General features: G+C 50.6%; 1 protein-coding gene and 1 pseudogene across 3 annotated transcripts; one reads left to right on the forward strand and one right to left on the reverse strand.

The window, feature by feature from the left end:
• Positions 1 to 22,440: 22,440 nt before the first annotated feature.
• PHF2 (PHD finger protein 2) lies at positions 22,441 to 384,308 on the reverse strand. 3 transcript variants are annotated; one of them, XM_075321276.1, is made up of 22 exons: positions 383,981 to 384,308; positions 193,670 to 193,755; positions 177,280 to 177,394; positions 165,027 to 165,187; positions 163,406 to 163,547; positions 161,664 to 161,850; positions 160,128 to 160,290; positions 152,054 to 152,141; positions 150,858 to 150,964; positions 148,995 to 149,086; positions 142,723 to 142,812; positions 141,326 to 141,733; positions 141,065 to 141,187; positions 126,929 to 127,047; positions 118,626 to 118,804; positions 110,901 to 110,974; positions 96,713 to 96,870; positions 82,812 to 83,080; positions 54,921 to 55,016; positions 45,961 to 46,070; positions 41,353 to 41,623; positions 22,441 to 28,748 (listed from the first exon to the last, which is right to left on the reverse strand). In XM_075321276.1, the coding sequence occupies exons 1-22, from the start codon at positions 384,076 to 384,078 to the stop codon at positions 28,666 to 28,668; spliced, it is 3,219 nt and encodes a 1,072-aa protein (XP_075177391.1). In that variant the 5' UTR covers positions 384,079 to 384,308; the 3' UTR covers positions 22,441 to 28,665. The 3 variants fall into 3 exon arrangements, with proteins under 3 accessions (XP_075177391.1, XP_075177393.1, XP_075177394.1); XM_075321278.1 differs by lacking the exon at positions 41,353 to 41,623 and having other exon boundaries at positions 22,441 to 28,754; positions 383,981 to 384,306; XM_075321279.1 differs by lacking the exons at positions 41,353 to 41,623; positions 45,961 to 46,070; positions 54,921 to 55,016 and having other exon boundaries at positions 22,441 to 28,754; positions 383,981 to 384,306.
• Positions 384,309 to 442,522: 58,214 nt separating this feature from the next.
• Positions 442,523 to 443,721, forward strand: LOC142249058 (purine nucleoside phosphorylase pseudogene; annotated as a pseudogene).
• The last annotated feature ends 31,765 nt before the right edge of the window (positions 443,722 to 475,486 follow it).

Consider the following 475,486-nt stretch of genomic DNA (forward strand, 5'->3'; position numbering starts at 1 on the left):
TCACCGATCTTCTACTGGTGTGGGTTAGGGTCTTCCGTCACCATTCTTCCTCTCAGCTCAGGTCACCAATCTTCTACTGGTGTGGGTTAGGGTCTTCTGTCACTGTTCTTCTTCTCCACTCCGGTCATCGATCTTCTACTGGTGTGGTTAGGGTCTTCTGTCACCATTCTTCCTCTCAGCTAACGTCATCAATCTTCTACTCGCGTGAGCTACAGTCTTCTATCACTGTTCTTCCTTTCAGCTCAGGTCACCGATCTTCTACTGGCATGGGCTCGGGTCTTCTCTCAGGGTTCACCTCAGGTTACTGATCTTCCTCTCAGCTCGGGTCATGGATCTTTTACTAGGTTTAGTTCACAGATCGTTCTCTCAGCACAGGTCTTCTCTGGGTTTTGACAGCTCTAGGAACCTTTTATGGCGATGGGGCTGTAAGCCTACTTCACTGCCACACAACCTTCCTGGAACAGGATTCTGGTTCCAAAAAAACTCTTGGCCCGGCCAGGTTTTTTTTTTATATTTATAACTGCAACACAGATGTCGCCTGACCCGACGTCTCCTTTAAATTCCTCCCTTCAGGAAATGCACACTTTACTGTTTAGTTCCTGATTGCTGGCATTATCTTCTGCTATTATTACTTTCGGCCAGCAGATGGCGGTTTACTTGAATTTACTTCTGCATCCCCTTACAGCACATAGGGGACAAGCCTGTTTTTTTTTGTCTGCTACCCTAGGTCTCATAATGCCAGCAATTCCCACATTAAAGGGAACTTGTCAGATGTGTGCATGGCCCGGTATAGAGAAGCTGAGCAGAGTGAAAGGTTTGCTGGAAAACATTCAGTTTAACTTGAATTTTCTCCATTGAAATCCTTGGAGTCTGTATGCCTAGGAGTCCAGTGGGCGGTCCTACTAGTGATTGACAGCTATTTCTGCATGTACAGTCATGTAGGGAAGACTGTCATAGGACCGCCCACTGGACTCCTATGCCTGCACACTCCTCCTCCTTGATAACATCCTGCAAATCAGACACCATCTTTAACATGGCAGGTTCCTATCGGTTGTGACCCCTTTGTCAGCACCTTACTGGCCCAGGCTACTGTAACGATACCAATACTCGTGCAATAACGTTACTGAAGGGGATTTTTAGGATTCATTATTGGCTATCAATTACCGACCCCTGAGGCCAGAAGGTCGGGGCTGCAGGTGAGAAGTCTACATTCTGGTTAGTAAAAAAAAACAAAACTTATCTTGGGCCAAACCTGCGGCCCGGAGAGGGTAAGTCTCATCATCTTCAATGGGTAAAACTGCCGACGGGGCATTGTTCATAGTTGCCTGGCAGCCCTAAAAATGGCAAAATGGCCTGGCCCTTTCCAGATCCCATGAAAACCACTTGTTCTCTCGCCCGCACCGTCCCGTCCCGTTGATTAAACAATTTCCAGCAGTAAAGTAATGATTTGATGGTAAGTGCCGTCTATTTTCACCTGGAAATGTAATGTAATTATGGAGCTCCATCACTCGCTACCAGCGCAATATCCGGACTTGTGCGGAGGTTTCTAGAAGGCGCTGTACCGTGTTTTTCTTCACGTGAAAACTGTAAAACATCTAAATGATATGTAAATCACAGCTTTATTCACATAATAAATCTCTGGAGCTTATGGACGGAGGTGAACGTCCTAATTAACTGTTCTGCACATAAAGCCAAGCAAAACAATGTAACATTGAGCAGCAAATGCATTTCACATTACATCCAGAGAACTGGCGGCCGAGCGCGGCAAAACGCAATTCACCGGCCGGTATCATTGTCAGCGGGTTATTAATAAAAGAATCAATGGGGAAAGCCGAGGAGACAACTGGACAATGAAAGAGCGTGAGCAGATGCTAAAATCCATCCAAAACACACAAGAAACAAGGGAAAATGCCGGCCGGTAACTCGATACAAGAAGTTTAAAAAGTTTTTCAAAAAATGTGTTTCTGATCCTTTCAATGCTGTTTAGGTCAATGTGTTTGGTCAGTTTTATAATTCTTGGTGCTGATTTCATTAGGCCAGTGACACCCACCCTGTGGCCCAGAAACTCCCTGATAGTTGTTGGTACTTTACTCCCTTTCCTTCTGGGAGATGCAGTGGATAAGATGGCGGCACCTTGGCCCCAATGCAATATTTGTAACAGGCCCCCCCTTTCAGCATATGGCAGTTGAATACCGATGTAGGAAGGAGGGGTGGCCTGGGACAAATTGGCACGACCACCACCTCACCCTCTTGTTTTTGGGCTGACGCCAAAGCTTTTGTGTGCCATGAGCTTCATTCCAGGTGGGCTGGTATATAAACGGCACAGCCTGGACTTTACTAAAGGGTGTATGACAATTCACAAGTGAGCAAAATTGTGCGAAAGAGTGAGATAAATCAGTGACTGTTCGTGAGCTGCGACTAACCGCTTATTACCCCGATTGCCACCACACCAGGTCAATCTGGAAGAGCCGGGTAAAGTTCTGGGATTGTGACATCTAATGGATGCAGCAATTATGGGTGGCTGCAGGCTGCTATTTTTAGGCTGGGGGGCCCTAATAACCATGGGTCTACCCAGCCTGAGAATACTAGCCCCCAGCTGCCAGACTTTTTCTTGGCTGGGTATCAAAATTGGGGGGTACCACATGCTCTGTGGAGTTCCACCAGTCCTAACCATTCTTTTAGTTCTGTCAGCCTCTGTCTGAAGTTACAGCATGTGGTCAGGTTTTATGGTCTCTCGCTGTGACTTCAGATGTAGCAGAGCTGGGATCGTCATGGGACCTCGTGTAGATTATGTCGTACCTTGGTGTTTTTCAGGTTAATAAAGTGATGAAAGAGGGTGAGTTATTTGTATTTTATTTAAAATAAAGGATTTTTTCCGTGTTTGCGTTTATTTACTTTAACTTAGATTAGTAATGAGGGGTCTCATTGATCCTCCCCATTACTAATATAGGGTTAATGGCAGCTTTGAACTACAATTAACCCCTTATTACTCCGATTGCCATGGCACCAGGGCAAAATGGAAGAGTCGCGTAAAGGTTCAGGTCTGTCGCATCTCATGCATGCGGAAATCCTGGGTGTCTGTAGGCTGCTATTTTTAGGTTGGGGGGCCCAATAAACATGGGTCTCCCCAGGCTGAGAATACCAGCCCCTAGCTGTCGGGCTTTATCATGGCAGGAAATCAAAATTAAGGAGACCGCATGCCGTTTTTTTTAAATTATTTAATTAAATCGTTATTTAAAAAAAAAAAAAAAAAAAGACGCATGTGGTTCCTCTTATTTTGATACAGAGCCAAGATAAATGCATGGCTAGGGGCTGCAACCTGTAACCATGGGCTTGTTCTGTGCTGGTATCAATTGATGGGTGGACCCTACGCCATTTTATTTATTTATTTTACACCCCATTACATTAGACCCGTAGATAGGGTCTGTGATTCCAACCAATCACAGACGCTGTCGGGGGCAAGGTCTGAATGCAGCCAATCAGAGATACTGGTGGGCGGGGAAAACAGTGAATTTGTATGAGGCATATTGAGCAGCCCCGGAAGAACAGCCACGGGAGCACATACAGCCACGGGGAGACTCAGTAATTATGTTGTGCTTTAACCCTTTTGCTTCCTTTTTTTTTTTACAGTGATTTCCCTGGCCAATCACAGACTTGCCGATACTTGACATGGCTGTGATGGGGCCGGAAGTGGGTGATGAGGGATTTGTAGGCCATATGCCAGTAGGGAGGTCCAATCCCTTCTAGTTCTGGAGTCGTCTTCATGACGTACAATATTGGGTCAGATGCTCTTCCGGGTGCAATCTGGACAGTTGCACAAGACTCAAGTGGGTAAGGGGGTTCACTATCACATAAAAGCAGCAAATTGCACGCAATTGTGTGGCTAATTATTTTCACGGCTATTAATTACTGATTTTAGGGAGGCTTATGATGAAATTTTGAGATACGCTTGGCCATATACTGTTCCAGCATTGGAGGGGCTTCTACTGTGTTCAGCTCTGGTTACTGCAGTGTATATTCGATAATTTGCTTAGAACATTTCATTGGTGTCTGGAGACGTTATCACTGCAGAAATGTTTTTGTTGCAATTTGTAATTTAGAGACCGGGGTACGAGGCAGGAATCTCCCCCTCTATAGTTATGTCCTACATTGAGCTGACGTTCTCCTTTCAGCAGACTCCTCGTCCTCGTGTTCTTGATTTGTTCTTCTTGTAGCAAGTTTTATTCTATTCGACCGCTATACTGTGGTTTGTTTTTCTTTTCTTTTTTTATAATCTTCTTTTTCATATCTTGATCTCACTCTTGTGCTTGTTTCAGATAAAATAAAACTATGGGTGACGAGCCGGGGGCTGAATGTAATCGCAATGGTTTAATATGTAGGATTTCTTTATGTCCAGAATTTCTGCAAAATAGGGAAAAAAATGTTCCACAAATGGTGCGGCCATACCGGGACTCTTCCTCAGCTCCTCTGGATTGATATGTGTGACCCGTGACCCGGTGCGGAGTTATGACCAAAGCTCCACAATGATTGGATTTCTGCTGATTCAGGAACATGAAGCAAATGTTGGGCTGATGGGACTGGAGAGTGAAGTGTGTGCACCTATACTTTAGAGAAGTGTGCCGCCCCTGTGCCAGCAGACGGGCTGCTCGGATCCGGGTGCTCTGTGGCTCGAGGGTCTTTGGACCCGGGGGTTATGCGGCCACTCAAATGAAAGGGGGTTATTTACATGGGATTTTATAAAGTTCGTGACACCACCTGTGGTGTGTGGTAAGTGGAGTGCCACTGCTGCAGTTGGGAGTACCCAGGGGCGATGGAGTGGGCAGCCAGGTGTTAGACCCCTCCACGGGCAGGGGGATGCCCCGGGCCTCGGTGATGGTGGTTGAGGAGTGCCGTGGGGTGAAAAGGGGGTCACTTATGTACTCACTCAGTCCAATCAGATGACACCGACAACCTGGTAAACCAAAGTTCTGGACACCGCTGCCGCTTAGGGGGAGCCAGTTTGGTTCCCGTCCCCACTGGTGTTGCCGGATGATCTGTGACCTGGCACTACTTCTTCTGGTTGGTCCCAGTTGTGTAGAACTAATCGGGTAATGCTCCCCACTCTGGCTGAGTGTGGGAGCTTGCTCTCAGGGTTCACGCTTGGGATTTCCTGGACCGTTTTAGTGGAAAGTCCTATCCCCCTCGTTGCGCTAGTACCCCGATTCTGGAGCGGGTGGAGAGCGGATTTTGAAGGCTCCGTTCTCGTCGGGTCAATTGTCAGGTTGCCTGGAGCTACTCCCTGACCTAGGGTCCACGTACTCCATTGTGCCCTGGTCCCAGCCCGGTGATGGTACAAGGCCGCCGGCTGTCCTCCTCGACAGTTCCGTGCCACTTGCCATTATCCCCTGCGACCTGGGGTCCAGCTCCTTCTAGGCTCAGACCATCGTCTGCCACCTAGGTCTCAACTCCGGAGCCCAGCTCCTGACCATCTCTCTCCTTCACTTCCAAACTCTTTCTCTCTACTCCTGACACTTCTGACCTCCCCTAACCAACCCCCCAAGTGGGCGACCCTATTCCACTCAGGCCGTGTTGCCGAGCCAGTGATGTCGGGTCTGGGATGTCACGGGTGGCCCTGCCCAACTTTGTGGCCCCGAGGTGTACATCAAAAGGGGGATGAAGGATGGGATGAGGAGGTTGGGAGTTGAGGATGAAGGGAGTAGTGGTTGTCTCGTGATGCCACATGCGGTATACGGCCAGGGATCAGCCTCCACTGCGGTCTCTGTCCTCTGGGGAGGATGGTGTCGCAGCTAGGATAGTTTAGCTTCCCACAGGTGAAGCTAGGCCCCAGGTAGGATAATGGAGGAAGTAGTGGCCGTTGGCGCCGGAGCACGGGGCGATGGCGACAGCAATGATGGGCTGACACAGTGGTTGCAGTTTAAGGTCTTTTACTCACAGTCCAGTGGTTCCCCTTGGAGTGCCAGTTTCCGCCGTGATGGGCCCCAGCCGATCCCGGATAGTTCGGAGCCCACCAACAGTGTTGTGGAGTGTGAGACCTTCCTTCCTTGTCTTTTGTAGTATGGATCCTCGTGGCCTGAAGCTACTTGGGGACCCCTGCCTCTGGTGATTACGTTCCTGTCCCGTTTGCCAGCAGCGTGAATCAATCGTGGGCCCGACCGTGGTCCTGACTCCTGACTCTTTGTTCTGCTGTGCCCCGGGATCTTTGGTGGCCAGAGAGACATGAAATGCCCCTGTCCTGCAGAATTTGGTGGCGCAACGTGGCGGGGCCCGACTCCGTGACCCTGGTGGAGTCAATTAAAATGGCGGTATGGGGGAGATGGTACTAAAGTTTATATAAAATTCGTGACGCCACCTGTGGGAATTTGCAGCTATGGAGCCGCAGCTGCTGGAAGGGACCTCCGGGGCTGATGTTATGGCACCTGAGGTGTTTCCTGCTCTCCACAGGTAGAGCGGGTACCCCGGGGCAACCTTTGGTGCTTGGTAGAGTCTATGGTGTTTGTCGACGAGGTGCAGGGCTGACAGGGCAGTGGAAAGGAACAGACACAGACAGTAATTTCTTTTACCTTCTCCTTTACTTGTCCTCAGTCGGTGACCTCCAGGGAGCCTGTTACAGATGGTAGTGGTGTCGCGGGCGGAGGAGGGGACGCTGCGCTCTCCCACTGCTCGGGACCGGCTGCCGCTGCTGCTGCGGCTGCTGCTGCTGCTCGGTGGTGGCTCGAGCGGTGGGCCGGATCCCGGGGACTCGAGCGGCGCTCCTCGCCCGTGAGTGAAAAGGGGGGTTGATTGGTTGTGGGGGTTTTGATTATGGATATTGTCCGTGACGCCACCCACGTTTGTGGTGATTTTGGTGACACCACCGCTGCTCTGGACGGGGATCCCGGGAGCGGTGACAGGGAGCAGCTTTATTGTTATTCCTCCCCTCCGTGGGTAGAGGGTTGGTTGTCCCGGGGCCCGGTGATGGGGTAGGGATGGATGGCAGGCAGGTTACGGGGCCTGGGGAGGTGCAGGGTCGCGGGGGCAGCGCTGTGCCGCACGGCACAGTGGTAATCACTCAGCCCAATGATGAAGACACAGTTCTCGGTAAAACACACGGCTGGATGGACGGGTCCCACAGACGGCTGCGGTGTTGTTGCTCCCAGCAGGTTGGTGGCAACTGCCTTTCCCTGCACCTAAGATGTCTGTACGGTTCCAATGGGTTCCCACCAGTACGCCGCTCCCCGGCTTGGATATTGGCTGGAGGAGCCCCTTTTGCCCGCAAGCGCTGGCCCTGAGAAACGGTTGCCTTGGCGGTGGCGGTGTCTCTCTCACTCGGTTGGACTGTTGCCTTCTGTCGGGACTTGACTGTTTGGAAACCCAGGAGGTCCCCTTCACTAACGGATTCGGCAAATTCACGGCGACTCCTAGCCTTGCCGGGGTCCGAAAAGCCCCTGGCAGATGGTGCCGGCTTCTCCTTGTGTACCGGTCCGGTACCGCCGGGCCACCGCCCGTCCACGGTCCTCACTGTAGACTCCAATCGGCCACTCCTGCAGACGGTCACCACCGTCTGCCAACCTTGCTGCTCTGTCCGGGCCACACACCCGGACCAACTTCAGGCTGCTTAGCTGTCACTTTTCTCCTCTCTCACTTTCACTTCTCAACTGTCCTCACTCCTCTCCAAAACTAATCTGCCTGGTTTTCCCGCCTCCAGGACTGTGAACTCCTCGGTGGGCGGGACCAACCGCCTGGCCCACCCCCTGGTGTGATCATCAGCCCCTGGAGGAAGGCAACAAGGGTTTTGTGTTCTGGCTTTGGTGTGCCTGCTGGGAGTGTGGGGTGTGTGGGTGTTGTGCTCTGTGGCCCCTGGCTTGTCCAGGGCGCCACAGTGGCGATCCGGTGGCCTGAAGCCAGTCAAGGATTCACACAGGCCAGGTGAGTAATGAGGCCTGCTCCCTACGCTCTGTCTGGGTAAACAGGGTCCCACTGTTTCAGCAATGCTGAGACCCGTTCTGTTGCTCTTCTGAGGTAATTTATTACCTCTCCTGTATGGCGGACTGCATGGGCTATCACGGGTGCCGCTCCTTCTATCCTGGCTCCAAGCCCTGGCTCTACAGCTGCGCCTCTGGGGGTTGTTTGGACGAACTCTCTCCTGCTCCGGATGCGACCACCAGTACTCGAGTACTCGAGCGGCCCCGAACTCCGGTATTCGGTTTTTCAGCGATGACGTCGGAGTGAGCTAGCTGCGCTCCACTCCCCGATGTCCTTCTCCTCTTTTGCCTCTCTGTGGAAGTGTTTTCCTGGGCTGAGCAGTCGGGCTCCCAGCTCACACACCACACTACTTGAGTTCTTTCCTCACTCAACTCTCCTCACAGACTAACTAACTCCTCCCCCAGGTCAGAGCTTAAGGAAGGCTCCCTGGAACTCCAGGTTTAGAGCTCCCTCTTCTGGCCTGGGAGAGAAACTGTGTTGAATGATGGTACTTACTGGCCAATGGACTTCCCCAACTACCTCCAGGCTCAGCATTAACCCTTTTGAGGAGGGCAACACTGCTGTGGCAACCAGACCGCTGGGGCGCCACATGAGCATCCTGCTTCTCTTCGTCCAGGTTTTGTTTCCTGGGAGCATCCTGCTTATTTGCCTCCAGGCTTCCTGTGTCCTGGGAGCGTCCCGCTCCTCTGCTTCCAGGCTTCCTGTGTCCTGGGAGCATCCCGCTCGTTTGCCTCCAGGCTTCCTGTGTCCTGGGAGCATCCCGCTCCTCTGCTTCCAGGCTTCCTGTGTCCTGGGAGCATCCCGCTCGTTTGCTTCCAGGCTTCCTGTGTCCTGGGAGCGTCCCGCTCCTCTGCTTCCAGGCTTCTTGTGTCCTGGGAGCGTCCCGCTCCTCTGCTTCCAGGCTTCTTGTGTCCTGGGAGCATCCCGCTCCTCTGCTTCCAGGCTTCCTGTGTCCTGGGAGCGTCCCGCTCCTCTGCTTCCAGGCTTCTTGTGTCCTGGGAGCGTCCCGCTCCTCTGCTTCCAGGCTTCTTGTGTCCTGGGAGCGTCCCGCTCCTCTGCTTCCAGGCTTCTTGTGTCCTGGGAGCGTCCCGCTCCTCTGCTTCCAGGCTTCCTGTGTCCTGGGAGCGTCCCGCTCCTCTGCTTCCAGGCTTCTTGTGTCCTGGGAGCGTCCCGCTCCTCTGCTTCCAGGCTTCTTGTGTCCTGGGAGCATCCTGCTCCTCTGCTTCCAGGCTTCTTGTGTCCTGGGAGCATCCCGCTCCTCTGCTTCCAGGCTTCTTGTGTCCTGGGAGCGTCCTGCTCCTCTGCTTCCAGGCTTCTTGTGTCCTGGGAGCATCCCGCTCCTCTGCTTCCAGGCTTCTTGTGTCCTGGGAGCATCCTGCTCCTCTGCTTCCAGGCTTCTTGTGTCCTGGGAGCATCCCGCTCCTCTGCTTCCAGGCTTCTTGTGTCCTGGGAGCGTCCTGCTCCTCTGCTTCCAGGCTTCCTGTGTCCTGGGAGCGTCCTGCTCCTCTGCTTCCAGGCTTCCTGTTTCAGGTGTGAATACTGTGGAAAAAGAAAGCGAAATAGGGTTTTACCCGAGTAATATGGGGTGAACAAGAGCAAATGCACTCACCAAATCGAGTTTTGAAAGTCACAACTACTATGCATGATACTCCAGGCCACGGCAGCAGCACCCAGGATGGCTGATAATGGAGAGTAGTAGAATTGGGTTTTAACACCGCGCCAATGACCGCTATGGACGTCTGTAAGATTAATGTTACTTTTTATTTCATTTACAGGTCAACGCGTTTCTGGAGTCTCTGCTCCCTTCCTCAGGACATGCAGGAAAAAAGTACATCAAATCTCAAGGGAGGAAGGGAGCAGAGACTCCAGAAACGCGTTGACCTGTAAATGAAATAAAAAGTAACATTAATCTTACAGACGTCCATAGCGGTCATTGGCGCGGTGTTAAAACCCAATTCTACTACTCTCCATTATCAGGCCTCCTGTTTCCTGGGAGCGTCCCGCTTGTTTGCCTCCGGGCCTCCTGTTTCCTGGGAGCATCCCGCTTGTTTGCCTCCGGGCTCCGTGTTTCCTGGGACCATGCCGCTTATTTGCCCCCAGTATCCCTGTGTCCTGGGAGCGGTGTGGTACTATCTGGATTCTGTGTGTCCTGTGAACATTCGGCAGCTGTCCCTGTGTGCCGTGCGCCGGTGTGCACTGATTCTCTGTGCACTGAATGGCAGAATATTCCTGTTCAGATGTAAAGGTTACATTTTGGACGATCTATCCCCGTATAATCTGTTCTCAGCTCTTGCACCTGGTACAGAGTTTGGGAAGATTTATGCTGCAGAAAGATGGACGTCTGCAGCTGACAATAAGACATCCCTTCTCTTTTCGGGCTGCAGAAATGGACAGTATTAAAAAGCGCGTATTAAAAACAAAGCGTCACATTATTGTGTGTGCCAAGTGGAAATGGTGATGGACGCGATGGTGCTCGGCCTCGTGATTGCCTCCTAATGTCAGAGCCAGAACAGAGAGTTAGAATAACACGACGCGAGGTCACGAACTCCGCAGATATTAAAGCTGTCTTTCATTTAAGTGCTGGCACTTCCCGTCTCCATCGTCTGAAGATCAGTGAAGTCACCCTGTAAAACGAAAACAAAGATTATATCCCATTGTCCCCTGTGCCGGGGTCCGATGCCAGGAATCTGCACCGATATCACACGGGAGACGCGTCTACCACCGCTGGAGACTGATCTGCACCAACCAGTGCTTCCGGGATCCAACGACCAACAGCTGTTCACAAACTGGGATCCCGCGTCTCTCCAGTGCTTTTATTTATAGGGCAACTAAACTTTATCGTTTCATCCAGCAGGGAATGGCATGGAATTCAGCAAATCACTCTCTTAGATGGTCTTGATTCCTTTTTTTTTTTTTTTCTTCTTCTTTTTTTTGTTGTTGTAAATGGGTGTTTTGTTTTATAGATGCTTTTACTTTTTCTCTTTTCTCGTTGGTGAAAGTGAGCTTTCAATAACTGGCAAGCAATCCATTGGATAAGGATGGGCACGATGCCTGCTGCTAAGGGAAAGGATGTTCCAGCACCTATAGTGCTGACAGAATGCTGAAGAATGGGGACAGTTCCTGGACATATTGGACTGGAATGTGCACTCATGCCAGTTTTACTTTCTTGCTGTTCACAATGTTTTGGGATTTTTTACAAGTTCTATGGGCGAGGGGTAGAGCGCTTTAAGGACATACCAGACTAAAGCAACTGCCTCATATAGGGAGAGTTCAGAAATTCCTTAATCAGAAAGCCCTTCATAGGAAGTGACTAGTCCAGCAGGTGCACATTCTCCAAACCGGAGCCACGTCCCCGCTCTGAGCACTTAGCCTCAGCAACCTTTCTGAAGTGACACAATATTAATGTGTCAGTAAAATCGCATCAATCCAACAATGGAAAACGCAACGTCTGCAGCCGATCTGGGTCCAATCATCCCGTAGACTGAATCCACCGGCGCAGATTCTCCTTACTGTGAGGCCGCGATGTGTAATAACTTTTCCCATTGTAATGGTAATTCTTTTTGACTAGGAGACATTACAATCGTAATCCCGGGAGGAGACGCGATCGCTGCAATAAGTCAGTAAATAAAGGGGTTTGGAGACATTCTAAGATCTTTGGCCCAGATTTCTGGCAGCAGATAAATGAAGTGAACCCTTAATGATTGCTCAGACCTCCTGGAAATGTGCAGAGCTCTGCGCTCGCCATGAGGCCCCTGTGCCCGGAGCACAACTCCTATTATCCGCCGCTCGCTGTATCCGTGTCATCGTGTAATGACCACAATTACCAGAATGACTTTATTAACAGATCAGATTTCAGATCTCCGCAGCCAACGCCGGGGGAGGGGCAGATATCGCAGCGGCACGGATGGTGCAATCTTTTGTTTGTCCTATCCGCGCATGAAATGACCCCGTGTGAAGTGGTGACAGATCCGATTAGGCCGCCATTATTCGTGCATTAGCAGATTAGGGCTGTCAGGAGAAGCCGCCCGGTTGCTTTCATATCCAAGGACTAATTAAGGTGGATTATTTTCCAGAAAATGACATATCCACTTACACCCAAAATCAGGCTGCTGTTATATGAGCGCGGGTGATATCGTGCTCTGCAGGAATCCTAGAGCAGACAGTTGTTTGGGAGTGGAAGGTATGCGGCTAATAAGGGCTCTAATGGGGACAGCAACGTCCTCCGGCCTCTCATACAGGGCACAGAGCAGGAGCACAGCGACCAGCAAGGATGAGAAATGAGTGCCATCTGCTTAAAGGGAACCTGTCAGCAGGTTTTACCTCCCCCATCTGAGATCAGCATAATGTAGAGACAGAGACCCTGATTCCAGTGATGTGTCACTTACTGGGCTGCTGGCTGTGGTTTTGATAAGTTTTACCTGTTGCAAATCTACCAGTTCACAAGGAGCTCTATATAACCTCGCCCACACCACTGATTGGTAGCTTGAAGCTTCCTGTGTATAACCCCACCCACACCACTTGTTGGCTGCTTTTTCTGTATAACCCTGCCCACACCACTGATTGTCAGCTTTCTGCGTATATCCCTGCCGACAGCACTGATTGGAACCCTTGTCTGTATAACCCCTCCCACACCCCTGGCAGCTTTCTGTGTATAACTTCGACCACACCACTGGTTGGCAGCTTTTTGTGTATAACCCTGCCCATACCACTGATTGACAGCTGTGTATGCCCTCCCGACATCACTGATTGGCAGCATTGTCTGTATAACCACTCCCACACCACGGATTGGCAGCTTTCTGTGTATAACCCCGCCCACACCACTGATTGGCAGCTTTCTATGTATAGCCTTGCCCATACCACTTGTTGGCAGCTTTCTGTGTATAGCCTTGCCCACATCACTTGTTGGCACCTTTCTGTGTATGACCCCGCCCACACCACTGATTGATAGATTTCTGTGTATAACTCTAATACAACACTGACTGGCAGCTTTCTGTTTATGCACAGTGTACAGCTGCCAGTCAGTGGTGGTGGCGGGTTTATGTAGAGCTCATGGACATGGAGGACTACCTGGCAGCAAATTTACTAGTTTTCTTATGGTAACCTCCTGCTAAGTGATAAAAGCATCCCAGTAAGTGACAGATCACTGGAATCAGGGTCTATTCCACCTCATCTGAGAGCAGCATGATGAAGGGGCAGAGACCTGGTGACAGATTCCCTTTCATACAGAACCTAAAACTGTAAAAGGTATTTCTTTTTTTGTGCCAAATTCAACAATAATATCACTTGTGGTTCATGAATTTTGTGCAAAAACAAAAATGCTCTTTGGGTCCAAACTATTCTTGTATTTGGATCCTTTTTTGCATTATTTTTTATTTTTTTTTAAAATTCTTCTAATTTGTTAGCATTTTCTAAATGTTCGTGTTTTTTTTTTTTTTTTTATCTATCTTATGTTCCGCATTATGCCCGGGGTTTGAGTTCTCAGCATTTTAAAAAGTAGCAAAATTTGTTGCAAATATTCTCCAGCCCCGAGCCCGGAGTAAATGCATGTATTAGTTAATTTAATGCAAATTTGATGCAAATGTGAGACTTTTTGCATTAGAAAGCTGCAAAACCGGTCAAGGACTTTTGAAGAATTTGGTTCAAGAAAAATCAACAACGCCTCCGACAACAAGTGATGATGACAAAAATTGGAGCCTTTATTTTTGTATTTTATCCATTTTGTGACTTTTTTTTTTTTGCGAAAATGTTACACGTTGTGCTAAACGGCTCAGAATTTGCACCAAAATAACTGAAGTACAAAAAAATCACTGCTTTTTCATAGCAATTGATGAATTGTCTTAGACCCCGTTCCCCGTCCCTCCCTGCAATAGCGAACATAAAAAAAAAGAAAAGATAAACACAAATAAAATAGACACAAAAGACTCAAATTAATAAAAGAATAAACAGATGGAAAACTCATTGTTTAATGTCCGACTCTCTCAGGGACCGCATACCACGTTCTCCTTGAGAAATCATCCATCTATATGCAGAAAAGCGCACACGACGCTGTCAGCAGATAAAGTTGTAGGTTTAAATTTTCTTATTTTTATTAAGAATATATAAGAGCTGAAGTCGCAGATTTCTTGCACTTGTTAATAGATCGGTCGTCAATCATGTCATATAGGTTAGAAAACACAAAGGTCGGTGTCGCCATCTAGTGGACAGTTGAAGATATGGTTGGAGGTGTTTTTATTTAATTATTATTTATGAGAAATAATATAATAATAGTGGCCCTGAGGCTCCGTTCTCCTCTTTTTGGAGTGATCATTTGATGCCAGTGAAAACAATCAGCACCTAAAATAAACAATGAATCAGAGAGCAAAAGTAATGGGGTTTCTGTAGTGATGAATTGGAGGGATATGATGTGAACTTACCTGATGCCAATTATGTATTTTTGAATCATATTCAGGATGTGTTTTGATCTGCAACTTATTGATAAAGTGATGATAAATTTGACCCTTATCTGCATCAGTTTTTTATTCTGATTGGTGGGATTGGGCGAATAGTGGTATCCAGCCCCCTAAGCTCCAAAATGCTTTGTAAAATCTGCAGAGCGGTTTCCACAGACTCATAGCAGCTTCTAGGTGTTGCCGGTTGGTGGGATCTGGATCCTGAGACCTCACTGATTGTTGAAAACACAGCAATGAAGTGCATTGCTCCTGCCTGAGATAGGTGCACACACAGCAGTAAAGTGCGTGGCTCCTGCCTGAGATAGGTGCACACACAGCAGTAAAGTGCATTGCTCCTGCCTGAGATAAGTGCACACACAGCAGTAAAGTGCGTGGCTCCTGCCTGAGATAGGTGCACACACAGCAGTAAAGTGCGTGGCTCCTGCCTGAGATAGGTGCACACACAGCAGTAAAGTGCATGGCTCCTGCCTGAGATAAGTGCACACACAGCAGTAAAGTGCGTGGCTCCTGCCTGAGATAGGTGCACACACAGCAGTAAAGTGCGTGGCTCCTGCCTGAGATAGGTGCACACACAGCAGTAAAGTGCATGGCTCCTGCCTGAGATAAGTGCACACACAGCAGTAAAGTGCGTGGCTCCTGCCTGAGATAAGTGCACACACAGCAGTAAAGTGCGTGGCTCCTGCTTGAGATAGGTGCACACACAGCAGTAAAGTGCATTGCTCCTGCCTGAGATAGGCGCACACACAGCAGTAAAGTGCGTAGCTCCTGCTTGAGATAGGCGCACACACAGCAGTAGAGTGCATGGCTCCTCCTTGATAGGTGCACACAGAGCAGTGTAATGCATAGCTCCTCCTTGAGATAGGTGCACACAGACCAGTGAAGTGTCCGGCTCCTGCCTGAGATAGACGCACATACAGCAGTAGAGTGCATGGCTCCTGCTTGAGATAGGCGCACACACAGCAGTAAAGTGTGTGGCTCCTCCTTGATAGGTGCACACAGAGCAGTGTAATGCATAGCTCCTCTTTGAGATAGGTGCACACAGAGCAGTAAAGTGCATGGCTCCTCCTTGAGATAGGTGCACACAGACCGGTGAAGTGTCCGGCTCCTCCTTGAGATAGGTGCACACAGACCGGTGAAGTGTCCGGCTCCTCCTTGAGATAGGCAAACACACAGCAGTGAAGTACGTTCCTGCTTCACATAGATGCATACACACAGCAGTGTAATGCATAGCTCCTCTTTGAGATAAGCGCACACACAGCAGTGAAGTGCATGGCTCCTTTTTGAGATAGGTGCACACACAGCAGTAAAGTGCATGGCTCCTCCTTGAGATAGGTGCACACAGAGCGGTGAAGTGCGTGGCTCCTCTTTGAGATAGGCGCACACACAGCAGTGTAGTACATGGCTCATCCTGGAGATAGGTGCACACACAGCAGTGAAGTGCATGGCTCCTCTTTGAGATAGGTGCACACACAGCAGTGTAGTACATGGCTCATCCTGGAGATAGGCGCACACACAGCAGTGTAGTACATGGCTCATCCTGGAGATAGGTGCACACACAGCAGTGAAGTGCATGGCTCCTCTTTGAGATAGGTGCACACACAGCAGTGTAGTACATGGCTCCTCCTTGAGATAGGTGCACACACAGCAGTGTAGTACATGGCTCCTCCTGGAGATAGGTGCACACACAGCAGTGTAATGCATGGCTCCTCTTTGAGATAAGCGCACACACAGCAGTAAAGTGCATGGCTCCTCTTTGAGATAGGTGCACACACAGCAGTGTAGTACATGGCTCCTCCTTGAGATAGGTGCACACACAGCAGTGTAATGCATAGCTCCTCCTTGAGATAGGTGCACACACAGCAGTGAAGTGCGCGGCTCCTCCTTGAGATAGGTGCTCGTCAAAGAGAACTGTGGAAAAAAGCGCAAATAGGGTCTTATCCGATGATAAATGGAGATGTAATAACAGGACAGGTACTCACCTGCTATGGTTGTGATAGGCACAACTCCTGGGAAAGCCGAAACAAATGAATGTAAAGCAAGCGGTAAGCTGATTTTTTTATAACTTTGGATTTTGTGGTTTTTAGCGCAGCATCAAACCCGATTCCTCTATCTTGATTGTTTTTTCTCCTGAGATAGGTGCACACACAGCAGTGAAGTGCGCAGCTCCTCCTTGAGATAGGTGCACACACAGCAGTGAAGTGCGCGGCTCCTCCTTGAGATAGGTGCACACACAGCAGTGAAGTGCGCGGCTCCTCCTTGAGATAAGTGCACACACAGCAGTGTAATGCATGGCTCCTCCTTGAGATAGGTGCACACACAGCAGTAAAGTGCACGGCTCCTGCTTCACATAGGTGCACACAGAGCGGTGAATGAGATTGATGGATTTGCCGCTCTCTGAGACTCTCTAGGAGCCCATACACCACTCTGTACATTTCGGAGCCACATTACTGAGCTCGTGGGGCTTTCCGGACCTGGCCCACTGTGGGGACACGGGGCTCAGTGGGTGCTCTCGTCCACTAAAACCCGCCGCCTTTAGAAAGACAGCGTGGCTCAGGGCTCATCCCAACTGAACGCCGGCCTCCTTAACCGTGGGCGTAACACTACTCAGACAACACAGGGTGAGGGAACCACAATAATTAGACTTTATTGGATCCCCAAACAATTAACGGCACATAACACATAACCAGCAAAACACACAAATGTAACAGGCAACAGAGTCTCACCCTTCCGCTGGCTCACCAGGGATTAGAATGTCCATGCCTCACAGGTTCCAAGCTGTCTGAGATCTGCAAAGTCTGTAACAGGTGACTGAACTGTCCCAACCTGCGTGTCCTCCTTAGGTAGTCCTGGTTTGATGATAAAATCCTGGCAGCCGGAGTCGAAATCCCTAGGCTGTGGATATGGTCTCCAACCGGGTCCGGAGTCCCTAGATTGAAGCCATAAGATATCCTGATCCTCTAGTCAGCTCCAAAGAGCTTAGACTGGATCCATCAGCATCCATCAACAACCCCTGGTGGCTTAAAGAAGTCCTTTTTATAGCCACAACCTTCCACTTGGATACACTGCGTCCTCATCGATTGGTTGGACAAGATTGCTTCTCCCATTGGAGGAATTTCAAGCTGCATGGACAATGTTCATTTAAATGATGTGCATAGAAAGACTGAGGGTGTACATGTAAACTGGGAGTCACCGACTAGACAATGGCTACTAAGGTAATTACATTATCAATACACAACTACAATACAATGGTTACTGGAAATGTCTGGAGAACAATACGTCTAGCTTTCAGTGGCCAACACAATTACATTGAGTCAACAAGAGTCTTGTAAAAACAATGAGGGACTTCTCCCCCATCTATAGACAATCTATCATGCTGTCTGGATGGATTTTAAGAAACTTTAACCCATGAGAGTCCATGTCGTCACACCCACCACCAAGCGTTACTTTATTTAGTTTTATAAATGATTGGTTCTCTTTAAGGCTTAGTGGACACGAGGCACAATTCAGTACAAGCACGCGCGTGCTCTGTCTTGCACCATTTTCGGGCGTAAATGCTTTCTGCAGACACCCAAATGTAGTAGACTGTATCCGGATGTCCGCCTGCAGAAAGAAGCATTTATGCCCAAAAATGGTGCAAGACCGAGCACTTGGTGACTACGTCTGCTCCATTACAGTCAATGAAAGTGAAGATATCGGGGTGGCGGTCACATAGGAGCGCTAGGAAGCAGGAGGACAGGGAAGATTAAGATTACAAACCCTCCAGCTAATCACCTGATGAAGACAGCAATCAGCTGTTGAAACGCGTAGTGGCCATTAGAGGGTTTTTAAATAAAAGGTTTGTAATCCTAATCTTCCCTGTGCTCCTGCTTCCTGGCGCTCCTATCTGACCACCACCCCGATATCTTCACTTACATTTCCCCTTGAGGGATTAACGGCAGGAGCAGCTCTGGGAGCAGTGAGCCTTACATAGCACTTACCGGGATCTACGGTTGCTGGGGTAGCGGGTTGCTCTGACTGCACAGGACCTGCGGTGACGTACCTCTGGGTGCTCGCGATTACATGACCAACCCGGAAGGATTCGCTCCACTCTGTTCCCCAGGATCTTCAGACCCCGTGGATCCTTCACTGCATTAACCAGGGTTTTGCACGGGTGCAAACCTCTTGAGGGGAGTAGCCTCTGGGCACTACCTTAATCCCCTTCACCGCCGGGTGCTAATTAGCGCATCTCCCTTTTCTCCTTTGCCATTACAGTCAATGGCCTAGTCGGCGCATGCATCCAAAACCTGTTTTGTGGAGGTGGGCTTTGGGATTCGGACAGAAGCTCTGATGGGACCACTGAATGTAGGTAATAACGCAATGTGAAAGGGCCCCAAGATTAACAGGAATCTGTCAGCAGGTTTTTGCTACCTGAGAGATCAGCATAATATAGGGGCAGATATGCGGAGTTCAGTAATTTGTCACTTACTGGGCTACCTGCTGCAGTTTTGATTAAATCCCGGTTTTATCTGCTCTATAGCTACCAGTCCTCTGAATGCTGAGCTCTTTATAACCTCACCCACAACACTGATTGGCAGCTTTCTGTGTGTACTATGCATGGGCAGAAAGCTGCCATTCAGTGGTCTGAGCAGTTATAAACAGAAAGCTGCCAATCCGTAGTGTGGGAATCGGTAAGCTTGGAGAGGAAAGTCCTCCAGCAATAGAGTATAATGAGAAAGCTTCTCAATATGTCATAACATTATATGGAAATATCCTTTAAATGGAACCTATCACCAGGTTTTTCCCTTATGGGCTGTGACCACCACCAGTGAGCCCTTATATACGGCATTCTAGAATACTGTATATAAGAGCCCAGGCCGCTCTGTATAACGTAAAAAAACACCTTGGCTCTGCACACATGTTGCTTTTTTCATGCTTTTTTTCCATGCATATTTTAATGTGGCCTCCGCTCACCTGACATGACCCCATTGGACTTCTTTCTGTGAGGTCACATCACACAACAGGTGTATGCGACCCCTCCACCAACATTGCAGGACCTACCACCACGTATCACAGATGTGTGCAGACGTGTCACCTACCATATTGCACCGTGCAGCGAGATACAGTATGCTGTGCAGAGGCCAGATGTGCATTGCAGCCAGATACAGTATGCTGTGCAGAGGCCAGATGTGCATTGTAGCAAGATACAGTATGCTGTGCAGAGGCCAGATGTGCATTGCAGCCAGATACAGTATGCTGTGCAGAGGCCAGATGTGCATTGCAGCCAGATACAGTATGCTGTGCAGAGGCCAGATGTGCTGTGCAGCAAGATACAGTATGCTGTGCTGTGCAGCAAGATACAATATGCTGTGCAGAGGCCAGATGTGCATTGCAGCAAGATACAGTAGGCTGTGCAGAGGCCAGATGTGCATTGCAGCAAGATACAGTATGCTGTGCAGAGGCCAGATGTGCATTGTAGCAAGATACAGTATGCTGTGCAGAGGCCAGATGTGCATTGCAGCCAGATACAGTATGCTGTGCAGAGGCCAGATGTGCATTGCAGCCAGATACAGTATGCTGTGCAGAGGCCAGATGTGCATTGCAGCAAGATACAGTATGCTGTGCAGAGGCCAGATGTGCATTGCAGCAAGATACAGTATGCTGTGCAGAGGCCAGATGTGCATTGCAGCTGACGGGGGCCACTTTGACCATCAAAGTTAAATGAGTGCCATATGCGTGACCAGCATTCAGTGTTTTGGGGAGGTCATGGGTTTCATATCATAGCACTTCTGTATACAAGGTGTCGATTCGTATTGAATTGATGATGCCCTGCAACTTTGTAATTCACTTTTTTTCTCTATCTCGTTCCGTTTTGGAGATAAAAATGCTAACTCCGTTGTTTTCCACCAGGTGGCGCTATAGGTGGTTTCATTGTGTAGCACATGGCTACTTTACTATACCTATAGCTGCCGCCGTTCTCTAGTTAATGGCGGTGGACAAGATACGGGTGGACACACTGTATATAGGTGCGGTGTATACAGGATATGGGTGGACACACTGTATATAGGTGCGGTGTATACAGGATATGGGTGGACACACTGTATATAGGTGTGGTGTATACAGGATATGGGTGGACACACTGTATATAGGTGCGGTGTATACAGGATATGGGTGGACACACTGTATATAGGTGCGGTGTATACAGGATATGGGTGGACACACTGTATATAGGTGCGGTGTATACAGGATACGGGTGGACACACTGTATATAGGTGCGGTGTATACAGGATATGGGTGGACACACTGTATATAGGTGCAGTGTATACAGGATATGGGTGGACACACTGTATATAGGTGCGGTGTATACAGGATATGGGTGGACACACTGTATATAGGTGCGGTGTATACAGGATATGGGTGGACACACTGTATATAGGTGCGGTGTATACAGGATATGGGTGGACACACTGTATATAGGTGCGGTGTATACAGGATATGGGTGGACACACTGTATATAGGTGCGGTGTATACAGGATATGGGTGGACACACTGTATATAGGTGCGGTGTATACAGGATACGGGTGGACACACTGTATATAGGTGCGGTGTATACAGGATATGGGTGGACACACTGTATATAGGTGCGGTGTATACAGGATATGGGTGGACACACTGTATATAGGTGCAGTGTATACAGGATATGGGTGGACACACTGTATATAGGTGCAGTGTATACAGGATATGGGTGGACACACTGTATATAGGTGCAGTGTATACAGGATATGGGTGGACACACTGTATATAGGTGCAGTGTATACAGGATATGGGTGGACACACTGTATATAGGTGCGGTGTATACAGGATATGGGTGGACACACTGTATATAGGTGCGGTGTATACAGGATATGGGTGGACACACTGTATATAGGTGCAGTGTATACAGGATATGGGTGGACACACTGTATATAGGTGCGGAGTATACAGGATATGGGTGGACACACTGTATATAGGTGCAGTGTATACAGGATATGGGTGGACACACTGTATATAGGTGCAGTGTATACAGGATATGGGTGGACACACTGTATATAGGTGCGGTGTATACAGGATATGGGTGGACACACTGTATATAGGTGCGGTGTATACAGGATATGGGTGGACGCACTGTATATAGGTGCGGTGTATACAGGATATGGGTGGACACACTGTATATAGGTGCAGTGTATACAGGATATGGGTGGACACACTGTATATAGGTGCGGAGTATACAGGATATGGGTGGACACACTGTATATAGGTGCGGTGTATACAGGATATGGGTGGACATACTGTATATAGGTGTGGTGTATACAGGATATGGGTGGACACACTGTATATAGGTGCAGTGTATACAGGATATGGGTGGACGCACTGTATATAGGTGCGGTGTATACAGGATATGGGTGGACACACTGTATATAGGTGCGGTGTATACAGGATATGGGTGGACGCACTGTATATAGGTGCGGTGTATACAGGATATGGGTGGACGCACTGTATATAGGTGCAGTGTATACAGGATATGGGTGGACGCACTGTATATAGGTGCGGTGTATACAGGATATGGGTGGACACACTGTATATAGGTGCAGTGTATACAGGATATGGGTGGACACACTGTATATAGGTGCGGTGTATACAGGATATGGGTGGACACACTGTATATAGGTGCGGTGTATACAGGATATGGGTGGACACACTGTATATAGGTGTGGTGTATACAGGATATGGGTGGACACACTGTATATAGGTGCGGTGTACACAGGATATGGGTGGACACACTGTATACAGTAATCTACAATGCTGTATATAAGAGCTCACTGGTGGTGGCTGCAGTTCATAAAGGAAAATCCTGGTGACGGGTTCCCTTTAAATAGTTTTGGTTTTTGCCAATACTTGAGCGCAGCCACAGCGAACACTAACAAGACAATCCCAGCTCTGCTGCATCTGCATGTGCTTTTGCATTTGGCAGTGAAAATAAAAACCACTCAGACACGTTTGTATACAAAACCTGAAATATTTTACTTCTCTTAAACTTTGATCTAAGTTTACTTAGATTTCAGTGACTTAATACAAGAGCATTTGATTTAATTTTTGTAAATAAAACACTGTAATAGCCACAATAAACTTCATTAAAAATGTACATGATGCAAAAATAAAAATAACCATAAAAAAAAACAGCATGAAGGGAGGTTGGGAGTATACGCTAGAATATAGATGCTGAGCAGGGACGATACACAACCTTAATGGAAGCTTTCTGCAGAACTCTGGGACCCTATTCGATGCACGCGCCTGGACCACTTTCCCTGTACGGGGGGACGGGCACTCGTAGCAAGTCGATTCTCCTTTAGTTAATAAGGCCGCCATTGTTTCCCGTAGCTGGATTATTATTTATTTTATTTTATTTTTTTTTTTAGACAGAACATCCAGATAATGTGTATATAAACGAAGGTCATACGAAATGTACAAGTATAAAAGATTACAAACATTAATAAATTATTACATCATCACAAAACACAGAACACTTCACAAGGTGCTAATAAAATAACTGCATCATCTTCTCATAATACAAGAATTCAGACAAGGAGCTGGTATATCACTTCAAGGCCAGGCTTCAAAATAGGAATTTTTTTTTTTTACATTTTTCGTCCTGTTTTTTTTCTTTTTTAATTTTACATATTTTTAACATTTAATTTCGTGTTTTGTGTTTTTTCTTTTTATAAGACTTTTTTTTTTATGGCTGCACAAATTAACTTCTGAGTTGCTTTTTTGTTAGGTTTTTTTTTTCCTTTCTTGCTCCCCAAACCAAAAAAAAAATAAAATATATATATATTTATAATATAAAATAAAATAGTTTATTATACTTGGTAAAATTCTGCATAAATGCAAATGAAATTGTCTATAGAAAAAAAATGGAAATCCTAAAGATATTGTATTTGAACTTGTAGAAAAAAAAAAAAAAGTATTTAAAAAGCTATTTACAAGCTACATTCTATGAAAAAAAAGATGCTGTAGCCAACACAAAAGTAAAGGAAAAACTAAAAGGGTGGATTGCCTGAGAAACAATGGTGTCTCCTTCTAAGTGGCGAAGTGCAGAGGCGCCGCTCCGACACGGCCGGCTGGACGCACCGGGATCCAGTTACATCGTCCGTACGCGGCACCTTCCTATGGTTTTACTGGAAAATCTGGGTTTGTGCAGCCGCAACGTTTAGTAAAAGCATAGGTATGTGTTATTGGTAGAGCACCAGATGAGTATCTGATGGGGCGAAACAATGGCCGCGGAAGTGACCGCTAGAAAAAAAAAGGCAGTTTTGTACAGAGCATCATAAAAAGAAAGAGAACGGCTCCCGCTAAGTGCTTGCCCTTCACGTCTTCCTGCAGTCATACGCCATGTCTGATATTTCAGCTATAATCTGTAAAATGTTTTATATCCATAAATGTAATACATTGTATTGCTCCAGTTAAAATAAAAAAAACCTGCTTTCCGTTTAGTGTATACAGTGGCTATGCAGAAGTATGCGACTCCCAGGTAACACACTGCAGCGTTTTCTATCGTGTTCTAATTCTTGCTTAAATATGTTTTACAAGAATTACAGAATGTTTGAGAAGCAGATGGAAGAGATGAAGACGAGTCTATGGACTCAGACTACACAGGGATGGCTTGTACCCGGGAGACGCATGTCTGCGCAGGAGCTGGAAACGCACAACGGGAGAATCCTTTTCATTAAGACTATATTCAAGTTGTGGAGCAATAAAGCCTTAGATAAGACCCCAGGTTAGGACTGATACTGTTACCCTGGTATAGAGACTATGGGGTGGAGCACGGCCCGGATTCTCTGCAGTGCCGCCCCCCTAGGTTTTGGAGTGTTGCTTTAAATGGGTGATTCTAAAGTTTGGAAGTTATCCTCTACCTCTCGCGTAGTCTTCAGACCTCTCATGAAGCAGCATTGCACATGATCGACCACAATCAGACAGGCCCAGATCTATGGAGCAGTAGGGGTCCCAGCGGTTGGACCCCCAAATATCAGGAAACTTGAGAAGAGCATAACTTCCAAACTTCAGAAGACCCCTGTAAACGTCCTCATCACTGAACAATGCACGGATTCACCCTGTTGTGTGTAACCAGCTGCGTGCTCTACTGATCCGCACTTTTGGGCAGTTTTTTGGGGACCATTTTGGGGGTATTCATTTAGGGCAACAACAAAAATGGGAAAATCTACAGGATGTTATTTATGAAGAACATAGGAGACGATCATGGCGACATTGTGCGAGTGCGCCGAGGGTGAAGAAAGCCAAGGACTGAGGAGAACTAAGATCCCCACTGTGGGCAGTTTTTGGAATATGGGGTGGGAGCAGTTTTTGGAATTGGGGTGTGGCTGTTTTTGGAATTGGGGGAGGCTCTTTTTGGAATTGGGGGTGACGGGGGGACTGTTTTTGACCAAACTTACATAAATATTTGCTATACCGATATCACTTAGTAACAAAGTGCTGTATGATATGACCAGGCTGGATCCAGCAGAATCGGTCGGATTTCGTTAGCAGAATGATATTGTCAGAATCACATACAACAAAGCAACGATGAATATTCAGGAAATGTCACATTGGGTCCCCGCTTGCCGTGCACAGGAGGAAGGAGCCGTTACAGGGACAAACATGCTTTTGTTTTTTTCTTCCTAAATCAACAGTAAATGTGATAATAAGAAACTTTTGTAATATATCTCATTATTGAAATCCATTTCTTTCTCCTCCTTCAATTTCTCAATTCTTCATTACGTCTTCAGTGAATGCAGACTTTCCCATTACTAATATAGGAGATGACAGTTGGTGCTTATAAAGTTCTATAGAGACCTGTATTTTCAGTCAGGAGAGATTACAGCAGGGTGTCTGCGTCGGCCGCTCTCAAGCACCGCTCTCCTATCTCAGTTATGGGAAAATCTATCCTGAGAGTGAGAAGGAAAGATCCGTCCTGGAGGAGAAAGAAGACGATTTCTCTGATAAGATTCATTACAAAGTTTCTCATTTTCATGTGTTCTATTGATTCATGAAATGAAGATTCTTTAATTCTGTCATGTGACCCTCCCAATAACTCGATGACAATGATATATTAAGATCAGGATATATAATTCACATCAGATACATTTCCAATAATCCAACCAAATCCGTCCATTGTCTCAGGTTTTTCTGCCTATTTCATAGTATTATAAGTGCAATCATTAACCCTGTCATTGTCCTGTTTGGAATCCCTTATAATGGCCGAGAACAAGACCGTCGGAAGCGGAGCATGACACCATGAAGAGGGAGCTCCTGCGTCATGCCCCACCCCCGGACCTGCACTGAGCGCAGCAGAATACCGGCGAGGGTGGAGCATGACACCATGAAGAGGGAGCTCCTGCGTCATGCCCCACCCCCGGACCTGCACTGAGCGCAGCAGAATACCGGCGAGGGTGGAGCACGACACCATGAAGAGGGAGCTCCTGCGTCATGCACCACCCCCGGACCTGCACTGAGCGCAGCAGAATACCGGCGAGGGTGGAGCATGACACCATGAAGAGGGAGTTCCTGCGTCATGCCCCACCCCCGGACCTGCACTGAGCGCAGCAGAATACCGGCGAGGGTGGAGCATGACACCATGAAGAGGGAGCTCCTGCATCATGCCCCACCCCCGTACCTGCACTGAGCGCAGCAGAATACCGGCGAGGGTGGAGCATGACACCATGAAGAGGGAGTTCCTGCGTCATGCCCCACCCCCGGACCTCCACTATTCCGGCGAGGGCGGAGCATGACACCATGAAGAGGGAGCTCCTGCGTCATGCCCCACCCCCGGACCTGCACTGAGCGCAGCAGAATACCGGCGAGGGTGGAGCATGACACCATGAAGAGGGAGTTCCTGCGTCATGCCCCGCCCCCCGGACCTGCACTGAGCGCAGAATACCGGCGAGGGTGGAGCATGACACCATGAAGAGGGAGTTCCTGCATCATGCCCCGCTCCCCGGACTTGCACTGAGCGCAGAATACCAGCGAGGGCGGAGCATGACACCATGAAGAGTGAGTTCCTGCGTCATGCCCCGCCCCCCGGACCTGCACTGAGTGCAGAATACCGGCGAGGGTGGAGCATGACACCATGAAGAGTGAGTTCCTGCGTCATGCCCCGCTCCCCAGGCCTGCACTGAGCGCAGCAGAATAGTGCTCTACTGATGGACCGCAGCCCCTTCCTCAGATTTTACCACTGCAGCTACGAAGAAGCTCAAAAATAATGAACGAAGAAAAATTATGGCTTCAAAATCAAATCAGGCAGCAAGTGAAACCAAAGGGAATATTTGTTGTTTTTTTTTTTTAACACGTCAGGGGTAAGGATGTTCTTTCCCGTCACTGGTGTTACAGCTTTCACTTAATATTCCTCACACAGAAGTACCCCAAAAATGGTAGTACTGCCCCAACATGGGCAGAAATCTCCACGCTAGGCTATGAAGAATCCTGTAAACTACAGATGAGGGACGTTGGGGGATCGGGTCACTCTGTCGGGTGTTGTTTATGCCATACGTTTCTACATTGGAAGGTATCAAATCTGTATCAATTCCTTAATAAGATTCACAATTAGATAAGGTGAGAACACATCTGTATACGGAAAAGACAAGTGACCTAACTGCCCCTCGCTGTGTTACCCACGATGGGTGGTTATAACTGTAATATCAGTTTAAATACATTTATTAAAAATATAGAAACCCTGTAAATTCCAACTTTAAAGGAACAACCCTTTTTGTAAGGAGCACCCATCACTTGCCATAAATACGGTATGTCATTATTTTTTAGCTGGTGGAGACGCCGCCGTTCTCCTGAATCCGGCGAGGTTTGTCTTTTGCTCCTGCGCCACTCCCATCCTGAGATATGGCCACTACTTCACACCATGTAAATCTAGTCTTATTAGCCAAGTGGGCATAGGTTTGTTTAGGAACACGCCCAGTTGGCTGAGAAAAGAACATTTATATACAGGGAAGAGGAGGCTGTATCTTGGGGACAGAGAGGCGCAGGAACAAAAGAAAAACATCGCCGGATTCAGGAGAACAGCGGCGCCTCCACCAGGTTACATATGTGAGTGTATATAGAGATTCATGGCAAGTGACAAAGACTAAGTCTGTAAAGTGTTTTGGAGATCTTGTCTCTTGACCTTAATTTAAGATATTATGTCCATAAATCTTCTTGGTTGCCGATGCCCAGCACCAGCCTTTGACCCATGAAAATGTTCTGATCTTGGAAAAGATAATCTAGTCAATAAGTTGGGGTTTTTTTGTACATTTTTTTTCCCCATAAATGCCAACCGAAACTCAGAAGATAAAGCTAAATGGAGTCTTATGACTAATAAATACTAAAGTGGTTTCCGCACCAAAACAAATAAGGTCCAAAAACAGCGCCACTATTGTCCATAGGCGGGGGTGGGAGGGGTTGATGCCCCAAAATATTGGACTTGATTGACATTTGGTCTTGAGCTGACATCTTGGTGACATAACTATGGACTGGGGTCCAGGAGGCGTCAAATTGGGGACTTATCAGTGTGTGTGTAAACACTCCATCTTTCTAGTTTCCCTTTGTTGCATTAATGTGGCAAAGTGGGAAAAAATGAAATCTCATGGCAGATGTTGGGTTAATGCTTTGACCCTTGGTGGGTCAAAGCATTAACCCTCCAAGGGATTAATGCTTGGACCCACCAAAACATCGGTGGACAGAAATAGTCGTTACCTAAGTTAAGACCTGGATGATAATGACCCAGCTCATCAGAACAAGGATGACACTGATGACACGACGCACGTGACGCGGGGATGACCGGCGTCTATGAGTGAAGGGTCCCTGACTGGGTGCAACCAGCGCCGTCTTGTGTGCTGTACGTCCCGACACCCAAGCAATGCACTGACCAGGGAGAAGCGGGTTCTTTCCTAAGACTGGAATGATCCTATTTTTTTTTTTTCATTTTCTTCTTTCCTGCAAACTAGTCACTCTCAGCAATTTGAGAAAGGACAATATTATTATCATTATTAAAAAATATTAGCAGTATTCTGTACATGTCAACTGCTGGAAGGTAAAAAGAATTACTAAAGTGGTGGCAGGAAGGTGGAGCGGGGTGGGGGTCCTCCGAGCACATTTTGCTGAGCGCCACTGCTGTCCTTCGAGAGTTCAAAGTTTAGTGTCAGCTCGCGAGTCCATGAGCCGCGAGGAGAAAGTCAAAAGTTTGTCTTGTGTACAAACACTAAAGAAGGAGCTTCCCGTTCCGGTGGATCTTCAGGATCTTCCCGAGCCTCTGTTTAGCTGTTGCCATGCCTTTTTTTGTACGTTTACCTGCAATGATAACACAAAAGCAAAATCAGAGTGAGGAAGCGATCTGCTCGAATTACGGGCGTCCTCCGCATCGGAGCCTCAATCCAGCAAATATAAGGAAATCTACAAAATGCCGACACATTGGTAAGATAAGGCCCCATACACACTGGACGATACCCGGCTGAACCTGCCGACCAGCTGCTCTATATGCGAGACTTCTGACTTTCCTCTCACAAATGATTTTGGGCATAAAGGATTGGGCCCAGTTGTTCCAAGCCCAATTATTTTGTTTTCAGAAAAGATGGCAGCCGCTTACTCCTCTCTCCCCATTAACAGCACAGGAATGCTTGGCCGAGCTGAGTGCCCCTGTGTATAGCGGAAGGGACGGCCGTCTGGTGACTGATGGCGATCTCGTGTATGCTCAGCCATAATGTGATCTCCAGTCATCTCTTCTGACTGCTCCATACACATGAACTCTCAGCTCAGATGAGCGTCCATGTTTTCAGCTGCTAGACTCCTCCGACAGCGGCTTATCTCCCCTGAAAACAAAAGCATCTTTACCGTTAAACAACCAATCCATATCCCTCGAGACCTCAATCATGGGAGAGTCGGGAGCCCACCATACACATCAGCCGGTCTCCGCAGAAAGGGATGAGTTTGGGTAACTTTAGGCTAATGGGCACGGGGTGTTAGTGTGCACGGTGACTTATAGATTAGGAGCTGATGCCAGACCGAGTGTCCGAAGATAAAGCCCCGGGATCAATAATTTGTTCTCAGCCTCCATTTCCACATTATTTTATGTTTTCATTCCATGTGACCTGTTTTGATGCTAGACGTGGCGTGATCTTGAGGGGCTCTCAGGGGTACATTAAGGAGGCGAAACTGAGCACAAGACGTGCTTCACTTTCTAATAAACTTCTAGAATTGCTCCCGCAGATTGGATGGCGAGGGCCGCGGAGAACCGAATGATTACTTCTGAGATACATCTGGAGGGATCGGTGTACCAATCCCAACCACTCGGAGATGTGACGAGGATCATATCAGTAACCTAGGCCATGACTTGTGCACGAGGACACCATTCACACAGCACAGCCCGGCTTCTTACTACGACACTCTGGGCTCAGGGTGCCCCGGAAGCAATCTGTAAGGAGCTGGGAGCATGCAGACGAGCAGGAGACTTTTATGGCCCCGTTGCCGTAACATAACTGTGTGCATGAAGCTAATTGGGAACCTGCCATCAGGATCTAAACTTCTGCCGCACTGTCACCATCTATAAAGCTTTCCCACAGCCCGGGACACCTGAGAGAAGGGACGCTATACTTGTCCTATGGCATTAGCAAATCCGCACCGAGCGGTCCGATGGGCGGTCCGGACCATCCTCGGTGCCTCCTCTGTGCTATGAACTTGCACCAGGTTTCCGCTGAAAATCGATAATATGAGGCAGCTCGGATGACATGAGGGACGGTATCCATAATAAAGGGGCTGTTCATCAGACTATAGCTGCTGATCTACAAATGGTGCCGGACAACTACACACTGACGTCTCTCGGGATCACCGGGATGAAAGAAGGACACGGGCAGGAAGTTCTCTGGAGGGCGTCCAGAACCGGGAAAACTGAGGACAGGTTCCCTTTCAAGGAGTAATGTGTATTCACAACTACATATTGGGCCATTTATCCGGGAAAGCCCCCCCAAAAGTATTTAATATAGCCAGCTGTCAATAAATACCGTTGTTAGCGATCATTCATCACATAATTCTACATTTCTGTAACACGTCTGTACTAACAGTTAACATAGTCTGGTAATATATGGAGAAAGCCATGATCAGGTGAAGAAGCCAGGAAGGTTCATCCTGATGGTGGAAGCCGTGGAAAGTGCAGAAGCCGGAGGCACGCGAGGATGCAGTTAAATAAATTATAGATATAGATATATCTAAATATATAATTGCCTTATTCTGTCTGTCTGTCTCCAAAATTCTGTCCTTACCGCGACAAGCGTCTCATTGGCCGCTCGCCTCGCCTCCACCCCCTGCACGGATTGGCCGCTCGCCTCGCCTCCGCCCCCGCACGGATTGGCCGCTCGCCCAGGCTCCGCCCCCCACACGGATTGGCCTCTCGCCCCGGCCCCCTGCACGCATTGGCAACTCGGCCACGCCCCGCCCCCCTCACGCATTGCACGCTCGCTCTGGCCCCCGCCCCCCGCACGCATTCCCCGAACCGACACGGAGCCCCGACTCCCAGGTGAGTGCTGTGCCCCCGGGAGCCCACATCAGCGTACGCCGGCAACCCAGCCGACACATACCCTCGCATTGCTGGGGTTGCCGGCGTATGCTGGTGTGGGCTCCTGTGCGAGCGGGGGGTGGGGTACGCTGGTAACCATGGTACACATCGAGTAATATTGTGTAGCATGGTTACCAGCGTACACCGGCTCCCAGGTGAGCGCATCAAGGTCCTGCAGCGGTGGAACACACACACACGCACACATCAGATGACACTCTCACACTCACTCTCACACACACATCAGATCGCATCCACACACTCACACACACACACACGCACACTCACAACAGACACACACACACACACATCAGATGACACTCTCACACACACCTCACACACACATCAGATCGCATCCACACACTCACAACATCACGTGATATCGCTTGCTTCTCGGCGGCGATACTGTGCGTGCAGTGACCTTCCAGGACCTGCCGGAGGATCACATGGCCGGAAGCATGTGGTATCTCCGGATGTTGTGAGTGTGAGCGCGTATGTGCGATATCGGCAATGTGTGTGTGCCTGTATGCGATCGGGTGTGTGCGTGTATACTGTCTGATGTGTGACTGTGGAGCACGATGGGGAGTGCGCAGCATGGGGGATGGAGCACTATGGGGGGTGCGCAGTATGGGGGATGGAGCACGATGGGGGGTGCGCAGCATGGGGGATGGAGCACGATGAGGGGTGCGCAGCATGGGGGATGGAGCACGATGGGGAGTGCGCAGCATGGGGGATGGAGCACATTTGGGAGTGCGCAGCATGGGGGATGGAGCACGATGGGAGTGCGCAGCATGGGGGATGGAGCACGATGGGGAGTGCGCAGCATGGGGGATGGAGCACGATGGGGAGTGCGCAGCATGGGGGATGGAGCACAATGGGGAGTGCGCAGCATGGGGGATGGAGCACAATGGGGGGTGCGCAGCATGGGGGATGGAGCACGATAGGGGGTGCACACCTCCCCCCAAAACACACACACCGCCACACACGCACTGCACAACACACCACACACACTGGGAACCACAAACACCGCCCTACACAGACACACACACACACACACAGACAACGCCGCACACACACAACACCCAACACACAAACACCGCGGCACACACAAATATACGCACATACCGCACAACACACACATTGCACAAAACATACCTCCCCCCAAAACACACCACACACACACACAAACCGCGCAACACACAGCGCTCCACAAACAACGCAACACACGCAACACACATACAACACCGCTCTCACCCCCCGCCACACCCAGACAACACCCAGAACATGTACAGCCCCTACACAAAAACTTGGTAACTACACACAACATCTATATATATATATAACAAAAATCATACATTAACTACACAATACGTAAATTCTAGAATACCCGATGCGTAGAATCGGGCCACCTTCTACTATATATATATATATATATATATAATATATAATATATATTTTTAAGTAACCAATTAGATAATGTAACTAGTTAGAAATGTACTATGTTGTAACAAGAAATAAGCCCGAGATTCTGTCATCCCCTTCACCCGGGGATTGGAGATGCCATTTGGGAAAAGATTTAGAGGAAAACCCACGAGAAAACATTAGGGCCTGTGCACACTGCGGTTTTGTTTTGCCACAGAGTTTTTCTATCATCAGGAAAGTGATCTTTCTTCTGAAGCAGCTTCGCTGGCAATTTTGCCACAATCTTCTGCTCGACATTTCTAGACCCGCGGTTTCCTAGCAGAAGCCACTTGAAGACTAAGGCTATGTTCACACAGGGCGTTTTTGCGGTATTTTTTTCTGCAGCAAAACCTTATTTTGTGGCAGAGAATCTCCTGGTGGTTTTCTGTGTTTTTGGCCAGGCACTTGGTACAGTTTTTATGGCGTTTTTTGCAGCAGGTTTTTTTTTGCAGTTACTCTGGTAGTAATGGACAAACAGAGTCCAAACCTGCGGGGGTTCAAAAGTACCAGAGTGCTGGGCCAGAATTATTCTGGATCTGGCACTCAGGTACTAAAAAATAAAAAGGAAAAGTCTCTGGCGCAGCTGTACCTGCTCCCGTGGCCTCTTCTCCGGGGCCACTCATTAGCGTCATGCATCTTCACTGCTTTCCCCCCCACCGGCATCTGTGATTGGTTGCAGTCAGACGCGCCCCCACGTTGAGTGACAGTGTGTCTGACGGTTTCCAATCACAGACGCTATGCGTGGTATTAAAATAAATAAAAATTGGCATAGGGTCCCCTATATTATGAGACCCAACACAGATAAAGCCCACGGCTACAGGCTGCAGACCCCAGCTGTGCACTTATCTTTCTTGGCTAAGTATCAAAATAAGAGGAACCAAGTAATAAGTAAAAAAACAGCATGCAGTCCCCCAAATTTTGATACCCAGCCAAGATGGTCCGACAGCTGGGGGTTTGTATTCTCAGGCTGGGGAGACCCATGCTTATTGGGCCCCTCACAGCCTAAAAATAGCAGCCTGCAGCCATCTATTAGGTGGAACAATCCCAGCACCTTACCCAGTTCTTCCCAATTGCCCTGGTGTGGTAGCAATCAGGGTAATAAGGGGTTAATTGCAGCTTACAGCTGCCAGTAAGCCCTAGAATAGTAATGGGAGGAGTCTATCAGACCCCCTCCCCCCATTACTAATCTGTAAGTGAAAGCAAGTAAACACAAACACCAGAAATAAAATCCAAAAAAACCTCTTTCACCACTTTATTAACTCCATAAACACCCCTGCAGTTTCGACGTAATCCACATGAGATCCAAAGACTATTCCAGCTCTGCTACATCTGAATCGCACAGCGAAAACCATAGAACATGACAGCCCACTGTGAGCTTCAGGCAGAGACTGAGTGAGCCAATCAATGAGCGGTGACGTCACTTGGGTTAGTTGTGGGCACAGCTGGAGGTTCCCACGGCCCTTCACCTGTGAGTGCACGTGACACAGGTGACCACCTCAGGTGGGGTCACTGAGTTTAATGAGGTACCCTGCGGTCACAGGTGAAGGGCCGTGGGAACCTCCAGCTGTGCCCTCAACTAAAGTAAGTGACGTCACCACTCATAGCTGTGACTCAGTCTCTGTCTGAAGCTCACAGTGATCGGTTATGTTCCATGATCGCAAGCTGGAATCAGCGTGGGACCTCGTGTTGAGTACGTCGGACCTCCAGGGCTGTTTTAGGGGTTAATAAATTGATGAAAGTGGGTGATTTTTGTATTTTTTATTTCAAATAAAGCATTTTTTTTTTGTATTTTTTTACTATCACTTGCAGATTAGTAATTGGGGGGTCTCCGACACCTCCCATTACTAATCTATCTGATTAGCTGTCAGCTGCGATTAATCCCTTTTTACCTCGATTGTCACTGCATTTGGGCAATCGGGAAGAGGAGGGTAAAGTGCTGGAATTGTCGCATCCAATGGATGCGACAATCCTGGGCAGCTGCAGGCTGTCCTTTTTAAGCTGGGGGGCCCAATTCCCGTGGCTCTCCCAACCTGAGAATTCCAGTCCCCAACTGTTGAGCTTCATCTTGTCTGGATATCAAAATTAGTGAGGACTGCACACTGCTTATTAATTAAAACTAAAAAAAAAATACTGCATGCGGTTCCTCTTATTTTGATACACAGCCAAGATAAGCACATGGCTAAGGGCTACAGCCTGTAGCTGTGGACTTTATCTATGATGGGTATCATAAAACTGAACTAATCATCTTTCCTCCGTCTCACCTACACTCTCCACCTGATCTATCTATTACAATAAATAACACCACGCTCTCGCCAGTACCCAAAGTTCGCTGCCTCGGAGTGACCTTTGACTCTGCCTTATCCTTCATACCACACATCCAGTCCCTCACCACCTCCTGCCGTCTTCAACTCAAAAATATTTCCAGAATCCGCCCTTTCCTCAATTTGCAATCTACTAAAATGCTAGTGCATGCTCTTATAATCTCCCGCCTCGACTACTGTAACATCCTCCTCTGTGGCCTCCCTGCCAACACGCTCGCCCCTCTCCAGTCCATCCTTAACTCTGCTGCCCGACTTATCCACCTCTCTCCTCAATACCACCCCGCTTCTCCCCTCTGCATGTCCCTCCACTGGCTTCCAATCTTCCACCGTATCCAATTCAAACTTCTAACACTGACCTACAAAGCTGTGCATAATCTTTCCCCTCCGTACATCTCCGAACTACTCTCCCACTACACTCCAACACGTCACCTCCGGTCCTCCCAAGATCTCCTCCTCTCCTCCTCTCTCATTCGCTCCTCACGCAACCGACTCCAAGACTTCTCCCGAGCATCCCCAGTCTCCTGGAACTCGCTGCCTCAACACGTCAGACTATCCCCTACCCTTGCAAACTTCAAACGGAACCTGAAAACTCATCTGTTCAGAAATGCCTACAATCTACAATGAACTCGCTGCCGCCCGACCACCGTGCGGAGCTGCCGCCCGACCACCGTGCGGAGCTGCCGCCCGACCACCGTGCGGAGCCGCCGCCTGACCTACACCCCACCTATTGTCTCCTCCCCATAATCCTATAGAATGTAAGCCCGCAAGGGTAGGGCCCTCTTCCCTCTGTACTAGTCTGTCTACTGTAACTTGTATACGTATTTTGTATGTAACCCCCTTCTCATGTACAGCACCGGGAATCAATGGTGCTCTAGAAATAAATAATAATAATAATAATAATAATAATCATAATATGGAAGAACCCTATGTCAATTTTTTTTTATTTTTATACCACGAATAGACACGCATAGCATCTGTGATTGGCAGCCGTCAGACACACTGTTACTCAGGGTGCGAGCGTGTCTTACTGCAACCAATCACAGACATTGGTGGGCGGGGAAAGCAGTGCATATGTATGAGGCTAGTGAGCAGACGCAGAAGTAGAAGGAGGTGCCAGGAGTACAGCAGCGCTGGAGCTTCGGTGAGTATAGCGCGCCTGCTCCAATCCCCCTATCCTTTCCACCACCATTTTTAAGTACCAGATTCTGGTCCCCAGATACCCTGGATCAATTCTGGGCAGACACTGGGTTTTCTAGTAATCCAGTTAGGCTCACTGATCTCGGGTATCTGTGAGTACATCCATCACTAGGGTAAAAACCAGGAAAGAATTGAAATCTTCATTCTTTTAATAACGCAGCAAAAATCAAGGTGGTTGACAAAACAGTCAGGAAAAAATGCGAGTGTTTTGTTTGTGTGCACGAGATTTCTGTAATGTCATAGACTTAGCTGGGACTGTGAAGACAGCATTTTATCAATATAGATTTCCATAAAACTAAGGTCAAAAACACAGCAAAAACTCCGAGTGAACATAGCCTTGTACTTTCCATCATCCTACTTATCATAAATGGGTAAAAAATAAGCAACTTTGCAATTTACTTAAAAAAACTTCTCTGTTCTCAGAAAGGAGGGATTTGTTAATCCTATAATTTACAGTTTGTTGCTATCAGCAGTGGGTGATCCTAGGCAATGCGCAAAAGCTTGTGAGTGCTGCTCTGAAGCCGGCTGGATCACTGGATGCAGCCAGCTTTGGTGCCCCTGCACTTCTCTCATGCTGCAGAGGTAAAGCTGCCTCTACTTGCAATATCAGAGTGCAAAGAACTGCGGTACAACCACAGCAATCATCAGAAGCACATTACTCCACAGCAATCATCAGAAGCACATTACTCCACAGCAATCATCAGGAGCGCACTGCTCCACAGCAATCATCAGGAGCGCAGCGCTCCACAGCAATCATCAGGAGCGCAGCGCTCCACAGCAATCATCAGGAGCGCAGCGCTCCACAGCAATCATCAGGAGCGCAGCGCTGCACAGCAATCATCAGGAGCATAGCGCTCCACAGCAATCATCAGGAGCGCAGCGCTCCACAGCAATCATCAGGAGCGCAGCGCTCCACAGCAATCATCAGGAGCGCAGCGCTCCACAGCAATCATCAGGAGCGCAGCGCTCCACAGCCAGCAGGAATTGGTGAGGAGGGAGAGCGAGGCTGAGAACAATCTTTTAAGGACAATCTCTAATGCAGCTGATTTCTACTTTTCCCTCTAGAAATTGTACAATTTTACTGAAAAAAATCCACAGCGGTAGACTTAGTTCTGGAGATGCACCAATGTTGCTGCATATTTCACCCTGTTGCGTTGCATAATCTGACGTGTCCTGTACTGCGAGTACAAGTATGGATGAGCTTTTGGGGAATGTGATCCACAATGCTGTGCTGTCATATGTCTTCCTCTGTGCCTGGATGAGTGGATGGCGGTGAGGCGACCACACAAAGACCAACTCGTCTACTGCATGGAAGCCGGGGGAATGATGGAAAGGTACCGCCCAATCTCACAACTGTGACCGCAGAATGAAAGAACTATATCATCAGAATAATCTCATTGTATGTGACACGTCTTGATCCAGTTCTGGAAACTGTGCGTGTCACCGGAGCACCCATCAAATGTTCAAGAAAAAACAACCGGGCACCAGCCGCAGAGCAGCACCCAGAGCTTGTGGCCGGCCGTCCACCATTCCTCCATGTTTACACGCAGGAGCGGGCCTGGTGGAGTTCAGTGTGTATATACGGTGTATACATGGAGTGACGCGCCGGGGTTTATTTACTCTGTCCGCCCCGCAGCCGGTGTGTAATTCGCTCGTGCCTTGGCTGCGATCTCTTCTAGTAACTGAAGTGTAACTAACGATTAGCTGCTTATTTAGTCGGGCAGGGATCCATGGAGGAATGTTAAAAGCCTCCGATGAATCAAAGGCCGGGTTACTACATTACTGCGTTATGTCAATTGGAATCGCTGTCGTTTTCTTCCTCCCTGTCTGACTTCATTACAAGTGTCAATGCTTTAAGATCTTCCAATCAAAGGACTCAATGTTGACATTTCAGAAGACAGGACTTCTGGGAACCGGCTGCAATCAGCGGCCGATGCATGGTGGATCAGCGTCCAGGTCAAGGACGTTCTCTGGGGTTCCTGGAAGCGGCGGCAGCGCTCCGGACCTCAGCTCTCTTATGATTTGTGGGAGGATTCCTGCTCAGCCACATTCACCTACGACAAATCAGACACTAAATGGACACGATGCGACGGGTTTAGGAAAGGGGAGAAATATGAGGGAGATACAGCGGCTTCATTACCGGGGAAATCTACAAGGACCCAACAGAATTTCCCAACAAAAATGGCTCCAATTAATTAACCCTCTTCTGCCAGTCGTAATGAAAGGTGAAAGGAGAAAAATGTGCACAAAAAAAGTCACAAAAAGGTGCGAGAAGCTGCCCTCTGCTGTTTGTGTAACTCCCATAGAAATGAATGAGAGCTGTGCACACCGCGGAGCCGCTGCAGGAACACGATTCCTTATTTACACACTGACATTTCTTTATGGACAAATTAACCTGTTTGGCCCAAAAGTGCCAGTTTTATTGCAGACAAAGGCCCAAAATAAAACTATCACAAGGCCTTGGTACCAGGGGACCTCCAATTATCTAAACACATATTATCAGGGGCGTAACTACCGCGGTTGCTAAGGTCGCCATTGCAATCGGGCCCGGCAGGTTAGGGGCCCGCGGCAGGTTAGGGGCCCGCGGTCGCCCGACAGATCAGATCTTTCTGTGAAGGAGGAGCTGCGCTGATCTGTCACTGACCACGCGGCCGCTATATGACCCGGTGCCGCTGCTGACACCGCCCCCCCTGGAGGAGAGAGGTTAGGACTTGTTGTTTCTTTTATATAAATTAGTGCGTACACAGTGGCCAGAGGCCTGGGGGCTGCATTATTATACATGAAGGCCTGGAGAGGCTGGCTGCATTATTATACATGGAGGCCTGGGGAGGCTGGCTGCATTATTATACATGAAGGCCTGGAGAGGCTGGCTGCATTATTATACATGGAGGCCTGGGGAGGCTGGCTGCATTATTATACATGAAGGCCTGGGGAGGCTGGCTGCATTATTATACATGAAGGCCTGGGGAGGCTGGCTGCATTATTATACATGAAGGCCTGGGGAGGCTGGCTGCATTATTATACATGAAGGCCTGGAGAGGCTGGCTGCATTATTATACATGGAGGCCTGGGGAGGCTGGCTGCATTATTATACATGAAGGCCTGGGGAGGCTGGCTGCATTATTATACATGGAGGCCTGGGGAGGCTGGCTGCATTATTATACATGGAGGCCTGGCGAGGCTGGCTGCATTATTATACATGGAGGCCTGGGGAGGCTGGCTGCATTATTATACATGGAGGCCTGGCGAGGCTGGCTGCATTATTATACATGAAGGCCTGGGGAGGCTGGCTGCATTATTATACATGGAGGCCTGGGGAGGCTGGCTGCATTATTATACATGGAGGCCTGGCGAGGCTGGCTGCATTATTATACATGAAGGCCTGGGGAGGCTGGCTGCATTATTATACATGAAGGCCTGGGGAGGCTGGCTGCATTATTATACATGGAGGCCTGGGGAGGCTGGCTGCATTATTATACATATAGGCCTGGGGAGGCTGGCTGCATTATTATACATGAAGGCCTGGGGAGGCTGGCTGCATTATTATACATGGAGGCCTGGGGAGGCTGGCTGCATTATTATACATATAGGCCTGGGGAGGCTGGCTGCATTATTATACATGGAGGCCTGGGGGGCTGCATTATATATGGAGGTCTATGGGGCTGCATAATAAACATGAAGGACACCTTATACGTGGACTAGGGGTGCATTATACATGGAGGAGTATGGGGCTGTATAATACAAAACGAAGGACACCTTATACATGGAATATAGGGGTGCATTATGCATGGAGGAGTATGGGGCTGCATAATACAATATGAAGTTTTATGGGGTTGTGTTATAATACATATAGGACTATGGGGGCTACATTATAATATATGGAGGATTATGGAGCCTACCTTATACATGGACTATAGGGGTGCATAAAACATGGAGGCCTATGTGGTGCAGTATAATATATGGAGGACTATGGGGTGAATTATAATATATGAAGGGTTATGTGGGACCCTTTATACTATATGAAAGGCTATGTGGGGCCATTATAGTATTTGGAGAACTATATACAAGGGAGGACAAAGATACAAACAGGGGATGGGAACGTTTTGTGCTGAGGGAAAAAGGCTCTTTCCCTCAGCACCCAGCTTTCCCATGTTGTGCTGTACATCTTCTCTCAGCACCCAGCTTTCCCATGCTTTGATATGGGAAAGCTGGGTGTTGAGTGAAAGATGTATAGCAGAGCATGGGGAAGCTGAGTGCCGAGGACAAGATGGATATCAGAACATAAGAAAGCTGGGTGCTGATAGAGGGATTTCAGATCATGGGAAACCTGGGTGCTGAGGGTAAGAGCCAAGTGTCAGCGTCATTATCCTGTACCCCAAGTGTTGGTGTACGTAGAGAGGGAGGGGGCCCAGGTCTGAACTTTGCAGTGGGGCCCATCAAACTCTAGTTATGCCACTGCATATTAGGTCCTATATATCCCAAAAAATGATTCCTCCGCACACAAATACAGTGAGCTAAAAAAAAAAAATAATTTTAAAATGATCAATGGCACAGGATAAATCAGTGCTGAGGACCTCGTCTGGTACAAGTCAGGAAAATCTGGTGCTGAACACCGAGAGAATTTCCCGGTAAATGTGTAGGGGCCGGTGGAACGCCTCTCGTCTCACTCATGTTAATAAACTCAGCCATAGTCACATTACCCTGCTGTAGTGATACCACTACATCAATCATAATTGACAAGCTGCAGCGGTGACATCACCACTGCAGCCAATCACTAGGTTCAATGGCTTATGCTATGTACATGGGCATGACAACTGAGCTCAGTGATTGGCTGCAGCGGTCGTGTGCACTGCAGCCGGTCACCAATAGGAGCTGATTATGTCTACATGTTGGGGGTTTGTTAGCTTGTCTCAATAATGCACAGACATTACATGGGTAAAGATTGGGAGACTTACAGAATCTGCAGAAATCCAACGACCGGCGACACTGACCCACCACCGGTGGGGAACGCATCCAATGTGCCTACCGTCTCGTTGGCTTTGTTTTGATTCCACTGATTGTTGCCTCTTTCCTCATATTACGGTAGCTTTCTATACTGGTCCCAGTGCGGAAGTGGGGGATATATGGGGGGGAGAGGGGGTAGAACTGTGTGCGCATATGGGCCTCACAATGTAACAATGGAAAACATACAGATCTTGGCTCCGATTGGCACAAGTCCCCAAACTGATTGATTATTTAAAAACACTATGACCATTTCCCAAAACCTCCCTGGAATACCACGAGGCGACGGGACCAGGGTTTGGTACCACCCCGGCAATACTCGGACTCATTGCTCAGGTACGTCCAGCATACACTCCACACGCAGGTTTACCTTTGGCAGCTGAGTTATTTTGTGAAGACACAGACGGTCTCCTTTGTGTGAGGAACACCCCGGGGGCCATAGGCTGAGACCCTCTGTTTACTTGGGCTACACCAAACGTGCTGACGCCGGCCGTGTACTCGTGGTCTGTTAGACTAGTGTCCAGAGGTTCCAGCTTTGTGGCTTCGGGAGAACTGCTTTCCTGACAAAGAATATTTGTGTTGTTGGGTGAAAGCTTCTTTTTTGAATTCTTTTTCTTCTTGACTTTTTTTTCCTCCTTTAAGGAAGCAAATCATTATCATGAGGCGGCCTTCACACAAGGATCGAAGCGAACAGCTGAGCAGAGACTTAGAAAAGAAACATCCACAGAGGGTGAGGCCAGAAAGCGGAGGCTGACTATTTACCGGGCTGTTACGTTAATAGCGGGGTCTAGATTTGACTTTGGACTTTTTTTGGGGGGGCACAAAGGAGCCTAATGGACTAATTAAATTTTATTCTTATTTAAAGGGACCTTTTGATAGAGACTTTAGGGTCCTGCTATTTGCTTTCACAAACTAAAGGCTGCCATAGACATCAGACTAATGTTGGCTGAATCCTCCAATGCCGATAGGTTCGGCCACCAGTCTAATGTGTATGGGGGGGCTCCGAAAAGATCAGCACTTTTACATATGATTTCAGACTGACTATCCTTTTTCTCTCTTAGGCTATGTGTCCACGGTAGAATGTACCTGCGGATTTTTCTGCCTGAAAATCCACGACTTTCGCGGTAAATCTGCACCCGCGGATTTGCCGCGGATTTTGATGCGGATTTTTTTTTTTTTTTTCCCCATTCAAAACCAAAAATCCGCACCAAATCTGCACCAAACAATTGACATGCTGCAGATTTTTCCGGATCAAAATCCGCGGCAAATCCGCAGCGGAAAAATCCGCAGCATGGACACAGCATTTCCAAAATGCCATTGAAATGGCTTGGAAGTGCCGCTGCTGCAGATTTTCGGGAAATCCGCGGCAAATCCGCGGCAAAATCCGCGCAAAATCCGCAGCGTGGGCACATAGCCTTCAGGATAAGTCGCAGTTAGAGACAGCTAGCAGCGCTCCTGTGTATGGCGGGGGCGTCGGCGCTGACAACGGCCGGCTAAACGATCCCTCATTGTGATGACCGCTATATCTATGGTGTATGTGAGGGCTGAACACTCTCTACAATTATCTATCACAGATGGCAGTACACAGCTTCACTCTACGGGCCATGACCTCGCGGAGTCTCCGACATCGGGAAAGACGTCATCTTGAAGACTCTAATTCCAGTTTTCTCACTTGCCTGTCAAAAAATCCTAAAAACAAAAATCCCGTTTATGTTGTACGTAATCTGTAATGTACAACCATGGAACACGGACCATTTGTGTTTTTCTAATAAATGGCCACCACTAAGGCATTGTCTTTAGGGCGTGGTTACAGCTCAATGTAATGGTGGAGAGTGGAGTGTCAGCTCCCTGCTCCACCACTCTCCTGGGCCGTCTGAGGCAGGAGGCGCAGTCATTTAACGATTTTCATAGGTGGTAAGGTTGAGAGTAGACACAAGCCATCGAGTTACCCTTAAGACTACATTGCGCTTCCTGCGCTGGGACACGACGCACGGAGTAGAGCCGCTCATGGTGAGCACGGGGCAGGGTGACCAGCTATTTTTATTTGCCAGTAAGATGGAGCAGAGAAGCACCGGATAGGAGAAGGGGGCGCTGTGGGACATTATACTTGTCTGTAAGGGTGGGGTACTGTAGGGGCATTATTTTTGGGAACCATACATTCTTGGGAAGACACGGGGATGAGAATTTTAAAGCCTGGGGGGATTGTAGAGACATTATATAGGGGAGTTTTATTTAGGAGGTCACTATGTGTGAGGAGCATGGTGGAGGCATCATTGTGCGGGTAGATTCCATAGGGGCTTCATACTGTGAAAGCATTATAGAGGCTAAGTGGGAGGGAAATCCTAATTTGCCTGTGGCAGGGGCATCATACTGTGTGCGGGGCATAGTGGGGGAGCCATACTGCCGGGGGCTATAAAGCTATGTGGGAACAGTAAGAGACTTAACGGTTTCTGCAATGGAGTATAAAAATGACTGACAGGGGTTAACTGTTTTACTCTGCACCCGGCACACCGTGTGTCCCTGATTCCTGTCCTTCGGCTTCTGCTGCCGCTTTGCTTCATCGGGCCAGATCTAACTAACTCGTCAGGTAGATCCAGAATATGATAATAAGTGATAGTAATTCAGCAAAAATATATATCTGCTACTTAAGAAATACACCGTAAATAAGGTACATCTAAAAATATATCCAGTCCTCATCACCTATAACATTACATATCCTGACGAGGGAAATGGTCCGCTGCCTGCTCCGGCTCCATCACAACTCACTACGATGACAGAACAGTCATTGTTTTATGTTTTGCCAGGTTTTCCTATAATTAGAGAATATTGTGCTGACTGCAACCCAAGAGCCCAACTATGCAAATAAATGACTACAGAAAACTGCAGCTGCTTCTTGGGTCCGATAGCTGCTGCAATGCTTCTATCCGGGGCGCAAAGTGCTCCGGCCACGGAGGAGGAGAGCCGCCAATTTTACAAAATACTTTCCCTTTTATACCCACTATTTTATTCATGCCAAAAGTGAGCTTTACTTTAAATATATATAAAATACATGCATCCATGTGTATAATTATCAATGATAATCTCCTTATTTGCAGACATTTACAAGCACCGGGGACAGGAGCGTCCCGTATCCTAACCCATTCTACGACACTATAAATCTCTACAGGATGGAGAATGGGATCGCCGAGAACACGAGTCACATCGGCGGGTACAGGACACCTACAACTATCAGAAACATATTTACTGTGTCCTCAATCACAAATTACATTTTTTATACTAAAAATGGAAAGAAGAAAAAAAATATCGTTTTCTTATACATTCTGGATGCATTTTACCCCCTTCCATTCATATTTTTTCCCTTCCCTCAATTGAGAAATGTAAGGGCATAAAACCAGTCTCACTAATTATTTTATTCCAATTGTCTCTCCAGGAAAGGAGACAAACTCTAGCGCAGCGCCACCTATTGGAAGTAGCGATCCTAAAAGTCAAATGTGGATTTTTAACAATCCTTTGCATATGACTTAGGATATATAAGCCAGATCAGAATCCCAATTAATTATTTTATGTGAGGTTTAGAAAAAAAAAATCCAGAATTTTGCGTAAAAATAATTGAAGGGTTTAAATGATTTTTTTTTAAAAGGAAAAGCAAAAAGGGAAAGGAAAAGGAGCAAAGAAGGAAAGCAAATCAGATGCAGACGCAAGGAGCCGAGCAAGGCATAACAATGCAGATGGCGGCTGCGGCTTCTCCACAGCTTTAGTTACTGACTTTTTGTGCTTTGATTCCCTGCTGCTAAAGTCCCTATTATTGCCAAAATCACGTCATCCCCTAGATAAAGTGAGGGGCCCCCAGGTGCTGGCTGTGCTGTACAGAGGGGGAGACCCCAATCATGGCGGTGGCTGTATTTTACTGTATTTCCACGACCCTTGAGTCAATTCTTTGCCCCACTCCTCACCGATTCTTATGGAGGGGGAAAGCCCGTTTCTATGGTGGGGCACGTCCTTGCTAGTTGTCTGCCCCAATGATGTAATTTTCTGGCCGGTGAGACCCTATAGAAAGACGGCTGAGAAGATCTGAGATTTATCATAAGTGGGACCTTTTATTATTGGAAGGTTTCAATGGTCGCCGGTGTCCTCATGTCACATCTGGGAAAACCCCTCATTACTACATTATTGTGTATTTATTTAAGAGGACATTAGAAAGTTAAGATATAAAATAATTATGTATTTTTTGATGAAATGTTCTAACATTTGGGCAATCGCATCCGAGCCGTGGTGAATACTGTATATTATTTAGCCAAATTGAAAATGTTTTTATTCCACATCCCCTCATTACTAATGCATCTATTATGCACTGAACAAACTAGAACCACAGCACCCATTTTTCATCAGCTGAACTCTAAGATCTATTTTTTTAAGACTTTTACTATGGACACAAAAAAACCTTTCTCTCAAATATTGGTCATAAATGTGTGTAAATCTGTGTTAGTGACCTCGTGTGTGGAGATAATCCATCACCTCACAGGTGCGGCAGATCAAGATGCTGATTAGACAGGATTATTGCACAGGTGCGCCTTAGGCTGGCCACAATACAATATTGGGATAGTCTGGGGGATCAGTCAGTATCTGGAGTGACCACCATTTGCCTCATACAGTGCAGCACATCTCCTTCACATAGACGTGACCCAGGCATGGATTATATCTGGAGAGAAGGGATCACTAACACAGATCTACACAAATTTGTGAAAAATATTTAAAAGAAAAAGATCTTTTGTGTCTATAGAAAAGTCTTAGATCTTGGAGTTCAGCTCATACGAAATGGGAGTAAAAATAAGAGTGTTGTTTGTATTGTTGCTCAGTGTATACTTTGTATGAGCGGTGTGGGGCTACCCTGTGTGTGGTCTCGGGGGGTCCTCCACTACGGCACATCACACATACGTCCGGGCGGTGTAAAGAGACCGTGGCTTTGTCTCACCTGCTGGGATAACTTGGCTGCCGCAGCTGCAAGTCCGGTTTCAATAGAGGCAACTCTCGTACCTTCCCGGATAGGTCTGTCCTGCCGCGGTATGGAGGGGCCGACTCTTGCTAAATAATAAACATTTAATAAGGAACCGGCATGAATATGATAACATGCGAGGACCTTACAGGGTCAATCAATTCACAAGACCTGAGGGCGGTAAAAAGTGTAACCATCATTTTATTGTTTTTTTTTATTTTATAAATCAATAGTAAACATGAAAATAAGCAACATTGTAATATATTTTATCAGCGAAATTTGCTTCTTTCTCCTCCTGGACTGATCTCTCATCCTGAAAACTCAATTCCCGGGTATAATGTCCTCAGTGAATATGGGCTTTTCCATTACCGAGATAAGAGATGACAGTGCTTGGGCTACATTCACACTTGCGTTGTTTTACATCAGTCACAATCCGTTTTGTGACCAATGTGACGGATGCATTGGAGATTGTGGTACAACTGATGGGACGAATCCGTTAAAAAAACGGATCCATTGTAACAGTTTGTATCAGAATCCAGCGGTGGCCGCGGGTAACCTGAGTGACGTCTCCGCTGACAGCGCGACTCACTTCAGTTGCTGCGTGGAGCTCACAGTGAGCGGCGGTATTCTACGGCCGCTCCTGTCAGCTTCCGATGTAGCAGAGCTGGATGCGTCGTGGGGCATCGTGTGGATTACGCCGGACCTGCAGGGGTGTTTGGGGATTTTAATAAAGTGGTGAAAGAGGGTGATTTTATGTCTTTTATTTCAAATAAAGGGTTTTTTTGTCAGGTGTATGTGTTTATTTACTTTTACTTACAGGTTAATCATGGGGGGGTGTCTCATAGACGCCTGCCTTGATTAACCTAGGACTTAGTGGCAGCTATGGGCTGCTGCCATTAACTCCTTATTACCCTGACTGCCACCGCACCAGGGCAATTTGGGATGAGCCGGGTAAAGTCCCGGGACTGTCGCATCTAATGGATGTAGCAATTCCGGGCGGCTGCTGGCTGATATTTTTAGGGTGGGGGGCTCCCCATAACGTGGGGCTCCCCATCCTGAGAATTCCAGCCTTCAGCCACGTGGCTTTATCTTGGCTGGTACCAAAAATTGGGGGGGCCGCACGTCGTCTTTTTTTTTTAATTATTTATTTATTGTACTGCACGATATAGACCAGCCCACTGGCGGCTGTGATTGGTTGCAGTGAGACAGCTGTCACTCAGCGTGGGGGCGTGTCTGACTGCAACCAATCATAGACGCCGGTGGACGGGAGAAGCAGTGAATACGAGATGGAATAATGAGCAGCCGGCATTTTCAAAAGAGAAGCCGCCGGAGCTTTGTGACAGCCGTGCAGCGCCGCGCCCGTGATCGGTGAGTATGAGAGAGGGAGAGACCGACCGAGAGAGAGAGACCGACCGACCGACAGAGAGAGCTTTTCTAACCAGAAAGGCCACATTTGAGCATGCTCTGTTGCTATAAGACGGAACCATCGGCGGAATCAGTCATTTGACAGATTGGACAAATTCAGGCGCCCATAGGCTTCCATTATAACCAAAGACTGATGCCGACGGAGTCCTGCGCACTGCTTTTTTTTCGCCGCTACAAAAAACGTGACATTCTGCGTTCATACCGCCCAACGGTCAGTCATTCCATGACTGATCCACCGCCGCCATCAGTCGCAATCCGTCCTTAATACAAGTCTATGGGGGAAAATGGAATCCTGCAAAATATTTTGCAGGATACCGTAATTCCTCAAGGCGACGGATTGTGATTGATGCAAAACAGTGCAAGTGTGAATGTAGTCTTATAAGGTTCTATAGAAAAATGTAACTATAATGTCAGGAGAATTTGTAGCAGAATGTCTGTTTCTGTCTCCAGCTTCTCCATAAAATCTGATGAGCACCAACTGTCATCTCTTATCTCAGGAATGGAACGCACACCTATCATTGAATGCAGGGTGAAAGGTCAAACCAGGAGGAAAAAGAGGCGAATTTCTCTCACAATATATATTACAAAGTTATTTATCATAATGAATACTACTGAGTATGAAATAAACAGTAAAATGACGGTGACCCTATAATGAAAAGCTGTCACTATCCGGACATGTCTGTTCCTGTAAATAGCCGCTTTCCCCAATAATTAACACGTCTGGATAATTTTTGTACATCTCTATATTGTGCCATTCCTCCTGAATATTTCTGAATAATTTGACAAGTGGGTGTGACAATTTGCTCCTATCATGGGGGTGTGTCCATACATATTTGGGCAGTCAGCACTGATTGGACAGCATCCGCCAGTGTGGGAACATATCACCAATTAAAAACACCCAGCTGTCAATGTATCCGTGTATGTTCGGGATGAACCACACCGTATAGAGGAATTTTACATTCAGGTGCCACATCTGACCTTCAGTGCGGGTACAAACGATGACGTCCGGCCGCCGCGCTGTTTCCTGACCTGAAGTCATCAGCCTGTATCCGGTCAGGAGACTCGTGGTCAGTCCGGACGGGTCAGCCCCTACACGTCAGTCCACACCTCAGACAGTGAGACACTGATCTAAGAAAAATGCTGCAGAATTTTAATTTAATTTCATATACAACTATTTACCAAAAATGAACATGTCCGGAGAGTTACCCGTCCTCTTTATAGGAAGGCAGCACAAAATGACTGTTCAAACCAAGCACCTGGTGCACCACTGGCCAAACAGTACAATGGTCCAGTGCACCTGCCCAGTTACAAGTGGCCATCTATCCCCGCCATTCTCTTTGATTGACAGCTCTGGCTGTACAGAGGAGAGTGCAGATAGATGGAGATCAAGACAGGGGGAAGCTGCACTGAGCCGCTCAGCTGTGCAAGAGTGCACCTATCAGCTGTGCTTGGTTTGAACAGTCATTTTAAAAAGCCCCTTTAATCCATTAGAAAAAAAAAAGAAAACATAAAACCTGGTGACAGGATGTTTGTAACCATTTTCTCACATTACATATTGGATAGCCAATCTACTGTTCATTCCACCCTCCCCATAAATATCCTGATGCTCATTACTCCCAGGAGGCCATCGTGCACATAGGTTAATGTTGGACAATTTTGGCAAAATCAGGTAACACTAAGGCCTCATGCAGATGTCTGTGATTCCCGGTGTGGGCACGGACCGCACAGAATGGATTGCGTGGCACAGACCGCACATCACAGACTGCAATCCCCCATGCACTTGGAGTAACACGTGCATATATTTTGCCTGCAGCCTATAATGGTATTTAATTCTATTAATAATTTGCACTTCGTCCCTCTCTTTCAGTCTTGTTGCAACAATAGAGCTGATCTTACCAATGATTATACAAATGTGCAAGTCAGATGTATGAAATTTATTTCAGAGCCATAATTCATTCTGCCACGTTCTTGATTTACTTTTTGTACTAATCTACATTTAGATATTCCTGTCCTTTAGCAAAGAGAAATTTCTACTTTTATTGTTTTTATATAAATGGGGTTGTACCAAATTGAAAAAAACGTTGTTGCTTTCTCCCAAAAAACAGGGCTGCCCCTCTCCACAGTTGTGTGCAGTATTACGGCTCAGCTTTTTGAATACATCCTTCTTACGGCCCCTGCACACATTAGGTGGTCTCGCCTGACTCCCCCAAAGATAGGAACACACAGATCTGCTCTCAGTCTCCGCTGCTGGTGTTTATTTCTAAGGAGAACTAGGGATCAGACACTGGAAATGCAAGGACCCGATCCCTCTGACCCCCAATATCACCTATTGGGGAGAGTCAGGAGAGCCCCCATATATTACACACTCCGCTCCCATCAATATCAATGGATTCGGCCACCCATAGTCTAATGTGTATTGGGGCCTTAAGTCTGCCAGCTCCAGGACAGGTTTGTAGGGCGCACACAAATCCCATCCGAGTACCGGAGCACCCGAGCATGGCAGTGCCCACTCACTGCTAATAGATAGTTTTATTTTTTTGTCATCTGAATCCATAAAAGGTTCAAATGTAAGGGTTTGTCATCAAATAATTCTAACAATATAGGCTTAAAATGGGATAAAAATAATAAAACCATTCACAATCGGTGATCTCTGCTCCAGCACCAGATTGTCTTCCAGTGATATCACCCGATATCAGCAAAAAAAAATAAAAATATATATATCATGTGTTTATATAACATTAAAATAAAGCTCTGTAATCCCGGAAAAATGAAAATGTCAGAACTCTTAGAAACGAATATGTGGGGAAAAAATGAAAATGAATCTGTCCGGACAGGAAATGGGAAAAATGTCCGAGCGCTGAACTGGTTAAAGAACAATCCTCACCTCTGGTGTAAATATAAGGACGGGTCTGCGCTTTCCGATAGAATAAAGTTCATACATCCAACTTTTAGATCAGCGATTGCAGCATTTTTGCTATCTTGGAATTTTTTGTTGTTCTTCCCACATTTTAGATAGTAACATTTGAGATTTTATATATATATATATATATATATATATATATATATATATATATATATATATATAATATAAACACACAACTCCTGGCAAAAATTCTGACCTCCCCTGGCTCTGGAGATGTTTATTCAGTTGTTTATGTATAATAAAAGCAGATCACAGACGCCACAAAACTAAAGTGATTTCTAATGGCAACTTTCTGGCTTTAAGAAACACTAAAAAAAACATGAAAACACAATGTGCAGCCAGTAACGGTGACTTTTCAAGACCGAACAGTGGGAAAAAATTATGGAATCACTCAATTATGAGCAAGAAATTATGGAATCATCCCGTAAATTTTCATTCCCAAAACTAACACCTGCATCAAATAAGATCTGCTTGTTAGTCTGCATCTAAAAAGGAGTGATCACACCTTGGAGAGCTGCAAGAAGAGGGGGCAGAGCCGCACAGCTAGAATCATAGGAATATAGAGTGAATAAGCGAGGGTGCAAAGCCTACCAAAACAGAATATGGAAAAGAGAGAAAGCGTGTCGCTCACAGGAGCTTCATCAGGGAAAGGTCTTGACCTTGACCTTTCTCTGATGAAGCTCCTGTGAGCGACACGCGTTGGGCTGGTGCTTATTCTCTGACACATCCCATGGCTCTTATTCTGCCTTGAAATAGGCGATATCCCCTCTGGAGCTTATCCATCTTGGTGTGCTTTTTGCAATTAGGAATTACTCTTAGGGCTTATTCAGATCCCTATTATAATACCCTTGCTCCATATTTTGATATTGCATTACTACGCTTATATGTGCTTGTTCATTGCATTAGCACTTTACTATTGGATCCATGGGATAATACCCTTGCTCTATGTCTTAATATTGTACTATTATGTTTGCAATTTTATATTCATTGCATTAGTACCTTCTTCATTGGGTCCATGGGACAGGTGTCCTTGTTTTTAATTGGTTTTATGGTGTTTTGCACTCATTTGATTATAATAAATTTTTGTTTAAATGATACTTATGTGGTGAGTTGAGTGCTCCTTGCCTACTCTTTCTCTCTTTACCTTGGAGAGCTGCTGCACCAAGTGGACTGACATGAATCATGGCTCCAACACAAAAGATGTCAATTGAAACAAAGGAAAGGATGATCAAACTCTTAAAAGAGGGTAAATCATCATGCAATGTTGCAAAAGATGTTGGTTGTTCGCAGTCAGCTGTGTCTAAAATCTTGGCCAAATACAAACAACATGGGACAGTTGTTAAAGAAAAACATACTGGTAGACCAAGGAAGACACCAAAGCGTCAAGACAGGAAATTTAAAGCGATATGTCTCCAAAACAGGAAATGCACAACAAAACAAATGAGGAACGAATGGGAGGAAACTGGAGTCAATGTCTGTGACCGAACTGTAAGAAACCGCCTAAAGGAAATGGGATTTACATTCAGAAAAGCTAAACAATAAAAAAAAGACTGCCTGAAGAGAACATGTAAATTTCCACAGTCATTGATGATATCAGGCTGCATATCAAGTAAAGGCACTGGGGAGATGGCTGTCAATACATCTTCAATAAATGCCCAAGCTTACATTGAAATTTTGGACACTTTTCTTATCCCATCAATTGAAAGGATGTTTGGGGATGATGAAACCATTTATCAAGATGATAATGCATCCTGCCATAGAGCAAAAGCTGTGAAAACATTCCATGAAAGAAGACACATAAGGTCAATGACATGGCTTGCAAATAGTCCGGATCTCAATCCAATTGAAAATCTTTGGTGGAAGTTGAAGAAAATGGTCCATGACAAGGCTCCAACCTGCAAAGCTGATCTGGCAACAGCAATCCGAGAAAGCTGGAGCCAGATTGATGAAGATACTGTTTGTCTCTCATTAAGTCCATGCCTCAGAGACTGCAAGCTGTTATAAAAGCCAGAGGTGGTGCAACACATACTAGAGATGTATTGGAGGGTTCTTTTGTTTGTTTTTCATGATTCCATATTTTTTCCCCCTGTTTGGTCTTGAAAAGTAACAGTTACTGGCTGCACATTGTTTTCATGATTTTTTTAGTGTTTCTTAAAGCCAGAAAGTTGCCATTTTAAATGACTTTACTTTTGTTTAAAAAAAAGCAGATCACAGACGGCACAAAACTAAACAACTGAATGAACATCTTTAGAGCCAGGTGAGGCCATAATTTTTGCCAGGGGTTGTGTATATATCTGTGTATATATTATATATATTAGTTTTCCCTTCCCTATAAAATGCCCATTTACGTCACATTATGTAAATACATAAAATACACTGCTCCCTAATATACATATTAAAGGAGTACTCCAGACTACACTGTATAGGTGAGAATTGATGGCTTCAGGTCCCCATCAATCACCAGAACAGAAGACTTGTGCCCCATGCTCTCCAGAAGGACTTGTGCCCCATGCTCTCCAGAAGGACTTTGAATGGAACAACTAGTTGCACATGCGCTCTAAATCTGCGAGTGCCGCGCTGCGCTCCGCGGTCTTCAGTACCATAGACGTAAAACGCAGAAGCAGGGTGCGTGTGCAATCCGCTGCTCCATACATGGCCACAGTCTTGTCACCAGGGGAGAACAAGAGTAGAATGGGGGACACAGGAGGAACACAACGGGAGGACACAACGACAGGACACAAGGAGGGACACAACTGGAAGACAGAACGGGGGACACAAGGAGGGACACAATGGGAAGACACAAGGAGGGACACAACGGGAGGACACAAGGAGGGACACAACATGAAGACAATGGGAGGACACAACGGGAGGATACAAGGAGGGACACAATGGGAGGACACCACGTTGTGTCCCTCCTTGTATCCTCCCGTTGTGTCCTCCCATTGTGTCCCTCCTTGTATCCTCCCGTTGTGTCCTCCCATTGTCTTCATGTTGTGTCCCTCCTTGTGTCCTCCCGTTGTGTCCTCCCATTGTCTTCACGTTGTGTCCCTCCTTGCATCCTCCCGTTAAGACAATGGGAGGACACAACGGGAAGATACAAGGAGGGACACAATGGGAGGACAACGGGAGGACACAACGACAGGACACAAGGAGGGACACAACGGGAAGACAGAACGGGGGACACAAGGAGGAACACAACGGGAAGACAGAACGGGGGACACAAGGAGGAACACAACGGGAGGACACAAGGTGGGACACAATATGAAGACAATGGGAGGACACAACGGGAGGATACAAGGAGGGACACAATGGGAGGACACCACGTTGTGTCCCTCCTTGTATCCTCCCGTTGTGTCCTCCCATTGTGTCCCTCCTTGTATCCTCCCGTTGTGTCCTCCCATTGTCTTCATGTTGTGTCCCTCCTTGTGTCCTCCCGTTAAGACAATGGGAGGACACAACGGGAAGATACAAGGAGGGACACAACGGGAAGACAGAACGGGGGACACAAGGAGGAACACAACGGGAGGACACAAGGAGGGACACAACGTGGACACAACGGGAGGATACAAGGAGGGACACGACGGGGCACACAACGGGAGGAACACAAGGAGGGACACGACGGGAGGACACGACGGGAGGACACGACGGGAGGATACAAGGAGGGACACGACTGGAAGACACGACGGGAAGACACGACAGGAAGACACGACGGGAGGACACGACGGGAGACACAAGGAGGGACACGACGGGAGGACACGACGGGAGGACACGACGGGAGGACACGACGGGAGGACACGACGGGAGGACACGACGGGAGGACACGACGGGAGGACACAAGGAGGGACACAAGGAGGGACACAAGGAGAGACACGACGGGAGGATACAGGGAGGGACACGACGGGAATACACGACTGGAAGACACGACGGGAAGACGCGACGGGAGGACACAAGGAGGGACACGACGGGAGGGACACGACAGGAGGACACAAGGAGAGACACAACGGGAGGACATGACGGGAGACACAAGGAGAGACACGACGGGAGGATACAAAGAGGGACACGACGGGAGGACACAAGGGGGGACACAAGGAGGGACCCGACGGGAGGACACAATGGGGGACACAAGCCTTATTTTGTTGATCAATGGGTATCCTGGTGGATAGGTGATAATTCTGTAAACTGAAATACCATTTTAAACACATGAAATGGCCAACAATCCTGTCCCCACCTCCAGCAGCATTTTTTCAGTTCTTATCATCATCTGCTATATTTATATAGTAGTAGTGATGAGATTGTTAATGTTTGGTATTACACAATCCACTGCAACAATGAATCATGTGATGATTGATGGGATGGGTGCTTTGACAAAATGACAAAAATTAAATAGTAAAAAAATAAAAAAGGACCGAAAAAAGGGGGAATTATATTTATATGTTTTAGTGTTTTTTTATTTTTGTTTTTTACCTTGAGTTAGAATAAAACTCGTTCTCCACCGAGTCTGATTCTTCTCAGTCGAGTTTTTGGGATAAACTGAAAAAACACTGCTGTGCTGTAGAGGCGGTGGCAGGCGGGGGCAGCGATGCATGCTCACCTGTGGGGCTATAAGGAGCATCATCAGAGCACTTTCTCTTCCGCGATCGAGATTTGAACACAGGATTATCTTCATCTGACTCGAGAGATGGGTAAACTACACAAACAGAGATCAGTGTTACTGGAGCGTACGGCACAATCTCCAACACAAGCGCTCAGCCATCACCAGCAGTATAGACAGGAATCAACGGGGAAATATACTGCACTTAGAGGCGCTACGCAGCCGCTAGAACCAGAAATATAAAGGTCAGGGAACTGATTGGCAATTTACTAACATGGTGGAGTCATTATAGGTACTCCCAGCAGCGGGCGGCCTGAGAGATCCCATTACGCGGCTACAGAAAAAGCTGATTTGTTGTTAGCCCAGACAGTAGCGGATATTACCTAACAGGGCGTTCTAAGATCCGAAATGATTTGGCAACAGGGAACAAATGGCATAAAGTAACTTAGTCACCCAGAAAAGCGCCACCAGCCTGCGGTCCCCATTATCCTTACTGACTGGGCTCCAGCGGTGACATGTGACCGGTCTTAGCGGCAGACGGCAAAAAGCCAATGATTGGCTACAAGAACAGACTGGCCGGGCTGCCAGCACGGCTACATATCGTATACCATTCCCTTCCTATGGCCACGGTTTTTAGAAGCTTAGAAAATCCCCTTAAAAAGAAGCCATCATCGGAAAATGACCTATGATTTAAGTCAGGTCTTTGTGTTACCCATATCACAATCTGTATTAAAAATAAAAAATAGAAATCTAGCAATTCTCACATTGGCCACTAGGGATTTTTTTAACCTCTAATTTCCCGTTTCAGGAGATATGTGTACATTAGCCACTAATGAGCGTGTGCAACGGTCACTGTGAAGGGAGGGGGATGAGGTGAGCTCTTGTAAATGGTGGACCCTGTGTTATCAACCGCATATAGAAGTGTTCTCAGTCATGATACAGAAGGGGGAGGTGAGCTGTGACATCACGTGTTGTGAATCGTGGATCCTGTGATATCAGCTGTGTATAGAGGTGTTCTCAGTCATGGTAAAGGAAGAGGAGGAGGTGAGCTGTGACATCCCACTGTGAATGGTGGATCCTGTGATATCATCTGTGTATAGAGGTGTTCTCAGTCATGGTACAGGAAGAGGAGGAGGTGAGCTGTGACATCACACTGTGAATGGTGGATCCTGTTATATCACCTGTGTGTAGAGGTGTTCTCAGTCATGGTACTGGAAGAGGAGGAGGTGAGCTGTGACATTGCCTCTTGTAAATGGTGGATCCTGTGTTATCTACTGTATATAGAGGTATCAGGTATGGTAATTTTGCCTCTGATGACGATGAATCTGCAGAATTCTGTTCCTGAAAGGACTGGAGATGCAAGTGTAAAAAAAAAAGCCCCAATGGCCGGTGTGAAAACTGCAACATACTGTAACTCATTTTGCTTTTCATAAATATCTTGATATGAAAATAATCTTTCAATAAAAAAAATATATAAAAATATAGCATTAAAATAAAACCCTGATTTATACAATAAGTAATTTTGTGGTGATGGCTTCTCCTTTGAAGACTGCAGACTGCCACCTACAGCAGCCAATGCTCTGCAGACTAGTCTGACCGGATTTTATTACTTTCTCTCTGATATTATTTTTATGCAACTAATGTTTATATTTTTTGACTGGGATGGTGGTGGGGGCTTTACCAAGATATCAGCTTTTGGGGTTTTTCCTGCTAATACATTTTTCATCTATCCCCCACATAAGTGATACAGTGGGGTCAGTGAATGGAGTAGATGGTGCCCCCGACTCTGCTCACTTCTATGGGGCTGATGAAGGGGCGGCTCTTTTGCTGTTCTCCGGGTCAGTGGGTGCTCAGGGGGTCGGACACTTATCACTGGTCTTGTAGATTGTGGGACAATCCCTTTACATTAGTAATTTTGGCTCCCACACTGCTGCTGCCTGGAGGCCACGGGCGACCCCGGAAGCGGCAGGGAGAATACAGAGCCGTTAGTTTCCTGCGCTCATTTAACACTATTTATTAACTCAAAAATCTGTTTTTTAAGTGTATTTTAATATTGGCAAATAAAATGCATTAATTCTGTAGTGAAAAACCTTTTTTTTCTCTTTTTTTTAATTTTACTTTCACTGAACAGTCAAGAAGCTGCATTTTCTAAAAACAAGAAAACTATTTAGAGGGCGGCAAAAGTTAATTTTTTATAAATTATCATTTAATAAATGGATAAAATCTGATGAATGGTAATGGACATGACCGATCGCACCGCTAGACACGATGTTTCAATCATGAGTCCAAGTGCTGAACCCCCAACTGATCAGTGACGCCCCGGGACAGAAGGGACCACCGTACCCCGGTACCTGGAGTGCGCCCGCTGTACGGATCCATAGAAACAAAATGGGTATCTTCAAATCTAGCAACTTTGCTGCCTTTTTTTTTTTCTTCCACATGAAAAATGCTGCTTGTTGTGAAGGTTTTTGTTTTTTTTGTTTTTTTACATTTTTCTCAAATGGTTAAAAATGCAGCAAAAACACTGAAAGAATTGACACGCTACGTTTTGAAACCAAATGCACAGCAAAAGGAGAAAAAACGCAGCGTGTGCATGAGATTTTAGAAATCTAATTTCTTTTGCTTTACTTTAAAATGCTGCATTTTTTAGGCATAAATAAAAAAAAAATGCCGCAAAAATGCTAAGTGTGAACAAGTCCTATAGATCCGTCCAGCATCCAGGAAAGCCAATGGCTGCAGATGGGCAGACGCGTGCAGGGAAATGTCTCTGCCTTTCCGGGTCAGTCATCGTGGAGTGTTAGCACTTGGGCTGCATCAAAAGGTCACCGTGAAAAGTGAAAAGTGTTATGGAACGAAGAAAATGGAAACAACAACCCTAAATTGGTTAGTAACAGATAGATCTAAACACCTGCAACATCCAACACATGAGAACATCACAAAGGAGGGTGAAGTGACCGAATAATGAGGGCGGCTGCAAACACGGAGTGCAACGTGCGGTGTAGAACGAGGATACAAACATCAGGAAACAATAAGAGAGACGCCGACAGCGGAGAAAACATCGACACAAAATGTCTAATGATTACACACCACTGCGCAGAGAAAACAGTGACGTCTTTTCCAGGAGGAACAACAGAGGAAGATTTATCAGTATAGATGTACTAAGAAGACTGGTCCTCGTGGTTATAATGACCATGTGCAATTATGGTGAAATTAAGGGGGTCCCCGTGTCTGTGCTTATAGGGGCTGATGCCTTGGAATCCATGTTTGGCCTCTTTTCTCCCCCGTCACCCCGTGTATTCCCCTCATCCAGCCTCTACGCGGAGTCCGCAGGAGCGCGGGCGATCAATTATCTGACGCAAACATTTTCTATATCAATTATTTGCAATCTGAGTCTTCACAATTGAAGGCTGGAAGCCAGCTCGCGGTCACCACTGGGGGCAAAGCCGCAATCTATTCACATCGGACCCCGGCTGTTTCTACCACAAATGGAGCTTTAAATGAAGGCGAGCTGCGGCCTAATGTGGCGGGATCGGTGTCTCCTACAGCCGAAAGAAACGGAGTCAACAACATTAAACGGCCGAGATTCTATCAATTTCCTGCACATCAATGCAAGGAGGGGACAAGAACGACAAACTGGTGTAACCCCAAACCATGCCAGGAGCAAGCCAGCCCGTGCGAGGCTCCCGTACACCTCAATGGAGCAGGATATCCACACACTCACACCAAGACGTCCTGAAGGCCAACTGGTCCCTTTAAAGTGGATCGGTCACCTGATACACAATATTAAAGGGATATTCCAAAAATAACAAGTTGTCCCTTCACTATAAAATAAAGCACATCTTGCTGGTCCCTGTGGGGTCCGACCATTGGGGTCTTCAGCAATTCCAAGATCCCATGCCGAATAGAGCGGAGGTGCGAAAGCTCGGAAAAAGCCGTGCGCTGTACTCTACTTATCCAGGAGTTCCATAGACAATGAATGGTGTAGATACCGTGGTGTGGAGGCCATGGTGTAGATACCGTGGTGTGGAGGCCGTGGTGTAGATACCGTGGTGTGGAGGCCATGGTGTAGATACCGTGGTGTGGAGGCCATGGTGTAGATACCGTGGTGTGGAGGCCGTGGTGTAGATACCGTGGTGTGGAGGCCATGGTGTAGATACCGTGGTGTGGAGGCCATGGTGTAGATACCGTGGTGTGGAGGCCGTGGTGTAGATACCGTGGTGTTGGAGGCCATGGTGTAGATACCGTGGTGTGGAGGCCGTGGTGTAGATACCGTGGTGTGGAGGCCATGGTGTAGAAACCGTGGTGTGGAGGCCGTGGTGTAGATACCGTGGTGTGGAGGCCGTGGTGTAGATACCGTGGTGTGGAGGCCGTGGTGTAGATACCGTGGTGTGGAGGCCGTGGTGTAGATACCATGGTGTGGGGTGTTGCAGAGCTACATTCTGAGGGTCACTGTGAGTCTCTGTAGTTCGGCCTTTAACAATCACCAAGTTATCCCATACCTGACGGACAGATCTCGAAGTCCTGATGAATCTGGTGTACTTACTGTGAAATTAGTGTTTTATGAGTCCAACTCACTTTAAAATCAGTCTTTTCCAAGTGAATTATGAGTCTCCCCTAACGTGGGTTTTCAAAGTAAGTACACCAGCCTCATTCGGTCCAATGAAGGGAATTTTGTTTACTTACCGTAAATTCCTTTTCTTCTAGCTCCAATTGGGAGACCCAGACATTTGGGTGTATAGGCTATGCCTCCGGAGGCCGCACAAAGTATTACACTAAAAGTGTAAAGCCCCTCCCCTTCTGCCTATACACCCCCCGTGCTCCCACGGGCTCCTCAGTTTTGGTGCAAAAGCAAGAAGGAGGAAAAGAATTATAAACTGGTTTAAAGTAAATTCAATCCGAAGGAATATCGGAGAACTGAAACCATTCAACATGAACAACATGTGTACACAAAAAAACAGGGGCGGGTGCTGGGTCTCCCAATTGGAGCTAGAAGAAAAGGAATTTACGGTAAGTAAACAAAATTCCCTTCTTCTTTGTCGCTCCATTGGGAGACCCAGACAATTGGGACGTCCAAAAGCAGTCCCTGGGTGGGTAAAATAATACCTCGTAAGAGAGCCGTAAAACGGCCTCTTCCTACAGGTGGGCAACCACCGCCTGAAGGACTCGTCTACCTAGGCTGGCATCCGCCGAAGCATAGGTATGCACTTGATAGTGCTTTGTGAAAGTGTGCAGGCTCGACCAGGTAGCCGCCTGACACACCTGCTGAGCCGTAGCCTGGTGCCTCAAAGCCCAGGACGCGCCCACGGCTCTGGTAGAATGGGCCTTCAGCCCTGAGGGAACCGGAAGCCCAGCAGAACGGTAAGCTTCGAGAATTGGTTCCTTGATCCACCGAGCCAAGGTTGATTTGGAAGCCTGTGACCCTTTACGCTGGCCAGCGACAAGGACAAAGAGTGCATCCGAGCGGCGCAGGGGCGCCGTACGAGAAATGTAGAATCTGAGTGCTCTCACCAGATCTAACAAGTGCAAATCCTTTTCACATTGGTGAACCGGATGAGGACAAAAAGAAGGTAAGGAGATATCCTGATTGAGATGAAAGGGGGATACCACTTTAGGGAGAAATTCCGGAACCGGACGCAGAACCACCTTGTCCTGGTGAAACACCAGGAAAGGGGCTTTGCATGACAGCGCTGCTAGCTCAGACACTCTCCGAAGTGAAGTGACTGCTACTAGAAAAACCACTTTCTGCGAAAGGCGTGAGAGAGAAATATCTCTCATTGGCTCGAATGGTGGTTTCTGAAGAACCATCAGCACCCTGTTCAGATCCCAGGGTTCTAACGGCCGCTTGTAAGGAGGAACGATGTGACAAACCCCCTGCAGGAACGTGCGTACCTGTGGAAGTCTGGCTAGGCGCTTCTGGAAAAACACAGAGAGCGCTGAGACTTGTCCCTTAAGGGAGCCGAGCGACAAACCCTTTTCCAGTCCAGATTGAAGGAAGGACAGAAAAGTGGGCAAGGCAAAAGGCCAGGGAGAAAAACCCTGAGCAGAGCACCACGACAGGAAAATTTTCCACGTCCTGTGGTAGATCTTGGCGGACGTTGGTTTCCTAGCCTGTCTCATAGTGGCAATGACGTCTTGAGATAACCCTGAAGACGCTAGGATCCAGGACTCAATGGCCACACAGTCAGGTTGAGGGCCGCAGAATTCAGATGGAAAAACGGCCCTTGAGATAGCAAGTCTGGTCGGTCTGGTAGTGCCCACGGTTGGCCGACCGTGAGATGCCACAGATCCGGGTACCACGACCGCCTCGGCCAGTCTGGAGCGACGAGGATGACGTGGCGGCAGTCGGCCCTGATCTTGCGTAACACTCTGGGCAACAGTGCCAACGGAGGAAACACATAAGGGAGCTGAAACTGCGACCAATCCTGAACTAAGGCGTCTGCCGCCAGAGCTCTGGGATCTTGAGACCGTGCCATGAACGTCGGTACCTTGTTGTTGTGCCGGGACGCCATGAGGTCGACGTCCGGCATCCCCCAGCGGCAACAGATCTCCTGAAACACGTCCGGGTGAAGGGACCATTCCCCTGCGTCCATGCCCTGGCGACTGAGATAATCTGCTTCCCAGTTTTCCACGCCTGGGATGTGAACTGCAGAGATGGTGGAGGCCGTGGCTTCCACCCACATCAAAATCCGCCGGACTTCCTGGAAGGCTTGCCGACTGCGTGTGCCGCCTTGGTGGTTGATGTATGCCACCGCTGTGGAATTGTCCGACTGAATTCGGATCTGCTTGCCTTCCAGCCACTGCTGGAACGCTTTCAGGGCAAGATACACTGCCCGTATTTCCAGAACATTGATCTGAAGCGAGGACTCTTGCTGGCTCCACGTACTCTGAGCCCTGTGGTGGAGAAAAACCGCTCCCCACCCTGACAGACTCGCGTCCGTCGTGACCACCTCCCAGGATGGGGGTAGGAAGGATTTCCCCTTCGATAATGAAGTGGGAAGAAGCCACCACCGAAGGGAAGCTTTGGTCGCCTGAGAGAGGGAGACGTTCCTGTCGAGGGACGTCGGCTTCCTGTCCCATTTGCGTAGGATGTCCCATTGAAGAGGACGCAGGTGAAACTGCGCGAAAGGGACTGCCTCCATTGCTGCCACCAGGAAGTGCATGAAGCGCCTCAAGGGGTGTGACTGGCCTTGAAGGAGAGATTGTACCCCTGTCTGTAGTGACCGCTGCTTGATCAGCGGAAGCTTCACTATCGCTGAGAGGGTATGAAACTCCATGCCAAGGTATGTCAGCGATTGGGCCGGGGTCAGATTTGACTTTGGAAAATTGATGATCCACCCGAAACTCTGGAGAGTCTCCAGGGTAGCGTCGAGGCTGTGTTGGCATGCCTCTTGAGAGGGTGCCTTGATCAACAGATCGTCCAAGTACGGGATCACCGAGTGACCCTGAGAGTGGAGGACCGCTACTACAGTAGCCATAACCTTGGTGAAAACCCGTGGGGCTGTTGCCAGGCCGAACGGCAGTGCCACGAACTGCAGGTGTTCGTTTTCTATGGCGAAGCGCAAGAAGCGCTGGTGCTCTGGAGCAATCGGTACGTGGAGATAAGCATCCTTGATATCGATCGATGCAAGGAAATCTCCTTGGGACATTGAGGCGATGACGGAGCGGAGGGATTCCATCCGTAACCGCCTGGTCTTTACGTGTTTGTTGAGAAGTTTCAGGTCCAGGACAGAACGGAAAGACCCGTCCTTCTTTGGGACCACAAACAAGTTGGAGTAAAAACCGTGGCCCTGTTGCTGAAGAGGAACAGGGACCACCACTCCTTCTGCCTTCAGAGTGCCCAGCGCCTGCAGAAGAGCCTCGGCTCGCTCGGGAGGCGGGGATGACCTGAAGAATCGAGTCGGGGGACGAGAGGTGAACTCTATCTTGTAACCGTGAGACAGAATGTCTCTCACCCAACGGTCTTTTACCCGTGGCAGCCAGGTGTCGCAAAAGCGGGAGAGCCTGCCACCGACCGAGGATGCGGAGTGAGGAGGCCGAAAGTCATGAGGAAGCCGCTTTGGTAGCGGCACCTCCGGTGGTCTTTTTAGGACGTGACTTAGACCGCCATGCATCAGAGTTCCTTTGATCTTTCTGAGGCCTTTTGGACGAGGAGAATTGGGACCTGCCCGCGCCCCGAAAGGACCGAAACCTCGACTGCCCCCTCCTCTGTTGGGGTATGTTCGGTTTGGGCTGGGGTAGGGATGTATCCTTTCCCTTGGATTGTTTGATGATTTCATCCAAACGCTCGCCAAACAATCGGTCGCCAGAAATTGGCAAACTGGTTAAGCGCTTTTTGGAAGCAGAATCTGCCTTCGATTCCCGTAGCCACAAGGCCCTGCGTAGTACCACCGAATTGGCGGCTGCAACCGCCGTACGGCTCGCAGAGTCCAGGACAGCATTAATAGCGTAAGACGCAAATGCCGACGTCTGAGTGGTTATGGACGCCACCTGTGGCGCGGACGTGCGTGTGGCTGCGTCAATTTGCGCTTGACCTGCTGAGATAGCTTGTAGCGCCCATACGGCTGCGAATGCTGGGGCAAAAGAAGCGCCGATAGCTTCATAGATGGATTTCAACCAGAGTTCCATCTGCCTGTCAGTGGCATCTTTGAGTGAAGCCCCATCTTCCACTGCAAGTATGGATCTAGCTGCCAGTCTGGAGATTGGAGGATCCACCTTGGGACACTGAGTCCAACCTTTGACAACGTCAGGGGGGAAGGGATAACGTGTATCCTTAAGGCGCTTAGAAAAACGCTTATCTGGACAAGCATGGTGATTCTGGACTGCCTCCCTGAAATCAGAGTGGTCCAGAAACATACTCGGTGTACGCTTGGGAAACCTGAAACGGAATTTCTCCTGCTGAGAAGCCGACTCCTCCGCCGGAGGAGCTGAGGGAGAAATATCCAGCATTAGATTGATGGACGCAATAAGATCGTTCACTATGGCGTCCCCGTCAGGAGTATCAAGATTGAGAGCGGCCTCAGGATCAGAATCCTGATCAACTGTCTCCGCTTCATCAACCAGAGATTCCCCCCTCTGAGACCCTGCACAATATGATGATGTCGAGGGAAATTCTAAGCGAGCTCGCTTAGTCGGTCTGGGGCTGGGGTCTGTGTCAGAACCCTCAGCCTGGGACCCATGAGATACCCCGGGAGGACATTGTTGGTCCAGCTGAGGTGGGCCAGGGAACAAAGATTCAACAGAGTCCCTGTGCTGAGATACCGGCCTGGACTGCAAGGCTTCTAGTATCTTAGCCATAGTCTCAGAGAGTTTTGCAAACTCCGTCCCCGTCACCTGGACAGTGTCAGCAGGTGGCTCCCCCTGGGCCCCTCTTAGCAGAGGCTCTGGCTGAGTAAGTGCCGCAGGGGCCGAACAGTGCACACAATGAGGGTCAGTGGAACCTGCCGGTAGCGGGGTCGTACATGCGGCGCAGGCAGCATAAAAAGCCTGTGTTTTGGCACCCCTGCCTTTCGTAGGCGCCATGCTATTATCTTCCCTGAGCAGCACAATAGGGTATATAGCCAGAAATCAACTGTGCACCATACAGTGTAAAATATATATACCATAAACATATAATGTTACACTACTGCACAATGGGGCTAGCACCACAGGTGCTGCTTACCACCCGCTTAAAGCGGTTGTGAGGCCACCAGAGTCCCTGCCTGGGTCTCCCAGACTTTGTCCCCCTCTGCAGCGTCCGAGGAGCTGACAGGAATGGCTGCCGGCGTCCTGAGGAGAGGAGGGAGCCGTGGGCGTGACCCAGAAAGAGCGGGAACTGGTGCCCGCACTGTGCACAGTGAGGGGGGTGGAGTATGCAAAGCATGCTCCAGCCCTCAGTGCTGCTCGTTCTATGCAGCGTCCCGCCCTTCCCCTGCCTGTCAGGGCTGGGGGTGGGAAGAAAAGAAACTAGGCCGCAAAAAGCCGGGGACTCTAGTAATAAACGCGGCCGCCGTAAAAGCGCGGCCGGCGTGGAAGTCCCCGGCGCACTACAAGTCCCAGCCGCGCCGCGGTGTTTCCATGGCAGCGGCGGTCAGTGCGGCAGTCCCTATACATAAACACACTCAGCAACGCTGAGTGTGTAATGGCACATATTAATCCGGTCAGCGCCGCGGTCCCCGGTGCACTAGCACACCCAGCAAAGCTGGAGTGTTGCTGTGCGCGGTCCCCACGGGGACACAGAGTACCTCCAAGTAGCAGGGCCATGTCCCTGAACGATACCCGGCTCCTATCCAGCAGGCTCCACAGGAGTTGTGGATGAAGCACGGTCTCAGTGCCTGGAGACCGATAGGATCCCACTTCACCCAGAGCCCTAAGGGGGATGGGGAAAGAAAACAGCATGTGGGCTCCAGCCTCCGTACCCGCAATGGATACCTCAACCTTAATCACACCGCCGACAAGAGTGGGGTGAGAAGGGAGCATGCTGGGGGCCCTATATGGGCCCACTTTTCTTCCATCCGATATAGTCAGCAGCTGCTGCTGACCAATCTGTGGAGCTGTGCGTGCATGTCTGCCTCCTTCGCACAAAGCATAAAAACTGAGGAGCCCGTGGGAGCACGGGGGGTGTATAGGCAGAAGGGGAGGGGCTTTACACTTTTAGTGTAATACTTTGTGCGGCCTCCGGAGGCATAGCCTATACACCCAATTGTCTGGGTCTCCCAATGGAGCGACAAAGAAGAAGGGAATTTTGTTACTTACCGTAAATTCCTTTTCTTCTAGCTCCTATTGGGAGACCCAGACGATTGGGTGTATAGCACTGCCTCCGGAGGCCACACAAAGCATTACACTAAAAAGTGTAAGGCCCCTCCCCTTCTGGCTATACACCCCCAGTGGGATCACTGGCTCACCAGTTTTAGTGCAAAAGCAAGAAGGAGGAAAGCCAAGAACTGGTTTAAACAAATTCACTCCGAAGTAACATCGGAGAACTGAAAACCATTCAACATGAACAACATGTGTACCCGAAAAACAACCAAAAATCCCGAAGGACAACAGGGCGGGTGCTGGGTCTCCCAATAGAAGCTAGAAGAAAAGGAATTTACGGTAAGTAACAAAATTCCCTTCTTCTTCGGCGCTCCATTGGGAGACCCAGACGATTGGGACGTCCAAAAGCTGTCCCTGGGTGGGTAAAGAAATACCTCATGTTAGAGCTGCAAAGACAGCCCTCCCCTACGGGGAGGCAACTGCCGCCTGCAGGACTCTCCTACCTAGGCTGGCGTCCGCCGAGGCATAGGTATGCACCTGATAATGTTTGGTGAAAGTGTGCAGACTCGACCAGGTAGCTGCCTGGCACACCTGTTGAGCCGTAGCCTGGTGTCGTAATGCCCAGGACGCACCCACGTCTCTGGTAGAATGGGCCTTCAGCCCTGATGGAACCGGAAGCCCAGCAGAACGGTAGGCTTCAAGAATTGGTTCTTTGATCCACCGAGCCAGGGTGGCTTTGGAAGCCTGTGACCCTTTGCGCTTACCAGCGACAAGGACAAAGAGTGCATCCGAGCGGCGCAGGGGCGCCGTGCGGGAAATGTATATTCTGAGTGCTCTCACCAGATCCAACAAATGTAAATCCTTTTCATACCGATGAACTGCATGCGGATAAAAGGAAGGCAAGGAGATATCCTGATTAAGATGAAAAGAGGATACCACCTTAGGGAGAAACTCCTGAATGGGGCGCAGCACTACCTTGTCCTGGTGGAACACCAGGAAAGGAGCTTTGGATGACAGCGCTGCTAGTTCAGACACTCTCCGAAGAGACGTGACCGCTACCAGAAAGGCCACTTTCTGTGAGAGTCGAGAAAGTGACACATCCCTCAGAGGCTCGAAGGGCGGCTTCTGGAGAGTAACAAGGACCTTGTTTAGATCCCACGGATCTAAAGACCGCCTGTACGGAGGTACGATATGACAAACCCCCTGCAGGAACGTGCGCACCTGAGAAAGTCGTGCTAGACGCTTCTGAAAAAACACGGATAGTGCCGAGACTTGCCCTTTAAGGGAGCCGAGCGACAAGCCCTTTTCCAACCCAGCTTGCAGGAAGGAAAGAAAGACAGGTAACGCGAATGGCCAGGGAGATACTCCTTGTGCAGAGCACCAGGATAAGAAAATCTTCCACGTTCTGTGGTAGATCTTAGCAGAAGTGGACTTCCTAGCCTGTCTCATGGTGGCAACGACCCTTTGGGATAATCCTGAAGACGCTAGGATCCAGGATTCAATGGCCACACAGTCAGGTTCAGGGCCGCAGAATTCCGATGGAAAAACGGCCCTTGGGACAGTAAGTCTGGACGGTCTGGTAGTGCCCACGGTTGGCCGACCGTGAGATGCCACAGATCCGGGTACCACGACCTCCTCGGCCAGTCTGGGGCGACGAGTATGACGCGGCCGCAATCGGATCTGATCTTGCGTAACACTCTGGGCAAGAGTGCCAGAGGTGGAAACACATAAGGGAGCCAGAACTGCGACCAATCTTGCACCAAGGCGTCTGCCGCCAGAGCTCTTTGATCGCGAGACCGCGCTATGAAGGTCGGGACCTTGTTGTTGTGCCGAGACGCCATTAGGTCGACGTCCGGCACCCCCCAGCGGCGGCAGATTTCCTGAAACACGTCCGGGTGAAGGGACCATTCCCCTGCGTCCATGCCCTGGCGACTGAGGAAGTCTGCTTCCCAGTTTTCTACGCCCGGGATGTGAACTGCTGATATGGTGGATGCTCTTTCCTCCACCCACATCAGAATCCGCCTGACTTCCTGGAAGGCTTGCCGACTGCGTGTCCCTCCTTGGTGGTTGATGTATGCCACCGCTGTGGAGTTGTCCGACTGAATTCGGATCTGCTTTCCTTCCAGCCACTGCTGGAAGGCTAATAGGGCAAGATACACTGCCCTGATTTCCAGAACATTGATCTGAAGGGTGGACTCCTGCTGAGTCCACGTCCCTTGAGCCCTTTGGTGGAGAAAAACTGCTCCCCACCCTGACAGACTCGCGTCTGTCGTGACCACTGCCCAGGATGGGGGCAGGAATGATCTTCCCTGCGTTAATGAGGTGGGAAGGAGACACCATAGCAGAGAATCCTTGGCCGTCTGAGAAAGGGAGACTTTCCTGTCTAGGGACGTTGTCTTCCCGTCCCACTGGCGGAGAATGTCCCATTGAAGTGGACGCAGATGAAACTGCGCGAACGGGACTGCCTCCATTGCTGCCACCATCTTCCCTAGGAAGTGCATGAGGCGCCTTAAAGGGTGCGACTGACCCTGAAGGAGAGACTGCACCCCTGTCCGTAGAGACCGCTGCTTGACAAGCAGCGGGCGGAAGCTTCACTATCGCTGAGAGAGTATGAAACTCCATGCCAAGATACGTTAGTGATTGAGTCGGTGCCAGGTTTGACTTTGAAAAGTTGATGATCCACCCGAAAGTCTGGAGAGTCTCCAGCGCAACATTCAGGCTGTGTTGGCATGCCTCTTGAGAGGGTGCTTTGACAAGTAGATCGTCTAAGTAAGGGATCACCGAATGTCCCTGAGAATGCAAGACTGCTACCACTGCCGCCATGACCTTCGTGAAAACCCGTGGGGCTGTCGCCAGACCAAATGGCAGAGCTACGAACTGGAGATGGTCGTCTCCTATCACGAAACGTAGAAAACGTTGGTGCTCTGTAGCAATCGGCACGTGGAGATAAGCATCTTTGATGTCTATTGATGCAAGGAAATCTCCTTGAGACATTGAGGCAATGACAGAGCGGAGGGATTCCATCCGGAACCGCCTGGCGTTCACATGCTTGTTGAGCAGCTTTAGGACCAGAACAGGACGGAACGAGCCGTCCTTTTTTGGAACCACGAAGAGATTGGAGTAAAAACCTTGCCCTTGTTCCTGCAGAGGAACAGGGATCACCACTCCTTCTGCTTTTAGTGAGCACACCGCCTGCAGAAGGGCATCTGCTCGGTCGGGATGTGGGGAGGTTCTGAAGAACCGAGGCGGAGGACGAGAACTGAATTCTATCCTGTACCCATGAGACAAAATGTCTGCTACCCACCGGTCTTTGACCTGTGGCAGCCAAATGTCGCAAAAGCGGGAGAGCCTGCCACCGACCGAGGATGCGGAGGGCTGAGGCCGAAAGTCATGAGGCAGCCGCCTTGGAAGCGGTTCCTCCGGTTGCTTTCTTGGGGCGTGACTGAGCCCGCCAGGAATCTGAGCTCCTTTGCTCCTTCTGAGTCCCTTTGGACGAGGAGAATTGGGTCTTGCTGGAGCCTCGAAAGGACCGAAACCTCGACTGCCACTTCCTCTGTTGAGGTTTGCTTGATCTGGGCTGGGGTAAGGAGGATTTCAGCCAATTGTTCACCAAACAGTCTATCTACAGATAGCGGCAAGCTGGTTAAACATTTTTTGGAAGCAGAATCCGCTTTCCATTCCTTTAACCACAAGGCTCTGCGCAAGACAACAGAGTTGGCAGACGCAATTGAGGTACGGCTTGTAGAGTCCAGGACAGCGTTGATAGCGTAAGTCGCAAACGCAGACATTTGCGAGGTTAGGGACGCTACTCGCGGCACTGCTGGACATATGATAGAGTCCACCTGTGCCAGGCCAGCTGAAATAGCTTGGAGTGCCCACACGGCCGCGAATGCTGGAGCAAACGACGCGCCGATAGCTTCATAGACAGACTTTAACCAAAGGTCCATCTGTCTGTCATTGGCATCTTTAAGTGAAGCCCCATCTTCCACTGCAACTATGGATCTAGCTGCAAGCCTGGAGATTGGGGGATCCACCTTTGGACACTGGGTCCAGCGTTTGACCACGTCAGGGGGAAAGGGATAACGTGTATCCTTAAGACGTTTGGAGAAACGCTTATCTGGGTAGGCATGGTGTTTCTGGACTGATTCTCTGAAGTCAGCGTGGTCCAGAAAAGTACTCAGTTTAGGCTTGGGATACCTGAAATGGAACTTCTCCTGCTGTGCAGCTGCCTCCTCTGCAGAAGGGGCAGGGGGAGAAATTTCCAATAGACTATTGATGGCCCCTATAAGGTCATTTACCATGGCGTCACCATCAGGAGTATCCAGATTGAGAGCGGTTTCAGGATTAGACTCCTGATCCCCCTCCTCTGTCTCATCATGTAGAGACTCTTCTCTATGAGACCCTGATCCGCGTGAGGACGTGGAGGGTCTCTCCCAGCGAGCACGCTTAGGCTGCCTGGGACTGTCATCTGAATCAGAGCCGTCAGGCTGAGATGCCTGGGACCCCCTTGAAGCACGGATTAACTCCAACTGAGGGGGACCGGGGAACATTGCCGCAGCAGTGTCCATGGACTGAGTAACTGGCCTGGCCTGCAAGGTCTCTAGGATTTTTGTCATAGTGACAGACATCCTGTCAGCAAAAACAGCAAACTCTGTCCCCGTCACCGGGACAGGGTTCACCGGCGACTCTGCCTGGGCCACTACCACCATAGGTTCCGGCTGACGAAGTGGCACAGGGACCGAACATTGCACACAATGGGGGTCATTGTAACCTGCCGGTAGATTAGCCCCACAAGCGGCACAAGCAGCGTTCACAGCCTGTGTCTTGGCACCCTTGCGTTTTGCAGATGACATGTTGTCGTCTCCTCAGAGCAATAGGGGTATACAGCCAAGAAGCGACCTTACAGTGCAAAATATATATATATATGGTACAGAGAAAAAAGTACACAAATATCACACTGTGGCACTAGTGGGGCCAGCACTGAAGTGCTGCTTACCGCCCGCTAAACGCGGGTGTGTGGTCGCCGAAATCCCTTGTCTGGGTCTCCCAGAGCCTGTGTCCGTTCTCCAGCCAGACTGCATGTAGGAATGGCTGCCGGCGTCCTGTGGAGAGGGGCGGGCCCTGGGCGTGTGCAGACAAAGAGCGGGAAACCTGCGTCCCACTGTGCTCAGTGAGAGGGCTGGAGCATGTAAATAAGGCTCCAGCCCTCGGCGCTGAATAAACGTACAGCGTCTCTCCCTTGCCCTGATTGACAGGGTGGGGGCGGGAACGAAGCGGAGCTAGGCCGCAAAAGCCGGGGACTAGATTTATAAGCGCCGCCGTCGTAAAAGCACGGTCGGCGCTAAGTCCCCGGCGCACTACAAGTCGCAGCCGCGCCGCCGCTCCAGGGGCGGCCGGCGCGGCAGTCCCCAACACATAAAGTCACTCAGACAAACTGTAGTGACTGTAACCCCAGCGCGCAGCGCTACTGTCCCCGGCGCACTAGCACACCCAGCAAGTCTGGAGTGTGCGCGGCCTGTACAAACGGGGACACAGAGTACCTTAATGTCGCAGGGCCTTGTCCCTGAACGGTACCCAGCTCCGTATCCAGCAGGTTCCATGGGTCTGTGGATGGAGCCCGGCCTCAGGGCTTGGGGGCCGGTAAGATCCCACTTCCTCAGAGCCCCTCAGGGGGATGGGGAAGGAAAACAGCATGTGGGCTCCAGCCTCCGTACCCACAATGGGTACCTCAACCTTAACAAACACCGCCGACATAAAGTGGGGTGAGAAGGGAGCATGCTGGGGGCCCTAGTATGGGCCCTCTTTTCTTCCATCCGACATAGTCAGCAGCTACTGCTGACTAAACAGTGGAGCTATGCGTGGATGTCTGACCTCCTTCGCACAAAGCAGAAAAACTGATCAGCCCGTGATCCCACGGGGGGTGTATAGCCAGAAGGGGAGGGGCCTTACACTTTTTAGTGTAATGCTTTGTGTGTCCTCCGGAGGCAGTGCTATACACCCAATCGTCTGGGTCTCCCAATGGAGCGCCGAAGAAATAACGATTTAATTATACATAGGTTTGTATTGTGAATCTCATGGCATATCCACTTTAAAGAGGATTTTTTCACCTCTCATTATAATGAAATACTTCATTATTCCTCCTGCAAATAGATAAATGACAAATGGGCGTTACCATTCCCTGTTCCTGTACAACCTGACACTGACCAGTGCTGTAAGTATCCGACTGTGAAGGGACATAAGAAGAATGGGAAGACAAAGCTGTGGTTTTATTTAGACATTTCCAGGAGGAACAACTGAAGAACAGCACAATGCAGAATACAAAGGAAACTGTCCCAAATTGGAATAAAAGTATCAGGAGTGGAGGAAACTTCTGATCTTTGCGTTTTCTTTCTATCCCTCAGATGGACACTTCTAGTCGCTTTCTCTATTCACCTTTACAGTCGGCATCGATCCAACGTTCATACAATAAAACCCCATTTAGAGGACGCCGTCAGCTCCTCGCAGCGCGTCTTGTATCACCGTATACTCGCCATATCTCGCCGGCCACAGGGAGCGATTGTCGGCTGGTGTTCAGCATAGGGCGAGGGTTCTCTTATGTGCGGATGTGCGGTATTTACTGTACCTGCTGCAGAGCCGTTATTATCGGTATGGCGGCACTTCTGTTTTCCATACTGCGCACAGTAAATCCAATGATATACTCAAGTGGGAGAAAAAAGGTTCTACATAGTTCCTTGAATTGTATGGACGAAACCTAGATGAGGGGGGATCCCCTCCATCAAGTGGGGTATTACACCCACAACCACAACTCGGAGCCATGACAGGGGTAATCCTGAAATGATGGCATTAACATTAGATGGATGGGGTCCCTAGCTCTCCGGATATCCTTCATTAGTGTCCAGGCTCGCCGGTGTCAGAGGAGGAGGCAGCGTCTATCATACAGAGCACAGGAGCAGCTCGCTGAGCGGAGCAGAGGAGTCCGGTGTCAGAGGAGAAGGCAGCGTCTCTATCATACAGAGCACAGGAGCGGCTCGCTGAGCGGAGCAGAGGACTCCTGTGTTCTGGTGATGAGCCGGTGTCAGAGGAGAAGGCAGCGTCTCTATCATACAGAGCACAGGAGCGGCTCCATGAGCGGAGCAGAGGACCCCTGTGTTCTGGTGATAAGCCGGTGTCAGAGGAGGAGGCAGCGTCTCTATCATACAGAGCACAGGAGCGGCTCGCTGAGCGGAGTAGAGGACTCCTGTGTTCTGGTGATAAGCCGGTGTCAGAGGAGGAGGCAGCGTCTCTATCATAGAGAGCACAGGAGCGGCTCGCTGAGCGGAGAAGAGGACTCCTGTGTTCTGGTGATAAGCCGGTGTCAGAGGAGGAGGCAGCGTCTCTATCATACAGAGCACAGGAGCGGCTTGCTGAGCGGAGCAGAGGACCCCTGTGTTCTCTGGTGATGAGCCGGTGTCAGAGGAGGAGGCAGCGTCTCTATCATACAGAGCACAGGAGCGGCTCGCTGAGCGGAGCAGAGGAGTCCTGTGTTCTGGTGATAAGCCGGTGTCAGAGGAGAAGGCAGCGTCTCTATCATACAGAGCACAGGAGCGGCTCGCTGAGCGGAGCAGAGGACTCCTGTGTTCTGGTGATAAGCCGGTGTCAGAGGAGGAGGCAGCGTCTCTATCATACAGAGCACAGGAGCGGCTCGCTGAGCGGAGCAGAGGACCCCTGTGTTCTCTGGTGATGAGCCGGTGTCAGAGGAGGAGGCAGCGTCTCTATCATACAGAGCACAGGAGCGGCTCGCTGAGCGGAGCAGAGGACCCCTGTGTTCTCTGGTGATGAGCCGGTGTCAGAGGAGGAGGCAGCGTCTCTATCATACAGAGCACAGGAGCGGCTTGCTGAGCGGAGTAGAGGACTCCTGTGTTCTGGTGATAAGCCGGTGTCAGAGGAGGAGGCAGCGTCTCTATCATACAGAACACAGGAGCGGCTCGCTGAGCGGAGCAGAGGAGTCCTGTGTTCTGGTGATAAGCCGGTGTCAGAGGAGAAGGCAGCGTCTCTATCATACAGAGCACAGGAGCGGCTCGCTGAGCGGAGCAGAGGACTCCTGTGTTCTGGTGATAAGCCGGTGTCAGAGGAGAAGGCAGCGTCTCTATCATACAGAGCACAGGAGCGGCTCGCTGAGCGGAGCAGAGGACTCCTGTGTTCTGGTGATAAGCCGGTGTCAGAGGAGGAGGCAGCGTCTCTATCATACAGAGCACAGGAGCGGCTCGCTGAGCGGAGCAGAGGAGTCCTGTGTTCTGGTGATAAGCCAGTGTCAGAGGAGAAGGCAGCGTCTCTATCATACAGAGCACAGGAGCGGCTCGCTGAGCGGAGCAGAGGACCCCTGTGTTCTCTGGTGATGAGCCGGTGTCAGAGGAGGAGGCAGCGTCTCTATCATACAGAGCACAGGAGCGGCTCGCTGAGCGGAGCAGAGGACCCCTGTGTTCTCTGGTGATGAGCCGGTGTCAGAGGAGGAGGCAGCGTCTCTATCATACAGAGCACAGGAGCGGCTTGCTGAGCGGAGTAGAGGACTCCTGTGTTCTGGTGATAAGCCGGTGTCAGAGGAGGAGGCAGCGTCTCTATCATACAGAACACAGGAGCGGCTCGCTGAGCGGAGCAGAGGAGTCCTGTGTTCTGGTGATAAGCCGGTGTCAGAGGAGAAGGCAGCGTCTCTATCATACAGAGCACAGGAGCGGCTCGCTGAGCGGAGCAGAGGACTCCTGTGTTCTGGTGATAAGCCGGTGTCAGAGGAGAAGGCAGCGTCTCTATCATACAGAGCACAGGAGCGGCTCGCTGAGCGGAGCAGAGGAGTCCTGTGTTCGGGTGATAAGCCGTTGTCAGAGGAGGAGGCAGCGTCTCTAGCATACAGAGCACAGGAGTGGCTCGCTGAGCGGAGCAGAGGACTCCTGTGTTCTGGTGATAAGCCGGTGTCAGAGGAGAAGGCAGCGTCTCTATCATACAGAGCACAGAAGCGGCTCGCTGAGCGGAGCAGAGGACTCCTGTGTTCTGGTGATGAGCCGGTGTCAGAGGAGAAGGCAGCGTCTCTATCATACAGAGCACAGGAGCGGCTCGCTGAGCGGAGCAGAGGACTCCTGTGTTCTGGTGATGAGCCGGTGTCAGAGGAGAAGGCAGCGTCTCTATCATACAGAGCACAGGAGCGGCTCGCTGAGCGGAGCAGAGGACTCCTGTGTTCTGGTGATAAGCCGGTGTCAGAGGAGGAGGCAGCGTCTCTATCATACAGAGCACAGGAGCGGCTCGCTGAGCGGAGCAGAGGACTCCTGTGTTCTGGTGATAAGCCGGTGTCAGAGGAGAAGGCAGCGTCTCTATCATACAGAGCACAGGAGCGGCTCGCTGAGCGGAGCAGAGGACCCCTGTGTTCTGGTGATAAGCCGGTGTCAGAGGAGAAGGCAGCGTCTCTATCATACAGAGCACAGGAGCGGCTCGCTGAGCGGAGCAGAGGACTCCTGTGTTCTGGTGATGAGCCGGTGTCAGAGGAGAAGGCAGCGTCTCTATCATACAGAGCACAGGAGCGGCTCGCTGAGCGGAGCAGAGGACTCCTGTGTTCTGGTGATGAGCCGGTGTCAGAGGAGGAGGCAGCGTCTCTATCATACAGAGCACAGGAGCGGCTCGCTGAGCGGAGCAGAGGACTCCTGTGTTCTGGTGATGAGCCGGTGTCAGAGGAGGAGGCAGCGTCTCTATCATACAGAGCACAGGAGCGGCTCCATGAGCGGAGCAGAGGACTCCTGTGTTCTGGTGATAAGCCGGTGTCAGAGGAGGAGGCAGCGTCTCTATCATACAGAGCACAGGAGCGGCTCGCTGAGCGGAGCAGAGGACCCCTGTGTTCTGGTGATAAGCCGGTGTCAGAGGAGGAGGCAGCGTCTCTATCATACAGAGCACAGGAGCGGCTCGCTGAGCGGAGCAGAGGAGTCCTGTGTTCTGGTGATAAGCTGGTGTCAGAGGAGAAGGCAGCGTCTCTATCATACAGGGTACAGGAGCGGCTCGCTGAGCGGAGTAGAGGACTCCTGTGTTCTCTGGTGATAAGCCGGTGTCAGAGGAGGAGGCAGCGTCTCTATCATACAGAGCACAGGAGCGGCTCGCTGAGCGGAGCAGAGGACTCCTGTGTTCCTGGTGATAAGCCGGTGTCAGAAGAGAAGGCAGCGTCTCTATCATACAGAGCACAGGAGCAGCTCGCTGAGCGGAGCAGAGGACCCCTGTGTTCTGGTGATAAGCTGGTGTCAGAGGAGGAGGCAGCGTCTCTATCATACAGAGCACAGGAGCGGCTCGCTGAGCGGAGCAGAGGAGTCCTGTGTTCTCTGGTGATAAGCCGGTGTCAGAGGAGAAGGCAGCGACTCTATCATACAGAGCACAGGAGCGGCTCGCTGAGCGGAGCAGAGGACCCCTGTGTTCTGGTGATAAGCCAGTGTCAGAGGAGAAGGCAGCGTCTCTATCATACAGAGCACAGGAGCGGCTCGCTGAGCGGAGCAGAGGACTCCTGTGTTCCTGGTGATAAGCTGGTGTCAGAAGAGAAGGCAGCGTCTCTATCATACAGAGCACAGGAGCAGCTCGCTGAGCGGAGCAGAGGACCCCTGTGTTCTGGTGATAAGCTGGTGTCAGAGGAGGAGGCAGCGTCTCTATCATACAGAGCACAGGAGCGGCTCGCTGAGCGGAGCAGAGGAGTCCTGTGTTCTCTGGTGATAAGCCGGTGTCAGAGGAGAAGGCAGCGACTCTATCATACAGAGCACAGGAGCGGCTCGCTGAGCGAAACAGAGGACCCCTGTGTTCTGGTGATAAGCCGGTGTCAGAGGAGAAGGCAGCGTCTCTATCATACAGAGCACAGGAGCGGCTCGCTGAGCGGAGCAGAGGAGTCCGGTGTTCTGGTGATAAGCCGGTGTCAGAGGAGAAGGCAGCGTCTCTATCATACAGAGCACAGCAGCGGCTCGCTGAGCGGAGCAGAGGACTCCGGTGTTCTGGTGATAAGCCGGTGTCAGAGGAGAAGGCAGCGTCTCTATCATACAGAGCACAGGAGCGGCTCGCTGAGCGGAGCAGAGGACCCCTGTGTTCTGGTGATAAGCCGGTGTCAGAGGAGAAGGCAGCGTCTCTATCATACAGAGCACAGGAGCGGCTCGCTGAGCGGAGCAGAGGAGTCCGGTGTTCTGGTGATAAGCCGGTGTCAGAGGAGAAGGCAGCGTCTCTATCATACAGAGCACAGGAGCGGCTCGCTGAGCGGAGCAGAGGACTCCTGTGTTCTGGTGATAAGCCGGTGTCAGAGGAGGAGGCAGCGTCTCTATCATATAGAGCACAGGAGCGGCTCGCTGAGCGGAGCAGAGGACTCCTGTGTTCTGGTGATAAGCCGGTGTCAGAGGAGGAGGCAGCGTCTCTATCATGCAGAGCACAGGAGCGGCTCGCTGAGCGGAGCAGAGGACTCCTGTGTTCTGGTGATGAGCCGGTGTCAGAGGAGGAGGCAGCGTCTATATCATACAGAGCACAGGAGCGGCTCGCTGAGCGGAGCAGAGGACCCCTGTGTTCTGGTGATGAGCCGGTGTCAGAGGAGGAGGCAGTGTCTATCATACAGAGCACAGGAGCGGCTCGCTGAGCGGAGCAGAGGACTCCTGTGTTCTGGTGATAAGCCGGTGTCAGAGGAGAAGGCAGCGTCTCTATCATACAGAGCACAGGAGCAGCTCGCTGAGCGGAGCAGAGGAGTCCTGTGTTCTGGTGATAAGCCGGTGTCAGAGGAGGAGGCAGCGCCTCTATCATATAGAGCACAGGAGCAGCTCGCTGAGCGGAGCAGAGGACCCCTGTGTTCTGGTGATAAGCCGGTGTCAGAGGAGAAGGCAGCGTCTCTATCATACAGAGCACAGGAGCAGCTCGCTGAGCGGAGCAGAGGAATCCTGTGTTCTGGTGATAAGCTGGTGTCAGAGGAGGAGGCAGCGCCTCTATCATATAGAGCACAGGAGCAGCTCGCTGAGCGGAGCAGAGGACCCCTGTGTTCTGGTGATAAGCCGGTGTCAGACGAGGAGGCAGCGTCTCTATCATACAGAGCACAGGAGCGGCTCGCTGAGCGGAGCAGAGGACCCCTGTCTTCTGGTGATAAGCTGGTGTCAGAGGAGGAGGCAGCGTCTCTATCATACAGAGCACAGGAGCGGCTCGCTGAGCGGAGCAGAGGAGTCCTGTGTTCTCTGGTGATAAGCCGGTGTCAGAGGAGAAGGCAGCGACTCTATCATACAGAGCACAGGAGCGGCTCGCTGAGCGGAGCAGAGGACCCCTGTGTTCTGGTGATAAGCCGGTGTCAGAGGAGAAGGCAGCGTCTCTATCATACAGAGCACAGGAGCGGCTCGCTGAGCGGAGCAGAGGAGTCCGGTGTTCTGGTGATAAGCCGGTGTCAGAGGAGAAGGCAGCGTCTCTATCATACAGAGCACAGGAGCGGCTCGCTGAGCGGAGCAGAGGACTCCGGTGTTCTGGTGATAAGCCGGTGTCAGAGGAGGAGGCAGCGTCTCTATCATACAGAGCACAGGAGCGGCTCGCTGAGCGGAGCAGAGGACTCCTGTGTTCTGGTGATAAGCCGGTGTCAGAGGAGGAGGCAGCGTCTCTATCATATAGAGCACAGGAGCGGCTCCATGAGCGCAGCAGAGGACTCCTGTGTTCTGGTGATAAGCCGGTGTCAGAGGAGGAGGCAGCGTCTCTATCATGCAGAGCACAGGAGCGGCTCGCTGAGCGGAGCAGAGGACTCCTGTGTTCTGGTGATAAGCCGGTGTCAGAGGAGAAGGCAGCGTCTCTATCATACAGAGCACAGGAGCGGCTCGCTGAGCGAAGCAGAGGACCCCTGTGTTCTGGTGATGAGCCGGTGTCAGAGGAGGAGGCAGCGTCTATCATACAGAGCACAGGAGCGGCTCGCTGAGCGGAGCAGAGGACTCCTGTGTTCTGGTGATAAGCCGGTGTCAGAGGAGAAGGCAGCGTCTCTATCATACAGAGCACAGGAGCAGCTTGCTGAGCGGAGCAGAGGAGTCCTGTGTTCTGGTGATAAGCTGGTGTCAGAGGAGGAGGCAGCGCCTCTATCATATAGAGCACAGGAGCAGCTCGCTGAGCGGAGCAGAGGACCCCTGTGTTCTGGTGATAAGCCGGTGTCAGAGGAGAAGGCAGCATCTCTATCATACAGAGCACAGGAGCAGCTCGCTGAGCGGAGCAGAGGAGTCCTGTGTTCTGGTGATAAGCCGGTGTCAGAGGAGGAGGCAGCGCCTCTATCATATAGAGCACAGGAGCAGCTCGCTGAGCGGAGCAGAGGACCCCTGTGTTCTGGTGATAAGCCGGTGTCAGAGGAGGAGGCAGCGTCTATCATACAGAGCACAGGATCGGCTCGCTGAGCGGAGCAGAGGACTCCTGTGTTCTGGTGATAAGCCGGTGTCAGAGGAGAAGGCAGCGTCTATCATACAGAGCACAGGAGCGGCTCGCTGAGCGGAGCAGAGGACCCCTGTGTTCTCTGGTGATAAGCCGGTGTCAGAGGAAAAGGCAGCGTCTCTATCATACAGAGCACAGGAGCGGCTCGCTGAGCGGAGCAGAGGACCCCTGTGTTCTCTGGTGATAAGCCGGTGTCAGAGGAGGAGGCAGCGTCTCTATCATACAGAGCACAGGAGCGGCTCCATGAGCGGAGCAGAGGACTCCTGTGTTCTGGTGATAAGCCGGTGTCAGAGGAGGAGGCAGCGTCTCTATCATACAGAGCACAGGAGCGGCTCGCTGAGCGGAGCAGAGGAGTCCTGTGTTCTGGTGATAAGCCGGTGTCAGAGGAGGAGGCAGCGTCTCGATCATACAGAGCACAGGAGCGGCTCCATGAGCGGAGCAGAGGACCCCTGTGTTCTGGTGATAAGCCGGTGTCAGAGGAGGAGGCAGCGTCTCTATCATACAGAGCACAGGAGCGGCTCGCTGAGCGGAGCAGAGGACCCCTGTTTTCCGGTGATAAGCCGGTGTCAGAGGAGAAGGCAGCGTCTATCATACAGAGCACAGGAGCGGCTCGCTGAGCGGAGCAGAGGACCCCTGTGTTCTCTGGTGATAAGCCGGTGTCAGAGGAGGAGGCAGCGTCTCTATCATACAGAGCACAGCAGCGGCTCGCTGAGCGGAGCAGAGGACTCCTGTGTTCTGGTGATAAGCCGGTGTCAGAGGAGGAGGCAGCGTCTCTATCATACAGAGCACAGGAGCGGCTCGCTGAGCGGAGTAGAGGACTCCTGTGTTCTCTGGTGATAAGCCGGTGTCAGAGGAGGAGGCAGCGTCTCTATCATACAGAGCACAGGAGCGGCTCGCTGAGCGGAGCAGAGGACTCCTGTGTTCTGGTGATAAGCCGGTGTCAGAGGAGGAGGCAGCGTCTATCATACAGAGCACAGGAGCGGCTCGCTGAGCGGAGCAGAGGACCCCTGTGTTCTCTGGTGATAAGCCGGTGTCAGAGGAGAAGGCAGCGTCTCTATCATACAGAGCACAGGAGCGGCTCGCTGAGCGGAGCAGAGGACTCCTGTGTTCTGGTGATAAGCCGGTGTCAGAGGAGGAGGCAGCGTCTATCATACAGAGCACAGGAGCGGCTCGCTGAGCAGAGCAGAGGACCCCTGTGTTCTCTGGTGATAAGCCGGTGTCAGAGGAGGAGGCAGCGTCTCTATCATACAGAGCACAGGAGCGGCTCGCTGAGCGGAGCAGAGGACTCCTGTGTTCTGGTGATAAGCCGGTGTCAGAGGAGGAGGCAGCGTCTCTATCATACAGAGCACAGGAGCGGCTCGCTGAGCGGAGTAGAGGACTCCTGTGTTCTCTGGTGATAAGCCGGTGTCAGAGGAGGAGGCAGCGTCTCTATCATACAGAGCACAGGAGCGGCTCGCTGAGCGGAGCAGAGGACTCCTGTGTTCTGGTGATAAGCCGGTGTCAGAGGAGGAGGCAGCGTCTATCATACAGAGCACAGGAGCGGCTCGCTGAGCGGAGCAGAGGACCCCTGTGTTCTCTGGTGATAATCCGGTGTCAGAGGAGAAGGCAGCGTCTCTATCATACAGAGCACAGGAGCGGCTCGCTGAGCGGAGCAGAGGACTCCTGTGTTCTGGTGATAAGCCGGTGTCAGAGGAGGAGGCAGCGTCTATCATACAGAGCACAGGAGCGGCTCGCTGAGCGGAGCAGAGGACCCCTGTGTTCTCTGGTGATAAGCCGGTGTCAGAGGAGGAGGCAGCGTCTCTATCATACAGAGCACAGGAGCGGCTCGCTGAGCGGAGCAGAGGACTCCTGTGTTCTGGTGATAAGCCGGTGTCAGAGGAGGAGGCAGCGTCTATCATACAGAGCACAGGAGCGGCTCGCTGAGCGGAGCAGAGGACCCCTGTGTTCTCTGGTGATAAGCCGGTGTCAGAGGAGGAGGCAGCGTCTATCATACAGAGCACAGGAGCGGCTCGCTGAGCGGAGCAGAGGAGTCCTGTGTTCTGGTGATAAGCCGGTGTCAGAGGAGGAGGCAGCGTCTCGATCATACAGAGCACAGGAGCGGCTCCATGAGCGGAGCAGAGGACCCCTGTGTTCTGGTGATAAGCCGGTGTCAGAGGAGGAGGCAGCGTCTCTATCATACAGAGCACAGGAGCGGCTCGCTGAGCGGAGCAGAGGACCCCTGTGTTCTGGTGATGAGCCGGTGTCAGAAGAAAAGGCAGCGTCTATCATACAGAGCACAGGAGCGGCTCGCTGAGCGGAGCAGAGGACTCCTCTGTTCTGGTGATAAGCCGGTGTCAGAGGAGGAGGCAGCGTCTCGATCATACAGAGCACAGGAGCGGCTCCATGAGCGGAGCAGAGGACCCCTGTGTTCTGGTGATAAGCCGGTGTCAGAGGAGGAGGCAGCGTCTCTATCATACAGAGCACAGGAGCGGCTCGCTGAGCGGAGCAGAGGACCCCTGTGTTCTGGTGATAAGCCGGTGTCAGAGGAGAAGGCAGCGTTTGTATCAGAGAACAGAAGCCCCCAATGTTGGGAAAATTGTTGGACAAATGATGGTGTGGCTGACAGTCACCCTATAGGTGTGGGGGCTTTAGCAGCTGCCGTGTCTGGTATAGCAGCTAAGTGACCCAAGGTGCTGTACCGTGCACAGCCAGCACTGAAGAGATGGCGCTGTGTCTGGTAAACAATTAAGGAGATGCGGCCCCTTTAGTCTACTGACTGTCAGGGGGGCTAAGAGTCCATGTGAGCAACTGCCATTTAAAGGGAACCTGTCAGGTCAAAAATGCGTTATTACCTACAAACAGGAGCCTGTGTGGCCTAGTAACTCCTTCCTACCATCCCTGTGTTGTAATAATGTGTAATATGAAAGTAATAAAATGCATTTTATTACGTACATATTCCCTATGTAAATGAGCAGGGGCTGTAGCCCCATGGGCATCGCATTGCCTCGTGGGCGTTTGCTTGCTTTCCATGGTATCAGGTCCCCGTGAGTGTGATACCATGGATTTACATGAATGACGTCACGTCTGCTCCTTTAGAATCCCGCGTGTGCGCACTTACCTTTCTCGACGCCTTCTCATCCTGGTGTTTCCTTGTCGGCTTCAGACGCACGCTGCGCATGCTCAGAAGACTCCTGCGGTTCCGGTCATGCGCAGTGCACGTCTGAACCCGACAAGTAAGCATCAAGATGAGAAGGCGGTTAGAATGGTAAGCGCACACGCGCGGGATTCTGAAGGAGCAGACGTGACCGTCGCTCATGTAAATCCATGGTATCACGCCCACAGGGGTGTGATAGAATGGAAAGCATGTAGACGCCCACGGGGCTAGAGACCTGCTCATTTACATAGGGAATATGTAAGTAAAAAAATGTATTTTATTACTTCATATTATACATTATTACAACACAGGGATGGGTAAGAAGGGGTTACTAGCTCACACATCACCCTGCTTGTAGGTTATAACGCTTTTTTGACCTGACAGGTTCCCTTTAATAGATAAGATGTCTTCCTAGTATTGGCGACTCCAATGATAACAGTAAATCACCAGGGGAAGCCACAACGCTCAGCTGGTATTTAGCAGACGCCTCCTTTAATGTGTGGCGTGCAATAACATAAGCAGAGGTCCCTCGGCTCCGCGCTACGCTGCGCCCTCCGCAATCGCTCAGGGTCACCATGCACTCATGCAGCGCGTGTTATACAGCGGATGCGCCTTACCAAAGTCGGAGTCCTTGAAGCACGCTCCTAGGTTGTCCTGCTCCTCCTCATAGTCGTCCACTGTGATGTTGTTCTTTGTGGCTTTCTTGCTGACCCGCTTGCTCGGGCACTTGTTGTTGCCTGACTTCTTGGAGTTTTGGGCTGATATGGAGTTATTCTTAGACTGGTTTGAATTCCACGACGTCTGTAGACAGGAGTCAGAAGGCAGGTTAGCCATCGACAACATGCCCTGTATTGCTTCTTGTGTGCTTGGCGATGCGGGTGGCTGGCTGTGGGGCAAAACATAAGGCCTGGTTACTGCACAGCCCGACAAATACCTTCTCCCACCGCTGCGGCACTGTCTAATTGAAAACCTGGGCCCTACTTATGGGTGATCCGCTGCTCATTACTGACCAGGAATCTTTATCTGATTAAAGGGGATCTCCAGGGCTACACAAACATGGCTGCTTTCTTCCAAAACCAGCCCCAAATGGTCCATGGGTTGCAGCTCAGCCTCATGAAAGTGAATGGCACTGGGCTGCAAAACCAGATGCAACCTGTGGACAGATGTGGTGCTGGTTTGTGGGGTGAGAAAGCAGCCAAGTCTTCTTGGACAATTACTTCCCATCACAAGGGGTACAAATTTCAGGTATTCAGGCCATAAATGACTCATTCCCAGAACATCAACCCCTTCTACTCTCCTGGTACATCTGTATGTGCCTCTAAGCTTTGTGCGAGTGGCTATTAATCTGGGACATTTAAAAGGGTTGTCCAGTGTAAACAGGTATCTGCAGGATAGGGGATAACGTGCTGATCACAGGGGGGTCCGATCACCGGGACCTGCATCCATCATCAAAACTGAGAAATTTTACTCCCAATGTGGCTTCATTTATTTCCTATGTTGAAGGCAGTGCTTGGCAGCCCCATTGGGACTGACTTACGTGGGGGTTGGGCACGTGCTCTGCCACTATCATTCTAAGGGGATAAGAGCGCCCCGTTCTGATGATCGGTGCGGGTCCCAGTGATCAGATCGCCACCATGCAACAAGTTATCACCTATCCAGTGGATTGATGACTTGTTTTGACCGGACAACCCCTTTAATTTACCTTCATTTGCCAATAATCTGCATGGCCACCATGGTGCACTACATCTTTCTTGCAACGTCTGCAATTTACTGTATCAAAGGCAGCTGTGTGCCAAGAGCGGGATCTGGTGTGATGGGGTCGGCATATTGAAGAGCGTTGTGTCCCCTTCAATAAGAGCCTGGGCAGACATCTGTGTGGGATGATATAGGGGATTCGGGGGTCGGACGCGATGACCCTGGAGGTCCCGTCCAGCTCTACCAGTCTATGATTCCTCAACCCTTTTAAAGTCTAAAACTATAATCTCGATTCATCAGCTTTTCCCAAAAAGAAACAACCTTTTGTTTTAACTGTCCTAAAATTTTTGTGCAAAAAATTTAGCAACAATCTGGTGTTTCCACGAGTCTCTTCCAGCATGGACAACTGGGCAGAGCTTAGCCGTAAGTTGTATGCCAAACATGACCGACAAATTCACCAGAATTTATGCCAAAAAAGTGATAGAAATTACCTCTAGTTTTTGCCTGGACCTTTCTTCCGGTGGTGAGTGACAGCAGTGAGATTAGACCCCCCCTCTCAATGAATTTGTTGCATATTACTCCAGTGCCGTGCTTATATGGCCCGGCGTACAGTGCACCAGCTATGAAGCATCGGTACCTAACGTGGTAGTAAACCTCATCATGGCTTCCAGCCTTGCGCCTCTCCTTCAGCCTGGCAGAGTGATGAGACGTGTGTAGATAGGATTGGGGGAAATCCGTGGGCCAAGACCCCCAATGAAAGCTACGTTGTGGGGGCTGCAGACCGACCCCTCGAGCGTGGATATTTCTATTCCTGTGATTTGTGTTAATAGCCATCAAAATCTCTCTGAGACCCCCACTGATGCCGCCTTCTGACCAGCCACAAGCTAAAGCTAAGTGTTCAGCTCCTTGATGCATTGTCCTTATTTAACCTATTGATAGAATGGGAAGAAATCAGCGCGCGGCTGTGAAGTCTGCAGCGTGTTCCTGCGTCTGATCTCCCAGAGGTAATTGTAGGTGAAATAGACCATCAAACCTGCAGGAAGAGCGGCTGCCGGCTGTATCTGGAGCGCTGCGCAATTACCACCGCATACAAGGAGGAGCCGGATCACTTACAGGAATGCAGAAAACCCGGTGATGGACCGCTACAATCCCAACTTCCTGCAAATTAATCTGCGTAATGACGGCTGTCACTGACCGGTGAAACCTCAGCATATAACACAGGAGTAATGAAGACCCCGCGTGTGGTTATTACAGGCCGGTCCCCAGTCATCACAGCACAACCGCTGGTGGATTCAGTATGGAAATGTCACTTGTCTACAAAACTTTAATGCGGGCGTCACACGAGACGATCTGTCGTTGGGGTCACTGTTTTCGTGACGCACATCCGGCATCGCTTGCGACGTCGTCCCGTGTGACACCTATGAGCGTCTGTAAACGATCGCAAATCGGTTACGAATCACGAATCGTGTACAGGTCGCTCATTTTTAAAAAATCGTTTATTCTACTTTGCGCCGGTTGTTCATCGTACACGGGGCAGCACACATCGCTCCGTGTGACACCCCGGGGACGATGAACACAGGTTATCTGCGTCCCGCGGCTCCCGCCGGCTATGCGCCCCTCCGCTTCTATTGGCCGACCGCTGTGTGACGTCGCTGTGACGCCGAACGTCCCTCCCCCTTCAGGAAGTAGATGTTCGCCGCCCACAGCGAGGTCACTCAGCAGGTAAGTACGTGTGATGGCGGTTTAATGACTTTGTGCGCCACGGGCAGCGATTTGCCCGTGACGCACAAACGACGGGGGCGGGTACAATCGCACATGCGATCGCACAATAAATCTTACCGTGTGCCGCCCGCATAACACTAGAAGTCCCAGGAATTTCGAGCTCCGTAGGGTTTCAATGGTACAAATGTTAAATGACCCCTCTCTGGGACTTCTAGTGTTAAAGAGGTTGTCCCCATCAGAAAAGTTTTTTTCTTGGAAGTGAAAAAGAAAAAAAAATAAAAACAAAAAAACCCACAAATCTGTGCTTTCCTCTCCCTCCCCGGGTCCAGCTCTCACTCAGCTGCTCCTGGCATTTCTCATTGTCTGTAGTGGTGACGTCACGTCGACAGCGCTGCAGCCACTCTGTGAGTTCAGCGGCTCCAAGCGCCACAAACTGGGGCAGAGCTACTAAGCTCACTGGATGGCTGCAGCGCTGCCAAAAGACCCCAGCACTGCAGACAATAACACACAGGAGGGTGAATAAAGCACAATTTGTCCTTTTACTGACCGAGATCATAGGAAAAACTGTTGTGAAAGGGGAAATCCCTATAACTGTTCTTTCCATTAGAAAAATAATCTGTGTTACATGAGGTGTTGTGTGGCCAAAGTGTGAGGTGTATTTATGGGATTATGAAACACCAGACAGACGAGAAGAGAAGGGAAGGGAGGAGATAAGACAGAAGAGAAGAAAGAAAGAAGAGAGAAGAGAAGGAGAGAAAAGACAAGAAAAGAAAAGACAAGAAAAGAAGGAGAGAAAAGACAAGAAAAGAAGGAGAGAAAAGACAAGAAAAGAAGGAGAGAAAAGACAAGAAAAGAAGGAGAGAAAAGACAAGAAAAGAAGGAGAGAAAAGACAAGAAAAGGAGAGAAAAGACAAGAAAAGAATGAGAGAAAAGACAAGAAAAGAAGGAGAGAAAAGACAAGAAAAGAAGGAGAGAAAAGACAAGAAAAGAAGGAGAGAAAAGACAAGAAAAGAAGGAGAGAAAAGACAAGAAAAGGAGAGAAAAGACAAGAAAAGAAGGAGAGAAAAGACAAGAGAAGAAGGAGAGAAAGAAGGGAATTTTGTTTACTTACCGTAAATTCCTTTTCTTCTAGCTCCAATTAGGAGACCCAGACAATTGGGTGTATAGGCTATGCCTCCGGAGGCCGCACAAAGTATTACACTTAAAAGTGTTAAGCCCCTCCCCTTCTGCCTATACACCCCCCGTGCTCCCACGGGCTCCTCCGTTTTGGTGCAAAAGCAAGAAGGAGGAAAAAGAATTATAAACTGGTTTAAAGTAACTTCAATCCGAAGGAATATCGGAGAACTGAAACCATTCAACATGAACAACATGTGTACACAAAAAAACAGGGGCGGGCGCTGGGTCTCCCAATTGGAGCTAGAAGAAAAGGAATTTACGGTAAGTAAACAAAATTCCCTTCTTCTTTGTCGCTCCATTGGAAGACCCAGACAATTGGGACGTCCAAAAGCAGTCCCTGGGTGGGTAAAATAATACCTCGTAAGAGAGCCGTAAAACGGCCTCTTCCTACAGGTGGGCAACCGCCGCCTGAAGGACTCGTCTACCTAGGCTGGCATCCGCCGAAGCATAGGTATGCACCTGATAGTGTTTCGTGAAAGTGTGCAGGCTCGACCAGGTAGCCGCCTGACACACCTGCTGAGCCGTAGCCTGGTGCCTCAAAGCCCAGGACGCGCCCACGGCTCTGGTAGAATGGGCCTTCAGCCCTGAGGGAACCGGAAGCCCAGCCGAACGGTAGGCTTCGAGAATTGGCTCCTTGATCCACCGAGCCAAGGTTGATTTGGAAGCCTGTGACCCTTTACGCTGGCCAGCGACAAGGACAAAGAGCGCATCAGAACGGCGCAGGGGCGCCGTACGAGAAATGTAGAGTCTGAGTGCTCTCACCAGATCTAACAAGTGCAAATCCTTTTCACATTGGTGAACTGGATGAGGACAAAAAGAAGGTAAGGAGATATCCTGATTGAGATGAAAGGGGGATACCACCTTAGGGAGAAATTCCGGAACTGGACGCAGAACCACCTTGTCCTGGTGAAAAACCAGGAAAGGGGCTTTGCATGACAGCGCTGCTAGCTCAGACACTCTCCGAAGTGAAGTGACTGCTACTAGAAAAACCACTTTCTGCGAAAGGCGTGAGAGAGAAATATCTCTCATTGGCTCGAATGGTGGTTTCTGAAGAACCAGCAGCACCCTGTTCAGATCCCAGGGTTCTAACGGCCGCTTGTAAGGAGGAACGATGTGACAAACCCCCTGCAGGAACGTGCGTACCTGTGGAAGTCTGGCTAGGCGCTTCTGGAAAAACACAGAGAGCGCTGAGACTTGTCCCTTAAGGGAGCCGAGCGACAAACCCTTTTCCAGTCCAGATTGAAGGAAGGACAGAAAAGTGGGCAAGGCAAAAGGCCAGGGAGAAAAACCCTGAGCAGAGCACCACGACAGGAAAATTTTCCACGTCCTGTGGTAGATCTTGGCGGACGTTGGTTTCCTAGCCTGTCTCATAGTGGCAATGACGTCTTGAGATAACCCTGAAGACGCTAGGATCCAGGACTCAATGGCCACACAGTCAGGTTGAGGGCCGCAGAATTCAGATGGAAAAACGGCCCTTGAGATAGCAAGTCTGGTCGGTCTGGTAGTGCCCACGGTTGGCCGACCGTGAGATGCCACAGATCCGGGTACCACGACCGCCTCGGCCAGTCTGGAGCGACGAGGATGACGCGGCGGCAGTCGGCCCTGATCTTGCGTAACACTCTGGGCAACAGTGCCAGCGGAGGAAACACATAAGGGAGCTGAAACTGCGACCAATCCTGAACTAAGGCGTCTGCCGCCAGAGCTCTGGGATCTTGAGACCGTGCCATGAACGTCGGTACCTTGTTGATGTGCCGGGACGCCATGAGGTCGACGTCCGGCACCCCCCAGCGGCAACAGATCTCCTGAAACACGTCCGGGTGAAGGGACCATTCCCCTGCGTCCATGCCCTGGCGACTGAGATAATCTGCTTCCCAGTTTTCCACGCCTGGAATGTGAACTGCAGAGATGGTGGAGGCCGTGGCTTCCACCCACATCAAAATCCGCCGGACTTCCTGGAAGGCTTGCCGACTGCGTGTGCCGCCTTGGTGGTTGATGTATGCCACCGCTGTGGAATTGTCTGACTGAATTCTGATCTGCTTGCCTTCCAGCCACTGCTGGAACGCTTTCAGGGCAAGATACACTGCCCGTATTTCCAGAACATTGATCTGAAGCGAGGACTCTTGCTGGGTCCACGTACCCTGAGCCCTGTGGTGGAGAAAAACCACTCCCCACCCTGACAGACTCGCGTCCGTCGTGACCACCTCCCAGGATGGGGGTAGGAAGGATTTCCCCTTCGATAATGAAGTGGGAAGAAGCCACCACCGAAGGGAAGCTTTGGTCGCCTGAGAGAGGGAGACGTTCCTGTCGAGGGACGTCGGCTTCCTGTCCCATTTGCGTAGGATGTCCCGTTGAAGAGGACGCAGGTGAAACTGCGCGAAAGGAACTGCCTCCATTGCTGCCACCATCTTCCCCAGGAAGTGCATGAGGCGCCTCAAGGGGTGTGACTGGCCTTGAAGGAGAGATTGTACCCCTGTCTGTAGTGACCGCTGCTTGATCAGCGGAAGCTTCACTATCGCTGAGAGGGTATGAAACTCCATGCCAAGGTATGTGAGCGATTGGGCCGGTGTCAGATTTGACTTTGGAAAATTGATGATCCACCCGAAACTCTGGAGAGTCTCCAGGGTAGCGTCGAGGCTGTGTTGGCATGCCTCTTGAGAGGGTGCCTTGATCAGGAGATCGTCCAAGTAAGGGATCACCGAGTGACCCTGAGAGTGGAGGACCGCTACTACAGTAGCCATAACCTTGGTGAAAACCCGTGGGGCTGTTGCCAGGCCGAACGGCAGTGCCACGAACTGCAGGTGTTCGTTTTCTATGGCGAAGCGCAAGAAGCCCTGGTGCTCTGGAGCAATCGGTACATGGAGATAAGCATCTTTGATATCGATCGATGCAAGGAAATCTCCTTGGGACATTGAGGCGATGACGGAGCGGAGGGATTCCATCCGGAACCGCCTGGTCTTTACGTGTTTGTTGAGAAGTTTCAGGTCCAGGACAGGACGGAAAGACCCGTCCTTCTTTGGGACCACAAACAAGTTGGAGTAAAAACCGTGGCCCTGTTGCTGAAGAGGAACAGGGACCACCACTCCTTCTGCCTTCAGAGTGCCCAGCGCCTGCAGAAGAGCCTCGGCTCGCTCGGGAGGCGGGGATGACCTGAAGAATCGAGTCGGGGGACGAGAGGTGAACTCTATCTTGTAACCGTGAGACAGAATGTCTCTCACCCAACGGTCTTTTACCCGTGGCAGCCAGGCGTCGCAAAAGCGGGAGAGCCTGCCACCGACCGAAGATGCGGAGTGAGGAGGCCGAAAGTCATGAGGAAGCCGCTTTGGTAGCGGCACCTCCGGTGGCCTTTTTAGGACGTGACTTAGACCGCCATGCGTCAGAGTTCCTTTGATCTTTCTGAGGCCTTTTGGACGAGGAGAATTGGGACCTGCCCGCGCCCCGAAAGGACCGAAACCTCGACTGCCCCTTCCTCTGTTGGGGTATGTTCGGTTTGGGCTGGGGTAAGGATGTATCCTTTCCCTTGGATTGTTTGATGATTTCATCCAAACGCTCGCCAAACAATCGGTCGCCAGAAATTGGCAAACTGGTTAAGCGCTTTTTGGAAACAGAATCTGCCTTCCATTCCCGTAGCCACAAGGCCCTGCGGAGTACCACCGAATTGGCGGCTGCAACCGCCGTACGGCTCGCAGAGTCCAGGACAGCATTAATAGCGTAAGACGCAAATGCCGACGTCTGAGTGGTTATGGACGCCACCTGTGGCGCGGACGTGCGTGTGGCTGCGTCAATTTGCGCTTGACCTGCTGAGATAGCTTGTAGCGCCCATACGGCTGCGAACGCTGGGGCAAAAGAAGCGCCGATAGCTTCATAGATGGATTTCAACCAGAGCTCCATCTGCCTGTCAGTGGCATCTTTGAGTGAAGCCCCATCTTCCACTGCAAGTATGGATCTAGCTGCCAGTCTGGAGATTGGAGGATCCACTTTGGGACACTGAGCCCAACTTTTGACCACGTCAGGGGGAAAAGGATAACGTGTATCCTTAAGGCGCTTAGAAAAACGCTTATCTGGACAAGCATGGTGATTCTGGACTGCCTCTCTGAAATCAGAGTGGTCCAGAAACATACTCGGTGTACGCTTGGGAAACCTGAAACGGAATTTCTCCTGCTGAGAAGCTGACTCCTCCACCGGAGGAGCTGAGGGAGAAATATCCAACATACGATTGATGGACGCAATAAGGTCGTTCACTATGGCGTCCCCGTCCGGAGTATCAAGATTGAGAGCGGCCTCAGGATCAGAATCCTGATCAGCTGTCTCCGCATCATCAACCAGAGATCCCCCCCTCTGAGACCCTGCACAATATGATGATGTCGAGGGAAAATCTAAGCGAGCTCGCTTAGTCGGTCTGGGGCTGGGGTCTGTGTCAGAACCCTCAGCCTGGGATCCATGAGATACCCCGGGAGGACATTGTTGGTCCAGCTGAGGTGGGCCAGGGAACAAAGATTCAACAGAGTCCCTGTGCTGAGATACCGGCCTGGACTGCAAGGCTTCTAGTATCTTAGCCATAGTCTCAGAGAGTTTTGCAAACTCCGTCCCCGTCACCTGAACAGTGTTAGCAGGTGGCTCCCCCTGGGCCCCTCTTAGCAGAGGCTCTGGTTGAGTAAGTGCCACAGGGGCCGAACAGTGCACACAATGAGGGTCAGTGGAACCTGTCGGTAGCGGGGTCGTACATGCGGCGCAGGCAACATAATAAGCCTGTGTTTTGGCACCCCTGCCTTTCGTGGGCGCCATGATATTATCTTCCCTGAGTAACACAACAGGGTATATAGCCAGAAATCAACTGTGCACCATACAGTGTAAAATATGTATACCATAAACATATAATGTTACACTACTGCACAATGGGGCTAGCACCACAGGTGCTGCTTACCACCCGCCTAAAGCGGTTGTGAGGCCACCAGAGTCCCTGCCTGGGTCTCCCAGACTTTGTCCCCCTCTGCTGCGTCCGAGGAGCTGACAGGAATGGCTTCCGGCGTCCTGAGGAGAGGAGGGAGCCGTGGGCGTGACCCAGAAAGTGCGGGAACTGGTGCCCGCAATGTGCACAGTGAGGGGGGTGGAGTATGCAAAGCATGCTCCAGCCCTCAGTGCTGCTCGTTCTGTGCAGCGTCCCGCCCTTCCCCTGCCTGTCAGGGCTGTGGGCGGGAGGAAAGGAAACTAGGCCGCAAAAAGCCGGGGACTCTAGTAATAAACGCGGCCGCCATAAAAGCGCGGCCGTCGTGAAAGTCCCCGGCGCACTACAAGTCCCAGCCGCGCCGCAGTGTTTCCATGGCCGCGGCGGTCAGTGCGGCAGTCCCTATACATAAACACACTCAGCAACGCTGAGTGTGTAATGGCACATATTAACCCGGTCAGCGCCGTGGTCCCCGGTGCACTAGCACACCCAGCAAAGCTGGAGTGTTGCTGTGCGCGGTCCCCACCGGGATACAGAGTACCTCCAAGTAGCAGGGCCATGTCCCTGAACGATACCCGGCTCCTATCCAGCAGGCTCCACAGGAGTTGTGGATGAAGCGCGGTCTCAGTGCCTGGAGACCGATAGGATCCCACTTCCACCAGAGCCCTAAGGGGGATGGGGAAGGAAAAACAGCATGTGGGCTCCAGCCTCCGTACCCGCAATGGATACCTCAACCTTACAACACCACCGACAAGAGTGGGGTGAGAAGGGAGCATGCTGGGGGCTCTATATGGGCCCACTTTTCTTCCATCCGACATGGTCAGCAGCTGCTGCTGACCAATCTGTGGAGCTGTGCGTGCGTGTCTGACCTCCTTCGCACAAAGCAAAAAACAGAGGAGCCCGTGGGAGCACGGGGGGTGTATAGGCAGAAGGGGAGGGGCTTAACACTTTTAAGTGTAATACTTTGTGCGGCCTCCGGAGGCATAGCCTATACACCCAATTGTCTGGGTCTCCCAATGGAGCGACAAAGAAAGACAAGAGAACGACAGAAAAGACAAGAGGAGAGAAAAGAGGAGGAGAGAAAAGAAGAGAAGAGGAGAGAAAAGGGAAGAGAGAAGAGTGAAGAAAAGACAGAAGAAAAAAGAAGAGAAGAGCGAAGAGCTCAAGCACTTTGCAATGTTAACCAATTATAATGAGAAAAACCCTTCAAGTAATGAAGAGGCTGGAAAGAGTCTGCACTCGGGGGCTACAGCCATCTGATCAGTTTTGTTCTTGCAGTTTTATTTTTGTGCTTACAGTAAGGAGTGCAGCTCTGAAGCACAAACTGCTGCTGCAGCTGCAAAAAACATCTATAGATATTTATGCGCAGATACAAACTTTGTTTCAATGTGATAAAATCCTAGGAAACATAATTCACAGTTTAATATTAAGGAGTGCGCACTACTTGTGGCCAGGTGTGCAATGTCCTTCTCAAAATCTCAAGGGCCCAATATGCCATCGCAATATTATATGAGAATACCCCTCTCTGAGCCCTTCTTATCTATCTGTATAGGTATATATACAGTTAATCCACAACCACCTGATATACTTCATGCCACTACTAGATACAATTAGAACAACTCAGAACTAGTCTCCCCAATCAGGAAACACACCAGTGGTTCATGTTTAATATATACAGTGTCCACCCATATCCTGTCCACATTAACTTGAGAACGGCGGCAGCTATAGGCATAGAAGTGGTGTCTAGGTATAGTAAAGTAGCCATGCGCTACGTAATGAAACCACATATAGCGCCACCTGGTGGAAAACAACGGAGTTAGCATTTTTATCTTGAAACGCAACGAGATAGAGAGAAAAAGGTTGTAGGGCATCATCAATTCAATAGGAATCGACACCTTGCACAGAAATGCTATGATTAGAACGTGTAAAACTCACAAGGCTGCGGACGTGAAGCGATACCTCATGGAGACCTTCCTACAAGTCATTGGGTATGGTGGCTGTGTGGCCTCCGCTCACCTGACCTGACCCCATTGGACTTCTTTCTGTGAGGTCACATCAAACAGCAGGTGTATGCGACCCCTCCCCCAACATTGCAGGACCTACCACCACGTATCACAGATGTGTGCAAACGTGTCACCTGCCATATTACACAGCGTGCAGCAAGATACAGTATGCTGTGCAGAGTCCAGATGTGCATTGCAGCAAGATACAGTATGCTGTGCAGAGGCCAGATGTGCATTGCAGCAAGATACAGTATGCTGTGCAGAGGCCAGATGTGCATTGCAGCAAGATACAGTATGCTGTGCAGAGTCCAGATGTGCATTGCAGCAAGATACAGTATGCTGTGCAGAGGCCAGATGTGCATTGCAGCCAGATACAGTATGCTGTGCAGAGGCCAGATGTGCATTGCAGCAAGATACAGTATGCTGTGCAGAGTCCAGATGTGCATTGCAGCCAGATACAGTATGCTGTGCAGAGGCCAGATGTGCATTGCAGCAAGATACAGTATGCTGTGCAAAGGCCAGATGTGCATTGCAGCCAGATACAGTATGCTGTGCAGAGTCCAGATGTGCATTGCAGCAAGATACAGTATGCTGTGCAGAGTCCAGATGTGCATTGCAGCAAGATACAGTATGCTGTGCAGAGGCCAGATGTGCATTGCAGCAAGATACAGTATGCTGTGCAGAGTCCAGATGTGCATTGCAGCCAGATACAGTATGCTGTGCAGAGGCCAGATGTGCATTGCAGCAAGATACAGTATGCTGTGCAAAGGCCAGATGTGCATTGCAGCCAGATACAGTATGCTGTGCAGAGGCCAGATGTGCATTGCAGCAAGATACAGTATGCTGTGCAGAGTCCAGATGTGCATTGCAGCAAGATACAGTATGCTGTGCAGAGGCCAGATGTGCATTGCAGCAAGATACAGTATGCTGTGCAGAGGCCAGATGTGCATTGCAGTCAGATAAAGTATGCTGTGCAGAGGCCAGATGTGCATTGCAGCAAGATACAGTATGCTGTGCAGAGTCCAGATGTGCATTGCAGCAAGATACAGTATGCTGTGCAGAGTCCAGATGTGCATTGCAGCCAGATACAGTATGCTGTGCAGAGGCCAGATGTGCATTGCAGCCAGATACAGTATGCTGTGCAGAGGCCAGATGTGCATTGCAGCAAGATACAGTATGCTGTGCAGAGTCCAGATGTGCATTGCAGCAAGATACAGTATGCTGTGCAGAGGCCAGATGTGCATTGCAGCAAGATACAGTATGCTGTGCAGAGGCCAGATGTGCATTGCAGCCAGATACAGTATGCTGTGCAGAGGCCAGATGTGCATTGCAGCTGACGGGGGCCACTAATGAGCGCCATAGGCGTGACCAGCATTCAGTGTTTTGGGAGGGTCATGGGTTTCATATCATAGCATTTCTGTATGCGAGGTGTCGATTCATATTGAATTGATGATGCCCTACAATTTTTTTTAATTCACTTTTTTTCTCTATCACGTTCCGTTTTTGAGATAAAAATGCTAACTCCGTTGTTTTCCACCAGGTGGCGCTATAGGTGGTTTCATTGTGTAGCACATGGCTACTTTACTATACCTATAGCTGCCGCCGTTCTCTAGTTAATGGCGGTGGACAAGATACGGGTGGACACACTGTATATAGGTGCGGTGTATACAGGATATGGGTGGACATACTGTATATAGGTGCGGTGTATACAGGATATGGGTGGACATACTGTATATAGGTGCGGTGTATACAGGATATGGGTGGACACACTATATAGGTGCGGTGTATACAGGATATGGGTGGACACACTGTATATAGGTGCGGTGTATACAGGATATGGGTGGACGTGCTGTATAGAGGTGCGGTGTATACAGGATATGGGTGGACACACTATATAGGTGCGGTGTATACAGGATATGGGTGGACATACTGTATATAGGTGCGGTGTATACAGGATACGGGTGGACACACTGTATAGGTTTTCTATGGCTTGTAATAAATTCTCCACATGGCCAGTATTAGATTCTCCAGGGTAAAGCAGGCCACACGCTGAGCATTCGGTTAATGGTCATCTTGGCCGAATATGAATGGGGCAGCCGCTGCGTCACCTCTGGAGGCCGGTTACCATCCAGGAGGACAGTAGGATCGGGCGATCGGTCTATCAGGGGAGAGGCTGAAATTAGAGATGAGCCCATTTGTTTGAGTGGAAAAAAGTTTGGATTTTCCAATATACGTTTGCAAGACGCTTCGCTTGAAGTCAGCAGGACATTGCTGAGCTGTAAAGGATGGGCAAAAGTTTTAAAAAAAGAAATATGAATACTCCCCTCACTGCCCACCCGCCACGCTTTATTGTTCCCTGGGGTCTCTCCAGATCTCAGAGCCTAATAAACTTAGAATATAAAAAATGGCTGACCAAGCCGGGGCCACGTACGTTGCAGCATCACGCACAGCACGTATGGACAGTAGTGGTATAGTCAGCAAAAAAATCCGTGGCCCAGAGTGAAGCGGGCAGAAGAGGATGCGTATGATAGGAAAAACGAAGAGAAGAGGCGGCGAGGATCACACGGCGGCTGCGGGTCAAGGAATGTTTATTTATACATATATTTAGTATTTATATATACATCCTCTGTTTATTATGCTTTGGGTGCTGGAGACCCCCGTGCAGAATAACATAATACACAACATTCAATTTGTGGCGAATAGTTTTGATACACATGGAATTTCCCTGATACATTTGCAGATTGGATAGCCCTCATCAGATGGTTGCCCGGTCTCACCAATGTCCGCAGGTTTTTATAGAGCAATTACCCTCGGTGTATAGGAACCGCTACAAGTAAAAAGAACAGCCATTTCCTTGACAGAAGTTCTTAGAATCCTGGACAGGACGGTCTGGATCATTACTCTCTGGATACATAAAACCGCCATGGCGCCGTCACACCTCCGCTATCAGGTGAATCCTGAGAAGACGCATTTCACCCACCTATTTGAGTTATAGTCCAAGCCACCGACTTCTTTACTTGCTTGCAGAAGATCCAAGATGCCCCCAGAACTTGTGCTGTCCTTCTTCACTTTGGAATTTCGGGCTGGTTTTGCTTCTGTGTCAATGTGAAGAGATCCCTCGTCTGAAGAGTCGTCGCTCTGCAATGGAGGAGAGACTGGGTTACAGGTGATCTCCTGCAATGGCTGGTATCGAATCTTCTCTGAGCACTTCCTCTACCGCTTTGTGTAAAGACCATAGACTGCTCTGTACCACCGGCAGATTGCGGGATGTGTGCGTCAGAGAGCCCGGTACATCGAGATCAAAGACGTACAACGCCCAGGACTGTATATCACTGCACCTCTGTATACCAGGATTACACGTGCACGCCACTCTCTGTGACTGTACTATGCATATCCCCTTGCATCCGGTCTAGTCTGTACTGTCTTAAAGGGGTCGTCCAAGACTCAACATGTCCATACACTCGGGATAACTGCCGGGGGACTGCTTCATTTCAGCTTGGCTCAACAGTCAAGTGTTTTCAACAGGGACAGAGGAGTCTGGCAGCTGCTTTATCTTCTCTGAAGACAAAAGGGTCAGATGTTAAAACTGCCAGATCCTTCTAATTGCCGCCACGTTCTGTGGAGTGAGACTCTCGAAGCCCCGAGCTTAGCAAGTCCAGCAACATTCATCTATTAGATATTGGTGACATAACCTTAGGATAGTTCATCAATATTAGATTGGTGAAGGTCGGGCACCCGATACCCCATAGATCAGTTTAAAAATTCAGAAATCCGGCACAGCATCTTCATAAAAAAAGAGAATTTTGTTTACTTACCGTAAATTCTTTTTCTTATAGTTCCGACATGGGAGACGCAGACCATGAGTGTATAGCTTCTGCCTCCGGAGGACACACAAAGTACTACACTCAAAAGTGTAGCTCCTCCCTCCTAGCATATACACCCCCTGGATAACCAAATCTAGCCAGTTTAGTGCAAAAGCTGAAGGAGGACATCCACCCACAAGTAGAGATAGAGCAAAACCCGGAACAACCGGAACCTCTGTCTACAACAACAGCCGGTGAAAACACACGGAACAAGAAAACTGCCAACAGGCAACAGGGAGGGTGCTGGGTCTCCCATGTCGGAACTATAAGAAAAAGAATTTACGGTAAGTAAACAAAATTCTCTTTTTCTTCATCGTTCCTTATGGGAGACCCAGACCATGGGACGTCTCAAAGCAGTCCATGGGTGGGAATAAACAGAAAACTGAGAAGTAGGCAAAACCTAACTTCACAAATGGGCGACAGCCGCCTGAAGGATGCGTCTGCCCAAGCTCGCATCTGCCGAAGCATGAGCATGCACTTGGTCTAGTCTGCACACCTTTTCGAAGCACTACCAAGTGGCAGCCTGACAGACCTGCTGAGCCGTAGCCTGGTGCCTGAAAGCCCAAGAGGCACCGACAGCTCTAGTCGAGTGTGCCTTGATCCCCGGCGGGGGAGGCACCTGAGTACACTGGTAGGCATCGGATATGGCCGACCTAATCCAACGAGCTAGGGTCGGTTTAGAAGCCGAGAGACCCTTGCGCTGACCTGTGGTCAGCACAAAAAGAGAGGTGCACCGCCTAAGAGCGGCGGTGCGTGACACAAAGATCCGGAGCGCCCGCACCAGATCTAAAGTATGCAACGCTTTCTCAAAGCGATGAACAGGAGCCGGACAAAAGGAAGGCAATGAAATGTCCTGGTTAAGGTGGAAAGGAGACACCACCTTAGGGAGAAAGTCCGGAGTCGGACGGAGAACCACCTTGTCTTGATGAAAAACCAAAAAAGGTGACTCCGAAGAGAGCGCAGCCAAATCAGAGACTCTCCTGAGAGAAGTTATGGCCACCAGAAAGACGACTTTCTGTGAAAGTCGAAACAAAGAAACCTCCCTAAGAGGCTCAAAGGGGGGTTTCTGTAAGGCCGTGAGGACCAGATTAAGGTCCCAGGGATCCAAAGGCCGCCGGTAAGGTGGAATGATGTGAGATGCGCCCTGCATGAAGGTGCGCACCTGAGCCAGTCGGGCGATACGCCGCTGGAACAACACTGACAGAGCCGAGACCTGTCCCTTAAGGGAATTGAGGGATAGTCCTAGCTGCAGATCGGACTGAAGAAAGGACAGGATGGTCGGCAAGGAAAAAGGCCAAGGGGCATGGCTGGAAGAACGACACCAGGACAGGAAAATTCTCCAAGTCCTGTGGTAAATTTTTGCCGAGGAAGACTTCCGAGCCTGAGTCATAGTGGAGATGACTTCGGGAGGAATGCCGGAAGCCGTCAGGATCCAGGACTCAAGAGCCACGCCGTCAATCTGAGAGCTGCAGAATTCTGGCGGAAAAACGGACCTTGAGAGAGAAGGTCTGGGCGGTCTGGGAGATGCCACGGCACCTCTACGGACAGACGGAGCAGGTCTGGGTACCAAGCTCGCCTGGGCCAGTCTGGAGCAATGAGTATGACCCGACGGCCCTCCATTCTGATCTTGCGCAGGACTCTGGGCAAGAGAGCTAGAGGGGGAAACACGTAAGACAGACGGAACTGGGACCAATCCTGAACCAGCGCGTCCGCTGCAAAGGCCTGAGGATCGTGGGAGCGAGCCACGTAAACCGGGACCTTGTTGTTGTGCCGGGATGCCATTAGATCCACTTCCGGAGTGCCCCACTTGCGGCAGATCGACCGGAACACTGCCGGATGCAGAGCCCACTCGCCGCTGTCCACGGTTTGACGGCTGAGATAATCTGCCTCCCAGTTTTCCACGCCTGGGATATGGACTGCGGATATGGTGGACTTGGAGTCCTCCGTCCACTGAAGGATGCGTTGAATCTCCAACATTGCCAGGCGGCTGCGAGTCCCGCCCTGGTGATTGATGTAGGCAACTGCTGTCGCGTTGTCTGACTGGACTCGAATGTGCTTGCCCGCCAACAGGTGGTGAAAGGCTACGAGAGCTAGGAGCACAGCTCTGATCTCCAGCACATTGATCGAGAGGGCTGATTCGGACGGAGTCCAAGTGCCCTGTGCTCGGTGGTGGAGAAATACTGCTCCCCAGCCAGATAGACTGGCATCCGTGGTGAGGATCACCCAGGACGGGGTCAGGAAGGAGCGTCCCTGAGACAGAGAGAGGGGCCGAAGCCACCACTGAAGAGAGTTCCTGGTCTGTGGCGACAGAGCCACCAACCTGTGCAAGGAAGAAGTCCGCTTGTCCCAACAGCGGAGAATGTCCAGCTGCAGAGGACGCAGATGGAACTGGGCAAAGGGAACTGCTTCCATTGACGCCACCATCTGACCCAGCACCTGCATAAGGTGCCTGATGGAATGACGGCGGGGCCTCAACAGAGAGCGCACCGCCAGATGGAGGGACTGCTGTTTGACTAAGGGCAACTTGACAAGTGCCGGCAGAGTCTCGAATTGCATCCCTAGGTACGTGAGTTTTTGGGTCTGGGTCAGAGTGGACTTGGGCAGATTGACAAGCCACCCGAATTGAACAAGAGTGGCGAGAGTGAGCGAGACACTCCACTGACAGTCTGCACTGGATGAAGCCTTCACAAGAAGGTCGTCCAGGTAAGGAATTACTGCCAACCCCTGGAGGTGCAGAACCGCAACCACTGCTGCCATGACCTTGGTGAATACTCGAGGGGCCGTGGCTAACCCGAAGGGGAGAGCCACGAATTGGAAATGTTCCTCTCCGATTGCAAAACGTAGCAAACGCTGGTGTGAAACTGCAATTGGCACATGCAGATAGGCATCTCTGATGTCGATGGATGCCAGGAAATCTCCTTGGGTCATTGAGGCAATGACTGATCGCAGAGACTCCATGCGAAAATGCCGCACCTGAACATGCTTGTTGAGAAGCTTGAGATCCAGGATGGGCCGGAAGGAACCGTCCTTTTTGGGGACTAGGAAGAGATTTGAGTAGAAACCTCTGAACCGTTCCCTGGCGGGAACCGGTACAATTACTCCATTGGCCTGCAAGGATGCCACGGCCTGAGAGAAGGCGGCGGCCTTGGAGCAGGGGGGAGTTGACAGAAAAAATCTGTTTGGCGGGCTGGAAGAGAACTCTCTCCTGTAGCCGTGGGAGATGATATCCCGCACTCACTGGTCGGAGACGTGTTGAAACCACACGTCGCCAAAGTGGGAGAGCCTGCCACCGACCAAGGACGTTGCTGGCTCGGCCAGATAGTCAAGAGGAGGCTGCCTTGGTGGCAGCAGCTCATGCGGACTTTTGTGGACGTGGCTTCTTGCGCCAGGTGGGCTTCTGGTCCTTGGCTGAGTTAGTGGACGAGGCCGAGGGCTTAGAGGACGACCAGATAGAGGAACGAAAGGAACGAAACCTCGATTGGTTCCTGCCCTGGACAGGTTTCCTGGTTTTAGTCTGTGGCAAGGAAGTACTCTTCTCGCCCGTAGCCTCCTTAATAATTTCATCCAGTTGTTCACCGAACAGCCTGGACCCAGCAAATGGGAGCCCAGCAAGGTACTTCTTTGAGGAAGCATCTGCCTTCCACTCTCGAAGCCACAAGATCCTGCGGATAGCGAGGGAATTGGCGGAGGCCACCACAGTGCGGTGAAAAGCCTCCAGCATGGCAGACACGGCGTAGGCTGAAAAGGCTGAAGCCTGGGAAGTTAAGGCAACCAATTCAGGCATACAGTCCCTGGTGAGGGCATGCATCTCCTCTAGAGAAGCAGAGATGGCTTTGAGAGCCCACACTGCTGCAAAAGTCGGGGAGAACGAGGCCCCTGCCGCCTCATAGACAGAATTGGCCAGGAGGTCAACCTGGCGGTCAGTGGGATCCTTAAGTGAGGTGCCATCAGCCACAGATACCACTGTCCAGGCTGAGAGTCTAGACACCGGAGGGTCTACCTTTGGTGAGTGAGCCCACTCCTTGACCACCTCTGGTGGAAAAGGAAAACGGTCATCAGAACCACGCTTTGGGAAGCGTTTGTCAGGACAGGCTCTGGGCATGGACACAGTGGCCTGAAAACTGGAGTGGTTAAAGAACACACTCCTTGTTCTCTTAGGCAAGGTAAACTGGTGCTTTTCTGCCAGAGAGGGTTGCTCCTCTGATACTGGCGGATTGAGGTCCAGTACAGAATTAATGGACGCAATCAAATCACTAACATCTGCATCACCCTCGTTCAGATCAATGGGGCACATGGAGGTAGCGTCCGAGCCCCCAGTAAAGACATCCTCCTCGTCCTGCGAATCGGCTCGTGAATCGGAGCCGCGGGACGAGGAAGGAGAGGGGACCCTGCGTCTCCTTTTGGGAGGACGGGGTCTGGGAACAGATGAAGAATCCTCTGTGAGCTCTGCAGAGCGAGCCGTAGCAGCAGAGGCGCCCTGAGAAGGGGGCTGATGCATGCTCAGCAGAGTCCGGGACAACTCTCCCATGGAGTCGGCAAAGGACTGGGAGATAGACTTAGAAAACAATTCTACCCAAGCCGGGGGTTCAGCCACCGGGGCCGGAGCAGCCTGAGGGACCACTGGGGAGACTCCAGGCTGAGGCACCACCATGTTAGAGCAGGCATCACAATGAGGATATGTGCTCGGTTCAGGCAGTACGAGCTTACATGCAGTGCATATTGAGTACAGCCTTGCAGCCTTGCTCCTAGTGTGAGACATGCTGCTGAGGTGGGGGCTCTGCAGTAAGAACACACTCCTTCAGAATGACCCCCAGAGAGTGTATAAGAAGGCCCACAACCAGAGGTTGTGGCTTACCAGACCGTTTTGTGTGCCCTCCGGATCCCACAGCTCGGACCCCCAGACAGGATGCAGAGATGCAGCAGCCAGCGCCGATCAGTGTGAGAACGCTGAAAAAATGGCGCCGGAGTGAGGAGGGGGGGCGGGGCCAAGTCCAAGAGCGGGAACCGGAGGGCCAAGGAGATATACAGGGGAGGGAAACATCTCCTCAGAGAGGAGTGTCCTCCCCTCTGCTGAACGGCCGGTGGGCGGCGGCGCACTGTCCCTCTGCATGACTGACATGCAGGGGCAGTGAAAACGAAAGTAGGCCGCAGCCGAAGCCGGGGCCTAAATTTTACAATGCGGCCGGCGCGCAGGCACCCTCGGCGCGGTTCTCAAGTGAAAACCAGAGAACCGGCCGGAAATGTCCCAAAGTAAACTGACACACTCTCCCCAACAATAAAGATGCAAGGGACCCCCTGACAATAACGTCTCAAATACTTAGCTTGAGAGACGCAGGGCCAGGTCCCTGAGGGATGAGTGCTCCATCCGGCAGGGTCCTGAAAGGGCTGCGGATGGAGACCGGTCTCCTGTAAAGCAGTGAGAACCGTGCTGGCTCCCACTTCAAGCCAGAGCCCGAGGGATGGTGAAGGAGCGCGGCATGTAAGGCTCCAGCCTTGAAAACAACCTTAACAACACCGCTGACACAGTGGGGTGAGAAGGGACATGCCGGGGGTCCAGCTTGGACCCGCTTTTCTTCCAACTCTTTAAAATCAAAAATCAGATGAGAATGCATGTGTGGATGTGTGCCTCCTGAACACAAAGCATTGAACTGGCTAGATTTGGTTATCCAGGGGGTGTATCTGCTAGGAGGGAGGAGCTACACTTTTTAGTGTAGTACTTTGTGTGTCCTCCGGAGGCAGAAGCTATACACCCATGGTCTGGGTCTCCCATAAGGAACGATGAAGAAAGAGAATTTTGTTTACTTTCCGTAAATTCTTTTTCTTATAGTTCCGTATTGGGAGACCCAGACCATGGGTGTTTAGCTTCTGCCTCCGGAGGACACACAAAGTACTACACTCAAAAGTGTAGCTCCTCCCTCTGAGCTTATACACCCCCTGGAGAACCAGATCTAGCCAGTTTAGTGCAAAAGCTGAAGGAGAATAGCCACCCACAAGTAAAAACAGAGCAAGAACCGGAACAAGCAGAGACTCTGTCCACGACAACAGCCGGTGATAACACGCGGAACAAGAAACTGCCAACAGGCAACAGGGAGGGAGCTGGGTCTCCCAATACGGAACTATAAGAAAAAGAATTTACGGTAAGTAAACAAAATTCTCTTTTTCTTTATCGTTCCTATGGGAGACCCAGACATTGGGACGTCTCAAAGCAGTCCATGGGTGGGAATAAACAGAAAAACTAAGAAGTAGGCGGAGCCTAACTTCACAAATGAGCGACAGCCGCCTGAAGGATGCGTCTGCCCAAGCTCGCATCTGCCGAAGCATGAGCATGCACTTGGTAGTGCTTTGAAAAGGTATGCAGGCTAGTCCAAGTTGGCAGCCTGACAGACTTGCTGAGCCGTAGCCTGGTGCCTGAAAGCCCAAGAGGCACCGACAGCTCTGGTCGAGTGTGCCTTGATCCCCGGCGGGGGAGGCACCTGAGAACACTGGTAGGCATCCGAAATGGCCGACCTAATCCAACGGGCTAAGGTTAGCTTAGAAGCAGAGAGGCCCTTGCACCGACCTGTGGTTAGCACAAAAAGAGAGGTGCACCGCCTAAGCGCAGCGGTGCGAGACACATAGATCCGGAGAGCACGCACCAGATCCAGAGTATGCAACGCTTTTTCAAAGCGATGAACAGGAGCCGGACAAAAGGAAGGTAGGGTAATGTCCTGGTTAAGGTGGAAAGGAGAAACCACCTTAGGGAGAAAGTCCGGAGTCGGACGGAGAACCACCTTGTCTTGATGAAAAACCAAAAAAGGTGACTCCGAAGAGAGCGCAGCCAAATCAGAGACTCTCCTGAGGGAAGTTATGGCCACTAGAAAGACCACTTTCTGTGAAAGACGAAACAAAGAAACCTCCCTAAGAGGCTCAAAGGGGGGTTTCTGCAAAACCGTGAGAACCACATTGAGGTCCCAGGGATCCAAGGGCCGCCGGTAAGGCGGAATGATGTGAGACGCACCTTGCATGAAGGTGCGGACCTGAGCCAGCCGGGCGATACGCCGCTGGAACAGCACTGACAGAGCCGAGACTTGTCCCTTGAGAGAGTTGAGGGACAGTCCCAGCTGCAGACCGGACTGTAGAAAAGACAGAAGGGTCGGCAAGGAAAAAGGCCAAGGAGCATGGCCGGAAGAGCGACACCAGGACAGGAAAATTTTCCAAGTCCTGTGATAGATCTTGGCAGAGGAAGACTTCCGGGCCCGAGTCATAGTGGAGATGACTTCAGGGGGGATACCAGAAGCCGTCAAGATCCAGGACTCAAGAGCCACGCCGTCAATCTGAGAGCCGCAGAATTCTGGCGGAAAAACGGACCTTGTGAGAGAAGGTCTGGACGGTCCGGAAGATGCCACGGCACCTCTACGGACAGATGGAGCAGGTCAGGATACCAAGCTCGCCTGGGCCAGTCCGGAGCAATGAGGATGACTCGACGGCCCTCCATTCTGATCTTGCGCATGACTCTGGGCAAGAGAGCTAGAGGGGGAAACACGTAGGACAGACGAAACTGGGACCAGTCTTGAACCAGAGCGTCCGCGGCGAATGCCTGAGGATCGTGGGAGCGAGCCACGTAAACCGGGACTTTGTTGTTGTGACGGGATGCCATTAGGTCCACGTCCGGAGTGCCCCACTTGCGGCAGATTGACTGAAACACTGCCGGATGCAGGGACCACTCGCCACTGTCCACGGTTTGACGGCTGGGATAATCTGCCTCCCAGTTTTCCACGCCTGGGATGTGGACTGCGGATATGGTGGACTTGGAGTCCTCCGTCCATTGAAGGATGCGTTGTACCTCCAACATTGCCAGGCGGCTGCGTGTCCCGCCTTGGTGATTGATGTAGGCAACCGCTGTCGCGTTGTCTGACTGGACTCGGATGTGCTTGCCCGCCAATAGGTGGTGAAAAGCTAGGAGAGCCAGAAGCACGGCTCTGGTTTCCAGCACATTGATCGAGAGGGCTGACTCGGACGGAGTCCAAGTGCCCTGTGCTCGGCGGTGGAGACATACCGCTCCCCAGCCGGATAGACTGGCATCCGTGGTGAGGATCACCCAGGACGGGGCCAGGAAGGAGCGTCCCTGAGACAGGGAGAGGGGCCGAAGCCACCACTGAAGAGAGCTCCTGGTCTGTGGCGACAGAGCCACTAACCTGTGCAAGTAGGAAGGCCGCTTGTCCCAACAGCGGAGAATGTCCAGCTGCAGTGGACGCAGATGGAACTGGGCAAAGGGAACAGCCTCCATTGACGCCACCATCTGACCCAGCACCTGCATCAGGTGCCTGATGGAATAACGGCGGGGCCTCAGCAGAGAGCACACCGCCAGTTGTAGGGACTGCTGTTTGATTAAGGGCAACTTCACAAGTGCCGGCAGAGTCTCGAACTGCATCCCTAGGTACGTGAGCCTCTGGGTCGGAGTCAGAGTGGATTTGGGCAGATTGACAAGCCACCCGAATTGGGCTAGAGTGGCGAGAGTGAGCGAGACACTCCGCTGACAGTCTGCGCTGGATGAGGCCTTGACTAGAAGGTCGTCCAGGTAAGGAATCACTGCCAACCCCTGGAGGTGCAGAACCGCAACCACTGCTGCCATGACCTTGGTGAATACCCGAGGGGCCGTGGCTAACCCGAAGGGAAGAGCCACGAATTGGAAATGTTCCTCTCCGATTGCAAAACGTAGCCAACGCTGGTGTGAAACTGCAATTGGCACATGGAGATAGGCATCTCTGATGTCGATGGATGCCAGGAAATCCCCTTGGGTCATTGAGGCAATGACTGACCGCAGAGACTCCATGCGAAAATGCCGCACCTGAACATGCTTGTTGACAAGCTTGAGATCCAGGATGGGCCGGAAGGAACCGTCCTTTTTGGGGACTAGGAAGAGATTTGAGTAGAAAACTCTGAACCGTTCCCGGGCGGGAACCGGTACAATTACTCCGTTGGCCTGCAAGGATGCCACGGTCTGAGAGAAGGCGGCGGCCTTGCAGCAGGGGGGAGTTGACAAAAAAAATCTGTCTGGTGGGTTGGAAGAGAATTCTATCCTGTAGCCGTGGGAGATGATATCCCGCACCCACTGATCGGAGACGTGTTGAAACCACGCGTCGCCAAAGTGGGAGAGCCTGCCACCGACCAAGGACGTTGCTGGCGCGAACAGATAGTCAAGAGGAGGCTGCCTTAGTGGCAGCAGCACCTGCGGTCTTCTGTGGACGCGCTTTTGTGCGTCAGTTGGATTTTTGGTCCTTGGCTGAGTTAGTGGACGAGGCCGAGGGCTTAGAGATCGACCAGTTGGAGGAACGAAAGGAACGAAACCTCGACTGATTCCTACCCTGGACAGGTTTCCTGGTTTTGGTTTGTGGCATGGAAGTACTCTTCCCGCCAGTAGCTTCCTTAATAATTTCATCCAGCTGTTCACCGAACAGCCTGGACCCAGCAAAAGGGAGTCCAGCAAGGTACTTCTTTGAAGAAGCATCTGCCTTCCACTCTCGAAGCCACAAGATCCTGAGGATAGCGAGGGAATTAGCCGAAGCCACCGCAGTGCGATGAAAAGCCTCCAGCATGGCAGACATGGCATAGGATGAAAAAGCTGAAGCTTGGGAAGTTAAGGTAACCATCTCAGGCATAGATTCCCTGGTGAGGGAATGTATCTCCTCTAGAGAAGCAGAGATGGCTTTGAGAGCCCACACTGCTGCAAAAGTTGGGGAGAACGAGGCCCCTGCCACCTCATATACAGATTTGGCCAGAAGGTCAACCTGGCGGTCAGTGGAATCCTTAAGAGAGGTGCCGTCAGCCACTGATACAACGGTCCGGGCTGAGAGTCTAGACACCGGGGTGTCTACCTTTGGTGAATGAGCCCACTCCTTGACCACCTCAGGTGGAAAGGGAAAACGGTCATCAGAACCACGCTTTGGGAAGCGTTTGTCAGGACAGGCCCTGGGCTTGGTCACAGCGGCCTGAAAACTGGAGTGGTTAAAGAACACACTCTTTGTCCTCTTAGGAGAGGTAAACTGGTGCTTTTCTGCCAGAGAGGGTTGCTCCTCTGATACTGGCGGATTGAGATCCAGCACAGAATTAATGGACGCAATCAAATCACTAACATCTGAGTCACTTTCGGACAGATCAATGGGGCACATGGAGTTAGCCTCCGAGCCCCCTGTAAAGGCATCCTCCTCGTCCTGCGAGTCAGCTTCTGAAAAAGAGACGAGGAAGGAGAGGGAGCCCTGCGTCTCCTTTTAGGAGGACGGGGTCTGGGACCAGATGATGAATCCTCTGTGAGCTCCGGTCCTGAGAGAGCCCTAGCAGCAGAGGCTCCCTGTGAAGGGGGCTGATGCATGTTCAGCAAAGTCCTGGACAGCTGTCCCATGGAGTCGGCAAAGGACTGGGAGATAGACCTAGAAAAGGATTCTACCCAAGCAGGGGGATCAGCCACAGGAGCCGGAGCAGCCGGAGAGACCACTGGGGGGGCGATTCCAGGCTGAGGCATCGTCAGGTTAGAGCAGGCATCACAATGTGGATAGGTGCTCGGTTGAGGCAGCACGAGCTTACATGCAGTGCATACTGAATACAGCTTTGGAGCCTTGCTCCTCGTGTGAGACATGCTGCTGAAGTGGGGGCTCTGCCAGAGTGACCGCCAGAGAGTATATACAGAGGTCCACAACCAGAGGTTGTGGCTTGCCAGACCACTGGAGCGGTGTTGTGTGCCCTCCAGATCCCGAAGTCCGGACCCCCAAGCACCTCAGCAGACCAATGCTGATCGCAGGAAAAAACGCTGAGAAAATGGCCGCCGGAGCGAAGAGAGGGGGCGGGACTCACTCTGGGAGCGGGATCTGGAGGGCCATAGAGACTTACAGGGGAGGAGACATGTACCCAGTGAGGAGTGTCTCTCCCCTGTGCAAAACGGCCGCTGGGCGGAGCCGCGCTGTCCCTCTGCATGAATGACATGCGAGGGCAGTGAAACCGAAAGTAGGCCTCCGGCGAAGCCGGGGCCTAAATTTGAGCGGTGCGGCCGGCGCGCAGGCACCATCGGCGCGGTTCTCAGGCGACAGCCAGAGAACCCGCCGGAAATGTCATAAAACTCACTCAGCACACTCTCCCACAACAATAAAGTACAGCGACCCCCAATATATAAACGTCTCAGGTACTTAGCTTGCTGAGACGCAGGGTTCCAAGTCCCTGGGGATGAGTGCTCCGGTCCAGCAGGATCCTGAAGGGCTGCGGATGGAGACCGGTCTCCTGCCAAGCATGGAGAACCGTGCTGGCTCCCACTTCAAGCCAGAGCCCGGAGGGATGGTGAAGGAGCACGGCATGTAAGGCTCCAGCCTTGGAATCAACCTTAACAGCACCGCCGACACAGTGGGGTGAGAAGGGACATGCCGGGGGTCCAGGCTTGGACCCGCTTTTCTTCAAATTCTTTCCAAAAATGAAAAATCAGATGAGAATGCATGTGTGGATGTATGCCTCCTGAACACAAAACGATAAACTGGCTAGATCTGGTTCTCCAGGGGGTGTATAAGCTCAGAGGGAGGAGCTACACTTTTGAGTGTAGTACTTTGTGTGTCCTCCGGAGGCAGAAGCTATACACCCAATGTCTGGGTCTCCCATAGGAACGATAAAGAAAACAAATTTTATTGATCCATTAAAATCCAATAAAACTGACAAGACGCGTTTCGGAGACACCCTTGTTCACAATCCATGATCCATAGATCAGTTTACAGCTTCCGAGGACACCAGATGCAGAGTAAGGAACTGGAGCAAATGGAGCAGCTCTGTACATTGAGCTCAACCTGCAGGAGCGCTCTTATCACCCTCTACTGACAGCATCGGCCCCGCTGCAGACAGGAGAGGGTGATGAGAGCACACCTGCTCCTGCAGTGTCAGTGTGTGCAGGAGCGCTCTTATCACCCTCTACTGACAGCATCGGCTGCCCGCTATTGTGTGATCCTGTGTGCAGCGTGCGGCCGCTGCAGACAGGAGAGAGGGATGAGAGCACACCTGCTCCTGCAGTGTCAGCGTGTGCAGGTGTGGACTTATCACCCTCTACTGACAGCATCGGCTGCCCGCTATTGTGTGAACCTGTGTGCAGAGTGTGGCCGCTGCAGACAGGAGAGAGGGATGAGAGCACACCTGCCCATACTGACATACTACAGTCTGGGCAGGGATGACAATACAATTCTACAAAGCGAACGCTGTCAATCAACACAAGGGTTGGTGCGGAGGAGATAGAACGGTGACACCAGGGTGCACACAAGATGCCTCAATAATATATGTAATAAACAGGTTTTCTGTAAAACAAGTAAAATGTGGACTATAAGTGCAATTGTTATAGGGCTAAGGCGGGCTTTGCACGTTGCGACATCGCAAACCGATGCTGCGATGTCGCACGCGATAGTCCCCGCCCCCGTCGTAGGTACGATATTTAGTGATAGCTGCCGTAGCGAACATTATCGCTATGCCAGCTTCAAATGCACTCACCTGCCCTGCGACCGTCGCTCTGGCCGGCGACCCGCCTCCTTTCTAAGAGGGCGGGTCGTGCGGCATCATAGCGACGTCACACGGCAGGCGGCCAATAGCGGCGGAGGGGCGGAGATGAGCAGGATGTAAACATCCCGCCCACCTCCTTCCTTCTCATCGCAGCCGGGACGCAGGTAGGAGTTGTTCCTCTCTCCTGCGGCTTTTCACACAGCGATGTGTGCTGCCACAGTAACGAGGAACAACATCGTACCGTCGCAGCAGCGGCATTATGGAAATGTCGGAGAATACACTGATGATACGATAACGAAGCTTTTGCGCTCGTTCATCGTATCATCTAGGATTTACATACTACGATGTCGAAAGTGACGCCGGATGTGCGTCACTTTCGATTTGACCCCCACCAACATCGCCCCTGCGATGTTGCAACGTGCAAAGCCGCCCTAAGTCTCCTTGATGAAAGTATAAATGGTTTTATTTTTAGGGGTGAAACACTTCCATTTAAAACGGTCTTGACTTAAATTAGCATTATGCTTATAAAATTAGGACTTTCCAGATTTTTCCAGCTCATCGTGAAGTCCTGCATAATGACGAAAAAATGTCTTGTAGCTGACAGCCACTAGAGGGTGCTATGAGGATGAATCCCATACATTGTGTGATAGAGCCCGCACTAAGCAATCCATGTGCTGGAGTGATCCGTACAGGACAGTCATGAGGACAGGCCTCCTATGTTTGCATGGATTAACCTGTGCATAATATGTTCAATGATTCGCTTGTAAATTGCCTCATACACAATCACGATAGCTGGTATAGGTTTCATACCTTGTACTTCTTTTCCAGAACTTTGGGCTTCTTGGGCGGAATAAGAGGAGGCGTTTCCTTTGCATCTGATAAAACTGAACACAAATGACAAGTAAGTTCTAGATTCCTCTGCAGTCGTTTATCAAATCGCGGATGGACAGATCGAACATAATTTTTAATACAATTCTCTTTTATCATTTTGCAGAGTGTTCACAGCGATACCACGGGGACAATGATTGGCATAAGCAGAGATAAAGCTGGCAATGTGTGGTGCAATGTGTGGTGCAATGTGTGGTGCACAGGAGGCCGGTGACCCAGCGCTCGGGGGCCTTCTGCTTATTTCGGAGTATTTGCCCATTTAGAAGAGACAATAATTGGCAATCAGAAGACGATGAAGCAAAGAAGGGAATTTTGTTTACTTACCGTAAATTCCTTTTCTTCTAGCTCCAATTGGGAGACCCAGACAATTGGGTGTATAGGCTATGCCTCCGGAGGCCGCACAAAGTATTACACTCAAAAGTGTTAAGCCCCTCCCCTTCTGCCTATACACCCCCCGTGCTCCCACGGGCTCCTCAGTTTTGGTGCAAAAGCAAGAAGGAGGAAAAAGAATTATAAACTGGTTTAAAGTAACTTCAATCCGAAGGAATATCGGAGAACTGAAACCATTCAACATGAACAACATGTGTACACAAAAAAACAGGGGCGGGCGCTGGGTCTCCCAATTGGAGCTAGAAGAAAATGAATTTACGGTAAGTAAACAAAATTCCCTTCTTCTTTGTCGCTCCATTGGGAGACCCAGACAATTGGGACGTCCAAAAGCAGTCCCTGGGTGGGTAAAATAATACCTCGTAAGAGAGCCGTAAAACGGCCTCTTCCTACAGGTGGGCAACCGCCGCCTGAAGGACTCGTCTACCTAGGCTGGCATCCGCCGAAGCATAGGTATGCACCTGCTAGTGTTTCGTGAAAGTGTGCAGGCTCGACCAGGTAGCCGCCTGACACACCTGCTGAGCCGTAGCCTGGTGCCTCAAAGCCCAGGACGCGCCCACGGCTCTGGTAGAATGGGCCTTCAGCCCTGAGGGAACCGGAAGCCCAGCCGAACGGTAGGCTTCGAGAATTGGCTCCTTGATCCACCGAGCCAAGGTTGATTTGGAAGCCTGTGACCCTTTACGCTGGCCAGCGACAAGGACAAAGAGTGCATCCGAGTGGCGCAGAGGCGCCGTACGAGAAATGTAGAGTCTGAGTGCTCTCACCAGATCTAACAAGTGCAAATCCTTTTCACATTGGTGAACTGGATGAGGACAAAAAGAAGGTAAGGAGATATCCTGATTGAGATGAAAGGGGGATACCACCTTAGGGAGAAATTCCGGAACCGGACGCAGAACCACCTTGTCCTGGTGAAAAACCAGGAAAGGGGCTTTGCATGACAGCGCTGCTAGCTCAGACACTCTCCGAAGTGAAGTGACTGCTACTAGAAAAACCACTTTCTGCGAAAGGCGTGAGAGAGAAATATCTCTCATTGGCTCGAATGGTGGTTTCTGAAGAACCAGCAGCACCCTGTTCAGATCCCAGGGTTCTAACGGCCGCTTGTAAGGAGGAACGATGTGACAAACCCCCTGCAGGAACGTGCGTACCTGTGGAAGTCTGGCTAGGCGCTTCTGGAAAAACACAGAGAGCGCTGAGACTTGTCCCTTAAGGGAGTTGAGCGACAAACCCTTTTCCAGTCCAGATTGAAGGAAGGACAGAAAAGTGGGCAAGGCAAAAGGCCAGGGAGAAAAACCCTGAGCAGAGCACCACGACAGGAAAATTTTCCACGTCCTGTGGTAGATCTTGGCGGACGTTGGTTTCCTAGCCTGTCTCATAGTGGCAATGACGTCTTGAGATAACCCTGAAGACGCTAGGATCCAGGACTCAATGGCCACACAGTCAGGTTGAGGGCCGCAGAATTCAGATGGAAAAACGGCCCTTGAGATAGCAAGTCTGGTCGGTCTGGTAGTGCCCACGGTTGGCCGACCGTGAGATGCCACAGATCCGGGTACCACAACCGCCTCGGCCAGTCTGGAGCGACGAGGATGACGCGGCGGCAGTCGGCCCTGATCTTGCGTAACCCTCTGGGCAACAGTGCCAGCGGAGGAAACACATAAGGAAGCTGAAACTGCGACCAATCCTGAACTAAGGCGTCTGCCGCCAGAGCTCTGGGATCTTGAGACCGTGCCATGAACGTCGGTACCTTGTTGTTGTGCCGGGACGCCATGAGGTCGACGTCCGGCACCCCCCAGCGGCAACAGATCTCCTGAAACACGTCCGGGTGAAGGGACCATTCCCCTGCGTCCATGCCCTGGCGACTGAGATAATCTGCTTCCCAGTTTTCCACGCCTGGAATGTGAACTGCAGAGAAGGTGGAGGCCGTGGCTTCCACCCACATCAAAATCCGCCGGACTTCCTGGAAGGCTTGCCGACTGCGTGTGCCGCCTTGGTGGTTGATGTATGCCACCGCTGTGGAATTGTCCGACTGAATTCTGATCTGCTTGCCTTCCAGCCACTGCTGGAACGCTTTCAGGGCAAGATACACTGCCCGTATTTCCAGAACATTGATCTGAAGCGAGGACTCTTGCTGGGTCCACGTACCCTGAGCCCTGTGGTGGAGAAAAACCGCTCCCCACCCTGACAGACTCGCGTCCGTCGTGACCACCTCCCAGGATGGGGGTAGGAAGGATTTCCCCTTCGATAATGAAGTGGGAAGAAGCCACCACCGAAGGGAAGCTTTGGTCGCCTGAGAGAGGGAGACGTTCCTGTCGAGGGACGTCGGCTTCCTGTCCCATTTGCGTAGGATGTCCCATTGAAGAGGACGCAGGTGAAACTGCGCGAAAGGAACTGCCTCCATTGCTGCCACCATCTTCCCCAGGAAGTGCATGAGGCGCCTCAAGGGGTGTGACTGGCCTTGAAGGAGAGATTGTACCCCTGTCTGTAGTGACCGCTGCTTGATCAGCGGAAGCTTCACTATCGCTGAGAGGGTATGAAACTCCATGCCAAGGTATGTGAGCGATTGGGCCGGTGTCAGATTTGACTTTGGAAAATTGATGATCCACCCGAAACTCTGGAGAGTCTCCAGGGTAGCGTCGAGGCTGTGTTGGCATGCCTCTTGAGAGGGTGCCTTGATCAGGAGATCGTCCAAGTAAGGGATCACCGAGTGACCCTGAGAGTGGAGGACCGCTACTACAGTAGCCATAACCTTGGTGAAAACCCGTGGGGCTGTTGCCAGGCCGAACGGCAGTGCCACGAACTGCAGGTGTTTGTTTTCTATGGCGAAGCGCAAGAAGCGCTGGTGCTCTGGAGCAATCGGTACGTGGAGATAAGCATCTTTGATATCGATCGATGCAAGGAAATCTCTTTGGGACATTGAGGCGATGACGGAGCGGAGAGATTCCATCCGGAACCACCTGGTCGTTACGTATTTGTTGAGAAGTTTCAGGTCCAGGACAGGACGGAAAGACCCGTCCTTCTTTGGGACCACAAACAAGTTGGAGTAAAAACCGTGGCCCTGTTGCTGAAGAGGAACAGGGACCACCACTCCTTCTGCCTTCAGAGTGCCCAGCGCCTGCAGAAGAGCCTCGGCTCGCTCGGGAGGCGGGGATGACCTGAAGAATCGAGTCGGGGGACGAGAGGTGAACTCTATCTTGTAACCGTGAGACAGAATGTCTCTCACCCAACTGTCTTTTACCCGTGGCAGCCAGGCGTCGCAAAAGCGGGAGAGCCTGCCACCGACCGAAGATGCGGAGTGAGGAGGCCGAAAGTCATGAGGAAGCCGCTTTGGTAGCGGCACCTCCGGTGGCCTTTTTAGGACGTGACTTAGACCGCCATGCGTCAGAGTTCCTTTGATCTTTCTGAGGCCTTTTGGACGAGGAGAATTGGGACCTGCCCGCGCCCCGAAAGGACCGAAACCTCGACTGCCCCTTCCTCTGTTGGGGTATGTTCGGTTTGGGCTGGGGTAAGGATGTATCCTTTCCCTTGGATTGTTTGATGATTTCATCCAAACGCTCGCCAAACAATCGGTCGCCAGAAATTGGCAAACTGGTTAAGCGCTTTTTGGAAACAGAATCTGCCTTCCATTCCCGTAGCCACAAGGCCCTGCGGAGTACCACCGAATTGGCGGCTGCAACCGCCGTACGGCTCGCAGAGTCCAGGACAGCATTAATAGCGTAAGACGCAAATGCCGACGTCTGAGTGGTTATGGACGCCACCTGTGGCGCGGACGTGCGTGTGGCTGCGTCAATTTGCGCTTGACCTGCTGAGATAGCTTGTAGCGCCCATACGGCTGCGAACGCTGGGGCAAAAGAAGCGCCGATAGCTTCATAGATGGATTTCAACCAGAGTTCCATCTGCCTGTCAGTGGCATCTTTGAGTGAAGCCCCATCTTCCACTGCAAGTATGGATCTAGCTGCCAGTCTGGAGATTGGAGGATCCACTTTGGGACACTGAGCCCAACTTTTGACCACGTCAGGGGGGAAAGGGTAACGTGTATCCTTAAGGCGCTTAGAAAAACGCTTATCTGGACAAGCATGGTGATTCTGAACTGCCTCTCTGAAATCAGAGTGGTCCAGAAACATACTCGGTGTACGCTTGGGAAACCTGAAACGGAATTTCTCCTGCTGAGAAGCTGACTCCTCCACCGGAGGAGCTGAGGGAGAAATATCCAACATACGATTGATGGACGCAATAAGGTCGTTCACTATGGCGTCCCCGTCCGGAGTATCAAGATTGAGAGCGGCCTCAGGATCAGAATCCTGATCAGCTGTCTCCGCATCATCAACCAGAGATTCCCCCCTCTCAGACCCTGCACAATATGATGATGTCGAGGGAAAATCTAAGCGAGCTCGCTTAGTCGGTCTGGGGCTGGGGTCTGTGTCAGAACCCTCAGCCTGGGATCCATGAGATACCCCGGGAGGACATTGTTGGTCCAGCTGAGGTGGGCCAGGGAACAAAGAATCAACAGAGTCCCTGTGCTGAGATACCGGCCTGGACTGCAAGGCTTCTAGTATCTTAGCCATAGTCTCAGAGAGTTTTGCAAACTTCGTCCCCGTCACCTGAACAGTGTTAGCAGGTGGCTCCCCCTGGGCCCCTCTTAGCAAAGGCTCCGGCTGAGTAAGTGCCACAGGGGCCGAACAGTGCACACAATGAGGGTCAGTGGAACCTGCCGGTAGCGGGGTCGTACATGCGGTGCAGGCAACATAATAAGCCTGTGTTTTGGCACCCCTGCCTTTCGTGGGCGCCATGATATTATCTTCCCTGAGTAACACAATAGGGTATATAGCCAGAAATCAACTGTGCACCATACAGTGTAAAACATATATACCATAAACATATAATGTTACACTACTGCACAATGGGGCTAGCACCACAGGTGCTGCTTACCACCCGCCTAAAGCGGTTGTGAGGCCACCAAAGTCCCTGCCTGGGTCTCCCAGACTTTGTCCCCCTCTGCTGCGTCCGAGGAGCTGACAGGAATGGCTGCCGGCGTCCTGAGGAGAGGAGGGAGCCGTGGGCGTGACCCAGAAAGAGCGGGAACTGGTGCCCGCACTGTGCACAGTGAGAGGGGTGGAGTATGCAAAGCATGCTCCAGCCCTCAGTGCTGCTCGTTCTGTGCAGCGTCCCGCCCTTCCTCTGCCTGTCAGGGCTGTGGGCGGGAGGAAAGGAAACTAGGCCGCAAAAAGCCGGGGACTCTAGTAATAAACGCGGCCGCCATAAAAGCGCGGCCGTCGTGAAAGTCCCCGGCGCACTACAAGTCCCAGCCGCGCCGCGCCGCAGTGTTTCCATGGCCGCGGCGGTCAGTGCGGCAGTCCCTATACATAAACACACTCAGCAACGCTGAGTGTGTAATGGCACATATTAACCCGGTCAGCGCCGTGGTCCCCGGTGCACTAGCACACCCAGCAACGCTGGAGTGTTGCTGTGCGCTGTCCCCACAGGGATACAGAGTACCTCCAAGTAGCAGGGCCATGTCCCTGAACGATACCCGGCTCCTATCCAGCAGGCTCCACAGGAGTTGTGGATGAAGCACGGTCTCAGTGCCTGGAGACCGATAGGATCCCACTTCACCCAGAGCCCTGAGGGGGATGGGGAAGGAAAACAGCATGTGCGCTCCAGCCTCCGTACCCGCAATGGATACCTCAACCTTACAACACCACCGACAAGAGTGGGGTGAGAAGGGAGCATGCTGGGGGCCCTATATGGGCCCACTTTTCTTCCATCCGATATAGTCAGCAGCTGCTGCTGACCAATCTGTGGAGCTGTGCGTGCGTGTCTGACCTCCTTCGCACAAAGCAAAAAACTGAGGAGCCCGTGGGAGCACGGGGGGTGTATAGGCAGAAGGGGAGGGGCTTAACACTTTTAAGTGTAATACTTTGTGCGGCCTCCGGAGGCATAGCCTATACACCCAATTGTCTGGGTCTCCCAATGGAGCGACAAAGAAATGCTCGTTCATCAGGTGCATAAAAATCATCATTATCTCATCGTCCTCTGGAAAGAGACTATTGCTCCAGATTACAGATGTGACGCAACAATAAATGAGCAGCGAATAAAACTTGTGCAAGGTTACAGAAGAAACTTGTGTTTGGGGGACCGCGCTGCGACTACTTCTAGGACACTTCTCTAACACTCCACAATACTACATGGAGAGTGGTGCACTACAAGCCCCAGCACAGAATTCAGAGCGTGCCCCCCTTTGTGGCTTTCTGATGTCCCCCAGGCCTCCGACAGTTCCAGTTTTTAGGAACCAATTTGGGAAATACTGAGAATACCAGGGAAAGTATTAGGCTATGTGCCCACGGGAGCTTGCTCCTGTGGATATATCCGCAGGTTTCCCGCAGCACCTCCCCGGAATCCGCAGCTATACACAGCTGCGGAATTCCAGCGGAATTGTTGCGGTAAACCCGCGGATATTCATGCGATTTACCTGCAGAACTCCCAGCCTCTATCTCCATAGAGGAGGGCAGAGGTTTCCGCAGGTATTTCCGCAGGAATAATTGCCATGCAGCTATGTGCGGCTGCAAGACATCCGCAGCATATTTCGCAGCCGCACATTCCGCAGCGTGGACACAGACACTCCCTATGTCCCATAGTATAACATGGGGAGTGTCTGTACTTGCTGAAACCTGCGGATTTATCTAGAAAATCCAGATGAATCCGCAGGTTTTCCGCGGCAAGATCCGCAGGAGCAAGCTTCTGTGGGCACATAGCCTTAAAGATGTTTTCTGATTTCAGAAAACCCCTGTCACCTGGCATAGGATGTGTTAAAAAAAAAAAAAACAGCTTTACTCCCCCTCACTGGGTCCAGCACTGAGTCACATTGATAGCGCTGCAGACAATCAGTGGTTCTGAGCAGCATGTGCCGTCATCCGGGGCAGAGCCGCTGAGCTCAGTTACCAGCTGCAGCGCTATCGGCGTGATGGCCGCACTGCAGACAATAACAGAAAAAGGCAAAGCGGCGGAGGCTCAGGGCTGGACCAGGGGACGGTGACTGGAGAACTGATTTGCATTTTCTTTTTAAACAAAATGTAGCTGAGGAACAGGGTTTTCTGAAATCCCCCTTATAGCACGCACTATGTCAGGAATCAGTACCCTTCGCCACTCCAATTCCTGTGCACTACATCTCCCATCATTGCTGACCGTTTCAGACTCACAGAGCATGCTGGGAGTTGTAGTCCTGCGGGTTGCTGGACCGTGGCTCTAGCTGGTTGTGTGACTACTTACACGATAAGTCCCTCTTTGTCGTCAATTTCTTTCTCCTGATTGGAAACTCATCGATTTTTAGCTCTCCGTCATCAGACACGTATTCGTACTCGTCCCTGATCGGCTTGTTCTTGTCTTCTTTGAAATTCTGCAAGGATCCGAAGATGCTGGGGCTGTTCTGGGGCTTGATCCCCTTATGACTGTGAAAAATAACCAAGGATTACAAAAGAATAAAAACTCAAAGGGTGAAAGACGCGTCACTCCGGGGAATAGTGAACCCCCCAACCAGTGGTTTGGGGTGTCCATGCAATGTTCAGCGGTGTCGTCACCCATCCCCCTCTCTGATCGACGCATCGTTTACTGTGGAAACTTAATCATGTAGACAAAAATGTGACCAGGTAAAGGGGTCAATAAATAACTCGTTAATATCTGCTAATGAGCCGAGTGATACAGATCATTGAGGACGGTATTCGGGGGATTCCCTGGAGCTGAATATCCGCACCCTCAAGGTCATTGTGTAAGGAATCTCCTCATCTACACAAACTGTCATCGATCCATTGGAGAAGAGATAATCGTGAGATCGCACAGACGACACGAAGACTGCAGCGCTCAGTTACCCTGGTCAGTGCCGCGTACATGGAATACGTGACGATCCATCCTACAAGACCCGGGGAGTCCCCCAATATGGTGATAATTGGGGGTCCCACACCAATCAACAAATATCACGTATCCAATTAACGGCTGATGATTTATGTAGACCAAAAAACACAATTAATTTCCCAGATTACCCTGAAGAGCTCAGAAATCCCTCTACAATTCTTTATAATTATTTGTTTTTCTTTTTGGAATCTATTTGCATTGTATTATACAATCCTCAACATTGAGATTGCAGCACCAAGAAGCAAAAAGTTGTGTGATTCTGGAAATCACAGGATGGATAGGCGTGTTAATGACATGGAAAATTTATAAGAGTCATGTGCTGAAATCCCGGCACTTCCGGCCTCGGCTGCGATCAGTGAGGTTATTAATGGACAGAGGAATGTTCTACTGCTGAATACATGTGGGAAAATCATCAAGATCCACTGCTGGCAGCTCCTGTGCAACTGCCGACCAACGGCGCACTAGATCTGCTCGAAGGGAGACAAAACTGGAGACGTTGAAAACCATGGTGGCTCGTTTAGGCCACACAGGAGTACAAATAATATGCTGTCCGGGGTTATTGAAAAACAGATCCTGGGACACTTTGTAGAAATGGTCGGCAATTGCACAGGAGCTGCCAGCAGAGGATCTTGATGATTTGCTCAAATGCATTGAGTGGTAGACGAGCATTAATAACCTCAGAGATGGCAGCCGAGATGTGTAAGAGCGGGGAATTCTGAGCGCGTCACTCACACTCTGCACTAAATAAATCAAGATCTTTTGAAAATATTGTCTACAGTTTTCCACTATTTGTAGAGCACGAAGACATCTTGTGATTTCCATGAATTTTCCTTCTTTATTTTGCAATTTTATTGTTGGAGCGGGTACAGGAAGCCTGAAAATGGATTGACAGGTGCATAAGTGCACAGAGCTTCAGAGATGTAGAAATCGAAAGCCAAGTTCACACCTTACATTCAGACATTTTATTTATTCCATCTTTCGAAACCTACAAATGGAATTGATGTAAAAACCGGGTCTGTTCCATGACGGATACAAATGGAGGCAAACGGGCCCCGCAGATTATTCCGGGGGACGTCTGGGCTCCGCTATAAATCTGTTTTTAGAATGCAATATAAAGTCTGCGTCTTGCACTTTTTTTTTTCTTTTATTGTAAAAACGGGCCCATAAAAGAACCCAGATGGGTCCATTAATGATAAATGGGGTCTCCGTCTACTTCCGTTTTAATCAGTTTGATAACAGATCTGGTTTTAACATTAAATCCATTTGTTCGTTCCCAATAACAGAATGAAGGGAATTTTGTTACTTACCGTAAATTCCTTTTCTTCTAGCTCCTATTGGGAGACCCAGACGATTGGGTGTATAGCACTGCCTCCGGAGGCCACACAAAGCAATTACACTAAAAAGTGTAAGGCCCCTCCCCTTCTGGCTATACACCCCCAGTGGGATCACTGGCTCACCAGTTTTAGTGCAAAAGCAAGAAGGAGGAAAGCCAATAACTGGTTTAAACAAATTCACTCCGAAGTAACGTCGGAGAACTGAAAACCATTCAACATGAACAACATGTGTACCCGAAAAACAACCAAAAATCCCGAAGGACAACAGGGCGGGTGCTGGGTCTCCCAATAGGAGCTAGAAGAAAAGGAATTTACGGTAAGTAACAAAATTCCCTTCTTCTTCGGCGCTCCATTGGGAGACCCAGACGATTGGGACGTCCAAAAGCTGTCCCTGGGTGGGTACAGAATACCTCATGTTAGAGCTGCGAAGACAGCCCTCCCCTACGGGGAGGCAACTGCCGCCTGCAGGACTCTTCTACCTAGGTTGGCGTCCGCCGAAGCATAGGTATGCACCTGATAATGTTTGGTGAAAGTGTGCAGACTCGACCAGGTAGCTGCCTGGCACACCTGTTGAGCCGTAGCCTGGTGTCGTAATGCCCAGGACGCACCCACGGCTCTGGTAGAATGGGCCTTCAGCCCTGATGGAAACGGAAGCCCAGCAGAACGGTAGGCTTCAAGAATTGGTTCTTTGATCCATCGAGCCAGGGTGGCCTTAGAAGCCTGCGACCCTTTGCGCTTACCAGCGACAAGGACAAAGAGTGCATCCGAACGGCGCAGGGGCGCCGTGCGGGAAATGTAGATTCTGAGTGCTCTCACCAGATCTAACAAATGTAAATCCTTCTCATACCGATGAACTGCATGAGGACAAAAAGAAGGCAAAGAGATATCCTGATTAAGATGAAAAGAGGATACCACCTTCAGGAGAAACTCCTGAATGGGGCGCAGCACTACCTTGTCCTGGTGGAAGACCAGGAAGGGAGCCTTGGATGACAGCGCTGCTAGCTCAGACACTCTCCGAAGAGATGTGATCGCTACCAGAAAAGCCACTTTCTGTGATAGTCTAGAAAGTGAAACCTCCCTCAGAGGCTCGAAGGGCGGCTTCTGGAGGGCAACTAGTACCCTGTTCAGATCCCATGGATCTAACGGCCGCTTGTACGGGGGTACGATATGACAATCCCCCTGCAGGAACGTGCGTACCTTAGAAAGTCGTGCTAGACGCTTCTGAAAAAAGACGGATAGCGCCGAGACTTGCCCTTTAAGGGAGCCGAGCGACAAACCTTTTTCTAACCCAGATTGCAGGAAAGAAAGAAATGTAGGCAATGCAAATGGCCAGGGAGACACTCCCTGAGCAGAGCACCAGGATAAGAATATCCTCCACGTTCTGTGGTAGATCTTAGCGGACGTGGGCTTCCTAGCCTGTCTCATGGTGGCAACGACCCCTTGGGATAATCCTGAAGACGCTAGGATCCAGGACTCAATGGCCACACAGTCAGGTTCAGGGCCGCAGAATTCCGATGGAAAAACGGCCCTTGGGACAGCAAGTCTGGTCGGTCTGGTAGTGCCCACGGTTGGCCGACCGTGAGATGCCACAGATCCGGATACCACGCCCTCCTTGGCCAGTCTGGGGCGACGAGTATGACGCGGCTGCAGTCGGATCTGATCTTGCGTAGCACTCTGGGCAAGAGTGCCAGAGGTGGAAACACATAAGGGAGCCGGAACTGCGACCAATCTTGCACTAAGGCGTCTGCCGCCAGAGCTCTGTGATCGCGAGACCGTGCCATGAAGGTTGGGACCTTGTTGTTGTGCCGGGACGCCATTAGGTCGACGTCCGGCCTTCCCCAGCGGCGACAGATTTCCTGAAACACGTCCGGGTGAAGGGACCATTCCCCTGCGTCCATGCCCTGGCGACTGAGGAAGTCTGCTTCCCAGTTTTCTACGCCGGGGATGTGAACTGCGGATATGGTGGAGGCCGTGGCTTCCACCCACATCAGAATCCGCCGGACTTCCTGGAAGGCTTGCCGACTGCGTGTCCCCCCTTGGTGGTTGATGTATGCCACCGCTGTGGAGTTGTCCGACTGAATTCGGATCTGCCTTCCTTCCAGCCACTGCTGGAAGGCTAGTAGGGCAAGATACACTGCTCTGATTTCCAGAACATTGATCTGAAGGGTGGACTCCTGCTGGGTCCACGTACCCTGAGCCCTGTGGTGGAGAAAAACTGCTCCCCACCCTGACAGACTCGCGTCTGTCGTGACCACCGCCCAGGACGGTGGTAGGAAGGATCTTCCCTGTGATAATGAGGTGGGAAGAAGCCACCACTGCAGAGAGTCCTTGGCCGTCTGGGAAAGGGAGACTTTCCTGTCCAGGGATGTTGACTTCCCGTCCCATTGGCGGAGAATGTCCCATTGAAGAGGGCGCAGATGAAACTGCGCAAACGGAACCGCCTCCATTGCCGCCACCATCTTCCCGAGGAAGTGCATGAGGCGTCTTAAGGAGTGCGACTGACTTTGAAGGAGAGCCTGCACCCCAGTCTGTAGTGACCGCTGCTTGTCCAGCGGAAGCTTCACTATCGCTGAGAGAGTATGAAACTCCATGCCAAGATACGTCAGTGATTGGGTCGGTAACAGAGTTGACTTTGAGAAGTTGATGATCCACCCGAACGTCTGGAGAGTCTCCAGTGCAACATCCAGGCTGAGTTGGCATGCCTCCTGAGAGGGTGCCTTGTCAAGTAGATCGTCCAAGTAAGGGATCACAGAGTGTCCCTGAGAGTGCAAGACTGCTACCACTGCCGCCATGACCTTGGTGAACACCCGTGGGGCTGTCGCCAGACCAAATGGCAGAGCTACGAACTGAAGATGGTCGTCTCCTATCACGAAGCGTAGAAAGCGTTGGTGCTCTGTAGCAATCGGCACGTGGAGATAAGCATCTTTGATGTCTATTGATGCTAGGAAATCTCCTAGACATTGAGGCAATGACTGAGCGGAGGGATTCCATCCGGAACCGCCTGGCGTTCACATGCTTGTTGAGCAGTTTTAGGTCCAGAACAGGACGGAATGAGCCGTCCTTTTTTGGCACCACAAAGAGATTGGAGTAAAAACCTTGTCCTCGTTCCCGAAGAGGAACAGGGACCACCACTCCTTCTGCTCTTAGAGAATGCACCGCCTGCAGAAGGGCATCTGCTCGGTCGGGGTGTGGGGAAGTTCTGAAGAACCGAGGCAGAGGCCGAGAACTGAACTCTATCCTGTACCCGTGAGACAAAATGTCTGTTACCCACCGGTCTTTGACCTGTGGCAGCCAAATGTCGCAAAAGCGGGAGAGCCTGCCACCGACCGAGGATGCGGAGGGAGGCGGCCGAAAGTCATGAGGTAGCCGCCTTGGAAGCGGTACCTCCGGTTGCTTTCTTGGGGCGTGAGTGAGTCCGCCAGGAATCAGAGCTCCTTTGCTCTTTCTGAGTCCCTTTGGACGAGGAGAATTGGGGCTTGCCCGAGCCTCGAAAGGACCGAAACTTTGACTGCCACTTCCTCTGTTGAGGTTTGTTTGATCTGGGCTGGGGTAAGGAAGAGTCCTTACCTTTGGACTGTTTAATGATTTCCGCCAATTGCTCACCAAACAGTCTGTCTCCAGATAATGGCAAGCTGGTTAAACATTTTTTAGAAGCAGAATCTGCTTTCCATTCTTTTAACCACAAGGCTCTGCGCAAAACTACAGAGTTGGCGGATGCCATTGAGGTACGGCTCGTAGAGTCTAGTACCGCATTGATAGCGTAGGTCGCAAACGCAGTCATTTGCGTAGTTAAGGACGCCACTTGCGGCACTGCTGGACTTAAGAAAGAGTCCACCTGTGCCAGACCAGCTGAAATAGCTTGGAGCGCCCACACGGCCGCGAATGCTGGAGCAAACGACGCGCCAATAGCTTCATAGACAGATTTCAACCAAAGGTCCATCTGTCTGTCATTGGCATCTTTAAGTGAAGCCCCATCCTCCACTGCAACTATGGATCTAGCTGCAAGCCTGGATATTGGAGGGTCCACTTTCGGACACTGGGTCCAGCGCTTGACCACGTCAGGGGGAAAGGGATAACGTGTATCCTTCAGACGTTTGGAAAAACGCTTGTCCGGATAAGCATGGTGTTTCTGGATTGATTCTCTGAAGTCAGAGTGGTCCAGAAAAGTACTCAATTTACGCTTGGGATACAGAAAATGGAATTTCTCCTGCTGGGCAGCTGCCTCCTCTGCTGAAGGGGCTGGGGGAGAAATATCCAACAGCCTATTGATGGCCGCTATAAGGTCATTTACCATGGCGTCACCATCTGGCGTATCCAAATTGAGTGCGGTGTCAGGACCAGACTCCTGATCACCCACCTCTGTCTCATCATATAGAGACCCTTCTCGCTGAGACCCTGACCCGCGTGATGACGTGGAGGGTCTCTCCCAGCGAGTTCGCTTAGGCGGCCTGGGACTGTCATCGGAGTCAGAGCCCTCAGCCTGTGATGCCTGGGACCCCCTTGAAGTACGGATTAGTTCCAACTGAGGGGGACCGGGGAACATAGACACAGCAGTGTCCATGGTCTGAGCAACTGGCCTGGACTGCAAGGTCTCCAGGATTTTTGTCATGGTCACAGACATTTTGTCAGCAAAGACTGAAAATTCTGTCCCCGTCACCGGGGCAGGGTTCACAGGCGTCCCTGCCTGGGCTACCACCACCATAGACTCTGGCTGCCGAAGTGCCACTGGGACTGAACATTGCACACAATGAGAGTCGTTGGAGCCTGCTGGTAGATTAGCCCCACATGCTGTACAAGCAGTGTATACAGCCCGTGCCTTGGCACCCTTGCGTTTTGTGGATGACATGTTGCTGTCTCCTCAGAGCAATATAGGGGTATACAGCCAAGAAGCGACCGTACAGTGCAGTATATATATATATATATATCTTGTACAGGAAAAAGTACACCAATACCACACTGTGGCACTAGTGGGGCCAGCACTAATGTGCTGCTTACCGCCCGCTAAACGCGGGTGTGTGGTCGCCAGAAATCCCTAGTCTGGGTCTCCCAGAGCCTGTGTCCGTCCTCCAGCCAGACTGCATGCAGGAATGGCTGCCGGCGTCCTGTGGAGGGGGGGGCGGGCCCTGGGCGTGCTCAGACCAAAAGCGGGAAACCTGCGTCCCACTGTGCCTAGTGAGAGGGCTGGAGCATGTAAATAAGGCTCCAGCCCTCGGCGCTGACGATTGCACAGCGTCTGTCCCATTCCCTGAGTGACAGGGAGGGGGCGGGAACGAAGCGGAGCTAGGCCGCAAAAGCCGGGGACTAAATTTATAAGCGCCGCCGCCGTAAAAGCGCGGTCGGCGCTAAGTCCCCGGCGCACTACAAGTCCCAGCCGCGCCGCCGCTCCGAGAGTGGCCGGCGCGGTAGTTCCCAGCACATGAAGTCACACAGCTAAGCTGCTGTGACTCAAACCCCAGCGTGCAGCGCTACTGTCCCCGGCGCACTAACACACCCAGCAAGTCTGGCGTGTGCGTGCCTGTCTGTACGGGGACACAGAGTACCTGAAAGTTGCAGGGCCTTGTCCCTGAACGGTACCCAGCTCCGTATCCAGCAGGTTCACTGGGTCTGTGGATGGAGCCCGGCCTCAGGGCTTGGGGGCCGGTAAGATCCCACTTCCTCAGAGCCCCTCAGGGGGATGGGGAAGGAAAACAGCATGTGGGCTCCAGCCTCTGTACCCGCAATGGGTACCTCAACCTTACAAACCACAAGTGGGGTAAGAAGGGAGCATGCTGGGGGCCCCATATGGGCCCTCTTTTCTTCCATCCGACATAGTCAGCAGCTACTGCTGACTAAACAGTGGAGCTATGCGTGGATGTCTGACCTCCTTCGCACAAAGCAGAAAACTGGTGAGCCAGTGATCCCACTGGGGGTGTATAGCCAGAAGGGGAGGGGCCTTACACTTTTTAGTGTAATTGCTTTGTGTGGCCTCCGGAGGCAGTGCTATACACCCAATCGTCTGGGTCTCCCAATGGAGCGCCGAAGAAAAGTAGAATGTCAAAACGCAAGTGTGAACACGGCCCAAAGCTGAAAGCCAAAATGTGAGGAAAGGCACATCTGGTGCCGCTTATCTCAGAGGTTAAGATGCAAATTGTCAGACCCTTGTCTCGTTAATGTCAGTGGACGGACTGGTAGGCTGCACTGTAATTAGATGGTCAGTGAAGGCCGTCTTAATTGGCAGGACATCAATTAAAATCTAATAGACTAAACCCCAATAATGTGACTGGTGATGTGACGGCTCATCCGGTGCCGCCGGCAGCATCAGAACCACGTGCTCCAGAAAACGTCACAAACCTGAACAGTTTCTTCCCGGAGAAAGAGAACTTGAATTTGCTGTCCTTCAGTGAGGAGAAGGGGCTCTTCTGGATTTTATGCTCTTCTTCCATTTTTAGTAAGGAATCCGGCTTGCTGTTCTGCAACGTAAAGAAGAAAATGTGTTAATGGTGATTCCAGCGTCTCCCGGTAAATATCGCACCTGGACTGGTTTCTCCATTGTCACAATCAGTTTGGGTCCGCTTTGCACATTTACAATGTTCTGTAAACACATTTGGTGCACGGCGGCCGACGTTACAAAGTTTATCTGCGTCCGCCAATGTTACCAATCATTACAGTGAATATTCGCACCCGCCACCGTCTACATTACCGTAATGATCTCATTTTTATTTGAGCGCCAAATTGCTTTGGAGAACGATAGGAGTCGCTAAGGAAAGATGAAAAGTTGCAATTCACATTAGTAGTTTATTTTTGAAAATCTCTGTTTGCTTTGATATCTATAATGAAGATGGTGCGAATGATGAGATGCAAGAAACGCAATCGGGAATTCAGCTCCTGCGAGACAGAATAATGCCACTGCTTTTATGTCAGCGCATTGCTGGAGTCTGGAGACGTCCCGGGATATGTCCACCGGGGAAGAGCCGATGTCCTCCGCTCATGGTGCAATAATGAAAAAACGAAAAGAAAAACTGCTGAAACTCATCTAGTAAGGGGGCTACAGACCGAAGCAGATGTGTTCTTAAAGGCGTGGTCCAGTGAACAGACGTCCTGCGTATAGGCGATAACCTGATCGGTGGGTGTCTGACCGCTCAGATCATAGAACAAGGAACTTTTATCCCCTTTACAAAATCAGTCAAATGCCAATCTGCTGCTCCATTCATTCCCCATGGGGCTACCAAAAATATAGAAGAGCAGCGCTGGACAGCCGCATAAGGAATGAATGGAGCAGCGGTAAACATGGGCACTGCCGCTCCATTCATTCTCTATAGGGCTACCGAAAAAATAGAAGTGCAGCGCTGGACAGCCGCATAAGGAATGAATGGAGCAGCGGTAAACATGCGCACTGCCGCTCCATTCATTCTCTATAGGGCTACCGAAAAAATAGGAGCGCAGCACTAGGCATGTGCACTGTCTCTCCATTCATTCTCTATGGGGCTACCAGAAAAGTGGTGCGCAGCCGCATACGGTATGAATGGAGCAGCGGTAAACATGTGCACTGCCGCTCCATTCATTCTCTATAGGGCTACCGAAAAAATAGGAGCGCAGCACTAGGCATGTGCACTGTCTCTCCATTCATTCTCTATGGGGCTACCGGAAAGAGTGGAGCGCAGCGCTGGACAGCCGCATAAGGAATGAATGGAGTAGAGGTAAACATGTGCACTGCCGCACCATTCATTCTCTATGAGGTGTGAGACTGTGACCGGGGTTAACTATGACGGCCGGTATGTCTCGCCCCGGTTGTGCTCCCTCCATGTATAGAAAGCAACTCCACTCCAGGGTTAATGCTGTTTCCCTGCAGGCTGAAAGGAGGGTTAAAAGGAAACAGGAACATGGGCGTGGGGCCTTAGTGTGCGGGAGTGAGCACAACTCCTTGAGTTTCTGCCAGAGACACACATGTGTGTGCTGTGTTGGACATTTGTTTGTGCAATAAACCGTGTGCTGTGACCATTGGTGCCTGGATCCCATGTCTTCTGCCGCGCAGCCGACCACGCTACCACACAGATGGTGGAGAACGGCGGGCATGCCAGCCCGGTGAGGTGTAGCATCCATCCCTGGTGACCCAGCAGCGCATGTCCTGGATTCGAGCGGCTATACTACAGCCCAAACCCGGCGACGCCATGGAGGACATACTAAAGCAGCTGGCTCAGGCTAATGCACAGCAACAACAGGCTAATGCACAGCAACAGCAGGCTAATGAACAGCAGCAACAGACCAATGCACACCTGCTCCGGTCGTTGGATCGTCAGCAGCAATCCTTGCAATTGCAGGAACAAAGGCACCAAAAACAGATGGTTCTCCTGGCCAAGTCGATCCGTGGCGGACCGGCAGCAACAACCCCGGGACCGGGTGACGACGGCAGCGTCCGGAAAACGGTGAGACAAGCGTTGCAAAAGATGACCCTGGGGGATGATGTGGAAGCGTTCCTGGCGGTGTTTGAGCGGGTGGCCGAGCGGGAAAAGCTGCCAACCCCCCAGTGGGCTGAGGTATTGTCGCCCTATCTGACGGGGGAGCCCCAAAAAGCATACCTGGACCTCTGTACCGAGGACGCCATAGAATATGCGACTTTGAAAGCCGAAATACTTGCTCGGTTGGGGGTGAATACCTATGTACGGGCTCAGCGGGTAAATCAGTGGTTCTATGAGGAAGTCAAACCCGTACGCTCCCAGGCCTATGACTTGTTGCATCTGGTAAAGAAGTGGTTGTAGCCTGACACTCTGAGCCCTGCGCAAATGGTGGAAAGGGTAGTAGTTGATCGCTTTGTGCGCACTTTACCCGTCACCATTCAACGGTGGGTAGGACAGGGCGACCCAAGTACCCTGGACCAATTAGTGTGCCTGGTGGAGCGGCATGTGGCTACGCAGGACTTGATACGGGACACTGAGACTTTGCGTGCATCGGTCCAGCCCCTCCAAACTTCGGGCCAAGGACCCACCGCGGACACCGGTGCGGGAGTCCGCTACCGTCCCGTCTGAGGCCGCGCCCGCCGTCCCTGAGGGCCGGAAGGTTATGTACCCTAAACGACAACTCGTCAAGGGGGTTTCCTTCCCTATTAGATGTTGGCGGTGCTAGCGGGTGGGACATATGGAAGCCCAGTGTCCACTCACCACGGAGCCCATGGATTGTGGGGTTATCCGGCGGGGTTCAATGTATGCTCAGGCAGTGTGTACCGCGGACCTTGTCTCCCCGGAGACTGAGCCCCACTTGTGCCAAATACAGGTGAATGGATGTCCGGTTACAGGCTTGTTGGATTCCGGAAGCTTAGTGACTGGACTGAAGGGCTGAAGTAAAGGCCACAGGACGTACCGTGGGGGTGGTTTGCATACATGGTGACCGCCGAGACTATCCCACGGGGATTGTCACCATCACAGCACCCTGCGGTCAGGTGCAACATGAGGTGGGACTTATTAACACTCTTCCCTATGACGTGATATTAGGAAGGGATCTGCCGTATTTTTGGACTCTATGGAAGGGGCCTCCTAAGTCCCGTCAGGTATTGGACAGTCCGGGACCTGAGCCCGACAATCCCGAATCCGGGACGCCTGTCGTAGGGGTCCCCATGATAGGGACAGAATGTGAACCCGATAGGTCGCCCCTAGAGGTATTGGCAGGAGAGGCTGAGATGGTCGAGCCCCTCCCGGAGTTGGAGGCGTCCCCGGATACGTTTGGGACAGCCCAACTCCAGGACCCTACATTAATACATGCCCGGAGTCGGGTGGCAGTGGTTGACGGGGTGGCACAGCTGCCCGGTGCCCAGGTAAGGTACCCCCATTTCGCTCTTAAGCAGGATTTACTCTACCGGGTAGATGAAATACGGGGCGTGGGGGTAGAGCAGTTGGTGGTGCCCCAGCCATATCGCCGGCGGGTCCTCGACTTGGCTCATAAACACCTGATGAGTGGCCACCTAGGGGTCAAGAAAACGCAGGAGCGAATATTGCAAAGGTTCTATTGGCCCGGGGTCTTTGGGGAGGTAAAACGGTTCTGCGAAACCTGCCCGGAGTGTCAGCTTACGGCACCCCTGGCCCACTTTCGCAGTCCGTTGGTACCGTTACCCATTATAGAAGTCCCTTTTGAACGGATAGAGATGGATCTGTTGGGGCCACTCGTAAAGTCCGCTCGAGGGCACCAACACATCCTAGTGATCGTTGACTATGCCACCCGGTATCCAGAGGCGATACCTCTCAGACATACTGCGGCGAAGCTTATAGCTCGGGAGTTGTTTGCTGTGTTCTGCCGGGTGGGGTTGCCCAAGGAGATCCTTACGGATCAGGGGACCCCATTCATGTCTAAAGTGACCAAAGAGCTATGCCGGCTACTCCAGATCAAGCAGTTGCGTACGTCTGTGTATCATCCTCAAACGGATGGTTTAGTGGAGCGATTCAATAAAACCCTGAAAACCATGCTCAAAAGGGTGATTTCCAAAGACGGGAAAGACTGGGATATGATGCTTCCCTATTTGATGTTTGCCATCCGAGAGGTGCCACAGGCATCCACGGGGTTTTCGCCTTTTGAGTTGTTATACGGGCGACATCCCCGGGGATTGTTGGACCTGGCAAAGGAAACATGGGAGCAGGAGCCCACCCCCCATAAAAGTGTGATTGAACACATTTTAGGAATGCAGAACCGCATAAGCGCGGTCATGCCAATTGTGAAGGAGCATTTACAGGAGGCTCAGGCCGCGCAAAGCGGCCGCTACAATAGACATGCCACCGTGCGGACCTTTAAACCCGGGGACCGGGTGCTGGTATTAATCCCCACGGCGGAGAGTAAATTCCTGGCTCAGTGGCAAGGCCCCTACGAGATAAAGGAAAGAGTCGGGGTGGTTAACTATAAAGTATTGCAGCCCGGTAGGCGGAAACCTGAACAAATATACCATGTCAACCTGTTAAAACCTTGGCAGGAACGGGAAAGCCTGATGGTTGATTTATCCCCGTCTCCCTCCTCTTCGGGTCGTTCAAACCCGGCTCCAGCGACCTCCGGAGAGGACGAACCGGAAATAAGGATTGGAGAAGCCCTCACCAAGCAACAGAGGCGAGAGGCCAGACTGCTGGTTCAGCAGAACCCCGATGTCTTCTCCGAGCTGCCTGGTAGGACCAGTCTGATACGACATGACATTGTCACCGAGCCTCACCTGAAGGTACGCCTGAAGCCATACCGGGTACCGGAGGCTCGAAGACAAGCCATATCAGAGGAAGTGAAGACAATGCTACGCCTGGGGGTCATTGAAAAATCCCGGAGTGAATGGGCTAGTCCCATTGTCCTGATACCAAAACCCGATGGCTCCTTAAGGTTTTGCAATGACTTTAGGAGATTGAACGAAATATCCAAGTTCGACCTCTACCCCATGCCCCGGGTGGATGAGCTGATTGATAGGCTGGGACAAGCGCGATATTTCACCACGCTCGACCTGACCAAGGGGTACTGGCAGGTGCCACTGACGGAGTCTGCCAAGGAGAAAAACGCTTTTGTTACGCCGGAGGGTCTCTTCCACTATGTTGTCTTGCCTTTTGGGTTACATGGCGCCCCGGCCACGTTCCAGAGGTTGATGGACTTAGTGCTGGAACCCCACAAGGCGTATGCATCAGCGTACCTTGACGACATCATTATTTACAGCTCTGAGTGGCAGACCCACTTGGAACAGGTACAAGCGGTGGTGAACGCGCTCCGAACAGCCGGATTGACAGCCAATCTCAAGAAATGTGCGTTGGGGCTCACGGAAGCCCGCTACTTGGGCTACGTAATAGGCCAAGGAGTGATTAAGCCCCAAATTAACAAAGTTGAGGCGATCCAGAAGTGGCCTAGACCCCTGACCACGAAGCAGGTTAGGGCCTTCCTGGGTATCGTGGGGTACTACAGGAGGTTTGTAAAAAATTTTGCGGGACTATCAGCCCCCTTGACGGACCTTCTCAAAGGCAAGAAGTCCGTCATGGTGCGCTGGACTCCGCAGGCCGAGGACTTCTTCCGGGCCCTGAAGGGGGTCCTGTGCGGACAGCCTGTTCTTGTCAACCCTGATTTCCGGAAGGAGTTCATAGTACAGACTGACGCCTCTGAGGTCGGCCTGGGGGCAGTGCTGTCTCAGGTGGTTCAGGGGGAGGAACACCCCGTCACCTTTTTTGAGTAGGAAGCTCACCCCTCCCGAGCGGAATTATAGCGTAGTGGAGAAGGAGTGCCTGGCGATCAAGTGGGCCTTGGAGTCCCTACGCTATTACCTGCTGGGACGACAGTTTCGCTTGGTGACTGATCACTCTCCACTGGTCTGGATGAGGTCCGCCAAGGAACGGAATGCCCGGGTTACCCGGTGGTTCCTTTCTCTGCAGAACTTCTGGTTTACGGTTGAACACCGGGCCGGTAGGTTGCAGGGCAACGCCGATGCCTTGTCCCGCGGCCCGTGTTTGATGGCGGGAGTTCAACCCCGCACGCTTGAACTGAGGGGGGGGGGTATGTGAGACTGTGACCGGGGTTATCTATGACGGTCGGTATGTCTCGCCCCGGTTGTGCTCCCTCCATGTATAGAAAGCAACTCCACTCCAGGGTTAATGCTGTTTCCCTGCAGGCTGAAAGGAGGGTTAAAAGGAAACAGGAACATGGGCGTGGGTCCTTAGTGTGAGGGAGTGAACACAACTCCCTGAGTTTCTGCCAGAGACACACATGTATGTGCTGTGTTGGACATTTGTTTGTGCAATAAACCGTGTGCTGTGACCATTGGTGCCTGGATCCCGTGTCTTCTGCCGCGCAGCCGACCACGCTACCTCACAGAGGCTACCGAAAAAATAGGAGCGCAGCGCTGGACAGCCGCATAAGGAATGAATGGAGTAGAGGTAAACATGTGCACTGCCGCTCCATTCATTCTCTATGAGGATACTGGAAAAAGTGGAGTGCAGCCTCATCAGGGGAATACGGAATGAATGCAGCAGTAGTAAATATGCACACTGCTGTTGCATACACTCTCTATGGAGTTACTGGAAAAAGCGGCGAGCAGCGCTGGGCAGCCCTATAAGGAATGAATGGAGCGGCGGTAAACACGTGCACGGATGCACCATTCTGATGGAATATTGTCCTTTTCTGCCGATCGGTGCGGATCCCAGTAACTTCCAGTTGTCATTTGCTTTGTACATTTCTAGTATGAACTATAGAGGACCGAGAACACGTATATAATAAAAGATACTCCGGGATTGTTACTTCATTGAGAATATAAGTAATTTCTAAGACCGATATCTCAGTAGGGGCGAAGGGTCGTCTTCAGGAGACTCTCTGATCAGGCCCTTACAGATATGGCGAATATAAGGTTGTCCCTCTGCATCTCGGTGTGTGGTATCTGACATCCTAGTGCTCCACAATGGAGACGTCACCAATCCATTCATAGATGACTGATTCCCTTCATTTCCCCACATCGGAGGTTGTGCCACCATCTATGCCACAGATCAGCCGCCTTAAGCATGCAGCTGTTGTGAAACTACAAGTCCCAGCATGCCCTGTCAGACCGTCGTCATTCCACAACAGCTGAGTGTGGACCATTGCTGATCCCCGATTTAGGGATTGACCTGATACAGTAACGAGTTTTTAATAGTTTCCCTTAATTAGAATTGAGCAAGTACAAAGTGCTTCAGTCATGAAATAATAAAAAAAAATCCTCCTCTGGCGCCCTGGCCACCGAGCGTCTATAAAAACAGCGGGATTTTTCCAGTGACTAATAGGTTTTATTTCTTCTCTTCTTTGAGTTCTGCAGATCTGCGAGCGATGATAGCGCCAGTGATAATTACATGTAATTTACCGCGTATCAGATACAATGTGGCAGAGAAGGGAAATTACTGGTTGGAGTTTAATGTAACGGCAGCAAAACTAATCCTAGTGTTTAAAAGAGACATTTTTTTTTCTCCAAAATATGTCACAAAATATCTTCGAAACAGAAATGGGGGGGTAGAGACGCTTCTAAAATGACGGCCTCTGTGAGAGGTTCCCGTTGGCAAAGACAAGGCAGCTTATAGTGAATTTTACCATTTCATTAATTTTTTTCTTCACGTCCTGAGGATGTTTATGTGTCAGGGTCTCAAGGCCCCCAAGACTCAAAAGAGCTGAAAAGCTCGGCTCCTGTGTCTGCAGAGCGGCGTATAGACCCCGCACCTCTCTGCTCAGCCCGTACACCGCTGTGCACACTCGTGCAGGAGCACGGCGCTGCTGACTGAGCTGCACACTCCTGGGCAATCGTCTGAGTGATTGTTTGGGGTCTCAGGACCCTCACCGATCTGCAGGATGTGTAAGAGGGTAGAACATACCCAAAAGATTAAATGATAGGAGCACTTTAAGGGCAACTATTGGCCAAACCCTTATTTGGTTGCCGCACTGGCAATCACAATTGTTGTTACTAGCCCCATGCCTCTTGAAATGAAAACAGGAAAAAATATGAAACAATGCAAAAGAAGGGAATTTTGTTTACTTACCGTAAATTCCTTTTCTTCTAGCTCCAATTGGGAGACCCAGACAATTGGTGTATAGGCTATGCCTCCGGAGGGCCGCACAAAGTATTACACTAAAAGTGTAAAGCCCCTCCCCTTCTGCCTATACACCCCCCGTGCTCTCACGGGCTCCTCAGTTTTGGTGCAAAAGCAAGAAGGAGGAAAAAATTATAAACTGGTTTAAAGTAAATTCAATCCGAAGTAATATCGGAGAACTGAAACCATTCAACATGAACAACATGTGTACACAAAAAAACAGGGGCGGGTGCTGGGTCTCCCAATTGGAGCTAGAAGAAAAGGAATTTACGGTAAGTAAACAAAATTCCCTTCTTCTTTGTCGCTCCATTGGGAGACCCAGACAATTGGGACGTCCAAAAGCAGTCCCTGGGTGGGTAAAATAATACCTCGTAATAGAGCCGTAAAACGGCCCCTTCCTACAGGTGGGCAACCGCCGCCTGAAGGACTCGTCTACCTATGCTGGCATCCGCCGAAGCATAGGTATGCACCTGATAGTGTTTCGTGAAAGTGTGCAGGCTCGACCAGGTAGCCGCCTGACACACCTGCTGAGCCGTAGCCTGGTGCCTCACAGCCCAGGACGCACCCACGGCTCTGGTAGAATGGGCCTTCAGCCCTGAGGGAACCGGAAGCCCAGCAGAACGGTAAGCTTCGAGAATTGGCTCCTTGATCCACCGAGCCAGGGTTGATTTGGAAGCCTGTGACCCTTTACGCTGGCCAGCGACAAGGACAAAGAGTGCATCCGAGCGGCGCAGGGGCGCCGTACGAGAAATGTAGAGTCTGAGTGCTCTCACCAGATCTAACAAGTGCAAATCCTTTTCACATTGGTGAACTGGATGAGGACAAAAAGAGGGTAAGGAGATATCCTGATTGAGATGAAAGGGGGATACCCCCTTAGGGAGAAATTCCGGAACCGGACGCAGAACCACCTTGTCCTGGTGAGACACCAGGAAAGGGGCTTTGCACGACAACGCTGCTAGCTCAGACACTCTCCGAAGTGAAGTGACTGCTACTAGGAAAACCACTTTCTGCGAAAGGCGTGATCGAGAAATATCCCTCATTGGCTCGAATGGTGGTTCCTGAAGAACCATCAGCACCCTGTTCAGATCCCAGGGTTCTAACGGCCGCTTGTAAGGAGGAACGATGTGACAAACCCCCTGCAGGAACGTGCGTACCTGTGGAAGTCTGGCTAGGCGCTTCTGGAAAAACACAGAGAGCGCTGAGACTTGTCCCTTAAGGGAGCCGAGCGACAAACCCTTTTCCAGTCCAGATTGAAGGAAGGACAGAAAAGTGGGTAAGGCAAATGGCCAGGGAGAAAAACCCTGAGCAGAGCACCATGACAGGAAAATTTTCCACGTCCTGTGGTAGATCTTGGCGGACGTTGGTTTCCTAGCCTGTCTCATAGTGGCAATGACCTCTTGAGATAATCCTGAAGACGCTAGGATCCAGGACTCAATGGCCACACAGTCAGGTTGAGGGCCGCAGAATTCAGATGGAAAAACGGCCCTTGAGACAGCAAGTCTGGTCGGTCTGGTAGTGTCCACGGTTGGCCGACCGTGAGATGCCACAGATCCGGGTACCACGACCTCCTCGGCCAGTCTGGAGCGACGAGGATGACGCGGCGGCAGTCGGCCCTGATCTTGCGTAACACTCTGGGCAACAGTGCCAACGGAGGAAACACATAAGGGAGCTGAAACTGCGACCAATCCTGAACTAAGGCGTCTGCCGCCATAGCTCTGGGATCTTGAGACCGTGCCATGAACGTCGGTACCTTGTTGATGTGCCGGGACGCCATTAGGTCGACGTCCGGCATGCCCCAGCGGCAACATATCTCCTGAAACACGTCCGGGTGAAGGGACCCTTCCCCTGCGTCCGTGCCCTGGCGACTGAGAAAGTCTGCTTCCCAGTTTTCTATGCCTGGGATGTGAACTGCGGATATGGTGGAGGCTGTGGCTTCCACCCACAGTAGGATCCGCCGGACTTCCTGGAAGGCTTGCCGACTGCGTGTCCCGCCTTGGTGGTTGATGTATGCCACCGCTGTGGGGTTGTCCGACTGAATTCGGATCTGCTTGCCTTCCAGCCACTGCTGGAACGCTTTTAGGACCAGATACACTGCCCTGATCTCCAGAACATTGATCTGAAGCGAGGACTCTTGCTGAGTCCACGTACCCTGAGCCCTGTGGTGGAGAAAAACTGCTCCCCACCCTGACAGACTCGCGTCCGTCGTGACCACCGCCCAGGATGGGGGTAGGAAGGATTTCCCCTTCGATAATGAAGTGGGAAGAAGCCACCACCGAAGGGAAGCTTTGGTTGACTGAGAGAGGGAGACGTTCCTGTCGAGGGACGTCGGTTTCCTGTCCCATTTGCGTAGGATGTCCCATTGAAGAGGACGCAGGTGAAACTGCGCGAAAGGGACTGCCTCCATTGCTGCCACCATCTTCCCCAGGAAGTGCATGAGGCGCCTCAAGGGGTGTGACTGACCTTGAAGGAGAGATTGCACCCCCGTCTGTAGTGAACGCTGCTTGTTCAGCGGAAGCTTCACTATCGCTGAGAGGGTATGAAACTCCATGCCAAGATATGTCAGCGATTGGGCCGGTGTCAGATTTGACTTTGGAAAATTGATGATCCACCCGAAACTCTGGAGAGTCTCCAGAGTAGCGTTGAGGCTGTGCTGGCATGCCTCTTGGGAGGGAGCCTTGACCAGCAGATCGTCTAAGTAAGGGATCACCGAGTGACCCTGGCAGTGGAGGACCGCGACTACTGTAGCCATGACCTTGGTGAAAACCCGGGGGGGCTGTCGCCAGGCCGAACGGCAGTGCCACGAACTGGAGGTGTTCGTCTCCTATGGCGAAGCGCAGGAAGCGCTGATGCTCTGGAGCAATCGGAACGTGAAGATAAGCATCTTTGATATCGATCGATGCAAGGAAATCTCCTTGGGACATTGAGGCGATGACGGAGCGGAGGGATTCCATCCGGAACCGCCTGGTCTTTACGTGTTTGTTGAGCAGTTTTAGGTCCAGGACAGGACGGAAAGACCCGTCATTCTTTGGAACCACAAACAGGTTGGAGTAAAAACCGTGACCCTGTTGCTGAAGAGGAACAGGGATCACCACTCCTTCTACCTTCAGAGTGTCCCACGCCTGCAGAAGAGCATCGGCTCGCTCGGGAGGCGGAGATGTTCTGAAGAATCGAGTCGGAGGACGAGAGCTGAACTCTATCCTGTAACCGTGAGACAGAATGTCTCTCACCCATCGGTCTTTTACCTGTGGCAGCCAGGTGTCGCAGAAGAGGGAGAGCCTGCCACCGACCGAGGATGCGGTGTGAGGAAGCCGCCTTGGTAGCGGCACCTCCGGCGGTTCCCGTAGCCACAAGGCCCTGCGTAATGCCACCGAATTGTCGGCTGCAACCGCCGTACGGCTCGCAGAGTCCAGGATAGCATTAGAGGTTATGGAAGCCACTTGCGGCGCAGACGTACGTGTGAGTGCGTCAATTTTGGGCTTGACCCGCTGAGATAGCTTGGAGTGCCCATACTGCTGCGAATGCTGGAGCGAAAGACGCGCCGATAGCCTCATAGATGGATTTCAACCAGAGCTCCATCTGTCTGGCAGTGGCATCCTTGAGTGAAGCCCCATATTCAACTGCAACTATGGATCTAGCCGCCAGTCTGGAGATTGGAGGATCCACCTTGGGACACTGAGTCCAGCCCTTGACCACGTCAGGGGGGAAGGGATAACGTGTATCCTTAAGGCGCTTGGAAGAACGCTTATCTGGACAAACTCGGTGTTTCTGGACTGCCTCTCTGAAGTCGGAGTGATCCAGAAACATACTCGCTGTACGCTTGGGGAACCTGAAACGGAACTTCTCCTGCTGAGAAGGTGACTCCTCTGCTGGAGGAGCTGAGGGAGAAATATCCAGCATCTTATTTATGGACGCAATAAGATCATTCACCATGGCGTCCCCATCAGGAATATCAAGGTTGAGAGTGGCCTCAGGATCAGAATCCTGATCAGCTACCTCCGCTTCATCATACAGAGAGTCATCTCTCTGAGACCCTGAACAATGTGATGAGGTCGAGGGGATTTCCAAGCGAGCTCGCTTAGGCGGTCTGGGACTGCGGTCCGTGTCAGAGACCTCACCCTGGGATCTATGAGACACCCCGGGGGAACATTGTCGTTCCGACTGAGGGGAACTAGGGGCAGTGATTCCACAGTGCCCATGGTCTGAGATACCGGTCTGGACTGCAAAGCTTCTAGTATTTTAGCCATAGGCTCAGAAAGTCTGTCAGTAAAAACTGCAAACTCCGTCCCTGTCACCTGGACAGTGTTAGCTGGTTGTTCCCCCTGGGCCCCCCTTAGCAGAAGCTCCGGCTGAATAAGTGCCACAGGGGCCGAGCAGTGCACACAATGAGGGTCAGTGGAACCTGCCGGTAGCGAGGTTGTACATGCGGCGCAGGCAGCATAGTAAGCCTGTGTTTTGGCACCCCTGCTTCTTGTGGGCGCCATATTGTTGTCTCCTTTGAGCAATACAACAGGGTATATAGCCAGAAATCAACTGTGCACCATACAGTGTAAAGTATAGCCTGTAAACATATAAACTATAATCACACTTCTGCACAAGTGTGGCCAGCACCTCAAGTGCTGCTTACCGCCCGCTTAAAGCGGTTGTGTGGCCATCAGAATCCCTGCCTGGGTCCCCCAGAGTTTGTCTCCCCTCTGCAGCGTCCTAGGAGCTGACAGGAATGGCTGCCGGTGTCCTGAGGAGAGGAGGGAGCCGTGGGCGTGACCCAGAAAGTGCGGGAGCTGGTGCCCCACTGTGCACAGTGAGGGGGGTGGAGTATGCAAAGCATGCTCCAGCCCTCAGTGCTGCCGTGCTGTACAGCGTCCCGCCCTTCCCCTGACTGGCAGGGCTGAGGGCGGGAAGAAAAAGAGACTAGGCCCAAAAGCCGGGGACTCGAGTTATAAGCGCGGCCGCCGTATAAGCGCGGCCGGCGCAGAGTCCCCGGCGCACTAACAGTCCCAGCCGCGCCACAGTAAAAACAATGGAAGCGGCGGTCAGCGCGGTAGTCCCCATACACAAACACACTCAGCGACGCTGCAGTGTATAATGGCACAAACGCGGTCAGCGCCGCGGTCCCCGGTGCACTAGCACACCCAGCAATGCTGGAGTGTTGCTGTGCGCGGTCCCCACGGGGACACAGAGTACCTTAAAGTAGCAGGGCCATGTCCCTGAACGATACCCGGCTCCTATCCAGCAGGCTCCTCAGGAGTTGTGGATGAAGCACGGTCTCAGTGCCTGGAGACCGATGGGATCCCACTTCACCCAGAGCCCTAAGGGGGATGGGGAAGGAAAACAGCATGTGGGCTCCAGCCTCCGTACCCGCAATGGATACCTCAACCTTAACAACACCGCCGACAAGAGTGGGGTGAGAAGGGAGCATGCTGGGGGCCCTATATGGGCCCACTTTTCTTCCATCCGACATAGTCAGCAGCTGCTGCTGACTAATCTGTGGAGCTGTGCGTGCATGTCTGCCTCCTTCGCACAAAGCAAAAAAACTGAGGAGCCCGTGGGAGCACGGGGGGTGTATAGGCAGAAGGGGAGGGGCTTTACACTTTTAGTGTAATACTTTGTGCGGCCTCCGGAGGCATAGCCTATACACCCAATTGTCTGGGTCTCCCAATGGAGCGACAAAGAAAACACATTTACTATATTTTCTCACTGATAAAAATTAGCCCCCATGTTTCCTGAAAAATACCTGAATGAAGGAACATTTTTACACCTTTTTAATCCGCATGTTTGAAAATAAACTACATTGTGTCGGGTCATGAAGTCGCCCGGTCTAAAGGGGCTAAAGTTCCCCATTTTCTGGAGGATGTATAAACAGTATTGCAATGTTTGGCTGTTACATGTTTGCTCCGGTCTCATGTCCTACGTTTTGTAGGAATCCCCCTGCGCTCCTATGGCATTTCCATACCTTATATTTCCACTTTGCTTCCGTTTTGATTTTATTCTGCTCTCGGATCTCAAACTTCTCGATCTCATTGTTCTGTTTTGCCGGTTCCTCTTTGTTCGGGACAATTATCTCTTCTTTCGGTGTCTGAAAAATAGAAACAGCTATAAATACCAAAACGGAGACAATGTGATTGAAATATTGACATTCACTCCTCCGCTGTCTTGGTGCCGGCACGGGGGCGGCATTATCATGGGCGCCCACAGACGGGAGCGGCATACTCACTATCCCCTTCTTTGGTGTGTCTACTTTAATCAGAGCGTCCTTGGTGTGAGCCTCCAGAACATCCAGGTCCGGGGAGTCGGGTGCTGAAGATGGGGAATCTTTCACCTTCTTTGTCTTCTTTTTTCCTCCCTCTTTGTTTTTCGGTGGTTTGGGAGGTTTGGGGGGTTTTGGAGTTTTGGGCAGTTTGGCACCTTTTGGAGGTTTTGTCTCTTTGGGGGGTTTCGGCGGTTTTGGAGGCTTGGGTAACTTTTCGCTCTTGGGGGTCTTTTTTTTCAGAGCTTTTTCCACAGGTGGCGGGGAGTCTGGCACAGGTGAGGGGGGTTCTTCTTTCTCAATTTTCTCTGAAATGTTGTTCCCCTCTGGAATTGTGTTGGCACAAATGTCTGTTTTACTGACTTTCGATGCATTCTAAATACAGAAAAATAGTGGTTAGATACTGGCAACTAGAGATGGCCAGACAGATGAGACTACACCTGTAGAGACAGCCCCAGAGACATCTGTATACGTATTACCCCATCTGGTTTAGGAAAACCACTGGAAATGGTGCAAATCGATTCCCAATTCCCGTTCCCTAATCTGAGGTCACTGGATGGGAACCCAGAGTGCCACCTTCTACCTGATGGCATCCATGACTCTTCCTAGGATCAGCCGGCCTGGAATGACATCACAAGTGCATCAAGGCAGACCGGCTAATCAAACCAAGAGCTGCGGATGCCATATGATGGGAGACCCAGGTGCCCAAAATGTTCCCAGTCCAGTTATCAGATTTCTCAATTTCTATTCACCAGAAGTAAACAGAAGGTCCCGATTCAGTGACTGCAAAAACAAATCTTGAAATTGTGGAATAATACCAAAAGTATATCACAAATTCATGTAACATTGTATGTGCGATAAATGAGCTTTTAGGCTGATGATGTAATATCTCTCTACACCTTTCCCGTTTTCTGGGGATGAAGGAGGTGCACTCTCCTGAGTGATTGACAGTCCGGGCCGGGAGCATGGCTAAGGGTGAGCCGGCGCTGACCCAAGCTGTGAGCTTTTCCCTGCTATAAGCAGGGGCAACATCGGAGGGATGCAGGGGCCCTGGAGCCAAGTGAATGGTGGCAGAAGTGTGAGGTGCGCATATCCGTACTGCACATATTATAATTATGGATCAGGGTGAATGAATGCCGACATTCACACATTTCTGCATCTGAATCAGTCTTGCAGAAATATGTGCACGTGCTGCAGAAATATACAGAATACATCTTTCTGTAAAAAGAAAAGTCTTACAACAAATCTGCAAAATCATCAAGAAAGATCATATAAGATAAATAAAGCTAATTGTTCAGCAAAAAAAGAAATAAATAAATAAAGCGTCGCCTACGTCCCAGGCACCAGCTTACGTATAGACCCACCTCTGTTAACCGTATTTCTTTGGCGAGGTCCTTGATAATCTGTGAGGGTTTGAAATGTTCTGGAAGTTCATCTTCATGTTCTAATAGAGCCTAAAAGATAAAATGTAATATGTTACTCGCTGGAAACACAGCACAACGCCTCCTGGATTTTTTTATCTACTGATGATTATGGTCAATGTACGGATTTCTGGAATTGGGGACGGTCAGTCTGAAAAGACGGGGAGGAGACGTGGGGATCCTGGCGGCGTGAACTTGAAAACAAGCAGAGCTGTGATACAGTCAGACACACACAGGCGTGCTCTTCCAGAATGTGCGCCCCTGGTATCTCCAGGAAGGGGGGTATAACATAAGGGCCATTCTGATGAGTGCTAATCCATGTGATAAAGGGCTGCACAACTTTACTTTCTTGCAGTTTTATGGGAACCCGCACAAACGACAACAGTGAGATCTCCATGCAGGATCCATTCCTTCCTGAAGTCCAACAGGAGAGACGGCGACCTTAGTCTTCATCCAACCGATGAGTTAAAGTGGTTCTGCACCCCTGACACAATCTCCTCTAAGTCCAGCAGCTTGTGACTCCCAATGTGTAAAGCACAAACCATTAGGATTCGGCTCCTCTTGCTGGTTTCCAGAGGTTGTCACATGCATGCGGTCAAATACTAATTAGTGTCTTTCTTTCATGAAAACCTTGTGAGACGCAGATGATACGTTGGTGGACAAGTGTGCAAATCACATAATTGTGGTGCTACAACAACCGCAGATCTGGCAAAAGGAGCCCAGGCCTAACGATGTTTGCATTACATACTATTAGGAGTCTGCATTCTGCAGCGCCTGCCAGAAATGTTCTCAGGGGTGGACAAACCCTTTATTTTGGAAGTGAAACTGGCACCAATCAGACGTTTATATAATTAACTAGAAGGTGGCCCGATTCTACGCATCGGGTATTCTAGAATTTACGTATTGTGTAGTTCATGTATGATTTTTGTTATATATATATATATATATATATATATATATATATATATATATATATATATATATATATATATATATATATATATAGATGTTGTTGTGTGTAGTTACCAAGTGTTTGTGTAGGGGCTGTACATGTTCTGGGTGTTGTCTGGGTGTGGCGGGGGGTGAGAGCAGTGTTGTATGTGTGTTGCGTTGTTTGTAGAGCGCTGTGTGTCTGTAGCGCTGTGTGTGTGTTGCGCGGTTTGTGTGTGTGTGGTGTGTTTTGGGGGAGGTATGTTTTGTGCAATGTGTGTGTTGTGCGGTATGTGCGTATATTTGTGTGTGCAGCGTTGTCTGTGTGTGGGTGTCTGTGTAGGGCAGTTGTTTGTGGTTCCCAGTGTGTGTGTGTGGTGTGTTGTGCAGTGCGCGCGCGTGTGTGTGTGTTGGGGGGAGGTGTGCACTTCCCATCGTGCTCCATCCCCCATGCAGCGCACTCCCCATCGTGCTCCATCCCCTATGCAACGCACTCACCATCGTGCTCCATCCCCTATGCTGCGCACCCCCCATCGTGCTCCATCTCCCATCCTGCGCACTCGTAAACGTGCTCCATCCGCCATGCAGCGCACTCCCCATCGTGCTCCATCCCCCATGCTGCGCACTCCCAAACGTGCTCCATCCGCCATGCTGCGCACTCCCCATCGTGCTCCATCCCCCATGCTGCGCACTCCCAAACGTGCTCCATCCGCCATGCTGCGCACTCCCAAACGTGCTCCATCCGCCATGCTTCGCACTCCCAAACGTGCTCCATCCGCCATGCAGCGCACTCCCCATCGTGCTCCATCCGCCATGCAGCGCACTCCCCATTGTGCTCCATCCCCCATGCTGCGCACTCCCAAACGTGCTCCATCCGCCATGCTGCGCACTCCCCATCGTGCTCCATCTCCCATGCTGCGCACTCCCAAACGTGCTCCATCCGCCATGCTGCGCACTCTCAAACGTGCTGCATCCGCCATGCTGCGCACTCCCAAACGTGGTCCATCCGCCATGCTGCGCACTCCCAAATGTGCTACATCCGCCATACTCCGCACTCCCCATCGTGCTGCATCCCCCATGCTGCGCACTCCCAAATGTGCTCCATCCGCCATGCTGCGCACTCCCAAACGTGCTCCATCCCCTATGCTGCGCACCCCCCATCATGCTCCATCTCCCATCCTGCGCACTCTCAAACGTGGTCCATCCGCCATGCTGCGCACTCCCAAACGTGCTCCATCCGCAATGCTGCGCACTCCCAAACGTGCTCCATCCGCCATGCTGCGCACTCCCAAACGTGCTCCATCCGCCATGCTGCGCACTCCCAAACGTGCTCCATCCGCCATGCTGCGCACTCCCAAACGTGCTCCATCCGCCATGCTGCGCACTCCCAAACGTGCTCCATCCGCCATGCTGCGCACTCCCAAACGTGCTCCATCCGCCATGCTGCGCACTCCCAAACATGCTCCATCCGCCATGCTGCGCACTCCGAAACGTGCTCCATCCGCCATGCTGCGCCAGCATCAGCCTCTCTCCCCGCAGCATCAGCCTCTCTGTCCCCAGCATCAGCCTCTCTGTCCCCAGCATCAGCCTCTCTGTCCCCAGCATCAGCCTCTCTGTCCCCAGCATCAGCCTCTCTGTCCCCAGCATCAGCCTCTCCATCCCAGCCTTCCCCAGGATCAGCCTCTCTCATCCCAGCATCAGCCTCTCTGTCCCCAGCATCAGCCTCTCTGTCCCCAGCATCAGCCTCTCTGTCCCCAGCATCAGCCTCTCTGTCCCCAGCATCAGCCTCTCTGTCCCCAGCATCAGCCTCTCTGTTCCCAGCATCAGCCTCTCTGTCCCCAGCATCAGCCTCTCCATCCCAGCCTTCCCCAGGATCAGCCTCTCTCATCCAAGCATCAGCCTCTATGTCCCCAGCATCAGCCTCTCTGTCCCCAGCATCAGCCTCTCTGTCCTCAGCATCAGCCTCTCTCATCCCAGCATCAGCCTCTCTCATCCCAGCATCAGCCTCTTTCATCCCAGCATCAGCCTCTCTCATCCCAGCATCAGCCTCTCTCATCCCAGCATCAGCCTCTCTCATCCCAGCATCAGCCTCTCTCATCCCAGCATCAGCCTCTCTCATCCCAGCATCAGCCTCTCTGTCCCCAGCATCAGCCTCCCCATCCCAGCCTTCCCCAGGATCAGCCTCTCTCATCCCAGCATCAGCCTCTCTGTCCCCAGCATCAGCCTCTCTCATGCCAGCATCAGCCTCTCTCATGCCAGCATCAGCCTCTCTGTCCCCAGCATCAGCCTACCCATCCCAGCCTTCCCCAGGATCAGCCTCTCTCCTCCCAGCCTCCTCCAGCACGCCATGCTCCTCTGCCGACACTCACAGATCCGATCGCATACACTCACACACACCGACACACACCCGACCGCATACACTCACACACACCGACACACACCCGATCGCATACACTCACACACACCGACACACACCCGATCGCATACACTCACACACACCGACACACATCCGATCGCATACACTCACACACACATTGACTATATTGCACATAAGCGCTCATACTCACAACATCCGGAGATACCACATGCTTCTGGCCATGTGATCCTCCGGCAGGTCCTGGAAGGTCACAACAGCACAGTATCGAGGCCGAGAAGCAAGCGATATCGCCGGATGCTGTGAGTGTGTGGATGCGATGTGTGTGTGAGGTGTTTGTGAGAGTGAGTGTGATCTGATGTGTGTGTATGTGTGTGTGTGTGCTGTTATGTGTGTGCGTGTGGATCTTCCGCCGCTGCAGGACCTTGATGTGCTGGTAACTATGCTACCATGGTTACCAGCGCATCACGTCCCCCACTCGCACGGGAGCCCACACCAGCATACGGCGGCAAGGCCAGCAATGCGAGAGTAAGTGTCGGCTTGGTTGGCGGCGTACGCCGATGTGGGCTCCCGTTGGGGGGGGGGGGGGGGGTTGTACAGTACTCACCTGGGAGCCGTGACCGTGTCAGTTCGGGGAATGCGCGGGGGGGGGGGGACAGAGCTAGCGTCCATTGCGTGAGGGGGGCGGGGCGTGGCCGAGTTGCCAATGCCTGCAGGGTGCCGGGGCGAGAGGCCAATCTGTGGGGGGGGCGGAGCCTGGGCGAGCGGCTGGCCAATCCGTGTGGGGGCGCAGCCTGGGCGAGCGGCCAATCCGTGTGGGGGGCGGGGCCATGGCGAGCCCAGCGGCCAATCAGCTTTGTGTCACCGGAAGGACACAATTTTGAAGCATGACAGACAGACAGACAGACAGACAGACAGAATAAGGCAATTATATATATAGATTATGTGTTAGCAAATAATGTCCTTTAATGTTTCATTTTGGCCACTGGGATTGGTTCTATCTCATGGGGCGACCCACGGACCTGGAAACCTTGTGCATCCCGGATATAAGACACAGATGTCTAACGTTTGCAAGAAAAGCTTTTACGTCATGTCCTGATGAGACAGCCCCTTTAATGGTGTCGGACATTACTTTTATATTGAAAGCCTACCATTAGGATAATCCCTATCAATATCTGATCAGTGTGAGTGCAACACTAGGCAACCCTCGTCAATCAATAGGTACCGTTGCTGGCTGGAAGTTCTCGGATTCTGCTGGAGCACGGCAGATGTGTCATTTCTACAGTGGCCGCAGCTGGGTTCTGCCGATCGTATCACTGTGGTACCCATCCGTGGCCACTACAGAGCTGCTGAGCTCCGAAAGAATCTGAACACTTCTGGCCACCTCCGGTAACAACTGATTACCAAGGATGCCAGGAGCCACGTCCCACCGATCAGGTAGTGATGGCCTATCCATAGAAAGGTAGTGGCCACCCCCTCTAAGTTTAATTTATATACCGTATTTTTCGCTTTATAAGACGCACCTGATTATAAGACGCACCCCCAAATTTGGTGAAGGAAAAGAGAATTTATTTTTTTTTAATGTTAAATGGGGTCCATTTTATAATGCCAGTGTCCGTCTAACAAATCATATAGGGTATATGTCCCTCATAGCCCCCCATCCTAAAATTAGCCCCCCTTAATCTGGATATGGCCCCCTTATATTGAATATAGCCCCCTTGTGCTGGGACACGTCCCCCTGTGCTGCCCATGGCCCCTATAGATGGTAAACCTCCCCTGTGTTTGATATGGCCCCCATGTGTGCTGGCCATGGCCCCTATAGATGGTACACCTCCCCTGTGTTTGATATGGCCCCCATACTGCTGCCCATGGCCCCCATAGATGGTACACCTCCCCTGTGTTTGATATGGCCCCCATACTGCTGCCCATGGCCCCTATAGATGGTAAACCTCCCCTGTGTTTGATATGGCCCCCATGTGTGCTGGCCATGGCCCCTATAGAAGGTACACCTCCCCTGTGTTTGATATGGCCCCCATACTGCTGCCCATGGCCCCTATAGATGGTACACCTCCCCTGTGTTTGATATGGCCCTCATACTGCTGCCCATGGCCCCTATAGATGGCACACCTCCCCTGTGTTAGATATGCCCCCCATGTGTGCTGCGGCACATCTCCCCTGTGTTTGATATGGCTCCCATACTGCTGCCCATGGCCACTATAGATGGCACATCTCCCCTGTGTTAGATATGCCCCCCATGCTGCTGCCCATAATAAAATAAAACACTCTTTCCTTCTCAGCGCTGTCTCTCCTCGTGTCTCCCTCTGTGGGGTTGAGCTCCTCCTCCACTTCCTGGTTCTTGCTGCTGGTCATGTTATCGGCACGGCAGAGTGACATCATCTCAGCGTGCCTGATAACAGACAGCAGCAGCAGGAGACCGGGGGATCAGCACTGGAGGTAAGTAAAGCTTTTTTTATTTTACTATGGGCAGCAGCACGGGGGCCATATCTAACGCAGGGGGGATCATGTGCGATCAAAGGGAGCACAGGCAGATATAATATGCCCCGCTGCCCCAGGCCCTCAGCGTGATGCAGTTTCAGCACCACGATGCTGATGGACAGCGGCTGTGCATATTATATGAGCGGGAGCAGGAGATCAAACGCTGCCGCCCGCAGCTGTCACCTGCCCCCAGCACCGCTCCAGAGCGGACCCTGCAGTATATATATATATATATATATATACACACCCCCGGTTTATAAGACGCACCCCCTACTTTCCCCCAAAATTTGGGGGAACAAAAGTGCGTCTTATAAAGCGAAAAATACGGTAAAAGTTGAATACAACAGTAAAGTAAAAAGTAAATTGTCGTCAGATTATATCAGAGCTGATCTTCTGGGTTACAGAGAAAACTTACGTGTTTTTTCGTCCATGATCTAAAGGCTCCATTCAGTATTTTGGCCCCTTGCACAAGGTGAGGCGCCGGCTGCTTCCCCGATTTATGTAACGCTGGGAAACAAAACACGAGTGATTAATTGTGCAAATTGTTCAAAGCGTCAAGCTGGAAATTATGCATAATCCGATAGAAAGGCATAAGAAGACGGCCGAAACGTTTCTACAACTGTTTCTGTATTTTTAGTTCTGCAAAAAAATTCTCAGCCAATCAGCAGCTCTAACAATGGCGATTGTGTCCCCTGGTCAGACCTTGGTGTGTGGGGGGATAGGACTCGTAAATCCTGTAGGATGACATTGTCCAGTGTATGTGATCACATCACAGCCGGCGACTTCATGAAATCATCACTATTTTATAAAACATATAAATTTACAATGTATTTGCCTAAAAACAAGTCTTTTTGTTATAAAGTGTCTTCGGGTTTTAGTATTCACAGCTCTGTCTAGTAAAGAGCCACTTGGTAATGATGTGAAAATCCCTATTAATGCCAAGAAGGGCAGCAAGAAAATAAAATGGGGACGAGAAAAAATAATTAGAAAAGTCAGCGAGTAATTATTACAAAGGGAAATGAAACACATCCCAGAAAATTCAAGTCTGAGATTGTAATCATCCCCGACAGGGAACTCCGGATTAACAATCCGCTCACGTTCTGGAGTGGAGACAACGGGACCCATAGTGCTGCCACTACAGGAGCGCTGGCGGCAGTCACAAAGTCGGGGGATTGTCCAGGGTCAGGGTCTCCCCAAGTATCGCCTGCGGTTATTACTACTCTGGGATATACAGCTACATTGCGCATATTGTCTAGAAATTTTGGGCATTTGGGGATTTTTTTTTTTAGGAAAGTTTAGGACATTCTTTTAGGAAACAAACACAAGGATGATGACCCTGAACTGTCCGGCCATTTACCCCCCATCCTGACCTGGGACATTCTGGGGGGGGTTTTGTACACGCGCTATTAATGGATTTATACATTTTTCTGGCTCAGATATTCATATAATTTTGCCTCTTTTTCTTGCGACACACGCGGCTTAAATATTTATTTTATTTTTTGCTGATTTCAGGGTAAAGAATGTTAGGAAATGTGTCTGGTTTCCCTTTACTTTATTGATGATCACAAAGAACCGCTAAAAATAATTTAAATTATGTTCCACTTTCCAAGAAAATTATTCTTAAACACTGGACATATTTTTTTCTCCGAAGGGCGTGGAGCAAGAAACATATTTACAGTAGCAATTTTTATTTTTTTCTTTTACATTTTTTAATGCTCTTTTTCTATTTATGTTTGCAATTTTTCTTTTATACATTGTCTCCCCATTAAGTCTTACAAGACTTGGGGATGTTAACACATTCTCTTTTTTTTTTTTTTTGCTAACTTCTCCTGTAATTGGGACTGGTATATTACCCCAGTTACAGGAGATTTCAGGTTCTAGGATCCAGCAGCTTCTGCTTCTTCCCTGCACCCAGTGATCACTTGTTAACTGGGTCCAGAGAAGGAAGCAGGGTAAGTGCTCCCTAATCTATGTACACAGCTAGTGCAGTGCTGTGTATACAGGGATGGAGACGGTAAACATGGTAATACACCATAGACTTCCCAAAGGGAAAATATGTGCTATGTCCCCTCCTCCACAGCTTCACCAGCATTGACGTCAGAGAGGACTGAGTGATCATTTCAGTCTATGGTCAGTCCTGAAGTCATTACGCTGCGGCCAGGCGATGCTCGGAAGGCATATAATGTGAGGAATATGGGGTACACTGTTATTTCTTCTTTCCTTACAGCCTTGTCCAGTGAATGGAGCCGTTCTGCAATACCCGCACCATGTCACTTACCTTTGAACTTCTCGAGGAGGTGTCTTCCCACGTACCAACAGGCCGTCTCATAATTTGGGAACTGTGTTAAGCTGACAATCTTCAGCCTCTTTTCTACCTCGTAAGCTCTGTGGGATTAGAGAGTAGATATGGAAAAAAAATAATAACATGGTTGTTTGTGTTATTGAAAAGATGAAGCCGCCACAGCTTTTTTTTTTCTTCCATATTTCAATAACGGTTATTGCTCAAGTTTGTAAAACATGCAGTTTTGCAATTAATTTACTGTAAAAAATGGCTAATTGTTGCTCAGGTTATCAGCCACTGCTGCACTCTATCAGCAGCGGCCGGTCACCCCGGCAAGGAGCGCAGTGCTAAAGCCATCCAGGTCTCCGGATCCGGACAGTTACAGCGCGAGTGCGCTCTCGATTGTCGCACAGGTAAAGTGGTCTATGCTTGCAGCGTCGGAGAGGACACCGGATCAATACAATAATACCGCTGTCCATGCTGACAATCAGGAGCGCACCGCCTGACAGCAGCAGGAAGGGAGTGGTGCGCTCCTGAAGAAAGAAGATAAGACCACTTCTATAAAAGGGGAATGTAAATTTTACCAATGAATGTGTTATGGGAGATCAGCAATGGCTGCTTGTGCAGGTTGTTGTGATTACTACTCGGGGATACGGCTACTTGTGGCCCTTTCCATACGTTACATTGTGCGGTGCTACAGAAAGCCGAACATTTAATGTCCATTTACAAAGCACAAGTATTAGGATCTCTGGTTTCACAAGAATTGTGCAGTCAGTGCAGAACACAGACCGCCCGACCAAGGAGCAAAACACTCATTAGTCGGATATTTCCCAAAAACGCATTGTTGTCAATAGTGCGCTATCTACCTAGCACAGGGCGTTTTATCATACATACTTCAATCTGTAGAAATATGAAACAACCGCCGATCGGTGAATATTTACTGATCCGTGGTCATTTAACCCCACAAAGTCGGATATGTAATCTCACCTGTACTAGCAGTGATGCCGCACAGCTCTTACCACAGGCCCCGCACGTTACAGAGCTGATGGCCGGATGATTATGTGGATGACCCCCTGGCCCCCCCATACACAGCCGCGCTCGGCCAAGCTCAATAACAAGGTTTCCAATTCTATTTCTTATGACAATATTAATCCTGATTTTTTTCTTGGTGTAGATGTAAGAGTGAATTATACCTCATCTGCATCTCCACGCTCATGCTGTGCAGGAAATGACCGGAGAATGCTAAACAGTCCACGGGGGTTAATGTTGCGTAGATCCACCCTGCAACAAAGACAGACGTTAGTATGGAATGGAAATGTGCCAACCAGTATACATTGTATATAGAACCGCCATACCAGCGAGGCAGAATCCCCCAGTATACATTGTATATGGAGCCGTCATACCCAGCGAGGCAGAATCCCCCAGTATACACTGTATATGGAACCGCCGTACCCAGCGAGGCAGAATCCCCCAGTATACATTGTATATAGAACCGCCATACCAGCGAGGCAGAATCCCCCAGTATACATTGTATATGGAGCCGTCATACCCAGCGAGGCAGAATCCCCCAGTATACACTGTATATGGAACCGCCGTACCCAGCGAGGCAGAATCCCCCAGTATACATTGTATATGGAGCCGTCATACCCAGCGAGGCAGAATCCCCCAGTATACACTGTATATGGAACCGCCGTACCCAGCGAGGCAGAATCCCCCAGTATACATTGTATATAGAACCGCCATACCAGCGAGGCAGAATCCCCCAGTATACATTGTATATGGAGCCGTCATACCCAGCGAGGCAGAATCCCCCAGTATACACTGTATATGGAACCGCCGTACCCAGCGAGGCAGAATCCCCCAGTATACATTGCATATAGACCCGCCATACCCAGCGAGGAAGAATCCCCCAGTATACACTGTATATGGAACCGCCATACCCAGCGAGGCACAATCCCCCAGTATACACTGTATATGGAGCCGTCATACCCAGCGAGGCAGAATCCCCCAGTATACACTGTATATGGAGCCGCCATACCAGCGAGGCAGAATCCCCCAGTATACACTGTATATGGAGCCGCCATACCAGCGAGGCAGAATCCCCCAGCATACATTGTATATGGAGCCGTCATACCCAGCGAGGAAGAATCCCCCAGTATACACTGTATATGGAGCCGTCATACCCAGCGAGGCAGAATCCCCCAGCATACATTGTATATGGAGCCGTCATACCCAGCGAGGAAGAATCCCCCAGTATACACTGTATATGGAGCCGTCATACCCAGCGAGGCAGAATCCCCCAGCATACATTGTATATGGAGCCGTCATACCCAGCGAGGAAGAATACCCCAGTATACACTGTATATGGAGCCGCCATACCAGCGAGGCAGAATCCCCCAGTATACACTGTATATGGAGCCGTCATACCCAGCGAGGCAGAATCCCCCAGCATACATTGTATATGGAGCCGTCATACCCAGCGAGGAAGAATCCCCCAGTATACACTGTATAGAGCCATCATACCCAGAGAGGCAGAATCCCCCAGTATACATTGTATATGGAGCCGCCATACCCAGCGAGGCAGAATCCCCCAGTATACACTGTATATGGAGCCGCCATACCAGCGAGGCAGAATCCCCCAGTATACATTGTATATGGAGCCGTCATACCCAGCGAGGCAGAATCCCCCAGCATACATTGTATATGGAGCCGTCATACCCAGCGAGGAAGAATCCCCCAGTATACACTGTATATGGAGCCGTCATACCCAGCGAGGCAGAATCCCCCAGCATACATTGTATATGGAGCCGTCATACCCAGCGAGGAAGAATACCCCAGTATACACTGTATAGAGCCATCATACCCAGAGAGGCAGAATCCCCCAGTATACATTGTATATGGAGCCGCCATACCCAGCAAGGCAGAATCCCCCAGTATACACTGTATATGGAGCCGCCATACCCAGCGAGGCAGAATCCCCCAGTATACATTGTATATGGAGCCGCCATACCCAGCGAGGCAGAATCCCCCAGTATACACTGTATAGAGCCGTCATACCCAGCGAGGCAGAATCCCCCAGTATACACTGTATATGGAGCCGCCATACCAGCGAGGTAGAATCCCCCAGTATACACTGTACATGGAGCCGTCATACCCAGCGAGGCAGAATCCCCCAGTATACACTGTATATGGAGCCGCCATACCAGCGAGGCAGAATCCCCCAGTATACATTGTATATGGAGCCGTCATACCCAGCGAGGCAGAATCCCCCAGTATACATTGTATATGGAGCCGCCATACCCAGCGAGGCAGAATCCCCCAGTATACATTGTATATGGAGCCGCCATACCCAGCGAGGAAGAATACCCCAGTATACACTGTATAGAGCCGTCATACCCAGCGAGGCAGAATCCCCCAGTATACATTGTATATGGAGCCGCCATACCCAGCGAGGAAGAATACCCCAGTATACACTGTATATGGAGCCGCCATACCCAGCGAGGCAGAATCCCCCAGTATACACTGTATATGGAGCCGCCATACCAGCGAGGCAGAATCCCCCAGTATACACTGTATATGGAGCCGCCATACCAGCGAGGCAGAATCCCCCAGTATACATTGTATATGGAGCCGTCATACCCAGCGAGGCAGAATCCCCCAGCATACATTGTATATGGAGCCGTCATACCCAGCGAGGAAGAATCCCCCAGTATACACTGTATATAGACCCGCCATACCCAGCGAGGCAGAATCCCCCAGTATACATTGTATATGGAGCCGTCATACCCAGCGAGGCAGAATCCCCCAGTATACACTGTATATGGAACCGCCGTACCCAGCGAGGCAGAATCCCCCAGTATACATTGCATATAGACCCGCCATACCCAGCGAGGAAGAATCCCCCAGTATACACTGTATATGGAACCGCCATACCCAGCGAGGCACAATCCCCCAGTATACACTGTATATGGAGCCGTCATACCCAGCGAGGCAGAATCCCCCAGTATACACTGTATATGGAGCCGCCATACCAGCGAGGCAGAATCCCCCAGTATACACTGTATATGGAGCCGCCATACCAGCGAGGCAGAATCCCCCAGTATACATTGTATATGGAGCCGTCATACCCAGCGAGGCAGAATCCCCCAGCATACATTGTATATGGAGCCGTCATACCCAGCGAGGAAGAATCCCCCAGTATACACTGTATATGGAGCCGTCATACCCAGCGAGGCAGAATCCCCCAGCATACATTGTATATGGAGCCGTCATACCCAGCGAGGAAGAATACCCCAGTATACACTGTATAGAGCCATCATACCCAGAGAGGCAGAATCCCCCAGTATACATTGTATATGGAGCCGCCATACCCAGCAAGGCAGAATCCCCCAGTATACACTGTATATGGAGCCGCCATACCAGCGAGGCAGAATCCCCCAGTATACACTGTATATGGAGCCGCCATACCAGCGAGGCAGAATCCCCCAGTATACATTGTATATGGAGCCGTCATACCCAGCGAGGCAGAATCCCCCAGCATACATTGTATATGGAGCCGTCATACCCAGCGAGGAAGAATCCCCCAGTATACACTGTATATGGAGCCGTCATACCCAGCGAGGCAGAATCCCCCAGCATACATTGTATATCGAGCCGTCATACCCAGCGAGGAAGAATACCCCAGTATACACTGTATATGGAGCCGCCATACCCAGCGAGGCAGAATCCCCCAGTATACACTGTATAGAGCCATCATACCCAGAGAGGCAGAATCCCCCAGTATACATTGTATATGGAGCCGCCATACCCAGCAAGGCAGAATCCCCCAGTATACACTGTATATGGAGCCGCCATACCCAGCGAGGCAGAATCCCCCAGTATACACTGTATAGAGCCGTCATACCCAGCGAGGCAGAATCCCCCAGTATACACTGTATATGGAGCCGCCATACCAGCGAGGTAGAATCCCCCAGTATACACTGTACATGGAGCCGTCATACCCAGCGAGGCAGAATCCCCCAGTATACATTGTATATGGAGCCGCCATACCAGCGAGGCAGAATCCCCCAGTATACATTGTATATGGAGCCGCCATACCCAGCGAGGCAGAATCCCCCAGTATACATTGTATATGGAGCCGCCATACCCAGCGAGGCAGAATCCCCCAGTATACATTGTATATGGAGACGCCATACCCAGCGAGGAAGAATACCCCAGTATACACTGTATAGAGCCGTCATACCCAGCGAGGCAGAATCCCCCAGTATACATTGTATATGGAGCCGCCATACCCAGCGAGGAAGAATACCCCAGTATACACTGTATATGGAGCCGCCATACCCAGCGAGGCAGAATCCCCCAGTATACACTGTATATGGAGCCGCCATACCAGCGAGGCAGAATCCCCCAGTATACACTGTATATGGAGCCGCCATACCAGCGAGGCAGAATCCCCCAGTATACATTGTATATGGAGCCGTCATACCCAGCGAGGCAGAATCCCCCAGCATACATTGTATATGGAGCCGTCATACCCAGCGAGGAAGAATCCCCCAGTATACACTGTATATGGAGCCGTCATACCCAGCGAGGCAGAATCCCCCAGCATACATTGTATATGGAGCCGTCATACCCAGCGAGGAAGAATACCCCAGTATACACTGTATAGAGCCATCATACCCAGAGAGGCAGAATCCCCCAGTATACATTGTATATGGAGCCGCCATACCCAGCAAGGCAGAATCCCCCAGTATACACTGTATATGGAGCCGCCATACCCAGCGAGGCAGAATCCCCCAGTATACACTGTATAGAGCCGTCATACCCAGCGAGGCAGAATCCCCCAGTATACACTGTATATGGAGCCGCCATACCAGCGAGGTAGAATCCCCCAGTATACACTGTACATGGAGCCGTCATACCCAGCGAGGCAGAATCCCCCAGTATACACTGTATATGGAGCCGCCATACCAGCGAGGCAGAATCCCCCAGTATACATTGTATATGGAGCCGTCATACCCAGCGAGGCAGAATCCCCCAGTATACATTGTATATGGAGCCGCCATACCCAGCGAGGCAGAATCCCCCAGTATCCATTGTATATGGAGCCGCCATACCCAGCGAGGCAGAATCCCCCAGTATACATTGTATATGGAGACGCCATACCCAGCGAGGAAGAATACCCCAGTATACACTGTATAGAGCCGTCATACCCAGCGAGGCAGAATCCCCCAGTATACATTGTATATGGAGCCGCCATACCCAGCAAGGAAGAATACCCCAGTATACACTGTATATGGAGCCGCCATACCAGCGAGGCAGAATCCCCCAGTATACATTGTATATGGAACCGCCGTACCCAGCGAGGCAGAATCCCCCAGTATACATTGCATATAGACCCGCCATACCCAGCGAGGAAGAATCCCCCAGTATACACTGTATATGGAACCGCCATACCCAGCGAGGCAGAATCCCCCAGTATACATTGTATATGGAGCCGCCATACCCAGCGAGACAGAATCCCCCAGTATACATTGTATATGGAGACGCCATACCCAGCGAGGAAGAATACCCCAGTATACATTGTATATGGAGCCGCCATAACCAGCGAGGCAGAATCCCCCAGTGTACATTGTATATGGAGCCGTCATACCCAGCGAGGCAGAATCCCCCAGTATACATTGTATATGGAGCCGCCATACCCAGCGAGGCAGAATCCCCCAGTATACATTGTATATGGAGCCGCCATACCCAGCGAGGCAGAATCCCCCAGTATACATTGTATATGGAGACGCCATACCCAGCGAGGCAGAATCCCCCAGTATACACTGTATATGGAGCCGCCATAACCAGCGAGGCAGAATCCCCCAGTATACACTGTATAGAGCCGCCATACCCAGCGAGGCAGAATCCCCCAGTATACACTGTATAGAGCCATCATACCCAGCGAGGCAGAATCCCCCAGTATACATTGTATATGGAGCCGCCATACCCAGCGAGGCAGAATCCCCCAGTATACACTGTATATGGAGCCGCCATACCCAGCGAGGCAGAATCCCCCAGTATACACTGTATATGGAGCCGCCATACCCAGCGAGGCAGAATCCCCCAGTATACACTGTATATGGAGCCGCCATACCCAGCGAGGAAGAATCCCCCAGTATACACTGTATATGGAGCCGCCATAACCAGCGAGGCAGAATCCCCCAGTATACACTGTATATGGAGCCGTCATACCCAGCGAGGCAGAGGCCCCCAGTATACACTGTATAGAGCCGTCATACCCAGCGAGACAGAATCCCCCAGTATACACTGTATATAGAACCGCCATACCAGCGAGGCAGAATCCCCCAGTATATATTGTATAAAGACCCGCCATACCAGCGAGGCAGAATCCCCCAGTATACATTGTATATAGACCCGCCATACCAGCGAGGCAGAATCCCCCAGTATACACTGTATATGGAGCCGCCATACCCAGCGAGGCAGAGGCCCCCAGTATACACTGTATATAGACCCGCCATACCAGCGAGGCAGAATCCCCCAGTATACACTGTATATGGAGCCGCCATACCCAGCGAGGCAGAATCCCCCAGTATACATTGTATATAGACCCGCCATACCAACGAGGCAGAATCCCCCAGTATACATTGCATATGGAGCCGCCATACCCAGCGAGGCAGAATCCCCCAGTATACACTGTATATGGAGCCGCCATACCCAGCGAGGCAGAATCCCCCAGTATACACTGTATATGGAGCCGCCATACCCAGCGAGGCAGAATCCCCCAGTATACATTGTATATAGACCCGCCATACCCAGCGAGGCAGAATCCCCCAGTATACATTGTATATAGACCCGCCATACCCAGCGAGGCAGAATCCCCCAGTATACACTGTATATGGAGCTATTAAACTCAGCAAGGAAGAATCCCGCAGGACAAAACGCAGCCTGCTCCTCTGGAGACCGGATTACCCCGGTGCGAGCCCTGAAAACCTGAGAACAGCCACATAATCCCGGGCTACACGGAGGCCACAGACAGTGACACGCGGCACTGAGCCACAGCGGCGCCACGTGCAATGTGCAAATCTACCTCTCTGTGCACAACAGCACGTACAGCCTAATGCTTTTCAGGACTAATACTAAAAATCCCCAAAAAACTGTTGGAATTGCAATCTTTATTTTCTCCATTTAACCTCACGTGGAATTATTTTCCAGTTTTTCTGTATATTGTATGGTAAAATGGATGGGGTCTTTCAAAAGTAAATCTGTTCCTGCAAAAAAAAATTAAAAAAAAAAATGATGGTTCTTGGAATAAAAAAATAAATAATTGACCAGCCGTGAAGAGGTTAACGAGGCTGTCCCAAATGTCACATTATTATGATAACTTGCTGATTGCTGGGGGTCACCAACAGGACCCCTCAATAATCCTGACAAGGGGGCTCTGAAATGTCTGGTGAAAATGGAGAGGCGGCCGCACACCCATCCATCGTCTGTGGGGCTGCAGTTGTCTATCTCTGCCAGTCCCATACACAATGAATGAAGCGTAGCTCCGTTCTAATGGGGAATTATAAAACCCTATTTTCAGGATCGGTGGGCGGCAATCTACACATTATCATCTCTCCTGTGGATAAATGGCAGCTTGCCTGGCTGGGAAAACCTCTTTAGAGGGAATGTCAGCAGGTTTTTGCTATGTAATTTGAGAGCAACTTGTGTAGGGGTAGAGACCCTGATTCCAAGATAAGTCCCTTATTGGGCTGCTTGCGGTTATTTTGATACAATCAATGTTTTACCTGCTGTAGATCTAGCAGCTCTCTAAATACTAAACTCCACACCACTGATTGACAGCTTTCTGCCTATGTACAGTGTACACAGATAGCTACCAATCAGTGGTGGGCGCTAGGTCATATACAGAAAGCTGCCAATCAGTGGTGGGGGAAGGGTTATACACAGAAAGCATCTACTCAGGGGTGAGGACAGGCCTACACAGAGCAAGAGGACTAGGAGGCAGAAGACAACTAGTCCTGTAGTGATAATCTCCTGCTGATAAAACACTGATTGTATTGAAACAGTAACACACAGTCCAGTAAGTGACACATCGCTGGAATTAGGGTTTATGCACTTACATCCTGCTGCTCTCAGATTACATAGCAAAAATCGGATTGCTGGATTCCCTTCAATGTCATTTGTTATGTAGTCTCATGGTCTTTGATAATCCGCCCCATAATATCAACAAAACCGTATGGAGAATGCTGGTGTCAGTCTCACCTGATGGAATGAACAGCGTCTGCCCTTGTTTTACTGTGCACTTGTAACATTTGTCTACTTGATCTGCAAAGAACATCTCGTAGTGATTGGCCGCTGATCTCCAGCGCTCGTACAGGGAGATATTGGCTGATGCTGGTCTGATCAGGTAAAAGATTTTTTCCCCCTGAAAAATAAATAAAAAGAATAAAATTAAGAAAAGAAAAAAAATTCCATCTTGGGGCCGTGTCATCACTGACAATTTTATATGATGATGGGCACTGGCGGACACAGACAGAAAAGGACCCCTGTAAATATATTGTCCCTGTACACAGTATATGGGCCCCTGTACAAAGTATATGGGCCCCTGTACACAATATATGGGCCCTATACACAATATATGGGGCCCCTGTACAAAGTATATGGGCCCCTGTACACAATATGTGGGCCCCTGTACACAGTATATGGGCCCCTGCACACATTAAATGGGCCCCTGTAAACAAAATATGGGCCCCTGTAAACAATATATGGGCCCCTGTACATAACATATGAGCCCTATACACAATATATGGGGCCCCTGTACAAAGTATATGGGCCCCTGTACACAATATGTGGGCCCCTGTACACAGTATATGGGCCCCTGCACACAGTATATGGGCCCCTGTAAACAAAATATGGGCCCCTGTAAACAAAATATGGGCCCCTGTACACAACATATGAGCCCTGTACACAATATATGGGCCCCTGTACACAATATATGGGCCTCTGCACACAATATATGGGCCCTTTGAAGTTCAAGAGATCCTCACAATGCACAATTCTACCTGGCTTGGAGGTAGAAATGGGCCCCTGCACCTCTAGGGCCCCTGTGCGGTTGCACAGATTGTAGCAATGATACGTCCGCCGCTGATGATAGGTCATTGCCTGCTGTAACAGCAGCATACTCTTTTTCAGCCGCGGTCCCCATCTGTTATCTCTAAGCGTCCGGTCACACTGTGCGATGTTATACGGTGTTTACCGGTTCTGAGGTTGTACAGGCCAACCTGGCTTCAGATGGGCACTGAATGATCGTATGGTGGATAAGCTGCCGTTCTTCTCGGCAGCACGTCCTCTTTGGAAGGATGATGTGCTGCCATATTCATCCCATACTCAAAAAATATCCTATTTAGTTAGTAGTGTAATCCGGCCCCAATCACGTTCGCATTGGGAGATGAGCAAAACCAGTGATGTCCCGTCTACACGTATAGATTAATCGGGATATTACCAGGACATGATTTGCTGCCGCTCGCACTCACCAGCCAGCAGACATCTGTACACATCCCAGCCCCGCTAATACAGAGTGGAGCTGGATTATCCTTATGTCATTTTACTAAACGGAGACTACCGTGTGTCCCAAAAAAAAAGGGAAAAAGAAGATTGTGAGTCCCATTGGGGACAGGGAGTGTTGTGAATGGTGACGATATCTGTACAGCGCTGCGGAATAGGCTGGCGCTATGTAAGGAATGGAAAAGACAATTATAATTATGATAAAAGGCCAATGTTTAGGGGTTGGCCACTTACTTTGAGCACGTGGTACCAGGCTGACGCCCCTCCCGAGTCTATGTGGAAGTCGGTGTAACTGTCTTTTACGCAGATCAAACAATACTTGGTCACTTTCGGTTTTGCCAGGAGAGCGTCGTCAGGCCAATGGTTGTCCACCCACGAGAGCTTCTTAACAATCTCCGGAGACTCCACGAAGCTGGACATTCTGCAGAGAAGAGGAGAAATAACAATGGCGGCCATTCCTGGATGTGCGGATTCATGTCATACACACTATAGCCTCCTGCACGGAAACGATTGCCAGAGGCTCACGCCGAAACGTGAGGTCACCGAGACCTCAGATGATGTCATCGGAGGGATTTACTCCTGTGGTCCCGACTCATGGGACAAATGGGAAAGTGGCTCCCTTTACAGCTCTCATCTTTTGACTAACGGACAGATAGACTGTAATGGAGATTTCCAACTACAGGACTGGAAATGGGAAAGTCTCAGGGTCAGGAGTCAGAGGAGCCCAGAAAACGCAGGGGTCTCAAGGTTCAGCCATCTACTAATGACGCCCAAGACATGTTTTAATGACATCTCATGTTATCAGGTTAACCTTAGTAATATCACAGCTTATCCATTATCTACAAGACCTGCTGCTAATGTACATGTGATGTTTCCTGTAACAACGGGAAGTCCGAGTATAAAGAAGCCCCAGTGGCCGGTGTGGGAATTGCATGATGGCTGCTAATGCTCATGTGATGTTTCCTATAACCACGGGAAGTCCGAGTATAAAGAAACCCCATTGACCGGTGTCTTTTTTTATTTTTAACACAGATTGTGTAATGTAAAAAAATACATGTAACACAAAAGCCTGAGTAAACAATGGGTCATTTTCTGATGATCACTTCCCTTTAAGAAGCGGTCCTGGTGTGATAAGGCCCTTAACCTTGCACCTAGGTGTTAATAGAAGTCTGTCTTGGATAGATGTACTGATGTAGCTGAGCTGCACTTGGCTACTTTCACATATCCGGATTTTGCCGTGCGGCCCTATTCGGCGGATTCCAGATGCCGCCGGATCCGTTCTTTTCGTCATACACTTGTATTAGCGCCGGATTGTGCCACATGGCCTCGCATTTCATCCGGCGTGCACAGGATCCGTCAAAATTTGTTGGTCTGGCGGCTGGAAAGAACGCAGCATGCAGTGTTTTTTGGCTGCGGCTAAAAAACAGACCGCGCCGGATCCCGCGCGTTTTATAATGGAAGCCTATGGGCGCCGGATCCGTCGTCATCCGTCATATGCCGGAATCCAGTGTTGGTTTCCATTTTTTTAAACTGAGCATGCTTAGTATAAAATCTGATCCGTTAAACAATGGAAGAAACGGATGGAAAAAACGGATGCAACAGATCCGTTTTTTCAACGAATCTGTCGCATCAGGTTTTTTTGCCGAATTGTGCCTGATGGCAAAAAACTGATGTGTGAAAGTAGCCTTAGTGAAGGGGGGTTATATACCGGTTCACCATATCACTATGATGACGATCTGTGCACTCACATGTGGGGGATACGGCCCGGGATCTATAGACCGATGCGTTATTGATAATCCTTACGATGTGATCTGCTCCACACATTTCTGGGTCACAGTACGGTAATGGTTCATAAAGATTATTACAGCTCTGAACTTCTTCTGCAGAACATGATGGTGTGCGCTCAATATATCTGTCCCCCCGTGTAATATTACTACGTCAATGGGCCGCTGGGGACACATCTGGGCTGCGCTCACCTGGTGTCAGAGAATTCGAGGTTGGTCACGTTGAGAACCCTTTTCCTGTTAGTGCTGTAGTAATAATCCACAAACTCCTTCAGCTTCATCTTGCAGTCCTTCTGCTTCGTGACGTCCGTAACATCAACCACCCTCTCCGGACCTGCAAACCGAGGTAAGGGGGGATATGAGGAGCGTGCAGAGTATCCGGGGGACGCAGCGTGGAAATGTCACACTACTGTGTGCAGAGGATCCGGGGGCCGCAGAGTGGGAATGTCACACTCCAACAACACAATAAATAGGAATAATCACAGCCAGCGCTTGTGCAAAAGGAAGAGTTGTAACAATGTAACCGGTGCGCTGGTCTCTGCTACAACAAATGATCGGCTGCAGCAGTCACAGGTGGAAAAATGAACAGGAACCACAGAGACCGGCGGGAAACCGGCACTGACAAAGGGAAGTGGAAGCTGGAAAAGCGGCTGTTACTTATTTCAATAAGCGTTCTTTAAAAAAATTTCAAGGCTAAGAAACCCCTTTAAGATAACAACTTAAAGGGATACTCCCATCTCCAAGACATTCTCGCAATATGCAGTAGGTATAACCATATTAGCACATTCCTCCAATTAGAAATGTAGTATAGTTCTCCTGATTCACTATGTTGCTTACCTCGTGTGCAGGGCATTGCAGGACCTTAGGTATCCATGGTTACAACCACACATATAGTGACATTTAGTTGCTAGTGGTTGTAACCGTGGATACCTATGGTCCTGCAAATAAAGTGAGTGGCATAGCTTTTCAGGAGAACTATACTACATTTCCAAATGGAGGTATTTGCTATTATTATAATTATTACTTCACCTCCTACATATGGGGAGAGGATCCTGGAGATGGGAGTACCTCTTTAAGGAGGTTTTCTTCTTTTTTTATATGTCTGCCCAAGCACTGGTCTATATAGAAAATAACAGGTAAAAAAAGATAGTGCTCACCCTTCCTCGGTCCAGCGCTGGTGCTCCAGTATTGACTGCAGGGGTGTTGTCAAGATCACAGCACACATAACCGCTGCAGGCAATCACTGAGCTCAGCTGATTTAGAGGATATGAGTTGCTGAGCTCAGTGATTGGCTGCAGCGTTGATATCAGCTGTAATTGTGACCTCATGGCTGCAGCCAAAACACACAGACAGAGCCCTGCACCCAGAGGAAGGCGAGGACTAGGATTGTTTTTATTTTGTGTATTTAAAGTGGGAAAACTCCTTTAAATGGGACCAGTCACGTCTCCTGTAATAGTTATTTATAACTTTTCTTACAGCTCCGTGTTGTACAGTTCCTCTGTTCATCTGACTAGAACTTGAGAAATTGACAACTGGGTGTGACACTCGTTGGGGGCGTGTCCCGCCAGACTGACATTGTCCAATCAGTACGCGGCACTCTACCAATAAGGAAGATGCTGTGACCCAGTTTATTCATGAAATTCTCGGAGGAGCGGTGCGATGTAGAGCGTGTGCGGGGAATCTGCAGAACCCTCTCGTTATATTAGTTGTCGGGTTTTTTGCACGCAGCAGAAAACTTGGAAATGTTTCTTACAGAAAAGGGTGAACAAGTCTGAGCACAATCATACAGAACAGTATAATGGAGACCACTCACCAACATAGTTTTCCACATCACTGACGTAGAACGTGGGCGCGGGCACAGACAGACCCAGACCATCCTTCTTTGGCACCAGAATTGGTTCTGTAAACCCAGTGTCTTCAAAATATTCCACTGTTAGCTGACTGCCATTCAGTTTGGTGACCACGTCCTCGGCACTGCGGAGAGACAGAGGGAAAGAGCGGGGTCCGGGGGTGAGACGCGGCTCGCTGGATGTGTACCACAACGATAACGGGAAGATTAAAGCTGGATCACGCTGCCGGAACCGACCCAATAAATACCAGTGCAAGGCTCGGGCGGAACGTCTCCAGACATCGGCTTCTGGGAGAGGACGGAGCTGTCTGACCAGTGGAAGCCATACGAGCGCTGAATCGGCTGCTTCTCGATCACTGGTCACACAGAGGTCGCCCCACCTCTCAGGTATCACTACAAGCCAAACCCTTTATTACATGAAAATCGCTCTAAGTAAATCTGGATTGACCTGAAAATTTACAGCATTACGCCACAGAGGTCACTGACTCTCCACCAGCTCAGCTAGATCATCAGATGTCTCCACATGTGGGTATACGGACATACCTCCTGAACTAGTCATATACCTCCTGGACTACTCACACACCTCCAGGACTCGTCACACACCTCCAGGACTAGTCACATACCTCCTGGACTGCATACCTCCTGTACTAGTCAAATACCTCAAGGACTCATCACATACCTCCTGTACTAGTCACATACCTCCAGGACTAGTCACATACCTCCATTACTAGTCACATACCTCAAGGACTAGTCACATACCTCCTGGGCTGCATACCTCCTGTACTAGTCATATACCTCCATTACTAGTCACATACCTCCATTACTAGTCACATACCTCAAGGACTCGTCACATACCTCCTGTACTAGTCACATACCTCCTGGACTGCATACCTCCTGGACTGCATACCTCCTGTACTAGTCACACACCTCCAGGACTAGTCACATACCTCCTGTACTAGTCACATACCTCCATTACTAGTCACATACCTCAAGGACTCGTCACATACCTCCTGTACTAGTCACATACCTCCAGGACTAGTCACAAAGCTCCTGGACTGCATACCTCCTGTACTAGTCAAATAGCTCAAGGACTCATCACATACCTCCTGTACTAGTCACATACCTCCAGGACCAGTCACATACCTCCTGGACTAGTCACATACCTTCAGAACTAGTCACATACCTCCTGGACTACTCAGATACCTCCTGGACTAGTCACATACCTCCTGGACTACTCAGATACCTCCAGGACTAGTCACATACCTCCAGGACTAGTCACATACCTCCTGGACTAGTCACATACCTCCTGGACTAGCCACATACCTCCTGGACTAGTCACATACCTCCTGGACTAGTCACTCACAGGTTTGTCTGATTCATGCTGTTTGGGGTTGGCACAGGATGTCTTATGACTGCAGTTCGGGAGCACACTGCTTCCCAAGCTTCCTGCTTACTGTTTTCCGGGTGTAGGAAGGGGCAGCACCCCAGACTGATTGACAGTTCTGACCAGCAGGATAGTCACACCGCTGGTCTGAACTGTGCGCTCTCTGATGCTGCAAGTGGTCAGCTTTGTGTCTGTGGCATTAAATGGCACTGAAGCTGTGTGGATCCAGATCGCTGCACAGCAGCACATGCAAGCTCAATTGGAAAGATCTTGTAAGCACTATGCAGCCTCCATTGATGGGACTCCGAGAGGTGGCCGGTAGTTTAGGCAACAAGCAGTAAACAATAAAATTAAAAATCCTCTGTTCTTAAAAACAGAAACGAATTTGCTTGTTTTTGCAAATATGCTAAAAACGTAACAAGAGATATTTATGAATTACCAGCCTATTCTGCCCTGCGGAGATCTCTCCTGGCTCAGGGGGCGAGTCTCCTGCTGGAGTTGACCTTTATTCAGTAGAGCAGCTCTTCCTCTTCCGGTCTGGGCGTCTCTGCGGACATCACGATGATTGGCAGCCGGCTCCCTGCAGAAAGGCAGCACAGAGCCAGATGTCAATCAATACGACGTCAGCAGAGACGTCCTGTTGACAGAGTAGAATAGAAGAGACTGTCAACATGATGTCACCGGAAGAAGGAAAATCTATGGCAGCAGTGGTCCGAGACTGCTCTAAGTCGGCACAGATCATCACTAGGCAGATCAAGCGGGTCAACAGGGAAAAAACCTTCAAAGTCCCAGATAACCCATTTAACATTTGGGTGACTAATGATAAAGCAGAGCAGGAGAAAGGACATGATATCCCAGGCTTCCTCCCTACAGGTGACGGCCGCGTGGGGCTGCACTGAAGTGATGACATCATGACGTGATAACATGATGACGTGATGATGAAATGACGTGATGACATGATGACGTGATAACATGATGACGTGATAACATGATGACGTGATGACGTGATGACGTGATAACGTGATGATGAAATGACGTGATAACATGATGACGTGATGATGAAATGACGTGATAACATGATGACGTGATGATGAAATGACGTGATAACATGATGACGTGATGATGTGATGACGTGATGATGAAATGACGTGATAACATGATGACGTGATAACATGATGACGTGACGATGTGATGACGTGATAACATGATGACGTGATAACATGATGACGTGATGATGAAATGACGTGATAATATGATGACGTAATGATGTGATGACGTGATAACATGATGACGTGATAACATGATGACGTGATATCATGATGACGTGATGATGTGACCACGTGATAACATGATGACGTGATGATGAAATGACATGATAACATGATGGCGTGATGACATGATGACGTGATGACGTGATAACATGATGACGTGATGATGAAATGACGTGATAACATGATGACGTGACGATGTGATGACGTGATAACATGATGACGTGATAACATGATGACGTGATAACATGATGACGTGATGATGTGATCACGTGATAACATGATGACGTGATGATGAAATGACATGATAACATGATGACGTGATGATGAAATGACGTGATAACATGATGACGTGATGACGTGATGACGTGATGATGTGATAACATGATGACGTGATAACATGATGACGTGACGATGTGATGACGTGATAACATGATGACGTGATAACATGATGACGTGATAACATGATGACGTGATGATGTGATCACGTGATAACATGATGACGTGATAACATGATGACGTGATGATGTGATCACGTGATAACATGATGACGTGATGATGAAATGACATGATAACATGATGACGTGATGATGAAATGACGTGATAACATGATGACGTGATGATGTGATGACGTGATGATGTGATAACATGATGACGTGATAACATGATGACGTGACGATGTGATGACGTGACGATGTGATGACGTGATAACATGATGACGTAATGATGTGATGACGTGATAACATGATGACGTGATGATGAAATGACGTGATGACATGATGACGTAATGATGTGATGACGTGATAACATGATGACGTGATGACATGATGACAGCAACACAACATCTTCTGAAGTCAATTCACAGAATTCTGGAATTCCACAGATGGAAACGTCAGGGAGGCAACTAGAAAGTCTCAATCTTGACATGAATTTCCTTAGAGTGAAAGGAATAGCCTCACACTGAAATGAGATACTGTATATCCCAAAAGTGAGTACACCTCTCACATTTCTGGAACTATTTTCTTACATCTTTTCCTGGAACAGCGCTGCAGATCTGACCCTGTGACACAATGTGCAATGCCAGAGTGCAGCTTGTAGAGCAGTGTAAATAACTCAAACCGCTGGATATAAAAGTGAGTACACCCGGAAGTGAAAATGGCCAAATTATGTCCAATTCGCCATTTTCCCTCCCCGGTGTCATGTGGCTAATTAGTGTTACAAGATCTCAGGTGTGTTACATTTTGTGTCATTTCTCACACACTCTCTCATACTGGGGTGTACTCATTTTGTGATATACTGTAGCAGTAATGACAAGTTCATCTCTGCTGCACCTGTAGGTGATCACTACACTCTATTTCTGCTAGAAGTATCATTGCACATACCAAACAATAATCTGTATTTTGCTTTTATTGAGGGATTTCTTAAGGGGAGTGTGAGTGCCGGCTCTTTTCTCTGAATATTGATCCCGTTCATGGATTATATAAATAAAATACAGTTTTGCCTATTGTGCTTTTATGGATTCGTATGAAAACAAATTGCTTACACGACATGAGACAAGACAGGAGCCGGACGGGAACGTCTGCTGGCGAGGAGTTAGACATTCAGCACATGTCTATTAACCATTCGTGTAGCATGGGGAGCTCGCTGAGACGCTGGGAGTCTAATATGGACGCAGCAGAGCTGAATGGGTCAGAAGGGGACTGAAGGATTTTGTAAGCTTTGCAATATGGTTTCATGAAAACTTTTGGAACATCGAACTTCTACAGATTGTAGGTGTCACAGTACATCGCGGAATGAGGAACCAGTGAGTCCATCAGTGAGCTCCTCCACACGGTCTCTAACACTTATCTGTACTCTATAAAAGTTCAATGGTCCTAAAATTTCTAATGAAACCCTCCTGCAAAAAGTGTGAATGTGAATGTGTGCAAAAAAAGTAAAAATAATTTCTATTGAAGGTATCCATATACTTAAAGGAGTTGTCTACTTTTGCACTCAGTTTTTTTTTATTTTTATTTTTTTTACCTAACTGAGTGCATGTGAGGAAAGGATTTCCGTAGCCCGATGTGCCACCACACTGTTTCCATAGCCCGATGTGCCACCACACTGTTTCCATAGCCAGATGTGCCACCACACTGTTTCCATAGCCAGATGTGCCACCACACTGTTTCCATAGCCAGATGTGCCACCACACTGTTTCCATAGCCAGATGTGCCAGCACACTGTTTACAATGCCCAATGTGCCACCACATTGTTTCCGTAGCCCGATGTACCACCACACTGTTTGCGTAGCCCAGTGTGCCACCACACAGTTTCAGTAGCCCGATGTGCCACCACACCGTTTACAATGTCCGATGTGCCACCACACTGTTTCCGTAGCCCGATGTGCCATCACACTGTTTCCGTAGCCCGATGTGCCACCACACTGTTTCCGTAGCCCGATGTGCCACCACACCGTTTCCGTAGCTCAATGTGCCACCACACTGTTTCCGTAGCCCGATGTGCCACCACACTGTTTCCGTAGCCCGATGTGCCACCACACTGTTTCCGTAGCCCGATGTGCCATCACACTGTTTCCGTAGCCCGATGTGCCACCGCACTGTTTCCATCACTCCTATACACTTTGTAAGAGGCTTAGCATAGTCCGCTCGGATGTTTCTGGAGTCCCGCTTTCTTGTGGTCAGGACACTTAGATTTCCTGCCTCAGTCGTGAATGGCTGAGATGGAAGGAACCTTTAAGGAATATTCACAGAATCAGACGTTATGCCATTTCCATATGCTAGAGGATGATGGGGTGATTTCTGTGGAGGTTCAATTGCTAACACCCCAGCGATCATGAAAATTGGGGTGCAGAACAACAAGAATAGGGCTCTGAAGATACACAGTCTTTATTCCATTCATTGTCTATGAAACTGGAGCAGAATGCCGCCCTGCAGCCTCGCTATTTCCGTCTGTCCTATAGACAAAGAATGGGGAGGGGGTTGGGCAGGTTCATCTCTGCTCCAGTTCAGGCCGGTTCCCGGGCTCCAGCGCCCCGATCTCAGGATGGTCCCATCTCTCTAACCCCAACGAACAAGTTATCCCATGTTCTATGGAGAGGGAATAAACTACAATTTTGAGATGAACCTTCTATACACTAATGTGCCATAAATTATATATATATTTTTTTTAACTTTGACAGCTGTAAGTAAATGTTACTTTTAACTCCCAGTGTAATGTAACCCGAACCAGGTGCAAAAAATACTACATAAGACGCCATAACTAGCGTGAACATTAGGTTTGACCATTGGGGAGCAATCCTGACACCCCGGATCCGCTGATGGAGAAGCCGGTGACCGGATGACCTGCCTCGTGTATGTATTCGGGGCATCGTGCAGGGTGATCCGGTCTCTTCCCTGAAAATGACAATATGTTATTTATCAGCATTTTAGGTGAATTGCGCAGATTTTGAGCCTACATTGACTTGTTGGAGTAATTTTGCAATACTTAAAAAAAAAAATACAGCAATAACAAATCCCAAAATCATGAGTGTATAATACAATAAATGATACAATTTTGCTAAATTGTTTCTTAATCCACTTTTGTTTCTGACCACTTTATAGCGCAATAATAATGCTGGCAAATTTATCAACCAACTCAGATTGTGAGGGTTATTCTGTAGCAAAGCGGTGCAGCCCCCGCCTCAGAGCGCAGCAGGCACATATGCCTCCCATCGGCCAGCAGGTGGTGCTGCGGAGCAATAACACGCGCCGCCTGTTTGTTTACATTTCATACAGTATGGAGGATTTGGTTTTCTGACAAAACAAGAGGAGGGAGCTCTTCCCGAAATATCCCCAGATTGATCCTGCAAAGTCAGATTATGGCAAAAACAGACGGCCCCTCAACACAGTCACTGGAAGATTAGCAGCGAATGCCTTCAACATGAAGAAACAGATAAAGACGAGAAAAATAATAACCACAACATACTAATAAAACACAGCAGGAGCCATCACAACTGTAGGGTCATTACTAGGCAATCTGGAGGTTTGGGTGGTAATGACCGGATCAGATATTTATGTGCTGACAGATAACGGCAAAATAAATAAGATCACAAAACATAATAAGAATATCTAAAAATAAAAACACAACACAAAAAATACATAATATATAAATACACAATACATGAATTAAAACAATAAAAATACATAATACTAATTACACAGTACATATATTAAAAATAAAATAAAAAATACAAATAATTATTTTTTTATGATTTTTTATTTAACGACAAGATTTAAAAGGGTTGTCTGCAGGATTTGAAAATCATAGCTGCAAAACCCTCCCTCCCCCAAAAAACCCCCATCTGTCTGCAGGTTATGTGCTGCAGCTGAACCTTCTTCTTCAATGTAGCAGAGCTGTGATATCAGACACAACCTGTGCACGGATGGCACAATTTTAAAAAGACAAAAAAAAAGAAAAATGCCAATTTGTTTATAAGGGCTCCTATAAAAAAATAAATACATAAATAAATCAATCAGATTGGAATGGAGTACAGAGGTAGATATTTATTTTTTTGACCATGACTTGGACACATGTGAATCAGGTCTACTCCTAGGCAATACCAGGGAGCCGACATCCTCTCAGCGACCTTCACACCAGCTTATCTACCTCCAGAAGAAGATAGAAGGGAAAAAAAATCACTGAAGGCACCTTCACACAGATTCTGTGACGCAACAACGACCTCGCCCGCGATCTCGCTACGTTTGACACATAACATTGACCAGGCCCCTGCTGTGAGATCACTGGTCGTGCCGGAATGGCCTGGACCATTTTTGATCGTTGAGGTCCTGCTGGGTAGGATGCATCGGTGTGTTTGACGCCTTACTAACGACCTCGATGACGACTCAGAGCCGCTAATCGATGTCTGAATCGTCACACATCTGCCGTGTGACAGGGTCCCAACGGCCACCGAGATCGTTATAGAAGTCGCTACGGTCGCTGTATCGTTGCTGTGTCATTGGGAAGGTCTGACTGTGTGACATCTCACCAGCGACCACGTAGCGGCTTACCAGCGATCCTTATCAGGTCGCATTTTTGTCGGGATCGCTGGAAAGTCGTTAAATGTGACGGGGGATTAGGTGTGAAGCTCATGGATCAGCCTCCGCCATGATGCACTGAGAGACTGTGCTTGGTGTGATCAGTCATCCTGTGCTTGGTGGAGACCCCATAATGTTACAGAGCGGGGGACCGAGCACAGAGTGCAGAAAAGTCACCACTGCTCTTCTGACCCCATAACTGCAGAGTCCACACCTCCTCTCTGGTAACATCAGCACTCTGCGGTTTTTGTTCATAACCTTTCTGCCGTCCTTCCCCAGCAAAATCTATGGGAAATCCAAAATGCTGTGCACACTGCGTCTTTTTTTTTATAGGTTTTGCTGCAGAATTTCTGCAGCAAAAAAAAAAAGTAGCATGTCCTTTCTTTTCCACAGGTACCTGCGTTTTTGCCATAATGGTAAAAATACGCAGGGACCAACCAGCGGCAAAAATGCAACAAACCGCGGCAAAAATGTGGGTGCGTTTTTTGTTGCGGGTACAGAATTGTCTTAAGAAAATCCAATTTCCCAGTGTGCACAGACCCTAAAAAAAAATTGCCCAGAACTAGAAAAGGCATTTTTATATTCCCAGAGACAGCGCTGCCCCCGTATCCACAGGCGCTGGCGAGTACTGCGGCTCTGTACTAGTCACATGAAAGGCAGGAGCTGCAATACAAGGCACAACCTGATGGACAGGAGCGGCGCTGTGGCAGAAAAACAAAATGGATTTGATTTTGAACCCCCTAAATTCCCACCTTCCCCGGATTATTCCTGATAACTGTTCGGCTTTTTCACTTTCATCATCTCCAGTCTTGTTTACCGTCCGAGCCAAACGTCGAGATGAATCCGTTTCCAGTTGGGCAGGCAGATGAGAGCGGAGATCTTCCCTTTCAGAAGCGGTGCCAGAGCCTCCTGCCAGGAAGACATCTGCGGTCAGATGGCCGCTCTTCACCGTCCGCGTGCTGCTCTCTGAATCCCACACGGAGAAGACACTGGTTGAATGAGGGTTTAATCTCATCGCCGACAAGAAAGTGAGGAATTAGCGAGATTAATAAGGCGGGTGCCGGATCAGCCGCCCGCGGAGCCGTCCTCCAGATTGCAGGTGCAGATAGCGCTCTTACATTTTCTCTTTGATTTCTCTATTTTTACACATTGATGAAACATATATCATTGATGTAAGGCCATAGTCGCCCCTCCACCGGAGCACGATGTCTTCAGCTTAATGTCAAGATGAGCGCCACAAGCCACCATGATGGCGGATGGAGCAGACCATAGCCCGGCAGCCTTGGTACAGGACCAGTGCCACCAGTATGATGAAAGGGTAAAAGAGAAAATCGGACCACCTTTCCATTCATTAGTGGGGGTCTACATGAGTGATAATGAAGTGACAGTTACACCCTCACTCCATTCATACAGGGAACATGGGGCTCTGTCTAATTGGGGGTGGTCTGTTATGAAAACCCATGATCATATTGATAGGTCATCTCATTAAACCTTTAAAGCTACGCTCCCATTAAAGTATTTATCCTCTTAATAAATTGCAATCATCATATTATACAGCACTGTGCACTTACAAGTGTTCATTTTCCCTTCTACCCAGTTAATTCTTCTCTTTTCCATTAGGTCTATGACATAATGTGACTAAAAACAGACTCGTGGAATACTATTAAGCTCTAGGTAGAAACATGGAATCTATATTTCACCCATGATGTAATTTCAATGAATCTTGGCCCTCAAAATGGTGGAACAAATCGTACTTATTTTATAAAGTGCTTGCAGTCCTTTATAATAAAAATACCACAATTTGTTCCACCATATTGAGTGCCAACTTTCATTGAAATTACATTATGGGACTGGATCCGGCTTGTGCACCACTCTTGATAGAAGTGAAGCAGTTACTCACATTGTAGTTCTAATGATGACTCATGGGGGGAAATATCAAAGTGTTTTATGTGATCAAGTTTTGTAATTCTAATGATGACTCTGGGGGAGGGGAAAGAGACTTCCTGTTTCTACACAGAGCTTAGAAGGCTTCAGCGAGTCTGTTTTTAAGCACATGATGTTGTAGACCTAAAGGAGAAGAGAAGAATTAACTGGGTAGAAGGGCAAAATGAGCAATTGTAAGTACATCGTGCTATATAATATGTTGATTTTTTTTTTCTTTTTGCACTTTGCTTGTTTGTTTTTTTCTTCTCTCCTCCTTTACAGAGCCATAAATATTTGACAAATTTTAGTTTTGAATGACATTAATAATATTATTGTATAACATAATAAAAAGCAGGGGCAAAAAATTCCAAACCAAGTAAAAATGGTGGAAAAATGCAATTCATTGTTTTTTGGGGGGTTTAGTTTTACAATGTTCGTTGAGCAGAAAAACTTGACCTGGTAACATGATTCTCCAGGTCGGTGCAATCACAGATCACAGCAACATCAGGCTTGTATAGCTTTTCAGTATTTTAGTAGTTAAAAAATGTTTACGTTTGTGTCACCATTTTTCTGAGAACTGTACTTTTTTCTTAATTGTTCTGTCCATAGAGCCTTGTGAGAGCGTGTGTGTGTTTGTGCACCAAAGTAGTTTTTATTGATACCAGCTATGGGGTTTATAAAACATTTTCATCACTTTTTATTGCAATTATTGAGAAATGTGCAACAAAAAGTTCTGGCATTTTAATTTTTATTTTTTTTTGCAGTTTACCAACTGGGATAAATAATGTTATATTTTACTATTATTTCAGGCCATTGCGCACACAGCGGTACCAGATATATATATTTATTTTATTTCTTACATTTTTTCAGCTATTTACGTTCAGGGTATAAGGGCGTGAATATATTAATAAAAAAAAAACTTTTAAATGCTTCTTATCTTATTTTTATTGGTCCACCTATCGAACATTACTTGCTCACCTATAAAATACACTGCAATACTGTAGTAATTCAGTGTATTATGAAGACCTCGGGGACTATTCTTTCATGTTACATTTTTGGTTATAGTTTTTTGTATTTTCCTTTTTTTGTTTTTTTTTTTACTCTCAGGCACCTTTAATAGAAGGCCACGCTTCCTTTATATCTATAGTAATAATAGCACAAGCTACTCCCTGGGCAGAGGAGCCGCAGCTCTCGATGTCGTGGACTCTGAAGGCTCAGGACTCGATAATGTAAGAGGTATAAACACAGAGCTCCGCTTCCCTGGATGGAGCCGTACCAGGTCCACGTGGGACCCCGTGGGCACACGCACCATCTGACCGGCGAAGTTCACCAATCAATATTTTATTATTTTACTATTCTTGAAACTTTCACCTTCACAAATTACACAATTAAATAAATCCATTATCTTCTCCTTAACCCCTTCACCCCCCGGTGATTTTCCATTTTTTGTCTTTGTTTTTTGCTCTCCTTCTTCCAAGAGCCGTAATTTTTCTATTTTTCTGTCAATCTTGCCATATCAGGGCTTGTTTTTTTTTGCGGGATGAGTTGTTAAATAATACCATAAAAGTTTCACAATATAGTGTACTGGAAAACAGAAAAAAAAATTCCAAGTGCGGAAAAATTGGGGTATTGTGTTCACTATATGGTAATATTGAGTTGGCAGTATGATGCCTTAGATAAGTACGAGTTCGTAGACACCAAACATGTATAGGTTTACTTTTATCTAAGGGGTTAAAAAGAAAAATTTCAGAAATTTCTCCAAAAAAAGTGGCGCACTTTTCACGCCATTTTCCGCCACTAGCAGCGTTCTCATTTTTTGGAATATGGGCCTCAGTGATGCTTTATTTTTTGTGTCTCGACCTGACGCTCTTAATGGTACCATTTTTTGCGCAGATCCTATGTTTTGATCATCTGTTATTGCATTTAGCGCAAAATTTGTAACGGTTAAAAAACATAATTTTGGTGTTTGGATATTTTTTTTGCCGCTACGCTGTAGATCGGGCATTTCTGAACATGGCGATAACAAATGTGTGTATTTTTTTTAACCCTTTAATTCTCAATGGGGCAAATAGGGGGTGATTTGATCTTTCAGGGTTTTTTTTTATTTTTTTAATGTTTTAAAACTTTTTTTTATGTCACTAGTCCCCCTAGGAGAGGAGCAGAAATGCTGCGTTCCTGTTATAGCCGCCGCTCTGTCGGCTGTAACAGGAACTATGGTATGATGGAGACATGAGTCATCACATGACCCTGTGCTACCATGGCAACCATCAGCTCTCCTGTCCGATGGTGGTAGGATAGGCGCATTCTCCACTGTGGCGCTTGAAATCGCGCTGTCCCATTTTCACCTGCAGGCTATTGATCAGCTGCAGCGGTCACATGACATCTCACCGGATGTTGATGCCGAAGACCGGCGGGGATACAGCAGCAAGTGCAGAGCGAAGTATAGGATTGTTATTTTTTTTGTATTACTCCACAGTGCCCATTGAGAATATTTATTTTATTTCTTTGAAGTGATAACCATGAGGCTAATAAGTGTTTTTCCTAAAGCTGTACCCCCGAGGGGCCTTTACCTTGGGAAGGTTCGGCTCCGGAGCTCTTTAATGAACACCTGGCTGCCGTTCTGCACCGGCTTCACGTCCGTGGCCTGGCCCGTGTCGTGCTTGTGCCAATTTCTTTTCTTTTTTACTAGAAGAAACCAGAAAGAGAAAAAAAAAATTAAATCACAGATTTGCCCAACTCTGCATCAATTAATAAGAACTGGCTCAGGGATTACTGCGCTTCACGAGCCCTGGACCTTCACAAGGCGATCTCTGCAGTGTATTGACGACTGCCTGCAGCGGTCACTTGTGGTAGATACCACATCAGCACTGCACAGAATCCAAATAATCTCATCCCACCCGCCTTCCTGGGAAAACATGGCAGCAAATGGAAATGTGATGCAGGATATGACGCCCCATTTACTGTTAGTGCCGAAATTTACATATTATCCAATGCAGGAATAATGGCCTTTTCCCAAATCAAATCACAGAAGTTTAGAGGAAGCGTTAAAATTAAACGGAGTCATTAAATGTAACGTACAAAGTCAACGGAGGGCAGATGCTGAAACTCTAATTAATGGAGGACGTTACACGTGTCTGCGACTGACCACCATCCCATCCACGTACAGACCTGCACCTAGCCGAGGGCTGGGGGTTTGGAGAGAAGTCATTTTTTTTCTTTCTGCTAAAACAAAGACAATTACTTTTTGGGAAGCCATACACAAGATCGCTGCTGGCCGGACGTTCACTGAGCTGATCGTCATCTCGCCTGACTCCCCCATACAACTGTGTAGTTCAACAGAGAAAAAGGAGAAAGTGGAGAAAGCTACAGCCGGAGGCCGGATTGCGTCATGTCGGGGTGCAGCCGGGGGCCCCATTCACATCACATGAGCAACAAGTTGGGTTGACATTCATTGAATATTTCTGGAAGTCTCGATCCCAGGGTGTTTACCTGAACCCCAGCTGGATGGGAATTTACCCCAAGAAGAAGGGGTAAAAGCGCCAAAAACGTAGCTACTTCGATCGGCCATAAATGTTTGAAGAATGTGAAACCCACCGTTGTCCCCTTCCCCATTGATAACATTTAAGGTGGCAGCCACATCCATGCACAGAATTAAAGGAGAGGAGGCTGTATATGTGTCTGTGGTCATCTCCATTGACTTCTATGGGAGCTACAGAAACAGACAAGCGATATTAGTGACTAGAGGGGGCTGCACACATGCAGGGCCACATGCAGCCGCCGCCTTCCTTCTGGATACAGGCATCTCTGAAACCTGCATATATTACACATTTATCATATACTCTAAGGTACAATTTCACCTTGGAAAATACAGCGGTCACCAGGTCAGAAGTGGACAGTTTTTGCACTTTCTTTTTTATTCTTGTGGTAATTTACCTAAAAAAAGCCTTTTTTCTTTAAATCTGCCATAAGGTTTCCCGAGATATGGGCATTTTTACTTAGTGTTAATTTTTATGGTCTTTATAGGATCCTCGGGGGCGCGTCTTTCGGCTGCTCAGTATAATTACACTGTACGCCATGCCTCTATGCTGAAAAAAAAAAAAAAAATAATAATATAGCTCTGAATAAAAAGGCCCAGATCTCTGGAACAGCACAGGAGGATTGAAAAACAAAAAACAAAGGCATAACTGGGAGAAGCGGGAATGAAATAAGATCAGAAACGGCCCACTTCTGACGGGAGGACAGCTCCTCTCTAAACGGCTGAAGAAATGCTCTTCTTGCGGTCTCAGTCCTGCCGCGCTCCTGTGTGATCCACTAAGTACCACGTAACAGACGTGGTCTAGCAGAAAGTTCTCATACAAGGGTTGCCCGCACATGTGATTGTCTATTCTCGCATGTATCATATTCCTTCAATAATTGTACAGAGGTAGCCATTTATTATGTCACAATGCCACATCTTCAGTGATGACTGATCCCTCTGACGATCGGCCACTGATCTGTCCACTCGTCTCTGTGGCCTCGGCTCCAGATTTCTGCCACGTTCTTTCTGGCCGGGAAGGGGCTGTGTCCTCCATGATTTATAGCTCTTCTAGTTTGTTCAGGTGGCTAAGAAGCGATTTAGGGCTACGGCCACTACTACACAAAATACATCAATCTCGACCCACGCTACCAGAAACCAGCAAACCTGATTACATTACTGTGAATCAGAGCAAAAAAAAAAAAAACTATAAAAAAAACTACCAAAAAATAAAAATTTATAAGAAAAACTTGGCTCCATCCTTACATTTTCAAGAATTTTGTTATTGGAATTTCTCATGGTAACAAAATCCGTGTCTTGCCTCAACTCCTATCACAGCCACATAAAGACACGTGACACGCACCTCTCCCGACAGAGTATCGCAAATTCATGCTGTGGGGTTTGTTTTTTTTTTTCTAAAGCTGATCATCTCACCCCACTCATGTCTGCTATGATAGGCAAAAAATATCTCATGGCAAAAAAAAAAAAACTTCAGTTATTCACATCCCTAAATCTTTTAATTTTTTTTTTTATTCATCAATTGTGCTATTATGTGCCACTAAGTACATCCATACTCTTATTACAGTAATATACACCTTTTATCGTGTAGATTGCATCATTTTGTGTCTGCAGCTACAGCTCTGATGTTTATGTCCATCACTTCCTCTCTCCAGGCTTACTGTGTGCTAATACTACAAGTTCCATCATGCATTGCTGCAGCCTGTTTGCCAGCACCTAGCACGCCCCCTCCATTCTCCACCCTGTGCTGCTGAAGATATTGGGAAATACCAAGTGTCAGAACAGCCCAGGAAAGGTACCAGCCCATCTGGCAATTGCTAGATGGCCAGTACAGCTTTGCCACTGTTTTTCTTTAGCAAATTTTAGCACTTTTCAGCTGTCCAGGTCAGTGATCGGATTACCGAAACCCTTTGCTTTTGAAATGCATGTCACAGCAGTTCACTAGCAAAGGTGTCGGTCCCTGCTGTTACTGCTGAATGAAACTGTAGGTTCAGCTTGTGTGCGGCAGTGAGGCAGACTGATTGTGTCTTCAGGAGGCATGCTCAGGCAGCTGTCATTCTTCTGTCAGGAGCCCAGTGACAACTTCCTTTCATGTTGTCTTATTTCTGTGCCAGAAAAGGAAGTGTCAGACATAACAGAAGAGGAAGAAGGATCTGCATAACAGTCCGGTACTATATGGTCCCTGCTGAGATGCGCTCATAGAAGCCATACATCCAATACAAATATATATCAAAAGGTATTGTATGGAAGAGCTATGATAAGAGGGTGAAAAAGCAGTGGAAAACCCCTTTAATAGAGGATTATTGAAGTATGAAGCTGGGTGGTAAAAGAATAGATAATGGTTTATAATTAGTGATGGGCAACTACTCGTGTTTGGATAATGGTTACCGAATACCGAGGACTATTCCAGTATTTGTCAAAGCAAAAAAATGCTCAGGTCCGCACTTCCCCACTGACCTGTGTTAGGTTCATTATTTGTGACGAATGCCGGAATAGAACTTTGTGATTCGTTACAAATAATCCGAACACAAATAGTTACTATTCACCCATCACTATTTATAATAACTAAATATAGTATAAAAATCCAGGTCTAGCTATGTCTTATCTCATATAATCAGCAGCAAAGAGCTCATTCCACCAAGAGATAAAAATCCCACCCTGACCTCAATAGCGACAAGGACTCCGTGCTGGACCCGGGGAGGGTGAGTAAAGCACAGTTTCAGCTTTGTTAAAACAAACTGAAGCTGGGGGACAGGAGGGTTTTGTGAAATTGGGAAACCCCTGTAATTTCTCCTGTGCTGATAAAGGTCTTCTTTACTAGGCTGCAGCCTCATCCTTCTGACTAAGCTTTATTTGTTTGCTTTATTTTCCAAAGTCATGTTTGCAAGACGAGGGAAAGATTGCCAAATAAAGGAGTCCCCCAACACAAGAATGGCTGGACTCCGAGCTCCAGAGACTCAGGCGGGGGCTTATAAGGAATGGGTGTCACACGGAGTTTTACACAACAGTCGCCAACTGTCATGGCGGCATGAGACTCTGTTCACATTGCAGATTCTGACACTCCTTCCAATAGTTTCATTTACACAGGCAGACTCTGGCATCGACCAGCTGTGTGCTAATTGATAGAAAGGCTAGCAAGAGTTAGCTCTGCTAGCCTGCTTGTTAGACTTCAGGGATCACATGTTGTAAGGAAGCCAATCACATCTGATCTTCTCCACCCACGCCGACTATAGTTTTTGCTGTGGTGTTGTGCTGGAGAGAGTAACCTGTGTTTGGTGGTGTTGTGGAGTTTACCCATTGTTTTGTTTCCTCCCAGCTCTTGTTTTCCTCCTAATTCTAATAGTCTTATACCTCAGCATGTGCGTGCCATGTGACAGAATTTTGTTTTCCCCTGTTGTCTATTTCTGTATGTTAAATTACACTCCTGCCCCGGCTGCGCCTGGGGGAGGGAAGGGGGTATAATATCAGGGATGGTCAGGAGTAGGGTTAGGAAGGAGACTCGGATATCCCCCACCATTAGGGGTATCTCTGAGAATACGAACAGCACAAGGTCCCTAGTCTGAGGATCAACTTTGGGGCCCCGGTTTCCCGCTATCCCCATAGTCCCTGAGTGACCGAATTCTAAATGCCTGAAATGTATGTCCCCCGACACATTATCGGGGGACAATCAGGAGGCCCCCGTACACATTACTAATCAGATCGACAGGCTGCCGACCACCCTATGAATGAGCGAAACCCTCGTCCACCTGATGAAATGATCTTCTGTGTTATACAAAAGATGATCGTTCTCGGCAGCATATCACCCAATGCAAACAGAACTTGTGCTGCCGAGAGTAATGGCGGCCTCCATTCACCGATCTCTTACAGATCACTCCATGCACATTGTGCACCCGACTAAGCAAGCGATTAATCTACCAACGGTCAATGTCACCGCTCATTACATGTAAAGGAACCTGAGCTCTTCCAGGCTCTTTCTGGACCCCAATCATCCCCCTATTATATTATCACCAGTGACCTCTCCGGTGCCGCTGTATCCGGTCGCTGCACGTGATCGGCTTTATCTGTATTCAGCTGTGAATTTACTCCTTTGTGTAATATTCTAAACCTCAGAAAAAAATATAAATGCAATAGACTTTCACAAGCTCCAGGCAAGACCGTCAGTAAGGGCTATGTATATATCACAAGAGGGCAGCCCGTAGAGCAAGTGGTGGCCCCCAGGGGCCAATTAAAGGGTTATCCAAAAAGACCCCAATGACGAGCGATATCACTGCAATATCTGCTAAATACAATACAAAACACAATGTCATTGTAATCTATGAAAACGTTATATATCTAGAAATCGCTTTATTTACAAAACGTTCAAACAAAAATACATATAAAAAAAACAAGAGTAACCGGATAATACAAGAAAACACAAAGAGGACGAAACATCAAATAAACAGGAGCACGAGGAAAAATAACAGATCAAACAATGTCAGAGAGAACGACGCCCGAGAAACCGAATGGAAATCAACAAGTAGAGGTGATGTCGGGGATCCGGATAATACCGCCAGACAAAGCAGACCTATACAGGGGCGCGACAAAGCAAAGCCGGAAAATACAAGACAAAGCAATGGCTTCATTACCAGGACACCGGCACGTCAAATACGGGAGCCTCGGGATCAGTATTTATCAGACCTCCTCTGGCAGAGAATGCGTCAAGATGTATTCTCCAAATAGCAAATTATCTTTTAGGTTCTGCAAAAAAAGAACAATCACCCGGGGTCCCAGGGACTACAAAGAAGATAATCAGCTAATAAAAGAATCGCTGACTTTAAAAGGGGTTGTCTAGTGATGTCAACTCCTTATCTAAAGAGTATTTTATAGTGATGAGCGGGCACTACCATGCTCGGGTGCTCAGTACTGGTATCTAGTGATGAGCGGGCACTACCATGCTCGGGTGCTCAGTACTGATAGCTAGTGATGAGTGGGCACTACCATGCTCGGGTGCTCAGTACTGATAGCTAGTGATGAGTGGGCACTACCATGCTCGGGTGCTCAGTACTGGTAACTAGTGATGAGCGGGCACTACCATGCTCGGGTGCTCAGTACTGGTAACTAGTGATGAGCGGGCACTACCATGCTCGGGTGCTCAGTACTGGTAACTAGTGATGAGCGGGCACTACCATGCTCGGGTGCTCAGTACTGGTAACTAGTGATGAGCGGGCACTACCATGCTCAGGTGCTCAGTACTGGTAACTAGTGATGAGCGGGCACTACCATGCTCGAGTGCTCAGTACTCGTAACAAGTGATGAGTGGGCACTACCATGCTCAGTACTCGTTACTAGTGATGAGCGGAAACTACCTTGCTCGGGTGCTCAGTACTGGTAACTAGTGATGAGCGGGCACTACCATGCTCAGGTGCTCAGTACTGGTAACTAGTGATGAGCGAACACTACCATGCTCGGGTGCTCAGGTGCTCAGTGTGATGAGCGGGCACTACCATGCTCAGGTGCTCAGTACTCGTAACTAGTGATGAACAGGCACTACCATGCTCAGGTGCTCAATACTGGTAACTAGTGATGATCGAGCACTACCATGCTCAGGTGCTCTGTACTCGTAACTAGTGATGAGTGGGCACTACCATGCTCGGGTGCTCAGTACTGGTAACTAGTGATGAGTGGGCACTACCATGCTCGGGTGCTCAGTACTGGTAACTAGTGATGAGCGGGCACTACCATGCTCGGGTGCTCGGTATTGGTAACTAGTGATGAGCGGGCACTACCATGCTCAGGTGCTCTGTACTCGTAACTAGTGATGAGTGGGCACTACCATGCTCGGGTGCTCAGTACTGGTAACTAGTGATGAGAGGGCACTCACATGCTCGGGTGCTCAGTACTGGTAACTAGTGATGAGCGGGCACTACCATGCTCGGGTGCTCGGTATTGGTAACTAGTGATGAGCGGGCACTACCATGCTCAGGTGCTCTGTACTCGTAACTAGTGATGAGTGGCCACTACCATGCTCGGGTGCTCAGTACTGGTAACTAGTGATGAGTGGGCACTACCATGCTCAGGTGCTCAGTACTCTTAACTAGTTACCAGTACTGAGCTCCCGAGTATGGTGGTGCCCGCTCATCACTAGTTACCAGTACTGAGCACCCGAGCATGGTAGTGCCCGCTCATCACTAGTTACCAGTACTGAGCACCCGAGCATGGTAGTGCCCGCTCATCACTAGTTACCAGTACTGAGCACCTGAGCATGGTAGTGCCCGCTCATCACTAGTTACCAGTACTGAGCACCCGAGCATGGTAGCGCCCGCTCATCACTAGTTACCAGTACTGAGCACCCGAGCATGGTAGTATCCGCTCATCACTAGTTACCAGTACTGAGCACCCGAGCATGGTAGTGCCCGCTCATCACTAGTTACCAGTACTGAGCACCTGAGCATGGTAGTGCCCGCTCATCACTAGTTACCAGTACTGAGCACCTGAGCATGGTAGTGTCCGCTCATCACTAGTTACCAGTACAGAGCACCCGAGCATGGTAGTGTCCGCTCATCACTAGTTACCAGTACTGAGCACCTGAGCATGGTAGTGCCCGCTCATCACTAGTTACCAGTACTGAGCCCCCGAGCATGGTAGTGCCCGCTCATCACTAGTTACCAGTACTGAGCACCCGAGCATGGTAGTGCCCGCTCATCACTAGTTACCAGTACTGAGCCCCCGAGCATGGTAGTGCCCGCTCATCACTAGTTACCAGTACTGAGCCCCCGAGCATGGTAGTGCCCGCTCATCACTAGTTACCAGTACTGAGCACCCGAGCATGGTAGTGCCCGCTCATCACTAGTTACCAGTACTGAGCCCCCGAGCATGGTAGTGCCCGCTCATCACTAGTTACCAGTACTGAGCACCCGAGCATGGTAGTGCCCGCTCATCACTAGTTACCAGTACTGAGCACCCGAGCATGGTAGTGCCTGCTCATCACTAGTTACCAGTACTGAGCACCCGAGCATGGTAGTGCCCGCTCATCACTAGCTACGAGTATCAGCGATTGACAGTCGTACCTTATGACTGTGCATGCAAATATTTTGCAGGAAGGAGCGGCACTCCTGAAGTGTACGCGCTCGAGGACGGGACAGCAGTCCTGACTTATTGGGGACAAAAACCTCAGCACCAATATGACCCTGGAGAATGAAGCTCTTGATGCAACAAGTGAATATTTTATTTTTATCCAGCAAGAAAAATTCCAACATTTCAACCAACAACGGTTTTTACAAAGAATATGTGTTCTGTAGAGAAGTTGGTGAGGTAGATGTGGCCGTGTGCTGGCCGTGTGCTGGCCGTGTGCTGCTGGCTGTGTGCTGGCCGTGTGCTGGCCGTGTGCTGGCCGTGTGCTGGCCGTGTGCTGGCCGTGTGCTGGCCGTGTGCTGGCCGTGTGCTGGCCAGGGACTCACACATGTCCTTGATGAAGACCACAGTTGGTCAAAACGTTAGAGCTTTTCAAAATAAAATATTCACTTATTACATCAAGATCTTCATTCGCCATCGTCATTTCAGTGCTGATGATATGTGCATGCAAATAAGATGTCAATCACTAGTAGGACCGCCCACTGGACTCTTACACACAGAGTCTAGGGATTTCAATGAATGAAATGCAAGTCATACGGACTCTTTTCCCACAATCCTATTGTCACGGGGTCCTTCTCAGGTATCACACAATCAACAGAGCAAGAAATGAGTGACAATACAAAGAACGTTTATTCCAAGCAAATCAGACAGTCCATAAAATAATTCACCACACAGGGTAAAATCGTCCAGGAGCATGGGTACAGTCCAGTAAGCGATAAATGTCCAGGTATCTCTGGGGAGCCTCCGCTTCTCCCCCAGAGGATGAATCTTCCTGCTTCATTCTTGTAGTTCTCAGACAGACTGAATAGTCCCCAAGGTAGCAGAGAGTTTGGTGGATTCCAGGACTCCTCCTCCAGACTTTTGGACAGAAGCACTGCAGGGGGTGATTAACCTAGCTTAACAGGACAATGTACACAGAATGGACAGAGCACCACGCCTAAAATACAAACCTACACAAAATGATACACAACCCCGCATGTTCCACCATCACAACCTCTCCCTCCTTAATAAGGAGTGCACCATGAGCTCTACACAGACCTCTGGACACCTCACTTAAGTCCATGTTGCTCAGCTGTGTATACTCCCTTGTACAGCAGTAGGGTTGGAAGGACAAGCTTCCCTTTGTGTCCTCCTTCACTCAAACTGTGTTTCCTGCACCCACAAATCGACATTGTAGATCTCCCACATCATTTCCTAAGAGAATATCTGCAGGCAGCCGCTCATCGCCCCAACCACACATTTCTTGACCCCAAAGCCAAAGTCCAGATCTAAAGTCGCCTTTGGGATATTCCTCCTTTGTCCTCCAGCCAATTCAATAACAATCCCTGGTCCATGATGTATCGACTCTGACCGAACCACCCGGGGATCAGCTATTGTGAGAAGTACCCCGGAGTCACAAAATCCAATGACTCTCTGTCCATCCATCACAACCTCCTGTAAGTGCTTACTTTGATGGTAAGAAGAACTCGCCCCCCATAAACCCCTAGTGGCCGACCTTGAGTGTCTGAGTCATTGGGCAAGTCCACTTGAAGGGGTGAGAACTCTTCCCCCCCGTTGTATTTGGCTGTAGAGAACGAACAGGTCGATTTAGTGCAAGGTCATTCCTCAATCGACCAGCAAATGCCCCGGCTGCCCACATCGATAACATCTCCTCTTTGTTACGACTCCTTCTAATGTGCATTCTGGAGAAGACAGGAGGAGAACCTGGTGACAAAGGCCGAAGGCCATACACTCCAACAGTGGCATCTATGGTGCAGGGGTCAGCGGTACACTCCAACAGGGGCATCTATGGTGCAGGGGTCAGCGGTACGCTCCAACAGGGGCATCTATGGTGCAGGGGTCAGCGGTACACTCCAACAGGGGCATCTATGGTGCAGGGGTCAGCGGTACACTCCAACAGGGGCATCTATGGTGCAGGGGTCAGCGGTACACTCCAACCAGGGCATCTATGGTGCAGGGGTCAGCGGTACACTCCAACAGGGGCATCTATGGTGCAGGGGTCAGCGGTACACTCCAGTGGAGGTTGTGGTACCTCTTCCTCGGGCGGGATGGAATGCACAAAATGCACCGGATGAGATGGAGGTGCGTGGGGCTCCCTCCGAGTCCTTGCAGGACAACTGGATTACAGGTGTCCAGGTTTCCCGCACCCATAACATCTCCTCTCTGTGTTCCCCCAGGGCGTGGTGTTGGGGCCCAGGATTGTGAGCTATGGTTGTCATCGGTCTGTAGCTGCGTGGAGGGGCAGATATAACTGGAGAGGGCCGGGGGTGCAGGAGCAGACTGTGGTTTATTGTCCAGAAGCCTCCTCCATTGCGGTTGGATAGTAAGGGCCTCATCAGCCAGGGCTGCAGCTCTATCCAAGGTGCACGGCGTGCGTTCTCTGACGCACTCCTGTATTTGTGAGGGACACTTGTAAATAAATTGTTGTATAAGAAATACCTGCATAACGTCTTCCACAGTGAAGGCGTCTTCCACTTTCAGCCATCTACAACATGCCGGGGACATCTTATGGGCATACATCCTAAACGATCCCCCTGTGGTGCATGGGAGGTGTCGGAACTTTGCCCTATGTGAGTCTGGGGTGATGGCATGGTAATCCAGGACAGTCCGCTTTACAATGTTGTAATCCCGGTTCTGCTGTGAGTCAATGGTGCGATAAGCCTCTGCCAGGCTCCGTTCAGGAGTCCCAGTGACAAACGCCTCCAGCCAGAGTGGGGAACCTCCATCACCGCACACTGCTGCTCATAGTCCTTGAAGAACCCCTCCACATCTGCGGAAGCCTCATCCAATGGCTTGAAGTCTGCCCGGGTGATCCGTACAGGCTCCCGGATCGCTTGATTTACACTCCAACTCACATCACTCCTCTGCCAGACTCCATTGCTTCTTGTCTCCTCTGTGCTCGGCGAGCAGCCTCCTCATTATACTCCTGAGAATCACCTGGGCCCAGAACCGCCATCGCTTCTTCATACCACACCAACCACTGTTTTTTTGGTGCAGGGATCCCAGTCTCCAGTGCTTGTCTGTCAGACATCGGGGAGGAGGTGGACTGGCTCGCACCCACTAGTAGATCAATTAAGGCCTCTTTACTCGGTCTCTGGTGGTTCAGGCCCAGATCTCTGGCTCTCTCCTGTAGACTGAATGTGGTCCAGTGTCTGTACTCACTCTGTGGCTGGATCTCCATTGGGCTGTGCTCTATTGATCCCACCGCTGCCGCCAGTTGAGATGGGGTACTTCTCCGATATCACACAATCAACAGAGCGAGAGATGGGTGAAGAATCCAAAGAACATTTATTCCAAGCAAAACAGAAGATCCATAAAATACTTCACCACACAGAGGGTAAAGTAGTCCAGAAACACTGATATAGTCCGGTAAGCGATAAATGTCCAGGTCTCTCTGGGAAGCCTCAGCTTCTCCCCTAGAGGATGAATCTTCCTGCTTCTTTCTTGTAAATTCTCAGACAGACTGAACAATCTCCCAGGTAAGCAGAGAGTTTGGTGGATCCCAGGCTCCCCTCCCCCAGACTTAGGGACAAAAGCCCGTCAGGGGGTGTTTAAACTAACTTAATGTACACAGAATGTACAGAGCACCATGCCTAAAATATGAACCTACACAAAACGATACACAACCCCCCATATTCCACCATCACAACTATATATCATTCTGCTCGGCTTCTCCTTCTCTATACCATGCTTGCTATTGATTGGACTGAAGGTTCATTGTGACAGGTTCCTTTGAAGTGTAAAATTTGTGAAGAACCCATTTTATTAGCTGAAAGGCCATCATTATTAGATCAATGGGGGTTCTGACTTCTGGAACCTACCACTAATTAGCTAATTTAAGGCACCATTGTGTTTTTTTGGAGAGTGTCCCCGAATTGTTTTCTAGGTACAGCTCTGTACATTTCTCTGAAAGTCAACCCTATTCAAGTAAATGGAGCTGAGCTGTAATACCAGGCACTGCAAGATGTTACTGAGCTCTACGGGAAAACACTGGAGGGGTACAATACTCGCAAGAGCACCTTTAATCAGTGCTCACTATGCAATGAAGATATATTACACAGCACAGAAGTTCTGGAAATGTTAAGTTACTAGGTCCTGCCCTGCGTGCTGTGTAATATATACCTTCTGGGCATATTAAGGCTGCACTCCGGCTGCCAGGGCCTGATGTCATCATCACCTTCTGCACTTCTATGTTGCTGCCTTCTTCTGATTGGTCAGTGTCATATAGGAGGCAAAAGTACACACCTCCAGTGAAAACTATCTGATAACTCCCACTTGGACTTAACTCATTAGGTGCCAGATATATTTTACTGAATATCTCCACATTGGAGAGATGAAATAAAAAAAAAAAAACCTGTGTTATTCCTTTCTGCAACTAAAATTTTGTGAAGAGTGATTGCGCTTTAAAAAACAAAACAAAAACAAAGTCATGGAAAACCCGTAAAACTGAAATGCAATATTGCACTGTAGCTTATGAAAACTTCTAGACCAAGATGTCACTGGCATTGTTATTCAGCCAATGGGAGCCATGATGCTGACAGTGTGCCAAGTGACCTCAGAGGCCACAGATTGGCTGCAGAGGTCACATATCAGCTTTGTAAACAAAGGCTGTTTGTTGTTTATTTATATTTTTACAAATTGGAGAGCTCCTTTAATTCACCTTCATTAGGACTGACATGAGTTTAGAGTATAAATCCAACACAAATACATAAGAATACTGTCTGTACCCAAGAGATGGAGGCAGACCGCGTCCTTGGAGCATGGGAGGACTTGCTAGATTTTCATTACAAATATAAAAGAGAAAAAGAAAAGGAAGCAATGTGAAGATGGTGAAGACGACGTACACCGAGCTCCAGCACACGCACAGTATAGTGCGAGGCTCCATCGCTGCCGCCGACCTTGTAGACAATGGAGATGACCAGTGCTGGCTGACGGCAGTGATGGACCCTCCACACGTCTGCAGCGCCATTTATCCATTCTTTTTCCCGTTAGCAGACATTTTTAGTGGCGATATCCACTTACTACTTTCAATGAAAAGTACCAATTATGGAGCCAGACACGACAAGTCAAGGCCAAAATGCACAGAAATATGCAGGAGATTGACACGGCCACAAAACACGCAGGAGATCAGCACAGCCACGAAACACGCAGGAGATCGGCACAGCCACGAAACACGCAGGAGATCGGCACAGCCACAAAACACGCATGAGATTAGCACGGCCACAAAACACGCAGGAGATCAGCACGGCCACGAAACACGCAGGAGATTAGCACGGCCACGAAACACGCAGGAGATCGGCACGGCCACGAAACACGCAGGAGATCGGCACGGCCACGAAACACGCAGGAGATCGGCACGGCCACGAAACACGCAGGAGATCGGCACGGCCACGAAACACGCAGGAGATCGGCACGGCCACGAAACACGCAGGAGATCGGCACGGCCACGAAACACACAGGAGATCGGCACGGCCACGAAACACGCAGGAGATCGGCACGGCCACGAAACACGCAGGAGATCGGCACGGCCACGAAACACGCAGGAGATCGGCACGGCCACGAAACACGCAGGAGATCGGCACGGCCACGAAACACGCAGGAGATCGGCACGGCCACGAAACACGCAGGAGATCGGCACGGTCACAAAACACGCAGGAGATCGGCACGGCCACAAAACACGCAGGAGATCGGCACGGCCACAAAACACGCAGGAGATCGGCACGGCCACAAAACATGCAGGAGATCGGCACAGCCAGGAAACACGCAGGAGATTAGCACTGCCAGGAAACACGCAGGAGATCGGCACGGCCACGAAACACGCAGGAGATCGGCACGGCCACGAAACACGCAGGAGATCGGCACGGCCACGAAACACGCAGGAGATCGGCACGGCCACGAAACACGCAGGAGATCGGCATGGCCACGAAACACGCAGGAGATCGGCATGGCCACGAAACACGCAGGAGATTAGCACGGCTACGAAACACGCAGGAGATCAGCACAGCCAGGAAACACGCAGGAGATTAGCACAGCCAGGAAACACGCAGGAGATTAGCACAGCCAGGAAACACGCAGGAGATTAGCACAGCCAGGAAACACGCTGGAGATCAGCACAGCCAGGAAACACGCAGGAGATTAGCACGGCCACGAAAAACGCAGGAGATTAGCACTTTTATAGGATATCGCAAAATATAGAGGTTTCCAAAACTTGTACTAGAAGAATACCAATATGATCTATCCCAATGGAAAAGATACAGAGGGACCCCATCATTACAATATATTGGGGGTCCATGTTTGTACATTTTAAAGGGAACCTGTCAGGTCCCTTATGCGTTCTAACCTAGAAGCAGGGTGATGTGTGGCCTGATAACCCCTTCCTACCCATCCCTGTGTTGTAATATTGTGTATTGTGAATGTAAAAAAAAATAATTTATTGCTTACATGTTCCCTATGTAAATAGGATAGACACTAGTCCCCTAGTATTTGTATACTTTCCGTGGTATGGGTTTACATGAACGACATCACCGTCATCTCCTTGAGATCCCGCGCGTGCGCACTTACCATTCCCGCAGCCTTCTCATCCGGGTGCTTGCTTGCCAGCTTCAGACGCGCACTGCGCATGCTCAGAAGAGTGACCATGCGCAGAGCGCGTCTGTAAATCCATGGTATCACGCCCACAGGAGTGTGATACCACGGAAAGTATGCAAATGCCCACGGGGTGATGCGACGCCCAGGGGACTAGAGCCTATCCTATTTACATAGGGAACATTAAGCAATAAAAGGGATTTTTTACATTCATAATACACATTTTTACAACACAGGGAAGGGTAGACAGTGGTTATTAGGCCACACATCACCTGCTTCTAGGTTAGAGCACATAAGGGACCTGACAGGTTACGTTTAACTTTTTAATCTTGCATTATATGTAATAACGTGTATTTTTTATTGACTCTTTGTTTATTTCTGGCCTGAGGTAACTCAATTTATTGCTCCAAAGTAAAACATAAAGGAACTTTTTAGGCAGTCTTGATTAAAACTGCCCTAATATTTTGTGCCTACAGCTCCTATGTAAATCTATGTGTGCCGCCGGTGATAAATCCTGCAGCCATGTGCACTGCCTGACCACTACTCCGCACTCCCGTATGTGTAGTGCACGCTATGTGCACCCTTATATCATTGCACTGATCCGGTCTTTGCCGATGTGTCTCCATGAGATCACTTACAGGGGTCATCCCAAATTAGCAAATTGTCACCTCTCCACAATATGGATGGAGGCTTCCACCAATGGGACAGTCATTAATCCAGAGAATGGGATTTTGAAGTGCCCCATCTGAATAGAGATAGCCATGAGCCAGATCAGACACCCCATACTTTGCACTGACGAGGGGCAAGCACCCCGAAACACCGTGTCTGCAAATAGGATTTATGCCAGATCAGAATCCCAAAGTCATATGCAAAGGATTGTTAAAAATCCACTTTTGACTTTTAGGATCGCCACTTCCAATAGGTGGCGCTGCGCTAGAGTTTGTCTCCTTTCCTGGAGAGACAATTTAGAGATAGCCAGGTATACGAGCCCCAGGCTTCATTCATTGCCTATGGGACGGCCTGAGATAGCCAAGTGCTGCGTCCCGCACTCCAGATCAGTAAGGCCCCTTTTACATTGCATTTTTCCTTACGTTCAGTGGTCCCGTTGGGGCATCCGTTCGAACCGTCCCTCCCCCACCCCGCAAAATGTGTTTTGGACGCATGCGCCGACAGGGCCATTGACTATAATGGAGCAGACTCCAGTAGCGTGTGCTCTGTCTTGCACCATTTTTGCACATATACGTTTTCTGCAAGCGGACACCCAAACATAGTCGACTACGTTCGTGTGACTGTCTGCAGAAAACATATATGTGCAAAAATGGTACAAAACAGAGCACGCGCTACTGGAGTCTGCTCCATTACAGTCAATGGCCCTGTCGGCGCATGCGTCCGAAACACGTTTTGCGGGGTGGAGGAAGGGCGATTCAGATAAATGCCCCGACAGCACCACTGAATGTAAGGAAAAACGCAATGTGAAAGTAGCCTAAGGGTTACAGCAGTGATTTATCACCTATCCTGTAAAGGTGCATTTACATGGCACGATGATCTTAGGAAAGCTTGTTTCACACTCATCATGGAGTCCACAGGGGCTGCTGATCGAAGCTACCAGCACGGCCCTGTACGCACACGTAGCGGTGCACCCTCGTCATTGGTATGGATGGGAGGTGACGATGCAGGTGCCGCTACCTCTCCTGTGATCATCACATGTTATATAATAGGTGAGCAGTACTCACATGTAGACTTCCCGTGGGTCCTTTCACAATTTGGACAGTGGTAGATATCAATGTCAGGAGCTTCATCTTCCTCCACGCCAACACAGCTGTAAAATAAGAAATCAGAGTGAATGTCCGGACTGGTGTCATGGCCGTCTTCTCAAGCTCAAGTCAATCACGACCCCTTCATAATCTGAGCAAAAGCAATCCGACCTGGTCACCGTCCTCACACTCTTACACATGGCTACTGTCTTACAATCAAGCGACAATACGGCAATACCGGACTCAGCCCATGCACAGGTGCAGCGCGCTTTCTAAAAAGCTCAGTCAAGTCTCTCTTACCCCTTAAAGATCTCTCTATACTGCCGATAGATCCGAGAGTTTCATACAAGTTTCATTTAGTAAAATGACTTTTTAAAAGGGGTTGTCTCGTTAAAACATTTCACAGGCAGGTGCCCTATTGGGGAATATGGACAAACCCAAAAACATCCCCAATATGAGCAAGACCAGCCGAGCATCTAACACGCAAAAAGATGTCCGACCCATTCCCCTCATGGTAGATGTCAGGGAAAAGAAGGATTGGGCATATTGGGTTTCAACATGCCCAATTATTGAGGATGCACATGAGCTGTACGCCCTCTGATATGATCGGCATTGCCTTCCGCTGCCCTCTCTATAAAGGTGAGGATGGACAACTGTCGACCAAATGAGCGTTCAGCTAGCAGCTTTGTAAGCCGAGCTTCACCGCTTGGAGCACCATGTTGAGCGGCAGCTGTAAGCACACCCCACCGCTCTGATTGACAGCTCACTATGCACTGATGCAAGCAATCAGAGTGTCAGGGGATGTTTACAGCCACTGCTCACAGTGGATGACGCTCCAAGCAGTGAATGCAGCGGCTCCATGCACGCACCAATGACTGAAAGCTGGCGGCTGCTGGGGGGAATAAAGTTCATTTTTCCCCAGTAACTGCTTTCAGTATGGCAGCCGGGCAGCATTACACTATTTCTATAGCACGGTGGCTCAGTGGTTAGCACTCCAGTCTTGTGGTGGCTCAGTGGTTAGCACTGCAGCCTTGCAGCGCTGGGGTCCTGGGTTCTAGCCCCACTAAGGACAACATCTGCAAGGAGTTTGTATGTTCTCCTCGTGTTTGCGTGGGTTTCCCCCGGGGTCTCCGGTTTCCTCCCACACTCCAAAACATACTGATAGCGAATTTAGATTGTGAGCCCCAATGGGGACAGTGTTGCCATTGTATGTAAAGCACTGCGGAATTAATAGCGCTATATAAATGAATAAATATTATTATTGTTATTATTTACCAGCAGATTAACCCTATATCTGCAGATAAGCAGTGTCGCCAGGTTCCCTTTAAATGCTCTACAGATCAGGACTCCCCCTGAGTGAGTCTGCGTATCACATGGACGTCCCTTCATCTGTGATGCAGGGGCTCGCACGCTTGCTCAGAGAGGATTTCTCCGCGGCTGCCGGCTCGGGTCATTTTTTTTCCTCCTTTCGGAGAAGCTGTGCACGTTTTTGCGTCTTCTCTCTTGGAGCTTCCAGGAGTGAGTTAATCAGAGATTAGCGCAGTAAATGAACTCCCAATGAGGACTTAATAGACAGCGCAGCGCAACGCCGGAGGCAGGAGCACAAAGTCAGGCCTTACAAGAAACACATATAGATTTGTATCATCATGAAATATATGGAAACTACAAAACATACGAATACGTAATACCCCCATCCCCTGCCCGGAGAAGCTCGCGCCTTCCTAACGCTCTGCTTAATTCCTCTTTCACATATTGCACAATGCACAAAGAAATACTGCAATAATACTACCCAAAATGACATGCAAAGGACTCGCTGCCGTCTATGACACAAGCTGTCCAGCTATAGTGGAGCAGTCATGTGCCGGCCCTATTATTATATAACTTTGTAGCCTCTGGGGTCTTGGGATCACATCCCACCATGGACAGCATCTGCAAGGAGGTTAGATGTTCTCCCCGTGTTGCGTGGATTTGCTCCCATGCTTTAAAGACTGATAGGGAATGTAGATTGTGAGTACCGATGGAGATAGAGATGATAATGTCCAAAAAGTGCAATTAATGGCGCTATATAAGTATAAATAAATAATCCCCCCAAAAATATGGATATAATACACAATGATGTGCAACTTGGCAGCCAATAATCCGGCAAGTACCTATGGTGATACATTTAGGCTGCCCGTCCCCCGGTGATGCAGGTATTCCTGCACCGTTCTCCGGAGGCAATGACCAGGACAGGAGCTTGAGGATAGAGCAGTAATGGAGAGGTAGGAGGACACTGAGGCCTATCTGACCATACGGCTGCTCTGGAATGATTGTCCCCATTTCAGGTTCAGTGATGTCAGCATGTCACCGGTTGTGAGCAGACAATGCAAACCGATCAATGGCTGCCGGCACGGTGTACGACTGATACTACAGGTATAACACTCAGAGAAGTGGAGACATAACACCGGGTGCCGGCACAGTGTACGACTGATACTAGAGGTATAACACTCCGAGAAGTGGAGACATAACACCGGGGGCCGGCACAGTGTACGACTGATACTAGAGGTATAACACACAGAGAAGTGGAGACATAACACCGGGGGCCGGCACAGTGTACGACTGATACTAGAGGTATAACACTCAGAGAAGTGGAGACATAACACCGGGTGCCGGCACGGTGTACGACTGATACTACAGGTATAACACTCAGAGAAGTGGAGACATAACACCGGGTGCCGGCACAGTGTACGACTGATACTAGAGGTATAACACACCGAGAAGTGGAGACATAACACCGGGTGCCGGCACGGTGTACGACTGATACTAGAGGTATAACACTCAGAGAAGTGGAGACATAACACCGGGTGCCGGCACAGTGTACGACTGATACTAGAGGTATAACACACCGAGAAGTGGAGACATAACACCGGGTGCCGGCACGGTGTACGACTGATACTAGAGATATAACACTCAGAGAAGTGGAGACATAACACCGGGTGCCGGCACAGTGTACGACTGATACTAGAGATATAACACTCCGAGAAGTGGAGACATAACACCGGGTGCCGGCACAGTGTACGACTGATACTAGAGGTATAACACTCAGAGAAGTGGAGACATAACACCGGGGGCCGGCACAGTGTACGACTGATACTAGAGGTATAACACTCCGAGAAGTGGAGACATAACACCGGGTGCCGGCACAGTGTACGACTGATACTAGAGGTATAACACACCGAGAAGTGGAGACATAACACCGGGGGCCGGCACAGTGTACGACTGATACTAGAGGTATAACACTCCGAGAAGTAGAGACATAACACCGGGGGCTGGCACAGTGTACGACTGACACTAGAGGTATAACACACCGAGAGGTGGAGACATAACACCGGGTGCCGGCACAGTGTACGACTGATACTAGAGATATAACACTCCGAGAAGTGGAGACATAACACCGGGGGCCGGCACAGTGTACGACTGATACTAGAGGTATAACACTCCGAGAAGTGGAGACATAACACCGGGGGCCGGCACATAACACACAGAGAAGTGGAGACATAACACCGGGGGCCGGCACAGTGTACGACTGATACTAGAGGTATACACTCCGAGAAGTGGAGACATAACGCCGGGTGCCGGCACAGTGTACGACTGATACTAGAGATATAACACTCCGAGAAGTGGAGACATAACACCGGGTGCCGGCACAGTGTACGACTGATACTAGAGGTATAACACTCCGAGAAGTGGAGACATAACACCGGGTGCCGGCACAGTGTACGACTGATACTAGAGGTATAACACACCGAGAAGTGGAGACATAACACCGGGGGCCGGCACAGTGTACGACTCATACTAGAGGTATAACACACCGAGAAGTGGAGACATAACGCCGGGTGCCGGCACAGTGTACGACTGATACTAGAGGTATAACACTCCGAGAAGTGGAGACATAACACCGGGTGCCGGCACAGTGTACGACTGATACTAGAGGTATAACACACAGAGAAGTGGAGACATAACACCGGGGGCCGGCACAGTGTACGACTGATACTAGAGGTATAACACACTGAGAAGTGGAGACATAACGCCGGGTGCCGGCACAGTGTACGACTGATACTAGAGGTATAACACACAGAGAAGTGGAGACATAACACCGGGGGCCGGCACAGTGTACGACTGATACTAGAGGTATAACACTCCAAGAAGTGGAGACATAACACCGGGTGCCGGCACAGTGTACGACTGATACTAGAGGTATAACACACAGAGAAGTGGAGACATAACACCGGGTGCCGGCACAGTGTAAGACTGATACTAGAGGTATAACACACAGAGAAGTGGAGACATAACACCGGGTGCTGGCACAGTGTACGACTGATACTAGAGGCATAACACTCCAAGAAGTGGAGACATAACACCGGGGGCCGGCACAGTGTACGACTGATACTAGAGGTATAACACACAGAGAAGTGGAGACATAACACCGGGTGCCGGCACAGTGTACGACTGATACTAGAGGTATAACACTCCAAGAAGTGGAGACATAACACCGGGGGCCGGCACAGTGTACGACTGATACTAGAGGTATAACACACCGAGAAGTGGAGACATAACACCGGGTGCCGGCACAGTGTACGACTGATACTAGAGGTATAACACTCCGAGAAGTGGAGACATAACACCGGGTGCCGGCACAGTGTACGACTGATACTAGAGGTAAAACACTCCGAGAAGTGGAGACATAACGCCGGGGGCCGGCACAGTGTACGACTGATACTAGAGGTATAACACACAGAGAGGTGGAGACATAACACCGGGGGCCGGCACAGTGTACGACTGATACTAGAGGTATAACACACAGAGAAGTGGAGACATAACGCCGGGTGCCGGCACAGTGTACGACTGATACTAGAGGTATAACACTCCGAGAGGTGGAGACATAACACCGGGGGCCGGCACAGTGTACGACTGATACTAGAGGTATAACACTCCGAGAAGTGGAGACATAACACCGGGTGCCGGCACAGTGTACGACTGATACTAGAGGTATAACACTCCGAGAAGTGGAGACATAACACCGGGTGCCGGCAAAGTGTACGACTGATACTAGAGGTATAACACACCGAGAAGTGGAGACATAACACCGGGTGTCGGCACAGTGTACGACTGATACTAGAGGTATAACACTCCGAGAAGTGGAGACATAACACCGGGTGCTGGCACAGTGTACGACTGATACTAGAGGTATAACACTCCGAGAGGTGGAGACATAACACCGGGTGCCGGCACAGTGTACGACTGATACTACAGGTATAACACACCGAGAAGTGGAGACATAACACCGGGTGCCGGCACAGTGTACGACTGATACTAGAGGTATAACACACCGAGAAGTGGAGACATAACGCCGGGTGCCGGCACAGTGTAGGACTGATACTACAGGTATAACACACCGAGAAGTGGAGACATAACGCCGGGTGCCGGCACAGTGTACGACTCATACTAGAGGTATAACACACCGAGAAGTGGAGACATAACACCGGGTGCCGGCACAGTGTAGGACTGATACTAGAGGTATAACACTCCGAGAAGTGGAGACATAACGCCGGGTGCCGGCACAGTGTACGACTCATACTACAGGTATAACACTCCGAGAAGTGGAGACATAACACCGGGTGCCGGCACAGTGTAGGACTGATACTAGAGGTATAACACTCCGAGAAGTGGAGACATAACACCGGGGGCCGGCACATAACACACAGAGAAGTGGAGACATAACACCGGGTGCCGGCACAGTGTACGACTGATACTAGAGGTATAACACACAGAGAAGTGGAGACATAACACCGGGTGCCGGCAAAGTGTACGACTGATACTAGAGGTATAACACACCGAGAAGTGGAGACATAACACCGGGTGCCGGCACAGTGTACGACTGATACTAGAGGTATAACACTCCGAGAAGTGGAGACATAACACCGGGTGCCGGCACAGTGTACGACTGATACTAGAGGTATAACACTCCGAGAGGTGGAGACATAACACCGGGTGCCGGCACAGTGTACGACTGATACTAGAGGTATAACACACTGAGAAGTGGAGACATAACGCCGGGTGCTGGCACAGTGTACGACTGATACTAGAGGTATAACACACAGAGAAGTGGAGACATAACGCCGGGTGCCGGCACAGTGTACGACTCATACTACAGGTATAACACTCCGAGAAGTGGAGACATAACACCGGGTGCCGGCACAGTGTAGGACTGATACTAGAGGTATAACACTCCGAGAAGTAGAGACATAACACCAGGTGCCGGCACAGTGTACGACTGATACTAGAGATATAACACTCCGAGAAGTGGAGACATAACGCCGGGTTCCGGCACAGTGTACGACTGATACTAGAGGTATAACACTCCGAGAAGTGGAGACATAACGCCGGGTTCCGGCACAGTGTACGACTGATACTAGAGGTATAACACTCCGAGAAGTGGAGACATAACGCCGGGTTCTGGCACAGTGTACGACTCATACCACAGGTATAATACTCCGAGAAGTGGAGACATAGCGCCGGGTGCCGGAACGGACCATGGATGTCAAACGCACCAAATATCCAGCAGGTAGCGAGGAGACGCTTAAGGTCTGTTCACACCTGGTGACCAGCAGCACAAACAATCACCGATTGGTGCTGATCAGCAGTTATTACCCAGTTTACCCAGGACGACCGCGCTTTCGGCGGGCTCTGAACAGTTTGGAATAGATTGTTCAGTTTGTACAGGTGGCCACTGTTCTCGACAGCACAAGTCCTCATTAAGATGGATGATCCTGTGTGTGGCAGAAAAGATAATCCATCCAATGATACGGACCATAAATGCACCCTGTCAGGATAGAACGACTGTTCAAACCAAGCACAGGCACTCGGTGCTCCCTTAGTGCGGCTAAACATTTAAGTGCTCCTTCCCACCTACTTATTTTCCACTGATCTCTATGAAGCCAGAGCTGTCAATTAAGGAAAAAGGAGGAAGGTGGAGATAGAAGAAAAACAAGTAGGTGTGAAGGAGCACTTAAATCTTTGGCCACGCCATGGGTGCACCAAGACCTTTTGATGATGTTTTGTGCTGCATATTGTCCCGATTGTGCTGCAAAGGACAATTGCAAACCTAACGATCTATTACAGGCTCCATTTAAGCAATGCCAACAGCAGCACAAAGGTTCCGAGATAACGGCTGTGTCCAGTGATGTACGATACAATGGGTCCTCCATGTGCCAGCGCCAGCAAGTGGTGGGAAAATGTGCGTATATAAGCAAAACGTTAGACTAGGTTGCCCTGATAAAAACATTTTGGGTAATACTGGGATCTTTCTACGGCTCTAAGGCACTAAGAAACCTTAAAGGGGTTGTCCAGTGGAAACAAGCGTTCACCAATATGAAGGGCTGGTGATAATTAACTGAATGGCAGGATCTGACCGCTCAGATCGGCAGGACGGGCACTTTTACCTGGGCTACAATGTAGCGGCTGTACGCACGCTTAACCGCCGCTCCGTTCATTCTCGATGGCGCCACCAAGTGCTGCGCTAGGATTTACCGGCAGCCTCAGAGAATGACTGGAGCGGCGATCGGGAGTCTGACCTGACGCTCAATCACGGAAAAAAAACATTCCCTTTTCATGTTTTTACCAGATAACAAGGCACTTTTTCGATGCCAGATCCTTTTGATTTTTGAGGGATCTTCGGACAACCTAATGCCAGTGCCCTGGTCTGTATAAACGAGGAGCAAAAACTCCAAAACAAGACACGGCTGTGTACAGGAGGCTTTGACGGATATCAAAATCACTTCAAAAGGCTCTCAATTGGGTTTAGGTCACACTAGATACATTTTTTCTTCCTTCCGGAGAAGAGATGACTTGCATACACTTTTTTATCCAGGATGTTCGGCATGTACACCCCACAAGGGACTCCAGAAAGCCGGGACTAGGTCCCAAGACGCAGGAGAGAAAAAGTCCTACAGGAAAGCTTCCTCTCTCTTTTATTCTCTGTCCTGGATTCCGCTCCGATTCTAACAGAAGCAACAAAAAAAAATTCTCAGACGAAGCGACTCAATAAGCAGAATCCGTGAAAGTCAATAATGAAAGAACTGAATTGTCAGTGACGATGGAACATTTCTAACCAACGTGCAAGCAAAGTTCACTTATGTTCCCGGTGATTAAATGAAAATGTAAGAAAAAAACCCTTACAAATCAGGGAACACAGACAAAGACAAGTGCAGGAGAAGAGATCAGAGCCGGAATGAGAGCTGCAAATTGTCAGCGCCAATTAGTCTTCCAGTATCACTTGTCAAATCAGCTCCGAGCCTGGAGACGCCGACGTATGCTCCGACTCAACGCAGGTCGACATCGCAACTGTAGATGAGATCTCCCTCTCATGTGAAGTGATTAGTGAGTAGGGGGCCAAGACCACCGAGTCATCGATGAAAACATCCGGCGCACCAAAGAAGGAAACGTACAATCGTCCTCAGAATCGATAGTTTACTAGAGGCACATCTGACTGTGAAAGATCTGACGGCTGCCCTATACATACAGAAGACACGGAGCACCGATCTGCCACCAACACCTGGTCGGCCCCTCACCGAGGACCCCCGCTGTGCCAGGAACCAAAGTGTGCACAATACAGCGCCAATTCTCCTAACAACGATTAACCCACCAAACGCAAAAAAGCACAAAAATACAATAAACATCCAAGAGAAGAAATGAGCCATGTCAGATCCATCCGCCTGTATTAACCATTAGCGGGGAGGACGGGGAACTGAAATGGTCATTTCTAATCAATTATGGAGGTCAGGTATGAAATGTGGACTGGGATATGAACACGAAAGAATACGAGGGGAACGGGCAAAATGGTGTTCAGATGGTCCCCTGCATTGACATACAGTTTTATAGGAGAAGATTCAGTATAACTTGTAGTTTATTCCTTGAGATCTCTTCCAGAGGTTAGGAGTCCACTGATCAGGTCTAATCTGTGACGGACAGCTGAAGACATGTGCCCGCTGAGATAACAGCCTCTGATCAGCACCGCCCAGAGGACTCCCAGGCTCAGAGGAATCCTAGGCCCAGAGGATTCCTAGGCCAAGGGGACTCCTACGCCCAGGGGACTCCTACGCCCAGGGGACTCCTACGCCCAGGGGACTCCTACGCCCAGAAGACTCCTACGCCCAGAAGACTCCTACGCCCAGAAGACTCCTACGCCCAGAAGACTCCTACGCCCAGAAGACTCCTACGCCCAGAAGACTCCTACGCCCAGAAGACTCCTACGCCCAGAAGACTCCTACGCCCAGAAGACTCCTACGCCCAGAAGACTCCTACGCCCAGAAGACTCCTACGCCCAGAAGACTCCTACGCCCAGAAGACTCCTACGCCCAGAAGACTCCTACGCCCAGAAGACTCCTACGCCCAGAAGACTCCTACGCCCAGAAGACTCCTACGCCCAGAAGACTCCTACGCCCAGAAGACTCCTACGCCCAGAAGACTCCTACGCCCAGAAGACTCCTACGCCCAGAAGACTCCTACGCCCAGAAGACTCCTACGCCCAGAAGACTCCTACGCCCAGAAGACTCCTACGCCCAGAAGACTCCTACGCCCAGAAGACTCCTACGCCCAGAAGACTCCTACGCCCAGAAGACTCCTACGCCCAGAAGACTCCTACGCCCAGAAGACTCCAACGTCCAGAAGACTCCTACGCCCAGAAGACTCCTACGCCCAGAAGACTCCTACGCCCAGAAGACTCCTACGCCCAGAAGACTCCTACGCCCAGAAGACTCCTACGCCCAGAAGACTCCAACGCCCAGAAGACTCCAACGCCCAGAAGACTCCAACGCCCAGAAGACTCCAACGCCCAGAAGACTCCAACACCCAGAAGACTCCTACGCCCAGAAGACTCCTACGCCCAGAAGACTCCTACGCCCAGAAGACTCCTACGCCCAGAAGACTCCTACGCCCAGAAGACTCCTACGCCCAGAAGACTCCTACGCCCAGAAGACTCCTACGCCCAGAAGACTCCTACACCCAGCGGACTCCTAGGCCCAGGGGACTCCATGGCCCAAAATAAGCAGGACTGTTATAAAATATCACAAACTTATGAATCTGCTCAGCTGCTTCTCATCAACAACCTGAGCCTGGTAGATCAGACGCACGTTTAATGATTCAGTATAACTTGTAGTTTATTTACAAAAGTCAAAACATGAGAAAAATGAGCATATTTTGCGCAGCCTCCTCCTGCCACCGCTCTAATGCAGCAACAACTGTTACAATAAATGCAACGCGTGAACATGTCCTCAGGGTACGGAGATTTTTGATGACTTTTTTTTTGGATCCTCTCCAAAAATCTCCTCAAAAACAATTGGAAAAACTTTGGGAAAATTCTTCAAATTCATTTTTTATTGGAAAGTTACTTTCTTCTAGTATAAGGAGGTTTTCTGTAGCTTTTATTTTTCGGCAGAGGTTTTGAAAAATCCTCGATGTTCTGGGTTCTCTTGGTCTCCAGCATTGACACAGCAGCTGATAGACATCACAAGGTCCACGGTCTTTATCGCACCGTTGTTCCATCATTACTCTGCCTTGTTACTTCTTTTCCGCTTTTACTTACGGTAAATCCTAGCATTATATTCATGGAGTGGAGAAATCAGGACGATTTCCATCCTAGGACTCTTCGTCAAATCCTCTAAAATTACTTTCTACTTCTGACTTATTATTTTTGTTCCTACGACTCTTTCAGAAATCTGAATATAATAATCCTACTAGAATTTGTGGAGTTTTAACAATATTAATAAATTACCTAAATCTCACTGCTTTGCCTCAGGATTCCTCACTGCTCTGATAAACTTACTGAAAGTAATAATATATATTATACAGTGGGAAAAGAAGTATTTGATTCTCTGTCGATTTTGCCGTTTTCCTCTCTACACAGAATGGAGAGATCTAATTTTTATTGTAGGCAACTTCAACTGTGACAGAATAAAAAATAATCCAGAAAATCCCACTGTATGATTTATAAATAATTAATTTGCATTTTATTGTATGAAATAAGTATTTTATCACCGATCGACCAGCAGGAATTCTGCTCTCACAGACCTGGTATTTTTTCTCCTACTCTGCACTCATTACCTGTATTAATTGCACCTGATTAACCTTGTTACCTGTTTAACACTAGAAGTCCCAGAGAGGGGTCATTTAACATTTCTACCTTTGGATCCCAGAGACGGGTCGAATGACTTGAAGGATTTTAGCGAACATCCTATAATCACCGTATTTTGTTCTATAATTAAGGCCATTACTGTCGCACCACAGGAGGTTGTTGTTTTCCATTGAGTTTAGCCATTTAGTATCTAGTTAGTTCTATTCAGTTTGGACTAAGGGTCATTTGGCCCTCTTTCGGGACTTCAGGGGGGAGCTTGAAATTTCTGGGACTTCTATTGTTAAAAGACACTTGTCCACATTCATGAATCACACTGCAACCTCTCCACCAGGACCAAGACCAAATAGCTGTCTAAGGACACCAGGGACAACATTGTAAACCTGCACAAGGCTGGGATGGGCTACAGGACAAGCGGCAAGCAGCTTGATGAGAAGGCAACAACTGTTGACACAATTATTAGAAAATGAAAAAAAACACAAGATGACTGTCAGTCCTCCTTGGTCTGGCGCTCCATGCAAGATCTCACCTTGTGGGATAAGAATGATTTTGAGAAAGGTCAGGAATCAACCAAGAACTACAAGGGAGGATCTGGTCAATGTAATGAAAAAAGCTGGGACCACAGTCTCAAAGATTACCATTACTAACACACTACACCGTCATGGATTAAAATCCTGCATCCTAATCTGTTTTTTTTTAGTCTCTGGAATAATTTGATCACCTGTACTATATATCGCAATACTAAAAAATAAATGAAGATCTGATTTCCTTTACGCCAATTCTCTTCACATTCATATTTATTAAATACAGTAATTGCATAGTTACTTTGATTTTTTTTATAGACTGCTGCATTGTGCTGTTCCTGTGTCATTCCTCTTAGAGATACGGTATATGAATACACTGATAGCAATTAAGGTGTGAGAATGACACCATCAGCACTGATTGGATAGATTAGAATTGGGCAGAAACTCGCCCCCATTTTTACACATTGCTGTATTTCCCGGATGCATAACAGAGGGGCGCCACATTGCAGAGTAAAGACGCTCCAGATTCGCCTTTTTGTGGGGAATACAATTATTTACTGAAAACAAGGTGTCAGGTGAGGCGACAAGTTTTCTTTAAAAAGAAAAAAAAATGATCAAATAACAAAACTGCACAAACAGTTGGAAGTAAAACACTAAGAATAACTCGCAAAACCAAACAACGTTGCGAGTGATGTGTTTAAACTCCTGCTGGGACTGTTTGCTGGCGAGGAGCGTGCGGCGCTGCAGGACGGGATGTTTCATGTGCACGCACAGGCGATCTCATAACAAAGGCGGTGTAAATACAGATAAATAACCAGGATCGTCAGTAATGTGTCGCCGCCATTATCTGCCTGAATATTCCCATGCTAGCGCCCTCCTGGAAGACATTATCCTCTAATTCTGCTGCTTCATTTATCGCTCACGTTGGGCTGCACTGAGATTATAGAGACATTTCCCTGGAAACCTAGAAAAAAGGAGACTGACAACAAAAGTTTAAAAAAAAAAACTAAATCGTTCCATGGTGTCATTTTTAGGTCTTTATGCTGTGATAGTTCTAATTATATCCTTGGAGAGGCTGGAGCAGAGGCTGCGGAGTCAGATTCGGGGGGAGATGGCAGAAATGTATCAATTCCAACACAAAAATTTGAAATCTGATCGCGATTTATTTATCAAATGCACGGAACGTGGGACATTTACTGTTCTAAAAAATGTAAGAATGATGCTGCCAAAAAGACTTATACAAAAGGCATTTCTGAAGGGTGGGAGCTGGAGGTTTAGCCCCTGAACCCCACAACCTTGGGTGCAGCTCCAGTCTGCAGATGCACAGCAGCAAATTCTGCATTTGATAGTTACGGCGCGGTGGTTGGATGATTGGGTGGATGGGTGGGTGGGTAGATAAGTGGATGGGTTGGGGGATGGATAGAATAGATGGGTGGGTGGATAGATGCATGGATGGGTGGGTGGGTGTATAGGTGAGTGGACAGATGGATGGATGGGTGGGTGTATAGGTGAGTGGACAGATGGATGGATGGGTGGGTGTATAGGTGAGTGGACAGATGGATGGATGGGTGGATGGATAGGTGGATACGTGAGTGGATGGATGGTTGGATGGATGGATGGATGGATGGATGGATGGGTGGATGGATGGATGGATAGGTTGATGGATGGATGGATGAATGGATGGATGGGTGGGTGGATGGGTGGATGGGTCAGTGGTTGGGTGGGTGGATAAGTGGATGGATAGAGAGATGGATGGGTGGATAGATGGATGAATGCGGGGTGGATGGATAGATGGAGGGGTGGGTGGATATATGAGTGGATGGATGAGTGGACGGGTGGGTGGATGGGTGGATTTGGGTGGTGGGGGTGGATGGATGGAGGGGTGGATGGATGGATGGAGGGGTGGATGGATGGGTGGATGGGTGGATGGATGGGTGGGTGGGTGGATGAGTGGATAGATGGAGGGGTGGGTATATGAGTGGATGGATGGGTGAGTGGGTGGGTGAGTGGATAGATGGGTGGGTGGGTGAGTGGATAGATGGGTGGGTGAGTGGGTCGGTGGATGGATGGGTGGGTGGGTGAGTATGTGGGTGGGTGAGTGGGTGGATGGATGGGTGAGTGGGTGGATGGATGGGTGGATGGATGGGTGGATGAGTGGATAGATGGAGGGGTGGGTGGATATATGAGTGGATGGATGGGTGAGTGGATGGATGGATGGGTGAGTGGATGGATGGATAGGTGAGTGGATGGATGGATGGATGGATGGATGGGTGGATGAGGGGATAGATGGAGGGGTGGGTGGATATATGAGTGGATGGATCGGTGAGTGGATGGATGGGTGAGTGGATGGATGGGTGAGTGGATGGATGGGTGGGTGAGTGGATGGATGGATGGGTGAGTGGATGGATGGGTGGGTGGAGGGATAGAGAGATAAATAGAAACCTTTGTATTCCCCAGTTGGTTATGGCATCTATTTTGAGGCAGGCATTGACATGGAGGCGCTGGGGGGCATGTATAAAAAGCGATTCAGAATCCTCCTGTAAATTCGCCCTGGATTATTTATAGTTTTGAGGGCTGATTTTATGAATTCTTTTTTTCATTCTTCCACTGATCTGTGTGCAGCATGTTGGTGGCTGACGCTGCGTCCTCTGGCAGGGTCGCCGGTTCCGGAGGATCATTAGTATTGGGAGCAGAGAAGCATGAACGCGTTCGCAGCGCTCTGCACTTCCTGCTGGTCCCCTCCATCTGCCCAGAATCTACAAATTGGAAAAACACAGCTCGTTATTTGAAAAACGTAGATAAATATGTGTACACCCGACGCACGGGCCGCCAGGTCGGGGGCAGAAAAACTGAAGGAAACATTAACAGATCTGCAATTATCGGGAAAATAGCCAAAACCTATATTGTGCCAGTTTGCATATCCTTAAAGCGACAGTGCACCATATTGACTGTAGTGATCCCCTCCTCGGAAAGTCTGTTGCTCAATAAAGCAGCGACCATTGAACGTCTTCATTATTTCACTCCTTGTGCTGCCTTCAGTTAATGGTCAACAGGACACTTGGGATTTGATTTGCTTTATTCCGTCTTGAGGACAGTTTTTATTGCTCCAGTGATGAGAATTAATGTGAATGATTAATAGTGAATGTGGCCAACGCTGCGTAAAGGGGCGGTTTACATTAGATGTGCGGCACTATAACACCACTTATCAGTTGGGTACATGGGTACCATCATAAAGGATGAGGGACATTGCCAGGGCACATGTTGCTTGTGCTACTACAAGTAGCTTGCGTGGCCAATACCTGCTACCACGGCTGCAGCATCTCCGGACTTGTCTCCTGTGGCTTTAGAGTCTCCGGACTTGTCTCCTATGGATGTAGCATCTCTGCACTTGTCTCCTATGGCTGCAGCATCTCTGGACTTGTCTCCTGTGGCTGCAGCATCTCTGGACTTGTCTCCTGTGGCTGCAGCATCTCCGGACTGGTCTCCTGTGGCTGCAGCGTCTCCGGACTGGTCTCCTGTGGCTGCAGCGTCTCCGGACTGGTCTCCTGTGGCTGTAGCGTCTCCGGACTGGTTTCCTGTGGCTGTAGCATTTCTGGACTTGTCTCCCGTGGCTGCAGTATCTCCAGACTTGTCCCCCCATGGCTGCAGCATCTCCGGACTGGTCTCCCAAGTCTTCGGACTCGTCTTCTGTGGCTGAACATCTCTAGACTTGTCTCCTGTGGCTGCAGCATCTCGGACTTGTCTCCAATTGAGCACAATGAGGACGTCATTGTTCAGTAATTGCATAGGGAACTGGCAACAGAGGATGCTGATGATTTTTTTAAGTGCATTCAGTGGCAGAACCTTCCTCAGACTACCATTAATAACCTCAGTGATCGCAGCGGAGGACAGAAGTGCTGGGATTTCTGCATGTGATTCTCATACTCAATGCTGAATAGACCAAGTTATTTTGACAATGTTTCCATTTTTTACCACTTGCTCATCAGTTACTCGTCCATTCGTCCTGTGATTTCTATAATTCCATGACTTTTCCTTTTTGCTGCTGCAGTTTCACTATTGGGCAGATTCGCCTCTAGTCAGACCAGGTTCATACTGGGCTGTAGGATCAGACTCGATGTAATCTGAGGCAATTAATGCTTTTCTATAACACAGACTTATCTTATGTGTCTCCAGACATCTAGAAATGTGACAATGTCTGCCGCCGTTTCATCGCACCGTCTATGCCGTCACGTGCCCCATGATAAGAGCTGGTAGGAGCTGCTCCGCACCGGTGCACAGGCGCTCACCTGATCCTCTGCTCATTACACGCAGATACTTTGGTTTGCTGGAGATTACAGTACGGGGCTTTGGTAACTGATACGTCCCGCACCGATCATTTCCGTTCTATGTACGGTAATTCAGAGCTGGCTGCCTATTCCCAGTATTGCACTGGTGCCCAATATGATGCACTGCAGACCATTGGGTGTTTGCTGTGGAATATCCGTGCCTAGCAACCCATCTCTTAATGCTCGTTCCCCACTGACTGTCATCACTTATTTATTCTTCTCAAGACCCTTAAATGAACAGTGCATCTTATTCAAGAATCATTTTCAGCTGCAACAAGAAGCTCCTCTGAAGAGGCGCCCAAGATGCCGTCTGTGCTGCAACATCCACTGGGATCCTCTATCCTCGTCACATGCTTCCTGGCTACACTTCAACTAAATATTGATCATTAAGTTTATTTTTATTTATTTTTTTTTAAAACTGGACAGTTGTGAGTGATAGCGGGTTCATAAGGAGCAAACGCAAATGGAAAATCCTCAGCAAAAAAGGGTGAGGATCTGAGCAAATGCAAAATCCCCAGCAAAAAACTGGAAATGCAAAAGCGGGTGAGATCTGAGCAAATGTCATCCGCGGGCAGCGGAAACCTCAATCTCTGCTGCAGAAAGAGCAAAGACTTGTTGCGGATTTTCGCTGCTGACTTTATTAGCAAAGTGAAAATTCACTCATTTTTGTGTTACAGTTACCTGTGGATCCGCGGCAGATTCTGCATCTGCAGAAAATGGTCTAAAACGCATAAAAAGGAAAGTGGTCTGCTGATTTCCCAGACTTGAGACGCGCCTGTGATGAGGTTTCCTTGATCCCCAGGAACAGTCTTGTTAACCCTTTGGATGAAGTGTTGTATCAACACATCGCTGCTGGTGACTATGGAAGCCTCAGCCGAAAGGTGGATGTAGACGGTGAGATTTATTTATTTTTAATGTGTCTTTCCCCAAATCCATTGTGAAAAATCTGCACCAAAATCAGCGCAATGTGCTGCATATTTTCAGTGACGTCCCGTGGGTATTGTTGATTGTATTTGCTGAACAATTCGTCTCTTGTGAATTCATCTAAAAAATACAATTGTGGCCCCCATTATAGAGCGGTGAGAATTCAGAGAACAGATTCTGAACACGGCCAGAGGAAAACATTTTATCGCTGTAAAGTGCATTATTTTGGGGTTTTTGCAGCAAATTTCCAAAATCACTTAAATACGGCATCAATTTTATCAGAAAATCATGGAAAAATCATGGAAAAATCCCACATCTTAAATGCTTTGTGTGAACACGGCCTAACGCAGAATGTATCATGTATATTTTAAATGGCCCAAAGTGAGAAACTGTTTTGGCCAGAAAATTACTGGACTGAGTGCACCTTTCTCAAAAATAACAAAAAATAAAATAAAACTCCACAGCACGTCCAGTATTTCATTCATAGCTTAATGCAGGAATAAAGTGACAAGAAGAACGTGTAATACAGAGGATTCTCGCTCACACGAGAGGATACAGAGGTGTTCATCCACTTTGCTTTGTTACCGCTATTTAAAGCTACAGACAATGAATGGTGTTTTCGCCTTAACAACAATTTATAATAGTTTATTTATGAAACTTTTCTGAAAAAAGAAAGAAATTGCAAGAATTTTAATAAAATGTCATCATTATGGTGAATTGAATAAAACATAGAGCAGATTCAATGTACACCCCTGAATCAACGATGGGCAGCCCACAACTATAAGCCCCCCAGATGCCTGTGATAGTGGTCAGACGACGGTTCGGATGACAGCCATCTTGCCCGACTCTCTTATACACAGCAGTGTTTGCTCGGCTGAGAGCTCCAGTGTCCTCTATGAAGGAGACGTCACCATAATGACCGGGGCGACTTATCTCAGGAAGAACAAGAAGATCAGAAGTTCAAGATCTGACGTCCAGGATCCTCAACTTCCCCAAGAATCACCTGTCCGGTGCCCCATGCACCTGGAAAAGCGGTCAGATGATGGTTCAGATGACAGCCATGTTCCCCGACTCTCATACACAGCAGCATTCGCTCAGCTGAGAGTTCCTGTATACACTATGAAGGAGACGCCACCATCATGGCCATGGCGACTTATCTCAGGAAGAACAAGAAGATCAGAAGTTCAAGATCTGACTTCCAGGAAGGATCTTCAACTTCCTCGACAACAACCTGTCCAGTGCCCCATGCGCCTGGGAAAGCGGTCAGACGATAGATGGACTGGCAGCCATCTTCTCTGACTCTTTTATACACATAAGAGCTCCTGTGTCCACTAAGTAGGAGATACCACCATAATGGCCATCAGGAAATTATATCAGGGAGAACAAGTGTCTTGCTAAATTCTCCTAAAAAGGGGCTGAAAGCTTGATAATTAACCACTGGTTTCCTGCATATGTTGAACTGTATGCGCTCCTTCCTCATAATAGTGGTTTGTTCAAGACCTGCTAACACGTACTCTTCATCATGGTGAAATCGGGTCAACCAGAGGACACCTCTCTGATACGGAGTTTGGATGGATCAAACAAGACCTGTGATCACTATCTTTTGATTAGGATTCCTACCTAATCACACTCATTCTTCAGTCATATCACATTGGTATCACAACAAGAAGATCAGCAGTCAAAGATCTGACTTCCAGGATCCTCAACTCCCCAGCCAATCACCTGTCCAGTGTCCCATGCGCCTTAGATTGTCAGATGAATGTCTAAATGTCGGTGGGGTCAGACATCGTTAGGCGAATGTGTATCAGGGGCTATTACTCCCAGGTGATCCACTGAAGCCGCGAGTGGTGTAAGCCCAGGGCCACAAGGAATTGTTCTGGTCGCTCACCACAGAATGTCTGCTGAAGACGTTGGGAAGAGGAAACACGTTGAGTGACTCTGACCAGGGGCCCACATTAGACAAAGTCCCCCGAAACCAGCAGACTTCACTGGGGACCGGAGTTGAAGCACTCCTTACTCTAAGTCAGGAGTTTATGGGATTCATTCAACCCCACTGAGAACGAAGAAGATACACAGGTAGAAGATTGGCCGCCATCTCCAAAGATGAAAATACGGGTCTCGTTAATTTATAGGCCTCAGGAACCGAGAATAAATGTAGGCGCTTCTTACATGATAGCATATAACAGAATACACAGCTGCATAATAAGACGCTTCACGTATCTCCCCACCTTAGCCCCAACCCTCAGAAAGCCTGTGCTTTATTGAGTTTTCTAAGAATTTACTGACCCTAACAGATTTGGCGAGCTGGAAGACATTAATCCCTTCTCTACGCCAATACCACCAAGACAGAAGATGTCAAGGACGATCAGGATCGGGCAGATGGAATTTCAGCTACAGATTGTTTAGTTTTCAAGGACAATAATCCGCTGCCAGAAGAGTCTGTGGCAGCAGCTTTCTCCTCTTTCTTCATGGTAAAAACAATGAATCTTCTGAAGAGCGAACACCCATGTGTATTTGTGCCGGCCCGGTGAATTCACAAAGAAACACATTATCCTCTTTCACCAATTGCTAAATATTTTTTTGCAATCGTTCACTAGGGCAGTGACTTCTGCTAAATGTTTCCTAGTATAAGAGGTCACGCAACCTTCCCTTTCTGTTAACGGTCTTTACCGAAGCCATAAAGTCGGTACGTCCATACTGCTCTATGCCAGGCTCAGATTATCAGGGCGGTGCGTCCATACTGCTCTATGCCAGGCTCTGCTTATCAGGGCGGTGCGTCCATACTGCTCTATGCCAGGCTCTGCTTATCAGGGCGGTACGTCCATACTGCTCTATGCCAGGCTCGGCTTATCAGGGCGGTACGTCCATACTGCTCTATGCCGGGCTCAGCTTATCAGGGTGGTACGTCCATACTGCTCTATGCCAGGCTCTACTTATCAGGGCGGTGCGTCCATACTGCTCTATGCCAGGCTCAGCTTATCAGGGTGGTACGTACATACTACTCTATGCCAGGCTCGGCTTATCAGGGCGGTACGTCCATACTGCTCTATGCCGGGCTCAGCTTATCAGGGCGGTACGTCCATACTGCTCTATGCCGGGCTCAGCTTATCAGGGCGGTACGTCCATACTGCTCTATGCCAGGCTCAGCTTATCAGGGCGGTACGTCCATACTGCTCTATGCCAGGCTCTACTTATCAGGGCGGTGCGTCCATACTGCTCTATGCCAGGCTCAGCTTATCAGGGTGGTACGTACATACTGCTCTATGCCAGGCTCGGCTTATCAGGGCGGTACGTCCATGCTGCTCTATGCCAGGCTCTGCTTATCAGGGCGGTACGTCCATACTGCTCTATGCCGGGCTCAGCTTATCAGGGCGGTACGTCCATACTGCTCTATGCCGGGCTCTGCTTATCAGGGTGGTACGTACATACTGCTCTATGCCAGGCTCAGCTTATCAGGGCGGTGCGTCCATACTGCTCTATGCCAGGCTCAGCTTATCAGGGCGGTGCGTACATACTGCTCTATGCCAGGCTCAGCTTATCAGGGCGGTACGTCCATACTGCTCTATGCCGGGCTCTGCTTATCAGGGTGGTACGTACATACTGCTCTATGCCAGGCTCAGCTTATCAGGGTGGTACGTCCATACTGCTCTATGCCAGGCTCAGCTTATCAGGGTAGTACGTCCATACTGCTCTATGCCAGACTCAGCTTATCAGGGTGGTGCGTACATACTGCTCTATGCCAGGCTCGGCTTATCAGGGTGGTACGTCCATACTGCTCTATGCCAGGCTCAGCTTATCAGGGCGGTGCGTACATACTGCTCTATGCCAGGCTCGGCTTATCAGGGCGGTACGTACATACAGCTCTATGTCAGGCTCTGCTTATCAGGGCGGTACGTCCATACTGCTCTATGCCAGGCTCTGCTTATCAGGGTGGTACGTCCATACTGCTCTATGCCAGGCTCTGCTTATCAGGGTGGTACGTCCATATTGCTCTATGCCAGGCTCTGCTTATCAGGGTGGTACGTCCATACTGCTCTATGCCAGGCTCTGCTTATCAGGGTGGTACGTCCATACTGCTCTATGCCAGGCTCTGCTTATCAGGGCGGTACGTCCATACTGCTCTATGCCGGGCTCAGCTTATCAGGGCGGTACGTCCATACTGCTCTATGCCAGGCTCAGCTTATCAGGGCGGTACGTCCATACTGCTCTATGCCAGGCTCTGCTTATTAGGGCGGTGCGTACATACTGCTCTATGCCGGGCTCTGCTTATCAGGGCGGTGCGTCCATACTGCTCTATGCCAGGCTCAGCTTATCAGGGTGGTACGTACATACTGCTCTATGCCAGGCTCGGCTTATCAGGGCGGTGCGTCCATACTGCTCTATGCCAGGCTCTGCTTATTAGGGCGGTGCGTACATACTGCTCTATGCCGGGCTCAGCTTATCAGGGCGGTGCGTCCATACTGCTCTATGCCAGGCTCAGCTTATCAGGGTGGTACGTCCATACAGCTCTATGCCAGGCTCTGCTTATCAGGGTGGTACGTCCATACTGCTCTATGCCAGGCTCTGCTTATCAGGGTGGTACGTACATACTGCTCTATGCCAGGCTCTGCTTATCAGGGCGGTGCGTACATACAGCTCTATGCCAGGCTCTGCTTATCAGGGCGGTACGTCCATACTGCTCTATGCCAGGCTCAGCTTATCAGGGCGGTACGTCCATACAGCTCTATGCCAGGCTCTGCTTATCAGGGCGGTACGTCCATACTGCTCTATGCCAGGCTCAGCTTATCAGGGTGGTACGTACATACTGCTCTATGCCAGGCTCTACTTATCAGGGCGGTACGTCCATACTGCTCTATGCCAGGCTCAGCTTATCAGGGCGGTGCGTCCATACTGCTCTATGCCAGGCTCGGCTTATCAGGGCGGTGCGTACATACTGCTCTATGCCAGGCTCTGCTTATCAGGGCGGTACGTCCATACTGCTCTATGCCAGGCTCGGCTTATCAGGGCGGTACGTCCATACTGCTCTATGCCAGGCTCTGCTTATCAGGGTGGTACGTACATACTGCTCTATGCCAGGCTCGGCTTATCAGGGTGGTACGTCCATACTGCTCTATGCCAGGCTCTACTTATCAGGGCGGTGCGTCCATACTGCTCTATGCCAGGCTCGGCTTATCAGGGCGGTGCGTACATACTACTCTGCTTTTCAGGGAAGCCTTCAATGACTTAGAGTCCCCCAAAACGGCCACTCACAGGCAGTGGTCACTCCAGTCTTGGATGTACGGGGAGACAGCAGAGGAGTGCAGCAGATTCTACTATTTTTGATGGCATCTAAGCCCCCGGCCACATTGTATTCATCATTACATATCAGTCCCCACAGCGTAACCCACATTCACAATCTGGTGTGGGGCTCATCTGAGGCGCCATCTTTCTTCCCTATTGGAGAAATATACCATATTGGGGTTTCTTCCTCTCTCAACTTTCACAAGCGGAGGCGGGAGAAAGCCAGGTCCACGTCTAATGGTGCGCTTCGATGTGCACTGTATACGGCGCCAATTATATAACGGCTCGTTCAGATATCCATGATTTTTCCAGTATTTCATCAGTGACCCTATGGCCCCTATTTACCCAAAGGAGGCCAAGCGTCTGGATTATGGCCCCCACTGGCCGGTGCACATCAGTATGGCTTTTTCTGCTGCATCCAGCACAAGGACCGCTCACCCCGCATAGTCTACTTTATCATAATGGAAGTCTATGGGCATCAGATGCCACCGTCTGACAATCCTCCTGAGAAACTCTCTCGACAAATCCCTCCGAAAAACACTGCAGAACGGAGCATGGAAAGCCCAAAATTCATCATGATGTAACCGTAACCTGGACATGAAGTCTGCATCATAAATCAATACAGCCGTAAGTCTAATTACTGCAAGAAAGAAGCCGGAACGCTGAGACACCGTCATTTACAAGCTGACGGAGGAGCCGGGGCACAGGGACGCTCAAGCTTCAATTTAATCCCACTTTGTAACTCTTAATAATGAGGCTTTCTATGGCCGGAGATGAAATATTAATTCCATATTTTATTAATGGAAATGAATCAATGTGAATCGGAACGGGGAAACGCCGGGGGATTCTGCGGCTCCGGCTGCTCGCAGGTTTAATGATGTCAATTGTGAGAGCCGTGTCACGTTTTATGATCCGCTGTAAAGACGGCGGAGGAGCGGCCATGACGGGGCTATTTATGGAAAATTAGGGCGTGACATCGAGAATCCCCCCGGGGGCTCCGGATATTTACCATAAGAGCCGCGCACGAGGCGGCCACCGATGCATTTACTGGCAAATAACGGATATCGCGGCACAAGAAGAATCTGAAAGCGAGTGGCCGCAGAAAACGGATGGTCATTTATTATTAGGTCAGATTCACCCCCCCCAAAAAAAACCACATTGTAGCAACAAAGACATTTGTATACCATTCACCAACAGCACAATCTGGCCAAAGTAACAATGAGCCCCCCTCACCCCACACACAAAAAAACCCTAATATGCCAGATTTTCCAACCCTGAACCTCAATGATCAGTAACCCTGCTGCTCGTCTGGAGCTGAGGAGTCCAGTGGGCGGTGTCATGTTTGTCTGTGTATATGAAGATAGCTGTCAATCACTTTTAGGACCGCCCACTGGACTCCTCAGCCCAGGAAGTGCCCGGATTCCCATAAATACAATAAACGTTGGATTAAATCCTTTCTAAGCGCTGTGACTATCTATCTGCTCGGCTCGTCCCACTCGTCATCATGCTGCCGACAGATCAGATACCAGGCTCAGCACCGCTGAGGGGTCTGAAGATCCAGACCTGGGGCAGAAGCCGTGTCCATATGGTCTATATGGGAATCTATAGGAAGAGACGTGGGACCGTTCTAGGGATGGACGCTTTACATGCAGTCTGCTTGTACCGTGCTTTTCTGCAGGTCGCGTTTGCTAAAAGGCATCGATAAATGGTGCTCATCCATCCCCTATACACACGTCACATATGGCAATGGCACATGAACAGCCGATTTACTGCTGCAGACAATCAGTGGCCGGACGATTACCCCGCAGGCCGGTGACAGAGAAGAGCAGTTGGGGTCTGGGAGCGGAGAAGCAATTTTTTTTTCTCCTACTCCCCAGACCCATCAATAAGACATTGTCATTAATGGAAATCCCCTTTAAGTTGTGACTCTCCTCCTGATCCAGCAGAAGACGCTGCTTCCTCCTCCGGACGCCGGCTCGCTCTCATCTAAGAGCAGTGGATTTTATTGGGACCCGTCTGATGAAATGTCACCTGGCATTATAGGCCGGCTCATGTAGCGGATTGTCACCTGAGTATTCAGGTACTTGGCATCCTCTCTACTGCTACAAACTCCTACTGCTGCCTGGCTTTACTTTATGCCGCATAACACACTTGACTCTGCTACATAATTGGGCTCTCCATCTCCACAGCGAGTCACGTGTCATACTTAGCTCTTCTACATCACCACAGTGAGATTCCTGACCTACTCTACTCTGCTACATCACTGGGCTCTACTATATTGCCACAGTGAGTCACCTGTCATACTTAAGTCTTCTACATTCCCCTTTAAGACTCCTGACCTACTCCACTCTGCTACATCACTGAACTCTACTATATTGCCACAGCGAGTCACCTGTCATACCTTCTACATCACCACAGTGAGACTCCTGACCTACTCCACTCTGCTACATCGCTGAGTTCTGCTATATTGAGGACTCAGGACTGCTATACTGCACAATTCTGCCGTTCGTTTAGCCATTGAGCCTCCTGGCACACCCAGCTCTGCTACGTCACTGCACCCTGCTATACCACTTACTATAATTACAACACAGGACTCTGTGAAATACTCTGCTTTATCACCAAAACTACTCTGCTGTGCCGCTACTTTGACTCCTCAGCTTCCTAACACCGAGCCTCTGGCTTTCTAATGGACTACTGCTCCTGTCCTTCAGTTGCCATCCAGTCTGTAAAGCCTCTGCAGATGCATCAGTCCGCCCTGCTGCACCACCGTCATCTGTCCGTGCTGCCTTACAACCGCTCATCCGGACAAGTTCTTCGTTGATCCACCTCTTCAGTGAGACATGACATACGTGACTTCCCGCAGTTCTGCATGCATTTCTTTAGGGTTGCAATCATATAGTCTAGTAATGCATCTGCAGCAAAGCACAATATACAGCAGAGATGAGAGACCAAGCACTATATACAGCAGAGAGGAGAGACCAAGCACTATATACAGCAGAGAAGAGACCAAGCACTATATACAGCAGAGAGGAGACACCAAGCACTATATACAGCAGAGAAGAGACCAAGCACTATATACAGCAGAGAGGAGACACCAAGCGCTATATACAGCAGAGAGGAGAGACCAAGCGCTATATACAGCAGAGAGGAGACACCAAGCACTATATACAGCAGAGAGGAGAGACCAAGCACTATATACAGCAGAGAGGAGAGACCAAGCAGTATATACAGCAGAGAGGAGAGACCAAGCACTATATACAGCAGAGAGGAGAGACCAAGCAGTATATACAGCAGAGAGGAGACACCAAGCACTATATACAGCAGAGAGGAGAGACCAAGCAGTATATACAGCAGAGAGGAGAGACCAAGCACTATATACAGCAGAGAGGAGACACCAAGCGCTATATACAGCAGAGAGGAGACACCAAACACTATATACAGCAGAGAGGAGACACCAAGCACTATATACAGCAGAGAGGAGAGACCAAGCACTATATACAGCAGAGGAGACACCAAGCACTATATACAGCAGAGAAGAGACCAAGCACTATATACAGCAGAGAGGAGAGACCAAGCACTATATACAGCAGAGAGGAGACACCAAGCACTATATACAGCAGAGAGGAGACACCAAGCACTATATACAGCAGAGAGGAGAGACCAAGCACTATATACAGCAGAGAGGAGACACCAAGCACTATATACAGCAGAGGAGACACCAAGCACTATATACAGCAGAGGAGACACCAAGCACTATATACAGCAGAGAGGAGACACCAAGCACTATATACAGCAGAGAGGAGACACCAAGCACTATATACAGCAGAGAGGAGAGACCAAGCACTATATACAGCAGAGAGGAGACACCAAGCACTATATACAGCAGAGAGGAGAGACCAAGCACTATATACAGCAGAGAGGAGACACCAAGCACTATATACAGCAGAGAGGAGAGACCAAGCAGTATATACAGCAGAGAGGAGACACCAAGCACTATATACAGCAGAGAAGAGAGACCAAGCACTATATACAGCAGAGAGGAGACACCAAGCACTATATACAGCAGAGAGGAGACACCAAGCACTATATACAGCAGAGAGGAGACACCAAGCACTATATACAGCAGAGAGGAGAGACCAAGCAGTATATACAGCAGAGAGGAGAGACCAAGCACTATATACAGCAGAGAGGAGACACCAAGCACTATATACAGCAGAGAGGAGAGACCAAGCAGTATATACAGCAGAGAGGAGAGACCAAGCACTATATACAGCAGAGAGGAGACACCAAGCACTATATACAGCAGAGAAGAGACCAAGCACTATATACAGCAGAGAGGAGACACCAAGCGCTATATACAGCAGAGAGGAGACACCAAGCGCTATATACAGCAGAGAGGAGACACCAAGCACTATATACAGCAGAGAAGAGAGACCAAGCACTATATACAGCAGAGAGGAGACACCAAGCACTATATACAGCAGAGGAGACACCAAGCACTATATACAGCAGAGAGGAGAGACCAAGCACTATATACAGCAGAGAGGAGACACCAAGCACTATATACAGCAGAGAGGAGACACCAAGCACTATATACAGCAGAGAGGAGAGACCAAGCACTATATACAGCAGAGAGGAGACACCAAGCACTATATACAGCAGAGAGGAGAGACCAAGCACTATATACAGCAGAGAGGAGAGACCAAGCACTATATACAGCAGAGAGGAGACACCAAGCACTATATACAGCAGAGAGGAGACACCAAGCGCTATATACAGCAGAGAGGAGACACCAAACACTATATACAGCAGAGAGGAGACACCAAGCACTATATACAGCAGAGAGGAGAGATCAAGCACTATATACAGCAGAGAGCAGACACCAAGCACTATATACAGCAGAGAGGAGAGATCAAGCACTATATACAGCAGAGAGGAGACACCAAGCACTATATACAGCAGAGAGGAGACACCAAGCGCTATATACAGCAGAGAGAGGACACCAAGCACTATATACAGCAGAGAGGAGAGACCAAGCACTATATACAGCAGAGAGGAGAGACCAAGCACTATATACAGCAGAGAGGAGACACCAAGCACTATATACAGCAGAGAGGAGAGACCAAGCACTATATACAGCAGAGAGGAGACACCAAGCACTATATACAGCAGAGAGGAGAGACCAAGCACTATATACAGCAGAGAGGAGACACCAAGCACTATATACAGCAGAGAGGAGAGACCAAGCACTATATACAGCAGAGAGGAGACACCAAGCGCTATATACAGCAGAGAGGAGACACCAAGCACTATATACAGCAGAGAGGAGACACCAAGCACTATATACAGCAGAGAGGAGAGACCAAGCACTATATACAGCAGAGAGGAGACACCAAGCGCTATATACAGCAGAGAGGAGACACCAAGCACTATATACAGCAGAGAGGAGAGACCAAGCACTATATACAGCAGAGAGGAGAGACCAAGCACTATATACAGCAGAGAGGAGAGACCAAGCACTATATACAGCAGAGAGGAGACACCAAACACTATATACAGCAGAGAGGAGACACCAAGCACTATATACAGCAGAGAGGAGACACCAAGCGCTATATACAGCAGAGAGGAGACACCAAGCACTATATACAGCAGAGAGGAGAGACCAAGCACTATATACAGCAGAGAGGAGAGACCAAGCACTATATACAGCAGAGAGGAGACACCAAGCACTATATACAGCAGAGAGGAGAGACCAAGCACTATATACAGCAGAGAGGAGACACCAAGCACTATATACAGCAGAGAGGAGAGACCAAGCACTATATACAGCAGAGAGGAGACACCAAGCGCTATATACAGCAGAGAGGAGAGACCAAGCACTATATACAGCAGAGAGGAGACACCAAGCACTATATACAGCAGAGAGGAGAGACCAAGCACTATATACAGCAGAGAGGAGACACCAAGCACTATATACAGCAGAGAGGAGACACCAAGCACTATATACAGCAGAGAGGAGACACCAAGCACTATATACAGCAGAGAGGAGACACCAAGCACTATATACAGCAGAGAGGAGACACCAAGCACTATATACAGCAGAGAGGAGACACCAAGCACTATATACAGCAGAGAGGAGACACCAAACACTATATACAGCAGAGAGGAGACACCAAGCACTATATACAGCAGAGAGGAGACACCAAGCACTATATACAGCAGAGAGGAGAGATCAAGCACTATATACAGCATAGAGGAGACACCAAGCACTATATACAGCAGAGAGGAGACACCAAGCACTATATACAGCATAGAGGAGACACCAAGGACTATATACAGCAGAGAGGAGACACCAAGCGCTATATACAGCAGAGAGGAGACACCAAGCACTATATACAGCAGAGAGGAGAGACCAAGCACTATATACAGCAGAGAGGAGAGACCAAGCACTATATACAGCAGAGAGGAGACACCAAGCACTATATACAGCAGAGAGGAGAGACCAAGCACTATATACAGCAGAGAGGAGACACCAAGCACTATATACAGCAGAGAGGAGAGACCAAGCGCTATATACAGCAGAGAGGAGACACCAAGCGCTATATACAGCAGAGAGGAGAGACCAAGCACTATATACAGCAGAGAGGAGAGACCAAGCACTATATACAGCAGAGAGGAGAGACCAAGCACTATATACAGCAGAGAGGAGAGACCAAGCACTATATACAGCAGAGAGGAGAGACCAAGCACTATATACAGCAGAGAGGAGACACCAAGCACTATATACAGCAGAGAAGAGACCAAGCACTATATACAGCAGAGAGGAGACACCAAGCGCTATATACAGCAGAGAGGAGACACCAAGCACTATATACAGCAGAGAGGAGACACCAAACACTATATACAGCAGAGAGGAGACACCAAGCACTATATACAGCAGAGAGGAGACACCAAGCACTATATACAGCAGAGAGGAGACACCAAGCACTATATACAGCAGAGAGGAGAGACCAAGCACTATATACAGCAGAGAGGAGAGACCAAGCACTATATACAGCAGAGAGGAGAGATCAAGCACTATATACAGCAGAGAGGAGACACCAAGCACTATATACAGCAGAGAGGAGACACCAAGCACTATATACAGCAGAGAGGAGACACCAAGCACTATATACAGCAGAGAGGAGACACCAAGCACTATATACAGCAGAGAGGAGACACCAAGCACTATATACAGCAGAGAGGAGACACCAAGCACTATATACAGCAGAGAGGAGACACCAAGCACTATATACAGCAGAGAGGAGACACCAAGCACTATATACAGCAGAGAGGAGAGACCAAGCACTATATACAGCAGAGAGGAGAGACCAAGCAGTATATACAGCAGAGAGGAGAGACCAAGCACTATATACAGCAGAGAGGAGAGACCAAGCAGTATATACAGCAGAGAGGAGACACCAAGCACTATATACAGCAGAGAGGAGACACCAAGGACTATATACAGCATAGAGGAGAGACCAAGCACTATATACAGCAGAGAGGAGACACCAAGCACTATATACAGCATAGAGGAGAGACCAAGCACTATATACAGCAGAGAGGAGAGACCAAGCACTATATACAGCAGAGAGGAGAGACCAAGCACTATATACAGCAGAGAGGAGACACCAAGCACTATATACAGCAGAGAGGAGACACCAAGCACTATATACAGCAGAGAGGAGAGACCAAGCAGTATATACAGCAGAGAGGAGAGACCAAGCACTATATACAGCAGAGAGGAGAGACCAAGCACTATATACAGCAGAGAGGAGAGACCAAGCACTATATACAGCAGAGAGGAGAGACCAAGCACTATATACAGCAGAGAGGAGAGATCAAGCACTATATACAGCAGAGGAGACACCAAGCACTATATACAGCAGAGAGGAGACACCAAGCACTATATACAGCAGAGAGGAGAGACCAAGCACTATATACAGCAGAGAGGAGAGACCAAGCACTATATACAGCAGAGAGGAGAGACCAAGCACTATATACAGCAGAGAGGAGAGACCAAGCACTATATACAGCAGAGAGGAGACACCAAGCACTATACACAGCAGAGAAGAGACACCAAGCACTATATACAGCAGAGAGGAGACACCAAGCGCTATATACAGCAGAGAGGAGACACCAAGCGCTATATACAGCAGAGAGGAGACACCAAGCACTATATACAGCAGAGAGGAGACACCAAGCGCTATATACAGCAGAGAGGAGACACCAAACACTATATACAGCAGAGAGGAGAGACCAAGCACTATATACAGCAGAGAGGAGAGACCAAGCACTATATACAGCAGAGAGGAGACACCAAGCACTATATACAGCAGAGAGGAGAGACCAAGCACTATATACAGCAGAGAGGAGAGACCAAGCAGTATATACAGCAGAGAGGAGACACCAAGCACTATATACAGCAGAGAGGAGACACCAAGGACTATATACAGCATAGAGGAGAGACCAAGCACTATATACAGCAGAGAGGAGACACCAAGCACTATATACAGCATAGAGGAGAGACCAAGCACTATATACAGCAGAGAGGAGAGACCAAGCACTATATACAGCAGAGAGGAGAGACCAAGCACTATATACAGCAGAGAGGAGACACCAAGCACTATATACAGCAGAGAGGAGACACCAAGCACTATATACAGCAGAGAGGAGAGACCAAGCAGTATATACAGCAGAGAGGAGAGACCAAGCACTATATACAGCAGAGAGGAGAGACCAAGCACTATATACAGCAGAGAGGAGAGACCAAGCACTATATACAGCAGAGAGGAGAGACCAAGCACTATATACAGCAGAGAGGAGAGATCAAGCACTATATACAGCAGAGAGGAGACACCAAGCACTATATACAGCAGAGAGGAGACACCAAGCACTATATACAGCAGAGAGGAGAGACCAAGCACTATATACAGCAGAGAGGAGAGACCAAGCACTATATACAGCAGAGAGGAGAGACCAAGCACTATATACAGCAGAGAGGAGAGACCAAGCACTATATACAGCAGAGAGGAGACACCAAGCACTATACACAGCAGAGAAGAGACACCAAGCACTATATACAGCAGAGAGGAGACACCAAGCGCTATATACAGCAGAGAGGAGACACCAAGCGCTATATACAGCAGAGAGGAGACACCAAGCACTATATACAGCAGAGAGGAGACACCAAGCGCTATATACAGCAGAGAGGAGACACCAAACACTATATACAGCAGAGAGGAGAGACCAAGCACTATATACAGCAGAGAGGAGAGACCAAGCACTATATACAGCAGAGAGGAGACACCAAGCACTATATACAGCAGAGAGGAGACACCAAGCACTATATACAGCAGAGAAGAGACACCAAGCACTATATACAGCAGAGAGGAGACACCAAGCGCTATATACAGCAGAGAGGAGACACCAAACACTATATACAGCAGAGAGGAGACACCAAGCGCTATATACAGCAGAGAGGAGACACCAAGCACTATATACAGCAGAGAGGAGACACCAAGCACTATATACAGCAGAGAGGAGACACCAAGCGCTATATACAGCAGAGAGGAGACACCAAACACTATATAGAGCAGAGAGGAGACACCAAGCACTATATACAGCAGAGGAGAGACCAAGCACTATATACAGCAGAGAGGAGAGACCAAGCACTATATACAGCAGAGAGGAGAAACCAAGCACTATATACAGCAGAGAGGAGAGACCAAACACTATATAGAGCAGAGAGGAGACACCAAGCACTATATACAGCAGAGGAGAGACCAAGCACTATATACAGCAGAGAGGAGACACCAAACACTATATACAGCAGAGAGGAGACACCAAGCACTATATACAGCAGAGGAGAGACCAAGCACTATATACAGTAGAGGAGAGATCAAGCACTATATACAGCAGAGAGGAGAGACCAAGCACTATATACAGCAGAGAGGAGAGACCAAGCACTATATACAGCAGAGAGGAGACACCAAGCACTATATACAGCAGAGAGGAGACACCAAGCACTATATACAGCAGAGAGGAGACACCAAGCACTATATACAGCAGAGAGGAGACACCAAGCACTATATACAGCAGAGAGGAGACACCAAGCACTATATACAGCAGAGAGGAGACATCAAGCACTATATACAGCAGAGAGGAGACACCAAGCACTATATACAGCAGAGAGGAGACACCAAGCACTATATACAGCAGAGGAGAGACCAAGCGCTATATACAGCAGAGGAGAGACCAAGCACTATATACAGCAGAGAGGAGAGACCATTCACAAGACAGATAAATGGAGCGTATATGCAAAGAAATATTCCAGAGATACCCTGCAAACTGTCACCTCGCAGAGCGAAACCTAAACTGAGCCGTATTCAGACAGCACTCGCTTTACTGTATCTCTAAAAAGCCTCGTAACTGTCAGCGAGGAGAGATTTACCTGCAGCCGGCGCGGAGGAATTATTATTTTTACAACGATTCATTTCTTTAATTGAGAGACTGGAGTAAATTTTCATACACATTCCTGGAGAAATCGCTAAATTATAATCCTTGTTGAAATTGGTATGAGCGATGTAAAGTGGTAACTATTAGCCAGCAGGTTCCCGGCGCGGCACAGAATGTGAGCGGCTTTCAGAGCGCAGGTCAGTAGATGAAGTCACCGCCTCGTGTAGAGCGACGACACCTCCCTGGGTTGTAAATGGCTTTGTGCTGTACTTACCTATACATTACTCCAGTACAACAAGACACTGAACAATAGCTCTTAATTACAGCGCCTCGCTCCTGGTGCACGGATCACGGCGACATGGCCGCGGCAGCGAAAGTCAAGTATCGTTTTATTTTAATGTATGGACAGCATTGATCATTACAGGCAGCCATTATAGCGCACTTTGCGCATTCAGGTGACGGCACATATGCATTATTTATATTAGAAGATGAGTGTTATATACCCCAATCTCTGTACAGTTTGGCGTCTTTACACTACTTGACCCCTCCCCCCAGAAAGAGTAAATGATCAATTGTGAACGCAAAATGATATAAGTAGGGGTCAGACTACCCCCCCCCCCCCTACACTGGGGAAGATATGAGCGATGATCAAGTGAAGGGGTCGTCCGGTGAGAACAGGTTATAATCATTTCTGAGCAGGATAGGCAACAAGCTGAGATACAACGCAGCCTTCTTTTCCCACCGGATTATTTTTCTCATTCTAATAAAAGTTATTGATACCTTTCATATGGAAAAAAAAATACATGTCTTAATTAATAAAATTGCACTGTTTCAGCTTACAACCTTCAGTCATTTTTATTCCACCCGGATAAGCAGTTTTGAAAGTGATCGAGATCTTCTGGGAGTGTCTCTCCCAGTAATACAGGCTGGATGTGAGCTGTGTACTGGTGTCTACAATTGCCTGCATACATCAGCACAGCTTCTATCCTGCACCCAGGGCTTCTCCATGTGCTTTCCTCCCTATCTATAAGCCTGTTTTCTGTGCCCAGGTTGAGATACTTTCTCCACAATCCCCTGCAGATCTGAGTACAACTCTGCTATCTCTACAGCGGTGTTCACACCTTGCAGCCGCAATGCAGAATGCGGGAAAATCGAACAAAACAATGCCGCGTACAGCGGTAAAAAAAGGAACTGCAGCCGCAATGAGTGAATGCCACCTAACATCGAGAGATGGGACGGTGGAGCAGAGAGCCACTAGATCCCTGATGGATTTGTAACATTTCCGCAAAAAGCAGCATATGTATAAGGGAAGCCGGATGGAAACGCGATCAGCTGACCCTAATCTATATCAAACCCAATGAAATGATGGCGGAATTAAATAAATACTTGTTAAATGTTTCCTATGACGGCTATACACTAGACAGAGGCCAAAAAACGTGGCCTTATATACGTCAGGCTACGTGATTTGCTGCATAGAACAGCGCAGAAGATTAAGCTTTTTCTATGCAGTCACCTAATAAAAAACAAGTATCCCCCCCCCACCGCGTGCAGAGTAAATGATAATAAAAGTGAATTATGGAGACATATCCAGAGTAAGAGGCGACACGTGAATAATCCTCTCCACAAAATGTTGCCTGGAATAAGCCCCATACCATCGCCATGAAATTAAAGACAACAGGTATCGCGGGTGTAATAAGATCCGGCTCCGCACCGCCCGTCAGGGAACGCACCGCCGGTCACTCATTAATGACAAGGCGTAATAACGGTTTTCCCGCCCAGTGATGAAGGTGCGCGGTGTTCTGCCATTATCTCCAGCCAGGGACATCTATAAATCCACGCAGGAATAAAGATGATTGCCAAGAAGCGCCACACGCGGGACGGGCGAGGGGTTCACCGCGCCACAGGCAGATGAAGACATGCACTCAGCGGAGGACGCCATATTCTCAGCGCAGGACTCTCCTCCAAGTATTGGAGGCGCTGAGAAGGTCTCAGGTGACAACTTTGGGACAGCAGAAATCATACAACCTCCTGCAATTAACACGCGGGAAAAGAAGCAGGAGTCTCCGGAAACACCAGCGTGGCCAATGTGTAATACGGCCATCTGCGGACCCCAGTAATGGGGAGTAACTGATACATGGCTTCACTGCGGCCTGCGGGTTTATCTGGCCATTCCTCCCCTGCGCCCCCGTCAGAGGCCTCTCACCCACACAACACAGGTCTCCAGCTTTGCACTGATGAGCAGCACATAACCAAACAGTTTAAGCTAATTAAGTGTCATTTTTGGCTTCTTATCTAAGTCACGTGGCAAAACTCATTAAGAGGACAATAGTGACCTTTAGGAGGCTCTAGAGTCCCTGTCCTCTTCTCATCCATTTGCAATCATCCTATAAGACACAGGCGACACACGGACGTCTGAGACCGGACACGGCAGAGATATCACCATCGTCTTACCACTATCTCCAAACTGTGAATCAAGGCGGCATGTAATGACCGTGCCTTGTGCCATTTGGTGACGCCGGACGGACGGTACATGAGTGGCTCAGCCGGCAGTGAAGAGGTGTGCTCTGTTTTTCGGTATTTTAGGACATTAGCTGCTGACTCTCATTTTATTTTTGGCCAATTTATCATGCCCCAGCTCCTCCTGCCCAATCATATTATGTATAAAGCTGTGCTGGAGAGATATTAATGGCGTCTTATGTGTGAATTACTGAATAATAATGGCAATAAATGACTATAATGGCGCAGACTTACATTGCCTTGCGAAAGTATCCGGCCCCCTTTAATTTTTCAACCTTTTCCCACGTTTCAGGCTTCAAACATAAAGATAAAATGTTAATGTTCTGGTGAAGAATCTACAACAAGTGACACGATTGTGAAGGTGTAGGTAATGTATTGCTTATTTTAAATTTTTGTAAAAAATAAATAACTGAAAATTGGGGCGTGCAATATTATTCATCCCCTTTACTGTCAGTGCAGAAAACTCACTCCAGAAGGTGATTGAGGATCTCTGAATGATGCAATGTTGTCCTAAATGACTGATGATGATAAATATAAGCCCCAATGTGTAATCAAGTCTCCGTATAATGCCCCTGCTCTGTGATATCTCAGTGTTCTGTGTAAAGCGCAGAGAGCATCATGAAGACCAAGGAACACAACAGGCAGGTCCATGATACTGTTGTGGAGACGTTTAAAGCCAGATTTGGTTACAAAAATATTTCCAAAACTTTAAACATCCCAAGAAGCCCTGTGCAAGTGATCATATTGAAATGGAAGTAGCATCATAACACTGCAAATCTACCAAGACCCGGCCGTCCATCCAACCTGTCATCTCACACAAGGAGAAGACTGATCAGAGATGCAGCCAAGAGGCCCATGATCCCTCTGGATGATCTGCAGAGATCTACAGCTGAGGTGGGAGAGTCTGTCCATAGGACAACAATCAGTCTACACTGCACAAATCTGGCCTTTATGGAAGAGTGGCAAGAAGAAAGCCATTTCTCAAAGAGATCCATAAAAATGTTGTTTAAAGTTTGCCACAAGCCACCTGGAGACACCAAACATGTGGAAGAAGGTGCTCTGCTCAGAGGAAACCAAAATCAAACTATTTGGGCACAATGCCAAACGATATGTAACAGCAACACAGCTCATGACCCGGAACACACCATCCCCACTGTCAAACATGGTGGTGGCAGCATCATGGTTTGGGCCTGCTTTTCTTCAGCAGGGACAGGGAAGATGGTTAAAATTGATGGGACGATGGATGGAGCTGAATACAGGACCATTCTTGAAGAAAACCTGTTGGAGTCTGTAAAAGACCTGAGACTGGGACGGAGATTTGTCTTTCAACAAGACAATGATCCCAAACATAAAGCAAAATCTACAATGGAATGGTTCACAAATAAACGTATCCAGGTGTTAGAATGGCCAAGTCACATTCCAGACCTGAACCCAATCGAAAATCTGTGGAAAGAGCTGAAAACTGCTGTTCACAAACACCTCCATCCAACCTCACTCAGCTCCAGCTGTTTACAAAGGAAGAATGGGCGAGAATTTCACCTCTCCATGTGCAAAACTGATACACACATACCCCAAGAGACTGCAGCTGTAATCGCAGCAAAAGGGGGCGCTACAAAGGATTCACTTACAGGGGATGAATAATATTGCACGCCCCAATTTACAGTTATTTATTGTTTATAAAAGTTTAAATAAATTTCATTCATCTTCACAATTGTGTCACTTGTTGTTGATTCTTCACCAGAACATTAACATTTTTATCTTTATGTTTGAAGCCTGAAATGGGGGAAAAGGTTGAAAAATTCAAGGGGGTCAAATACTTTCGCAAGGCACTGTAATCGTTCTTTAGAGGTTGGCTCAAAGAAACAGCCATTAACATAATGCAGCGTTTTCAAAAGACAAAACAAAGCAGTGACGGAGACCCCCGATTCCAGGTCCGGGAAGCTTTCTTATTTTTAGAAAAGCGCCGGTAACAACCAATCACAGCGCAGCTTTCATTCTACCAGAGCAATTTCAGAGATGAAAGCTGAGCTGTGATTGGTTGTTATGAACAGGACAGTATAAACCTAGCGACCGATTCCTTATCGGCCTCACCTCATATCTGAGAGAAGCCGGGAGATGACTCATGATGCATCATGTGTTTTTATGTCCCGTGCGTGGGATACGACGCGATATTCTCACCTCCCGATGCTGGAGATTATGGTGCACACAAAAGGGGGCGAATCCTTCTCCGTTTTGTGTGCAAAATTCTTCAAAATGGGGCTCGCTGAATGTACACAAAATCAATATTGCTTTTATTTTTGTCCAATCTGTTTTGCCTCTTTTTTGAGAAAGTCGCAAATTTCACTAAAATCACAAAAAAGTAGATAAAAATCCCTACAGATGGCGAATAACAATTTGCCTAAAAATGTGGTGACTTTTTAAAAAGTCAAACTGGATTAATCAGTAAAAAAATGATTAGTAACGACCACATAAAATATACCGCATTTTCCGACGTATAAGACGACTTTTTAACCCCTGAAAATCTTCTCAAAAGTCGGGGGTCGTGTTATACGCCGGGTATCGTCTTATACGGCGGTGCACGGTGCCGTCATGGCTTTACACACAATGAAAGATATTCTCACCTCTCCTCCGTGCCCGCGGTGCCTCCAGCTGCTTCTTGCAGTCCGCAGGCACACAGAGCCCTCTGTGATAGCGTCCGGTGCACGGAGCGGCTGCTGCGGGATGTTGTCATGGCTTTACTGCAGTTGAATGCTTTACAGCGCCACAAAGCATTCAACTGCAGTAAAGCGCTGACAGCAGCGGCGGCCCAGTACACTGGACACTATCATGGAAGCGTCTGTGTGCCTGCGGTCCACAGGAAGCACTCCTCCATGATCGCATGTAATACACAGGGCCGCCGCCGCTGTCAGCACTTTACAGCAGTTGAATGGTTTGTGGCGCCATAAAGCATTCAACTGCAGTAAAGCCATGACGACATCCTGCAGTGGCCGCTCCGTGCACCGAACGCTATCTCAGAGGGGTCTGTGTGTCTGCGGACTGCAAGAAGCAGCTGGAGACACCGCGAGCACGGAGGAGAGGTGAGAATAGCTTTTATTCTGTGTAAACAGACGGCATAATAGGGTACAGAAGGGAACCAGCAGGAGCACATTATTAAACAATGGGCACATTCCTCAGGTCGGCTTATACCCATTACATATAAGGAATATCACAAACTATATATTTTAACTGGAAAAGTTGGGGGTCGTCTTATACGCCGGAAAATACTAAAGATTAAAGGCAAAAATTAAAAACAAGCAAAAAAAAACACAAAAATAATAGAAGGAAAAAATAAGCCAAAAAAGCAATAATGAGTGGAGCACAAAGATTGCGCCTACACGGGACGGATCCACTGTGGACTTTCCACAGTACAATATCCACCATGGCTTTATAAGCTGCGGAGGTAAAGGAAATTTCTAGAAAAGTTTAGACGCCGGCCAGTGAAGAGCGTCGCCGATCATTCAGGACAGAAATTGCTGAGCGCGGTTCTCCTCATTGTGGAGCGTGCCGAGCGTGAAATTACACTTCATGAGATGAAGAACAATCTGTGATCAGCGCTCGCTCACCTGCCGGGAACGGGCGGCCGGATTCAGACAGGACGGAATATGAAGAAATAGACGCTGACATACCGGAGCACCGAGCCCCCGTCCCCCAGCGAGGCGTCTCCATGACTGGTCTCTACCTCGATGGAGGAGAAGCGGGGAGCTCTGCCACATCGGTCACTGATGATTGCCTAGGAAACCAGCCACCTCTGATAGACGGCTGAGGAGGCTGGTAACCTTGGCAACAAGCTGTGATCTATAAAAACGGAAAATACCTCCATTCGTGAGAGGATTTTTGCGAGGTTCCATGATTTTACAAGAACCTTTCAATTTTACCCATTTCAGAACTTAAGACAACGCATTTAAGGTCTTATTATGTGACTGATAGAAACTGTATGAGGTCATAAAATTATTAAAGTGAATCGGTGAGCAGGATATTGCTATGTAATCTAAGAGTAGCATGATGTAGAGGCATAGATCCTGATTCCAGCGATGTGTCACTAACTGGGCTGTTTCCTGCAGTTCTGATTAAATCAGTTTTATCTGCTGCAGACCTAGCAGTGCCCTGAATGCCAAGCCATGCATACCTCCACCCACACCAATGATTGGCAGCTTTCTGTGCATATCTCCACTCACACCATTGATCGGCAGCTTTCTGTGCATACCTCCGCCCACACCAATGATTGGCAGCTTTCTGTGCATACCTCCACCCACACCAATGATTGGCAGCTTTCTGTGCATATCTCCACTCACACCACTGATGGTCAGCTGTGTATAACCCCGCCCACACAAATGATTGGCAGCTTTCTGTGCATAACTCCACCCACACCACTGATTGGCAGCTTTCTGTGCATACCTCCTCCCACACCACTGATTGGCAACTTTCTATGTACAACGTGCATAGGCAGAAAGCTAACAATCAGTGCTGAGGAAGGGGTTACACACAGCAGGAGGACTACATGGCACAAAGCAACTAGTCCTGTAGTGATAATCTCCTGCTGATAAAACACAGATTTTAGTGAAACAACAGCACACAGCCTAGTAAGTTAAATCACTGGAATCAGGGTCTGAGCCCCTACACAACATTCTGCTCCTAGACTACATGGCAAAAACCTGCTGACAGATTCCCTGTAATGTGATTCTTTAGCTCCCACACAGTTTGCATTACATCCCCTCTGTTCTATTTATCTAAAAAGTAATCTTTTGTTAAAATAGCCCCTCAAGAGATATACAAATAAAATACCCTCAATATTTATGGAATTTTATTTATATTTTTTTGCATTCTTAGCAGTTTTTTTCTTTTTTATTTCAGCCCTTCTTCGTATAATGGAGCATCGGACACTGACTGCTCCATTGCTGCTGCTGTGATTTTCTGTGAAGCGCTACGACACATCAATATACAGAGCGGCTTTCCCTCCACTAACTCACAACTTCCCCGGGGGACGTCCACTCAGCATGAACTGTTTTTGTGTTTGGCTGCAGCAGTGACGTCATGTCTTCAGCGCTGCAGCCAATCACTCAGCAGAGTTTGTTCTTTTATACCTAACTGTGTCGGCGGGAAAAAAATTGAAAGATGACGACCACTTTAATGCAATAAATTATCTAAATTGTATTTATAGAGAAATGCAGAGAAAGACATAAACATGATTGTGTGTATGTGACGTGACATCTAGAACATCCATCTCCCTCGCTGTTAAATTTTCTGGTTATATGGATATAATCCTGGATAATCCCCCCGCCCGGCTGACTAATGCAGAACTGTCAGAATACTGGATTCCTAATACGTCTTATGGGAGGGAAACCTGCGCTTATATCATAGTGACCGGACCCAGGGTCCTACTCCCCCGAAATGATAATATTCTGTCAATTCAAAAAAGAGAAATCGGAGCTCAGGGATTGGTAAAAGGTGTTTCAGTCAATTTTTTGTATTATTTCTTTATGATCATCAATTTGTGCCCGGTAGATCAATGGGCCTGAGGCTTCACCCATGGGGCTGGGGCTTCACCCATGGAGCTGAGACTTCACCCATGGAGCTGAGACTTCACCCATGGAGCTGAGACTTCACCCATGGAACTGAGACTTCACCCATGGGGCTGAGACTTCACCCATGGGGCTGGGGATTCACCAATGGGGCTGGGGCTTCACCAATGGGGCTGAGACTTCACCAATGGGGCTGGGATTCACCAATGGGGCTGGGGACTCCCCCATGGGGCTGGGGATTCCCCCATGGGGCTTCACCCATTGGGATGGGGCTTCACTCATGGGGCTGGGGCTTCAACAATGGGGCTGGGGATTCACTCATGGGCTGGGGCTTCACCCATGGGGCTGGGGCTTCACCAATGGAGCTGGGGCTTCACCCATGGGGCTGGGGATTCACCCATGGGGCAGGGGATTCACCCATGGGCCAGGGGATTCACCCATGGGGCTGGGGATTCACCCATGGGGCTGGGGCTCCATCAATGGGGCTGGGGCTTGATTTTTTTTGTTTCCTATTGCAGACCAAGCAGTGGGGGGAGGCTCCTTCTGCAGACAGTATTCTTCCAGATAGAGAAGAAAATAACTGAGCTCATAGAAGATTTCTGTTTGTGATAAACGGGCAATATTATGTCAAATAAAAGGAAGAGGACCTGTGAGACATTTTGCTTATCAGAAGTGACGACAGACACATTTTGTCGTCCTATCTCTTATTTTAGCAGAATAATCCTTATATATATTTCTCCTGCATTAATATGATTACATGTCCTGTTACGGAGCAATAATCACTGGGGTCCTCCAGAGAAGTCCATTCATCACATCATCATCGACATATGAATGACAATCTATAATCCATTGTGCTGATGGGCGGCAGCTGCAGAACCTCCTGCAGCAGCGAGTGCGGGAATATCTGCAGCTGCCGGTGACAGCTCCTCCTCTACCTGGAATATCTGCAGCTGCCGGTGACAGCTCCTCCTCTACCTGGAATATCTGCAGCTGCCGGTGACAGCTCCTCCTCTACCTGGAATATCTGCAGCTGCCGGTGACAGCTCCTCCTCTACCTGGAATATCTGCAGCTGCCGGTGACAGCTTCTCCTCTACCTGGAATATCTGCAGCTGCCGGTGACAGCTCCTCCTCTACCTGGAATATCTGCAGCTGCCGGTGACAGCTCCTCCTCTACCTGGAATATCTGCAGCTGCCGGTGACAGCTCCTCCTCTACCTGGAATATCTGCAGCTGCCGGTGACAGCTTCTCCTCTACCTGGAATATCTGCAGCTGCCGGTGACAGCTCCTCCTCTACCTGGAATATCTGCAGCTGCCGGTGACAGCTCCTCCTCTACCTGGAATATCTGCAGCTGCCGGTGACAGCTCCTCCTCTACCTGGAATATCTGCAGCTGCCGGTGACAGCTCCTCCTCTACCTGGAATATCTGCAGCTGCCGGTGACAGCTTCTCCTCTACCTGGAATATCTGCAGCTGCCGGTGACAGCTTCTCCTCTACCTGGAATATCTGCAGCTGCCGGTGACAGCTCCTCCTCTACCTGGAATATCTGCAGCTGCCGGTGACAGCTCCTCCTCTACCTGGAATATCTGCAGCTGCCGGTGACAGCTCCTCCTCTACCTGGAATATCTGCAGCTGCCGGTGACAGCTCCTCCTCTACCTGGAATATCTGCAGCTGCCGGTGACAGCTTCTCCTCTACCTGGAATATCTGCAGCTGCCGGTGACAGCTCCTCCTCTACCTGGAATATCTGCAGCTGCCGGTGACAGCTCCTCCTCTACCTGGAATATCTGCAGCTGCCGGTGACAGCTCCTCCTCTACCTGGAATATCTGCAGCTGCCGGTGACAGCTTCTCCTCTACCTGGAATATCTGCAGCTGCCGGTGACAGCTTCTCCTCTACATGGAATATCTGCAGCTGCCGGTGACAGCTCCTCCTCTACCTGGAATATCTGCAACTGCCGGTGACAGCTCCTCCTCTACCTGGAATATCTGCAGCTGCCGGTGACAGCGTCTCCTCTACCTGGAATATCTGCAGCTGCCGGTGACAGCTCCTCCTCTACCTGGAATATCTGCAGCTGCCGGTGACAGCTTCTCCTCTACCTGGAATATCTGCAGCTGCCGGTGACAGCTCCTCCTCTACCTGGAATATCTGCAGCTGCCGGTGACAGCTTCTCCTCTACCTGGAATATCTGCAGCTGCCGGTGACAGCTTCTCCTCTACCTGGAATATCTGCAGCTGCCGGTGACAGCTTCTCCTCTACCTGGAATATCTGCAGCTGCCGGTGACAGCTTCTCCTCTACCTGGAATATCTGCAGCTGCCGGTGACAGCTCCTCCTCTACCCGGAATATCTGCAGCTGCCGGTGACAGCTTCTCCTCTACCCGGAATATCTGCAGCTGCCGGTGACAGCTTCTCCTCTACCTGGAATATCTGCAGCTGCCGGTGACAGCTCCTCCTCTACCTGGAATATCTGCAGCTGCCGGTGACAGCTTCTCCTCTACCTGGAATATCTGCAGCTGCCGGTGACAGCTCCTCCTCTACCTGGAATATCTGCAGCTGCCGGTGACAGCTTCTCCTCTACCCGGAATATCTGCAGCTGCCGGTGACAGCTTCTCCTCTACCTGGAATATCTGCAGCTGCCGGTGACAGCTTCTCCTCTACCTGGAATATCTGCAGCTGCCGGTGACAGCTTCTCCTCTACCTGGAATATCTGCAGCTGCCGGTGACAGCTTCTCCTCTACCTGGAATATCTGCAGCTGCCGGTGACAGCTCCTCTTCTACCCGGAATATCTGCAGCTGCCGGTGACAGCTTCTCCTCTACCCGGAATATCTGCAGCTGCCGGTGACAGCTCCTCCTCTACCCGGAATATCTGCAGCTGCCGGTGACAGCTTCTCCTCTACCCGGAATATCTGCAGCTGCCGGTGACAGTTTCTCCTCTACCTGGAATATCTGCAGCTGCCGGTGACAGCTTCTCCTCTACCTGGAATATCTGCAGCTGCCGGTGACAGCTTCTCCTCTAGCTGGAATATCTGCAGCTGGCAGTGACAGCTTCTCCTCTAGCTGGAATATCTGCAGCTGCCGGTGACAGCTTCTCCTCTAGCTGGAATATCTGCAGCTGCCGGTGACAGCTTCTCCTCTACCTGGAATATCTGCAGCTGCCGGTGACAGCTTCTCCTCTACCTGGAATATCTGCAGCTGCCGGTGACAGCTTCTCCTCTAGCTGGAATATCTGCAGCTGCCGGTGACAGCTTCTCCTCTAGCTGGAATATCTGCAGCTGCCGGTGACACCTTCTCCTCTACCTGGAATATCTGCAGCTGCCGGTGACAGCTTCTCCTCTACCTGGAATATCTGCAGCTGCCGGTGACAGCTTCTCCTCTACCTGGAATATCTGCAGCTGCCGGTGACAGCTTCTCCTCTACCTGGAATATCTGCAGCTGCCGGTGACAGCTCCTCCTCTACCTGGAATATCTGCAGCTGCCGGTGACAGCTCCTCCTCTACCTGGAATATCTGCAGCTGCCGGTGACAGCTTCTCCTCTAGCTGGAATATCTGCAGCTGCCGGTGACAGCTTCTCCTCTAGCTGGAATATCTGCAGCTGCCGGTGACAGCTTCTCCTCTACCTGGAATATCTGCAGCTGCCGGTGACAGCTTCTCCTCTACCTGGAATATCTGCAGCTGGCAGTGACAGCTTCTCCTCTAGCTGGAATATCTGCAGCTGCCGGTGACAGCTTCTCCTCTAGCTGGAATATCTGCAGCTGCCGGTGACACCTTCTCCTCTACCTGGAATATCTGCAGCTGCCGGTGACAGCTTCTCCTCTACCTGGAATATCTGCAGCTGCCGGTGACAGCTTCTCCTCTACCTGGAATATCTGCAGCTGCCGGTGACAGCTTCTCCTCTACCTGGAATATCTGTAGCTGCCGGTGACAGCTTCTCCTCTACCTGGAATATCTGCAGCTGCCGGTGACAGCTCCTCCTCTACCTGGAATATCTGCAGCTGCCGGTGACAGCTTCTCCTCTACCTGGAATATCTGCAGCTGCCGGTGACAGCTCCTCCTCTACCTGGAATATCTGCAGCTGCCGGTGACAGCTTCTCCTCTACCCGGAATATCTGCAGCTGCCGGTGACAGCTTCTCCTCTAGCTGGAATATCTGCAGCTGCCAGTGACAGCTTCTCCTCTAGCTGGAATATCTGCAGCTGCCGGTGACAGCTTCTCCTCTAGCTGGAATATCTGCAGCTGCCGGTGACAGCTTCTCCTCTACCTGGAATATCTGCAGCTGCCGGTGACAGCTTCTCCTCTACCTGGAATATCTGCAGCTGCCGGTGACAGCTTCTCCTCTACCTGGAATATCTGCAGCTGCCGGTGACAGCTTCTCCTCTAGCTGGAATATCTGCAGCTGGCAGTGACAGCTTCTCCTCTAGCTGGAATATCTGCAGCTGCCGGTGACAGCTTCTCCTCTAGCTGGAATATCTGCAGCTGCCGGTGACAGCTTCTCCTCTACCTGGAATATCTGCAGCTGCCGGTGACAGCTTCTCCTCTACCTGGAATATCTGCAGCTGCCGGTGACAGCTTCTCCTCTACCTGGAATATCTGCAGCTGCCGGTGACAGCTTCTCCTCTACCTGGAATATCTGCAGCTGCCGGTGACAGCTCCTCCTCTACCTGGAATATCTGCAGCTGCCGGTGACAGCTCCTCCTCTACCTGGAATATCTGCAGCTGCCGGTGACAGCTTCTCCTCTAGCTGGAATATCTGCAGCTGCCGGTGACAGCTTCTCCTCTAGCTGGAATATCTGCAGCTGCCGGTGACAGCTTCTCCTCTACCTGGAATATCTGCAGCTGCCGGTGACAGCTTCTCCTCTACCTGGAATATCTGCAGCTGGCAGTGACAGCTTCTCCTCTAGCTGGAATATCTGCAGCTGCCGGTGACAGCTTCTCCTCTAGCTGGAATATCTGCAGCTGCCGGTGACACCTTCTCCTCTACCTGGAATATCTGCAGCTGCCGGTGACAGCTTCTCCTCTACCTGGAATATCTGCAGCTGCCGGTGACAGCTTCTCCTCTACCTGGAATATCTGCAGCTGCCGGTGACAGCTTCTCCTCTAGCTGGAATATCTGCAGCTGCCGGTGACAGCTTCTCCTCTAGCTGGAATATCTGCAGCTGCCGGTGACACCTTCTCCTCTACCTGGAATATCTGCAGCTGCCGGTGACAGCTTCTCCTCTACCTGGAATATCTGCAGCTGCCGGTGACAGCTTCTCCTCTACCTGGAATATCTGCAGCTGCCGGTGACAGCTTCTCCTCTACCTGGAATATCTGCAGCTGCCGGTGACAGCTCCTCCTCTACCTGGAATATCTGCAGCTGCCGGTGACAGCTCCTCCTCTACCTGGAATATCTGCAGCTGCCGGTGACAGCTTCTCCTCTAGCTGGAATATCTGCAGCTGCCGGTGACAGCTTCTCCTCTAGCTGGAATATCTGCAGCTGCCGGTGACAGCTTCTCCTCTACCTGGAATATCTGCAGCTGCCGGTGACAGCTTCTCCTCTACCTGGAATATCTGCAGCTGGCAGTGACAGCTTCTCCTCTAGCTGGAATATCTGCAGCTGCCGGTGACAGCTTCTCCTCTAGCTGGAATATCTGCAGCTGCCGGTGACACCTTCTCCTCTACCTGGAATATCTGCAGCTGCCGGTGACAGCTTCTCCTCTACCTGGAATATCTGCAGCTGCCGGTGACAGCTTCTCCTCTACCTGGAATATCTGCAGCTGCCGGTGACAGCTTCTCCTCTACCTGGAATATCTGTAGCTGCCGGTGACAGCTTCTCCTCTACCTGGAATATCTGCAGCTGCCGGTGACAGCTCCTCCTCTACCTGGAATATCTGCAGCTGCCGGTGACAGCTTCTCCTCTACCTGGAATATCTGCAGCTGCCGGTGACAGCTCCTCCTCTACCTGGAATATCTGCAGCTGCCGGTGACAGCTTCTCCTCTACCCGGAATATCTGCAGCTGCCGGTGACAGCTTCTCCTCTAGCTGGAATATCTGCAGCTGCCAGTGACAGCTTCTCCTCTAGCTGGAATATCTGCAGCTGCCGGTGACAGCTTCTCCTCTACCTGGAATATCTGCAGCTGCCGGTGACAGCTTCTCCTCTACCTGGAATATCTGCAGCTGCCGGTGACAGCTTCTCCTCTACCTGGAATATCTGCAGCTGCCGGTGACAGCTCCTCCTCTACCTGGAATATCTGCAGCTGCCGGTGACAGCTCCTCCTCTACCTGGAATATCTGCAGCTGCCGGTGACAGCTTCTCCTCTAGCTGGAATATCTGCAGCTGCCGGTGACAGCTTCTCCTCTAGCTGGAATATCTGCAGCTGCCGGTGACAGCTTCTCCTCTACCTGGAATATCTGCAGCTGCCGGTGACAGCTTCTCCTCTACCTGGAATATCTGCAGCTGGCAGTGACAGCTTCTCCTCTAGCTGGAATATCTGCAGCTGCCGGTGACAGCTTCTCCTCTAGCTGGAATATCTGCAGCTGCCGGTGACACCTTCTCCTCTACCTGGAATATCTGCAGCTGCCGGTGACAGCTTCTCCTCTACCTGGAATATCTGCAGCTGCCGGTGACAGCTTCTCCTCTATCTGGAATATCTGCAGCTGCCGGTGACAGCTTCTCCTCTACCTGGAATATCTGTAGCTGCCGGTGACAGCTTCTCCTCTACCTGGAATATCTGCAGCTGCCGGTGACAGCTCCTCCTCTACCTGGAATATCTGCAGCTGCCGGTGACAGCTTCTCCTCTACCTGGAATATCTGCAGCTGCCGGTGACAGCTCCTCCTCTACCTGGAATATCTGCAGCTGCCGGTGACAGCTTCTCCTCTACCCGGAATATCTGCAGCTGCCGGTGACAGCTTCTCCTCTAGCTGGAATATCTGCAGCTGCCAGTGACAGCTTCTCCTCTAGCTGGAATATCTGCAGCTGCCGGTGACAGCTTCTCCTCTACCTGGAATATCTGCAGCTGCCGGTGACAGCTTCTCCTCTACCTGGAATATCTGCAGCTGCCGGTGACAGCTTCTCCTCTACCTGGAATATCTGCAGCTGCCGGTGACAGCTTCTCCACTACCTGGAATATCTGCAGCTGCCGGTGACAGCTTCTCCTCTACCTGGAATATCTGCAGCTGCCGGTGACAGCTCCTCCTCTACCTGGAATATCTGCAGCTGCCGGTGACAGCTCCTCCTCTACCTGGAATATCTGCAGCTGCCGGTGACAGCTCCTCCTCTACCTGGAATATCTGCAGCTGCCGGTGACAGCTTCTCCTCTACCCGGAATATCTGCAGCTGCCGGTGACAGCTTCTCCTCTACCTGGAATATCTGCAGCTGCCGGTGACAGCTTCTCCTCTACCTGGAATATCTGCAGCTGGCAGTGACAGCTTCTCCTCTAGCTGGAATGTCTGCAGCTGCCGGTGACAGCTTCTCCTCTACCTGGAATATCTGCAGCTGCCGGTGACAGCTTCTCCTCTACCTGGAATATCTGCAGCTGCCGGTGACAGCTTCTCCTCTACCTGGAACATCTGCAGCTGCCGGTGACAGCTTCTCCTCTAGCTGGAATATCTGCAGCTGCCGGTGACAGCTTCTCCTCTACCTGGAATATCTGCAGCTGCCGGTGACAGCTCCTCCTCTACCTGGAATATCTGCAGCTGCTGTTGACAGCTTCTCCTCTACCTGGAATATCTGCAGCTGCCGGTGACAGCTTCTCCTCTACCTGGAATATCTGCAGCTGCCGGTGACAGCTTCTCCTCTACCTGGAATATCTGCAGCTGCCGGTGACAGCTTCTCCTCTACCTGGAATATCTGCAGCTGCCGGTGACAGCTCCTCCTCTACCTGGAATATCTGCAGCTGCCGGTGACAGCTCCTCCTCTACCTGGAATATCTGCAGCTGCCGGTGACAGCTCCTCCTCTACCTGGAATATCTGCAGCTGCCGGTGACAGCTCCTCCTCTACCTGGAATATCTGCAGCTGCCGGTGACAGCTCCTCCTCTACCTGGAATATCTGCAGCTGCTGGTGACAGCTCCTCCTCTACCTGGAATATCTGCAGCTACCGGTGACAGCGTCTCCTCTACCTGGAATATCTGCAGCTGCCGGTGACAGCTCCTCCTCTACCTGGAATATCTGCAGCTGCCGGTGACAGCTTCTCCTCTACCTGGAATATCTGCAGCTGCCGGTGACAGCGTCTCCTCTACCTGGAATATCTGCAGCTGCCGGTGACAGCTCCTCCTCTACCTGGAATATCTGCAGCTGCCGGTGACAGCTCCTCCTCTACCTGGAATATCTGCAGCTGCCGGTGACAGCTCCTCCTCTACCTGGAATATCTGCAGCTGCCGGTGACAGCTCCTCCTCTACCTGGAATATCTGCAGCTGCTGGTGACAGCTCCTCCTCTACCTGGAATATCTGCAGCTGCCGGTGACAGCGTCTCCTCTACCTGGAATATCTGCAGCTGCCGGTGACAGCTCCTCCTCTACCTGGAATATCTGCAGCTGCCGGTGACAGCTTCTCCTCTACCTGGAATATCTGCAGCTGCCGGTGACAGCTTCTCCTCTACCTGGAATATCTGCAGCTGCCGGTGACAGCTCCTCCTCTACCTGGAATATCTGCAGCTGCCGTTGACAGCTTCTCCTCTACCTGGAATATCTGCAGCTGCCGGTGACAGCTTCTCCTCTACCTGGAATATCTGCAGCTGCCGGTGACAGCTTCTCCTCTACCTGGAATATCTGCAGCTGCCGGTGACAGCTTCTCCTCTACCTGGAATATCTGCAGCTGCCGGTGACAGCTCCTCCTCTACCTGGAATATCTGCAGCTGCCGGTGACAGCTCCTCCTCTACCTGGAATATCTGCAGCTGCCGGTGACAGCTCCTCCTCTACCTGGAATATCTGCAGCTGCCGGTGACAGCTCCTCCTCTACCTGGAATATCTGCAGCTGCCGGTGACAGCTCCTCCTCTACCTGGAATATCTGCAGCTGCTGGTGACAGCTCCTCCTCTACCTGGAATATCTGCAGCTGCCGGTGACAGCGTCTCCTCTACCTGGAATATCTGCAGCTGCCGGTGACAGCTCCTCCTCTACCTGGAATATCTGCAGCTGCCGGTGACAGCTTCTCCTCTACCTGGAATATCTGCAGCTGCCGGTGACAGCGTCTCCTCTACCTGGAATATCTGCAGCTGCCGGTGACAGCTCCTCCTCTACCTGGAATATCTGCAGCTGCCGGTGACAGCTTCTCCTCTACCTGGAATATCTGCAGCTGCCGGTGACAGCTCCTCCTCTACCTGGAATATCTGCAGCTGCCGGTGACAGCTTCTCCTCTACCCGGAATATCTGCAGCTGCCGGTGACAGCTCCTCCTCTACCTGGAATATCTGCAGCTGCCGGTGACAGCTCCTCCTCTACCTGGAATATCTGCAGCTGCCGGTGACAGCTCCTCCTCTACCTGGAATATCTGCAGCTGCCGGTGACAGCTCCTCCTCTACCTGGAATATCTGCAGCTGCTGGTGACAGCTCCTCCTCTACCTGGAATATCTGCAGCTGCCGGTGACAGCGTCTCCTCTACCTGGAATATCTGCAGCTGCCGGTGACAGCTCCTCCTCTACCTGGAATATCTGCAGCTGCCGGTGACAGCTTCTCCTCTACCTGGAATATCTGCAGCTGCCGGTGACAGCTCCTCCTCTACCTGGAATATCTGCAGCTGCCGGTGACAGCTCCTCCTCTACCTGGAATATCTGCAGCTGCCGGTGACAGCTCCTCCTCTACCTGGAATATCTGCAGCTGCCGGTGACAGCTCCTCCTCTACCTGGAATATCTGCAGCTGCCGGTGACAGCTCCTCCTCTACCTGGAATATCTGCAGCTGCTGGTGACAGCTCCTCCTCTACCTGGAATATCTGCAGCTACCGGTGACAGCGTCTCCTCTACCTGGAATATCTGCAGCTGCCGGTGACAGCTCCTCCTCTACCTGGAATATCTGCAGCTGCCGGTGACAGCTTCTCCTCTACCTGGAATATCTGCAGCTGCCGGTGACAGCGTCTCCTCTACCTGGAATATCTGCAGCTGCCGGTGACAGCTCCTCCTCTACCTGGAATATCTGCAGCTGCCGGTGACAGCTCCTCCTCTACCTGGAATATCTGCAGCTGCCGGTGACAGCTCCTCCTCTACCTGGAATATCTGCAGCTGCCGGTGACAGCTCCTCCTCTACCTGGAATATCTGCAGCTGCTGGTGACAGCTCCTCCTCTACCTGGAATATCTGCAGCTGCCGGTGACAGCGTCTCCTCTACCTGGAATATCTGCAGCTGCCGGTGACAGCTCCTCCTCTACCTGGAATATCTGCAGCTGCCGGTGACAGCTTCTCCTCTACCTGGAATATCTGCAGCTGCCGGTGACAGCTTCTCCTCTACCTGGAATATCTGCAGCTGCCGGTGACAGCTCCTCCTCTACCTGGAATATCTGCAGCTGCCGTTGACAGCTTCTCCTCTACCTGGAATATCTGCAGCTGCCGGTGACAGCTTCTCCTCTACCTGGAATATCTGCAGCTGCCGGTGACAGCTTCTCCTCTACCTGGAATATCTGCAGCTGCCGGTGACAGCTTCTCCTCTACCTGGAATATCTGCAGCTGCCGGTGACAGCTCCTCCTCTACCTGGAATATCTGCAGCTGCCGGTGACAGCTCCTCCTCTACCTGGAATATCTGCAGCTGCCGGTGACAGCTCCTCCTCTACCTGGAATATCTGCAGCTGCCGGTGACAGCTCCTCCTCTACCTGGAATATCTGCAGCTGCCGGTGACAGCTCCTCCTCTACCTGGAATATCTGCAGCTGCTGGTGACAGCTCCTCCTCTACCTGGAATATCTGCAGCTGCCGGTGACAGCGTCTCCTCTACCTGGAATATCTGCAGCTGCCGGTGACAGCTCCTCCTCTACCTGGAATATCTGCAGCTGCCGGTGACAGCTTCTCCTCTACCTGGAATATCTGCAGCTGCCGGTGACAGCGTCTCCTCTACCTGGAATATCTGCAGCTGCCGGTGACAGCTCCTCCTCTACCTGGAATATCTGCAGCTGCCGGTGACAGCTCCTCCTCTACCTGGAATATCTGCAGCTGCCGGTGACAGCTCCTCCTCTACCTGGAATATCTGCAGCTGCCGGTGACAGCTTCTCCTCTACCCGGAATATCTGCAGCTGCCGGTGACAGCTCCTCCTCTACCTGGAATATCTGCAGCTGCCGGTGACAGCTCCTCCTCTACCTGGAATATCTGCAGCTGCCGGTGACAGCTCCTCCTCTACCTGGAATATCTGCAGCTGCCGGTGACAGCTCCTCCTCTACCTGGAATATCTGCAGCTGCTGGTGACAGCTCCTCCTCTACCTGGAATATCTGCAGCTGCCGGTGACAGCGTCTCCTCTACCTGGAATATCTGCAGCTGCCGGTGACAGCTCCTCCTCTACCTGGAATATCTGCAGCTGCCGGTGACAGCTTCTCCTCTACCTGGAATATCTGCAGCTGCCGGTGACAGCTTCTCCTCTACCTGGAATATCTGCAACTGCCGGTGACAGCTTCTCCTCTACCTGGAATATCTGCAGCTGCCGGTGACAGCTCCTCCTCTACCTGGAATATCTGCAACTGCCGGTGACAGCTTCTCCTCTACCTGGAATATCTGCAGCTGCCGGCGACAGCTTCTCCTCTACCTGGAATATCTGCAGCTGCCGGTGACAGCTCCTCCTCTACCTGGAATATCTGCAACTGCCGGTGACAGCTTCTCCTCTACCTGGAATATCTGCAGCTGCCGGCGACAGCTTCTCCTCTACCTGGAATATCTGTAGCTGCCGGTGACAGCTCCTCCTCTACCTGGAATATCTGCAACTGCCGGTGACAGGTTCTCCTCTACCTGGAATATCTGCAGCTGCCGGTGACAGCTTCTCCTCTACCTGGAATATCTGCAGCTGCCGGTGACAGCTCCTCCTCTACCTGGAGTTGCGCATGCATCCTTATTACCTCTGTCAGCCTCTCTCCGGCCTGGAAACGCATGCGCTCGCCGCCACCACTGAACACATCACCGGCATCAGAGGGATTGTTACTGCTAAATTGGTACAAATAACTGGCGGAGTCGCGGGACAGACGACCCCGGCCCTGAAGCTACAGCTATCTTCTGACGCCCGCCATGTTCTCTGCTGAAGGGGGCTCTTGTTCCTGTCGTTCCTTCTATAATTGCGCGGTCTCTCTGGAGGCGTCTGTTCGGGGACACCCGAGGTCTCCGCACGCCGCTCGTTACTGATGACTACGCTGAAACGCCAATCACTAAATGCTATTCAATGTGTTGTGTGGCAGAAAGCGCCCAGCACCTTCCATTAATAGGAGGATGGAAATTAAAAGGTGCTGAAGACTGAAAAAACCAACTGTGTATAAAAAACAAAAAATATTCCATAATCTGCCCCCAACGTTTACACTCCTGAGCAGCCAATGAGGATGGGACTATAGTGCCGCCATAGACCGGGGTGTTGTCACAGCCACAGCCATGCATGCAGACCATCTTCCAGACTGTCCTCTCTGTGTGTGGAGGTGTCAGTGCAATGCACAACTGCTCAATATTGATAAACCTCCAAGAATGTGCACAGTAGCTCAGTGGTTAGCACTTTAGTCTAGTGGTGGCTCAGTGGTTAGCACTGCAGTCTTGTGGATGCTCAGTGGTTAGCACTGCAGTCTTGTGGATGCTCAGTGGTTAGCACTTCGGTCTTGTGGTGGCTCAGTGGTTAGCACTGCAATATTGTTGTGGCTCAGTGGTTAGCACTGCAATATTGTGGTGGCTCAGTGGTTAGCACTGCGATATTGTGGTGGCTCAGTGGTTAGCACTGCAGCCTTGTGGTGGCTCAGTGGTTAGCACTGCAGTCTTGTGGTGGCTCAGTGGTTAGCACTGCAGTCTTGTGGTGGCTCAGTGGTTAGCACTGCAGTCTTGTGGTGGCTCAGTGGTTAGCACTGCAGTCTTGCAGTGCTGGGGTCCTGGGTTCAAATTCCACCAAGGAATACACTATCTGTAGGGAGTTTGTATCTTTTCCCCATGTTTGTTTGGGTTTCCTCCAGGTTCTCCGGTTTCCTCTTACACTCCAAAGACTGATAGGGACCTTAGATTGTGAGCCCCAATGGGGAGAGTGTTGCTATGGAATTAATAGCGCTATATAAATGAATAAATATTATTATTATTATTATTATTATTATTATTAAGAAATTATATACTCTTGTGATTACCGTCTATAAAACGTTACTTAAATCAACAAGGTTCTGTACATGAGGAGAACCTCAGCTCATAATCACTGATCTCTGCTGATCTATCACTTCTCGGAATGCTGAGCTCTGTATAGCCCCACCCACACCTCTAATTGGCAGCTTGTTGTATATAGCCCCACCCACACCTCTAATTGGCAGCTTGTTGTGTATAGCCCCACCCACACCTCTAATTGGCACCTTGTTGTGTATAGCCCCACCCACACCACTAATTGGCAGCTTTCTACATATAATCCCACCTACACCACTAATTGGTAGCTTTTTGTTTTCTCCGCTCTTCCCTCACCCGCCCTCCGCTCTTCCCTCACCCGCCCTCCGCTCCTCCCTCACCCGCCCTCCGCTCCTCCCTCATCCGCCCTCCGCTCCTCCCTCATCCGCCCTCCGCTCCTCCCTCACCCGCCCTCCGCTCCTCCCTCATCCGCCCTCCGCTCCTCCCTCATCCGCCCTCCGCTCCTCCCTCATCCGCCCTCCGCTCCTCCCTCACCCGCCCTCCGCTCCTCCCTCACCCGCCCTCCGCTCCTCCCTCACCCGCCCTCCGCTCCTCCCTCACCCGCCCTCCGCTCCTCCCTCACCCGCCCTCCGCTCCTCCCTCACCCGCCCTCCTCTCCTACCTCATCCGCCCTCCGCTCCTCCCTCACCCGCCCTCCGCTCCTCCCTCACCCGCCCTCCGCTCCTCCCTCACCCGCCCTCCGCTCCTCCCTCACCCGCCCTCCGCTCCTCCCTCACCCGCCCTCCTCTCCTCCCTCATCCGCCCTCCGCTCCTCCCTCACCCGCCCTCCGCTCCTCCCTCACCCGCCCTCCGCTCCTCCCTCACCCGCCCTCCGCTCCTCCCTCACCCACCCTCCGCTCCTCCCTCATCCGCCCTCCGCTCCTCCCTCACCCGCCCTCCTCTCCTCCCTCATCCGCCCTCCGCTCCTCCCTCACCCGCCCTCCGCTCCTCCCTCACCCGCCCTCCGCTCCTCCCTCACCCGCCCTCCGCTCCTCCCTCACCCACCCTCCGCTCCTCCCTCATCCGCCCTCCGCTCCTCCCTCACCCGCCCTCCGCTCCTCCCTCACCCGCCCTCCGCTCCTCCCTCACCCGCCCTCCGCTCCTCCCTCACCCGCCCTCCGAGTTAACGCCTCATTCAGCCAAAACCGCTAAAGTTTTATGATTCCAGGTTAGAAGTTCTCGAGCTGGAAGCGCGGTCGCTGGAATATCCAAAATACGAGTGTGAAATGTCTTTTTCCAAGCACTGAATGTCCTACTAAGCCTTTAAAGTAGGTGTCCGGAGAGTACAAAAACGCGTCTGATTTCTGTGCACAGATTAGATTTGGTGTTGAAACCTAAAGGTGGTCTTATGCCATAAAAATGACCGACTGGGGGGATGGGCATGAAATTCATGTTTAATAAGTGCAGAGACCATGGCCCCCAGTACTGAACACCCCTCAGTCTCTTCTCAGCCCTGAGTGGCGCCTCTAGTGGTCAATCAGCTAGAGGCGTCACACAAAGCAGAATGGGCTGGAGGACTCAGTGACCACGGGCCGCCTCCTGGACAAGTGGCAATAATACCTGGCTGTCTCAGCTGTGCACTTGTCAGGACCATCACCATTGTATGTATGTTTTTCCTATACTCATAGAGCGTACACCAGTTTTGAGGGATAAAATAACGCTAAATGACCACCTTAAAATCGGAATGAGCTGCCCATATCAGACAGGTCCTTCCCCCCATTGCCGTCATGTGCCTTGGCCCTTGCTAGCCCTGAACTCACCCTGGCTAGTGAGAAGGCCAGCGAGAACACTAGTCTCACCAATGCAATAATACAACATGAGCCAAGGGAGACAGAGGGAAAAGAGACACAAAAGGAAAACACTCCAAGCTCCTCCAATGCAGCTAAACCCCACAGCTACAATTGTCACCACTCCTCAGCCTCTTCCAGAGACAGGCTCCTTCCAAAGTAACAGAATGAGAGTCTATAACTGGGGTCAGATTGTAAGACACATGACTTTTTATAAAGAAGTGGTCACATAAGACCTGCACCTGAGATTAACGCTACAAAGGACAGCCAGATAGTGTTATAAGGGTTAAGGACTCTTTCCTAACAGAAAGTAGATTCACTCAAATACAAGTTGTAGACCTGCGAAAAATAAGGCGTGTGACCTTCAGGCCCCAGACTCGCGCAAGGTCTCCTCGGAGCGGGGCACACTCACGATGCCACTTGACTCCTGGGATCTGGGATCTATCCTTATATATCAAGGAAAACTCTTGATTTCATATGGAAATGCTTCTGAAATATTAGGCAATGGGAAAAAAATAAGGTGCAACCAACAGCACAACCCCCAAAAAACAATTTGTAGCCGATTGTTGGTCATTTAATTCCGCATTAGTGTAAACGAGCCCTTAGATGTCTGTGACCATCTTACAAGGAGCCATCTGAAGCCCATCGTTCTTTTATGTCCTTAAATCCAATTGCGTCAATTTGATTCAATTACCCATTGGTTAAATAACGTGTAAGTAATGGCTTCCATCCCACGGCATCAAGGTGACGCAAGAAGCGGAGCGGGAGTGTGCGACCGAGTACAGCAGGAGATGTATGTAGGAAACAAGCAGAAGATCCGATTATCAGGACTAATGAAACCCCTTCACATCAGAGCACAGATGAATCCTGGCTCCAGAACACAAGACATGGTGTGATAGAAGAACTAGGACGCAATTCTTAAGCCCAGGGCAGCGAGGAGCAATGTTCTCCATGTTGGGTTGCTCTTCTGCTTTCCCTACTAGAACGTTCAGAGAACCTGCAGCACATAAAACAGTGATTTTATCAAAACTGCAGCAAACAGCCCAGTAAGTGATACATCACTGAAATCAGGGTCTCTGCCCCATCATCATGCTTTAGAAACTAGGGAACAAAAAGAGCAAAAGGGTCTTATCTGATGGACAGTGGAATAGATAGAAACGGTAATGCTCACCTGGTGCAGTGTGAAACACAACATATAAAGCGCATAAAGACCACCTGCTGCAGCCTTTATTGGTGGGGTCTTTTTTTCCTGATGAAGAAGCCAGATGACTTCGAAACGCGTTGAAAATAAACTGAATTAACACAACAGGCGTCAGGTGGATTTTTGGTTTGAATCCCGACTAACAGAGCAGAATACCCCCTTATCCTTCTCTATTTGGCCGACATGACGTTGCTCTCAGATGGGGGTTCCCTTTAACACCCTCCATGACCGTATCTGTTGGTGTGACCGCTGTACCCGCAGCTGCCATACACAGGGGCATCCTGCGCTTTCTCCAGCTTTTTGCAGCCTGGGGCAATGTTTGACCCCCTGATGGAGGGCGGCAGGCAGGGAACGTCAATCATCCTGCACAGACTGCTGATAACTCTGCCACAGATCACATTTATCTGACGCTGGATTACCGGCTAGAAAAGCAGAGGCATAATCAGCTGTCAGCCATGCTGATGTGTAGGATAAATCCGCGGGGAGGCCGCGTTCCTGCGCCATCAAACGCGCTCCGTGCCAGGTCTTCATGGTTATATTCCACCTGCCGGACACAGACGCTGCAATGGGCTTCCATTACAGATGTTGCACTTATTTGGCCTCTATAGCCTTTCTGTATTACAGAACATGGCAGAATATAGAACGAGTCATTGGTGAATCTGTCAGTGAGCTCGTTCTATGGTATCTTTTCTTCCCAGCTGATTTATCACTGTCATAAATGAGCTTAGACAACAGATCAAGCGAAGAGAAGTAAGGGCAGCAGAGCTGACATCAGAGGAGCTCACTGCTGGATCCACTGTTCACTCGTTCTGCAGCCAGCTATATACATTGATGCATAGAGTTTGTAGAAGCCAAATAGTTCACTGTTTGTTTGTTTTTTAGATGACAGTTTGTGCTCTTAACAGTCTATGGAAAATTGTAGCTGTTGTACTTACAGCGGAATCTATGTCGCCTCGAGCTTCTCCCCCGCCATACAATTTTAAAAGCACCAACTGCCATATCTTATCTCAGTAATGGGAAATCTGTATTCACTGAAGACACATTTTGCTTATGAACTGAGAATGACAATAATAATAAAAAATATTATATTATTATTGTTATTAATAATAATAATAATTATTATTATTATTATTATTATTATAGCGCCATTTATTCCATGGTGCTTTACATGTGAAAGGGTATACAATATAGGGACAGGTACAATATTCAAACAGATCTGTCCAGGAGGAGAAATAAGCCAGTTTATCTGATAAGATTATTACAAAGTTGCTTATTTTCATGGGAACTATTGATTTATGAAATAAAAATGAAAACAAGGGTGACACTAAGGAATTAAAGGAAGGCTTTAAGGTGTAATAAGGGGCTGGAGAATCCCAGCGTCAGTCAATCTCCATCCTCTTGTTGTATATAAGTTATTTGTTTTTTTGGGGGGAGTGGGGGTGCATTGAAGCTTATAGTACAATATGAAATAGATTGTGGACAATGCATTTTGGTTCAATGTGTTGCAAGTTGAAGGCAGTTGGCTATTTTGTCTTTTTGTTTCTTTGTTGTTGTTTATTTTTTTGCTCTTCAAAAAGCCGGCTCCAAATGTGGCATCTTTTACATAGGAATTACAGATTTCAGAAGAAAGTACAAATGTTCCAAAATTTAAAGAACTGACACCAAAAAAATATGTTAAAAAAAACACTATAAAAACCATTTGAAAATCATGGAAAAAATGTTGTCAATAGTAACATGAATAATTCTATTTGTGACTCAATTGAACCTACGTCCATGAAGATGGAGCCGTGCGCTGACATGGAAGCCTCACTGCCCATCAGATTCATCAGCAGAGGAGGTGATTACCAGATCTCTCCATAGGAGTCTGCAGAAGCCACCTCAGGAGAACCTGTATGTATCACTGTGTGTGTCACTGTATGTGTCACTGTATGTATCACTGTGTGCATCACTGTATGTGTCACTGTATGTATCACTGTGTGTATCACTGTGTGTATCACTGTGTGTATCACTGTATGTGTCACTGTATGTGTCACTGTATGTGTCACTGTATGTATCACTGTATGTGTCACTGTATGTATCACTGTATGTGTCACTGTATGTGTCACTGTATGTGTCACTGTGTGTATCACTGTGTGTATCACTGTATGTGTCACTGTGTGTATCACTGTATGTGTCACTGTGTGTATCACTGTATGTATCACTGTGTGTATCACTGTATGTATCACTGTATGTGTCACTGTATGTATCACTGTGTGTATCACTGTGTGTATCACTATGTATCACTGTGTGTATCACTGTGTGTATCACTGTGTGTATCACTGTATGTATCACTGTATGTGTCACTGTATGTATCACTGTATGTGTCACTGTATGTGTCACTGTATGTGTCACTGTGTGTATCACTGTATCACTGTATGTGTCACTGTGTGTATCACTGTATGTGTCACTGTGTGTATCACTGTATGTATCACTGTGTGTATCACTGTATGTATCACTGTATGTGTCACTGTATGTATCACTGTGTGTATCACTGTGTGTATCACTATGTATCACTGTGTGTATCACTGTGTGTATCACTGTGTGTATCACTGTATGTGTCACTGTATGTATCACTGTATGTGTCACTGTATGTATCACTGTATGTGTCACTGTGTGTATCACTGTATGTATCACTGTGTGTATCACTGTATGTATCACTGTGTGTATCACTGTGTGTATCACTGTATGTATCACTGTATGTGTCACTGTATGTATCACTGTATGTGTCACTGTGTGTATCACTGTATGTGTCACTGTGTGTATCACTGTATGTATCATTGTGTGTATCACTGTATGTATCACTGTATGTGTCACTGTATGTATCACTGTGTGTATCACTGTGTGTATCACTATGTATCACTGTGTGTATCACTGTATGTATCACTGTGTGTATCACTGTATGTATCACTGTATGTGTCACTGTATGTATCACTGTGTGTATCACTGTGTGTATCACTATGTATCACTGTGTGTATCACTGTATGTATCACTGTATGTATCACTGTATGTATCACTGTATGTGTCACTGTATGTATCACTGTATGTGTCACTGTATGTGTCACTGTATGTGTCACTGTATGTATCACTGTATGTGTCACTGTATGTGTCACTGTATGTATCACTGTATGTGTCACTGTATGTGTCACTGTATGTGTCACTGTATGTGTCACTGTGTGTATCACTGTGTGTATCACTGTATCACTGTATGTGTCACTGTGTGTATCACTGTATGTGTCACTGTGTGTATCACTGTATGTATCACTGTGTGTATCACTGTATGTATCACTGTATGTGTCACTGTATGTATCACTGTGTGTATCACTGTGTGTATCACTATGTATCACTGTGTGTATCACTGTATGTATCACTGTGTGTATCACTGTGTGTATCACTGTATGTGTCACTGTGTGTATCACTGTATGTATCACTGTGTGTATCACTGTATGTGTCACTGTATGTATCACTGTGTGTATCACTGTATGTATCACTGTATGTGTCACTGTATCACTGTGTCACTGTATGTATCACTGTATGTGTCACTGTGTGTATCACTGTATGTATCACTGTATGTATCATTGTATCACTGTATGTATCACTGTGTGTATCACTGTATGTATCACTGTATCACTGTATGTGTCACTGTATCACTGTATGTGTCACTGTATGTATCACTGTATGTGTCACTGTATGTATCACTGTATGTGTCACTGTATGTGTCACTGTATGTATCACTGTGTGTATCACTGTATGTATCACTGTGTGTATCACTGTATGTATCACTGTGTGTATCACTGTATGTATCACTGTATGTATCACTGTGTGTATCACTGTATGTATCACTGTGTGTGTCACTGTATGTGTCACTGTGTGTGTCACTGTATGTATCACTGTGTGTATCACTGTGTGTATCACTGTATGTATCACTGTGTGTATCACTGTGTGTATCACTGTGTGTATCACTGTATGTATCACTGTGTGTATCACTGTGTGTATCACTGTATGTGTCACTGTATGTATCACTGTATGTATCACTGTGTGTATCACTGTATGTATCACTGTGTGTATCACTGTATGTGTCACTGTATGTATCACTGTATGTATCACTGTGTGTATCACTGTATGTATCACTGTATGTATCACTGTGTGTATCACTGTATGTATCACTGTGTGTATCACTGTATGTGTCACTGTATGTATCACTGTATGTATCACTGTATGTATCACTGTGTGTATCACTGTATGTGTCACTGTGTGTATCACTGTGTGTATCACTGTGTGTATCACTGTATGTGTCACTGTATGTATCACTGTGTGTATCACTGTATGTATTACTGTGTGTATCACTGTATGTATCACTGTGTGTATCACTGTGTGTATCACTGTATGTATCACTGTATGTGTCACTGTATGTATCACTGTATGTGTCACTGTATGTATCACTGTATGTGTCACTGTATGTATCACTGTGTGTATCACTGTATGTATCACTGTATGTATCACTGTGTGTATCACTGTATGTATCACTGTGTGTATCACTGTATGTGTCACTGTATGTATCACTGTATGTATCACTGTGTGTATCACTGTATGTATCACTGTGTGTATCACTGTATGTGTCACTGTGTGTATCACTGTGTGTATCACTGTATGTATCACTGTATGTATCACTGTATGTATCACTGTGTGTATCACTGTATGTGTCACTGTGTGTATCACTGTGTGTATCACTGTGTGTATCACTGTATGTGTCACTGTATGTATCACTGTGTGTATCACTGTATGTATTACTGTGTGTATCACTGTATGTATCACTGTGTGTATCACTGTGTGTATCACTGTATGTATCACTGTATGTGTCACTGTATGTATCACTGTATGTGTCACTGTATGTATCACTGTATGTGTCACTGTATGTATCACTGTGTGTATCACTGTATGTATCACTGTATGTATCACTGTGTGTATCACTGTGTGTATCACTGTATGTATCACTGTGTGTATCACTGTATGTATCACCACCGTATGTTCGGCTACGGCACAACGCTTTTAGCGGCGGTACAATAAAACAATAGACTTCAAAGGCCTGACAAAGCGAGGTTAACGCAAGTATCACGGCTGAATATCCAGCACTTGTGAACGCAGGAATAGAAACGTGTGCAATCCTGAGAGTACAATACAATCTAGGATGAACATGCTCCGAACAAAGGATTCTGTATAATTTACCACCGAGAGGGAATTATCTTTTCGTTTGTTAAATAATATACATCAATTATTCAACCAATTTAACCAGCAGGAACATCAGAAACACGGAAGACGAAAACCGTCACGTATCTCCGCGGAATCACCTAAGTGATAGTGCAAAGCCAAGGAGAGCCGGCGCCATAAAAACCACACTTTAGAGAAGCCTCTCATTAACTTTTTTCTCTAAACCTGTGTATGTAGTGTAGTGTCAGTGTGTTAATACATTCACCTTCCGCCATCTTGTCCGGTAACTGCTCTGCTCCTCTTCTTAGTGACATCACTTCTTTGCAACCTAACTGGGTCATGCTGCGCTCTGCTTCTCTTCTCAGCGATGTCACTGTTCAGCTCCTCTTCTCATTGACATCACAGCTCTGAAGACAATCTGGGTCATGCTGCGCTCTGCTCTTCTTCTCAGCGATGTCACTGTTCGGCTCCTCTTCTCATTGACATCACAGCTCTGAAGACAATCTGGGTCATGCTGCGCTCTGCTCCTCTTCTCAGTGATGTCACTGTTCGGCTCCTCTTCTCATTGACATCACAGCTCTGAAGACAATCTGGGTCATGCTGCGCTCTGCTTCTCTTCTCAGCGATGTCACTGTTCGGCTCCTCTTCTCATTTACATCACAGCTCTGCAGACAATCTGGGTCATGCTGTGCTCTGCTCTTCTTCTCAGTGATGTCACTGTTCGGCTCTTCTTCTCATTTACATCACAGCTCTGAAGACAATCTGGGTCATGCTGCGCTCTGCTCTTCTTCTCAGTGATGTCACTGTTCGGCTCTTCTTCTCCTTTACATCACAGCTCTGCAGACAATCTGGGTCATGCTGCGCTCTGCTCCTCTTCTCAGTGATGTCACTGTTCGGCTCCTCTTCTCATTTACATCACAGCTCTGCAGACAATGTGGGTCATGCTGTGCTCTGCTCTTCTTCTCAGTGATGTCACTGTTCGGCTCCTCTTCTCATTTACATCACAGCTCTGCAGACAATTTGGGTCATGCTGCGCTCTGCTCCTCTTCTCAGTGATGTCACTGTTCGGCTCCTCTTCTCATTGACATCACAGCTCTGCAGACAATCTGGGTCATGCTGCGCTCTGCTCCTCTTCTCAGTGATGTCACCACTCTGCAGACAATCTGGGTCATGCTGCGCTCTGCTCTTCTCAGTGATGTCACTGTTCGGCTCCTCTTCTCATTGACATCACAGCTCTGAAGACAATCTGGGTCATGCTGTGCTCTGCTCTTCTTCTCAGTGATGTCACTGTTCGGCTCCTCTTCTCATTGACATCACAGCTCTGCAGACAATCTGGGTCATGCTGCGCTCTGCTCCTCTTCTCAGCGATGTCACTGTTCGGCTCCTCTTCTCATTTACATCACAGCTCTGCAGACAATCTGGGTCATGCTGCGCTCTGCTCCTCTTCTCAGTGATGTCACTGTTCGGCTCCTCTTCTCATTGACATCACAGCTCTGCAGACAATCTGGGTCATGCTGCGCTCTGCTCCTCTTCTCAGTGATGTCACCGCTCTGCAGATTCTCTGGTGTCCAGTGCCACTTCTGCTCCTTTTCTTAGCAACATAACCACTGTGCTCCTCTTGTCAAAGACATCACTGCTCTACAGACTCTCCAGGTCACACTGCTCTGCTTCTCTTCTCAGAGACGTCACTGCTCTGTAGACTCTCCAGGTCATGCTCTGCTCCTCTTCTCAGTGACATCAACACTCTGCAGACTCTCGGGGTCCACTGCTTTCTGAACCTCTTTTCAAAGACGTCACTGCTCTGTAGACTCTCCAGGTCATGCTGCTCTGCTTCTCTTCTCAGTGATGTCACCATTCTGCAGACTCTCTGGATCCGCCGCTTTTTGAACCTCTTCTCAGAGACGTCACTGCAGACTCTCCAGGTCACACTGCGCTCTGCTCCTCTTCTCAGTGATGTCACCACTCTGTAGACTCTCGGGGTCCGCTACTTTCTGAACCTCTTTTCAAAGACGTCACTGCAGACTCTCCAGGTCACATTGCACTCTGCTCCTCTTCTCAGTGACGTCACTGCTCTACAGACTCTCGGGGGTCGTGCTGCTCTGCTCCTTTTCTCAGAGATGTCACCGCTCTGCAGATTTTCGTGGTCACACTGCCCTATGCAGGACCAGAAGTGGATTTTACAATGTAAGTCTATGGAGTGTTAGAATGAGATTTACACTGTAAAAGAGACTTGCAGCCACACATAGGTGATAAAATGAGTCTTATTTGCGGTCACATGACTCAGAAGAGGACCAGAATGGTGCTGGATACAGACAAGATGGCGATCAGTGAGTATATACACACACTGACACTATAGAACACACACTTATACAGAGATAATGGGGGAGAGCTTCTTTAAAAGGCAGTCTGTCAGCCCTCCTCAGCCGTCTATACTCATGAATGTCATAGAAAGTTAAATTATGTGACATTTTGATATCTGAGACCTGATGTTTTACTCAAGAGAAATTCAGATTTTTCTTGTATGTAAATGAGCTGGACATAGATCTCCCTCATATTCTGCCTCCAGGGCTTATCTCATATGAAAGGAGGCTTAATCAGTGTGAGACATGTAATGACTGATAGTCGACTCTTCTGAACTCACTGCAGAGCTGTGTGGGATTAGAAGGTGCTTGGGATAGAGCAGACATAAGAGTGATTACAACTAACTCAGAACAGCAGAGCTAAACTTTGTCTTATTTCAAACACATTTGCAGCTGCAGTCGTCCTCTGATAGTGCTTCAGCTTCCATCTCTCAGGCAGCAAGTGCAGGGTGTAAGGGTAGTATAGGAGAGCCAGCAGTGTGAGAAGAGAGTGCAGATGTGTTTGCAATGAGAAAAAAAATAGCTCTACTACACTGTGTTAGTTGTAATCACACATAATTCTGCAGTGAGATCATGAAAGCAGACATCAGTCATTACATGTCTCACACTGGTAATGCCCCTTTTATGTAAAATAAGTTCTGGAGGTGGAGTTTCATACAGATCTGTATTCAGCCCATAGATCTTATCAGCTCATTTACATATTAACAAAGTGTAGATTTCTCAGGAATAAGACATAAGATCGCAGATATCAGAATGTCATATTATTCAACTTTCTATAACCTACATGCCCATACAGACGGCTTAGGAGGCACGATCCTACTGACAGATGTCCTTTGTAGGGCAGGTACATAGATGACGTCCACAAACAGAAATCTACTATGGATGCTATGGTATGGAGGAAAATTGATCAGTATCCGCATACTGGCTACTGGATTTCATAAAAGCTGTAGTGTGGGGAATACAAGGCTCCACAATAGCACATTCTGATGGATTTTAAATAAAATTGGAAAGGGTGTAAAGTACGTATAGTGCTGACAGAATGCAGAAGAAGGGTAATGATCCACTGGAAAGGAGTGGTTGGCAAATGTCACAGCAGGAGAATGAGGGAATGTTAGATTTGTATGTGCACCATAGGCAGTTTGGTACAATACTAAGGAAATGCTTATCTATATTTTTGATTGACAGGCCAGGGTTGCTTTACGTTCCACCTCTGAGCACCATATAGAATGATTTATGTGGCTCTCGGAGCTCACTGTTTGCTCTTTCCATAGTGAGATATGACAGCCTATATATTCGAGTGGACTCGCTGTAAATCACTGCTCACAACATTTGCTTTAAATTCGGTTTCAATTACGTTTCGACGGCTCTTCACCCATGAAATCATCTCACGTTATAAATGGCGCTGCGAGTATTTCCAAACGCTTAGAAAACAAATTAGGTTTACAAACAAAATTTCCAAAAGAGCAGCAACGAAATATACAAAGCTACGCGACACAGGGACACGCGTCTCCTATTAGGATGTCAGCTTTCATGAGAACCTCAGAAAAGTCAGCTGTAAATATGAAAGGAGGAATATGAGCGTTCTCATGGGAGGCGATAATCAGCCTGTCTGCAAACATTACAGCCCCCATAGACGAGAAACGCCACCTAACAAAACCCCAAAACAGACAAGAAACGCCACCTAACAAAACCCCAAAAAGACGAGAAACGCCACCTAACAAACTCCCAAAACAGATGGGAAACGCCACCTAACAAAACCCCAAAACAGACGAGAAACGCCACCTAACAAAACCCAAAACAGAGAAATGCTACCTAACAAAACCCAAAAATAGACAAGAAACGCCACCTAACAAAGCCCCAAAATAGACAAGAAACACCACCTAACAAAACCCCAAAACAGAAACACCCCCTAACAAACCCCCAACAGACAAGAAACGCCACCAACAAAACCCCAAAACAGACGAAAAATGCCACCAACAAACCCCAAAACAGACGAGAAACGCCACCTAATAAAACCCCAAAACAGACGAAAAATGCCACCAACAAAACCCTAAAATAGACGAGAAATGCCACCTAACAAAAGCCCAAAACAGACAAGAAACGCCACCTAAAAAAAACCCAAAACAGACGAGAAACGGCACTTAACAAAACCCCAAAACAGATGAGAAACGCCACCTAACAAAACCCCAAAACAGACGAGAAACGCCACCTAACAAAACCCCAAAACAGACGAGAAACAGCACCTAACAAAACCCCAAAACAGATGAGAAATGCCACCTAACAAAACCCCAAAACAGACGAGAAACGCCACCTAACAAAACAGACGAGAAACGCCACCTAACAAAGCCCCAAAACAGATGAGAAACGCCACCTAAGAAACCACAAAACAGATGAGAAACGCCACCTAACAAACCCAAAAACAGATGAGAAACGCCACCTAACAAAAAACAGATGAGAAACGCCAGCAAACAAAAAACAGATGAGAAACGCCAGCAAACAAAAAACAGATGAGAAACGCCACCTAACAAAACCCCAAAACAGACTAGAAACGCCACCTAACAAAACCCCAAAACAGACGAGAAACGCCACCTAACAAAACCCCAAAACAGACGAGAAACGGCACCTAACAAAACCCCAAAACAGATGAGAAACGCCACCTAACAAAACCCCAAAACAGACGAGAAACGCTATCTAACAAAACCCCAAAACAGACGAGAAATGCCACCTAACAAAACCCCAAAACAGAGAAATGCTACCTAACAAAACCCCAAAATAGACAAGAAATGCCACAACAAAGCCCCAAAATAGACAAGAAACGCCACCTAACAAAACCCCAAAACAGACGAGAAACTCCACCTAACAAAGCCCCAAAACAGATGAGAAACGCCACCTGAGAAACCCCAAAACAGATGAGAAACGCCACCTAACAAAAAACAGATGAGAAACGCCAGCTGACAAAACCCGAAAACAGACAAGAAATGCCTCCTAACAAACCCCAAAACAGATGAGAAACGCCACCTAACAAAAAACAGATGAGAAACGCCAGCTAACAAAAAACAGATGAGAAACGCCACCTAACAAAACCCCAAAACAGACAAGAAACGCCACCTAACAAAACAGACGAGAAACGCCACCTAACAAACCCCAAAACAGACAAGAAACGCCACCTAACAAAACCCCAAAAAGACGAGAAACGCCACCTAACAAACTCCCAAAACAGATGGGAAACGCCACCTAACAAAACCCCAAAACAGACGAGAAACGCCACCTAACAAACTCCCAAAACAGAGAAATGCTACCTAACAAAACCCAAAAATAGACAAGAAACGCCACCTAACAAAGCCCCAAAATAGACAAGAAACAGCACCTAACAAAACACCGAAACAGACGAGAAACGCCACCTAAGAAACCCCAAAACAGATGAGAAATGCCACCTAAGAAACCCCAAAACAGATGAGAAACGCCACCTAATAAACCCCAAAACAGATGAGAAACGCCACCTAACAAAAAACAGATAAGAAACGCCACCTAAAAAAAAAACAAAACAGACGAGAAACGCCACCTAACAAACCCCAAAACAGACAAGAAACGCCACCTAACAAAACCCCAAAAAGACGAGAACCGCCACCTAACAAAACCCCAAAACAAAGAAATGCTACCTAACAAAACCCAAAAATAGACAAGAAACGCCACCTAACAAAGCCCCAAAATAGACAAGAAACACCACCTAACAAAGCCCCAAAACAGATGAGAAACGCCACCTAAGAAACCCCAAAACAGATGAGAAACGCCACCTAACAAAAAACAGATGAGAAATAGCAGCTAACAAAACCCCAAAAAAGACAAGAAACGCAACCTAACAAAACCCCAAAACAGATGAGAAACGCCACCTAACAAACTCCCAAAACAGATGAGAAACGCCACCTAACAAAACCCCAAAACAGACGAGAAACGCCACCTAACAAAACCCCAAAACAGAGAAATGCTACCTAACAAAACCCAAAATAGACAAGAAACGCCACCTAACAAAGCCCCAAAACAGATGAGAAACGCCACCTAACTAACCCCAAAACAGATGAGAAACGCCACCTAACAAAAAACAGTTAAGAAACACCAGCTAACAAAACCCCAAAACCAAAACAGACGAGAAACGCCACCTAACAAAACCCCAAAACAGAGAAATGCTACCTAACAAAACCCAAAATAGACAAGAAACGCCACCTAACAAAGGCCAAAACAGATGAGAAACGCCACCTAACAAAACCCCAAAACAGACAAGAAACGCCACCTAACAAAACCCCAAAAAGGCGAGAAACGCCACCTAACAAACTCCCAAAACAGATGAGAAACGCCACCTAACAAAACCCCAAAAGAGACAAGAAACGCCACCTAACAAAACCCCAAAACACACGAGAAACGCCCCCTAACAAAGCCCCAAAACAGATGAGAAACGCCACCTAACAAACCCCAAAACAGATGAGAGACGCCACCTAACAAAACCCCAAAACAGATGAGAAACGCCACCTAACAAACCCCAAAACAGATGAAAAACGCCACCTAACAAAACCCCAAAACAGACGAGAAATGCTGCCTAACAAAACCTCAAAACAGAAAAGAAGTAATAGAATAATCTTACATTGTGTCCATCTGTCAAATTGCTAAAAATCACAGTCAACTGCTTTAATCTACGATAGTGCGGCTCCCAAATAGAAATGGAAGATGTTGTCACAGGAAGAATCGGCTGTCATCAAATGTCACACATCGAACTGAACGTTACAGCACAACCCCAGCAATCTATATCTCACCACTGGAGTGGTGCTTTAAATATAAGTCCGCTGACCCCTGTCGTATACTCAGTAGTGATGAGCAGGCACTACCATGCTCAGGTGCTTAGTACTCGTAACTAGTGATGAGTGGGCACTACCATGCTCGGGTGCTCGATACTCGTAACTAGTGATGAGCGGGCACTACCATGCTCAGGTGCTCAATACTTGTAACTAGTGATGAGCGGGCACTACCATGCTCGGGTGCTCTGTACTCGTAACTAGTGATGAGCGGGCATTACCATGCTCGGGTGCTGAGTACTGGTAACTAGTGATGAGCGTGCACTACCATGCTCGGGTGCTCAGTACTGGTAACTAGTGATGAGCGGACACTACCATGCTCGGGTGCTCAGTACTGGTAACTAGTGATGAGCGGGCAGTACCATGCTCGGGTGCTCGGTACTCGTAACTAGTGATGAGCAGGCACTACCATGCTCGGGTGCTGAGTACTGGTAACTAGTGATGAGCGTGCACTACCATGCTCGGGTGCTCGGTACTCGTAACTAGTGATGAGCAGGCACTACCATGCTCGGGTGCCGAGTACTGGTAACTAGTGATGAGCGTGCACTACCATGCTCAGGTGCTCAGTACTGGTAACTAGTGATGAGTGGGCACTACCATGCTCGGGTGCTCGGTACTCGTAACTAGTGATGAGCAGGCACTACCATGCTCGGGTGCTGAGTACTGGTAACTAGTGATGAGCGTGCACTACCATGCTCGAGTGCTCCGTAGTACCGAGCACCCAAGGATTGTAGTGCTTGCTCATCACTAGTTAGGAGTACAGAGCACCTGAGCATGGTAGTGCCCGCTCATCACTAGTTACCTGTACAGAGCACCCGAGCATGGAAGTGCCCGCTCATCACTAGTTACCAGTACTGAGCTCCCGAGCATGGTAGTGGCCGCTCATCACTAGTTACCAGTACTGAGCACCCGAGCATGGTAGTGCCCGCTCATCACTAGTTACCAGTACTGAGCTCCCGAGCATGGTAGTGCCCACTCATGACTAGTTACGAGTACAGAGCACCCGAGCATGGTAGTGGCCGCTCATCACTAGTTACCAGTACTGAGCACCCGAGCATGGTAGTGCCCACTCATGACTAGTTACAAGTACAGAGCACCCGAGCATGGTAGTGCCCGCTCATCACTAGTTACCAGTACTGAGCTCCCGAGCATGGTAGTGCCCACTCATGACTAGTTACGAGTACAGAGCACCCGAGCATGGTAGTGGCCGCTCATCACTAGTTACCAGTACTGAGCACCCGAGCATGGTAGTGCTCACTCATGACTAGTTACCAGTACTGAGCTCCCGAGCATGGTAGTGTCCGCTCATCACTAGTTACAAGTACAGAGCACCTGAGCATGGTAGTGCCCGCTCATCACTAGTTACCAGTACTGAGCACCCGAGCATGGTAGTGCCCGCTCATCACTAGTTACCAGTACTGAGCTCCCGAGCATGGTAGTGCCCGCTCATCACTAGTTACCAGTACTGAGCACCTGAGCATGGTAGTGGCCGCTCATCACTAGTTACCAGTACTGAGCTCCCGAGCATGGTAGTGCCCGCTCATCACTAGTTACCAGTACTGAGCACCCGAGCATGGTAGTGCCCGCTCATCACTAGTTACCAGTACTGAGCTCCCGAGCATGGTAGTGCCCGCTCATCACCAGTTACCAGTACTGAGCCCCCGACCATGGTAGTGCCCGCTCATCACTAGTTACCAGTACTGAGCACCCGAGCATGGTAGTGCCCGCTCATCACTAGTTACCAGTACCGAGCACCCGAGCATGGTAGTGCCCGCTCATCACTAGTTACCAGTACTGAGCACCCGAGCATGGTAGTGCCTGCTCATCACTAGTTACCAGTACAGAGCACCTGAGCATGGTAGTGCCCGCTCATCACTAGTTACCAGTACTGAGCACCCGAGCATGGTAGTGCCCGCTCATCACTAGTTACCAGTACTGAGCTCCCGAGCATGGTAGTGCCCGCTCATCACTAGTTACCAGTACTGAGCTCCCGAGCATGGTAGTGCCCGCTCATCACTAGTTACCAGTACTGAGCACCTGAGCATGGTAGTGCCCGCTCATCACTAGTTACCAGTATTGAGCACCTGAGCATGGTAGTGCCCGCTCATCACTAGTTACCAGTACTGAGCACCCGAGCATGGTAGTGCCCGCTCATCACTAGTTACCAGTACTGAGCACCCGAGCATGGTAGTGCCCGCTCATCACTAGTTACCAGTACTGAGCTCCCGAGCATGGTAGTGCCCGCTCATCACTAGTTACCAGTACTGAGCCCCCGACCATGGTAGTGCCCGCTCATCACTAGTTACCAGTACTGAGCTCCCGAGCATGGTAGTGCTCACTCATGACTAGTTACAAGTACAGAGCACCCGAGCATGGTAGTGCCCGCTCATCACTAATATTCACCCTCTGGCGGCTGCATCGTTTTTCAGTGCCACTCCGGTCCCACAGTGCCATCTTGTCTCTAGGCAGATGTCAGAAGATACAATGCAATGGCAGTGTACATGTTCACTTTTCGTTTTTTTTCTTTTCTTAGCGTTTTGGGTTTTTTCAGACAGGTTTCAGGTGTTGTGTGCACATAGCATTAATCAGAAATCTGTTTGCACCTTCCTACTAGAGAGCAGTGCATTGTGGGTGGTGGAGCTCGGCTGATCACCGGTTAGGTCAGACAGCGGAGGGAAGACGCACAGAGCCGCGGTAACATTTACCAACAGCAGACTGTTACGGTTCAGAAAAATGGCTGAATTATAGGGAGAAAAAACATATTTTGGTAAATGCAGATTTTTGTAAAATTACTGTAGAATTTAATTCCACACAAATTTCTTCAATCATCACTTGAAATGCTATGTCCCAAGAATGACAAAAGTATTTTAAGGCTGTGTTCACACACTGCGTTTTTGACCTGCGTTTTTGGTCCGTTTTTGCTGCAGAAATTTCTTGAGAAATTCTTGTAACCTTTCTGCAGACATTCCCCAGCAAAACCTATGGGAAAAAAAATTAGCTGTGCACACACTGCGTTTTTTTCTTAAGATAATTCTTTCAGTAGATTTTCTTAAGAAAAAGAATGAGCAGTTACTTCTTTTCTGCAGCTAACTGCGTTATTTACCATAGATAATGGCACAATAACGCAGGGAGCAACCAGCGGTAAAAACGCACCGAAAACGCACCAAAACGCGGTAAAAACGCAGGTGCGCTATTTCTTCACTCTCAAGAAATTTTCTTAAGAAATTTCTTCAGAAAAATCCTTTTTCTAGTGTGTAGGCTAACCAGAAAAATGATATTAGCAGCTTTCAGAGCACTAAGGCTCCTTCTTCAGCCATAGTATTTCAATTGATTTTTCTGGCTAACACAGAACCACCATTACCCTGTACTGCACATTGTAATGGAAGATTCACTCATCACTAATATTTTTGATAACTGTTCACATTCCGATACCTGCGCAGTACCACAATCATCCCTTCAGTGACCGCGGCGCACAGCACCACTCCGACTCTCGGCTGCAGGCCATTACAGCGCACAGCACCACCCCAGATCTCGGCTGCAGACCATTACACCGCACACCACCACCCCAGCTCTCAGCTGCAGACCATTACAGCACACAGCACCACTCCGACTCTCGGCTGCAGGCCATTACAGCGCACAGCACCACCCCAGATCTCGGCTGCAGACCATTACACCGCACACCACCACCCCAGCTCTCAGCTGCAGACCATTACAGCACACAGCACCACTCCGACTCTCGGCTGCAGGCCATTACACCGCACACCACCACCCCGGCTCTCGGCTGCAGACCATTACAGCGCACAGCACCACTCCGACTCTCGGCTGCAGGCCATTACAGCGCACAGCACCACTCCGACTCTCGGCTGCAGGCCATTACAGCGCACACCACCACCCCGACCCTCGGCTGCAGACCATTACAGCGCACAGCACCACTCCGACTCTCGGCTGCAGGCCATTACAGCGCACAGCACCACCCCGACTCTCGGCTGCAGACCATTACACCGCACACCACCACCCCGGCTCTCGGCTGCAGACCATTACACCGCACACCACCACCCCGGCTCTCGGCTGCAGACCATTACACCGCACACCACCACCCCGGCTCTCGGCTGCAGGCCATTACAGCGCACACCACCACCCCAGCTCTCGGCTGCAGGCCATTACAGCGCACAGCACCACCCCAGCTCTCGGCTGCAGACCATTACACCGCACACCACCACCCCAGCTCTCGGCTGCAGACCATTACACCGCACACCACCACCCCGGCTCTCGGCTGCAGACCATTACACCGCACAGCACCACCCCAGCTCTCGGCTGCAGGCCATTACAGCGCACAGCACCATCCCGGCTCTCGGCTGCAGACCATTACACCGCACACCACCACCCCGGCTCTCGGCTGCAGGCCATTACACCGCACACCACCACCCCGGCTCTCGGCTGCAGGCCATTACACCGCACACCACCACCCCGGCTCTCGGCTGCAGGCCATTACAGCGCACAGCACCACCCCGGCTCTCGGCTGCAGGCCATTACAGCGCACAGCACCACCCCGACCCTCGGCTGCAGACCATTACACCGCACACCACCACCCCGGCTCTAGGCTGCAGGCCATTACAGCGCACAGCACCATCCCGACTCTCGGCTGCAGGCCATTACAGCGCACACCACCACCCCGGCTCTCGGCTGCAGGCCATTACACCGCACAGCACCACCCCGGCTCTCGGCTGCAGGCCATTACAGTGCACAGCACCACCCCGACTCTCGGCTGCAGACCATTACAGCGCACACCACCACCCCGGCTCTCGGCTGCAGGCCATTACACCGCAAACCACCACCCCGGCTCTCGGCTGCAGGCCATTACACCGCACACCACCACCCCGGCTCTCGGCTGCAGACCATTACACCGCACACCACCACCCCGGCTCTCGGCTGCAGACCATTACACCGCACAGCACCACCCCGGCTCTCGGCTGCAGACCATTACACCGCACAGCACCACCCCGGCTCTCGGCTGCAGACCATTACACCGCACACCACCACCCCGGCTCTCGGCTGCAGGCCATTACAGCGCACAGCACCACCCCGGCTCTCGGCTGCAGACCATTACAGCGCACAGCACCACCCCGGCTCTCGGCTGCAGGCCATTACAGTGCACAGCACCACCCCGGCTCTCGGCTGCAGACCATTACAGCGCACAGCACCACCCCGACCCTCGGCTGCAGACCATTACAGCGCACAGCACCACCCCGGCTCTCGGCTGCAGACCATTACAGCGCACAGCACCACCCCGACTCTCGGCTGCAGGCCATTACAGCGCACAGCACCATCCCAGCTCTCGGCTGCAGACCATTACACCGCACACCACCACCCCGGCTCTCGGCTGCAGGCCATTACACCGCACAGCACCACCCCGGCTCTCGGCTGCAGACCATTACACCGCACACCACCACCCCGGCTCTCGGCTGCAGGCCATTACAGCGCACACCACCACCCCGGCTCTCGGCTGCAGACCATTACAGTGCACAGCACCACCCCGACCCTCGGCTGCAGGCCATTACAGCGCACAGCACCACCCCGACCCTCGGCTGCAGACCATTACACCGCACACCACCACCCCGGCTCTCGGCTGCAGGCCATTACAGTGCACAGCACCACCCCGACCCTCGGCTGCAGACCATTACACCGCACACCACCACCCCGGCTCTCGGCTGCAGGCCATTACAGTGCACAGCACCACCCCGACCCTCGGCTGCAGACCATTACACCGCACACCACCACCCCGGCTCTTGGCTGCAGACCATTACAGCGCACAGCACCACTCCGACTCTCGGCTGCAGGCCATTACAGCGCACAGCACCACTCCGACTCTCGGCTGCAGACCATTACAGTGCACAGCACCACCCCGACCCTCGGCTGCAGACCATTACAGCGCACAGCACCACCCCGGCTCTCGGCTGCAGGCCATTACAGCGCACAGCACCACCCCGACCCTCGGCTGCAGACCATTACAGCGCACAGCACCACCCCGGCTCTCGGCTGCAGACCATTACAGCGCACAGCACCACCCCGGCTCTCGGCTGCAGACCATTACAGCGCACACCACCACCCCGGCTCTCGGCTGCAGACCATTACAGCGCACAGCACCATCCCGACCCTCGGCTGCAGACCATTACAGCGCACAGCACCACCCCGGCTCTCGGCTGCAGGCCATTACAGCGCACAGCACCACCCCGACCCTCGGCTGCAGACCATTACACCGCACAGCACCACCCCGACTCTCGGCTGCAGGCCATTACAGCGCACACCACCACCCCGGCTCTCGGCTGCAGGCCATTACAGCTCACAGCACCACCCCGACCCTCGGCTGCAGACCATTACAGCGCACAGCACCACCCCAGTTCTCGGCTGCAGACCATTACAGCGCACAGCACAACCCTGGCTCTCGGCTGCAGACCATTACAGCGCACAGCACCACCCCGGCTCTCGGCTGCAGACCATTACAGCACACAGCACCACCCCGGCTCTCGGCTGCAGACCATTACACCGCACAGCACCACCCCGGCTCTCGGCTGCAGGCCATTACAGCGCACACCACCACCCCGGCTCTCGGCTGCAGACCATTACAGTTCACAGCACCACCCCGGCTCTCGGCTGCAGACCATTACAGCGCACACCACCACCCCGGCTCTCGGCTGCAGACCATTACAGTTCACAGCACCACCCCGGCTCTCGGCTGCAGACCATTACAGTTCACAGCACCACCCCGGCTCTCGGCTGCAGACCATTACAGCGCACACCACCACCCCGGCTCTCGGTTGCAGACCATTACAGCGCACACCACCACCCCGACTCTCGGTTGCAGACCATTACAGCGCACAGCACCACCCCGGCTCTCAGCTGCAGACCATTACACTGCACAGCACCACCCCGGCTCTCGGCTGCAGATCATTACAGTACACACCACCACCCCGGCTCTCGGCTGCAGACCATTACACTGCACAGCACCACCATCCCGGCTCTCAGCTGCAGACCATTACACTGCACAGCACCACCCCGGCTCTCGGCTGCAGATCATTACAGTACACAGCACCACCCCGACTCTCGGCTGCAGGCCATTACACTGCACAGCACCACCCCGGCTCTTGGCTGCAGACCATTACAGCACACAGCACCACCCCGGCTCTCGGCTGCAGACCATTACACTGCACAGCACCACCCCGGCTCTCGGCTGCAGACCATTACACTGCACACCACCACCCCGGCTCTTGGCTGCAGGCCATTACAGCGCACACCACCACCCCGGCTCTCGGCTGCAGACCATTACAGCGCACAGCACCACCCCGGCTCTCGGCTGCAGACCATTACACTGCACACCACCACCCCGGCTCTTGGCTGCAGACCATTACAGCGCACAGCACCATCCCGGCTCTCGGCTGCAGGCCATTACACCGCACACCACCACCCCAGCTCTCGGCTGCAGACCATTACAGCGCACACCACCACCCCGGCTCTTGGCTGCAGACCATTACAGCGCACACCACCACCCCAGCTCTCAGCTGCAGACCATTACAGTGCACAGCACCACCCCGACTCTCGGCTGCAGGCCATTACACCGCACAGCACCACCCCGACTCTCGGCTGCAGACCATTACACCGCACACCACCACCCCGGCTCTCGGCTGCAGACCATTACACCGCACACCACCACCCCGGCTCTCGGCTGCAGACCATTACAGCACACACCACCCCGACTCTCGGCTGCAGACCTTTACAGCGCACACCACCACCCCAGCTCTCAGCTGCAGACCATTACAGCGCACACCACCACCCCGGCTCTAGGCTGCAGGCCATTACAGCACACACCACCCCAGCTCTCAGCTGCAGACCATTACAGCGCACACCACCACCCCGGGTCTCGGCTGCAGACCATTACAGCGCACAGCACCACCCCGGCTCTCGGCTGCAGATCATTACAGTGCACAGCACCACCCCGGCTCTCGGCTGCAGATCATTACAGTGCACAGCACCACCCCAGCTCTTGGCTGCAGACCATTACAGTGCACAGCACCACCCCGGCTCTCGGCTGCAGACCATTACAGCTCACAGCACCACCCCGGCTCTCGGCTGCAGACCATTACAGCGCACACCACCACCCCGGCTCTCGGCTGCAGGCCATTACACCGCACACCACCACCCCGGCTCTTGGCTGCAGACCATTACAGCGCAAAGCACCACCCCGACTCTCGGCTGCAGACCATTACACCGCACAGCACCACCCCGGCTCTCGGCTGCAGACCATTACAGTGCACACCACCACCCCGTCTCGCGGCTGCAGACCATTACAGCGCACAGCACCACCCCGACCCTCGGCTGCAGACCATTACAGCGCACAGCACCACCCCGACCCTCGGCTGCAGACCATTACAGCGCACAGCACCACCCCGGCTCTCGGCTGCAGGCCATTACAGCGCACAGCACCACCCCGACTCTCGGCTGCAGACCATTACACCGCACACCACCACCCCGGCTCTCGGCTGCAGACCATTACAGCGCACACCACCACCCCGGCTCTCGGCTGCAGACCATTACAGCAAACACCACCCCGACTCTCGGCTGCAGACCTTTACAGTGCACAGCACCACCCCGGCTCTAGGCTGCAGGCCATTACAGCACACACCACCCCGACTCTCGGCTGCAGACCATTACAGCGCACAGCACCACCCCGGCTCTCGGCTGCAGACCATTACAGTGCACAGCACCATCCCGGCTCTTGGCTGCAGACCATTACAGCACACAGCACCACCCCGGCTCTCGGCTGCAGACCATTACAGTGCACAGCACCACCCCGGCTCTCGGCTGCAGACCATTACACTGCACACCACCACCCCGGCTCTCGGCTGCAGACCATTACACTGCACACCAACACCCCGGCTCTTGGCTGCAGGCCATTACAGCGCACAGCACCACCCCGGCTCTCGGCTGCAGACCATTACACTGCACAGCACCACCCCGGCTCTCGGCTGCAGACCATTACACTGCACACCACCACCCCGGCTCTTGGCTGCAGACCATTACAGCGCACAGCACCACCCCGTCTCTCGGCTGCAGGCCATTACACCGCACACCACCACCCCGGCTCTCGGCTGCAGGCCATTACACCGCACACCACCACCCCGGCTCTCGGCTGCAGACCATTACACCGCACACCACCACCCCAGCTCTCGGCTGCAGACCATTACACCGCACACCACCACCCCGGCTCTCGGCTGCAGGCCATTACAGCGCACAGCACCACCCCGGCTCTCGGCTGCAGGCCATTACAGCGCACAGCACCACCCCGACCCTCGGCTGCAGACCATTACACCGCACACCACCACCCCGGCTCTAGGCTGCAGGCCATTACACCGCACACCACCACCCCGACTCTCGGCTGCAGGCCATTACAGCGCACACCACCACCCCGGCTCTCGGCTGCAGGCCATTACACCGCACAGCACCACCCCGGCTCTCGGCTGCAGGCCATTACAGTGCACAGCACCACCCCGACTCTCGGCTGCAGACCATTACAGCGCACACCACCACCCCGGCTCTCGGCTGCAGGCCATTACACCGCAAACCACCACCCCGGCTCTCGGCTGCAGGCCATTACACCGCACACCACCACCCCGGCTCTCGGCTGCAGACCATTACACCGCACACCACCACCCCGGCTCTCGGCTGCAGACCATTACACCGCACAGCACCACCCCGGCTCTCGGCTGCAGACCATTACACCGCACACCACCACCCCGGCTCTCGGCTGCAGGCCATTACAGCGCACAGCACCACCCCGGCTCTCGGCTGCAGACCATTACAGCGCACAGCACCACCCCGGCTCTCGGCTGCAGGCCATTACAGTGCACAGCACCACCCCGGCTCTCGGCTGCAGACCATTACAGCGCACAGCACCACCCCGACCCTCGGCTGCAGACCATTACAGCGCACAGCACCACCCCGGCTCTCGGCTGCAGACCATTACAGCGCACAGCACCACCCCGACTCTCGGCTGCAGGCCATTACAGCGCACAGCACCATCCCAGCTCTCGGCTGCAGACCATTACACCGCACACCACCACCCCGGCTCTCGGCTGCAGGCCATTACACCGCACAGCACCACCCCGGCTCTCGGCTGCAGACCATTACACCGCACACCACCACCCCGGCTCTCGGCTGCAGGCCATTACAGCGCACACCACCACCCCGGCTCTCGGCTGCAGGCCATTACAGTGCACAGCACCACCCCGACCCTCGGCTGCAGGCCATTACAGCGCACAGCACCACCCCGGCTCTCGGCTGCAGGCCATTACAGTGCACAGCACCACCCCGACCCTCGGCTGCAGACCATTACACCGCACACCACCACCCCGGCTCTCGGCTGCAGGCCATTACAGTGCACAGCACCACCCCGACCCTCGGCTGCAGACCATTACACCGCACACCACCACCCCGGCTCTTGGCTGCAGACCATTACAGCGCACAGCACCACTCCGACTCTCGGCTGCAGGCCATTACAGCGCACAGCACCACTCCGACTCTCGGCTGCAGACCATTACAGTGCACAGCACCACCCCGACCCTCGGCTGCAGACCATTACAGCGCACAGCACCACCCCGGCTCTCGGCTGCAGGCCATTACAGCGCACAGCACCACCCCGACCCTCGGCTGCAGACCATTACAGCGCACAGCACCACCCCGGCTCTCGGCTGCAGACCATTACAGCGCACAGCACCACCCCGGCTCTCGGCTGCAGACCATTACAGCGCACACCACCACCCCGGCTCTCGGCTGCAGACCATTACAGCGCACAGCACCATCCCGACCCTCGGCTGCAGACCATTACAGCGCACAGCACCACCCCGGCTCTCGGCTGCAGGCCATTACAGCGCACAGCACCACCCCGACCCTCGGCTGCAGACCATTACACCGCACAGCACCACCCCGACTCTCGGCTGCAGGCCATTACAGCGCACACCACCACCCCGGCTCTCGGCTGCAGGCCATTACAGCTCACAGCACCACCCCGACCCTCGGCTGCAGACCATTACAGCGCACAGCACCACCCCGGCTCTCGGCCGCAGACCATTACACCGCACAGCACCACCCCAGTTCTCGGCTGCAGACCATTACAGCGCACAGCACAACCCTGGCTCTCGGCTGCAGACCATTACAGCGCACAGCACCACCCCGGCTCTCGGCTGCAGACCATTACAGCACACAGCACCACCCCGGCTCTCGGCTGCAGACCATTACACCGCACAGCACCACCCCGGCTCTCGGCTGCAGGCCATTACAGCGCACACCACCACCCCGGCTCTCGGCTGCAGACCATTACAGTTCACAGCACCACCCCGGCTCTCGGCTGCAGACCATTACAGCGCACACCACCACCCCGGCTCTCGGCTGCAGACCATTACAGTTCACAGCACCACCCCGGCTCTCGGCTGCAGACCATTACAGTTCACAGCACCACCCCGGCTCTCGGCTGCAGACCATTACAGCGCACACCACCACCCCGGCTCTCGGTTGCAGACCATTACAGCGCACACCACCACCCCGACTCTCGGTTGCAGACCATTACAGCGCACAGCACCACCCCGGCTCTCAGCTGCAGACCATTACACTGCACAGCACCACCCCGGCTCTCGGCTGCAGATCATTACAGTACACACCACCACCCCGGCTCTCGGCTGCAGACCATTACACTGCACAGCACCACCATCCCGGCTCTCAGCTGCAGACCATTACACTGCACAGCACCACCCCGGCTCTCGGCTGCAGATCATTACAGTACACACCACCACCCCGACTCTCGGCTGCAGGCCATTACACTGCACAGCACCACCCCGGCTCTTGGCTGCAGACCATTACAGCACACAGCACCACCCCGGCTCTCGGCTGCAGACCATTACACTGCACAGCACCACCCCGGCTCTCGGCTGCAGACCATTACACTGCACACCACCACCCCGGCTCTTGGCTGCAGGCCATTACAGCGCACAGCACCACCCCGGCTCTCGGCTGCAGACCATTACAGCGCACAGCACCACCCCGGCTCTCGGCTGCAGACCATTACACTGCACACCACCACCCCGGCTCTTGGCTGCAGACCATTACAGCGCACAGCACCATCCCGGCTCTCGGCTGCAGGCCATTACACCGCACACCACCACCCCAGCTCTCGGCTGCAGACCATTACAGCGCACACCACCACCCCGGCTCTTGGCTGCAGACCATTACAGCGCACACCACCACCCCAGCTCTCAGCTGCAGACCATTACAGTGCACAGCACCACCCCGACTCTCGGCTGCAGGCCATTACAGCGCACAGCACCACCCCGGCTCTCGGCTGCAGGCCATTACACCGCACAGCACCACCCCGACTCTCGGCTGCAGACCATTACACCGCACACCACCACCCCGGCTCTCGGCTGCAGACCATTACACCGCACACCACCACCCCGGCTCTCGGCTGCAGACCTTTACAGCGCACACCACCACCCCAGCTCTCAGCTGCAGACCATTACAGCGCACACCACCACCCCGGCTCTAGGCTGCAGGCCATTACAGCACACACCACCCCAGCTCTCAGCTGCAGACCATTACAGCGCACACCACCACCCCGGGTCTCGGCTGCAGACCATTACAGCGCACAGCACCACCCCGGCTCTCGGCTGCAGATCATTACAGTGCACAGCACCACCCCGGCTCTCGGCTGCAGATCATTACAGTGCACAGCACCACCCCAGCTCTTGGCTGCAGACCATTACAGTGCACAGCACCACCCCGGCTCTCGGCTGCAGACCATTACAGCTCACAGCACCACCCCGGCTCTCGGCTGCAGACCATTACAGCGCACACCACCACCCCGGCTCTCGGCTGCAGGCCATTACACCGCACACCACCACCCCGGCTCTTGGCTGCAGACCATTACAGCGCAAAGCACCACCCCGACTCTCGGCTGCAGACCATTACACCGCACAGCACCACCCCGGCTCTCGGCTGCAGACCATTACAGTGCACACCACCACCCCGTCTCGCGGCTGCAGACCATTACAGCGCACAGCACCACCCCGACCCTCGGCTGCAGACCATTACAGCGCACAGCACCACCCCGACCCTCGGCTGCAGACCATTACAGCGCACAGCACCACCCCGGCTCTCGGCTGCAGGCCATTACAGCGCACAGCACCACCCCGACTCTCGGCTGCAGACCATTACACCGCACACCACCACCCCGGCTCTCGGCTGCAGACCATTACAGCGCACACCACCACCCCGGCTCTCGGCTGCAGACCATTACAGCAAACACCACCCCGACTCTCGGCTGCAGACCTTTACAGTGCACAGCACCACCCCGGCTCTAGGCTGCAGGCCATTACAGCACACACCACCCCGACTCTCGGCTGCAGACCATTACAGCGCACAGCACCACCCCGGCTCTCGGCTGCAGACCATTACAGTGCACAGCACCATCCCGGCTCTTGGCTGCAGACCATTACAGCACACAGCACCACCCCGGCTCTCGGCTGCAGACCATTACAGTGCACAGCACCACCCCGGCTCTCGGCTGCAGACCATTACACTGCACACCACCACCCCGGCTCTCGGCTGCAGACCATTACACTGCACACCAACACCCCGGCTCTTGGCTGCAGGCCATTACAGCGCACAGCACCACCCCGGCTCTCGGCTGCAGACCATTACACTGCACAGCACCACCCCGGCTCTCGGCTGCAGACCATTACACTGCACACCACCACCCCGGCTCTTGGCTGCAGACCATTACAGCGCACAGCACCACCCCGTCTCTCGGCTGCAGACCATTACACCGCACACCACCACCCCAGCTCTCGGCTGCAGACCATTACAGTGCACAGCACCACCCCAGCTCTCGGCTGCAGACCATTACAGCGCACACCACCACCCCGGCTCTTGGCTGCAGACCATTACAGCGCACACCACCACCCCAGCTCTCAGCTGCAGACCATTACAGTGCACAGCACCACCCCGACTCTCGGCTGCAGGCCATTACAGCGCACAGCACCACCCCGGCTCTCGGCTGCAGGCCATTACACCGCACAGCACCACCCCGACTCTCGGCTGCAGACCATTACAGCGCACACCACCACCCCGGCTCTCGGCTGCAGACCATTACAGCGCACACCACCACCCCGACTCTCGGCTGCAGACCTTTACAGTGCACACCACCACCCCGGCTCTCGGCTGCAGGCCATTACAGCGCACAGCACCACCCCGGCTCTCGGCTGCAGACCATTACAGCGCACACCACCACCCCGACTCTCAGCTGCAGACCATTACAGTGCACACCACCACCTCGACTCTCGGCTGCAGACCATTACAGCGCACACCACCACCCCGGCTCTAGGCTGCAGACCATTACAGCGCACAGCACCACCCCGGCTCTCGGCTGCAGATCATTACAGTGCACAGCACCACCCCAGCTCTCGGCTGCAGACCATTACAGCGCACAGCACCACCCCGGCTCTCGGCTGCAGACCATTACAGTGCACAGCACCACCCCGGCTCTCGGCTGCAGACCATTACACCGCACACCACCACCCCGGCTCTCGGCTGCAGGCCATTACAGCGCACAGCACCACCCCGGCTCTCGGCTGCAGACCATTACACCGCACAGCACCACCCCGGCTCTCGGCTGCAGGCCATTACAGCGCACAGCACCACCCCAGCTCTCGGCTGCAGACCATTACAGCTCACAGCACCACCCCGGCTCTCGGCTGCAGACCATTACAGCGCACACCACCACCCCGGCTCTCGGCTGCAGACCATTACAGTGCACACCACCACCCCGTCTCGCGGCTGCAGACCATTACACCGCACACCACCCCGGCTCTCGGCTGCAGACCATTACAGCGTACACCACCACCCCGGCTCTCGGCTGCAGACCATTACACCGCACACCACCACCCCGGCTCTCGGCTGCAGACCATTACACCGCTCAGCACCACCCAAGCTCTCAGCTGCAGGCCATTACACCGCACACCACCACCCAAGCTCTCAGCTGCAGACCATTACAGTGCACAGCACCACCCCGGCTCTCGGCTGCAGGCCATTACAGCGCACAGCACCACCCCGGCTCTCGGCTGCAGGCCATTACACCGCACAGCACCACCCCAGCTCTCGGCTGCAGACCATTACACCGCTCAGCACCACCCAAGCTCTCAGCTGCAGGCCATTACAGTGCACAGCACCACCCCGGCTCTCGGCTGAAGCCATTACAGCGCACACCACCACCCCGGCTCTCGGCTGCAGGCCATTACACCGTACAGCACCACCCCAGCTCTCGGCTGCAGACCATTACAGCGCACACCACCATCCCGGCTCTCGGCCGCAGACCATTACACCGCACAGCACCACCCCAGTTCTCGGCTGCAGACCATTACAGCGCACAGCACAACCCTGGCTCTCGGCTGCAGGCCATTACAGCGCACAGCACCACCCCGGCTCTCGGCTGCAGGCCATTACAGTGCACACCACCACCCCGGCTCTCGGCTGCAGACCATTACAGCACACAGCACCACCCCGGCTCTCGGCTGCAGACCATTACACTGCACACCACCACCCCGTCTCTCGGCTGCAGGCCATTACACCGCACACCACCACCCCGGCTCTCAGCTGCAGACCATTACAGTGCACACCACCACCCCGGCTCTCGGCTGCAGACCATTACAGCACACAGCACCACCCCGGCTCTCGGCTGCAGACCATTACACTGCACACCACCACCCCGTCTCTCGGCTGCAGACCATTACACCGCACACCACCACCCCGGCTCTCGGCTGCAGACCATTACAGCGCACACCACCACCCCGGCTCTTGGCTGCAGACCATTACACCGCACACCACCACCCCGGCTCTCGGCTGCAGACCATTACACCGCACACCACCACCCCGGCTCTCGGCTGCAGACCATTACAGCGCACACCACCACCCCGGCTCTTGGCTGCAGACCATTACAGCGCACACCACCACCCCGGCTCTTGGCTGCAGACCATTACAGCACACAGCACCACCCCGGCTCTCGGCTGCAGACCATTACACTGCACACCACCACCCCGTCTCTCGGCTGCAGGCCATTACACCGCACACCACCACCCCGGCTCTCGGCTGCAGACCATTACAGCGCACACCACCACCCCAGCTCTCAGCTGCAGGCCATTACACCGCACAGCACCACCCCGACTCTCGGCTGCAGACCTTTACAGTGCACACCACCACCCCGGCTGTCGGCTGCAGGCCATTACAGCACACACCACCCCGGCTCTCAGCTGCAGACCATTACAGCGCACAGCACCACCCCGGCTCTCGGCTGCAGACCATTACAGTGCACAGCACCACCCCGGCTCTCGGCTGCAGGCCATTACACCGCACACCACCACCCCGGCTCTCGGCTGCAGACCATTACAGTGCACACCACCACCCCGTCTCGCGGCTGCAGACCATTACAGCGCAAAGCACCACCCCGGCTCTCGGCTGCAGACCATTACACCGCACACCACCACCCCGGCTCTCGGCTGCAGACCATTACACCGCTCAGCACCACCCAAGCTCTCAGCTGCAGGCCATTACACCGCACACCACCACCCAAGCTCTCAGCTGCAGGCCATTACAGTGCACAGCACCACCCCGGCTCTCGGCTGCAGGCCATTACACCGTACAGCACCACCCCAGCTCTCGGCTGCAGACCATTACAGCGCACACCACCATCCCGGCTCTCGGCCGCAGACCATTACACCGCACAGCACCACCCCAGTTCTCGGCTGCGGACCATTACAGCGCACAGCACAACCCTGGCTCTCGGCTGCAGACCATTACAGCGCACAGCACCACCCCAGCTCTCGGCTGCAGACCATTACAGCACACAGCACCACCCCGGCTCTCGGCTGCAGACCATTACACCGCACAGCACCACCCCGGCTCTCGGCTGCAGACCATTACAGCGCACACCACCACCCCGGCTCTCGGCTGCAGACCATTACAGTTCACAGCACCACCCCGGCTCTCGGCTGCAGACCATTACAGCGCACACCACCACCCCGGCTCTCGGTTGCAGACCATTACAGCACACAGCACCATCCCGGCTCTCGGCTGCAGACCATTACACTGCACAGCACCACCCCGGCTCTCGGCTGCAGACCATTACACCGCACAGCACCACCCCAGTTCTCGGCTGCAGACCATTACAGCGCACAGCACCACCCCGGCTCTCGGCTGCAGACCATTACAGCACACAGCACCATTCCGGCTCTCCGCTGCAGACCATTACACTGCACAGCACCACCCCAGCTCTCGGCTGCAGACCATTACACTGCACACCACCACCCCGGCTCTTGGCTGCAGACCATTACACCGCACACCACCACCCCGGCTCTCGGCTGCAGACCATTACAGCGCACACCACCACCCCGGCTCTTGGCTGCAGACCATTACACCGCACACCACCACCCCGGCTCTTGGCTGCAGACCATTACAGCGCACACCACCACCCCAGCTCTCAGCTGCAGACCATTACAGTGCACAGCACCACCCCGACTCTCGGCTGCAGGCCATTAGGCTATGTGCGCACGTTGCGTAAAGTCACTGCAGAAATGTCCGTAGTGAAAAAAAAAAAAAGCCGATTCCATGCGCTCTGCCTGCAGCTCCTGCCATAGACAGAGCAGGAGCTGCCGGCAAAGCGCATGGAAGAAGTGACATGTCACTTCTTAGAACGCGAGCTTCGGCAGTAGCCGAATCGCTGCGCTCTAAAACGCCACGTGCGCACGGCCCCTGCACAATCTCCATAGACTGTGCAGGGGACGCAGGACGCATGCAGTTACGCTGCGCTACAAAGCGCGGCGTAACTGCATGTATTTACGCAACGTGCGCACATAGCCTCACACCGCACACCACCACACCAGCTCTCAGCTGCAGACCATTACAGTGCACACCACCACCCCGGCTCTCAGCTGCAGACCATTACAGTGCACACCACCACCCCGGCTCTCAGCTGCAGACGATTACAGTGCACAGCACCACCCCGGCTCTCAGCTGCAGACTATTACAGCGCACAGCACCACCCCGGCTCTCGGCTGCAGACCATTACAGTGCACAGCACCACCCCGGCTCTCGGCTGCAGACCATTACACTGCACAGCACCACCCCGGCTCTCGGCTGCAGACCATTACACTGCACACCACCACCCCCGCTCTCGGCTGCAGGCCATTACAGCGCACACCACCACTCCGGCTCTTGGCTGCAGACCATTACAGCGCACACCACCACCCCGGCTGTCGGCTGCAGACCATTACAGTGCACACCACCACCCCGGCTCTTGGCTGCAGACCATTACAGCGCACACCACCCCGGCTCTCAGCTGCAGACCATTACAGTGCACAGCACCACCCCGACTCTCGGCTGCAGGCCATTACAGCGCACACCACCCCGGCTCTCGGCTGCAGACCATTACAGTGCACAGCACCACCCCGGCTCTCGGCTGCAGACCATTACACTGCACAGCACCACCCCGGCTCTCGGCTGCAGACCATTACACTGCACACCACCACCCCCGCTCTCGGCTGCAGGCCATTACAGCGCACACCACCACTCCGGCTCTTGGCTGCAGACCATTACAGCGCACACCACCACCCCGGCTCTCGGCTGCAGACCATTACAGTGCACAGCACCACCCCGGCTCTTGGCTGCAGACCATTACAGCGCACACCACCCCGACTCTCAGCTGCAGACCATTACAGTGCACAGCACCACCCCGACTCTCGGCTGCAGGCCATTACACCGCACACCACCACACCAGCTCTCAGCTGCAGACCATTACAGTGCACACCACCACCCCGGCTCTTGGCTGCAGACCATTACAGTGCACAGCACCACCCCGGCTCTCGGCTGCAGACCATTACACCGCACAGCACCACCCCGGCTCTCGGCTGCAGACCATTACAGCGTACACCACCACCCCGGCTCTCGGCTGCAGACCATTACAGTGCACACCACCACCCCAGCTCTCAGCTGCAGACCATTACAGCGCACACCACCCCGGCTCTTGGCTGCAGACCATTACAGTACACACCACCACCCCGGCTGTCGGCTGCAGACCATTACAGCGCACAGCACCACCCCGGCTCTGGGCTGCAGGCCATTACAGTACACACCACCACCCCGGCTGTCGGCTGCAGACCATTACAGCGCACAGCACCACCCCGGCTCTTGGCTGCAGACCATTACAGCACATGCTCCGGCTTGCCCAGTCTCGTCGCACATGTCCCAGTATGAAGCGTAGAGACACATAATCCAATGCTCTAATCTCCAAGAAATCAGGTTTTTTTTACTCTCCGAGACAAAAGATCTTTTCCGTTACATTAAGCACAAGGAAATCCAGCATGTATCTGTAAGTAGGATAAGTAATGAAACGCTGGGAATTGATTTTTTTCCCAAGATTTCGATATCTGCAGGATATCTACTTTCATTTACGGACAATCCAATTTATTTCCATCTGTTCGGTGAGATACTTTTTTCTTGAAGCATCAAAGTGCTAAACCCGTGGCACATCTTCTGCCAAGCCCGAGCCAGACTGTGCCACGGAGCAGCCGGCAGAATCCAGAGACAATAGCTGGAGAATGACACGTGGCCGGAGCAGTAAAGCCGCTGCCAGCTTACACCGCCATATATCACTGAAGAACAACCACCGAATACAGATAACGGCTGTACTAAAGAATAACAGGAAAAAAGGCCCCAATTGATCATTTTTTAATATAATTTTGGATTCTAGGTATTTTTGATTGTGTCATGTGCATTATGGTTTTTGCACCATTACGACAGTTTTTCAGTCTTCATCATTCTTTGGGTTTGTTTGACAATTTGGCCACGGTTTCCATTACTGTAAAAAAAGGCAATTGATGAACCAGCCACGAGGTGGGCGATTTGTTGCCATCTTTGCAGCCCATTAATCTCCTGCTCATCCATTCCGGAGTCATCTTTCATCTCCTCACATGTGGAATATCACCAATGACCATTATAGAGCCGGAGAATCAGCAAGACACACAGGTATTCTCTATTCTAACCCCTGTCATTGCCCAAAGCTCCTGCCTCACTGCATCTCTGGCATTGTCTTCATGAGCAGGTCTGTAATGTGGCAGCCATCTATAGGGGCCTAACATCATGGGTGCATACTAGGTTGTGCTTCATTTTTCATATTATACCATTGAGGTGGGCTGAGTGCCTGACCAAGTGTCCTGGGCTCTGGAAGCTCGCCAAGAAGCCTTGATTGATCTAAGCTCAGAAAGTTGCCTGGAAAGACATGGTAAGTGTCCTAAGCTAGTTTGGCAAGTGGCGTGGGCTGCAGCAAGCTCGGCAAATGGCCCAGGCAAGAAAAAGCTCGGCAAGAGGGCAAGGAGAGAAAAAGCTTGGCAACTGTCACAGACCAGAGCAAGCTCAGCAAGTGGCATAGGCCAGAGCAAGCTCAGCAAGTGGCATAGGCCAGAGCAAGCTCAGCAAGTGGCATAGGCCAGAGAAAGCTTAGCAAGTGGCATAGGCCAGAGCAAGCTCAGCAAGTGGCATAGGCCAGAGCAAGCCCAGCAAGTGGCACAGACTAGAGCAAGCTCAGCAAATGGCATAGACCAGAGCAAGCTCAGCAAGTGGCATAGGCCAGAGCAAGCTCAGCAAGTGGCACAGACTAGAGCAAGCTCAGCAAGTGGCATAGGCCAGAGCAAGCTCAGCAAGTGGCACAGACTAGAGCAAGCTCAGCAAGTGGCATAGACCAGAGCAAGCCCAGCAAGTGGCATAGGCCAGAGCAAGCCCAGCAAGTGGCATAGGCCAGAGCAAGCTCAGCAAGTGGCATAGGCCAGAGCAAGCTCAGCAAGTGGCATAGGCCAGAGCAAGCTCAGCAAGTGGCATAGGCCAGAGCAAGCTCAGCAAGTGGCATAGGCCAGAGCAAGCCCAGCAAGTGGCATAGGCCAGAGCAAGCCCAGCAAGTGGCATAGGCCAGAGCAAGCCCAGCAAGTGGCATAGGCCAGAGCAAGCCCAGCAAGTGGCATAGGCCAGAGCAAGCTCAGCAAGTGGCATAGGCCAGAGCAAGCTCAGCAAGTGGCACAGACTAGAGCAAGCTCAGCAAGTGGCATAGGCCAGAGCAAGCTCAGCAAGTGGCATAGACCAGAGCAAGCTCAGCAAGTGGCATAGGCCAGAGCAAGCTCAGCAAGTGGCATAGGCCAGAGCAAGCCCAGCAATTGGCATAGGCCAGAGCAAGCCCAGCAAGTGGCATAGGCCAGAGCAAGCTCAGCAAGTAGCATAGGCCAGAGCAAGCTCAGCAAGTGGCACAGGCCAGAGCAAGCTCAGCAAGTAGCATAGGCCAGAGCAAGCTCAGCAAGTGGCATAGGCCAGAGCAAGCCCAGCAAGTGGCATAGGCCAGAGCAAGCCCAGCAAGTGGCATAGGCCAGAGCAAGCCCAGCAAGTGGCATAGGCCAGAGCAAGCCCAGCAAGTGGCATAGGCCAGAGCAAGCTCAGCAAGTAGCATAGGCCAGAGCAAGCTCAGCAAGTGGCACAGGCCAGAGCAAGCTCAGCAAGTGGCATAGGCCAGAGCAAGCTCAGCAAGTGGCACAGACTAGAGCAAGCTCAGCAAGTGGCATAGGCCAGAGCAAGCTCAGCAAGTGGCATAGACCAGAGCAAGCTCAGCAAGTGGCATAGGCCAGAGCAAGCTCAGCAAGTGGCATAGGCCAGAGCAAGCTCAGCAAGTGGCATAGGCCAGAGCAAGCTCAGCAAGTGGCATAGACCAGAGCAAGCCCAGCAAGTGGCACAGACTAGAGCAAGCTCAGCAAGTAGCATAGGCCAGAGCAAGCTCAGCAAGTGGCATAGGCCAGAGCAAGCCCAGCAAGTGGCATAGACCAGAGCAAGCCCAGCAAGTGGCATAGACCAGAGCAAGCTCAGCAAGTGGCATAGGCCAGAGCAAGCTCAGCAAGTGGCATAGACCAGAGCAAGCTCAGCAAGTGGCATAGACCAGAGCAAGCCCAGCAAGTGGCATAGACCAGAGCAAGCTCAGCAAGTGGCATAGGCCAGAGCAAGCTCAGCAAGTGGCATAGACCAGAGCAAGCTCAGCAAGTGGCATAGGCCAGAGCAAGCCCAGCAAGTGGCATAGACCAGAGCAAGCCCAGCAAGTGGCATAGGCCAGAGAAAGCTCAGCAAGTGGCACAGACTAGAGCAAGCTCAGCAAATGGCATGGATCAGAGCAAGCTCAGCGAATGGCATGGATGAGAGCAAGCTCAGCAAGTGGCACAGACTAGAGCAAGCTCAGCAAGTGGCATAGACCAGAGCAAGCTCAACAAGTGGCATAGACCAGAGCAAGCTCAGCGAATGGCATGGATCAGAGCAAGCTCAGCGAATGGCATAGACCAAAGTAAGCTCAGCAACTGTCATAGATCAGACTAAGCTCAGCAAGTGGCATACACCAGAGCAAGCTCAGCAGCTGGCATAGACGAGCATAAACTCAGCAAGTGACAGACCAGAGCAAGCTCAGTACGTAGCATAGATCAGAGTAAGCATAGCAAGTGGCATAGGCCAGAGGAAGCTCAGCAAGTGGCATATACCAGAGCAAGCTCAGCAAGTGGCATTGACCAGAAAAAGCTCAGCAACTATCATAGACCAGAGCAAGCTCAGCACGTGGCCTAGACCAGAGCAAGCTCAGCAACTGGCATAGACCAGAGCAAGCTCAGCAACTGGCATAGACCAGAGCAAGCTCAGCACGTGGCATAGACCAGAGCAAGCTCAGCAACTGGCATAGACCAGAGCAAGCTCAGCAACTGGCATAGACCAGAGCAAGCTCAGCAACTGGCATAGACCAGAGCAAGCTCAGCAAGTGGCATAGACAAGCATAAACTCAGCAAGTGACATAGACCAGAGCAAGCTCAGCAAGTGGCATAGACCAGAGCAAGCTCAGCAACTGGCATAGACCAGAGCAAGCTCAGCAACTGGCATAGACCAGAGCAAGCTCAGCAACTGGCATAGACCAGAGCAAGCTCAGCAACTGGCATAGACCAGAGCAAGCTCAGCAACTGGCATAGACCAGAGCAAGCTCAGCAACTGGCATAGACCAGAGCAAGCTCAGCAAGTGGCATAGACAAGCATAAACTCAGCAAGTGACATAGACCAGAGCAAGCTCAGCAAGTGGCATAGACCAGAGCAAGCTCAGCAACTGGCATAGACCAGAGCAAGCTCAGCAACTGGCATAGACCAGAGCAAGCTCAGCAACTGGCATAGACCAGAGCAAGCTCAGCAAGTGGCATAGACCAGAGCAAGCTCAGCAACTGGCATAGACCAGAGCAAGCCCAGCAACTGGCATAGACCAGAGCAAGCTCAGCAACTGGCATAGACCAGAGCAAGCTCAGCAACTGGCATAGACCAGAGTAAGCTCAGCTACGCTACTGTCATAGATCAGAGTAAGCTCAGCAACTGTCTTGTGCTGTGGTAAACACGACAATGGACCTGGTCCAAAATAAGCTTGCTAAAGGTGCTGGGCTAGAATGAGCCAGTCAAGTAGCCTGAACTAAGACATGAGGTACAATGAGCCTTGTCTAAGATAAAATCACCAAGTGGCCTGAGTTAGTGATCTTACCCCAGGCCATGTGGTTATCGTTCACCAGGCCACGTGGTGATCCCACCCCAGGCCATGTGGTGTTTTTGTCCTAAATGCCGGGGTACAATCATCCTGGGCCGTGGTCGGGTGACGCAGTAGTTGTGTGACTGTAATCCAGAATGAGACATAGCACACAGCTAAATACTGGGCTTTATAGAAACCTTGGTATCAGCGCTCACATAGGAGCAAGCAGTATCTTTCTAGGCCTGACCATGGACTGTGAGATCAGCGCCTTCATTCTACAGAGACACTGACCTGTTATTACCGCCATCACATGCAGAAAATACATCCCTCATACCAATGTCAGAATATTGAAGTTGGCCATTTGTAGCTGAAAACGTCACTAATTCCAGGCATCATTACTGTAGTGATCACAGGACATATGAAGCGTTAATGATCATCTCTTTACAACCTGCTGTAAAGCAATGACATCAGGATGTCAAGTAACTAAACTAAAAGCCAAAAAACCTCACACGCAACCACATCAAGACGACAGAAACCCGACACGAGCGCGGAGGAAAGCGCAGCTAATTACCTCCATTCCAAAAATTGTTACATTGTATCATTTTTGTTTGATTGTGATAGCACTTTACACTGCAGATTAATAGCGCGGGGCGCACAATCTCCTCCAGACCGGCGGCTCCGGGCACCGCGATGGAAATGACAATGAGCCGCCATTGAGAGGGAAATCTAAAACAATGGGGGATTCTCGGAGAATAAAGCCTGTGATCTGTATCCTGGAGACTGCACAATCCGCTCCGTACTGAGCAGACATTAGCATTAATCTGTTCTGATGATATCCGCCGCGCATCTGCATAACAGCAGCAATGTCATCTCCGATACTGTAACCTTTACAAGAGCGCCCGCCGCAGCATCGCAGGACGGATCAGACAGACGGACACACGCCGCTCATCCATCATCCGGAGGGAAAGCATCAGCAAGACTGCAAACAGCAGCGCTGGACCCGGGGAGCGTGAGGACAGCACAGGCTGCATTTCATTTATTTATTTTTAGCCTGAGGACAGGGACTTCACTGGAAAAAACAATCAAAAGAAAGTCTGTCAGCACAAAAAGACTGGTCAAACAAAGCACAGGCTCTCGGTGTACCTTTTCTGTCAGCAAGGTCAGTCCACCTTACTACCTACTTAATTAACATCTGTTGTTGCCTTTCTCTTCCCTTAAAAAGAATGTGTAACCAGTTTTGCTATTGCATCTGAGAGCTGCATGATGTAGGGGAAGAGACCCTGATTCCAGAGATGTGTCACTTACTGGGCTGCTTGCTGCAGGTTTGATAAAATCATTGTTTTCCCTGCTGCAGATCTAGCAGTTCTCTATATAACCCCACCCACACCAATAACTGGCACCTTTCTGTGTATAACCCCGCCCACACTATAATTGGCATTTTACTGTGTATAACCTGCTCACACCACTGATTGGCACCTTTCTGTGTATAACCCCGCCCACACTATAATTGGCATTTTACTGTGTATAACCTATCCACACCACTGATTGGCAGCTATGTATAACCCCGCCCACACTACTAATTACCAGCTTTTTGTGTAAACCCACCCACACCACTGATTGGCACGTTTCTGTGTATAACCCCACCCACACCACGGATTGGCAGCTTTCTGTATAACCCTGTCCACACCACTAATTCTCAGCTTTTTGGGTATATCCATGCCCACACCACTGATTGACAGGTTTCTATGTATACTGTGCATAGGCAGAAATCTGTCAATTAGTGGTGGAAGAGGAGTTACACAGAACTCATGAAAATGGAGGACCATGGGCAGCAGGTTTATTAGACCTCTAGTGATAGTCTTGAGCTGACAAAACACTGATTCTCAAAACTACATAACGTAGCTCAGTGAGTGACACATGGAATCAGGGTCTCTGTCTCTACATCATGCTGCTCTCAGATTAGGTGGTAAAAATCCTGGTGACAGATTCCCTGTAATTGATAGCTTTGGCTTTACAGGAGACAGAGGAGGGGGAGATGGAGGGAACACAAGTTGTAGAGTGCACTGAAGCTCTCTGCAGGACGGGAGGGCAGTTATGTGTGTCCATCTGTATATACTGTATCCACATTATATGCTCCACGCGGCCTCTCTGCAGGACGGGAGGGCAGTTATGTGTGTCCATCTGTATATACTGTATCCACATTATATGCTCCACGTGGCCCCTCTGCAGGACGGGAGGGCAGTTATGTGTGTCCATCTGTATATACTGTATCCACATTATATGCTCCACGTGGCCTCTCTGCAGGACGGGAAGGCAGTTATGTGTGTCCATCTGTAGATACTGTATCCACATCATATGCTCCACGTGGCCTCTCTGCAGGACGGGAGGGCAGTTATGTGTCTATCTGTATATACTGTATCCGCATTATATGCTCCACGTGGCCTCTCTGCAGGACGGGAGGGCAGTTATGTGTCTATCTGTATATACTGTATCCACATCATATGCTCCACGCAGCCTCTCTGCAGGACGGGAGGGCAGTTATGTGTGTCCATCTGTATATACTGTATCCATATCATATGCTCCACGTGGCCTCTCTGCAGGACGGGAGGGCAGTTATGTGTCTCCATCTGTATATACTATATCCACATTATATGCTCCACGTGGCCTCTCTGCAGGACGGGAGGGCAGTTATGTGTCTCCCTCTGTATATACTATATCCACATTATATGCTCCACGTGGCCTCTCTGCAGGATAGTAGGGTAGTTATGTGTCCATCTGTATATACTGTATCCACATTATATGCTTCACGTGGCCTCTCTGCAGGACGGGAGGGCAGTTATGTGTCTCCATCTGTATATACTATATCCACATTATATGCTCTACGTGGCCTCTCTGCAGGATGGGAGGGCAGTTATGTGTCTCCATCTGTATATACTATATCCACATTATATGCTCCACGTGGCCTCTCTGCAGGATAGGAGGGTAGTTATGTGTCTCCATCTGTATATACTATATCCACATTATATGCTCCACGTGGCCTCTCTGCAGGACGGGAGGGCAGTTATGTGTCTCCATCTGTATATACTATATCCACATTATACGCTCCACGTGGCCTCTCTGCAGGACGGGAGGGCAGTTATGTGTCTCCATCTGTATATACTATATCCACATTATATGCTCCACGTGGCCTCTCTGCAGGATAGTAGGGTAGTTATGTGTCCATCTGTATATACTGTATCCACATTATATGCTTCACGTGGCCTCTCTGCAGGACGGGAGGCCAGTTATGTGTCTCCATCTGTATATACTATATCCACATTATATGCTCTACGTGGCCTCTCTGCAGGACGGGAGGGCAGTTATGTGTCTCCATCTGTATATACTATATCCACATTATATGCTCCACGTGGCCTCTCTGAAGGATAGGAGGGTAGTTATGTGTCTCCATCTGTATATACTATATCCACATTATATGCTCACCGTGGCCCCTCTGCAGGACGGGAGGGCAGTTACGTGTCTCCATCTGTATATACTATATCCACATTATACGCTCCACGTGGCCTCTCTGCAGGACGGGAGGGCAGTTATGTGTCTCCATCTGTAGATACTGTATCCACATCATATGCTCCACGTGGCCTCTCTGCAGGACGGGAGGGCAGTTATGTGTCTATCTGTATATACTGTATCCGCATTATATGCTCCACGTGGCCTCTCTGCAGGACGGGAGGGCAGTTATGTGTCTATCTGTATATACTGTATCCACATCATATGCTCCACGCAGCCTCTCTGCAGGACGGGAGGGCAGTTATGTGTGTCCATCTGTATATACTGTATCCATATCATATGCTCCACGTGGCCTCTCTGCAGGACGGGAGGGCAGTTATGTGTCTCCATCTGTATATACTATATCCACATTATATGCTCCACGTGGCCTCTCTGCAGGACGGGAGGGCAGTTATGTGTCTCCCTCTGTATATACTATATCCACATTATATGCTCCACGTGGCCTCTCTGCAGGATAGTAGGGTAGTTATGTGTCCATCTGTATATACTGTATCCACATTATATGCTTCACGTGGCCTCTCTGCAGGACGGGAGGGCAGTTATGTGTCTCCATCTGTATATACTATATCCACATTATATGCTCTACGTGGCCTCTCTGCAGGATGGGAGGGCAGTTATGTGTCTCCATCTGTATATACTATATCCACATTATATGCTCCACGTGGCCTCTCTGCAGGATAGGAGGGTAGTTATGTGTCTCCATCTGTATATACTATATCCACATTATATGCTCCACGTGGCCTCTCTGCAGGACGGGAGGGCAGTTATGTGTCTCCATCTGTATATACTATATCCACATTATATGCTCTACGTGGCCTCTCTGCAGGACGGGAGGGCAGTTATGTGTCTCCATCTGTATATACTATATCCACATTATACGCTCCACGTGGCCTCTCTGCAGGACGGGAAGGTAGTTATGTGTCTCCATCTGTATATACTATATCCACATTATATGCTACACGTGGCCTCTCTGCAGGACGGGAGGGCAGTTATGTGTCTCCATCTGTATATACTATATCCACATTATATGCTCCACGTGGCCTCTCTGCAGGACAGGAGGGCAGTTATGTGTCTCCATCTGTATATACTATATCCACATTATATGCTCCACGTGGCCTCTCTGCAGTACGGGAGGGCAGTTATGTGTCTCCATCTGTATATACTATATCCACATTATATGCTCCACGTGGCCTCTCTGCAGGATAGGAGGGTAGTTATGTGTCTCCATCTGTATATACTATATCCACATTATATGCTCCACGTGGCCTCTCTGCAGGATAGGAGGGTAGTTATGTGTCCATCTGTATATAATGTATCCACATTATACGCTTCACGTGGCCTCTCTGCAGGACGGGAGGGCAGTTATGTGTCCATCTGTATATACTGTATCCACATTATATGCTCCACGTGGCCTCTCTGCAGGATGGGAGGGCAGTTATGTGTGTACATCTGTATATACTGTATCCACATTATATGCTCCACGTGGCCTCTCTGCAGGATGGGAGGGCAGTTATGTGTGTACATCTGTATATACTGTATCCACATTATATGCTCCACGTGGCCTCTCTGCAGGACGGGAGGGCAGTTATGTGTGTCCATCTGTATATACTGTATCCACATTATATGCTCCACGTGGCCTCTCTGCAGGACGGGAGAGCAGTCATGTTGGTGCAGATGTGGTTCTGGGTTATGTGACGGGGGTGCACAGCGGTCACTAGGATCCTTGGACACGTATGAATATCAGCAATCCTGAAATCCCATAATTCCAGCTGCAGATCATCGGTCCCAGCACGCGGCTCCTTGTCCTTCCCAGATACATTAGCCTTTCTCCCGCCGCCTCTCCAGTTACTTCTGCTCACAGCCTTTCAGTGGACAGTGCCGGAAACCTCCATGTGATCCACCAGTGGTGAAAGTGGCTGATAGGATGGAAATCCAGCAAGTGCTTCAAAGAGGAATTCACTGAATGGCCGCAGTTTACTCCGCGCTCTATATAGCTGGAGCATAAGGAGGAAACTGTGGCCGTAACAATCACAACGTAAAGGCGTAAAAAGGGAAACTAGTAACAAGACCGGGTCATTATACTAGAGGAGAACAAGGCAAAAGTGTACGATCAAGACACGCGACAACCAGCAATGGCGCCCACTGCGTCCATATTCTACCTATCTGACCCCATCACTGAGCCCACTGTGTCCACAGTCTACCTATCTGACCCCATGACTGAGCCCACTGTGTCCACAGTCTTACCTATGTGACCCCATCACTGAGCCCACTGTGTCCACAGTCTACCTATCTGAGCCCATCACTGAGCCCACTGTGTCCACAGTCTACCTATCTGACCCCATCACTGAGCCCACTGTGTCCACAGTCTACCTATGTGACCCCATCACTGAGCCCACTGTGTCCACAGTCTACCTATGTGACCCCATCACTGAGCCCACTGTGTCCACAGTCTACCTATCTGACCCCATCACTGAGCCCACTGTGTCCACAGTCTACCTATCTGACCCCATCACTGAGCCCACTGTGTCCACAGTCTTACCTATGTGACCCCATCACTGAGCCCACTGTGTCCACAGTCTACCTATCTGACCCCATCACTGAGCCCACTGTGTCCACAGTCTTACCTATGTGACCCCATCACTGAGCCCACTGTGTCCACAGTTTACCTATGTGACCCCATCACTGAGCCCACTGTGTCCACAGTCTACCTATCTGACCCCATCACTGAGCCCACTGTGTCCACAGTCTACCTATGTGACCCCATCACTGAGCCCACTTTGTCCACATTCTACCTATGTGACCCCATCACTGAGCCCACTGTGTCCACATTCTACCTATGTGACCCCATCACTGAACCCACTGTGTCCACATTCTACCTATGTGACCCCATCACTGAGCCCACTGTGTCCACAGTCTACCTATCTGACCCATCACTGAGCCCACTGTGTCCACAGTCTACCTATGTGACCCCATCACTGAGCCCACTGTGTCCACATTCTACCTATCTGACCCCATCACTGAGCCCACTGTGTCCACAGTCTACCTATGTGACCCCATCACTGAGCCCACTGTGTCCACAGTTTACCTATGTGACCCCATCACTGAGCCCACTGTGTCCACAGTCTACCTATCTGACCCCATCACTGAGCCCACTGTGTCCACAGTCTACCTATGTGACCCCATAACTGAGCCCACTTTGTCCACATTCTACCTATGTGACCCCATCACTGAGCCCACTGTGTCCACATTCTACCTATGTGACCCCATCACTGAGCCCACTGTGTCCACATTCTACCTATGTGACCACATCACTGAGCCCACTGTGTCCACACTCTACCTATCTGACCCCATCACTGAGCCCACTGTGTCCACACTCTACCTATCTGACCCCATCACTGAGCCCACTGTGTCCACATTCTACCTATGTGACCACATCACTGAGCCCACTGTGTCCACAGTCTACCTATGTGACCCCATCACTGAGCCCACTGTGTCCACATTCTACCTATCTGACCCCATCACTGAGCCCACTGTGTCCACAGTCTACCTATGTGACCCCATCACTGAGCCCACTGTGTCCTCATACCCAAGTGCCCAAATTCTATGTATCTCTCCCCATGCCTGAGCAACACACATCTGTGCTAGTGATGGAGCAGACCTTGCACCTCTTTTACTACTCTCTTTATGTCAGTATTCACCTCTGAGCTTGGTACTGCTGGACACTACGCAGTATTTATGGGGGGGACAGAGACCAGTACTGCTGCTGGTACGTGCGGTTCGGCAGAGGAAACTATCAGAGACTCTGGATGCACCTTGATTTTTTTGGATTGGAAATGTGGCTTTATTATAGAGTGGGAAAGTATTTGGAGCCTGGTGGGTCGCCCTCTCGTTTGGAGCCCCGTGGGTCGCCTTCTCGTTTGGAGCCCGGTGGGTCGCTTTCTCGTTTGGAGCCCGGTGGGTCGCTTTCTCGTTTGGAGCCCAGTGGGTCGCTTTCTCGTTTGGAGCCCCGTGGGTCGCTCTCTCGTTTGGAGCCCCGTGGGTCGCTCTCTCGTTTGGAGCCCCGTGGGTCGCTCTCTCGTTTGGAGCCCCGTGGGTCGCTCTCTCGTTTGGAGCCCCGTGGGTCGCTCTCTCGTTTGGAGCCCCGTGGGTCGCTCTCTCGTTTGGAGCCCCGTGGGTCGCTTTCTCGTTTGGAGTCCCGTGGGTCGCTCTCTCGTTTGGAGCCCCGTGGGTCGCTCTCTCGTTTGGAGCCCCGTGGGTCGCTCTCTCGTTTGGAGCCCCGTGGGTCGCTCTCTCGTTTGGAGCCCCGTGGGTCGCTCTCTCGTTTGGAGCCCCGTGGGTCGCTCTCTCGTTTGGAGCCCCGTGGGTCGCTCTCTCGTTTGGAGCCCCGTGGGTCGCTCTCTCGTTTAGAGCCCCGTGGATCGCTCTCTCGTTTGGAGCCCTGTGGGTCGCTCTCTCGTTTGGAGCCCCGTGGGTCGCTCTCTCGTTTGGAGCCCCGTGGGTCGCTCTCTCGTTTGGAGCTGCTGTCCAATCCCTAGAGCTAATCTCTGACTTTACAGATTGGCCTGAACCATATCACATTCCAGCGTTAATAACTGGCTTCTGCAGATCCCGTTACTTCAGTAGGAAGCAGTGTAGGACCATGGGGCACTTCGGGCGTTGTGTTATTAGGGCTTTGGGCCCAGGATCTAGATGGAGACTTGTAGAAGAGAGAAACTCTGACATCTCTCCCTTCATGAGGACAAAATGAATTTCAGGAAACGGGACCTCCACCGATGGTCGGACACTCATGGACCAATGATCATCTGACTAAATAAAGTTTGGGATTTTTATGGAACCTCTGCTCTGGGCCTGGATTTTACCCTTTGTATTCTGGAGCGATTTCAGTAGCAGACCTTCAGAGTCCCAAGGTTTGGACTCCTTGATCACAAAGGTAATATACGATGTTTTTGGACTCCATAGCTTGTATATATAGTCAGTTTAGTGCCTCCATTATAGATCGTACAGATCAAAACCCAACCATTAAAAAAGAAGTAAGGAATAAGCAAAGATGCATGTGAGGGAATTCCCGGGCTCTCGGCATCTTGGCTGTGGACACGGATGAGCAGGAATTATGGCCGAGCTCTGGGGACACGGTGTAGACAGAAGGTCACTGCCGTATGCGACATTTGGGAGAAACAAATTTGCTTCTGCAAAGAAAACCGTGTCAAGATGGAAGTATAATTTATATGTCAGAACGAATGTGTCCAGGGTGAAAGGTACCTGGTAGCAAGAGCTTCTCCGGGAAGACTGATTCATGATGGAGCCATCTGAGGGGCCATAAAGAGGGGATTACAAGCCCTGGAAGTGGCCGAAACACAGAAGTCACCGCAGTTACAAGAGCAAAATAATCCGTCACTCGCTGGACTGGAGGGAGCATTTTTACGTGTGTTTTGGGCACGGCTTTCGTTATATACACATGGCCCACAGTATGGCTGTACATGGCACAGACCAGCAGGACGGGGGGCAGATAATGAGGGGGTCCTGTATACATGGTACAATGCTATTACTAATGAATGAAGTGCTGCCGATGTGACATGACGCTTCTGGATCTCAGGATCAGACACAAATCTAATATAAAGGGGCAATTCACAGGAAAGATGGGAAAGCAGAAATGAATTACCAGGGACCCGAAATTTACAAAAATGCTTTATGTGCCCTTCTTAGCTGATTTGTAGATTACAAAGATGAGAGGAGCAGAGACATCCAGGTGTGACAACCGGTAAACCACAGGAGCTTCCCTCCGCAGGGGCTCCACCAAGATGCCCCAAAAACCTGCAAAAAGCCACCGACTTCTCCAAGCCGCTCCGCAGCCATCAGTACAAAACGAGACGTCTCCACGTATATTCCCGAATTATAGACCTGCAAGAAGCCAACGACTTCTCCGAGCCGCTCCGTAGCCATCAGTACAAAACGAGACGTCTCCACGTATATTCCCGGATTATAAACCTGCAAGAAGCCAACGACTTCTCCGAGCCGCTCTGTAGCCATCAGAACAAAACGAGACGTCTCCACGTATATTCCCGAATTATAGACCTGCAAAAAGCCACCAACTTCTCCGAGCCGCTCCGCAGCCATCAGTACAGAACGAGACGTCTCCACGTATATTCCCGGATTATAAACCTGCAAGAAGCCAACGACTTCTCCGAGCCGCTCCGTAGCCATCAGTACAAAACGAGACGTCTCCACGTATATTCCTGAATTATAGACCTGCAAGAAGCCACCAACTTCTCCGAGCCGCTCCGTAGCCATCAGTACAGAACGAGACGTCTCCACGTATATTCCTGGATTATAAACCTGCAAGAAGCCAACGACTTCTCCGAGCCGCTCTGTAGCCATCAGAACAAAACGAGACGTCTCCACGTATATTCCCGAATTATAGACCTGCAAGAAGCCACCAACTTTTCCGAGCCGCTCCGTAGCCATAAGTACAAAACGAGACGTCTCCATGTAGACTCCCGGATTATAAACCTGCAAGAAGCCACCGACTTCTCCGAGCCGCTCCGTAGCCATCAGTACAAAACGAGACGTCTCCACGTATATTCCCGGATTATAGACCTGCAAGAAGCCAACGACTTCTCCGAGCCGCTCCGTAGCCATCAGTACAAAACGAGACGTCTCCACGTATATTCCCGGATTATAGACCTGCAAGAAGCCAACGACTTCTCCGAGCCGCTCCGTAGCCATCAGTACAAAACGAGACGTCTCCACGTATATTCCCGAATTATAGACCTGCAAGAAGCCACCGACTTCTCCGAGCCGCTCCGTAGCCATCAGTACAAAACGAGACGTCTCCACGTATATTCCCGGATTATAAACCTGCAAGAAGCCACCAACTTCTCCAAGCCGCTCTGTAGCCATCAGAACAAAACGAGACGTCTCCACGTATATTCCTGAATTATAGACCTGCAATTTGTAGATGACAAAGATGAGAGGAGCAGAGACATCCAGGTGTGACAACCGGTAAACCACAGGAGCTTCCCTCCGCAGGGGCTCCACCAAGATGCCCCAAAAACCTGCAAAAAGCCACCGACTTCTCCAAGCCGCTCTGTAGCCATCAGAACAAAACGAGACGTCTCCACGTATATTCCTGAATTATAGACCTGCAAGAAGCCACCAACTTCTCCGAGCCGCTCCGTAGCCATCAGTACAGAACGAGACGTCTCCACGTATATTCCCGGATTATAAACCTGCAAGAAGCCAACGACTTCTCCGAGCCGCTCCGTAGCCATCAGTACAGAACGAGATGTCTCCATATAGACTCCTGGATTATAGACCTGCAAGAAGCCACCAACTTCTCCGAGCCGCTCCGTAGCCATCAGAACAAAACGAGACGTCTCCACGTATATTCCTGAATTATAGACCTGCAAGAAGCCACCAACTTCTCCAAGCCGCTCTGTAGCCATCAGAACAAAACAAGACGCCTCCACGTATATTCCCGGATTATAAACCTGCAAGAAGCCACCAACTTCTCCGAGCCGCTCCGTAGCCATCAGAACAAAACGAGACGTCTCCACGTATATTCCCAGATTATAGACCTGCAAGAAGCCACCAACTTCTCCGAGCCGCTCTGTAGCCATCAGAACAAAACGAGACGCCTCCACGTATATTCCCGGATTATAGACCTGCAAGAAGCCACCAACTTCTCCGAGCCGCTCTGTAGCCATCAGTACAGAACGAGATGTCTCCATGTAGACTCCCGGATTATAGACCTGCAAGAAGCCACCAACTTCTCCAAGCCGCTCCGTAGCCATCAGTACAAAACGAGACGTCTCCACGTATAGTCCCAGATTATAGACCTGCAAGAAGCCACCAACTTCTCCGAGCCGCTCTGTAGCCATCAGAACAAAACGAGACGCCTCCACGTATATTCCCGGATTATAAACCTGCAAGAAGCCACCAACTTCTCCAAGCCGCTCTGTAGCCATCAGAACAAAACGAGACGCCTCCACGTATATTCCCGGATTATAGACCTGCAAGAAGCCACCAACTTCTCCGAGCCGCTCCGTAGCCATCAGTACAGAACGAGATGTCTCCATGTAGACTCCCGGATTATAGACCTGCAAGAAGCCACCAACTTCTCCGAGCCACTCCGTAGCCATCAGTACTGAACGAGACGTCTCCATGTAGACTCCCGGATTATAAACCTGCAAGAAGCCACCAACTTCTCAGAGCCGCTCCGTAGCCATCAGTACAAAACGAGACGTCTCCACGTATATTCCAGATTATAAACCTGCAAGAAGCCAACGACTTCTCCGAGTCGCTCCGTAGCCATCAGTACAAAACGAGACGTCTCCACGTATATTCCCGGATTATAGACCTGCAAGAAGCCACTGACTTCTCTGAGCCGCTCCGTAGCCATCAGTACAAAACGAGACGTCTCCACGTATATTCCCGGATTATAGACCTGCAAGAAGCCACTGACTTCTCCGAGCCGCTCCGTAGCCATCAGTACTGAACGAGACGTCTCCATGTAGACTCCCGGATTATAAACCTGCAAGAAGCCACCAACTTCTCCGAGCCGCTCCGTAGCCATCAGTACAGAACGAGATGTCTCCACGTATATTCCCGGATTATAAACCTGCAAGAAGCCACCAACTTCTCCGAGCCGCTCCGTAGCCATCAGTACAAAACGAGACGTCTCCACGTATATTCCCGAATTATAAACCTGCAAGAAGCCAACGACTTCTCCGAGCCGCTCCGTAGCCATCAGAACAAAACGAGACGTCTCCACGTATATTCCCGGATTACAGACCTGCAAGAAGCCAATGACTTCTCCGAGCCACTCCGTAGCCATCAGTACAAAACGAGACATCTCCACGTATATTCCCGGATTATAAACCTGCAAGAAGCAAACGACTTCTCCGAGCCACTCCGTAGCCATCAGTACAGAACGAGACGTCTCCATGTATATTCCCGGATTATAAACCTGCAAGAAGCCACCGACTTCTCCGAGCCGCTCCGTAGCCATCAGTACAAAACGAGACGTCTCCACGTATATTCCCGGATTATAAACCTGCAAGAAGCCACCGACTTCTCCGAGCCGCTGCATAGCCATCAGTACAAAACGAGACGTCTCCACGTATATTCCCGAATTATAGACCTGCAAGAAGCCACTGACTTCTCCGAGCCGCTCCGTAGCCATCAGTACTGAACGAGACGTCTCCACGTATATTCCCGAATTATAGACCTGCAAGAAGCCACCAACTTCTCCGAGCCGCTCCGTAGCCATCAGTACAAAACGAGACGTCTCCACGTATATTCCAGATTATAAACCTGCAAGAAGCCAACGACTTCTCCGAGCCGCTCCGTAGCCATCAGTACTGAACGAGACGTCTCCACGTATATTCCAGATTATAAACCTGCAAGAAGCCAACGACTTCTCCGAGCCGCTCCGTAGCCATCAATACAGAACGAGACGTCTCCATATAGACTCCCGGATTATAAACCTGCAAGAAGCCACCAACTTCTCCGAGCCGCTCCGTAGCCATCAGTACAGAACGAGATGTCTCCACGTATATTCCCGGATTATAAATCTGCAAGAAGCCACCAACTTCTCCGAGCCGCTCTGTAGCCATCAGAACAAAACGAGACGTCTCCACGTATATTCCCGAATTATAAACCTGCAAAAAGCCAACGACTTCTCCGAGCCGCTCCGTAGCCATCAGTACAAAACGAGACGTCTCCACGTATATTCCCGGATTATAGACCTGCAAGAAGCCACCAACTTCTCCAAGCCGCTCTGTAGCCATCAGAACAAAACGAGACGTCTCCACGTATATTCCCGGATTATAGACCTGCAAGAAGCCACCAACTTCTCCGAGCCGCTCCGTAGCCATCAGTACAGAACGAGACGTCTCCACGTATATTCCTGAATTATAGACCTGCAAGAAGCCACCGACTTCTCCAAGCCGCTCTGTAGCCATCAGAACAAAACAAGACGCCTCCACGTATATTCACGGATTATAAACCTGCAAGAAGCCACCAACTTCTCCGAGCCGCTCCGTAGCCATCAGAACAAAACGAGACGTTTCCACGTATATTCCCAGATTATAGACCTGCAAGAAGCCACCAACTTCTCCGAGCCGCTCTGTAGCCATCAGAACAAAACGAGACGCCTCCACGTATATTCCCGGATTATAGACCTGCAAGAAGCCACCAACTTCTCCGAGCCGCTCCGTAGCCATCAGTACAGAACGAGATGTCTCCATGTAGACTCCCGGATTATAGACCTGCAAGAAGCCACCAACTTCTCCAAGCCGCTCCGTAGCCATCAGTACAAAACGAGACGTCTCCACGTATAGTCCCAGATTATAGACCTGCAAGAAGCCACCAACTTCTCCGAGCCGCTCTGTAGCCATCAGAACAAAACGAGACGCTTCCACGTATATTCCCGGATTATAGACCTGCAAGAAGCCACCAACTTCTCCGAGCCGCTCCGTAGCCATCAGTACAGAACGAGATGTCTCCATGTAGACTCCCGGATTATAGACCTGCAAGAAGCCACCAACTTCTCCGAGCCGCTCCGTAGCCATCAATACTGAACGAGACGTCTCCATGTAGACTCCCGGATTATAAACCTGCAAGAAGCCACCAACTTCTCCGAGCCGCTCCGTAGCCATCAGTACAAAACGAGACGTCTCCACGTATATTCCAGATTATAAACCTGCAAGAAGCCAACGACTTCTCCGAGTCGCTCCGTAGCCATCAGTACTGAACGAGACGTCTCCATGTAGACTCCCGGATTATAAACCTGCAAGAAGCCACCAACTTCTCCGAGCCGCTCCGTAGCCATCAGTACAAAACGAGACGTCTCCACGTATATTCCCGAATTATAAACCTGCAAGAAGCCAACGACTTCTCCGAGCCGCTCCGTAGCCATCAGAACAAAACGAGACGTCTCCACGTATATTCCCGGATTATAGACCTGCAAGAAGCCAATGACTTCTCCGAGCCACTCCGTAGCCATCAGTACAAAACGAGACATCTCCACGTATATTCCCGGATTATAAACCTGCAAGAAGCAAACGACTTCTCCGAGCCGCTCCGTAGCCATCAGTACAGAACGAGACGTCTCCATGTATATTCCCGGATTATAAACCTGCAAGAAGCCACCGACTTCTCCGAGCCGCTCCGTAGCCATCAGTACAAAACGAGACGTCTCCACGTATATTCCCGGATTATAAACCTGCAAGAAGCCACCGACTTCTCCGAGCCGCTGCATAGCCATCAGTACAAAACGAGACGTCTCCACGTATATTCCCGGATTATAAACCTGCAAGAAGCCACCGACTTCTCCGAGCCGCTCCGTAGCCATCAGTACAAAACGAGACGTCTCCACGTATATTCCCGAATTATAGACCTGCAAGAAGCCACTGACTTCTCCGAGCCGCTCCGTAGCCATCAGTACAAAACGAGACGTCTCCACGTATATTCCAGATTATAAACCTGCAAGAAGCCACCAACTTCTCCGAGCCGCTCCGTAGCCATCAGTACTGAACGAGACGTCTCCATGTAGACTCCCGGATTATAAACCTGCAAGAAGCCACCAACTTCTCCGAGCCGCTCCGTAGCCATCAGTACAAAACGAGACGTCTCCACGTATATTCCAGATTATAAACCTGCAAGAAGCCAACGACTTCTCCGAGCCGCTCCGTAGCCATCAATACAGAACGAGACGTCTCCATATAGACTCCCGGATTATAAACCTGCAAGAAGCCACCAACTTCTCCGAGCCGCTCCGTAGCCATCAGTACAAAACGAGACGTCTCCACGTATATTCCAGATTATAAACCTGCAAGAAGCCAACGACTTCTCCGAGCCGCTCCGTAGCCATCAGTACTGAACGAGACGTCTCCATGTAGACTCCCGGATTATAAACCTGCAAGAAGCCACCAACTTCTCCGAGCCGCTCCGTAGCCATCAGAACAAAACGAGACGTCTCCACGTATATTCCCGAATTATAAACCTGCAAGAAGCCAACGACTTCTCCGAGCCGCTCCGTAGCCATCAGTACAGAACGAGACGTCTCCACGTATATTCCCGGATTATAGACCTGCAAGAAGCCAATGACTTCTCCGAGCCACTCCGTAGCCATCAGTACAAAACGAGACGTCTCCACGTATATTCCCGGATTATAAACCTGCAAGAAGCAAACGACTTCTCCGAGCCGCTCCGTAGCCATCAGTACAGAACGAGACGTCTCCATGTAAATTCCCGGATTATAAACCTGCAAGAAGCCACCGACTTCTCCGAGCCGCTGCATAGCCATCAGTACAAAACGAGACGTCTCCACGTATATTCCCGAATTATAGACCTGCAAGAAGCCAACGACTTCTCCGAGCCGCTCCGTAGCCATCAGAACAAAACGAGACGTCTCCACGTATATTCCCGAATTATAGACCTGCAAGAAGCCAACGACTTCTCCGAGCCGCTCCGTAGCCATCAGTACAAAACGAGATGTCTCCACGTATATTCCCGGATTATAAACCTGCAAGAAGCAGACGACTTCTCCGAGCCGCTCCGTAGCCATCAGTACAGAACGAGACGTCTCCACGTATATTCCCGAATTATAGACCTGCAAGAAGCCAACGACTTCTCCGAGCCGCTCCGTAGCCATCAGAACAGAACGGGACGTCTCCACGTATATTCCAGATTATAAACCTGCAAGAAGCCAACGACTTCTCCGAGCCGCTCCGTAGCCATCAGAACAGAACGGGACGTCTCCACGTATATTCCCGGATTGTAGACCTGCAAAAAGCCAACGACTTCTCCGAGCCGCTCCGTAGCCATCAGTACAGAACGAGACGTCTCCATGTATATTCCAGATTATAAACCTGCAAGAAGCCAACGACTTCTCCGAGCCGCTCCGCAGCCATCAATACAGAACGAGACGTCTCCATGTATATTCCAGATTATAAACCTGCAAGAAGCCACTGACTTCTCCGAGCCGCTCTGTAGCCATCAGTACAGAACGAGACGTCTCCATGTAGACTCCCGGATTATAAACCTGCAAAAAGCCCCCGACTTCTCCGAGCCGCTCTGTAGCCATCAGTACAGAACGAGACGTCTCCACGTATATTCCAGATTATAAACCTGCATTTGGGGGGTTTTATTCCAATGATTGTCAGAAAAGTATTTTCCCAAAGTGTATCCCTTTTTTTCAGAGATTTCTGCGACAAAGTGTGACCCTGCGCCACATTGTGAGCGGAAGCAAATATAGAAAAATAAGGGTGAAAAAAACAAGGATGGATTCAATGTACGGAATAAATACGATATAAACCCTGCTTATCAGTACAGCCCGATATCGCGGAGTCCAAGAAATCAACTGATCTCTGCCGCTATCATAGCGGGAAGTCACAGCGCAAACTAAAGACGAAAAACTAACACGACCAGAGAGCGAAGCCGTCCTCCAGGAGACTTACACTACACAAAGGCTTCTGGGAGGATTTTCGGAGGCATCTGGGGAAATTTTGCCCCTTCATACAGATAAATGTTTGTGAGGTCAGAGCCTGATGTTGGGGGGCCGGGGTCACAGTCTCCGGTCTGGTTCACCCCAATGAGGCTCAGGTCAGGGTTCTGTGCCACCGCTTCTTGCTCATCCACAATAATTTTCCTAATGGGCAAAGTCACGGGGAACAGAAGAGAGTCTTCCCCAAACTGTTCCTACAAAGGTGACAGCTAAGGGTTCTGCAAAATATCTTGGACTGCAGAAGGGTTAAGATTTGCTTCAACGAAACTAAAAAGGTTAAAGCTGACCCTGAAGAACAAATCCATAGCATTATTCTATAGTCAGGGGTAATGTTCTCCATTCACCAAACCCAGACTCCTCCATCAAACGCAGATAGAAGTGTCATCCATCCCTGCACACGTACGTCAGAGATTTTACACCAGGGAGGGGGCCGAAGGTTATATACCGGGGAGTGAGGGGGCCGGAGGTTATATACCGGGGGAGTGAGGGGGCCGGAGGTTATATACCGGGGGAGTGAGGGGGCCAGAGGTTATATACCGGGGGAGTGAGGGGGCCGGAGGTTATATACCGGGGGAGTGAGGGGGCCGGAGGTTATATACCGGGGGAGTGAGGGGGCCGGAGGTTATATACCGGGGAGTGATGGGGCCGGAGGTTATATACCGGGGAGTGAGGGGGCCGGAGGTTATATACCGGGGAGTGAAGGGGTCGGAGGTTATATACCGGGGAGTGATGGGGCCGGAGGTTATATACCGGGGGAGTGAGGGGGCCGGAGGTTATATACCGGGGAGTGAGGGGGCCGGAGGTTATATACCGGGGAGTGAAGGGGTCGGAGGTTATATACCGGGGGAGTGAGGGGGCCGGAGGTTATATACCGGGGAGTGAAGGGGTCGGAGGTTATATACCGGGGGAGTGAGGGGGCCGGAGGTTATATACCGGGGGAGTGAGGGGGCCGGAGGTTATATACCGGGGAGTGAGGGGGCCGGAGGTTATATACCGGGGGAGTGAGGGGGCCGGAGGTTATATACCGGGGGAGTGAGGGGGCCGGAGGTTATATACCGGGGGAGTGAGGGGGCCGGAGGTTATATACCGGGGGAGTGAGGGGGCCGGAGGTTATATACCGGGGAGTGAGGGGGCCGGAGGTTATATACCGGGGAGTGAGGGGGCCGCAGGTTATATACCAGGGGAGTGAGGGGGCCGGAGGTTATATACCAGGGGAGTGAGGGGGTCGGAGGTTATATACCAGGGGAGTGAGGGGGTCGGAGGTTATATACCGGGGGAGTGAGGGGGCCGGAGGTTATATACCGGGGGAGTGAGGGGGCCGGAGGTTATATACCGGGGGAGTGAGGGGGCCGGAGGTTATATACCGGGGAGTGAGGGGGCCGGAGGTTATATACCGGGGGAGTGAGGGGGCCGGAGGTTAGATACCGGGGGAGTGAGGGGGCCGGAGGTTATATACCGGGGGAGTGAGGGGGCCGGAGGTTATATACCGGGGGAGTGAGGGGGCCGGAGGTTATATACCAGGGGAGTGAGGGGGCCGGAGGTTATATACCAGGGGAGTGAGGGGGCCGGAGGTTATATACCAGGGGAATGAGGGGGCCGGAGGTTATATACCGGGGAGTGAGGGGGCCAGAGGTTATATACCGGGGGAGTGAGGGGGCCGGAGGTTATATACCGGGGGAGTGAGGGGGCCGGAGGTTATATACCGGGGGAGTGAGGGGGCCGGAGGTTATATACCAGGGGAGTGAAGGGGCCGGAGGTTATATACCAGGGGAATGAGGGGGCCGGAGGTTATATACCGGGGAGTGAGGGGGCCGGAGGTTATATACCGGGGGAGTGAGGGGGCCAGAGGTTATATACCAGGGGAGTAGGGGAGTGAGGGCGCCGGGGGTTATATACCGGGGGAGTGAGGTTATATACCGGGGGAGTGAGGGGGCCGGAGGTTATATACCGGGGGAGTGAGGTTATATACCGGGGGAGTGAGGGGGCCGGAGGTTATATACCGGGGGAGTGAGGGGGCCGGAGGTTATATACCGGGGGAGTGAGGTTATATACCGGGGGAGTGAGGGGGCCGGAGGTTATATACCAGGGGAGTGAGGGGGCCAGAGGTTATATACCGGGGGAGTGAGGGGGCCGGAGGTTATATACCGGGGGAATGAGGGGGCCGGAGGTTATATACCGGGGGAATGAGGGGGCCGGAGGTTATATACCGGGGAGCGAGGGGGCCGGAGGTTATATACCGGGGGAGTGAGGGGGCCGGAGGTTATATACCGGGGGAGTGAGGGGGCCGGAGGTTATATACCAGGGGAGTGAGGGGGCCGGAGGTTATATACCAGGGGAGTGAGGGGGCCGGAGGTTATATACCAGGGGAGTGAGGGGGCCGGAGGTTATATACCAGGGGAGTGAGGGGGCCGGAGGTTGTATACCAGGGAGTGAGGGGGACGGAGGTTATACATCAGGGGAGTGAGGGGGCCGGAGGTTATACATCAGGGGAGTGAGGGGGCCGGAGGTTATACATCAGGGGAGTGAGGGGGCCGGAGGTTATATACCGGGAGAGTGAGGGGGCCGGAGGTTATATACCGGGGGAGTGAGGGGGCCGGAGGTTATATACCGGGGGAGTGAGGGGGCCGGGGGTTATATACCGGGGGAGTGAGGGGGCCGGGGGTTATATACCGGGGGAGTGAGGGGGCCGGAGGTTATATACCGGGGAGTGAGGGGGACGGAGGTTATACATCAGGGGAGTGAGGGGGCCGGAGGTTATACACCAGGGGAGTGAGGGGGCCGGAGGTTATACACCAGGGGAGTGAGGGGGCCGGAGGTTATACACCAGGGGAGTGAGGGGGCCGGAGGTTATACATCAGGGGAGTGAGGAGGCCGGAGGTTATATACCAGGGGAGTGAGGGGGCCGGGGGTTATATACCAGGGGAGTGAGGGGGCCGGGGGTTATATACCGGGGGAGTGAGGGGGCCGGAGGTTATATACCGGGGAGTGAGGGGGACGGAGGTTATACATCAGGGGAGTGAGGGGGCCGGAGGTTATACACCAGGGGAGTGAGGGGGCCGGAGGTTATACATCAGGGGGAGTGAGGGGGCCGGAGGTTATATACCGGGGGAATGAGGTGGCCGAGGTTATATACCAGGGGAGTGAGGGGGCCGGAGGTTATATACCAGGGGAGTGAGGGGGCCGAAGGTTATATACCAGGGGAGTGAGGGGGCCGGAGGTTATATACCAGGGGAGTGAGGGGGCCGGAGGTTATATACCAGGGGAGTGAGGGGGCCGGAGGTTATATACCGGGTAGTGAGGGGGCCGGAGGTTATATACCGGGGGAGTGAGGGGGCCGAAGGTTATATACCAGGGGAGTGAGGGGGCCGGAGGTTATATACCGGGGGAGTGAGGGGGCCGGAGGTTATATACCGGGGGAGTGAGGGGAGGGCGGAGGTTATATACCAGGGGAGTGAGGGGGCCGGAGGTTATATACCGGTGGGAGTGAGGGGGCCGGAGGTTATATACCAGGGGAGTGAGGGGGGGGGCGGAGGTTATATACCGGGGGAGTGAGGGGGCCGGAGGTTATATACCGGGGGAGTGAGGGGGGGGGGGCGGAGGTTATATACCGGGGGAGTGAGGGGGCCGGAGGTTATATACCGGGGGAGTGAGGGGGTCGGAGGTTATATACCGGGGGAATGAGGGGGGGCCGGAGGTTATATACCAGGGGAGTGAGGGGGCCGGAGGTTATATACCGGGGGTGTGAGGGGGGGCCGAAGGTTATATACCGGGGGAGTGAGGGGGGGCCGGAGGTTATATACCAGGGGAGTGAGGGGGCCGGAAGTTATATACCGGGGGAGTGAGGGGGGGCCGGAGGTTATATACCAGGGGAGTGAGGGGGCCGGAAGTTATACAACGGGGGCAGTGAGACCTGAATTAATTAAAAGGAGTGTCCAGATACTTTTGTCTACACAGTGTAACGTGGCATCTTGTGGATGGACGCTTAGTCCAGACAACAGAACCCGGCCCAAATAATGGGCCCCAGCTTCAGAAATATAGAAACAAAACACAAACACAGAGAAGCACGAAGAAGAGTATACGGTAACCCCCAAACACCGCCGTACCCTCCCGAAACCTAATGGAGATCTTGGGGCTGTAGAACTCGCCCTCTCGTGTACACGACTCGCAGATTGTCACCTATAGACATTTTCCTCCATCATTTATAAAGTTTATGGATTTGCATCTTTTGCCAGTGAAGCGCAGCATCAGGCCTGTGACAGAAGACGACGCTGATCCCGTCCCGTACAGATGGAGCGCGGTTTAGGTCTCTAATGACCCGGGTCACAATGATGAACGGTATAAAATGCAGGTGGGAATGGCGGAGACGGACCCATATAGAAAGCTGCAATGTGTCCATTCCTACATTAGAAAAAATAAAGTGATAGACGAGCGGCAAAGCTCTGAACCTGCAGAACTCCACCATCATCCGCACACACAGCCGACATTACTGTGTGCGGCGGCTTCACAGAAAGAACAGGCCGGCCATAGATGTCAAAGAAATGTCTTCATGCTTCAGGGAAAATCTATTTCATATTAAGCCTAGCAGAGCGTGGCTTTCATTTACCAGAGGAATGTTTCTTTGTGGCATACATAAGACATTAGGGACAAAGGGAAAGGACATTTCTGAGCGGCATCATTTAGAAATGCTAAATCAATGCGGTCCGATGGACAATTCTGCATGCTGTGCACGTATAGAGAAAATCACCCACAGTGAAGACGCGATCCATAGGTGCCAACCCCAATATGTTCTTTGTGGGCTTAGGTGTCCAGTGGGCGGTCCTTAGCAGTGGCCGCCTCCCCTGTATATGTGCTTACAGAGATAGCGGATGACGCCCCCTATCTAGAGATGGGGCATCGATTCGCAGGACTGTGGTCAGTAGTCTACGACCGCTGGACGGGGAGGCGGGAACCTGAGAATCTCCGGACCCCATTCCTGGCTTGGGCTGGTGTGACACTAGCATTGCAGCGTGGTGTACACACAACGCCGGGGAAGCCGGGAATTCTGGGAGGAAGTGCGGTCACAGACTACTGGCCAGGCTATGGACCGCACTCCTGCAGATTGACTCTCTACCATAACCCCATAATAATCAAAGATCAATAATTGGGAAATAGTCGCCTTTACCCCGAGCTGAATAAGACGCCCCTCGTCAGCTGTTTCCATTGACTCTAGTGTAGAGCCGCTCCTGATCTCCGCATCTTTCTGTACTCGTATTATAGTACTTATGTAATGATATAGAGAAAAGTAAAAGCCGGCAATCCAACACATCATACATATCCCAATATTATACAGTGACCGCTGCTGGGAGGACTGTGCCTGGCAGACATTGACCCGCTGCTGGAAGGGCTGTGCCTGGCAGACATTGACCCGCTGCCGGGAGGGCTGTGCCTGGCAGACATTGACCCGCTGCCAGGAGGGCTGTGCCTGGCAGACATAGACCCGCTGCCGGGAGGGCTGTGCCTGGCAGACATTGACCCGCTGCTGGGAAGACTGTGCCTGGCAGACATAGACCCGCTGCTGGGAGGACTGTGCCTGGCAGACATAGACCCGCTGCTGGGAGGACTGTGCCTGGCAGACATTGACCCGCTGCCGGGAGGGCTGTGCCTGGCAGACATTGACCCGCTGCCGGAAGGGCTGTGCCTGGCAGACATTGACCCGCTGCTGGGAAGACTGTGCCTGGCAGACATAGACCCGCTGCTGGGAAGACTGTGCCTGGCTGACATTGACCCGCTGCTGGGAGGACTGTGCCTGGCAGACATTGACCCGCTGCTGGGAAGACTGTGCCTGGCAGACATTGACCCGCTGCTGGGAGGACTGTGCCTGGCAGACATTGACCCGCTGCTGGGAGGGCTGTGCCTGGCAGACATTGACCCGCTGCTGGAAGGGCTGTGCCTGGCAGACATTGACCCGCTGCTGGGAAGACTGTGCCTGGCAGACATTGACCCGCTGCCGGGAAGACTGTGCCTGGCAGACATAGACCCGCTGCTGGAAGGGCTGTGCCTGGCAGACATTGACCCGCTGCTGGGAAGACTGTGCCTGGCAGACATTGACCCGCTGCTGGGAGGGCTGTGCCTGGCAGACATTGACCTGCTGCTGGGAAGACTGTGCCTGGCAGACATTGACCCGCTGCTGGGAAGACTGTGCCTGGCAGACATTGACCCGCTGCTGGGAAGACTGTGCCTGGCAGACATTGACCCGCTGCCGGGAGGGCTGTGCCTGGCAGACATTGACCCGCTGCCGGGAGGGCTGTGCCTGGCAGACATTGACCCGCTGCTGGGAGGGCTGTGCCTGGCAGACATTGACCCGCTGCTGGGAGGGCTGTGCCTGGCAGACATTGACCCGCTGCTGGGAAGACTGTGCCTGGCAGACATTGACCCGCTGCTGGGAAGACTGTGCCTGGCAGACATTGACCCGCTGCTGGGAAGACTGTGCCTGGCAGACATTGACCCGCTGCTGGAAGGGCTGTGCCTGGCAGACATTGACCCGCTGCTGGAAGGGCTGTGCCTGGCAGACATTGACCCGCTGCTGGAAGGGCTGTGCCTGGCAGACATTGACCCGCTGCTGGAAGGGCTGTGCCTGGCAGACATTGACCCGCTGCTGGGAGGGCTGTGCCTGGCAGACATTGACCCGCTGCTGGGAGGGCTGTGCCTGGCAGACATTGACCCGCTGCTGGGAGGACTGTGCCTGGCAGACATAGACCCGCTGCTGGAAGGGCTGTGCCTGGCAGACATTGACCCGCTGCTGGAAGGGCTGTGCCTGGCAGACATTGACCCGCTGCTGGAAGGGCTGTGCCTGGCAGACATTGATCCGCTGCTGGAAGGGCTGTGCCTGGCAGACATTGACCCGCTGCTGGGAGGGCGGTGCCTGGCAGACATTGACCCGCTGCTGGAAGGGCTGTGCCTGGCAGACATTGACCCGCTGCTGGAAGGGCTGTGCCTGGCAGACATTGACCCGCTGCTGGGAAGACTGTGCCTGGCAGACATAGACCCGCTGCTGGAAGGGCTGTGCCTGGCAGACATTGACCCGCTGCTGGAAGGGCTGTGCCTGGCAGACATTGACCCGCTGCCGGGAGGGCTGTGCCTGGCAGACATTGACCCGCTGCTGGAAGGGCTGTGCCTGGCAGACATTGACCCGCTGCTGGGAGGGCTGTGCCTGGCAGACATTGACCCGCTGCTGGGAGGGCTGTGCCTGGCAGACATTGACCCGCTGCTGGGAGGACTGTGCCTGGCAGACATTGACCCGCTGCTGGAAGGGCTATGCCTGGCAGACATAGACCCGCTGCTGGGAGGGCGGTGCCTGGCAGACATTGACCCGCTGCTGGGAGGGCTGTGCCTGGCAAACATTGACCCGCTGCTGGAAGGGCTGTGCCTGGCAGACATTGACCCGCTGCTGGAAGGGCTGTGCCTGGCAGACATTGACCCGCTGCTGGGAAGACTGTGCCTGGCAGACATAGACCCGCTGCTTGAAGGGCTGTGCCTGGCAGACATTGACCCGCTGCTGGAAGGGCTGTGCCTGGCAGACATTGACCCGCTGCCGGGAGGGCTGTGCCTGGCAGACATTGACCCGCTGCTGGAAGGGCTGTGCCTGGCAGACATTGACCCGCTGCTGGGAGGACTGTGCCTGGCAGACATTGACCCGCTGCTGGGAAGACTGTGCCTGGCAGACATTGACCCGCTGCCGGGAGGGCTGTGCCTGGCAGACATTGACCCGCTGCTGGGAGGACTGTGCCTGGCAGACATTGACCCGCTGCTGGAAGGGCTGTGCCTGGCAGACATTGACCCGCTGCTGGAAGGGCTGTGCCTGGCAGACATTGACCCGCTGCTGGAAGGGCTGTGCCTGGCAGACATTGACCCGCTGCTGGAAGGGCTGTGCCTGGCAGACATTGACCCGCTGCTGGAAGGGCTGTGCCTGGCAGACATTGACCCGCTGCTGGGAGGGCTGTGCCTGGCAGACATTGACCCGCTGCTGGGAGGGCTGTGCCTGGCAGACATTGACCCGCTGCTGGGAGGACTGTGCCTGGCAGACATTGACCCGCTGCTGGAAGGGCTGTGCCTGGCAGACATAGACCCGCTGCTGGGAGGGCGGTGCCTGGCAGACATTGACCCGCTGCTGGGAGGGCTGTGCCTGGCAAACATTGACCCGCTGCTGGAAGGGCTGTGCCTGGCAGACATTGACCCGCTGCTGGAAGGGCTGTGCCTGGCAGACATTGACCCGCTCCTGGGAAGACTGTGCCTGGCAGACATAGACCCGCTGCTGGAAGGGCTGTGCCTGGCAGACATTGACCCGCTGCTGGAAGGGCTGTGCCTGGCAGACATTGACCCGCTGCTGGGAAGACTGTGCCTGGCAGACATAGACCCGCTGCTGGAAGGGCTGTGCCTGGCAGACATTGACCCGCTGCTGGGAAGACTGTGCCTGGCAGACATAGACCGCTGCTGGGAGGGCTGTGCCTGGCAGCACGTCAGCCGTGGGGATACAGAGAGGTTTATTGTAATGTAGAAGGGGGCTGATACATTCTGATGAAAACCCCAACTAAGACCCTCGTGTCATTTGGATTGTGCTTGGCCCCAATAGATCACTGTTTAACCCCCGCCCGGATGTGCCATCTTTTTCCTGCTTTCTTCTACACCGCAGCTGGTAAGAGCTGTCCTAAATATTTACTGCAATCCCACCCCTTCTTTCAAAAAAAAAAAAAAAAAAACCCCTCCAGCGGCTCCAGTGTAATTCTGTTATCATTTTCTGGCACAAATCTTTTGTAAAATTTGATACTTGCTTCAATGAGCAAGTGACGGGCGTCCGGGCCAGAAATGATGTGCTGTTAAAAAGTGGCATCGCACCATCCAAACACTGCGAATCCTCCGATGCGGGGTCTGTCATCTGCAGCTGAGCACAGCACCGGAGCGAGGACACAGGAATAATGTCACCTGCATAAAGAAGAGGCATAAACAGACGGCCACCGATCGCAACTGCTAGTGACGCTCTATAGAAAGCAAAAACCGATGAAGATTGCGAAATGACTGAAGGAGACAGCATGGCGTCACCCCTCTGCAGGCCACAGCCCGAGAGCGCAGCACCACCACTAGTCTACACCGCTACAGACAATTCTATCTTCTCAGTACACACCGACTGCTGCAAATCTGAGCTGATCTATTAATATGAACATACTAGAAACTGCAGCACACCTCATTTCCTAATATGCATGGATTATACTCTCAAGGTCAGAGAAATAAAAGGGGGTGTCCACGATAAGATTATTTTTGAAGGAGCCGCAAACTTTCTCTCTGACACTCCTATACACGAACATTGAGCTCAAACGGGGAGCAGCAAAAGCTGCTGCCAAACTGCTGCGGCAGAGGCTCATGTCCCAAAGAACAAAAGGGTCAAGCACCAAAACCAAACTGCCCGACCCTCATCTTCCTATCATCATCTGATGGGGGACGGTCCTGAGGACCCATACACACTCCATACTCAGTGACCCCATTATTGTAGCCGTTTTGGACAACTTTAGTCTAATGTATACAGGGACCATAAAGTGTAACTGTCACTTCAATTATTATCTCATAAATAAATAGTGCACATGAAAATAAGAAACTTTATAATAATCTCATCAGAGAAATCTGCTTCTTCCTCACTCATTCTCAATATTAGCAATTCACGGGTAAAATATGGTCTTCAGTGAAACAGATTTTCTCATTACGGAGATGACAGTTGGTGCTTATAAAGTTCCATGGAGATTTGTAACTATGGTTTTAGAACTTACATCAGAGTGCCTGTCAGCCTCCAGCTCCTCCTTCCCCGAGACAGGAGCTGACAGTTGTTGCTCATAACATTATATAAAGTGCAACATTCAGGAGACCTTGCAACAGATTGTCTTTGCCAGCCTCTAGCTCCGCTCTCCTCTCTATAGAACTTTATGGGCACTAACTGTCCTCTCCTATCTCAATAATGTTTTTGTCTTCAGTGAATGCAGATTGTCCCATTATGGAGATAGGAGCTGACAGTTGGTGCTCATAACATTATATGAAGTGTAACATACAGGAGAACTTGCAGCAGAATGTCTGCCAACCTCTAGCTCCTCCTTCCTCCATAGAACTTTATGAGCACTAACTGTCCTCTCCTCTCTCAGTAATGTTTACATTCCTCTTCACTGAATACAGATTTTACCCCTGAATTGAGAGTGAAGGATCCGTCCAGGAAAGAAGCCGATTTCCCTCATAAGATTGTTACAATGTTTCTTATTCTCACATGTTCTATTGATTTATGGAATAAAACTGACGGTTCCTCCACAAAGCTTCTCACTAGTGACGACTGACCACCACCGATATCGCCGTGCAGCCGGTGACAGCCGTCCACAGGCAACATAATAATAAACCGGCTGAATACGATTGTGAGCGCTGACAACACTGAAGACGTGGATTTTTCTTTAATTATTTCGGGATAAATCCTTTGTGATTAATTTGATGAATGGGAGCGGAAATTCCCACAGCAAGTCATAAATCCAGAAGAGAAATCATTCTCCCAGAGATACAGAATGAGAAATGTGCGCTGTTCATCTGACGAGGTGGCGGCCGGTCGTGTCACCTTGTGATACAATGACGCCTCCTGAATGTGAGGCGACATTTTATTTCTAGTGGTTCAATCTATGTGATCTGAGGACATTAGGGTCACACCAAGGAAAGCCCCCCCCACTCCCCAGGGTTAGAGGTCATGCATTGGGGGTACCTGTAAGGTGAAACACTGGTATAAGATATAAATATACTGGAAACCACAAGGAAATGTTACTACGTTACTGGAATTCAGAGAGCGGCGATCACCTGCGATCCTCATAATTACCAACCCCTAAATCACTAGGGACACATACCGGTGCATAAAGCGTCATTACAGGGGTACAGGATGGACCGCGCTCCCCACAACCGCAGGTCAACGAAGGCAGCAGCTTCTGAAGAGGACCTGTCCGCATGACTTGACTCTTAACCCGACCCCATTAATTTGGGCAATTAAGCCGCCACCGGAAGCCAGTATTGAGAAATTGATGACCATAGAAGTCATTCACGAGCCATCCATGGCCCAATCATTATGCCATTCATAAAACGCAAAAACCCAATTAATACAAAAGACATAATACAACATCACAGATTCAGGAGGGCGTCCCCTGCGCTTCCGGTGAAACCCCGGCTCCGGCACTATTGTAGTGTAGAGGAATCAATATTGCTAAATAATCTGCTGCATTAGTGTTAATGTTAATAAGGATTTCATATAAGACAAGAGATCAATGCGGCTCCTCCAACACAAGGAAAAGTCTGAAAGAGAAGGCCGAAGTCCGGTGAGGTCGGGATCCGGCCCAGGAATCCGCTCACTCGCTTTACTCCCTCAGTTTATAAGTGAAGAAAAGGAAACAGTTAATATTTGGAAACAGTCAGCAGGAAGGTCACCTGTAAGTGACTAATCAGTATATTTCTCACATTTGTGTTTTGTAGAGGTTCTACGGGATTTTAAAATAGATGAGACGCCTCAAATAGATTAGAAGGAAAAAAAAAAACAGGCAAATTCGCCTATATCCGCACGATAAGGCAAAAATGTGTACGGAGGCTCCTGACTGTCCCCCAACATCAAGCGTCCAAGTGTCCAGAAATCGGGAGAGGAGGCCGCCAATCAGCAAAATAATGTGTAAGAGAGCCTAAAAGGGATCTGTCAGCAGGTTTCTGCTCCCCCATCTGAGAGCAGCATGATGCAGAGACAAAGACCCTGATTCCAGTGATGTGTCAATTACTGGGCTGTTTGCTGTAGTTTTCATAAAATCAGTGTTATATCATCAGATTATCATCACTAGAGGACCAGTAAACCTGCCAGGTAGACCTCCATATTCATGGTGTGGCAGGGGCTATACACAAAAAGCTTCCAATCAGTGGTGTGGGTGGGTTTATACAACGAAAGCTGCCAGTAGTGTGGGTGGGATTATACACAGAAATCTGCCAATCAGTGGTGTGGGAGGGATTATACACAGAGAGCTGCCAATTAGTGGTGTGGGCGGGGTTATACACAGAAAGCTGCCAATTAGTGGTGTGGGCGGGGTTATACACAGAAAGCTGCCAATTAGTGGTGTGGGCAGGTTATACACAGAAAGCTGTCAATCAGTGGTGGAAGTTAGATTACACACGGAAAGTTGCCAATCAGTGATATAGGTGAGATTATACACAGAAAATTGCCAGTGATGTGAGTGGGATTATACACAGAAAGTTGCCAATCAGAGTACATGGGGTTATACACAGAAAGCTGCAAATCAGTGATGTGGGCGGGGTTATACACAGAAAGCTGCAAATCAGTGGAGTGCATGGGGTTATACACAGAAAGCTGCCAAATTAGTGGTGTGGGCGGGGTTATAAAGTTCAGCATTCTGAGAACTGGTAGTTCTGCAGCAGAGAAAACAAATTTTATCAAACTGCAGCAGGCAGCCCAGTAAGTGATACATCGCTGGAATCAGAGTCTCTGTCATATATCATGCTTCTTCAGCTGCGGGTCCCTACATCCGCTATGTGTGAACACCGTGCACGTTTTTTCTTTTTCGTTCACATTGAGCTGGTATAATTAATGCACACATACTGTCAGAGCTGGTATAATGCACACATATTGTCTGGGCTGGTATAATTAATGCACACGCTGTTCTCGGCTCGTCCTGCGATCTCCTAGGACTTCCCACACTTGTGCTCTTCTAAACTGGAAGGAAAAGAGAACTTCAAAGTGCAGAAAAGAAAGAGGCTCCTCACAAGAGTATAAAGGAGAAGAGAGTAAGGAGCTTCCACAGAGCAAAGGTATAGTCAAGGTTACAGCGGAGAGCGATGGCTCTGCAGACGTCTTAAATGAGACGGGTTCATTCCTCTGATCTTCTGAAGGTAAATATCAGTCTATAGAAAACATCCGGGGTCGGGTCTGATCGCTTTATTAGATCTGTCACTTGGAAAGGAAAATGAAGCTCCGCTCTACCCAAATATCCCCCATCAGTGAGAAATGTGGAGGCCCCAGAAGCAACTGGATTCTTGCCTTTTCATCGCTCCTGTCAAAAGTGTCAGCGGAAAATCCAATGTAGATTTGTAAAGAATCCTTTGTAGGAAACTGATCAGAGTATAAAAGTGTGGCCTTGTCCACAGTCGGAAAACCGTGGCTGCTTTCCTTCTAAAACAGCGCCGCAGCCTCCTACTGGTGAGTATGGCATTGCATCTCAGCAAAAAAAAGCCGCCATGCTCCTAGACCAACCCTGTAAAGGAGTGCTCGAGCCGCCCGTGCTCCTGGCTGCAGTTTGTTTAAAGAAACAAATGAACAAAGCAAACTGCACTTTACTCCCCTCCCCAGGTCCAGTTCTGAGTCCCTGCTGCTGCTCCCGTTATGTTGTTGTCTGCAGCAATAACGTCATGTCAACAGTGCTGCAGCCAATCAGTGAGCTCAGTAGCTCTGCCAGAGTTGACGTCACGAGCCGCTCAAAGCATCAATTGACTGCAGCGGTGTTGGCATAATACCAGACACCAGGAGCAACTCAACGTTGGACCTGGGGAGGGTGAGTCCACAGTTTGGGGGTTTTGTGAGTTTTTGTTTTTTTGTTTTTTTTTCTTTCAAACAAACTGCATTTGGGAAACAGGAAAACCCAAAACCCAAACGTTTTGTTAAAGTTTTGCCAGAGCTATAATGCTGTAATATCAGATTTTGGGGTCTATTTACATCTGAGCAGAAGCCATAATGGGCCAGATGCGGATCCGCTGTCATCATGGGCCTGCACTGAAGACAGATCTAACAATGATAAAAGGGTTAATATCAGAGGGATATGCAATTGCTTTTCAATCCGTTAGCGTCTGACTCCCCCCCCCCCTCACGCAGAGAATTAGGGGGGTCCTGGTTTTATCACTGCATGCCCCTTATACGTTCCCTGCGCTGCGATGCTCCTGTCCTCCCCGGCTGTGAACTGCTGCAGCCCCGTTCACTTCAATGGTGGCAGGAGGACATCGTACACCCCCTGCGCTGCTTCTCCTTCAGTCTCAATATTGTGGGGACCTAGAACTCCCACTGATCATAAAGTGAAGGCATAATCAAGCAACGTAGAACCCAACGGGAAGAAGCCACAACACCGCCATACAAGTATATGGCTTGGCACCAGGGGTCCTTGGCATCAGACCCCCCAGACTAAACACTGATCTCCTAGAATGGTTTATTTCTTTTACGGGTGCGGGTAGAAGAGGGGACATATTTAGAAACGTGATAACCCAGAGGATCCAGTCCCCGATTTACCCAAATTACTCCCAATATTAAGGCATTCCGGGAGCAGCCGGACGCCGCGCCTTCACCGTCCAATCAGAAAAGCAACAGCTGAATCTGTGTGTTATATATAACGTGAGAAATATACCGCAAATAACAAACACTTAATAAAACCACCAAAAACATAAGAGTAATCCCCTGATGATCCGGTGCTGGGAGGAGCAGCGATGAGCTCATATTCTATTATTACAGCCTGGCACACAGCGGCCGGCGCTGGCTCCGCTCATCCAGAAGCCTCCGAATGCAGACAGGGCATCATTACCGCGCAATTATCAGCCTGGCAACAAACACCGGGCGCTGCCACTATAGAAATGATATCTGACAAGGCCGAAAATGCCCATCACTTACAGTAGGTGGAGCGCAGAGCATGGCGGAGCGCGGAGCATGGTGGAGCGCGGAGCATGGCAGAGCGCAGAGCGCAGAGCATGGTGGAGCGCGGAGTGCAGAGCATGGTGGAGCGCAGAGCATGGTGGAGCGCGGAGCGCAGAGCATGGTGGAGCGCAGAGCATGGCGGCCCTATCCGGAGAAGACTACACTCCTATACAGCATCATTTACAGTATTTACCGCTGGTATTTATTATGGCATATTGACCCCCATGTGATGATGCTGAGAAATCCCTGGCCGCTCGGCCGCTCTATGTCTCATAACAAGGTCCTATAAATTAGTGAGTGATACAAGTCTATATTCTGTAACACAGCGCTGCCATTAATACCGCTGTATGCAGCCATGATCTCCAGTCTCACAAATCCTATCCAAGGCACCAGAAAAACATGGCTGCTGTCTGCTAAAAAACAGCGCCACCCCGGTGCACTGGTCATGTGTGGTACTGCAGCTCAGCTCCAAGAACAATGAATACTATATAGACACATCCAGTAAGACGTCTCCAGGAGAAATTACAGAGAAAACACAAAGTAACCAAGTACAGTGAAAAATATAAACGCCACACTTCTGTTTTCACTCTATTTCTTTCTGTTCGTATGTTTATAGGGTTTTTTTCCAGGTATTTTTTTATTGTTTTTTTTTGTTTGTTTTTTTTACTAAGTCAGATTCCTTGTACTACAGAAAGGTAAGCTCTGTATAACCTCGCCAACACCACTGATTGGCAGCTTCATGTGTATAACCCCACCCACACCACTTATTGGCATCTCTGTATAACCCCCGCCCACACCACTGATTGGCATCTCTGTATAACCCCCGCCCACACCACTGATTGGCATCTCTGTATAACCCCCGCCCACACCACTGATTGGCATCTCTGTATAACCCCCGCCCACACCACTGATTGGTAGCTTCCTGTATATAACCTCACCAACATGCCTGATTGGCAGCTTCCTGTGTATAACCCCGACCCCACCACTGACTGACAGCTTCCTGTGCATAAAGACCCACAGCTATCGGTGTATAACCCTGCCTACACCACTGATTGACAACTTTGTGTACAAAGAAAGCTGCCAATCAGCGGTGGGGACATGGTTGGACTAACAGGCAGGAGACATGTCCTGCTAATAAAATACTGATTATATTGAAACAGCAACACAGCCAAGAAAGTGACATCACTGAAATCCGGGTCTCCGATAACACAGCAAATAGCTGCTGAGATTCCCTGTAACACATTGTTTCTATTTTATCCTCTCTAGAACAGTGGAAAGACCCCTCTAATATAGCAAATACTGTAATAATTAACACTCTCCTTGCTGGGAAAAAGTACATGAATTCAAACAGCTCTTTTGCTGTGGCCTGCAATGTGAAGGGTCAGTGATGATGACTCTGCGTCTCGCGCCGTCCGTGCCCCCGTTTACACTAATGCTGCTGTATGGGAAGTGTCGGTGCGAGGCACAATGGCTGCGGCTGTCACTCATCTCCTACGCATCGTCACACTGTTGTGGCACATAAATAGCTCGGTGACAACAATCCGCTCGCTGTCATTATCCAATTGCAGCAACAGCGATGAAACCTAAAATAATAATAATAATGACAGATCCGCGCTGTCGGCAGCACGAGGAGAAGCAGCGCTCGCGCAGCATTACATCACCGCCGCCCCAAGCTGGAAAGGGAATGGACACCTGCATGGGAATAGACTTTTCTTTTTTTTTTTTTTTAAATTAAATGGCCAGATTTTTGGCTAAAGATCATTTTTGCAATTGGATATCATTTACCATTACTTGCCCACAGCTTCTGTGTTGCACTGATGGCTACAAAATGAGCTAACTGAGAATCCGTCAGTGAGCTGGTTCTTTCTTCTGAGCTCCTCTCAGCTGATCTATGACCACATATAATGTGAGCTGAGCTGTGGCACCGGAGCAGGAGAGGAGATTAGACTCTCAGTGACTCCATTCTGCAGCCGGCAATAGACAGTCAACACTGAGAACTGTGCACATTTAAATAAAAAAACTAAATTGCACAAAAATATTTTTTAACCAGAAATACATGCCGGTAACGTGAATCTGTCAGAAGCATGATGTAGGCGCAGAGACACTGATTCCAGCGATGTGTCACTTACTTGGCTGCTTGCTGTAAATTTTAAAAATAAAATCCCCATTTTATCAGCAGGAAATTATTATTAGAGGAATAGTAAAACTGCTGCTTATAGTCCGCTATACTCATAAGCTCTGTATAACCCCCACCCCTGATTGGCAGCTTTCTGTGTACAATGTGCATAGGCAGAAAGCTGCCACTCAGTGGTTTAGGTGGGGCTATATACAGAAAGCTGCTAATCAGAGGTGTGAATGGGATTATACACAGAAAGCTGCCAATCAGTGGTGTGGGCGGTGTTATACACAGAAAGCTGCCAATCAGTGGTGTGTGTGAGAATCATACACGGGAAGCTGGCAATCAGTGGTGTGCTGCAGAAGAATTATACACAGGAAGCTGCCAATCAATAGTGTGGGAGGAGTTATATAGAGTTCAGCATTCAGAGAACTGATAGTTTTGTAGCAGAGAAAACTGTGATTTTTATCAAAACTACAGCAAGCAACCAAGTAAGTGACAGATCGCTGGAATCAGAGTCTCTGCCCCTACATCATGATGCTCTCAGATTAGGTGGCGGACTCCCTTTAATTAAGAAAACTATCCCCAAAAGGTGTCGATATATAGAATTTAAACTCCACAGTAGACGACATTTTTTGTGTCCCCCTCCACAAATTAAAAAAACATAACATGGAATATGTATACAATAAGCCCGTGTTCACACCAGAACCAGAGCCTTGGTCCGTTGTAGGCTGCACTAGATGCCAAGATGGTTTTCAGATATCCCCAGATTGCGGAGACCTCACTCACAATCTTGGGATATTGATTGGAATCTGTAAACCTGCTGTAAATCCAGCCCATGTGAACAGGGCCTAACATGCTGATGATGATCTTCTCAGGCCGCTTGTCTTCATGTGAAGTGATACATAATATCTCTCATCTTCCATATAACTGGAGTGTGGTCCTGTCTTATAAGAGGTCGGGGTATATCCTGGTGCCACCCTACAGCGCTGGGAAAACCCGACACTAAAAGCAACTGTAATAAAATATAAAATGATATTTTCCCCCCGAGCCGAGGGGTCCTGCAGATGATTCTGGTGAATATTATCACAGAGGGACAGAGAAAAGCTGCAGGGGAAGAAGAGGACGGAGGAGCTGAAGGTGAGCGAGATGTGTCCTGAGAGAGCGGATAATGAATATATAGCAGAGCTGCTGCAGAGCGAGGGATCGCGGGGGATCCGCTGATCTACTGCAAGCGGAGGACGGAGAGAAGAGGGGAACGCCGCACAGTCCCATCATCAGGAGGATCCTCATTCCCTGCGGATTGGATGGTGGCAGCCATCATGGTGAAGGGTAGAAGTGATTGGACGAGACATGCAGATCAGATGAAGGCCGGAGAAGGACAACACTCATCAGTGCAAGGATGCGGATTTCTTCCATACTTGATTTAATTTTTGCTAACGCTTTTCGAGGTGTAGGGAGCGTCCGGCAGAAGACCTGATGTGATCCTGCGCCAACCGGCACTGGAGAGCGCTTCAATGACGATTTTATTCATCTCCCATGTATTAATCACACAGCAAGAGGTAAGAGGCCAGAGATCAACGTTTCAGGTACAACACCCTTCATCAGGAGTACAAACGAGTCAAAGCACCTGATGAAGAGCGTTTTGCTCGAAACGCATAGACTAGACGCATGACGCCTGCTGCCAGGATAAGATTGTTCCAAAGTTTTCAATATTAATCTAACTAAATGTGAAGTTTTATAAAAAAATTTCGATACAGCGGCTGCGGGATGAACGGCCTTTTCTCCGGCATTAGAGCCACAATACAACACCCTGAGACGTCACTGGACCTCCAGATGACTCTGATTTCACAGAGAGGCACCTTATTTTATTAAATACTATGAATCTGGGAGGATTAAAACCTCGTCAGATGAACGATTACAGAGGTATAATATGGCGCACCACAGGTTAATACTACTCTAAGGGCAGTATGATGTAGAGACAGAGACTCTGATTGCAGTGATGTGTCACTTACTGGGCTGCTTACTGTCATTTTGATAAAAAAAACACTGTTTTCTCTGCTGCAGATCTATCAGTTTTCTGAATGATGAGCTCTTTATAATCCCGCCCACACCACTGATTAGCAGCTGTGTATACCCCCCTGCTACACCCCTGATTGGCAGCTTTCTGTATATACCCCCCACGCCCCCGATTGGCAGCTTTCTGTATATCCCCCTCACACCACTGACTGCAAGCTTTCTACTTTTAACCCCACCCACATCACTGATTTGCAGCAGCATAAATCTTCACCCACACCCCTGATTGGTATCTTTCCGTATACACTGTGCATAGGCAGAAAACTGCAAATCAGTGGTGGGAGTGGCATTAAACAGAGAAAGCTGAAAATCAGTGGTGAGGGCAAGTTATACAGAGCTTACTAGTATGGAGGACTACAGTCAGCATGTTTACTAGTCTTCTAGTGATAATCTCCTGCTGATAGTGGTCAGTGGTAAGCAGCCCAGTAAGTGATACATCACTGGAATCAGGGTCTCTGTCTTAATATTATGCTGCTCTCAGATTAGGTGGTTAAAAAAAAAACAAAAAAAAAACTGGTGACAGATAATTTGAAAGCCAAGGGACATTTCTTGTGTGCAGAGAAGGACCAGCAGGGACAAGGTAAACAGCAGTACAAGAGCTGCATGGCAACGGTAGACATAAGTATTTTTTTTTCTACGACTTTAACAATTAAGAAAACTGATTGAATAAACAAATCCTTTAAATAGAGATAAAAAAAAATATTGTAAACTGTTTCTGTGTCCAGTGGTTTGTTTTGTCACTTTCCGTGTAATAAACATGGCCGCCACATTCCAGAATTTATACTTTGTGAGTGATTTTTTTTGTGTTCTCAATCAATGAACATTGAATCACTCATGGAAATAAATGGCTTCCGTTGTAGTAAACCGGCCTTATTCCAGCAGTCCCAAGCAAAATCCTACAATAAAACACAACCTGTATTGAGTAAGGCATAACCCGCTGGATCCGTCCTCACCACGAGGCTGGATGTGGCCGTGTAATGATGTGCGGAATCGATGGACACAGTTATAAGTTGTTTAATTGACCGGCGGCTAGAAAATTATATATCCTATAAAAATTTCAAGGACTCCAAAGTGCAAGACGGCAATCGAAATATGTGACGGGAGAGTTCTGACGTTCTGCGCCGAGTCAGCGGAAACGCAGAATGTGATGACACCGAGTGATACATAATATGGGAATCTCGGTAGGAAAAATCCAAACTCTCCGCATCGTGTTAGTTTGTGGGATTTATTAATGCAGTGGGAGATCGGCTCGGGAAGGTTTCGGGACGCTGCACGGACTTTTATACTCAGGTTTCAGCTCTATCACATCGGACATGTCCACTGTCTGGAAAAAAGAAAACCGGACCGAGCACTTCATTGGTGGAAGTCACAAGAGTTTGTGCAAATCGATTCAAGCAGCCAGGTCAGTGATCTGTGGCCGTCAGACGGGAGCCCCAATGTTCTATCTCCGACATCCGTGGCCTGGTGTGATGTCACACATACGTTACACCGCAACCATGATGTCACACCCCGTCAAAACGAGAGCCACGGATGCCGGAGATCAGAGACAATTGAGAGGACTCCCGTCCGTCCGAAGACCACAGATTACTGACCATACAGCTCAACCCAATGGATTTGCCCCAACTCTATCCATTAGATCTCTTTTTACAGGACTGTGGAAGGGTTCATGGACACCTCCGTGTCATCGCAGCAGGTGGTAAAGAGATACACAACACCCACAGACATCTATGGAGCCGCACTGCACAGCGGGGGGTGCACAATCTTTTTTGATCATACTGATCCACTCCCAAAAACAGAAAATTTCTAAGGGCTGGTTCAAAGTTTTTGCCAAAATCTGGATGCTGTTTCCACTTCATAAGGAAAATGGATCCCCCATTGTCCCAATCCGCCCTCCAGAAAGGAGATCACATATGTGGCCGTCTCCACTGAAGATAATGAGTGCTTTGGTAACGGCCCATCCACCATTTGTACAACTCCAACAACCTGCAATAGACAACCACCCGTAACGGGTGACACGGACCCTCCTGATCAGCACCACTGGTGCCTGTCCGCCACTTCTCCTGTCTATGCGTCACTCTGTCGACATGAAAACTCCCCACACACAGACTAGCATGACGGATGAGATGGTGGGGCCGTCCGCACAGAACGTGGCCTGCATGTGGCGCCAGGCCACAGGTTGTCCAACCCCGCAATGCACGCCAAAATAAAGACCACAAGCTTGTTCTATCAGATGCCATATAACAGAGATAAAGGAAAGTATCAACGGCGCCCCATGGAGGCAGCATATGGCAGCGCACGCTGCAGGATGCATTATTTTTTACTTCCAAGTCAATAAAAAAAGTGTCATGCTTGCAAAAAAAAATGTTCTGATACGACGGGGGAACAGTGGAATGAGCCTCAGGCAATGCTTTAATAGAAACATTATATAAGCATGCTATATGTTTTATATAAAAATGCAGAATCTAGGAAAATCCTTTTAGATTCCCCTCCCCCTTTAAAGGGAATATAAGGGGTATTTCATCCCCCAAAATATTTATATGCACATGTAGCGCTTTCAAAGACAAGTCCAGAGATACCTTTACATGAACGGTCCATTCCTCCATTACTGAGAAATCAGCATTTTAAATTATATGGAAATGAGGCTAAAGAGCTACGGTAGATCCGAAGCCACCGTCACTCCAGCTCTATTCCCATTTAGTCTTTGATAAGAAGAAAAAATGCAATGTATCAATATCTGGCCAATAAACAAAAAACAAAACTAAGCAAAAAGTGAAAAACACCCGTAAAATTGTGCCAAGACTGAGATCCCGGCCACAGTAATCTTATTACTCAGCACATCCCATAGAAAAAAGAGAACCAATCAGAATTATAAAACCAGATGAAGAACAATTAAACCATTAAACGTCACATTTTTCATGTAAATGATGCGACTTTTTGACTTGACACAGATTGTAGTAAGAAAATAAAAGGTGCCTAGAAAATATCACTAATGGAATCCAAGAAACGGGTTTTTCTGGATGGACACGTCTGGATCCGGAAAAGACAAGAGTGTTTTGTTTGCTAATAATGCCCGGGATAAGCGCCTCCCAGTAATGTAAGACGTCTCCAGCTCAACTCACAACATACAAAAGAGCTCACAAACATTAGGAAGAATTTCCGTTCAATCATTGCTACTCAGCAAAGCCAAGGAGCATGGAGGAAGACGACTACAAGGCCATGATCACTTTGACTTCAGTCTTGAGACTGCAACTAAGGAACTAAAATCATAATTCAACTCCAACTAAATATGGAGGAGATTCATCAGTACACAGAAAATTTGCCAATTCTTCTTCTTGGGGGTGGTCCTTGAGCAGAGTCCCACCTCAACACTAGAAAACAGAAGTGTACCTCCCCCGAGGGAGAAGAGAAAATACAAGTACTTATCCGCCCCCGAGGGAGGAGCAGAGAAAATACAAGTACTGATCCGCCCCCGAGGGAGGAGCAGAGAAAATACAAGTACTGATCCGCCCCCGAGGGAGAAGAAGAGAAAATACAAGTACTGATCCGCCCCCGAGGGAGGAGCAGAGAAAATACAAGTACTGATCCGCCCCCGAGGGAGGAGCAGAGAAAATACAAGTACTGATCCGCCCCCGAGGGAGGAGCAGAGAAAATACAAGTACTGATCCGCCCCCGAGGGAGGAGCAGAGAAAATACAAGTACTGATCCGCCCCCGAGGGAGGAGCAGAGAAAATACAAGTACTGATCCGCCCCCGAGGGAGGAGCAGAGAAAATACAAGTACTGAACCGCCCCCGAGGGAGGAGCAGAGCAAATACAAGTACTGAATCGCCCCCGAGGGAGGAGCAGAGCAAATACACGTACTGAACCACCCCCGAGGGAGGAGCAGAGCAAATACATGTACTGAACCACCCCCGAGGGAGGAGCAGAGCAAATACAAGTACTGATCCGCTCCCGAGGGAGGAGCAGAGAAAATACAAGTACTGATCCGCTCCCGAGGGAGGAGCAGAGAAAATACAAGTACTGATCCACCCCCGAGGGAGGAGCAGAGCAAATACAAGTACTGATCCGCCCCCGAGGGAGGAGCAGAGAAAATACAAGTACTGATCCGCCCCCGAGGGAGGAGCAGAGAAAATACAAGTACTGATCCGCCCCCGAGGGAGGAGCAGAGAAAATACAAGTACTGAACGGCCCCCGAGGGAGGAGCAGAGAAAATACAAGTACTGATCCGCTCCCGAGGGAGGAGCAGAGAAAATACAAGTACTGATCCGCCCCAGAGGGAGGAGCAGAGCAAATACAAGTACTGATCCGCCCCCGAGGGAGGAGCAGAGCAAATACAAGTACTGAACCGCCCCCGAGGGAGGAGCAGAGAAAATACAAGTACTGAACCGCCCCGAGGGAAGAGCAGAGAAAATACAAGTACTGAACGGCCCCCGAGGGAGGAGCAGAGCAAATACAAGTACTGAACCGCCCCCGAGGGAGGAGCAGAGAAAATACAAGTACTGAACCGCCCCGAGGGAGGAGCAGAGCAAATACAAGTACTGAACCGCCCCCGAGGGAGGAGCAGAGAAAATACAAGTACTGATCCGCCCCCGAGGGAGGAGCAGAGAAAATACATGTACTGATCCGCCCCCGAGGGAGGAGCAGAGAAAATACAAGTACTGAACCGCCCCCGAGGGAGGAGCAGAGCAAATACACGTACTGATCCGCTCCCGAGGGAGGAGCAGAGAAAATACAAGTACTGAACGGCCCCCGAGGGAGGAGCAGAGCAAATACAAGTACTGATCCGCTCCCGAGGGAGGAGCAGAGCAAATACAAGTACTGAGCGGCCCCCGAGGGAGGAGCAGAGCAAATACAAGTACTGATCCGCCCCCGAGGGAGGAGCAGAGAAAATACAGGTACTGAACCACCCCCGAGGGAGGAGCAGAGCAAATACAAGTACTGATCCGCTCCCGAGGGAGGAGCAGAGAAAATACAAGTACTGATCCGCCCCCAAGGGAGGAGCAGAGTAAATACATGTACTGATCCGCCCCCAAGGGAGGAGCAGAGTAAAAACAAGTACTGAACCACCCCCGAGGGAGGAGCAGAGCAAATACAAGTACTGAACATCCCCCGAGGGAGGAGCAGAGCAAATACAAGTACTGAACCACCCCCGAGGGAGCAGAAACATTAGAAAGAATTTCCGTTCAATGATTGCTACTCAGCAAAGCCATGAATCATCGAGGAAGATGACTAGAAAGCCATAATCACCTTTGACTTTAGTCTTGAGACTGCAACTAAAGAACTAAAATCATAATTCAACTCCAACTAAGGGAGCCCAAAAATATGGAGGAGATTCATCAGTACACAGAAAATTTGCCAATTCTTCTTCTTGGGGGTGATCCCTGATCAAAGTCCCACCTCAACACTAGAAAACAGAAGTGTACCGCCCCCGAGGAAGGAGAGGAGCAAACACAAGTGCTGATCCGCCCCCGAAGGAGGAACAATGCAAATACAAGTACTGAACCGCCTCGAGGGAGGAGAAGAGGAAATACCAGTACTGAACCGCTTGGTCTCAGACAGGGATGGTCTCGTAAAGGGAACCAGGAAGGAATTTAGTACAGAAAGTATTTTTTTTAGCTCCTACAACGTTACTTTCCATCTTCATCCTTTATGATCTCCACCACAATGTGGCTACTGTTAGGTCCTGTGCGCATGCGGAGTTTTTTTGTTGCAGATTTGGTGCAGTTTTATCGTGCAGTGTGTTGCCAAAATCTGCATGTCTTTCCTTTTCCCAGCAAAGTCTATGAGAATTCTGAAGTGCTGTGCGCACATTACTGATTTTTCCTTGCAGTTTTGGGTGCAGAAAAAATCTGCAGCATGTCAATTCTTGGACCGTTTTTTTCCTGCATTCTTTAGCCCTTCCGCGCACCAATTTCACAGAAAAAAATGCATGACAAAAAAAGGCAACAAAAAATGCATGCGTTTTTTTCTACCACAAGCTGCGTTTTTTTCTGCATCTAATCTGCACTGTGTGAACAGAGCCTTAGACCTCTAAGATTGAACCCAAAATGAAGGCAAGAACTCGAGAGCCTGCTCAAATCCAGTGTCTGTTCAATACTCGGTGCCGCTCATGCATTAATGAAGCAGCCGCCTTATCGAACCGTAACTATTGATCACCATTCACTTTTGATGATGGGGAAGTCGTAATCTCACATAACAGGCTTTTCTTTGGTGCCACCATCACCACCACACATCACAGTAACTCTCCCTGGCTGTGACGTCCTCCACAGCAGAGGAGCTTGCAAGATTTCCACCAATTCCTCCTGAGAGTCACAGCAAGCGAGCACCTAGCCAGTGATTATGTCTCAGGTTGGTGGAATAGACAGGACGCACCCAGAGACGAGGCTTCCGTAATTCTAAATTCTATCAGAAGGCTAAAAATAGAGCAAAACAGAAGCAACGCCAAGACGTCCTGCAAAACCACGAGCACAAACATGAATGAAGAGGCATAAGCGGATCATTCATGGCCGCATTACATCCAGGGTGGAAATCTGCATCCCAGCAAGCAAATATTATTGCACCGACATCTTCCTGGTCTCGTGCTCCTCGCCAGCGTCTTCCTCTTCATGGGTTATTTACGGAAATTAAAACTCTGGGTGGAAAAAAACAGCACAAAAAAATCTACACAAAAAAATAGCATCTAGAACATCTGATATAAAGGCTGAAAAGTGTGATTGTTCGGAGCGTGCCCCCTCGATATAACAAAGAGGTGCTAGTTACATTTGTTTGTTTTTATTTAGTTAATATTTTTATTTATTTATTTTAAAACCTGTTCTGGGGTCTTCCTTGTTAAGAGAGCGCCGCAGAGTGTCCGTGCTTTGTGACGGCTGCAATGAATAGGAGTAAAGACCCCCATACACAATATATGGCTGCCGGCACAGCGACTGTTCGGCTGGACAAGCGATGCTTTGGCCAGGAGTAAAGACCCCCATACACAATATATGGCTGCCGGCACAGAGACGGTTCGGCTGGACAAGCGATGCTTTGGCTGGAAGTAAAGACCCCCATACACGATATATGGCTGCCGGCACAGCGACGGTTCGGCTGGACAAGCGATGCTTTGGCCAGGAGTAAAGACCCCCATACACAATATATGGCTGCCGGCACAGCGACGGTTCGGCTGGACAAGCGATGCTTTGGCCAGGAGTAAAGACCCCCATACACAATATATGGCTGCCGGCACAGCGATGGCTCGGCTGGACAAGCGATGCTTTGGCCAGGAGTAAAGACCCCCATACACAATATATGATGCCGGCACAGCGATGGTTCGGCTGGACAAGCGATGCTTTGGCCAGGAGTAAAGACCCCCATACACAATATATGGCTGCCGGCACAGCGATGGTTCGGCTGGACAAGCGATGCTTTGGCCAGGAGTAAAGACCCCCATACACAATATATGGCTGCCGGCACAGCGACGGTTCGGCTGGACAAGTGACGCTTTGGCTGGAAGTAAAGACCCCCATACACAATATATGGCTGCCGGCACAGCGACGGTTCGGCTGGACAAGCGACGCTTTGGCTGGAAGTAAAGACCCCCATACACGATATATGGCTGCCGGCACAGCGACGGTTCGGCTGGACAAGCGATGCTTTGGCCAGGAGTAAAGACCCCCATACACGATATATGGCTGCCGGCACAGCGACGGTTCGGCTGGACAAGTGACACTTTGGCCAGGAGTAAAGACCCCCATACACAATATATGGCTGCCGGCACAGCGATGGCTCGGCTGGACAAGTGACGCTTTGGCTGGAAGTAAAGACCCCCATACACAATATATGGCTGCCGGCACAACGACGGTTCGGCTGGACAAGCGATGCTTTGGCCAGGAGTAAAGACCCCCATACACGATATATGGCTGCCGGCACAGCGATGGCTCGGCTGGACAAGTGACGCTTTGGCTGGAAGTAAAGACCCCCATACACAATATATGGCTGCCGGCACAGCGACGGTTCGGCTGGACAAGCGACGCTTTGGCCAGGAGTAAAGACCCCCATACACAATATATGGCTGCCGGCACAGCGACGGTTCCGCCGGACCAAAACCACACAAAAATACTCACTGAGGTATATCAATTAGAACCACCAACAACTACCTCAAATTCCATTTTATTTAGATATCTTAGATAAAGACACACCAGTATCCTCTCATTCAACATAAAAACAAATTAAGTCAGAGGTCCCCATCTCCAGTCCTCAAGGCACACCAACAGTGCATGTTTTCAGGATTTCCTTAGCATTGCATGGGGGTTGGAATCATCACCTGTGCAGGTGATTAAATGATCACCTGTGCAATACTAAGGAAATCCTGAAAACATGCACTGTTGGTGTGCCTTGAGGAATGGAGTTGGGAACCTCTGAATTAAGTGACGGTGTCAGTGAGTGCTGTATCCGTACCAAATAGGAGCAGTGGGGGATACGTATCAGATATATTTAGTAAAGCATCTGAGATATTAATCTAACAGGTGGATAGGGGGGGTCTACTAAATTGCACCCCACTTTGCCCTTCCTACCAACGGAGGGTGCCTTAATTTTTTGGGCACCCCCCGTTCCGCATGGCTGACCTTTACTGTCCCTATAATTTACTAGCAAGGTAACCACCGAAGCCAAGTGTACACACAAGTGATAACCCAACCACATGCACACCACTCAAAAATGGAGCGAAATATTCAGATAAGGTTTTCTAACTAGTGCTAAATCTCTAGTCTGGGAAAATAGATCAGTTTTGTTAGGAAAAGAGCCGAATGAAAGGGGGATCATCAGGGGATTAGTAAACAATGACTTTTCACTACACACGTAGGATAATGTTGCCAATCAGGGGTACTAATATAGAGGGGAATCGTCTCAACAGGTCAAGACAATTGACCCAGGGATTAATATCAGCCTATTCCTGTATAAATATACATCCAAATTTATATCATGGCTGAGGTAGATACATAAATATAAAGCTGCCTTCATCGGATCATTCCTGTAAAAAATTCCTCTATCATAAATGGCGTTTCAGGGACAATCCCCTGTTAGGCTCTGGCTCTTAGTGTACACGGAAGAAGAATATGCATACGGTCACATACAGTTAGGTCCAGAAATCTTTGGCCAGTGACACAATTTTGGCGAGTTGGGCTCTGCATGCCACCACATTGGATTTGAAATGAAATCTCTACAACAGAATTCAAGTGCAGATTGTAACGTTTAATTTGAAGGTTTGAACAAAAATATCTGATAGAAATTGTAGGAATTGTCACATTTCTTTACAAACACTCCACATTTTAGGAGATCAAAAGTAATTGGACAAATAAACCAAACCCAAACAAAATATTTTTATTTTCAATATTTTGTTGCGAATCCTTTGGAGGCAATCACTGCCTTAAGTCTGGAACCCATGGACATCACCAAACGCTGGGTTTCCTCCTTCTTAATGCTTTGCCAGGCCTTTACAGCCGCAGCCTTCAGGTCTTGCTTGTTTGTGGGTCTTTCTGTCTTAAGTCTGGATTTGACCAAGTGAAATGCATGCTCAATTGGGTTAAGATCTGGTGATTGACTTGGCCATTGCAGAATGTTCCACTTTTTTGCACTCATGAACTCCTGGGTAGCTTTGGCTGTATGCTTGGGGTCATTGTCCATCTGTACTATGAAGCGCCGTCCGATCAACTTTGCGGCATTTGGCTGAATCTGGGCTGAAAGTATATCCCGGTACACTTCAGAATTCATCCGGCTACTCTTGTCTGCTGTTATGTCATCAATAAACACAAGTGACCCAGTGCCATTGAAAGCCATGCATGCCCATGCCATCACGTTGCCTCCACCATGTTTTACAGAGGATGTGGTGTGCCTTGGATCATGTGCCGTTCCCTTTCTTCTCCAAACTTTTTTCTTCCCATCATTCTGGTACAGGTTGATCTTGGTCTCATCTGTCCATAGAATACTTTTCCAGAACTGAGCTGGCTTCATGAGGTGTTTTTCAGCAAATGTAACTCTGGCCTGTCTATTTTTGGAATTGATGAATGGTTTGCATCTAGATGTGAACCCTTTGTATTTACTTTCATGGAGTCTTCTCTTTACTGGTGACTTAGAGACAGATACACCTACTTCACTGAGAGTGTTCTGGACTTCAGTTGATGTTGTGAACGGGTTCTTCTTCACCAAAGAAAGTATGTGGCGATCATCCACCACTGTTGTCATCCGTGGACGCCCAGGCCTTTTTGAGTTCCCAAGCTCACCAATCAATTCCTTTTTTCTCAGAATGTACCCGACTGTTGATTTTGCTACTCCAAGCATGTCTGCTATCTCTCTGATGGATTTTTTCTTTTTTTTCAGCCTCAGGATGTTCTGCTTCACCTCAATTGAGAGTTCCTTAGACCGCATGTTGTCTGGTCACAGCAACAGCTTCCAAATGCAAAACCACACACCTGTAATCAACCCCAGACCTTTTAACTACTTCATTGATTACAGGTTAACGAGGGAGACGCCTTCAGAGTTAATTGCAGCCCTTAGAGTCCCTTGTCCAATTACTTTTGGTCCCTTTAAAAAGAGGAGGCTATGCATTACAGAGCTATGATTCCTAAACCCTTTCTCCGATTTGGATGTGAAAACTCTCATATTGCAGCTGGGAGTGTGCACTTTCAGCCCATATTATATATAATTGTATTTCTGAACATGTTTTTGTAAACAGCTAAAATAACAAAACTTGTGTCACTGTCCAAATATTTCTGGACCTAACTGTAGGTGTCCACGTCTCCCAGCAAGCTTCCCGGAACAATCCTGCAAGAAAATTCCTCCTGGTCTAATAATGCCGCAGAGGATCTGCTAACCGGAGTAGCTTATTTCCCCGGTCATAGCAAAGCTCTACCTGCAAAAATAATCCCGAGTGCCACATCTAAACACAGGGAGCAGTGATATAAATGTCCAGGTATCGCATACCGCCGTGTTTCCGAGCCTCACTATGCCGCCATGTCCACTGTCATAAGCGACGCTCTGACCAGGAGTAAAGACCCTCATACACAAGATATGGCTGCCGGCCAAGGGACGATTCCGCCGGCCAAGAGACGATTCCGCCAGACAAGGGACGATTCCGCCAGACAAGGGACGATTCCGCCAGACAAGGGACGATTCCGCCAGACAAGGGACGATTCCACCAGACAAGGGACGATTCCGCCAGACAAGGGACGATTCCACCAGACAAGGGACAATTCCACCAGACAAGGGGCAATTCCGCCGGACAAGCGACGGTTCTGCCGGACAAGAGACGGTTCCCCCGGACAAGAGACGATTATGCCGGCCAAGCCATGGTTTGGCTAACCGCTTGGCCGGCAGCGATCTTGGCCAATCTCCTGTGTCCTCTATGAGAGCACAGCTGCCAGACACCTCTGGTAACAGGTTATCCAAGGGAGGACGAAATATTCGGAGGTCCAAAATCAGGCATGCTGGATCCTTAACTTCCCTGACAATGAATTGTCCAGGGCTCCCATACACATTAGACCTCCGTTACCAGCAGGTTTGGCCAATGTTAGTGTAATGTGTTTAGGGGGCAAGTATTCCGGGTATACCATTTGGCTAGGTGAAAACTGGGACCCCCACTGATCAGCAGAACAGGAGTCCCATGCAGTCACCCATATCCCCAGCCGTAGAATTCAAAGTCATTGGGACAGATGGAGATATGCGACTGCAGCTATTTGCCATCTCCATCTGTTCCATAGGCTGCCATACTGGCGTACGATGGAGGTCGCAGCAGTCCGAAACAAACTGATCTAACGGGATGGACGAGAACTTGCTTTAACCCAAATACTCCTTGTCTGTAGACAAGAATAGAGCTGGAGGATGGGGTTGTGCACTATTGCTTGTTAGATGCCAGGGAGCGACAGTGTGAAATATTCAGAACCTGATCTGTGTGTAGTGGGCAGTGTGTGGAGTATTTGGTCGTAGAAATTTCTGCACCAAATCTGCATCTCTCGGAAGAAAAAAGTGGGTTTTTGCAGTATTTTTTGCATGTGTTTTCCATACATTCTGGGGTGGAAATACGCTGCAAAAACGGTGAAAGAAGTGACGCTGCAGAGTTATTTCTGCACCAAATCTGCAAAAGGAAAAAAATGCAACATGTGCACAAAACTTCAGGATTTTCATACTTTGATGGCATAAGGATTTGCATGCAGTTTTGTGACAAAACTGCACTAAAAAAATGCACTGAAAACGCACTGTGTGCACACAGCCATATAGTAAAATAAAGTAGCTTTCCAACAAAAAAATAATTTCAGGAGTTTTCCAAAAGTTTTTGAGGAGGATTGTGTAGAAAAAAGAAAGAAAGAAAAGACATAAAAAAAAGCAATAAAAAACACGTGTGCAAAGGGCCTTAAAGGGGTTGTCCAACTTAAGTTAAGAGCGGTCCTCAGCAGCAAGCTGCAAGACAGCGCTGACGGCAGGGATCATCAGTGACCTCTGCAGACAATGTAAACCCGCGAACCCCGTACAAACAGCCCAATAAAATCATCATTTATCACTTAAAGGAATTGTCCAGTCAGCGCAGATCGCTGCTGTGGTGTCTGCCCTGTTAGAAAGTCCCAACACTGCAGCAACCTGTAATTGTCTGCAGCGGTCAGCTACATGGAAGATGGCGTCATGGGATGCCTCCGATGCTGGGACTTCCAGAGCAGCGGAAACACCCGGAAAGGACGGCCCTGGGTCTACGCCAGCACTGGGAGGTCAGAATGCCGCAGTTTATTCTTAATGAATCCATCGCCTAAAATAAAATAATTTTAACGCTGGTCAGCCCCTTTAATCACCACCATGCTTATAATGAAATGACCCGCCCCAGGCTACACAGTAAAGCTTCATAGTGAGCTGCAGAAAACAGGACACCCCCGCGCAGCCAGCGCTCTACAGACTGGTCAGAAGGAAAAAAAATACAAAAGAAATCAATTAGCAGAATCTGCGGCTCCATATCAGCCGCTCATGTAATCTGGATTAATAATCCCTGTATACAATGCTGGATTCTCCCGATACAGCATCTCCGGCAAATCGGAAGCATCAAAAAACGACCGTAATCCAGGAGAAATCTAATACGGAAGAGAGCTCATCTGTGATGAAATAAGTCAGAGCCCCTCCGTCAGCTCCACCGTAGAGATCGCACGTTTATTCTTACAGCAAATAATCAGCAACAAAAAAAGAAATGTCTGATTTGCGTTTCCTCTTGTAACACGCGTCGTCAGCTTAATCCGCTGAGAGGCCAAGGACGAGGCGTTATACCCAGGAAAGCGCCTAATCCGCGGCACCAGCGCGTTTCATGCCAAAAGTAACATATTAATCAAGATAAAAAAGAGGTCAAAAAACACAAACAAAAAATAAACCAAGATGGGTTTTATGGTTAAAGAGGAACCCTGGAGAAGAAATACCCCCCCGACCCGACATGCAGTGATAATGAAAAGCCCCTTAAATTATTTTCCCTGTGTTCATCATGGAAACAATAAGCTGGAGCGTTTGCTTTGCTGACACTTAGCTCGAAGTAAACCTGTTCCTTCATACGAAACTTGTAAAGATAGCAACGTCTTACTCCAAAAATAGAAAAAAAAAGTTAAAACCCTTTATGGATGAACATACAAGGCTAATGTGCCCAGGAACTTTGTGATTTTCATGATCGATAACTTGAAATTCGCTTCATTTCAGCAGGTGGCTGCTCTCAATCGTCATTCTGCCAGCACTATAGGTGCTGGGACTCCTTTCCTTCACTTCTCAACAGCCATTGTGTCTGCCTTTGCCTGTGTGCAGTGTGACAGACAGGAGAGCAAGAGCTAAAGACACACAAGCCCCGCACCCGCTCCTGGATTGCACCTGACAATAGGCAGTAAGAAAAACGGGAGAAACAGAGGGGACCGATCATTGAATATTATAGAAAAGTTATCTGAAGTTACCAAATAAACGTGAAAATCCATTTCTCCTTAAATACAATAGTTCTGGCCTGTTGTTACTGTTGTCTTAGCCATTATAATCATAAGACCCATCTGTCTGTACCAGAGACTTCACGGCAAAGCTGAAAAGCGAGCTGCACTCATCAGACTTGATTTTCGATTGTTAGTCCGGTGAAATGTTTCCCTCGCACGTCTGGTTTCCGTTCCGGGCCTTGTCCCCACTTGCCCTCTCCTCCAGGCGCTCAGGTGTCCTCAGCCATTTCAGGCCTTGAACACGTCATTAACCAGCAGCGTCTTGTGGAAGGGTCGGAGGTAATGAGACAATACAGGATCGCTGTGATGTTCCCATTAGCTCCATGTTATTCAATGTTCTTTACCTACGGAACATTTAATTTCTTCTTTCATCACAAAGAAAAGCGCCGGTGATTCTCATCATTTCAAGTCTCCTCATTACGACTAATGGAGTTTTATTCTCCCTGAAGAACGTCTTCATGTCGGTACAACAAGTGAGAGGGATCTGACTTCACAGAAGTGACTGCGTGGGGGCAACGTGGAGTCATCTGCCAATATGTAACAAGAAAGGAAGACCTGATAGCCGGGCCGCACCTTCGGGGCCCCACCTCCGGGGTGTACCTCCGGGGCCTCACCTCCAGGGTGTACCTCCGGGGCCTCACCTCCGGGGCCTCACCTCCGGGGTGTACCTCCGGGGCCCCACCTCCGGGGTGTACCTCCGGGGCCCCACCTCCGGGGTGTACCTCCGGGGCCTCACCTCCGGGGTGTACCTCCGGGGCCTCACCTCCAGGGTGTACCTCCGGGGCCTCACCTCCAGGGTGTACCTCTGGGGCCTCACCTCCGGGGTGTACCTCCGGGGCCTCACCTCCAGGGTGTACCTCCGGGGCCTCACCTTCGGGGTGTACCTCTGGGGCCTCACCTCCGGGGTGTACCTCTGGGGCCTCACCTCCGGGGTGTACCTCTGGGGCCTCACCTCCGGGGTGTACCTCTGGGGCCTCACCTCCGGTGTGTACCTCCGGGGCCTCACCTCTGGGGTGTACCTCCGGGGCCTTACCTCCGGGGTGTACCTCCGGGCCATATCTCCGGGGAGTACCTCTGGGCCATATCTCTGGGGTGTACCTCCGGGCCATATCTCCGGCGTATACCTTCGGGCCATATCACCCGGTGTATACCTCCGGGGTGTACCTCCGGGCCATACCTCAGGGGTGTACCTTCGAGCCATACCTCCGGGGTGTACCTCCGGGGTGTACCTTCGGGCCATACCTCCGGGGTGTACCTTCGGGCCATATCTCTGGGGTATACCTTCGGGCCATATCTCTGGGGTATACCTTCGGGCCATATCTCTGGTGTATACCTCTGGGGTGTACCTCTGGGCCATATCACCCGATGTATATCTGCGGGGTGTACCTTCGGGCCATATCTCTGGGGTATACCTCCGGGCAGCACCTCCGGGCAGCACCTCCGGGCCACACCTCCAGAGTGCTGAGAAAATGCTGCATTTCTTACTTAACAAGTCTTAATACATGTTTCTGCCATGAGGTGACAGCAGACGCTCGCGGTGCCCGATGTTTGCGCTCCCACGATATTGGAGAGAGCAGAAGAGAAGAAGAAAGCATAAATGTGACCAGTGACCACTTACAGGGCTCCATAATCTTAAAAATGGCCGACCATGGTTGTATCTTCTCATTAGAGCTTACTGGAGAGAGTGCTGCTCTGGAGCACAGACTGCAGCCATCACGCGATAACTAATGAGGAAATGACATTCTTAGTTGATGATGTTTACGTTCTAATGTTATGAGGGACTTTAAGAAAAAGTTGTCATTTGTGCAGAAGAGGAGAACACGACTTTGGGCCGTTATCTAAAATTGTATCTTTTCCCAAAATCTCTCCACTAGATGAATCCTTCTATCTTGCTGTCCACTGCTGAGGGATTGCCGGAAGTGTGGGCTGAACCTGGCCTCTATGTGCTCCCGCTCTCCTGTCTGTGAGACTGGAGAAATGCGGGAAAGGAAGCCCGACTATCTGCAATTATTACCTCCAATGGTCACTTGTCTCTGAGATAGTAGATGGAGACTAGGTGCTCCATCTACAAAAGCAAACACACCAAGTGGGATTACCGGAAGCATGGGCAGAGCACTGACTCTTTACTGCTGCTCTCCTGTCACTGGAGAAGTGAGGGAGGGAAGTCCCTGTATTTGCCTTTTTTTTACCTGTATAAATTGTACCTCTAATTTTCCGCTCTCTCTGAGCTAGTAGATGGAGACTTGGTGCTCCAAGCGGAAACACTGGGATGGATTGCAGGAAGCATGGGTGGTGCTCGGTCTCTCTTTGCTCCCGCTCTCCTGTCTGTCAGAAATGAGGAAAAGGAATTCCCAGCACCTGCAAATGTAACCTCTATGGGCTCTAGCTCCAATGGTCACTTGTCTCTGAGCTGGTAAATGGAGACTGGCTGCTCCAGCTATGAAAGCGGAAACACTGAGTCAGATTACTGGAAGCTGTAACTCTTTACGCCTGCTCTCCTGTCTATCAGAAGTCTCCTGCATATTCTGCCGTTAGAGTCCACCTATAACTGCCAGTTGTCTCTGAGCTAGTGAGTGATACTAGCTGCTATGATGGCTCCCATATACAGTGCACAGACATGATGGTTTCCTACTCTCCTTTCTCCTTGGAGCACATCTTCAGAAACAGCACAGCAGACACTTACAATAATACTTAGCAGTGTAGCTGTGACTCCATTACTGGAGCGAAAAGCAAAACACTACTAGAAAGCAGCATCATCATCATCATTTCTTCCCCCTTCCTCTCTCAAGACCGCTCCTCCCCTATAGACATTATTAGGCAGCTGTAACCCGATTCCTCAGTGACCCAGTTACCCATCTGGTCTTGAACCGGACCAGATGAGTCCAGAAGGTGGGGGGGGGAGAAGAGGCTCATGAGCGGAGAAAGAAGAATATTTGATAACAGTATAAATGAATATGAAAAAAAAAATTGTTTAAAAGAACTGAGAGTCCTCAGTGGTTGATACCTTTTAATGGCTAACTGAAAAGATGGTAATAGTTGCAAGCTTTCGAGACTACTCAGGTCTCTTCATCAGGCATGGTATAACACAAAATCTGAAGAGTCACATATTTATACACAACAGGACATAGAAAAGTGCAGTAAAAAAAAAAAAGTTATATAAAACAGAACTATCACTATGGCAGGGGGGCAAGCTGTTGTATCTAAATGAATATGTTAATTTGTGTAAAGTTTATTAAAACAACAGCGACCATTTAGGCTATGTGTCCACGGGAGAATGTAGCTGCGGATTTTTCTGCATGAAAATCCGCAGCTTTCCCACAAAATCCGCAGGTGCGGATTTCCGCGGATTTGATGCGGATTTTGCGATTTTTTTTTTTTTCAATTTTAAAGGCAAAATCCGGATGAAAATCCGCAACAATAATTGACATGTTGCAGATTTTTTCGGATCAAAATCCGCACGAAATCCGCTGCGAAAAAATCCGCAGCAAGGGCACAGCATTTCCAAAATGCCATAGAAATGGCTGGGAAGTTCCTGTGCTGCAGATTTTCGGGAAATCCGCGGCTTTTCCGCGAGAAATCCGTGGCAAAATCCGTGCATTTTCCGCAGTGTGGGCACATAGCCTTAAATCTCATAATCTTGGCTGCGGCTCTATTACAATGGATGGTCTGAGTGCAGATCCACTGCTTATCATAAAGCTCTGTGTGCACAGTGGCCAAGTCCATCACACATGGAGGGATGTGCATTGTGCAATTCATCACTTCCAGACGCTCCTGGAGATTAGATATGACAATTATGTCACCCTCTAAGCAGAAGCACACAGATGGCGGCAGTGTTCTCTACGCCGGCACCACACGTTTAAGCCTTTATTCTACGGATTTCCGGCTATGGGGTTCATCCAAACAACCACTACAACACGACACCCCGAAAACACTAACAGTCCGATTAGTCAATTATGTTGGGGGTGGGGGGGTCTTAAACCACTTCTTGATGACTTTTTTTTGCAAAGCCCAAAATTGTATTTTATTTTTTTTTGTACGTTTGAATTAGAAAAAGTTGCACATTTTGCTAAATGACAAAAAAAAAATGCAACCCCCCCCTCCCCCTAAGAAAAAAAACTTACGTAGATAAAATCACTCCAGGGAGGGGACTGGAGGAGAGTTGTAGAGTTGAGCAAAATTGTGTAACATTGTTACAAAGTTGCCTTTTATGAATACGGATAAAACATCTGGAAAAGTTACACTGATGTAAAAATCAGAAAAATAAGTAAACCACTACAAAAAAAAAATCAACTAGGGGAAAAAAAGAGAAAATCGTTTGATGAATTTGCAGGAAATAAAAAAGTCACAAATTAAGGACAATTCATCAAAAAGAAAGAACCCCAGCCTGAAGGTGACGTTTTGCGCCAGTATTCTGCCGAAAAGCCGATGAGAACTTCCTCCTCAAGTTGGATTGTTGATTGCAGCATCCCACACATCAAAAAATGCAACTGTTCCCCCAGCGCAGGGGTATTCATCAAGTGTGCGGTCACGGCCAGGTCAGCACATCGCAATTCTATCATAGGCGGACATGAGGGAAGGATTTGCGCACTTGGATGTGGTCACGGTATTCCATTTTTTGGGTTGAAGTTGGGGATTTATTGCACATGGTGAATGTTGCAGAAACAAGGAACATCCAGCACCAACGATCCGATAAAATCCTTATTTGGCCTTATTGAGTGACCCACGGATTGCGACACAGACGAAGATACAAGTACAAAAAAATCACACGATCCTGCCGCGTTTCTCACAGATACAAGAACCTCATGATCCTGCCGCGTTTCACACAGATACAAGAACCTCATAACTGCCGCGTTTTACACAGATACAAGAACCGCACGATCCTGCCGCGTTTCACACAGATACAAGAACCGCACGATCCTGCCGCGTTTCACACAGATGCAAGAACCACACAATCCTGCCGTGTTTCACACAGATACAAGAACTGCACGATCCTGCCGCGTTTCACACAGATACAAGAACCGCACGATCCTGCCGCGTTTCACACAGATGCAAGAACCTCATGACCCTGCCGCGTTTCTCACAGATACAAGAACCTCATGATCCTGCCGCGTTTCTCACAGATACAAGAACCTCATGATCCTGCCGCGTTTCTCACAGATACAAGAACCTCATGACCCTGCCGCGTTTCACACAGATACAAGAACCGCACGATCCTGCCGCGTTTCACACAGATACAAGAACCGCACGATCCTGCCGCGTTTCACACAGATGCAAGAACCGCACGATCCTGCCGCGTTTCACACAGATGCAAGAACCGCACGATCCTGCCGCATGTCACACAGATACAAGAACCACACGATCCTGCCGCGTTTCTCACAGATACAAGAACCGCACGATCCTGCCGCATGTCACACAGATACAAGAACCACACGATCCTGCCGCGTTTCTCACAGATACAAGAACCTCATGATCCTGCCGCGTTTCACACAGATACAAGAACCTCATGACCCTGCCGCGTTTCACACAGATACAAGAACCGCACGATCCTGCCGCGTTTCACACAGATACAAGAACCGCACGATCCTGCCGCGTTTCACACAGATGCAAGAACCGCACGATCCTGCCGCGTTTCACACAGATGCAAGAACCGCACGATCCTGCCGCATGTCACACAGATACAAGAACCACACGATCCTGCCGCGTTTCTCACAGATACAAGAACCGCACGATCCTGCCGCATGTCACACAGATACAAGAACCACACGATCCTGCCGCGTTTCTCACAGATACAAGAACCTCATGATCCTGCCGCGTTTCACACAGATGCAAGAACCGCACGATCCTGCCGCATGTCACACAGATACAAGAACCACACGATCCTGCCGCGTTTCACACAGATACAAGAACCGCACGATCCTGCCGCATTTCACACAGATACAAGAACCGCACGACCCTGCCGCATTTCACACAGATACAAGAACCGCAAGATCCTGCCGCGTTTCACACAGATACAAGAACCGCACGATCCTGCCGCATTTCACACAGACAAGAACCGCACGATCCTGCCGCGTTTCACACAGATACAAGAACCACACGATCCTGCCGCGTTTCACACAGATACAAGAACCACACGATCCTGCCGCGTTTCACACAGATACAAGAACCTCATGATCCTGCCGCGTTTCACACAGATACAAGAACCACACGATCCTGCCGCGTTTCACAGATACAAGAACCGCACGATCCTGCCGCGTTTCACACAGATACAAGAACCGCACGATCCTGCCGCATTTCACACAGATACAAGAACCGCACGACCCTGCCGCATTTCACACAGATACAAGAACCACACGATCCTGCCGCATTTCACACAGATACAAGAACCACACGATCCTGCCGCGTTTCACACAGATACAAGAACCTCATGACCCTGCCGCGTTTCACACAGATACAAGAACCGCACGACCCTGCCGCGTTTCACACAGATACAAGAACAGCACGACCCTGCCGCGTTTCCCACAGATACAAGAACCGCACGATCCTGCCGCGTTTCACACAGATACAAGACCCGCACGACCCTGCCGCGTTTCACACAGATACAAGACCCGCACGACCCTGCCGCGTTTCACACAAATACAAGAACCACACGATCCTGCCGCGTTTCACACAGACAAGAACCGCACGATCCTGCCGCGTTTCACACAGACAAGAACCGCACGATCCTGCCGCGTTTCACACAGATACAAGAACCGCACGATCCTGCCGCGTTTCACACAGATACAAGAACCGCACGACCCTGCCGCGTTTCACACAGACAAGAACCGCACGATCCTGCCGCGTTTCACACAGACAAGAACCGCACGATCCTGCCGCGTTTCACACAGATACAAGAACCGCACGATCCTGCCGCGTTTCACACAGATACAACACACAATACAGACACATTTCACAAATCACCAAGAAACACAATACGGACGCGTTTCACAAAGATACAAGAACCACACGATGCTGATGAGTTGTGGATCAATTATGAGCCTTAATTACAGCATTGTGCTGGAGAGGGAGCTGCATTTTCTTATGGTTAAGAAGAGTGCGGCTAAGAAAAAAAAAACAAACAGTTTTGCAGGCGTCTTTACACGCAAAGTGGGCATGGATTTTCATGAAATCACATCCACATGGACAGTTTAAATAAAAAAAAGTTTTTTGTTTTTAAGTGTGACAATCCCCTTAGTATTTGCGCAAGTTGGGAACATGGCCTTAACATTTTTACAGCAATTTTTCACCACTGGGATCAAAATGGTTTAGCACAAAAAAAAACACATAAAAAAAATGCGGAAAAACTGCAGTAGCCTTAGTATATACACACGGTCTGCAGTGCCTGAGTATATACACACGGTCTGCAGTGCCTGAGTATATACACACGGTCTGCAATACTACTATTAACCTTCCCCGAGAGCTCAGGAGTCCAAGTGTATCCAATATCCACCCACCCAACCCGACTGGCAGCTGCAGATTGTACTGAGCAGTGTGAGATCTCAGCAGGGAGGAGGGTACTGAGGAGCTGACAATGAGGCTGGGGGGTGGATAATAAGCATAAACTTTCAACAAGGATTAGACAGCTATTCTCACATACTATGTCAAAGTAAGTACACCTGCAACATCAAGTCTAACTAAAAATGTACATAGATTGCATTGTGAATTTTAGTGATTTTGTCCACTGAAGGAGAACGTTTTATTAATTGGGCGAGTAAGGGGAAAAGAGGAGAGAAGGGATAAAGGGGGAGAAAAGAGAGGTGAGGAAGACAGCACAGGAAAGAGGGAGAGAAGGACTGAGGAGAGGAAGGAAAAGAGAAAGGGCTAGAGGGGGCGAAGACAAAGGGCTAGAGGGGGCGAAGACAAAGGGCTAGAGGGGGGAGAAAAAGAGAAAAGAACAGAGGGAGGGAGAAAAAGAGAAAGGGCAAGAGAAAGGGATATAGAAAGGGAGAAAAAGTGAAAGGGATAGAGGAAGGGAGAAGGAGAAAGGGATAGAGGAAGGAAAAAAGTGAAAGGGATAGAGAAAGGGAGAAAAAGTGAAAGGGATAAAGAAAGGGATAGAGGAAGGGAGAAAGAAAAAGGGACAGAGGGAGTGAGAAAAATAAAAGTGAAAGAGAGGGAGGGAGCGATAGAGAAGAGAGAGAAAGAAAAGAAAAAATAAAAAAAGGTGAGGGAGAGAGAAAGTTAGAAGAAAAAAATAATATGCTATTACCCTCTCAGACCAGCGCTGTCCTTTCATATTGTACTTGAGTATAAGTCGTGTCAGAAGGAATGTTAACGCTGCAAACGATTAGTGGCCAGTGATTGCCTGCAGCACTTGTATGATGCCCCACTGGATACTGATGCCAGGAGACGTAGTGCAGAGTATGGAGGAGCGTCGCTGATCCAGGAGGGTAGTATGGAGGATCGTCGCTGATGCGGGAGGGGAGTATGGAGGATCGGCGCTGATGCGTGAGGGGAGTATGGAGGAGCGATGCTGATCCGGGAGGGGAGTATGAAGGATCAGCACTGATTCGGGAGGGGAGTATGGAGGAGAGATGCTGATGCGGGAGGGGAGTATGGAGGAGAGATGCTGATGCGGGAGGGGAGTATGGAGGAGAGATGCTGATACAGGAGGGGAGTATGAAGGATCGTCGCTGATGCGGGAGGGGAGTATGGAGGATCGGCGCTGATGCGGGAGGGGAGTATGGAGGAGCGATGCTGATCCGGGAGGGGAGTATGAAGGATCAGCACTGATTCGGGAGGGGAGTATGGAGGAGAGATGCTGATGCGGGAGGGGAGTATGGAGGAGAGATGCTGATACAGGAGGGGAGTATGAAGGATCGTCGCTGATGCGGGAGGGGAGTATGGAGGATCGGCGCTGATGCGGGAGGGGAGTATGGAGGAGCGATGCTGATCCGGGAGGGGAGTATGAAGGATCAGCACTGATTCGGGAGGGGAGTATGGAGGAGAGATGCTGATGCGGGAGGGGAGTATGGAGGAGAGATGCTGATGCAGGAGGGGAGTATGAAGGATCGGCGCTGATGCGGGAGGGGAGTATGGATGATCAGCGCTGATGCAGGAGGGGAATATGGAGGATCGGTGCTGATGTGGGAGGGGAGTATGGATGATCAGCGCTGATGCAGGAGGGGGAATATGGAGGATCAGCGCTGATGCAGGAGGGGAGTATGAAGGATCGGCGCTGATGCGGGAGGGGAGTATGGAGGATCAGCGCTGATGCGGGAGGGGAATATGGAGGATCAGAGCTGATGCGGGAGGGGAGTATGGCGGATCAGCTCTGATGCGGGAGGGGAGTATGGATGATTAGCGCTGATGCGGGAGGGGAATATGGAGGATCAGAGCTGATGCGGGAGGGGAGTATGGTGGATCAGCGCTGATGCGGGAGGGGAGTATGGATGATCAGCGCTGATGCGGGAGGGGAGTATGGATGATCAGCGCTGATGCGGGAGGGGAGTATGGATGATCAGCGCTGATGCGGGAGGGGAGTATGGATGATCAGCGCTGATGCGGGAGGGAAGTAGGATGATCAGAGCTGATGCGGGAGGGGAGTATGGTTTTTCACCTCCAAGTCTTTTAATAAGGGTTTTTCCAGCAATGGACGACTGCGCCAAATCATCACCCATCCTGAGAGTTGTAGTGACGTCGCGGCCCATGCATTCACCAGATCTCCGGGAGTGATGGATGGAGCCTGACATGCAGATAAAGTTTAAGTTAATGAAATTAGTGTTTTAGCTCATTCTTGGAGTAACGTTCCTGAGGAGGAAGGCGCCAATAAAGTGACAACACTTCACACATAAGTCTTGGGAAATTGACAGATTTAATGGCCGCTCGGCTTCTTCACGCTGAGACATTCTACGCTACATAGAGAATTACTGGCCGCGGATTTTACACTTTATGTAATGAATGCTTCTTACGAAGCGTAAATAGCGTTGTTCTACTTTTTTCTTTTTTTTTTTTGCAGTCCGGGTGTAAAAGGTAAACAAAAGAAATAATAAAATAGTGTATGATGGGAATGAAGAGGACGCAATAACACATGACATGGGACTGCCGGATAATCACAACTCTCCTGGGTCTGACGGGTACAGTTATTTTCCTCTCTATTAGAGCTCATTTCTTGACTCTGAGAGCAGAGCACTTGGCAAAAGCCGGCGCAGGTTGCCATAGAAATTCCTCTTCTCTCCGCTTTCATTACAAACATTTCGCCAACACTCCCCCCTCTTCAGACCTTTCACCCCTCCCGGCTGAAAACGCACTCTCATTACAGAGTAATTGGCAGCGATCTGCAATATTATACTAAAACTTTGTAATACGTGAAGGTATTAAAGCAGCAAAAGCATGTTCCACGGTGCTGTCATTTCTGGTGCTGCACATCCTCGGGATCATTCCTGGGTGCCGCACGTCCGCGGGATCATTCCTGGGTGCAGCACATCCTCGGGATTATTCCTGGGTGCCGCACGTCCGCAGGATCATTCCTGGGTGCCGCACATCCTCGGGATCATTCCTGGGTGCCGCACATCCTCGGGATCATTCCTGGGTGCAGGACATCCTCGGGATCAGTCCTGGGTGCAGCACATCCTCGGGATCATTCCTAGGTGCCGCACGTCCGCGGGATCAGTCCTGGGTGCAGCACATCCTCGGGATCATTCCTGGGTGCAGCACATCCTTGGGATCATTCCTGGGTGCAGCACATCCTCGGGATCAGTCCTGGGTGCAGCACATCCTCGGGATCATTCCTGGGTGCAGCACATCCTCGGGATCAGTCCTGGGTGCAGCACATCCTCGGGATCAGTCCTGGGTGCAGCACATCCTCGGGATCAGTCCTGGGTGCAGCACATCCTCGGGATCAGTCCTGGGTGCAGCACATCCTCGGGATCAGTCCTGGGTGCAGCACATCCTCGGGATCAGTCCTGGGTGCAGCACATCCTCGGGATCAGTCCTGGGTGCAGCACATCCTCGGGATCAGTCCTGGGTGCAGCACATCCTCGGGATCATTCCTGGGTGCCGCACATCCTCGGGATCATTCCTGGGTGCCGCACATCCTCGGGATCAGTCCTGGGTGCCGCACATCCTCGGGATCAGTCCTGGGTGCCGCACATCCTCGGGATCAGTCCTGGGTGCAGCACATCCTCGGGATCAGTCCTGGGTGCCGCACATCCTCCGGATCAGTCCTGGGTGCCGCACATCCTCCGGATCATTCCTGAGTGTAGCACATCCACGGGATCATTCCTGAGTGTAGCACATCCTCGGGATCATTCCTGAGTGTAGCACATCCTCGGGATCATTCCTGAGTGTAGCACATCCTCGGGATCATTCCTGGGTGCCGCACATCCTCCGGATCATTCCTGAGTGTAGCACATCCTCGGGATCATTCCTGGGTGCCGCACATCCTCCGGATCATTCCTGAGTGTAGCACATCCTCGGGATCATTCCTGGGTGCCGCACATCCTCGAGATCATTCCTGGGTGCAGCAAATCCTCTGGATCATTCCTGAGTGCAGCACATCCTCGGGATCATTCCTGGGTGCCGCACATCCTCCTGATCATTCCTGGGTGCCGCACATCCTCGGGATCAGTTTTGGGTGCAGCACATCCTCGGGATCATTCCTGGGTGCCGCACATCCTCGGGATCATTCCTGGGTGCAGCACATCCTCGGGATCATTCCTGGGTGCAGCACATCCTCCGGATCAGTCCTGGGTGCAGCACATCCTCTGGATCGGTTTTGCGTGCAGCACATCCTCTGGATCAGTTTTGCGTGCAGCACATCCTCTGGATCGGTTTTGCGTGCAGCACATCCTCTGGATCGGTTTAGGGTGCAGCACATCCTCTGGATCGGTTTAGGGTGCAGCACATCCTCTGGATCGGTTTAGGGTGCAGCACATCCTCTGGATCGGTTTAGGGTGCAGCACATCCTCTGGATCAGTTTTGCGTGCAGCACATCCTCTGGATCAGTTTTGCGTGCAGCACATCCTCTGGATCAGTTTTGCGTGCAGCACATCCTCTGGATCAGTTTTGCGTGCAGCACATCCTCTGGATCAGTTTTGCGTGCAGCACATCCTCTGGATCAGTTTTGCGTGCAGCACATCCTCTGGATCAGTTTTGCGTGCAGCACATCCTCTGGATCAGTTTAGGGTGCAGCACATCCTCTGGATCAGTTTAGGGTGCAGCACATCCTCCGGATCAGTCCTGGGTGCAGCACATCCTCCGGATCAGTCCTGGGTGCCGCACATCCTCCGGATCAGTCCTGGGTGCCGCACATCCTCCTGATCATTCCTGGGTGCCGCACATCCTCGGGATCAGTTTTGGGTGCAGCACATCCTCGGGATCATTCCTGGGTGCCGCACATCCTCGGGATCATTTCTGGGTGCAGCACATCCTCCGGATCAGTCCTGGGTGCAGCACATCCTCCGGATCAGTCCTGGGTGCAGCACATCCTCTGGATCGGTTTAGGGTGCAGCACATCCTCTGGATCAGTTTAGGGTGCAGCACATCCTCTGGATCGGTTTAGGGTGCAGCACATCCTCTGGATCGGTTTAGGGTGCAGCACATCCTCTGGATCGGTTTAGGGTGCAGCACATCCTCTGGATCGGTTTAGGGTGCAGCACATCCTCTGGATCAGTTTTGCGTGCAGCACATCCTCTGGATCAGTTTTGCGTGCAGCACATCCTCTGGATCAGTTTTGCGTGCAGCACATCCTCTGGATCGGTTTAGGGTGCAGCACATCCTCTGGATCGGTTTAGGGTGCAGCACATCCTCTGGATCGGTTTAGGGTGTAGCACATCCTCTGGATCGGTTTAGGGTGCAGCACATCCTCTGGATCGGTTTAGGGTGCAGCACATCCTCTGGATCAGTTTTGCGTGCAGCACATCCTCTGGATCAGTTTTGCGTGCAGCACATCCTCTGGATCAGTTTAGGGTGCAGCACATCCTCTGGATCAGTTTAGGGTGCAGCACATCCTCCGGATCAGTCCTGGGTGCAGCACATCCTCCGGATCAGTCCTGGGTGCAGCACATCCTCCGGATCAGTCCTGGGTGCAGCACATCCTCCGGATCAGTCCTGGGTGCAGCACATCCTCCGGATCAGTCCTGGGTGCAGCACATCCTCCGGATCGGTCTAGGGTGCAGCACATCCTCTGGATCAGTTTTGCGTGCAGCACATCCTCTGGATCAGTTTTGCGTGCAGCACATCCTCTGGATCACTCAGTCCTGGGTGCAGCACATCCTCCGGATCAGTCCTGGGTGCAGCACATCCTCTGGATCACTCAGTCCTGAGTGCAGCACATCCTCCGGATCAGTCCTGGGTGCAACACATCCTCTGGATCAGTTTTGCGTGCAGCACATCCTCTGGATCAGTTTTGCGTGCAGCACATCCTCTGGATCACTAAGTCCTGGGTGCAGCACATCCTCCGAATCAGTCCTGGGTGCAGCACATCCTCTGGATCACTCAGTCCTGGGTGCAGCACATCCTCGGGATCAGTCCTGGGTGCAGCACATCCTCGGGATCAGTCCTGGGTGCAGCACATCCTCGGGATCAGTCCTGGGTGCAGCACATCCTCGGGATCAGTCCTGGGTGCAGCACATCCTCCGGATCAGTCCTGGGTGCAGCACATCCTCTGGATCAGTTTTGCGTGCAGCACATCCTCTGGATCAGTCCTGGGTGCAGCACATCCTCGGGATCATTCCTGGGTGCAGCACATCCTCCGGATCAGTCCTGGATGCAGCACATCCTCGGGATCATTCCTGGGTGCAGCACATCCTCCGGATCAGTCCTGGGTGCAGCACATCCTCCGGATCAGTCCTGGGTGCAGCACATCCTCTGGATCAGTTTAGGGTGCAGCACATCCTCCGGATCAGTCCTGGGTGCAGCACATCCTCTGGATCAGTTTAGGGTGCAGCACATCCTCCGGATCATTCCTGGGTGCAGCACATCCTCTGGATCAGTTTTGGGTGCATCACATCCTGCGGATCATTTCTGGGTGCAGCACACCCTCCGCACAGGAAAAACAGACCGAGGCGTACAATCCTGCTCATATTTGGGGGGGCCGTAGTCACCAAACTAATAAAGTACTGTCAGCAGCCCACCAGTCTGAACATTCAGGCCCAGATTCATCGTTTGCACCAGTTTGTCTTCTTTTATTTTTACACAAAATTCATCAAAATGGCCACACATTATCTGAATTGACACAAATTCAAAGTTGCATATATTGCTCAAATAGTTGCACAATCCTTTCAATAAGATATCCTTTCTTTTTCTACATGACTGGGAAATTTCCCTACAGTCTAAATAACAACTTTCCTTCTTTTCCAGTGGGCCTTTAAGGAGCACAGAACTTACAAGCTCTTTCCAATAAAGCTTGTAAGGACTTTTCTAAGATTACCAGCCCATGGCAAGTGATGCACATTTGTTTTTAGATAATGAGACAACTTCTTCTAATAAACCTAGCACATTTTCAGCCCTTCCTAACACTCCATTTCTGGAGTTTCTATCCTCGGGGTCACCTGGAGACAGATGTGGTCATGCGCAGCCCATGTACCGGATGTAACTCAGCTGCTGGGTGTTTCCGCTGTGAGAGGGGAGCGAGCTGCCACAGTCACAGCCAGGACAGATGTGCTGATCACAAATACAGGTAAATAAAAATATGTATAAAAATATTCAAAAGTGATCCCATAGAATGAAATAAACTTCCGTAACATTATTGATTATCTTGTCTGGTGTTGAGCTTGTGGTTACAGCTAGTTTCTGAACTTGCCTTTTCCCTATGTCTAATTAGTAAGAGATGGGGTCTTACTACTAGAGCCCCCTAGGGATGACGGTAACGCCACCGATGCAGGTGCGCTAACCCCGCCATATTTCATAGATCAGCAATTTATATTCATGGTTGGACGGCTGATACAAGAACGGCTTAGCCGGCTCTTCCTCTAAAGATCAGCATTCTGCAAAGTGACAAATCAATTTAGGACATTGCTCTAAAGACGTGACATATCGCTTCAACCGCTGCGGAGTGACGACAGCGCACGAAAATCCAATCCATGCGTTATCTGCACCCTACATAACGATGGGCCATGTGTGTGCAACATATAGATTTGTAAGTTAATCAGCGGCGGCACAATATGAAGGACAACGAGGCCAAATAAAATAGTCAAATATTGAAACCCGCAATGGTCAACAACCCTCTCTGTGCACACAGAGCCCTCTCCAAAAGACCACCCAATCCCTTACCCTCCATGTATTTTGGCCTGAGCAGTGGGCACAGCACAAACATGCACTGACGTCCCACCGCGGAGAAAGAAGAAGACTCAAGATACAGAAAAATGGACTCGACAAGAATGATCTCAACCCCTGGAGTACGGACCCCTGAACAAGGGGAATCTGGGGGGGGTTTAAAAAACGTCATTAATTTTGGAAAATTCCCTGTTGGTAGTGAGGTCAATGAGAAATGGATTTCAGGAGAGCGCCTCTCCGTGGCCGACTGTGCAGGGGCGAGGAGACGAGCAGAGGTGGACTCAGGGGAGCTGATGATGAGAGCAATAGTACAAAAGAAATAGCTTATTTGTTCACATACTTTAACATTGGCTACATATTACATATTGCTACAGTTAGGACCACCAAGATAATGAAATGGATGAAGCCGCAATCAATGCGTTCTTCAGTGAAGGCTGCGCCGGATTCCCCTGAACAGGTGAAGGAATGAAGTACATTTTCTCCGCTTTTTCCAAATACCTTAACTTTTTTCACCCTCCCCCCAAAAAGTTGGGGGAAAACATTATAACAAAAAAATACAAACAGGTTAAAAATGGTGAAAAAAATGCAATTCTGTCTTTGTCATTCATCAGAAGGTAAAAATTAGTGAACAATAGGATTCTCCAGCGCAATAGCATTCTGCAGACACCAAATATATAGGTTTTTATATTTAGTGGCAAAAAATGACTTGTTGGAGCTTGTGTCATTATTATCGGAGAAATGTAACATATATATAGTAACGATACATAGAAGAAATGATCATGTCCTATAAAGTGCAGACCGCGGCTCGGCTTCATGGGGGTAGAAAGAAGACAAAGGGAGATGAACTACGCAGAATGGCTGGATGACGTGACTGCACCACATAAGGGCTGCTGTCAGTGATCGTCAGCAGCATTTATCAGTGACTGAAGGACATATCCGATCACTCCTCCTCCCTGGTTCAGGGCTTTGTAGTGCCTCCTCCCTCCTGTGCTGAATGCTGGCAGTGTTTCCTGGGTCATGTCCCTGGTTCAGGGCTGTGTAGCACCTCCTCCCTCCTGTGCTGAACGCTAGCAGTGTTTCCTGGGTCATGTCCCTGGTTCAGGCTTTGTAGTGCCTCCTCCCTCCTGTGCTGAATGCTAGCAGTGTTTCCTGAGTCATGTCCCTGGTTCAGGGCTTTGTAGCGCCTCCTCCCTCCTGTGCTAAATGCTAGCAGTGTTTCCTGAGTCATGTCCCTGGTTCAGGGCTTTGTAGCGCCTCCTCCCTCCTGTGCTAAATGCTAGCAGTGTTTCCTGAGTCATGTCCCTGGTTCAGGGCTTTGTAGCGCCTCCTCCCTCCTGTGCTGAATGCTAGCAGTGTTTCCTGAGTCATGTCCCTGGTTCAGGGCTTTGTAGCGCCTCCTCCATCCTGTGCTGAACGCTAGCAGTGTTTCCTGAGTCATGTCCCTGGTTCAGGGCTTTGTAGCGCCTCCTCCCTCCTGTGCTGAACGCTAGCAGTGTTTCCTGAGTCATGTCCCTGGTTCAGGGCTGTGTAGCGCCTCCTCCCTCCTGTGCTGAACGCTAGCAGTGTTTCCTGGGTCATGTCCCTGGTTCAGGGCTTTGTAGCGCCTCCTCCCTCCTGTGCTGAACACTAGCAGTGTTTCCTGAGTCATGTCCCTGGTTCAGGGCTGTGTAGCGCCTCCTCCCTCCTGTGCTGAACGCTAGCAGTGTTTCCTGAGTCATGTCCCTGGTTCAGGGCTTTGTAGTGCCTCCTCCCTCCTGTGCTGAATGCTAGCAGTGTTTCCTGAGTCATGTCCCTGGTTCAGGGCCTTGTAGCGCCTCCTCCCTCCTTTGCTGAACGCTAGCAGTGTTTCCTGGGTCATGTCCCTGGTTCAGGGCCTTGTAGCGCCTCCTCCCTCCTGTGCTGAACGCTAGCAGTGTTTCCTGAGTCATGTCCCTGGTTCAGGGCCTTGTAGCGACTCCTCCCTCCTGTGCTGAACGCTAGCAGTGTTTCCTGGGTCATGTCCCTGGTTCAGGGCTTTGTAGCGCCTCCTCCCTCCTGTGCTGAATGCTAGCAGTGTTTCCTGGTCATGTCCCTGGTTCAGGGCTTTGTAGTGCCTCCTCCCTCCTGTGCTGAACGCTAGCAGTGTTTCCTGGGTCATGTCCCTGGTTCAGGGCCTTGTAGCGCCTCCTCACTCCTGTGCTGAACGCTAGCAGAGTTTCCTGGGTCACGTCCCTGGTTCAGGGCTTTGTAGCGCCTCCTCCCTCCTGTGCTGAACACTAGCTGTGTTTCCTGGGTCACGTCCCTGGTCCAGGGCTTTGTAGTGCCTCCTCCCTCCTGTGCTGAATGCTGGCAGTGTTTTCTGGGTCATGTCCCTGGTTTAGGACTTTGTAGCGCCTCCTCCCTCCTGTGCTGAACTCTAGCAGTGTTTCCTGAGTCATGTCCCTGGTTCAGGGCTTTGTATCGCCTCCTCCCTCCTGTGCTGAACGCTAGCAGTGTTTCCTGGGTCATGTCCCTGGTTCAGGGCTTTGCAGCGCCTCCTCCCTCCTGTGCTGAATGCTAGCAGTGTTTCCTGGGTCACAACCCTGGTTCAGGGCTTTGTAGCACCTCCTCCCTCCTATGCTGAACGCTAGCAGTGTTTCCTGGGTCATGTCCCTGGTTCAGGGCTTTGTAGCACCTCTTCCCTCCTGTGCTGAATGCTAGCAGAGTCTCCTGGGTCACGTCCCTGGTTCAGGGCTTTGTAGCGCCTCCTCCCTCCTGTGCTGAACACTAGCTGTGTTTCCTGGGTCACGTCCCTGGTTCAGGGCTTTGTAGTGCCTCCTCCCTCCTGTGCTGAATGCTGGCAGTGTTTTCTGGGTCATGTCCCTGGTTCAGGGCTTTGTAGCACCTCCCCCCTCCTGTGCTAAATGCTAGCAGTGTTTCCTGGGTCATGTCCCTGGTTCAGGGCTTTGTAGCACCTCCTCCCTCCTGTACTGAACGCTAGCAGTGTTTCCTGGGTCATGTTCCTGGTTCAGGGCCTTGTAGCGCCTCCTCCCTCCTGTGCTGAACGCTAGCAGTGTTTCCTGGGGGTCATGTCCATGGTTCAGGACTTTGTAGCGCTTCCTTCCTTCTGTGCTGAACGCTAGCAGTGTTTCCTGGGGGTCATGTCCATGGTTCAGGACTTTGTAGCGCCTCCTCCCTCCTGTGCTGAATGCTAGCAGTGTTTCCTGGGTCATGTCCCTGGTTCAGGGTTTGTAGCGCCTCCTCCCTCCTGTGCTGAACGCTAGCAGTGTTTCCTGGGTCATGGCCATGGTTCAGGGCTTTGTAGCGCCTCCTCCCTCCTGTGCTGAACGCTAGCAGTGTTTCCTGGGTCATGTCCCTGGTTCAGGGCTTTGTAGTGCCTCCTCCCTCCTGTGCTGAACTCTAGCAGTGTTTCCTGGGTCACGTCCCTGGTTCAGGGCTTTGTAGCGCCTCCTCCCTCATGTGCTGAATGCTAGCAGTGTTTCCTGGTCATGTCCCTGGTTCAAGGCTTTGTAGCGCTTCCTTCCTCCTGTGCTGAATGCTAGCGGTGTTTCCTGGGTCATGTCCCTGGTTCAGGGCCTTGTAGCGCCTCCTCCCTCCTGTGCTGAACACTAGCAGTGTTTCCTGGGTCATGTCCCTGGTTCAGGGCTGTGTAGTGCCTCCTCCCTCCTGTGCTGAACGCTAGCAGTGTTTCCTGGGTCATGTCCCTGGTTCAGGGCTGTGTAGCGCTTCCTTCCTCCTGTGCTGAATGCTAGCTGTGTTTCCTGGGTCATGTCCATGGTTCAGGGCTTTGTAGCGCCTCCTCCCTCCTGTGCTGAACGCTAGCAGCGTTTCCTGGGTCATGTCCCTGGTTCAGGGCTTTGTAGTGCCTCCTCCATCCTATGCTGAACGCTAGCAGTGTTTCCTGGGTCATGTCCCTGGTTCAGGGCTTTGTAGTGCCTCCTCCCTCCTGTGCTGAACTCTAGCAGTGTTTCCTGGGTCATGTCCCTGGTTCAGGGCTTTGTAGTGCCTCCTCCCTCCTGTGCTGAACGCTAGCAGTGTTTCCTGGGTCATGTCCCTGGTTCAGGGCTTTGTAGCGCCTCCTCCCTCCTGTGCTGAACGCTAGCAGTGTTTCCTGGGTCATATCCCTGGTTCAGGGCTTTGTAGTGCCTCCTCCCTCCTATGCTGAACGCTAGCAGTGTTTCCTGGGTCATGTCCCTGGTTCAGGGCTTTGTAGTGCTGCCTCCTCCCTCCTGTGCTGAACGCTAGCAGTGTTTCCTGGGTCATGTTCCTGGTTCAGGGCCTTGTAGCGCCTCCTCCCTCCTGTGCTGAACGCTAGCTGTGTTTCCTGGGTCATGTCCCTGGTTCAGGGCTTGTAGCGCCTCCTCCCTCCTGTGCTGAACGCTAGCAGTGTTTCCTGGGTCACGTCCCTGGTTCAGGGCTTTGCAGCGCCTCCTCCCTTCTGTGCTGAATGCTAGCAGTGTTTCCTGGGTCATGTCCCTGGTTCAGGGCTTTGTAGCGCCTCCTCCCTCCTGTGCTGAACGCTAGCAGTGTTTCCTGGGTCATGTCCCTGGTTCAGGGCTTTGTAGTGCCGCCTCCTCCCTCCTGTGCTGAACGCTAGCAGTGTTTCCTGGGTCATGGCCATGGTTCAGGGCTTGTAGTGCCTCCTCCCTCCTGTGCTGAACGCTAGCAGTGTTTCCTGGGTCATGTCCCTGGTTCAGGGCTTTGTAGTGCCGCCTCCTCCCTCCTGTGCTGAACGCTAGCAGTGTTTCCTGGGTCATGGCCATGGTTCAGGGCTTGTAGTGCCTCCTCCCTCCTGTGCTGAACGCTAGCAGTGTTTCCTGGGTCATGTCCCTGGTTCGGGGCTTTGTAGCGCCTCCTCCCTCCTGTGCTGAACTCTAGCAGTGTTTCCTGAGTCATGTCCCTGGTTCAGGGCTTTGTATCGCCTCCTCCCTCCTGTGCTGAACGCTAGCAGTGTTTCCTGGGTCATGTCCCTGGTTCAGGGCTTTGCAGCGCCTCCTCCCTCCTGTGCTGAATGCTAGCAGTGTTTCCTGGGTCACAACCCTGGTTCAGGGCTTTGTAGCACCTCCTCCCTCCTATGCTGAACGCTAGCAGTGTTTCCTGGGTCATGTCCCTGGTTCAGGGCTTTGTAGCACCTCTTCCCTCCTGTGCTGAATGCTAGCAGAGTCTCCTGGGTCACGTCCCTGGTTCAGGGCTTTGTAGCGCCTCCTCCCTCCTGTGCTGAACACTAGCTGTGTTTCCTGGGTCACGTCCCTGGTTCAGGGCTTTGTAGTGCCTCCTCCCTCCTGTGCTGAATGCTGGCAGTGTTTTCTGGGTCATGTCCCTGGTTCAGGGCTTTGTAGCACCTCCCCCCTCCTGTGCTAAATGCTAGCAGTGTTTCCTGGGTCATGTCCCTGGTTCAGGGCTTTGTAGCACCTCCTCCCTCCTGTACTGAACGCTAGCAGTGTTTCCTGGGTCATGTTCCTGGTTCAGGGCCTTGTAGCGCCTCCTCCCTCCTGTGCTGAACGCTAGCAGTGTTTCCTGGGGGTCATGTCCATGGTTCAGGACTTTGTAGCGCTTCCTTCCTTCTGTGCTGAACGCTAGCAGTGTTTCCTGGGGGTCATGTCCATGGTTCAGGACTTTGTAGCGCCTCCTCCCTCCTGTGCTGAATGCTAGCAGTGTTTCCTGGGTCATGTCCCTGGTTCAGGGTTTGTAGCGCCTCCTCCCTCCTGTGCTGAACGCTAGCAGTGTTTCCTGGGTCATGGCCATGGTTCAGGGCTTTGTAGCGCCTCCTCCCTCCTGTGCTGAACGCTAGCAGTGTTTCCTGGGTCATGTCCCTGGTTCAGGGCTTTGTAGTGCCTCCTCCCTCCTGTGCTGAACTCTAGCAGTGTTTCCTGGGTCACGTCCCTGGTTCAGGGCTTTGTAGCGCCTCCTCCCTCATGTGCTGAATGCTAGCAGTGTTTCCTGGTCATGTCCCTGGTTCAAGGCTTTGTAGCGCTTCCTTCCTCCTGTGCTGAATGCTAGCGGTGTTTCCTGGGTCATGTCCCTGGTTCAGGGCCTTGTAGCGCCTCCTCCCTCCTGTGCTGAACACTAGCAGTGTTTCCTGGGTCATGTCCCTGGTTCAGGGCTGTGTAGTGCCTCCTCCCTCCTGTGCTGAACGCTAGCAGTGTTTCCTGGGTCATGTCCCTGGTTCAGGGCTGTGTAGCGCTTCCTTCCTCCTGTGCTGAATGCTAGCTGTGTTTCCTGGGTCATGTCCATGGTTCAGGGCTTTGTAGCGCCTCCTCCCTCCTGTGCTGAACGCTAGCAGCGTTTCCTGGGTCATGTCCCTGGTTCAGGGCTTTGTAGTGCCTCCTCCATCCTATGCTGAACGCTAGCAGTGTTTCCTGGGTCATGTCCCTGGTTCAGGGCTTTGTAGTGCCTCCTCCCTCCTGTGCTGAACTCTAGCAGTGTTTCCTGGGTCATGTCCCTGGTTCAGGGCTTTGTAGTGCCTCCTCCCTCCTGTGCTGAACGCTAGCAGTGTTTCCTGGGTCATGTCCCTGGTTCAGGGCTTTGTAGCGCCTCCTCCCTCCTGTGCTGAACGCTAGCAGTGTTTCCTGGGTCATGTCCCTGGTTCAGGGCTTTGTAGTGCCTCCTCCCTCCTATGCTGAACGCTAGCAGTGTTTCCTGGGTCATGTCCCTGGTTCAGGGCTTTGTAGTGCTGCCTCCTCCCTCCTGTGCTGAACGCTAGCAGTGTTTCCTGGGTCATGTTCCTGGTTCAGGGCCTTGTAGCGCCTCCTCCCTCCTGTGCTGAACGCTAGCTGTGTTTCCTGGGTCATGTCCCTGGTTCAGGGCTTGTAGCGCCTCCTCCCTCCTGTGCTGAACGCTAGCAGTGTTTCCTGGGTCACGTCCCTGGTTCAGGGCTTTGCAGCGCCTCCTCCCTTCTGTGCTGAATGCTAGCAGTGTTTCCTGGGTCATGTCCCTGGTTCAGGGCTTTGTAGCGCCTCCTCCCTCCTGTGCTGAACGCTAGCAGTGTTTCCTGGGTCATGTCCCTGGTTCAGGGCTTTGTAGTGCCGCCTCCTCCCTCCTGTGCTGAACGCTAGCAGTGTTTCCTGGGTCATGGCCATGGTTCAGGGCTTGTAGTGCCTCCTCCCTCCTGTGCTGAACGCTAGCAGTGTTTCCTGGGTCATGTCCCTGGTTCAGGGCTTTGTAGTGCCGCCTCCTCCCTCCTGTGCTGAACGCTAGCAGTGTTTCCTGGGTCATGGCCATGGTTCAGGGCTTGTAGTGCCTCCTCCCTCCTGTGCTGAACGCTAGCAGTGTTTCCTGGGTCATGTCCCTGGTTCGGGGCTTTGTAGCGCCTCCTCCCTCCTGTGCTGAATGCTAACGGTGTTTCCTGGGTCATGTCCCTGGTTCGGAGCTTTGTAGCGCCTCCTCCCTCCTGTGCTGAATGCTAGTGGTGTTTCCTGGGTCATGTCCCTGGTTCAGGGCTTTGTAGTGCCTCCTCCCTCCTGTGCTGAATGCTAGCAGTGTTTCCTGGGTCATGTCCCTGGTTCAGGACTTTGTAGTGCCTCCTCCCTCCTGTGCTGAACGCTAGCAGTGTTTCCTGGGTCATGTCCCTGGTTCAGAGCTTTGTAGTGCCTCCTCCCTCCTGTGCTGAATGCTAGCAGTGTTTCCTGGGTCATGTCCCTGGTTCAGAGCTTTGTAGCTCCTCCTCCCTCCTGTGCTGAACGCTAGCAGTGTTTCCTGGGTCATGTCCCTGGTTCAGGGCTTGTAGTGCCTCCTCCCTCCTGTGCTGAACGCTAGTGGTGTTTCCTGGGTCATGTCCCTGGTTCAGGGCTTTGCAGCGCCTCCTTCCTCCTGTGCTGAATGCTAGCAGTGTTTCCTGGGTCATGTCCCTGGTTCAGGACTTTGTAGCGCCTCCTCCCTCCTGTGCTGAACGCTAGCAGTGTTTCCTGGGTCATGTCCCTGGTTCAGGGCTTTGTAGCGCCTCCTCCCTCCTGTGCTGAATGCTAGCAGTGTTTCCTGGGTCATGTCCCTGGTTCAGGGCTTTGTAGCGCCTCCTCCCTCCTGTGCTGAATGCTAGCAGTGTTTCCTGGGTCATGTCCCTGGTTCAGGGCTTTGTAGCGCCTCCTTCCTCCTGTGCTGAATGCTAGCAGTGTTTCCTGGGTCATGTCCCTGGTTCAGGGCTTTGCAGCGCCTCCTTCCTCCTGTGCTGAATGCTAGCAGTGTTTCCTCTGTGACCAGAGTAGAATGTGAAGGGGGCTGGCCAGCGGATTATCTCAGTACCATAGCCAGCCCCCTTCTGCTATGGTTATTGTTTAGCTATTACAATGAAAAGTCAGGATGGAGCTGGTGTAACTGAGCCAGATTAGTAAGTTATAGAACTCATTTTTTGGCGGGGCGCGGGAACACCGCAAATTTTCTGAGCCAAATATAGACGTAAAAGACAAAATTTTCTTTCCTTTGATCGTTTCCAGCCTATTGAGGTTTTCCTACATTGCACCCTCCTGTCAGCCCGGCTTCAGTCCAAGCTGCTATTTATTAGCATCAGTGCAATTTCCTAATATTATGCATTGCACTGTTCCTCTGTTGTTCCTCCTGGAAATATAGAAAATGTGTGTTACCATCTCTGAGTCATTGAGGCGCGTCCCAGCACAATCCGGAGAATTGACTGTGTAACACTAGATCCATTTATTCACAATTTCCAGGAGGCATAACAGAGGGATGGAGGACACAGAAACACACCAGCACTGATGTTTTATGGGAAACTTAAGTATCTAATAAACCAGACATGTGAAGTGTGGCGACCGGTAACACTCCCCCGATCTCTGGCCCCGCCGGATGCACATGAATGGGGCTGTGGAGGTCGGAATAGACGTCTATTTCCGATCATGAGCTGTATGGACCGGCGATAATTTATTATTTAATATTTATTTAGGAAATGAACAGTAAAACGCTTCTATTGCCTTCTAGGATTTTAGCTACAAATAAACTGAGGGAATAAAATCCCATTCCGGGTTCGCGGACACAATCCTTGAGGGTGATATGCACCTCCTTTTCCCCAGGACCGGCCGCTGACGGGGAACACACCACATCTGCCTGCGGGCGAGCGCTGCACGTAATGGGGGCAATCATCGGCCTGAATAGTGGATGGGTCTGTACAATGCAAGTCACGATGAAGGCCCAACGAGCGGGATCCGCGGGACGGTCAGGAAATCTACCGCCATAAAAGGAACCTTGTGGCCCCATAGATGAGCCGAAAATCTGCAAATGAGGGATCATCAGATCCGTCCGGGGATCGTCCTACAGACAAAAACACTAATCCAGGTGCAAAAATCATCATTATCAGATGTGCTGCCAATCACACCACACTGTATATGGGGGCAGAGCGCTGGTACTGGCGGTGCTGCCAATCACACCACACTGTACATGGGGGCAGAGCACTGGTACTGGCGGTGCTGCCAATCACACCACACTGTATATGGGGGCAGAGCGCTGGTACTGGCGGTGCTGCCAATCACACCACACTGTATATGGAGGCAGAGCGCTGGTACTGGCGGTGCTGCCAATCACACCACACTGTACATGGGGGCAGAGCGCTGGTACTGGCGGTGCTGCAAATCACACCACACTGTATATGGGGGCAGAGCGCTGGTACTGGCGGTGCTGCCAATCACACCACACTGTATATGGAGGCAGAGCGCTGGTACTGGCGGTGCTGCCAATCACACCACACTGTATATGGGGGCAGAGCGCTGGTACTGGCGGTGCTGCAAATCACACCACACTGTATATGGGGGCAGAGCGCTGGTACTGGCGGTGCTGCCAATCACACCACACTGTATATGGGGGCAGAGCGCTGGTACTGGCGGTGCTGCAAATCACACCACACTGTATATGGGGGCAGAGCGCTGGTACTGGCGGTGCTGCCAATCACACGACACTGTATATGGGGGCAGAGCGCTGGTACTGGCGGTGCTGCCAATCACACCACACTGTACATGGGGGCAGAGCGCTGGTACTGGCGGTGCTGCCAATCACACGACACTGTACATGGGGGCAGAGCGCTGGTACTGGCGGTGCTGCCAATCACACCACACTGTATATGGGGGCAGAGCGCTGGTACTGGCGGTGCTGCCAATCACACCACACTGTACATGGGGGCAGAGCGCTGGTATTGGCGGTGCTGCCAATCACACCACACTGTATATGGGGGCAGAGCGCTGGTATTGGCGGTGCTGCCAATCACACCACACTGTATATGTGGGCAGAGCGCTGGTACTGGCGGTGCTGCCAATCACACCACACTGTATATGTGGGCAGAGCGCTGGTACTGGCGGTGCTGCCAATCACACCACACTGTATATGTGGGCAGAACGCTGGTACTGGCGGTGCTGCCAATCACACCACACTGTATATGGGGGCAGAGCGCTGGTACTGGCGGTGCTGCCAATCACACGACACTGTATATGTGGGCAGAGCGCTGGTACTGGCGGTGCTGCCAATCACACCACACTGTATATGGGGGCAGAGCGCTGGTACTGGCGATGCTGCCAATCACACCACACTGTATATGGGGGCAGAGCGCTGGTACTGGCGGTGCTGCCAATCACACCACACTGTATATGGGGGCAGAGCGCTGGTATTGGCGGTGCTGCCAATCACACCACACTGTATATGTGGGCAGAGCGCTGGTACTGGCGGTGCTGCCAATCACACCACACTGTATATGGGGGCAGAGCGCTGGTACTGGCGGTGCTGCCAATCACACCACACTGTATATGGGGGCAGAGCGCTGGTATTGGCGGTGCTGCCAATCACACCACACTGTATATGTGGGCAGAGCGCTGGTACTGGCGGTGCTGCCAATCACACCACACTGTATATGTGGGCAGAGCGCTGGTACTGGCGGAGCTGCCAATCACACCACACTGTATATGGGGCAGAGCGCTGGTACTGGCGGTGCTGCCAATCACACGACACTGTATATGTGGGCAGAGCGCTGGTACTGGCGATGCTGCCAATCACACCACACTGTATATGGGGGCAGAGCGCTGGTACTGGCGGTGCTGCCAATCACACCACACTGTATATGGGGGCAGAACGCTGGTACTGGCGGTGCTGTCAATCACACCACACTGTATATGGGGGCAGAGCGCTGGTACTGGCGGTGCTGCCAATCACACCACACTGTATATGGGGGCAGAGCGCTGGTACTGGCAGTGCTGTCAATCACACGACACTGTATATGGGGGCAGAGCGCTGGTACCGGCGGTGCTGCCAATCACACCACACTGTATATGGGGGCAGAATGCTGGTACTGGCAGTGCTGTCAATCACACGACACTGTATATGGGGGCAGAATGCTGGTACTGGCGGTGCTGCCAATCACACCACACTGTATATGGGGGCAGAGCGCTGGTACTGGCGGTGCTGCCAATCACACCACGCTGTATATGGGGGCAGAGCGCTAGTACTGGCGGTGCTGCCAATCACACGACACTGTATATGGGGGCAGAACGCTGGTACTGGCGGTGCTGCCAATCAGACGACACTGTATATGGGGGCAGAACGCTGGTACTGGCGGTGCTGCCAATCACACCACACTGTATATGGGGGCAGAGCGCTGGTACTGGCGGTGCTGCCAATCACACCACACTGTATATGGGGGCAGAACGCTGGTACTGGCGGTGCTGTCAATCACACGACACTGTATATGGGGGCAGAACGCTGGTACTGACGGTGCTGTCAATCACACGACACTGTATATGGGGGCAGAGCGCTGGTACTGGCGGTGCTGCCAATCAGACGACACTGTATATGGGGGCAGAACGCTGGTACTGGCGGTGCTGCCAATCACACCACACTGTATATGGGGACAGAGCGCTGGTACTGGCGGTGCTGCCAATCAAACGACACTGTATATGGGGGCAGAGCGCTGGTACTGGCGGTGCTGCCAATCACACCACACTGTATATGGGGGCAGAACGCTGGTACTGGCGGTGCTGCCAATCACACGACACTGTATATGGGGGCAGAGCGCTGGTACTGGCGGTGCTGCCAATCACACGACACTGTATATGGGGGCAGAACGCTGGTACTGGCGGTGCTGCCAATCACATGACACTGTATATGGGGGCAGAGCGCTGGTGCTGCCAATCACACCACACTGTATATGGGGGCAGAACGCTGGTACTGGCGGTGCTGCCAATCACACGACACTGTATATGGGGGCAGAGCGCTGGTACTGGCGGTGCTGCCAATCACACGACACTGTATATGGGGGCAGAGCGCTGGTACTGGCGGTGCTGCCAATCATACGACACTGTATATGGGGGCAGAGCGCTGGTACTGGCGGTGCTGCCAATCACACGACACTGTATATGGGGCAGAGCGCTGGTACTGGCGGTGCTGCCAATCACACGACACTGTATATGGGGGCAGAGCGCTGGTACTGGCGGTACTGCCAATCACACGACACTGTATATGGGGGCAGAGCGCTGGTACTGGCGGTGCTGCCAATCACACCACACTGTATATGGGGGCAGAGCGCTGGTGCTGGCGGTGCTGCCAATCAAACGACACTGTATATGGGGGCAGAGCGCTGGTACTGGCGGTGCTGCCAATCACACGACACTGTATATGGGGGCAGAGCGCTGGTACTGGCGGTGCTGCCAATCACACGACACTGTATATGGGGGCAGAGCGCTGGTGCTGGCGGTGCTGCCAATCACACGACACTGTATATGGGGGCAGAGCGCTGGTACTGGCGGTGCTGCCAATCACACCACACTGTATATGGGGGCAGAGCGCTGGTACAGGCGGTGCTGCCAATCACACCACACTGTATATGGGGGCAGAGCGCTGGTACAGGCGGTGCTGCCAATCATACGACACTGTATATGGGGGCAGAGCGCTGGTACTGGCGATGCTGCCAATCATACGACACTGTATATGGGGGAGAACGCTGGTACTGGCGGTGCTGCCAATCATACGACACTGTATATGGGGCAGAACGCTGGTACTGGCGGTGCTGCCAATCACACCACACTGTATATGGGGGAGAACGCTGGTACTGGCGGTGCTGCCAATCATACGAAACTGTATATGGGGGCAGAACGCTGGTACTGGCGGTGCTGCCAATCATACGAAACTGTATATGGGGGCAGAGCGCTGGTACTGGCGGTGCTGTCAATCACACCACACTGTATATGGGGGCAGAGCGCTGGTACTGGCGGTGCTGTCAATCACACCACACTGTATATGGGGGCAGAGCGCTGGTACTGGCGGTGCTGCCAATCATACGACATTGTATATGGGGGCAGAGCGCTGGTACTGGCGGTGCTGCCAATCACACCACACTGTATATGGGGGCAGAGTGCTGGTACTGGCGGTGCTGCCAATCACACCACACTGTACATGGGGGCAGAGCGCTGGTATTGGCGGTGCTGCCAATCACACCACACTGTATATGGGGGCAGAGCGCTGGTACTGGCGGTGCTGCCAATCACACCACACTGTATATGTGGGCAGAGCGCTGGTACTGGCGGTGCTGCCAATCACACCACACTGTATATGGGGGCAGAGCGCTGGTATTGGCGGTGCTGCCAATCACACCACACTGTATATGGGGGCAGAGCGCTGGTACTGGCGGTGCTGCCAATCACACCACACTGTATATGTGGGCAGAGCGCTGGTACTGGCGGTGCTGCCAATCACACCACACTGTATATGTGGGCAGAACGCTGGTACTGGCGGTGCTGCCAATCACACCACACTGTATATGGGGGCAGAGCGCTGGTACTGGCGATGCTGCCAATCACACCACACTGTATATGTGGGCAGAGCGCTGGTACTGGCGGTGCTGCCAATCACACGACACTGTATATGTGGGCAGAGCGCTGGTACTGGCGGTGCTGCCAATCACACCACACTGTATATGGGGGCAGAACGCTGGTACTGGCGGTGCTGCCAATCACACCACACTGTATATGGGGGCAGAGCACTGGTACTGGCGGTGCTGCCAATCACACGACACTGTATATGTGGGCAGAGCGCTGGTACTGGCGGTGCTGCCAATCACACCACACTGTATATGGGGGCAGAGCGCTGGTATTGGCGGTGCTGCCAATCACACCACACTGTATATGTGGGCAGAGCGCTGGTACTGGCGGTGCTGCCAATCACACCACACTGTATATGTGGGCAGAGCGCTGGTACTGGCGGAGCTGCCAATCACACCACACTGTATATGGGGCAGAGCGCTGGTACTGGCGGTGCTGCCAATCACACGACACTGTATATGTGGGCAGAGCGCTGGTACTGGCGATGCTGCCAATCACACCACACTGTATATGGGGGCAGAGCGCTGGTACTGGCGGTGCTGCCAATCACACCACACTGTATATGGGGGCAGAACGCTGGTACTGGCGGTGCTGTCAATCACACCACACTGTATATGGGGGCAGAGCGCTGGTACTGGCGGTGCTGCCAATCACACGACACTGTATATGGGGGCAGAATGCTGGTACTGGCAGTGCTGTCAATCACACGACACTGTATATGGGGGCAGAGCGCTGGTACTGGCGGTGCTGCCAATCACATCACACTGTATATGGGGGCAGAGCGCTGGTACTGGCGGTGCTGCCAATCACACCACACTGTATATGGGGGCAGAGCGCTGGTACTGGCGGTGCTGCCAATCACACGACACTGTATATGGGGGCAGAGCGCTGGAACCGGCGGTGCTGCCAATCACACCACACTGTATATGGGGGCAGAGCGCTGGTACTGGCGGTGCTGCCAATCACACCACGCTGTATATGGGGGCAGAGCGCTAGTACTGGCGGTGCTGCCAATCACACGACACTGTATATGGGGGCAGAACGCTGGTACTGGCGGTGCTGCCAATCAGACGACACTGTATATGGGGGCAGAACGCTGGTACTGGCGGTGCTGCCAATCACACCACACTGTATATGGGGGCAGAGCGCTGGTACTGGCGGTGCTGCCAATCACACCACACTGTATATGGGGGCAGAACGCTGGTACTGGCGGTGCTGTCAATCACACGACACTGTATACGGGGGCAAAGCGCTGGTACTGGCGGTGCTGTCAATCACACGACACTGTATATGGGGGCAGAGCGCTGGTACTGGCGGTGCTGCCAATCATACGACACTGTATATGGGGGCAGAGCGCTGGTACTGGCGGTGCTGCCAATCAGACGACACTGTATATGGGGGCAGAACGCTGGTACTGGCGGTGCTGCCAATCACACCACACTGTATATGGGGACAGAGCGCTGGTACTGGCGGTGCTGCCAATCAAACGACACTGTATATGGGGGCAGAGCGCTGGTACTGGCGGTGCTGCCAATCACACCACACTGTATATGGGGGCAGAACGCTGGTACTGGCGGTGCTGCCAATCACACGACACTGTATATGGGGGCAGAGCGCTGGTACTGGCGGTGCTGCCAATCACACGACACTGTATATGGGGGCAGAACGCTGGTACTGGCGGTGCTGCCAATCACATGACACTGTATATGGGGGCAGAGCGCTGGTACTGGCGGTGCTGCCAATCACACCACACTGTATATGGGGGCAGAACGCTGGTACTGGCGGTGCTGCCAATCACACGACACTGTATATGGGGGCAGAGCGCTGGTACTGGCGGTGCTGCCAATCACACGACACTGTATATGGGGGCAGAGCGCTGGTACTGGCGGTGCTGCCAATCACACGACACTGTATATGGGGCAGAGCGCTGGTACTGGCGGTGCTGCCAATCACACGACACTGTATATGGGGGCAGAGCGCTGGTACTGGCGGTACTGCCAATCACACGACACTGTATATGGGGGCAGAGCGCTGGTACTGGCGGTGCTGCCAATCACACCACACTGTATATGGGGGCAGAGCGCTGGTGCTGGCGGTGCTGCCAATCAAACGACACTGTATATGGGGGCAGAGCGCTGGTACTGGCGGTGCTGCCAATCACACGACACTGTATATGGGGGCAGAGCGCTGGTACTGGCGGTGCTGCCAATCACACGACACTGTATATGGGGGCAGAGCGCTGGTGCTGGCGGTGCTGCCAATCACACGACACTGTATATGGGGGCAGAGCGCTGGTACTGGCGGTGCTGCCAATCACACCACACTGTATATGGGGGCAGAGCGCTGGTACAGGCGGTGCTGCCAATCATACGACACTGTATATGGGGGCAGAGCGCTGGTACTGGCGGTGCTGCCAATCATACGACACTGTATATGGGGGCAGAGCGCTGGTACTGGCGGTGCTGCCAATCACACCACACTGTATATGGGGGCAGAGCGCTGGTACAGGCGGTGCTGCCAATCATACGACACTGTATATGGGGGAGAACGCTGGTACTGGCGGTGCTGCCAATCATACGACACTGTATATGGGGCAGAACGCTGGTACTGGCGGTGCTGCCAATCACACCACACTGTATATGGGGGAGAACGCTGGTACTGGCGGTGCTGCCAATCATACGAAACTGTATATGGGGGCAGAACGCTGGTACTGGCGGTGCTGCCAATCATACGAAACTGTATATGGGGGCAGAGCGCTGGTACTGGCGGTGCTGTCAATCACACCACACTGTATATGGGGGCAGAGCGCTGGTACTGGCGGTGCTGCCAATCATACGACATTGTATATGGGGGCAGAGCGCTGGTACTGGCGGTGCTGCCAATCACACCACACTGTATATGGGGGCAGAGCGCTGGTACTGGCGGTGCTGCCAATCACACCACACTGTATATGGGGGCAGAGCGCTGGTACTGGCGGTGCTGCCAATCACACCACACTGTATATGGGGGCAGAACGCTGGTACTGGCGGTGCTGCCAATCACACCACACTGTATATGGGGGCAGAGCGCTGGTACTGGCGGTGCTGCCAATCAAACGACACTGTATATGGGGGCAGAGCGCTGGTACTGGCGGTGCTGCCAATCAAACGACACTGTATATGGGGGCAGAGCGCTGGTACTGGCGGTGCTGCCAATCACACCACACTGTATATGGGGGCAGAACGCTGGTACTGGCGGTGCTGCCAATCACACGACACTGTATATGGGGGCAGAGCGCTGGTACTGGCGGTGCTGCCAATCATACGACACTGTATATGGGGGCAGAGCGCTGGTACTGGCGGTGCTGCCAATCACACCACACTGTATATGGGGGCAGAGCGCTGGTATTGGCGGTGCTGCCAATCACACCACACTGTATATGGGGGCAGAGCGCTGGTACTGGCGGTGCTGCCAATCACACCACACTGTATATGTGGGCAGAGCGCTGGTACTGGCGGTGCTGCCAATCACACGACACTGTATATGTGGGCAGAGCGCTGGTACTGGCGGTGCTGCCAATCACACCACACTGTATATGGGGCAGAGCGCTGGTACTGGCGGTGCTGCCAATCAGACGACACTGTATATGTGGGCAGAGCGCTGGTACTGGCGATGCTGCCAATCACACCACACTGTATATGGGGGCAGAGCGCTGGTACTGGCGGTGCTGCCAATCACACCACACTGTATATGGGGGCAGAACGCTGGTACTGGCGGTGCTGTCAATCACACCACACTGTATATGGGGGCAGAGCGCTGGTACTGGCGGTGCTGCCAATCACACGACACTGTATATGGGGGCAGAATGCTGGTACTGGCAGTGCTGTCAATCACACGACACTGTATATGGGGGCAGAGCGCTGGTACCGGCGGTGCTGCCAATCACACCACACTGTATATGGGGGCAGAGCGCTGGTACTGGCGGTGCTGCCAATCACACCACACTGTATATGGGGACAGAGCGCTGGTACTGGCGGTGCTGCCAATCAAACGACACTGTATATGGGGGCAGAGCGCTGGTACTGGCGGTGCTGCCAATCACACCACACTGTATATGGGGGCAGAACGCTGGTACTGGCGGTGCTGCCAATCACACCACACTGTATATGGGGGCAGAACGCTGGTACTGGCGGTGCTGCCAATCACACCACACTGTATATGGGGGCAGAACGCTGGTACTGGCGGTGCTGCCAATCACACCACACTGCATATGGGGGCAGAACGCTGGTATTGGCGGTGCTGCCAATCATACGACACTGTATATGGGGGCAGAGCGCTGGTACTGGCGGTGCTGCCAATCATACGACACTGTATATGGGGGAGAACGCTGGTACTGGCGGTGCTGCCAATCATACGACACTGTATATGGGGCAGAACGCTGGTACTGGCGGTGCTGCCAATCACACGACACTGTATATGGGGGCAGAGCGCTGGTACTGGCGGTGCTGCCAATCATACGACACTGTATATGGGGGCAGAGCGCTGGTACTGGCGGTGCTGCCAATCACACCACACTGTATATGGGGGAGAACGCTGGTACTGGCGGTGCTGCCAATCATACGAAACTGTATATGGGGGCAGAACGCTGGTACTGGCGGTGCTGCCAATCATACGAAACTGTATATGGGGGCAGAGCGCTGGTACTGGCGGTGCTGCCAATCACACCACACTGTATATGGGGGCAGAGCGCTGGTACTGGCGGTGCTGTCAATCACACCACACTGTATATGGGGGCAGAGCGCTGGTTCTGGCGGTGCTGCCAATCATACGACATTGTATATGGGGGCAGAGCGCTGGTACTGGCGGTGCTGCCAATCACACCACACTGTATATGGGGGCAGAGCGCTGGTACTGGCGGTGCTGCCAATCACACGACACTGTATATGAAGGCTGAACGCTGGTACTGGCGGTGCTGCCAATCACACCACACTGTATATGGGGGCAGAGCGCTGGTACTGGCGGTGCTGCCAATCACACCACACTGTATATGGGGGCAGAGCGCTGGTACTGGCGGTGCTGCCAATCACACCACGCTGTATATGGGGGCAGAGCGCTGGTACTGGCGGTGCTGCCAATCACACCACACTGTATATGGGGGCAGAGCGCTGGTACTGGCGGTGCTGTCAATCACACGACACTGTAATATGGGGGCAGAGCGCTGGTACTGGCGGTGCTGCCAATCAAACGACACTGTATATGGGGGCAGAGCGCTGGTACTGGCGGTGCTGCCAATCAAATGACACTGTATATGGGGGCAGAGCGCTGGTACTGGCGGTGCTGCAATCACACCACACTGTATATGGGGGCAGAACGCTGGTACTGGCGGTGCTGCCAATCACACGACACTGTATATGGGGGCAGAGCGCTGGTACTGGCGGTGCTGCCAATCATACGACACTGTATATGGGGGCAGAGCGCTGGTACTGGCGGTGCTGCCAATCACACGACACTGTATATGGGGGCAGAGCGCTGGTACTGGCGGTGCTGCCAATCACACGACACTGTATATGGGGCAGAGCGCTGGTACTGGCGGTGCTGCCAATCACACGACACTGTATATGGGGGCAGAGCGCTGGTACTGGCGGTACTGCCAATCACACGACACTGGTATATGGGGGCAGAGCGCTGGTACTGGCGGTGCTGCCAATCACACCACACTGTATATGGGGGCAGAGCGCTGGTACTGGCGGTGCTGTCAATCACACGACACTGTATATGAAGGCTGAACGCTGGTACTGGCGGTGCTGCCAATCACACCACACTGTACATGGGGGCAGAGCGCTGGTACTGGCGGTGCTGCCAATCACACCACACTGTATATGGGGGCAGAGCGCTGGTACTGGCGGTGCTGCCAATCACACCACACTGTATATGGGGGCAGAGCGCTGGTACTGGCGGTGCTGCCAATCACACCACGCTGTATATGGGGGCAGAGCGCTGGTACTGGCGGTGCTGCCAATCACACCACACTGTATATGGGGGCAGAGCGCTGGTACTGGCGGTGCTGCCAATCACACCACACTGTATATGTGGGCAGAGCGCTGGTACTGGCGGTGCTGCCAATCACACGACACTGTATATGGGGGCAGAGTGCTGGTACTGGCGGTGCTGCCAATCAACGACACTGTATATGGGGCAGAGCGCTGGTACTGGCGGTGCTGTCAATCACACGACACTGTATATGGGGGCAGAGTGCTGGTACTGGCGGTGCTGCCAATCAAACGACACTGTATATGGGGGCAGAGCGCTGGTACTGGCGGTGCTGCCAATCAAACGACACTGTATATGGGGGCAGAGCGCTGGTACTGGCGGTGCTGCCAATCACACCACACTGTATATGGGGGCAGAACGCTGGTACTGGCGGTGCTGCCAATCACACGACACTGTATATGGGGCAGAGCGCTGGTACTGGCGGTGCTGCCAATCATACGACACTGTATATGGGGGCAGAGCGCTGGTACTGGCGGTGCTGCCAATCACACGACACTGTATATGGGGGCAGAGCGCTGGTACTGGCGGTGCTGCCAATCACACGACACTGTATATGGGGGCAGAGCGCTGGTACTGGCGGTGCTGCCAATCACACGACACTGTATATGGGGGCAGAGCGCTGGTACTGGCGGTACTGCCAATCACACGACACTGTATATGGGGGCAGAGCGCTGGTACTGGCGGTGCTGCCAATCACACCACACTGTATATGGGGGCAGAGCGCTGGTGCTGGCGGTGCTGCCAATCAAACGACACTGTATATGGGGGCAGAGCGCTGGTACTGGCGGTGCTGCCAATCACACGACACTGTATATGGGGGCAGAGCGCTGGTACTGGCGGTGCTGCCAATCAAACGACACTGTATATGGGGGCAGAGCGCTGGTACTGGCGGTGCTGCCAATCACACGACACTGTATATGGGGGCAGAGCGCTGGTGCTGGCGGTGCTGCCAATCACACCACACTGTATATGGGGGCAGAGCGCTGGTACAGGCGGTGCTGCCAATCATACGACACTGTATATGGGGGCAGAGCGCTGGTACTGGCGGTGCTGCCAATCATACGACACTGTATATGGGGGAGAACGCTGGTACTGGCGGTGCTGCCAATCATACGACACTGTATATGGGGCAGGAACGCTGGTACTGGCGGTGCTGCCAATCACACCACACTGTATATGGGGGAGAACGCTGGTACTGGCGGTGCTGCAATCACACCACACTGTATATGGGGGCAGAGCGCTGGTGCTGGCGGTGCTGCCAATCAAACGACACTGTATATGGGGGCAGAGCGCTGGTACTGGCGGTGCTGCCAATCACACGACACTGTATATGGGGGCAGAGCGCTGGTACTGGCGGTGCTGCCAATCAAACGACACTGTATATGGGGGCAGAGCGCTGGTACTGGCGGTGCTGCCAATCACACGACACTGTATATGGGGGCAGAGCGCTGGTGCTGGCGGTGCTGCCAATCACACCACACTGTATATGGGGGCAGAGCGCTGGTACTGGCGGTGCTGCCAATCATACGACACTGTATATGGGGGAGAACGCTGGTACTGGCGGTGCTGCCAATCATACGACACTGTATATGGGGCAGAACGCTGGTACTGGCGGTGCTGCCAATCACACCACACTGTATATGGGGGAGAACGCTGGTACTGGCGGTGCTGCCAATCATACGAAACTGTATATGGGGGCAGAACGCTGGTACTGGCGGTGCTGCCAATCATACGAAACTGTATATGGGGGCAGAGCGCTGGTACTGGCGGTGCTGCCAATCACACCACACTGTATATGGGGGCAGAGCGCTGGTACTGGCGGTGCTGCCAATCATACGACACTGTATATGGGGCAGAACGCTGGTACTGGCGGTGCTGCCAATCACACCACACTGTATATGGGGGAGAACGCTGGTACTGGCGGTGCTGCCAATCATACGAAACTGTATATGGGGGCAGAACGCTGGTACTGGCGGTGCTGCCAATCATACGAAACTGTATATGGGGGCAGAGCGCTGGTACTGGCGGTGCTGCCAATCACACCACACTGTATATGGGGGCAGAGCGCTGGTACTGGCGGTGCTGCCAATCATACGAAACTGTATATGGGGGCAGAACGCTGGTACTGGCGGTGCTGCCAATCATACGAAACTGTATATGGGGGCAGAGCGCTGGTACTGGCGATGCTGCCAATCACACCACACTGTATATGGGGGCAGAGCGCTGGTACTGGCGGTGCTGTCAATCACACCACACTGTATATGGGGGCAGAGCGCTGGTACTGGCGGTGCTGCCAATCATACGACATTGTATATGGGGGCAGAGCGCTGGTACTGGCGGTGCTGCCAATCACACCACACTGTATATGGGGGCAGAGCGCTGGTACTGGCGGTGCTGTCAATCACACGACACTGTATATGAAGGCTGAACGCTGGTACTGGCGGTGCTGCCAATCACACCACACTGTATATGGGGGCAGAACGCTGGTACTGGCGGTGCTGCCAATCACACGACACTGTATATGGGGGCAGAGCGCTGGTACTGGCGGTGCTGCCAATCACACCACACTGTATATGGGGGCAGAGCGCTGGTACTGGCGGTGCTGCCAATCACACCACGCTGTATATGGGGGCAGAGCGCTGGTACTGGCGGTGCTGCCAATCACACCACACTGTATATGGGGGCAGAGCGCTGGTACTGGCGGTGCTGTCAATCACACGACACTGTATATGGGGGCAGAGCGCTGGTACTGGCGGTGCTGCCAATCACACCACACTGTATATGGGGGCAGAGCGCTGGTACTGGCGGTGCTGCCAATCACACCACATTGTATATGGGGGCAGAACGCTGGTACTGGCGGTGCTGTCAATCACACCACACTGTATATGGGGGCAGAGCGCTGGTACTGGCGGTGCTGCCAATCACACGACACTGTATATGGGGGCAGAGCGCTGGTACTGGCGGTGCTGCCAATCACACGACACTGTATATGGGGGCAGAGCGCTGGTACTGGCGGTGCTGCCAATCACACGACACTGTATATGGGGGCAGAACGCTGGTACTGGCGGTGCTGTCAATCACACGACACTGTATATGGGGGCAGAGCGCTGGTACTGGCGGTGCTGCCAATCACACCACACTGTATATGGGGGCAGAGCGCTGGTACTGGCGGTGCTGCCAATCACACCACATTGTATATGGGGGCAGAACGCTGGTACTGGCGGTGCTGTCAATCACACCACACTGTATATGGGGGCAGAGCGCTGGTACTGGCGGTGCTGCCAATCACACGACACTGTATATGGGGGCAGAGCGCTGGTACTGGCGGTGCTGCCAATCACACGACACTGTATATGGGGGCAGAGCGCTGGTACTGGCGGTGCTGCCAATCACACGACACTGTATATGGGGGCAGAACGCTGGTACTGGCGGTGCTGTCAATCACATGACACTGTATATGGGGGCAGAGCGCTGGTACTGGCGGTGCTGTCAATCACACCACACTGTATATGGGGGCAGAACGCTGGTACTGGCGGTGCTGTCAATCACACCACACTGTATATGGGGGCAGAACGCTGGTACTGGCGGTGCTGTCAATCACACCACACTGTATATGGGGGCAGAACGCTGGTACTGGCGGTGCTGCCAATCACACCACACTGTATATGGGGGCAGAACGCTGGTACTGGCGGAGCTGCCAATCACACCACACTGTATATGGGGGCAGAGCGCTGGTACTGGCGGTGCTGCCAATCACTCGACACTGTATATGAGGGAGAACGCTGGTACTGGCGATGCTGCCAATCACACCACACTGTATATGGAGGCAGAGCGCTGGTACTGGCGGTGCTGCCAATCACACGACACTGTATATGGGGGCAGAGCGCTGGTACTGGCGGTGCTGCCAATCACACGACACTGTATATGGGGGCAGAGCGCTGGTACTGGCGGTGCTGCCAATCACACGACACTGTATATGGGGGCAGAGCGCTGGTACTGGCGGTGCTGCCAATCATATAACACTGTATATGGGGGCAGAGCGCTGGTACTGGCGGTGCTGCCAATCACACGACACTGTATATGGGGGCAGAACGCTGGTACTGGCAGTGCTGCCAATCACACCACACTGTATATGGGGGCAGAGCGCTGGTACTGGCGGTACTGCCAATCACACGACACTGTATATGGGGACAGAACGCTGGCTGCCAATCACACGACACTGTATATGGGGGCAGAGCGCTGGTACTGGCGGTGCTGCCAATCACACGACACTGTATATGGGGGCAGAGCGCTGGTACTGGCGGTGCTGCCAATCACACCACACTGTATATGGGGGCAGAGCGCTGGTACTGGCGGTGCTGCCAATCAAACGACACTGTATATGGGGGCAGAGCGCTGGTACTGGCGGTGCTGCCAATCACACGACACTGTATATGGGGGCAGAGCGCTGGTACTGGCGGTGCTGCCAATCACACAACACTGTATATGGGGGAGAACGCTGGTACTGGCGGTGCTGCCAATCACACGACACTGTATATGTGGGCAGAGCGCTGGTACTGGCGATGCTGCCAATCACACCACACTGTATATGGGGGCAGAGCGCTGGTACTGGCGATGCTGCCAATCACACGACACTGTATATAGGGGCAGAGCGCTGGTACTGGCGGTGCTGCCAATCACACGACACTGTATATGGGGGCAGAGCGCTGGTACTGGCGGTGCTACCAATCACACCACACTGTATATGGGGGCAGAGCGCTGGTACTGGCGGTGCTGCCAATCATACCACACTGTATATGGGGGCAGAGCGCTGGTACTGGCGGTGCTGCCAATCACACGACACTGTATATGGGGGCAGAACGCTGGTACTGGCGGTGCTGCCAATCACACGACACTGTATATGGGGGCAGAACGCTGGTACTGGCGGTGCTGCCAATCACACGACACTGTATATGGGGCAGAACGCTGGTACTGGCGGTGCTGCCAATCACACCACACTGTATATGGGGGCAGAACGCTGGTACTGGCGGTGCTGCCAATCACACCACACTGTATATGGGGGCAGAGCGCTGGTACTGGCGGTGCTGCCAATCACACGACACTGTATATGGGGGCAGAGCGCTGGTACTGGCGGTGCTGCCAATCACACAACACTGTATATGGGGGCAGAGCGCTGGTACTGGCGGTGCTGCCAATCACACGACACTGTATATGGGGGCAGAGCGCTGGTACTGGCCGTGCTGCCAATCACACCACACTGTATATGGGGGCAGAGCGCTGGTACTGGCGGTGCTGCCAATCACACAACACTGTATATGGGGGCAGAGCGCTGGTACTGGCGGTGCTGCCAATCACACGACACTGTATATGGGGGCAGAGCGCTGGTGCTGCCAATCAAACGGCACTGTATACGATACATAATGATAGGGAATATAGATTGTGAGCCCCGATGGGTACAGTGATATCTGTAAAGCGCTGCGGAATTAATGGCGTTATGTAAGTGAGTAAAATAAATAAATATACTGCGGAAAGACGATAACTTGTGTTAACCCCTTCAGCCCCTTTAATTACATTCCAGAAGGGGAAGAGTAGGAAAATCCTGAGAAGAGGACACAGTGATCATCCCCGGCTCTACTGCTCAGCAGCGTATACCACCTTCAGTATATACAGTGTGTGCACACAACGGGGAGACCTGTCAATCAACAGGAGAGGGCGGGGAAAAGCCAGATGTAAACATTGGACCGAGCATGGACCGCACCGCCCTATACCTGCCGTGTATATACAATACGGAGGATGGAGGAGCCGAGCACGGACCGCACCGCTCTATAGTGCAACCTGCTGTGTACATACAATATGGAGGAGCCGAACACGGACCACACCGCTCAATACCTGCCGTGTATATACAATATGGAGGATGCAAAAGCCTAGCATAGACAGCACCGCTCTATAGTGCAACCTGCTGTGTACATACAATATGGAGGATGGGGGAGCAGAGCACGAACCGCACTGCTCTATAGTGCAACCTGCAATATACACACAATGCGGAAGATGGAGAAACCGAGCACAGAACGCACCACTCTATAGTGCAACATGCTGTGTATATACATTACGGAGGATGCAGGAGCCGAGCAAGGACCACACCGCTCTATAGTGCAACCCGTTGTGTACATACAATATGGAGGATGGAGGAGCCAGGCACGGACCGCACTGCTCTATAGTGCACCCTGATATATACATACAATGCGGAGGATGTAGGAGCCAGGCACGGACCGCACTGCTCTATAGTGCAACATGCTGTGTATATACATTACGGAGGATGCAGGAGCCGAGCAAGGACCACACCGCTCTATAGTGCAACCCGTTGTGTACATACAATATGGAGGATGGAGGAGCCAGGCACGGACCGCACTGCTCTATAGTGCACCCTGATATATACATACAATACAGAGGATGGAGGATCCAGGCACGGACCGCACTGCTCTATAGTGCACCCTGATATATACATACAATACAGAGGATGGAGGAGCCAGGCACGGACCGCACTGCTCTATAGTGCACCCTGATATATACATACAATACAGAGGATGGAGGATCCAGGCACGGACCGCACTGCTCTATAGTGCACCCTGATATATACATACAATGCGGCGGATGGAGGAGCCAGGCACGGACCGCACTGCTCTATAGTGCACCCTGATATATACATACAGTACAGAGAATGGAGGAGCCAGGCACGGACCGCACTGCTCTATAATGCACCCTGATATATACATACAATACAGAGGATGGAGGAGCCAGGTACGGACCGCACCGCTCTATAGTGCACCCTGATATATACATACAATACAGAGGATGGAGGAGCCAAGCACGGACCGCACTGCTCTATAGTGCACCCTGATATATACATACAATACAGAGGATGGAGGAGCCAGGCACGGACCGGACCGCACCGCTCTATAGTGCACCCTGATATATACATACAATACAGAGGATGGAGGAGCCAGACACGCACCGCACTGCTCTATAGTGCACCCTGATATATACATACAATACAGAGGATGGAGGACCCAGGCACGGACCGCACTGCTCTATAGTGCACCCTGATATATACATACAATATGGAGGAGCCAGGCACGGACCACACTGCTCTATAGTGCACCCTGATATATACATACAATACAGAGGATGGAAGAGCCAGACACGCAGCGCACTGCTCTATAGTGCACCCTGATATATACATACAATACAGAGGATGGAGGAGCCAGGCACGGACCACACTGCTCTATAGTGCACCCTGATATATACATACAATACAGAGGATGGAGGAGCCAGGCACGGACCGCACTGCTCTATAGTGCACCCTGATATATACATACAATACAGGAGGATGGAGGAGCCAGACACGCACCGCACTGCTCTATAGTGCACCCTGATATATACATACAATGCGGCGGATGGAGGAGCCAGGCACGGACCGCACTGCTCTATAGTGCACCCTGATATATACATACAATACAGAGGATGGAGGAGCCAGACACGCACCGCACTGCTCTATAGTGCACCCTGATATATACATACAATACAGAGGATGGAGGAGCCAGACACGCACCGCACTGCTCTATAGTGCACCCTGATATATACATACAATACAGAGGATGGAGGAGCCAGACACGCACCGCACTGCTCTATAGTGCAACCTGATATATACATACAATACAGAGGATGGAGGAGCCAGGCACGGACCGCACTGCTCTATAGTGCACCCTGATATATACATACAATACAGAGGATGGAGGAGCCAGGCACGGACCGCACTGCTCTATAGTGCACCCTGATATATACATACAATACAGAGGATGGAGGAGCCAGGCACGGACCGCACTGCTCTATAGTGCACCCTGATATATACATACAATACAGAGGATGGAGGAGCCAGGCACGGACCGCACTGCTCTATAGTGCACCCTGATATATACATACAATACAGAGGATGGAGGAGCCAGACACGCACCGCACTGCTCTATAGTGCACCCTGATATATACATACAATACAGAGGATGGAGGAGCCAGGCACGGACCGCACAACTCTATAGTGCAACCTGAAATATACATACAATACAGAGGATGGAGGAGCCGAGCACAGACCGCACTGCTCTATAGTGCACCCTGATATATACATACAATACAGAGGATGGAGGAGCCAGGCACGGACCGCACTGCTCTATAGTGCACCCTGATATATACATACAATACAGAGGATGGAGGAGCCAGGCACGGACCGCACTGCTCTATAGTGCACCCTGATATATACATACAATACAGAGGATGGAGGAGCCAGGCACGGACCGCACTGCTCTATAGTGCACCCTGATATATACATACAATACAGAGGATGGAGGAGCCAGACACGCACCGCACTGCTCTATAGTGCACCCTGATATATACATACAATACAGAGGATGGAGGAGCCAGGCACGGACCGCACTGCTCTATAGTGCAACCTGATATATACATACATTACAGAGGATGGAGGAGCCAGGCACGGACCGCACTGCTCTATAGTGCACCCTCATATATACATACAATACAGAGGATGGAGGAGCCAGACACGCACCGCACTGCTCTATAGTGCACCCTGATATATACATACAATACAGAGGATGGAGGAGCCAGGCACGGACCGCACTGCTCTATAGTGCAACCTGAAATATACATACAATACAGAGGATGGAGGAGCCAGGCACGGACCGCACTGCTCTATAGTGCACCCTGATATATACATACAATACAGAGGATGGAGGACCCAGGCACGGACCGCACTGCTCTATAGTGCACCCTGATATATACATACAATGCGGCGGATGGAGGACCCAGGCACGGACCGCACTGCTCTATAGTGCACCCTGATATATACATACAATACAGAGGATGGAGGAGCCAGGCACGGACCGCACTGCTCTATAGTGCACCCTGATATATACATACAATACAGGAGGATGGAGGAGCCAGGCACGGACCGCACTGCTCTATAGTGCACCCTGATATATACATACAATACAGAGGATGGAGGGGCCAGGCACGGACCGCACTGCTCTATAGTGCACCCTGATATATACATACAATACAGAGGATGGAGGAGCCAGGCACGGACCGCACTGCTCTATAGTGCACCCTGATATATACATACAATACAGGAGGATGGAGGAGCCAGACACGCACCGCACTGCTCTATAGTGCACCCTGATATATACATACAATGCGGCGGATGGAGGAGCCAGACACGCACCGCACTGCTCTATAGTGCACCCTGATATATACATACAATACAGAGGATGGAGGAGCCAGACACGGACCGCACAACTCTATAGTGCAACCTGAAATATACATACAATGCGGCGGATGGAGGACCCAGGCACGGACCGCACTGCTCTATAGTGCACCCTGATATATACATACAATACAGAGGATGGAGGAGCCAGGCACGGACCGCACTGCTCTATAGTGCACCCTGATATATACATACAATACAGAGGATGGAGGAGCCAGGCACGGACCGCACTGCTCTATAGTGCACCCTAATATATACATACAATGCGGCGGATGGAGGACCCAGGCACGGACCGCACTCCTCTATAGTGCACCCTGATATATACATACAATGCGGCGGATGGAGGACCCAGGCACGGACCGCACTGCTCTATAGTGCACCCTGATATATACATACAATACAGAGGATGGAGGAGCCAGGCACGGACCGCACTGCTCTATAGTGCACCCTGATATATACATACAATACAGAGGATGGAGGAGCCAGGCACGGACCGCACTGCTCTATAGTGCACCCTAATATATACATACAATACAGAGGATGGAGGAGCCAGGCACGGATTGCACTGCTCTATAGTGCACCCTGATATATACATACAATGTGGCGGATGGAGGAGCCGAGCACGGACCGCACTGCTCTATAGTGCACCCTGATATATACATACAATACAGGAGGATGGAGGAGCCAGGCACGGACCGCACTGCTCTATAGTGCACCCTGATATATACATACAATGCGGCGGATGGAGGAGCCGGGAACGGACCGCACCGCTCTACAGTGCAACCTGCTGTGTACACACTTTGTGGAGGATGCAGGAGCCGGGCACGGACTGCACCGCTCTATACCTGCTGTGTACATACAATAACGGAGGACGGAGGAGCCGAGCATGGACCGCACCAGGCACAGTGGCGTAAAACAGAGATGATGAGAATAGTTGGCTTTTCTGTTAACAATTCAGTAATTTTAAAGCAAAAAAAAAAAAAAAGAAACAACAACAAAAGAAGCGTGAAGGAGAAATGAAGGTAAGTTTTGCCCGATGCCACCGGCCTCCCCCGGTATGGGGCCACATCGCCATAGGCAGAGCTGAACTGGAGTGGTGTATGGCGGCCTCAGTCCTCCGGGCACATCTGGTTGTCGCTGGGCTTGGTGGCCTCCTCTCCGCCAGCAGCAGAGGCAGGAAGCGGTTAATGGAGCACAAGCTGCTTATTGTTCTCCTGTCAATGAGGCGGCGGAGCGCGAGCAGCTGATCCCCGGCCGCTGCCACTACAGCCATTCACAGCGGCAACATGTCCCCCGATGGTGCCGTCCGGAGCGCCGGGCAAGCGTGCTGCCACGGAGGAGCGTCCACCGTGCACCCGCGGAGGAACCATCCGTCCGTACACCATCCGTCCACCATCCGTACACTGTCCTGCCCGTGCACCCGCAGAGGAGCCCTCCATCCGTACACTGTCCTGCCCGTGCACCCGCGGAGGAACCATCCGTCCGTACACCATCCGTCCACCCATCGTACACTGTCCTGCCCGTGCACCCGCAGAGGAGCCGTCCATCCGTACACCGTCCTGCCCGTGCACCCGCGGAGGAGCCATCCGTCCGTACACCATGCGTCCATCATCCGCTCTTCCACCCTCCGTCCACTGTCCTGCCCCATGCACTAGCCTGCTGCCACCAAGGAGCCATCCATCCGTACACCATGCGTCCACCGTCCTGCCTGTGCACCCACAGAAGAGCCATCCGTCCGTCCAACGTATATTGTCCTGCCGTACACCCGTGGAGGAGCCGTCCATCCGTACACCATGCGTCCATCATCCATTCCTCCATTGTCCGTTCTTCCACCGTCCGTCCCTCCACACAAGTTCACAGGATTTATTGATACATTGTAATCCCCGAGATAATCTATAGGACGGCGATTTATATCCATTCCTGACGGATCGGGACGGACGGTAACAATCCAATTATTATCCATCATTTGCTGTCGCGACTCTGGCCACGATATAAAGTCACAGAGGAGGCAGCACACAATGTAACAAGTCCGGAGAACCCAGAAAAAGAGACAATGTAACAAGCGACAAAAGGAGCCGGCAGTGCGGCAGAGACAAGCGGCAGAGACAGGAGCGATGGAGGCGGCAGAGACAGGAGCGATGGAGGCGGCAGAGACAGGAGCGATGGAGGCGGCAGAGACAGGAGCGATGGAGGCGGCAGAGACAGGAGCGATGGAGGCGGCAGAGACAAGCGGCAGAGGCAGGAGCGATGGAGGCGGCAGAGGCAGGAGCGATGGAGGCGGCAGAGGCAGGAGCGATGGAGGCGGCAGAGGCAGGAGCGATGGAGGCGGCAGAGGCAGGAGCGATGGAGGCGGCAGAGGCAGGAGCGATGGAGGCGGCAGAGGCAGGAGCGATGGAGGCGGCAGAGGCAGGAGCGATGGAGGCGGCAGAGACAAGCGGCAGAGGCAGGAGCGATGGAGGCGGCAGAGGCAGGAGCGATGGAGGCGGCAGAGGCAGGAGCGATGGAGGCGGCAGAGGCAGGAGCGATGGAGGCGGCAGAGCAGCGATCACCGCCAGCAGGACACCGCGCGACATTCTCCAGCACACACACGGTTAATGCCTCCTTCTGCTCCGCCAAGGCTTATGTCGCGATGAGAGGCCGCACATCGCGCCCAGGCGGCGGAGCATGTCGGTGTGTCGCGACATCCAGGGCGCCGCTGTCACCGCGCTCCCCCCGCCCGCCCGGGACAAGTCCGGCAGCACAAAAGACAGAGCCGCGGTCCGCCCGGACCCCCGCCCGCCCCCCGCCGGGCACAGGCCCTCACCCGCCTCCTACCTGCCGTGGAACCAGTCCTTGCAGGCGTCGCACTCGATCATGAAGCGGGTCACGTCGTAGGGCAGGCGGCAGACGCAGTACACAGGCACCGTCGCCATGTTAGATCCCGGCTCACAACAACACTCCCAGGGAGGGACGGACAGGACACCGGGGAGGAAGGAGGCGGCGGCGGAGAGGCGGGAGGACGGGCCGCCCCCGGGACTCCGCTCCGGACACAATGCGGGCAAAAATGCGGGAAACTTTCCGTGAGCTCCGCCGAGCTCCTCCCGGATCCGAGCGAGAGGCGGCGGCTGAGCGGGAGCGGAGCGGGGCTGAGGCTTTGTCTGTGTGCCCCCTGGTGACGGCTCCGCGGCCGGAGAGGAGCGACTGAGGGCTGTGTACTGGGGGCATGCAACCGGGCACCGAGTGTACAGCTGTATACTGGGGGGGATGCAACCGGGCACCGAGTGTACAGCTGTGTATATACCACCCGGGCACCGAGTGTACAGCTGTATACTGGGGGCATGCAACCGGGCACCGAGTGTACAGCTGTGTATATACCACCCGGGCACCGAGTGTACAGCTGTATACTGGGGGCATGCAACCGGGCACCGAGTGTACAGCTGTGTATATACCACCCGGGCACCGAGTGTACAGCTGTATACTGGGGGCATGCAACCGGGCACCGAGTGTACAGCTGTATACTGGGGGCATGCAACCGGGCACCGAGTGTACAGCTGTGTACTGGGGGTATGCAACCGGGCACCGAGTGTACAGCTGTGTATATACCACCCGGGCACCGAGTGTACAGCTGTATACTGGGGGCATGCAACCGGGCACCGAGTGTACAGCTGTGTACTGGGGGCATGCAACCGGGCACCGAGTGTACAGCTGTGTACTGGGGGCATGCACCCGGGCACCGAGTGTACAGCTGTGTACTGGGGGCATGCAACCGGGCACCGAGTGTACAGCTGTGTACTGGGGGCATGCAACCGGGCACCGAGTGTACAGCTGTGTACTGGGGGCATGCAACCGGGCACCGAGTGTACAGCTGTGTATATACCACCCGGGCACCGAGTGTACAGCTGTGTACTGGGGGCATGCAACCGGGCACCGAGTGTACAGCTGTGTACTGGGGGCATGCAACCGGGCACCGAGTGTACAGCTGTGTACTGGGGGCATGCAACCGGGCACCGAGTGTACAGCTGTGTACTGGGGGCATGCAACCGGGCACCGAGTGTACAGCTGTGTACTGGGGGCATGCAACCGGGCACCGAGTGTACAGCTGTATACTGGGGGCATGCAACCGGGCACCGAGTGTACAGCTGTGTACTGGGGGCATGCAACCGGGCACCGAGTGTACAGCTGTGTACTGGGGGCATGCAACCGGGCACCGAGTGTACAGCTGTGTACTGGGGGCATGCAACCGGGCACCGAGTGTACAGCTGTATACTGGGGGCATGCAACCGGGCACCGAGTGTACAGCTGTATACTGGGGGCATGCAACCGGGCACCGAGTGTACAGCTGTATACTGGGGGCATGCAACCGGGCACCGAGTGTACAGCTGTATACTGGGGGCATGCAACCGGGCACCGAGTGTACAGCTGTATACTGGGAGCATGCAACCGGGCACCGAGTGTACAGCTGTATACTGGGGGCATGCAACCGGGCACCGAGTGTACAGCTGTGTACTGGGGGCATGCAACCGGGCACCGAGTGTACAGCTGTGTACTGGGGGCATGCAACCGGGCACCGAGTGTACAGCTGTGTACTGGGTATATACAACCGGGCACCGAGTGTACAGCTGTGTACTGGGAGCATGCAACCGGGCACCGAGTGTACAGCTGTGTACTGGGTATATACAACCGGGCACCGAGTGTACAGCTGTATACTGGGGGGATGCAACCGGGCACCGAGTGTACAGCTGTGTACTGGGGGCATGCAACCGGGCACCGAGTGTACAGCTGTATACTGGGGGCATGCAACCGGGCACCGAGTGTACAGCTGTATACTGGGGGCATGCAACCGGGCACCGAGTGTACAGCTGTGTACTGGGTATATACAACCGGGCACCGAGTGTACAGCTGTATACTGGGGGGATGCAACCGGGCACCGAGTGTACAGCTGTATACTGGGGGCATGCAACCGGGCACCGAGTGTACAGCTGTATACTGGGGGCATGCAACCGGGCACCGAGTGTACAGCTGTATACTGGGGGCATGCAACCGGGCACCGAGTGTACAGCTGTGTACTGGGGGCATGCAACCGGGCACCGAGTGTACAGCTGTGTACTGGGTATATACAACCGGGCACCGAGTGTACAGCTGTGTATATACCACCCGGGGACCGAGTGTACAGCTGTGTATATACCACCCGGGGACCGAGTGTACAGCTGTGTATATACCACCCGGGGACCGAGTGTACAGCTGTGTATATACCACCCGGGCACCGAGTGTACAGCTGTGTACTGGGTATATACAACCGGGCACCGAGTGTACAGCTGTATACTGGGGGGATGCAACCGGGCACCGAGTGTACAGCTGTATACTGGGGGCATGCAACCGGGCACCGAGTGTACAGCTGTATACTGGGGGCATGCAACCGGGCACCGAGTGTACAGCTGTATACTGGGGGCATGCAACCGGGCACCGAGTGTACAGCTGTATACTGGGGGGATGCAACCGGGCACCGAGTGTACAGCTGTATACTGGGGGCATGCAACCGGGCACCGAGTGTACAGCTGTATACTGGGGGCATGCAACCGGGCACCGAGTGTACAGCTGTGTACTGGGTATATACAACCGGGCACCGAGTGTACAGCTGTATACTGGGGGGATGCAACCGGGCACCGAGTGTACAGCTGTATACTGGGTATATACAACCGGGCACCGAGTGTACAGCTGTGTACTGGGGGCATGCAACCGGGCACCGAGTGTACAGCTGTGTATATACCACCCGGGCACCGAGTGTACAGCTGTGTACTGGGTATATACAACCGGGCACCGAGTGTACAGCTGTATACTGGGGGGATGCAACCAGGCACCGAGTGTACAGCTGTATACTGGGGGCATGCAACCGGGCACCGAGTGTATAGCTGTATACTGGGGGCATGCAACCGGGCACCGAGTGTACAGCTGTATACTGGGGGCATGCAACCGGGCACCGAGTGTACAGCTGTATACTGGGGGGATGCAACCGGGCACCGAGTGTACAGCTGTATACTGGGGGGATGCAACCGGGCACCGAGTGTACAGCTTTATACTGGGGGCATGCAACCGGGCACCGAGTGTACAGCTGTATACTGGGGGCATGCAACCGGGCACCGAGTGTACAGCTGTGTACTGGGTATATACAACCGGGCACCGAGTGTACAGCTGTGTACTGGGGGGATGCAACCGGGCACCGAGTGTACAGCTGTATACTGGGTATATACAACCGGGCACCGAGTGTACAGCTGTGTACTGGGGGCATGCAACCGGGCACCGAGTGTACAGCTGTGTACTGGGTATATACAACCGGGCACCGAGTGTACAGCTGTGTACTGAGTATATACCACTCTGCACTGTGTATATACCTCCCTGCACTTAGTATACAGCTGTATATACCACCTGAACACCAAGTATACAACTGTATACTGAACATATACCACCCTGCACTAAGTATACAGCTGTATACTGAGTATATACCTCCCTGCACTGAGTATACAGCTCTATATACCACCCGGACACAGAGTATACAGCTGTATACTGAATATATACCACCCTGCACTGAGTATACAGCTGTATATACCACCCGGACACATAGTATACAACTGTATACTGAGTATATACCACCCTGCACTGAGTATACAGCTGTATACTGAGTATATACCACCATGTAATGTGTATATACCGCCCTGCACTGAGTATACAGTTGTATATACCACCTGGACACCCAAGTATACAACTGTATACTGAGTATATACCACCCTGCACTGTGTATATACCACCCTGCACTGTGTATACAGCTGTATTTACCACCCAGACACCGAGTATACAGCTGTATACTTAGCATATACCACCCTGCACTGAATATACAGCTGTATATACCATCCGGACAAAGAGTATACAACTGTATACTGAGTATATACCACCCGGGGACTAAGTACACAGCTGTATACTGAGTATATATCACCCGGGGACCGAGTATACAGCTCAGCTGTATACTGAGTATATACCACCCTGTAATGTGTATATACCACACTGCACTGTATATAAACCACCCGGCGACCAGGTATACAGAGTATATACCACCCTGCACCGAGTATACAGAGTGTATACTACCCTGCATTGAGTATATACCATCCTGTACTGTGTATACAGCACTCTGCACCGAGTATACAGTGTATAACTACTCCCTGCACTGTATATCACCTGTGGGTTTGCGGCTATGTGGGCCGCCGCTGCGCTGTGCTTTCCCGGGGCATGTGATGAGGGCGCAGCTGAGGTGTTTTACTCCCCTCAGGTGGAGTGAGGCCCGAGATAACCGGTAATAATATGAAGTCTATGAGGGCAGGCGGTGACGCAGGAGGAATGGAGACCACACCGGGGCTTTACACTACAGTCTTGTACTCACTGTATTGGTTCAAGCTGACAGCCATTTAGTCAGTCCACAGTGTGCTGGGATCCCTGGTGATGGGCAACCACCGATCCTGAATAAGTCCGCGGCCAGTACCGGTTCTCCCTTGTTTGCCTTTCTTGGCCGTCTCTCTGCGCTGACTTTCACCCTCCTGTCCTGCGCCTCCACACACAGTGCCCTGAGCCAGAGACCGCGGACCAGCAATGGGACTTCTGCCTGCCTGACTCCCTCCGGTCCTGCACCTCCACACACAGTGCCCTGAGCCAGAGACCGCGGACCAGCAATGGGACTTCTGCCTGCCGGGCTCCTGCCGGTCCTGCGCCTCCACCCACAGTGCCCTGAGCCAGAGACCGCAGACCAGCAATGGGACTTCTGCCTGCCGGGCTCCTGCCGGTCCTGCGCCTCCACCCACAGTGCCCTGAGCCAGGGACCGCAGACCAGCAATGGGACTTCTGCCTGCCGGGCTCCCTCCTGTCCCACGCCTCCACACACAGTGCCCTGAGCCAGGGACCGCAGACCAGCAGGACTTCTGCCTACCGGGCTCCCTCCTGTCCCACGCCTCCACACACAGTGCCCTGAGCCAGGGACCGCAGACCAGCAGGACTTCTGCCTACCGGGCTCCCTCCTGTCCCACGCCTCCACACACAGTGCCCTGAGCGAGGGACCGCAGACCAGCAGGACATCTGCCTGCCTGGCTCCCTCCTGTCCCACGCCTCCACACACAGTGCCCTGAGTCAGGGACCGCAGACCAGCAATGGGACTTCTGCCTGCCGGGCTCCCTCCTGTCCCACGCCTCCACACACAGTGCCCAGAGCCAGGGACCGCAGACCAGCAATGGGACTTCTGCCTGCCTGGCTCTCTCCTGTCCTGCGCCTCCACACACAGTGCCCTGAGCCAGGGACCGCAGACCAGCAATGGGACTTCTGCCTGCCTGGCTCCCTCCTGTCCCGCGCCTCCACACACAGTGCCCTGAGCCAGGGGCCGCAGACCAGCAATGGGACTTCTGCCTGCCTGACTCCCTCCTCTCCTGCACCACCACACACAAGGCCCTGAGCCAGGGACCACAGACCAGCAATGGGACTTGTGCCTGCCTGGCTCCCTCTGGGGACCTCTACAGGGACTTCTGCCTGCCGGGCTCCCTCCTGTCCTGCGCCTCCACACACAGTGCCCTGAGCCAGGGGCCGCAGACCAGCAATGGGACTTCTGCCTGCCAGGCTCCCTCCTGTCCTGCGCCTCCACACACAGTGCCCTGAGCCAGGGACCACAGACCAGCAATGGGACTTCTGCCTGCCTGACTCCCTCCTCTCCCACGCCTCCACACACAGTGCCCTGAGCCAGGGACCACAGACCAGCAATGGGACTTGTGCCTGCCTGGCTCCCTCTGGGGACCTCTACAGGGACTTCTGCCTGCCGGGCTCCCTCCTGTCCTGCGCCTCCACACACAGTGCCCTGAGCCAGGGGCCGCAGACCAGCAATGGGACTTCTGCCTGCCTGGCTCTCTCCTGTCCTGCACCTCCATACACAGTGCCCTGAGCCAGGGGCCGCGGTCCTGTAATGGGACTTCTGCCTGCCGGGCTCCCTCCTGTCCCACGCCTCCACACACAGTGCCCTGAGCCAGGGGCCGCAGACCAGCAATGGGACTTCTGCCTGCCGGGCTCTCTCCTGTCCTGCGCCTCCACACACAATGCCCTGAGCCAGGGGCCGCGGTCCTGTAATGGGACTTCTGCCTGCCTGGCTCCCTCCTGGCCTGCGCCTCCACACACAAGGCCCTGAGCCAGGGACCGCAGACCTGTAATGGGACTTCTGCCTGCCTGGCTCTCTCCTGTCCCACGCCTCCACACACAAGGCCCTGAGCCAGGGGCCGCGGACCTGTAATGGGACTTCTGCCTGCCGGGCTCCCTGGTCCTCTGTGGCCCCTTCCAGTGGATTCGTGTGCTGCTTGTGGCCCAAACGTGTGTACAGCCACCCCGGCCTCCGGTGTTACTGGGAAGTCCTGAAGTATTGTCCTACCCTAGGGATTGGGACCCCGTTTGCAACCAATTCCTTCACCTTGAGCTGTTGCCTGTGAAATGTGACTCTAGGGGGTCGGACACCCCTCCCCTAAGTCACAGGGATCCTTTCTTCCATCTGACAGGACCTCGGGGCCCTCACCCCTCGTCCGTCTCCTCCTGACTGACTGTCAACTTTCAAACTTGGCTCCGCCTATTTTACCTCAGACAGCTCTCCCCTAAGCTCCTCCCCCTGGATGGTTCTAGAGACAGTGCACGGGGCTTACGTGCCATAACCAGATTACTGGTCGCAGCATTAATGGCCCCTGCCTCGGCCCTGATCTAATGTGGAGCTAATAATTGGGGGTCTGCAGGTATTTGGTGCGTGAACCAGTAGATGGCCTCTTTGTTACCCAGGATGGGGCACCACACCTCTGGCTGAAGTGCAGTACCTCTGTGGCAACGCCAGCCTCGGACGCCACATATACAGCACTCTGCACTGAGTATACAGCTGTATACTGAGTATATACCACCCGGACACCGAGTATACAGAATATATACTACCCTGCACTGAGTATATGCCAAACTTGTACTGTGTATACAGCACCCTGCACCGAGTATACAGCTGTATACCTTGTATAACACCACCCTGCACCGAGTATACAGCTGTATACTGAGTACCGTATATACCACCCTGTATGGAGTATTCAGTTGTATACAGAGCATATACCGCCCTGTATTGAGTATTCAGTTGTATACGGAGTATATACCGCCCTGTATTGAGTATTCAGTTGTATACGGAGTATATACCGCCCTGTATTGAGTATTCAGTTGTATACGGAGCATATACCACCCTGTATTGAGTATTCAGTTGTATACTGAGTATATACCACCCTGTATGGAGTATTCAGTTGTATACTGAGTATATACCACCCTGTATTGAGTATTCAGTTGTATACAGAGCATATACCACCCTGTATTGAGTATTCAGTTGTATATTGAGTATATACCGCCCTGTATTGAGTATTCAGTTGTATACGGAGTATATACCACCCTGTATTGAGTATTCAGTTGTATACGGAGTATATACCACCCTGTATTGAGTATTCAGTTGTATACTAAGTATATACCACCCTGTATTGAGTATTCAGTTGTATACTGAGTATATACCACCCTGTATTGAGTATTCAGTTGTATACAGAGCATATACCACCCTGTATTGAGTATTCAGTTGTATACTGAGTATATACCACCCTGTATTGAGTATTCAGTTGTATACGGAGTATATACCACCCTGTATTGAGTATTCAGTTGTATATTGAGTATATACCACCCTGTATGGAGTATTCAGTTGTATACAGAGCATATACCGCCCTGTATTGAGTATTCAGTTGTATACAGAGTATATACCACCCTGCACTGAGTATAGAGCTCTCTACGGTATATAACACAGCTGGGAGAGCAGAATGTATATCTGTGTAGCTGTGTGATGAGTATATACCTCAGAAAAGACATTGTTCTTCATTGTCATTGAATTGGTCTGGCATAGACATCCCTTTATATATAAGATGTGGCTATAAAAAAAAAAAAATCCAAAAGATATATAAAAACTTTTTTCAGTGTTGTTGTATTTTGCTTGGATATTACCAATACAATGTTTATATGCATGTAATCTTTGTGGATGTCACCTGTCTGTACATTGCATTTTCTATATGCTGTGCATGTCAGTATTAGTATAATATGTGTACAGGTATGTTTTTCCATGCAATTCTGTATTAACTGTGCATCTGTATATATATATATATATATATATATATATATATCTATGGATTATGCGATGTTGATGGATGTAATCAGGATGGAATTGCATATATGGTTGTATGTATATTTCACACTTTATAATATGGATGTAATGTTACCTACATTGTATTGTTTCGTGCGACATTCATGCACGTACACATGACATATTTTCTAATCTAGATTGGGTCTCTTCCGAGGCTAAGGTTACATGCGCACGCTGCGTTTTTTGCTGCGTTTTTTGGTACCGTTTTCTTGTCAGAACTTTCTGACATTTGACTTCCCAGCAAAGTCTATGAGAAGTCAGATTTGCTGCGCACGTTGCAGTTTTTGTCAGTGTCGTATTTGTCAAAAGTTTGTGACAAAAAAATGCAGCATGTTCATTCTTCCTGCGTTTTTGTCAACATTTGTCACAAAAACGCAGCAAAAACGCATGTTGTGAAAAACGCACCAAAAACGCACTGAAAACGCACCTACAATTACAAGCATTTTTTGTGACATTTCCAGGCTCTCTCTGACAAGGTGCAGTTTTGGCTGCAGTTTGTGAACACAAAAAGATGCAGCGTGCGTCGATCCTTTGGTTTAATCTGACCCAGGCATGCGTGTATACATGCGTTCTGCCGGTGCACGGACGTCATCACACTGCTGCATCTCTCTGCCCTGTGTGGCGCCTGCTTACGTGACTGCCATGTGACTTCGATCACATGGTAGTCACGTGATCGGATGGTCACGTGGGGCATGACGCGGCGGGCGAATGGTGTCCTGGATCACTGGGGTAACACATGCGTCATAGATCCGCCCACTGGGTACGATTGGGTGATTGTTCTTTTTAAACTCCCACTTCCCCTTTAGACACCCCTGACGAAGGCTTTTCAGCCGAAACGGCCGTCGGGGTGGACGATATTCCACGTGGTTGTTTGACCTAGTCCTCCAGGTTTGTTACTATACTCCATATTACTCATCTTACAATCTTGGCAGCTAGCCATCATGCGGCTAAATGTATTTAGAACTGGTGTCCTTTTGTGACAACACTTATTTACATGTACAATGTTATTTTGTAATAACACTGATCATCATGGTGCTTTTCATGGTGTTTGGTTAGGACAATACTATGGTGAAGTTCATGGTAATTCTATACTAGAACGTTATATTGCTGCTTTAATGATTATGTAAATTATGTCCTGCTGTTATAGACAGTGAATATCAGTATATCTTGTTGTGCACAATCACCATGTCAATCTTATGATGATTATATTTGTTTACTGTGTAAATATTATCTAGTGATATTGATTTGTTTTACAATATCTGTTTGCTATGTAGATAATAATTTTGGTGATACATTGATACATAGCAAGCGACATTTTGTATATTGTACCTTAGGTCCCCCTGCAGTATGTGTCCTACCTGTTGGTTTGTGCCACATGTCACCTAGTACCTGTTTAAATAAAGCTTTTTTTCACTTTAATAAATTGGGCTTTGATCGCAAGCTCTTTTTTTGGTTTCTGTTCATGTCCCAGCTATTTGCCCTGGTCCAATTCATATACATATTGATATTTATCTATCTATTAATGTTCACTGTCATGTTAAGTGTATGAATTGGCTGTTGATTTTTTGTGATATTGACTGGAACAGGGAGTATGGATCGTCGTGGGACCCCCTTATTGGATTACGCCGAACCGGTTTTGTTTTTTCTTCCTCATAAATTGGTGAAAGATGGAATCTGTTGGGGAGTGTTTTTTAAAATAAAAATTAGTTTTTAATTTTTTTTATTTTATAACTGACTGTGTTTGTGATGTCAGGTATCTGATAAACGCCGTGATGTCACTAACCTCTGGGCTTAATGCCAGGAGACATTACACATCTGGTATCAACCCTATGTATTAACCCTTTTGCCACCGCACTAGGGCAATGGGATGAGCCAGGTAAAGTCCAGGGACTGTTGCATCTATTGGATGCGGCAATTCCAGCCAGCTGCAGGCTGATATTTTTAGGTTGGGTGGCTCCCAATGACGTGTGTCTTCCAAGCCTGAGAATACCAGCCAGCAGCTGTGAGGCTTTATCTTGGCTGGTATCAAAATTGGGAGGGACCGCATGCTGTTGTTTTTAATTATTTATTGAACTGTACACTATAGACCCACGCACTGGCGGCTGGGATTGGTTGCAGACAGCTGTCACTCAGCGTGGGGGCGCGTCTGACTGTAACCAATCACAGATGGGGAGAGAAATGAATATGTATCAGCCTAATGAGTGGCTTGTTCGGGAAGATCAAAGAGCTGCCACGGGAGCAGTGTGACAGCCGCACAGTGATCAGTGAGTATGTAGCGTTTGCTCCTACCCCTTTGCCCCAGATTCTGTTCCCCATAGACTTTAAATGGGGACCAGCATCTGGCCAGAGACCCTGGACTGCATGTAACTTTCCTTCCATTTTTTTGTGGTCTGCAAAAAAACGGAAGTCACATGGACCGTATACGGGACGGATGCAGTTGTCACATGGATGCCACATGGATGCATCCATGAAAAAACAGGACCGTTTTTGCGGACCGCAAAAACGGAACGGTCATGTGAATGTAGCCTTAGAAAATTACTGAAGAAGCTAGAAAGCCAATAAACAAGAGGCACAAGAAACTCCTGACAGTTTTGTGAACCACCTTCGGTTTTGCTGCGTTCTGAAGAGAATGAACCTGTCAGTTCTTTTCAGCGCTCTTGCTACGGTTTTCACCCTAGTGACAGGGGGACTCGCAGATACCCTGGATCGGCGGGTCTAATGGGGTTAATGAAAAAACCCGGTTCCAGCCCGGAATTTATTCAGGGTATCTGGTTGGCACTTAAAAATGTTGGTGGGGATAGGGGGATTGGAGCAGGCGCGCTATATTTACCGAATCACCGGCGCGGCTGTACCTCCGGCGGCTCCTCCACTTCCCCGCTCATTACATATTCACTGCTTTCATATGTGATTGGTTGCAGTCAGACACGCCCCCAGCATCTGACTGCAAGCAATCACAGACCTGGTCTGCGGATCTATACAGAGAATGAGTGAGCCGCGGGTTCAGCGGTGACGTCACTCAGGCTATTCCCGGTCACAGGTATCGCCATCTGTGACCGGGAATCACCTGAGTGAAGTGACCGCTGATCGTGCGGCTCATTCATTCTCTGGAGATCACAGCGGGCAGTTAACATTAATAGGGGTGCACAAACTTTTTCATATGACTGTATGTGCGCAAGTTGCATTTTTTCATGCGTTTACGCAGAGTTTTAAACTGCAGCGTAAACGCATGCGTTCTGCTTCCCCAGCAAATTCCATGCGTATGTTGCGTTTTTAAACGCAGCGTTTTGGATGCCAAATATTTGACAAAATCGATGCGTTTCAAAAAGCAACGTCACTTCTTTTGTGCGTTTTGGATGCTTTTCCCTCTCTGTCTGTGGGAGAGCAAGCATCCAGAATGCATTCAAACTGCATTCAAAATGCATCCAAAACGCAGCGTTTTGGATGCGTTTTGAAACGCACATGCAGTGACAAAACGCTGTAGATTATTTGTCAAGCCAGAACGCAACGTGCACAAATACCCTTACATCCACCAAGAAGCAACAATCTGAACGGAGCACGGTGACGACATGGTTCAAAGTAGAGCGAGCTGTCACCAAGGCGGCATTCTGTCACATTTCTCCTCACATGCAGACGCTATTTTCAGGAAGGCTGGACTTTCCAAAAATGAAGAAGGAATCAAAATTGCAGGAAGAATCATCAACAATCTTAAATACGCAGACGGTACAACATTGATAGCAACAAGTGTAGATGGAATGAAGGGCGTGTTACAGATGATCAAGAGGGAAAGCTCAAACATTGGACTCCTACTCAATGCAAACAAGACAAAGGCACAGACTACTACTGGGTACAGCCGGAGGCAGGTGAGATGCACGGTGACAAAGTGGAAGTTGTAAAGGACTTTAACCTACTCGGATCAATCATCACTCAAGATGCAGCAACAACTCCGGAACTCAATAGAATAGCTACGGGCAAATCAACAATGACATCACTCAACAAGGTCCTCAAATTAAGGAACATTTCACTGGTGACCAAAGACACGGGTCCTACATAGTCTGGTCTATTCTGCAGTCACATATGTATGTGAACCTGAATGATAAAGAAACAAGACAGAAGAAGAATCAATGCCTTCGAAATATGGGTCTGGAGAAGGATGTTATCAATACCATGGATGGCAAGAAGAGCAAACAAATATGTTTTGGACGAAATCAAGCCGGACATGTCACTCGAAGCAAAGATCACCAAGCTACGACTTGTCTACACATCATACGAGCAATCACTGGAGAAGAACATCATGGTGGGTAATATAGAAGCAAAAAGACGAATACCTGCAACCCGATGGTTTGATACTATGACGATAACGGGGGAGAAGACCCTGGTGGACCTATCTAGGTGGAGAAGACCCTGGTGGACCTATCTAGGCTGCACAAGATCGATCTTCCTACAGTGTGTTCATCCATGAAGTCACCGTGGCTCGAGATTAACCTGAAGGACATTAAAAGAGCCAAAATTGTCACCAAATAGCATTCACACTACCCACAAAAACACGTCTCCACTCAGGTCCATCATCTGTTAACGGAAATATAGGGGGCTTCCACGTTACTGGTAGCACAAAGGCTCTGGAAAAGCGCCATGGCTCCCTCCGAAAAGAAATACAGAAAAATCTGTACTCCCAAATTCAAATGCCCACCCTCGTTTCTAAGCCCCACAGTGTGCCTAAACCACATTTAGCATCCAAATGTTTGGGATTTCAGTAGTGACGAGAGCCTGTATAGATAATACTTCAGACTCTATGTAATACTGTATATAATACAACATACTATATATAGTATATATTATAGTACAGTGTACGCGGTAAATGATACCTGACACGCTATATACTACCGTACAAATAATATCACACTGTGTATAATACTAAACGCACCATATACCAAGCTATATTATTATATACAATACCCCACACCATATATATCGTAATGCTGTACATAGTACATGCTGTAATACTGTACATAATATCATACCGTGAATAATACAAGACATTGTTCAGTAAAAGAGTACACCCCCATGTCATATATTATATACTGCGCTCAGTATAAATGAGTACACCCCCTTTGAAAACTTAGATTTGAATCAACAGCCTACTAAACACAAGAACAATTTCCGATATTCTGACATTTCTGGGCGTCATAGGACATTTTTCCCCATAACAGGACAGCCAGGTTAATAACTTTCGTTACAGACTCTTCAGTTTTCCTCAGATTATTGCTGTAGTAATGATGCTATAGCCAGTATTGTGTGTGCAGCGCCCCACGGGGCAGGTGGTTAACTTACTTGTTGCCGGGCCGTTGAGGGTCAGGCCAGGCGATGTCAGGGGTGGCCTGGCCCGGTTCCGTTGCCCCGAGGTGTACAGCAAATGAAGGGAAAGCGGGGTGATTGGGAGAGTTTGTCGTGACGCCACCTGTGGTATGCGGCCAGGGAGTAGCCCCCGCTGCAGAATTCTTCGCCGGGGCAGATGTTATGGCAGCCGGGATGGTGTCACTACCCACAGGCAGAGCGGGCCCCGGGTGGATTATGGGGGATGGCAGTCCCTTGGAAGCACCAGAGCGCGGGGCGACGACGTTGCTAATCAGAGTCTCAGTCGGCAACTGCGGTTCCAGGTTCTTTTATTCACAGTTTAAAAGCTGCACCCAGGTGCTGGTCTTTGCCGTCGTGGGCTCTGGTCAATCCCAGGCAAGTAAAGAGGCCACCACCAGTGTTTGGAGAAAGGAAGAGAGAGAGAATGTCCTATTCCTAGGATGTCCCCCTCAGCAGCTAGGTACCCTGGCTGAGCTCCGCTCCAAGTCCCGGGCCTAGTAAAAGTTCAAGAGTTCCAGAGGTGTCTTGTCAGAACTATGGTCCCGACGGATCTGAGTGTTTGAGTGTGTTGCGCCTCCTTCTACCCCCAGTGGAACCCGCCCCCCAGGTGGCTGGCTTCAGTGACCAGAGAAGTACCATGTTTCGTGATGGCCACCCCCCTGCCTACCCTGAATCATCCACCGTGTGAGAAGGCTTTACTATATGTAGTGTGTAAATGTGTAACACCGGTGATTAACCTCCCCTTACCTGAGATGGATACTGCACCTTAATTGAGCTGCAGTACCCTGTGGCGACCAGAGCCTCAGGGGCGCCACATGTGCAACCGCCATGATGTGTGAGAACGGCACCGAGGCTTATAGGCCTAGAAGGGATGGTGATGTCCATCTTCCTCATTCTCCACATCGTCTACAGCCTGGATGCTGAATGGGGAGTAGTGACAATTTGTCTCCTCAGAACTCCCCATAGGGGCTTGGTTGTCAGATCCAAAGACGATCGGTCCCTGAATCTCTGTCCCCTCTTCTTCTCAAGAAATGCAGCAATAGCCTGAGATGTGAGTTCTGTATTAATGTCATGTAAGAGAAGAGCTAGTCTACTGAGGGCCGGAGTGATGGCGGCATCTTCTCTGTCACTATAGAGCAGTACAACTGTTAATTCTTAACACAATCATGAAATGTAGCCCCCGACACCAGCATCTCTTGTACACCCCGACACCAGCAGCTCATGTGCCCCTGACACCAGCAGCTCGTGTTCCCTCGACACCCACAGCTCATGTGCCCCCAACACCAGCAGCTCATGTGCCCCCAACACCAGCAGCTCATGTACTTCTGACACTAGCAACTCATGTGCTCCTGACACCAACAGCTCATGTGCCCCCCGACACCAGCAGCTCATGTGCCCCCCGACACCAGCAGCTCATGTGTCCCCGACACCAGCAGCTCATGTACCTCTGACACCAGCAGCTCATGTGCCCCCCGACACCAGCAGCTCATGTGCCCCCGACACCAGCAGCTCATGTGCCCCCGACACTAGCAGCTCATGTGCTCCCGACACCAGCAGCTCATGTGCCCCCGACACTAGCAGCTCATGTGCCCCGGATACCAGTAGGTCATGTACCTCCGGCACCCACAGCTCATGTCGCGGGCGGAGGAGGGGACGCTGTGCTCTCCCACTGCTCGGGTCCGGCTGCCGCTGCTGCTGCCCCCGACACCAGCAGCTCATGTGCCCCTGACACCAGCAGCTCGTGTTCCCTCGACACCCACAGCTCATGTGCCCCCGATACCGGCAGCTCATGTGCCCCCCGACACCAGCAGCTCATGTGCCCCCAACACCAGCAGCTCATGTGCCCCCAACACCAGCAGCTCATGTACTTCTGACACTAGCAACTCATGTGCTTCTGACACCAACAGCTCATGTGCCCCCCGACACCAGCAGCTCATGTGCCCCCCGACACCAGCAGCTCATGTGTCCCCGACACCAGCAGCTCATCTACCTCTGACACCAGCAGCTCATGTGCCTCCGACACCAGCAGCTCATGTGCCCCCGACACCAGCAGCTCATGTGCCCCCGACACCAGCAGCTCATGTGCTCCCGACACCAGCAGCTCATGTGCTCCCGACACCAGCAGCTCATGTGCCCCCGACACCAGCAGCTCATGTGCCCCCGACACCAGCAGTTCATGTGCCCCAGATACCAGTAGGTCATATACCTCCGGCACCCACAGCTCATGTCGCGGGCGGAGGAGGGGACGCTGTGCTCTCCCACTGCTCGGGTCCGGCTGCCGCTGTTGCTGCTGCTGCTCGGCGGTGGCTCGAGCGGTGGGCCGGATCCTGGGGACTCGAGCGGCGCTCCTCGCCCGTGAGTGAAAGGGGGGTGGTTTGGTTTAGGGATATTGTCCGTGACGCCACCCACGGTTGTGGTGATTTTGGTGACACCATTGCTGCTCTGGACGGGGATCCCGGGAGCGGTGACAGGGAGCAGCTTGGTTGTTAGTTCTCCCCTCCGTGGGTAGGGGGTTGGTTGTCCCGGGGCCCGGTGATGGGGTAGGGATGGATGGCAGGCGGGTTGCGGGGCCTGGTGAGGTGCAGGGTCGCGGGGGCAGTGCTGTGCCGCACGGCACAGTGGTACTCACTCAGCCAATGATGAGGACACAGTTATCGGTAAAAAACACACGGCTGGATGGACGGGTCCCACAGACGGCTGCGGTGTTGTTTCTCCTGGCAGGTTGGTGGTGGCTGCCTTTCCCTGCACCTAAGTAGTTTGTACGGTTCCAATGGGTTCCCACCGGTAACCCGCTCCCCGGCTTGGATATGGGCCGGAGGAGCCCCTTTTGCCTGCAGGCGCTGGCCCTGAGAAACGGTTGCCTTGGCGGTGGCGGTGTCTCCCTCTGTTGGTTGGACTGTTTCCTTCTGTCGGGACTTGACTGTTTGGAAACCCAGGAGGTCCCCTTCACTAACGGATTCGGCAAATTCACGGCGACTCCTAGCCTTGCCGGGGTCCGAAAAGCCCCTGCCAGATGGTGCTGGCTTCTCTTTGTGTACCGGTCCGGTACTGCCGGGCCACCACCCGTCCACAGTCCTTACGGTAGACTCCAATCGGCCACTCCTGCAGACGGTCACCACCGTCTGCCAACCTTGCTGTACCGCCCGGGGCACACACCCGGACGCTGTCAGTCAGTTGCTCCACTACTACACTTTCCTCCTTCCACTTTCACTGTCAAAACTAGACTGTCTGTTTTCCCGCCTCCAGGACTGTGATCTCCTCGGTGGGCTGGACCAACCGCCTGGCCCACCCCCTGGTGTGAATATCAGCCCCTGGAGGAAGGCAACAAGGGTTTTGTGTCTGACTTCGGTGTGCCTGCTGGGAGTGTGGGGTGTTGTGGTGTTGTTCTCTGTGGCCCCTGGCTTGTCCAGGGCGCCACACTCATGTGCCCTATATAGCTGTATCGCCCTTTATCACTATTCCCGTTTCCCTCCAAACTCCTGGAACAGCATGTCCATGGTGAACTTTCCCCCACCTCTCCTCTAACTCTCATTTTGACAACCTACAGTCCGGCTTCCGTCCTCATCATTCTACGGAAACTGCCCTGACTAAAATTACAAATGACTAAGGGATACTTTACACATTGCGACATCGCTAGCATCGGCTAGCAATGCCAGTGCGATAGTACCCACCCCCGTCGCACATCTGTTATGTGGTGATTGCTGCCGTAGCGAACATTAGCGCTACGGCAGCGTCACACGCACATACCTGCTCGGCGACGTCTCTGTGACTGCCGAACTATCCCTCCTTCAAGGGGGAGGTGCGTTTGGTGTCACAGCGACGTCACCGCGACGTCACTAATCGGCAGGCCAATAGAAGCGGAGGGGCAGAGATGAGCGGGACATAACACCCCGCCCATCTTCTCCCTTCCGCATTGCCGACGCAGGTAAGGAGATGTTTGTCGCTCCTGCGGGTTTACACACAGCGATGTGTGCTGCCGCAGGAGCGACAAACAACATGGTACCTGTGGTTGACCCGACATTATGAAAATGAACGACACTACACAGATAACCGATTTTCGACGCTTTTGCGATCGTTTATCGGCACATCTAAGATTTACACGTTGCGACGTCGTTACCGGCGCTGGATGTGCGTCACTAACGACGTGACCCCGACGATATTTTGGAAGCGATGTCTCAACGTGTAAAGCCCCCCTTACTGCCAAAGCTAACAATCACTTCTCCATACTCCTACTTCTAGATCTGTCCTCAGCCTTTGACACTGTCGACCACTCCCTCCTATTTCAGATCCTCTCTTCTCTTGGTGTCAGAGATCTTGCCCTCTTCTGGATCTCTTCATACCTTTCCAGCCGCACTTTTAGGGGTACTTTGCACGCTGCGACATCGCTACTGCGATATCGTCGGGGTCAAATCGAAAGTGACGCACATCCGGCGCCGGTAACAAGGTTGCAACGTGTAAAGCCTAGATGCGCCGATAAACGATCGCAAAAGCGTCGTAAATCGGTGATCTGTGTAGTGTCGGACATTTTCATAATGTCTCACCAATAGGAGATACGATGTTGTTCCTCGTTGCTGCGGCAGCGCACATCACTGTTGTCGCGGGCGGAGAGGACGCGCTCGCCACACTCTGGTCTGGGGCTTCTGCTGCTGCTGCTCGGTGGCTCGAGCGGTGGGTCGGACCCGGGGACTCGAGCAGCGCTCCTCACCCATGAGTGAAAAGGGATGGTTTGTTTGGGGAGAGAGTTCGTGACGCCACCCACGGGACGTGGTGATGATGGCACCACCGCTGCTGGTGACGGGGATCCCGGGAGAGATGGTAGGGAGCAGCTAGGATGTTGTCCCCTCCATGGGTAGGGGGTTGGTGATCCCGGGGCCCGGTGGTGTAACGGGGAGGCTGGATGGCTGGGGTGCAGGGTTGCATGGACAGCGCGGCGCGGTGCCGGACGGCACTGGTGTACTCAGACAATCAATTATAGAGTCTCTGGTAAACCAAAACGGCCGGATGGACGGGTCCCGCAGCCGGCTGCAGTGTTGTTGTGCTCTCCCCGGACGGCTGATGGTGGCTGTCTTTCCCTGCACCTTTTAGAATGTTTTGAATCCTGTGGTTGCCCACCGGTAGGAGCCATAGGAGCCCGTTTTGCCCGCAGGCGCTGGCCCTTGGATCTCTAGCCTGTGGCGGTGGCTGTATATCCTCACGGTGTGGACTTCCTTTATCGCCTTTTCATTGGGGGACACAGACAGTGGGTTATATGTTGTCTCCAGGGGAGGCTTGACACTAGGTTTAAAAAAAGAGTTGAGTTAGCTCCTCCCCCCCACAGCATATAACCCCAGCTAGCGGGAACTAGCTCAGTTCTTTTTAGTGTCAGCAGGGAGGCTGACACGTCTGGCCTGAGCCCCAGGTCAGCTCATGTTTTTTGTTTATTTCTTTTTCTTTGTGATTTTATTCTATTTTTGACTATGGGGCAATACCAGGGTGTGCTCACCCTCGTTCCCCCCGCTTACGGGCAGAGGAAACCTGGCATGCAAAAGCCGTCAGTCTTCCCTCGCGCCCAAGTGGTCGGGTCTGCGTACCCCTCCAGGCTCCCTGGAAGCACCTCACAAAGGTAGCTCCAGAGCGCTAAGCAGAGCCGAGCACCTGCTAGCCTTGAGCCGAAGATGCATCCCCGAGATCTCCGCATCCCAGGACTGACGCGTCTTCAGACGGAGCCAGGAGCAGGTAGGGAGACGACGTGTATCCGTCCCCTGCATCCAACCGCCGCCTGAGGAGGCGCCGGTGGGGTGATGCAGGCCGTGTTCCCGGGGAAGCATCATAAATTTAGCTCCCGGTTTCGGCCTGCATTCTTAGCAACGCCCCCTCCACTGCTCTAGAAGCCGCTCCCTCTGGTGGGCCGTCTCTCCCCTCCATGCTGCCAGAGAACACTGGACGCCATTACATGTGGGGAGCAGACACTGGTGAGATCGCCTCCTTGGCTCTGCAACTCTGCAGCACTATATACCGCTCTGTTCAGCGGTATATCGCTGTCTTTCTAGCGGTGTGTGCCTGCTGGCTGGCGGTGTATATCAGCTTTTAGCGGTATATACTGACTGTGCCTGCAGGTATATACCGACTGTTTGGCAGTGTAATGCCACTTTACTATTGGTATATACCAGCTCTGTATAGCAGTCCCTTTCTAATACTGCTAGCAGCTCCTCACCCACAGTAGTGTAATACTGCTAGAGGCTCACAGTACTAATTGTACGTTTGTTGCTGACATGCGTAAAACCGCAAGGGTGATAAAGCTTCCCAGGCATCCTCTATGGACCTGTACTATGCTTGTACCACCTGTGGAAGCTCGTTTCCCAATGGTCGAAGCTATCCACTCTGCCGGGGCTGCGATGCCCCTACTACAGTGTCACAACAGGCGTTGCCGGACCAGGGGGTCGTGCAATCTGTGGGTTCGGCCCCGGCCACCATTCAGGCAGCACCCCCGTCTCATAAGGCTATCCCTGCATGGGCTCTTCTGATGTTTAAAAGGTTAGATGACCTGGCCGCTCAGATATCCCAGCCTTCCACAGGCTCCCGCAGCCTCCCCCCGACTCAGCTCCCTCAAAGGAGCCCGTCTTCGTCTGGTGTATCATCCCCAGTACGTAAAAAGGCTGTCTCCAAAAGGCGCCATTGCGACCGCTCCGCCTCGTCTGACTCACACGATGGTCAGTCTGACTCAGGCTCCGTGACCTTTAGTAGTCACGATTCCCGAGACTCTGACTCTGATTCAGATGTCCCTTCTGAGTCTAAGCATATGGAAGACACTTTAATAGCGACTGTCAATCACTCTCTGTCAATTTCTGATCAGCCCTCGGACCCGACTTCTCAGTCGGCAATCAAGCGAGCCAAGAAGCCTCCTAAGTCCTTTGCCCAGGATCCGATTTTTCATCAAATCATATCTAAACGGTGGGATCACCCTGATAGGAGGTTTAATAAAAAATCCTCCTCTTCATTCGCTTATCCCTTTCCTCCGGAAATGGTTAAGCCCTGGTAGGTACCCCCCGTTGTGGATCTGCCAGTATCCAGACTGGCTAAATACACGGTTATGTCTGTTTCAGACAACGCGTCTCTCAAGGACTCGTCCGACCGCGCAGTTGAGGCTGCGGTCAAATCTATTTTCCAGGCTTCGGGCTCCTCTCTGCGCCCCCTGTTTGCCATGACATGGGTGGCAAGAGCTATGAGCGTGTGGAGTAGGAACCTGCGCAAGTTGCTTCTAATTATTTTCTTCACGGCTCCCTAGATGCAGCTAGCTGGTCAGCCCTAACGGCAGCCAATGCCGTCTTCGCCCGCAGGGTTCTGTGGCTAAAAATATGGAACGCGGACAGTGCCTCCAAGAAGTCCCTGTCCACACTTCCCTTCCAGGGTCTTCGACTGTTTGGTGAATCCCTGGACAAACTCATATCTGAGGCGACGGGTGGTAAAAGTACCATTCTACCACAAAAGCGGCCTGTAGCCAGAAATTTCAAAAAATCTTCTTGGCGCAGGCAGTCATTTCGGCCTGCCCCCCAAAAAACATCGGCCCAAGGACCGTCCCAACACTCAGATCGAGGATCCGGTCCCTCAAGGGGCTCTTCTTGGCGTTCCCACTCCAAGCAACCTAAACCAAAAGGACCTCGCTCTGTACAGGCCCCCTCAGCATGACGCCAGGTATCCCGCAGATCCGACTCCTGTGGGAGGGCGGCTTCTGCTTTTTCGGGATATCTGTCTAGACCACACTCACGATGCTTGGGTTCGAGAAATCGTCACCTCAGGTTACAAGATCAATTTCCATTACCAGCCGGCCAACAGGTTTCTGCGTTCTCATCTTCCAAAGTCCAAAACGCAAAGCCAGGCCTTATTTCAGGCCATAGCCTCTTTACAGAAAGCAAACATTATCATTCCAGGGCCCCTGGAACAGCGCGGAAAAGGTTTCTATTCAAACCTTTTTGTTGTTCCCAAAAAAGATGGCTCTGTCCGCCCTATCTTGGACCTCAAACGGCTGAACAAATTCGTACGGATTCAAACTTTCCGAATGGAATCATTGAGAGCAGTACTAGCCGCCATGGAACCTGGAGAATTCCTAGCTTCCATAGACGTTCAAGATGCTTATTTACACATTCCCATATGTGTCTCTCATCAACGGTTCGTTCACTTTGCCGTAGGACACCGTCATTTCCAATTCAGGGCCCTCCCCTTTGGGCTGGCCACTGCGCCTCGGGTCTTCACAAAGGTCATGGCGGCCGTCATGTCCATTTTACACCCCAGAGGCATCCTGGTCGTTCCCTATTTGGACGACCTTCTTGTCAAAGGGAGCTCTCTTCACGTTTGCTCAGAAAGTGTGCAGATTTGCCTAGACACGCTGTCAAGGCTAGGGTGGCTTATCAACTTCAACAAGTCATCCCTCATTCCTCATCAGCGCATCACCTTTCTAGGTATGCTGATAGACACGGCTCAGTCCCGGGTTTTTCTTCCAGAGGACAAGAGGTCTTCCCTGATCCGGGCCGCCCAATCACTCCGCTCTCGCCGTCACACATCCCTTCGGAATGGAATGAGAGTGTTAGGCAAGATGGTGGCGGTCATATAAGCCGTGTCCTTTGCCCAGTTCCATCTGCACCCTCTACAACTGGATCTTCTATCCTCCTGGGACAAGAATCCAGCTTCCCTGGACCGGTCAGTCCGCCTATCTCGGTCTGCGCTCAGCTCCCTCATCTGGTGGACTCAAGCCTCATCCCTATCTCAAGGGAAGTCCTTCCGCCCGGTCCACTGGCCAGGTAGTCACGACGGATGCCAGCCTGATAGGCTGGGGGGCGGTGTTTCTCCACCACACTGTTCAGGGACGCTGGTCTCCTTCCAAGCGCTCTCTGCACATCAATGTTCTGGAGATCAGAGCCATATTTTTGGCCCTTCAGAATTTTCAACCCTTACTATTGGGCCTCCCTGTTCGGATGCAGTCAGACAATGCCACGGCCGTGGCTTACATCAACCGTCAGGGAGGAACTCGCAGCAAGGCAGCGATGAAGGAAGTATCCAGGATTCTTCTTTGGGCAGAGAAGCACATCCCCATTATTTTAGCTTTCCATATCCCTGGGGTAGACAACTGGGCCGCAGACTTTCTCAGCAGGCAAGGTCTAGCGGCAGGGGAATGGTCCCTCCACGACGAAGTGTTCCATCAGATCACTCTTCGTTGGGGACTCCCGGATGTGGACCTCATGGTGTCTCGAATCAGTGCCAAAATACGTCCCTTCATATCTCGGTCGAGAGACTCGCTAGCGCTCGGCTCCGACGCCCTAGTCTTTCCATGGTCGCAGTTTCGCCTGCCCTACATCTTCCCTCCGTTTCCTCTCATTCCGAGAGTAATCAAGAAAATCAAAGCGGAGGGAATCCCGGTGATCCTCGTGGCCCCGGACTGGCCCAGGAGAGCCTGGTATTCAGAGCTCCTCCAACTTCTCAGCGACACTCCCTGGCGTCTTCCCGACCGCCCGGATCTTCTATCGCAAGGTCCAATATTCCACCAGAATACAGCACAGCTGCATTTGACGGCGTGGCGCTTGAATCCCTGATTCTAGCCAAATCGGATCTTTCTTCTAGGGTAGTTCATACCATGCTTAATGCTCGGAAGCCTTCCTCCGCCAGCATTTACCACAGGACATGGAAGACCTATCTTTCCTGGTGCGACCGTCATAATCGGTCACCCCTGACCTTTTCAATCCCTAATGTTCTTGCTTTTCTGCAAGACGGTCTGGACTCGGGTCTTGCTCTCAGTACCCTTAAAGGACAAGTTTCTGCCTTGTCGATTTTTTTTCCAGAAGCAGCTGGCTTCTCGCCCTCAGGTCCGTACCTTTCTTCAAGGAGTAGCGCATTTGGTCCCTCCTTATCGCCACCCCTTAGATCCCTGGGATCTGAATCTGGTTCTGGGAGTCCTTCAACTTCCTCCTTTCGAACCTCTGAGAGAAATCTCTCTTCAACGACTGTCTTGGAAAGTTGCCTTTTTAGTCGCTATTACCTCTATCAGGCGAGTGTCCGAACTGGCAGCTCTTTCCTGTCGCTCACCTTACCTGATATTCCATCATAAGGTGGTCCTTCGGCCTTCCCCCGCCTTCCTTCTGAAGGTCGTATCCTCTTTACACCTGAACGAGGACATTGTGTTGCCGTCATTCTGCCTGGCCCTGGTTCACTCCTTTGAGAAAGCCCTTCACACTCTCGATCTTGTCAGGGCTCTGCGGATCTACATCTCCAGAACAGCGCCGTTGCGCAAGTCTGATGCCCTCTTCGTCCTCCCAGTAGGACACAAAAAGGGCAACCCAGCGTCTAAATCCACGATTTCTCGATGGATCAGGACTGCCATCTGTGAGGCATACAAAGCACGAGGTGCCGTTCCCCCTCAATCTGTGCGGGCCCACTCTTCACGAGCAGTGGGTGCCTCCTGGGCTATCCGCCATCAGGCTTCTACGGCCAAACTTTGCAAGGCCGCTATCTGGTCCAGTGTGCACACGTTCACAAAATTCTACAGAGTGCATACGCATGCATCCGCGGATGCTGCTCTTGGAAGAACAAGTCCTTCAGGCGGCAGTGGCCCATTTATAAGTGGCCACTGCTCGGTTCTTGACAGTGTTTTGATATGTGTTCACTGCAGTTGCAGTTGTTAGTCAGCTCTTAGTCTGATGTTATACACTGTTAATAGTTCAGTTCCCACCCAGAGACTGCTTTGGGACGTCCCACTGTCTGTGTCCCCCAATGAAAAGGCGAGAAAGGAAAGGACATTTTTGTGTACTCACCGTAAAATGTCTTCCTTGGAGCCTTTCATTGGGGGACACAGCTCCCGCCCTTGTGGTTTTGGTTGTCCTTTTCCTACTGCTTTTACACCAAACTGAGCTAGTTCCCGCCTAGCTGGGGTTATATGCTGTGGGAGGAGGAGCTAACTCTTTTTTAAACCTAGTGTCAAGCCTCCCCTGGAGACAATATATAACCACTGTCTGTGTCCCCCAATGAAAGGCTCCAAGGAAGACATTTTACGGTGAGTACACAAAAATGTCCTTTTTGCCTTCTGTCGGGTCTTGGTTGTTGGGAAACCCCTGGGGTTCCTGTCACAGTCGGATTTGACTATTGTCGGCGGCTCCAAGCCTGGTCGGGGTCCGATGGCCCTGCCTGTGTGCTTAGCTTCACTCCGCTCCCCGGTTCGGTACCGGTGGGCCACCGCCCAGCCCCGGTCCTACGGCACTGCAGAGTTCCACTAACTCCTGCAGACGGCCACCATCATCTGCCAACCTTGCTGTCAGTGCCTGGGCTCCGACCCAGACACTTGCAGTTCGTGTCCTCCTACTTTCACCTCCAAAACTCATCTCCTGCTTTTCCCACCTCCAGACCTGTGAACTCCTCGGTGGGTGGGGCCAACCGCCTGGCTCCGCCCCACCTTGTGTGGACATCAGACCCTGGAGGGAGGCAACAAGGGTTTTTGGTTGACTGTTGTTACTGTCTAGGGTGGGGGGGTGTGTATGGTGGTATGTATGTGACTACCTGGCTAGTCAAGGGCATCACACTGTGTGTGAAGCCGCAGGAGCGAGGAACATCTCCTACCTGTCTCCACTGGCTATGCAGAAGGAAGGAGATGGGCGGGATGTTTACGTCCCACTCATCTCCGCCCCTCCACTTCTATTGGCCGCCTGCCATGTGACGCCGCACGACCCGCCCCCTTAGGAAGTAGGCAGATCGCCGGCCAGAGCGACGTCGCAGGGCAGGTAAGTGTGTGTGAAGCTGTCGTAGCGATAATGTTCGCTACGGCAGCTATCACAAGATATCACATGTGCGACGGGGGCGGGTACTATCGCGCTCGGCATCGTTAGCATCGGCTAGCGATGTCACCACGTGCAAAGTACCCCTTAATGTCTCCCACTCCCACACAACCTCTTCATCCCGCCATCTCTCTGTTGGCGTCCATCAAGGCTCTGTCCTGGGACCCTTACTCTTTTCTATCTACACATTTAGCCCATGACTTCCAGTACCACCTATATGCCGATGACACTCAGATCTACCTCTCTGGCCCAGATGTCACATCTCTGCTGTCCAGAATCCCAAAGTGTCTATCTGCAATATCCTCCTTTTTCTCCTCTCGCTTCCTAAAGCTCAATGTGGCCAAAACTGAACTGATCATCTTTCCTCCGTCTCACCTACACTCACCACCTGATCTATCTATTACAATAAATAACACCATGCTCTCACCAGTACCCAAAGTTCGCTGCCTCGGAGTGACCTTTGACTCTGCCTTGTCCTTCATACCACACATCCAATCCCTCACCACCTCCTGCCGTCTTCAACTCAAAAATATTTCCAGAATCCGTCCTTTCCTAAATTCTCAATCTACAAAAATATTAGTGCATGCCCTCATAATCTCCCGCCTCGATTACTTCAACATCCTCCTCTGTGGCCTCCCTGCCAACACGCTCACCCCTCTCCAGTCCATCCTTAACTCTGCTGCCCGACTGATCCACCTCTCTCCTCAATACCACCCCGCTTCTCCTCTCTGCAAATCCCTCCACTGGCTCCTGATCTTCCATCGTATCTAATTCACACTACTAATACTGACTTACAAAGCTGTGCATAATCTGTCTCCTCCGTATATCTCCGAACTAATCTCCCACTACACTCCAAAACGTAACCTCCCGTCCTCCCAAGATCTCCTTCTCTCCTCCTCTCTCATTCGCTCCTCATGCAACCGCCTCCAAGACTTCTCCCGAGCATCCCCAGTCTCCTGGAACTCGCTGCCTCAACACGTCAGACTACTACACTCGCAAGCTTCAAACGGAACCTGAAAACTCATCTGTTCAGAAATGCCTATAATCTACAATGACCTCACTGCTTCACCACCACCACCGAGCGGAGCTGCCGCCTCACCACCGAGCGGAGCTGCCGCCTCACCACCGTGCGGAACTGAATCCCCATCACCGTGCGGAGCTGCCGCCTCACTACCGTGCGGAGCTGGCGCCTCACCACCATGCGGAGCTGCTGCCCAACCTACACCCCACCTACTGTCTCCTCCCCAAAATCATATAGAGTGTAAGCCCGCAAGGGCAGGGCCCTCTTCCCTCTATACTAATCTGTCTATTGTAACTTGTATATGTAACCCCTTCTCATGTACAGCTCCATGGAATCAATGGTGCTCTATAAATAAATAATAATAATAATAATGTGCCCCCGACACCAGCAGCTCATATTTCCCCGACACCAGCAGCTCATGTGCCCCCCGGCACCGGCAGCTCATCTATTCCCGACACCGGCAGCTCATGTGCCCCTGACACTGGCAGCTCATGTGCCCCCCGACACCAGCAGCTCATGTGTCCCCCGACACCAGCAGCTCATGGTCATCGGATACCCGCAGCTCATGCTCCGGACACCAGCAGCTCATCTGCCCCTGACACCGGCAGCTCATGTGCCCTTGACACCAGCAGCTCATCTGCCCCTGACACCTCATATGCTCCTGACACCAGAAGTTCATGTGCCCCCCGACACCAGCAGCTTATGTGCCAGCGCGACACACTCGTCACAACATCCTTCAGCTCAATCTTGGGCCATGGCGACTTGATAGATAAATGCACTGTAGGAAGATTGATCTTGTGCAGCCTAAGTAGGTCCACCAGGGTCTTCACTGCCTAGATAGGTCCACCAGGGTCTTCTCCGTCTAGATAGGTCCACCAGGGTCTTCTCCACCTAGATAGGTCCACCAGGGTCTTCTCCGCCGTTCTTGGTTGTATCAAGCCATCAAGTTGCTGGTCTTCCTCTTTGCCTTGTTTCGTCTTTTCTTCTGACCATGATGACCTCCAGGGATTGCTCATTGTATGATGTGTACACGAGTCGTAGCTTGGTGATCTTTGCTTTGAGTGACATGTCTGGTTGATTTGTTCCAAAATTGATTTGTTTGTTCCTCTTGCCATCCATGGGAATGATGATGTCCTTCTCCAGCACCATATCTAGAAGGCGTTGATTCTTCATCTCTCTTGTTCCTATATTGTTGAGGTTTCACATCCAGATGTTACTACAGAAAAGACCAGACTATGTACGAGCCGAGACCAAACGATGTACGAGTTGAGTCTTCATCACCAGTAATAAGTTCCTTGATTTGAGGAACTTGTCCAGTAACTTCATTGATGATTTGCCCATAGCTTCAGTGATTTCTCTCAGTAGGCTGAAGTCCTTTACAACTTCCAGTTTGTCGCTGTCCATCTCACATCTCACATGTGTCCCGGTCATACCAGGCAGTAGTCAGTATCTTTGTCTCCTTTATGTTGAGTTCCATGTTTGAATGTTTCCATGTTTCCATGTTTTGAATGTCTATTGTCACCATATTACAGCCGTAGGTGGCGGTATGTTTTGCTTCCAGTATATGTTATTATTTTGCAGGAGGGTCTGTAGAACGGTGACAACACTGAGAAGAGAGACTGGTCTCAGGCTGTATAATCCTGATATTAATGTAAGTAAATGAGTCCAGCTAAAAAATGGGAGAGCTCATGAGTCTAAGGGCGGCTTTGCACGTTGCGACATCGCAGGTGCGATGTCGGTGGGGTCAAATCGAAAGTGACGCACATCCGGCGTCACTTTCGACATCGTACTGTGTAAATGCTAGATGATACGATGAACGAGCGCAAAAACATCGTTATCGTATCATCGTTGCATTCACCGACATTTCCATAATGCCGGGGCCGCGACAGGTACGATGTTGTTCCTCGTTCCTGCGGCAGCACACATCGCTGTCTATGAAGCCGCAGGAGCGAGGAACATCTCCTTACCTGCCGCCGGCGGCTAAGGAAGGAGGTGGGCGGGATGTTTACATCCTGCTCATCTCCGGCCCTCCGCCGCTATTGGCCGCCTGCCGTGTGCCGTCGCTCTGATGCCGCACGACCCGCCCCCTTAGGAAGGAGGCGGGTCGCCGGCTAGAGCGATGGTCGCAGGGCAGGTGAGTGCATGTAAAGCTGGCGTAGCGATAATTTTCGCTACACCAGCTATCACACGATATCGTACCTGCGACGGGGGCGGGGACTATCGCGTGCGACATCGCAGCATCGGCTTGTGATGTCGCAATGTGCAAAGCCCGCCTAAGTGTATTCAGTCTCCCTGACTGACAGCTGCAGCTTGTACTGAGCAGTGCGAGATCTCAGCAGCAGCGGGGAGGAGGGACACTGAGAAGATGTCAATCAGGCTAGGTGGGCGAAGATTGAGTTAAAGCATTCAAAAAGGATTACACAGCAATTATGACACAGATTTTCACAGTCAGCACACCTGCCTCATCAGGTATAACATCTCTAATTCATAATTTTTGCAGTTTGTATTGATGTCTGGTGAGGGATCTACTTTCCAGATGTTGCTTCTATTAATATCTAACAAGCATCTAAAGAAAGCTGGTTGGTGTAATAAAAGAATTTTATTGGTGCAAACATTTTCATAACAATGTTCTGCTTTTTACTGCAGATTTTACTGCTTTCCTGTTATTTTGTGTCACAGCTGAAGCATTTTAGAGCTCAAAACTCTTGGGATGAAACCAGCTGGTATGTGACCACCAATGCGTGAATTACATGCATGCAGTCACGTGACCGCCCACCCGAGTGGGGAATACTGGGGTATGGTGACCACGTGCACACTGCATACTGTCACGATTTGTCAATCTGCGGTCACATAGAGTGACTGCAGACTTTTCATTTCAGTCTGGAGAACCCCTTTAACAGTCGTCTTCTGTACTTTGAGGATAAAGATATGACAATTGTAATGCTGCCACCAGGGGGAGCCAGAGCTCTGTAGCATAATACACTACACAGAGCAATGAGAACCAGGAAGTGAATTCACAGCGTTCTCATGCATTACCTCAAAGCACAGCTGAGAAGCAGAGCTGCAGAGCATGCAAGGAATAGTCAGGCAGGCTGGGTCAAACACCGTATGGGCAGAAGCAGGACCGGAGGAACGAGCAAAAGCGGAGTCAAAGTCAGGCCAAAGTCAGTACCGGAGGAAGCAACCGAGTGGGGAAATAGGAGAGGGGACAGAGGACAGGAGGGACGACCAGGGGATGGAACACAGACAAGAGCACGGGGGCACAGGAACAGACAGATCAGGATATCACTCACAGGACCAGCAATCACAGGCAAAACAGAGCTAAGCTTATAGCCGGCACTGGTTCACTGGAAATGCCAGCTTTTAAGGCATCCAGGGTCTGGAAGTGAGGCTCGAGAGAAGGCTCCGCCCCCTAGCCATGTAGACAGGGAGGCGAACCATGACAACAATAATGTAGTAATAATAGTAATAAACCCAGCACTCGACAAGAGAAATTTGCAGATGATGTAGACTTTAATCAACATTGCAATCCAGTTTGACAATATACATATGACGTTTCGGTCATGTGGACCTTCACCAGATAAATGGACTGGAGTCAATGTATGAGCACATGTGCTCATAGAGATATAATGTGGATATCACGGATAGCAACGATCTGTGGAGACTCGCTCGGCAGGAACTGTGACTATGTCACTGTAACATGGCGCCATCTTATCTTATGATAAGCAGCTCACTATCTATAGACAATGTACACAGAGAGCTGTGCTGTGGGAGGGGTTAGCTTTCTGAGCTTTGCAAGTTAACATCTAAGCAGTCTGATTCTTGCAAATGCTGCAGCCAATAAACTTAGTGATACATTACTGGAATCAGGGTCTCTGTCTCTACACTGCTCTCAGATGAGGCAGCAAAAACCTGCTGCAGATTCCCTTAAATCATATTGGTCTTTTCATGTGGGCTACAGAGATCTTCTGGGCCCCGATAGACTCCAAGGCTCCGAGCCCCCGACCTGGCCCTGTCTTCTGTCCTGTCTCTGATGACAAAGTCCCCACCACCCAGGGTATTGACGAGGACGGAGTTCTCAAAAACCCCATCAGCAATGAAAAATGGGTAAAATAAAACCTTATACACACCTAAAACCTACCAAGCAAAAGGAGGAAGTACAAAAACAAACAACTAACAACAAACCGCAGCAGACAGCACCAGCAGTAATGACGATGTCTTCTCTGCTCCCAGGCTAGCTCCTAACTGAATAGAATAACCAGCAACCTCTCCAGGAAGCAGAGGGATTAGAGGGATTAAATGCAGCCTGAAAGTGGTCAACTGATGGCAGCTGAGCAAGTCTGCTTCTGCACCAGGGAAGAGATTAAAGCGGGCTTAACACGCTACGATATCGTTAATGAATTATTGTCCGGGTCACGTTGTTTCTGACGCACATCCGGTGTCATTAACGATATCGTAGCGTGTAACAGTTATGTGCGACCTAAAACGATCGCAAAAGCGGCAAAATCGTTTACCTCTCATTAGCGATGTTGTTCGTTGTTCCTGCGGCAGCATACATTGCTATGTGTGACTCCGCAGGAACGAGGAATATCTCCTTACCTGTGTCCCGCCGGCAATGCGGAAAGAAGAAGGTGGGCGGGATGTTACGTCCATCAGCATCCATCAACCTTCATCAACCCTGGTGGCTTAAAGAAGTCCCTTTTATAGCCATAACCTTCCCTTAGGATACACTGCGTCCTCATCGATTGGTTGGACAAGATTGCTTCTCCCATTGGATGAATTTCAAGCTGCATGGATAATGTTCATTTAAATGATGTGCATAGAAAGACTCACTATATCTACATGGAGTCGGCAAGTCACCGACTAGACAATGGCTACTAAGGTAATTACATTACCAATACACAACTACAATACAATGGTTACTGGAAGAGACTGGAGATACAATAGCTAAGCAAATATGACTTAGCACACATAAGAACAATAGTCTGGCTGAATGTTAAGAAACTTTAACCCATGAGAGTCCATGTCGTCACACTGGTCAGGTCTCTTCTCCATATTCCCAGTGTTGGTATATACTGGTCAGGTCTCTTCTCCATGTTCCCAGTGTTGGTGTATACTGGTCAGGCGTCTTCTCCACGTTCCCAGTGTTGGTGTATACTGGTCAGGTCTCTTCTCCATATTCCCAGTGTTGGTATATACTGGTCAGGTCTCTTCTCCATGTTCCCAGTGTTGGTGTATACTGGTCAGATCTCTTCTCCATGTTCCCAGTGTTGGTGTATACTGGTCAGGTCTCTTCTCCACGTTCCCATTGTTGGTGTATACTGGTCAGGTCTCTTCTCCATATTCCCAGTGTTAATATATACTGGTCAGGTCTCTTCTCCATGTTCCCAGTGTTGGTGTATACTGGTCAGGCCTCTTCTCCACGTTCCCATTGTTGGTGTATACTGGTCAGGTCTCTTCTCCATATTCCCAGTGTTGATATATACTGGTCAGGTCTCTTCTCCATGTTCCCAGTGTTGGTGTATACTGGTCAGGCCTCTTCTCCACGTTCCCAGTGTTGGTGTATACTGGTCAGGTCTCTTCTCCATATTCCCAGTGTTGGTATATACTGGTCAGGTCTCTTCTCCATATTCCCAGTGTTGGTGTATACTGGTCAGGTCTCTTCTCCACGTTCCCATTGTTGGTGTATACTGGTCAGGTCTCTTCTCCATATTCCCATTGTTGGTGTATACTGGTCAGGACTCTTCTCCATGTTCCCAGTGTTGGTGTATACTGGTCAGGTCTCTTCTCCACGTTCCCATTGTTGGTGTATACTGGTCAGGTCTCTTCTCCATATTCCCAGTGTTAATATATACTGGTCAGGTCACTTCTCCATGTTCCCAGTGTTGGTGTATACTGGTCAGGCCTCTTCTCCACGTTCCCATTGTTGGTGTATACTGGTCAGGTCTCTTCTCCATATTCCCAGTGTTGATATATACTGGTCAGGTCTCTTCTCCATGTTCCCAGTGTTGGTGTATACTGGTCAGGCCTCTTCTCCACGTTCCCAGTGTTGGTGTATACTGGTCAGGTCTCTTCTCCATATTCCCAGTGTTGGTATATACTGGTCAGGTCTCTTCTCCATATTCCCAGTGTTGGTGTATACTGGTCAGGTCTCTTCTCCACGTTCCCATTGTTGGTGTATACTGGTCAGGTCTCTTCTCCATATTCCCATTGTTGGTGTATACTGGTCAGGACTCTTCTCCATGTTCCCAGTGTTGGTGTATACTGGTCAGGTCTCTTCTCCACGTTCCTAGTATTGGTGTATACTGGTCAGGTCTCTTCTCCACGTTCCTAGTATTGGTGTATACTGGTCAGGTCTCTTCTCCACATTCCCAGTGTTGGTGTATACTGGTCAGGTCTCTTCTCCACATTCCCAGTGTTGGTGTATACTGGTCAGATCTCTTCTCCATATTCCTAGTGTTGGTGTATACTGGTCAGATCTCTTCTCCACATTCCCAGTGTTGGTATATACTGGTCAGGTCTCTTCTCCATGTTCCCAGTGTTGGTGTATACTGGTCAGGCCTCTTCTCCATGTTCCCAGTCTTGGTGTATACTGGTCAGGTCTCTTCTCCACATTCCCAGTGTTGGTGTATACTGGTCAGGACTCCTCTCCACGTTCCCAGTGTTGGTGTATACTGGTCAGGTCTCTTCTTCATGTTCCCAGTGTTGGTGTATACTGGTCAGGCCTCTTCTCCACGTTCCCAGTGTTGGTGTATACTGGTCAGGTCTCTTCTCCACGTTCCCAGTGTTGGTGTATACTGGTCAGGTCTCTTCTCCACGTTCCCAGTGTTGGTGTATACTGGTCAGGTCTCTTCTCCATGTTCCCAGTGTTGGTGTATACTGGTCAGGTCTCTTCTCCACGTTCCCAGTGTTGGTGTATACTGGTCAGGGCTCTTCTCCACATTCCCAGTGTTGGTGTATACTGGTCAGGTCTCTTCTCCACGTTCCTAGTATTGGTGTATACTGGTCAGGTCTCTTCTCCACGTTCCTAGTATTGGTGTATACTGGTCAGGTCTCTTCTCCACATTCCCAGTGTTGGTGTATACTGGTCAGGTCTCTTCTCCACATTCCCAGTGTTGGTGTATACTGGTCAGATCTCTTCTCCATATTCCTAGTGTTGGTGTATACTGGTCAGATCTCTTCTCCACATTCCCAGTGTTGGTATATACTGGTCAGGTCTCTTCTCCATGTTCCCAGTGTTGGTGTATACTGGTCAGGCCTCTTCTCCATGTTCCCAGTCTTGGTGTATACTGGTCAGGTCTCTTCTCCACATTCCCAGTGTTGGTATATACTGGTCAGGTCTCTTCTTCATGTTCCCAGTGTTGGTGTATACTGGTCAGGCCTCTTCTCCACGTTCCCAGTGTTGGTGTATACTGGTCAGGTCTCTTCTCCACGTTCCCAGTGTTGGTGTATACTGGTCAGGTCTCTTCTCCACGTTCCCAGTGATGGTGTATACTGGTCAGGTCTCTTCTCCACGTTCCCAGTGATGGTGTATACTGGTCAGGTCTCTTCTCCATGTTCCCAGTGTTGGTGTATACTGGTCAGGTCTCTTCTCCACGTTCCCAGTGATGGTGTATACTGGTCAGGTCTCTTCACCATGTTCCCAGTGTTGGTGTATACTGGTCAGGTATCTTCTCCACGTTCCCAGTGTTGGTGTATACTGGTCAGGTGTCTTCTCCATGTTCCCAGTGTTGGTGTATACTGGTCAGGTCTCTTCTACATGTTCCCAGTGTTGGTGTATATGTGTCGCCCTGGGCAAGCCAGGGGACACGGGTCACAACACCACCACACCCCACACTCCAGGTAGGCACATCAATGCTAACCACAAATCCTTGTTGCCTTCCTCCAGGAGTTTGATGATGCACACCAGGGGGTGGGCCAGGCGGTTGGCTCTGCCCACCGAGGAGCTCACAACCAGGCAGTCCAGTGAGGGACATGAAAGAGTAAACAGCAGAGTGAAGCCCAGTCAGGGCAAGTGTGAGGAGCTAAGTGAGAAAGTGAACAGCTAAGTGAAAGTGAAGGAAGAAAAGTGGAAAAGGAGGAAAGCAAGTGAAGCCACAGTAAAGAAAGAAAGCCTGAAGGGTCCAGCTTTGTGTAGGGCCAGATTAGCAAGGTCAGCGACGGCGGTGACTGTCTGGAGGGGGACCGTTTGGAAGTTCCTGGAAGGACCCCGTTGGCTGTGTGCCCGGTGGTCTGGAGCAGTGTTCCGAAGGACAGTCAGCACCAGGGCAGGGGCCTCTCGGACCCCGGCAAGGCTAGGAGTCGCCAAATTTGCCGAATCCGTCAGTGACGGGGACGCAGATCCCCCAACAACCAAGTCCCGATTGAAGGCAACAGCCCAACCCGTATTGGAGAGACACCGCCACCGCCACGGCACCAGTTTCTCAGGGCCAGCGCCTGCGGGCAAAGTGTAGAGCTCCTCCAGCCCAGATTGCAGTCGGGGAGCGGGTAACCGGAGGGAATCCACTGCTACCACAAGTCAAACATAGGTGCAAGGAAGAGGGACATCACCGTCACCTACCGGGAGTGCAGGTGCAGCCGTCTGTGGGACCGTCCTACCAGCCGTTTGGTTTACCGTACAAGCTGTGTCCGTGTCTCAGGCTGAGTGAGTACCACAGTGCCGCAAGGCACAGCGCTGCCCCCGCGTCCCTGCGCCCATCAGGCCCCGCACCTACTTCTCCATCACCGGGCCCCGGGATCACCAACCCCTACCCACGGAGGGGCAACACAACAACTGGCTGCTCCGCATCACCATTCCCGGGAGCCCCATATTGAGCAGCGGTGGTGAAATCACCACAACCGTGGGTGGCGTCACGAACTATAACAATCCCCACACCCAACAACCCCCTTTCACTCACGGGCGAGGAGTGTCGCTCGAGAAACCCCGGGATCCGGCCCACCGCTCGAGCCACCACTGAGCAGCTGCCGGACCCGAGCTAAAGGGGTGAGCGCGGTGTGCTGACACCCTCCTCCCCGCCCGCGACATATACTGGTCAGGTCTCTTCTCCACGTTCCCAGTGTTGGTGTATACTGGTCAGGTGTCTTCTCCATGTTCCCAGTGTTGGTGTACACTGGTCAGGTCTCTTCTCCACATTCCCAGTGTTGGTGTATACTGGTCAGGTCTCTTCTCCATGTTCCCAGTGTTGGTGTATACTGGTCAGGTCTCTTCTACATGTTCCCAGTGTTGGTGTATACTGGTCAGGTCTCTTCTCCACATTCCCAGTGTTGGTGTATACTGGTCAGGTCTCTTCACCATGTTCCCAGTGTTGGTGTATACTGGTCAGGTCTCTTCCCCATGTTCCCAGTGTTGGTGTATACTGGTCAGGTCTCTTCTCCACATTCCCAGTGTTGGTGTATACTGGTCAGGTCTCTTCTCCACCTTTCCAGTGTTGGTGTATACTGGTCAGGTCTCTTCTCCACATTCCCAGTGTTGGTGTATACTGGTCAGGTGTTTTCTCCATGTTCCCAGTGTTGGTGTATACTGGTCAGGTCTCTTCTACACGTTCCCAGTGTTGGTATATACTGGTCAGGTCTCTTCTCCACATTCCCAGTGTTGGTGTATACTGGTCAGGTCTCTTCTCCATGTTCCCAGTGTTGGTGTATACTGGTCAGGTATCTTCTCCACGTTCCCAGTGTTGGTGTATACTGGTCAGGTGTTTTCTCCATGTTCCCAGTGTTGGTGTATACTGGTCAGGTCTCTTCTACACGTTCCCAGTGTTGGTATATACTGGTCAGGTCTTTTCTCCACGTTCCCAGTGTTGGTGTATACTGGTCAGGTCTCTTCTCCATGTTCCCAGTGTTGGTGTATACTGGTCAGGTGTTTTCTCCATGTTCCCAGTGTTGGTATATACTGGTCAGGTCTCTTCTCCATGTTCCCAGTGTTGGTGTATACTGGTCAGGTCTCTTCTCCACGTTCCCAGTGTTGGTGTATACTGGTCAGGTCTCTTCTCCATGTTCCCAGTGTTGGTGTATACTGGTCAGGTCTCTTCTACACGTTCCCAGTGTTGGTATATACTGGTCAGGTCTCTTCTCCACATTCCCAGTGTTGGTGTATACTGGTCAGGTCTCTTCTCCATGTTCCCAGTGTTGGTGTATACTGGTCAGGTGTTTTCTCCATGTTCCCAGTGTTGGTATATACTGGTCAGGTCTCTTCTCCACGTTCCCAGTGTTGGTGTATACTGGTCAGGTCTCTTCTCCACGTTCCCAGTGTTGGTGTATACTGGTCAGGTGTTTTCTCCATGTTCCCAGTGTTGGTATATACTGGTCAGGTCTCGTCTCCACGTTCCCAGTGTTGGTGTATACTGGTCAGGTGTCTTCTCCATGTTCCCAGTGTTGGTGTATACTGGTCAGGTCTCTTCTCCATGTTCCCAGTGTTGGGGTATACTGGTCAGGTCTCTTCTCCACGTTCCCAGTGTTGATGTATACTGGTCAGGTCTCTTCTCCACGTTCCCAGTGTTGGTGTATACTGGTCAGGTTTCTTCTTCATGTTCCCAGTGTTGGTGTATACTGGTCAGGTCTCTTCTCCACGTTCCCAGTGTTGGTATATACTGGTCAGGTCCCTTCTCCACATTCCCAGTGTTGGTGTATACTGGTCAGGTCTCTTCTCCACGTTCCCAGTGTTGGTGTATACTGGTCAGGTCTCTTCTCCACATTCCCAGTGTTGGTGTATACTGGTCAGGTCTCTTCTCCACGTTCCCAGTGTTGGTGTATACTGGTCAGGTCTCTTCTCCACGTTCCCAGTGTTGGTGTATACTGGTCAGGTCTTTTCTTCATGTTCCCAGTGTTGGTGTATACTGGTCAGGTCTCTTCTCCATGTTCCCAGTGTTGGTGTATACTGGTCAGGTATCTTCTCCACGTTCCCAGTGTTGGTGTATACTGGTCAGGTGTTTTCTCCATGTTCCCAGTGTTGGTGTATACTGGTCAGGTCTCTTCTACACGTTCCCAGTGTTGGTATATACTGGTCAGGTCTTTTCTCCACGTTCCCAGTGTTGGTGTATACTGGTCAGGTCTCTTCTCCATGTTCCCAGTGTTGGTGTATACTGGTCAGGTGTTTTCTCCATGTTCCCAGTGTTGGTATATACTGGTCAGGTCTCTTCTCCATGTTCCCAGTGTTGGTGTATACTGGTCAGGTCTCTTCTCCACGTTCCCAGTGTTGGTGTATACTGGTCAGGTCTCTTCTCCATGTTCCCAGTGTTGGTGTATACTGGTCAGGTCTCTTCTACACGTTCCCAGTGTTGGTATATACTGGTCAGGTCTCTTCTCCACATTCCCAGTGTTGGTGTATACTGGTCAGGTCTCTTCTCCATGTTCCCAGTGTTGGTGTATACTGGTCAGGTGTTTTCTCCATGTTCCCAGTGTTGGTATATACTGGTCAGGTCTCTTCTCCACGTTCCCAGTGTTGGTGTATACTGGTCAGGTCTCTTCTCCACGTTCCCAGTGTTGGTGTATACTGGTCAGGTGTTTTCTCCATGTTCCCAGTGTTGGTATATACTGGTCAGGTCTCGTCTCCACGTTCCCAGTGTTGGTGTATACTGGTCAGGTGTCTTCTCCATGTTCCCAGTGTTGGTGTATACTGGTCAGGTCTCTTCTCCATGTTCCCAGTGTTGGGGTATACTGGTCAGGTCTCTTCTCCACGTTCCCAGTGTTGATGTATACTGGTCAGGTCTCTTCTCCACGTTCCCAGTGTTGGTGTATACTGGTCAGGTTTCTTCTTCATGTTCCCAGTGTTGGTGTATACTGGTCAGGTCTCTTCTCCACGTTCCCAGTGTTGGTATATACTGGTCAGGTCCCTTCTCCACATTCCCAGTGTTGGTGTATACTGGTCAGGTCTCTTCTCCACGTTCCCAGTGTTGGTGTATACTGGTCAGGTCTCTTCTCCACATTCCCAGTGTTGGTGTATACTGGTCAGGTCTCTTCTCCACGTTCCCAGTGTTGGTGTATACTGGTCAGGTCTCTTCTCCACGTTCCCAGTGTTGGTGTATACTGGTCAGGTCTTTTCTTCATGTTCCCAGTGTTGGTGTATACTGGTCAGGTCTCTTCTCCACGTTCCCAGTGTTGGTGTATACTGGTCAGGTGTCTTCTCCACGTTCCCAGTGTTGGTGTATACTGGTCAGGTCTCTTCTCCACGTTTCCAGTGTTGGTGTATACTGGTCAGGTCTCTTCTCCACGTTCCCAGTGTTGGTGTATACTGGTCAGGTCTCTTCTCCACGTTCCCAGTGTTGGTGTATACTGGTCAGGTCTCTTCTCCACATTCCCAGTGTTGGTGTATACTGGTCAGGCCTCTTCTCCACGTTCCCAGTGTTGGTGTATACTGGTCAGGTCTCTTCTCCACGTTCCCAGTGTTGGTGTATACTGGTCAGGTCTCTTCTCCACGTTCCCAGTGTTGGTGTTTACTGGTCAGGTCTTTTCTTCATGTTCCCAGTGTTGGTGTATACTGGTCAGGTCTCTTCTCCACGTTCCCAGTGTTGGTGTATACTGGTCAGGTCTCTTCATGTTCCCAGTGTTGGTGTATACTGGTCAGGTCTCTTCTCCATGTTCCCAGTGTTGGAGTATACTGGTCAGGTCTCTTCTCCACGTTCCCAGTGTTGGTGTATACTGGTCAGGTCTCTTCTCCATGTTCCCAGTGTTGGTGTATACTGGTCAGGTCTCTTCTCCACTTTCCCAGTGTTGGTGTATACTGGTCAGGTCTCATCTCCATGTTCCCAGTGTTGGTGTATACTGGTCAGGCCTCTTCTCCATGTTCCCAGTGTTGGTGTATACTGGTCAGGTCTCTTCTCCATGTTCCCAGTGTTGGTGTATACTGGTCAGGTCTCTTCTCCACATTCCCAGTGTTGGTGTATACTGGTCAGGTCTCTTCTCCATGTTCCCAGTGTTGGTGTATACTGGTCAGGTCTCTTCTCCACTTTCCCAGTGTTGGTGTATACTGGTCAGGTCTCATCTCCATGTTCCCAGTGTTGGTGTATACTGGTCAGGCCTCTTCTCCATGTTCCCAGTGTTGGTGTATACTGGTCAGGTCTCTTCTCCATGTTCCCAGTGTTGGTGTATACTGGTCAGGTCTCTTCTCCACGTTTCCAGTGTTGGTGTATACTGGTATCATCAGGCTTCCTCCAAAATACTTGACCGTTTCTTCAGTTTCTTGATCCGTTAGCCCCCTTTTCCCTTGTTTCTTCCAGACCCATTTGCCCCCTATTGACTTTCATGTCATCACTTCAAATCACCCGTTTCTAATCTTCTTCTGTCCACTTTTGGTACTTTTTATCAAAGTCAAGCCAACATTTTTTATGACTGTATATGACAGATATTAGATTGTAAGCAGCGAGCACGTACCTCATTCCTATTGTAGCTGCTGAACTATGAGCTACTTTGTTTTGTTTTTGTCTTTAGAAGCCCCCACTTGTTTGTAAAGTGCTGCGGAATATGTTGGCACTATAAAAATAAACATTCTAATTATTATCTTATGTTCCAATATTTTGTCTGAACGTTCACTTTTTTTTTTTTATGTAAGAAATAGCAAAGATGATTGTCTACAAAAAATGGTAGTCTTATGTTCGAAGCTGCAGTGGACAATGAGATATAGAGCCTGAAAGTCAAAAGTTAAAAACATTGTTACCCTTTTGCTTCTCAATATATATATATATATATATATATATATATATATATATATATATATATATATATATATATACACGGTGCTGGCCAAGGCCAAAAGTATTGGCACCCCTGCAATTCTGTCAGATAATACTCAGTTTCTTCTGGAAAATGATTGCAATCACAAATTCTTTGGTATTATCTTCATTTATTTTGCTTGCAATGAAAAAACACAAAAGTGAATGAAACAAAAAACAAATCATTGATCATTTCACACAAAACTCCAAAAATGGGCCAGACAAAAGTATTGGCACCCTTAGCCTAATACTTGGTTGCACAACCTTTAGCCAAAATAACTGCGCACAACCACGTCCGGTAACCATCAATGAGTTTCTTACAATGCTCTGCTGGAATTTTAGACCATTCTTCTTTGGCAAACTGCTCCAGGTCCTGAGATTTGAAGGGCGCCTTCTCCAAACTGCCATTGTGAGATCTCTCCACAGGTCTTCTATGGGGTTCAGGTCTGGACTCATTGCTGGCCACTTTAGCAGTCTCCAGTGCTTTCTATCAAACCATTTTCTAGTGCTTTTTGAAGTGTGTTTTGGGTCATTGTCCTGCTGGAAGACCCATGACCTCTGAGGAAGACCCAGCTTTCTCACACTGGGCCCTACATTATGCTGCAAAATTTGTTGGTAGTCTTTAGACTTCATAATGCCATGCACACGGTCAAGCAGTCCAGTGCCAGAGGCAGCAAAGCAACCCCAAAACATCAGGGAACCTCCACCATGTTTGACTGTAGGGACAGTGCTCTTTTCTTTGAATGCCTTTTTTTTTTCCTTTAAACTACATGTTGATGGCTTTTCCCAAAAAGCTTTACTTTTGTCTCATCTGACCAGAGAACATTCTTCCAAAACGTTTTAGGCTTTCTCATCTAAGTTTTGGCAAACTCCAGCCTGGCTTTTTTATGTCTCGGGGTAAGAAGTGGGGTCTTCCTGGGTATCCTACCATACAGTCCCTTTTCATTCAGACGCCGACGGATAGTGCGGGTTGACACTGTTGTACCCTCGGACTGCAGGGCAGCTTGAACTTGTTTGGATGTTAGTCGAGGATCTTTATCCACCATCCGCACAATCTTGCGTTGAAATCTCTCGTCAATTTTTCTTTTCCCTCCACATCTAGGGAGGTTAGCCACAGTGCCATGGGCTTTACACTTCTTGATGACACTGCGCACCGTAGACACAGGAACTTTCAGGTCTTTGGAGATGGACTTGTAGCCTTGAGATTGCTCATGCTTCCTCACAATTTGGATTTTCAAGTCCTCAGACAGTTTTTTGGTCTTCTTTCTTTTCTCCATGCTCAATGTGGTGCACACAAGGACACAGGACAGAGGCTGAGTCAACTTTACTCCATGTCACCTGCTGCAAGTGTGATTTATTATTGCCAGCACCTGTTAGGTGCCACAGGTAAGTTACAGGAGATGTTATTACACAAATTACAGAAGCATCACAGGATTATTCACACAGTGCCAATACTTTTGTCCACCCCTTTTTATATTTGGTGTGGAATTATATCCAATTTGGCTTTATGACAATTTTTTTTATTTTTTTTCATTGAAGACAAATTAAATGAAGATAATACCAAAGAATTTGTGATTGCAATCATTTTCAGGAAGAAACTGAGTATACTCTGACAGAATTGCAGGGGTGCCAATACTTTTGGCCAGCATTGTATATACCAGGGGTCTCAAACTCGGCTGGGTGTATAAGCCGCACACAGGAAAAAAATAATTTGAGGGGCCGCATTCCTTTCAGGACAAAGTGACATTGGTAGTGGTACCATTTTTTCTTTCTATACACCCTTGAATCACTGTTTTTGAACATTTTTCATTTGTCCATTATAACAAATGTGTAGTGTGTGTGTGTGTATATATATATATATATATATATATATATATATATATATATATCTATGTACATACATACACTTTTTTTTTTACATTTTTTCCCCTTTTTGTAAGTAATACAGTTTTACAATAACCACCGCATAGTAATTTTGGCCAACATCTTGTAGTAATGTGCCCCATCTTGTTTCCCATTCTGTAAAAATGTGTGCATCCTTGTCCCCTTGTAGCAATGTGCCCCAGCCTCAGCTAACACACACACACACACACCCCACCCTGTGCAGCCTCAGCTAACACACACACCCCACCCTGTGCAGCCTCAGCTCACACACACACACACACACACCCCACCCTGTGCAGCCTCAGCTCACACACACACCCCACCCTGTGCAGCCTCAGCTAACACCCCCCCCCCACCCTGTGCAGCCTCAGCTAACACACACACACACATCCCCACCCTGTGCAGCCTCAGCTCACACACACACACACCCCCCCCACCCTGTGCAGCCTCAGCTCACACACACACACCCCCACCCACCCTGTGCAGCCTCAGCTCACACACAAACACCCCCCCCCACCCTGTGCAGCCTCAGCTCACACACACTCCCCCCCCCCACCCTGTGCAGCCTCAGCTCACACACAAACACCCCCCCCACCCTGTGCAGCCTCAGCTCACACACACTCCCCCCCCACCCTGTGCAGCCTCAGCTCAACACACACACACCCCACCCTGTGCAGCCTCAGCTAACACACACACACACACACACACCCTGTGCAGCCTCAGCTCACACACACACCACCCCCACCCTGTACAGCCTCAGCTCACACACACACACACACCCCACCCTGTGCAGCCTCAGCTCACACACACACACACCCCCACCCTGTGCAGCCTCAGCTCACACACACACACACCCCCACCCTGTGCAGCCTCAGCTCACACACACACACACCCCCCCCTGTGCAGCCTCAGCTAACACACCCCCCCCACCCTGTGCAGCCTCAGCTAACACACACACACCCCCCCCACCCTGTGCAGCCTCAGCTCACACACACACACCCCCCCACCCTGTGCAGCCTCAGCTAACACACACCCCCCACCACCCTGTGCAGCCTCAGCTCACACACACACACACACACCCCACCCTGTGCAGCCTCAGCTCACACACACACACACACCCACCCTGTGCAGCCTCAGCTCACACACACACCCACCCTGTGCAGCCTCAGCTAACACACACACACACACACACCCACCCTGTGCAGCCTCAGCTCACACACACACACACACACCCACCCTGTGCAGCCTCAGCTCACACACACACACACACCCCACCCTGTGCAGCCTCAGCTCACAAACACACACCCCCAACCTGTGCAGCCTCAGCTCACACACACACCACACCCCCCACCCTGTGCAGCCTCAGCTCACACACACACCCACCCTGTGCAGCCTCAGCTAACACACACACACACACCCACCCTGTGCAGCCTCAGCTCACACACACACACACCCCCACCCTGTGCAGCCTCAGCTCACACACACACACACCCCACCCTGTGCAGCCTCAGCTCACAAACACACCCCCCCAACCTGTGCAGCCTCAGCTCACACATACACACACACCCCCACCCTGTGCAGCCTCAGCTCACACACACACACACACACACACACACACACCCTGTGCAGCCTCAGCTAACACACACACACCCCCTCCCACCCTGTGCATCCTCAGCTCACCCCCCCCCCCCCACCCTGTGCAGCCTCAGCTCACACACAGTTTTACAATAACCACCGCATAGTAATTTTGGCCAACATCTTGTAGTAATGTGCCCCATCTTGTTTCCCTTTCTGTAAAAATGTGTGCATCCTTGTCCCCTTGTAGCAATGTGCCCCAGCCTCAGCTAACACACACACACACACACACACCCCACCCTGTGCAGCCTCAGCTAACACACACCCCCCACCCTGTGCAGCCTCAGCTCACACACACACACACACACACACACACACACACCCCCCACCCTGTGCAGCCTCAGCTAACACACACACCCCACCCTGTGCAGCCTCAGCTAACACCCCCCCACCCTGTGCAGCCTCAGCTAACACACACACACACACCCCCACCCTGTGCAGCCTCAGCTCACACACACACACCCACCCTGTGCAGCCTCAGCTCACACACACACACACACCCCCACCCTGTGCAGCCTCAGCTCACACACACCCCCACCCTGTGCAGCCTCAGCTAACACACACACACACACCCACCCTGTGCAGACTCAGCTCACACACACCCCCCCCCCACCCTGTGCAGCCTCAGCTCACACACACACACCCCCCCACCCTGTGCAGCCTCAGCTCACACACACACACACCCCCACCCTGTGCAGCCTCAGCTCACACACACACCCCCCCACCCTGTGCAGCCTCAGCTCACACACACACACACCCCCACCCTGTGCAGCCTCAGCTAACACACACACACACCCCCCCACCCTGTGCAGCCTCAGCTAACACACACACACCCCCCCACCCTGTGCAGCCTCAGCTCACACACACACACCCCCCACCCTGTGCAGCCTCAGCTAACACACACACACCCCACCACCCTGTGCAGCCTCAGCTCACACACACACACCCCACCCTGTGCAGCCTCAGCTCACACACACACACACCCCCACCCTGTGCAGCCTCAGCTCACACACACACGCACACACCCACCCTGTGCAGCCTCAGCTAACACACACACACACACACACACACACCCTGTGCAGCCTCAGCTCACACACACACACACACACACACACACACCCTGTGTAGCCTCAGCTCACACACACACACACACCCCCCACCCTGTGCAGCCTCAGCTCACAAACACACCCCCCCAACCTGTGCAGCCTCAGCTCACACACACACACACCCCCACCCTGTGCAGCCTCAGCTCACACACACACACACCCACCCTGTGCAGCCTCAGCTAACACACACACACCCCCTCCCACCCTGTGCATCCTCAGCTCACACCCCCCCCCACCCTGTGCAGCCTCAGCTCACACCCCCCCCCCACCCTGTGCAGCCTCAGCTCACACACACACACACACACACCCCACCCTGTGCAGCCTCAGCTCACAAACACACCCCCCCAACCTGTGCAGCCTCAGCTCACACACACACACACCCCCACCCTGTGCAGCCTCAGCTCACACACACACACACACACACACACCCTGTGCAGCCTCAGCTAACACACACACACCCCCTCCCACCCTGTGCATCCTCAGCTCACCCCCCCCCGACCCTGTGCAGCCTCAGCTCACACACAGTTTTACAATAACCACCGCATAGTAATTTTGGCCAACATCTTGTAGTAATGTGCCCCATCTTGTTTCCCTTTCTGTAAAAATGTGTGCATCCTTGTCCCCTTGTAGCAATGTGCCCCAGCCTCAGCTAACACACACACACACACACACACACACACACACACCCCACCCTGTGCAGCCTCAGCTAACACACACACACACCCTCCCACCCTGTGCATCCTCAGCTCACACCCCCCCCACCCTGTGCAGCCTCAGCTCACACACCCCCCCCCCCACCCTGTGCAGCCTCAGCTCACACACACACACACACACACCCCACCCTGTGCAGCCTCAGCTCACAAACACACCCCCCAACCTGTGCAGCCTCAGCTCACACACACACACACACCCCCACCCTGTGCAGCCTCAGCTCACACACACACACACACACACCCTGTGCAGCCTCAGCTAACACACACACACCCCCTCCCACCCTGTGCATCCTCAGCTCACCCCCCCCCCCACCCTGTGCAGCCTCAGCTCACACACAGTTTTACAATAACCACCGCATAGTAATTTTGGCCAACATCTTGTAGTAATGTGCCCCATCTTGTTTCCCTTTCTGTGAAAATGTGTGCATCCTTGTCCCCTTGTAGCAATGTGCCCCAGCCTCAGCTAACACACACACACACACACACACACACACACACACCCCACCCTGTGCAGCCTCAGCTCACACACACACACACCCCCACCCTGTGCAGCCTCAGCTCACACACACACGCACACACCCACCCTGTGCAGCCTCAGCTAACACACACACACACACACCCACCCTGTGCAGCCTCAGCTCACACACACACACACACACACACACCCTGTGTAGCCTCAGCTCACACACACACACACACCCCCCACCCTGTGCAGCCTCAGCTCACAAACACACACACCCCCACCCTGTGCAGCCTCAGCTCACACACACACACCCACCCTGTGCAGCCTCAGCTAACACACACACACCCCCTCCCACCCTGTGCATCCTCAGCTCACACCCCCCCCACCCTGTGCAGCCTCAGCTCACACCCCCCCCCACCCTGTGCAGCCTCAGCTCACACACACACACACACACACCCCACCCTGTGCAGCCTCAGCTCACAAACACACCCCCCCAACCTGTGCAGCCTCAGCTCACACACACACACACACCCCCACCCTGTGCAGCCTCAGCTCACACACACACACACACACACACACACACCCTGTGCAGCCTCAGCTAACACACACACACCCCCTCCCACCCTGTGCATCCTCAGCTCACCCCCCCCCACCCTGTGCAGCCTCAGCTCACACACAGTTTTACAATAACCACCGCATAGTAATTTTGGCCAACATCTTGTAGTAATGTGCCCCATCTTGTTTCCCTTTCTGTAAAAATGTGTGCATCCTTGTCCCCTTGTAGCAATGTGCCCCAGCCTCAGCTAACACACACACACACACACACACACACACACCCCACCCTGTGCAGCCTCAGCTAACACACACACACCCCCTCCCACCCTGTGCATCCTCAGCTCACACCCCCCCCACCCTGTGCAGCCTCAGCTCACACCCCCCCCCCCCACCCTGTGCAGCCTCAGCTCACAAACACACCCCCCAACCTGTGCAGCCTCAGCTCACACACACACACACCCCCATCCTGTGCAGCCTCAGCTCACACACACACACACACACACACACACCCTGTGCAGCCTCAGCTAACACACACACACCCCCTCCCACCCTGTGCATCCTCAGCTCACCCCCCCCCCCCCACCCTGTGCAGCCTCAGCTCACACACAGTTTTACAATAACCACCGCATAGTAATTTTGGCCAACATCTTGTAGTAATGTGCCCCATCTTGTTTCCCTTTCTGTGAAAATGTGTGCATCCTTGTCCCCTTGTAGCAATGTGCCCCAGCCTCAGCTAACACACACACACACACACACACACACACACACACACCCCACCCTGTGCAGCCTCAGCTAACACACACACCCCACCCTGTGCAGCCTCAGCTCACACACACACACACACACACACACGCACACGCACCCCACCCTGTGCAGCCTCAGCTAACACACACACCCCACCCTGTGCAGCCTCAGCTAACACCCCCCCCACCCTGTGCAGCCTCAGCTAACACACACACACACACCCCCACCCTGTGCAGCCTCAGCTCACACACACACACCCACCCTGTGCAGCCTCAGCTCACACACACACACACCCCCCCACCCTGTGCAGCCTCAGCTCACACACACCCCACCCTGTGCAGCCTCAGCTAACACACACACACACACCCACCCTGTGCAGACTCAGCTCACACACACACCCCCCCCTCACCCTGTGCAGCCTCAGCTCACACACACACACCCCCCACCCTGTGCAGCCTCAGCTCACACACACACACACCCCCACCCTGTGCAGCCTCAGCTCACACACACACACCCCCACCCTGTGCAGCCTCAGCTCACACACACACACACCCACCCTGTGCAGCCTCAGCTAACACACACACACACACCCACCCTGTGCAGCCTCAGCTAACACACACACACCCCCCCACCCTGTGCAGCCTCAGCTCACACACACACACCCCCCACCCTGTGCAGCCTCAGCTAACACACACCCCACCACCCTGTGCAGCCTCAGCTCACACACACACACCCCACCCTGTGCAGCCTCAGCTCACACACACACACACACCCCCACCCTGTGCAGCCTCAGCTCACACACACACACACACACACCCACCCTGTGCAGCCTCAGCTAACACACACACACCCCCACCCTGTGCAGCGTCAGCTCACACACACACACACACACACACACACACACACACCCTGTGTAGCCTCAGCTCACACACACACACACACACCCCACCCTGTGCAGCCTCAGCTCACAAACACACACCCCCAACCTGTGCAGCCTCAGCTCACACACACACACACACACACACACCCCCACCCTGTGCAGCCTCAGCTCACACACACACACCCACCCTGTGCAGCCTCAGCTAACACACACACACCCCCTCCCACCCTGTGCATCCTCAGCTCACCCCCCCCCCCACCCTGTGCAGCCTCAGCTCACACACACCCCCCCCACCCTGTGCAGCCTCAGCTCACACACACACACACACACACACACCCTGTGCAGCCTCAGCTCACACACACACACACCCCCACCCTGTGCAGCCTCAGCTCACACACACACACACACACCCCCGCCCTGTGCAGCCTCAGCTCACACACACACACACACACACCCTGTGCAGCCTCAGCTCACACACACACACACACACACCCTGTGCAGCCTCAGCTCACACACACACACACACCCCCGCCCTGTGCAGCCTCAGCTAACACACACACACACACACTCTGTGCAGCCTCAGCCAGCAACAGAAACACACACACGAAAACATTCTTCTCACCTGCTGTCAGCGGCATGCAGGCACATGGACTCGGTGAAGCCTCAGCTACCACACACACACACACACACACACACACACACACACAGTGCAGCCTCAGCCAGCAACACAGAACCCCACACACACGAAAACATTCTTCTCACCTGCTGTCAGCGGCACGCAGGCACGTGGACCCGGTAATGATCACAGCTGCTGTCATCGCTGAACTTTCGGCCGGCGCGTGCAGAGCAGTTCTCACTGCACAACAGCCACTGGCCAATCACAGGCAATCATCTGAGGTCATATGCAGCAGGTGCTTGCCTCTGATTGGCAGGCGGCTGTTATTGCGTTCTGCAGCGAGAACTTCACTGTGCGCGGCAAAGACAAAACTGTAGGCTGAAATAAAATAACTGGCAGCTGCGGCCCCTGCACCGGTCGCCATCTTTACCAGGTCCACGGGCCTGCGGGCCGCAAGAAGCCACCTGAAGGGCCGCATGCGGCCCGCGGGCCGCGTGTTTGAGACCCCTGGTATATACCTATATACAGTAGAACCTTGGTTAACGAGAACAATCCGTTCTGGGACTGTGCTTGTTAACCAAGTTACTCGTTCAGCAAAGCAAGATTTCCCATAGGAAATCATTGCAATGCAGACAATTCGTTCCACAACTTGTTAAATGTCCCATTCTGTTCCCCTATTGTGCCATTCCACACACGCACAAACGCACACACACACGTACAAACACGCACAAACACGTACAAACACGTACAAACATGCACAAACACACACAAACACATTATGCTCACCCACCTTACCTTTCGTTCCATCGCCGGTCTCCTGGGACTTGCTGTACGCTGGTACTGGCTGTGTATCGGGTTACCATCACGACGAGGGCGGAACCTCTGCTGCCAGAGCGCTGACGTCAAAGGCGGGATCCGCTAGCCTCTGATTGGCCAGCGTGCTGCCTTTGAGTAGCGGTGACAGCCGAAGTTCCTGCCTCGTCGCGTTGGTTGCGGATACACATCCTGGAGCGACGAACTACAGGACCCAGGAGGCCGGCGATGAAACGGAAGGTACACATATTATGCTCACCTTACCTTCCGTTCCATCGCCGGCCTCCTGGCTCTTGTAGTTCTACAAGAACCATGAGGCCGGCGATGGAACGGAAGGTAAGGTGAGCATAATACTGTATGTGTGTGCGTGCGTGTTTCTTTGTGTGTGTTTGTATGTGTTTTGTGCGTGCTTGTGTGTGTTTGTGTGGACTGTAAGAGCGGGTCAGAGCGCGGTGGATGTACGGAACCGGAAGTGTGTGCGGTGAGGATTTTGCTCGTACAGCAAAGCTTTCTCGTAAACCGAGTTACAAATTTACAGAAAGCTTTGCTTGTTAAGCGAAATACTCGTTAAGTGGGTTACTCGTTAAGCGAGGTTCCACTGTATACATATATATATATATATATATTATATATATTTATTTATATACAGTATATATATTATATATACAGTACAGACCAAAAGTTTGGATACACCTTCTCATTCGAAGAGTTTTCTTTATTTTCATGACTCTGAAAATTGTAGATTCACATTGAAGGCATCAAAACTATGAATTATCACATGTGGAATGAAATACTTAAAAGTGTGAAACAACTGAAAATCTGTCTTATATTCTAGGTTCTTCAAAGTAGCCACCTTTTGCTTTGATTACTGCTTTGCACACTCTTGGCATTCTCTTGATGAGCTTCAAGAGGTAGTCACCGGAAATGGTTTTCCAACAGTCTTGAAGGAGTTCCCAGAGATGCTTAGCACTTGTTGGCCCTTTTGCCTTCACTCTGCGGTCCAGCTCACCCCAAACCATCTCGATTGGGTTCAGGTCTGGTGACTGTGGAGACCAGGTCATCTGGCGTAGCACCCCATCACTCTCCTTCTTAGTCAAATAGCCCTTACACAGCCTGGAGGTGTGTTTGGGGTCATTGTCCTGTTGAAAAATAAATGATGGTCCAACTAAACGCAAACCGGATGGAATAGCACGCCACTGCAAGATGCTGTGGTAGCCATGCTGGGTCAGTATGCCTTCAATTTTGAATAAATCCCCAACAGTGTCACCAGAAAAGCACTCCCACACCATCACACCTCCTCCTCCATGCTTCACGGTGTGAACCAGCCATGTAGAGCCCATCCGTTCACCTTTTCTACAAAGACACGGTGGTTGGATCTAAAGATCTCAAATTTGGACTCATCAAACCTAAGCACAGATTTCCACTGGTCTAATGTCCATGCCTTGTGTCCTTTAGCCCAAACAAGTCTCTTCTGCTTGTTACCTGTCCTTAGCAGTGGTTTCCTAGCAGCTATTTTACCATGAAGGCTGCTGCACAAAGTCTCCTCTTAACAGTTGTTCTAGAGATGTGTCTGCTGCTAGAACTCTGTGGCATTGACCTGGTCTCTAATCTGAGCTGCTGTTAACCTGCGATTTCTGAGACTGGTGACTCAGATAAACTTATCCTCCGCAGCAGAGGTGACTCTTGGTCTTCCTTTCCTAGGGCGGTCCTTATGTGAGCCAGTTTCTTTGTAGCGTTTGATGGTTTTTGCCATTGCACTTGGGGACACTTTCAAAGCTTTCCCAATTTTTCAGACTGACTGACCTTCATTTCTTAAAGTAATGATGGCCACTGGTTTTTCTTTACTTAGCTGCTTTTTTCTTGCCATAATACAAACTCTAAGTCTATTCAGTAGGACTATCAGCTGTGCATCCACCAGACTTCTGCACAACACAACTGATGGTCCCAACCCCATATATAAGGCAAGAAATCCCACTTATTAAACCTGACAGGGCACACCTGTGAAGTGAAGACCATTTCCGGTGACCACCTCTTGAAGCTCATCAAGAGAATGCCAAGAGTGTGCAAAGCAGTCATCAAAGCAAAAGGTGGCTACTGTGAAGAACCTAGAATATAAGACATATTTTCAGTTGTTTCACACTTTGTTCAGTATTTCATTCCACATGTGATAATTCATAGTTTTGATGCCTTCAATGTGAATCTACAATTTTCAGAGTTATGAAAATAAAGAAAACTCTTCAAATGAGGTGTGTCCAAACTTTTGGGCTGTACTGTATATATATATATATATATATATATATATATATATATATATACACACTATATTTACATATGTAATGAAAAAGTTGTGAAATCTTTTCTACGTCTATGATTTTCTAGGGAATTAGTTTCATATATGAATGTATAAGTGGTTTAATTTAAGTTTTCAGATGTCTTTTATGCGCCATTATCTACATAAATGGTACAGTGTTTCCCTGAAAATAAGCCCTAGTCCAAAAAACAAGCCATAGTAGGAATTTTTGGCCTTTTTGGAGTAAACTGTAAATATAAGCATTACCCTGAAAATAAGCCCTAGTTGCAGTTCAATAAGGAAGTGTCCGCCAAACAAAGCAAAAACTCAAAGAAAAACAAAAGTCTAATTGGATTATTTGATAAACGTAATAATGGTACTTAAAAACTTTTGTCTAGGAATGTGTGGAGCTGCAGATCTGACATTATCTCTCCTTTCTACAAGTCTGTTTGTTTAATGTTTGTTGGGGAGGTGGGGGATGGAAGGGGGGGGTAGAGGCTGGGTAGCCTCCAATGTTTATTTGGTTGTAACTTGTAAAACTTTAATAAAAACATTTAATTAAAAAAAATAAAATAATGAAGTGTCCATGCAGCTAAAAAAGTTAAAGAATACTGCAGGGCACTACATTATAGACAGTGGGCACCCCAAAAGAGAGAAGATAGCCCCACAAACATACTCACCAGATCACGAATAGCTACAGTTTGCAGGTGCCAACAATTCCCCACCACATCTGTTGATGCCCTACTGCTCGGAGGATCTGGGACACTGTGGAACAGAAGAACCTTCAATGGAACACATTGAAGACCTGCGGTGGAACGCATTGAGGACCTGCAATGGAACGCATTGAGGACCTGCAGTGGAACGCATTGAGGACCTGCAGTGTAACTCACCGAGGACCTGCAGTGGAATGCAGAGGACCTGTGATGGAACACATTGAGGACCTGCAGTGGAACGCATTGAAGACCTACGGTGGAATTCAGAGGACCTGTTGTGGAACACATTGAGGACCTGCGGTGGAACGCATTGAAGACATGCGGTGGAATTCAGAGGACCTGTAGTGGAACACATTGAGGACTGCAATGGAACGCATTGAGGACCTGCAGTGGAACGCATTGAGGACCTGTAGTGGAATGCAGAGGACCTATGGTGGAACGCATTGAAGTCCTACGGTGGAATGCAGAGGACCTGTGGTGGAACACATTGAGGACCTGCGGTGGAATGCATTGAAGACATGCGGTAGAATGCAGAAGACCTGTAGTGGAACACATTGAGGACCTGCAATGGAACGCATTGAGGACCTGCAGTGGAACGCATTGAGGACCTGCAGTGTAACTCATCGAGGACCTCCGGTGGAATGCAGAGGACCTGTGGTGGAACACATTGAGGACCTGCGGTGGAACGCACTGAAGACCTACGGTGGAATGCAGAGGACCTGTGGTGGAACACATTGAGGACCTGCGGTGTAACGCATTGAAGAAATGCGGTGGAATGCAGAGGACCTGTAGTGGAACACATTGAGGACCTGCAGTGGAACGCATTGAGAACCTGCAGTGTAACTCATCGAGGACCTGTGGTGGAATGCAGAGGACCTGTGGTGGAACACATTGCGGACCTGTGGTGGAACGCATTGAGGACCTGCGGTGGAATGCAGAGGACCTGTGGTGGAACACATTGAGGACCTGCGGTGGAACGCATTGAAGACCTGAGGTCGAACACATCAAAGACCTGCGGTGGAACGCATTGAGGCGTTTCAGCACAGGTCCTCGCTTTCTAGAGCGACAAGAAACAGTACTGTATCATGGGATGTATGTGTGTGATGTTACTATGATTGGATTTGTGTGTGTGTGAGAGAGCGAGAGGATGCATTCCCCAGCATCTTAGGTCCCCTGTGTCGGCCAGAAGCAGGGGAGCATCTCTGTGGAACACATGAGGACCTAGTGGGAGCACCCGCTGTGGATTGAAGGATGACCTGGGAGTGATGCAGATATCTGGGGTCTGGTAAGTATGATTCTTCTGGTTGGTGTCTGCCTTTTTTTGGGGGGGGAAACTTACCCCTAAACCGTGCTTCCCCAGAAATAAGCCCAGCTCTGAAAATAAACCCTAGCACTTTTTTGAGGGTAAAAAAGAGAATTTTGTTACTTACCGTAAATTCTTTTTCTTATAGTTCCGACATGGGAGACCCAGACCATGGGTGTATTGATTCTGCCTCCGGAGGACACACAAAGTACTACACTAAAAGTGTAGCTCCTCCCTCCGAGCATATACACCTCCTGGATGACAAATCTAACCAGTTTAGTGCAAAAGCTGAAGGAGGACATCCACCCACAAGTAGAGATAGAGTAAAACCCGGAATAACCGGAACCTCTGTCTACAACAACAGCCGGTGAAAACACACGGAACAAGAAACTGCCAACAGGCAACAGGGAGGGTGCTGGGTCTCCCATGTCGGAACTATAAGAAAAAGAATTTACGGTAAGTAACAAAATTCTCTTTTTCTTCATCGTTCCTTATGGGAGACCCAGACCATGGGAAGTCTCAAAGCAGTCCATGGGTGGGAAATAAACAGAACTGAGAAGTAGGTAAAACCTAACTTCACAAATGGGCGACAGCCGCCTGAAGGATGCGTCTGCCCAAGCTCTTATCTGCCGAAGCATGAGCATGCACTTGGTAGTGCTTCGAAAAGGTGTGCAGACTAGACCAATTGGCAGCCTGACAAACCTGCTGAGCCGTAGCCTGGTGCCTGAAAGCCCAGGAGGCACCGACAGCTCTGGTCGAATGCGCCTTAATCCCTGGCGGTGGGGGCACCTGAGAACATTGGTAGGCATCGGATATGGCCGACCTAATCCAACGAGCTAAGGTCGGTGTAGAAGCCGAGAGACCCTTGCGCTGACCCGTGGTTAGCACGAAAAGAGAGGTGCACCGCCTAAGAGCGGCGGTGCGTGACACATAGATCCGGAGCGCCCGCACCAAATCCAAAGTATGCAACGCTTTCTCAAAGCGATGCACAGGGGCCGGACAAAGGGAGGGCAATGAAATGTCCTGGTTAAGGTGGAAAGGAGACACCACCTTAGGGAGAAAGCCCGGAGTCGGACAGAGAACCACCTTGTCTTGGTGAAAAAAACAAAAAGGGTGACTCCGAAGAGAGCACAGTCAAATCAGAGACTCTCCTGAGAGAAGTTATGGCCACCAGAAAGTCCACTTTCTGTGAAAGTTGAAACAAAGAAACCTCCCTAAGAGGCTCAAAGGGGGGTTTCTGTAAGGCCGTGAGGACCAGATTAAGGTCCCAGGGATCCAGAGGCCGCCGGTAAGGCGGAATGATGTGAGATGCGCCCTGCATGAAGGTGCGCACCTGGGCCAGTCGGGCGATACGCCGCTGGAACAACACTGACAGAGCCGAGACCTGTCCCTTGAGGGAATTGAGGGACAGTCCTAGCTGCAGACCGGACTGTAGAAAGGACCGGATGGTCGGCAAGGAAAACGGCCAAGGAGCATGGCCGGAAGAGCGACACCAGGACAGGAAAATTCTCCAAGTCCTGTGGTAAATCCTGGCCGAGGAAGACTTCCGAGCCTGAGTCATAGTGGAGATGACCTCGGAAGGAATGCCTGAAGCCGTAAGGATCCAAGGCTCAAGAGCCACGCCGTCAATCTGAGAGCCGCAGAATTCTGGCGGAAAACGGACCCTGTGAGAGAAGGCCTGGGCGGACCGAGAGATGCCACGGCACCTCTACGGACAGACGGAGCAGGTCTGGGAACCAAGCTCGCCTGGGCCAGTCTGGGGCGATGAGTACGACCCGACGGCCCTCCATTCTGATCCTGCGCAGGACTCTGGGCAAGAGAGCTAGAGGGGGAAACACGTAGGCCAGACGGAACTGGGACCAATCCTGAACCAGCACGTCCGCCGCCAAGGCCTGAGGATCGTGGGAGCGAGCCACGTAAACCGGGACCTTGTTGTTGTGCCGGGATGCCATTAGATCCACTTCCGGCGTGCCCCACTTGCGGCAGATTGACCGGAACACTGCCGGATGCAGGGCCCACTCGCCGCTGTCCACGGGTTGACGGCTGAGATAATCTGCCTCCCAGTTTTCTACGCCTGGGATGTGGACTGCGGATATGGTGGACTTGGAGTCTTCCGTCCACTGATGCGTTGAATTTCCAACAGGGCTAGGCGCTGCGAGTCCCGCCCTGGTGATTGATGTAGGCAACTGCTGTCGCGTTGTCTGACTGGACTCGAATGTGCTTGCCCGCCGACAGGCGGTGAAAAGCTACGAGAGCTAGGAGCACAGCTCTGATTTCCAGCACATTGATCGAGAGGGCTGATTCGGACGGAGTCCAAGTGCCCTGTGCTCGGTGGTGGAGAAACACTGCTCCCCAGCCGGATAGACTGGCGTCCGTGGTGAGAATCACCCAGGACGGGGCCAGAAAGGAGCGTCCCTGGGACAGAGAGAGGGGCCGAAGCCACCACTGAAGAGAGCTCCTGGTCTGTGGCGACAGAGCCACTAGCCTGTGCAAGGAAGAGGTCCGCTTGTCCCAACAGCGGAGGATGTCCAGCTGCAGGGGACGCAGATGGAACTGGCAAAGGGAACCGCTTCCATTGACGCCACCATCTGACCCAGCACCTGCATGAGGTGCCTGATGGAATGACGGCGGAGCCTCAGCAGAGAGCGAACCGCCAGATGAAGGGACTGCTGTTTGACTAAGGGCAGCTTCACAAGTGCCAGCAGAGTCTTGAATTGCATCCCTAGGTACGTAAGTTCCTGGGTCGGGGTCAGACTGGACTTGCAAGCGTGGCGAGAGTGAGCGAGACACTCCGCTGACAGTCTGCACTGCATGAAGCCTTGACTAGAAGGTCGTCCAGGTAAGGAATCACTGCCAACCCCTGGAGGTGCAGAACCGCAACCACTGCTGCCATGACCTTGGTGAATACACAAAGGGCCGTGGCTAACCCGAAGGGGAGAGCCACGAATTGGAAATGCTCCTTTCCGATTACAAACCGTAGCCAACGCTGGTGTGAAACTGCGATTGGCACATGCAGATAGACATCTCTGATGTCAATGGATGCTAAGAAATCTCCTTGGGTCATTGACTGATCGCAGAGATTCCATGCAAAAATGCCGCACCTGAACATGCTTGTTGAGAAGCTTGAGATCCAGGTCGGAAGGCACCGTCCTCTTCGAGGACTAGGAAGAGATTTGAGTAGAAATCTCAGGACCGTTCCCAGTCGGGAACTGGTACAATTACTCCACAGGCCTGCAAGAATGCCACGACCTTCTGTTTGGCGGGCTGTATAGAATTCTATTCTGCAGCCGTGGGAGATGGTAACCCACACCCACTGATCGAAGACGTGTTGAAACCACACGTCGCCCAAGTGGGAGAGCCTGCCACCGACCAAGGACGTTGCTGGCGCGGCCAGATAATCAAGAGGAGGCTGCCTTGGTGGCAGCAGCTCCTGCGGACTTCTGAGGACGCGGCTTCATGTGCCAGTTCGGACCTTGGCTGAGTTAGTGGACGAGGCCGAGGGCTTAGAGGACGGCCAGTTAGAGGAACGAAAGGAACGAAACCTCGACTGGTTCCTGCCCTGGACAGGTTTCCTGGGTTTGCGGCATGGAAGTACTCTTCCTGCCAAAAACTTCCTTTAATAATTTCATCCAGTTGTTCACCGAATAGACTGGTCCCAGCAAAAGGGAGCCCAGCAAGGAACTTCTTAAGAAGCATCTGCCTTCCACTCTCGAAGCCACAGGAGCCTGCGGATAGCGAGGGAAGTAGCCGAGGCCACCGCAGTGCGGTGGCAGTCTCCAGCATGGCAGACATGGCATAGGATGAAAAGACTGAAGCCTGGAAGATAAGGCAACCATTTCGGGCATAAAGTCCCTGGTGAGGGAATGCATCTCCTCCAGAGAAGCAGAGATGGCTTTGAGAGCCCGCACTGCTGCAAAAGATGGGGAGAACGAGGCCCCTGCCGCCTCATATATAGATTTGGCCAGAAGGTCAACCTGGCGGACAGTGGGATCCTTAGAGAGGTGCCGTCAGCCACTGATACAACTATCCGGGCTGAAAGACTAGACACCGGAGGGTCCACCCTTGGTGAATGAGCCCACTCCTTGACCACCACTGGTGGAAGGGGGAAACAGTCATCAGAACCACGCTTTGGGAGCGTCTGTCAGGACAGGCTCTGGGCTTGGTCACAGTGGGCTGAAAAACTGGAGTGGTTAAGGAACACACTCCTTGTTCTCTTAAGGTATACTGATGCCTTTCTGCCAGAGGGGGATGCTCCCCTGATACAGGCGGATTGAGGTCCAGTACAAATATAATGGACGCAATCAAATCATTAGCATCTGCTTCACCTTCGGACAGATCAGTGGAGTACATGAAGTAGCGTCCGAGCCCCTAGTAAAGACATCCTCCTCGTCCTGCGAGTCAGCTCGTGAATCAGAGCTGCGGGACGAGGAAGGACAGGGGACCCTGCGTCTCCATTTTAGGAGGACGGGGTCTGAGATGAAGAGTCCTCTGTGAGCTTTGCTGAGCGAGCCGTAGCAGCAGAAGCTACTATACAGCATCAGTCAGCAGCATGGCTCCCCCAGCGGCAGAAACTCCGAAGAAGATCCTCAAGAAGGAGACCCGTCCTGGGTACACTTATGAAGAATACAAGCAGACTGCAGACTGGCTCACATCCAAGACAGAACATCGTCCTTCAGTGGCCATTGTATGTGGATCTGGGCTTGGAACTTTGGGCGAACTCTTAAAGGATCAGGTGGTATTCAATTATGCTGACATCCCTAACTTCCCACACAGTACAGTTCCTGGACATGCTGGTCGTCTTATATTTGGAAACTTGAATGGGAAGCCATGTGTGTGCATGCAAGGACGGTTTCATTTCTATGAGGGTTACCCCCTGTGGAAGGTTACATTTCCAATAAGGGTTTTCCGCCTGATTGGGGTTGAAACGCTCATTGTCACTAATGCTGCAGGAGGACTGAACCAAGATATAACGTTGGGGACATAATGGTGATAATGGATCATATAAATATGCCAGGATTTGCAGGAGAGAATCCACTTTTTGGTCCTAATGAGGAGAGGTTTGGACCTCGGTTTCCCCCGATGTCTGATGCTTATGACAAGAACCTGAGGAAGCTGGCTTTGGCTGTTGGGCAAGAGCTGGGACTCTCAGAAAAGATGAGGGAAGGAGTATATTGTAGCCTTGGAGGACCCAATTTTGAGACCATTGCTGAATGTAAATTCCTGGTTAGCCTTGGAGCTGATGCAGTCGGGATGAGTACTGTACCTGAAGTAATTGTGGCCAGACATTGTGGTTTAAAGGTTTTGGGCATGTCCCTCATTACAAACAAGGCAGTGATGGACTACAACAGTGAAGCCACCGCTAACCATGAAGAAGTGCTAAAAGCTGGAAAAGACAGTGCCAGATTCATGGAGAAGATGGTGACTCATCTGCTCAAGCGCATTGAGCTGAACAATAATGTGTTCTAGAAAGGGTGTACTGTAAGGTTCTAGATGCCACAGCAACTCTATCTTAGTAACTGTATGGAGAATTATTGGTCATTGCCAAATAGAGTTTACCTCTTGGCTATGCATAGTACTTTTCTTACTATAGGGACCTATCTGCACAGTTCTCTACACCTTTCTGTACCCACCGGCTATGTAGAGAACAAGATCACATTCCTCAGTTATATTATCACAACCCATTCCTCTTCTGCTGTTTCTCAGAACCCTCTTATTGTAGATATCTACAGTATATGTGTAAGACCTGTTAACATTTATATATATGTATGTATATGTGTATATATGTATGTATGTATATGTATGTATATATATGTATGTATATGTATATATATGTATGTGTATGTGTATATGTGTGTATGTATATATATATATATATATATATATATATATATATAGGTTAAAAGACTGTTTGGTGGACTTCCTTGTGTTATGCTGCCACCTGCTGTCAAAACAGAGAACAGCGGGAAAAAGTCCTGCTCAAGTGACTTGATGGAGTCTGGAACAGGAGGAGGAGGAGTCTAGATGTGGTTTTTTGTCTGAGAGGAGTGTGCTGGAGTGGGCTGTAAGATAGAAGGCCTCAGTCTGCCCTGTTTTTCCGAGGTCCAAGTACCTTAGAGTGTTGCGTGGTGTTCCCCCCAAGACACAGATCCAAAGAGGCTGGATGTGGAGCGAGGAGCCAGACAGCACGTGCAAATTACAAAATTACAGATCCAAAGAGGCTGGATGTGGAGCGAGGAGCCAGGCAGCTCGTGCAAGTTACAGACCCGGGACAAAGACTGAACTTTAGAGGTGTCTGCCAGCGGAATACGGGCCCCAACGGTGACGAGGTACCCCACGCTGAAACCTGCAGTTAAGTGTGCACACTACTTTTAGTTAGGGACAGATAGGAAAAGACTCTGCACTGTGTTATACGAGTAAGGTAACAAGGACTCTGCGGTTTTTTTGTTTAATAAGGATACTGTGTTTTGCTTTTGGGAGTACAATCTGAGGCTTCCTATCCTTGACAAGTTATTCAAAGTAGTTGTATATATATTGCATTATCTCTACTGCTGTGCACATTCCCGGCTTTTCTCCCCTTCCCACACTTTTCCTCTACCTATGTTGTGCAATACATTATTAAATTTGCATTGATTAACCCCCGTGGTTCCGTGCAGTCCTTGCGTATCCCGTTACCTGCAGGTTATTACATTTGGCGTAGTCGGCAGGATACGCAGGCTGGTACGGAACCATGGACGGACAGGGGGGTGTCGCTGATGGAGGTGTACTAATACAACCTGATGGGGGAATACCAGCAAGGCAGCTGTCCCTGGGGGCTATGCTGACCCATATACCAAAATTTACTGGCAACAATGTACCTCTCCATGACTGGGCGCAGAGAGTGAGGGGCATGTTGAGAGTAGCAGGAGTGACTGCGGAAAATCAAGGGGAGATACTGTTGATTGCCCTTGAAGGCCATGCTCAAGAGACTATTTTATTGCGCCCTGAGAGTGAACGAAAGACGTTAGAGCAGGTGGTGAAGATTCTTGAGAGAGTGTATGGCGGGAAACCAGAAGCAGGAGATTTACAGGCGCAACTGTTCTACAGGCTGCAGGGTGAAGAAGAAGGTCTGCCACAGTATGCAAATGCACTCCAGAGAATGATGAGACAAATGCTTACAGCAGAGCCAGAGCTAGCACAAACCCCCGGTTATGCTGACCGTACCCTGCGAGATCAATTTCTCCGCGGATTACATAACCCCAAGATCAAAGGTGCCCTCCGTGAACGGCTCAGGGTAGAAAAAAAACTAACTTTCCAGGAAATATTGGAAGAAGCAGTCTCCCGCACACAAACTGAAAATTGCGACCCGCAGAACGCCTGGGGAGAAGTTTGTATGCATAAGATAGTCCCGGGTGAGAAAAACCGAGAACCGAGCCAACTTGAGGCTAAAGTGGATCAGTTACAAGAGACGGTTACTGCTCTACAAGAGTTGCTGAAGAATATGCAAGCCCCGGCGTCATAAGTAAGAACGACAGCACCGCGACCAAATACCCGCACGCATACCTATCAAGAAGAGAGGGGACAGATCGAGCAGAGACGATCGAGACCCACTGGAGAGTACCAGTGTTGGAACTGTGGAAATCGGAACCATTTATTCCGACACTGTCCGGAGAGGAAGACGTCGCAAGAAAGACCGCCGTTAAACTAGTGCCTCCCTCCATGGATGGGCACATGGTGGGGAGACCAACTGAGCTTAGAGAAAACCAACGCCCTGAAGATATAGCAGCCTGCACGCCGACGATCACGGCCGAATTTGAAGGGAAAGAAGTAAAATGCCTGATGGATACTGGGTCCCAAGTGACCACCATGCCAGAACAGTTCTTCTACCAACATTTTGGACAAACTGTATCCATTGACAAAGGGGCACATATCAAACTGAGGGCTGCAAATAATCTTCCCATTCCGGTTGTAGGGGTCGTGTGGATGAACATACGTGCCTGTGGCCAGAACTTAGGCAAAAAAGGGATTGTGTTAACGGAGGGCCGGTACGACAGAGAGGTGCCAGCTATCGTGGGCATGAACGTCCTGAAAGAATTAGACCAGTTGCTCTTCAACAAGGGGGGCTGTGATTACTGGAAGACGACAGTTGCTAACAGGCCCGCCCAAAAGGTCTTCCAACACCTTATCCGTGCCCGAGGACTGTGGAAGAATGGTGGGAGCCGCTACCCGGTGGGGAGGGTTCGAGTCCCAAGACAGACAACAATTACTCTACCTCCAAATCGTGAGACAGTCCTCACCTTGCCAGTCGGGGCCCACCGTACACTCGAGGGGATGGAGGTGTTGGTGGAGCCTTACCGTGGTGAAGAGAACGGAGACGAACCGTTGGTGGCTCGCACTTTAGCAACAGTAAGAAATGGAAGGGTCCCTTTCCGTTGCGTGAACACCGGTGAACAGGCCTACACCTTGACCTCGGGAGTTGTTCTGGCCCATGTCTACCTGGCGCCTGAAGAGGTGGCGGCTGCAGAATCGATTGAATTGCAGCCCATGGCAGGGGAAGCCTGGACTTGGGTTCTTTCTATGGAAAGAAAAGAGAAACCCACTGATCAATGGAACAGTCGCGTCATCTTAGGGCAGATGGGAGTGGACCTGAGCCCCTTCGATTCGGAGCAAGCCCAAGCCATAGAGGACTTTATTTGGGAGAATCAAGCCACGTTCTCCCATCACGCAGAAGATTTCGGCTGTACTGACAAGATTCAGCACGAAATACCCACAGGAGATGCCCCACCGATCAGGGAAAGGTACAGGCAAATACCCCCAAAGTACTACCAAGAGGTAAAAGAGCTTTTGGCGCAGATGCTGAAGAGCGGGGTGGTAAGAGAAAGTCAGAGTCCATGGGCTGCCCCAATCGTGCTGGTCAAGAAAAAGGATGGGTCTACCCGCTTCTGTGTTGACTACCGCAAGCTTAATGGATGCACGGTTTGTGATTCCTACCCTCTGCCCCGGATAGAGGAGTCCCTGTCGGCGTTGGGAAAGGCACGTTACTTCTCCTCCCTCGATCTGGCCAGCGGATATTGGCAGGTCCCTGTGGCAGAGAAAGACAAGGCCAAGACCGCATTTATTGTACCCATGGGACTCTTCGAGTTCAATCGCATGCCGTTTGGACTAAATAATGCCCCAGGAACTTTTCAGCGCCTCATGGAAAGTTGCCTTGGAGACATGAACTTTGAGGCCACATTGATTTACCTGGACGACATAGTAGTGTATTCTGCAACCTTTGAGAAACATCTAGAAAACCTGGGCCAAGTGTTTCAGCGGTTACGGGCCCATGGGCTTAAACTAAAACCAAAAAAATGTCGGATCTTTCAGGAAGAGATTGAATATCTCGGACACAAGGTGTCGGAAGCCGGCGTACAGCCCTCCGATGGGAAAGTGAGAGCAGTGCTAGAATGGCCCACACCCAGCACAGTGCGGGAGGTTCGAGCTTTCCTGGGGCTAGCCGGATATTACCGTCGCTTTATCAAAGATTTCGCGAAGGAGGCAGAACCTTTGCACGAATTGCTCCGAGGCACTGCGAAAGGACCAAAAGCACAGAAAATTTGCTGGGGACCAAGACAAGCAGACTCCTTACACCGATTGAAAGAGGCCTTGGTTAGCGCCCCTGTGCTTGCCTATGCAGACTATAACCTCCCCTTTCGGTTGTATACAGACGCGAGCCTCTACGGCCTGGGTGCAGTACTGGCCCAGGTACAGAATGGTACTGAACGGGTGATTGCATATGGAAGTCGGACGTTGCGAGAAGCCGAGCGCAACCCCGAGAATTACAGTTCCTTTCGGTTGGAATTACTGGCACTAGTATGGGCAATAACCGAAAGGTTCTCGGAATATCTCACGGGAGCTCAAATTGAAGTCTATACGGATAATAACCCCCTGGCTCACATCTCCACCGCCAAACTGGGAGCAATGGAACAGAGGTGGCTGGCACGACTGTCCAGATACAATTATCATGTGCAGTACCGCTCTAAGCATGAAAATCAGAATGCGGATGCCCTTTCTCGTGTTACCACCGAAGCCCCAGTGGGGGAGAGAGATGAACAGTTGGAGGAAGACGAAATTCCGGACTTTAGTAAATTCACCGCTCAAGTGGTAGAGGCTCGTATGCTGGAAATTACGTCGGGCACGACATCACGCCTGCTTGGCCAAACCAGAGAGGAATGGGTGAAAATCCAGTCATCTGACCCAGAACTGCTTCAAGTGAAAGAGTGGGTGATCCAGCAGCGCAAGCCTAGAAAGGAAATACGGGCCACGCTGTCGCACGTGGCCCTCCAGATTCTCAGCCAGTGGGATAAGCTGTCGGTGCAAGAAGGGATGCTGTATCGGAAGGTGCACCTAGCTACAGAGTTGGAAGTACGGTGGCAAGTAGTGATACCCCAGAAGATGGCAGTACCATTGGCCCGAGAGGCGCATGAGAAGGGAGCCCATTTCGGACCGGACAAGACTTACCAGTGGTTGCAAAGAATAGTATACTGTCCTCAGATGCTTCGGGCAGTAGAGAAGGCCTGTAAACTGTGCCGTTCCTGCGAGTTAAGTAAGGCTCCTCCACAGCAAGCATCAGTACAGACTATTGTAACCAAAGAGCCGTTGGAAGTACTCATGATCGATTATCTCAAGATTGGCCACTCCCACCGGGGCTATCAGTTCTGCCTTGTGATGACAGATCACTTCTCCAAATTTGCGGTGGTGACGCCCACCAGAGATCAGACGGCTGAATCAGCTGCTCGAGCCATCAGTGATGACTTTATCCGGGTGTACGGCTGCCCCAAAAGAATACATTCTGACCAAGGAGCTTGCTTTCAGGGCAGTGTCATGAGAGAGCTGCAAAGGATTTACGGAATGCAGAAGTCAAGGACTACGCCTTATCATCCACAGGGCAACGGAGCCTGCGAGAGATTTAACCGGACCCTCCTACAAATGCTACGCACGTTGGAGGATGATCGTAAGAATCACTGGCCCGGCTATCTCGCAGAACTCGTGTGGGCGTACAATAATCGTGTCCACTCCACCACTGGGTACACCCCATACGTGCTACTGTTTGGAAGAGCCGGAAGAGGCATTGAAGAGCTGAACCTAGCTCCCCCCGAGATCAGTGAAGGTCAGAGCGTAGGTTCCTGGGTTGATTGTCACCGTCGACGGCTGGAGACTATCCATCGAATTGTCACCAAGCGGTTGCAAGAAAAGACACACCCGCAGCGGAAACCTGTGTGTGAAACCCCGTTCTTACCAGGAGACAGAGTACTAGTTGCAGAGAAACACCCGAGACACAAGTTGAGCGAGCGCTGGAAAACAGAGCCGTACATTGTGATCAGAAGAATCTCGCCCCATGGATCAGTATACGAAGTGAGAGGCGAGCAAAGAGGCGGCACCCTCATCCTGCATCGTAATATGCTGAGGCCCTGCTATTCAGAAGACAGGACCAGACAAAGTACCCCGGAGACGGTGCCTGTGCCTGTTCCTGTTACCTTCGAAGAGGGCTCTGATGATGAAGAATGGTGGCGGGCCCCGACCAACCCAACAGACTGGGAGAGATCCACACCCCCATCCGTTCAAGACACAGGTGCCACCCCTGCAGAGCAGGAGTCACTAATCTCCAGAGATGGGGACGAGAATACTGTACTCCCTGATACGGCGCCGACGTCTGGCGAGTTAGCTGTGGTGCCACGCCGGACTGAGCGGGCTAATGCTGGTATTCCCCCTGATCGGTACTTGGCAGATGAATTTGTGTGTTCTGTCACTGAATCCTGTTTTACGACATTGGCTCCCAAGCAACAGGTTGTGAAGCAGGGCAGGAGTTGCCACCGTGTGCCCCTTTGCAGAGTGCCTCAGGAGTGTATCGGCCGGGACGGCCGAGGTTAAAGAGGGGGGGAAATGTAAGACCTGTTAACATTTATATATATGTATGTATATGTGTATATATGTATGTATGTATATGTATGTATATATATATGTATGTATATGTGTATGTATATATATGTGTATGTGTATATGTGTGTATGTATATATATATATATATATATAGGTTAAAAGACTGTTTGGTGGACTTCCTTGTGTTATGCTGCCACCTGCTGTCAAAACAGAGAACAGCGGGAAAAAGTCCTGCTCAAGTGACTTGATGGAGTCTGGAACAGGAGGAGGAGGAGTCTAGATGTGGTTTTTTGTCTGAGAGGAGTGTGCTGGAGTGGGCTGTAAGATAGAAGGCCTCAGTCTGCCCTGTTTTTCCGAGGTCCAAGTACCTCAGAGTGTTGCGTGGTGTCCCCCCCAAGACACAGATCCAAAGAGGCTGGATGTGGAGCGAGGAGCCAGACAGCACGTGCAAATTACAAAATTACAGATCCAAAGAGGCTGGATGTGGAGCGAGGAGCCAGGCAGCTCGTGCAAGTTACAGACCCGGGACAAAGACTGAACTTTAGAGGTGTCTGCCAGCGGAATACGGGCCCCAACGGTGACGAGGTACCCCACGCTGAAACCTGCAGTAAAGTGTGCACACTACTTTTAGTTAGGGACAGATAGGAAAAGACTCTGCACTGTGTTATACGAGTAAGGTAACAAGGACTCTGCGGTTTTTTTGTTTAATAAGGATTTCTGTGTTTTGCTTTTGGGAATACAATCTGAGGCTTCCCACCCTTGACAAGTTATTCAAAGTAGTTGTATATATATTGCATTATCTCTACTGCTGTGCACATTCCCGGCTTTTCTCCCCTTCCCACACTTTTCCTCTACCTATGTTGTGCAATACATTATTAAATTTGCATTGATTAACCCCCGTGGTTCCGTGCAGTCCTTGCGTATCTCGTTACCTGCAGGTTATTACATATGGGCGTATTCATTTTATAACCATTCATGAGCTGACTTCTCATCATACCTTTTTTACAATATCATTGTTACACTGCAATTAACTTTGAAGTCCCTATTTTATCATTATTAATGCTATTTATTATTAGAGGTTTTGTTTGTTTTTTTTGTTTTTTTTTAACAATCAATTATGCACATACTGTACATTGGTTTGGTTATGAAAAGCAGACTTTGAATTTTGAGTGATAAAACAATAAAGCCAATGTAATACTTTTTACTGCTTGTGAACATCTAAAATGCAGAAGGGTAACTATAGACTTTTGGAACGGTATTGCATCTGATTTATACTATAAACAAGAGTACCCCAACGTAGAGAAATACTTTGGCGTAGTGTTGGGGCTCTATTGCATTGATCAATTCAGTAGCTAAATTTCTCTTGATTCATATGTTCATGGCAGTAATGCAGGTTCCATTTTTCACATTTCATTCTTACATATAGCTATTGAATTTTTCATGTCAGTATTCACACAGCAGTTTCTGCTATTACATGTATTCCCCTTACATACTCACTGGTGTGCATACCTTATCTCCCCTGATACAGGCAGATTGAGGTCCAGTACAAATATAATGGACGCAATCAAATCATTAGCATCTGCTTCACCTTCGTACAGATCAATGGAGTACATGAAGTAGCGTCCGAGCCCCTAGTAAAGACATCCTCCTCGTCCTGCGAGTCAGCTCATGAATCAGAGCTGCGGGACGAGGAAGGACAGGGGACCCTGCGTCTCCATTTTAGGAGGACGGGGTCTGAGATGAAGAGTCCTCTGTGAGCTTTGCTGAGCGAGCCGTAGCAGCAGAAGCGCCCTGAGAAGGGGGCTGATGCATGCTCAGCAGAGTCCGGGACAGCTGTCCCCTGGAGAGAGGGATTCTACCCAAACCGGGGGTTCAGCCACCGGAGCCGGAGCAACTGGAGGGATCACTGATGAGCTTCCAGGCTGAGGGACCACTGTGTTTATGTGCTCGGTACAGGCAGTACGAGTCTACATGCATATTAAGAACAGCCTTGCAGCCTTGCTCTGATGTGAGACATGCTGCAGAAGTGGGGGCTCTGTCCAGAATAACCCCCAGCAGAGTATATAAACAGAGTATATAAGCAGCTGCACAACCGGAGGTTGTGGCTTGCCAGACCGTTTAACATAGAGACATCTCTGTGCCCTCCAGATCCCCCAGCCCAGGCCCCCATTTGTCACAATGTGGTTATGCAGACATTGAGAACGCTGAGAAAATGGCGCCGGAGCGAGGAGAGGGGGCGGGGCCTACTCTGAGAGCGGGCAAATGAGGTATACAGGGGAGGGAATCTTTCCTCAGTGAGGAGTGTCCGTTCCCTGTGCTGAACAGCCGCTGGGCGGAGCCGCACTGTCCCTCAGCATGACTGACATGCAGGGGCAGTGAAATCGAAACTAGGCCTCAGGCGAAGCCGGGGCCTAGATTTAAACATGCGGCCAGCGTGCAGGCACCATCGGCGCGGTTCTCCAGTGAAAACCGGAGAACCGGCCGGAAATGTTAACACAGTCATATAACACACTCTCCCCAATATATAAAGTACAAAGGACCCCTAGAAAGACCACTTTCTGTGGTAATAACGTCTCAGTACTTAGCTTGTGAGACGCAGGTGCCAGGTCCCTGGGAGGTGAGCGCTCCGTCCGGCAGATTCCTGAAATGGCTGCGGATGGAGACCGGTCTCCTGCAAAGCAGTGAGAACCGTGATGGCTCCCACTTCAAGCCAGAGCCTCAGGGGATGGTGAAGGAGCGCGGCATGTGAAGGCTCCAGCCTTGTAAAGTCAACCTTAACAGCACCGCCGACACAGTGTGGTGAGAAGGGACATGCCGGGAGTCCAGACTGGACCCGCTTTTCTTCCAAATCTTTGAAATCAAAAATCAAAATTCAGAGAATGCATGTGTGTGTGTGTGTGACCTCCTGAACACAAAGCATTGAACTGGTTAGATTTGTCATCCAGGAGGTGTATATGCTCGGAGGGAGGAGCTACACTTTTAGTGTAGTACTTTGTGTGTCCTCCGGAGGCAGAAGCTATACACCCATGGTCTGGGTCTCCCATAAGGAACGATGAAGAAAAATAACAGTGACAGTGTCTTATTTTGAGGTAAACACGGAAGTTGCACAAAGCTTTGCTGGTATTGGACACAAGGTAATTGCTGCATAATGCAAGTTACTAAACGTGAGCACTCCACATCCTGGGGACAATGCGAGTCTAGAAAGAGTTTAGAAACGTTTGCTTTAAAATCTGAATTAGAAATTAATTTATTTATTAAAAAAAGAAACATAGTAACTAAAAGGAGGAATCCAGAAGACAAAGATGCAAGAAGGGGAAATAGCCGGACCGCCGGGCACAATCCCACCCTCTCATTCCAGGCAAGGGAGGGGTGTAGCTTCTGCAAACATTTTAAGCCCCTGGAATAATACATGCGTTGACTATAGTGAAGTTTGATCATGTCAGACAGTGTATCCCAGTGTATACTTTGTATCACATTACCGGCTTTAATCCAGACCACCTCCAGGAGTAGAGCTTCTATCTGAGTAAAACTTCCTTCCAAGCATAAACCATGTACATGGAGCCGGCAGGAGGATAGGGGACCCCTTAGCTTTGTACTATGTAACTTTGGGCACTCCATGGGTCACACATTGTACCTTCTGATCCCACCATATTAGGAAGATCTTTCTTAATGGTAATGCTTCAGTCCATCCATTAATGCCACAATTATTTTCTGTCCTCATACAGAGATAAATGAACGATGGCTGCTTCTGATCATAGAGGTAAGATGATTAATTTTTCATGATATTTACATATAGATTCTTCGCTCATCTCTCACTTCTGCTGTTCGGTTTCTCTGCGGGACGACGTTTGTGAGTCAATGATACATTATACTGAGGTGTGACCCCCTTATGATGGTCATTATGCAGCTGTAAACAGATGTAGGGGGATTCTTTGAGTAAATCTGAGACCCTTCTGCATCAGAAAATCTGCACAAAATCTGCACAATTCTGTAATATATGGCTAGTTGGTTAAAGGAAACATTTGGATCTTTATTACCAGGGGTCAAAGCTTGGAACAGAGGGGGAAAGATTAAAGCGAAAAAGTGTTCCAGAATCAATGCAGCAGCAATAGGAGGAATAAACAAATAATACAGTGACAGGCATCCTTCAAACTGATTGCGCTGAAATCTGGAGTGCCGGTCAGTTGTCAGTTAACACTACAGATTTTCTCTATATAGAGAGTAGATGAGATTTATTACATTTCCATTATGTAATGTGTGGTGGATTTTCGTCTGCATATACAGTACAGACCAAAAGTTTGCACGCACCTTCTGATTCAAAGAGTTTTCTTTATTTTCATGACTCTGAAAATTGTAGATTCATATTGAAGGCATCAAAACTATGAATTAACACATGTGGAATGAAATACTTAACAAAAAAGTGTGAAACAACTGAAAATATGTCTTATATTCTAGGTTCTTCACAGTAGCCACCTTTTGCTTTGATTACTGCTTTGCACACTCTTGGCATTCTCTTGATGAGCTTCAAAAGGTAGTCACCGGAAATGGTTTTCCAACAGTCGTGAAGGAGTTCCCAGAGATGCCTAGCACTTGTTGGCCCTTTTGCCTTCACTCTGCGGTCCAGCTCACCCCAAACCATCTCGATTGGGTTCAGGTCTGGTGACAGTGGAGGCCAGGTCATCTGGTGTAGCACCCATCACTATCCTTCTTAGTCACATAGCCCTTACACAGCCTGGAGGTGTGTTTGCGGTCATTGTCCTGTTGAAAAATAAATGATGCTCCAACTAAATGCAAACCGGATGAAATAGCACACCGCTGCAAGATGCTGTGGTAGCCATGCTGGTTCTGTATGCCTTCAATTTTGAATAAATCCCCAACAGTGTCACCAGTAAAGCCCCCCCACACCATCACACCTCCTCCTCCATTCTTCACGGTGGGAACCAGCCATGTAGAGTCCATCCGTTCACCTTTTCCACAAAGACACGGTGGTTGGATCCAAAGATCTCAGATTTGGACTCATCAGACCAAAGCACAGATTTCCACTGGTCTAATGTCCATTCCTTGTGTCCTTTAGCCCAAACAAGTCTCTTCTGCTTGTTGCCTGTCCTTAGCAGTGGTTTCCCAGCAGCTATTTTTTTTTTAAACTCGTTTTATTGAAGGTTAAGTAAATCATTACAGCAAAGGATAAATCAGCAATTTGTACCGTAAAAATAATTGTAAATTGGTTAATAAGCAGATTAAGAAAGCAACAACAATCAAGTCAACGTCTATTACTTTTAGCATGGCCTTAGTACAGTAAACATTTCAAAGGTGTCAGCTCGCGAGTCATATCCGTCCTGGGGCAAAAAGCCCATGTTAACAAGGAATGTGCAACCCAGGTTTCAGGGGCCTCGTCATATCACTGATACGGAGTTTCATGGATCACATGTTTCTCCTTTCCCCTCACTGGAGCATTTTCGATTATTACTGCGATAATAATGCCTGTAGGTTATCAGTCAGGGAATCGGGTGATCCTCCGGTCAAGGGCGATCCCAACCATCTACCCCATATTTTGTCAAATTTATGTAAAGAACCTCTCGTCTTATATACAAATTGTTCTAACGGAATTATAGCATTTACCAATGTAATCCAAGAGGCTCTAGTTGGGGGATGAGTGCTCATCCAATTTAGTATAATGCCCTTCCGGGCCAAAAACAGGACCTTTTTTATTAATAGATTCTCATCTTGGGACCAGGAGTGTACATCTACCACCCCAAATAGACACAGGATTGGGCACATAGCAACCGCTTTTCGAAGTATGGTGGAAAGAGTCGTTACAACCTCACTCCAATAGGAGAGAATGACCCGGCAATCCCATATCATGTGCCAGAAATCAGCACCGTCTCTCCCGCATCTCGGACAACCCACCCCCACCAAATTATTCGTCTTTTTCATCTTTTTCAGTCTCTGGGGAGTGATATAACTCTGGTGTATTATATATAACTGAATCAGTCTATTATTAATTGCGGGAGAAACCAACGTGTGGGATTCGACAATGTCGTCCCACACTACATCATCAATTTCAGAGATCCTGGCACTCCACCTCTCCCGGACAGAAAGAGGACTGTTCATGGCTTTGGCCCGAATAAGTGAGGAGTATAGTTTGGAAATAAGACCGCCAGGGCCCTGCGATCTAATAATTCCAATGACTGGAAAGGAAGAGAATCTAACCCCACGACCAGAGAACTGAGCCCGAAAGGCGTGCCTGATCTGAAGATACTGAAACCCATGAGATTCCGGCAGATCGAATTCCGTACGCAGTTGTGCAAAGGGGCGGAGTTCACCATCCCGGACAAGTGATCCCAGGGAGACTATTCCACGATTCCCCCATTCACCAAACCCCGGCAACCCACAAAAGTGTGGAAGGTCCAGGTTATCCCATAAGGGGGTCTCAGTTGGTATATCATGAAATCCGAATATGGCTTTAGCCTCTTTCCAGATCCTGGCCCCTAGTTTGTGTATCGGGAGGACACGACCCTCAGGGGCCTTCTTGTGATCTGTCAATAGTGGCCATAGGAGATCCACACCTGTGAACTCTGCCAGGAGTCCCTCCGGAGAACCCCTTACCCCAGGAAGTGTCCATTGACCCAGATATTTCAATTGTCCGGCCAGGTAGTATATATAAAGATCAGGAAGGGCCATACCCCCCATGTCTTTGGGTCTCTGTAATTTGGCCAATTGGACCTTCGATCTGGATGTGCCCCAGACAAAGGTGATCATTAAGGATTCCAGGGACCGAAAGAAAGAGCGGGGAATCTGTACAAATACATGCTGGGTAATATAAAGACACTTTGGTTGCACTATCATTTTAAGGAGGTTAATCCTTCCCGCCACTGAGAGCGGGAGTTGGCTCCATCTATTAAATTTCTCCCCGAGGTGTGATAATAGGGGGGCAATATTTCTTGCTATCATCTCCGAAGGGCTTCCCACCAGTATAGTCCCAAGGTATTTAAAATGATCCACTACTGGAACCCTACATATGCGGGTGTTCGCCGTTTCCTCTCTGTCCCGAGACAGAAAGAGGAGGTACGACTTTGACCAGTTTATTGACAGACCCGAGAACTCCCCGAATCGGTCAATTAGTTCCACGGCTCTAGGAATGGAGGAATCCGGATCAGACGCAAACAATAGCAGGTCGTCTGCATACAGAGACAAGCGTTCATCTCCCTTACGGTGCTTCACTCCCCGGTAAATTGGGTCCGCCCGAATGCGCACCGCCAACGGTTCCATGGCAAGGGCGAACAGGAGAGGGGATAGGGGACATCCCTGTCTGGTTCCCCTCCCCAAAGGAAAAGTTTCCGCCACCCCGCCACCCACCTGAATGTTAGCAGATGGAGCTTTATATATAATCTCAATCCATCTAATGAATTCGTTGCCGAAACCAAATGCCCGCAATACCTCCAGCAGGTATGGCCATTCTATAAAGGCAAAGGCCTTGGCCGCATCCAGTGAGACCAGAGCCCAATCATCCTCTAACTTGGTGCCCATCTGTAAGACCACCTGCGCCCTCCTCAGGTTATCTGAGGTACTCCTACCCGGAATGAATCCAGACTGATCCTCATGTATTATGGAGGAGATCACTTTGTTGAGTCTAGTTGCTAGTATTTTGGTAAGAATTGTATAATCAGAGTTCAACAAAGAGATCGGTCTGTACGAGCCACAATCCAATGGGTCCTTATGTGGTTTCAATAGTAGAACGATGGTTGCCTCGTAAAAAGAGTCAGGCAACCGTCCCCTGCGGAACGAAGCCTCAACCGTCTCCAGGAGGGCTGTAGCCAGCTCCCCCTGATATTTGTCAAATATCTCCCAGCAGCTATTTTACCATGAAGGCTGCTGCACAAAGTCTCCTCTTAACAGTTGTTCTAGAGATGAGAAGGTGTGTCCAAACTTTTGGTCGGTACTGTACATGCTGTATACACTCACGTTGTGGGTGTTTTCTCAAGGATCTTATCTTTTGCTGCTAAACAAATTCCACAATAGCGAAAGCCGCTAAGGATTTTGTTCAAGAAATGTTGCAGATTTGGCGAATATTTACCTTTTTGTATTGCAAATGGTGAAATTCGCAGCAGAAATTGACAAGCTGCAGAATTAAAATGTTGTCTCCTGATACCTGATACTGTAACGTGAAGCTGATTGTTTGTAGAAACCCAAACCAAAAGTCTGCTGTGCCAGCGAGCAGTGAGCACATACCGCAGCCTAAGGCTTTGTGCGCACAAGAAATGTGAAGTTTCTCAAGAAAATTTCTTGAGAAACTTCTGGGAGTGGAAGATTTCCGGACCTCCGGAAAAAATCCGCACCAAATCCGCATGCGGATTTGCAGTGGATTTGCCGCGGATTTTCCGCGATTTTCCCGCAGGTTGTTCCCTGAGGATTTTGCAGGCTGTACTGCCGAAATCCGCAGGGTACCTGCGGAAAAGAATTGACATGCTCATTTTCTCAAGAAATTTTCTCAAGAAATTCTTCTCAAGGAAATTTCTTGAGAAAAATCCGCAGTGTGCGCACAGCTATTTTTTTTTCACATAGGATTTGCTGGGAAATGTCTGCACAAAGATTGCAGACATTTCTCAAGAAATTTCCGCGGCAAATCCGCGGGTAAAACGGCCTAGTGCGCACATAGCCTTAGGCAGGGTTCACACAGAGGGGTTTTCATGCAGAATAATCAGATTAGTTCATCAAGATGAATCCACTTTATTAAATGCTAAAGTTTTTGAAACTTTTTTTATTTCAAAACTTTGTTTTGCAGACTTTTGATTTCACAGAGTCAAATTTACATTGGATTCCACTAGAAATCCTCCTTAAAGAAGTGACACGTAACTTTTTTTTTCTCTTGAGGTTTTCTAATTTTTTTCTGAAAAAAAACCCCCAAAACACTTTACAAACAGCAGTGGATTTTCAATTAAAGTGAATTTACAGAATATTGATAGGAGTTTATTCACACAATATTTGAAGCCATTTTTGAGGACGACTTTGGAGTGGATCTGCTTCAAAATCCTAAAAACATCTTTAAAAATGAAATAAGTAATTAGTAACTCAGCGCCAGGACTTTAAAACATAACTGTCTGCAGAAATACACCAGGAGGCGCTAGATAGCAAGTTCTAACAAAATGACATCATGTTTGATTTTTGTCCACGTTACTGATGTTTCCAGAGACGACGACGTTTCTCCATCCCCGGAACGTTTTACATTTATATTATTTATGATAATCAGATTTCAAAAATTACATTTAGGAATATCTGATGCTTTACTTGTAGAATTTGCACCAAGGCAATGGAACAGAACAGCAGCTGAGAAGCAGATTTGTCAGGACGTGATAGCTCTGCTCGGATGTATCGCTTTGTGACGACTGATATTTGCTATTGTTGTTTTATGTCATTAGTATATTAAGCTTGGAAGGTGAATTTGTTTGTAAATATCTGGTATTAAGAATATTGTACGTTTAAAACACGATTGAAAGGGGCATTGTTATAAAATATTCTAGTATGACTGGTGCATTCTTTCCTAAAAGTTGTAGGATTACTGCCCGCATTTATGGAATGCCTGATGAAGAAACCTGATACTAATATTTTTTTATATATTTTTGCAACCCTCTGGTTACTCCTACTGGCAGCGCTCCTTCAATGTTTTTCTTGTACTTTCCAGCATTTATTAAATAGAAACCTTATATATTTACTTTCAGAGGATGAAAATCTGTATTGATCGAGTAGTGATCGCGGCGTTATCAGCGCTTTACAGAGCGGTTATTAGATGAGATTTTTAATTGATTGCATTTTCTTAGTGGACTGATAGGTTTGGACAAACACTTCTTATTAAGAATGACAACAAAAAATAATGTGTGTCCCTCTGATGCCCCCCGTGATCAGCTGTAAGGAAAGCTAGTCACAAGTTTTCATTTCTTTTGCAGCAACGCGAAAGTAAAAATTGAGAATTTCATGGGGCTTGTAGAAATCAGTAGGATATCAGTATAATGCAGATACATGGATGATGTTTTTTCAGTTTCTCGACACACTAGGTTACTGATGATGGTGCTGCCTTATGATTAACCCTTTTTATTATTTTGATATGCAGTGAAAGGAATTTTTGATAATTAATTTTACTAACCAATACTAAGGACCAGGGGGCATTCACTGCGAGTGGAAGAAAAGCGATTCCGGCAGCTAAATAGGAAAGGGTTCTTTACAGTTAGAGCAGTCAGACTGTGGAATGCGACCACAAGAGGCAGTAATGGCTGACACTATAACAGCTTTATATCAGGGCGGAGGATTCCTCAGTGCACACAACATTTTTGTGTATCGATGATTTAATGACAAAATGTATAATTGGTGGACGAAGGGTGAACTAGATGGACCGGGGGCTTTTCCAACCTATGAAACTATGTAACCAGATGGCCCATGTAAGCAACCTGACGATCTGGTTTATGCTGCCATTTCGGCTTCCTTCCACTTGCACATTCTGTTTTGCCTCCTCCAGTTTGGGATCCACTGTGTCAGCCCTGGAAGTGAAATCAAAGTGGTCCATCCGGGGTCCATTGTTTAGGATAGAAGAAAAAGTTCTACATGGAGGCCTCTTTTTTTTTTTTTCATGGATACCAAATGGACCAAAGAATAATGTGTCCCTTTGCCACCATTTGTGTAACTGATGCAATAGATTATTCCATTTGTTCCTAAAACCGACGTGAACGAGGCCATAGTGACATGTGTGCATTGGTATCCTCTACATCAGACATAGAAGTATCTACAATACTGCTCATACACTAAAGCAAACTCACTACTGCAGGGGATCCCTTGTATCCCCCACCACCAGCCCTGCCTCAGACAATGGGGTAACGTCAGGGGCGGCTGGCCCGGGGGGGCAGGCGAGTAATTGTCCCCCGGGCCACCCTTCCAACCGCTGTACAGGGCCGTCGCCTGCTGCATAATGTCATTATAACACATATATGGCCACGTATAGTGAACTGCGCACGGCTGTCTCCTGTACGTGCTCTAATGCTCGCCCCGTGCCATCATTTGTCTCAGATATGTCACTGAGCAAAGTGAAACAAGTTCCTATGGTAAGTGCGGACCCCCTGCCCAGGACACCGGACGGAAGCCGATGTCTACACAAACATGAATCTGCGACATTGTGTTTCTATTATTGGGTGCAGCTGCAACAAGTGGAAAAGTTCTTGACAAATGTGAGCATCAACAAGAGCCAAACACAAGAAACAGATTTGCTTTTTATTCCAACAATTTAGGAGTTTGCATCCAGTCTGAAACTTCTAGTGCAGGGGTCTCAAACTCGGCTGGGTGTATGGGCCGCACAGAGGAAAAAAATAATTTGGGGGGCCGCATTCTTTGCGGGACAAAGTGACATTTTTATTGGTACCATACATATTTTTTTTACACACCTTGGGATCACTGATTTTCAACATTTTTCACTTGTTTATTATAACAAATGTGCACATTCTTTGGTTAAATCTAAAAAAAAAAAAAAAAAAAAAAAAAAATTTGACGGTAAAAAAAAAGTCATGTCTTATTTTGTTTTTTTTTACATTTTATCCTTTTCTTGTAAGTAATAGTGTTACAATTATCACTATATAGAAATTTTGGCCAACATGTTTTAGTAATGTTCCCCATCCTATAGTAATGTGCCCACCTTGTCCCCATCCTATAGTAATGACCCCAGCCTTGTCTCTATTCTAATGTCCCCATCCAATAGTATTATGCCCATCCTTGTAATCTCCCCATCTTTTAGTAATGCGCCCACCTTGTCCCCATCCTATAGACTTGTGCCCACCTTCTCCCCATCCTATAGACATGTGCCCACCTTGTCCCTATTCTATAGTCATGTGTCCACCTTGTCCCTATTCTATAGTCATGTGCCCACCTTGTCCCTATTCTATAGTCATGTGCCCACCTTGTCCCCATCCTATAGACATGTGCCCACCTTGTCCCCATCCTATAGACATGTGCCCACCTTGTCCCTATTCTGTAGTAATGTGCCCACCTTGTCCCTATTCTATAGTCATGTGCCCACCTTGTCCCCATCCTATAGACATGTGCCCACCTTGTCCCCATCCTATAGACTTGTGCCCACCTTGTCTCTATTCTATAGTCATGTGCCCACCTTGTCCCTATTCTATAGTCATGTGCCCACCTTGTCCCCATCCTATAGTACTGTGCCCACCTTGTCCCTATTCTATAGACATGTGCCCACCTTGTCCCTATTCTATAGACATGTGCCCACCTTGTCCCTATTCTATAGTAATGTCCCCATCCTATAGTAATGGGGGGGGCAGTGGCGGCGGGTGAAAGGGGGCGCTATAATTTACCGATCGCTCTCGGCTTCCTTCCACCCACACATGCCGGAGTGAAGCTGAGGGGGCGATCTCCGGCCCCAGATCCACAGTGATTGGAGAGATTGGTCACAAGGCCGGTCTCTCCAATCAGAGCTGGGGTAGGGTGAAATTGAGGTCACCCAGCTCCAGCCAATGATCGGTGCTACAGCTGCACTGATCATGGCTGGATTTCAATGTCACAGCCATTTTCAATGGCTGTAACATTACAGTGGCTGTGATTGGCTGACGAACGCCGCACAGCCAATCACAGCCTCCGTAGGTCCAGGGAGGAGACACCACCCCTCCTGAGGTCCCCTCCTCCCCGAATCTAAGGTATTTGCTATTTGCAATGCAAACGGCGATCGCAGCCACCGGGGCCGCGATTTCGCCATGACGTACTGGGTGTGTCATGGATCCTTAAGTACCAGGGAGCCATGATGTACCCAGTACGTCATAGGTCGCTAAGGGGTTAATATGCCGTCCTTCACATACACAACAAATAAAAAAACACCATTCTTCTCCCCTGTCCCACGTTCCCTCGGCTCCTCATCTCTGCTTCTTGCTGTCTGCAGGCCGTGCCCCAGTGACTATCACAGTCAGTGCAGAGGCCGCAGCCACTGGCAGCGATTTATGTCAGATGAGTGTTTTGCCGGCGCTGCACGCGCACAGTCCTTGCCTCTGAGAACGCAGCTCCGGCAAAACACTCATCTGACAAAGTACAGACAGTGGCTGCCCCTGCACTGGCCGCGATAGTGAACAGGGAAACGGGCCTGGGGGCCGCACGAAGCAGCCTGACGGGCTGCGTGTTTGAGACCCCTGCTCTAGTGCATGGACAAAAAGTAATTGCACATTGATGTGAGGAATAACGGAAAGACACAATGTTACTATTACCAAAGCAGGAGGAATTGTGCTCTATGAAGAGCGATTGCACTGCAGAGGACCCATGTATTGCTTTCACACATCTGTGTCCGTATCTGGCCTTTCCTTTTGGTGGCAAAGTTCATACAGAATAGTCTGAGACTTGCCCTCTGTCTCACCAGGGCCTCTGTATGCTGCTTATTCTTTTCATCCCTTACAATAAACTTCTGCTTAAAGGGAACCTGTCACCAGATTTTTCCCTATGACACTATAAGTCTCCCCTTCTGCAGCTCCGGGGCTGGTTTCTATGAAGGTGCACCTTGGCCCTGACTCCCCTTCCAGACCCCAAAAATTACTTTAGAAAGCTTGGCCGTTAGGTATGCTAATTAACTTGGTTGTCCAGATGGGCGGGCTCATGTTCTGCTCCTTTCCCCCTCCTGCCGCTGATCACCATCCACCTGTCTTGCTTGATGGGATGACGCCCTCAGTCATCCTCCTCATCGCATTGTCTCACGCCTGTGCAGTTAGGTCTACTCGCGCAGGCTGCACATCACCAGCGCCATGCTCGTACCTGCCCATAATCTCGCGCCTGCGCATTTAACTCACCGGCGCGAGCGAGGGCAGCTGATATGGCTGACCTAACTGCACAGGCGCAAGATTTGAAAATGCGACGAGGAGGATGACTGAGGGCGTCATCCCATCAATCAAGGAAGGAGGACGGCGATCGGCGGCAGGAGGGAGATAAAGGAGCAGAAAATGAGCCCGCCCATCTGGCCAACACAGGTAATTAGCATACCTAACGGCCAAGTTTTATAAAGTTATTTTTGGGGTCTGGAAGGGGAGTCAGGGCCAAGGTGCACCTTCATAGAAACCAGCCCCGGAGCCGCAGAAGGGGAGACTTTTCGTTTAATAGGTAAAAATCTGGTGACAGGTTCCCTTTAAATTATGTAAAAGTAAAAGCCCCTTAAAATGTCAGCGTATGTCAAAATATCTTCACTGACAGCAAAGATTGAATTTCATAACATGGACGCACAGGGGTGCAATAGCTCCATATGGCCCTGGTGGGCCCAAGGCATTGGTTGTATTTTATTATTAATTATTATTCAATCTTCAAAACACTTTCTGGAGACAACCAGTCACTTTAATTCCCTCCGTACACGATGTGCACTTGCCTCTTCCCTAATACAGGTGTTTGGCATCCAGAGCGCGGTATTACACGAGCCACTTGTGGCCATTATACAGAGCAGTGATGAAAAGCTCTAGTGGGCACGTTGTATCGCAGACGCTGTAAACCACCGATGTGTTTCCTCTGATCGCTCCCATGTTTACACCGGGGGGCCGCAGTAAACCAGCTCAGTGTGAGAATGCATTCAGATATAGGAGGGTATATAGCACAAGATGATCACCCCCAATATTAAACAATAGAACATTATTATGGCAGGAATGCAGAAAACAAACAACTTTTCCTACAACTCTGATGCCCAATGGTAACAATGATCGGCATTACTATGTGGGGAGCACGGGATTAAAATAAGCCCAAATCCTTGGATTCATCTGGTGGATTTAAAACAAAAAAACCCCCAAAACAATAAACAACAAATAGAAAACTCAGGAGCAGCGGGAATAAAATAGGAGTAAAAACTGATCACTTGTGACCTGGTGACGGTGGAGAGACGGTGACTGCGTTGTGGGAACAAAGGCGGCACCGGGCACAGTCCAAACACGCCCATCAGGCCAATTGGCGCCATTTAGCATAGCGAGTGGATAATTGCGAAAGGCATTTTCTTTGGTATTCAGATGTGCTGGTCTGTTCTCATACACGAGCGCTTTTACAGAAGAAAAAGGTGGTGGATAGAATTTCTATAGCACAGCTCGCTGACAGGTTGATTTTAAGTGAGAATATTCCAGCTGACTGCACCTGGCACTAGAGGGAGCTCATGAGCTAACAGAATACAGAGCATAATATATGCCCTACAACTTTGTAATTCACTTTTTTTCTCTCTATCTCGTTCCGTTTTCGATAAAAAAATGCTAACTCCATTGTTTTCCACCAGGTGGCGCTATAGGTGGTTTCATTGCGTAGCGCATGGCTACTTTACTATACCTAGACACCACTTCTATTCCTATAGCTGCCGCCGTTCTCAAGTTAATGGCGGTGGACAGGATATGGGTGGACACACTGTATATATACAGTATATAGACACACAAATCAAAAGGAGAGTGAACTCGCAATTGCAGCTCACCAGATGGAAGTCCGGTCAGATGGTGCACGGAAAAAAATCTTGGCCATGACACTAGGAAAAACGAAAAATTCAGCACGATATCCAAAATATAAAACCTGTTCTTTATTAATACATGTTAAAAAGGTTAAAAACCTGGACGAGGGACGCGTTTCAGAATGATTCCTTATTCACAGTCCTGTGAATAAGTAAGCATATTCCGAAACGCGTCCCTCGTCCAGGTTTTTAGCCTTTGAATAAGGAAGCATATTCCGAAACGCGTCCCTCATCCAGATTTTTAACCTTTTTAACATGTATTAATAAAGAACAGGTTTTATATTTTGGATGTCATGCTGGACTTTTTTATTTTTCCTAGTGACAGACACACAGTATATAGTTATAAGCTATGCGGTATTAATAAAAATACACATCTACCAAAAAAAAATAAAAAAAAATAATACCGCATAGCTTATACACTATATACTGTGTGTCTGTCACTAGGAAAAATAAAAAAGTCCAGCAAGACATCCAAAATATAAAACCTGTTCTTTATTAATACATGTTAAAAACCTGGATGAGGGACGCGTTTCGGAATATGCTTCCTTATTCAAAGGCTAAAAACCTGGACGAGGGACGCGTTTCGAAATATGCTTACTTATTCACAGGACTGTGAATAAGGAATCATATTGTGAAACGCGTCCCTCGTCCAGGTTTTTAACCTTTTTAACATGTATTAATAAAGAAGAACAGGTTTTATATTTTGGATGTCGTGCTGGACTTTTTCATTTTTCCTAGTGACAGACACACACAGTATATAGTGTATAAGCTATGCGGTATTACTTTTTTTTGGTAGATGTGTAGTTTTATTAAGTTCAAATTCTCCACACTCGTATGCAAGCATGCCATCAAGGAAAAAAAAAAAAAAAAGTCTAATGAAAAAAAACCCCATGCAATTTTTTTTCCACATCATTTACCGAGCACCATGTACTTGGCTTGCACAGGAATGTGCATATTATTTGCTGATTTGTGAAGTTTAGTTGTTATAGAGTATGTAACAATGTGATTATTGTAACTGCTGTTTATTGCTTTACCCCTTTATTTGGATATATCGTCAGAGTGGCTACATAGACCGTCTCTGTGTGACCCAGAATACGTACTCTAACAGGCCCCATATAATGCTTTGCTTCCCTTGTGCAGACGCTGCAGGAGAATTACACCAGCGATTACAGCAATACTACACCTGGTGATCAACTTTTTTTTTATTATTGATTTATTTTTAAGAGTCTTAACAAATGGGATGTCAGAAATTAACAACTCCTTTAAATGCTGGACAAACTAATCTCAGGGGTAATAAAATTATGTTTTCTTATCCCTTAAAAAAACATTGCTCTCATATTGTCGGCCACTAGATGTCTCCCTCCTGTCTATCTTGCTGTCCAATGTTTGTTAAAGGGAACCTGACCGCTGAAAAATGCTGAGAAATCCACGGGCCGCATGTATCGGGCATCGGCTGTTTGGTTTCTCCAGTTATGTTTACCCTGTAGTGTTTCAGAGAGAAACTTAGTTTAAAGCCGCTGGGAGCCAAACTGAATGGGGGACTAGTCAGACAGGCAGGGCTCTGGGAGCTTGTCCCCACCCCGTACCCTGGAGTGACAGGTCTCTGCTGTATGGGCTTGTAGGAAGAGACTGATCACTCATGGGAAGCGGACCGGAGAAACAGTCTGTCCGACTAGGTTCTCGGTCCCTGGCAGCATGTCTGTTAAATGTCAGGCTGCCTGTGGAGTGAGCGGCGTGGATCTGCTGTCAGGTTGCCTTTAACTGTCAGAGACAAATTACAGTAAATGCGGGGAGGGGGCGTCTGTCCTTTGCTCCTACCTATTAAGCTTCATCAATTAGACTAAAATCAGTGAAACCCGCTGGGATTGGCTGACAGTAATGTATGTGTATGGGGCTCCAAACGTTTTTCTGACAAATGATGTCTGAGGGGAGGATCCATCTCGCCTATTGAATTTTACCAGTCAATCCTTTACTTCGGCCATGAAGAAGGGAAATTTGTTTACTTATCGTAAATTCCTTTTCTTCTAGCACCTATTGGGAGACCCAGACAATTGGGTGTATAGCTTCTGCCTCCGGAGGCCACACAAAGTATTACACTTTAAAAAGTGTAACCCCTCCCCTCTGCCTATACACCCTCCCGTGCATCACGGGCTCCTCAGTTTTGGTGCAAAAGCAGGAAGGAGGAAACTTATAAATTGGTCTAGGGTAAATTCAATCCGAAGGATGTTCGGAGAACTGAACCATGAACCAAAAGAACAATTCAACATGAACAACATGTGTACACAAAAGAACAACAGCCCGAAGGGAACAGGGGCGGGTGCTGGGTCTCCCAATAGGAGCTAGAAGAAAAGGAATTTACGGTAAGTAAACAAAATTCCCTTCTTCTTTGTCGCTCCATTGGGAGACCCAGACAATTGGGACGTCCAAAAGCAGTCCCTGGGTGGGTAAAAGAATACCCTGATAAAAAGAGCCGACAACGGCCCCCTCTTACAGGTGGGCAACCGCCGCCTGAAGGACTCGCCTACCTAGACTGGCATCTGCCGAAGCATAGGTATGCACCTGATAGTGTTTCGTCAAAGTGTGCAGACTAGACCAGGTAGCCGCCTGACACACCTGCTGAGCCGTAGACCGGTGCCTCAATGCCCAAGACGCACCTACGGCTCTGGTAGAATGGGCTTTCAGCCCTGAAGGAATCAGAAGCCCAGAAGAACGGTAGGCTTCAAAAATCGGTTCCTTGATCCACCGAGCCAAGGTTGACTTGGAAGCCTGCGACCCCTTACGCTGGCCAGCGACAAGGACAAAGAGCGCATCAGAATGGCGCAGTGGCGCCGTGCGAGACATGTAGAGCCGGAGTGCTCTCACTAGATCTAACAAGTGCAAATCCTTTTCACATTGGTGAATTGGATGAGGGCAAAATGAAGGTAAGGAGATATCCTGATTGAGATGAAAAGGGGACACCACCTTAGGGAGAAATCCCGGGACCGGACGCAGAACCACTTTATCCTGGTGAAAAACCAGGAAGGGGGCTTTGCATGACAGCGCTGCAAGCTCTGACACTCTTCGGAGTGATGTAACTGCCACTAGAAATGCCACCTTCTGCGAAAGACGTGATAGAAAGACATCCCGCAACGGCTCGAAAGGTGGTTTCTGAAGAGCCCGTAGAACCCTGTTAAGATCCCAGGGTTCCAGCGGCCGCTTGTAAGGTGGGACAATGTGGCAAACTCCCTGCAGGAACGTGCGGACCTGCGGAAGCCTGGCTAGACGCTTTTGAAAAAACACGGAAAGCGCCGATACTTGTCCCTTGAGAGAGCCGAGAGACAAACCCTTGTCCATTCCGGATTGAAGGAAGGAAAGAAAAGTGGGTAAGGCAAACGGCCAGGGGGTAAAACCCTTATCAGAGCACCAGGATAAGAAGATCCTCCAAGCCCTGTGATAGATCTTGGCGGACGTTGGTTTCCTGGCCTGTCTCATAGTGGCAATGACATCTTGAGATAACCCTGAGGACGCTAGGAACCAGGACTCAATGGCCACACAGTCAGGTTGAGGGCCGCAGAATTCAGATGGAAAAATGGCCCTTGAGACAGCAAGTCTGGTCGGTCTGGGAGTGCCCACGGTTGACCCACCGTGAGGTGCCACAGATCCGGGTACCACGACCTCCTCGGCCAGTCTGGAGCGACGAGGATGGCGCGGCGGCAGTCGGACCTGATCTTGCGTAACACTCTGGGAAGCATTGCCAGAGGAGGAAATACATAAGGCAGTCGAAACTGCGACCAATCCTGAACTAATGCGTCCGCCGCCAGAGCTCTGTGATCTTGAGACCGTGCCATGAATGCCGGGACTTTGTTGTTGTGCCGAGACGCCATGAGATCGACGTCCGGCGTTCCTCAGCGGCAACAGATCTCTTGAAACACGTCCGGGTGAAGAGACCATTCCCCTGCGTCCATGCCCTGGCGACTGAGAAAGTCTGCTTCCCAGTTTTCTACGCCCGGGATGTGAACTGCGGAGATGGTGGAGGCTGTGGCCTCCGCCCACAGCAGAATCCGCCGAACTTCTTGGAAGGCTTGACGACTGCGAGTGCCGCCCTGGTGGTTGATGTACGCGACCGCCGTGGCGTTGTCCGACTGTATGCGGATCTGCCTGCCCTCCAGCCACCGATGGAACGCCTTTAGGGCTAGATACACTGCCCTTATCTCCAGAACATTGATCTGAAGGGAGGACTCTGTCGGAGTCCAGGTTCCCTGAGCCCTGTGGTGGAGAAAAACCGCTCCCCACCCTGACAGACTCGCGTCCGTCGTGACCACAGCCCAGGATGGGGGCAGGAAGGATTTTCCCTTCGACAGAGAAGTGGGAAGAAGCCACCACTGAAGAGAGGTTTTGGCTGCCAGAGAAAGAGAGACGTTCCTGTCTAGGGACGTCGACCTCCTGTCCCATTTGCGGAGAATGTCCCATTGGAGTGGACGCAGATGAAACTGCGCAAAGGGGACTGCCTCCATCGCTGTCACCATCTTCCCCAGGAAGTGCATGAGGCGCCTCAAGGGGTGTGACTGGGCCCGAAGGAGAGAGTGCACCCCTGTTTGCAGCGAACGCTGTTTGTCCAGCGGTAGCTTGACTATCGCTGAGAGTATGAAACTCCATCCCGAGGTAAGTCAGTGATTGGGTCGGAGTCAATTTTGACTTTGGGAAATTGATGATCCACCCGAACCTCTGGAGAGTCTCCAGAGCAACGGTCAGGCTGTGTTGACATGCCACCCGGGAGGGTGCCTTGACTAGGAGATCTTCTAAGTAAGGGATCACCGAGTGGCCCTGAGAGTGTAGGACTGCCACAACGGATGCCATGACCTTGGTGAAGACCCGTGGGGCTGTCGCCAGGCCGAAAGGCAGTGCCACAAACTGAAGGTGTTCGTCCCCAATGGCGAAACGCAGGAAGCGTTGATGCTCTGGTGCGATCGGCACATGGAGATAGGCATCCCTGATTTCGATTGATGCTAGGAAGTCTCCTTGGGACATCGAAGAGATGACAGAGCGGAGGGATTCCATGCGAAACCGTCTGGTTCTCACATGTCTGTTGAGCAATTTGAGGTCCAAAACGGGACGGAATGATCCGTCCTTTTTTGGGACCACGAACAGGTTGGAGTAAAAACCGCGACCACGTTCCTGAAGGGGAACGGGGATCACAACTCCTTCTGTCTTCAGAGTGTCCACCGCCTGAGCAAGTGCATCGGCTCGCTCGGGGGGCGGAGATGTTCTGAAGAAACGAGCCGGAGGACGAGAGCTGAACTCTATCCTGTAACCGTGAGACAGAATGTCTCTCACCCATCGGTCTTGGACATGTGGCCACCAGGCGTCGCCAAAGCGGGAGAGCCTGCCACCGACCGAGGATGCGGTTTGGGGAGGCCGAAAGTCATGAGGAGGCCGCCTTGGAGACGGTGCCTCCGGCGGTCTTTGGAGGACGTGACTTAGACCGCCATGCAGAAGAGTTCCTCTGGCTCTTCTGTGGCCTGTTGGACGAGGAGGATTGGGATCTGGCTGAGGGCCGAAAGGACCGAAACCTCGCTTGAATTTTCCGTTGCTGAGGTCTGTTTGGTTTGGACTGGGGTAAGGACGAGTCCTTTCCCTTAGATTGCTTAATAATTTCATCCAATTGTTCGCCAAACAATCGGTCGCCAGAAAAAGGCAAACCGGTCAAAAACTTCTTGGAAGCAGAGTCTGCCTTCCATTCGCGTAGCCACATGGCCCTGCGGACTGCCACCGAATTGGCGGATGCTACCGCTGTACGGCTAGCAGAGTCCAGGACGGCATTCATGGCGTAGGATGAAAATACCGACGCCTGAGAAGTCAAAGACGCTACTTGCGGAGCAGAGGTACGTGTGACCGCATTAATCTCAGACAGACAAGCTGAGATAGCTTGGAGTGCCCACACGGCTGCAAAGGCCGGAGCAAAAGACGCGCCTGTGGCTTCATAGATGGATTTCATTAGGAGCTCTATCTGCCTGTCAGTGGCATCCTTTAGCGATGAACCGTCAGCCACTGATACTACGGATCTAGCCGCCAGTCTAGAGACTGGAGGATCCACCTTGGGACATTGAGCCCAACCCTTAACTACAGTTAGGTCCAGAAATATTTGGACAGTGACACAAGTTTTGTTATTTTAGCTGTTTACAAAAACATGTTCAGAAATACAATTATATATATAATATGGGCTGAAAGTGCACACTCCCAGCTGCAATATGAGAGTTTTCACATCCAAATCGGAGAAAGGGTTTAGGAATCATAGCTCTGTAATGCATAGCCTCCTCTTTTTCTAGGGACCAAAAGTAATTGGACAAGGGACTCTAAGGGCTGCAATTAACTCTGAAGGCGTCTTCCTTGTTAACCTGTAATCAATGAAGTAGTTAAAAGGTCTGGGGTTGATTACAGGTGTGTGATTTTGCATTTGGAAGCTGTTGCTGTGACCAGACAACATGCGGTCTAAGGAACTCTCAATTGAGGTGAAGCAGAACATCCTGAGGCTGAAAAAAAAGAAAAAATCCATCAGAGAGATAGCAGACATGCTTGGAGTAGCAAAATTAACAGTCGGGTACATTCTGAGGAAAAAAGGAATTGACTGGTGAGCTTGGGAACTCAAAAAGGCCTGGGCGTCCACGGATGACAACAGTGGTGGATGATCGCCGCATACTTTCTTTGGTGAAGAAGAACCCGTTCACAACATCAACTGAAGTCCAGAACACTCTCAGTGAAGTAGGTGTATCTGTCTCTAAGTCAACAGTAAAGAGAAGACTCCATGAAAGTAAATACAAAGGGTTCACATCTAGATGCAAACCATTCATCAATTCCAAAAATAGACAGGCCAGAGTTACATTTGCTGAAAAACACCTCATGAAGCCAGCTCAGTTCTGGAAAAGTATTCTATGGACAGATGAGACAAAGTTCAACCTGTACCAGAATGATGGGAAGAAAAAAGTTTGGAGAAGAAAGGGAACGGCACATGATCCAAGGCACACCACATCCTCTGTAAAACATGGTGGAGGCAACGTGATGGCATGGGCATGCATGGCTTTCAATGGCACTGGGTCACTTGTGTTTATTGATGACATAACAGCAGACAAGAGTAGCCGGATGAATTCTGAAGTGTACCGGGATATACTTTCAGCCCAGATTCAGCCAAATGCCGCAAAGTTGATCGGACGGCGCTTCATAGTACAGATGGACGATGACCCCAAGCATACAGCCAAAGCTACCCAGGAGTTCATGAGTGTAAAAAGTGGAACATTCTGCAATGGCCAAGTCAATCACCAGATCTTAACCCAATTGAGCATGCATTTCACTTGCTCAAATCCAGACTTAAGACGGAAAGACCCACAAACAAGCAAGACCTGAAGGCTGCGGCTGTAAAGGCCTGCCAAAGCATTAAGAGGGAGGAAACCCAGCGTTTGGTGATGTCCATGGGTTCCAGACTTAAGGCAGTGATTGCCTCCAAAGGATTCGCAACAAAATATTGAAAATAAAAATATTTTGTTTGGGTTTGGTTTATTTGTCCAATTACTTTTGACCTCCTAAAATGTGGAGTGTTTGTAAAGAAATGTGTACAATTCTTACAATTTCTATCAGATATTTTTGTTCAAACCTTCAAATTAAACGTTACAATCTGCACTTGAATTCTGTTGTAGAGGTTTCATTTCAAATCCAATGTGGGGGCATGCAGAGCCCAACTCGCGAAAATTGTGTCACTGTCCAAATATTTCTGGACCTAACTGTACGTCAGAGGGGAAGGGGTAACGTGTGTCATTAAGGCGCTTAGTAAAGCGCTTGTCCGGGAAAGCTCTGTGCTTCTGGACAGCATCTCTGAAGTTAGAGTGATCGAAAAAAGCACTCCGTGTACGTTTGGGAAACCTAAACTGGTGTTTCTCCTGCTGTGAAGCCGACTCCTCTACAGGTGGAGTTGGGGGAGAAAGATCTAGCACCTGGTTGATGGACGCTATAAGGTCATTTACTATGGCGTCCCCTTCAGGTGTATCAAGATTGAGAGCAACGTCAGGGTCAGAGCCCTGGGCTGCGACCTCCGCCTCATCCTCCAGAGAGTCCTCAAGCTGAGACCCCGAACAGCGTGATGAAGTCGGGGAAGATTCCCAGCGAGCCCGCTTAGCCGGTCTGGGACTGCGGTCCGTGCCGGAGTCCTCCACGTGATACCTAGGGGCCACCCCGGGAGCACGCTGCGGCGCAGACCGAGAGGGGCCTGGGGGCGATGACCCCGCAGTGCCCGGGGCCTGTGTAAGGGCCGGTCTGGACTGTAAGGCTTCTAGTATCTTAGCAGACCATTTGTCCATAGACTGAGCCATGGATTGTGAAAGTGACTCAGAGTTTCTCAGCTAAAACCGCAAACTCTGTCCCTGCCACCTGGACAGGGGAAGCCGGCGGTTCTACCTGGGCCGAGGGTCCCACCAGTGCCCGAGGCTCCGGCTGAGCGAGTGCCACAGGGCCTGAGCATTGCTCACAGTGAGGGTAGGTGGAACCTGCAGGTAGCATAGCCGCACAAGAGGTACAGGTTGCAAAATAACCCTGTGTCTTGGCACCCTTGCTCCTTGTGAACGACATGCTGTTGTCTCCTAGGAGAGTGATCACTGAGGGTATATAGCCAAAAGCTAAACACTGCGGCCGAACCGAGAAAATGTATACAAATATAATATATATATATATATATATATATATATATATATATATATATATATATATATATACAGTTCGGCACCCTAGGGGGACCAGCACCGGGTGACCGGTGTGGCTTACCGACCGCTCAAGCGGTGTGTGTCCACCAGATTCCCTACCTTGGGTCTCCCAGAGCTGCAGCCAGAAGTCCTCCACCGGCAGAATGTGTTTAAAACATGGCTGCCGGCGTTCTCAGGGGAGGAGGGAGCCGTGGGCGTGACTAATAAAGTGCGGGAATCTGGTGCCCCAGAGTGATTAGTGAGGGGGGAGGAGGACACCTAAAGTGTGCTCCAGCCCTCACTGTCGACGTCAGGCCGACCGTCCCGCCCTTACCCCTGACTGGCAGGCCCGGGGGCGGGAGTTTAAGGCACTAGGCCGCAAAAGCCGGGGACTAAATTTAATGCCGCGGCCGGCAAACAGGCGCGGTCGGCGCGGTAGTCCCGGTCGTCATACAAATACAGCAGCCGCTGCAGCGTCTGAGACCAAAGTGCTCCATGCACCGTCCCCAAGGGGACACAGAGTACCTTTAGATGCAGGGCCTGTCCCTGATGATACCCAGTCTCCTGTCCGTCAGATTCCCACAGGGGCTGCGGAGGGAGCCCGGTCCCAGTGCCTGGATGACCAGTTAGGATCCCACTTCTCCCAGAGCCTCTAAGGGATGGGGAAGGAAAACGGCATGTGGCTCCAGCCTTTGTATCCGCAATGGGTACCTCAACCTTAACAGCACCGCCGACTCAGTGGGGTGAGAAGGGAGCATGCCGGGAGCCCTGTTAGGGGCCCTCTTTTCTTCCATCCGATACAATCAGCAGCTGCTGCTGACTAAAATGGGAGCTCGAGTGAATGTGTGCCTCCTTCAACACAAAGCATAAAACTGAGGAGCCCGTGATGTACGGGAGGGTGTATAGGCAGAGGGGAGGGGTTACACTTTTTAAAGTGTAATACTTTGTGTGGCCTCCAGAGGCAGACGCTATACACCCAATTGTCTGGGTCTCCCAATGGAGCGACAAAGAAATAAGCTACTGCAGAAGCAATCTCCAAGACTTCTTCCGAGCTGCACCAATCCTCTGGAATGCTCTACCTCAAGACAATCCACAATTTGCACAGCTTCAGATGCTCCTTAAAAAACATCTTTTTAGGGTGGATTATCACCCTCCCTAATCTCAGAACATTAATTCTCCCCTAAACTCCACTGTACCCAAAGCATTACAAAGACTGGCTTGGTGACTGGTTCGTGCAGCCTTTATCTATCCCCCATTTCTTGGAGATGGGTGGACTGTCATTGTACATAAGCACTTGAACCTTGTCACCTCCACCTCACACCATTGTAGATTGTAAGCTCTTACGAGCAGGGTTGTCATTTTTGCTTTAACTATTGTATCTTCTATAACTATTACCTATGTTTGTATATGA

This window comes from Anomaloglossus baeobatrachus, chromosome 8, assembly GCF_048569485.1.
Source record: "Anomaloglossus baeobatrachus isolate aAnoBae1 chromosome 8, aAnoBae1.hap1, whole genome shotgun sequence".
NCBI classification, from domain to species: Eukaryota; Metazoa; Chordata; class Amphibia; order Anura; family Aromobatidae; genus Anomaloglossus; species Anomaloglossus baeobatrachus.

Excerpts from the sequence above, each read along its gene's own strand:
- PHF2 (XM_075321276.1), bottom strand. The coding sequence starts at position 384,078 with ATGGCGACGGTGCCTGTGTACTGCGTCTGCCGCCTGCCCTACGACGTG. Across the intron at positions 96,871-110,900 it reads TTCTGGAAAAGAAGTACAAG|AGCGACGACTCTTCAGACGA; the intron begins GTATGAAACCTA and ends CCTCCATTGCAG. Across the intron at positions 55,017-82,811 it reads CTTCAAGGACTCCGACTTTG|TTTACCCATCTCTCGAGTCA; the intron begins GTAAGGCGCATC and ends CTGTTTGTGTAG.